We start from the raw sequence: 576,716 nt of genomic DNA, 5'->3' as shown, positions 1-576,716 counted from the left end.
TCATACTTATTTTTGTTGCTTCCTTAAGACGTATTGATATATAATAAACTGCACATATTTATAATACACAATTTGATGAGTTTTAACATACCTGTCATACCTGTGAAGCCATTGTCATATTAAAATAATGAACATACCGTCACCCAAAAGGGGTTCCTTGTGCCCCTTCATAACTGATTCATCTCTCCTCCTCTCTTGTCTGCAGTTAGTGATCTGTTTTCTATCACTAATTATGTAACATTTAATGAAATTTTATATACAGATAACCGTAGAGTACATACTCACTTATTGTTAGTTAGCATACTTTTTAAAGATTCGTCCACGTTGTGTATATCAATCGTTTATTCCTTTTTACTCCAAGTAGTATTCCATTGTATGGCTATACCACAATTTGTTAACCATTTGACGATGGACATTTGCTGTTTTTTTTTTCTCTTTTTTTTTCCACAGTAGCTATCTAAAGCTGTTCTGTTCTGAACATTAATGTACAAATATTTATATAGACGTATGTTTTTATTTCTTGAGTAAATACATCAGAGTGGAATGGATAGGTCATATTGTAGATAAATGTTTAAGTTTTTAAGACACTGCCAAACTCTTTTCCAAAGTGAAACTCTTTTCAGCAGTTTATGAGACTTCTGGTTGGTCCACATCCGTGCTAACACTTGGTATGAACATTTTTGGGGTTTATTTTTTTCTTTTTCGTTTTTACCTACTATAATAAGTCTGTAGTGGTATCTCACTGTGATTTTATTTTATGTAAGATCTCCAACTGTGTTTTTTTTTTTAAATTAAAGTTTATTGGGGTGACAATTGTTAGTAAAGTTACATAGATTTCAGGTGTACAATTCTGTAATACATCATCTATATCTCACATTGTGTGTTCACCACCCAGAGTCAGTTCTCCTTCCATCACCATATATTTGACCCCATTTACCCTCGTCTACCACCCCCTTCCCCCCTTATCCTCTGGTAACCACTAAACTATTGTCTGTGTCTATGAGTTTATGTTTCAACATTTGTTTGTTTCGTTCTTTTGTTGTTTTCCGTTTTATATCCCACATGCCAGTGAAATCATTTGGTTCTCTACTTTTTCTGTCTGACTTATTTCGCTTAGCATTATAATCTCAAGATCCATCCATGTTGTCGCATATGATACTATTTCATCTTTTCTTACCAACGAATATTATTCCATTGTGTATATATACCACAACTTCTTTATCCATTCATCTATCGAAGGTCACTTTGGTTGTTTCCATGTCTTGGCCACAAATAAAGCTGCAGTGAACATTGAAGCACACATGTCTTTATGGATAAATGTTTTCAGATTTTTTGGGTAGATACCCAGGAGAGGGATTGCTGGGTCATATAGTAATTCTATTCTTAATTTTTTGAGGAATCTCCACACTGCCTTCCATAACGGCTACACCAGTCTGCATTCCCACCCACAGTGTATGGGGGTTCCTTTTTCTCCAGAGCCTCTCCAACACTTGTTACTATTTGTCTTGTTGATGATAGCCATTCTAACCAGGGTGAGGTGATATCTCATTGTGGTTTTTATTTGCATTTCTCTGATGATTGGTGATATTGAGCATATTTTCATATGTCGATTTGCCATTTGTATGTCCTCTTTGGAGAAATGTCTCTTCAGGTCCTCTGCCCATTTTTCAATTGGGTTGTTTGTTTTGTTGTTGTTGAGTTTCATGAGTTCCTTTTATATTTTGGAAGTTAGCCCCTTATTGGAGTCATTGTTTGCAAAAATCTTCTGCCATTCAGTTGGTTGCCTCTTTATTTCATGGATGATGTCTTTTGCTGTGCAGTAGCTTTTAAGTTTGATATAGTCCCATTCATTTATTTTAGCTTTTACTTCCTTTGCCTTTGGAATCAAATTCATAAAATGCTCTTTGAACTCAAGGTCCATAAGTTTAGTACCTATGTTTTCTTCTATGCAGTTTATTGTGTCAGGTCTTATGCTTAGGTCTTTAATCCATTTTGAATTAATTTTGGTACATGGAGACAGATAGCAGTCCAGTTTCATTCTTTTGCACGTGGCTATCCAATTCTCCCAGCACCGTTTATTGAAGAGGCTGTCTTTCCTCCATTGTATGTTTTTTGCTTCTTTGTCAAAAATCATCTGTCCATATTTATGTGGGTTTATTTCTGGGTTCTCAATTCTACTCCATTGGTCTGTGTGTCTGTGTTTCTGCCAATACCATGCTGTTTTGATTATTGTAGTCCTGTAGTACAAGCTGAAGTTGGGGAGTGTGATACCTCCAGCATTGTTCTTTTTTTCTTAGGATTGCTTTTGCTATTCGGGGTCTTTTGTGGTTCCATACAAATCTGATGATTTTTTGTTCTATTTCTTTAAAAAATGCATTTGTGATTTTGATGGGGATTGTGTTAAATCTGTATATTGCTTTGGGTAATATGGCCATTTTAACTATGTTGATTCTTCCAATCCATGAGCACGGAATGTCTTTCTATTTCTTTGTGTCTTCTTCAATTTCTTTTAAAAATGTCTTATAGTTTTCAGCATATAGGTCTTTCACGTCCTTGGTTAAGTTTATTCCTAGGTATTTTATTCTTTTTGTTGCAATTTCAAAAGGAATTTTTTAAAATTTCTTTTTCTGAGATTTCATTGTTTGTACATAGGAATGCAATCGACTTTTGTAGGTTTATTTGGTAGCCAGCAACTTTACTGTATTCGTTTATTGTTTCTAGTAGCTTTTCGGTGGAGTCTTTAGGGTTTTCTGTATATAGCATCATGTCATCTGCAAAGAGTGACAGTTTAACTTCTTCATTCCCAATTTGGATGCCTTTTATTTCTCTTGCCTGATTGCTCTGGCGAGGACTTCCAACACTATGTTGAAATGCAGAGGTGATAGGGTACAGCCCTGCCATGTTTGAACACAGAGCCAAAGGGCTTCAGTTTTCACCATTAGTTATGATACTAGCGGAGCATTTGTCATGTATGGCCTTTATTATGTTAAGGTATTTTCCTTCTATTCCTATTTTATTAATGCTTTTATCATAAATGGATGCTGTATCTTGTCAAATGCTTTTTGTTCATCAACATAATCGTATAATTTTTGTCCTTTATTTTGTTTGTGTTATGTATCACGTTGATGGATTTGAGGATGTTGAATCATCCTTTGTGCCCTGGGATGAACCCCACTTGGTCGTCATGAATAATCTTTTTAATGCATTGTTGCATTAGATTTGCTAGAATTTTGTTTAGGATTTTTGCATCTGTATTCATCAGAGATATTGGTCTGTAGTTTTCTTTTTTTGTATTGTCCTTACCAGGTTTTGGATCAGGGTAATTTTGGCCTCATAAAATCAGTTAGGGAGTATTGTCTCTTCTTCAATTTTTTGGAAGAGTTTGAGTAGGACAGGTATTAGGTTTGGTAGAATTTACTAGTGCAGCCATCTGGTCCTGGACTTTTGCTTTTGGGAAGGTTTCAGATGACTAATTCAATTTCCTTACTGGAGATCGGTCTATTTAAATTTTCCAATTCTTTGTGATTTGGCCCAGGAAGGCTATATGTTTCTAAGAACTTGTCCATTTCTACTAGGTTATTGAATTTGGTGGCATATAGTCCTTCATAGTATTCTTGGATGATCCTTTGTATTTCTGTGGTGTCCGTGATAACTTCCCCTCTTTCATTTCTGATTTTGTTTATTAGTGTCTTCTCTTTTTATTTTAGTGAGTCTAGCCAAGGGTTTGTCAATTTTATTAATCTTTTCAAAGAACCAGTTCTTTGTCACATTAATTTTTTCAATTGTCTTTTTGTTCTTTATTTCATTTAGCTCTGTTCTGATTTTTATTATTTCCTTTCTTCTGCTAACCTTGAGTTTCATTTGTTCATGTTTTTCTAGTTCTTTAAGGTGTAACGTGAGGTTATTTATCTGGGAGTTTTCTTGTTTCTTGAGGTAGGCCTGTAATGACATAAATTTCCCTCTTAAAAGTGCTTTTGCTGCATCCCAAAAATTTTGGCCGGATGTATTTTCATTTTCATTTGTTTCTATGTGTCTTTTGATCTCTCCTCTAATTTCTTCTTTGATCTGGTTGTTCTTTAAAAGTATGTTGTTTAATCTCCACATATTTGTGGGTTTTTCTGCTTTCTCTTTGCAGTTGATATCAAATTTCAAAACCTTGTAATCAGAGAACACGCTTGGTATGATTTCAATCTTCTTAAATTTGCTGAGGCTAGTTTTATGTCCCAATATATGGTCTATTCTTGAGAATGTTCCACATACACTAGAAAATGTTCCACATACATTAGAAAAAAATGTATACTCTGAAAATCTAGGATGAAGTGCTCTATAAATGTCCATTATGTCCATTTCATCTAATGTGTCATTTAGGGCTGCTATTTCTTTATTTATTTTCTGTTTGGATGATCTATCCATAGCTGTCAATGATGTATTTAGGTCCCCTAGTATAATTGTGTTTTGGTCAATTTCTCCTGTTAGTTCTGTTAGTAGTTGCTTGGTATATTTTGGGGCTCCTTGGTTGGGGGCATAAACATTGATGACTGTTACGTCTTCTTGTTGTATAGTCCCCTTTACCATTATGAAATGTCTATCTTTGTCTCTTGTTACCTTTTTTATCTTGAAGTCTGTTTCATCTGATATTAGTATGCAACACCTGATTTTCTCTGGATACCATTTGCTTGGAGTGTCAATTTCCACCCTTTCACTTTGAGTCTATATTTGTCCTTGTAGCTGAGATGTGTCTCTGGGAGGCAGCATATGGTTGGGTTTAGTTTTTTGATCCAGTCTGCTGCTCTGTGTGTTTTTATTGGTGAGTTCAGTCCATTTACACTTAAGGTGAGTATTGATATGTGAGGATTTCCTATCATTGTATCTTTGGTTTTCTGGTAAAACAGTGTCTCCTATGTTTCTTTGCCTTTTTCTTGTTGTCCATTATTTTTGTGTGGTGGTATTCTATGATTTTCCCCCTCTGTTTCTTCTTCTATTATGTTATATATTTCTGTTCTGGATTTTTTTTTGAGTGGTGACCATCAAGTTTATGTAAAAGAAACATTCATATTTACAGTGTTCCATTTTCTTCTGCACGCTTACTTTCTCCATTCCCATATTCCGATTCAGGCCTTTAGTCTCCCCCCTTTTATGTTTTGGTTGCCACAAATTATCGCTATTGATGCTGGTCGAATAGCCTCGTTCAGTATTTATTGTAGTGCAGGTCGTGTGTTAGAAAATTCCCTCAGCTTCTGTATGTCTGGAAAGGTCTTTATTCCTCCTCCATATCTAAAGGATGTCTCTGCTGGGTATATTATTCTTGGCTCATAATTTCTCTCTTTCAATAGTTTGAATATTTGGTTCTACTCCCTCCTGGCTGTAGAATTTCTGCTGAGAAATCTGATGATAATCTAATGGGCTTTCCTTTGTAGGTTACCGTCTTCTTTTCCCTGGCTGCCTTGAGGATTCTTTCTTTGTCGTTGATTTTTGACAGCTTCAATACAATGTGCCTTGGAGAAGGCCTGTTGGGATTGAGGTAACTAGGTGTTCTATTTGCTTCTTGGATTCTAGGGTCCAGTTCTGTCCACAAGTTTGGGAAGTTCTCATCGACAATTTGTTTGAATATATTCTCTGTTCCCTTCTCTCTTTCTTCTCCTTCTGGTATGCCCATTATTCTTATATTGCTCTTTCTGATGAAGTCAGAAAGTTTGTTGTAGAGTTCTTTCATGTCTTTTAAGTCTCAAGTCTCTTTCTTCTTCCATCCATGTCATTTCCAGATTTCTGTCTTTGATGTTACTGATTCTTTCCTCCATCTGGTCACCTCTACTACATAAGCTGGCTATTCTTCATTTCTTTTATTGAGTTCTTAATCTCCAGAAATTCTATTTGGTTCTTTTTTAAAATTTCAATCTCTTTGGTAAAATGTTCATTTTGTTCTTTGATTGTGTTTCTGAGTTCATTAAGCTACCTGTCTGTGTTTTCTTGTATCTTGTTGAGTTTTTTTAAGAACTGCAATATTGAATTCTCTGTCATGTAAGTCACATATTTCCATGTCTTTAAATTCATTTTCTGGAGAATTTTCATTTTCTTTCTGAGCTGTCTTGTTACCTTCGTTATTCATGGCAATTAATGATTTATTATTTTTCTTCCTAGACATCTACAGGAGTGGGTTCTATAACAGGATGATAGGAAGTGGTCTTTCTTTTGTTTTCCAGTAGGTGTTGGTAGAATGTTTTATTTTCTCTCCGACTGCAGCCTTTTATTCTCTCATACTATAGTGTTATATTTACTCTGTACTATTCCGGCTTCTCACACAATGGGCAGATTACCTGGAAGGCGGGCTTCTCCTCTGTGAATAGTTCACCTGGGTCATAGGGTGCCATCTCTGTTGGCGGATGTGGAGAGCTTTTGAAGTTCCAAAGCTCTTCCTGCACCAGATTCAGAGCCTGTGTGTTTCAGCAGCTCCGTTTACTCCTGCCGGGATCCACACAGATAGGTGGGGACAGGGGCGGGGTGGGTTGTGAGACGTGGCCCAGGACAATGGCTATAACCATCACCACAGCCGGTCCTGCTTCCACAGCTCCCTCCCCTTTGCTGGAAGTAATTGGGCTGCGAGTCCATGTCTGCAGACCACAGTTCTCAGAAGTGCATATATTCTGTTCTTTTGATCTGACACTGCTACTGTTCTGCTTCTAGCACTGGGCAGGTAGGGGTGGGGTGAGCTCTGGGAAGGTAGGGAGGGGGCGGCTAGGCTCAGTGCCTGAGGTTTCCATTCTCAGCTGAGCAGTGAGGGCTTAAACCACCATTTTTAGCCTTCTTCCCTCAGTCTTTGCTCCGGGGTCTCAGCCGTAAGCGATGAGTTTATCTGTGTTATATGCTGTCCCGTCAGTCCGTGGGCCATAAGCAGAGCCCTAGCAGTCCGAGTTCTTCCCTCTCCTGCAGCTGCGGTAGTTCCGGGGTGCAGCGAGCTTGGAGCTCCAAGTTAGGTCTGTGTCCTGCGCCCACATGTCTCTGTCTTCACACTTCTCCTTTCCCTCCTCCCCTGCTTGCACAGTTTGCCCACCTTTAGATGATATCAGTAGCGTGCCTCTTAGTCTTGCCTGTCTGCTGCACAGGGAGTCCTTTGTGGAGTTATAGTTGTTCAATTTGTTGTAAATTCGTGGGGAGATTTCAAGAGGCTCACCTCACTCCACCATTTTTATGACATCCCAACTGTGTTTTCTTTATCAAAATTCTTTTGTGTATTCTAGGTCCTTTGCATTTCCACATATATTTTAGAATTGTTATGATGATTTTTACCAAAATGCCTGCAGGAATTTTTATTAGGATTGGATTAAAGCTGTAGATCAATTTGGGAAGAATTGACTCCTTAGCACTAGTGAGTCTTCTGAGCCAAGAAAACCACCTATCTCTCCATATATTTAGGTGTTCCTTAATTTCTCTCCTCAGTGTTTTCTACTTTTCAGTGTCTAGGTCTTGTACAGATTTAGCCAAATAGATCTCTAATTATTGCATATTTCTTGCTGGCATTACAAATGGTAGTTTTTAGATTGATTTAATTTTAATTTCTACTTGTTTGTTGCTGATATATAGCAACAAACAATTAATTTTTGTTTATTGACCTTGCTTCCCCAAATCCTTCTAAGCTCACTTATTAGTTTTGTCTTTTGAATGTTTCTGCATGCTTTTATTTATTTATTTTTCATACCTCATTGCTCTATTTAGGACCTTCACAACCATGTTGAATAGAAGTCATTGGAGCAGACATTTCTGTCTCATTCCCGATCTTGGGGAGAAAGCAGTCAGTTTTTCACTATAAAATATATTACCTGTAGTGTTTAATGTATATGCCTTTCATCAGGTGGAGGAAATTTTCTTCTATTCCTAGTTTCCTGAGACATTTTATCATAAGTAGACACGGGATTTTGTCAAATGCTTTTTCTGTTTCTATTGAGGCGCTCATTTGGTGTTTCTTTTTAAATCTTTTAATATGATTAATTGCATTGATTGGTTTTGAATGTTAAACCAATCTTGAATTTCTGAAATAAATCACGCTTGGCCGTAATGTCATATTCATTTTTATATTGCTGGATTTGATTTGCTAATACTTGAAGGATCTTTGCATCTGTGTTCATGAGGGGTATTGGTCTGTAATTGTCTTCTCTTACAATGTCTTTATCTGGTTTCAAATCAGGATGATGCTGTCTTCATAGACTGTTGGGAAGTGTTCCCTCTTTTAATTTCTACATGAATGTGTAAGAGTTCATGTAGAATTGGTATGATGTATTACTGAAATATTTAGTAGTATTCATTAATAAAGGCATCTTGATTTAGACTTTTTTTTAAATTACAATTTAATTTAATTAATAGATATAGAAGTATTCAGTTTATTTCTTGATTGGGATTTGGTAGTTTGTATCTTTAAGAAATGTGTCCTTTTCATCTAAATTATTGTATTTCTTGAAATAAAATTGTTCATAATACTTCAATATTTCAATAATAATACCCTTTTAATGTCATAGGATGTATAGTAATATCACCTCTCCTTCCTCTTATTGGCAATATGGGTCTTTTTTCTTGATAAGTCTGGCTAAAGGATTGTCAATTTTATTGATCTTTCCAAAGAATAAATGTTAATTTTGCTATTGTTTTTCTGTTTTCCAGTTTATATTTTCCCAGTCTGAGCTTTACTATTTCCTTTCTTCTGTTTATTTCGGGCTTCATTGGTCCTTTTTTTCCTTGTTTTTTAATGGAGAAGCTCAAGACATTATTTGCGACCCTTATTTTTTCCTTCTAATGTAGCTATTTAGTGCTACAAAATTTCCCTTAAACATAACATTTGCTGAATAAAATTTTGATAGGTTGTGTTTTCATTTTCACTCTGTTCAAAAATTTTATAATTTCCCATGTGATACCATTTTTGACCCATTGTTTATTTAGAAATTTGTTGTTTAATTTCCAGCTATATGGGCATTTTCTAGAGATCTTTCTGTTAATGATTTCTAAGTTCAATTATTATGGTCAGATAACATACTTTATATGGTTTGAATCCTTAGAAATTTAAAGAAAAACTTTTATGACCCAGAATATAGTCTGTCTTTGTAAATCTTTCATGAAAAGAATGTGTATTCATCTGTTTTTATATGGAGTGTTTTACAAATGTCAGTTAGGTCAAGATAATTAATGGTGTCCTGAGTCTTCTAAACCTTAATGATTTTCTGTTTATTTGTTCAATGTATTATTAAGGAATGGGCATTGAAATCTGTGACCATATGTGGATTGGTCTTTTTTTCCCCTTTCAATTTTATCATTTTCTGCTTCATATATTTTGAAGCTCTGTTATTAGGTATATAAACCGTTCGGATTTTTATGTCTACTTGATGAATTGGCTCCTTTATCATTCTGATTTATCACCCTTGTATTAATAGTATGACTTACACTGAAATATATTTTGTCTTATATTAATAATGCCACTTCAGCTTTTATGACTAATTTTAGTATGGTACATCATTTTATATCCTTTTATTTTTAACCCTTTTGTGTCTTTATATTGAAGTGTGATTCTTGTTAGCAGCATATGGTTGGGTCTTGCTTTTTTATGCATTCTGGCAACCTCAGTCTTTTTAAAAAATGGTTGTGTTTGTTTTTAATTGGGGTATAATTGACATATAACATGATATTTGCAGGTATACAAACATGATCGTTTGATATATGTATGTATTCCAAAATAATAATTACAATAAGTTTAGTTATATTCATCACCACACATAGTTACAAATTTTTTGTGATGAGAACTTTTAAGATCTACTCTCTTAGAAACTTTCATATCTGTAGTACAGTATTATTAACTGTTGTCACCATGCTGCACATTACATCCCCAGGACTTATTTGTTTGTTTGTTTATTTATTTGTTTACTTATTTATTTATATTTTTAAAATTATTATTAGTTCCAGGTATACAAAACAACATAATGATTAGACATTCACACCCCTCACAAAGTGATAATCGCAACAAGTCTACTACCTGTCTGACACAGTACATAGCTATTACAATACCATTGACTATATTCCCTATGCTGTATTTTACATATATATGTACATATATATGTAAACGTTAACTTTCAATATTATTTTGTATTAGTTTCAGGTATATAGCACAGTGGTTAGGCATTTATATAATTTATGAGGTGATCCCCCAACAAAGCAGACTTCAAAATGAACACTATACTAATGGAAACAGCCTTAAATGACACACTAGACCAGATAGATTTAACTGATATTTTTTAGAGAATTTCACTCCATTGCAGCATAATATATATTCGTTTTAAGTACACATGGAACATTTTCAATGGTGAAAAGCTAAAAGTGTTTTTCTTAACATCAGGAACAAGATAAGGATACCCACTTTTACCACTTCTATTCAAAACAGTATTGAATGTCTTAGCCACAGCAATCAGACAAGAAATAAAAGGCATTCAAACTGGAAAAGAAGCAGTAAAACTGTCATTATTTGCAGATGACATGATACTTTAGAAATAGAACCTGAAAGATTCCACCAAAAAAAAACTATTAGAACTGGTAAATGAATTCAGTAGAGTAGCAGGATACAAAATTAATATTCATAGAAAATTAATAGAAATTGGTTGCCATTGTATATACCAATAATGAACTGTCAGAGAGAGAAACTAAGAAAACAATTCCATTTACAATTGCATAAAAAAATACCTTGGAATAAATTTAAACAAGAAGGTAAAGGATCTGTACTCAGAAAACTATAAGACACTGGAGAAACAAATTGAAGAAGATACACATAAATGGAAGCATATACCATGCTCTTGGATAGGAACAATTAACATCGGTAAAATGTCCGTACTACCTGAAGCAATCTATACAGTCAGTGTAATCCCTATCAAAATACCAAAGGCATTTTTCACAGAACTAGAACAAATCCTAAAATTTATGTGGAATCATAAGACCCCAAATAGCCATGGCAATCCTGAGAAAGAACAGAATTGGAGGTATCACTCTTCCTGGTATCAAACTATACTACAAGCATATAATAATCAAAACAGCATGATACTGGCATAAAAACAGACACATAAATCAATGGAATAGAATAGAGAGCCCAGAAATAAACCCATGACTAGACAGACGGTCATTAAACCTCTGACAAAGGAGTAAAGAATATACAGTGGGGTAAAGACAGTCCATTCAATAAATGGTGTTGGGAAAACTGGACAAGTACATGGGAAAAAATGAAACTGGACCACCATATACAAAAATAATATATACACCATATACAAGAATAAACTCAAAATGGATAAAAGACTTAAAAATGTAAGACCTGAAACCATAAAACTCCTAGAAGAAAACATAGGCAATACATTCTCTGACATTGCTCTAGTAATACATTTTTTGATTGATCTCCTCGGGCAAGGGACGGAAAGAAAAATAAACAAATGGGACTACATCAAACTAAAAAGATTTTTGCATGGCAAAGAAATCCACGAATAAAATGAAAAGGCAGTGTACTGAATGAGAGGAAATATTTGCCAATGATACATCTAATAAGGGGTTAATATACAAAATTTATTTAAAAAACTTGTACAACTCAATACCAAAAAAACCTAAAGTGGGCAGAGGACCTGAATAGACATCTCTTCTAAGAGGACATACAGATGGCCAATAGACATATGAAAAGATGCTCAACGTCACTAATCATCAGACAAATGCAAATAAAAACCCAAAGGATATCAGCTCACACCTGTTAGAATGGCTATCATCAATAAATAAACAAACAAGTGCTGGCGAGGATATGGAGAAAAGGAAACCCTCACGCACTGTTAGTGAATTGCAAATTGGTGCAGTCACTATGGAAAACAATGTGGAGTTTGCCCAAAAAATTAAATATAGAACTACATTATGACCCAGCAATTCCACTTCTGGGTATTTATCCAGAGAAATCCAAAACAGTAATTTGAAAAGATATATGTTCATTGTAGCATTATATAAAATAGCCAAAATATGGAAGCAACCTAAGTGCCCATCAATAGACAATTAGATAAAGAAGTGGTACATATACAAAATGGAATACTACTCGGCCGTAAAAAAGAATGAAATCTTACCATTTGTGACAACATGGATGGACTTAGAGGCTATTATGCTAACTGAAATAAGTCAGACAGAGAAAGACAAATACCACATGATGTCACTTATATGTGGACTCAAAAGAAGAAAATGAATGAATAAACAAAACAGAAACAGGCTCAAAGATGCAGAGAACAAACTGATGGTTGCCAGAGGGGAGCAGGGTTGGGGATCTGGGTGAAAAAGGTAAAAGGATTAAGAAATACATATTTGTAGTTACAAAATAGTCACAGGGATATAAAGTACAGCATAGAAATTACAGTCAATAATGTTATTAACTATGTACAGTGTCAGGTGGGTACTAACGAAGGCGATCACTGCATAAATTATATAAATGTCAAACCACTATGCTGTACATCTAAAACGAATATGGTGTAATATTGAATGTCAAAAAACAACAAGCCATAAGATAATCCATTTGACACAACAGCTCTACTATTCATGTAAGGAAGTTCATGTAAGGAAAAAATTGGATAGGTGCACGAAGATGTGTTGTATAATGATATTTACCACATCATTGTTTGTAATAGGAAAATCATGGAAATGCTCTGAATAGCAACATTGGACTGGTTAAATAAATTGTGCTACAGCCATTTTTTAGGATATCATACTACCATTAACATGATGTTGATCTTGGGTTTTGCCATAGAAGGATTATCTATTTATCCATCTATCTATCTAGATATATAATTTTAAAGAAAATATATTTGAGTTACAGAATAATATGTAATATGTAATTTTATTAATTTATTGACGAAAACCATATGCATGTATGTATTCTAAAGGGAAGAATGTGATGGTATAACAATGCCTATCCCTAAGTGATGGAATTTTATCAATTTTGCTTTAATATTTTCTTTTTTAAGTTGTAATAATCATTAATTGCTTAAGTAATTTGTTTTAATTAAAGATAAAATTTAATAGTGACAGCAGCAACTACTTCAAGGTCAATTTTCCTATTATTTAGTTATTTCACCAGAACAATTGAGGTGGTACGATTGACTACTTGCCTCATAAAAAGGTTCAAAAGAGTTTTTAAAATGTCAGGCACTACATCTAGTTCCATATTGATTTAGGATGTTTGGCATTGTGTTGTATTTTAATAGGATTCATAAACATTTAAAAATGACAAAGAGGAAGTTTGCAACAGAGCAACAATGTAGCATCACATTATTAACTGACTATCAAATCCCACTTGTCTGAGTTACGTAAAATGAAATTATCTTCTTATAAAAAAGTAGTGGGAGAAATCCAAGCCTTCCAGCCTTTGGTTTTATTTACTTCAAGTACACAACCCAGTCCTCTGCAGATGCTTCATCTTGAAAAGGTGTAATTTTCTGAGACATTCTCTGATTTTACTCATGTTAGAAATATCTTTGAAAACTTTCACAGTTCTTCTTTGAGCCTTGGATAAAATTACATATCGTTGCCTAAAGGAAGTAAAATTTAGAATATAAAATAAACTGAATTATCTTGGAACTAATGTTTTCATTTGGTTTTATACTTTTTCCTTTAATGTTTGACACACACAACTTCTCTCTCAAGGGGATTTATTTTCTGATTTGCTTTCTTTTCATGAGAAACACCTGCAACATTTCATGAAAATTATTGCCCTCATATATTTTCAAAAAAGTTTCTCCTCTAAATAACTGGATTCATTCATTAAGTGTAAGTTAGAACAACCGACCTGAGACTTCGGTTTACATACCAATAATCGATAGTTGTCCATCAGTGATTTCCCATTGTAGGTCTGTATTATTGATAGAATAACTGAACTTTTCTAAGGAAATACAATTTTTTTCCTTGTTTTTGGTCAAGGAAACAAATTATTGTTAAGTGTAAATTTCAACCTAAAATGGCAGAGAAAAGCATGTAATATGCCACGATTTGTCAAATGCTTTAGAGAATTATTACATGGAATAAATCATTGGTAGCATGCAAATATGACAGAAATTTACAAGATAGTTTACAATTAGAGGAATTTTGGCTCTAGAGAAATTAATTATACAATATTATTTAATACACAATAAAATTTGATGAACTGGTGTTTGAGTGTCCGTCAAACTAGTATTGAAATAATTTTCCCAGGGTGTGCAATGACTGCACTGATTAAATATGAAAATGAGGAAATAGTGAAATTATGAAGCTGGTGCTTGGGATCAACAGATATAGCATAATCCCAATTTCAAATGTGGAAAAACTGAGGAAGAACATCTACCTAACGCAGCTCATTTTGTCACTTAATGAATATTTATTGCATGGCTCCTACCTGCCAAGCCTTGTGCCACAGGGGAACCCAGTGAACAAGACACACACATGGCTCCTGCATTTTGGGAACTTACTTCCTGGACTGTCAATAGCTTCCATCTCAGTATTATGGGTGCTTTTTAACTTTTGTGCTCTTCTGTATTTTCAAAAATTCCTATTTCTGAAAATACAATTTCAGAGAAAAAACAAAATAAAGCATTATATATTACAAAATGGCCCCAGGATAAATAAAATCTATCCAATGAAGTTCTTGTTCACTGCAGTTTATACCCTTCTAGTCTGCTTGCTGTGACCTGCCATCCTGAGTTTGCGTCTATCACTTAACTGTTCAGATTTGTTTTCACTTTTTTGTTTCCCCAACAGTTGATCCATGGTGATATACTCCCTGCCTCAAGATTTTGTATGTCCCATGTTTTCCCAGCTTTGCAACCCCCTGATTCAATGACTTTTTAAAAAGATTTAATCCGTTTATCTCTGCCAGGTCATTATGCCTGCATTCTTTAACCTGGCCACTGCAGAACACCCAGGAACTCCGACCCAACTATTTTAAATGCTTTTATAATTACATGCTTCATTCTACTCTCGAAGATTAGAAAGAAAGGATTCCAACTGCCTTATTCTCTCTCTATTAAACTATCTGAATGGAGAGAAGGACAGGGTGCTGGTATATTCTGTATATACTCTCTCATTTTCTTAGTAACTATTTGAGAGCTAACGTTTATTGTGTGATTACTATCTGCCAGGCAGTATGGTAAGTACATTATTTCAACTAAAATTTATAGGTATTCTATGAAGTAAGTTTTTTTATTTTCCTAGGGCCGCTCTATAAAATCACCACAGACTGAGTGGCTTAAAACAACAGGATTTTATTTTTATCGTTCAGGCCAGAGGTACAAAAGCAAGATGGGGGCAGGGTTGGTTCCTTCAAAGCCTCTCTCTTTGCTTCTGATGGTTGCTGGCAATCCTTGAGGTTTTCGGCTTGCAACTTCCTAATTCCAGTTTCTGCCTCTATCATCATCTGATCTTCCCTCTGTGTCTATGTTTTCACACGGTGTTCTCCTTTTCTTATATAGACTCTAGTCATTTTGTATGAAGGGTCCACCCTAACTCAGTGTGACCTCATCTGAATTGATTACATCTGCAACAGCCCTGCTTCCAAATTAAGTCGCATTCTGACGTTTAGGGAAGGAAATGAATCTTTGGGGGATATTATTTAGCCCAGGATATCAGTATTATTATTATTCTCCTTTGAACAGATGAGGAAAACATTGTCCCGGCAGTTAAATAATTCACTTAGAGTTACGTGTGTTGTGGGGAGTCAGAACCCTAACTCAGATCTGCCTGTTGACAAAGTCCATTCTCTTAAACACTAAGATGAGAAATATGAGAAAGATCTTTATCTCTCAGTAGACATATAGTCCAAATGGGATTAAGACACAAGCATTTAAATAATAGCAAAAAAGAGAAAACTTCAGAGACTATTCAAGGTAAGCTACAAGAAGGATATCCTACGAATGATCTTTCCAAACAAAATAGCATGCAACTATAACACGGTTCTGTTTTCCCTTTCTTTTAAATAAAATGACGTAGGGAGAAATACAAACAACAGAAGTATACAAACATGATTATTTCACCTGTACTTTTTGCATCCTTCAGTACAAGTTAAAATCAAAGTGCTCTGCTAAATTCTCTGCCTCTTATAGTTTATCATATATCTCTCATATATAATCTGCATCTTAAATTCACCTGTGCCAAAGCCCAGACTTTTGCTCTGGAACCTTCCCTTTCCTTCAGATAGAATTAGGTAGTGTCTGTCAGTCACTTCTGTCTGTCTCCGTAAACCCACTGTCATGTTTTGGGGCCTGTGTGAGCAGTTGGGCATGCAAAAGGGCATCCAATCACCTTTTGGGAGCTGAAGGTGACAGGGGTAGACATTACCTCGGCTTCTGGGTCTTAGACTTAAAGAAGAGCAAACGTTATCTGGGTCCCAGCTGGGGGAGACTTGGACCAGAGCAGACTGGGGCTGACAGGGTTGGAGGGACCACAATAACCTGCAGCACTGAGGAGGAAAGGCGGAGCGCAACTGGCTGCAGAGTTAACTGGCTGATGATTCTCTGAGCTACACTTCTTGGTATCACTAAATTTTCTCAAATATCTGATTTATGTCAGTGACAAAACCTAGGACAGAATAAGCTACGTTGCTTCTGTGTAGTGTGTGTGGAGGGGGTGCCCAGAAAGCCACAGAGATTAAGTGGCTCAGCTCACGTTAAATTGAGACTATCAGACTCCAAAGCCCATTCTTTTAATTACTGTCCTACACATTCTCCCAAGAAAGTAGTATTAGCTGTAAATAATATTTGTGTATTTCCTGGGAGAGACAAATAATGTGTATTAAGCACCGAGCATGGGTGAGGCATTCTTTTATGTGTTTAACATATAGTAGTATCTCATTTAATTACTGCCACATCTTTCTTTGTTCCTCACAGTAATGCTGCCAGAAGATACTATTATCCTTGTACTATTTATACAAAGAATGAAACTTGGAGAAGCTAAGGGCTTCTCCAAAGCTGCTAGACCATGATTGTCCCTGAGGAGAGGGACCATGTCTGTTTTTTTGTTGTTGATTGTTTGCTTTGTGGTTTTGTTTTCCAGCTCAGCACAGTGCATCAGGGGGCATCTTGGCATCAGTACCATCCTAATGGATGGGTATCATCAGTGTTCACTCTAATTTTAGCTCATCTCTTTCTCTTTGTTATTTAGAAAATGTGGCAGAGTTAGTGGTCACCAGATAGCCAGCCATATGCTCCCTCCATTTGCCATCCTCTCTTTCTATGAGGTTGGCATCATGGGACTAGCTGTAGCCAGGGCTACTGAGTGGAAGGTATACGTGTTATTGCTCATCATTTAAGAGCTGCTGTGCGTCTTCCGCCTTTCTCTTTCCTTCCTGTGGTGACCTTGGACGGCAAGAGTTTCAGATGGCATAGCTATAAGATGGAGGCCGCCCAGCTCACTGAGTCAAGTCTTGGAGAACAGCTGTTTAGGAAAGCAATACAACCCACATATAATGTGTAAATGTAAACTTCGATTGTATTATCTCTCTGAGTTCTGGGGTTGGTTACTGCAGCACAGCCTATCCTATCCTTACAAGCACAGACAATATCTTTTGTCAATTTTCTTCAATACCTTATTTCTCATAAGGTACTTTCCTTCTTTACATATTGCTGCCTAGAAAAAGAGTGCTGTCCTCTTGGATGGGTAGGTGGGGGGGGGGGAATTTTATCCACAAGTGTGACCAAGAACACCTTTCAGTTTAATATATTCAGTACACAATGAGAATTTCACTAGTGTTAGGTTTAATGACATTGACAGAAGCAGAGAATGTTACTACTGAATACATCTTACAAATTTCTATAAGCACTGTGCTATTTGGGTATGTTTGATGAAAGTTGACAAGAAGCATGCTATTTGGGATGAAAGCTTTTTCTTTGCTTCATCGTAACTCCTGTTCAGTCCAGGCTGTTATGACAGTTCTCATTATAGGCTCATAATCTTGGATTTTTAGCATTTAAAAATGTTAATTTGAACCTAATTATTGGACAGACAACCTCAAAGTTACCAGTTTTGTTTTTATTGGCTCAGAATTCACTAAGAAAATTACATAATGTAGTGCAAACCTTATAAGGAGGATTTTCTTTCACCTTTTGCCAGCAGAGAAGTAATAGAGCCAGCAGTTCTGAAGCAAAAAGTACCATATTCATTGAGGCTGCCTTCACTTGCTTGGTACACAGGCCATCTGGCAATGAGAGGAGATGGGGGCTCAGTGTGCCCTTTGTTAATAAAGTGATTGCCACTGGGAAGAATAATTCCTCCATTAATTGTGTACCTATTTGAGAAGAGAGAGCAAATAAAGGGTCTCCGCTGTCAGATGAAAATGATGAATGACCTTGAAGACTCAGCACTAGCCATCCTTGGAAAGCTGGATTCTCATCAGCTCTGCTCAGTATGAGTCCAGTCTGTACACAAAGCACCTATTGACTTCAGTGGGAGATCTCAGGCACAATCAGTCCTGAGGGAGGGGATGTTTTCAAATTGTGCTTCCCATCTCACTGAAAGGCTGTCCAAGAGAGGCAGAAAACACAGACACCTCAATTATGAGCCTTAAAATAAGATAGAGCATACGGTGTGGGTGTCACATCAATGTCAACAATTAACAGCACCCACTACTTGCAAATGGAAGCTTGTGGTGCTTGGTTTCATTTAGTCACTGATATGATGAGGGGGAGAGAGAAATGTAAAAGGATCTTCCCAGAAACAAATATTTAGTTTACAATTTATCTGAGAGTCGTGTAAGTGAAAGAGACATGCTGGAGTTCATGGAGCCTAGATTATATCAAATGGTACAAATAGTTATGATTCGATGATTTTATTTTCTAAAGTAACAAATACTGAACCAAATTTAATTGTGCTCAGTTCTACATCTGTTACAGCAGTTGTCTAGAAGTTGCTTGATCAATCCGTTTTATCATTTTTGAGGACAGTGATGATAATGACAGAAATGCAGAAGAAATAAGGCAGAAGGGAGCACACTTGCCTGGGCTCCCCCTCTTACTGATATTATAGAATCTGGATCTAGTAACTTATGACCTCAATCATATTTTACTAAAGTTATTTTCACTCATAATTATGACTTTCATACGATCTGCACTAGCAAGGAGAATTGTTATGTCTATCAAAAATCAAATGTTTCAAAATCATATTGATCCAACCCACTGAGGAGGCAAGTAAGAGACGACTGAAGTGGAATGAAGCTATTTCTCCCTGAGTCATTTTTATTCATTGTCAGTTGAATCATTTGAAACCTGAAGTGTTAGGAGTTCGCCACTAAGCAGTACCTAAAAACCACTCCTTTTACCTATTTATGAGCAGAACATGCCTTAAGTCCTTTGCTTTGGTCTCATAAAAACCAATTTTAAAATCAGCTTGGGCAGAGTCCAGAAACCCAAAATGTAGGTGATGTATTGACCATTAGTAACTGTATATTGCCACTTAGCACCAGTGCACTGGTGATGTTTAATAAGGGGTTCTTAGTGCAATATAGATCTCAGTAATCTTCCTACCATGTAAGAAGATTGTAATGATCATATACGTCTGAATAGTTTGTCACTCTGTGTCATTTAAGTACTGTACAAAGACCTGTTCTCCAGCAGGTTTCTCCGTTACTCTGCTTTCTATCCCCAGTCATCTTCCCTCACCTACCTCCGATGACAGAATCTTTACATGAGTTCCATGCACCTTCGAGCACACTGCAGGTTTTTCATAACAGTTAAACAACAACTCTAATTACATGTATAATTGAAGAGTAATTTTCCACAGTACAGGTGCAGTTACCTGAAATCTATTCTCCTACAAAGTACTTAAACAATTCTTTTCCTCATGGTAATTTTGCAAGAAAACTAGGTATCTTTTAACAACCTCTTTTTTCCCCCCTATTTAGGAGAATTGGGCTTTACTTTCTTCAGAACAAGACATATTCTCACATCGGTTTATTCCTGTCAGCCCAATTTGTTCAGAGAAAGTCGATTCTGATTTGAAGGGCATAGGCTTTGTCCAGTTACTAGAAGTGACTAACATTTAGTTCAGGAGTAATTATTTACTTTCATTTCTTCTAGAAAGTGACCACTAGTGGTCTGTACTAAGAAATGAGCTCTGCAAAATGAAGACGCTGTCAGTTTTGTGCTTTTTCCAACCTTAATTAAGTCAGGGATGGGGGCGTGGGGGTGGGGGAGACAGCAAATGGAAGGTCTCTTCCACAAAGAAAGGTTTTCTTTTTTTGACTTTTTGGAAGTCTGATGTAAACAAAATAGTAATTTCTTTGGCATACTAAATACATGGACACTTGCATTGGTTCCCTCTACCTTTAAAAAGTCTAAATGTGTGGCTGTGTGCACACATTTAAAAACATGCTTTATAAGACAATTTGCTCTGTTTTCAGTTTAAGAATTAGTAATATAGCCTTTAGTTTCGGGTAATATTTAATCTGTTAGTGGGACATTAATGAATAGAAGGAAGCATAAAATAGAGCTGTGACCTTACAGCTTACAGATGGGCCAGAAACGGCTGCTTTGTGAACTGATGGCCTCTCGGAAGCTCTAGCAAGCGATGCTTTCATCCTAACATACCTTTTATTTTCATGGTTAGGACGGAGAAAATTCAATCTTATTCTGGAATCCCATGACATTCCAGCTTCATTGCCTCACATTAACCTGAAGTTGTTGTTGTTCTTTAAGGAGGTTTAATCCACATTCTAGGAGAGTCTGAAAGTCTTGTGGTTCTTGACAGCAAAATGGTAATGGCCGGAGAAAGTTTGGCATTTTACATTGCAACATGTTACATAGCACTTCCCCAACAACAGACACTCAATGTGCCATAAGTGAGGGTTCTTAAATTCATTCACACACACACACACACACACACACACACACACACACACCACACGCACGAGTTATTAACAGTCTTAAAGGACTTTGCAGGGCAGATTCTATGCCTGGGCTTGCTGATTAATTTGTGTAATTCTTTTGCAAGTGTTACACAGTAGGATTCTTGGGTATACATTAATACAGTAGACTTAAAGTCACATACGCACAACAAAACAAATCATAAATAATGAGATACGAAAAACCAACTGTCACTGAGGTAGCAATTATTGGTGTCTCTTTTTCGCTTCAGTGACTTTTCCCTTTTACCCTGAGACACGCAAACAGAACAAACAATTAGCGAAATAATTGATGATCAGTACCTTCAAAGCTTGTGGTGACCTGGTTTATGCTTTATAAGCTTAATAATGAGAACACCTCTTATTACTGGTTTGTGTGCTGCCTGAAGGTCTCTGATGGTGCTCGGGAGGTACATCTGTACCCGACAAAAGGTTTTTTTATCTGCCCTTTACAGTTAGTTGGTCCCTAATGAACAGAGCTTTTGTCCCTTGCTGTTCTTAGATTCCAATTAAACTTGTTTATAGAATAGACAAACAATTACAGATGTACTGTTTTCCACAACTTAATGTTGTCTTCCACTAGGGTTGTGTTGGAGTTGGTGGCAATTAACATATATAGTAATGTTTTTAATCATTTATGTAGTAAGACACATGCAAAATATGCCCATGTTTTTCTGAGTCGTCTTTGTACTTGTCAACCCATTCTCTTAACTTGCATTGGGTATGCTAATTACCCTCTGTCAAGTTTGGGTAATTCATCTTTTCCAAGAAAAAAAAAATCTGGTTTTCATTTTTATGCTTGAGAAAGTCCAAGAACGGCAATTTATTCTGGAGCTTTCAGAACCAGAAAAAAATGCTTTAAGGTTATGACAAACTGATTTTATGTTGTGCACAGCCTGAAGTATTAAACAGATAAATAACATGTCATGTTAGAAATTTTATGTTAAAGTATGCATATTTTTAAATTAAAGTTTATTGGGGTGACAATTGTTAGTAAAGTTACATAGGTTTCAGGTGTACAATTCTGTATTACATCATCTGTATCTCACATTGTGTGTTCACCACCCAGAGTCAGTTCTCTCTCCATCACCATATATTTGATCCAGTTTACCCTCATCTCTCACTCCCCTCCCCCTTTACCCTCTGGTAACCACTAAACTATTGTCTCTGTCTATGACTTTTTGTTTCTTCATTTGTTTGTCTTGTTCTTTTGTTGTTTTCAGTTTTATATACCACAAAACAGTGAAATCATATGGTTCTCTACTTTTTCTGTCTGACTTATTTCACTTAGCATTATAATCTCAAGATCCATCCATGTTGTTGCAAATGGTATTATTTCATCTTTTCTTACAATCGAATAGTATTCCATTGTGTATATATACCACAACTTCTTTATCCATTCATCTATCAAAGGATATTTTGGTTGTTTCCATGTCTTGGCCACCGTAAATAAAGCTGTGATGAACATTGGAGCACACGTGTCTTTATGTATAAATGTTTTCAGATTTTGGGGATAGGTACCCAGGAGAGGGATTGCTGGGTCATATGGTAATTCTAGTCTTAATTTTTGAGGAACTTCCACACTGCCTTCCATAGCGGCTGCACCATCTATATTCCCACCAATAATGTATGACGGTTCCCTTTTCTCCACAGCCTCTCCAACACTTGTCCCTATTTGTCTTGTTGATGACAGCCATTATAACTGGGGTGAGGTGATATCTTATTGTGGTTTTTATTTGCATTTCTCTGATGAATAGTGATGTTGAGCATTTTTTCATATGTCTATTTGCCATTTGTATGTCCTGTTTGGAGAAATGTCTCTTTAGGTCCTGTGCCCAGTTTTTAATTGGATTGATTGTTTTTTTTTTGTTGTTGAGTTGTATGAGTTCCTTATATATTTTGGATATTAGCCCCTTATCAGAGGCATTGTTTGCAAAAATCTTCTCCCATTCGGTTGGTTTCCTCTTTATTTTGTCGATGGCTTCTTTTGCTGTGCAGAAGCCACATGCAAAAGAATGAAACTAGACTGCTATCTGTCACAGTGTACCAAAATTAATAAAAAAAAATGGATCAAAGACCTCAACATAAACCCTGAAACAATAGCATAGAAGAAAACATAAGTACTAAACTTATGGACCTTGGGTTCAAAGAGTATTTTATGAATTTGACTCCAAAGGCAAGGGAAGTAAAAGCTAAAATAAATGAATGGGACTATATTAAAATAAAAAGGTTTTGCACAGCTAAAGTGCAATTTTTTACCTAGTTTGTTGAATTTTCCATCAATTGCATTCTGTATTAGGTCCTTAATACAAAATACATATGTCAACTACTCCTTGATCACAAAAACATAGGGAATGAAATACGGAAACCTTTTGGTGGTCGTCTCATCTCCAAACAAATTAGAAATTCCCATAATCCCCAGAGACTGTGGAATGGTTAAGTCTCTTATAATCTGTAGTGAACGGTTAAGTCTCTTATAATCTGTCTTTTATAATCTGTAGCCTTCTCATTTGAGGCTATCAAAATGAGAGCCTCAAGGACCTTTTCTCACTGTTTTAAAAAAGATTTTAAATATGGCCATGCCTTATCAATGAAATGGGTGGTTCTTTAAGTGACTTCCTCTAGGATATTCAGGAAATGTGTGACATTAGCTAGCATTCCCACATCCTGAACTTGATTCCTTCCACATGGTAGGTCCTATTCATTTCTCCATCTCCATCCTTTGATTCATCTGATTTTGAGTTTAAGTAGTAGTGAGAAATCCATGTCCTGGAATTCCAACGGGAACAGAGGAACCACATGGAAGGTGTTACTTGGGTGGGTGAGGTTTTTGTTTTCCTGAAACAGCCAGAGTGTGTCTTATACAGACACTGCCCTGGAAAGGAAAACTAGTACAATCTGACACCTTTTGAAAGTTATGATATATTTGTTGTCTTCAACCTATGAAGATAACAAATAAAAACAGGAAAATATTCTTTATTCTCTAGGCCTGAGACAAAGATGGAAATACAATACTCATTATATTCCAAACTTTTCCTCTTTGTTCTGGAACAATATAATAATCTTGGACATTTTATATATGGCACATTTTGGATGGCTAGCAGTTTATGAGGTACTGAAACTTGTTACCTTACTATGCTATATAAATTGCTTGGATGATCCATAATTTTTAAAAAATGTGTATTTTTAGCTGTGTTTTGAGTCATTGAGGTTAATGCCAAGGGGGGCACTTTTTCCCCTTATGCAATTATGGTTAGGGAAAATGCCAGATCATCTAATTCTACACAGTTGTGTTCACTGTGGGTCGTGTGTACATGTAATTGGAGTGGGTGTGTAGAAACACACAATCAAGTTGTATCAGTCGGCTCTTTCTGTCCCGTTGTGGCACATGGAATGCCCGTGGCCAGTAGGTGGTTCGCTAGAATCCCACATACTTCTGCTTCTACAAAATGAGTTGCGTGTTTATCAAGGGTTGTGTTTGTTCCTAGGCCCATATATGTATGCCATTTGTACTTATTCTTTTAACCACATAAAATTACTTATAATCTTCATTGCATTTTACAGCTAAGAAATATGAATGCAGAAAAGAAACTTGTGTTTCTGTGACAACAAAATTGAAGTCTTTGGAAGAGCATTTTAAAGTTAAGTTACTTGAAAAAGTATAGGATTAGATTTGGGTGAGACAAATAAATACGTAAAAATCTATAAGGACACCCCCCTCAAATTCCTGTGTAAGTTTCTTTAAGTTGGATGAACCCTGGATAGAACTCATAGAAAATACATTATGGGTATGGCTTCTGCAAGAAAGACGAAGGAAAACACCAATCAGCAGACAGACCCACACTCCGTGAAAGGTCCACACAAAGTGAAAAATTATTTGGCTCCTCATCAAAATATTGGTGAAATAATGCACAGTCATATAGTTTAATTTAGAAGAAAATGCTTAGGACTATTTTAACTATATCCCACTTTAGCTTTCTTTTGGGTTAATTTGACAACCATTATTTCCACTCGCTTCTGACAAGAGAACATCTACTAAAGCAGATAAGTGGAATTTCCTTAGAGCAAGTACTTTGGGTAATTCATTAACTAAACACCTTTGGATGGAAGCCCAGACTCACACTTATTTTCCTGCATTTTGCTCCATGGTGATGTTGGAGTGAAATAACTCTAGAGCATGGAAAAGTATTATTGTCTCTATTGAAAGCATGGTAAGGAACTAAATTATAGGTAAGCCAGGTGACTTATTCAGGATCAGATCCTTTATATAGTGGAGTACCCTGGTGATCTAATTTACTTAGACCAGTTTACTTCTGAAAACATGAATCCTGTACATTTATTTCTGGAAATAGAATTTCTTCAAGCACTAGCTGTTCTCATTTGCTGAATAGTAGGCTATCTGGATTTTGGCAGCAAGTTCCAAGATTTCTCCCATTTATATGCATATCCAATGCAGAGTATGTAAGTGAGAACTAGGTCCTGGGTAACTGACACATTAGCATGTGTGAAAATAGCTCAATTAACACAGGTAGGATGTGAGAATGTCCATTAATTTCTCAGGAAACAATGGCTCGTGGTGCTAGGACCAATGCAGGGTCTTGCAGATGGTGTCAAACCAACCACGTTTGCAAAGACACAGTGCAGCATCTGGAGGGCTGGCAAAATCCAACAACTTTGGAGACAGCAAGTCAAATTTGAGCAGAGAGACCAACACTTGACCACATGAGTGTCTCAGCTTCCTGGGATGGGTTCCAAAATCCATCCATCTCATCTAGTATGACAGTCAAAAAAGTCACACTTCACATCTTTGTATCAAGCCATGTCTCTGACTGTCACAAAACTTGGCCTGCAACAGAATAAATTTATGGCATTCTCCAATGGCTTCCTCACCTTTTTTTAAATACCTAACCTTTTCTTCCCGTTAAGTAAAAAGAATACGCATAATAGACACACTGAGTTACAAATGCAGTTTTCTGTGAACAAAGGAAGAGATCAAGGATTTTAATAGTTTCATTGATTTTAGAAAATGCGTTTCCCCTCACCAATTGTCCCTTAATGTAAATCTGGGCACTAGGGCAATACAAACACCCTGAGCATGTATGTGGTGGTTCAGAGTAAGGGCTCTTGAGTCTGACTTTCTGAGTGTAAATAGCATTATCTATTACCAGCTGTGTGCCCTCAATGTTCCCAAACTTAGTTTTATCTTTTTTTAAAAAATTGGGGGTGAGGATAATAAAAATATCTATCTCTAGAGTGTCATTAGGCTTTGTTTGATACACATAGAATATTTAGTATATTGTCTAGCATGTAATACAGTGTTAATAAATGTTAAGCATATACTACTCTTAAGCCTTAGCTATGTCACAGTTACAAGAGATAGAGAGAACGGAGTGTGGGATCTATGGAAAGGGGACAAGGAGGTGGTTTTCCTGCTCTAGTCAAGGTTTATGGGAGAGAAGAAAAAAGAAACCCTGTCATGGGTCCTGGCAAGTTTTCCAGGTAGGAGACTGTCATGAAGTGTACTCTTGCCCAGAGAACCCCTGTGTCATGTGATTCTACTATCAGGAATTGGTGGCAGCGTGTGCCAGTTAGGTATGAATTTGGGGATTCAGGATATTGGCCATCCTGCCATCTATTGTGACTAAGTATTTAATAATAATGATAACAAAAATAACAGTGCAGACCTAGTAGCCATGTTTATAGTGCCAGACACTATTATAAGCACTTTTTATATATTAACTCATTTATTCCTCTTAACTACCCTACAAGATCTTATTCCCATTTTATAGAGGAGGAAACTGAAGCATCGTGGTCAAGTGAATGGAAGAGGTAGAATTTGAACCCAGGCAGTCTAGGTCTGGTGTCTGAACCATAGGCTATGCTATTAAGAATAGATATGTCTTTTCATTATTGTCTGTATCATTACATTGTGCTGTGACTTTCAATTCTTCCATCACGCTTATTCCCCCCAAAGGTAAGAATTCTAGGGCCTTTTAGGAATCATAAATAATAAATTCATTAAGAGTAGGTATACTAACAATTAATTGATAGTAGGAGTGCATTTACAGCTTTCAATATTGTAGTTCTGTAAGTTCTAGGGAAAAATAATTGAGAGGCATTTTCTGTTGGGGAACGATTTTGTATTTAATGTAGGATATTGTTATTATGAAATCACCGAATCGTAGCATAGTCTATGCCTCTGAGTTCGATCAGGAAAATAGACGTCACTAAGGTATTTGGGTGAGAAATTAGAAGTTCTTTTATATGGAATCAGAGGCTTATACAACTTTTGGAAATTCTGAGTAATTTAAGTCAGGAGACGATTCAGGAACTATTTCAAGAAATCCAGTGATACAGGGTTTGCAGGGAGGCTGCAGACAATGATCTCAGCTGTGTGAGCACCATTGTGGGTGATTCTTAGTAGAAATCCTCCGAAGTCAAAAGCAGGCTGCTCCTCCCCTAATCTAAGCTTCCTGCCTGTAGTTGCCACTGGGAAATGAACTTCAATCTGTAGGAGTGCCTCTCATAGGGCACTAAGGGCCTCTGAGAGGGCCTAGGTATTATGAGAAGTGGAGTTCCAAACTTCCCTCCTAGGATGCAGAAATGAACGCAGGTGGCAGGGGAGGTGACAACTATCCTGAACAACAAACACCCTGCACCACAGTGAGATGTGGCCTCAGGAAGTTAGCTTGGTCCATCCTCCTACTTCTTATCAAGTTTGTGTGAACCATACCAGGACAGTCATTTTCAAAATCCGTTGTAAGAGTGCTCATTTTTTTCCTGTGATAGTGAAACTGTATAATATGGATTGTTCAACTATTAAATTAACAGACATTTACTGGTTGCCCTCTTCATTCAGAACTCCCTTATTACTAAAGTCCAGGCCTTACACAGGGTATTCAATTAAGACTTTGTGAATAAATCATTTAATTGCATATTATAAAGATATTATATTTTCTTGCTTTCTAGCAAACACATGTGAGTAGGACAGATAAATGCTAGAGGAATTCTGAAGAGGAATCAGCCATTTTAACTTTTGTGGCCAAGGAAGACCTTGTTAAATGCGTGGAATTTCAGCAAGGCCTTAAAGAGAAAATTACCAGACACTGCCCTAAACGATTTAATTGCATCGGAAAGTAAGCCTAGACTTCTATGAGGGTAGGTACTGTTCCTGTTTCCATTGTACATTGGTGGTAGCCATGGCTCAGAGAGGTTCTGCCTCTAATATGAGTTGCCTAATATCACACTGGCAGAAATTGTCAGTGGTGGCCTCAATTCTAGATTAGTGAGATCCCAAAGCCTCTTTCAACTTCACTACACTTAGTACCAACTATGTTTTATGCTTTAAATATAAACTGAGATGAACAGACCTCCAAATGTAAGTTTACATACATATCAGTAAAGCTGCACAGGAGACTCAAGGGAGACATAAACACATATTGAAATAAGTTTATTTAATGTAAGTCTGTGTGATATCAACAGTGACCCTTTGATACAATTGTGAATTAGGATACTATAAACCCTATTACAGTTGACTTTTAATTGTTTGTTTGAGTTAAAATCACTTAGCTATGTTGTAGTCTAATTTAGGGAAAGAACTTCCATTCATTTATGAGGTAATCCAGCTTTGTGATGAGGAGGGTGGACTCTGGAGCTATACTGCCCTGGTTTGAACCCTGCCCCTGTCCCTGCGTAGGTACCTAAGCCTCAGCATTCTCATCTGAAAAGTAAAATAACAATAACAGTACTTACTGTATTTATCCTCTGCTGCATAACAGATTACCACGAAACTGAGTCAGGAGTCCAGGCATGGCTTAACTGCATCCCTCTGCTTCAGGGACTCTCTTTAGGCTGCTTTCAGGATGTCAGCAAGGGCTGTGGTCTCACCTAGAGGCTCGATGGGGTAAGCCTCTGCTTCCTAGCTCTCCTGGTTATTTGCAGGATTCAGTTCTTCATGAACAATTGGGCTGAAGTCCTCAGGTCCTCTCTGCCAGTTGGCCTGAAGCTTCTCTTGATTCCTTGCCATGTGAGTCTCTTCATGACACAGCTCATTATATGACACCTGTCTTCCCTATAAATAAAGAGGGAGCACAAGATGGAAGCCACAGTCTTTTAGTAACCTAACCTCAAAAGTGATATCCCATCACTTTTGCCATATTGTATTCATTAGAAGCAAGTTGCTATGTCCCGCCCACACTCAAGAGGAGCTGATTACAGACATGTGTGAATACTAAGAGGCAAGGATCATTGCAGGCCATCCGGAGGCTGCCTACCACACACACCTAATAGGTTTGTTATGTGAGTTGAGTTAATATATGTAACAAATCTTAGAACACTGCCTGGAATATAATAAACAATATATAAATGGTGGTTGTAACTATTACTATCTTCAAATCACTGGGATGCTTAATAAATAAGACTGAGTTTCTACTTTCAAGATGAGGACAGCCTATGGTACTATAATATACGGCAGAAAATGAAAAATAAAGAGCTGTGGATATTGAGAGGAGGGAGGGAATGATCATAAAGAGTGCTGAGAGATCAGAAAATGTTTGATTAATGAAATTATATTTGTGCTGAGCCCCAGAATATGGGTAAGGTTTTGATGGGGCTGGGTACATGGGGGCCGGGGGCTGGGTGGCGAGGTGGGTGAACAGGGAACTGCTGAAGGCAGTTAAGGTTGTCCAGGGTAGCTGGGCATTATCCTGGAAACCATGGGTAATCCAGGTCAACTGGAACATCCAAAATGCAGCACCAAACTGGGAAAGGGGTGAAAAGAAGGATTGACTTATGGTTATTGAGAATACTGAAAGAATGTCTGGTGTATTTGGACTTAATTCAAGTAGGGAGAATCATTGAAGATTAGAAACAGGACACCACACATGAAGTTGAACTTCAGGAAGTTTATTCTGGCAGCTGGAAGTAAGAATGGATTGGGGCAAGGAAATCCTGGAGAAGAGCCCAGTTAGGTCATTATTATATTAGTTAAGGTGATTAGGGATGAAGATCTATCCAAACTAGAGCTGTGTCAGGGGGATGGTTGTGGAAGGGGGTGAATTGGAGAGAGGAACAGCCTCAATTAATAGTTTTGCTATCTCTAATTAAGGTATAGGATTAGGTTTACTCATTTTCGAAGGCAGACCCAGGGACAAATCCTGGCTTTAACAACTGTTAGCTGTATCACCTTGGGCAGATTATTATAAACTCTTTCAACCTTAGTTTCTTTTGACAAGAGGATTAAATGAGCTAATGTATGTAAATATGTATAAATACATGTATGTAAAGGACCCAACATGGTGTCTAGCACAGCAAATGCTCAATAAATACTAGCTTCCTCACTCTGCAAGGGTTATTATTTACAAATAGAACTCTAAATAGAATTCTAGGATATAATTTTATAATTCTTCCTACTTGTAATGGAACTTGTAATGGATTTAAACTTTAACTATTATATATATGTATGTATATATATGTCATATATACATACATATACATATATATGATGTATGTATATAATATATATGTTGTATATAAACAGCTAACTTTAACTAATTTATGAATTTATGCCCAGCATGATACTGAACACTGTATACGCATCGTCTTATTTAGTCCTGCCATCAGCCATAAAAAAATATGTGTTTTCACCACCTCCACTTTATATATAGTTTAGAAAACTGAGGCTTAGAGAAATTAACTTTCTTAAAGCCCAACAAGAGCTGATAGTGGCAGAGCCCATGTTTGAATATATTCTTGCTGATTCCAAAGCCTTGCTCTTAATTATTGAACTATCTTTCTAAAATATAAATGAGTGCACATAAATATTTCTGTATCTATCTATCTATCTATCTATCTATCTATCTATCTATCTATCTATCTATCTATCTATCTCTATATAGATCTATATATAGCTATAGATAGATAGATATAGGTATATCTTATCTAGTATATCATTCGTATAGTGGGAGTTGTTAAATCAATATTGTTAACGAATACACATCACTCGTGTTCCAGTTGAGATGATGTGGCTGCCATTTTTCTGGCTTAGACTCTCCTGGCACTTCTCCTCTGAGTGATGAATGTGGTTTTTACTCCTAAACTATTTTGGCACTATTCGAGTTCTTTAAAAGTGTTCCTTTCCTAACTTCAAGAGGTGATTTACCAAAATGTCAGTCAGAATTAATTTGAATGATGTTCATTGCCATTCCCAAAGGCCTAGAGTTACTGGCATGTTGTTTTTGGATGTCATATTTTGATGGGAGATAACATTTTAACTGCAGTGGGAAGGGCATGATTTTGGATGAGTCAGGCAGTAAGTCACCAGGGATTATATTCATAACTGTATTACCATTCTGCTTTTACAGTTGTCTAATCACAGTGATCCCAAGCCGTTTAAAAGTTCCAGCACCCTATCTCTTATTTGATTTTGCAAAAATCCTTCTTAAATTATTCTCTGCCATGTTTTACTTAAAGAGATTTCAAATTGAGTTTACTTTGATGAGTTTTAAAAAGTTATGCTGAAACTAGTGAGATAATTAAGGCCATTCCAAGAGGTTATAATACCAGGATTTGGAATTGTTGATTACATAATTCCAGATCTCAGCTCTGCTTATCCAAATAAACTTGCCGCATCTGAAGTTCTTTCTTTCTTTTTTTTTTAAACAAATTTATTGAGATGTCTTTTACATATAGAAATTGCATATATTTATGGTACACAATTTGATGTTGATTTATATCTACTATAACATTATTGAAAAGATCATCACAATTAAGCTAAATAACTTATTCGTTACCTCTACTTTGTTACCCGTGTGTATGTGTTTTAGAAGCTATAAGATCTATCCCCTTAGAAAATTTCAAGTATGCAATACATTATTGTTAATTATAGTTACCATGTTATAGTTTTGCTCTCCAGAATTTATTCAACCTTCATAACTGAATCTTTGTACTCTTTGACCAACATCTCCCCATTCCCACCCCCCACCCCCCAATTCCCCAGCCTCTGGCAACAACCATTCTACTGTCAGATTTTATGAATTAAACTTTTTTAGATTCCACATATAAGTGAGATCATGCAAGATTTTTCTTTCTGTCTGGCTTATTTCACTTAACATGTCTTCTAAGTTCATCCATGTTATTGCAAATGGCAGGATTTCCTTAGAAGAGATTATTTCTAGGTCTAAAAAGAGTATAACAGTATTTGCTATCTTCTAGGATCAGGGGGAGCAGAATCTCAGATTCATTTAATGTTAGAATTGCCTAGGATTTTAGAAATTATGTAATTCATTCCTTGTCTTTTAGGAACAACAACAACAAAATTAAGATTCAAGGCCATGAGATAATTCATCCAAGGTTACACAATTGCTTAGTGATAGAATTAGAAGTAAAATTCAGGACTCTTAGCACCCAACCCAAATTCAAATTAAATTGACTTAGCAGTTGCTTAGCTCTTCAGAGCTGCCTTGTTTAGGTATTTAATAAAAATGGTGAAGTAGCTTAGCCATAATCTCTGAGACTACGTAACTCTTTATAAATGGAAATAATATTCACCTTCTTACTTATCATGTGAATTATTGCTAACTGACTAGCAACTTCATTTTGACTTTAGCACACAGTGTTGCCCATATTTGTTTCCTTACTGTGTTTTAGAAATACAACAATTAAAAAAGATGATTCCACAAACAAAAGGATTTTCCTAAAGTATTTTTTAAATGAAACAAGATCTTCTAATACCAGCATTGGACAGTATTTGTTAGGCATTTGTCTATACCTGACACAGTTTAGACATTGTATAGATTAAAACAACAGATACGTTCTGATTTCTCTACTTCTGTGGTATGATTGTTAAAGGGAATGGAGTTAATGGAATGACATCTGTAAGTTTACTTAAATAAATAACATATTAAGTACATAAAACAAAATGGTTACATTGCGAAGAGGTTAACAAAGAAGGGCCAAGTCAATTGTTTAGATTAGTGCTTCCCAGACTTTTGAATTTCAAAGACTAAGGAACTTGCTCCCCCAAACTTTGAAAATTAAAATAATGAAACCTTACTTGTAAACAAATTTTGAGGATAGCCAAATTTTATTTTGACAAATAATGAAAAAAATAATTAAAGAAACTAACATTGCCATTATTATATAAGAATCAGGTTTTTTAATATTTAAAAAAGTATGAGAACATAATTTCAGATTAAAGGATAACCTTCCCCAAAAAAGATAGTTTCAGCTGGCACCTTTATACCAGTAGGGGTGTATGGGTGTGTGTGTGTGTGTGTGTGGGGGGGGGTGTACAGCTTATATTTCTCACTTTTGTATGGATCGTCCAAACTTTGCAACAGCAGTGGTCCAAGGATTGGTGTTTGGGAACAATTAGTTTTTGTTATGTAGAGCCAGTAGATATTTGCTTCTTGTCATGAAGCTAAGGAAAGATGAAAGGAAAAGGAGAAATTGCAGGAGTGTTTTAACAAATAAGATACCAGAGGTGAGAACCAGGTACATTTTTCAAGTATAGGTATAGCCTGGAAGAAGTCTCAGACATAGAAATATAATTATTCAATAAAGAAAGCTTTCGGTAACTGCATATGAGGCAAAAACTGAGCATGCGTAGTGAATGAGATGGAAAAGAAGACGTTAAGGAAAATCTTTGGATCTTCTAATTAATTTAAATTTGTGGGAGTTTATTCTACATTTTTAATCATGGTCAGAGTAATAATGAAGAGCATTGATTTGAGTAGAGAAGGGAAAAGGGTTGATGAAATGGCTGTTTTGAGTAAGTACCTAGAAATTGTTTTTCCCTCTGAAAATGCTCTGCTTGAAATAAATACAGACCTTTCAAGTTTCAGGGTAAATGTACTAAGTCTCTTTTATAAGAGTTTGTCCTTTAAAGATGTGTCTTTCCTGCTGAGGAAATTTTATTAAAAATATATAATGTAGAGTATAGCAAACAGTCATTACAAACTAATTCTGAAACATCTTGCTTGGAAACAGCAAGACCAAGCTATACCAGGAGCAGAGATCCTCCCTTTAAGCCAGGAAAATTATTTACAAATTATCTTCTCTCTCAGGTGTGGCTGTTGCGGTGTATGGAGGGGTTTTCTTCTCTTCAGGCGGCTGGTAGCTGCTCCAATTTGGAGGATGAGGCTATGGAAAATCACGATTGGAGGTTGAGTTTCTTCTTGCTGAGTGGCCATTACTTTCTTCAGTGATATCATGGAACACCTATGTTAACCTGTGATTGGAATACCAAATTTGAATTTGGGAATCCATTTTCCCTCCTAAAACAATGTTATTAATTATAGTTATATCCTAGGATGGACTAGAAATGATCATCTAACTTTATATATAACCTCAGTGCTAGGTCTAATTGTTTATTGAGAACCTACCAGGTGCTAATCACTGTTCTGGATCAACAGTGGGCTTCCTCTAACTGTATTTTAACTCTGTGACTGTGACTTGTAATGATTTGTTCTAACTGGCTATTGGCCTGTTATTAATTCTCCATTAAGATTCCTCTAAGTAGCCTCATTTGTACTCTTATTGTAAATGAGTATGATTAATGAGTTGTATTTCTCTGTTTATGAAATAATAATTACCAATAAAAGCATTTCATAGACCCAGGTCAGAATGGAAGAGATTCCATTTTCAACAGAACTTTGCTTTTCTCTTGAATTGTGTTTTAACAATATGACCTATACACAATTAAAAGACCTCTCTTTATTGGAGGTATTGAAACTAGGGATTCATAATCCCCAAAACACAGTTCAAAGAAAATAATTTGCACTACTACCTTTTCTATCTGATAATTAATGAATGTAAAAAAAATTGCCTGGGTCAGATATTCCATTGTTCTTACAAGGAGATCTTTTGATTGATGCTTGCTCTAAAGAGGTCACTGAGAGGGGGAGTTGGGGAGCATTTATGGAGATGCAAGGTAAACAAAAGGATACACTCTTCTGTTACAGAGAGCACCCTTACCTTCCTCTCTATTCATAACTTGTTTTTTATTTTAAAGAGATGTGTTATTGATCTTAAAGATAGTCTAATTTAGTATAAGATAACAGTGAGGTGAGATGACAAAGGGTTCGGAGGTTACATGTTGAGTATGAAGTGTGACCAATGAGCTTTTCTTCTCTGTACGGCATGGAGGCTGAGTGTCCATACTCTGGACCATACTTTCTGGGTTTGAATTTCAGCTCTCCCGCTACCCAGTTGTGTGACCTTAAGCAGATCACTCAACTCCTTCAAGCTTCGGATCCTTCACCTGTGTAAGGGAGATAATACCAATACTCCTTTAGAAGGTTGTTATGAGGATTGAGTGAGTTATATATATAAAGCTCTTTAAATGAGACTTGGCACAAAAAATGTTTGCTTTATTATGGAGCAGTATTCTCCAAAGTAGAGAGTGTACTCCTCAGAGACTGACAATCCAAACAGTCATCTATGTTTGTTTATATTTTAGTCTTTTAAATTTCCCACTTTGTGTATGTTCTGTAACATACATAATATTTATGAATATGTAGTAATGTATGTATTATGTAAATATTGCATATACACATATTGGTGGTATATAATTTTTTTTAATTAAAGTTTATCGGGGTGACAATTGTTAGTAAAGTTAAATAGATTTCAGGTGTACATTCTGTAATACATCATTTACATATCACATTGTGTGTTTACCATCCAGGGTCAGTTCTCTTTCCATCATCGTATATTTGATCCCCTTACCCTCATCTACCAACCCCCTACCCTCTTACCCTCTGTTCAAGAGGCTCACCTCATGCCGCCATTTCTAAGATGTCATCTAATTTTCTTTTTTTACAGTCATAAACATTGGGAGACCACTGATATGGTGGTCTCCTAATTTTAAAATCTAATTTTAATTAGTTCTCAGGAAGAATCTTTATGTATAGCAAATTATATTTTGTATTGAGGCTATGGTCAAACTCATCAGAGTAGGAATATACTGCTTTTCAGACTAAACTAAAAATCATATAGGGAAGGGGCATAAGGACTGTTTTTATAGAAGAAGGAACTCAAAGGTTGGATTCCAAGCTTGCTACTACCTTAATGCTGCGAGACACAGATTTCAGACAGACGTTAATCACACAGGACAGACTGTGGAAGCCTACTGAGCTAAGAGATTACATTGTAATTAAACCTATTACCAACTACCCACAGGCTGTACCTCACAAAAGCTGAAGGTAAGCCTGCCCCTATTCTTCTTGTACCTTGCAGAAGTTCCCCATACCAAGAAGCTTTCCATGGAAACAAAAAACACATATAAACCCTAGCCCTGGGGATGGAGGGCGTCTCTCTCTCACTAGCGATTAGAGACTGCCACTGTCTGTTGGGTGGCCTTTCTTACTTACTCTCTGCTAAATAAATTTACTTTCACTTTAAACTCTGTATCAGCTGATGTTTGAATTCTTTCCTATGTGAAGCCAAGAACCTTCTGAGCCCAGGGTTTGAGTCCCCACTCCGGGGATTTGCCTTACCCAGCATCAAAAACACCACTAAATTTACTCATATTTTCCTTTTTCTTCTTTTAAATCATTTCCTCAGAATGTCCCCTAGTAGAGCATAATTCTTTAACTTTTATGAACATTCAAATAATTTATATTGATGCATTTCTTGAAGCAATGGAACCATTCTGGGTTTGAAGCGTTGATTTAGAAAGACCTCATTTGGGTATTTAACTACTCTTAACTCCTTTCTACTTCCCCTTTATTTAGGGTTTCTTCTGTGTACTGATGTGTTAATTCCTTAAGTTACATCCAGAAAATCTAAGGACAGGACTGTAAAAGAATCATTAGCTAGGTGAATGTTTTCCCTTTAAAGTTGGATATTTTTAAAAAAATCTGCTTCAAAACGTATATCCCTTTATGGCCCAAACCATTTTGTTATAACTGAAGAACAAACCTGTGACATCAAATTTAGACTGAAAATTAGCAGGAAGCTTTTTGAAAACACCACTGCAGGTACAGAACAAATATATGAAATAATTATTACCTTCAAAAAGTTCTGGAGAGGCTTGCTCTCAAAAGATGTCATTATATAAATGATCTTTGGAGGGCCTCAGAGCTCATGATAAAACTACCAAATTGCTTATTAGGAAGCAAACAACAGCTCTACTGAGATATAAGTGTAACAGGCTTAGAAAAGCACATCTATAGCACGGTCCACCTACACAAATTTAGCTCCTACATGAACACAGAAAACACTTTGGAATTCATTAGCATGCAGTATTTACTCAAAAGCTGTAAAAACATTGTGTTTGCATAATTTTATCAATTGTCAATAGCAGTGCTTGCCAACATTCGTATCTTTATTGAGATGCAAAATTAAGAGCAGGAAGAAAGTTTGTATCAATATTAATACTGAACTCACTTGAAAAGATGACACTTATTAATAATGCATCTGGCTCAACATTCATAGTGGTATTTAAAGGCTAAACACAGTCCCGGTGCTGGAAACATTTTTTAGCAAATCTTGTTCATCAACCACCTTACAGTTTTGAAATATATAAGCCATTTTTTTCATTCCACAAATGCCTACTTCCTAAAATTTCTATTGAAATTTGGGATGGTCTGGCTGTAGTTAGAACAAGAGCAGTAATAAGAGAAAGATTACAATGCATTAAACATTTTATGGAGAATTGTCTTTGTGCAAAGCATATTAGTTTTAAAAACTCAATGTTTGGGGAACAGCTGGTGTGGGCTGAACATAGAAACAACTGTTGTAAAACAAATGTTAAAGAATTGTTGTAAACAACGCTTCATTTGTTTACAGTATGTTTTAATTCTCTTTCTTCCCTCTATGTCCATCCTGGGCAATAGAACCACAATGGTAAAAGATTCCAGTATGTATGTAAGGTGTGTGTGTCTGTGTGTGTGTGTAAAATGGGAATGTTATACATACCGTGTTTCCCTGAAAATAAGACCTAGCCAGACAATCAGATTAATGTAAGACCAGGTATTACATTAATGGGTCTTAAATTAATGTAAGACCCGGTATTATATTATATTATGTTAGATAAGAACTAGTCTTATAGTAAAATAAGACCGGGTCTTCTATTAATTTTTGCTCCAAAAGACACATTAGAGCTGATTGTCTGGCTAGATCTTATTTTCGGGGAAACATGGTATATACACATATATATATACACACATATATATGTAATATACAATGTATCAATGCATATATTTTTTTTCTGCTATCTTGAGTTGACCTTGTATGCTCAAAAAGTGTAAAAATAAAATGGACTATTGATGATATGGCTATGATGTCAGTTGTTATAAAAATAAATTTTACTATTTTACTCATATTCTTCATGACTATCCTTTCATGTTTTCTAACTTTCAGTGTATTGTGGGCACAGAGCCACAAAGACCTTGTGTTACTCAAAACCAACCACATTTCACACATGACCTAAGCAGTTTGGAACTTGAAACTTTAGATAAAAATGAGGAGGAGGCTGAGAAAACTTGACGTGCAACAAGCACTTTGGGCTGCCCTTCTCTTTAGAGTAAATCCACATGAATTTCTAGCATCAAGAACCTAAAACCTTGGTGTCCTATTTTCAGTCTGCTTCTGACCTACTCCTGCTCAGCTCTTCAGTACAAAAGGAACTCATGTATCAGTGTCAGTTTTTTTTTCATTTTTAATGTTATTGCCCTTGTATGCTTCCCTAAATGATTATGATTATATAGTTTAATTAAAAGAAACTGAAAGATTATTGATAAAATAATCTAATGAAAGTTTCTTATGCAATTATTCCTTAGCATATAAACCTCCAGGAGGGCAGAGGGATGTTCTACATGCCATTCATTTTCTCCTTCACTGCAGACGTCTGTAAACGTGCTTCTATTTCAAAGAAGACTCTGATACCACCACGGCTTGACTCTTAGTACGTTTTATGTCTCACGCAAGCATAGGGATCAGTGTGGCCCAGTATTAAATGAAAGAAAAAGGGAACTAACATTTCTGTTTCTAGGCTACTTGCACGATAACCTTATTTAATTGTCACAACCATCTTGGTTTGCTGGGAAGGAAACTAAGGTTCTGAAAGGATAAACAGTTCATCTAAAGTCTCGAGGTGAGGATATGGGAAGTCCGTGTTGTTCCAAGAGCCACATTTCTTTCATCACAGTAAAAGTATATTAAGAATTCAGAAAAATAGCATAGAGAAATGTGTCTATGGTAGGAAAATAGAATAGGTAGGATTTTAGAAAGATTGAGTAATATTGAGAACATCCTGTTTCGTACAAACAATTTTTTGCAAATGGTAGTTTTTAGCTCCTTACTTGGTCCTCTCAGTTTGTTATTTGATTAAACCAAGGCAGAAACTTGAAACCAGATTAGAATGGAATTTTTGATTCAAAGTTAAGTTATTAAAAATAACTATTGACATTGCTTTTTCTGAATATAAATCTACAACTGGAAGCTCCCAGAATTCACAATGAGCGCCAAGCTACCTACAATAAGATAGACTGTGTTATGGATTTGCTATTATTCCTCCACTGACTATTGCTCTGTGGCAAAAGCATGTGGTGAGCTGATGTACCTGTATTTTCAGAGCCCTGACTGAAGAAGCATCTTCCTCGGGTACCCTGGAAGAGGAGCGAGGCCCCAGAGCTCTGAAGGAAACTTACGAAGAACTGAAGGCTTCAGAGCAGCTCTCAGTCGCTGCTTTAATGACTCCCAATGCTCAACATGGAAGATAACACCCGGAAAAATGAGGGATTTTTTTTTTTTTTTTTTAATAATGGAGGAGAGCATGCAGAAAGCTAGCTGGTATACCTAGTGTCTTTGTTACCCATCTGTACTCACCTGCAAATTTTACAGGAAACAAGGTACATCCATCTGAATTGAAAATAAAGCAGTGCAGAACCACAATGCTCCCAAGTAATGACACATGTTCCAGTACTCAAGTATATGGAGAGTTGGAGGAAAAAAGCTGTATTTTAAAGTCAGCACAAAAATGAGGGAGGAGACCAAGCAAATGGGTTTGATGTAGAATTCATAGGTATGTGCTTGTTTTTAATTATCAATTTAAAAATAGTTTGTATTTCTAGGAAACAAATATTTGAACAGCTCCCGAATTACTACCAGAGAAGTCTAGTGTTCTAAGGGACGGACTTTGAAGAGAACCAATTTAAAGCATAATTTTCCTTTTGGAAATTCTCTGAAACTGTTGAATAGAGAGGTAAACACTTCATGTTACTCAAAGCAAACAGGGGTCATTCCTGCTTGTTCAACTGCTTTTTCCAAATCTTCAGAGGATCTCTGGCTGCTTCTGTTGGCATTAGTAATAGCCCTCTGAGAAAGAAACTTTGTGGAGAGAAATGTCAAATATTTCCTTTTAAAAACTGGAAGGGGGAACATACAAGCGAGGACTACCTGTGAGTGAATAAAGTGCTCTTGAATGATTTAAAATACAGTCGCATTAATTGTTTTTCCATTTCTGTTTTCGACCTCTCTAAAACTGTTTCAGCTAAAATAGAAAGAATTACTATAAAAATGTATTATAATAAATTGTAGTACCTCCAACTATATCACTGATAGTCAAGTTATTGCATTCAATTAGGTCATAACTCAGTCACACACATCTACGTTTATATGAATTCCACTTCAAGGTTTTACTATTTTATAAAAAGAATAATCACTTTAATAGAACAACTTGAAAATTAACCAGAAGAATATGTCCACTTTCAGATTAGATATTCCATTGTACATATTGGCATACATATTTAACAAAATGTCCTTAGTATATAATTCCCCATTGTTTTGGTTTTCTTCAGTTTAACTTCTAAGAGAAAGAAACAAATCACACAAAAACTGTATTTATAGCGAAAATGAAATAAAATAGAATATTGTTCACTTGACTGAGTTTGCATTCAGCTGTATCATCTACATCTCTGAACTGGAGTTCATCTTTGCATCTTTATGATGATCTGTATGTTGAAAATTTATGTTCAGATCAGTGATCCCAAGTACTTCAGTGCATTTAACCACTCAAGACAGATTCAAGTAGATTCACTTGTGATGTTCTTACTGAAGAATTCTAGAATGTCTGTGTTATTTATGTAGCTATACCTACCTATCCACATCCATGTTTGTATAATGATAGTTTTTATTTTATTTACTATAGATGTTATTCTGTACCACTACAGCAGGGATTGGCAATCTTTCTCTAAAAGGCCAGATAGCATATACTTTAGGATTTGAGACCATCCTGTCTCTGTCACAGCTACCCAAGTATACCTTTGAGCTCAAAAGCAGTCATAGCCAATGAGTAAATGAATGGTTGTGGCTGTGATCCCATTGAACTTTATTTATAAAAATAGTAGACCAGATTTGGTCTTTTATCCTTATTCATATATATATAATTCAAATTCATCATTTATAAATTGGTTATGTATACACATAACATAACCAAATCCTACTGAAGGATATTCAGGTTGTTTTCAATTTTCACTCTTATAAATTACTTCAGTGACTATCCTTGCACATATATATTTTAACCTGTTGATCATTGCTTTGTAATAAATTTCTAATATTTAAATAGTTGTGTCAATGAGTATGCATATTTAAGTATTAGAATTAGTATAGAATTGCTCACCAGAAGAGCCAAGCCAAGTGACGCTTGTGTATATAGGATATGAATGCTTGTTTTCCCATATCCTCCCCACTACTGGGTCTTATTTAATCTTTTAATTCTTTCTCAATTTGCTTGGTAAAATATTGATTCCTCATAGTTCTTTGGATTTTTTCCTATTCTTTAATATTTAATAATCTAGGGCATCTTTCCACTTGTTTATTGGTCATTTATTTATTCTTGTGAGTTGTCTGTTTATGTAATTTTTTTCTTATTGATTTGCCAATTTTTTCGTATTGATTAGTAAGAACTCTTTATAATAAAGAGATTAACATTTTGGTCCTTGTGTGTGTTTCAAAAAGAAATTACCAGTTTGTTGTGTGTTCTTTGCTGTTGTTTGTTTTTCCATGTAGAAGCTTTTACTTTTTAAAAGCATCTTAATGTACATGTTTTATTGCTTCTGAATGTGGTGTCATGTTCACAAAAACATTCTCCAGCTCAGATGTAAAAATATTCTCCCATATTGTGGTACTTAAGGCATTTTCCGTTTTGAATCTGTAGTACATTTTGAAATAGTGTTTTCAGATTTTTAGAATTATTAGCATAAATTTACATGCCCTGTTTCTTACCATTTTAAATCTCTCTTCCATAAGTGTGGTTACTTCTCCCTTCTTAAAGTTATGCACTTGTTTTTTTCTCTTTTTTCCTTTACCAATCGCCTCAAAGTTTGCATGTTATTTTTCTTTTCAGAAAACCAGTTCTTGACTTTCTTGTTTTCTGCTTCTTAACTTATTTACTGCTTCTTTCTTTATGAATTTGTCCCTGAACTTTCTGCTTATTTATTTTTTCTAGTTTGAGTAGAATGCTCTATTAAATTATGTTCAATAGTTCTTTCCTTATAGTAAAGGAAATATTTAAGGCTATAGGTCACATCTCCATTGCTTTGCATATGTAAAGATATCGTTAGACTTGATTTCCAAATAACCTGGAATGATTAAGCTCCCACACATCACATTTTCACAGTTGATCTAGTTCAGGCCTTAACATTAAGAGGGCGTGGATCTTGATCTTGATTTGGGTAATTTGGGTGGTTGTTACACAGATGTATATATGTGTCAAAACTTATCAACCTAAATTTTTGAGAGCCATGTATTTTACCATGTATCAAATATACTTCAATAAAATGATGACCGTGAAACGAAAATAAAAGAAATGAAAGCATGGAGAGGAATATTTGTGGCATAGCTCCGCAGCTTCCCTGGTTCCACAGAGATGCACTGGAGAAGCTCGGGCAGGCAACTTCAAGCTTAGGGAGCCTGAAAACCAGCCCCGCTGTCCTCCCCACCCACTGCATTGGCCTCTTCTTTGTATGCAAGGCACAGGCAGTGGGCATCAACCCAACCAGATACATTTGAGTACATTCAAGATATTCAAGGTGCAATTCTAACACAGCCAACTTACTTATGTTGTTGGAGGGCTCGTGGTCTTCATTCTTTCCACATGAACCCTTACTAAGATCCTCCTTCTGATCCATGGATTTTATTACTTTACCCGTGGATCATCTCAATTCTGGCAGTTGTCATGGATCTCAATGATTACTGTCAGGCTTGAATATCGTTTGGTGCCATCTCGGAATTTGGCCTTATGCTTAGGAGATTTGGGTGTGAGGTCTCAGCACCTTTTTCTATACCTTTGCCTCCTTACTAGTCTTGAATTCTGGAAAATTCATTTTAATTTCACTGTGTGGGTTACAAAAACAGGAGCCGGATCTTTAACCATAACTTATCTTTTGAAAATCCGTGACACAGAAAAAGCACAAGAAGATTTTATGTTCAAACTGCTAGAACGGAAGACCACCTGGAAAGGATGTTTCTGAAATAACTCCCTTGGTCACTCCGAGTTCCACCGAGACACGCTGCCTGGCAGGTGATAGCTGAGAACCTCAATCTCAGGTGTCCCTAGTGTTCTTATCTTGCCTGTGAGGTATAGAGATACTTACCAATCTAACAGGATGCATCTTAATTTAGAGGTGCAGCACCATCTCTGAATCTTATTACTTGGGTTTGAATCCTGGCTCTTTTAGTTACCAACTCTGTGATGTTGGGCAACTCATTTAGCCTCTCTATGCTTCAGTCTGCTTATCTGTAAAATGGGAATAATACTGCTACTTAATAATAGTACTACTTAGTGGACTCTTGCGGAATTCAAATGAATTGATTCTTAGAGTAGTGCTTAGTATATAGGTAGTGCTAAATGTGTGTTTGAAAAGAAATTCTATTTAACATTATCCTTGAGCCCTGTAATGCAATCAACTGAGTTATTGTCTTGGTTGGGCTCACTGTCTTTGCCGTCTCACCACATGAACCTATACCATAGATATGTAAAAGTTTTCCTTTAGTTTCATGACAAATTGTGCTTTTAAAGGATGTATCATACTCAATTCTTAAGGATATAGGAATTCTATTTTTAAGTTGTCTCTTGTTTTATTCATTAACTCTCTTTTAGTTAAGCTCATTTGCTCTGATTGTTCTGCACGACCCTTACCCCTAATATCAATTTTTGTTGTTGTTTTTATTGTCATTGTCCCCCCATCATTCTTCACTTTCTTCTGATTCCAGTGTCCTTCTCCCATGACAAGCATGCCTTTTTGGTGGGGACTCCCAGTCAGAGTATACCCTTGTCAACTAAACAATAATATTGACTAGGTAGTCCATCACCAAAATGTTTTTATTTGGGAAAAGGAAAAAGAAAAAGGGAAAAAAAAGGGCTGCAACCCAGCACCTGCATGTGCAGACTCAGCAAGCCTCGTGCACATTCTGGCTTATGTGCTAAGATGGAGGGTGTATCAGGCAGGGAGACAGGCAGTTAGGACCACTGAGTTTGACTGGGTGAGCTCATGAGTTCCGTGAGCCCCGCTCCTCCCATAGACCTCCCAGCCTCATCAGTTTCCTTAAAGTCCCAGTACATTGTTATCACCCTCTTCCCACAGGCTGAGCTCACCATAATACTTCATTCTAGCTACAGTGACTGGTCTAGGCATGGAGTCCCAAGTTGGAACAATCATAATTCTTCCTTGGTACTTGTACAAGCTAGCAGGAAGGCTCCTTGGCCTTTCGGGTCATAAAACTGAAAGTGTTTGAGTCCAGAGGATCCAGCAACTGTGCTTCCTACCACGAGGATTAAACCCACATGCAGCCGGAGAGGCTGAGTCCAAGACATTCTTATAAGCAGAGAAAATCCATGAAGAGATTCCTGTTGCTGTTCCAAATCCCACCTTCCAGCTATTATCACTAAGACCAGCTACATCATACATTTTATGTTGGTGTAAGCCTCTAAATTCCGTACACCTCTTCTCTTTTTTGCTTTTTCTTTGTTTTTGTTTAAGCTAATTCAAATTGGATTTTTATCACAACACAATGTCCTAACTGAATAGAATACCTTTCTTTCAATCAGCCCACTTTCTTTATATATTTGGATGCTGTAACATGTCTCTTCATATTTATAAATGACAGGTTAGAAGTCCTTCTCACGAGTTCTATGAGGACATGTGCCACGTCTGTCTTAATAATCGCTACACCCCCAATGTTGAACATAGTGCTTTATGACAAAAGACAGTTAGGTGGTTGGGATTCTCCTCCAATGAACCAGACAGAAGCTGCTTGCCCTAAAGCATGGGCTGAGGGATTACCAGATGGCTTTCTTGTGGGTACCGCCCTAGAGAGGACAGAGGTTGCAGGTAGACCTTCTATCAAGTGTGCTGGAGGGAAGGGCCCAGTGGTGCTGTAGCAGGCAGCAGTGAGTTCCTGTTCATTCTGCTCTACCCTATTGATAGGACCCTTCTGGACTTACGATGGAAGAGATACATAAATCTAGAGTATTTGGCTATAGGCATTGGTTGAGATACCTCACTGTGAAAGTCGTAGACAGATTCAACTTAGACTTAGGTTAACATATTGCTTCCAAACCCAATAAACTTAATTTAGATAGGTTATCAAGTGTTAATATAAAAATATTTATAGTTATAAGAAATTTAAATATACTAGGCTATCCTATGCTGCAACAGTTTTATTTATCATGATTATAGTGTATGTTCACATCTGTTGTGTTTTTAATCAACAATCTATCAAAACATGAATTCTATTAAATAGGAGCTAGCTAAAGGAAATGACATCTGTGAGGTATTTTATATATATACACATATATATATATGTGTGTGTATATATATGTATATATACATATATATATATGCCTCCCAGGGGTACCAAAAAGATGTATACAGGTGGACACTTTGGTCAGCGTTGCCCAAGCAGTAGTTCGCCGTAAGCAGAAGTGTCTGGACGCTGATGGTAACCACTTAGAGCACCTCTTGTAATTGCAGAAGTCAAACGTGACTTGTTTTCATCTTTTGTTACTGGTATATATTGAGTATTACAATTTTAATAGTTTTCCTTTCTTAAAATCTGTATACATTATATATATATATATATATTATATATTATATATATATGTATATATAATATATATATGTATTCATGCTAAAATTCACCTTTTGTCTTTTTTTCAATAGAGAAATAAATAAAACTGAAGAAGTTTAAAAAAATGAATACAAATTTAATGTGCTCTCTTAGTATTGGACCATATTTTCAAAACAAGATTCCTCGTAATCTTGTTGGATATTAAGTCACCAAATCAGATCCATTTCAAAGATTATTTTCTAATACCAGATAATGGAATCATTTTCTCCAAAGGAGAGCAACCAAAGTAGGAGACCCTCCCCTTTCCATGATTCTGCAGAAGCTGAATTTGTTGCTAACTACAATCCCCAGGTTCTCTGCAGCTAACTAAACCAAGAATGTGTGTGCAATCAGTTGAGTGGACTGACACTGAAAAACAAAGTTTCCAGTTAGACTCTAATGAAAAGAGAATCTTAAGGGTTAAAAAAAAGAAGAAGAAAGAAAAAAGAAAAAAAACCCGAAAAAACTCTAAAGAGACTTGACTGCATTTACAGACAGTTAGGAGGATAACCTAAGGCTTTGTGTTAGGATGATAATAGGCATTCCTGGCATAAAATATGATTGTACCAGTTCTTGCAGACCACCTAGCAATTCCCATCACTAACGGATACCCAAATGCTAACTAAAGCTGCCTTCTCTGGAATTTATGGATACTGGCATTTCTTCTTTAAATTCTTTCCTTTTCAGTTTCAAAATTTAATTGAAACACAATTTATGCTTTCCTTCTATAACCAAACTTCCTGGTTTCACTCTGTGTCAAGCGTAGTTTTTTTTCTATAGTAACAACTTTTGAAATGTATTAAAGCTATCTTCTGATTATACTTAATGGGAAAGTCAAAATACACTGAATGGTAAATTGAAGTCTATAAAATTTATATAAAAATGATGTCTTCCAAGGAGTTAAGCTGAGTCTTCTTAAATTGGATTCGACAGAGTTAAAAAGTCAGGTTTTTCCAAAAAAAATTATGGGGATTATTTTCCCAGTGTTCTGTGAAAAATAGTATGTACTGCGTCTGGTTAAACACAAACTCCTGGGCTCTCAGCTGGGCCTGTAGCATAAAAGGGAGTTGAACAATAGCTTATGAATTCATTAGAAATGACAGCCATGTTTCTATCAAACATCTCATCTGTTGTATTGATGAGTCACATCAGTAGAATGAAAACTTTCACCACTTTGTATACAAAACTTAGGAAAGCAACATACAGCAGCAATTCATAACATGTACACACTCATCATCTGGTTTGTAAACCATTAGGTTTGGGCTTGAATACACTGTTTGACAGATGCTTCCAGCCTCTTAGGTTTTAAACAACAGTTTTCACTTGCGAAAATTCTCACTTCATTATTATGAACATAACGTGAGGTGGTAGCAGTTGGCTCAGGTAAGCTAGTAATTCTCATCCACACCTAAAGCAAATCTTAAATTATAAGCCACCTTCTCAGAAAGTTAGAAAAATCTTAGATTGTTGCTTCAAAGTCCTTTTCTGGTTTTCATTTCAAAATATTGGTAAATTTCCATCCTTAAATTTCCAAACAGTTCAACCACAGAAATAAATACCCAAACTCAAGCAACTTACAAATTATTTATTTTGCTACCCTATTGTGCAAAATCAAAAATTTAGGATGTACAGAAAAATCTGTTTAACTATGATGGTATGTCTGAGGTGAAGGGCAAAGTCAGGAAAACTCAGGGTCTGAAGCTTGTGGAAAAGGGACACATCTTACCACAAAATGGAGTACAAATCCACCTTGAAATCTGATGTGCTGGGCAGCCTGGGGCATTCAAAACAAGAAGGTATCTTCTCATGCACTGCCTTTCCCTGAGGCCAGACTGTAGAAAACCTGGCTCAGGAAAATGTGAGGTCATGAACTGTTTCTTTTTTGTTTTTAAACAGGTTGTTAGAATTGGCCTTGGAGAAAGTAGCTGATCATGGTCCACCCAAACCAAAAAAAAAAAAAAAAAAAAGACAAAAATATCCAAAAAGTATGCTGAAGAAGAGAAGTAGACAGAATTGAGGGATTCAAAACTGGCAATTAAAATATGGTACTGACAGTGGTAGGCTTTTTGGTTAGACAAGACTCCTATTTTCCTCACGTTTAGTTTCTTTCATGACAAACTGTCTGGTTTTACAATGCTATAGAACAAAATGGAAACGGGTTATGTTTTAGAGAGTATGTAGCTATTTTCATCTGCTAACATGTTAATGTTGGGTTTCTGATAGTTACATTTTCTTTACCTCTGAGGACTTCATAAACGCATTGTCATGAGGGCGTGACATCCTGGGGAGCCAGCAGATTCATGCCACCTCTCTGCCCGCCCCCCACTTACATTATCCTGGATGCTACATTTTTTTCATTTAAGTGAAACCCTTTTCTCTGTTTTTATGGTTTCGTTTTCCTTTCCAACTGAAGTTTTGGTGAGAGACTCTAGGGCATGACAGTAGGTAAATGAATCACAAAAAGCAATGGTTGTCTTAAATGTTAAATATATGAAAAATCACAAAGTTGAAGTTCCTTTCAACCATATCTCCCTACATCACTCTTTCAAACACAAGAAATAAGGCTAATTTTTCTAACAGGTTTATGTTTTAGATTTTCCTGGTATTATTAATCTGCCAATCCCAGTTCAAGAACTAACTCAAATTGTGCACATTCTTTCTTTTTTCAATCTCTCTATTTCGTCACCATTCATGTGCAGTTTTTTTCAAGGCCTGGTTATTTGTAGAATGCAGATAGGAAACAGTAGAATACAGTGTTCTGTTGTTCCTGAAACATAGGAAACCAGGTCTCAAGACATTTAAGGAATTAGAGAGAAAAACAAATGCTTTGCATGAAAGATATTTAGATGCAAAAGATTCATTGCAATTGTTTGTGTTTTTATTCTCTCCATAGATCATTTGGATAGTCTTCAGTTAATGAACATATTATTTCATATTTCTATAATGAACATATGGTTAAGGATGTTTGTGATATTCAGGTAATGAGTCCATAGGTTCTGTCTCTTTGTGTTCTTCTGTATTCATCAATGGGAAATGGTCCCATAAGCATGACCCTGAGCAAGTAATTACAATCTAAGTTTTCACAATCATTCTCCTTCTTGCCCTTGACTTTCATTATATAGAGAATTTATTTTCTCGCTAGAGCATTCACATTTTTCAGTAATGGGCCATTCAATCAGATATTACATGTACTCAAATTATAAGGATTTTCTTTTAATTTATAAAATTATAAATTATAGCCTATTAAATATTAGAATAGCTAGTTCAAAAGTCATATAAAAGTAATCAATTTATATGAAAAGCTTGCCATTAAAGGCATATGGCTAATTATCAATTATTTATTTAGGAAATCAGTGAAAATACCACTACTTAATAGATTGAGTTCATACCAAACCTGTGGGATATTTTTCAGTTAAGGCACATCAATTCTGATTCCAGATTTGCATTACTAGAGGTAGCTCTAACTTTTGAATTTTTTTTTCAGTTTTGCCAAATCTTTTTTTTTTTCACACCTTATTTTGACATTCAATATTATTTTATATTAATTTCAGGTGTACAGCATAGTGGTTAGACATTTATGTAATTTAAGAAGTGATCTTCCTGACTATGCATAGTTATAATATTATCACATTATTGACTATACTCCCTATGCTTTACTTTACATCTCCATGACTGTTTTGTAACTACCATGGTGTTTTACTGAAAATAAGCCTAGCCGGACAATCAGCTCTAAGCGTCTTTTGGAGGAAACATTAATATAAGACCCGGTATCCTATCCTATCCTATCCTATCCTATCCTATCCTATCCTATCCTATCCTATCCTATCCTATCCTATCCTATCCTATCCTATCCTATCCTATCCTATCCTATCCTATCCTATCCTATCCTATCCTATTCTGACCTAGTCTTATAGTAAAATAATGTTTGCTCCAAAAGACACATTAGAGCTGATTGTCCGACTAGGTCTTATTTTACGGCAATTTGTATTTCTTAATCCCTTCACCTTTATCACCCTACCCCCAAACCCCCTTCCATCTATCATCCTGGTAAATCTAGCACCCATCTGACACAATACATAGTTATTACAATATTATTGACTGTATTCCTTATGCTATACACTAAATCCCCATGACTACTGTGCAACAACAAATTTGTACTTCTTAATGCCCTCCCCTTTTTCACTCACAGCCAACCCCCCTCCCTTCTGGCAGCCATCAAAATGTTCCCTGTATCTATGAGATTGTTTCTGGTTTTTTTGTTTGTTTATTTTGTTCTTTAGATTCCACATATAAGCAAAATCACACTGCATCTGTCTTTCTCTGTCTGACATACTTCATTCAGCACAACACCCTCCAGGTCCATCTATACTGCCTCAGATTGCTAGAACCCACTCCCTTCCATGGCCTAGCAATATTCCATTGTATATATTGCCACCCACTCTATACCCATTCACCTGTTGACAGACACCAGACTGCCTCCACATCTTGGCCATTGTAAGCAATGCTGCAATGAATATATGGGTGTACATGTCCTCTCGAAGTAATGTTTTGGGTTTCTTCAAATAAATACCCAGAAGTGGGAAAATGGACACTTCGTCTCTTGGTATAGTCTTTGCTTTAAAATCTGTTTTGTCTGGTATAAGTATTGCTACCTCAGATTTGTTTGTTTTTGTTTCCTGTTTCATGAAATATCATTTTCTCATCCCTTTACTTTCCATCTGTGTGTGCTTTTCGATCTGAGGTGAGTTGTAGGCAGCATGTGTAAGTGATTTGTTTCACTTACATTTAAGGTGGCTTATCCATTCAGCCACCCTGTCTTTTGACTGGAACATTTAGTCTATTTGTACTTAAAGTATTGTTGATAAATATGTAATTATTGCTTTTTTATTATTCATATTTTTTATCTTCTTTGTTTTTATCTTCTTTTTAAAGAAGTCCCTCTAACATATCTTGTAATACTGGTTCGGTGGTGACAGACTCAGCTTTTTCTTGTCTGTTAAGCTCTTTATCTGTCTTTCTAAATGATATCTTTTCTGGGTAGAGTAGTCTTGGTTGCAGGTCGTCACTTTTCATCATTTTGAATATTTCCTGCCACTCCCTTCTCGCCTGCAAAGTTTTTGTTGAGAAATCAGCCGATAGTCTTATGGGAGCTCCCTTGTAGGTAATTAACTTCTTTTCCTTTGCCAGGTTAGGGAAGATTTCCATCATTATTTCTTCATATAGGTTTTCAATTCCTTGCGTTGTCCCTTCTTCTTGTACCCCTATAATGCAAATGTTGGTATGCTTGATGTTGTCCCAGAGACCCCTTAAACTCTCCTGAATTTTTTGGATTCTTTTTTTCTTTTTGCTCTTCTGATTGGGTGTTTTCTGCTACCTTATCTTCTACATCACTGATTCAGTCCTCTGCTTCATCTAATCTACTGTTGATTCCCTCAAATGTATTCTTCATTTCAGTTATTATATTTATTTCTGACTGGTTCTTTTTTATGTTGTCTGTCTCCATTTTTATGTTTCCTATTTCTTTGTTGAAGTTCTCCCTGAGATCATGGAGCATTTTTTCAACCAGTGTTTGGAACTCTGCATCTGGTAGATTGCTTGTCTCCATTCAGTTTAATTCTTTTTTCTGGAGCTTTGTTCTCTTCTGTTATTTGGGACATGTTTCTTTGTCTCCCCATTTTGGCTGCCTTTCTGTGTTTGTTTCTATGTATTAGGTAGTGCTGCTATGCTTCTCAGTCTTAGTAGAGTGGCATTATATAGTAGATGTCCTGTGGGACCCTGTGGTGCACTTTCCCTGGTCACCAGAACTGGGTGCTCCACATGTGTCCCTTGTATGGGTTGTGTGTGCCCTCTTGTTGTAGTTGAGCCTTGGTTGCTCTTTGCATATCAGTGAGAGGAAATGACCCTCAGGCTGATTGGTTGTGAGGACTGGCAGTGACTGCAGTGGAGGAACTTTGGTGCAAGGGCTGACCCTACAGAGCAGGGTTTGCTTTAGTGGGACTCTGGTGCCTGCCTAATTTGTCCTTTGGGTGTGTCATCCTTGGTGGTGGCTAGGTGATACTCTGGCCCAGACCAAACCTGGCAACTGGGCCTGCCAGTCTCGGAGTCTCCTGGGAGGGGACCCCCTGCTGGCCAATTTTGACCACAGCCTGTTCTCTATCCAGGATATGAGCCACAAAGCAATTCACCGATGGCCACTGCCATCACTAGATTTAGAGGTGCCTTGAGAGTCCAAATTGCGAACCAGGGCTGGCTGTTGCTAGTGCTGGGTTTAGGGCTGCTCAGCCAGAGATACGGGACATGCTGAAGCCAGATGCTGCTTGTTGGATTTTGTGAACTTTGGGAGATTTTACGAAAGTCTGCAGCATGAGCCAAGACAGGTTGTTTGTATAGAAAAGCCACTGGAAGCAGCCTGGGTATGTCCAAAAGTTGGGTGGGGCTGGGTCTCTGGAAATCAGTAGGGTGGGGCAGACAAAAGTTGATTGCCAATTTGATGGAGACTCAGATACTGAGTCTGTCTGCATCTGCACACAGGGAGGGAAGAGGGCTCAACAAAGAACCAATGGTTTCCACCAGCTCCTCCATCTAGGAGAACACTGCCCCTCAAACCCTTACTCTGAAGCCAGACAATTCAGTTCCTCTCCATATCTCCCTGATGCCTTTTAAGCTGCTGTGCCAGTGCTGGAGCTCAGAGCAAGCAAGTCCATCAGTGGGTTAATCCATGCACCATCCATTTAAGAGAAGCGCCTGGGACTGCAGCTGCCTTCTGTCTCACTCAGCCACAATCTCCACTGGTTTTCACAACCAGAAGTTATGGGACTTCTCTCACTAGCACAGGAACCCTGGGCTGGGGAGCCTGGTGTGGGGTTTGGATGTCTTGCTCCTTTGTGGCTATCTCCACAGCTGAGATATCCCTCCTGATTTTTAATGATTACACGTGGGTGTGGGACTAGCCTGTTCCACGTCTCTGCCTCTCCTACCAGTCCTGATGTGGCTTCTTCTGTATCTGTAGTTGTAGGGCTTTGGTTCAGTTAGACTTGAGTTGATTCTCAGCGATCGCTGTTCTGTAGTTTAGTTGTAATTGATGTGGTCTTGAGAGGAGGTGTGAACAGCGTTTACCTACTCTGCCATCTCGACTGGAAATCCTTTTGAATTTATGCTTTTATGAAAGAGAACACACTTTTAGAGTCAAGCAAAATCCAATAAAAGCCACATATGTGCTACATAGCCACAAATTAAAGGACAGTTTTAAAACATATTTTGATTTCCAAATTTCAGAGAAACTATATTTTCCATAATTTTCCCTCAGCTCAGTAAGTTCCATATCAATGTTAACAGCTCATTTATATTTGGTACTTATTGGGAAGTTTTTCTTCCATGCACCTTCACTGGAGAAACCTAAATCATGATAAATATTTATCAATTTGTAAATCACTTTCAAAACTGTGATTTGTAGTGACCTCATGGAAGTTCAGCTATAGGAGTGATTTTTCTTCCCTATGGTGGGGAGATAATTCCTTTAGAGTGTGGGGCAAGATTCAGGAGTCGTAGTGTCTGTTATCCACAGTGGACAGTCACAGGGCCATTGGAAAATGGGAAAGGTGTGATCTGGAATTGATGTCCAGGTCAAAGCCAAAAGACTTGTTTCAAATAGGTTTATTAAAACAGATGAATGAAAGAAACTGGAGGAGAGGGTGTCAGGAAAGGGCGAAAGAGATAGAGCAGCCCAGTGGTGAGAGATATATGTTAATTACATAGACAAAGTGTCGATACTTGTTGGAGGGTTGTAGTGTATTCCAAATACATTGTGTTTACTAGTCAAATTCATTAAGAGATCAAGATTTCACTTTCTTTTTGCTCCATCTAGGCAGTTCGAGTTTCTTCTAAATATTCCATAAATTGACAGAAGTTAAGGGCACAAGCATAAAGAGATGGGCACTCATAATCCATTCTTCTAGTCAAATTACCTAATAATCCTGACACTGAAATTCACAGAGGTCTGACAGTTAAGTTCATGAACTCATCCTAGAAAAAATGCTACATACTTCGTTGCTGAATATCACTATGGTCACCTTCAAAGTACTCCCCTTGAGAAGCTACAGACTGATGCCAGGGCCTAGTTCACCCTTCAAAGCAATTTTGGAACTCTTTTTCTGAAATGGCCATCAGAGCCGTTATCATATTACCCTTGATGTCCTGAATGTCATCAAAACGTCTTCCTTTCAGTATTTCCTGTATCTTTGGGAATAGAAAGCAGTCATTGGGGGCCAGATCAGGTGAGTAGGGAGGGTGTTCCAATACAGTTATTTGTTTACTGGCTAAAAACTCCCTCATAGACAGTGTTGTGTGAGTGGGTGTATTGTCATGATGCAAGAGCCATGAATTGTTGGCAAAGAGTTCAGGTTGTCTAACTTTTTCACGCAGCCTTTTCAACTCTTCCATATAGTAAACTTAGTTGAGTGTTTGTCCAGTTGGTACAAATTCATGATGAATAATTCTTCTGATATTAGAAAAGGTTAGCAACATCATTGCAACAAGCTTGCAAACTTAATTGTCAGACCTTGTATGCTGTTCTGTGGTACAGTGGACACTGGGAATACTACCATTTTGAATTGAATACATTGGTAAAACTTTTCTTCACTTGCATTGTGCTGCCTTATCTGAGATAATTAAACTCATCATATGTAAGCATAGATTGAATTTCTCAATCTAAGTACGGAGATAGTTAGAACCTCTGGTTTGTGTGTGGTAATGAAATTAGTCCAATATTTTTAGTTTTCTTTATTAGGTTTGTTTTCAATTTATTTTTGTTGTACTGAAATTTATGGGTCTCAAGTAGATTTTATTTGACACTGAAACAAATGTGAATCTTCTTTAGGGTTATTTAGGAGGGTAGTGCTTTAAAAGCCATTTGATATGGTCATAGCTAGATACTGCTGCTAGAATGTAAAGCCCTAAAGGACAATACTTGAAGCAATGATGTGTCTTAGAAAATTATTAAATTATATAAGTTTTGAGGACACTGATGTTTTAAATGAATATAAGTAGTATTTAAGAAGTTATAAAAATGTTTTTCTATTTATTCTTGCATTAGTGTTTTTCAGGGAACTTTTGTCCTCTGTGGATTCAGGCTTAATTAATGAAAAAAAAAATTTAACTGTTTGATTCTACCTTGTTTTTCTCTCTTCCTCATTCTTGGTTTTGATCATTCTAGTATCTATTATACTCAGTTTGGATGATTAGAATTTTTCTTCCATAGAACTTTTCTAAAATTATTTTCATCTTTTTAGTTTTTACCTCTGGATAAAGTCTGAAACTTTTCTTCTATTTCACTAAAGAGAATTTTCTGCAATATCCAGTCTGCTATTCATTGTTCCTCCTCAAGTTTCAGTTGAACAATTTTATTTTTTACCTTCATGAAATCTGACTTTTCTTAAATTCTTCCTTTTGACATTTGACACATATTTTTGAGAACCCATTAGGCATTTTATAAAATGAGCTTTTCTTCTTGCAGTAAATCTATTTTAGGGAAGGCATTTCCTCTGCTTCCTCCAGATGGTCTTCTTTTGACTTACAGTGTCTTTTCCATGTCTTTCAGAGGAAGCTCTACTCTGCCAACTCTTGGTTTTTGGGGGGCCATCTGCTCTAGGTGGACGCTCATCTACACATATTTTCTGTTTGTTGTGGTCATTTGTCCCATATCCTACCCTCATTCCTCAATTATAGGATGTTAACGGAGTTCTTTTAAGGTCTCCTGTACCTGTTTTCCTGGTAAATCATAGTATGGAAAATCATAAATTGTCCTTCCATATATCACTTTCAATACAATAGAAATTCCCAAGTGTCTGGCACAGGAGTGGGATTTTTTCCTAATTTCCAGCATCTGTACTGGCATATTAGTTTTATGCTTTGTAGTCATTTCCATGACAGTTGGGAGTGAAGGTGAGTTAAATATCTACATTCACAGGTTTTTTTTTGTTTTCCTCTTAAAAACACTATTTTTAGGTTCCATGAAGTGCTGTCTCCAATTATTGGCACCATTGAGAGCCCATTGAAAGTGGTCTCTCAAATTGTTTCCTTCTTACTGTCCTTTGCCCCATCTCCTTTCTGGTTTTGAGCTCTCCAGTGAGAGTTCATAGGAACCATGGTGTTCTCATGCCGAGCATTCCCCTCCCCTCATGCATTCTCTAAGTAACTTGCTAATAGCTGTATCACATTTATTCTGCTCTCAGTCTTCATCTCCCTTTATAGATGCTCAGGGTTAATAGGATGTTGTGACATCATTGTGGAGAGAATGTAATCATCAGGTTACTTGACTGCATCAAGCATGAGTTTAGAAGGCAACCTCAAGGTAAGGACGGAAACTTGTCCCTAACTGAGAGAGCAGAGGAGCTCCTCATACTATAAAGAATACTTCTTCACATAGATACAACTGGATTTTAATCTGTTCTATGTGATCAAATAAGCTATCTTGTCAGGAAATTCATTCTACTTTCTATAACTGAAGTGACTGAAGGACTGAGAATCCAGGGACATAGAAATCTTCAGAGCCTGAAAAAGTAGTGGGAGCCAATGTTTTAGTCTCTTTTTCTATTGATGCTTTTTAAATTCGCATATGTTTGATGATTTGGGGGTTTTATGAAGGATTCAAAACAACAACAACAAAAAAACTGTTCCTGCAAAAAACAATCCAAAGCAACCAGCCTTTAATTTACTCTATGATTACCCAATTGCTCTTCTGTCTGCATCCTACCTAGCTTCCAGAGAACTTCATTAGCTTCTTTGATTAGTTAAAAATTAGCCACAAAGGCTGAGGAATCTGAGTGTTGAAGTATGCTTTTTTGTGGACATATCTTTCTCTTAAAGCAATGATAAAGTTTAGCAAAATCAGTGGAAGTACTTCTTATGCTTGCAAAAGAGAAGCAGATAGGTAGCCCAGACAGGACCAAGTGGATGTGATTCTAAATGCAGCGCATTTAGAACACCTGTGCCAAGTCATGGACCAGTCTAGTGCCCTGAGAAGAAAGGCTGATGATGTAGGAAGGAGGTAACTGGGCACAACAAGAATTTCCTCATGTGCTAACCAAGTAGAGCTGATGCCCCTCCCATCCTCTACACTAAAGTGTTAAGGGAAAACAGCCTGAGATTCCAGCTGCTCTGACTGGATGAATTCCTTGTGCGATATCATAACGAGACGGTAGTGAGGTGAGTTGTGTTGTACCCCAATGTCTTTTGCAGTCCACTCGTTGTACCTCCATCTTCTTTATAGTTTTTGCCATCCTTATGTGCTGGTTTGACAATGAACCAAAGTGAAAACAACCTTGGCAGAATCTGAATCTATAGTCTCAGAAATTAAGCTTGCCTGGGGTTGTATTGTCTGGTCTGTCTCAGTGCCATACAGACAGGTCAGTTTCTAATGACAGCTTTCCGTCCTGACTACTATTTCCATCAGTGATTTTGTAAAAAAGGTTTGAGGGAAAAATGAGCCATTTCTTCAATGTTATCAGCTTTGCTTTTCAACTGTAAACACTATTCATGATCTGAGATTGACAAGCTTACATCTTCAAAGCTCTGGAGATTGTCATTTTTGGGTAGAAATACCTCATTAATCAGAATCATAAATAATCCACCGCACTTATATAATGTGTTATTATTTATCAGCCTTGAGCAGCTCTATTTCCAAAGGGGAGAATCAAAATAATTTCAGCCAAGTGAGTATAATATTAATGACAGCAGTATTATAAATACATTTAAAATAATGCCAGAAAGCATATGACAACAAGAAAAATATTTCTCTGTGATTCCCCCCCCCTTCAATGTGCAAAATATACTGCTATACTTTTATCCACAAACTTTGTCTGAAAATTTCTCAAGACACAAGCTAGCCTCATGTCAACAAAGGATGGGTACTTGGTTTGGTGCAATTAAAAGATTTTTACAACTTCTACAGTGGAAATCTGCAGGAAATCAAGAAAATTGGCAATTCATCAAACAATCTAATAGAAGGAAAAAAAACCCATAGTGTATGAACCACTGAAAAGAGTACTATTCTTTTCTGTGATATTAATATAGTGATCTTAGAGCCCAATGCACATGATTTTCAGGCTTCCTTTCATAAACCTTTTGTGGACTAGGAATTATTTATGATGTGAATCCTCTTTTGCATCCCTCCTCATAGTTGAACTTGGAGCCTGTGTCCCTAAGCAGCGGTGTTGTCATTCTTCAAATAGGACAAACATAGAGGGGCACTGTAGGAAACAGTGGTTTTGTGTTGTGATACCACTCAGTCTTCCTAGGTGGAGAGAATCGTTTCCAGGTTAAAGTTTAACACAAGTGAGCAGAATATGCTGTGAAGTTGAGCTCTTTTTATGCCTAAATACATTGACTTCTAAGGCCCAGCCTACTGACTTACATACCTGAAAATAAGTTATTTATGCTGAGACCTGTCATCAGAATGTTTTGGGCCAAGAAATGGATTTTATAATCTCAATATTCTTCTCCAATGTTTTGTCAAATGGGTACGATTCTAAAAGAGAGTTGTGATGTAACTGTCAAGTTCCAAGTTTAAAAGCAGGAATGTTAGCTCCTTCCTGGATTGATTCTAGGATGGCTCTTAGGATTTTTAGTTGAGTTTTGTAGAAGTTTATGTCCTAAAAAATATATAGATTCAACACAATCCCAATCTAAATTCTAGCAGTATTTTTTTTTTTTTTGTAGCTATCATCAAGTTGATTCTACACTTCATATAGAAAGGAAAAAGAACTAGAATAGCCAAAACAATTTTGAAGAAGAACAAGTTGGAAGACTCACACAATGTGATTTTAAGACTTACTATAAAGCTATAATAATCAAGGCAGTGTGGTATTGGTGAAAAGACAAACACATAGATCAACAAAACAGAATTGAAAGTCAGAAGTAGACTCACTTGATCAATTGATTTTGGGCAGAAGTGCAAACACAATTTAATGCAGAAAGTATAGTATTTTTATTGAATGATGTAAAAACAATTGGACAAAGCAAAAAAGTGAACCTTGACCTAAACCTCATGTTTTATGCAAAAATTAACTCAAAACATCATAGACATAAATGTAAAATCTAAAACTATCAAATTTCTAGAAGAAATAGTAAGAAAATCTTTGTGAGTTTGGGCCAGGCACAAATTTCTTAGTTATGACACCAAAGTCACCAAAAGAAAAACTGGTAAATTGGATTTCATCAAAATGAAAAACCTGCTTTGCAAAAGACCCTGCTAAAAGAGTGAAAAGATAAGTCTTAGACTGCATGAAAATATTTGCAAAACATATATCTAATGAAAAGCTTTTCTGCTTTTCTCCAGAATATATAAAAAACTCTCAAAACTCAGTAAGAAAAGAATCCAATTTTCAATGGGCAAGAGATTTGTACAAATACATCACCAAAGAAACTATATGTATCACAAATAAGCACATGAAATGATGGTCAACATCATTAATCATTAGGGAAATGCAAATTAAATATCACTGAAATTCTGTTTGTTAGAATTTGTAAAATTGAGGAAGAATTGACCATACCAAGTATGAATAGTATTCTGAGCAAATGGAATTCTTGTCCATTGCTGGTGGGAACACAATTTGGGGTAGCCGCTGTGGAAGACAGTTTGCTGGTGTCTTTTAAAGTTAAACATACCCTTACCATGTGACCTAACAGTTCCACTGCCAGGTATTTGCTAAGGAGAAATAAAAGCTTATGTTTACATAAAAACCTTTACATGAATATTGGTCATAACTTTATTCATAATTACTGAAAACTGGGAACATCTTAGATGTCCTACAAATGGAACATGGATAAACAAACTGTGGAACATCCATGTAATAGAATTATATTCAGCAATAAAAAGGAATGCACTATAAATTCATTTAAGAATACGGATGAATCTTACATGTATTTTGCTAAAGAAAGAAGCCAGACCCCAAAGACTCCATACTGTATGATTCAACTTGTAAGACATTCTGGAAAAGGCAACATTATGGAAACAAATACATGGTTGCCAAGGTTGGGGGTGGGAGCAAGGTCTGTCTATAAAGGGACTTGGGGGAATGTTTTGAGGTAAAGGTACTGTTTTATATCTTTATTATGGTGGTAGTTACACAACTGTATTTGTCAAAACTTACAGATTACCTCTATACCATAAAGAATGAATTTTACTGTATGTAAATTTTTTAATGTAACAAAAAAGGAGTCAGCACTGAGAGCTTAAAAAAAATCACATTATAGCTTCTTGAGGGTAAGGATTCTGGATTCTTTTCATTCTAGTTTCATACATTGAGTGTGTGTGTGTTTAATGACTGTTTAAAATAAGTTTTCTCTACATCAGGTCATAGTAAGAGGTCTGTAGTCAGAACATTTCTATGTTCCTGAGACCAACTAGATTTATTTGTACCAGAGATTTAAAAAAACACACACACATAGAGAAAAGAAATAAATAAAAAGAAATCATTCATAAAGTGTCCCCAAGCCATTCCCCAGAATTGTTTTGTCTTAAGTAACAAAGGAAGAGTTTATTTTACAGTGGGACTGCATAAATAAGAGCTTTCCCCCAAATGAACCAAAGATGTGTGTGTGTGTGTGTGTGTGTGTGTGTGTGTGTGTGTGTGTGTGTGTAAGGGAGAAATAACAGAAGAGAAATACGTGTGACCCTTTAACATGTTTTTCTTTCCCCCGACATTTGAAAATGTGACAGCCACTCGCCTCCAGCACCTCTGCTGCACAATCAGGACGCGGAAAGATTATTAACAAGGGTTCTCCCATTCTGTTTTCAAACCCACATAATGCTGGTTAAAAAAAAAAATAGCCTTGCTGAAAGCATATTATACACATTTCACACCATACTTGGAGATTTCTGACAGCCAGATCCAAAAAAGTACAACACCCTCGTCTGTGTCAACCAGAATGACTTCTTTACATAGAATCAGGAAGCAGTACCCAGTTTTCCCAAGGGATTCTCCCCGCCTAACACTCCCCAAGTCAGAGATGTCAGGGGGAACTACATCTTGCTGTGGAATTCAAATGTAGTGAATATAAAGAAATGCTACTGTTGTTGCTGTACTTGTGGTGGTGACAACCTAAAGAGTTCTCATGACAGCATAAATGACACTTTCGACATGCTATAGATAGAGGCAGACGTGTACAATTTAGACGCTGCAAAGGATCGTGACTCAGTCTGCTTGTTCTCACACTTTGCATTGTTTCTTGGCACCACTGTGTGTCGTAAAGCGCACACCAGTTCTGCCAATAACAGACCTCCTTTGCTGGTCCTCATTACCGCCTTGGCACAGAACCAAAACCCATTCAGTTCTCTCTCCTTTTAAGAAAAGTAACTTTTAAGCTTTACATCAATGTCATGTCACAGAATTAGGGAGCGCCCTGCTTATGGGTTTGTCTTATTGAGTGGAATACAAATAAAGTGATAAGTTAATGCCTGTGCAGCAGCCAGGGAAAGCTCCTAGCCGAACACTAACCCCACTGGGCTAACCGGCGTCAGGGAAAAGTCTTCTGCTTCCAGGGCAGTAACCTTCGCTAGATCAGGAACATTCATGTTTTCTGTACACTCTTCATGCTTCACAATGAGGAACCAGGAAAAACTCATCCCATTTTACTTTCATCTGAAAGGCAATGCATATTCTTTGTGCCGTCCTGATTGCTCTGATAGTAATGGGAAAATTTTTGAGTAATGGACACTTTCCTGAGGCCATGCTGGTTCCCGGAATAAAATAAGCAGAACATGGAATGGGAGGGAGAAGACTATAGAAGGCCCAGAGACATGGTAGGAAAGAAAGAGAGGCTGAGGGGAGCCAAAGGAGAAGGTGTGGGTGTCTGGGCATACTGGAGAACACTAATTTTCAGAATTTCACGAGGGCCACAAAAGCTTTATGTGAATGCTATTTTTTGCTTGGGAGTTACCGCTGCTGTCTCTTGGATAATTCAGCATTTTGTTCTTAATATGTAGCTTCATTACTTCCAAGGCATTTTCCGTAGAGGGCATTTGTTCTTAATGTTCCATCACACATTGAATGGTACCACAATTTTTCTACTGCCACCAAGAATCTTCTTTCACTTGTCTCAGGGTTGCAACATATATGCATCCACTTAGCCTCCCCCACACACATGCACTCACACACACGCAGACACACACACAGCGGATTGGGCAACCTTGTCTCTCTGTATGTCTCTATATCCCATATTTCTAAAAATTATTAGCTTGTAAAAGAGCTGGTCAAACTTAGATATGTTTTTGTGTTTTTTATATATGTATTCATGAAGCTGTTTTTTTATTGAGTAGTGTATATAATTTGTTTTGCTCTAAATTTCTTTACAAAGTGAAAAAAAATTAATTTTATGTATTAGAAATGCTCATTTTTAAAAATCAGAAGAGTATTATATGTGTAACGAAGAAAATGTATAAAAAACTGTCATTCAGCATACAAAAACAAACTATATTAACTTTTAGTATATTATATCTTTGACACTTATTTCATTTAATATGTCATGAATCTTTTAAAATTTATCGGGGTAACATTGATGAATAATAATATGTAAGTTTTAGTCGTACAATTTTATAATACAACATCTGTGTACTCTATTGTGTGCTCACAAGGTGTAGTCTCCTTCCATTGCCATGCATTTGGCCCCCTCTTCATCCTCCCCCAACTCTCCTTCCCCTCTGGTAACCAACATTCTGTTGTCTGTGTCTATGAGTTTGTTTATTTTGTTTGTTCATTTGTTACTTTTTGTTTTATATCCCATATATGAGTGAAATCATTTGGTTCCTGTCCTTTTCCATCTGTCTTGTTTCACTTAACATGATACCCCCAAGATCCATTCATGTTGTTGTAAATGGCACTGTTTCATTTTTTTCTTGTGGCAGAATAGTATTCCATTGTGTGTGTATATATATATATTTATATATATATATATATATATATATATATATATATATATATATATATATATGCCACATCTTCTTTATCCAATCATTGGTCAAAGGATGCTTTGGTTGTTTCCACACCTTGGCTATTATAAATAATGATGACACGAACATAAGGGTACATATGTCTTTATAAATAGGTGTTTTCAAAATTTTTCGGTAGATACCCCAAAGAGGGGTTGCTGGGTTATGTGGTAGCTCTAACAAAAATCCCCAAATATCAGTGGTTGAAAACTACAAAAGTTTATTTCTTGCTTATGTCACAAATCCCAAATGGGTCAATGGAATAATCTCTACCACACATTCACATAAGGGCCCAGGTTGATGGGAATTTCATCATCTGTAGCTACAATGTTTGGAATGCCCTATCTCCTCAATTTTCACAGTAAAAGAAGGGAGAGATTGGAAAACCTGGCAATGGATTTAATTGTCTCAGTTTGGAGGTGGCACACGTAACTTTGACATTTCATTGGTCAGAATGAATTACATGGCTCTACGCAAGGGTATGACAGGAAATCAAAAGAGCAAGTGCAATATTTAGTAGGCGTTACTGTCTCTGCTATCTCTTTTCAGTAAGTGGGGATCTAATTCATGGTTTGTGGTGTCTAAAGAATTTTTAAAATGGATACACCAAATTTTTTAATTCAACTATAGTCAAACATTTAAATTGTTTTGATTTTTCACTACTCTAAATGACTGTGATAAACATCCTTCTAGCTACATCTTTGAATACTTTTCTAATTGTTTTCTTAGGATAAATTTTATACAATTTGAATTGCTAGGTCAAGACATTGACACAACTTAATATTTTATATGTAATGCCAAAATATTCTCCAGAATGGATGTCCAAATTTACATTGTCACAGCAGTAATGAATACACTTATTTCTTCATGCCTTCATCAATAGTATTCATTTTGTACTCTTCTCAGTAAGATGGTGATAGAGAGAAAAAGGAACTTCATTGTTTTAATTTTAATTTATTTGGCTATTTGACCTATGCTTTAAAATGCTCCATTGTTCTGAGGGAAATGACTCAGGATAATTCAGGAATTCAATAAGTAGGCCAATACAACTATTTGTACAAAGTAAGAAAAATTAAGTAATTTCTGTATAAATTATTATAAGAATATCATCTTTTAAAATCTATGTATTAAGTGCTTAATCTACTTATATCTGAAAAAAACAAATTCAGTTTCTCCAAGTTCTAAAGCAGCTACTTTATAATCTCAGAAGTTTTTTCAGAATTTCTTTACCAAGAGCAAATAAAATGTTACCAATTTCAAGAACAAATTTCTCATATATTTTTTTCAACAATACATAGAAAGTATTAGTTATTTATATTCCAAACAATGTTATTATAATTTTTAAAAAGTGGATTGAATAAATGGATTTTGCATTTTGGGGAGGTCTTTGAATCAGTTGTCTGAATTAAAGTATATTGAAATAATATAAAGTATATTAAATATATTATTATAAAGTATATTATAAATATAACCTTGATACAACCATAAAAATCATTATCCTATGAAAGAAAAACTCGCCTAAATTTTCAAAAAGTATATGATGGACAGAATAATATTGAACACAAAGAACAAAGTAAACATTGGACTAGAATCTTTGATAAATGAATCTGAAAAAATATTAGTAAATTGTTGGTTTGAAGTGTATTGTTTGTTTGAAGAGAGAAAGTTTTGGTCCTGTCCATTTTTCCTCACTATTCCCTACGTCCAATATCAATTTTCTCATTAACTTTTTGAGGTAACGTCACCTTTTCTATAAACCAAGGGAGGATCTATATTTCATTGTTTCCATGGTGTATTTTTTCTTTGTTTCCTTTTTCCTATTTCTGAAATTGGGTTGCATTTTATAGTTGCTGTTAGCTAGGCAGCATCATGACTTTTAGTCCCTATCAGCACATGCCTGTCAGAGCTTAGAGGCTAGATGAGGCACTTGGAAGAATGTCCTGGAGACTACAGAGGGGCACTCTTGGGAAATGGCATATCACACTTTAGATAGCACAGAGGATAATCCTATATGGAAAAAGAACATTGACAGTCCTGGGTATGTGAGGAATCAGACCGCAAATGCCAAGTTCTATGAATACCTTATCCAATTGATTGGCTTATATGTTTCTTTTCATGTAGGCTCAAGCGTGATAGATGATGAAAATCCATATCTGTATGTGAGTGATAAAGTGTTCTATTGTAGTATAATGGTAGCATTTTTTCTGCTTTACAAGTGAGGAGATCTTAGAGTCGATAACATAAGAGTTACAGAGAATAAAAGAGAACAAAAGACTGAGGACTTGAAAGAGGAGTTAAGATACTGGAAGAGGCAACGGTAAGATCACTGATGTAAGTAGTTACTTTGGGAAAGGAGGTGGAATTCTTTCTCTGTTGGAAGGAAAGGAGAACAACTTTCTTCCTTTCATATCCCATTGTTCCTCATATCCTACTCATGCTGCTGCAGAAACCCAAGTCAATCTCTCAAGAAGTGATTATCCAAAGAATTGACACCACAGAATGTGAATAATAAAGTCTGGCATTTGTTGAACACATGCTATATTCCAGGTATACTAGGTACTTTGTATGTAAATCAGAACAAAAAAAAATTGAAAGTGCACCTGTTTGCAGGTCCTAACTTCGAAAGTTAAGGCATGTGAAGTTTCTCAAAGGTGTTTTTTTTTTCATTTGTGGGTTTTTTTGTATTTTTTAAAAAAATTTTATTAAAATATGGCTAACATACAATAACTCTCAAAGGTGTTTTGAAGGAGGAGAAAAAGGAGAGGGAGGAGAAGGAAAAGGCAAAGACAAAAGCTTGGAGGAAATTAGATTCTCATTATGGCAGTTTTAATAGACAATCCACAGATTCCATGGCTGCCGTGTTCTTCAGAAGATACTGGAGCATACTAATGTAAGGTCACCTGTGGGAACATTCTCAAGTTTGGACTAAAGATAAAAATTCAGAATAGACATATAGGAAATAAAATTTAAAAAAACACAACAAACATTTGTAGACGTACGTCTGTAGACTGAGCAGTAAGCTAAGTGTTTTATATTCATTTTTCATTTACTTACAAGGAAGAAATGATTGGGAGGGAGTACACTGAAGGGCTCTAGAGCATGTTCTGGAGGTTTGAGTCCTGGCTCTGCTGTGTGTTAATTGTGTGGCTTTGATCCAGTTAGTCACCCCTTGGTCCATCAGTTTCCTCCTCTGTAAGATGGAGACAATAATAGTGCCTCCTTCATTATGTTGTTGTAAGGATCAAATAAGGTAATTGTAAAGGGCTTGGAAGAGCGCCATTATTTTCACCTTGTACATAAGATCAAGACAGGAATTGGTGTGATAGTCACTATGATAGAACTCGTGGTTCAGGTAAGTGGCAGAGCTGTGACTTGCTCTTAGGTCTCTTTGATGCTAAATCTTATACTGTCTTCCTAATACGGTTGGCACTCAATTTGAGATTAAAAAAAAAAAAAAAAAAAGCAATTGCTAAGCAACAGAGTAGGCCCAAGCTGAATAGCATAGATTTTTAATGAAATCACCCAATGGGTTTGATGACTTAAACTTCTGCAGACTATTAGAAAAAGTGATGACTGTATGGGTAATATTTGTGTGTGTATAAATTTACATGTTTTGTCTTTGTATATTTTAATATGTATGTTTATATATATAACTGCAGTATAGTATATATTATACAAAACATAAAAACTATAATTCGTTGGGAAAAAACTGATATATAAGTATTTAAAATGTCTGTCTGAAAGTCACAACAAAGTTATAAAGCAGAAATCATAAAGAGAAGATGTTTACAAACATATATGAAACACAATAGTAGTATTCAGAATATATGAAGAACTCTTACAAATAAAGTTTGACAAAATACACGGAAAAAACAATTCACAAAATAGGAAACCAAACTGGCCAGTAATTATGAAAACATCTTCAAGCTTATTAATCATTAAGGAAATTTAAAGTAGGGAGGTTTTATTTTGTGTTCCTCAGATTGACAAACGGTCTGACCATATAAATATAAAGTGTTGGTACAGAAAGAAGAACTGTCAACATTGCTGGTAGGAACATAAATTCATGTAATCCCTTTAAAGAACCAATTGTTGCTGTGTAGTAAAGATGAAAGCACTCATACCCTACACCCCAGCAATTCCACTTGAAGTGTAAGCACCCATAGAGAGTTCTTGCATGTATACAGAACTATGTAGGAGGATATTTATAAAATATTGTGTATAATAGCGAAAAAATGGAAATATCTAATGGGGAATGTGGAAATAAGTTATGGTATAGTCAGTTATATAATGAAATCCTACATAGAAGTTAAAGGAAACAAACTAGTTACGTATATATTTATGTGGACAATCTGATGCACAACGTTGTGTGATAAAAAGCAAGTTGAAGAAAATGTACAGCATAAGTGCATTTATAAACAATTAAAAGGACATACAAAACAATGCTATATATGTAATGACCTGGAAGTGTATTCAAGACCTAAAAGTATACAAATCAAGTAATGATAGCCTCTGGAGAGTGAAGAGTGAAGGAGGGAGGGATTTGGGGTGCAGAATAGTAACAACTATGTTTCAAATTTACCTGAAACACTTTATTTTTAAAAAATCTGAAACAAAGTGACAAATTATAAGCATTTGTTAGTTCTGGAAGAGTACATGACTGATGATGGTATGTGTGTGCCTGTTTGCTTTTTTACTGTATTTTAAAAATGTTTCTTCCAAAATATTTAACGGGAAGCTAGAATTTCCAGGAGGTCACTGCTATGGAGAGATGGTATTGTTGATTGAACAATACAGATCTCAAAAGAAGAGTGATTGGCTCTAAAATGCTTCCTGCAACTCTGCTTCTCAGTCAGACTACTTTCTCTTCCCTCTAGATTCTTTCACAACTAAATGCAAGTGGGAGGTTAACCCCTTGACCCAGTGGCAAAGTAACATGGATTAATTTTCCGGATTAGCAGAAAGCACTGCAGGGCTTCAAGGAAAGAGCGGGGGCAAGATGTGTGATTTTAATCATTAGTATGCAGATTGTGATAAATGTCATCCATTTCTATGTGGACACTGTTCAAGACAATTGGTCAGTTGTAAGATTTAAAAGTAAAAGCCCGGAGTTTAATACGTTGGGGTTGGGGCATCATGGTGTGTGTTGAGTGGTCGCAACGGACAGAGGGGGCAAGCACTGCAGCTCGCATCTGAACCAGAGGCAGTCCTGCTCCCCAGTAGCTGACCTCCCCTAGGGGTCCTGGAATGGCTTGACTCTCTTTGTTTTTGGTACTTGTGCTGAGCTGTTGTTCAGCTAATCAGTCAACATTTATTGACTCCCTCACTATTCATGAGATACTGTACTCAGTAGAGTGGATACAAAAGAAATAGAAGTAGAAGCCATTTAGAAGACAAATGAGTAGCTATATTAAAAATCTCTCCTTTAACAGTATTAAGGGTTTTGATTAGCTGTATACTCTCCACTGCATCACAACTCATAAATCAACACATAAAATTCCTTTGGAATAGGACTTTTCCAATGAGCTAATTTAAGGTTTAGATTAGGAATGAAATTGTTTTTTTCTTCCTTTCCATTAACCTTCCTCCGTAGAGCTGTCTCACTTCGGGTATATACTGACTTCTGCCCAAATTTCCCTTGGTTTTTAAATCTCCCACAAAGGCTGACTGAAATATTTTTAGTGTCTCAGTTTCCTTCTTTTTGACATTGCTTTTTCCCTCAGAGGAATACATTTCCACATTGACGTGTGTATGCTACTTGGGCTCATTTGATGTATCGCTCAGAAAACCTTTCTAAGCCATTTCACTTCATGTGCTACTGTGGTGTATGTGCTGACACGCATAGAAAGTTCATGGTCTTTCCCAGCACCTCCTTTTTTCAAATATGCAATTGAGTTTTTCACAGTTGAACTCTAACATTTCTCTCCTAACTGAGCGAAGTTTCACAACACATTTGAAATATTTCTGAGGCTGGGCATATGTTCCTGTTTATCCAACACAAAGCTGAGGCCTCTTTGAACTTTCATCTCCTGATAATGTGCCTCAGATTTTAACATCATAACACTCTAAGATTGGAACTGTTTGGAGGCTTTTGTGCTTTCCAAAGGATTTTCTCTCCTCAGTTTTTCTCATTTTAAACAGCTGTCTAAGGGCTGCAGTAAAAGAGTGCATTGGTGGTCGGTGCCAATAAGACTTTGATACGTACCCTCAGTTTTCTCAGTGGGGCATTTTCTAAGAATTTTTATCTTACACATACTTAAAATCCTACAAGACCTTCTCAAGAGCTCTAATACATCATTGTGGGTATCAGAAGCCCAATCTTTGCCAAACGACTTTGCTGCCTGAGTTGTGCCCTTTCACTCTTTTCCTCAGATGCATTTGCAGCTGACCTCTCTGTTCGATTCTGATGTGTTGCTTCCCACAGGCCAGGTAAGGCTAGCATAACACAGCCTTATCTCCATTAGGAAATGTAATGATGTGGGTACAGGTTGCATATACTGAAATACTAAAACTCATCTGGAATCTCTGTCAGGTTTGCCTTTTTATCTTTTTTTTTTTTTTTTTTTTTTAAATCTGGCTCAGAGAAATCTGAAAATGACTTTGCTTTGGCTCTTTAACACCTTCTTCACACACCACAGGAATATTATCCAGGATGCATTTGGTCCCCTAGCTGCCATGAAACCTTGGTGAGATATTTCTCTGGAGTTCCTCCAAAGCTGAAGGAGCCCACATGGCTCCTTTTACACCTCTAGGAAAGAAAGAAGGTGTGCAAACTACATGTGCTGGCTGTTTTCTTGGTTGGCTCCAAAATACCCGCTTTACTTGAGCATTGGCACCTTATGCTAAGAAAATATTACCTTCTCAGTCTCTCTTTTTAGATAGACTCTAGCACATTCTTCATCTCTTTTTGTCCTCTCTTCCTACCTCTTCTTATGATAGAGCATAATAAGTCTCTCATGTGAGTTCCTTGGGAATGGATAAAGTGTTAAAATGTTTTAAGACATAGTAATTACTTGGATTGCACAAAAGCAAAACTTCAGCATTGTTCTCCAAAATATTAGAACCTCCAATTTTAACAAAATTTGCAATTACAGCATCTCATGTGACCTGGTTTTATTCAGCCTAATGTTGTCTGCACTATTATTATCTTTCAGTTCTTCATAGAAATAAGAAGATTTTTAATCTTATAAATCAAATTTTATAAATCAGGTTGGTATCATAATTATGCTTATGTCTTCCTGGAAATTTACATAAGTGGTTGGGCAAAAATGAATTTCTTAGCAATTCTGCTTCTCCATCTGTGTTTAAAAGCTTAATTTTTCTATATGTCTTTTGTTCATGATTATATGAGGTCAGACAATTAAGTTGGCAAACTTATCCTAGAAAAAGTGCTACATACCTCATTGCTGAATATCACTAAGGTCACTTTCAAAGTACTCCCCTTGGGAAGCTATGTACCGGCACCAGTGCCTAGTCCACCCTCCAAAGCAATTGTGGAACTCTTTTTCTGGAATGGCCATCAGAGCTGTCACTGTATTATCCTTGATGTCCTGAATGTCATCAAAATGTCTTTCTTTCAGTATTTCCTTTATATTTGGGTAAAGAAAGAAGTCATTGGGGGTCAGCTCAGGTGAGTAGGGAGGGTGTTCCAATACAGTTATTTCTTTACTGGCTAAAAACTCCCTCACAGACAGTGCTGTGTGAGCTGGTGCATTGTCATGATGCAAGAGCCATGAATAGTTGGCAAAAATTCAGGTTGTCTAACTTTTTCACGCAGCCTTTTCAGCACTTCCAAATAGTAAATTTAGTTAACTGTTTGTCCAGTTGGTACAAATTCATAATGAATAATCCCTCTGATATCAAAAGAGGTTAGCAACATCGTTGCAACATGTTCTCGGACTTAATTGTCAGACCTCATATTTGCAAAGAAAATAGCAACTGATTAATTTGTTTGGTATAGATATACTGACTAGATAATTAGATCATCTGGAATCTACTCAAGGGCCTAAACGACCTGAGTGAACTGGCTGTACGGGCAACGTTACTTGGTTTACTAGATAAGGCTTCCTGAAAATTTTAATTAGAAAAATGAGATAGTTAATATGTATGTCCCAGGAGATCCAGTACAGCAGAAAAATCTAATCATGAGAGAGTTTTTGTCTTTAGTATGGTTGTCTAAAAGATTAGAATGTTCCTAAGAATCAGATCAACTCACATATCTTAGAAAATCTGCACAAACCATTTCTCTAGATGTGTGGTCAGTGCTCGTTTCAGGCAGGGAAATCTATTTACTGTCTTCAGTTTTCAGTATATCCTGATTTCTCGTAAGTTTTTGATAGAAAAAGTTATGTTTTAAATAAAATATTTTAGAAACACTTATTAGAAATGGGTCAAGGTCTACATTTCCATTTTCTGCATAATCGTTTAGGGACTATCAACTAATTGATTCTTTTTTTTTTCTTTCTAATCTTTCGTTTTTCTAATTTATTTGTTGCACATTTATTATGCACTTACTGATTCATTCAGGTATAAGTGTCTCTTAAAGCCTAGAAATTCCAAGACAAAATAATTTGTTTGTTTTCTTTGAATATCTGCCAAGTTAATTGAATATTAGAGAATTTACCTTTGTTTTTTCCTGTAATTCACATAACCTGTGTATCACTGGCACTTCCCAAGGGCTTTTCATTACAGTAAAACCACTGACTGTATGTACTAGTCTGCTATTGACAAAATTAAGAAGTATACCAGAGATATATGAAAGAAAGACTATGAATTCAAAAAACCTTACTGGGGAAAGAAAAAAAAAAACTACTTGGAAAGAAAATATATGAAAACGGAGAAAGAAATCGGAATTAAGATTTGAAGGATGAAGTAATCTTAGGGTAACACACTGGTGATGAGCATTGTTTTTAGTTAAACATTTCACTTCAGTTAAACAATGGTCAAAAAAATTGTAATTATAATTATAATGTACAACACAAATGTCAAAATCATTTTTAAGAGCAAGTACCAAATGTTCAAAATAATATTTAGTATCAAATAGGTGAAACTAAATATTCAGATTATATTAATAAAGATGATGAAGTGCAATGTGGGGGGTAGAAAGAAGTAGAATTTGCTAAATTTCTTAAAATAGGATTCAAAAGATGAGTTCATTGTTTATTCTTAATTTTTCTTACTATTTTTCATGTTACAAGGTAGTTACTATTTATTATAGATTACCTAAAAAAACAGCTTCTACTTAACTGATTTAAATTTTTTCTCTTTATATAGTTTTTGCTTTTTCAATATTCCTGAAATGAGTTAGTTTATATAAACTTATTTCAGATATTACCTAGATATATTCTGCAAAATGAAATTCTAATATTGCTTTCTCTAAGCACATGAAACTTTGGATTTTTATTCAATCAGGATTCGATGATGAAATTAAAAACCAAAATTTAATTTGTATACTGTTCCCCCAGAATCTGTCATTAAAGCTGCTAATTACCAGCAAAATGGCCAAATATATTAACAAATTAAGAAGGAAAGGGACTAATTCATAGACCAAGGATGATTGTGTATGTTGTTTTTTTCTATGATATTATTGAGGTTTACTTGAAGAAGATGGGGGGGAAATTAATCTCACTGGGATGCAAAGTTATTGTTAAACCAGAGGAAGAAGGAGGAGGCCTGATTGAAAGATTCCATCAGGGTTTGTGTGGGTGGACAGGGGAGAGTGGCAAGAGAGGGGTCACTTGCAAGCCTTTCTTCCCATCTGAAGCCCCGCATGTCTTCTAGAGATTGTCCTAATTCCCCTAGAGTCAGTTTATGTGTTTTTAATTCAGCTTTCTCATGTTCACATCATAGAAACTGTAAATGAGCACTGGGCTGGAGGATAGGCTACCTGAGCCGCTTTGGTAGCATTCTCTTACTAACGACAGGAAGGAAATGACGGCTGCCTAGGAAAGTATACAATGAGCGTAGTGTCAGGCAATAACCTGCCTTTTGCTAAAGCACTAACTTCATTGCAATTGCAGAGAATATGAGGAAGTCCTTGGAGAAAAAAACACAGGCTTCAAGAATCTTAAGTAAGTTGGGAATTCCACGCACATATTGCCATTTTATTTTAAGGAGACAATAAAGGAGACTTTTCGAATATATGAGACAATTGAATTCTTAGTGTATAGTACCACTTTTAAAAACTGTATTTACATGTATTAGGAATGAAATGCTTAACGATGGAGTGCTTACACAGGAGTTGGATATTCCTCACATATTTTGAGGCTGGCTAATCATACTTTTGAAATAATATAAGCAACATGAAAGTGAAGATCATTATTTGTTGAAAACTATAAAAAATGTTTATAAAAGTACATTTCTGTCTATTTGAGAGCTTCTTGCCTTTCATTACCAGACAAAAATATGACAAAAACACAAATTAACTCCAACTTACTGGCTGATTCATTAATTCAATAATTTTTTTATCATTGACTATGTTAGGTGATGAGATTCATACTTTTTACTCTCTGCGCTCGTGAAGCTGACACAAGTATAACAAAACAACACCCAAAGTTAAAAATCTACCTCAAGGAAAGTATCCAAAATAATGGCACTTGTATTAGGATGTCAGGTTATGGGTGATCTTTCCCCCTTCCCCCTATTTCCTCAGTTTCCTATAATGTGAATATTATCCTTAAAGTACCACTGATTGAGATCACTGTTCTAAGTGCTTTATAAACATCCTCTCATTAATCTTAATGATTAGTAACAATCCCTGTTTTTATACTTGTAGAAACTGTGTCTTAAAGGGATTACAGATCATGCCTCAGGCACTTATCACTGAGTAATTTGGAACCCGGTTAGTTTTACTTTGAATGCTCACAACCGCTCTGAGACATTAACAAACCTCAGAACTTTTAAAACCACGTTCATTTCCCCAGAATATGATATAATATGTTAAAATATAAAGTAAAACAAAATTTGCCTGGAACTTAACTTTGTAAATTATAGATTTTTTTGCAAGAAATAGAGCAATTCTTTATTTTCTTTAAATCAATTCAATTTCCAAGTGTTCCCCTTGCCGTTGGGTTGGTGGGCAACTCAACTGTCATTCTCAAAGCTCTTCCTCCCCAAGGCTGCCCCCGGGATCTGCTATTTTAAACATGTTTCAAGGTATCCTGGAGCTCCTATGGACATTGGTTATCTGTCTCCCCTGGTTAGTCCTGATATGTCCATTGTACAAGCCACACACTCCATTCAGGTCAGGGTCACGCTACGGTTGTTTGATCACACTTTCGGCATAGGGATCTTTGGAGAGATTAGGAACTTGTAGGCATTTCTCTTTGAGGTCTTGCAGTCTCTTTGGGGCATTGTTGGAAAACAGAGAGTAGGTTCCTTGTCCGTCAAAACAGCTGTAAATTGTAAAACCTGCTCGTGTTGTATGAGACTGCCATTGCCCCATACTCTCATTAACCCTTGTGAGAGGTAAGGGTTACCTTGTCCAAGACTGATCTCCTATAGGCTGGCTCCCCAAAGAGAGAGCCGGACTCCAGCAAAGCTCCGTGGAAACTGGCTGTGAGTATTTTGAAGACCACCAATACTTGTCTGTCTCAAGGCTTGGACCCCAGTTCGTCACCCCCACATGCCAGTTGAGGGGCCAGGCCATGGGGTAAATTCTTTGCTGACTTGCCACCATATGCAGCTACAGGTGTAATGCGTAGATCTCACCTATGTGACTCCCAAGAAAGAGGCTGGCATTCTTCCCAACTGTGAACATCAAACTAGCAGCTTAGAACTGTAGCAGAGGTTCTGTATATCGTGTTGTTACTGAATTGTGGCTTTTAATACCCCCAGGGAAAGGGTTGGCCTTTCCCTAATCCTGCAGTGTAAAAGCATTATAGCTCAAGGGTCTGAATCAGACCTGAGAGTTGGGCTCTGCCAGACTGTTGAGTGGTGCTCAGAGCATCTGCTTCTGCTCCTGTGCCCTTGAGTATCCCCAGGAAATGCTACTCAAGTGCATATGAGACATGTGGCCACTTGAATTTGTTTACACAATAGTTTGATGTTATCAAATTAATTTTTTTTTTGCTAACCTGAAGGGTATAGAATGATATACAGAAGGTGCCAAAAAAAAAATGCATACACATTTTATGAAAGGAAAACTGTATTAAAATTGTAATACTCAATATACACCAATAACAAAAGATGAATATAAGTCACTTTTGACTTCTGCAATTACAAGAGGTGCTCAGAGTGGTTACCATCAGTGTCCAGACACTTCTGATTACGGCGAACTACTGCTTGAGCATAGATACATTTTTTTGGCACCCCCAGTATATTATGCTTTTAAGATCCATTTCCTCGGCTATTAGTGGACTGAGCATCTTCCTATACGTTTATTGGTCATTTTTATTTCTTCTTCTGGAAAGTTCTTGATCACAGTCTTTGCCTTTTCTGGTTAATTGGTAGTTTAATGAAACACAATCTCTCTCTTATATATGCTGCAAACCTTTGTTCCCATTGTTTCTCTTCTAGCTTTTTTTATGCTATCTGTGATTACTTTACGTGCAAATAAAGTTCCTTATTTACCTAATCTAAAGAGAGGTTTTTGGCAAGACTCTTTTCTTGACCTTTTAATAGAACAGTGTTTTGTGGGTATGTGGGAGTTCTGGAGAGGGCCGGCACTCGCTGTGGCTGTTTCTCCAGGCTACCTGTCTTCCGACATGGTTACTTCCAGTTCCTTCTATGGGAATTTCTGTGCGAGTTTACTACCCTGTTTCCCCGAAAATAGGACCTACCCAGACAATCAGCTCTAATGTGTCTTTTGAAGCAAAATTTAATATAAAACCTGGTACTAATTATATTATACCCGGTATTATATTATATTATATTATATTATATTATATTATATTATATTATATTATATTATATTATATTATATTATATTATATTATATTATATTATATTATATTATATTATATTATATTATATTATATTATATTATCATATCATACCCGGTCTTATAGTAAAATAAGACCGGGTCTTATGTTAATTTTTGCTCCAAAAGATGCATTAGAGCTGATTGTCCAGCTAGGTCTTATTTTGGGGGAAACGCAGTATATATTGCCTTTTTACATGAGCCCTACAACAACCAAAATGTTTCGCTAGCTGGCTAGGTAGAAAAAAAATCAGTTGTGATTGTAATTTTAATGAAGCAGACTTCACCTTGTTCCTACCTAGGAAAGTTTACCCAGGTGCGGCCCGATCAGCTTGTCTGTCTCTCTCCTCTCTCTTTTTTTAAAATCACCAAAATTCTCTTGTCAAGATCACATGAAGGCTAATGATGTACAGGTTTCCCCCACTATCCGAAAGTAGAGCATTCATGTGAAACCTTTTGTAAGCCAAAATGGTGTAAAGTGGAGAAGCAGTTATCATTAATTTACATGAAAAAAATCTTGAGCATTCCCAGACCCCAAAAATATCCTACCAAAATCATACCAAATACACTTAATTATGTCCCGTTTTACACTAAGCGTTAACACCCTTATGGGCTCTGTTAGGCTTTTCTGATACTTAGGACACATTGCTAACAAATACACAAAATAAATCGAGATAAAGCACAGATGCTCAGACACATTTCAGAGCTATGGCAGCTCGATGCTGAGATGCTGAGTGTGGTTCCCGGGGAAGGAGCTTGGCGAGGCCACTCTCGCGGCTCAGGTTACACGCTGTCTCTGTAATGGCTTGCTGCAAAACCAATGCTGAATGCTATTTTTGCCTTTTTTTGTAATAGCGAAATCCTCTTCGGATTTCTTTCAGTTGGTGGAAACAGGTACTAATGTAGGCCTTTCGTAAAAGCAAAGTGGCATGATGTGAACTTCCGAAAAGCAGGGGATACTTGTACCCTTAATGGTTTTGCACAGCAGACAGGAGTCAGTCCCTAACTTCAATGAACAGGAACCAGATGGCATTTTGGAGAGGCTCTGATTGTCCTTTGTCCACTCCTGTCCATGGTCTGCTGCAGTCACACTCCTTTCCCCTGTCCAGCCTGCTTCTGGTGGCTTCAGCAAGTCCATCAGTAGCTGAGGTGTGACCTCTTGACAAAATAGCTTAGGAAGCAAAATCTGACCTCATTATAATAGATATTCCATTGAGCCATTACAGTTTTCATTGTATTAAAAGTTTCTTGATGAGTAGATTTGAATTTCACAAAGCTTATTCATGTAGCCATCACATTTTATGTTCTGACATGTTTCTGCCACTTAAAATGTGTGTGTGTGTGTGTGTGTGTGTGTGTGTGTGTGTGGTGTGTGTGTACAAACCACTAAGGACATTGTGATGTCATACTGAATACCAAAAATTTGTGGTCAGACAAGGTAAAATTATGGCCTTTGCCCCCAGATGTCCACCTAAAAGTAAGACTAGAGTGGCATTGATAAGCCTAGCATGTAATGCAAAATCAAGAGGAAGAATAGTTCATCTCAGTCCCAAACATGTTGATGATTTTCCTGCAAATGAGTAAGTAAAACTTAAAGGTCTATTTCATGTCTTCTACCAAAATGTAGATGGCTAGACTCATTCCATGTTCCTTTCTTCAATACCACCCCCTCCCCCACTCTGTCCCACCTTCCCCACCATAGTAGGCAATGACATGATGTATGCATCCTGGATCTGCTTGTCCTCACGTCCCTTCCTTGCCCTTCTCCTGCTCTGCTCAATCAAGAGACACTAATTTCTGTAACGATGGTTCCCATGCTTAGTTGACTTCAGGCTGGATTGTGGAGAGGGTGATGGAGAGAAATAAGTCTGGGTATCTCTCTTCTTCCTTCCCCTGCCAGCAGTTTCCTGAATACAGCTCTTGGCAGGCAGGCCAGCTACAGTTCCAGCTCCTGCCAGCACTGGGAACACTGCGTTCGCCTTTTTTTTCCTTCAGCCATGGGTGAGGGTGACTTCCTGCTGTCGTTAATCCTTGGATAGCCCCCATTGTCCCCTGTTTGGTGTCTCATCTCTTTCATCACCCACGGAATCAATTTTCTGCATTAAAGTCTCTTTAACTACTCAGGTGGTTTCTGTTTCCTGGCTAAACTCTGATGATACACAAAATTTCCCCAGTACATATGAAATAACCTTTCAGGCTTTTGTTTTTTTTAACCTCAGTAAAGACTGAAAATTAATGCATCACTCACAGAGGGCAAAGCCAAGAATATAACTGCCAAGGGGGAAGCCCAAGAATGTATAACTTTTTAATTCATTCTGATACATCTGTTTTCTTGCTCTATTTAGATTATATTTATTTAAAATAAATATTTCCCCATCAAAGATGGTTGTAGTAAAGGAATCTCTGCTTTAATGAAGCTCAAGAAGTTGAAATATTGCTTTTTACCTAATAACAGCAGTTCTCTGGTTAAACTTTACTGATTATTAGAAGTTTCAAAAATAAACTTTAGATTGTACACCTGAAATCTATGTAATTTTACTAACAATTGTCACCCCAATAAATTTAAAAAAATAAAATAAACTTTTACAAAGAAAATTATTTCAGTAGTCTTTGGCAAAGGAAAAAAAATCAAGTAACATACAACATTTTGCATTATTTTTTCTTTGGTTAACTGATACAAAGTATGAAACTAGTAACAATAAAGGTAGCTTCAAACTAAAGCAATGACTTAGAGTAGAGCCCTTCTAACTTTGCTGTATTTAATGTTAACTATTGACTTTAAGGACATCACATCTTGATGTTATTAATCTGTCTTTCAGTGTAAGAGGCCAGAAATTTTACAAAACAAGCACTAAGATTGGGAGGGGGTGTGTCTCACACTTTCTGTTCGTTGCTGGATATTCCCCTCTGAAATAGTGAGAATTCCAAGGAGATGATGGCACAGATGAGGAAGCCTTATATATGATATTGTAATAATTAGAATCTGAAATGACTTTTATAATCATTTAACATTTCCATTCCTGTTTTCCCTTGATTTCTAAAATAAAAATTAATAATCCAGAAATAAACCCTCATATTTGCAGTCAATTGATTTTTGACAAGGTGCGAAGATAATTCAATAAGGGAAAGAATATTCTTTCAACAAATGGTGCTGAGACGACTGGCCACTCCAACTACATAACTCTCTATTATCTTTCTTTCTTGTTTTTTTTCTCTTGGCCCTGTTTACACATTTCTCCTACCTGTGTCTGTAAGCATGTGATTTTTCAGCCTTGATCTAATTTAACCATTTACCTAATGCTTGAATTCTGCCTACTGTTTCCCTGCTAAGAGGTTTTAGCATATACTTGAGTGTATGTTATGGCAGGGATCTTCTTTATGTTGAGCTCCATTACTGAAACCAGTAGTTATTTACAGAGAGAATTTTTAAATTACGTGATTATTTTAATTTTTTCATAGCAATTGGAGGATGATGCTGTTATTTAGAGAGTGTGGGTGGGCAGAGATGCTAGATGTCCCACTATGCATATGCTAGTTTTGCACAATGGAGAATTATGGTACATGACTTTCAAACATCCCATCAACATTTGTGGAGGCAAAAAAAATGGTTAACAACTATTTGAGAGTCTAGAAAATAATTTTACATATCAAAACAAAGTTTCCATCTTCATACTTATAAACTAAAATTTCCAGAAATGCAGTGTTGTTTAAATCAAGGAAATAGTGCACTATGTTTTCTGAGCATTGTTCACCATTTCAGAAAATCACATTAACAAAACAATGCCATTCATTGTAATTGAGACACCAATATAGCATACTAATGTCAGTTGGCACAGATAGCTGCCACATGCAAATATATAACAAATGAAACCTGAGACTCTTTTTTTAACAGACTTAGAATTAAATACTATTCAATTAGTGAAGATACACAAGATGCAAAGGCAAAGATCTTGCTGCATTTTACTAATAAGATTGCTTTTATATTTCATATTTTAATTTTTTTGTGAATAACAGTAAGAAATCTAAATTATAAAAATTACATACTAAAATTATTTATTTATTTTGGGGGTTGCCTGTTTCTGTCAGCATACACAGATTCTGTCTCTGTCATAGGTTTTCTGTGGTTTCTTCTGTTACTGCTTCCTTTTGCAGTATACCCTCTCTCCCCCATAGCTTATAAAGGACATGGTCTTCTGGGTCTTTCTAAGTGCCGGAGACCCACTATGAGCCTCAACATGTGAAGGAATTCAAGGCAGGAGATATGTTTTCAGAGCTACATTGTTACTATTCCGTCATAACAGTGGGAATTATTTTGATATGGCACTTCTAACTAAAGCCCAGCTCGTTTGTGTTAAGATCACACTTCATCATTTTCTGTTTCCAAAGTCTGTAAATTGTCTTGGCATGTTATTCTTATTTCAATTAAGATTATTTCCCTCTTTTTCTTATAGACAAATAAATCTGCTCTGTTAGGACTTATGTTTATTTTAGTGACCTTCTGTATCTCCACTCTCATCTTCCTGACTTTCTTGTATTGAAGGGTTTTTTATCTAAACTCTCTTATATCCCAAGTATTCATTATCAGGAGGTGCAAGCATCTGTCTACATAATCACATCTAGTGGCTTAGCCTTGCCTGAGCATCTGCTATTAAAATACACATTATTTTACCATAAATTACTCTTTTTTATTCCACTAACAAGCAGCCGTGTGGTGTTGAGGCTCTTTTCTGGTCCTTATTATCAGCTTCTGAACTGAACCAAAATATAAGCATTCCTGAGCTCTGTCCACATCTTTATTCTCTCCCATTTCGCACCCCAGAGCAGCCTCTGAGGTCTGGCCTCACGCACCAGCCAGTCTATCCTTGAGTTTTCTCTTCTGTGTGGTAAAATTCCCAGTTTCTTTAGCCACTCCCCATCTGACATACTTCCAACTGTTGAAATACCATAACAGGTACTTTTCAACACTGTCTCTACAATGGTTTTGTAATCAATCCCCTAATACTCTCTGATTTATTCTGAAGTGATTTCATGTAAATTATTTCAATAACACCTGAATTTATTTTTTCACCTTCTGTTTCATCTCCTTCCAATTCTACTTCCACAGAAGCCAGGTTAACCTCTGAAACACAGGTATATCATGTGACTCTCCTGCTCAAATACCATGTATATCTATATATACATATATACATATATGAGTATATGTATATAGTTTTTATATATTATGTACTCATATGTACTGCATATAATATATAATACATATTATATATAAATATATATATTATTTTACACCTCTTACTTTTTTCTTTTCCCCTGAATTAAGTCCAAATTCCTTATTACTTTATTCATGACGTTCTTTTTTTTACTCAAAGCAGACACAATGCCTTCATTTTTTTTTTTTTTTTTTAGTCTTAAAATGTATATGAAACAAAAAGGCATCCTACTGAATGGGAGAAGATATTTGTCAATGATAAATCTGATAAGGGGTTAATATCCAATATTTATTTTAAAAAACTCATCCAACTCAACACCAAAAAAACAAACAACCCAATTAAAAAGTGGGCAGAGGACACGAAGAAACATTTTTCTAAAGAGGAATACAGATAGCCAACAGACATATGAAAAAATGCTCAACCTCACTAATCATTAGAGAAATGCAAATAAAAACCACAATGAGATACTACCTCACTCCGGTCAGAATGGTTATTATAAATAAATCAACAAACAACAAGTGTTGGTGAGGATGTGGAGAAAAGGGAGCTCTCATACACTGTTGGTGGGATTGTAGATTGGTGCAGCCACTAGGAAATCAGTATGGACGTATCTCAAAAAAACTGAAAATGGAACTACTTTATGACCCAGCAATTCCACTCTTAGGTATCTATCCAGAGAAAGCCAAAATGCTAATTCAAAAAAATATATATATGCACCCCTATGTTTACTGCAGCACTATTCACAATAGCCAAGACATAAGAACCTTTGGTAGATGACTAGATTAAGAAACTGTAGTACAATTAGACAATGGAGTATTACTCGGCCATAAAGAAGAATGAAATCTTACCATTTGCAACGATATGGATGGACCTAGAAAACATTATTCTAAGTGAAATAAGTCAGATGAAGAAAGACAAATACCATATGATCTCACTTACATGTGGAATATAAAGAACTGAATAAATGAGTAAAATAAACAGAAGTAGTATCAGAGATACAGAGAGAAAAACTGATGGTTGCTAGACGGGAGGGTGGTGGGGATGAGGGAGAAGGTGAAGGAATTAGAAAGCCCAAATTGGTAGCCACAATATTGCCACAGGGATGTGAAAGACAGTTTGGGAAATATAATCAATAATGTAAAGATTTTGTAGGGTGCCAGATGAGCACTTGTCTTATTAGGGAGACCACTTCATGGACGGTGTAGATGCCTGACCACTGCAGTGTACACCTGAAGCTGAAGCTGAATAATACTAAATGTCAACTATAATTTAATATATATATATAGTCACAGGATGTAGAATACAGCATAGGGAATGGAGTCAATTGAATTGTAACAGCTATATACAATGTCAGAGGGGTAGTAGATTGGGGGAGGGGGATTATCACTTTGTGAGGGGTGTAAATGTCTAATACATTGTTTTGTACACCTGAAACTAATTTTATAAAAAGTATATTTTAAGATTTTTTTAAATTAAAGTTTATTGGGGTGACAATTGTTAATAAAGTTATGTAGATTTCAAGTGTACAATTCTGTAATACATCATCTATATCTCACATTATGTGTTCACCACCCTGAGTCAGTTCTCCTTCCATCACCATGTATTTGACCCCGTTTACCCTCTTCTAGAACTTCCCTTCCCCCTTACCCTCTGGTAACCACTAAACTGTTGTCTGTGTCTATGAGTTTTTGTTTCTTCATTTGTTTGTCTTGTTCTTTTATTGTTTTCAGTTTTATATACCACATATCAGTGAAATCATTTGGTTCTCTGCTTTTTCTGTCTGACTTATTTCATTTAGCATTATAATCTCAAGATCCATCCATGTTTTTGCAAAGGGTACTATTTCATCTTTTCTTATGGCCAAATAGTATTCCACTGTGTATATATACACCACAACTTCTTTATTCAATCATCTGTCGAGGACACTGGTTGTTTCCATGCCTTGGCCACCATAAAACTGCAATGAACGTTGGACCACATATGTCTTTATGGATAAGTGTTTTCAGATTTTTTGGGTAGACACCTAGGAGAGGGATTGCTGGGTCATATGGTAATTCTAGTCTTAATTTTTTGAGGAACCTCCACACTGCCTTCCATAACGGATGCACCAGTCTGCATTCCCACCAACAGTGTATGAGGGTTCCTCTTTCTCCACAGCCTCTCCAACACTTGTTATTTGTCTTGTTGATGATAGCCATTCTAACTGGGGTGAGGTGATATCTCTGTTGTTTTTATTTGCATTTCTCTGATGATTAGTGATTTTCAGATTTTAAATTATTTTAATGAAAGTGGTAATATTTAGCTTTCATATAGTTCCTCATGTTGTAGTTTCAAACCAATTTATACAGTTAATGACCATTTTTCAGGAAATACCTATATGAATATTTGGAAGCCAACTTGACAAATTGGGATAAAAAATAAATATAAGAGTAGAAGAATTAGAACTAGAAGTTGAATGATGGGGTTCAGGACATGTTACTCCAAAATATGGCACCTTGGCATATTGAATACAAGTATTTTAATCTGAGAAATGGCAGATACACATTTCTCAGATCCCCTTTTACACATGACTTTTTTAAAAATAGATTTTTATTAAAATATAGCTAACATACAATTTTATATTAGTTTCAGTTATTCAACATTTATATATCTAAAAAAGTAATCATCTAGCAACCATCTGACACCGTACCATGCTATCACAATATTATTGACTATATTCCCTGTACATTACATTCCCATGACTTATTTGTTTTATACTTGGAAATTTGAACCTCATATTCCCCTTCCCCTTTTCTCCCTTTTTTATTTTTTCAGTTACAGTTGACATTCAGTATTTTGTATTAATTTCAGGTGTACAGTATAGTGGCTAGACATTTATATAATTTAAAAAGTGATCCCCCTGACTAGTCTAGTACCCACCAGACACTATACATAGTTATTAGCACATTATTTACTATATTCCCTGTGATTTACTTTACATCCCCATTATTATTTTGTAACTACCAATTTGTATTTCTTAATTCCCTCATCTTTTTCACCCTGGCCCCCAACACCCTCCCATCTATCACCCCAATAAATTTAATACCCATCTGACACCACACATACTTATTACAATATTACTGACTATATTCCTTAAGCTACACCTTACATTCCCATGATTACTTTGTAACAACCAATTTGTACATCTTAATTCTTTTCCCTCTTTCACCCATGTCCCCAACATCCCTCCCATCTGGGAACCATCAAAATGTTGTTGTATCTATGAGATTGTTTCTGTTTTGTTTGTTTGTTTATTTTGTTCTTTAGATTACACATATAAGCAAAATCACATTTCATCTGTCTTTCTCTGTCTGACATATTCTGCTAAGCACACTACCCTCTTGGTCCATCCATGCTGCCTCAGAAGGCAAGAACCCATTCCCTACCATGACTGAGCAATATTCCATTGTATATACATACTACCTCCTCTTTATCCATTCATTTATCGATGGACACCCAGGCTGCCTCCATATCTTGGCCATTGTAAGCAATGCTGCAATGAACATATGAATGCACATGTCCCCTTAAAGTAGTGTTGGGTTTCTTCAGATAAATACCCACAAGTGGGATTATTGGGTCCTTCTCTGTCTCTTGTTGTAGTCTTTGTTTTAAAGTCTGTTTTGTCTGGTACAAGTATTGCTACACCAGCTTATTATTATTTATTTATTTTTTTAGTTTCCATTTTCATGAAATATCTATTTCCATCCCTTTATTTTCAGTCTGTGTCTGTATTTCCATTTGAAGTGAGTCTTTTGTAGATAGCATGTTAAGTGTTTTGTTTTTTATCCATTCAGCCACCATATCTTTCGATACATGTACATTTAAAATAATTGTTGATAGATATGTAGTTATAGCCATTTTATTATTTATTATTTGTTTTTTTTTGTTTGTTTTTTTTTTGTTTTTTTGGTCTTAAAGAAATCCCTCTAACATTCCTTATAAACTTGGTTTGGTGGTGATGAACTCTTTAATCTTTTTCTTGTCTGGGAAGCTCTTTATCTGTCCTTTAATTCTAAATGACAGCTTTTTTGGGTAGGGTGATGTTGGTTATAGGTCTTAACTTTTCATCATTTTGACTATTCCGTGCTAAAGCCTTCTGGGCTGCAAAATTCCTGTTGAGAAATCAGCTGATAGTCGTACGGGAGCTCCCTTGTATAGGTAACTAACTGCTTTTTCTCTTGCTGCTTTTAAGATTCTTTCTTTGTCTTTAATCTTTCACATTTTAATTATGATGTGTCATGGTGTAGGTCTCTCTGGGTTCATTTTGTTTGGGGCTCTGTGCTCTTCCTGGGCTTGTACATCTATTTCCTTCACCAGGTTAGGGAAGTTTTCCATCATTATTTCTTCAAATAGGTTCTTAATTCCTTGCTTTCTCTCTCTTTTCCTTCTGGTACCCTTATGATGTGAATGTTGATATGCTTGATCTTGTCCCAAAAGCCCCTTAAACTGTTTTCATTTTTTCAGATTCTTTTATTCTTTTTGGTGTTCTGATTGGGTGTTTTCTGCTACCTTCTACTAAATCATTGATTTTGTTCTCTGCTTTATCTAATCTACTGTTGATTCCTACTAATGTATTCTTCATTTCAGTTATTGTATTATTTATTTCTGACTGGTTCCTTTTTATATTTTTGATATCCATTTTTATGTTTCCTATTTTTTTAATTCAAGGTCTCCCTGAGATCTTTGAGCATCTTTATAACCAGTGTTCTTAACTCTGTGTGGTCAATTGCTTGTCCTCATTTTGTTTAGTTCTTTTTTTTGGAGCTTTGTTCTGTTCTTTTATGTGTGATATGATTCTTTTTTCCCCGTTTTGCCTGCCTTCCTGTGTTTGTTTCTATTTATTAGGTAATGCTGCTATGTCTCCTGGTCTTTGTAGAGTGGCCTTATGTAGTAGATGTCCTGTAGGGCCCAGTGGTACAGTCTCCCTGGTCGTCTAAGTTCAGTCCTCCAGGTGTGTCCTTTGTGTGCGTTGTGTATACCCTCCTGTTGTAGTTGAGACTTGGTTGCTCTTTGCATGTCGATGGGAGGGATTGACCCTTGGGCTGATTGGCTGTGACTACAATGGAGGGCCTGTGGTTCAGGGGCTGACCCTACAGAATAGAATTCGCTTTTGCAGGGCTCTGGTGCCTGCCCAGTTTGGCTTTTTGGGGTGTTGTCCATGGATGTTGCTCTGGCTCAATCTGAATCTGGAGATGGGGTGTGTCAGACCAACGACCTCCTGGGAGGGGCACCACGGCTTCCTACATTTGGCTCCAGCCTGTGCCCTGCCCCTGTCACCTGGAGTGAGCCACAAAGCAATCCACAGATGGCTACCACCTGTGCTGTGTTGGAGATGCCTTAAGAGGCCAACCCACAAACCGAGGTTGGCTGCCACTAGTACCAGATTTGCAGCTGTTCAGGAAGTGGTATGGAGCACACCAAAGCCAGATGCTGCTTGTTTGGGTTTTGTGAACCTCTGAGAGATTTAGTAAAGTCTGCAGCATGAGCCAAGACAGGCTGTTTATATGGAACAGCTACTGGAAGCAGCTGGGGTGGGCCCACATGTTAGGTGGTCAGGGTCTCAGGGAATCTCCAGGGTGGGGTGACCAAACAGTGTAAACCAGGTTGATAGACACTCAAATATGGCAGCATCTGTTGGGGGTGGGGGGACTCAACAAAGAAACAATGAATTTTGCCAGCACTTCCAAATGGGAGAAAGCTTCCCCTACAGCCCTCATCCTGAAGCCAGACAACTCAGTTCTGCCCCATGTGTCCCCGTTCCTTTCAATGTGCTTTTCCAGTTTTGGAGCTCAGAGCAAGTGAGTCTATCAGTGAGTAAACCCATGTGTGGTCCCTTTAAGAGGAGCACTTGGGACTCCAGCCATTCTCTTCTCACTCAGCCACAACCTCCACTGGTTTTCACATTCAGAAGTTATGGGAACTTCTCTCCCCAGCACTGGAATCCTGGGTTGGGGAGCCTGATGTGGGGCTTGGACCCCTCTCTCCTCCGGGGAGGGATGTGGACCTCCACAGGTGAGATATCCTTCCTGATTTTTAATGGTCACATGTGGATGGGGGACCAGCCCGTTTCACATTTTGCCCCTCCTACCAGTCTTGAAGTGACTTCTTCTCTATGTCCTTAGTTGTAGGATTTCTGTTCAGCTAGACTTCAGGCGATTCTCAATGATGGTTGTTCTGTAGTCTATCTGTAATTTTGATGTGGTCATGAGAGGCTAACACAGTGTTTACCTACTCTACCATCGTGACCAGAAATCTCATGAGTTTATTAATGTTGATCTCAGATAACTTTCCCAGTATCACTTTGTTCAATCTCCTGTCCACAGACTTTGCGTAAGCCACATGGGTGGTTTATAACTCCCTGAACATCTTCAGGGTTCTAATCTGAACCCAACCACTTACTAGCTATATGGTTTTGATAATAATAATACTCTGTCTTTAGGGTGCATAAAGCATGTCATTTTACTCTGATGCTTTGACATTGGAGACTTGACTGACCCTGAGGACTTACCTGACCCTCCTAGGGGTAGCCAGTTCTTAGAGATAGTAAATGACTAGCCTGGGAGTATGTCTTTCATATGCAAGCTATTCAATCTAAATCCTACACCCTTCTCTACTGTCTCTATCAGACTTTTACACTCCAGGCCTCAATCACCTCATGGCCAGACACCAGGCAGCTTAGGAAAGCCCCTTACCCCAGAGCCCTATGAAATCATTCAAACTAGCTAATGTTAAGCCTGCATACTCTGTCTTGCCTTTTCCTTCCAATGGAAACCCTAATTAAGGATCTTGCCTATAATTGCCTTCCACTACCTTTGTCTCCTGATTGACCCTGTTGTTTACTTGTGTGGCCCTTCATGTTGTGACATGTTCTCTCTTCTTGGGAACTATGAGTAACCATCTTTTCATTGGCAGTCTTCTCCTGGTCTGTTGGCCTCACCATACCTGAATAATAATAAAACGTAGATAATAAAACACAGGGAATGTTGGGAGGGTCAAGTGAGTTAATATTTCTAAAGCACATAGATCAATGTCGGGCACATAGTGGGTGCTACATGAGCACTAGCTATTATTGATGGCAGCAATGGTATATAAAGCAGCTTTCTGTTCTCCTACAATGTTTTGCACATAGTAAGTTCTCAGTAAAAATGTGCCTAATAAATGAATTCAGCTCTTTAAATAACTGCTAGCTTCCCTAACAAGGCTTAATTGATGAAGTGCAGGAGCAAATTCATAAATGGTTTAGAAAATATAATAATCAAGAGGAAAACAAGACTAACTGAAGGGAAACATTAGCATTTGCCCCGACCACCGGGGCATTCAACAGGGACCGAAGGGAGACACCCTGAAAAGAGAAAATAGGAGGCGCGAAGAAATGGAGGCAAGACAAAGTTCTGATCAAGCCTCAAAATTTTTTATTGCAGCTACAAGCTTATATGGGTTAGGGTAAACTGGGCGGGGAGTGAATGAGGAAGGAGAGAGCGGAATGAGGAAGGAGCTTTACTTATCAGAGATGTGACCTTTTAAGGGCAAATTGACGGTTCCAGGAATTAGGTCATGTGCTGCCGGATAGCATAGTTTCTTTGAGTCAGGCTCCTACAAGCATTGATCATTTGAAGGGGCGTTTGAGAGGAAATAAGGGAGATAGATAAAGATGAATTCAGAGAAGCTGACTGGCTTAAAGATGAGAAATAAGAATTAACAGGAGATAAAGTCCGAAGGGGATGTGAAACATCAGAGAGGGAACCAAAAGGGAAAACATCGAGGAATAGGGAAATCAAATCGGAAGTTTTTATTATTACAACCTAATTACTAACTCCCTACTCAAGTGTTCAGGTGTGACCCCATCTGCAGACTTTGGTACTGACAAAAATGGGGGAATAAATAATAGAGCTGTCCATTGCGTGTGCTTAAGGCCAAAGTAAAAACTGTGCAAAATGATTCCATTTTCACTACATGAATTTTCACGTATGAAAAATTAGACTTTTTCAAAAACTACAAATTTGATAAGGACTAAAATTGTGTCATTTCTACCACAGTATATTAGGTTGTCATAGCATAAAATATAAACACTAATTGGCAAAATTTCATGTCAGTAATACATCCAGTACTCACAAATATTGTGCCTCGCAAAATAAAATAAAATAAAAATTGCTGATCTATATAGTGTTAAACGTAAAACAACTCTTTAGGAGAAATGACAGACTTTCACCTGTGAGAAGTCACCTGGCGTGGCAGAAGGAAAGAACAACTTAGAAACTTCCAGAAAAAAAGCAAGTTGATTTTGTTAGGCAAATATCACATCTTTCTCACCAACAGTGAGAATTTTTTTCTCACAGTTCTATAAGAGAAAGCAAAGCTGAATTTAGCCAACGTGTCCTGTATGAAAAAAAAAAAAAAAAAAAGAAAGAAAAAAGAAAAAGAAATCTGTGTCCATAAGCTTGGAAAAGCACAATGTTTCATTTTCAATTTTTTTAGGAAATATGACAAATACAAAAACAGAACAGATGTTATGTCTCTAAGCAACATCATCTTTGATACATCTTGAAGCTTTGTGAAACCAGCTCTATTTTATTTCTAACTTTTTATATCATAAAGGAAGGAAGATGAAAATGTTTGGTTTTTATGTTCCCTTGGGTTGTTAGTTAATCCTTTGCTCTTTTTCTACCACACCACAAGTAAATAATTGCTCTTAAGCTTTCTCAATCTATAATCAAATGGTCATTTAAGTGCAATTACTCATTTTATTTAATTTAACTGTGTAGCATAATTATTATTTACAGATTGTGAAGAAACATCTAAAGAAAACCATGCTAGTACTAAACGTATTAAGATATGGTATAAATGTATCATTGTGTCACCTCTGCAACCCTATAGGCAAAATTACTGTTTATTTGCAAAAATAAATTTATGAATCACAAAAAGAAAATATACACAGAGAATTTGAGTCCTTTACCTGGCACAACAAATCAATGTCATAGTCAATAGCTTTGTTCTTTATTTATTAAGATCGAACGTACAACGATGAAATTATTAGACAAAGTAATAAGTCTCCATCAATCTGTCTTTAGTTTTATAAAACCCAGCTTTACTCTGTCAGCTTTCTCAATGCTACTGAATATTAATGGGAATAAAGTTAATTGCTGGGTAGAGAAAGGTCTTACTCAAAAGTGAAAGGAATCACCTTGTTGAAATCTGTCATTTTTGACAAGCCATAATTTATTTCTACTTAGTGATATGTACTGACAGGTTGCAAACCTCACTCTTATCTTTACCACAAATTCTAATTATTTTCATTTGGGATGTTGTTGGATCCTAACCCTCTGACCACTTTCATCATTTAGAAATAAATTACTTCGTGAAAGGTGGTTACACATTCTTAGTGGAAGGAGTTTTGCCTAGAGTATAGATAAACAAATGCCTTCTAAACCTCTAGAAGACATAAATATATATATATATTTTATAATTTTAAAATTTTTTTATTAGTTTCAGGTGCACAAGACAAAGTAATACTTAGACATTTATCATTTATATCCCTCACACTGTGTGAACCCCTCTCCCCCCTTCCACTATCCCTCTGACATTGCACAGAGCCATTACATTTCCACTGTCTCTATTCCTAATGCTGTACTCCACTTCTTGTAAGTATATACATACATATATATACATATATATGTATATATACATATATATATATATATAATTATAGTTGGCATTCATTATTGTTCAGTTTCAGGTGTACAGTGCAGTGATCAGGCATCTACATCATCCCTGAGGTGGTTTCCCAAATGGGACTAGTGTCCATCGGATATCCTACAAAATCTTTATAATGTTATTGATTACATTCCCCAAATTAATTTTCAAAACCCCGTGGCCATCTTGTGGTTACTGACTGTTTTCTAATCCCCTCATCTTCCCTCTTATCCGCAACCCACCTCCCATCTAGCAACCCTCAGTTTTTCCTCTATGTCTCCAAAACTGTTTCTGATTAGTTCATTCACTTATTCTTTTCTTTAGATTCCACATATAAGTGAGATCATATGGTATTTGTCTTTCTCTGTCTGACTTATTTCATTTAACATAATGTTCTCTAGGTCCATCCATGTTGTTGCAAATGGTAAGATTTCTTTCTTCTTTATGGCTGCATAATACTCCATTGTATAAATGTACCACAGTTTCTTAATCCAGTCGTCTACTGATGGGCATTTCGGTTGTTTCCATGTCTTGGCTATTGTGTATAATGCTGCAATAAACATAGGAGTGCATAAAGATTTTTGAATTAGAGTTTTGGATTTCTCCAGATAGATACCTAGGAGTGGAATTGCTGGATCATAAGGTAGTTCCATTTTCAGATTTTGAGATACCTCCATACTGTTTTCCATAGTGGCTGCACCAATCTGCAATCCCACCAACAGTGCAAAAGCATTCCCTTTTCTCCACATCCTTGCCAGCACTTGTTGTTTGTTGATTTATTGATGATAGCCATTTTAACTGGGGTGAGGTGGTATCTCATTGTGGTTTTTATTTTCATTTCTGTGATGGTTAGTGAGGTTTAGCATTTCTTCATATGTCTGTTTGCCATCTGTATGTCCTTTTTAGAAAAATGTCTCTTCATGTCCTCTGCCCATTTTTTAATTGGGTTGTTTGATTTTTGAAGTTGAGTTGAGTCAGTTTTTTATAAATTTGGGATATTAACCCCTTATCAGATATATCATTGGCAAATATCTTTTCCCATTCATTAGGATCTCTTTTTATTTTATTGATGGTTTCCTTTGCTGTGAAAAAACGTTTTAGTTTGATGTAATCCCACATGTTCATTTTTTCTCTTACTTCCCTTGCGCGAGCGGGTATAGCAGTAAAAATCTTACTCCGGGTAATGTCTATGAAGTTTCTTCCTATAGTTTCTTCCAGGAATTTTATGGTTTCAGATCTTACATTTAAGTTTTTAATCAAAATAAATTTTGAATTTATTTTTGTATATGGTGTAAGGAGGTGGTCCAGCTTCATTTTTTTGCATGTGTCTGTCCAGGTTTCCTAGCACCATTTATTAAATAGACTGTCTTTACCCCACTGTAAGTTCTTGCTTCCATTGTCATAGATTAAATGGCCATATAGGCATGGATTTATTTCTGGACTCTCTATTATGTTCCATTGCTCTATGTGTCTGTTTTTATGCCAGTACCATGCTGTTTTGATTACAGTAGCCTTGTAGTATAATTTGATGTCAGGTGTTGTTATACCTCCCACTTTGTTCTTATTTCTCAAGATTGCTGAGGCTATCTGGGGTCTTTTATGGTTCCATATAAATTTTAGCGTTATATGTTCTATTTCTGTGAAAAACATCGTTGGTAGTTTGATAGGAATTGCGTTGAATATGTATATTGCCTTAGGCAGTATAGACATTTTAACTATATTAACTCTTCCTATCCATGAACATGGTATGTGTTTCCATCTATTTGTATCTTCTTTCATTTCTTTCTTCAGTGTCTTATAATTTTCTGAGTACAGATATTTTACTTTGGTTAAATTTATTCCCAGGTATTTTATAGTCTTTGGAGCAATTGTAAACGGGATCGTTTTTTTAATTTCTCCTTCTGGTGTTTTATTATTGGTATATACAAATACATCTGATTTCTCAATATTAATTTTGTATCCTGCTACTTTACTAAATTCATCTATCAGCTCTAATAGTATCTTGGTGGAGTCTTTAGGGTTCTCTATATATAGTATCATATCATGTACATATAATGACAATTTTACTTCCTCCTTACCGATTTGTATGCCTTTTATTTCTTTTTCTTCTCTGATTGTTGTGGCTAGAACTTCCAGCACTATGTTGAATAGAAGTGGAGAAAGCAGGCAAACTTGCCTTGTTCCTGATCTTAAAGGGAATGTTTTAGCTTTTCCCCATCATTTTGAGTATGATGTTAGCTGTGGATTTATCATATATAGCCTTTATTATGTTGAGATATGATCCCTCTATTCCAACTTTCTTAAGGGTTTTTATCATAAATGGCTGCTGGATTTTATCAAATGCTTTTTCTGCATCTATTGATATTATGTGATTTTTTATTTTTCATTTTAATGTGGTGTATCACATTAATTGATTTGCGGATGTTGAACCACCCTTGCATACCAAAGATGAATCCCACTTGATCATGGTGTATGATCTTTTTAATGTATTGCTGAATTCTGTTCACTAATATTTTGTTGAGGATTTTTGCATCTATGTTCATTAGAGATATCGGCCTGTAGTTTTCTTTTTTTGTGGTGTCTTTGATTTTGGGATCAGGGTGATAGTGGCTTCGTAAAAAGTGTTTGGGAGTCTTCCCTCCTTCTGGATTTTTTGGAAGAGCTTGAAGAGAATAGGTGATAATTCGTTTTTGAACGTTTTGTAAAATTCACCTGTAAAGCCATCTGGTCCAGGGCTTTTGTTTGTTGGGTGATTGTTGATTACTGATTCAATTTCCTTGGCGGTAATCAGTCTATTCAGGTTTTCTGTTTCTTCTTGAGTTAGCCTTGGAAGGTTGTACACCTCTAGAAAATTGTCTATTTCTTCCAGATTGTCAAATTTGTTGGCATATAGTTGCTTATAGTAATTTCTTAAAACTTTTTGTATTTCTGCAGTGTCTGTTGTCACTTCTCCTCTTTCATTTCTGATTTTATTAATTTGGGTCCTCTCTCTCTCTCTTTTAATGAGTCTGGCTAAAGGTTTGTCAATTTTGTTTATCTTCTCTAAGAACCAACTCTTGGAATCATTGATCTTTTGTATTGTTTTTCTGGTTTCTATTTCATTTATTTCCGCTCTGATCTTTATTATCTCCTTCCTTGTACTCCCTTTGGGCTTATTTTGCTGTTCTTTTTCCAGATCCCTTAAATGTGAAGATAAACTGTTGATTAGTGATTTTTCTTGTTTCTTTAGGTAGGCCTGCAATGCTATGAATTTCCCTCTTAGGACTGCTTTTGCAGCATCCCATAGATTTTGGGTCATCGTGTTTCCATTTTTGTTTGTCTCTAGATATCTTTTGATTTCTTCCTTGATCTTCTGGTTGACCCATTTATTATTTAGTAACATGTTATTCAGCCTCCATGAATTGGTGTGTCTTCCAGTTTTTTTCCTGTAGTTCATTTCTAATTTCATAGCACTGTGGTCAGAGAAAACAACTGATATGATTTCCATTTTCTTAAATTTATCAAGACTTGTTTTGTGGCCTAACATATGGTCTATCTTGGAAAATGTTCCATGTGCGCTTGAGAAGAATGTGTATTCTGCAGCTTTGGGGTGAGATGCTCTGAAAATATGAATTAAATCCAAGTGGTCCAATGTGTCATTTAAGGCTTTTGTTTACATATTGATTTTCTGTCTGGAAGACCTGTCCCTTGTTGTCAGAGGTTTATTGAAGCCCCATACTATGACAGTGTTACTGTTGATCTCTGTCTTTATGTCAGTCCATATCTGTTTTATATATTTAGGTCCTCCTATGTTGGGTGCATAGATGTTTACTAGGGTTATGTCCTCTTGTCAGATCGATCCGTTCATTATTATACAGTGCCCATCTTTGTCTTTTAATATGTTCTTCATTTTAAAGTCTATTTTGTCAGATATAAGTATTGCAACTCCAGCTTTTTTCTTATTTCCATTTGCATGAAATATCTTACTCCAACCCTTCACTTTCAGCCTGTGTGTGTCTTTTGATCTGAGGTGAGTCTCTTGTATACAGCATATACAAAGGTCTTGCTTTCTTATCCACTCAGCCACCCTATGTCTCTTGATTGGAGTATTTAATCTGTTTACATTTAAAGTAATTATTGATAGGTACATAGTTATTGCCATTTTTAAATTTGTAGTTAGATTGTTTTCATCTTTCTTGGATTTACAGTAGTCCTTTATTATTTCTTGCAATGCTGGCTTGGTGGTAATAAATTCCTTTAGCTTATTCTTTTCTGGGAAGCTCTTTATCTCTCCATCAACTTTAAATGATAGCCTTGCTGGATAAAGCAATCTAGGTTGTAGGCCTTTGTTTTCCATCACTTTGAGTATCTCCTGCCACTCCCTCCTGGCCTTCAATGTTTCTGTAGAAAAGTCATTTGATAGTCTTATGGGAGTTCCCTTGTATGTAACCCTCTGTCTTTCTCTTGCTGCTTTTAGGATTCTCTCTTTGTCTTTAACCTTTGCCATTTTAACTATAATGTGTCTTGGTGTGGGCCTGTTTGGGTTTATCCTGGTTGGAACTCTCTGCACTTCCTGGGCTTGTATGTTGGTTTCCTTCATCAGATTAGGGACGTTTTCAGACATTATTACTTCAAATATGTTCTCAATCCCTTGCTTCCTCTCTTCACCTTCTGGTATTCCTATGATGTGCATGTTGTTGCGTTTGATGTTATCCCAGAGGTCTCTTAAACGATCTTCATTGTTTTTTATTCTTTTTTCTTTCTGTTGTTCTGTTTGGGTGATCTCTACTAACTTGTCTTGTAAATCGCTGATTCGATCCTCTGCTTCATCTAACCTGCTGTTAATTCCTTCAAGTGAATTCTTTATTTCAGTAATTGTGTTCTTTAGTTCTAACTGGTTGTTCATTATGATTTCTACATCCTTCTTTATGTCGTCTCTAAGCTCCTTAAACATTCTGATCATCAGTGTTCTGAACTCTGTCTCTGATAGGTTGGTTACTTCTGTTTCATTTGGTTCCATTTCTGGGGTTTCTTCTTTTCTTTTATTTGGGACGTGTTTCTTTGTTTCCCCATTCTGGCTGACTCTCTGTGTTTGCTTCGATGTATTAGGTAGATCCCCTAGGGTTCTTAGTTCTTGCTGGGTTATCTTATGTAGTATATGTCCTTTATATTTCACTTGCACTACTTCATTCTTCTCCTCTGCGTGTGCTCCAAAGGTGACTCTTGCATTGTGTATATTGTTCTGTTAAAGATCTTTAATTGCTTTTCACTTGGAGTAGGTGGGATTGACTCCTAGGTTGACTAGCTGTGAGACTTGGCTCTGCCCACCGCAGGGTGTTCTGCTGCGTGAGGGTTGAATACTTAAATGTGGTTTGGCCTCATGGACTCTTATGCCTGTAGAGAATTCCCTCTAGGTGTGTCACTTGTAGGTCAAACCCAGTAGTACTCTGGTTTGGTCTGGAGTTGGCCTCTGGGTGTGTTGAATCTTGTGCCTCTTAAGCTGGGCCCTGGGAGGGCAATTTCAGAACAAAGCAAATCACCAAGCACAACAACAACAACAAAGAAAAAATCAAATACCTTCACATGTAAAAACAACTGACAACCCCCACTCAACACAGGCAAAGATATCAAAGATATAAAGACAAAACAAAACAAAACAAAAAGCAGCGCCAGTCTTGGCTTAAGCCCACCAAGTAATCTCCAGGTTTTCCTCTGCTGTACCAAAGAGTCCTCTGTGTATTGTGCAGGCAGAGCTGGTCACCTGGTGCCCAGAGTGACGTTGGGACTGCAGATTTAGATGCGTGGGGCTGAGGGGTCTGGATGGTAGTTTCTACAAAGTCAGTGCCGTTTCTGCCCTTGCCTGCACATATGCGCACTGAGAATAGCACCACCAGCCCTGTGTCTAGTTCTCCTGAGTCTTGGGCACTTTTTCCGTGTGTCTGTGTGTGTGTGTGTGTGTGTGGCGGGCGGGCGATTTCTGAGCTGCTGAAAGCCCAGATCTGCATCTGCCACTTACTGCTGATCCCTGGGAGTGCCTCTGCAGTTGTAATTGCCCTCCCTTAGGCAGGCCAGAAAGGGTGGGGGCTGGGGGTGGAGGAGTCTCTTCTCTCCTAGCCCAGCAAAAATCACACTCTTCCCAGCCTCTTCCCTGGGTCAGAGCTGCACACCAGTCTTCCCAGAGCCTGAGCACTAAGGCTCCTCTGTAATCTGACACTACTCCTCAGTTCAGGGCTAGTTTAAGTCTCTAGAAGGGTGATGGTAGGATTGGAAGGGGGGATAGCGGCCCAGCTATGGAGTTTGTGTCCTTTGTCCGGCCTAGGGCCCAACTGGAGGTCTCAGCTGAGGTTGTTGCCTCAAATGCTGGATATGCTGCCTCCTCGGCTGGAGAGATCAGGTGTGGGATGCAGGGAAAAAGCCCACCTCCTGGCTTTTGTGTTCTCTGTTCCGTCCTGGGATCCCCTGCATCTCTGCAGCTGCAGATGCCGGCTGCGTTTCCACCACTGCAGATGCGGGCCACATCCCCACAGCTGCAAATGCGGGCTGCATCTCCACTCTGCTCCCTTCCCTCTTCCCCTGCTTGCCCAATTTGCCCACCTTCAAGTAATCCTTACATGAGTCTCTTAGCTGTTCTGTGTGATGAGCAGAGGGTCCTTTGATGGGTTATAGATGTCCCGTTTGTGATAAAATCCGGAGAACTCAAAAAGTGCGCCCCGCTGCCGCCATTCCTATGGCATCACTCAAAAATATATTTTTTGTATCTTAGTAACAAAGAAGTAGAGGAGAGCAATGACTTTCAGAACAAGAAAGGGTTATATGTGAACATAATAACTTGCTAGCATAGGTACATGCTGGTTAAGCAATTTCATTCAAGGAAAATGAATAATGAATAATCACTTAAGTTTCATCCTGATTAGATTGTCATCTGACTGGAAACACAACATTCAGTTGTGTTAAGAATCTTAAGAAATTTCCATTAAACGTTAAGCAGTTATAACTGTAAAACAGTACACATTTTACTTTAAATCAGGGGTCTATCAAATGCAATACTGTTCTTCACTCAGTAGAGTTTAGGGAATAAATTAACCTTGAAAGTAAGCATTGTCTAGCTAATAAGGTTCTTAGAAAGGACCAGATTAAGATAAGGTGGTGAAGTGAAAATACATTTAATATTGTCTATTTCCCCTTTGTATATCCTTAGAGTTAATTTTTTTGAGAATCTGCATTAATTGTTGGAAACTTTGAGTGACACATTATCTGAAAGCTCGTTGTGGTCCTTACACAAATAATAAAGAAAGCACTTGAAAGTAAAGAAACAACTAGGAGGAAAGGGGGTTGCTCAGTGGGATTAACACAGGATTTTGTTTTTAGAAATTAGACTTTGTGGCTTAATGATTTTGGTAATGATTTAATAAATGAAATCCATTTGTTCTCATGGCCTGACCTCTCACAGTTGGCAGTGGATTCTTCATTATATTTGGCACCTATATCTAATAACATTTCAGGAACCTGCTCTTTTCCCCTTGACTGAAAATAAGTGCCATATGTGACTGGCCAGCAGATTGGGTGGCGTTTATGTTGTGGTTCTTCGTCATCCCAATTTTTCTCCACCACATCCCAGTCACAATGGAGAAAAATGAAAAGCAGCTGCTAACAGCCTCACAACAGTTCTGTAATTACTTTCCTGGGTTGGCATTATATGATTTGACAATGGCCTGGGGATGTAACAAATAAGAAAAACCTTGTCATTCAATTTAAAAGGCTTCCTACCAGGGCAACACACTCCCCACTTCATCAGAATGACAGTACTCAACTCTGACACAGCCAGCGTGGTTAGTGCTGAGCGATGTAACTGCAGCCTGGTGGTGCCAGGCACAAACAGCCAACTTGCTTTCCTATTGACACTGCCATTGAATTCAAAGAGGAATCCTAACTTTAGCTGCAGATTCACATCTCAGGTCCAAAAAAATACCAACCTATTTATTCCAAGAAGAAATGCTAATATATTGGAGTATTTTAGTGAAAAGAGCAGTTTTTAGAAATGGCAATCCTGCTTTGCCAATGATTTCAAGTTTCCTTGATACTAATATATGCCAATTTTAATAGCTTTGCATAATCGTTTCGTCCTAACTTTCTCAGATGATATTAAGAACTGGTTCTGTTGGTCATGATAGTGTAGCTGTAATAAAAATCAACCCAAATTCTAATGAGTTAAAACTATAAATATTTTAGCCTTCATTCATGTCATTGTCTGATAAGGAGTTTGGTGAGTGGTCTTCGACCTTTTGATTCAGAAACTCAGCTTTCTTATATCAGTGGACTCCATCATCTTCTAGGGCCTTTGAGTCCTCACTGTATCCTCTACTTCTGACCAGGGGACAAGGGAAGAGAACAGAATCTCACAGGGAATTTAAGGACTCAGCCTGTGAAGTGCAACCCTATTCTATTGAATTTCTACCCTCTCCTATTGTCCAGAACTACTCTTATAACCCTACCTAACATGCGCAGGGTCGAGAAGTGGAGTCCAGTAGTCTACCAAGTAAGAGATAGTGTCAGTCCTTGCCATATTGCATTGCCCAGTAAGGTGAAGGGACCATTAATCATTGCAGCTTACAACCACTTAAAAATAACCTAGCCAAGACCAGTAAATTATCGTGTCCCCTAGATACTGTATAGCTCTTTTCCACTAGTATCGGTGATAAAGTACATGTTTTGGAGGTAATTTTTTTGTGTTACACTAATCATAATTATACTTTAATTGGTGGGATCACTAGAGGAAAAATAAATATTCTTCTTTTCCTTCAGAAGCTATTGGTCTAATCTTGAAAATAAAACAAGGCAAGTATTCATGGAATACTTCATATGTCAGGCATTGTTCTTGGTGCTTGAAATCCATGAGTAAACAAATAAGACAAAAATCCTTGTCCTCGTGAACCTTATATACTAGAGGAGGGAGATAATAAACAAGAAACATAAGAAATAAGTACGAGTATATGGTATAAATATGATGATAAGTACAAAATAATGAATAAATACAGGGGGTGTTATGGTGGTTAGGATAAGCTTCATTGAGAAGGTAATAATTACTCAGACTTGAAGGAATGGGAAATTAGAAATGCAAATATCTGGAGAAGAAACATTTTAATTACAAGATCTCTAAGATAAGGGCAAACATCACATGTGAAGAGGACAGTATAACTGGCGTTATGTGAGTGATGGAGAAAACAGAATGAGAGGGATCCAAGAGTTCAAGGGGCCTGTTTACGTAGGGCCTATGGGCCACTGGAAAGACATTGACTTACCACTGCATGAAGTGGGGAGGCATTGGGAGGTTTGGAGCAGAAGAGAGATATGTGACTTACGTTTTAACAACCTTGTTCTGGCTACTATGTTGTGAATACACTGTAGGAGGACGAGAGTAGAAATAGTCCAGTTGGAAGAACATTAAAGTAATAGTTCAGGTGAAAGATGATAATGGATTTATGAGGATATATCAGTATACGGAGAATGGTGGGATTCTGATTATATTAATATTTTGAGCCTTCTTTATATTTTGAACAACAAACTTTCTTTGTGGATGGAATGTGGGGTGTGAGAAAAAGGGAGAAGTCAAGAAAAACTAAGATTTTTGGCGCAACTGACTGAAAGAATGGAGTGCTCATCATCGGAGATGGACATGGTTAAAAGTAGAGCAGGTTTGGTGGCAGAGTGACTTCAGATTTGGAAAAGGTGAGTTGGAAATGCCTACTCCATACCCAAGCCCCAAGCATATTGAATTGACAGTTAGGTATGTGAGTCATAAGTACAGGAGAGAGGTTTGGACTAGTGGTATAAATTTGAATCATTAATTAGCATGTAGGTGGTATTTAAGGCCGAAAAATTGAATGAAATACCAAAGGAGCCCATATGTGTGTGTGTGTGTGTGTGTGTGTGTGTAAGCTCTGGGATGGTCAAGTATTAAGAAGTTGGAGAAGAATCACCAGCAAAGAAGACTAGAGGAACAACTAGCGAAGTGAGAGGAAACTGAGAAAAGTGTAATGTCCCAGAAGGCAAGTGTATCTAGGACACATGAGTAGCCTGCTGTGATAAATGCTGTTGATAAATCATGAAAGATGAGGATTGAAAATTGACTATTGGATTTAGCAATGCGGAGGCTATTGAGCACCATGGCAAGAACATTTTGAGTGCAGTGGTGAGGTGAAAGCTAGATTGGAGTGTGTAAGAGAGGATTTGGAGAAAGATAAGCCTTTCAAGGCGTTTTGTTACAAAGGGGGAAAAAACCACTTTTGCAGCATTTGCCAGATAAAGTGGACTCAAGAGAAAAGTTCTTTTGAGATGTGTAAAATACCAGTGTCTTTATGCATGTTATCTTATGTATGTATGTACTTGAATATATATATGTATGTTGATGGAAATGGTCCCGTTGAGAGTGAAATATAAGAAAGTTGAGGAGGGGGATTTGTTAAAGTGATGCCTTGAATAGTCAAGAGGTGATACGATCTAGGGTACAAAGTTATAGATAGGCTTTAGATAAGGGCACAGATAATACATCTATGGTAATAGTCAGGAATCAGAAAATGTGGGAAAATCTGTGGAAATTCTCAGCAAAGTAGGAAGAAGAAGCAAAGGACCAAAAAATAAGCAAACAAAACTCAACACTATTGATGAGTCCAGAGGAGATACTTCAAATACTTGGAATTTATGTAGGCTATTTTGGGAAAGACGCCTTTGGCATTGATTAATATGGTGTTGTATCTAAACCATAAATATTTATGACTTAGATCTCATGAATTCCATTTTCGTGATTATTCTTTTTTTTTCATAGTATATCCTCCATTCTCCATTCCATCCATGCTAGTTTCATAACTAGACTGTTGCGGGTTGAATTGTATTCCCTAGGAAAATTTCTTGAAGTCCTAACCCTCAGTACCTGTGAATATGGCCATGTTTGGAAATAGGGTTTTTGCAGATGTATATATGAGGTATACTGGGTTAGGGCCTTGAATCCCATGATATGTCCTTATATGGAGAAAGAGATTTCAACAGACACAGACACACAGAGGGGAGACAAGCATGAAGAGAAAGGCAGAAATTAGAGTGATGTAGCTGTAAATCAAGGAACACCAAGAACTGCCAGGAGCTAGGGAGAAGTGAGGAATGATTCTTCCTTAGAGCTTTCGGAGGGAGCAAGGCTCGGATGACATCTTGCTTTCTGGTTTCTAGCCTCCAGAATGGTGAGAGAATAAATTTCTATTGTTTGAAGCTGCCCAGTTTGTGGTAGTTTGTTACTGCAGCCACAGAAAACTATATCAGTCATGATAATTTCAGCCCTTATAATTCTGTGTATTTACACACGCTAATTAAAATTATATATTGCAACCATTTATGTTAAATGGTCTATAACCAAAAAATGAGACCCATAGCAAAGTACAGAAGGAAAAGCAGGCTGTGGCAAGTTGAAAATAATACAATCTATAGTATTTGTTATCAATATAATTTCAAGAACTTACCCCAAGCAAATTCTGAGTGTATCTGTCTCAGAGAAAATTAAAAAAAAAAAAAAAGTTTTTATCACTTGGGAAATAGAGAGACTCAGGAATAAACCAGTTATATTATAGATGTTTCATTATTATTATGTTTTCATCCTGACCTTGTATTAGGAGTATCTATATTAAGGATCCTGGGTCCAAATTCTTAATTCTTAGCCTGAAAGCACAGAGGAACTATCCAGTTTACTCGTATAAAAATAACCAGCCAATCCAACTTCAGGAATTGGCCTATCTGATTGATTTATCACCTGCCCTTTTCTTATAGCTGGGTTCTGAGGGAAGGGGACACAGGAGGAGAAAAGGTTGATTGGAGCAAGTGAGTGGGAAAGATTCTGAACATGAGTTACTACCAAAGTCCTTAAAATCTTATGTCTGGTGATAGAGATGAGGTGTGCAAAATGGTGGTGATGGTGGTGGTGATAGTGGTGGCTGGGGTGCAGCAACATATAATGAGATGGCAGCCCTAAGAAACTATAAGAGTCTTCAAAAAGAAGAGTAAGCCAAAGAAAAACTCTTCTATTTTATAGTTTTGCCACAGGACCACCTTATCAATAAAGTTTGATGACAATAATGGTAGTAGGCAGGTGAGTAAACAGTAATTGTAAGCTCAGGTAGGGAGTTGCAACACCTCTTACCCTTCATGAAAAGGTTCCTGTGCTTTTTTCCCTCTATGAAGTCAGTAAAATTGACCTATTCAGGGCTTTTCTAACTTTAACAAGTGTGATTTAGTCACACTGTTCTGAATTCTTATTCCTTCCCATACATCATCCATCACCTTGGGGAGAAGAAAAGAACGGAACAGTTAAATAGAAAAGGCTTTATTCTTAACTACTTCTTCTATTCTCCTCTCATCATCAAAGAACTACACACCCCCGTGACAAACAACAGGAACAAAATGAAGCAGATATGTGCCTCCAGGCCTTTCTGGATATTAAGAGATGGATTGAACAAAAATGATTTGGGGGGAGTTATTTGCCTTTGTTTCTGGGTCTATGTGTTTATTTCCATATAAGTTTTGTTTTTCTCTGTGCTGTGAAAGTATCCTAACAGCACATGAAAAATATCTATATGCTAAACAAATATCGAACCAATAGATAGCTAATAGGTATTTTTTAAATTGAAAATATATCCTTTTCCTTTGTATCCCACTTTAATTTCCTATTCTAACATAGATAGATAAGCAGTGACATACCAAAGGGAAGAGGGATGGAGAGGACTGGAGGCCTGCCCAGATGAGGAGCTGCACTTTATCACCAAGATGATTTAGAATTACATGGTTTCAGAAACAGTAAGCAGATTTTTTGTTGGTTGTATTGCTGCTTTTCAATTCTTTATAGACAGCATACCCCCTTACAGCCTACACCTGGGGCAGACCATATCCCTGAACTACCCCTCACCTTGCTCTCCCATTGGTGTTTAGAAGTATAAGCCAAGACATGCATATGGAGCCCCAAGAAAAGAGACACTTCACATAAACCTTCATACAAATGAATACACATGCAAACATGAAAAGATAGTTATATTAACATAGAATCTAGAGCTATCTATCTATAAATGAATTCTTCTTTAATCGTAACCTTCTGGTTCTTTTGAGAAAATATGTAATGCACGGACAAATATATATCTTGTATTTGTAACCATACACACATCCATGGTTTAGTTCACAGTTAACAATTCTTATTCCCCTATATGCATATGAGAGGGAGAAGGATGGAGCTAAATAGAAAGATAGTGGTCAGAAAAAAATACTCCCAGCTCCTCATATATAAGTTGTGTCATTTTCGCCTCTCAGTGTCTCATTTTCTGTAGTGGTAAACTGAGGATAATAGCTGTGCCTACCTCATGGAGTTAATGGAGGATTCAGTGAAATGATGCACATGAAATGCTTCGCGTAGCATAAGTCCATGTCCAGTAATCATTAGCTATTATTATATGAAATATCCTTTTATTATAGGGAACTGGTTCTGTTTTTATGTGCTCCATTTCTCTTTCACCAAATTCCCTCACACTTCCATGTTCATCAGGTCGAGGAGAGACAGGTACCAATGTCTCTTTGTGCTGTCAAACTTTAGCATATGCATGCAAGCCAACTCCTGGTGATACTGCAGAGGTCCGGCACACCACTGCTGCTAATTTCATGTAATCTGTGGGCCCACATTATTGTAAGTGTTTCCAACTATTAACTAATTCAATCTTCCCAACAACCTTATGAGGGTGAGGAAACTGAAACCTAGGCACAAGCATGAAATGAGCTTAAATAGTTTTGAAAACAAGGTGGTTTCATAAAGTGAGTACCTCTGTTCTTTTGCCACCTTTGTTACAAGTTGCTGCTTCTGGTTGTAAGAAGGGAAGATGAGTGCTTCACCCCTAGAGGGGAAAAATATCCCAACTCATATTTCATCATTCTCAGGTATAAGACGCACCATTATTGTATATGAAATATGAAGCATTATTTCATCTTAAAGCAGCCTGACATTGGTCTAGGCCTTTTTCTGAGCCTTTCTTTGCGAGAATTCCTCCAGATTACAACCTGTCCTTCACTCCCCTAGAGAGAAAACCAAAATAAGAGCAGAAGTCTCTTTGGTATGATAAACTAAACTTCAAAAGAAAACCCATCCCCAGACAGTACAGTAATACAGTAATATCTGGCTTTGGGGATCTATTTGCCTTCTCTAGGCTACAGCTTTCCTAACATTTCAGTTCAGAGTACATTGCTCCTTTTTATGTTACCTCCTGCATGGCTCCCCGCACCTTTAGTGCCAAGAAGCATGAGAAGATTTTATAACAAGAGTAATTGTAATAGGATTTAATCATGTTGTTGGCGGAAAAAGGCCAGCAGCCTTAATGATAATGTTACAATAGAGAGCTCTGGAAATGGTATAAGTAGGTAAAATACTGTAAATTGAAGGTGCCTTATGCCTGTAATATACACTTTAATAGCCATTCAAAACCAGGCACCGTAAAAATGTGTCCAGCATCTATAAGGCGTTAAACATTAAGCAAATCTCTGACAAAAATCCAAAACCACTAAGGATGCAATTGTGCTACAACCTCATCTGTTAGAAAACTGAATTACAGTGCATTAAAAACATTGTTTAAGAAATCAACAAGGAAACAATTTATAAAATTACAATTTACAAATTACTGGATCTTTCCAATTTTTGAACAAATTAAATTTATGACAGATTATTTCACCTTTCTGGATGGTATGGATAGACTGGCACCTTGAGTTTACTTGGAGATATATATATTTTTTTTCTTTTCTTTTTTTTAAATGAAAGTTTATTGGGGTGACAATGGTTAATAAAGTTACATAGGTGTCAAATGTATCATTCTGTATTACATCATCTATAAATCCCATTGTGTGTTCACCACCCAGAGTCAGATCTCCTTCCATCACCATATATTGGATCCCATTTACCCTCATCGTATATATTTTTTGGGAAATGCTTTAGGTGACCAAGAGTCTGGTATGAGCCTAATATCAGGTTGACAAGGATGTTATGACCTCTAGGTTTTCTACATATTCTTTAAGGGCTAATCTGTGCATTAAATAACACTGACAATGTTTTATTACAACTCCTTCTAAACAACATTGCAAATGTTAATTCATCAGCCCCCACAATACCCTTTTGGAATAACATCAAAATAATATTAATAGCACTTTAGCCTTATATAATCCTTTTTATCTGAAAATTCCTGAAGGCATCATAAACATTACTATCATACACATTAACAACATGCACAAAAGTCCTAATGATGCTAGCTAGGTCTCAAATAGAAAAGATGCTTAACCTCACTTTATAGATGCCAAGATTTAGTCACAAATTGACTAGGAAAATTGCCTCAGACTACAGAAGAAGTCACCAGCAGAGCCAGCAGTAGAAATCAATGCTTTTTGATTCTTATGTCCCCATTCCAGACACTGTACTTTTTCCTACAGAAGCAAGAGGCATTCGATCTTTACTCTTGAATGTAACATTGCACATTCATGAAACTGTCTAGAACTCTCCACCTTGCCTACATCAGTTATCCCCAGTATCAGGAACTGCTTGGAGGTTCACTTCGGATGTCTGTTTTAGGTATAGATACAAATATTGTAATGGCTGACTTTTCATGTTCCCCATCATACCTGCCCATACGAGATTTTGTAAATGCTTTCACTTTAACAAGATTAGGGATGGTTTGCTTCTCTTTCACCACACCTACTCTTGGCACCTTTACTGAATTCGAAACTTGCTAAAGCAACTGACACACACAAAAATCCAAAACATTAGATGATGTCACTAAAATAAGAACTTTTTCTTACAAACTGTTGGTAAATATTTACCTTAAACTTGACTGGTGTTAAATCCAACTTGCACCAAGTGTCTAATCTCTCTTAGAACAGATAAAAATCTACTCAAAGCCAAGTAACTAGTTTGTTCTCCAGTTACAGATTTTGACGACTTTTAGTATTTCTCCCTTCGAGTTACTTTCATGAAATAATATGGAGCTTTTCAGCTTTATTTTTGAAGGAAGGTGATGCTTTTCTTTTCTTTCATATTTGTCTGAAAGCACCTTCGCCAGCCAGCTAGCATCTGTGATGATGTGAGCTTTTCTACAGACTCTCCCAAACAAGGTGAAAAAAAATCATTAGTAGTCCAGATTTCAATCTTCTGCACAGCTCAGGTAACAATAAATGAGTAATTTGCCGCCCTGTGCTTTGGCAAGCTGATGCCTAATGATTACCCAGGGACAGCATAATGGTACCATAGTGATTACACGATGTTTTTCTAACCACTTTCAAGGCCTTTGCTTTCAGACCTGCCCTAATGAAAAGAAAGCTCTGAAATTGGGCCAGGTCTTTATTAAAAATGTTCTGACAGGCTCTGCTTAGATAAAATGTATTCACTTCTCAGATTTGAACCTTCTTCAGAGGATTTGGAAGGCACGGGTCCCAGGGTAGATATGATTGCCGGAACACTTTCATAATGATGAAATGAGGTGTTGGTTAATTCTGTAAGCCATTGGAAAGATTTATTTAAAGATGATATGATGCTAACCCATCTCTAGACAGTGAACTGGCTCAGGGAGAAGGGTACAAGATAAGGAGACAGAAAATCATAAAAATCTGATCTTTGTTTATGTTACTGAATACTGTGTGATGTTACTAAAGTTAATTAATATTTCTGAGTCTGAGTTTTTTGGCAACCCTAAGGGGTAAGCACAGCTGTCAATCATCTGTTTTACAGTTAGAGGAGATTGACAGATGATAATGATAAATAGGAATACAGGTAGATTTACTATTGACAGGAACCACTGTCTGTACATGCACCTGTGGCTATGCCTAGTGCTTTTTAAATTTTTATGTGTAAGAAAACATGCTGGTAGCACTTAATTGGCCTCCAGTCCGTCCTGCACGCTGCTGCTGGAACTAGCTTTCTGAAGCTCAGTATTGTGCAGCGTCACGACTGTAATACTCACCAATGCCCAGTATGTATCAGAGGATGGTTTACTTGAGAATCACCTGGAAATTTTAAAAATGCAGATGATTTCTGTCCCGCTCTGATTCAATGTATTGTATGGAGTGGGGGGCATAGGTACACAGATCACAAATCTATATTTTTTAATAAATCTTCCTCAGCCTATCTGGGTAGGTCAGGTTTGGAAACCACTGACTACAGTATTACATCCCAAGCTCTTTGGACAACTAAAGATCCTTTACTGGAGGAAGCTAGGAAACTATTTGTAAGGGTCCAGGTGGAGACAGAGGAATACAGAGATGCAAAAACACAGGGGACAAAGCAGGTAAAAGGAGGTCTGCATGTTACCTGGGATTTTGGATTAGGTAGTAGGGGAATGAAAACCGAAACGGGGGATGTAAAATGAGGTACAGAAGTATCTGAGACATGAAATAGAAGGTGAAAGTGTAGGAACAGTGATGCGTTTAATGTGCACTGAGTTTGGGGTACAAACAAAGAAGCAGTTGGCGATAATTTGTAGCCAGTTGGAATTACAGATCCGGAGCTAAAGGAAAAGTTCTGAGGAAGAGATATTGCTTTGAAAGTCAGCAGTCACGCATATGGATAAGACGGCCCAAGGAACGTAGATGAGAATTGAACCTTGAGGAACTTCAACATTGAGGTCAGTCAGGGGATGGGGAGCAAAGGAAGAGATGAGTAAATACAAGTGGTCACCGAGTTAGAAGAGAGGTGTCTTGGAAGTGTGGGTGAGTGGATGGGGAGTGGAGCCGGCAATGTCCCATGTTCTAGAGGGTTCAAGGAGGATCAGAACTGAAAGGCCTGTAGTAGATTTGACGAAAGCCAATTTACTGATGTCTGTTGGCAGACATATTGCTGCAATACACTAGGAGTGAATGGGGCTGGAGGATATATAAATTCTAAAATACTCTTTAAAGCAGCTTGGTTGTGAGGGGAAGAAAAAAGATGTAATAGTAGTTAAAGGGCCAAAGGTGGATTTTTAAGGTAAAAGATACTTGAGCATATTTATATGCTAAGGGGAAAAGAACAACTGAGAGGAGGAGATTGAGGATAAAGAGGAAAAGAGAAAATTGATGGAATACGTTGTCAAGGAGATGAGAGATGAAGGGGTTCAGAGCACAAGTATACATTTGATCGTGGAAAGCAAGAGAAATGTCCCCTCCTTTGAGGTGTAAGGTACAATGGCAGTATAGATAGAATTTATATCTCAGGTGCTGTGTTAAGAATGACTAGGGAAAGATTAAGTAGCACCTTGAGGAAAGCAGCGAAATTTGTGGCAGCTTCTCTGCTAATTGAGAGAGTAAGGTTTTAAGATTCTAGGATATTAATAATCCACTTACAGTTAAAGACTGAAAATATAGCAACACAAATCTCATTGTCTGTCGGGTTTTTCTTCTGCAGTTCTCAGTAAACACAGTAGCTTTAGAGTTTTTTTTTTTTTTTTTTTTTTTTTTTTTAGGGAGGCTATGGCAGAACAATAAATTAGAACTAAAAGGATGGTGAGAAGGTGGGAAGTTGGAAATGATGATTCTGAACACAGACTGGAAATGTAAGCCATACCAGGGTAGAACAGAGGTGAATTCCTTGGAGTTTAGGATTTAAAGGAATTGAGAAGTGAGAAGTGAGTTGGTGTGGTCTAAGGCCTAAAATTAAAGCTCAATATTATGTGCAGCTTTACTACCTGGTAAATTAGAAATGGCCTCAAATGGCCTCATCACAAGCTCCCCTCCCATTCTGTTCTCAGAGGTAAGATCCCCTAGCCAAGCAATCCTTCTTATCACAGGGACCAGCTGCAGTTCCTGCTTATCCCTGAGCAGTGAGGGTTAGTTCCCTGCCATCCCATAGAATTATTCAAACAAGCCAATCATTTCCTCCCATGGGCACCCACCCTCTTCATCATATAAAGCCTGCCTTGACTACTCTTCCTTGTTTACTCTGTTCCCAAGTGCCAGCCCACGTGGCCCTGCATGATATGTGGTGTCTTCCTCTCCTGAGGTGAGTGTCATTTGTATCATGTGAGCTTTGGGTGTCACATGTCTGGCCATCCTCATAACTCCAGGGCTGGCATCCTTCCTTCACCAACAGGGTGAGTAGGAGGTGATTAAAACAGCTGAGTGCGGTGTTCACCTGGACGTTGCTATTGCCCAGTATGTCAGGACTTGAGTAAGAGGGAAATTAAGTCACAGACCAAAGTTTTAATAAATGCTGGGAAGCAGTTTTGAAGAGGGCAGAGCCTTAAAGAGAAGAGCAGAAAGAGCCAGACTACCCAGATAACATGAGCCATGTGCCAACTGGGGGTCTGTGATTGTCAGAAACTGCTGACCTTCCTTATCCTGAAGCTGAGACACGTGGGAGAGTTTTAGGAGATCGGGAAAAGAGGACCCATGGCTCGAGACAAATCTATGCCAGATGTTATACAGGACACTAGTCCTGATACTTCATTTAATTCTTCCCCAAACCAAATATGATAGGTATTATTGTCTTTTTTTTTTTTTTTCAGAGGTGGGAGCCGAGGTGCATAGACATAGGAAATCTGTCCAGGTTTTCAGAGACAAAGGCTGGCCTGGAACACTCATCTCCTACGTCCTACTACTGTTCTGCTGGGACTCCTACAATTCCTATCACTGAACATTTTATTTTGAGATTCTGTTATGTTCAAAACTCTATTTGAGACACCAAGGATACACGACATCAGTGAAGACAAGAGCTCCTTGCTCTCAAAGAGCCTACAATCTGATGGGAGATATTGTCAGTCATTCCTCCAGGAGAAGCAGTGACTTATGCTAAAATAGTTTTTAAAAATTGGTAAAATGTGAGGTCTGTCTTTACTGCACACTGGATGATAAATTATTTTTCAATCTAGTGTAACCCTTTTGTCAAACATGAGAAGAGGGATCACTTTTACCAGTGAATATAGAAGCATCTATATTTAGTCACCCTTTTGTTTTTGGATCTTGCATGAGCCCATACAACTTAAAGCTGTGTGTGTTTCTCGTGTAAGCAGCCTAGCTACAGGCATTGTTTGTGGTTCTTTAAAAGCCTTATGATTTTTTATTATCCCTTTGTGACAGTTTTCTCGGAGTTATGCAAATGGTATGCCAAGTGTAGTAGACTGAAATTTCTTCCATTTTATCTCTGTCCAAATAGAAGTTGCCTCATCTGCATATAACAGTTCCCTTTGCAACTCAGTTGTAGTAGAAAATTGGAAGTCGTTTGTATTTGCATTTCCTGGGGATGCAGACAAGAGTAGATGCCAATAATGGATGTTATAATTTGCTGCCTTCTCTTTGCTGCCTATAAATCTTTGAATATTTTTTCTACAATAGCAAGTAAAGAGATTCAGCAAGTATAATGGGGAGAGAGGAGATGTAAATCTCAGCAGTGGTGGTGGATTCCAGCTATGAATATTTCAGAAACAAGACACTCTCTTTAAATGAAACACTAATGGTTTTTAAGATGCTGATAGGCCTGATGTGCTTTTGATTTCATTTAATAGCCCAAAGCTCCTGACTGCACAACACAGATCCTGGTTGGTAGATTGTAAAGAAAATCTTTTATCCTCTTCTAATTTTGAATGCTGGCTTTATTGTGGTGTCATTTCTTGATTACCTACACACTACACCAGCAATACAAGGGTATGCACAAGTTAAAATTTAAATAATTTATATTTGGTTTAAAAATGATATTCAGATAACAAAAGTCTCTCTCTCCTTCTCTTCTTCTCTTCCTCCCTCCCAACTCCACCCTCCATGGCCCCCACACACAAGCATGAAAACATGCATACTCACCCTGACTTACCCCCAAATACCTAACTGTCAGCCTTTTTTTCTCTGAACGCTTTTTCAGTAGGTTGTAACTCAACTGAGTGATGGTGATTATCTGAACGTTGATATGAAAGAGAACATTTTTACTCAAATATGAAGATTCCGAAATGTACTGCTATTCATCAAATGTCAGGTCTTTTTCTCACCTCTTACATCTTGCAAATAATAAATTAGGATAATCCAAAATTACTCAAGCTCCTGTTTTTTTAAACTCACTCTGGCCATTTTTCTACCTATCTTACATTAGATGTAAATTTTATATACTACTTTGTTTCAGAAATTCTGGAGCCCATAGCAAGACTACCTTGTTTACACAATTTTGTTTTTATCATCTGCCAAAGTATACAGCCTTTCTATAAGGTGTCTGTTATTACTCTAGTGAGATGTTTAAATACCTTAATTAGTGCAAATGTTGTAAACTAACCCCAGTATACCTCATTAACTAGCTATAGTCAGTAATACTACTGCCAGAGAGAATTGGCAGGCTATTAAGCTTAAAGAAAATAATCCAAAAAAGAAAGAAAAGAAACTAAATCAAAATTAACACTTAGTAGATGAGCTTACACCGAGTTCAGAACAATGCTGAAATCAGTCATATTTGATTTTGACCACAAATCTCCCCCAAATTTTGAACTCAATGAGCTTGTTACCCCAATTACTCTTCATTCTCTACCATGGCTACCTCGTTCTCGGCCTGATTATCTCATTTCTATTCTTTACAAGCCAAGTGTCATCTTCAGGACAAAATCTTTTCTAATTCCTTAGCGAAGAGTTTCTCATTCCTCCTATAGCAGAGCTGCTGGTGCCCAGCCCAGATTCGTTTTCACAGGGCACATACCCAGCCCGCAGCTGCTACCAGTGTTGGCTGCTACCGGCTCTCATACAGAGGCGCACTGAAATGTTCTCTGTCTTGGGAGGTGGCTGATATGGGGAGACAGAGGTCGCCCTCTTGCCTCAAGGTGGGATGCCTTAGTGTGCCATTCATGCCTTAGGGTTCATAACAGGATGGCTGAGGCTAGACTGCTGCTATGTCTCTGCCTGACTGCATCCCCTGCCCTCTTCTGTTTTCCTTACTAACATGAGGCTTCTGCTGAGAGAACTCCCTCATTCGTCTCTAAGAATGGAGACTGGAGTCAGATCATTCATCCGCCAGATAGCAACAGAGACTCCATTACTGTTGATTGGTAGAGTATTGATCATACCTTGACCTGCTGTCGTAATACAAGTATGAAGAATTTCACCTCTGGTGATCTTGGATGAGATGTAGGTGGGTGTAGCTTGTGTAATATTCCTGATGCTTAAGAGTTTCAGGATAAACAATAACTATAAGCATTGTGGTATTTGGTTGCTGTGACTATGTGCCATTAAGAGAGAAATTAATGCCTTAAAGATAGAAAATGATAGGTGTAGATTCAATCTCCAATTTAAAATAAACCATGTTTCCTTGGCTGCAATTTAGAGCCACTTCTCTTGTTGCCAAAGTGCAGACAGAGGTGACAACCAGACATAAGACTTGACTGTAAGAGTGTCATAAATTCACAGAAACCTGAATTCTTAGCCTGTTACACCAGTCAGAGCCCTGGTAGGGATGGGCCCAATAGAATGGGCTCCATCTCAATGGGGGTCTTCTGGCTACTACCATGGCTGACTGACCTGTCAGACGCAAAGACTGGCACTGAGTCCCCAATATGGTCCTATCCCCCAGACTAACCAGTCACTTGGTGACAAGTTGATTAAATTGGACCCCTTCCACCCTGGGAAGAGAAGTCATTTCATCCGATTGTGATTAATTTGTATTCTGGATATAAGTGTGCATTTCCCGTTCACAGTGCCTCAGCCAGCACCACATTTCAAGGGTCTGATTCACCAGCATGAAATCCTGTAGAATATTGCTCTGAATCACGACCTGCTTTCTGGCAAATGAGGTGCATTGCTCCTACAGTACACGACCCCATTCTGGAGCTGCCAGCTTGACAGAGCATTAGAATGACCTCTTGAGGGTGTAGCTGAAGCTTAATGTTGGCCCTCGGTGAGGATATGGTGCCGTGTGCTACCAGGTGGAGGGATCTGGTCATCAAGGCGTGGAAGTGGGAGTCGCCACACTCCCATAACTGACTGTGACCCCCTGGGAGAACGTTTGCTTCCCTACCGCACATATTTAGGCTCTGAGTATCTAGAGGTCTCCATCAGGGGGAATGCTCTCTAAATTTTCCACTGAAATTAAAGCTGCAGCTGCTGCTGGTCATTGTGGGCTCCTTGTACCAACAGATCAGCAGAAAAAAAGGGAAATTAACCATCGGGTGGGGGCGGCTGAACTCCGATAACCAAGAGGAAGTAAGACTTGTTGCATAGTGGGGGCGAGAAGAATATTTTGGCACATGACTGACCCCCATGAGGTATTCTTGTGCTTCGTTTTAATAGTAAATGAATAAATGGTAGTTGGGTAAATACTCGTATAGCAACCATGACCTAGTACAATCAAGGTAACCAGGGACTCAAGTCTGTCAGGGAGGAAGCTCTGGGTCACCTTACCATGCAAGCCACCTGGATCAACCAAAGTACTAGCCAAGGCCAAGAGGAATCTAAAATGTGTGGGTAGAGCAGGAAGGATGAGTACTAATGCAGTGAGGAATGCAGTTTGTCTCAAAAACCTTCCTCATAGAAGTTTCTCCAAGAAAATCTGACCAGAATCCTGGAGAAGTTGTGCTCTGATGATGTAAACTCCATATTTTTGGATATTTCCACATATTTATTGGATATGTGTGAGAAGCAGGTAGGTCTGAGCAGCGTAAAGGGGGGAATGTGGTAGACACAGGTCCTATTTACTAAGCTAGTGCACCCATGCCCAGCAGCTATGAGTGTATGGCAGCTCACTTTGATATTTCGGAGAACTGTCCCTGGTCAACAGAAGCCTCCTCATTTGGAAATGCCCAGTAACTTACACACTCTCCCCAGGGCCAGCCTGGAGGCTGTGACTTATTGGTACAAGGTCTGGACCTTTATCTCAAGATGGGACAGCTTTAAATTCCATTCATCACTGAGAGCTTCTTAAAGAACCGGACTGAAGCTGAACTTCTTCTGAACTTACCTCTTGCCTAGCTTCTTGCTTCCCTCACTATATTTTAGGTTCCACTTGAACAAGAATCAATACATCACTTGAACAAGAACTCAGCTATTAGGCTGCTTTTAAGAAACCCACCTTTAGAAATTCTCTTTTGTGTTCTCATAGTTCCTTCTTTTCCTTTGTATCAGATACCTCTTATCATATCATGTAATACTTTGCATTTGTCTTCATCACTATCTGTGAGCTCCAGGAGAATTTGCTTCTGGGCCTCTACTACTTAAAACAATTCCTGACACAAACTACATAAAAACATATTACCTGAACTGAACAAAGAACTGAACAAATGAGTAAACAGTAATTGTTGTAAAGTTTGCCAATTCTGGGCTAGACTATGCTTTGATGCTTTTCATTTAATTAGAAAAAAAATTCAAGATACTTACTATGACTGGTCAATGGTTTCAGTGCATGTAATTCTCAATCAAATGTAATTTTCAAGTAATAGTAGATATTTCTCTTCTTTGTTTTAATCTCCTGAAGGTGGCAAAATCCAATTGATCAAATTGTGCTGGTCTCAGGAGCTACTGTTGACCCCTCTGTGACAAGAGGAGTGCACCATACATGAGTGTAGGTAGGAGTATGTATAGGAGTATATTGCATATTCCTGCAGCATAGAGGAAACCATGGAAGGTAAAATAAAATTGTGTTTTACAATTTATTCTTATTTTAATATCCCAGTAAGCTTTTTCCCTTAGCGAAATCTGATTAGACTTTTATTTTTTTTTGCTTTATTTAGGAAACTGTGGTTGCTACCACTTGCAAAATAGTTTCAGCACGCATATCAAAATCAGCAAACAGTTCTAAACAGAGTTGCAATTTTTCTTCATTTTTCCTGTGTGCAAATTTATAGATGTCTTATTGGAAAAATCTCAGACACTTTGGTTAGCAAAACTTACTGTGTGGTGTATTTCCCATTTGCCCCTCAGGTTCACTCATTTTCCTACCGTTCTCTGTGCCCTAGGAATCTGACCTCTGTGGACTACATCAATGATAGAATTTTCTTTTTTTTTAATCATTAACAAGGCTAAATATTTTTCCACATATTTATTGGATATGTGTATTTTCTTGATAATCTATTAATAATTTTATTCTATAGGAATTATCTTTTGAAAATGATTTATGAGTTAATTTCATTTTAATTTTAAGATTATTAATCCATTGCCTTACATATATAACATTATCTCTAGTTTTCTATTTATCTTTCAATCTTTTCAAACTGTACATGAATTGTGTTTTTATATTCTTTAATGGTTTCTGTGTTTTATATTTGATTTACAATGTCTTATCCATGAAGAATTATAAGCCAAATAATTGGAGGATCCCTAATAATATCTACCTGCTCTGGTAGTTTCTGTTGTTTTTCTTTTTTTAATTAAATTTATTGAGGTGACAATTGTTAGTAAAATTACATAGATTTCAGGTATACAATTCTGTATGACATCATCTATAAATCCCATTGTGTGTTCATCACCCAGAGTCAGTTCTCCTTCCATCACCATATATTCGATCCCCCTTACCCTCATCTCCCACCCCCCAACCCCCACCCCCCTTACCCTCTGGCAACCACTAAACCATTATCTGTGTCTATGAGTTTCTGTTTCTCATTTGTTTGTCTTGTTCTTTTGTTGCTTTTGGTTTATATACCACATATCAGTGAAATCACATGGTTCTCTGCTTTTTCTGTCTGACTTATTTCGCTCAGCATTACACTCTCAAGATCCATCCATGTTGTCACAAATGTTCCTATATCATCTTTTCTTACCGCCGAATAGTATTCCATTGTGTATATATACCACAACTTCTTCATCCATTCATCTATCGAAGGACATTTTGGTTGTTTCCATGTCTTGGCCACCGTAAACAAAGCTGCAATGAACATTGGAGCACACGTGTCTTTATCTCTAAATGTTTTCAGATTTTTTGGGTAGATACCCAGGAGAGGGATTGCTGGGTCATATGGCAATTCTATTCGTAATTTTTTGAGGAACCTCCACACCGCCTTCCATAATGGCTGCACCAGTCTGCATTCCCACCAACAGTGTATGAGGGTTCCTTTTTCTCCACAGCCTCTCCAACATTTGTTACTATTTGTCTTGTTGATGATAGCCATTCTGACTGGGGTGAGGTGATATCTCATTGTGGTTTTGATTTGCATTTCTCTGATGATTAGTGATGTTGAGCATTTTTTCATATGTCTATTTGCCATTTGTGTGTCCTCTTTGGAGAAATGTCTCTTCAAGTCCTCTGCCCATTTTTCAATTGGGTTGTTTGTTTTTTTGTTGTTGAGTTGCATGAGTTCCTTGTATATTCTGGATACTAGCCCCTTATCGGAGGCACTGTTTGCAAAAATCTTCTCCCATTCAGTTGGTGGCCTCTTTATTTTGTCAATGGTTTCTTTTGCTGTGCAGAAGCTTTTAAGTTTCATATAGTCCCATTCGTTTATTTTAGCTTTTACTTCCATTGCCTTTGGAGTCAAATTCATAAAATGCTCTTTGAACCCAAGATCCATAAGTTTAGTACCTATGTTTTCTTCTATGCAGTTTATTGTGTCAGGTCTTATGCTTAAGTCTTGGATCCATTTTGAATTAACTTTGGTACATGGTGACAAATAGCAGTCCAGTTTCATTCTTTTGCACGTGGCTATCCAATTTTCCCAGCACCATTTATTGAAGAGGCTGTCTTTGCTCCATTGTATGTTTTTAGCTTCTTTGTCAAAAATTATCTGTCCATATTTATGTGGTTTTATTTCTGGGTTCTCAATTCTATTCCATTGGTCTATGTGTCTGTTTTTCTGCCAATACCATGCTGTTTTGATTATTGTGGCCCTGTAGTACAAGCCAAAGTCAGGATGTGTGATACCTCCATTATAGTTCTTTTTTCTTAAGATTGCTTTGGCTATTCGGGGTCTTCTGTGGTTCCAAACAAATCTGATGATTTTTTGTTCTATTTCTTTAAAATATGCCATTGGGATTTTGATGGGGATTGCATTGAATCTGTATATTGCTTTGGGTAATATGGCCATTTTAACTATGTTGATTCTTCCAATCCATGAGCACGGAATGTCTTTCCATTTCTTTGTGTCTTCTTCAATTTCTTTCAAAAAAGTCTTATAGTTTTCAGCATATAGGTCTTTCACATCCTTGGTTAAGTTTATTCCTAGGTATTTTATTCTTTTTGTTGCAATTGCAAAAGGAATTGTTTTTTGTATTTCTTTTTCTGAGATTTCATTGTTGGTATATAGGAAGGCAATGGACTTTTGTGTGTTGATTTTGTAGCCAGCGATCTGTTGTTTTTCGGTTTTATAAAAAACAGCTTCTAGCTTGGACACCAGAGGACTGAAGAACATCAGATTTCCTTAATTTGTCTATTGTAGAATAGATCATATTTATTGATTTTTTTTAAAAAAAAATTTCCCTCCATTTTATTTGGAGCTACCTAGCTGCAGAACTTCCCAGTTTTGTGAAAGCTGGAGGCAAGTGCACCCAGAGAGTAACTCAAGCATTTCATCCCCCGATCCAAGGATTTCTAGCAGCTTTACAGATCAGTTGATAAATGGGCCAGAGTAACACACCCAAACGTGGGATATGTTGTTTCCAAAATTCAGACAGTCCCACTAGCATTTTTTTCTGGTTGTGGGAAAGACCAGATGCAAAAACTTGTCCTTCATCTTAGAAGGCATAGCTTAACATGCCCTACAGTACCAGACCCCTAGAAATTTCAGGTGTCCCTGAATTTCAGGGGTCCCTGAGTGAGGTAGAAGGTCCCTGAATTTTTGTCAAATTGATTTTGTACCCTCTGACACACAAATGTCTTAGCTGTTAGTCTAGAGTCATTGTTACTTCCGGCTCACTGGGTCCAGTCAGCATAATGTCATCAGTACAATGGACCGACATGATCTCTTGTGGAAAGGAAAGGCAGTCAAGATCCCTGCAAACTAAATTATGACATAGTACTGGAGCGTTATATACCCCTGAGGTAGGGTAGTGAAGTTGTATTGCTGGGCTTATCAGCTAAAAGTAAATGGCTTCTAGTGGTCTTTATTGATAGGTATGCAGAAAAAAGCATTTGCCAAATCAATAGCTGCATAGCATGTACTAGGGGCTGTATTAATTTGCTGGAACAATGAAATCCCACCTGGTATAGCAGCTGCAATTGGAGTAACTACCTGGTTAAACTTACGATAATTCACTGTCATTGTGTAGGATCCATCTGTCTTCACAGACCAAATAGGTAGGTTAAATGGGGGTGTGGTGGGAATCGCCACCTCAGCATCTTTGAAATCCTTGATGATGGATCCATTCACTGCAGTCCCTCCAGGAATGTAGTATTGCTTTTGGTTTATTACTATTTTCTAGGTAGAAGCAGTTCTAGTGGTTTCCACTTGGCCCTTCCCACCACAATAACCCTCATTCCGCAAATCAGGGAACTAATGTGGGAATTGTGCCAGCTGCTGAGCATGCTTATTCCAATTACACATTCCAGGACTGGAGAAATAACCACGGGATGGATTTCAGGCCCCACTGGCCCCACTGAGAGTCACACCTGAGCGAAAACTCCATTGATCAACTGACTTCCACAAACCTCTACTTTACCTGGTGGACCCCAGTGACGTTTTGGGTCTCTTGGGATCAGTGTCAGTTCAGAGCCTATATTCAGTAGTCCCTTAAAAGTCTGATTATTTCCTTTTCTGCAATGCGCAGTTACCCTGATAAAAGACCATAGGTCTTTTGGAGAAAGCTGGGATAAAGATTAATAGTAGAAATTTCTGGCAGTGTGCCAGGGTCTTTCTTCAAGAGATTCTTCCTCAAGAGAGCTTCCCTTGCATTTAAAGTGTTCTGGGTCTGCACAGTGGCTTGAGTCTGGCAAGTGATTGAGGGGTTGTAACTCCGTTTTTACAGTTCAAGTTAGAGACTTTTATTCACTTAACATAGAATTTTTCTGCTTATACAGATCAAATAAGAATTTAGGAGGCTTTCTATCTATTTCACTTCTAGGAATATTATGATCAGAATGCTGTAGGTCTGCGTGGGTCAGACTATTCTAATTGTTGCTTTGATTCTACTGTCCATTACCGTAATCAAATTCACCTTTCTTTTGTCAGTTGAGCGCCACCTCTTTGTCCCTGCCACCCTGGGATATAATTACTCCCGTTGCATTTAGGTTTCCTAATTCAGTGACTGCATAGCCCAATGTAAGGTTGATCTACAGAGACAAGGAATCACAGAGCTCTTCAAGGATGCTGGGGCTTCCCTCACAAATTTATCCCTCATAGTTTTGGAGAAAGGTGTGTTTTCTGGACTCTCGCAGGGTGGGTGAGTAGGTCTTAAATGACAAATCTGCTCTAACATTTCAAGTTCCCTAAGCCTTTGAATTCCTTCCTCTATATTAAATCAGGGTGGGTCCAGCATTTCCAACTTTCTCATTGTAGACCACCTTTTGGTGCATGTTTTAGCCAACCAAACAAGCAATTAGAGTTTCTAACTCCCAAAGATGCAATATTAAAAGCAGGACCTCTGCTCCGTTAGTTCATGTCAATGAATTTGGCCTGATCCAACTTTATATTCCTGACACCATTATCCCACATCCTTATTATCCATATGTTCTCCAAATTTCCGTATAAATTAGTCAATTCAAGTAGTTTTAAATTTTTTTGAAGTATATTGCATGAGTCATACTCTGTACCTCAACCTTAGGGTCCTACTGGGACTTGAGTCTGGTTATAAGTCTAGAAGCAAAGAGAGGGTGAGTAAGGTTGGGTCCCAAGGAGAATCAGCATTGACTTGCATGGCAAGTGCCTCAGGAGAGGCTGTTATAGTTTCATTAGGCAATTCAGGGTTAATCCCCTCAAATGGGGATGGAGAGGATGCTTCCACTGGAGTTGGAGAGGCCTCTTCCATTAGAGGCAGAGAGGCTGCTTCCTTTGGTAAAGATGATTCATCAGAATTTAGGGGCTCAGTATTCCCAGTTTCATCAAAGTCTTCTCACACATCCCCGTTGCACCTTTCAGAATCTCATTCCTTCCCAATCAATGCCCTCACTTTAATAGTAGGTACTCTATAAGGCTGGGAGTTCAACTTGCTTTGTAATTGAGACAGTTGCAGGTTGAGATTCTGCATTTGATTTTCAGCAATCTCAGCCCTGAAGCTATAGGAGATTTGTGTGTTCTTAGCACACATAGAAACTTTTAGGTAAATTATGTGGCTCTTGAACTGGGAATTTGAATCCCTGAGCTCATCCTTTCTTTCCTCACTTTGTCCAGCAATATTAGAAGCAACTAATCGATCTCCTTGTACTTGTTATTTTGATAAAAGGGTTAAAATGTATTATATACAAGTCACTCAGGTCCTTGCTTCTTATAAGTGGTTGTTTAGGAGTCTCCAGCAATGATATTATGTTTATGTTTATTTGAGATCATACCATAGACTCAATGCTCTTTTTACTACTGGAAGTAGAGTAATTAGCACCTTTAATCATATTAAAAAGACAATTCCACAATCCCCAGAACCAATTCAGAAAACTCATAATTCTGTTCCTCTAGAACCACTCTCTGTACCCAAATCTGTTTTAGTCGGGGTTCCCAGGAGAAACAGAACCAAAAGCATAGAGATAGAGATGGGGAGGGGGAAGAGGAGGGAGAGGAAGAGAAAGAGAGAGAGATTATTGAGATTGAGAGAGAGGTTTATTATAAGGAATTGGCTCACACAATTATGAAGGTTGGTAAATCTCAGATCTATAGGATGAATCAGCAAGCTGGAGACTCAAGAGAACCAGAAGTTTAGTTTCAGTTAGAGTCTGAAGATCTGAAGACCTAAGAACTGATGCTGTCATTTCTAGTTCAAAGGCCAGTAAGCCTGAGATCCAGGAGATGGTGATGTTTCAATATGAGTTTAAAGGCAGAAAAAAAGCCAACATTCCAGTACTTAGGCTGTCAAGAAGAATTCTCTTATTTATTGGACGGGTCAGCCTTGTTGTTCCCATTCAGGCATTCAATCGATTGAATGAGGCCCATTCACTTGAGGGAGGACAATCTGCTTCACTCATCCATTGACTTACAAGTTAAACTCATCCAGAAACACCCTCACAGAAACATACAGAACAGTGTTGAACAAATATCTGGGCTCCCTGTGGTCCAGTCAAATTAACACATAATCAACACACCAGACTTTCCCAAGTAGAGGGCTTAGAACTTTAATACCAAATATTACCACTCCAATTTATGTTATTTCTGTTGGCTATTTAAGTCTCAACTTGTTATTTTTTCTCCTCCTCAAATTAATCATTATTATCCTTGTTGTTTAATGCAGGACAATTTTTTTTTTTTTTTTAGAATTATCTGTTTTTTACCAATTTATTTGTTCTCCTTGTCTTCCTTCATCTCAATCCTTCTTTACTGATTCAATATCCTTTTTCAAATCCCTTCAGTAGAGGGATTTCCAGTCAAAATGACAGAGTAGGTAAACACTGTGCTTGCTTCCTCTCACAACCACATCAAAATTACAACTAAACTACGCAACAACTGTCATTGAGTAGTGCCTGAAATCTAGTTAAACCAAAGCCCTATAACTAAGGATATACGGAAGAAACCACCTCGAGACTGGTAGCAGAGGCAGAGACTCAACATGGGCTGGCCCAACACGCATGTGTGATCTCCAAAAATCAGGAGGGGACTTCTGGGTGGGACCAAAGTGAGGCGGTGGTGCAGGGCTGGCAGCTCCGGCGGCAACCATGGCATGCAAGGGCCTCACAGTGCCCCTGATACTGAGGCCTGTGTTCTGGGGCATCGTCAGCTTCCTGGTGTACTGGTTCGTCCCTAAGGGTCCCTTCTGGTGAGTTATAACCATTATGGTCACCTGTTCAGTTTGCTGCTCTTTTGGATGATTGCAATTCTGGCTCAACTCAACCCTTTCTTTGGACCACAGTTGAACAATGAAACCATCTGGCCTTGAGGAAGAAGACCTTCTCTTCAGTGCTCAGTCATTGAGGTCATGAAGAGAATTCCTCTAGATGCAAAATCACCTCCAAACCCAGACCACCTTCCTTGACTCACCTGTTTCGGCCATAATCTGCCTTAAATATCCATACCACATTTGAACACCTTTTTTACGGTTTGATGAAATACGTGCCTCCTTAATCTACACTGTGCTGATGCTTTAAAACGTTTATGCGCTCTTCTGAGGTGGAAGGTGCTAGGGAACAAAGCAGTTAACTGGAACCAGATGTAAAGAAAATGAACATCCTTAAAGCAAACACACAAGTGTCTTTAATTCTTTTAAAACAATGGATTTATTCTATATGATGCTTTTGCAACTAGCTAGCATTTTATAATAACGAATTTTGGAGATCTGTACATATCAGCATACATAGCTCTGTCTAATCTTTTTTAAAATTGCTGCAAAGTATTATATACATTTTTGACAGTATTGTATTACTTTCTTAAACTTTTGGTCCTATATTTATTTATTTTAATCAGTCATAATGTACTTATCTTTTAGTGTGTTTTCATCTTATTAGCTAAAGCTCCTGCGGTGTTAGTCTGCTGTTTCCTCATTCTGTGGATGCAACTTTTTGGTATTGACTTTTTTTCCCTACCTAGATCCCAGGCAGCTCAACAAGGTTCCTCTCATTTCACTTTGCCAGTAGATGGATTTTTCCCCTTCCTACCTTTTCCATGAGGGCATAATGCCTTATGACTCTGCTTTATACTTATATGTGTCGGTGAGTGAGGGGAGGGTTTGCCAGTCCAACTCTCCAACGCAAGCATTCCTTGTTTTTAGATCCATAAGTTTCATTAAACTCCTTTGAATAACAAGGCTGATTAATATCCCCTACTCTCTCAAGCTACCAAAAGGTCAGCCTTAAATTAGTGTTCTAGTTTTCAATTTTCTTCTTGCTTTTAGGCCATGAGGATTTTACAACTTCTTTGTGAGTTTGGCTATGTACTTCAAACAATATTTGTTATGCTGTTATCCTACACTTAGAGGTGTTTGCAGTTGAAGGTTTTCAGGGTCTCTAATAATCTGTAATATTGCCAGACATAGAAGATCTACTGTTGTTTTACTGATTCTTAGACATATCTAGGTGCGACTTGTCTTTGTAATTCTCTCCCTAACTTTGGATACCTTTGTCTTCATGTGTTCTCTTTGATAGTAAAGGGGGGCTAATTTAAGTCTGAAACTTTGACATGGGGAGTGATCCCCGTATTTGAATTTCAAAGTGAAAATGCCTAATGTACAATGCCAAGGACATATCTGGCAAATCTCTTTATTCTTCCTCATCTACCTTCACTTCTCTCACATGACAGTAGTTCAAGGGCATTCCTGTTTCAATTTCAAATCCAATATATATTTTACAATTGCAATTGAGACAGTGCAATGTACAGAAATAGTAGTGACTACAGTGAAAGAACCTGAATTATAGTTTAAGCTCTATTATTGACCTAAATTATATGACCTTGAATTAAATTATTCCACCTCTTAATACCACTGTTAATTTGTATGAAACCTTCAAGCTCTGCTTAAGATTATATAATTCAAGACCTTGTTACTTCTAAGAGTTTCTTCTACCCACCAAAAGAACAGAACGATTAAAAGCTGTAAGGTTTTATATTTTTAAGTTTCTTAAATCATAATTTTAAAAATCATTCATAAAAAATGAATTAAAGGGTTGGCTCTTGGTTTCTTCCCCCCCCCCATAAATCAAGAAAAAGCAGTCATTAGATACATTGTATTAACATTATTCAGAGCAAAAAAATAAATGGACATGATTTGAATAGGACAAGTCTAGCACCTGGGCAGGTAGCTGTCTAGGTTACACGAGGGGCTGGAGCTAACTGTTTTGACCCAGAGCATAGTTGAAGGAATTAAATATTAAAAAGCATGTAAGTAAACAACTAATTGGTGTTTCCTTCTTTGAAGTAATTCACCGTTTCAGCTATAGTCTCTGTGTATCCTGTCTTCTCCCACGTTTACTCTTACACCTATTCACACAATCTACTTACGCCCGGAAATAAACAGCACTACAGAAGGTCTCAGAATACTGACTGCCCTCTCTCCTAAGAGCTACTTGCACTAGTTAGGAGTTACATGTATATATTTCGATGGCCAAGCACTCCTTTCAGTAAAAATGCTGGAAAGGACATGTGCAGGTCTTTTTGTTCATAGCCTTTTGAAAGTAATTTGAACATTTCATAGGTGAATCAGTCTTTCCGTTTTTGCCTACTCAAATTTATATGGATTCATTCTGTACTTTCACCAGTAATTAATGAGATTATTTTTATATTTAATTTTCTTTTGCAGCAAAAGACCTCAAAACCTGTGATATAATGTCCTCAAATTACACTGACAGCATTCTCTAGACTCACTCTCGGGAGACTTTGAGTTGGTAGTAGGGAAATGTACCTCCCATAGACTTCCAGTAGATGGCAGGTACAGTACTTCAAACTTCTTATAACATGAAAAAATCCAACAGCTCAATACGTAGATATAGATTGTTACTGTGTTTTAAATTTCAAGAGCAATAAAAAAAAGGGAATAAAACTTTTGTTTATGGATCTAGTATCACATTACCATATAAGTACCTTCTTGTTTTTGTCTTCTACTAAAAATACAAATGCAACAAATGAAAATATGTCTTTATCAGGGAATGCCTGCAATTCCAGATTGCAAATTAAGCATTTAAATGTTGAATAATATAATCACCATGTTATAGATGTTAATTAAAGTGCTTAGTGAACAAAGATAAATTTAGCAATTTTTAAACATAAATTTTGGAGGATGAGTAACTATTGTTTTATAGCAATTATAGTTTAATAGGCTTCCATTTATATTTTATTTATTCAATTTTTTACACATTCATAGATGGCAGAAGTACAAATATAGATAAATACATACATATGTACCTACATACATACATACATGTATACATATAAAGATTTCTCAATCCATTCCTTTGTGTTTTAATATTTAATTCTATAGTGTTTCCTTCAACTCACTGTAGAAGAATTTCTACAGTGAATTTGGAAGGAAATTCCTCTCTGTGACCTATGGTAAGAAGCAAAGAGTAAATCTTAGGCTAGCCCTTTCTAGATGAAAAATGACACTCAGTCAGACTATACATCACATGATTAGTAAGACAGATACTTGTTTTGAGATAGGTGACTGTGAAAGCTACAAAATATTCCCTTACACATTCATCTACACACTTTTATTACAAATATGTCCAGGTGTAACACATCTAAGAACTTTCGGACATATTTTTCATTCACTGAATAAAATACTTTCAAAAGGATTTAAAAATAATTTTAACTTCAATGCATATATTGAATTACATCTAAAGTTATCATTTTTGTGTTATACAGAAGATGTTCAATGTGACTCGTTTGAATGAAATTCAGCCCAAAATTATTGCTATGTGACTTCAGGCTATTTACTTGGTTTTCCCAACTTTAATACCCTACATTTTACTTATTTTGTTTATTTTCTGTCCTATCCCTTAGATTGCAAGCTAAATTTTTAAATTTCTTTTATGGTTTTATTCATTAGTGAATCCATAACATTTAGAACAATTTCTGGTGCTTGGTGGATGCTTAGTACATGAGTGCTGACTATGTGAATGAATGGATTTACTTTATACAGTAAGGTTGCATGATAAAAGAAAATAATAAACAGTAGTCATGCAGTACATTTTGGATTGGTTCAATCCCCCTTTTCTCTCCCTCCTATCTACTCTGGCATACTAGAAACCTTGGTGTCATCTTTGACTATTTTATTTTCCTTTATCACGTGGGATTAGATAATCATTTTCAAAATCTTGGCTCCTCAAAGTGTTGTCCATCGATGAGCAACACAGGCAGTATTACCTTGGAGATTGTTAGAAAGTCAGAATCCTGGGCCTCAGCCAGACTACTGAGTAAGAATTTGCATTTTAAGACAATTTTCAGACAATTTATGCACACAGTAAAGTTTGAGAAGCATTGATTTAAGTCACTGTATTTCTCCTTCCATGTATCCTAGATTTGTTTACCTGTCTCTAATCGCCGTGAGAGAGAAAATACCTTCTAAGTTAGTCCACTTGCCTCTAAACTATACAGCATACCACAACCACATGCAACTTTTTAAACAAAGATTTGGTCACGTTAGGCTTCTGCTTATGGATCGACAACTCCCCCTTTTACCTAGTTTCAGAAAGTCCCAATAATTCTTCATTCTGGAATTCAAGGTAGAGTCCATCATCTGACTCTACCCTCCCAACCCGGAATTCCTTCACCACTCAGATCCTTTTCCTTTCTGCCTGGCCTGCTAATTTGCACATACCTGCTTCACTCTTTTCTCTTCCTCTCTGCACATTAGCTGGCTCTGGTTCTCTGCTTCTCTGGTGCACGTGGCACACTCACCAGTAGGCTCTGTCTTTGAGCCTATATATTTCAGGATTCAGAGAAATGGAATCAGGCTCCTCTTACCCCGATCTCAACTTCCTGGTTAGTCCCACTGTGACCTATCCAGTCAACCAGTGACAGAAAGGAAAATCACTGTTGCCCGGGCTTTGATGTTTTTGTGATAAACAGTTAATAGTGGGGAGAAGGGAATCATAACTTAGGAAATTATTTTCAAGTGTGTAAAATAGAATCTTTGCCATGTCTATTTAGGTAAAAAGAGAACGAACCTTTTTTACCCCCAGCAAATACAAAAAGTATAATTAATTCAACAGTCTAGCTTACTCTTTCCTCAAAATCTTCAATTATAGCTTTTCTTCAATCATCCGATCAATAAGATAGATGTTTCATTCTCTACTTCATCATGGCCACAACAAAAGAGATTTTTCAGGAGTTGTCTTACAACTCTGGTTTTATTTAGGGAAGGCTGCATTTTTTTTTTTTTTTTAAAGCTCTGTAGGAATGAAAATCCTTTCAGCTCGTTAAGAATCTATCATACAATTGCAAAAGCCCTCCATACACACTTCTGCTACTGGAAGAAATAGTTTGGTTCGTGAAAAATGCTGCAGGAGGATTTTTATAATGACTAGAACTTTGAAATAAGTAAATTCTGTTCTTTCTGACTCTTACACACACACACACACACTGAGATCATTGAATCCATGTGAAAAAAAACACAATAGCAGCAAACCCTAAAATGCGGAGTTCCCCATTAATTAAAAAATATAGCTATGATTTGAAACTGTGGTCAAAAGAAAGAATATTTTGGGATGATGAAAATGTACTAAAATCAAATGTTTAACAACTCTGTAAACAAACCCAAAACAAACAAACAAACTGACATGTATTCTTTAAATGGGTGAACTTTGTGGTATGAAATTATATCTCAATAAGACTGTTAAAAAAAAGAAATTAACAGGATTAAAAAACCAGGTTTGAAGAAACCTGAAAAGTACAAGATGCAATGTTGTTTGGATCAATATTTGGACACTAAAATGCCACTTAGTATGTGCAACTCATCATTTTCATAATGTTATGGGATTATAAGAAAGACTTTTGAGTTGTTTTTAGTTTATTGACTATTTGAATCAGGTGAATTATTAAATAAAGGACAGTGATATTGGAAAATTATAGCTATGCCGTTGTAATGGACGGTATAATTGAAATAATTCATTTGTACCAAATGACGAGTAGTTCTCATTAAACAGAAATGTGAGTGTGGCCAACTCCAAGGTTGAGGAGCAGGAGGGCCTTACCCTTTAGATATTCACTTAAAGGTCACATATCAGGGAACACTGAGTTAATTGTAAAAACAAGCTCTCAAAGAAGCACCGGGTATAGCTATTTTTGTGTATAAATCATCTGGAATGACCAGTGACCTTGAATTTAGTTGATCGATTTTTCAATTCTTCATTTCACGTTTCACTCAGTCTCAGCTTAGTTTCTGCAATCAGTGCTCATAGATTAAGCTTAAAAAGACCTTAACATTGGCACTTGCTTAATGCTTCAGTGAAGCTCTTTCAAGACTGGTTACACTGGGTCTCTCTCTGTGCATCATTAAACAAATCATATAACCTCTAATTCCAGTGTAGGCAAATCAAAAAACTTACAAAAAAAATGTAAAGTTAAAAAAATATCACTCACTGTCCTGCAAAATGCCTTCGAGGCATTGTCTGGCATATAGTTGTGCCTTGTTCTCATGCCATGTTCTTCAGCTCTGTAAAACTGATTTTCTGTTTTCTCTTTGCTCATTAGATATGATCCTGGGTTTGATGATTTCCTGTGCCTTCTGATAGCATAGCCCTTAATTGTTACCCACTGCTGCTTTCTCAACAGTTTCCTCTACATTTTTCTTCCTTCCTCCACCACTTAGTAGGGCAAGCTATATTTACTTGTACGCCACAGCCTACATTTCTTATATGTCTACTTTATCAATAATTTCTATGGCTCATGCCATCTGTCTTTATTTGTTCCTTCAATGGCCAACTCTCTATTCCCACTGACTACAAGAGCAAAATTCCTTCTGTGATCAGGGGAAAATGCAATGCCTGTAAAAATTTATGCAAATACTATATTTATTGAGGTTTTTATTGTAGCTTTATTTTCAATTGTTCCAAACTAGAACAAAAACAAAGAACCCCACAAAGCAGATAAATAAATTGTGTTATATTCATATAATGGAATACTATACTGTAATGAAAAAAGTATATGACTTTCACATACAAGATCGCTAAATTGAAAGATATATTAAATGAAAGAATGATTACATTTATGTGAAGGTTTATAAGAGGCAAAACTAGTCTATCATAGGGTGAGAATGGTGAACAGACATGAGGGAAGTTTCTGGGTTACTGTTGATATCCTATGTCTTGATCTGGGTGGTGATTTCATGGGTGTATTCACTTTGTAAAACTCATTGAGGTATAGTCTTAATGTTTGTCACTTTGTGCTATATATTTTTTCCTTTTTCCTTTTTACTGTTATTTCATACAAATAGTAATATTATTTTATATCCATCAAGATGATATAAACCACATCAGAGCTGTGGTTTCAAATAGATTTATAGTATTGAATTTCTTATCTTTTTATCTTCTTACCCTCTTCACTCATTTCTCCTATTCCCTGACCCCTGCCTCTGGCAACCACCAGTCTGTTTTCTGTATGTATGAGCTTTATTTGTTTATTACTATTTATTTTAGATTCATGGAAGAAAAACCCTAAGGTATTTGTCTTACTGTGTGTTTAGGCCAGTGCTTGGGATACAAAAGTAATTGCATAATTCCTCTCCTCAAGAAGCTCACAGTTTAATTGGAGGAGACATACAGTCAGATAATACGAAACTGTGTGCAAACCATATGAGAGCTCAAAAACGGAGAAATAGCCTCGCTACTAGAGTATCTAATATCCTAGAGTAGGGGTGAGAGTAAAGGTCAGGAGAGATATTTTGAAGTTTCTAATGCCTGAGTTAAGCCTTTCCGCCTAACATTTTATTATGAAAATTTTCAAAAGATAGTAAAAATTTTAGCAAAGTTGAAAGAAATAGTCTACCATTATAATTTCACTATATTTTATCCCATTTATCCATCTGTACATCTATTTGTCAATTCATGTTATTTTTGATAAGTCTCAAAGTAAATCTCATCACAATGTTTTTCCTAAATGTTTCAGCATGCATAGTATTAACTAGAGTTCAACATTTGTGTCCAATGTTTTTCTTTTAATGGTAAAATGTGTATACTATAAAAACACAAACTGAAACATTTTATGAGTTTTGACAAATGCTGAGTTTTGACAATTGTGAAACAAAATTCCTATCAAGATATAAACATTATCATGACTTCAGAAAGATGCCTTGTGTCACTTCCATCAATCCCCCACCTATATTTACCAACCCCAGAGGCAACCACTATTACAATTTTTCTCCATCAAAGATTAGTTGTGCCTGTTCAGGAAGTTTGTGCAAATGAAATCATACAGTATGTTCTCTTTTATGAAGGATAAATTGTATCTTAAAAGATGAAAAAATGCAAGTGAGGGAACTCTGTGAGGAAGGACAGGGAAAGTTTAGTTACATTGTACCATTTTGGTTGATTTCACAGACTCTAGACTCTGCTTTCCTGTAAAATCCCAACTTTGACCCCTACCCAGCTATGACAAATCAGTCAGAATCTTTTGAATTGTGATTTTTAATTTTTCTCTCACCTGACCCACACAAACTTGTTGTGACTAGACTTCTGATGTGACAATCGGGAATCATATTGTTTTAGTGTAACTCTTTTAAAATGTCAGTTAATTGTAGGTATTGATGCTGTATCCCAGAGTAGAAGTTCCAAGTTCATCTTGGTTTAACCATTAACCAGTAACAATACTTACTCTCTCATCATGACTCCTGGCTCTCAATTCCATGATTTTCTATAGCCTCCCATACCTTTAGGTATGAAAGCACAACTAAATACTCCTTGCCTTTATGCACTGCTGGAAAAAAAAAAAAAAGTATAAAATCTCAAACAATGGGGAAGTTACCACACGAGAATCTTCCTTAATTAGCTAAGAACGCAGCATTCCTTGCTGTCCAAAGCAACTGATCAGACATTTTATCCTTTGAATAAGCAAGTGCTAAAGAAAGTCATAAAACACTACTTCCAAGAATTGTGCCAGAATCAAAATAACTGTTGCCCCAAATTTGGCATAAATGGTTACTGTAGTACAAATATATAACATTATTCTAAGTAGTAGTAAAACAATTTTTAACTCAATGTTGTGAATTTTAAAGGTAAATTTGGGGGCACAAAAATCACATAGATGCAGTTTTTTAGGCAATCTCTTTTATTTATCCCCATTATCATTGTTTGAAAATGCATTTTCTGTCCTTAGTGAACATTTTAATAATGGTCATAATATTTAACAGTCTTCAGAAGCATGATAGCCAGGTAATTTGGGAGAGTTCTCCTTTTTCATTCAGGAACCTATTCTAGTCCTCCAATATGAGGGCAAGGTTCCCTTCATCCTCTGACTGCCCATCTTTTACAATACAACCCAGCAGCCAAGGTTGCCCTAGACAGATCTATTCTATCACTGTGAAGAGGAACATGCCAAAGTCTGCAGGAATCACTGTAAGGATAACAATCATCAAAGAAATCTAGCTGTATTTCCGCTGTTACTAGCTGTGTGACCTTGGATAACCAATATATTTCTTTGGGCCTGTGGCTTCTTGCTTTTAAAATGAAGAACATTGTGGTTCTACCATAACTAAAAATGTCACTTAGATAAGGTACATAAAAGCAAAATTTATTTTTAAATGTACTTTTAATATTCTTGTTTCATATAGGTCCTCTGGACACACAAGTTCACATCATTTTGTGTTCCTGGGTTTGTGGGAGATTTATTGTGTACTGATCACAGGGCATTTTCCAGAGGCCTTGTGATTGTAAGGGTTAGAGTTTCTATTGATAAGATTTTTTAAAAATTCAATTATATATTACTTGATTCCACATTGTGTGCTTTATATAGTTTCTACAGAATTTAGTCTGTATATACTAGGTGACTAAGAAATAAGAACTAAATGAATGACTGAATGCAAAACATTATATCCTAATTGTCAAGGAAGTGGTATATCAGGTGAAAAGTACTTGTGCCCCACATTCATACTCTCTGTGCACTTGTACCCCACACTTCTGTTCTCCCTGAACAAGCTCTGCCTGCCCATATAGCACCTTTGTGGGAATTAGACAACCACACTCCTTCCTCAAGGAAAAGCATTTATATCAGCATTTATCTATAGCAAAAGTTATAACAAATTGAATTGTTACTTTAATTGGATTGTTACAACAAATGGATTATTATTAAATATTATTTATTAAATATAATTACATGAGAATTATGTCTTAGTGAAAGTACTTATAGATTTAAACTGCTAACTCAGCAACCACTCTGATGGAGTAAATGTAGATGATATTAACTACAAAATGAAACATTAGAATTATCTAGATTAAACCGTCAGGCAGTCGTTACACTAGTACGTTTAGTGTACATTTCTCAGAAAAGAAGCTCCTATTTTAGAAGCATGGGCTACAAAAATGTTGTTAGATTCATAAGACTTTTCTTGAATTCACACTACTTTTGTAAGTCAGTATTGAACAGTCAAGACCAACCCTACAGTAATAAGCATAATCATTTCATTTATTTGCCATGATAAATGTGAGAAAATTGCCATAAGTATACAAATTGCTCATTTCTAGATTCAACACTAATAATGAAAACATGAAAAATTGAAAAAATAACAAAAATGTGAATTAAAACCCATTAGATATGGTGCTTTTGTGCAATGCACAACCTGAGCATGTGTGTGCTGCAGGCCTGTTCCTGACATATGACTCTTTCATATCTCAGCAATTTTCTCATGTAATCCCCTTTGTTGGAATGCCATGGCAACCTTTATAATTCTGACAAACTTCTATTCACTTTTTGGGAGACAAGTCAAATTGGACCTATCCAGTGGGATATTCTGGGACATTCTCCTCCTGGTTGATTGAGCATTCTCTGTGCTCCCACAACACATGGTTCATTTTGTATTGCAAAACACTCATCAGGTTGTTTTATGAACCAATCCGTAGTGTGCTAGTAAACAAGCTCCCTGGAGGGTATGGAGGAGCCCTAATTGTAGCATTTGTCAATTGCCATCGTATGAATACTCCCACCATGGCCAATTTGAAGCTATCAATGATTTAACGTCTGGCTGGCAAAAATTCTCAAATATTTAACAATTGGCTCTCATGAGCAAGTATCAGCTAGCTCCAGCACACCAATGGATATCATTGTTTAATATATCAATCTCCTCTACTGGATTGTGAATTTAAGAAAGCCAGGAAAACTGTGTCCTGTATCTCTGTACCCCTACAAACTAACACAGTGCTTGGTGCAACACAGGTGCTTAATAAATATTTTGAGGTATTAGCTCAAAATATTGTTTTCCATCTGAAGTTCCCATTTTCTATTCCATATTTCAAGTTATTGCTTTTGAATTCATTGATTTTCAGAATATATTATAGGACAGAAACAAGAAATAAATGCATATGCCTTGTTTTTGTAAACAAAAAGCCTGAGCCCCAAGGAAGGGGAAAGATTTAGAGTATAGATAAAATGTTAAGACATTGTGTCTGGTTGAATTTCACAAACATTTTTGTGAACTCCAATTATTGAGTATAGTTCTCAATTGTTTTGTCCAAAGTCCTATATCCTCAACGTTATTTTTCCACTTGATCAGTGAATTATTGGTAGAGGTGTCTTAGTCTTCATCATAGAGACTGGGCTTGTCAATTTTTCCTGAATGTTGTATCATTAAATAAAAAACCTTTTCAACTGTATAATGTACGTACAAAAAAGTGCACCTATTATTCATACCAAGTCATACTGTTTAGCCTGATGAATTATGACAAAGTGAATATACCCGGGTTAATAAACCCAGAAGTCTGCCTTATGCCACTCTCAATCACTAATCCCATCCACTTTCCCAAAGGTAACAACTATCCACACTTTTAACATCACGTTATTCACCCTACCTTTGAGATTTATACAAATGATATCATATAGTATGTACTGTTTTACGTACCTGATTTGTTTTGAGACTCATTAATGCTGTTCCATGTGGCTTTATTTTCTTAATTTTCATTATGATGTAATATTTCCTTTTATGAATGTATCATAATTTATTTATTCATTCTACTCTTGATGAGTATTTAGGCTGTTTTCAGTTTGAGACAAGTAAGAAAAATGTTTGTCGATTTCCAGTCAAGATGGCAGAGTAAGAAAGCACTATACTTGAATTCTCTCATGACCATCTCAAAATTACAACTAAACTAGAGAACAATCATTGAGAATTGTGTGAAGTCTAGCTGAACAGAAGTTCTATAACTAATGTTATACAGAAGAAGTCACATCAAGACTGGTTAGAGGAACAGAGACATTAAGTGGCTGGTCCCACCTCTGCATGTAACAGTTGAAATCGGGAAGATGTCTCAGCTTCGGAGATTACCCTGAGGAGCAAGAGATCCCAGCCACACACCAGGGTTCCAGGGCCAAGAAGAAAAGTCCCCACAGCTTCTGGCTATGAGCACCAGCAAAGATTGTGGCTGGAGCCCTACGCACTCCTCTTAAAGGGCCAATGCATAGACTTACTTGCAGATGGAATACCTTGCTATAAGCTCCAGTACTGGGGCAACAACTTGAAAGGCACCAGTGACATATGGGGAGAAACTGAATTGTGTGGCTGCAGGGTGAGGACTGCAGGGGCAGCTTTTTCCCAGACAGAAGTGCTGGCAGAAGCCATTGTTCCTTTCTTGAGCTCTTCCCCCTTCAGCATGAAGACTTATGTGAGCACCATATCTGAGTCTCCATCAACCTGGCTAACACTGGTTGCCCCACCCTGGTACTTCCCTGACACCCCACCCCACCCAAGCCCCTTCCAGTGGCTTTTCCATATAAATTACCTGTCTTTGCTCATGCCATGGACTTTACTAAAATCTCTCAAAGTTTCACAAACCCCAAACAAGCAGCAAGCTTTGGCCTCAGTGAGCTTTGTAACTCTTGCTGAGAAACATTAAGACTGACATTAGTGGTGCCTGGCCTTGGTTCGAGGCTTGGCTTCTCCTGGGCACCTCCAAGCCCAGTGAGGTAGTTGCCATCTGTGGATTGTTTTGTGGCTCATTCCAGGTGGCTCCAGGCAGGGCATAGTCTGGGGCTGAACTGGCCTTTGGTGGAGCTCCTACCAGGAGGCCCTATGGCTGGCATGCCCAGTGGCCATATTCAGACTGAGACAGGGTACTGCCCAGCTGCCTCTGTGGACAACACACCAAAAAGGCAGAATGGGCAGGCACCAGAGCCCTGTTAAAGCAAATCCTGCTCCATTGGGTCAGCACTTGCACGATAGCTCCTCCACTGTAGTCATGACCAGTCCTCACAACCAATCAGCTAAAGGGCCAACCCATCCTATTAACATGCAAACAGCAACAAAAGCTGAACTACAACAGGAGAGCACACACAACACACACAAGGGACACACCTGGAGCACACAGCTCAGGTGACCAGGAAGACTGCAGCACTGGGCCCCATAGGACACCTACTACATAAGGCCACCTACTAAGACTGAGAGGTACAGGAGCTCTACCTAATACATAGGAACACATACAGGAGGCAGCAAAAGTGGGGAGACAAAGAGACATATCTTAAATAAAAGAACAAAACAAAGCTCCAAAAAAAGAACTAAGCAAAATTGAGACAAGCAATGTGCCAGACATAGAGTTGCAATCTTCCAGATGCAGAGTTCCAAACACTGGGTTTAAGGATGCTCAGTGATCTCAGGGCGAACCTCAGCAAAGAGATAGGAAGAATAAAAATGGAGATAGAAATCATAAAAAAAGAATGAGTCAGAAATGAAGAATACAATAACTGAAATAAGGGATGCATTAGAAAAATACAACAGTAGATTAGATGAAGCAGAGGTTCAAATCAGCGATTTAGAAGATAAGGTAGAAAAAAACACCCAGTCAGAACAGCAGAAAGAAAAAAAATCCCCCAAAATGAGGATAATTTAAGAGGCCTGTGGGACAACATCAGCATACTAATATTTACATCAAAGGGGTACCAGAAGGAGAAGAGACAGAGCAAGAATTGAAAACCTATTTGAAGAAATAATGACAGAAATCTTCCTTAACCTGGCAAAGAAAATACAAATACAAGCCCAGGAAGCACAGAGAGTCCAAGACAAGATGAACCCAAAGAGGCCCACACCAAGACACACCATAATTAAAATGCCAAAGGTTAAAGACAAAAAGAGATAATCTTAAAAGGAGCAAGAGAAAAGCAGTTAGTTACCTTCAAAGGAGCTTTTATAAGGCTGTCAACTGATTTCTCAACAGAAAGTTTGCAGGCCAGAAGGGACTGACATGAAATATTCAAAGTGATGAAAAGCAAGGACCTACTACAACCAAAATTACTCTATCCAGCAAAGCTATCATTTAGAATTGCAGGACAGGTAAAGATCTTCCCAGACAAGAAAAAGCTAAAGGAGTTCATTCTCACCAAACTTTACAAGGAATGTTAGAGGGACTGCTTTAAGATGAAAAAAAGATAAAAAATATGAATAATAAAATGGCAATAACTATGTATCTATCGACAATTACTTTAAATGTAAATGGATTAAATGCTGCAATCAAAAGACATAGGGTGGCTGAATCGATAAGAAAACAAGACTTACTTATGCTGCCTATAAGAGACTCACTTCAGATGAAAGACACACAAACTTAAAGTAAACAGATGGAAAAAAAATTTTATTCACATGGAAAGAAACAGATGAAAAACTGGGGTTGCAATACTTATACCAGATCAAACAGACTTTAAAACAAAGGCTATAACAAGAGACAAATAAAGACCCAATAATACTGCTTCTGGATATTTAGCTGAAAAAAACCAAAACACTAATTTGAAGGGACGCGTGCATCCGTATGTTCATTGCAACATGTGTCACAATGGCCAAGATGTGGAGGCAGCCTGGGTGTCCATCAGCTGATGAATGGATAAAAAAGAGGAGATATATATATATATATATATATATATATATATATATATATATATATATATATATATATATAATGGAATATTATTCAGCCATAAAAAAGAATAATGTCTTGCCATCTGCAACAACATGGGTAGACCTAGAGAGTATTATGCTGAGTGGAGCAATCAGACAGAGGAAGGCAAATGCCAGATGATCTCACTTATTTGTGGAACCTAAAGAACAAAATAAGTGAACAAACCAAACAGAGAAAAACTCATAGGTACCGGAAAAATATTTTGAAACTTGCCAGGACGGATAGGAGTTAGATGCTGAGTAAAAGCGGAGAAAGGATTAAGTACAAATTGGTAGTTACTTACTAGTCATGGGGGTGTAAAGTAAAGCATAGGGAATATAGTCAACAATATGGTAGTAACTATGCTTTGTTGTGACATCACCTCTCTGGGACATGACACAACCCTGGAGAGGATTGAAGAGACTGATGCTAGGATTTGCAAACACAGCCCAGTATTACAGAGCTTAGAGAGAGAAGTTTTATTTCTTGGACTTCTGAGTTTGTAGTCTGAGATGCATTAACTATTACATTCTGCTCTTCCATACCTAAAAAGACTAATATGCGTTTTTTATTTCCTAAAATGCATTTTTAGGGTGCAAATAGTTAAACAGTACTGTGGAATGTTGTCCAAACTGTTAACAGTGGTTACTTTTGTTGTTCATGGAGCAAGGAGTTGTTACGTGATGAGTGATAGAAACGGTGTGGGGTCCACAGCTAAAAACCCACAGTTCAGAGAGAGCTGGCTGCTGGGGCCAGCCTCCTTTCCAAAGGCACCCTGAGAGTGGCCTTCAGAAGAGCCAGGTGAAATGGGCCAGGACATCTCCTTCTCCAAGTTACCAGTTTCCATGGAAGATTGAAACCCAAGAGTTGGCTGCAGTATGTAGATGAGACTGGGGCTTGAGCCTTGCAAGGGACTGTGACCACATAGCATGGAGAAGCACGTGCTTCAGAAGAATACAATGCGATGTTGCCAGCTCCCAGTCAGCACATATGGCTGACTCACGCAGGCCGCCAGAGCCAAGGGCCGCTGGGAGTGAGTCTCTCAACAAAGGGGCCTGTCAGAGCTGCCACCTGTTTTACATGAAGATGATGAGAGTAAACTAGACAGAACTTATAGCAACTTGCTGAGACAATCTGTGAAGCAGGCATTGGTATTTTCCTTCTATTTTCTGCCCCATCAGCAGAGGAACAAACATTGCTTTGAGGAAGGAAATTACTAAGTGTTGTGAAAGACAGACTATGTCTTTTAAAACATAATATTTTATGGCCAAAGTCCTTTGGGAGACATCATATTAAACAAACGAAATAAGTTTCCTTAATGCACTGCTTCTTGGAGCATTTAATACCATGGAATCTTGAGAAAGGGAATATTATGCACTGTGTACACAAATTCATTTAGCCACCTAATCCTTGTTTGCTTCACAGCATGGTACGCAGATCTAGGTGTTGCTGAATACCTTTTGACAAATGTTAGATTATTTATCTGTACTCAGTCAGCAGCAAGGGTGTGGGGGTTCATGGAACACAAAGGGACATCCAAGTTCATTGTAACCCAGTGGTTGAATAGCACCCGTATTTCTTTAAAGAATAATTAGGCAAATATTTTTCTCTTCACAGTTGGAATGGTAGTAAATATCAAATGTTGAAAGTTCTTTCATCTGTGTATAGGCTACAAATGTTTTAGGTCTTAAAAATGTTATCAAGTGTTTGAGTGGCCCTGTTTTCCAGAACAAAACATTCTGGAGAAAATATTTCTTTCTGAGCCTGAGGCTTCTGTAGAACAAGATAAACAGGTTTTATTAAAAGAGAAAAAAGGTAACTTTCATTTTAAGAAGTAAGCTTGTTATTCAAAAACAGTAAGTATATTTGTCATCAAAAAATGTCTGTCTACTTACATTTGGAACTTCAATTTTATAAATGTGTTCACATTTCCATTTACTTCCCAATGTCTTTTCTACCCTCTCTCTCTGAAATACACTTAGTTTTAAAGATTGATTTTTCTTTTCATAGTCAGTCATTCCCTAACACTCTCTCACACACACCCTTTTAAATCTATCATTCTTTAAAAATACACATGAGGTCATTTCAAATGCTCCTCTATTAAGAATCAGTTGTGTTCAGTTGTGTTCTAACCTGGACAAACATGGAATTAAAAGTGGCTATTTATTAATGATTGAATTCCTGAGAGAGGAGAGTTCATCAGTGTAAAGACTCCCTTTATTTCGTCTTTGTTTCACTTACCTAAACTGAAGTTAAGACATCTGAAGTATCACTTTGTTGGAAAAACTTGAAATTGAGCTGCAACAGTTACTTTGTTCTCATTTCTTGAACTTCTGGGATCAAAGGGAAGTGAAATTCTGTATGTAAAGCACCGTTTTCAATCACTTGCACTTTACTTCTTGTCCCCATCAAAATACACAAAACTCTTCTCAGGGAAAAGGAGTTACTGGTGGAAGTACAACTCTGATGGTGCCCAAAGTCAAATTAGTTTTTATCAGTGAGTGACATGTAACTGTGAAAATTATCAGTATAGTTTTATTAAGTAGGATTAGGAATCCTAACCATTGCCAAAAATGAGAAACAGACCAGAACATACATGTTGCACACGTTCATCTCTGGTTTTCAGGTGAAAATAGGAGAGAATAAGGAGGGAGAAGGTGCAACCCAATGTATGAGATAGATGCCAAGTGTCACATTTTATCTTGGGGTAGCTTTCAGCACCTCTCCTATTTAGCACATCTGTTCCTCCAGATAGTCTCAGCTTGTAAGTCATCTTAATAAATGGAAACATATTCAACACATAGCAAAGGGCAGGATTTCAGGCACAGAAATGGACCACCTTCTTCTTCACTGTTTCTCAGTGGTACCACAAATACACACGGGACCTGATCAAATGAAATGGATAACGATGGAAATGCATTACACATTTTGTTTGTCAGTTGTTATTTCTTGTGTTTTTCCTTGATTTGTCTTCTAATTTTTATAATTTGCTATAGCAGCTACTCAAGGTTTTAATAGTAAAAAAATAAATAAAACACCACTGGGAAGACAAAACACTAAAAAGATAATGAATATCCAAATTGACTTCTTATCCCAGCAATGATGGATTTTTATTGACAGTTTTAAAGAGCAGTAATGAAAGAAGCAAAATGGCACCTAATAAGCCGATACATTGAACAAGCCCATAGTATTAAGTGACTCTATGAATAAATTGTTAAGATTGCACCATATTTGACATACAAAAATGGCAGTTTCATATGGTTTTCTCTAATAACAAAGCATACAGACCTTGTCTAAAATGGCTTGTTTCTGCCCTTCCAGACCCCAAAGGTGAAGATTCCATGTGTAAATCAAGGAATTCCTGTAATTGCTGAATCTGTGCAATGCTGAATTATGGTAAAAGTAATAATGGTAGCTACTACTTACTGAGTGCCTACTATGTGCAAGGAATCTTATGTTATTTATCATATTTAATCCTTACAAATAAAACATTGACATTTTGCCAGGAAAGCTCAAGGAGGTTAAATATATTATGAAATTCACACAGCAAGGAGGTTATGGTAGTGGTGCTCTTTGAATTTAGTTTGCCTGACTCCAAAATATGCACATCCCATCCCCTCCCACTAATAAAATAAGTTCATTATTGTTTAATTCATTTCTTTTTTCTGAAAGAATCTGTTTCACTATGTTTTCAAGGTGTCAACTTGGAGTTAAATATTTTCTCATGCACTGCTATAAATGTTACTAGGAAAAGTAAACAAGCTGTTGAAATGCATCAGTTCAAAATGAAACTAATAATTGTAAAACTTAGCTAACCTAAGTGGAAAAAAAAGTAATTTCCACTCTACTGCCTGGTTCCCTCTAACTCTGATTAAACTCACTTACAGTTCTTCAAATGGTAGGTAATAGAGACCAGCCTAAATAACCCTCTTGAAAAAAAAAAAAAAAGTACTGTTTAGTACAGACTCTGATGAGCTTAATGGTTTCTAAGAAACAAAAATTTTCTAGGCGTCAAATGTAGCCAGGGGAATGTACCTTTGACGTTTGCCTTTTCTTTCGATCCTAGTACTTGACGGAAGCCGCTGAGGATGCTTCTTGGCTACTGCCTGGCCTAAGTGTGAGCGGTCAGAGAAAGCACACAACACAATCCTTGTGAGAACCTAAGGAGGGAAACAGAGAGCGCCTCAGCACACATTTCAACCAAATGTGTGCACACTTTATTACTGACAAATTTACCTGGGATCTTACTAAAATATTATAGTACATAGTTTAAGGAAGCATATGTTTAAAATATGCACTGTCACTCGTTCCTCTGTAATATTCTGAGAGTTATGCACAACAATTGTGTTTCTAGTGAAATAACAGTGAAACAATTTAGTTTGAATTTTTTGCATCCCTGTGCTGTTTCTCTTATTTAAAGTCATCATTCTTGTATTTCGTCAGTTCTAAAGTGCATCTTTCCCCCTCTCATTTTAACATCTCTGATATCAAGATATATCTCATGATTGATAATTTTCATTTCTGGGTACATTCATGAAAATCTTAGTTATTCCTGTTGACATAGCTGGACAGTGGCAATTCCTTGACCTTTCGGTCAAGAAACATTTTAAGGATTGCTTGAAGGCACATAAATACTAAACATTGTCTAACAGCCTTCCTTTGACGCGTTCTTGTAAGATCAACAAAGTGCCCAAATCAAAGCTTCCAACTTCAAAGACAATCTCAGAAACAATAGTGGAGAACTTTTGTTGCTTGGAGGACAGTATTGTATAGAAAAATGGATTTTGAAAATTCTGAGTAGAAAAATGACTTGTAAGAGTTAGATTCTGAATATGAAATGTTTTAAGAATGTTTTAACCAATTTATTTTGCTTATGTTTTCCTTTTCAGAAGTATGAAATCTAACTTTACAAAAATTTGTCTAAAGAAATCTAAAATTTGGTTTAAAAGAAAAATTCTAAGGGATAAGAATGCATTATGTCATAGTTTAATCGAGTTTTTTTTTTTTTTCTTTCTTAGTGATAGATAAAATAATGGTGCATTTTACAAAGTTGATGGAGATTGGTAATAATCTAAATTTAAGATGATCAGAGGCCTCCACAACATCTTCACTCCTTTTATCCAATTAATTATAAGATCTTATCACTTTTGTTTCTAGAATATAGTTTTAATCTGACTATCCTTCCCCATTCCTACTGCTTCTTCCCTAATTATGACTCATAATTTCTTTCAAGTTTGTTACCATAGTCTTTTATAGATCTCTTTGTCTTGGGTCTCTTTCCAGACCAGTGCATCCTTCTCAACGACTGAGTGATTTTACATTTATATCACTACTCAGGTTGAAAACCCTCAATAAGTCCCCATTTCCTAATGCATGGTTAAGACATGTACTGTAAGCATGTCCTCTCCCCACATGCCAATGGCTAATCAATCGAGAAATTTTTTCTCTTTAATGAGGGCAGGATTTGTGTTTACCTTGCCAACCACTAAATTCCAAATCCTTAGCATACCACTGGCACATAATATGGTCTAAATAAACTTTTGGTGAATGAATAAATGAGCCAAATATGCTTCATGATCCATCTATACACCAAACTCCAGGAGTTGACACTTAAATTTAACTATCTGAAACTAACAGAACAAAGTCCTAAACTCTTTAAAATAGTAATCAAGGACATTAAAAGTTTATCCCGATGTTCTTTTACAGTCTTATTTCTTATTTCTCTCCATCAAGCACCCTTATACTCCAATCTTATCAGGCCACTTGACATTTCCTGAATAACCTTTCCAAAATTCATAATTTCTTCTTCTGTGCTCCCCTCATACTGCTAACTCAACATTATTACAATGAGTTAATTCTATGTGTGTCTGTTTGCCCTCTAGAAAGTGAGCTCTTGAAGGAATTATATTGTAGTCAATTCTTATGCCCTGAATACCTAGCATAGTTTCCACCAGAAAAATGTGCTGAAGCAAAATGTTTATGGATGACTCTATTAATTTCCTAGGGCTGCCCTAACAAATCATCACAAATGTGGTGGCTTAAAGCAGAAATGAATTCTTTCAAAGTTCTTGAGGCCAGAATTCTGAAATCAAGGTGTTAACAGGGCTATGCTCCTTTCAAGGGTCTAGGGGAGAAGACCTTTCTCATCTGTTCCAGCTTCTGATGGAAAAAAGCTTCTTGGCCTCTGTCTTCACATGGTCGTTTTCTCTTCTCTGTGTCTCTCCTCTGTGTCTCTTATAAAGATGCTTGTCATTGGAGTTAGGGGTCACCTGGATAATCTCATCTCAAGACTCTTAGCTTAATTCCACAGGCAAAAACCCCTTTTCCAAATAAGGTTCTATTCCCAGGTTCTGGAATGTGGACATATCCTTTTGAGGATCATCATTCAACACAGTAAATACTTTCTAGCATATACACTTGTCTCCACATAATTCCAAGGGTGGGAAATTCATAAAATGTAAAGGTAGATCTTAAAGAGACCGTATCCAATAAAACGCACACATTTTGAATAATACTAATAGGTACTTCTGTTGCTTAAATCTCAGGGCTAATGTTGCCATTTTGCATTACTGCATTTTTACTGATGTTATTATAATGATGGCCATCCTATGGTATATCACTAATCTGAAAATAAATGATTCTATTCCAGACTATGAAATACCTCATTTCTCTACATTCAAAGTAAGCATGCAATTTATTCATATACTTTACAAAGACAAGTCAATTCTCCTAAAAACCACATATACCTAGGAGTGATATCAGCTTACTGCTATTGCTAGTCTCTTATTGTCATCTCTTATTGGTTTCCCTTAACCCTGCCCATTAAATTTTAAATAGTCTTTTCATTAATTTCTCTTTAATCTCTCATTTTAAGTATGACAGCTGGTTCCTTCTAGGATCCTATAAAGAGTAATTGGCATCAGGAGTAACCCCAGAAAACAAACATTTAAAATGAGATTCTATAATTGAGTTGCTAACACATCTGTGAAGAATGCAGATAACCTCCTTGCCACAGGGACATATGACAAGTAATCGTGGCATGTAGTGGCATCACTGTTACTCAAATTATCACCTATGATGGCATGGAATAGAGAGCAGGTAGAGGGCAAAATACTGGAAGCTCAGGCGACTGTGACACGATCACTTTGGGGACAATGGTAATTACAAAATTGTGACTTGAGCTGGTTATATTTGACTATCCTCTAGAGTGTGTAAAGAGAAGAGGACAAACTGAAAGCCTTGAATGCTAAAGTCATTACATAAAGGAAAATTACAAAGCCTGTATGGTTGCTCTAAAGATATGTTTTATCCTTTGCAGCTGCAGAGCAGATATAGCTGAAGATGAAGTCCACAGCCTGACTCTAAGAGTTGTAAAATTGTGGTGCCCATTAAACATGCAGCCTTGTCAAGTCTTTTAGGCCCATTTGATCTGGTAAGTGGGAAATAGCAAGCCCCAGAGATCCTTTACTAAAATACATATATGCCAAAGAATGGGAGGTAAACCCCACAAAAGGGCTGGGTCCTTCACATACTTGTAAGTGAAGTTTCTAGGCCTCTGTGTAGTCTGGAGCTGGCTGAGATACCCTTCCTAAAATGAGAGGCACAGCACACTGCCCACTACAAAGAAAGAGGCACAATTTCGTGAGTGTCATTGAATAGCAGGGGCCACGTATACCACATTTGGGCATGTTTCTTCAATTTAATTACTGAGTCATCCACAAGGCAGTTTTGAGTGGTGTTAGAGCATATAAATATTCTGCAGCAGGTACAGGTGCAGTGTAAGCTGCTTTGTCACCCAGGCCTCAGGACGCAGAAAACCAATTTGTATTTGAAGAGTCTGGCAGACCGAGGGGCTTGTGGTCTATAATAGTAAACCCTGATAGGAAAGCTCTAGGGTTTTGGAGTAACGTCATGGCCTCTTTTGCTATTAACCATTTCCCATTTGAAAATCAGCTTCTGGTTTGATTTAGTAGAGACTGAAGTCCAGATCATGCCACATCAAGTGACTGTGTAATCTGAACTGCCCCGTTGTGATCCACTGAGTCACAAAACTGTGCATGTGCAGCACTGTGTTACATGACCATGGTCTGTGTGAGACCGAGCTTTAGCAGAAGCAGAAGGCACTACAAAAATGAATGAGTGCGTAGCTCAGAATCCCAGCTGAAGCTCAGTCTCAAACATCTGCTCCTGCCGCTTCGCCACTTCTTTCTTAACTGGCATCTCTGGCTCCACGCTGTGTGCTAACACGTGTTTGAAAGTAGGTTGCCACGGCATTACAGCTCCACTCAGAGGTGGCTTTGAAAGAAAGTGGCTAAAGAAAATCCTCCAAAACAACAGAACATCCAGTCATCTACTTGGCAGGGAAGGAGAGATGACCCGAGATGCAGACCTGTGCTGATTCAAAAGAGTAGCAAGCAAGTTTATTAGCTGATCGGGGACCTGGAAATGACAATGTTGGAAGAAAGGTAACAAGGAGGAAAAGGCTTTTACTAAATCAATAAGTCAGTGAGTAAGATGACCTGACCCATGGATATCAGTCAGTTTTTAATCCCAGTCACTCTTAATGCTTGTTGAATAAGCCCATGAATAAAGTGCCAAGTGGGTAGGGATGGAGTCCTCATGCAGACCCAACAACTTGGACTCTCCCTCACTGAAGCTAAACCCTAGTTGCTTCATTCCTGACCCCACACAATCTCTCAATTCACCCCTGAACCCCATCTCATCCTTGGGAGAAAGGCCTACCACAGCAGATAGGAAAAGCTGAAGCCGCAGAAAGACAAACTTGACTCACTTTACATGTATGCCCAGAATCTTATCCCCTTCCCCACTGTTTCCTTAAAGTGCTATTTTATAGAGTACAGATTATGGCCATGTGGGATTAGTTTTCTACTCATTTCACACCTTACATACAAGATGAGAATTCAGATCCTTTTGGAAGAAAGGCATTTAGAGAAAACTACAACTCTGGCTGAGTTGTCATTTTTAAAATGTATTGACTCACTGCTATACTCGTAACTACCTGAAAAATTCAGCAAGTTGCAGAATACAAATCTCTGCTGACCTGGACCTTGAAGGTGTTCCAAATGTCTCCCTTAGCTTTCTAAAGCCTATGCTCGGATCCTGCATCTGTGTAAATTGGAATACATTTATTAATTTAGAAAAATTCAGATTTGGAAACACCGCTTTAGAGTAATGATTGTGATTGGTTTCATTTACAAACAGGGCATCTGGATCTCAGATACACTGACTTGGTGAAGGTCACACAGACCTCACGTAGGACTCAGACCCACTTTTCTCTTCAGGCTACTCAGGACAGTGTAGGTAGAAATGTTTGCCTGGCCTTTCTGGAGCACACTCCACTATTTTCATGATGAAACCAACAAATCCAATTAGTCAGCAAAAATAGTATGAATGAAAAGGAAGCACCAGGTCTTTATTGGAGACGTGAGCATCCAGCTTCACATGGTCACTAAGCACATCATAATTCATAGTGCATAGCATGTGTTGATGGCAGAATCTGATGTAACACCTGCCAGAATTTTGCCCCTTTAGAATTGAGTTTTTCTCACGTGAGCATAACTGTACATGAAATCTGGTTAGATGGGTACGGGGCATTCATTGGTTTACCAGGAAATCAATTTGACAGTGGTGGGGGGAAGAGCATTATGCAATCATTGTCACCTTAGCCTATTGAATTCAAGATATATAGTGCTTCTAGCATTGCATAACATTATTGTTAATCTTCCCATTCAAATTCAGAATCTTATGAACTAGCAAAAGATGAGAAAATTTTATCAGTATACACGAGGGCTGATTAAGTTCACAAACTTGTTGCAATGATGTTGCTAACCTTTTTGAATATCAGAGGGATTATTCATTATGAATTTGTATCAACTGGACAAACAGTTAACCAAGTTGACTATTTGGAAGTGCTCAAGAGGCTGTGTGAAAACGTTAGACAATCTGAACTCTTTGCCAACAATTCATGGCTCTTGCATCACGACAATGCACCAGCTCACACGGCACTGTCTGTGAGGGAGTTTTTAGCCAGTAAACAAATAACTGTATTGGAACACCCTCCCTACTCACCTGATCTGGCCCCCAATGACTTCTTTCTTTACCCAAAGATACAGGAAATATTGAAAGGAAGACGTTTTGATGACATTCAGGACATCAAGAGTAATACGATAACAGCTCTGATGGCCATTCCAGAAAAAGAGTTCCAAAATTGCTTTGATGGGTGAACTAGGCGCTGGTGTCAGTGCATAGCTTCCCAAGGGGAGTACTTCGAAGGTGACCATAGTGATATTCTGCAATGAGGTATGTAGTACTTTTTTCTAGGATGAATTCGTGAACTTAATTGTCTGACCTCATGTATATATGTATGTATATGTGTATATACTTTTTTTTTTTTTTTTTAAATTTAGCAGCAGAAATTTCAGGCCAATTTCCTCTCCTTGAGCCATAATTTACTGGTCCTATAACTTCTTCAGTTTCAATTTCCTTATTTAGGTTTCCACAAGTCAGTCATCACTTAGGGTCTACATTTTTACTTTCTAAGCGGGTCCTGTGATCCCTTTAAATTTAGGTTGTTTGAACTGTGAAAATGCTTATACAAACAAACATGCTTTGTTTAGTATTTCCCAGTTGTCAGAAAACCGTACCAATTTGTGCTTCTGTTTTTTTCATCATCTTTGCCTTTGTTTCTTTTTCTGATGGAGTGAAGCCTATGATTTCTAGGTTAAATGTTTGATAATAAGCTTGTGTCTATTTTAACTTATTTCCGTTGTATCCTGCCCATCTTATTTAGTTTGCAGAGTATCTTTTGGGATTTAGGGGGTAAAAACAAAAAATTAAGTAGGGAATTTAATTTTGGTTCTTGAATTTATTCACAAAATATAGCTAGATTATTATTTATTTCCCTGTATACTAGTCAAACAATTCTAAAAAATTAAGTTATTGTGTCCACTTGAGCAATATAAGCTTAATTTTGTATACTTTTTAATGAACCTTTATCTGTCAATCCTGATTAAATTTATTAAATGACTTTATTAAATCACATTTATTTCTATACTTTTAAAACTTAGCATCAGCAATACAAACCAGTTTCCAAAAGACTGCCTTGGTTACTATTGGTGCCAGGTAGCCTCCTACATACAAATGGAAAAATCCACCTGATTTAGCCAGAAAATTAGTTTCTAATGACTTTATGTCCATTTAAATTGAAAACTCAGTACTATTAATGTTTCTGAAAGTAATGGAGAATGTTTCCTTTTAAGATCATATGGCTTTAATTTCATCTTTTTCAAATGCAGTAGACTATTAATACTCATTTAAAATAACTGTTAAAGTAGTAATTTATTTTAGCTTTCGTATCAATTTTTAAAACATGCATACTGATTCAAATATTAGCATATGCAAATTTGAAAAATTTGGCAGTGTGGAATAAGCCATTTACTCCAGCCTTTGGGAGGTAATGCATGTAAGACCTGGTGCTGATTCCAATTTGATTAATATCTGGCTCATCAATCTGTGCATTTCCATTTTCAATGTTGACATGTATAAACAACAGGTGCTATGGTCTATGCACATCCAATAAATGTTTTTTAATTACACTATTTTTTATTACTCCTGTTCATCATGGGATAAGAGTTGTATCTGTCTACACAAGCACACACACACATATACCAATAGTTAAGGAAAGTGATTTTTAAACCAACTGAAATACACAGACCCAAACATGCATTAATAACAGGGTTTGAGATAAAATGGACATATTGAATATGTTCTACTGATTACAAATTTGCATCATTGTTAATTAAATTCCTCCCCCTCCCCCCAAATAGGAAGAGCTATGAAGAAAAACAATGCCTTTTAGTCCCTGTCAGTATAAGGGTAATTCTCTTTCATTATCTTTACAACTCAGAGGCCAAACTGTATGTCAGAGAATATGTCAGGATCCTCTGTGGAGACAAGTTTCTCATGCTCCTGGTTAAAAACCAGAGGTAAGTATAAAATTGTGAAACCACACCAGAAATCAGCAGGTGAACAAAATTAGCATGGCATTATTTATTCTCATCATAAATTTTTAGGCAGTTTTGAAATCCCGTTGGGAAAGACTGACTGAAAAATGTAGACTATTTCAAATGCAGGAATTCTGAGTGTGCAAGATGATTCTACAGATTTACAAAAAGAGGATTTTTTTGAAAAATGTACATCCTCAGCATCTCTGACCATACATTTGGGAATTGAATACTGACCCTATCTCCTTGGTGCTCTCTGGGATATTACCTCTGTACACATGAGTCACTGTTCTTGCACATTTTCAAGCTTTCCTGCTCTACAAGCTCTTTTCTGTCTTCCTACAGGCATACACATGTCCTCCCCATTCTGAAAATATATTTCCTTAGCCAGTTTCCTGTAGTTATTATTGCTCATTTCTCCCTCCCTTCACCGACCAGCCTTCTTGAAAGAATAGTTTATGTTGGTTGAGTACATTTCCTCAACATTTATTCTCTCCTAGTCCCCTTACCATCTTGGTTCTGCTTCTAGCATTTTACTGAAAACTGCTCTCACTAAGGTCCCTATGAAGATTCTTCAAGAGACTGGGATGAGTCAGCTGTTGAAACCTCAGCTTGGATGGTTATTGAAGCTGTGCCTTCAAATGGGGCAATTAGGAAAAGGCAATGTAGGCACTCCACTGTGACAGTTCTAGATGTCATGAAACAGTCTGTACCCCCAAAACTAAGGTGGCACTTTTAACATTTGGCAATGTATGCCCTCTGATTCAAAGATAGGTAAAAGTGCAAAATGTGATCCCCAATTATAGCTCCATAGAGAATCCCCTTTGACTAGTTGACTGAGGAGGGTAAAAACTGAGCCTTGTATACTTTGTCCTTGCAGCGAGTATGACCACCAGGCAGGAGTGTATCTGTAGCTACTCCAGGGTGACTCAAAGGGCAGCAGAAGGGAGAACTTCCAAATGGACAAAATTTCAAATGGTGACTCTTGGGATCCACTTTCTCCAAAAGAAATGATAGGCTGAGCTATGGGTTTACAGTTTCATTTGGTGGCACACTACCGTATCCTGGACCCCAGGGATTAGCATTAGGGTAGCTTACCTGACCACAAAACCCTCAGTGCTCATTATAGAGTGTGTCACAGGTCCTCCAGAGCAAGGCTAACAGTAATATTTATAGTGATTATATGATGTTTATAAGGGACATGTGAATGTTCCACATAGGTCTACTCGGATCTCTCTTACCATTTCTGTAGTTCTTATAGAAACTGCCTTTGGGCTAGTGGAAACTCTTTGCGTGCACCTGCAGAGAACCAGAGTACTTGGAAGTGTACACCTGGATACACACAGGGTGGCCGTTAGCCAATGTCTGTGGATACAAAAATATGAAAGCTCCTCTCCCTTATCCCCTTGACCCGAGTTGGAACAAACTCTAAGATTCAGTTTATGCTCCAGAGATCCCCCAGAGGCAGGCTGAGACTAGGATGCTGTCTGAAATTGCACCCTGGTTTAGCTTTTCCTTTTCATGTCCAGCCTCCCCAACTCCCTTCCTGGCTTCTCTTGGGAGCACTTTTTAAATAGGCCACCTGCACAGAAATCCTCACTTTTGAGTCTGTTTCCAAAGGAACCAAATCTAAGACAATGTCATCATAGGGTTTGTCCTTAAGAATTCCCAGATTCCTCTCCATTCAAGAAATTCAGTGCTGGAATTGACTTAGGGAGCCATGGCCTGGAAGCTCAATCCTGGAATCTGTTTACCAGGCTTTGTTGTTGTTGTTTTGTTTGTTTGTTTTTGTTTGTACAGATCAAGTGGGCCCCTGTGGTTTCACAACTTTTTCAGACCTGAGGAGCCCCAATCAATCAGCAAGGCAAGTAGTGTGTGTCAAGGGACTCTGATTATCATTACGTGTATTAAATGATGCTAATGAGGCATCTCCCACCGTGGTTTTCAGCCTGCAGAGAACAGAGAGTGTATACTTTTCAAAGATGGTTGTTTCTGTTTGTCTGTTTTTACCCCATATTTTTCTTTTTTTAACATCCATACCTAAAACTTTGCCTTAATATACAGGGGGTGCCAAAAAAATGTATACACATTTTAAGAAAGGAAAAAACTATTGAAATTGTAGCACTCAATATATCCAAGATACTCAATACAATTACAAGAGGTGTTCAAAGTGGTAACTATCAGCGTCCAGTCACTTCTGATGATGGCAACCATTGTTTGGTAGACATCTGTGGTGAGCATTTAAACTGCTCCAACACCACAGCAGAAGAAGCAGCACTTGCTGCTGTGCTAGGCCTCGCGAATCTTCCCTTGTGTACGTCACACACAGCACCATGCGTCTCAAACTTATCACGAATGCGTGCAGTTGTTAGACATGTTGGAGGTTCTGTTGCATACTCATGCCTCCATTATCGTACTTCCACAACGTTCTCGAATTTCAAATACCACTTCAAAATGGTCTTGCATTCCTCAAACGACAACTGTGCTTCTGCCATTTTTTTTTGACTCCTGCCTGTCACATGGTGACACTAGCATTCATTTGATTAACACCATCTTTTGAGCGAATGTCATACTACACATTGCTACCACAACTCAACTCAACTTCGAAAAGTAATGCATATGAGTAGATAACATGTCTTAAAATGTGCGTACATTTTTTTTTTTGGCATCCCTGGTATAATTATTCCATTTGTTCTGGTTCAGAATCTGTTCCCAAGCATATTTCTTCAGGTGTTCACCAATATAACTTAGCAAAATGTTGCATTCTTTTTGGTGTATAAGCTTTTTCTTCCTGGGTGTAATTTTGCAATGGCTTCTTGGACTGTGCTGGACTCTCACACTAGTTATGGGTCTAAGGCGTTGAAGGATATTGGGAATCGGTTGTAAGGAAAGTTACACCACCTTGCAAGATAACTGTCCCAGCAAGGTGCTTACAGCATTTTCAAGGAAGGCAGGAACAGCTCATCAAACACTGGAGAAAAAGTTATTTCTTCTAGTAAAAATGTTTAATGACTTGTAGTGTTCAAGTACTCTGAGTATTCAGAGTTTTCTCATTTCTCTCAACTACGATTGGGATTCCAATGTCTTAACTTTCAATAAGAGACATGGTACCATTTGAATTCAACTGGTGTAATTCAGAAACCACAGGATTAGACCGTGCATTTAATTTTCAGTTTCATCAGCCCTGCAGAGATGAGAGCTAATTTTAGGGTAATCATTTTATCGCCCTGGCTTTTTGAATGTCTTGAGCTGCGAATTTAAAACTTTGAGCTTATCATTTCCTTTCTTTCAAAGCTCAACACATTTAGAAGTAGTCAACTCGCCTTAAATCTCTTGCATTCTTCATGCCCATTATGCTGTTCTAAGGCAGAAACTGTTCACTCCCCCAATTCCTTCCCTTTAATGCCACGTCCTCTGCCATCCCTGGTGTCTGAGGAAAGATCGACTGTCATTTGAATTGTTTTCACCCTTAAGGTAAATTGTCAATTCTCTCTGGATACTTCCAAGGTAAATATCTATACAGATATATGTAAGAGATAGATATACAGATACATATTTAAAATATATATATTTCTTTAAAATATATGTATTTAAAATATGTATCTATACATCTACATCTATATTTATCTCTATATATATAGTACACACACCCACAGACACACACAAACACACACACACAGGGGTGCCAAAAAATGTATACACATGACTTTTAGTCATCTTTTTTTTTAATCAGTATATATTGAGTATTACAATTTTAATACAGTCTTTTTTTCCTTTCTTAAAATGTGTATACATTTTTTGGCACCCTCTGTGTATATGTATATGTATATGTATATGTATATGTATATGTATATGTATATGTATATCTATATCTATATCTATATCTATATCTATAGCTGTATCTATTTGCTTTTAGTTGTCAGAAGTTTAATTATGATATGCCTCGGTATGGAATTCTTTGGTTTTTATCTTAGTTGGAGTTCATTTAGCCTCCCGAATCTATAGATTTACAGCTTTTACCAAATTTTGGAAATTTTCAGCCATTATTTCTTTGAATACATTTTCAGTCTCATGGTCTCTCCTTTCCTTCTGGAAATCTAGTGATGCAAATAGTAGCTCTTTTGTATTGTCCCATCACTCTCTGAAACTTTGTTTTCAGTCTATCTTCTCTTTGTTGTTCAGATTATGTAAACTTTATTGATCTATCTTCAAATCCATGATTGTATCCCTGTCATATCCCTCTGTTATTGAGCCCATCAAGTGAATTTTTATTTCTGATATTGTATTTTTCAGTGTTATAATCTCCATTTGTTTTTTTCCTTTTTAAATAACTTCTTTGCTTGGGTTTTCTACCTTCTTATTTGTTCCAAGAAAATTTTAAATGGCTTGTTCAAGCACTTTTATAATGGTTTCTTTAAAACTCTTGTCAGGTAATTACACATTTGATTCTTCTCAGTATTGGAATCTGTTGATTATTTTTTCTCATTCATGTTGTGATTTATGTGATATGCCGAGTGATTCTGTATTGTATCCTGGCCAGTTTGGATGTTGCATTATGAGACCCTGATGCCTCTTTAGTCTTCTTTTTTTTTTTTTTTAAATTTTATTTTAGTCTTCTTTAGAAGGCAATCCCCTGGTGAAGTGTAGCCCGAGGGCTGGGTGCATGTGCTTGTTCAATTTCTTGCTAAGCTTCACTGATACCACCCAGAAAAAGTGGAGCACTGACTCACACCACTCATCTGTCAAGCCAGAATTCTGTATCTAGTGAGAATATCCTCCAGGAACTATAGTACAATAAAGGTAGTCTCAGGTGAAGGAAGACTAAGAGAATTCATACGTAGCCAACAGATTTGCTCTAAGAGAATTACTGAAGGGAGCTCTTGAAATCGAAGGGAAATGATACCAGAAGGAAGTGTTAAGCATTTAGAATTAAGGAAGCGCAATGAAATCCATGGAGGGATTACACAGTAGCTGTGGATATTGGGCAAAAAGAGGGAGCTGATCTCCATGGAAGTGCAGGCCAGTGATCCATAAGATAAGGATGTGGAACTATAGGGAAGGGGGGTAGGCTTAGTGTGTGGGCCAGCAGGCTTTGCAGCTAAGAATGTAAGCAATGAAGAGGGACAGGGAGCTACACAGACATACAGGCCAGCAGGCTTTGTGGCCCAGGACAGAATGGTGCTGGAGGTAAAGGGTGTGGAGGTAAAGGGTGAGCCAGTGTTGTTGAGAGATTGGTTCTATGGGAAAAATAAATTAATTGAGCAAATAAAAAAAAAGACTGAGGATTACTAGAACCAATTTCTCCTGTTGAAGAATATATTAACAAACTGAGAAAAGAAGCCTTGAAACTGCTGAGGTCTGTAGGGTCATAATTGGAGGTATCAATATAAACTCATTGTTTTATAATATATTCATATGAATGGATATAAAATAGTTACAGAAGTATGAATGTGTGTATGCTTATGTATGTGTGCATGTATACACACATATATTTCTTTGCTCTATCCTAAGAGGGTCTAGAAGGAAAGACCCAGCAATACTGAGCAAGGCTCTGATCTTGGTTTCTGGTAAATGTCTTTCACTGCAAGGAACCAAACCTTCTTGTGCAAATGGCTGATTCCAGCGGTAAGTGTGGAGGACAGAGTGAGCCTGGAATATCTTTGTGTGCCAAAAAGTAAGAATACTCAATGATAAAGACACATCAAAAGGACACAGGAATCAGCTGGAAGGGCTCACTGTCTAAGCACAGGAAAATTTGAGCATCAAAATAAATAATAATAGATTTTAATACTTTAAATAAATAAGAATTCATGAGCCCACAATCATAAATTTTAAAAATGAATAAATAAGTACAGCATCTTTTCAGAAAAAAAGGAGAGCATAACCACTAACAGTGAGCTTTATTACCTTCTAGAGGAAACCTCCATTAGAGGACAGAGAATCATAAAAAGTTATGGAGAAGAACTTCCTGAGGAAAAGAACTCCGGATCTGAGGTAAACTTCATCAATACCTTAGACTTGAAGTTGGCAAAATGTGACAAATACATTCAATTTTTTACTTTTCAACATACATTAATGTTTAATTATTTTGGACCAAATGTTTCAGCAAGTTAATATCAGGGCTTCTCTGAGATACTCGACTTTGGCCAGACTTCCTGCTTTAACATATAACCAATTCCCCATCACAACCAACATTAGTACTACCAGTGAATTTTCTAGATCTTTTCTGCTCTATTTGATTCCTTATGAGCTATTACTGGTCTTTACCTTTACCAAGTATTTGGGACAATAGCACGCCAGCCTCAGATATGCACCACTCAATATGCTTTATTTAGATGCCAAGTTCTCTTACATCAGAACTAATTCTATTCATAGGTCCTAGAGATGTGTCATCAGTCTGTAATTACATTCAAATGATCAGATACAATTTAATAAAAAAACAAACAAAACATAAAGTTATTGACTCATTTCACTTTTCATGAGACAGATTATTTCTATCAGGAAAGAATGAAATAGTAGAAAATCTATTGAAACCATTCAACTTTTTGTTTTTCTTGCTTGGCCCTTCTTATGTTTCTAGTCTCAAACAGATATGCTTAGAGAGATTTTTTTTCCTCTCTGATCCACAGCGTAGGAGCCATTTCTCTTTTTCTCTACACTTTCAGCTTTTAGGAAATAGCTTTTGAAGCTTAAGTCCATTTCTGTCATTACAACCAACTATTTTGGCAGTTATTATGAAGAACAGTCTTAGAAAATTATGGTCAATCTATTATAATTTCTTACAGTCCTAAGGATTCACACAAAACATATATATATAAGATCTAAGTATTGATCTCTCAAGTAGATGTGTGCACAAAAGGGGAATGAAAGACAATAAAGGGCAACAATAAAAATTTTAAATTGCTATTTGAGTTTAAATACATTTAATTAATTCATTTATTTAAACCTTTTTTTTTAAATTTTGAAATCACTATAAATTCATAGAGACTTGCAAAAATAGTATAGAGAGGTCCCATGTACCATTCACCCAGTTTTCCCCAAAGATTACATTTTATGTAGCTATAGTACAATATCAAAACCAGGAAACTGATATTGAAATAATGTGTGTGTATAGTTCTGTGCCATCTTATCACATGTAGACTTGTGTAACCCTCACTGCAATCAGGATATGGAACAATTCTGTCATAACAAAGATCTGCCTTCCTTGTGTTAACCCTTTGTAGTTACAGACTTCTTCCTTCAGCATCTCTGACACCTGGCACCTACTAATCTGTTCTCAATTTCTACAATTCTGTCATTTTGAAAATGTTTTATAAATGGATTCATTCAGGATGTGACCTTTTGATATTAGACATTTTCATTCACCACAATGTCCCTCAGATTCATCCAATTTGTTGGATGTTATCAATAGTTCCTTGTGATTGCGGAGTAGCGTTCTGTGGTATGGATGTTCAAGACTTGATTTAGCTATTTACCTATAAAGGAAATTTAGATTGTTTTAAATTCCCAACCATTACAAATAAACCTGTACATGCACATTCATGTACAGGTTTCATTTCTCTAGGGCAAGTGTCCAGGCTTGTGGTTGCTAGGTTGTATGTTAAATGTACGTTTAGTTTTTAAAGAAACTACCAAACTATTTTTTGGACTGGGTAGACTACTTTACATTCCCATCAGCTGTGTATGAGAAGTCCAGTTTCTCTAAATCTTTGCCAACATTTGATATTACATACCCCTTTTCTTTTATTATAGCCCTTATATAGATGTATTGTGGTATTGTGTTAATTTTCATTTTCTAATGGCTAGTATTGTTGCACATGTTTCATGTGCTTTTTTGCCATGTGTATATCACCTTTTGTGAAATGTCTCTATGGCTTCTGCTAATTTTTAAATTGGATTGTTTGATTTTCTACTGTTGAGTTTGAGAAGTTTTTAAAAATAATGTATTCTAGATTTGAGTCCTTTGTAAGATATGCTGTTTGCCAATATTTTCTCCCAGTCCGTAATTTGAATTTGCAACCTTTGAACAGGGTCTTTGGTTTATTAGCATTTTAAATTTTGATTAAGTTATGTTTATTGATTTTTCTGTTATGGGACATTGCTGTGGACTGAATATTGTGCCACCCCACCCCTGATTCATATGTTGATGCCCAATGGGATGGTACATGGAGACAGGGCCTTTGGGAGGTAATTAGGTCATGAGGATGGAACCCTGATGAATGAGATTAGTGACCTGATAACAAGAAACACAAGAGAGCGACTTGCTCTCTGATTCTCTGGTCTCCATGAGCATGTAAGGATACGAGGAGAAGACAAACATCTGCTAACTAGGAAATCAGCTCCTTTCACCCTGATCTTGGGCTTCCCAGTTTCCAGAACCGTGAGAAATAATTTTCCGTTTGAGCCACTCAGTATATGGTATTCTGTTAGAGGAGCCTGAACTGACTGAGACAATCATACTTTTGGTATCATGTCTAAAAGCTGTTTTAAATTATGGATTTAATTTCCTTAATTTAAAGGTTGATTTATTTACTTATTCATTATTGAGATGTGGTATTTATGCTTTCCAAGAAATTGCTCCATTTCATCTAATTTGTCAAATTTATGTGTGTAGAGTTCTGTATAGTATTTGCTTATCATTTTTTTTGATGTCTGTAGCATCTACAGTGATATCCCCTGCTTCATTCCTGATATCAGAAATGTGTGTCTACTCTCTCTCTCTCTTTTTGTCAATTTTACTAAGTTTTTTTCCACCTCAATTTTATTGATCATTTTAAAGAGATAAATTTGTATTTCATTGATTTTTCTCTATTCTGTTTTCAATTTTGTTAATTTCTGCTATTTATTATTTCCTTCCTTCTGCTTGCTCTGGGTTTACTTTCTTCTTTTTCTAGGTTCTTGAAGTGGGATCTTAGGTCATTGATTTGAGATTTTCCTTTTTTCTAATGTATGCCTTTGGAGCTATACATTTCTCTCTCAGCATTGTTTTTTTTAGATGCATCCCACAAAAATTTATATATTGTATTTTTATTTTCATTTAGTTTAATATATTTCTTGCTTTCCCTCAAGAGTTCCTCTTTGGTCTATTATTTACTTAGAAGTGTGCTGCTTAGTTTTCAAGTGTTTTGGAAATTTTCCATTGTTGTTCTGTAATTGACTGCTAGTTTGATTCCATTTTATCGAAGAACAGTCTCTTTATAACTTTAAATCTTTTAAGTTTGTTGAGATTTGTTTTATGAGCCAGGATATACTGGATCTTGATAAATGCCCCATCAGTGTTTAAAGAGGAATGTATATTCTGCTCCTGTTGGGGGAATTCAATGTTGTTGGTTGATGATGTTGTTGATTTCCTCTATATACTTGCTTTTTTCTGCGTAGTTGTTCTATCATTTGCTAACAAGTGCATTTTGTTCTATCATTTGCTAAGAAGTCCAACTCTAAGTGTGTATTTGTCTATTTCTCCTATTACTTCTATCCATTGTTGCCCCCCACCCCCAACTCATTTTGTAGTTCTGATGTTTGGGACTTACACATTTATGATTACTATGTCTTCTTGGTAGATTGGCTGTTTTATCATTATGTAATGTCTATTTCTGTCCCTGGTAATTTTCATTACTTTGAAGTCTATTTTACCTGATATTTATATAGGCACTTTTACTTTCTTTTCATTTATGTTTATGTGGTATATCATTTCCATGCTGTTACTTTCAGTCTTTCTATAATGTTATATTTTTAGTGAGTTTTTGTAAACATCCTGCATTGGTTCATGTTTTTTAATCCACCTTGCCAGTCTGCTTTTTAATTAGTATATTTAGACCATTGACATTTAATGCAATTATTGACATATTAGAGTTTATATCTGTTATTTTATTTGTTTTCTGTTTTATGATCTGTTTTTCTTTTCTATTTAATATTCCTGCTTTGAACTTTAGTGTTACTTGAACTTTTTTTACAATTCTTTGTAATGTGTTTGAGTGTATATCTTTATATTGATTTATTTTTAGTGGTTGTGCTAGGTTGTTGATGTATGTATAAATTATAGGGAAGTGAATGCATTTCAAGCAGAAAAATTTTCATTTGGTTTTTCTTTATTTCTTATTTTTTTGCTGAATGTTTTTATTTTTCTTTTGTTTCAAGCATGCTTGTCATTATTCATCGAAGCCTTTTAATAATGTCTCTGTTAAAATTGTTGTCAGATAATTCCAACATCATTAATATCTTCGTGGTGGTGTCAGTCGAGTTTCTTTTCTCATTCATGTTAGGATTTCCTTGTTCTGTTTTGACAATGATTTCTAATTTTGTCCTGAACCTTTTGGATATTATGTTACGATAGTCAGGATCTTTTTGATATCTTCTGTTTTAGCAAGTCTCCTCTGATATTGTGAGAAGGGGAAGGGAGGTGCCATCTAATTACTGCCTGGTGAAGGTGGAAGTTCAATTCCCTAGTCATTCTCCATTGTGACTCCAGTTGTGGACCATCACCTCATTGCTGGAGGATGAGGGGGTGGTGGGGGTGGAATTTCAGGCTCCCCACTAGGCCTCTGCTCACAGCACTCCATCAGTAAGGCAAGGCATGCCTCATTACCACCTGGAAGGATTGCAAGTCCAGGCTTCTGACTTGGTCTTCTCTGATGTCACCCAGAGGCAGTGTGGTGGGGTGTTGAGTGTGTGTATATGCGTGTCTGTGTGTGTGTGTGTGTGTGTGTGTGTGTGTGTACACATGCTCTTTCAGGGCAGGGGTGGGGGGAGGGTTCCTGGAGTTTTTCCTATGATATGAAGGTAGAATAGGCGCTTACTGTCTCAACGTTTTCTGTATTACTAAGCTTCTCCTTTCTTGATCCTTTGGCTAGATAGAGCAGACTTTTCTTACGGCTTTTTTTGTTTCTATCTGTTGGTGTTCCCAGGTTGTATGCTTTCCAGCACCAAGTTTGACATATGAGGTAAAAAGAAAACACAGGGAACTTATCTTCGCGTTACTCCTTGGGTATGAAAGTCCCTCGTTGGTCTTTTTCTCTCTACTTTTCAGAGTCCCTCTGTTTCTTTGATATACAATATTCACGGTTTGTAGTTGTACTTAGCAGTAGGAATAAGGAGAAATGTATCTATTCCATGTTATTCAGAAATGGAAGCCTTGTAAATGCACTTTTACTTTTCTATTTTTTAAATATATTTTACACCACTCATATAACATTGATATAATTATATATGTATATATATTTATATAAATTACAAATAAATATACAAACATAGAGATGGTATATATGCTCTTCTTCTTCTTTTTTTCTCCCCACTAATAGGGTGCATAACCGAGTGCTTGTAGACCACTGGTATAATCAAATTAGTGTTGATTCATCTCTTGGCCTGGCTCTTATGATTTGTATGATTTGGAGTATTCCTTTTTTTCACCTCTAAAATGAAGCAATTGGGTAAAATGGTCTCTTCTACCTCTAAAATTCTACAAATAATACTAGCTACTATCCCTTCTAAAAGATATCAAATACCATATGGAATTGTTTTCCTTTATTAATATTTTATTTAAATATTTTTTAAGTCCTGAAAAAATTCATTCCCTTACAGATAAACTTTTATACAATTTGTGTTATAATAACTTAATCAAGATCAATCTCATATGTAATTGTTATATGAAAACAGCAAAATTGACCTGATATAAAAGAGTCTACTATTCAAATTTTCTGTGAATTGTCAAGTTCAAGGTTGTATTACCTTAGTGAGTAACTTATATTTTTCCTTGACATTTTTCAGGAATATGAGGTGAGACAATTAAGTTCATGAACTCATGCTAGAAAAAGTGCTACATACCTCATTGCTGTATATCACTCTGGTCACCTTCTAAGTACACCCATTGGGAAGCTATGCACCAATGCCAGTGCCTAGTCCACCCTTCAAAGCAATTTTGGAACTCTTTTTCTGGAATGGCCATCAGAGCTGTCATCATATTACTCTTGATGTCCTGAATGTCATCAAAATGCCTTCCTTTCAATATTTCCTTTATCTTCAGGTCAAGAAAGAAGTCATTGGGGGCCAGATCAGGTGAGTAGGGAGGGTGTTCCAGTACAGTGATTTGTTTACTGGCTAAAACCTCCCTCACAGACAGTGCTGTGTGAGCTGGTGTGTTGTCGTGATGCAAGAGCCATGAATTGTTGGCAGAAAGTTCTGATCGTCTAACTTTTTCATGCAGCCTTTTGAGCACTTGCAAATAGTAAACTTAGCTAATTGTTCAGTGGTACAAATTCATAATGAATAATCCATCTGATATCAAAAAGGTTAGCAACATCATTGCAACAAGTTTGGGAACTTAATTGTCTGCCCTCGTATGCTCCCTCCCACACTTTTCTGATGAAACCCAAAATGTCAAAAAATCAAAAAGAGAGGCTACTATACTGTGCTAGAGGTTCAAGAAATTTGACCTTCATCTTTTGTGCTCTTTATGTACATATAAAATATATTCATTCTATCCTAACATGTTATATGTTACTGCCTTAGTTTGCCATGGCTGCCATAACAAAATACCATAGTCTGATGGCTTAAGCCACAGAAATTTATTTTCTTACAGTTCTGGAGGCTGGAAGTCCAAGTCAAGGCACCAGCAGGGTTGGTTTCTCTTTAAGGCCTCTCTCCTTGGCTTGCCGAGAGACGGCTGTCCTCTTGCTGCCTTTTCACATGGTTGTCCCTCTGCATATGCATGCTCCTAGTGTCTCTCTACATGTTTTAATCTCCTTTTCTTATTACCGTGTTTCCCTGAAAATAAGACCTAGCCGGATAATTAGCTCCAATGCGTCTCTTGGAGCAAAAGTTAATATAAGACCCGGTGTTATTTTACTGTAATATAAGACCGAGTGTAATATCATATAATATAATGTAATGTAATATAACGTATAATATTCTGGGTCTTATATTAATTTTTGCTCCAAAAAACGCGTTAGAGCTGATTGTCCGGCTAGGTCTTATTTTTGGGGAAACAGGATAGGATATCCAGTCAGATCGGATTAGGGCTTCTTTTTAATTTAAAGGCCATATCTCCAAATACAATCACTTTCTGAGGTACTGGGGGCTAGGGCTTCAACATATGAGTTTTAAGGGGGACATAATTCAGTCAATAACAGCCACATTCACCATTCTGCTATTAAAAAGTAAATTCCATAAAGTTGAATTTGAGTTTAGGCTCAAAAGGACCATAGCTTTAGTTTGGCTAATATATACAGAGGGTGCCAAAAAATGCATACACATTTAAGAAAGGAAAACCGTATTAAAATTGTAATAATATATACCAATAACAAAAGATGACTGACTACAAGTCACATTTGACTTCTGCAATTACAAGAGGTGCTCAAAATGGTTGCCAGCATTCTGATTACGGCGAACTACTGTTTCAGCAACATTGACCACAGTGTCTACTTGTATACATTTTTTTAGCACCCCCGGTATAGTAGAATGGAGTATGTGTGTGTGTGTGTGTGTGTGTGTGTGCGTGTGTGTGTGTGTCTGTGTGTGTGTTGTGTGTGTGATAATTATAGCTTTCCCTGGGTTGTTCTAAGGCAGTCAGCTGCCAAGATGCTCCATGGATATGCAGTTTAACAGTACCTAAAAACATGGGTCAGTTAGAGATATTACACTGACATAATTCAGAGAGGAAGCATGCCAAATTTATAGGCCAAACAGAAGAGTGTTGTTTAACTATTTTTTAACTGAAAATTAGATTATTTAGTCAATTGTCTCATTACTCAATAATCTATGACTTTGTAAGCTTGAAAACCAGGATTAGTTTGTTAAAATACAAAGTTTTCTTATAATACAATTTTAAAATCAGTTTTAAACATCTTTTAAAATCTTTTAAATACAATTTTAAAATGTTTAAATACAATTTTAAAAATACAATTTTAAAATCTTTTTTAAACATCCGTATGTTTTTGAGCCATGTGCTTATAATTTTCAAAGTAAAATACTTTAGCATTAAGTAAGTTAGTTTGGCACTTACATTTCTAGCTAATTAATAAAAAGTATGGTTGGAAAGTAGTAAAGCAAAGACTTTACAATTTCACAGATTAGTGATATTTCATGAAGTTAATTTCTGTCACAATAAAAGCATTATGTATATATGTATGGATGTATATCTCTTACTTTCTAAATATAGCATACCTCATTGTTTTGATTTCTGACGGAACTGATGTTTTACTGAGGCGTCAAATTTGATTTGAATATTCGGTTTAAAAAGCTATGAAATGTCTTGCTAATTTAAAAAAAATGTTTTCTTTTAGATTTTATGTCAGCTTAATGTATTTCTTTCTTTTTTTTTTAAATTTATCGGGGTGACAATTGTTAGTAAAATTACATAGATTTCAGGTGTACAATTCTGTATTACATCATCTATAAATCCCATTGTGTGTTCACCACCCAGAGTCAGTTCTCCTTCCATCACCATATATTTGATCCCCCTTACCCTCATCTCCCACCCCCCATCCCCCTTACCCTCTAGTAACCACTAAACTATTGTCTGTTTCTATAAGTTTTTGTTTCTCATTTGTTTGTCTTGATCTTTTACTGTTTTTGGTTTATATACCACATATCAGTGAAATCACATGGTTCTCTGCTTTTTCTGTCTGACTTATTTCGCTTAACATTATACTCTCAAAATCCATCCATGTTGTCACATTATGAATTCTTTGAAATTTTTTGCATCTTTAAATTTTTCTATTTTAAAAGCCTATGATATAATCCTTTTTAGCAGACCTAATCCTTCCCACAAATTATTAATCTTATTTATATTTTATCCTACAACTGAGTGTCTAAATTTTTATTTCAATTTATGAATATATTTTATGCCCAAATAATAGTGCTATTATTCACATTAAAAAAGTATGCTAGCAAAAACAGAAATAAAGTAAATGTTCCAGCATAAACCATATTCTAGAATACTCTATAGCCATCCCAAATGATGTTTCCAAAGAATATTTAATGACTTTGGAAAAAATGGTTTGGTATAATATGTTTAAAAATCATATTAAAAACAATACTTTAAATATGATTCCACATATATTCACATAGAAAAAAATAAAAGAGAAGAGAGGTTAATATTAACTCTGAGTTAGGAGATTATAGTTGATTTTTATTATTTTATTTAGATTTTTGTTTTTTCCAAATTTTCTAAAATAACATGTATTATTTTTATAATGAGAAAAAGAATAATACATGTTATTCTAAAATAGAAGTGCACCCGAAGTAGTTGATTTTGGAGGGAAACTTGGGCATTAGATTATGTTATACATTTTTTGGAGGTGCTTTAAGCTCAAGTCATTCACTCATCCAATAAATAATTTTGAATTATTCCCAAGTATTGGCACTATTCTATGCCAGATATAATAATTGGTTCTGGAGTCACTTGAGGAAGAGTGTGGGGAGATGATTACAAAATGGTTTCTACAAGTATAGGATGCAAGTAAAATCAATATAATATGTTATAGGTCCTAAGAAAGTTCGATAAGCATATCTGGATAGGGGAGCTAACTCTGTCAATCTGAGTCAGATTAGATCACTAGAATAGAATTTATTTGAACTTCATTAACTGAGTCCCATGAGGAAATGTCTATCTGATTTAGAATTGGTTTCTCTGACTTGAGCCTCTGAACAGGGTGGATTTCTTTTTTATCTTGGATAAGAAGTTTGCAAATAACTAATTTTCATACTGTAGTTGATCAGTTTTATTCAGAAAGCACATTAATGAGCATTTGTTATGTTCTGGTACCAAGGGATAGGAAGGTGAGTAAAACAAGAGTCTTGCCCTTAGGAAGCTGAGTCTAAATCAAATGTTATTCTGTCTCGTGTAGTGTGGACACCTATGATAATTTCATCCAAAATTTTTGCTTAAAATCAGACAATAAAAATTTGAAAACACATTGTTTTCCTTCTTTTGTTTTGGCTGTGAGGAAGTTTAGAGCTAAATATTACAGTGGAAACCAGAGATATTAGTCCAGATAGTTGTACTACGTATTTATTAAAATGGCTTTATTGAGCTTTGAAAAGGACACAGGTGATCATAAATTAAAACCACATGCATTTATCATTTAATTATGAGCTATTTAATATTTATATAAAAACAAAGACAATATGTTTGGTAAAGGAAATAAAGGTTAAAATGAATATTCCTTATTGGTGATTTAAATCGTTTTATTTCTCCAAAGCAAGTAAAATTTATTTCAATAACTAATTTTTTTTGTTAAAGTGCAACTTACATGGTTAGTTGTAGATGAACATGTGTTGAAATAAAATAAAGGGAAGACAAAGATGTGCTGGGCAGTGATAGGACTGCTGTTGCACAGATAAATTAACAAGCATTCAAAAATCATTGTCTACACTTATCAACTTTGGCATTCAACCAGAGCAGCAAAGTTCAAAGGTTAAGGTACTCTAGAATGTTCTTTCATCTAAAAGAGTATGTACATAATTCTTTTCTTGAATGCATTCTGAAACAAATCTAAAATTTAATGATTTTTTTTTCCTTTTTTCAGTTTATGAGGACTTCATTTTTCCTTGATGGTCTGGATGATGAACTGATTGAACAAAACAAGATATATTCATAAAAAGTATGTACAATGTCTTATAAATATTTTAAAATATTTAAAATAAAAGTAAAATTAATGTTTAATTCAAGAAGTAAATATTCTAAGTAAAGCTGTATGAGACAGAGATTTTCAGTTTTAATGCATGTGATCAAATGTGTAAATAATTCAATTTAAAAATAGTCAAGTATGGGAAAGAAGGTTTACTGTGGATAGAACAATATGATTTTTTAGGATTATATATTTGAGGATAAGAATTAATAAATAAAATGCAGCATGATAACTAGATAAAATATGGCTTTAATTCCATATAACTAACCTCATTGTAATATGCAGACTTTCATCCTACAGCAATATGAATTTTATAGTAATAAGTGAATTTTAGAAATAATACCATTTAAATTTTTTTCTAAGCCAAGAAAAGCAAATTATTTTTTCTCAAACTATTAAAACAATTTTTCCTGGTTACATCATAAGGAAATAAATCTGCCAGGTTCTTTCCCTTAAAAAGTTCATTTTCCAAATCAAGCATCAGAAACCACACAAGAAATTTCAGCTCAAAAATACTTTTTTTCCAGGAAGGAACCCAATAAGTGACTTTGGATTAATTGTACCGCCTTTATTCTTTCTTACTAATTTTTCAAAATTTAATCATTGCTATATAAAACGTACTGAATAAAAGAGTATACAGTCTCACAAAAGGATATATGCTGAAAAGGATAAATTAGGTTATGGAATATTATCAACTAATGGGACGTATTTGATATTCATAGTTGAAAAATATGTAGCTATGAAAACAAATAAAAAGCAATAAGAAAGGAGGAAAAGTTTGTATCTGTGGAACCAATGGGCCTTGAAAATCAAATTAGAAGAATAGTATCTTTATAAAAACACAAATGTGCTGCTGTTAATGGATTCTGGATTTGAATGTTGGAATTAATAAAAGCCAATGTGCACAATTAGAGTTGGCAACTATAAGCAATAGCCTTCTTGCTTAATATATTAAAGTCCAAGAAAAAAGTGTTTCATTCTGTTTTCTACAGGGAATCCGAACAAATTTTATGATACCTTGGAACCAGCAGATTTCAATTCTTGTTCGAACAGCCGAGTCAAAGTTGTTACTGTCCAGGAAGAAACAATGTTTCGGGAAATAAGTCTAACAACAATAAAATGGTATGAAATAGAAATGTAACTGTAAGTAGTCTGTATGAGTGCAAAAAGTAAAAGTTTCAACATTTTGGACAACAAAATTTACAGTTCATTTGTAACTTTACAAATTAGAGAAAATAGGTTAAAGGATACTTTTTAAAACTTGAAGCTAAACACTGGAAGCTGGATTTATTTCTTTCAACCCATTGATGAATATAAAAGCAAATAAAAATGTCCTCCAATAGCTGAGACAATTGACTTTTTAGGAAAAAATAGGTTTAGAAATCAATACATGTACTCAGATAGCTTCCAGATTGATTACAGTTCTTAAAAAACAAAATAATAGTAACATAAATAATGGAAAATAAAATCTATAGACAGATATTTTTCTGATCTCAGCTTAGGGAATACCTTTCCAAGAAATATAAGGAAAGGCAGAAAAAGATATTTATAAAGCAGCATGAAAGCTATAATACCATAAAAATTAAAAGATTAAGGACGAAAAACATTTGCCTTTTATATATTACAATGGAATACCATTCTTTATAAATAACAGTCTTTTATTAATAAGCAGAAAAGGAATATTCAATATAAAAACATATAGGTAACTTAGAATATAATATTCAAAAAAGAAGACATACAAGTAGTGATCAATAAGCACATTAAAATGTTTAACCTAGCGTAAGTAAAAATTAAAATGAAAAATTCAATTATTGCCTATAAATTAAATATTCAGTGGAAGGGCATTTAAAAACTTTGCACTCTTACATATAGCTAGTACATGTTATTTTTAGCTTTATATAACCTTTATTTTTATTTATTTTTGCTCATATAGTAGCTTAGGTCTATTTTCATCATTCTCTTTGCAGATCTGTACTCATCCAGAACTTAAAGTGTAGTTACACTAGTGTCTAAGTTTATTCCTCACCTGGATCACTTGTGATTTTATATTTGAAATCTTGTTTTTGAGGTCCTCCTGTCCTATTTGGGGTCTCTGACTCTAGGATCACACCTATGTTTTCTTTGAATTTTTGAAATCTGGTTTCTTATAGAATAAATAAATTTTTCCTTTGGTGAAAATTAACTTCTCAAATTTACTTCCTTTCCCTTTTGTTTTCCATGACATCATCAGCAAGGTAAGGCAACAGTCTGTCAGGTGTTCAGGGTTTAGCAGAAGAAGATTTTGGCTGACGTCAGTATGGTTGATGTCTCCACTAGGAGTTTTTCTGTTGTGCCAGTTTGGTGACATTATCTTTATTTAACATGGTCTTACAGATGATTATTTATGAACACTCTTAAGCAAACCAACAACAGTATACAAATGTTTATCATATACATGAATCATCTATCATCCACCGATCCATCCATCTGTGATCTTTATCCTCATGCTTACAACTTCCAGTGCTCAGTTGTTTAAAAAGGAGGACATCCTGGAGCTGCACTTTTCCTTTAAATTTTTGATTTCCATGTTGGTATGTAATTTCTCTGCTCCTCAGTTTCTTAGGCTATAAAATGGTTGTACTAGGGGATATGATCCTTTCAGCCATAGACTTGCATGTTTTCTATTCACTTTTCTTTCTCTGATGTCTATTTCATCTGGACAAAGCATATAGTGCTTCTAGAATGATTCCTATTCAAATGAGGTTATTCTCAATCCTTTTTCTAATTATTAATTGTGAATGACTGGACACTCTCAATATTATGTATCTGTTTTCGCAATTTATGCTATTCTTCAAAGTATCTGCTTTTAGTTATCTGAGCAATTTTCTTTACCTTCAATTTTTAACCTAAATTCTTTTACATTTGTTGTATAGTAAGTAGTCCGTTTCCCAAAGTGTGTTCTGTGGAATACTAGCTATGTGAAAATTTAAGATACATTACATGGTCAAACAACAACAAAAAAACAGTGGGGTTCTGAGGTTAAAAAAAAAAGATGTCTAGAAAGTAATGAGTTAAATGAAATAAAACATTTGTGGAGGAATTCTCAGTGTTTTATAAATGTTAATTTATATTGAGAATTTAAATGCTGATTTAACTTATAAGCTATACAAGAAAAATGAAGCTTATGAAGTTATTTCTGAAATTATTTCAACATCCAACCCTCTTTTGAAGAACATCCAATAAAATTATCATTCATCTTTAGAAAGGGCTATAAGTACCTCCGCATACTTCTGCATACCCTACCCACATCACTTTTGCAGGGAGTCTTGATTAGGGCATTAAACACTGAACCTTCTTTGTAAGATGGTATTCCAAGCCACTGCCAGAAGTCCATTATTCCAGTAACGTTAGCCATGATTCAAAAAATGAAATCCTATTTCATGACTATAATTTATATAAATAGCTATTTGCTTTCTAAATCCTCATTTCTTTTCCAAAGTTCAAACATCCAGAAAGACTTAACCCCACTGAATTTTCTCAAATCCTTCGAGTTCTCTATGTATAATTTCAGAGTCACTAGAGATATATATATATATATATACTGGGTTCCTTTCAGGTATTATCTATTGTTCATTCTCTTGTCATTCAGTAGAAGTGGGTAGTAGTTGGCAAACTGTCAAATCTCAGGTGCCTACTGTAGAAATGGCAATAACCAACTCCATGGGCATTTTCTGCTTGTTATGGGGAGCTGCAGTGGTTTTGCGATTTTTTTTCTTCTTGTTTCTCTTTATTCACTCTTTTGCATTCAGTAATTTATCAGCTGCTTAAAAGTAATTTTAATTCTCCATGGCTTCTTTAGAATTCCCTCCTGTGCCCCTGCTTCCTTTTTAATTATTTCCAACACCCTACAAAAGAAATCAGACTGTAAGAAACAGCTATTCACCCAGTTTATTTTTGCCTAAGTAGAGCATCTAAATTCATGTAAGTCTCATATAACTGATGAGTGCCTTAAGCCCTATCTCTCTAGAAATCTCATTTTGAAACATCTCTATACTGATGATTTCCATCTAAATGTATTTCTGGTCCTCCTCTCTTTCCTGACCTCTGGGCTCTATTAAGCTCTAGTCATTATTTCTAAGTTGAATGGCTACTAGCATCTCAAACTTGACACAGTCAAAGCAGAAAAAACATTTCTCCCCAAACTTGTTCCCTCCCTATCTTCTCTGTCTCAATCATCTGCTTTGACTCATTTCTCTTATACACAGTAGCCAGAGTGATCTTTTTAAAGAAATGCTAGTTAAATTTTATTGATCCCTGGATTAAAATGTTCCAGTGCTGTGGCAGTGCACTGAGAATAGAATAAAAATGTTTTACCATGGCTTTCAAGACCCATTGTGATCTGGCTTTTCTGATTTCATGTTACCCACTTGCACCTCTTTTCCAGGACCTTGAAAATGCCAAGTACATACCTGTGTTTGGCTCTTTGAACTAGCTATATCCTATGCATAGAGTGTAATTCTTCAGGCTGGCTCCTTTCCATTATCCAGGTTTTGGCTCAAATGTAAACTCAGTGAAGCCTTCTCCCATCCCTATATCCCATTCAAAGTAGTGCCCCTTTCTCCACCTTCCTCTCCACAAGACACTCTCGTTACCATTGCATTATTTTTATTCATTTCAATTATGACTATCAGAAATAATCTTATTTAATGTGATCTGTTACGATAGGGACACTGTTTGTCTTCACCACTGCACACATGGTGACCGTACCGTGCCTGGCACAGAGAAGGCTTTAATATATCATTGCAATATCTACAGAACATGAATGTTTTCAGCTCTCCTGAACCTCAAGCAAAATTGGCTTTTGTAGGTACCTTGTAAATTGACTAGCAAACTTTTTCTTCTGGTAGTAAGGAATTGTGGGAATATTGACTTTATTCTAACTTTGAAAGAAAGTGAAATACATTTTCTGACAATAAAAATACTTCCTAGAGAATTCGGAAGGACATTTTAATATCAAGAATATTCCCACTGTTCTCCTAGCTTAGCTGAACCTGGTACATTAGGAAAATTATACTTTACCATAGGTGAAGAGAACATAAGTAAGTAAGCAGGAAAAATGCCAAGACACACATAGACCTTCTCACACCACCAAATCCAAAGAGAACAAATTCAGTTCTCTACTAGAGCAGTGAATGACACAATGTTGTTGGGGACCCTCAAGGCTCCATTACTGACCCTTGGAACGAGGCTCTAAGAGAAAACCACCTTGCAGTGCCCTATTCTGGGCCAGAAACTGAGGTCAAGGCATAAACAAATAAACAAAGCAGAACGAAAAATAAAATGTAACCAAATACAAAAAGAAACGTGCATAATAGTTTTCTTGGGTATGCGCGTGTGTGCTTGTGTAAGGCGAAGGACTAGGGAAGTGGAGAAGTGGGCAGCAAGACTGGCTACATAATTGCCTGGCCCACTACAAAATGAAAAAAAAATTCCTTGACAGTGACAGGTGGCAGAGCCACCTTGACAGTGACAGGGAACAGGGAACGGGGCCTTTCTAAGGTCGGCCCGGTGCACCTGCGCCGCCACACACCCATGGAGCCCACCTTGGTGGGAGATTAGAATTAATCTTCAAAGACTGGGAAGCATCCCTACCTCCCACCGCCACTAAAACAACAGCAACAAGAAACACTATCAAAATTAGAGCAGACGGTGCCCAAACTTGATGGTGGTGCTAGTGATGGTGGGGGCGCTGGGTGGAGCTGGGAGCACCAAGCCTACAAGGCCGGCTTTACAGTGATAGGAAGAGGAAAGGAAACAGTTTCTAAGGCTCCAGAACTAGAAGCTCCAGGCACAGAGGATAAGGTAAAGGGAAAGAGGCCGCATCAGAGTTTCCTCCTGCCTTTATGTAGACAATGTCTTTCTTTCAAAAAAGCGTTTTCCTGAATCCCAGCCACTTGTGTCTGTCTGGTGCCTTGGGAGCTGTGGTGGAGTAGGTGGGGTTGGGTATCAGCCTGTGTCAGAGAGAAAAAAAAAAAAAAAAAAAAAAAGTATAGATAAGTTTAAATACGTTTCCTCCGTGGACTGGTTTCCTACTCTTTGGCAACAAACCCCAGGGCTCCTAGAAGGAGCCGGGATGTAAATGGGCTTCCTAAGACCCTCTATTTTCATCCTCCCTTGACACTCCGAAGGCAAGACCCTAGGTGAACAGCAGGGCTCGGCATTCTTGCCTCCATCACAGATCACCTCACAGGGAAGTGCATAGTCCTCGGGCATTTGGAAGAGGTGGAGGGGACTGTGGGGACCGGGAAGCTAGTGGCCCTGGGCAGCGGGTCGGAGGAGATGCGCCCCGTCCCTTCCACCCGCAGTCGGGTAGCCCGGCCAGCAGAGACTGGAGTCCCCACGAGGAGAGGCGGACCGTGCCCGTGGAGGCGGCCCTGAGCCCCGCTGCTGGGTCCGGCCTCGACCAGGGGAGGCTCAGGCCCGGGGAACCACGGGTGGCGACCCGGCAACCTGTGGCCACTGCGGCCGCGCGGCCGCGGCTCCTGCGGCTCCCGCGCCTGCCGGGTGGTGGCTGCGCAGTGCCCGCCCCCAGCTCCCCTTCCCCGCCCCTCACGCCCCCTGCCCCGCCCCCGCCCGGCGCCCGGCCGCGCTGACCCGCCGCCCTGTCCCTCCGAGCGCGCCGCGGCGGTTGCTCCTCGGCGGCAGCGGCGCCTCCCTCGCGCGGTGCCCGCGCTCCCGGCGGCGCAATCGTCCCGCCTCGGCCATTTTCCCTCCTCCCTGTTCCCTCCCGAACCTCAGCCCCTCGCCCTCCCCCGCGCGGGGACTTTTCCGGAAAGTTTTTATTTTCCGCCTCCGCTCCTGGAGAAAGAAGCTCCGGCTCCGCCACAGCAAAACTTTTCGGCTGCCGCGGCCCTTGGCGCGCCCGGCCGAGCGATGAGTGCCCCTCCGGTCCTGCGGCCGCCCAGCCCGCTGCTGCCCGTGGCCGCGGTGGCGGCGGCAGCGGCCGCCGCGCTGGTCCCGGGGTCGGGGTCGGGGCCCGCGCCCTTCCTGGCTCCCATCGCCGCGCCGGCCGGGGGCATCTCGTTCCATCTGCAGATCGGCCTGAGCCGCGAGCCGGTGCTGCTGCTGCAGGACTCGTCCGGGGACTACAGCCTGGCGCACGTCCGCGAGATGGCTTGTTCCATCGTCGACCAGAAGGTAAGGCGCCGCGCAGCCCCGAGCACGGCCCCTTCCCGCCGGGCAGGGGGCGCTGCCCGTCCGCCCGCCCCTCGCCTCCCCGACTTTCCGAGTCCGAGGGCTCGGCCGGGAGTCAGCCTGGCCAGCGCTCTTGGAAGGGTCTGGCACCCGCCTAGTTTGGACGGCCGTATCCGAGGCACTGCACTCTGTAGTCCAGTTCTCCCCTTGCCTCATCTTACCTACATTCGCGATTGCTCTCCTATCTGCGCCCTCTTCACCCATTTACATCCTTCTCAGGACATTTCCAGGTATCTTGCCCTGTTCTCGTCGCACCTCTCCCTACCCCCAAGACTTCCAGGCTCTCACGTCTCTTCCCTTTGAACCCTGGACCAGCACATTCCTGGCGCCGGCATCCTCCTCCCTGCACCAAGTTCCCCCCTGGGACACGCTCAGCACGATTTCAGCACCACTCCCTTCCCCTTCAGGCCCCTCTCCTAGCTCTGATTGATGCTGAGGAGTTCCTGGAATAGACTGGAGATGAGGAATTTCTCACCTGTCAAATAAGCTCTTAAGAGAGGATGATTGACTCGGCCAGCTGTGAAAACAGCTGACCAGACCACAACTACCCACCTCTGTGTGAACATGAGAGCAGATTTTTCAACTATACAATCTGAAAGTTGCAGCCTTCTGGTTTTTCATCCTTGGGGCACCAATAGTGGGACATTGAAGTGGGGGCACAGGGATTTAAAGGGTGTGAGTACTGCCCAGGAGGACTCCAAGGCTGGCTATGCCTATGTGCTTGAGGTGTGGGACTTTGGACAGCGGCCGCCAAAGGCAGGTTGGAAAACGGGCCGTTTTCCTGGGCCAGGCCACCAGGCCTCCAGCCCGCTCACAACTATTAATAATGTAATTCTGAATTTCAGGTTGTTTCTGTAGCCATTCAGAGGGATGTTGCATGGAAGGGGGTGATAAGAATGTAAAGGGGAGGGGAACCCTGGCGCCAGTCGTCTTAGTGTAAACAGCCAAGGTTTAGGGGGTGGAGACAGAGGTCTCTAAAAGGTGCTGAATTTCAACCCTGGAGAACTGGCTAGTACTTGCCTTATTAAAAAAAAAAAATCACTTGAATAATCATGAATGCTTTCTTTAAACTATTTGGAACAGAGGTTGTTAAGCCTGAGCGTTGTGAATTGTGACTCTGAGCACAGGAATATTAGGAAAAGCCCCAGGGAAAAATCACCAATCTAGGAAGATGTGAAAGTTCTGGATGCCAGACTAAAGTAACAATGAGAGCTAGGGATTTTTGTTTATTGAATGAAATGACATTTTTATATTACACATGACTCAATTTTTTCCAACTTCCAGGTAAATGACATATTTTGTCTAATTCTGGTACAAGTCACATCAGGTGCCTCCTCCTCATCAAAGATGGAATGAATGTCTGTTGTTCGCGAACAGGAGTCCTCTCCTAGGCACTGAAAGGCTTCTCTTCATGGAAGTTGTAGTCTACAACAATCTCTACTAGGGTGAAAACCAGTTAATGAATATTAGATAAGCATGTAAACAATGTATAATAAAATATCCATCACAGGATAGCAGGGAACTCTGTGCTTTGTGACAGTAGAAATGGCAGAGATGGTCAGTGTGGAGGTAAGGAAGAGGGGGAGATCCTTTGTCCCTTTTCTGAAGGTTGTAGCAATGTGAAGAAGGATGACAGGAGAGAGTGAAGGGGATGCATGTTTTAGGAGACAGCTGAGAGTTTGACGTCATTCACGATTTACCATGTAGACAGACTGGAGTCATGTTGATCTTATAGCAGAAGGTTCTCCTGACTTTTGAGTCCTTCACTTTCATTGTTTTCTAATGTGTTAAGAGGGTTTTCATATGATTTCTTTGAGAGTTCCTTAACTACTAACAGATCAGACTAGCTTAAATCTTTGAAAGTATTACCTGACAGTTCAGTTTATTTCAACAACATTCATGGAACAGTATTCAAATTGGGTCAAATTAATATGGAATGGCTGTTTTTGATCAGCTTCAACCCCCTTCCCCTCCCCCCCAAGTACCCCTTGATGGAGTTTAGAATGGAGAGAAACAAATATTCTTCAAGAGGTTTGGAATTGGAATTTTGAATAGAGAGTGAATTCCAGTTATCTCAGTAGTTAACAAGAGGGATGTTATATGGAAAGAGCTATATGAGTGCAAAGGGTGAAAGGCTGTAAGCACCTGTGGAGTACAGCAGGCTTGAGGATAGTGACTAGTGTATTTAGAGAGAGTTCGGTTATGAAAAGGCCTTGAAATTACCATGAACTCAAATTACCAGAAGCCTCAGTAATCTTTTACATAGAGATATCAAAGCGAGGACAGCTGAAAGATGGATTTGCTATGTGGAGGATGTTTTAGAATGCCAAAAATGTTATGGCAGAAAGAAAAGTAGAGTTCAGTCATGAGCTAATTGAGATCTGAGCCAAAGCTCTGGGGGAGAGACCTGGAGAAACACCGGAAATGGAAAATTATCAGCCCTGGTGACTGATTTAAAAGGGGCACCCGTTCATTTTATACTTTAGTAGTTCTTCTGAGGTGACATCTCACATGCACTTTTTAATTTTTTTTTAAAGGTTGTAGTAAATGGAGAGAAAGATTAGAGATGTGGATTTGAAAGTTATTTATCTGTAAGATACTGTAAATAAATATTTACTGGATGGTGGGTTTAAACAGGAAAATTTTCATTTATCTATCTTTTATCATCTTTCTCGAGATACATTATCACCCAGGCAGAAACAAGATTAAGTAGGCTGAATATCCATCACAGGATAGCAGGGAACTCTGTGCTTTGTGACAGTGGAAATGGCAGAGTTGGTCAGTGTGGAGGTAAGGAAGTGGGGGAGGTCCTTTGTCCCTTACTTCAAGTTCTCTTGAAGTACTTTCTGAAGGTAGCAATGTGAGGATGGATGACAGGAGAGAGAGAAGGGGATGCATGTTTTAGGAGACAGCTGAGAGTTTGACGTCATTCACAATTTACCATGTAGACAGACTGGAGTCATGTTGATCTTATAGCAGAAGGTTCTCCTGACTTTTGAGTCCTTCACTTTCATTGTTTTCTAATGTGTTAAGAGGGTTGTCATATGATTTCTTTGAGAGTTCCTTAACTACTAACAGATCAGACTAGCTTAAATCTTTGAAAGTACTACCTGGCAGTTCAGTTTATTTCAACATTCATGGGCCATTTTTTGTGGAATTAGCAACTGAGGTGTACAGGGATGAATAAGAGACCCTTATTAAAGATATGTCCCTGAGAAACATATCTTTATGTTATTATTGTTATTATTTAGAATTTAGAGTATAGTTTTTCTTTAATTATGTAGATTTAGGAAGTGGCGGACAAATAATTGTACTGAAAAAATTTGGTGATAATTCAACAAAAATATTCTTACTTTAAGATAAATGTACACTAAGTATGTACTGAATTATATAACTAATAATTATTTCTTTTATCTTGAAGTTTAGATGAAAAATCTAGTTTTGCTTTTTTGTATGTAACAATGTATGAATGTATAAGATGTAATTAATTCCTTCTTTTTTGGAAGTATTAGCCCAAGGCTATATTTATATTATGCTTATTTCTTTATTTTGCAAGAATGTAACCTTGAAAGCTGGTTGTATATAAAGACATGTATTCTGTTACTTAGTGTGCATGATTATTGTTATTAAAAAAATAACAGTAATTGACCTCACTTTGAAACACTGTTAACTTTCTATTATCAAAGGAACCTTGAGTATATAGACTAAAAAGGAATTGTTTTGAAGCAAGAAACAGTATTCCAAAGGAAGAATTATTTTAGTTTCATTGTATTCTTTCTCTCTCTCTCTCTCTCTCTCTCTCTCTCTCTCTCTCTCTCTCTCTCTCTCCTTTTCTCCCTCCTTCTCTCTGTTTCTCTAAGACACACACACACACCCTACACACTTTTTTTTTTTAAATAAGCAGTATTAATTTAGGAATATAGTGTGCAATTAATATGACTGACTATCCATTCATTTTGGCTATCTTATTAGTAATACAACTTATATTTCTTTCTGAATTTACTTGAATGGAGTAATAACATCTGTAAGACTCCTGGCATGTAGGTTGGATAGTCATATATCTGAGCAAAGAAACTAAAGAGTGAGATTTTATACAAGGTAGTTCAGTAAAGGAATAACAAAGGTTAGTGCTTTGGTTTGAGTGCAGCTTTGCTCTGCTTGCAGTTGTTTCACATTCTTAATTATAAATTGTTTTCTTAACAGTTGTGGTGTCATTTTTATCTTTATTGTTAACTTTAGCTATTCTAGTTCTGCACATATTGAGAAAGCTGGACGATTAGCTGCTTGACCAACCCAATACACATGGGACAAGAAAGACCTTGTAAACTAATGATGGTGCTTGGGTCTTTGGTACATATTTTTTATTCAAATTTTATATTTGTCATTGTTGTGTGTCTATTGATTTCTAATTTAATGATGAAGTATAGAATTTGTCATTTAATTAAGTGATATAACTTTAATACTGTATATTTAAAATTATAATTTTTTTCAAGTTTAGTCATATAATAGGATTATATTTTGGTATACATGTAATGTCTATTTTGTGTGTGTGTGTGTGTGTGTGTGTGTGTGTGTGTGAGTGACATACAGAGGGTCCCCCAAAAATGTATACACATTTTAAGAAAGGAAAACTGTATTAAAATTGTGATACTCAATATATACCAATAACAAAAGATGAATACAAGTCACGTTTGACTTCTGCATTTACAAGAGGTGCTCAAAGTGGTTACCATCAGCGTCCAGACACTTCTGATTGCAACGAACTACTGCTTGATGCGTGCATAGGAATGTGGGTAAGGGTGAGGCGTAGGGCTGGAAATTATTAATAAAATTTGAAAACTTGTTCCATACTTGATGACTGTGTTGCTCAGTATTAACTAGTCACCTATCATAACTATTAAGGGAGATTTGAAACTTTATTTTGCCAATTATTCTTATTTTATTTTATTTTTGGTGAGATGTTTGTATATTGCATGCACCAATTTATGCATGAATAACTTTTAATGACTTTACTAGACAATACAAATTTGTAAGCCCGTGAATGTATGGTTGTGATTTATCTAAGATTATTGTGAAGATACAGGATAATAAGTATAAATAATTAAATATACTGTTTGGTAAATAAGTTCATAATAAATAGGATTATTGATATTCTAAGGTTTTACAGGCTAGCATACTGTCTTGTTAACAAAAGAAATGTGTACTTTATTATCTTATTCTGATCTCAATATTTAATTAAAATTGTCGTATTAAAAAGTAATATGGCTGTAAGGCCCAGGTAATGTTATTTTTTTTCTGCCCTCATAAGGGCAAATTTTAGGAATAGCTGCATTTTGAAACTGGCTCTCAAATCTCAATCTCTCAGAATTTCTTAAGAAGTAATATTTTATCATTGCTAAATGAAAAGAACACATGCTGATAAACATGCATATCTCCATCACATTTTATTATTTTTGACAAGAACATAATTCCTTTTTAATTGCAAGTAATTCGAATGATATGTCAATTTATAAAAAAGTGAAATAAAATAGGTAATGATGCAACATTTGGAAACGTAATGATTCTCAAATCTGGTCCTCAAGACTGAAATAAAAAGTTTCTTTGCAAATAAACCCTTGATATGAGGAGGAAGGCACTTGGAAATGACTTATGGAGATCTCGTTTTGCTGTCATGATACCAGCTAGGAGGTTGCTTGCTAAATCGTTACATCTAATGAATAGCTACGATAACATAGTTGTGCATATACAGAAGTGTTATGTCAGGATGGGATGCAATTTTACTGGAGAACAACTGGCTTAGCATTTTGGCTAAGCCAATCACAAGCCTTTTCTAGATCTTTTCGCTAACTACTTCTTATCTTTCATGGAAGTCTTTGCCCCATTTATAAAACCTTTAGACAACCACTATTAGTAATTATTTATCCATCTTTTAAACAAGAGTGGAACAGACAATTACATGAAATGTGTGTGTTGTGTGTGTGAGAGTGAAAGTATAATCATTGAACAAGGTGTCAAGCCATACCAAGAAACTAGTCTAATAATCACGTCAGCAGGGTTGGGACTCACATTGGATTACGAGTGGGTAAAATGCAGTTCCATAGGAGTTCATCATAACCCGAGAGTTCTTTGTTTTATTTTTATATTTGTTTGCTATTTGCTTTGTTTCTATATGTTCGGGATAACTAATCTTTTGGGCCTCTGACCTCTGGCCTCTGACTTTGGTTCATCTGGAAGATCTAGGCCCAAATATGAAAATAGAGGTAATATACGGTGTTTTTAAACATAGTGCTCACCTTTTAATTTTCCTAGGATTATGCTATAGAAGTTTTGAAAATGAGGTTTCAGTTTCTTAAAGCTTTTCTTTTTTTTTTAAAAAAATATTTTCTTAATGTTGGAATATGGTAGAACAACACAGAAACAGGAAAAAAAATGTGTCAAGTTTTATTTTTCTATTGCTAGACTTTAGATACAGAGAAAAATGGTTATTTTTGCTCACATGTATTCAGAATTCTTTTCCATCTACAAGAACATGTGAAATTTTCCTCAGGAATTCCTCTGATACTGTCAACCAAATATTTTTGTACCATTGAAAACCAATAATGACAGCATTACTTGAAGTTACTTGGCAGTAGAGAAACCCACATTATGCTGTTTCTTACTGTGTCTTTCTGGTCTTACAGAGAAAACAGATAATCAAAACAAACAAACAAAAACAAAGCTTTAATTACATGGCCACTGTGGCCATTTTGGAATATCGTATAATTTAGATAGCTATAAATTTAAGAATTGGTGTAAAAACAGCACATATTGAGACACAGTTATGCCTGTCCACATGTACAGTTTCCTGTGTTGAAGTTTCTTCCAAAGTTGCAAAAAGGTTTTATTTGGCTAAAGCTAGACAGTTGATATAGCAGCTTAGCAATGTTGGCAAATACAGAAATTAGATTTTTAAATATGCAATCATGCAGGAATTTTGTCCAACTGATTTTGGTGAAAAGGAAAAATAATATGTATATCCTTCATTAGTTCATTAGCTTCTATTCTGACTAAACCACTGATTGATGAAGAATTTGAATTTACTGCTTGTAGTTATGCACAATTTCAAGAATTTTTGAATGTCTCTCTACCTAATTGTCAGCAGCCGCTTTTTCTTCACATATATATTATAAAATGAATGAAAAGTATGAATATGATGAAAATATGAGCAAAAGGTATGAATGTGCATAATAATTGGTATTCTTGATAATCTAAGGCTCTATAGACTGTAGTATAATGTGCGTTGTCTTGTTAATAAAAGAAACATACTTTTTATTAGCAAGAAATTTGTCTATTTTGATAAAAAAGAAAAAAAACTTTATATGTATCTTTTGTTGGTTCAGGTTGTTGGAGGAACTGACATACATATGAAATGTTCTACCTTAAGACATTTGAAGCTTACGTTAATAGATAGTCGGCCCTTGAACAATGCAGGGACACCAACTTCACCGGTGCAAAGCAGGTCTAAAATCCATGTATAACTTTGACTCCCCCAAAACTTAACTATTAATAGCCTACTGTTGACTGAAGCCATACTGATAACATAAATATTCATTTAACATCTGTTGTATGTTATATGAAGTGTATACTGCATTCTTACAATAAAGTAAGCTAGAGAAAAGATAATGGTCTTAAGAAAATCAGAAGAAAGAAAATATATTTACAGTATTTATTTTTTAAAAATCTGTGTATGAGTCAGCCCGCACAGTTCAAACCTGTGTTGTTCAAGGGTCAACTGTACTGTTTGTCAGAGAAATAATAGACAGTTAAGATTCATTTAAAAGAGTATTATTATTATTTTGAGGAACCTCCATACTTTTTTTCCGTAGTGGTTGTACTATTTTAACATTCCCACCAACAGTGTATGAGGGTTCCTATTTTAATTTTTTCATTATCTGTTGGCCATTTGTATGTCTTCTTCGGAGAAGTGTCTGTTCGGGCCCTCTACCCATTTTTTAATTGGATTGTTTGTTTTATTTGTTGTTGAGTTGTACAAGTTCTTTATATATTCTGTATATTAGTCCCTTATTGGAGGTGTTGTTTGCAAATATCGTCTTCTCCCACTCGGTTGGTTGCCTCTTTGTTTTGTTGACGGGTTTTTTTGCTGTCCAGAAGTTTTTTAGTTATACCAACTAGTGTCACCCCAATACATTTAATAAAAAAGACTTATTAAACATATGAAATAACAATCTGAGTTTGTTTTCTTTTTTATAAGCAATGGGATAAAAAGAATCTGTATAATTAAAGACTGATTTGGTAAGATATGTCACAGACAAAAACATATTTGCACATCAAATAAAACAGCACTTTATTAAAATATGAAATCCATATACCATTAAATCAATTTGCTTTTTATGTATTTTTTGTAAATGGTTTAAGTTGACTTGAAAGGAAAATTTATTTTCTTGAAAATTTATTCAGCTAGATTTATATAGATGTAAGTTTTAGATTTTCTTAATATTTTCCATTAATCATTAATAAAGATTAAACCATTAGGTTAAAGTGTTAAGAAAGACTTTTAAACTGTCAGTGTTAGACATACCAAAAAATTAAAATCTTTTTCTGGGTTGTCTGAATCAGTCATACTAATGGTATAATAACTACTGGATGATTGTGGAGCTATCACTTTGTTTTGAATGGATAACTATAGCCAGCGAGAGACCAGGGATTCAGTTCTAGTTCAGGTACTTGAATTAAGTTCCAGGCGACTTAATTCACTGAACTAGGCCATCTGTTTCTGGGCCAATATTTGTTCATGACACTGTGTCTCAATCTTTTAATCAAGTAAACAGGATCATTCTTTTTTTCTCTCAACTCCTCAGATTATGACAAATGGTGGTAATCTTGTGGTCCAATAGGGCCTCTTGGGTGGGATCAGGAGTTCTTATAATACCTCAAAGTGGACACATCCTTCTCTGAGTGCTGGGAGATTATGGCCAGATTTCAGGGAGGGACATACTTTAGGTTTCCGGGGCATCTGGCATAGGGAATAAGAGGAGTTAGGAGACATCTAAGGGTGATTTCTTTGCCAAAGAAAACAGGTATTACGGTGAGATAGGAGAATATTCTTCAGTTTACAGAGAGATGAAGTCTGCTCTCCATTCTGAACCATCCCTAGAGTATTTACATTCGCTTCGCATCTTTGAAAGATTTGGTCTGTATCCTTGATTTGGAAAGCTGCATCTAAGAACATGTGTGACTAACAGAGTTGTAATTATTTAGCAATTAGTTAGGCCAGTTAACCCCTCAGAACAGTAACACTAGAGGTCAATGCCACTTGACCCCAAACAATGGTCTGGGGCAAACAGCTGTAGCTTTTACCATTGTCAAAAGCAGGAAAGAGTGGGGGAAATGGCGAGGGCAGGAAAGGTGGCAGTTAAGCTTTGGTGATGCTTTGAATCGGTGGTGGTGAATAGATCTGAGTAAGCTAGAGTAGGCAAGACCTGTGGGACTGTGAGACGAGTGGCACCTGAGGGCAGAAAAAGACAGTGACAGTGAAGCTCTAACCTGTAGTCTAGGTTAGCAGCAAAGGCTGTACTAGATAACTCATAAAGAGCAGTGGGGAGAGGTCTAGGAGATGGCTTTTTCAAAACAGAGTAGTCCTCTGTAAATTTTCAGAATGTCACCGATCTCGAGAGGTTCAAAGAGCAGCCTCCGCCATGGCTTGACTGGGAGAGTTTTAGGAAGAGCTTGTCCCGGGAGAGTTGGGTTATGATCCACAAGATTCCAGGGCCTCCTGGTAATAATGGCCTGCAGAAGGGAGCCTCCAGGAACAAAACCTTCCTGGCCTTTACACTGTGTGCCTGTTTGTATCTCAGCTTCTTTCTATTTGTCATCTCTGATTTTCACAGCCCTTTTGGATATTCATTTTCTGTCCATTTTAAGGATGAGGAAACTGAGGGTCAGAGAGGTTAGCCCAGACACATAGCTACTAAATAAAAAGTGAAACCTCCTAATAACTTATTCATTTCACTATAGTTAATCGTAAGAACAGGGAGGACTGGAATGGCCAGAGAGCTGTACAGGGAGTTAGGAATCACCAGATTGTGGGGTAGGGGTATGGCAGACATCCTGTTACATTGGCTGGAACTTACTTAAGAACACTGCAGCTTTGACTGTGTGATATTATTTGTATGTTAGTTTAAATTATTTCTAAGTTTGGAGGACTTACCTCATCTGGAATTCTGTGCCAGTTAGTGGTCAGCTAGAATTCTAGTCACTTTGGAGTCCACTATGACAAGGCTTCTCTTAACTGGTGGCAAGATACCCACCCCAGGTATCGGTAATTCACATAAAGAATGTTAGAAATGGACTCTCATAGGGGATATTAGTGCCATGAGAGATATGTAATTGCTTAAAGTATTTTAGAGACATGCCTCACTTCATATAATTCCTCTTTGAGGAACTGTAATGTGTCTACTTGGTAATATGGGTTTTTTGTTTGTTTGTTTGTTTGTTTTTCTGTTTGTGTAGCAGAATTTGGTTTGAAATTTGCTTTCATTGTACTCTAGTAAGAAGATGTGGTAATAGCCAATAGTTACCCGTCTTTAAATTACCGTACACACTGTTACTTATCCAAAAAAGTTAAGTACCTTGTGTGATTAAATTGGACTAGGTTGGTTCACACCACTTAATTCAGTGAGATGTGGACACGGGTATTTTGGAAGAAGTGATTATGGTAAGACCAGGTGTTGATCACTGTGGCTCAGGACTAGTGATGTAAAGAATCTTAGCTCTCAGTTTAAATCAATGAATCATTTCTTCCTGAGTAATACATTGATTCTGAGAGAATAACTAAGGTTCCTTAAGATAAGTGCCTTTCAGTGGTTGTTTTTCATTTGAGAAGTATTCAGATTGCCCATATGCTAAGAATCATGCTTTGCAAATGTTTTCTCTTTTTATGAAATTTATGTATTTGTTGTTTGCTTATTTTTGGTCAACTAGGGATGAATCCACCCTGAGGTAACTACTCCCACTGGTGCATGATCAATCACATGATCAACCACCTGGAAGTTTCCTTCCCACTTTAGTAGTGCTAGCCGATCCAAATTCTGAGTTACCTTGTGTTCCTTTGCAGTGACGGTCTGTGGGCAAAGGCCAACACATCCATTGCAGACTTGTACTATCTTCAGGCTTTACAAAAATGTATTTGTATTTATGGTAGACATGATTTAATCCAAAGTAGATTCATAATTCAATTCAGTTCTAAGTGTTCCTGCCCTGAATGACTATTGGGAAGGATATAGCAGTTGTTTATTCCTAGTAGACTAGAAGGGTACCTGAAATATTGCCTCTCTTTGATTTATTTGGAACTTTTGCAGCTTTAACACAATGGACAAGTTACATAGTGAATTCTCTTTTGACATGACTCACTGGTAGTCAGTCTCTTGGCTAACAAAAAGACAGCATACCAATCCAGCTGCACTACGTAGAAGTCTGAATTTACTAGATGTTTACTAATCAGGTACTGTGCCCGCTAAGCCTTATCTTGAGAGAACCCATCTTTAACTAGGTGGACACGAGGCATCACTTGTTCTTTGATGAGTGGTAAGATGGATAACTCATACCGAGCTCGTGCTGAGAAGTGATTCATTAGCTTCTGAGGAGCTCCTAGGGAGGAAGGCTCTATGCCCTTCTCTGCGACAGGTGGTTAATTTCGTCTACTAATGTGGAATGAGCTATTGTCACCTGGGATGTAGACCTTTAGAGTACTTAAATAAATCCAGTAGTTTGCATGGATTTTTCAAAGAATGAAAGACATGATTGTGTATGATATTTGCTTTTATTCAATTCTTTGGGAAGAAAAGGGAGCAAAAGTGAACATAGAGTAAGGATGGATTAATAGAGTGGAGTTGGGCTAATAATGCACTAAATAGAGTGATCATATACCCAGTTGTCCAGGAGGGTCCTGGTTTAATGCCTGTTGTCCTGGAATTCTTTTAATTTTATGTTCAATTGTATATTCAGTTGTATGTTCAATAAAAATTATGGAGTTTTAAGTTTAAAAACAAACAAAAACAGAAAGAAAAATCTTATTCAGGACATACATTTTATTACCTTTTGTCAAAAATCATTGTACATTTAAATATAAAAGCAAAACTTACATTTAGAATTTATTTCATTGAAAGCATATATATATATATATATATATATATATATATATATATATATATATGCCATGTCATTTTGAATGCCTTTTCTCAGTGGAGTCGTAAGCTAAAAACAAAACAAAAGATAAAAACCTTACTTTGGTTAGAATGTTATCGTCTTTGACCAAAAGTTTCTGTGTAACTTAAAGATAAAAAGACAACCAAAATTTAGAATTGATTTCATAAACAGATTAATTAGATCTCACTTTGATAATTTTAGCTCTATTTTTTCCATCCACTGTAAATCAAGATACTAAAATAGATACATACATTTTTTTTTTTTATTAAATAGCAAATAATTTTACTTATTCTGGTAGTTCATACTATCTTCATTAATTCAAATAGGTAAACAGAAAGGGCTGTCTTGATGCTTCAGCATCCTTGGCAACCATCACAAAGGCAAAATACAGACTTACATGCAGAGAGATAACATCATAGTTTCAAGTTGTACTTTATTGTATTCTCTGCTCTGGAGAAAATATAACATGATTAGCAAAAAAAAAAAGAAAACAAAAAAAAATGAAAGTTGCACACCAGTGCCCTTGATTATTCAGAAATTTTGTTTTGTATTTTAAAAATAAGTAGGCAAATAAGGGAGATAAAATTTAGGAATTGTATTGCCCCACAATAACAACGTGTAGGCTGTAGCTCATATTTTCTTTAAGATGTTCACCGGCATGTCCTCGATGAAGCTAATATATGAGTTATACCTATTACTCTACACTTGGTTTCTATTGACCAATGTACTATTGAAGTGGTACGAAGAACTATAGATTCAGAAATTACAATGTTGAATGTTCTGGCTCCTGAAAAATAATGCAAGTCAGTGGGTCCAAAGCCACTTGAAAAGGAACTTGATTTTGTATAATCTTTTCTCTTTAGAATTGTCCCCACATGAAAAATTATAATTTTTATACTAGAGTTAAAGAATTGTTTTTCTTTTATTTTGACAATTACCAAATTACCACATGTGATGGGCTGAATAATGACTCTCAAAGATGTCCACGTCCTAATCCCTGAATCTGTTCATCTTACTTTATATGGCAAAAGGGGCCTTGGAGATGTGATTAAGTTAAGGATTTTGAGATGGGGAGATTATCCTGTATTATCTGTTGGGCCCAATGCAATCATATGTATCCTTAAAAGTGGAGAATCTTTCAGGTTAGGTCAGACAGTGAGACAACAAAAGAGGAGAGATTCCAAGCATGAGAGGGACTGATTCCCTGTTGCTGACTTTGAAGATGGAGGCAATGGGCCAAGAGCCAAGGAATGCTGGGGTCTTTATTACGAGGGAAACAGGAGGAGTTAGAGCTTTGTAGTAGTGAGAGATGGGACAACAGAAACAAGACGCAGTTAACGTTTTGCTGAATGTCATTAGATTTTTTTTTTCTATAAGTGAAAATGCTCATCATAAGTAGCATATAGTTTTATTTGCTCTTTTCATTTGATACTATGTCTTTCTATGTCAGTTTTTAAATATAAAATGTTTAGTGCCCTTGAGAGTAATTTTTGTGTGAGAAAAAGGCTTTTTAGATTTACTTTGGTTTTAGAATTTAATATTCAAGTTATTAAAATTACAGGTTCAGATACTAGTTTTAATCTTTTGAGTACGTCTTGTAAATATTTTTAAAACCTAACAGATTATAACAATCCCATTTAAGAACCTTTGAAGAATTAGTAGTATCCTTTACAAACTCAATTAATTAGATAATGTCAAACATTTTAAGTGCATTTCTAAATTTAATATTTCATTTCCTTTAAATACTACAATCACCTGCTTGCTAAACCTTTATATGTTCTTATGTAAGTCTTACACATTTAACAAATGAAGCGTAAATATAGTAAATTTTAAATTCTTAAATGTTCTAATGACATTCACATAAGCCAAAATGAATTGCTTAATTATATATATATATGTAACATGTACAAAGTATTAAGATTATAGTCCTCTTAAACTTTTGTATATTTAACTAATATTCCAGTGTTTGAAAGATGTTTTTCCACTCTTGAAATAATTATGCAATCCCACACAATTTGTGGAGTTCCCTTGCTATGTAAATTTTGCCATTGTCTCTTGGCTTGGTCAAATTTGCATAAAACCCCAGGGCTTTTAGCTGGGACAAAGACTGGATTCTGTTGGCCATGTAGATCAATTCCATGGAACCCTATTTATGTGAATGATTCCATCACTTCAAGAAAGGATAATCATGTAACCCACATCCCTGGATTCAACTGATATATTACTTCCGTGTGTGGAAAAGTCTCAAATTCCCACCCAGATTGATCATTTGGTTGGATTTTGAGTTTGATTAGCTGTTAAGATAGGTTGAATCCCTTTCCTAGCTACACTGAAGACCTTTGGATCTAATGGGATACTTTCATATTCTTTTTTCTCTTAAGGCTGCATAACTCTTAAAGATATTAAGGATGTGATTGAATGTTGGCAGACTCTCTGGGCTTTGCCTGACCATCTAGTCTCACTCATAAGATCAGTCTTCTAACTTGATATCTTGTCCTGTAGATAAAAGAACGGTCAGGGAATAACTTTCTGATGTCTGAATAGAATTGGTGTATGGCTTTATTACAACGTGTTTCACTTGTCCCTTTCTCTTGGACACAGGATTCTTTCTTTTTTTTTTTTAAACATCTTTATGCATATGCCTTGGAACATTTTCCCCCACTTAAATATATAATGTATTTGAACTTCTCTGTTAATATCCTCAAGATTAATATTCTTTTAATATTTTGATGTTGACTGTTGATATTCCTAAGATTAATATTTAGATTATAGTTTTTATTTCAGAATTATAGTGATTCTTTGCTTTTTTCAGTTTGAAAAGTATGAATGCATAAAGTTTGGGTTTTGCTGTTCTATTTAAAGAGAAAAATAAAGTGAAGCAAGTAGCAAGCTGCAGAATAAATTATTATACTTACCAGCACTAAATCCATTACTGGGTAGAAAACAGATGAAATATATCTAGCAAATTTACAATGAACAGATAATAAGCTTTAAAAAATTATTACACTTTCCATTTTCCTGCTTTCTTTCATAAGACCTGGCCTTATATTTTCTCTATATATCCAAATTCACTTTGATCTTTTAAAAAGCAGTTTGGAAAACACATATTCCTATAAATATTTAAGAAAATTCCATAGCATAATTTCTTAGGAGTAAAATTTCACCCTAGTATGTTCTTACTCAGTTTTCTATAGTGTTCATTCGAAACCTGAATTACAAAAACTGAGGTTTTTAAGGACATAAGTGTGACTGTCATCTATGACATGTCGATGTTCCCCAAGTTTGTCCTTTTGCAAAAGAATCAGTTGCATTGCTTAGTAGAGCTGTCTTTTGTAATTTAAAATTTATTTTGTTTGAGAAAACTTTGATTTACACACAGAGGTTCAGGGACCTCTTTGTTGGAGGGACTACATAAGACTGAGTAAATCACATAAGAGTATAAACACCATATGGGCAGCAATCTTTGGCCATTTTTTTCCCCAGGTACCTGGAATGGTGCCTGGCACTGAGGATATGAACAAATGATTTGTCCCGTTAAGTTCCTAGAAGCAGAACTGTATGCAAATTAAGTCATTTGTTGTATCTGGGAAGAGTTCATTTCCACCTTTGATCCAAAATTATTATTCAAATAATTTTTTGAAAAGTGAATTAGAAGTATTTTGGGAGATAAGATATACTTAGGGAGAATGTTGGTGTATTATTTGAGGAAACAAACACAAAACCCTGAGATTTGAGTCTTCTCTGAGGAATTAGTATTCCTCTCATCTAAGAGGGCCAGTAAAGCCAGTGAAAGCCTTCCTTCCTGAAAACATTTTATGATACGGCCTGAATAAATATTTGTTGAATTCAACTGAGTCTTTGGAACAGAAGGAGGAGTCTTTTGTGGTTGTTATTGGATACCTAGTTGAAATATTATGAGACTCTTCAATGTTTTACTTGTCAAATCTCAGCCTAATTTAGAACATAATTATGGAAATAACAAAAAAAGTCTGACATATAAAATATAGTGAGTGGTAGGAGAGGTGATGATAAAGAGGAAAGAATAATGTCTTTGGGTGAAAAAAAATCAGAAAAATAACACAAACTCAAACAATGTTAGCTGGGAGTCCCTTTGCTGTTTTTTTTTTTTTTGGTTCCCACTGACTTGTGAAGTGAGTTTGAGAAACTCAGATGGGCTGACATTTGGCAGCGTGGCCTCTAAACTTCAGTAGAGTGGCCTCCAGGGAGGAACTTTTTAAATAGTTAAGTCACTCTTTGTCTGCTTTGATGTGAGTCAGTAGGATGACAGTTTAACAACATTTACCTTTCCTTTGTTTCCTGCCCATTCTTAACCTCAGTTACTTTAACTTTTTACTTTTTTTTACATGTAAATTGCTGTGTTTTCAATGTCTTAAATCAGATTACAGCTATTTAAATTTAACATTATGCTTATTTTTGAAAACTGTTCATTCGTACTTTAAAATATTTATTGTATACTAGATGACAGGTGTTAAATTATATAGCTATATCTTTTCATCTATTTGTGTGTGTTTCTTATTTTATTTTCTGGAATTTTAAAAATTCTTTTCCTAATTCTTTTTATTTTCTCCTCTTCATAATTTTAGCTCTTGACAATCCAGATTTACACCTCACACGTTTTAAATTTTCTGCCCTGCTGTTTGTATCTTTTTTCCTTCATAATTTACTTTCTCATGCAGTTTTAAGCCTTCTCAGACATTCTTAAATGTCTTATATATACTCACGAGTTGATTTTCTCCAGAGTCGTAAATGCCACTGGGTGAATATCATATTTGATTTTCTGGAACCCTGTTGCTTTTTAACATAACATTCTTTGGCTGAAGAATTTGTGATCTCCCAAGTACATAACCACTTTAGTTTGGGCAAACAGTTACATGCTCTAAGCCAGAAGTATGTGTAACTTCTGCAAGTCTGGGGAGGGCTCTTCCCAGTCCTGGGTGCTAAGCAAGGAGAGATGATACCCCCATATCACTCACTCGTGGAGGTGAAAGAGTAGCGATTTTGTAGCCATGTTTGAAAGTATCCTGCTTCTAGGCTACTTTATAAGGATGATCCCCATATTTTCTGGTAAGATTTTATAAAAAATTAAGAAGGCCATGAGATGAGGAGTTATCTCACTTGGGACTTTCACAATGGAATCTGTTCTTCACTGGCAAATGGTTGTTTAAAGTCATTAAATGTATGAGGTGTGATCATTAAATTCTGTGAATGTTTAAATAAAAACAATTATTACAGTAAAAGATACACTGCCATTAATCTCCCTCAAAATACTCCCCCTCGCTTTGAACACACTTATCCCATCATTCTTGCCACTTTCTGAAGTAGTTCTGCAAGTCCTCTTTCGTGAGTGTCTTTAGTTGCACTGTCGTGGCTGCCTCTGTGTCCTGAATCGATTCAAAACATTTACCTTTCATAATCATTTTGACTTTGGGGATGAGCCCCAAGTCGCGTGGTGCCAGATCTGGTGAGTAAGGTGGATGAGGACATACCATAATGATTTTATTTGACAAAAATTGTCATATATACCAGAAGTGATGTGGGACATGGAGCCTTTCCATTGTGATCAACAAATATGGTGAATGCTGCTGCCGAGTGCCATCCAATGGAACGACAGGGATCTTCACTATGGGAAGCGATTCTTGGAACCTTAATAACAGTGTGTGACAAGTTTCAACTTGTTCAGTGCAGTCAGTCAGGTGTGAGCTATAGTTGAGAGAAGGTGAGTTTTAAAGTGTTCTATAAATCATCCTCCATCATGACAACGCTCTGTGTCACACTTTGCTTTTGGTATATGGCAGTTTCTGTCAAACAAAAATGTTACAGTGTGTCCTCATCCACCTTATTCACCATATCTGGCACCATGCGACTTCTGGCTCTTCCCCAAAGTCAAAATGATTCAGGACATCAAGGCAGCCATGACAGTGCAACTAAAGACACTCACAAAAGAAGACTTCTAGAACTGCTTCAGAAAGTTGCCAGAACAATGGGATAAGTTTGTTCGAAGTGAGGGGGAGTATTTTTAGGGAGATTAATGGCAATGTGTCTTTTACTGTAATAATTTTTTAAAATTTAATTCAAACATTTACGGTATTGTTTGATTACACCTTGTATATTTTATCCAGGCATTTTAAGAGTAGAACTCTTGATATACAAAAAACTTTCTTCCTGTTTTTTTTCAGATTATTAACCATAGCCCCCTAAATTCCTTGGGGTGCAGGAACATAGAAGATTAAAGTCCCTGGAGGCAAACTAGGACAAATTTTAGAAAATTAGGCCAAGTTCAACACTCTTGATTGTGTTGTGTGATCTTTCTGCCTTTCCCCTCCGAGAATTTTCTCCTTGACACCCTTGAAGCTGTGCTCTTTCATCTTAAAGGGGTCCATCTCACACAGTAAGTGTGGTTGTGCACCTGAAAATCCATTTAGGAAGTGGCATCACTATCACTATCATGATCCAGAATACAATTCAACTGTCCAGAAAAAATGACCATGTGTTCTCCACAAATTATTGATTTATTGGCATTTTGACCAAACTGATTTCCAACTAAATGTCTAAGTGTGGACATCTTAGGCCAATGATTTTACACTGGGAGCAGTCCGGATTTAGATACTGTTCCTGTACCACCTGTTTAAACTGGGAATTACATCTTTCCTTGCAAGTTTTGTTAGTCTCACCTCAGCATTAGAATCCATGAACAAGAATCAATTGTGAGCTACTCTGTTTGAACTCAGCATGTAGACTTGATCATCTAAAGCTCTATGAGAACCTGCCCAGTAGGGACCATTGGCATAAACATCAATAGGAATCAATGTCTGATGGTTTAAAATAATGATAGCAATTTTTGTTATAATGATTATCATCTTTATCACCTAATGATAATATTTATTAGCCATTACTGTACCACTCAGAGGGCCTACCTCAACTAACTCATTTATCCAAGGGTAGATAACTACTTGTACCCTCATTTTACAAGTGAGGAAATTGGGGCACAGAAAGAATTGTCTAGGATTACATAGGCAGTGACAGAGTTGGGATATAAATTTAGGTTATCTCAACTCCAAAGTTTATGTACGTAACTGCATACTCTCTATATAGAATGTCTTAAAAATTTCCAGGTAGATTAATAAATGTGAAAAACAATGGCCCCTCTTCCCTTTAGCTTGTTTCTTAATCATCTGATAATACTTTTGAATGTGCTGGATGTCTGTTATAGAAAACACCAATAAAATATTCTTTTATAAATGGGTAAGTTTCATTATTTGGAATTACAAGGAGCCCAGACTGGAGACTGACCCTGTTAATTATTGCTATAAAGATGGGTAACTATAAACTTTTCTAAATCTAAATTTATTGTGTTGGCAGATGTTTCCAAGCTTATAATTGGTTTATAAGAAACACTCATATATATGTATATTTCTATATGTAATAAATATATGTAAAATATATGTGTATTTGTAAGAATATATATAATTATATTTAAAATGTATGTGTATATTTTAAGTTTCCTGTAGCCTTCTCACAAATAGTTTATCTTAAAGAGTACATTAAGACTTCTTTGTTAAGCTTTCTTTGGATACTTTATTAGATTTTTATTTTCACTTTTTAATTCTGGACTTCATATACTCATTTCCCAGCTTTAATAATTATCAAAATACAGCCAGTCTTGTTTCATTAATAATTAATTTCTTGTTCCCAGTCATTACTCTTTCATCCTTTTCTCTCCAAATTATTTTGTAGCTAAATATTAAGATTTATTTTTAATCCAAGATCTGGAGAGTGTTGAGAATGAGTTTTGGAGAGAATCCTGGTGTTGCAATAGTGTTCTCTCTGAGGGGTGGGAGGTGCCTACTATTTAAATGCTCGGATTTGTAAGGCTCTTTACATTTTAGTTTTATTGTCTGGTAGGATATGTGGTTCACTGTTCAATTGCAACAAAGAAAAATTATACTCCAGGCATTATACTGACGATTGCTACTTAGTAATATCTCATGTGAGAGTGGTAGCTTTCTGGAGGAATTTCTTAAAGGACGGGTAGTCTGTTCATTCTCCCAGATCTTTCAAAGCATATTCCGGAATCAAGTTACATGAAAGAGTTGTGTGCCAATGCAAGATTGTGGGAAATGCAAGATTACTTCTGGTGATGCCAGGAGCACCTTTCTAGGTTGGTTAGATGGTATAATCCTATGAAACGTGCATCTAAGGCAAAGCCCAGTACATTGCTCATTATAATGCAGTCTTCTTTGTGAGGAACCAGGGGAAATTTTTCTGCTCAATTTTAATTCCAAGAATAGTTGTTCCTCTCCTTTGCTCTTTCTATGCTTTTAATCTCACTGACAGTGTGAAGTGTGAAATTAACATTTTCCCACTGTAGGTTGACTGCCCTAAAAGTTAGAGCCAAATTTGGGGCCCACAGAGCAGGTGTATAGGACATTATGGCATAGATTTTAAAATTTGTTCCTGTTCCCCTTTGTCCTCACCCTTGTTTTTCTCTTTCTCTTTTCAGTTAAGATACAATATAAACAAGTTAACAAAATCCTAATAGTGGTTATCTCTGGTTTGGGATAAAAGAGATGATTTTATTAATTTTCTTTTTACTTTTCTAAATTTCTTAAAATATGCATTCTTATAAAAGTAACAAGGAAGAGATGCAAACACTTTCAGAAACTGAATGTAAATAATGAACCACTAATGTAAACATTGCGGCTGGAAAGCCAGTATCATGTGAAAATTAAAGGGATCTATGGGCGCAGATTTCATTTTGTCATTTTGAATTAGACTTCTCTGAAGCGACCCTGGTTACAATCTTACACAGATGTGCATCTCGTACTTACTGTGCTAGCTCTGTTCTAAGCACTGGAGATGTAAACTTGAACAACTTTAGGATCTTTGTAGTTTCCTAACTTCTTAATCCTGTTTCCACATTTTAGCAACGTGTCACCTAACAGGGATTAGTAATACCTGTTGGTCCAGGGGTTGTTGTTACAAGGATCAAAAGAAAAATGGCTTGAGTGAGTATTTTTGAAAAGGGCCAAGCCATGTTATAATTAGAAGGTAATATGATTGAGTTAAATAGTTTGACATTTTCATGTTACTGTGGATCAGTTGCAAACGTAAGTTGATTGAATGATGAATTTGGAGTTGAAAACTCATAGAATTAATGGACTCTTTATGCCTTACCTTTAAACTGCTTTATAGTGGGTTATTATAAAGATTTATTTTCCCTTTCCAAAGCCAACGGTTTTTATTAATCCTTGGCTTTCACTGTGAACTCTTTGAAGGAATGGTTAAGAAGAGCAGCCTGGGTTGAATCCTATTTCTGCTACTTGCTTTCTGAGTAACCTTGGGCAATTTACTTACGCTAACAATTGCCTTTTCTGAAAAATGGGGGTAATAAATGTCTATGCGTCATAATAACTATTTTCTAAGATTAATCATGCAGGTTAATAACGTCTACAGAACACATAGTACTTTGCACATACTAAGCAGTATGATGAGAGACACATTCATAAATTATTAATGTCATAATTTCAGACCTGTATGGGCAAAATCCTAAATGGTAAATTCTTATTTTACATAAACAACCACTCCATGTTTAAGAGTGTACTGTATAAAAGAAATTGATTCTACAATTTTCTGACAAGGTTTGAAAACTGGAAAATTGATTTACATAATGGTAACTCTCAGGAAGAAATGTTTAAATTTTATTTACAAATGTATCTAAAGTCAGTGTTATGAAAATACTGTATTTACCTGATATGTAAACTGCATTCTACTGGTATGTGTTTATTGATTCTTAGTGAATTGCGAATTGAATTCAAAATAGCAAGTGGTAACCTTGATACAAATATTTTCATATTTGCATCATTAGAATTTGCACTTTGAGAATTTCATAAATATTAATCAATTAAACTTCAGAACACTTCAGTGATTAAGGTATTGTAAACCAACCTTCTGGATGAGTATTAAAATTTGTGAATCCACAGAGATATTCTCTGCCTTCTGTCCTCTAAAATAGCATCCAGATAAGAGTCTTTAATATTGATTTGTTCTTTAAAGTGTATCTCACTTTCTTTTTGTCTTAAAAGAAATATTGAGAAATATCTGTACTAAATAGCAAAGGAAGGCTCAGGCAGTTTTTATCTGTGGACACAACTGATGTAATCATTTGGACTGGATTGGAGCCTGTTTAGTCAAATTCTCCGCCAGCTCAATTAAAAACAAACCCAAGGTGACTAGTGATAACAGTGGCTTCTATTTCGATCAGAATTATCAATCTTGTTGTGTTGGAAGACAAGACACAGATGAATTGATGATTACTTTGGCTTAAGTTAAGAAGTGTAATAGCCAAATGAAGTGATGAAATGTGATATATTTTACATCGTATCCAGCAAAAGCACCAGTATTTGAATAGTGTGGGATTTGTTTATTCAATAAACATTTTGTAATGTATCTTTATAGCCTTAGGCGCACACAGACCTGTGGATATAAAAAGACCATGCCCCTCCCTGAAGACTCACAGATCACTCCAAGTCTTTCTTAGACACGTTATCTAAAATGTAGTGAAATTTTTTGAATATTTTTTAACAGAGAAGTAGCCTGTTTTGCTATTTCAAGCTTAGATTGTTATTATATTTCATGACCTGCATAAACATTATGTAGAGTCCCTGACTTTCTCGTCTTAATGTGTAAAAATACACATAAAGGTAGAACTGTAAAATCCAGATTTGAAAAGTTGGGTATACTACTGACTTTGGAAACACAACAAATAAGCAAAAAATTTAATTTTTGAATTTGTGAAATTAAGAAACAATTAGCTGTTTTATTTTTTAACTTGTTTTAAATTTAAAGGGATAACAATGAATGACATGTATTGTATTTTCCTTTACATTTCAAGAAACATAGGAGGCTCTATATTAGTAGACAAGATTATTTTTGAGAAAGCACCTCAATATATAAGAAAATACTAACTACTAGTTTTTGAACATTAGTATTCAGAATTTATATTTTACTAAAAATCATTGAGTACTGCTGAAGAAAACAACCAAATTATTGAAAAATACCTTTATTTTTTCCCTAGCTTTTAAAGTATTTTATGTTTGTCTTCAGTGATACAGCATATATGACCAAAATACTTATATGTTCCTTACTTTAACATTTAAGCTCATCTCCTCAAGAAAGGAAAGCATTTTTTTTCTATTTTTGCATAAATGCCCTCCAAATCAAACTTGATGTGCAGGTAATATTTTGAGTATTGCGAAGGCCATTTCTTCTGGTAACTATACATTGCACTCTGTTCAGCAATAACCCAGCTTTCCTTGGGTGGTTCAATAGACTTTTTGGTGAGTCCTGTTTTGCTTGATAGTTTAATGCAGCTATAGTGCACTGAACAGTTAGTTAAGCTCTCAAAATATTATGAGATCATATGGAAACAGTCAGTTTCTGCCAAGTTAGTAAGTCAGTCTTTCAGAAATGCAACTTTAATTCTTAATCATATCTTTAGAAAAAAGCAGAATAGGCACCTACCAGATACATACCACTTTACCTATATTCTTTCCTTTTTTCTTATCTTCATAAAAATGCTGGGAGGTTGGAACTGGTCTCATTTTACAGGATCAGGAAACTGGGAAATGAAGACTTTAATAACGAGGCTGCAGTTAGTAAGTAGCAAAGATCTGTTTGCTCCAAAACACTTGCTTTCCCACTGGATCATGGTTCCACACCAGGGATTACTGCACTGCAACACACAGAGTTGCCCTAAGTCTGAGATTTGTTATCTGGTCCAGGAAAACACTCCCCTTCTCAAAGTACATTCGATACATTATAGCTGTTTATGGGGTTCCATCAGTGTAGAGAGTTGGTGGGAGCTTTGGATCACACCTTCCTTCCCAGTATATACTTCCTCTTTGTTTTCTCTGTAAGAGTGTTTCATTTTAATTCTTTTTTTAAAAATATCAGTTTATAAACATAAAAACATTATATAATACTTCCCTATTGGTGAGGTTTAAGCTTAAGTTTAAATGTGAGTTGCCTGAGTCAAACAGTTTATTACCAAATATTCTCCAACTTAAGATGGACAATTTTAAGATTTCTGAAATTGGAGAATATCTTATCTTTGTGGCATTATGAAGAGTTCTTTCGTTGGTTAGCTGTGTGACCTTGGGCAAGTAACTAAGTCGTTCCAAGTCTTTTTCTCTTGAAATTTTTGGAAGTATCTCCTGACCTTCCTGCTCCACCTGCCTATTAGGTAGATCTATTGAGACAAAGTCAGTTGTTCAGCACTATAAACATTTAGCATTTGGGCTACGGGTTCTCAGATTTGAGTGTTCATGAGAGTCATCTGCTGAGTGTGTTGAAAAAGCAGAGTCCTGAGACCCACTCCCAGTGATTCTGCTTCTGTGGATTTGGGGCACAGGAACATGCCATCAAAAGAAGACTGTGAGTCACATGCCAATAAGCATGTGAAATTTTGTAATAAAAATGCACATAAATCATCTTTGAGAGACTAGTTTTCACCTGTCAGATCGGTAAAGGTGAAAACAATGATACTTGGCATGATGACAAAGATTCTTGTTCTCATTGTGAGTATAAACTTGTAATCACCTATTTAGAGAATAGTCTGGGAATATGCATTAAAAGACATAGAAATACTCTTGCCCTTTGAACTAGCAATTCCATTTCTTTAATTTTTTAAAATGAAAACCCCACATGTATATCATCATACGTGCAGGAATATCCATTACATAGTTGTTTATGGAAGGAAACAAACTGCACACAAGTCAAATATCACACAGTAAGGGCTAGGTAAATGAATTATGTTATAGCCACATAATGAAGAATTATGCAGACATTAAAATATAAATATAGAACTGTATTTTTATTTACATGAAAGATGTCTATGGCGTATGGGTGAAGAAGGTTTATAAAATGTATAAAATGAATTAAAATCTGTATACGTACATATAGACCTAGAAGGATGCTCTGATAATCAAAAATGGTAAATGGTTATTCTCTGGCTGATAGAATTATAGGTGTTTTAATTTTTATTATGTTATTTTTAATAAAATATTGACAATTTATAAATTATAATCAGAAATACAAGAAAGCCTTTTTTTTTTTTTTTTTGCTTTTAAAGGGTAAATATTTAGGGAACTTACATTATTGATTGATGTCATTATTTTCTTTCATACTTTGGGTCTATAGACCCTTCCACTCCCACCCCACTCCCATTATTCTGCTAAACATAATGGTTTGTTTTCTTCTAAAGCTCTTAAAAGAAGACTCACTTGTGTATTAGTTGTGGTGACAGAAGGCAAGGCGGTTCCTATCCCCTTCCTGATTTTTATGTTTAATTCTCATGATAAATCGGAACATCTTGAAGCTTATCCCTTTTAGAACATTTTAAATGGTCTAAATAACTAAGGCCTAGCCACCATAGTGTAATGTACTTTCATTTGGTTGCCACACATCTTGTTTGTTTTGTATTGTGTTTGCCCAGCTTTATAACCATACCTGAAGATTTTGCTGATCAAGGGAGAAATAAGGCCTTTCTTTTCATTTTCCTGATGGCTTACTGATTACCCAGGATAGAAAACCACTGAGGTCTACTTCCTCTCCTGTCACATAAGCAAATACTAACTGTAGGAGGGGAAGACAGAACTATGTTTAGACTAACAGTCTTGCTGGGGAATGTTTATGTGTGTGCCTGAGTGTGCGCATGCTCGCGTGGAAGCTTTAAGAACTTGATGACTGGGAAGCACTAATGAAAATGGATGTACTGAATGTAAGAGTCAGGAAATTTGCCTTTTAATTCTGGCCTAGTGTATTTACTGCAGAGGAAAATCATTTAAATTCTCTAGGTTCTGTTTTCTCATCTACAAATTGGTGATAATTGTTCCTATATTACCTACAGGATTTGGAACATGTTTCAGTCATTTAACACTTTGTCCTTCCTTCATTCATTTGTTCTACAAATCTATATTGCGCACCTACTGTAGATGAGACACTATTCTAGGCCCATGGCTTATCAGTGGGTAAAACAGACAGCATCTCTGCTGCCTTGGAGCTTAGTGGGTAGAGATAAACAATGAAAAACAGGCATAATAAGTGGTAAAGTATATGAGTATGGTTTCAAATGAGAGATGACAGTAGCTCGGATGAGAATGAGCAGTCCAGGTGGTGATAGTAGTCTGTGAGGCACAATATAAATGACGGTGTGTTTATTCTTATAAAAATGGTATTGAGCTAGAGAGTATCCATTTCTCAAAGTCTTTCTTCAGCACTTAGAATTTAAATATAATGCGTGTGTGTGTGTGTGTGTGTGTGTACACACAGAGTACACATTTTGATATCATATGTCTAGAAATTAAATGGGATATCTTAGTTTTAGACTGCTTTTACTAAAGCTCTTATGAAGAAATTCGGTTTTAAGGCTCAAAAAAGATTTCTTTTGTGCTCCCTCCGACAGTACATATAGCACATGATGATCTGGGAGTGATTCAGTATTTCTTATTGCAGAGATTGAGAAGTTATTCTCAACACCACCCTCTCTCTCTCGGTCCCCTTTCTGCTTTGTAATCACCAAGTCTCGTCCATTGTGTTTTCAAATGGTTATCTCAAATCTGTTTATGTCTGTCCATTCCCCTGCTAACCTCATGGTCCTAGACATCATTAATTTTGCTTGTACTGCAAGTATCCACATCCATTCTCTACTTAGCAAACAGAGAGTTTTGTACAAATGCAAGTCTCATCTGTGTGGAACCCTTCAGTGACTTCTGTCGATTATTCTCCACAGGCCTCTGTCCATTCTCTGCCTTTTCCTGCCCTGCTCTGTACCTCTGAAGGTGCAACTGCATCACTGGAACATTTTTGGCTTCTAGGTACCCTGTGAGGATGCTGTACTCCTCCCTGCACCTAGGATGAAGTCCACAATTCATGACATGGAAGGGCCTGCATGATCCGCCTGATCTATTCCGGACACTCATCTCATCTCTCCCTGTTTCTGGCAGTTACCTTTCAGCTCCTTAAAGACCCCAAACCCCTTTTATCTCTTTGCTGTCATACATCTCATCCTTATTTTTTTTTTTTTTTTTTTTGTCCTATTCCTTAGAACTGTAAGTTCTTGTCTACCAAATCTCTGACTATTCACTTACATTCAACTTATGAACCACTGTGACTACTAGATTTAGCTCTGCTGCTTGGAGCCAAGTCAATCACCCTTCATTTATTATCATGCACTTTTCATTTGGATTCTCAGGGTAAATATAAGTAATAACAAAACCACCAGTTGGCTTTTTCAATACAGTGGAAATCTGTAAAATGATTACATCGGCTGGTCAAGTTCCTCAAAATGATAAAGGCAGAAGCCAACAGTAGAGACATGTCTCTATTTTTTTCTTTTTAATAAAAACTTCTATTGAACTTTATTCTATTTCCTGTGTTCCATGACTATTTTTCATTTTGAATTTTGTTCTTGTTTAGAAAGATGTTAGCAACCCTATCCAAATTGTTACTTTTCACAAACTACTGAGTATGTTTTCAACTGGATCAGTCAAGTGAGTGTTTTGGATGCCGCATGTTGTATGGGGTTTCAAGTAGAATAACACTGAGTTAAAACTTCAGTTTCTTCATTTGTGAAAAATGAAAACAGTATTATAAGGATTGCTTTAAAGATTGAATTGGATAATAGCTATTTGTTAGCATTGCATCTACCACATGGAAATCGTACTCCAAGGGTTAATGTTCTTGTCTTCTTTGCCCTTGTTCCTCTCATATAGGGGCAAGATTCTGTAGGATTCTTTTACATAGCGCCCCAGGTTGTGTCAGAAATGAAATTCTACTACCTAGAATAGGAATGGAAGGAAGCCATGCAAGTTTATAGGGATTAATATATTGAAAGTACTCCTGCTGAGGAAAGAAGAGAAAGGATTCACATCTCATCCCTTCTGACCTGAACACTTTTCCTCCACCCTCCTTCCCCTTCACTTGTGTCACTCTTGCTCGTTGTGAATGTCTCAGCTTTAATCTTGTGTCCTCAGGGAAGCCTTTCCTGGTTATAGACTCCATTTCTCACTAAATTTTCCCTTTGTAGCAGGTGGCATGACTATACATAAATATTCATGTAACTATTTGCATAATGCTTCTCTTCTGTGCTAGATTCCAGGCTCCATGAGGTCAAAGATAGGAAAGATTTTATTTGTCTTTTAAATCTCTGCCTCAGAGGCAGTACATGGTACATACAGAGCACTCACTAACTATGTGGTGAATGCATTCAGAAAGTGAAGATAGTTTCACAGGTGGTTTTTAGTAATTATTAAGGAAATTTTAATGTGTTAGTGTAGTGTCAGACCTGGGAGCAGAACTAGCAGAATTATAACCAGAACTAGAACTAGAAGCCAGTTGTGTGCATTCTTTCCTCTGCTGAAATTGATACTCATGAACCCAGCAGTACTATGTGATATCCTAAGAATCGCAGGCTAAAGAAAATAATGTCAACAAGACATTTCTGAGTTTCAGTTTTGAAGTTGAAAGAGTACATATATTTTTTTCATATGCTTATAACTTTTGTGACTGGAATTACTGACATTTTTTTTCTAACCTTAAGAGCAAAGTTATATTTAACAAATGGAAACGAGGGAGAAAGATTTGGCAACACATGTGGGTGAAGACAAAAAGGATGACATTAATAAGATGAGAAACAAAATTAAAATATTATAAATCTAGTTATTTTAAAAATAAAAATAATACCAATTATGTTTAAAAATATTTACTCTGGTCAATAACACCTTCAATAAAGTATGACTTTTAAATAAGAAAATTCGGTTTTGCCGGTAATAAACTACTCTGTTCCACGCATTAAATGATTTAAAACCTGATGTCCTACATTTTTATTATGAAATTTTACTTATTTTGTACTAGAAAGTGAAAATCTAATCTCTCAGAGTATTATAACTCAGTTTTATCTCACTGATTCATTTTTTTTATCTTTTAAAAAATGTTTCAATTTAGTTTCAGGTGTACAAAACAATGTAATAGACATTTACACCCCTCACAAAGTGATCACCCTCTCCTCCCAATCTAATTTTAAAAGTTTAAATTGTACCCTGAGAGGGTCTATCAAGAGCCATTGTGAAGCAAGTAAATAGATACATTATTTAAATACATATGGTGTTCTGACAATATTTCAAAATCGTGGAGCTGAATAGAACTTATTTTTAACTTTATGAAGAAATAGTCTTTGATGGACATTCTAAATTGTGCTTCTATTCCAAAATAAGTTTTGTGGCTGTAACATTCTACAAATAGATGTGTTTGGTGGAAATGTTGACATTCTTATTGGTAAGCAATGAATGAAGCCACCTAGAGTTTTAGTGACCTCCTTTCCAACTGAATGGCTATTCATATTTATTATTATCAATTCTAATAATAATCAGTTTTAGAGTGCCAGCTGGGTACTGTATAACATTTGATGTGATCTCCGTCTAAACTCCACTTCTAAACTCCCCTGGTTCGGCATGCTAAAGCCAGTACACACCTGAGAAGATGACTCAGCTTTGAGCCTGTACTTTTCCACAAGTTAAATATGATGGGAGGTTAGGAGGTATATGTCATAGAGTCTGTAGCATTAAGTCATTCTTGGCACTGCCAAGGGAGGTAATTTTTGGAAGACTTGAATTATGAGGTCTGGCAGCATGGAAACTGTAAAACAAATTCCTGAAAGAGATGAGTCCTAATACTCTTTTGTCTTTTTTTTTTTTCTGTATGGGTGGCCAGAAATGATTCCACATTTTGTAGAAAAAAGCTCAGACAATTGTTCTTGATATAAAGAGAAATGTCTTCAATAGTTTGACTAAAGTGTTTGGAAAATCTGAGTCCTTAAATGAAAAGAGAAAACTCAATTAACTATTATTTATCTAATAGTCTACTGTATACTTAGTAAGATGTTACTGAATACATTTTTTTTTTAATTTTTAATGGAAGAAAGAATGTTTGTGTGCATAGACATGGATAATGAAAAGAAAGTAAAGTGCTGAAGAGTTGTGGGTGGAAAACAACATCTGGAGAATGTGTGATCAGTAAGAATGTGTGATATAACATCCCCGTATATTAAAGGGACATGTAGTTTGGTGAAACTAAATAATTCTTAGTTTATGCCAAAGTTAGGTCATTATTATTAATACCAAGGCAATGAATTAAGTGACATATTTGCCAGCATTGGTGGGCATTAAAACTTTTGATGAGAGTCTTTTAGAAATTTTAAGAGGTGAATAAGAAAATCCTTTAGAAGTTTTTATAAAAAAATAAATTTAGATTAGATTTTGTTGGTATGTTTCTGTATGTATGTGTTTGTAAATAGCTAACTACATGTAAACTCTGTTTCAGAATTTAATTCCACAAATCTCTCTATAGTACCTTCTGTTTTTCAGGCAATGTGCAGTTTCTTTAAGGACTTAAATAGGGGTAAGGTACACACATAGAAATTTATCAAATATGTGGCAAACAAAACAATCTAGAAGGAGATGTAAAAAAAACCACACAAAACACCTAAACAGCAATTTACCACACAGCAATACATACAGAATGGGAGAGGCCGTGCTCTAGAGAGAAAAAAGGAGGGCAAGCAAGATCTATTCAATTACAGGGATCAGGAAGTAAGCATTGCAATAGACCTTGAAGGGAGAGGCTTATTTACATATATGAAGATAGCGAAGGAAGAGACATCACAATTTCAGATAATGGACTATAATAATATAATAGCACATGTGTGCACTATGCTGGGGAGGGAGAAGACAACCTGTATCTAAACACATATTTCACTGGGGGTTTTTGGTTTCTGTTGCTGAATTGGCCAGAGGCTTTTGCCATTCAAGGTGGCTCTGCTTTATATGAAAAAAAGCCACCCACTCCATTTCTGTGAAGCCTGACGCCTGCCACCCTGGTGACATTTATGTTTCTTCAAAGTAATTTTTCTGACTGCTCGTTTTACATTTGCAGCTTGTTCCACAGCTGTCTTTTGGGCATCCTGCTACATCCCATTGCCATATGTGTTCCCTGTGATAGGAGGTATTGTGCATTGATGTATTTCTTCCTTGATAACTCCCCGGTGTCTAGAACAGTGCTTGGGCTATAGCAGGTACTTGTTAAATACTTGGTTAATGTTTTGGTAGGGATTCTTTCTTGATGATATTCAATATCAGGTATACTTTGTGTGAAACACAGGTAAACCTTATCACAAGAAACTGTGGTTGTGATGATAGATACAATTTTCAGTTACACGAAGCATCTAATTTTACAACAGTGGATTGGTTTCATAAAAAATGGCACATTTTTGTTTATCAGAGTATGTAGTGTGCAGCAGCAATCAAGTTTCCCTGTAGAGTGGTTTTCAATTTTTATGCTCATCCATTCATATGCTATTTACGCAACGTCTTCTCTTGGAATAGTTGTTGTATTGGAAGATTTCCTTTTTATGGAAGATACTTGGATATTTTATCTTCAACCATTTTACTGGGGAAAAAAAGGCAAGTCAAGGGACTTGTTTCCGTTTTGCGATTGTCCTTTAAGTACTCATATATCTAAATTTTCTAAGGTTATTATCTAACACCTTCATTCTCTACATTTTCAAGAGTTTTCTCCTTTTTCTCCCTCTGTCTGTCTGTCTGTCTGTCTGTCTCTCTCTCTCTCTCTCTCTCTCTCTCTCTCTCTCTCTCCTCTCTGTTTATCCATCCATCCATCCATCTGTCATCTATCTCTATCTACACACATACACACACACACACACACACACACACACATTTGTTTTTGGATAACATTTATTATGTCAGGTACTGGGCCACATTTGTTATTCCTCCCAGTATATTTACTTTATAGATAAAGAATTAAGGATTAGGGTACTGACCTCTCTTCCTCAAGAGTAAATAATTAATAAGTTATGGTCAGCAATTGAATCTAGAGAGATTCTTTATTTGATGGAGTTCTCACTTTCAAAAAATGCCACCCAGATATGTATTCTTTTATTTATAACAGGTTGGGAGAATTAATAAAAGTTCTCAACAGTGATAAAAAATAAAACACTTGAAATATTTGAACATGTCAGAAATTAGCAGCTCTTTGCTTTATCTTAGGAGAAGAGAATGGCACATGGAAAGAACTACATTTGATAAAATAATGGCAAAGTACTTAAAGGCTATTGTGGTAGTATGAGTAATGTAATCATCTAGGGATTTAAGAAGTCCATACATGTAATAAAAGGGGCACAAGTTATTTGAATATCTTGTTAGAGAACTACCAAGGAAAAAATTTTTAGTTTAAGTGAATTCCTGTATTTTTTTAGGGTTAAAATTTTTCCAAAAGTTTCCCATTTGAAGGTCAATGAAATGGACAGGATTGAAGTGTATCTATGAGTATCTTAGAGGTTGACATCTTCGGATTAGAATTCTCCAAATACCTAGAGTATTGCCAGCTATCATTATTGCCAATATTCTCAGTTTGCAGCCTAGGGTATACTTTTGTGCTGCTGATAATTTTGGGGGGTTATGACTATGTTATGTTTCATCTCCAAAGTGAGCAGTTTCTGTAGTGGAGTGATCTTAGTTATTTTGTGCTAAAGTAGCAAAGACCTTTGACTTTCTCTATGTACCTCTTGTTTTTAGTAGCGCATATTACACTATTGTCTCACCACAATGTAATTTTACATTTATTTGTGTGATTTTCTAATTGACATTTGTCTCCTCTGTTGGATTCTGTGCTCCACAGGACACTTTCCTGCTTCCTACTGTATCCGCAAAACCTGGAAGGGTGTCTGGCATAGAATATATGCTCTGTAAATTCTTGTTGAATGAATGAAAGGACCATTGAGGGATTTTTTACAATGGGCTAGATAAGAACGCATTTTACAAAATGCCTGACTATTTTCTAAATGCTCAAAAAACATTTGTAAAGGATAGAATTGTCATTTAGCAGCCTATAGCTTTTAAATACCTTTCCTATTTTGAAAATCCTTTTTTGAGTTACTTGAATTAATTCATAACTAAAAGCACTTAGGTGTATTGACTTCTTGTCTAATTTTCCCAACAACTTTTCTGTTTTCCTTGAAGAAAATAGCATAATATATTAGATACTTTTGATACATATTAGATACTATATATTAGATAATATATATTAGATATATTTGCAGATGAGGAAATTAAGATGAAGTATATTTTATGATCAATTAGTTAATAATAGGAAGATAGAATTATATTCATTTATCTTTCTCTTTTATAAAGAAGAAAATAACCACGTACTTCGTGATTTTTGAGTTGCTTCTCTATTTAGATGTGCAGTTATACTGCAAATGATGCATCATTTCATTTTCAATACATAACTTTTATTTTTTTATGTCTATGGTATTAGTCAAAACTTCAGAAAAAAGTTTAAAATATGAACTACAGTATTTCTAGAAGAATACTAGGGTTTCATTATCAAGTAATGATGTTAGATATTGTTTCATATAGATTTATTTTCATGTAAATTGAAACTTTTTTTTAACCCTTAATACTAATAGGCATTAGTATATTACCTGAAGAAACATTGGTAGAGATCATTGCAACTACAAATCTTAATCAAAATTTTGGTTTGGGAATGGACTTTTTAATTTAGATTCAAAACTTAATTGCCTTTACAACCGTAATTCCAATCGTGTTAGCCTAGCAGTAGGAAGAGCTCACGGACTAGAGGACTAAGTCTGTAATTTTAGTAAGCTTAGCCTGAGGAGAACCAAACATGGAGCACTTGTGGGATGTTTGCACACTTTAGGAACAGAACTCAGGGGATAGGAGACAACACATGTTTCAAAAGTTCAGGTCCTCTTAACTACTTTTATAATAAATGGCTGGTTTTGCCCAGCTTTACTCACCAACTTATTTTCACCTTATAAGTTGAATGCTTTTTGTGAACTTTCAATAAATCATTTTAGAAACAGGGTTGAGCATATATCAATAAATGTCGGGAATTTGGGAACTAGATGAGCTATAAATAACTTAGTGTTGTAATAATAATAAGTTATGCATTACCTAGGAACTGATTTTTTTATTTATGTGGTGTACCTGTTCTTCCCATCACTCCTGTACTTCTTTGTTCTCTCGCTACGTGGAATTTTATTCCCATTACTCGCCTGCGTCAGTCCTGTTGGTCAACGTGGATGTCACAGATTTCCTCAAACACCACTTGTGATTTGCTGTCTTATTGACTTGAATTAAACCACTTAGGTTTGAATTTTTCTTCCTGCTCTTGAACATATTTGTTTACTAAAATGCAACCTGTGCTGAGTCTTAAACATCTTCCTTCATGGGATGCCTTTCTAGCCTATTCCATGTAAAAGTTGATACATCTTTCTATAGGCCATCTTGTGTTACGTTTTTTCCACTCGTGTGGTGTTTGTGCATTACCCCAAGTCTTACGGAATGGGGCTCATATCACTTTTTGACATATTACATTATATATTAATAACAAGCTTTTCTCTCTTCTTGATTTGAATTAAAGTCTTTGAGGAAAGGCTCTATAACTTTCATATCTGTCAAGGGGCCTAGTGCTGTTTCTTCTATAGCTTAGATGCTCAGTTTTTCCATGGTATCCTTGTCCTCATAAAGCAGATAGCCTATTAAATTCTTATTTGAAAGAAATATTGCTCCTACTGCATCAGTAATATGGACACATCACATACACATCCATACAGATGTAACACAGGTCAAATCTTCATGCATTATAGAGCACATGCATTGTGTTGACTCCCGTTTGTGTACCTGTCACATCCCTACTGGAAGACTTGGCCATCTTTGTGTAAGCGGAAGGTAGGGCAATAGAGACAGTAGGTTGCCATAAAAGTTAATTTATGTCCATCCCCTCAGGATTGCTTCCTAATTTTTTTTTCCTTGTGGTTTGAGCTGATAGTAAGCATTAGAACCATCTCTAGAAGATTTTATATTAACATTGGCAAGAAACAAACAATTGACATTCGGGATAAGTCTTACTTTGCATTATCCTTTTGGTGCATGGTTCCTGGGAAAATTATGCTAATCCTTACCATCTGCAGCTACCAGATGTGCCAATTGAGAGGTGCACAAGTTCCTTTCCAGAAAACTGCTTGATGTCAAACATCAATCATTGGTGTTAAAATGATAGTACCTACCATCAGAGAAGGGAGAACAACTACGATTCATGTTTTTTCTTTACCATCATACACCAATCTGGAAATGTGTCTGGCTCACAAATGTGATTGCTCAGTCCATCTTTTGTTCTGTTGCAAAATAGCTATAGAATTTGAGATCTCGTTGAGTATACATGTAGTGGGTGTGGTTCCATCCTGCTGACTACCTTACATTTCCTGGCTTGCATGGTTTATTATGTTAAGAGAATTGGCTGGAGGAGTATCAGCAGATGGTGCTAGGCACAGAGTAAGTTTAATCATTGCATGGTTCAGTATGCTTCCAAGAACTCTTTCCCAAGTATGATTTTTGAAAATAAACTTGTTCATTTGAACAAACTGACAGGTTCTACATGCATGTTCTTATGTCATGAAAGATATGCCATCAATTTAGTGGCACTATGATTTTGTTTCTTTTGGTTGGGGAAAAGTGGAAAAGAGAGAATAAGAAGCGGTTACAACCAGCTTTCATCTGAAATCTTCATGTTCTACCTGGGTCTGGATACATCTGCGTTTAAAGACAATAGAAATCCTTTATGTTGTAGTTTCATGTTTTTTTCAATTTTGGCAGCTACTGCTAAGTATTGAAAGGATGCCAGGACACAGAAGCAGTTTGAACTGTTGAACATACCAGGTACACCCTAAAATTCCATTGATTTTTAGAATATTAATGAATAACAGTGTTTGCCAGCAGCTGGCACTTACTGTAAGCTTTCCTTGTACAAGAATGTGTCAGAGTAGGGAGCAAGGCTCTTCCCCCCTTTGCTTCATTCCTTGTCCTGAAGTTCCCGCTGGCCAGACTACACTGTTGTTGGAAGGGGCTCTGTGTGGACACCAGAGAATATTTTCTCATAGCTCAGGTATTCTGTAAATGCGTTCCAACCATTGTATCAGAAAAAAGCATATTTTGACTTAAATTCCTTTACTTAGGGAATGGGGAATTCCCCCCTTAACCTAGCTACACGCTACTCTTATTCACGTTTTGTCAGGAAATGAGGCATTTTTTTTCAGTTATAATTATTTTTACAATCTGCCTTGGATAAATATCTAAAGTCACCGTTTGGTCCTGTAATTGGTTTATGGTGTTGTTCCTAAGTCCTGAGTAAATGGAAATTTCTAAAGGAATATGAAGGAAGAGCCAAATGTGTCCCAAAAATATGGGGTCCTCCGAATGAGTTAAAAGAGTTCTACTGTTTTGCCTTTTTGAATAATAGTGTCCATTGAAAGCTCATCTCAAAAAACAAACAAACAAAAACTATACATTTTATTTTCTCAGAATGAGGAATAGAGCCTACAAAGAAAAATGTTTTAAACAGTTTTTGCTGGCCTCTGTGCCTGCCCCCTGCTTGTTCCTTCTGCCCAGAGACTTGTCACTTTACCTACGCAAACCCAGGGCTCAACCCCAGGTGAATTTTTGTTCACTCTCAAGACTTAACTTGTTGGTCTTGGGATGCCTTTCTTTGAGTTCTCAGGGAAGAATTCTATGCTGATTCCATTCATCACCCGCAGCCTCCCTCCCCTCCACTCAGTGCACAGCTGACTGAGCTCCTTCATGTGTTGGGACTGCCTTTCTCTCCTGTTTTATTAGATGTACCCTTGAATGTCTTTGGAACAGAATGGACATCTACTGAATGTTTGTTGAATGAATGGGTGGAAGAATAATTTTGTATTATTCTTTCATGTAAAATTTTCATGTATGGAAAATCATTTTTGCTGTCTTTGTCTTTAAGGTCATGAGGGTATAAAATGGTAGACCATAAACTAATTTGTATCTGTTTTAATTTTGAAAAATGTAATAATTTGTGTTGTATTAAGTGATCATTGGTATTGCTGATATTAAAGTTGAAATATTAATATATAAATGTACATTTGTATATTTTTTATGAAGTCTTATTAACTTTCTGCGTTTTAGTTCAGTTTTAATTTGAGATGTTATTCATCATATATGTTTTACATTAAAAAGTTAGCTGGCTGAAAATCTTAGCAGCAAAAGTTACTTTTAAACTTTTATTCTAAATTATGCAAGCAGAACATTGCATACAGTTTGAAAAAATTCTTCTAATCCTAATGTCAGTAAATTACTCTTGACATTTTTGTCTGTAGCCCTGCAGACCTTTTAAAATGTATTTATGTACAAACTTTAAGTGAAAAGAAGATCACACAGTACATAATTGTTTTTTAACTGAGCATCACTCTTGAGTTGACCAAATTACCCAAAACATTTTAGGGAAGGAGTTGCCATTTTGATGATCATCTCTGCAGATGATGCTCACATTGAAACTAGAAGGTCAACCATATGGAGAGGTTAAAAATAAAATCTGCTGGCCTTCAAAATCCTCTTATCAGCCACCTAACGGGGTCAGATGCTGACAATGATGCATCTGAGAGCGGCGAGTGAAGACAGATTGCAAAAGTTTCATAATTGTGAATTGTGTTCTCAATTAATTCATTTTTGCTTATCTTTATTCCCAGCTTTGGGGTCTTTGGACTGTGCAAATTTCAGTGGCAAATTTTAGATGCAGCCCCAAAAGGCTAGTAGTCATTTACATGTTCATGCATGAGATAAATATTTTATGACATGTCAATCAAATATGCCCAGAAATAAAAAAAATAAAACCAAAAACAAGTGTTTTCCCAAAGTAAATTCCTTCTAAATGTAGCTAAAAAGAGCTACTTTGTCATTAAAGTGAATGAATATTCATTTTTAGAACAGACATGGTGTTTGGATTGTGTTAAACATATGTCTGTTAGTGAAAGTGTGAGTCACAAAGATAAAATTTCATCTAAAAATGGTATCTATAGGAAAAAGCAATAAATATGCACATGGTTAAATACTTTTTTCTGTAAACTTTTACTTCTTTATTTTTAATGGTTGTGATATTGTTTATTTTCTGTTATTAAAGGAAACTGGAGACCATGTTCATAGTAGAGTTATTCACAGTAACCAAGAGGTGGAAGCAACCCATGTGTCCATTGACAGATGAATGGAGAAACAAAATGTGATCTATACATACAATGACATATTCAACCTTAAAGAGGAAGGAAATTCTAACGCATTCTGCAACATGGATGAACCATGAGAACATTATGCTAAGTTTAAATAAGCCAGTCACAAAAAGACAAATACGGTGATTCCACTTAATATGAAGTACCCAGAGTTGTCAAATTCATAGAAACAGAAAGTAGAATGCTAGCTGCCAAAGGCTGGGGAGAGAGAGAAATGGGGATTTGTTGTTTAATGGTTACAGGGTTTCAGTTTTATACGATGAAAGAGTTCTGGATATTGCATGCACAACAGTGTAAATATACTTAACCCTATTGAACAGTACAGGTAAAAATGGTTAAGATGGTAAATTCTATATTATGTGTATTTACTACAATAAAAAAAAATAGGAAAGATACTTGAGAGAAAGTACAATTTTTAGGCTGGAGCTTATTTCTTTTTAGCCATAATTGTTTCTATAGAATAAATACCTTGGGACTTTAACAGGGTTTTGATATAATACATGATTACTGATCAAATGCACATATATAAGAAAACAATACTTAAGGTTCAGTGGAAAGTCACTTGTCCCTAAATTGTCCTATTTTCTTTATTTTTGGTGGAAAACATTAGATGTAGTAAACTATTATTTACAGAGAAACTAAGAGCTAACTAAAGTACTGAAATCAGCATGTCCAAATATGTATTTGAGATCTTTTTCTTTAATGGTTATTGATTTGTAACCCAGAAACACTTATTTATTCAAATATTTATTGACCGCTCACTATTGTGTCAGACTAAGTTGGGTTCAGATATATAATGATATTAAGTCTAGCCCTCGAGGAGTCTAAAGTCAATTGGAATAGGGTGAGAGGAGAGTAAGAAATAAAAATTGCAGTAAACTACCATAAATATTATGAAAAGGGTAAAATAAAGAGTGTAATGAAAAAATGTAGGACATTTTAGGAGTTCATGGTTTCTGTTTTAGGGCTTCAAGAAAGATTTTGTGGAAGAACCAATATCTTAGTTCAATGACGAATGGAAGTTAACTAGGTGAAATGGTTGGAGGAGAAAAACGGAGGGAACAATAAATGCAGAGGCCTCTAGGTAGAGCGAGCTTCTGATCCAGTTTTCCTGTGATAGTCCTTTGTGCCTGTTGTCTTAGAGTCCATGGTTTCTTTTTGACTCTCCCAGGTCCAAGTGTAATGGTCTGCCTGTAGAGCTCAGAGAGCATCACTTAGTAACTGAGAGAGGTTTACTAGGCTTGGAACATTGAGTTTGGGGGGTGGGGAAAAGAGACACCATTGTTAAGAGGAGGTTATATAGTGAAAGTATGCCACCTTGTAACATGATTCTTGCCTCGTCCAGCTCAACAAAAGTTGTGGGAAGTGAGGAGGGTGGTGCGGGGTTAAGAAATACTGTAGCCAAGAATAGAGTGCAAGCAGGGCCTCAAGGACTGAGCTCGGAATCGAGCCAACACATAGCTTTTATTAGTTAAGTGAGGAAGTAAAGTTTGTTAATCCCAAGATCTGTGAATCTCACACATTACACTAGGAAACTGATTCAAACAAATCACCCTTGTCTGTAGGCAGCGGAACTGTCAGTCTCAGGATGTATATACCTCCCCAAGGGACGAAACCTTTATGCATATGAATAGACGGATAGCACATCATTCAGTAATTTCCCCTGCAGGTTGTGGGAAGGAATGTAGTAGCCACAGAGGCAGAGGCTCTCCTTGGCTGGGGGAAGATGGGAGGCTGTGCCCACCTCTGTCGACCCTGCAAGTTCTCTATATGGTCTGTGTCTGGCTTAGGTCATTCCCACCATGGGGCATCTTACCCGTCATTGACTAACCAGCCATCCTTTGGGGCCAAACGGAGACATAAGGTATAAGCACAAAGGTGAAGCAAAGTCCCTGAAAGGATCCGTTTTACAGACTCTCCTTTCTTTAAGGGCAGGTACGAGGAGACAGATGGGTAGGCTGCTGCGTGGCAGCAGATTCTGGTGGCAGTGTGGAACATGCAAGATTTCTGTAGAGGAGAAGAGTATGGAGAGATACATGCTTTAGAAATTTGAAAGTGGCTGCATTGAAGAGAAGAGCTTTGAATGGAACAAGAGACAGGACCATCACACAATAAGGCAGCAATGCCGTGGGGGCAATAACTGACATTGGTTGTGGGGATAGAAGCAAATTAATTTCAGAGCTATTAAAATGCTAGACTTAACAAGATTTAAGAATATAGCAGTCCCCCCTTAGCCATGGGGGAATATGTTCCAAGACCCGCCCCCAGTGGATGCCTGAAACTGTAGATAGTACCAAACTTTGAATATACTATGTTTTTTCCTATACGTAGATATCTATGATAAAGTTTAATTTATAGATTAGGTACAGTAGGAGATTAATAACAACTAATAGTAAAATAGAATAGTTATAACAATATACTGTAATAAAAGTTATATGAATGTGGTTTCTCTCAAAATATTGTATTGTGCTCACCCTTCTTGTGATGACAGCAGATGATAAAGTGCCTCTGTGAGAAGATGAAGTGAGGCGAATGAGACCTTGTTAAGTAAAATGAGGGTTACTTGAACATAAGCACTGTAATACTGCAACACTTGATCTGATAACCGAGAAGCCTAAGTGACCGCCAGGTGGGGAGTGTGTGTAGCGTGGACACGCTGGACAAAGGGATGATTCACACCCCAGGTAGCGGGACTCGTGGAATTTCGTCATGCTACTTGGAATGACTCGCTCCTTAAACTTATGGATTCTTTATTTCTGGAATTTTCCATTTAATATTTTCAGACCTGAGGTAACTGACACTGCAGAAAGTGAAACCGTGGATAAGTGGGACTACTGTGTTGAGTGTGAGTTTTTGTGTATGCATGTATGTATGTGTTCATGGGGGAGGAAAAAGGAAAGGATGACATTGTGGTTTGGACTGATAAGTGAATCGTGAAGCAGTTCACCAAGGTAAGGACAGAAAAGGAAGGGGAGGTTTGGGAAAACACATTCATTTTCACTGGTTGGGAGGGAATGGCTAAGCCTAATGAGAGTCCATGGAATGGGACCAAAGGAGGTCCAAAATATGGAACCCAAGGAAAAAAATAAGAATTAACAGCGGATGAGCATCCCACAATCACACCTACTAACCAAACCAACAAAAAACAAGGAAACAAACCCCCAAAGCAAAGCAAACAACAAACAAAACAAAATTGAGCAGGAGTGGGTCAGAGAGGGAGGAGGACAACGTTGTCATGTCAAGAAACTAAGGAAACGGTGCTTTTGGAATGAAGCAGTAACCGCGGGCATATCAGGGAAGGAACTGGCAGCAAGGTACTGGGTGGTGTGCTTGGTAGCCAGCATTTCAGGAGCGCTGCGGGGCCCGCCAGGCTGAAGTGGGGTGCTGAGTTAGATCAGCAATGGAGGCTATGAGTGAAGTTTCCTTCCAGTTTTTACTATGAAAAGGAGAGTAGAGCAGTGAGAGTTATACTGGAGAGGATATAATTATATAATTTTATCTTTATTAAAAATTTTTGTGTGGCAAAATACACATAACGGAGTTACCCCTATAATCATAAGTGTATAATTTAGTGGCATTAAGTACATTCATGATGTTGTACAACCAACACCATTATCTAGTTCCAGAACTTTCTCATCACCCCAAACAGAAACTCTCTACCCATTAAGCAGTAAACTCGCCATTCCCTTCTCCCTCTAACCTCTGGTAACCTCTACTCTTCTTTCTCTCTCTCTGAACTTGCCTGTTCTAGATATTTCATATAAGTAGGATCATACAATATTTGCCCTTTTGTGTCTGTTTTTTTTTTACCTAGCATAAAGTTTTACAGGCTCATCCATGTTGGAGCGTGTATCAGAACTTTATTCCTTTTTATGGTTGACTAATACTCCATTATATGTGTATACCACAATATGTTTATATATTCATCTATGAACACTTAGGTTGTTTCTAAGTTTTGGCTATTGTGAAGAATACTGCTATGAACATGGGTATATGAGTATTTGTTTTCCATTCTTTGGAGTATTTACCTAAGAATGGAATTGTTGGGTCATATGATAAATCTGTGTTTAACTTTCTGAGGAACTGCCAAACTGCCGTCCACAGTGGCTGGAACATTTTACATTCACGCCAGCAATGTATCAGGTTTCTAGTTTCTCCACATTATTGTAAATATTTATTTTCTGTTTTATAGATGACTTCCTCCACCCACAAACAAAAACATGATCTGTGAGGCATTATCTCCATTTTATAGATATAAAAACTGAGGCTTGGAAAGTTCACATGTTTGCATAAGATAAATGCATTGCATCTCTCAGGGTAAAATCTTGACAGCTGTAACGACTTAATATACTTATTAAGTTAGTTTTCAAACTCTTTTGCACACATGCACCATGAGTGACAACAAATTTGATCACGTTATCTGGTATGTATGTATGCATGTGTGTATATATATATACACAGTCACATATGTGTCCATATTAATAAAATATATAATAAAAACAATATTACATTTTGTAAAGATAAGAATAACATGAAATTATTTCATATGAACATAATATCTACTTTGTTCTTTCTCTTTACTATAGTTTTTCTTACACATTTCTGCGATGGTGCTTCCCTACTTGTGTAAATTACTGATAAAAAATGGCTAACAGCCACATTGTATGATATGTTCAGGTACTTTTTAAAACAAATATTTGAAACATTCTTTGCATATGAAGGACATTAACTCAAATCAATTCACAAATGCATGTTGACTATTATATACAAAGCACTTTTGTACTTGCCATGATCTTGTTTTGCTCTGCAAAATATGCAATATAACAATGAATGCTGTTTTTCTGAATCAGTAACCTCTTGTAAAATTGGATTTTAGCTTAGTCTCTAGCTAAAGTTCTGAAAGCTTGCCCTTAAGGACATGCATCTAATTATAAGAGAAAAGTGGTTCTGTGAGCAACATGAAATTTCCTTGGAAAGCAGTGTTTGCAACCTTCATCTATAACTTGTATTTAAATTATCTTTTGGAAAATGAATGGGGTGATAATTTATCTCATGAAGTTGTGCTGATATTTTGGCATTTGGAAGAAAAACACAAATGCATAAAAACTAATAGAATGTCAAGGGAAAACTGGCCAGTGTCTCTATATGATCTCAGGAAAACAACATCTAAATATGTACATCTTTTCTAATGGCCCAAATTAAATATGTTTCTATTTTGATTGTTTTTGTACATTGATTTGCTCTATAGCAACTACCAAATAAAAATATTTCAAAGGGGAAGAAAGAAAACGAAGATAATTGGTGTGGAGATTATAAATGGTTTTTGAGTCAAAGCAATCAGCTGTTTTCCTCTTGACTGTAGTAATTATTGAAGATTTGAAACCTTTTTTTTGTAATTGCATTATTAGTACATTAGTAAGTTTCTCCCAAATGGTATGTTTTATTTTTTTGTTTGGTGAATACAATGACTTTCCTATCCTGAAACAACATCAAATTTAATTTTTAAGGTCAGAATGTGTAAGCTTTTCCTTAGTTGCTCCTGAAAATCTAATGGCTAAGTAGAGGTGACTGACTATCTAGCTAAGTTCCAGAGAATAGATTAACGAGTGAGAAGAATAGCATCACGGGAACAGCTCCTCAATGAACACAACTACAATTATATTAGGTCTGGAATAAGCAAAAGATGACAATATTCCTTTAGTGCAGGAGAGTCAAGAACACGCTTTCTAAATGTTTGATATCTTTCACATGTCCTTTTTATTCTTATTTTAACAGGATTAGTAGATGGTACATTGGGCCAAAAGGTTTACCATCTCATGCAGAGCTGACTTGATTTCCAAATATGTTATCTTCCCTTTTGGAAGATAGGTTAATATATGTCACACAGGAGAACCCAGACCTAGAAACAAACACTTGGCAGACAATCCTGTAAAGCAGGTAAGAACACTTACCATCATACTCAGACTGGGTGTAGAAATGGCTCTTTCAAGTGATGATGATGGTGACAGTGATGATGGTAATAAGATTAGCTAACATTTATTGAGACTGGAACATACTTGGCTAAGATCTTTGCATGTATTATCTCACTGAATCTTCAGAATTTTGCATTATGGTGCGTAAGCCTGAGTTATTTGCTCTCCTAATCCCCTCTTTTATAGATGAGACATAGCAAGGACAAATCACTGTTCAAGGTCACCTGTTAATGGCAGCATCAACATAAAAATCCAGGCTTTCTGACTGCAGATCCTATGTCTACTACACTCAACTGCCTCTAATTTTGGCAATAATTTTTTTGGCAGATGGTGATCACAGAAGTTCCTTAAAGTTACAACTTTTAAGTACTCTTTTTTTCTAAAGCCAAGTTGTGTAGCTTTTATTCCCCCCAAATTATATTATCACTTTCGTAGTTTTGAAGAAGGGTGTGAAATTTGAAATGTTATCTATTCTTATTCAATTTACTACTTTCCATGGAGAGCATACCATATCCAGATCGAAATGTCATTACCAATTGTTTCTCACACTTAACGGAAGGGAAAGTATATGCTCACTTTTGAGCAGAGGCTCCCTTGTAGGAGTATGACAGTACTCAGTAAAGTTTTGGCACTTGTGTTTGGCAAAGCATCCCAGGCAGATGAATGATTCATATGGCAGGAGCATTGCTACTCGAAAAGGTACATTAATATGAATATTAGCACCTCTAAGTGTTTGTAAAATTACCTTAATGGAAGGACTAGAATATTAACAAAACATTTTCAAAACATTATATTACACTTAGCGGGTAAATATATAGACAAAGAGTAATTATTGCAGAAGTTTGTGGTGATTCAATTCCAAATTGTATGTGATATCTGTAATTATGTTTGAGAAGAACATTAAACAATATGGATGTGATATCTGATTCTTAAATATCATCATTGCATTGAGTTCTAAATATAACCCATCTATAACCATACTTACAACAGATATTACTATGAGACAAGCAATAGTTAGCTATAACAAGAAAAAAACAGAAATTTCAAACTTAAGTGATTTCAAAATAATTCTTAGCATTTCTTCAGGGGTTACTAAGGCAGAAGAAAGGGATTTTTACAAGGACTAGTTCAGTTGCAGTTTTCCTCCTCAAAATTCACATTATTGCCACAGCCTCCGAATGACAAACATTTGTGGACTATGGCAGCAATCTGTTGGGTGTTTCAATCTATTTTGAGCTGAAATTGATTAGCACTTTATGAAAAGTGTACAGAAAATTGCCATGCTTATCAAGGCAAATCAAGCCATAATTCTGCCCTTTTTTTGTACACCTGCAGCTATGAATATTTTTTGGTGGATACATTGAGATGTGCTCAAGAATATACATATTGGACTGCATATCATGCAATTTATTCTGATCTCACTGACAGTTTGCAAACAAAAACTCAAAACAAGATGCAACTGTGTGCAGCTCCCGAACTGTAGGTTCTGATTTTGGCATCCATGAATGCACGAGGAAAGGGGCTACAGCTGAAGAGGTGTGCTTTTGTTCATTTTACTGTGAAATATAATCTGGGCATTTGTTTGATGGTTTCGTAAAATATGGAGGAAATCTCAACTAAGGGTTTTCCTGATTGCTTTTGTTGTGCCCCACCTTGGTAATAATGAGAAGAAATGAAAATAACGTGAAGTTGATAATCGTGGTGACATGAGTTAATTATATTCAAGGAGAGTTGTTAAGAATGAGGAAGTGAGCAATGATTGAACTTGATATTGTGAGAGGAAGAGTCCTCTCTGTGGCAACACCTTCAATCAAAAACAAGTATGGAAGGCCAAAGGAAAGGAGGAAGACCAGGGACTCCATGGAAGTCAGTGTTATTTGGTAGGATTTTTAAAACAGAAAAATGATGTAACAATAGGTTAGTTTGCATGCTGTCACTGTGGGGCTGAATTGAAAATAAATATCATGGGATTAAAAAAAGGAAAATCATTGAAAATTTACATGTGCTGTGGAGTAAGCTGTTCATCTAAAACTCATTTCAATGCTAGCAAATGTTATAAGTTGCTACTGAAAAGGAGCATATTGTGTGCAAATCTTTTACTTCATGCCTGGCTCTATCTAGAAAAAGATCATGAATCATCTTGCTAAGTTCCATATATGCAGTCAGTCTACTGTGATAAAATTCTGTACTTTACATGAAAACACACTTTTAATAAAAATTATCTTAAAAAGGATACCATTTTAGGTGTTTGCTGTGAAAAGGGAGAAAATTTAAATCACTCATGATCCTAACACTCAGAGTGGACGCTGTTAGCATTCGGGGTACATCATTCCAGTCTTTTTACTATAGAATTGATATGGTAAAATGGGGATTTCCTTTTTTACACAATATATCATGAACCTATTTAAATAGATATGTCATTGAATACTCTCCTGTAACATTATATTTAGAGAATAAACATTTTTTTTTAATCATATGGGCTTTTCAACATCATCATATGGATTTCTAACATCCAGTCTCTATGTGGTTGGATATTTAGATATTTCCAGTATTTTGTAATTAGCAACAATGATAATTTTCATCATCATCATCATCATTATTAAAAAATTTATTGAGGTCAAATTCACATAACATAACACTTACAGTGTTGTGTAGCCACCACTTCTCTCTAATTCCAATGCATTTCCATCACTCCAAAGTGAAACCTCTTACCCATTAAGGGGCATTTTCCTTTCTGGCCCCAGCTTACTTCTTCATAATTATTTCCTCTCCTCTCAAAATTAAACTCTCAGGTCTTATCAGGGCCCAAACTGGCCTTGTAAATTCCTGCCCTTTCACCTTTGTCAATTGCATTCACTTTTCCATTTCTCTCTATCCATCCATTATTCAAACCCAAGTCAATTTCCATCTCCTTTGTGAAAACTTCTCTTACCAACTAAGCCTAAATGATCTCTCTCTTCTGAAAACGCTTAGCACACATGTATGTGCTATTCAGTTTTTATTCTCATCTTGTAATGCCAGTTCAGTAGCATGTGTTGCCCATGAGTTATATTACAAACAATTTATGTTTTGCTACACTGGTATCTTATCGATATGATGTCCCCTGATGATTATTTTAGTAAATGGCACAACAGAAATGCACAATAAATTCTTGTTAAAATAAATTAAAATTCAATTTTTCCCCTTACAGACCTTAGCATAGTGCTTAGCATATACTAGAGTCCCAACAAATATTTGCTGATTGATTTTTACATATTTATACTTTTATCTAATTCTCTCTTGAGGTCACAAGTTCTGCATAACTGACAACTTTTTAAAAAAGTATTGTGTGTGCTTTTATTTACATGACCTTATTTAGGAGATTGCTGTTCATTTTAAAATACTGAGATTTATTGAACAAGGCAAAGCTCATTATATGTAAATCAATCACCCTTCCTTCTTTCCTTCCTTGCTTCCTTCCTTCCTTCCCTCTCTCCTTCCTTCCTGTTTGTTCTAGTCTTTTTTTCTGCCTTCATCTTTCTAAAATGCATAATGTTTACTTGTACATGGCAAATTCCAAACGGGGGATTGTAAAATGTAGGATTGTTTTTGTAATGGTACTAGTGGCTAGTAACTTCAGAAGACATCCTGCAGTGATTTGTGTGTCCTTTTGGCCATTATGTCTGAAATCTCAGAGCTCACTTTACTAAAGATATAAATTATCTGATTTCTCCCTAAGTATATTTGCCTTGCACTTGTGCCCATATTGATTGGCTTCAGTAGGTTGAATGCATGTTTCCATAGGAACTAGAAATAATAAATTGATATCACTATGTCTAGAGTTTTATTGTTCCATGAAGACATTTGTAAAGGAGGAGAATGTGAATTTATATGCTAAGTAATCTCTCCATATTGCTTTTTAAAATAATATGTATTTTTGAAAAGCTTCACTTTACTCCAAGAGAATATCTTTCTCTTCTTTATTACTTATGAGGAAAAAATCCTACTAGGAATTGATGAATTTTTAACCCCTTTTGCCCCTTGTATGACTCCAGAAAAAGAAAATGAAAAAAAAAAAATGCAGTGAACATTAGATTTAGAGCTAAATCTCTCAAAGACAGTACCTCCATATACTTCTGATAGACTTTTGTACAACATAAGGTCCACTATTTATTTTTATGGTTGAGCTTAATTTTATTGACACTCCTTTTTAAAACAATTCAGCCTGATTTCAGAAGTGCCATCTTGTGCATCAGAGAGAACTAAACTATGCAAAGTAGCATCCTTTGAGGAATGCTCATTACCAGAGTGGCAACAAGGAACTCCGCTTAAGCAGTTCCTTTAGTGATTGCAAACTGGCTCACTTCCCAACTCTTAGCAATTCAGTTTGGGTTTTTCTTGATTGGCCATCAGTCTTCAGCATCTCTAAACACATATATTACACACACACACATAGACACACACACGTGCGCACACAGAGCACACACAAAATACACACTTGGCCAGACACAAGGTAAACAAACAAAGACTCTTATTAAACTTGAGGAACAGCTTACACAGAGCGATTTAATCCTTTCTGCATAAATAGGATTCCTATTCTGTTACTGTGTTTTGGAATCTGGAAAGCCTGTAAAACTTGACTGTAAATTTTCAGAAGGCATAGTCAGCTGTGGAATATTTTTTAGTGGGTAAGATAGATATTCAGGATCTATGACTAACACTCTCCCAGCATAGATTCTCTATAGTCTAAAACACATGGCCAGACTAATCATTGAAGACTAATTTGTGACTGCCACTTCCAGCTTCAAAAGTTGTTGGCTCATTAATTCTGTCGTCTATTTTTGGGACATTTACCATATGCTGGGCTCTGTACTAGACAGTGTCAGACACCTCCCTGTAGATTCCCCCACGCCCGTTCTGATCTAGCACTGCTCCTGCAGGAAACAGGCACGGTCACCTTTAAGCACACAAAATGACCATGTTACCCTCCTGCTTAACAATTCGCATAAGTTCCAAGCTCCTTATCCCAGCTCACAAAGCCTTGTGTGATGTGGCCACACTACCCTCTCTGACGTCCTTTCCTTCTGTTCCGACTTTGGACCACTGTGTTCCAGGCACACTGACTGCCTTTCTGTGCCTAGATGAGGCCAGGATCTGTCTCATCTGCAGCCTTTGTACATGCTGTTCCCTCTGTCTGGAGCACCCTCTTCTCTGTTCTTCCCACAGTTGGCTCCTTCTCCTCCTTTGTGTCTTAAATGTCATCCTCAGAGAGTGTTCCTCTGACCACGCTATGTAAATGGGACTCCCCATAACTCTCTTTTGTTACACTGTTTTCCTTATAGCACATTCAAAGTTCACATTTGTGTTTATTTGCTTTCTTTATTATTTTCTGCCTTCCTCACTAGAGAAAGATGTCAGGAAGGAGTTTATAGACTATGAGAGCAAAGTTTCTGCCGAATTAAAGAGCAGGTGTCCTGGGAGTGAAGGTTTGAGAGAGCTAGAATGATGGAAGACTGTGGCCGACTGGCTTCTGAGACTGCATGTACAGCAGTTCTCAGGACAACTTGCGGGGTGAGGCTGGGGGTGTAGGAGGCCAATGTCAAGTGGAAGTGAAGCGAGGGTTGCTGGAGCTGAATGTCACCAAGGAGCCAGGTTTCATTAGGCACTGGGTACATAAGCCCCAAAACAAAACCCAGAGCTCAAAACCAGATATGGCATTTATCTCATTTTTTTCTAACTTAATTCCCCACTGATGCTGTCTATTAACTTCCTACCTCTGCCACATCCTTTTCCCGAAATCATGTTTAGGACTACTCTCTCCCTTTCCTTTTTGCCTGTCTAAATCCCATCCATCCTGTAAGCCTCAACTCTTGGAAGTCCTTTCCGATCACTCCTTCCCGTCTCCTTCCGTCTCCCATTGACGTGTTGTCTGCTCTCCTTTAGGCATGGAGAGGGTGGTGTGCACCTCTCTTTGTGCTGCTATTGTGTTTTAACCTTTCTCCCACAGATCTTATTTTCCCAGTGAGACATGAGCACCTAGAGTATATAACAGTTCCTCATACATCTTTGTTTTATCATGTTCCAATGAAGTGTGTGAAGGAAGACATGGCAGAAACATCTGATGATGGAAAGTTAAGTGAGCATTTTTTCTCATGTATAGCTGCCAAAGTGTTATAGGGTGCTAATGTATAGCTGACTACAAAATTAATCATTATGACTTTATAAAATGTTTGTGTTGCTTGTTATTTCAGTAAGAAATTGATGGAGAGAGACATGCCAGACCTCCAAATTAGTATTTGAGGCTACCTTTTCCTTTTCCTTTTTGATCTGGAATAACAATATACTTTGTGAATTTCCATGCCTTTTATTATGTCCGTCACTTTATCTTATGTGAACTTTTGCAGTGATTAATGTATAATGAACATCATGATTCAACATGGTTGAATAATAGTAATTTTTGGATAATGCAAAATGAATAGACTTTAAAAAAAATTAAATCAGAAATGGCCGGTTAGTTCAGTTGGTAGAATGTGGTACTCATAACACCAAGGTTGTCAGTTCAATCCCCTCATGGGCTACTGTGAGCTGCTCCCTCCTTAAAAAAAAACAAACGAAAAAAAACATTAAGTCAAATTCAAAAGAATGTTGACTATGAGACAACCTTAGTTGTTTAAAAAGTACTTTAAGGTCTTATAAGCTGTAATTACCAACAGTTATTATAGGAATATAGATAGGTGGAAGTTAATATCCATTAACTTCCTACCTCTGCTCAATAAAGTCCAGGACTAGCAGAGGGTTTGTTGTACTAGGTAATCCAGAGAATAGCCAGATAAGTGGAATTTGGGATTTCCTACTATTACCAGACAGCAGCATAGAGATATGGTATATGACAAGACACAGATAACTTAAACAACCATAGCCATTTTGATTTCCTCATGTGCAGCATGTTTGAAAATTTATTTATTCATTCAGCAAATGTATATTCAGTGTCTGTTGTATCGTGTTGGAGCTTAGAGACAATTACAAAGGGAGTAAGACAAGCACAGTCATCCACCCTCATAATGCTTCCATTATCTTCAGGATGCAATAGAGTATGTGATTTTTTGGCACCTACTCCCTTGCCTCTTTTATGTTGAATTCATATGATCACTAAGTATTCCCTGACTGATTGATATTATCATAAATATATGTTGATAGCACTTTTGTGTATATGTTTATAATTAGATGTTGCTTGCAAAAGTGACTTGAACCCCAGAAAAATACAGAAAATAGTTGAAGACCTGAAAAGGCTACCATAATTTCTCAGTTCATTAAAGGTACAGCTCTTTGAGGAAAAACCTAGTAAATTAATTGGAGTATGCAGCTTAAAGATCAGACCTAGAGACAATTCAAGAGCTTTCTCTAGTTAAACGGAATTCAGAGACATAAATCCAGTAGGTCTGTGCTAAGTTTATTTACACAGGCTGGTAACTCTGTTCCATTAGTTAATCTATTTCCCTGCCCTTTCTACTTTAATCCTACAGTGTTTCCTTGAAAATAAGACCTGGTCGGACAATCAGCTTTAATGCTTCTTTTGGAGCAAAAATTAATATAAGACCCAGTCTTATAAGATTGAGTATAATATAATATAATATAATCTGGGTCTTGTATTAATTTTTGCTCCAAAAGACGCATTAGAGCTGATTGTCCAGCAAGGTCGTATTTTCGGGGAAACAGGGTAGGCTCTTGGGATTTTAATTAAATTGCTTCTTCATAAAGTCATCTTCAGAATGATTTGTTTTGGCTACCAGACTGTCCCTGAATTTATCTACACAGTCACACTCCCACTTTGTCTTGTCTGTGTGGTAGGGGATATTTTAAATGTCTGTTCTGAGCCTTTGCAATGCAAAAATGACAATACACTGTTGATAAAAAAGGAATTGCATTCCTAGGAGAAAAAGTAGCTATGCTTCTTTTTTCTTTTCTTCATGTCGGTATTGAGGGTCTAAGGGAAAGAATAGGTACTGAACTCAGAGCATTGGGCTGCCTTAAGGAGTACTTTGGATGTACTTAGAAGCCAGATAGAATGTGCCTTCTTTTAAAGTCAAAGTCATTATTTACAAAATGATTAGACTGATTGGTAGGTAAATCGAGATTCCATTTTCTGGAACCCATAAAGACTTTTCATGTTTGGCTCTAATGTTTGGATGTAGGAGTGGAACTTTCCATATATATTTCCTTTGATTTCTTCTGGAGAGTTATTAGGATGTCTTCTGGGCAAGTTATTTTGGCAAGAATATAAATATGTTACCAGTTGAATTCATATATGGTCATTGCCCCATAGTGATAAAAAAATGTTCCAATTAATGTGACTTGGTTCTGCTTTTTAACTCATAAAATAAGTATTCTCTTTAGTGTCTTGCTTTAGAGATAGAGTCATTGCTTTACCTGATGCCGTAGATGTGTATTTTCAAATAAGCATTTTTTACTGGAAAATGGTAGTATTCTATTTAAATTTTTTTTGGCTGTTCCTATAGCCCCTGTATTTCCCAGAAAATAACAGCTAAAATTGCTGTTATTTTGTTTGTGTGTTCTTTGAGATCATGTCGTTTTACCTTGAAGTTCCTGAAAAATTCTGTATGCTTCACTGATTTTTGTTTTCTCTCCAGGATAAAGGACAGTATCCAAGTATGAACACTAGTAAGGATGTAGAATGCTTCCAGGAGGTTGATACCAAGGGCCAAGAGAATGGTGATCACATTTTCTTTGGCATGTATTTTGCTTGATTTTCCACTTTATATTAATTTATTTATGTTTCTTCTTTTCTCAATTATAAGAAGTCACTTGTGATAGAGCAGATAGGAAATGCTCTTTGGGCTCCTTTAGCATTCAAGAGTTGGTTGTAAAAGCCACATTGGGTTCTGAAGCCTAACTTTTTAAATTTGTTTTAAAGGAGGTAGAGTAAGAGTTGAAAAAAAGAAAAACATGAAGATTAGAAACAAAAAGAAAATTATTTCAGTAGCATCAAGTTAGGATTGGAAGGAGAGAAGGCAAGAACATTTTAGGAACACTGATGAGTAGAAACCATGACTCTTATAATTGGAAGCGACAATTGGGGAGAAAGTAATTTGCATGTTTAAATATTATTTCCTTATGGGGACCTTTCTGATCCTCTTAGACTGGGTCAAGTGTGCCTTCTACTTTCTTGTAGCACTAGGTACCTTTTTGTTGATGGCAACTATTGTAATACTAAATGTAATTATTTAATGACAGCCTGTCTCTCCCCGTTATTCTTTTTTACTCACTAGTGTTCCCAGTAAATGTCATGGAGCGTGGCACATGGGCTCAATGCATTAAAAATAAAGTTGGAAAGACAGACAAAAAAAATGAAAAATAAATGGTGTGTACATTATCATGTGAGAATGAAATAATACAACTTTTTGTTATAGTTCCCCTAATGAAAAATAGGCCATAGAACTGAAAAATAAGATAGCTTATTTTCAGCTCCAGGGGAGTCATATATTCATACAGATGAAGCATTCAGTTAAAAACAGTTCATTTTAACTCTACTGTTTCCAAAACACTTTTGTATCTGGTATCTTGTTTTTACTTTACTATAAGAAGGTATGAGTAGGAACTTATATTCACTTAATTTATTGAAACACAGAAAGAACAATATTGAAAACATGCTAAGGGACTTACCTAAATGTCCATAGTAGGAAATGAACTAAACTCTTTGACTTTTGACTCCTAAAAAAATGACTCTTCTGCCAGTTTTACTTAATATTTGTGTTTTGCCCACTTGAGAGGGAAGTGAAAGGAAACCCCTGAACCTCTGCTACAGCTATTCATTAATGAGTAGTGGCAGCTTAATCCAAACTATGAAAATGTCTCTGTCTTTATCAAAGCCAAAGTTGATTTTGCTCTATGAAGCTGCCAAAGAAAAAAATATTTGGTGGAGAGGTAAGATAGACCTATAATATGGCATAAAAGCTTCTAGAAATGGTGTGTCAGAATACAATTTGTAAGTCAGGGTATCTCTTATTAGAGAGGAACAAGCTAAAACCAACTCTCTTCATGAGAAGTGGCACCAAACCGAGTGCCCCCTTTTCTGCTTTCTTTTTTCCCCACAGCTATCCCTTGGTAAAAATTAGACTTAGTTTAGGGGGTGCCAGTTATAGTTTATTTAGACTACTTTCGTCATTTATTCTGGCTGAAAAATGAGTTTAATTTGGCCTGTTTAGTGTATTGTCAAGTCATTTTTAATAAAAAAAATATTAAAAAGTAAATGATGGCAAGGAGGGCCTGTTTCATCTAGGCTGAAAGATTAGACTGGTTTGTTGTTTTAGTGAATGTGGAAAATGTAACCTGTCTGATTACAGAATTAACACATAATCGGGTGAGATAAAGATCTGGGAAAAGCTGGGAAGTTGATGTAGTGGAAAGTTTGTTGGCCCTGGTCTAAATTTGAGTCCAAGTTCTACTTATCAAGTGATCTTAGGAATGTCATTTAAATTATTTAAGCCTCAGTTACCTTGTTTATAAAAAGAGAATAAAAGCACCTACTTCACCAGGTAGGAGGTAATATTTATAAAAGTACTTTCTAAATTGCAAATGGTCAAACATATAAAAAGTATGATTATTAAATGAAAAAGATACTTGTAATACATGCCAATCTTAGAATCACATCAGTAAGCAGTAGCTAAAATGTGATGTTAATTTCTAGAGTTATAGCTATAGGAAAAGTATCTCGCCATGTCAGCTGTAGGCAACAACATCTCCAATGGTATCTGAGATGAATGAACTTGAGTTTGAACTACTATGAAACCTCCACGTACTGCTTCCTGACTTGGTTGCAGCAAGTCTGAGAAACCTGGTTTGACTTCTGCCTTGCAGTTTTTTACTATTAGGAGCTCTTGTCTTATGTTAAGAAGAATATCTTCATGTCCCCTTCTGAGCTGCGCATTGCCTGTGCAATTTAGTTTGGATTTCATTCTTCCGAAACAATATAGCCACATACTTTCTACAATAGCCCTTCTGCTCCTCCATAAGCTTCAGTGCATAAGCTTTCATGTCTAAAATTATAGGTCATGTCTTAGAATCATGATTTTTTTTTTCAGGAATAGCCTTCACTGCAGAAGGAAGTGTATTTGTTTTGGAGGTTGCAGATGTGCTATATTTATTCACATGTATTCTGAGTGAAGTGTTTATTTTCCGAAAGCACTTCTTGCCCTTCCCCTCTTGTCTTTAAGTTTCTAGGAACAAAGAATTGGTTTGACTAATGCTGAACTGTATAGGAAAATGTTCTGAAACCCCACAAGTACACTTTATTACATTTGGATCAATTCAAAGATCAGTTTACTCATTCAGATTATACGTGGAAAATATTAATTATACATTGTTTTAAAGAAAGATCTTAGACTGTGTTCGAGTTAATTGTTTTTGAAAAATATGTTATTGCCTGAAGATTGTCTCCAACTACAGAAGAATTACAAGTCTCTTGCGAGGTCTTGATGTATTACCAAGTCATGTAACTTTATGATTATTAGTAATTAATTCATTATTACATTCCCCTTTCCATCTTTGAATTCTTATAATGAGATCAGGGTTATAAAATGAAGTTTCTTTTATTTCCCCCATTTATCTACATGAGGAAGCTCAGTAACTGACTGTAAAGGAATCATTACTACCAGCTTTTTGTTTACAAAGCAAATGGGCTTTGATGACTGATGGCCTGATTTCTTTTGAGAATTATGAAGCACATAATGTGTGAGTCTATCCAAGAGGGGAAATGATTTACTGTTTTATAACAGTTAGAATAAACAATGAATCCATTGATCAGAGAAGATAGATTTGACCTGCCTTTTGCCATTGGTTTAATAGTCTTGGCCTTTTTGTAATTAAAAGGATAATAACTAATTAGAAATAAATGGTATTATGCCATTATTCGGATGGAGGGGGCTTCTCTCACATTGTAAACAGTTCCAGGGGAAGTGACTTTCAGACATTAAATGTGAAATAGGTTATAGTGTCCCCTCCCTTCATTTTCCCAAATATCAGTATTTTTCCCCCCACGGAAAAAGACATAAAAGAAATGAGAAGATCTTACAGTTTTGTTTATGTGACTTCTTGGTCTTTTCAAAGAGAGAGGCTAAAGTGCTTAAGACACTGGGAAAAAAAGCAGGGAAAGCCATTCTACATGAGGAATTTTCTACTGTCGGTGCAGGTGAAAACTCTCTTTGAAAGCTTGTCATTTTTCTAGAAAAAATATTCCTGGGGAGAAGTGTTGCCAAAGACAATCCCCAGTATCATGACAAGTGATCTCTAGTGTTTCAAAGTGATCAGTGGGGCATTCTGTAAAAGGAATGATCACAGGCCCGGGCAGTAATCAGGTCCTTATGGTATGAAATAAGGAGAGGCTGAGTGAGGTCGTGACCCTGAGTATTGCTCTCAAAGGCTTAGTGTTTAATCCTAAAATGTCTTACGAAGATGTTTCCTGTTTGGTGCAGTCATTCACTCATTCAGTAAATATTTCCTGACTAATCTATGACTTGCCGGACACTGTTTTAGGGGAGGACGTTAGCAGTGAGAAAAACATATGCACCCTCATGCAGTTTATATTCTAATAGGGGATGACAGACAATGAATTAACAGACACATAAATATGTAGTATGAGCTCAGGTAATGATAAGTGCTGGGTTAGGGAAAACTGAACCGACATCAGGGGAGAGAGGTTAATCAGGCCCTGCCTCCACTGGCTTGGCAGGAAGGCCTGCCTGTCCTTTATTCATTCATCCATGCGTCTGCTCCTCTACTAATTTAATGAAATACATTATCTATCTTCAATAAGACAGATATGGTTTCTCCTTTGAGGGAGTTAATGTGAGTGAGTTCTGTGGAACTTAGAACTCATTTTCCTATATGAAAAATGTTAAGCAAATGAAGTTAAGATTTTCAGTTGGCTCACAGAATTCCCTTTAACCCACGTTAAAACTTCACTGTGGTACTAATGATGGAAAATTCCATTCTGGTTCTTGGGAGAAGGGAGAAACCGAGGCAAAGGAAGGCAGAAGAGGAGAGGACTTCCTTCTCTTCTCTGGACACCTGGCAGCCAGCCATCTTGTGTGTGTATTTTTAAAAAAAACAAACTAGTTTTGGTTTTCCCTTCTTATGTCAGATTTTCAGCACCCCAGACGTTCCTTATTTGCCCACACTGGCCCTTTTCATCCTCATTCAGCCTACTCTACTCTTAGGAAGTGCTCTGTGGCTTTCCAGTGTTTTCTTTATCTTTGGTTCTCCCTCAGGTACCATATGAGGAGAGCAGTTTGATTGAACTACTTCTCGTAAGTGTCTGAATGAGGCATAATGTGAGCATAACCCTAACCTGAACCAAGCAATCTGCATTTTCTAAAGAGGATACTTGAATCACTAATTGCTGGGGTTTTAAGCTGTCAGATAAAGCTAAGTGAGTGTATGCCACTGTAGAGGAACTGCTGTGGGCAGAGTCCTGTGGGTTGCGACTGCCAACACTTCTTCTGTCTCCTGGGAGGTAAGGTCTGCAGCCTTGCTTTTTACCTTTCTCTCTTCCTTCTATTTAAAAAACTAACAAACAAATAACAACAACAACAACAAAAATTTGAGTTTTCTTCTCAGGTGGCTCCCATGCCAGCAGGGACAGAAGGCATTTTTACTTCCTGCCTTTTTTAAGATAGAAGTTTATAAGTCAGAGGTGGTGTGAATAGAGTTTGTTCTACTGAGGTAGGTAGTCTGGCCTGCCACCACGTGTGGGCAGAAAGCCAGTAAAAATGACAGTAATAAAGATTATATTTGAGACTATGTTTTCTGACTCTCTAGTATGCTAGTTATTTCACATGCATTCATGATTTTATTCCGTCTTCACTGAACACAGTCCTGCATGGTGTGTAATAAGATCATCCACAGATAAAGAAGGCTGAGGTGGAGTAATCTGCCCAAAGTAGAATGGCTAGTAGTGGAGCTGGGATTCAGACTCGGGTTTGTTTGATCCTAAAGTCCTTTTTTCCCTTACCCCCATTATCCTAGAAATAAGTGAGGGATGGTTCCAGAAAGCGAGTCCCTTGTTAGACTTGGGCTCTTTTAACTCAGGATCAGTAAGTGGCTTCTCATGTCTTCTCTGCTGAGGCTAATGGACAGGATTTAGAGAAAAGAGAGACTGGCAGCTTGAGTTCTGTGTGAGTGGTTTTTCTCATGTCTGCTCACCCCAGGCTCAGAGGTGTGGGCTGGGGTCTGTTCCCACCTCTGATAGCCAAACTCCAACAGGTCTTGGTTCCTCTGTGCTCAGACACTCCTGAACTTGCTCCTTCCCAATCTTTTGAGTATTTAAAATAGAAGCATGGAACAGGGAATTAGTGTACTAAGCTGACAACCCTGCTGGTCTTTCTCATGCTCACTATTAACGGGACCTCCTGCTGCAGATTTTAGATAACGTTTTATCTGTTATTCACACTCTTTATTTAGCTGTTTGTATTTCTTACTCCATGGGAACACTTTCACTGATTGCTTACTTTTATTCCCTGAAACACCTAATGAGAAAGCCATGGTTTCAGTGTCTGTTGTTTTGCTTAGGTAGGACATCTGACAGATCTTTGGTTGTGGTTGTACAACCAGTTATTCAGGTATTTAAACAATTGGCCGCATTAATTTTTCTTTTTTTGTCTTTTTTTGAGGGGATTGTGAGAATGGGCAGGGGTGCCTGGGTTGCTATATTGGAATGTAAAATGATCTGCTTGGCTTAAGTGAAAAAATCCCATGTAGAATTGGTAAAAGGATTTGTCTTTGATTACATAGGCTGGCAGCTACATTTTGGTTTCCTAGTATTTTTCCAATCGGCCAAATTCAACTTCCCCTTTATTCCCGCTGTGATGTGAGGTATTGGATGCAGCATTCTTTATACTGTGTCATCCAGATGCTTGTGTTTTGGTGAAGCCAAAAGCTGAAGGAACAGAATGATTCCATTATGATGGGTCTGCATACAGTTTATGGTGTATTCTCTAATACATTCTCGTTGGATGTATAAACAAGTTTAAAGAACTGTTTTTTGTCTGTTTGCCTTTTTTTTTTTTGCTTTCTTACCTTCTTGTGATGGCCAGGGAAAGAAATCCAGACCTTTCACTTACTTCTAACTATTGGTCATAGCTGTCAAAAAGAGCTTCATAGTTGTGCATGGCCAGAGTCAGAAAACCTCAACTTTGCCACTTAATCAACTATGTGATGAGTTATTTCACTTTCATGAGTGTTGGTTTTCCCCTCGGTACGTTACCTCAACTGGTGACTGTGATTGCTGAGATAATATGTGCACTGTCCTTGGCACAGCTCTTGGGACAATGGATGGAATGTGAAGGCAAGATTTGGTTACCGCTGGGATTTACCAGCACATTTGTGCTTGAGCAGGTCCCAGAAGAAGCCAGTGATATTAGACATCGCCCCTCTGCACTACTGGACTCTGAGAAACTGCTGGGGTGAATCCCTGATCCTAATAGGCCAATCAGATTATCTCCCCTAGTGCTTTGGCTGTTGACTCTGCAGTTGGTCTCTATGCAGCTGGAACTGTAGAACACATTTAAATTCGGGATCCTCTATCCAGCATGAGATGCAACTCCATATGTGTCCTGCTGCAAGACAGACTTTTATGTCTGTCTAATAAGTAAAATAATAAAATATTACAAGGAGAAAATGACAAACCCACAATGGGAATAGGTGCATTTTAACGCACTTTGTTCAGTAATCTGTAGATCAAGCTAGTATTTTTTCTACTTTAGCATATACCAGAATCATTGGAGGACTTGTTAAAATATATTGTTGGGCCTCACTCCCTATCCCTGGAGTTTCTGATTCAGTAGGTCTGGAGTGGGGCCTGAGGATTTGCATTTTGAACAATTTCCCAGGTAAATCTGATACTGTTGGTCTTGGAATCACACTTTGAGAACTACGGGATCAAACAACTGAAAAGGAGAAATTAGTAAGGACGTAGATCTTGACAATTAGAAAACTTGATCTAATGGGTCTATTAGAATCTTGCACCCAATAATTAGGAAATAAACCATATTTTCAATCATTCAGTGAATATTTACAAATGGGATCAAATACTGTGACATAAAGCCAACTCAGTAAGTATCCAATGTTGATATAATACAGACAACATTTGTGATCACTGTACAATGAATTAAAAGCCAATAATAAAAAGCTAACTAAAAAACCCCATGTATCTAAAAAGCATTTTTACGAAACTCCATACTTCTAAGTAGTATCTTAGTAAGTTTATATAGGGAGCCTCAGGTTTACTTGTAACTTATTTTTTTAAGGAACAAGAGAGCTGAAATACATATGGCACAATGTTAAGAATGGACAAATTGGGAGGGTGGTTCCATTGATGTTTGTTTTATTCTGTTCTGCAGTTTTCCATTTGTTTTTAGTCTAATTTAAAAAATAACAACTGATTGATTATCACTTATATATCCATGGCATGAACTTGATGTGGGAGGGCAAAATAGAGGCATTTTCCCACACTTAAGGACCCAGAAAACTTGCTACTCATGGAACCTGTCTGAAAGAAGTATAAAATCAGAAAAACTTTAAAATCCATTTCACTTCACCAAACATCCTTAGATCTTCTCCTGTGGAAGCTAGTATGTGAATTGGAAACAGGGAGTTTTTTGCTCTGCTGAGAAATCCATGTAGCTTGCAAAAGCCAGCAGTAATGAAGTAACAGTATTTTCTAATGTACTACAACATTGACTAATCAAGAATGTTTGAAAAACGGGTATACTGATGAAGTAAATCTGGCATTCCCAAAATTAATCAGAAATGCTTTTCACTGCAATGCTTAAAATTCAATTAAGTTTTTCTGAAATATAGGTATACAGTATTTTATATATACTACATATGTAGATATATATGTATAGTTTTGTGTCTGCCACAATAAGTACAGTTAGCAAACCTAAATGAATCTTATTAATGATGGTGAGTTAATGTTTTAGTTATAATTATTCACATCAGTTACAATTATTCTATATATTCCTTTAATGAATGATAATCCTTTACATTTGATTTTACTTATATGAGGTTTAGGTACAAAAGGTAGACTTTGTACTGGATTTATACCTGACAAAGTCATAGATTATAGGTGCTCATTTAAAATAAATCTTTTATTCAGAGATATAGAGGAAAAACTGAGGGTTGGTAGATGGGGGGGGTGGGGAGAAAGGGGAGGGTGAGGGGATTAGAAAGCACACTCGGTAACCACAAGATTGCCACAGGGATACGAAAGTTAATTTGGGAAATGTAATCAATAATGTTGTAAAGATTTTGTAGGGTATCTGATGGACACTTGTCTCGTTAGGGAGACCACCTCAGGGCCCATCTAGATGCCTGATCACTACACTGTACACCTGAAGCTGAATAATAATGAATGTCAACTACAAGTTTATATATATGTATATGTGTGTGTGTATATACATATATTATGTATATAGTTACAAGAAGCGGAGTACATAGGAATAGAGACAGTGGAAATGTAATGGCTGTGTGCGATGTCAGAGGGATAGTGGATGGGGGTAGGAGGGTTGACACAGTGTGAGGTATATAAATGATAAATGTCTATTACATTTTGTGCACCTGAAACTAATAAAAAAATAAAATAAATATTTTATGCTACTGTATTTCATCATAATTTGTCTTTCTTGAAAGATTTTTAGTTACTCAAGGGTTTATACGAATGAATTTGATAACCTGTCTACTTTTATAGTGTTAAATGTTAAGCCTCTCTACCTACACATAAGACAGCTAAGAAGCATCCTTAGCATTAATGACTAATATTTACTAGAAAACAGTTGATTGAAAGTGCAATGGTTTATGTATTATGAACCTAACTACATATTTTTATAGCAAATCAACCATGTACTTCAGGCTGCAGTAAAGCAGGGAGACCTAAAAGTAGTGGGGGTTGTTTGTTTGTGTTTCTCTTTTAGTTTTGGAATTTATTTAATTTTGAAATCTTTTTTAAAAAGAACACCTCAGTCATCATGAGAAAAAGGGTACTCAGTTGCTTTCCTGTCACTTCTTTCACAGTTAGTGTATTTATTGGAATTATTTGTAGTGTGGAGCATCCCTGTTTTCAGTTTGAAGGGACACGTAAGGCCTAAATTCAGCCATGGATAGAAAGATCTTTTACTGTGGAAGGAACTAGATGGAATCATTTTAACTACACTTGGAGCCAGAAACTAAGCGAACTATCCTAATGAGAGGTCTATGTTTGTAACTTTATGATTCTTAGGAATGTTTTGTGGAATCATGGCCTGCTGTTTCTTCCTCTAACTTCCTTCCTACTGAACTTCCTCCTAACCCCATCTGGCTCGCTCAGTGCTGGCCTTCCCGCCAACTGGCTTTTCCACTGGCCGTAAGGAATGCATGTCCCATTGCTCATCCCACGGGGCCTTCACCATTCCGCCTGCCTCCCTTACCTGAAATCTGGACCTTTGATGATACTAGTCTTCCTGTCAGGGTTCTCTGCAGGGAGCTGCTTTCCTTGGTGACTCTGAGGGCAAGGAAGAAGTGTTGGCAAACCTTTGCTCCCAAGGGTGAGTCTAGACTTCCGTTCTGTAATTCTCAGCAGTTCTTCGCTGCAGTTCTGATGCCTATTTCACACGAGCTGCTTCTGTTCACCTTCGTTCGTGTGGTCTGGTAAATTCTTAAGACATTGTTCTAACACCCAAGGTTGCCAATCCCTAGTTTACAGCTCTCTTTTTACCTACCATGTTGTCTACCATCATTCTTGAGCTCTGTGTCTACAACATCACTTAATACTTCAACATCCTCAGTACCAGCGACCACCTTTTCAGCCCCTAGCCTCATAATAAACTTCCTGGGTTCCATCCTACTCTTGGTTGCCATATTAATGTAACTAGTTCACTGCTCTGATTTAAGACTGAACAGTTTAAAATCTTCAGTGACTCCTACAAGGTTTATCAAATAGAATACCAAAACTTTAGTTTGACAGTCTAGCCTCAGCCCCCAAAATCAGCTCCAGTTTATTTTTCAAACATCTCTTTTTTTTTTTTCCCAGCTGGTTAGGTGTGCTAGATATTTCTAAGCTACACTCCTTTTGGTAGAAGTCCCTGCATCCCTTCAGTCGGTTTCAGTGTAGCTCTGCTCTACTGAAAACCTGGTATAATTGCTGTCTTCTCGGTGAAGCCAGCCTTGCTTGTTTCATCTGGCGAGTCCTCTCTTTCTTCTCATCTCCATGGTACTTAGTTTGTACCTTTGATACTTATTATACACTTTTTAAAAAAATATGTTTTATTGGGTTTTATGATGGCATGAAATATGAAAAGGGGTCCTAGCCCTCAGGAAGAATATATTATTGGTTATGCCTAGATTTTTAAATAATTTCTTTGAAAAGGAAATCCTGGACGTGACAAGCTTTCAGAATATGGTCAGTGCAGATTGAAGAAATGAGTCTTGGAATGAGAAGCACCCAATTTTAATCAAAGTTGGTCTGAAATAACAACTAATTTCTTTAGATCTACACTGCCGTGGCTGTTGAGGGAAACTGTTCTATGTAATTAATAAGATTTTTCACCCAGTAAAAATAAAAACTAAACTTGTCATCCAGTTTTCAATTATATAAGCTAATAAAGGCAGGAAATGGAATATGAGATGGAAAATATTATTTGTGTCCATTAGCACAACCATGTTACTAAGTAAAAGCAATGAATAGTTTTGATCTTATCATTTTATTTAACTGCTCCAGTATTTCTATAAAATAAATTAATTTTTTTTCCCAGTGCGCTGGAGTAGCAGTCACAGCTTGAGTACATGACACATTTTTAATTGAATGTACTCATTGGTTGGTGTCCTACATTTGTTTGTATTTATTTTAATTTATCAGATTGTAAACACACAAATGAGAAAGACAAGTTAGTTCTTCAGAGGAAAAAAAATTGGCCTTAGTATGACGTTATGTAATAGAAGATAGTAATTCAGAGCATTTGAAAGCATTGACTCTGGAGTCCACTGCCTGGATGTGAATCTTAGCTCCACCACCTTTAGTGACCTTTTGCTAATCACTTAACAGGAATGAGTCCGTTTCTTCCTCGTTAAAGTGGGAATGATACTTATTTGATGGGATGTATGGGCATTAATGAGGTAATCCTTGTAAAATGAATGTTTAGTGAAGTACCTAACACATAATAATTGCTCTATAATGTTAGTAACATTGTTATTTTAATAAATATGTTACAAGATAGTGCCAATAATATTTAGTGAAATAGAAAACAAAAGCAGTGGGAGAAAATTCTATGTAAATTGTCTGTATATTAGAAAACAAACAATAATTAAGTGAAAGCTTTGGTTAATTTACTTCGTTCTAAGATTTAAGGCTAGCTAAACCAAGAACTTTGTTCACTGTGAGGACTAATGTTAAAGAAAAAGAAATGTTTAATGGAAATACCAGTGATGTTTGCACTACGTGATAAAAACTAGACAGAATTGTTTTATAATTATTTTACAATCTGACTCAATGTATACACATAGATACTGAGTCAGAAACTTCTGCAAAGGGAAAAAAATCACTTAAAAAATCAGGCCTCTATTTCAAAGAAAACAAGAACAGTTAGACAATAGTATGTCAACACAAACTAGATAAATGGTGCAGCTATATTTTTGCCAAATCACAACGTGGATTTATGAGTTCCCCCCAACCAGAACAGTGAACAGCTGACAGCTTCTGTCACTAGCAGAGCCAGTTTGATGAAACTGAGAATCCCTGCTTGAAATAAATTCAGGTAGTTCAAAACAAATTAAAGTTTTATGAATACATACAATTTAATATTAAAACCCATATAATTAGTATTTAAAGAAAGAATAGATCTTTTGCTTTAGGAAAGCTGTAGAGAGGCTCTCCATCAGGGGAAGATAGGAGACACACTCTTTCAGAAGAGAGTGTCTTCCTTTGCTCTTTATTTTGCCTTGAATAACGACTCTCCTGAAGGTTTTTCTTTTACTTTTTTTTTTTTTTTTCAGACTATTCAGTAATAGGCCTGATGGATAGAAGATAGAGGAGGAAAAGAGATTGCTTTTTTATATATGAATTTGAAATTGTTAGAATTCAACAAATAGCAATTTCAATGTATAGGAAGACAAATCAACTGAAGTACAGTTCATGTGGAGATAACTCAACAAATGAATATGCGGTCAGTTGTAAAATAGAATCCTACATTATTCATATTCTTATGCTGAAATGTTTCCTGCTTGATGGGGAAGGAATGGCTGTTCAAATCTGTCTGCTCTGGAAGCAACAATAAATATCTGGCATTATCAGAATCCATTTCCTCTGAGGCACTCTGGCTTTGGTTTGTGAGTAATGGTTTTTATTTCAATAGATATATTGAAGAAAGGAAGTTGCCCATTCCATTTTGGGCCCTGAATGTTAAAGTGAACTTTTAGTTTTATAGCTGTTGTGTTTAGGCCCTTGAGAAGTGTGTGTGTGACTGTGTGTGTGTGTGTGTGTGTGTGTGTGTGTGTCTGTGTGTGTGTATGTGTCTGTGTGTGTGTACTTGAGCAGACTTATTATAAAGGAACAGAATTTTGGAGAGCATTTTGCCTAATAAATTATTTCATTTAAAAACAGAATGAGATTAGGGACTTACCTGTAGTTACACAACTAATGGCAGGGAGTTACATGTTTAGAACTCCTTAAATTGCTATTTACTCATCCATATGAATTACAAAAAACTAATCCAGGATAGGGAAAGCATTCATTAGGTGACACCTTGCAAAAATGGATTGTTTTCAAACTCTATACTTTTGAGGTATATTTTTAAAGAAATATTTTATAGATAATGAATTATAGAGAAAACAGATTTTTGTCCTTATAATTATTTTCTGATATAATCTTCAGTTGTACATACAGTGTGTACTTCCAACTTCTCTGAAAGCTTAAAAATGTAGATTACCTCAATAGTGATAAGAAAAATGGACTCCAAAGATAGAAGGAAGCATATGTGAAGTATGATACACAGGTACAAACAGGGATAAAATAAAATACCACAGATGGGTTAATTGATAAAATATATAATCATATAAGTTGCTGGGATTCTTGTTGATATGGATAATGTAATTTTAATAAAAATGGTAAATATTTTGATATTTTTACTTAAAACATACATAAAATGAAGAGGTAATTCCACATAAAATAAAAAGATGAATTCTGTTTTTTAATAACCAAGGATTTAAATAGTCACCTTGAGGGGCATTTTGCTCAATGCAAAGAAGAAATTAGTCCAGTTCTTATTATTCTCTTAATTTTCTTTGAGGAAGTTCTGCATAAGGGTGCCATTTCTAAAAATCTTGGATTTAAAATATAAATGCTCATTTCAATTTGAATTTATTGTGCTAATCAAGAGGAAAAAATAGATAAACTTTACTATCAAAATTGAAGTTTGTGTAGGGATACTATGAACAAAGCTAAAAGCTAAGTTAGTCTCAGAAAACAACATATATAACAAATAGAAAAATAATCATAGGAATTAATAAGAAAAATACAAACAAACCAATGGAGGAATGGGTGAATGATAAAAGAATTAAAGAAGAGGAAATCTAAATGGTTAATATTAATGCAGTAGTACTCAGGGAAATGCATAGACTAAGAATGAGAATACCACTTCATAGCCACTAACAAAATTTAAAAATTTGGACAATGTGCATTAGAGAAAATTTACGGGGAGTAGGGTGGGGATAATGGTCTGTATCATGTGTGAAAGTATGAATTGGTACAACCCCTTTGGAAAAGTATTTGGCCATATCTAGTGAAGCTGGAAATACACAAATATATTGAGCCAGTAACTTCTGCAAATAAGCCCAAAGAGCATGTACGAATATGTTCAGTATAGAATTGTTTGTTATGATGGAAAACAGAAACAACTTAAATAATAATATGGTATATTCATAGGGTGCATGTAACTAGAAATTTAAAATAATAACTTGGACATACATAGACTACAAAGACTGATGTCCCAAACATAATTTTAAGTGACAAAGCAACATATTTACAGTGTACGATGTGGGTCGATTAAGTTCACGAACTCATCCTAGGAAAAGTGCTACATACCTCATTGCTGAATATCACTACAGTCACCTTCGAAGTACTCCCCTTGGGAAGCTATGCACTGATGCCAGCATCTAGTCCATCCTGCAAAGCAATTTTAGAACTCTTTTCCTGGAGTGGCCATCCAAACTGTCGTCGTATTACCCTTGATGTCCTGAATGTCATCAAAATGTCTTCCTTTCAATATTTCCTTCATCTTCAGATAAAGAAAGAAATCACTGGGGGCTAGATCAGGTGAATAGGGAGGGTGTTCCAATACAGTTATTTGTTTACTGGCTAAAAATTCCCCACAGTGCTGTGAGAGCTGGGCATTGTTGTGATGCAAGAGCCATGAAAAGTTCAGGTCGTCTAACTTTTTCACGCAGCCTTTTCAGCACTTTCAAATAGTGAACTTGGTTAACTATTTATCCAGTTGGTACAAATTTATAATGAATAATCCCTCTGACATCAAAAAAAGATGAGCAGCATCATTGCAACAAGTTTGCGAACTTAATTGTCTGACCTCATATAACGTACATAAATAAAAAATAATTCGACGTATGTCAGTTATGAACTCCAATAACAAGTGATTATTTAACAATCATTGAATGATTGAAGCATGGGCTGGAAGAATGCACAGCAGATTTAGGAATGGGTGGAAACACATGAGGAGAACAAATGAGACTAAAAAATTAAAAACCCCTACACAGAATGAGAAAGAAAAGGCATCTGAATGACCAGTGGACTATGAAGGAGAAACACTAGGTTTAGTTTTCATTCTGCTACTAATTTAACTGTGATCTTGACCTGTCTGGCCTCAGTTTTGTTATCTACAAAACAAGACGATTTTATTAGGCCATCTTAAATGTTTCTTCCAAACTTGAACATTGTATGAGCTTTGTAGCTGTGTGACACTAGGCCTTTTTGTAAACATTTTTTGTGTCAGTTTACTCATTTGGGGACTAATAGTAGTACCTACTAATACGGTTGCTTTGAAGAGTATATGAGATAATCCATTTAGAGCCCTCAAGTCTGTGCCTGTCACTTATTATCACTCAATAAATGTAAGCAACTGCAGCCATGATGTTCAAGTTTAATTTCATGAAACACTTCAATTATGGGATACTTGAGTTATAAACAGTATTTTCTTCTTTAGAGATTTTATATAGCACGTTTTTGCAGGATGTTACAATGAACTTGGTATATTTAGGACTCCCAGGGACTTGTGTCTCACATAAAATAAGATGGTCCTAATTTTTTGGAATGTTGGTTAGATTGTAGTTTTTAATCTGGAAAGAAAAAGAATATAGCATATATGAAATAGGAAAAAATTTAAAGATTGTGTATATGTAATTTTTTTCTATATATTCATTAGAAGGTGGACTGTCTGCTTGAACTAGTATGTTCTTTATTAAATTTGCCGATTGTTATGGTTAAATATGTACACACTTGGGGAAGACTGCAAAACTATTTTATTGAGAAAACAGCATTTAATCCTTTAATCTGAGAATGGAGACTCAGAGAACTTCCGGGGTAGACCTGACTTAATTCTTAGATATAATTCAGTAAAATATAGATTTCTTAAATGAAAGGATTTGACAATGTGCACAATTTAATTGTACAAAGCCAAACTCCACTCTGAATGTCTTCTTGGCAAATGAAAGCCCATTAAGGCATGTTTCAATACAGCGTAGGGGTGGAAGGAGGGGAGGGAGGGAGGGAAAATTTGTAGTACACTGTATCTACTTTATGGCTACTGATTTTAAACAAATTTCAGATTACCCTTATTGTCTAATCATATGTTTGGGAGGATGGGCTATTTATGAGATGTTAGCTTTCCAGATGCTCGAACAATGTGCTTTAAATGCTGTATTCATAAACCAGCCCCCCAAATGCAGCAGATTAGCTGTTTCTAATCTTTGAATTCAGAACAAATGTTAGAGAAAGGAACACTTGCAGAGCTGTGTAGTCTCTATTTCCTCATTAAAATGTATTTATAAATGAAGTAGACAGAGGAGCAAATGTCTGCACAAAACATTGCTACTTCATTAATATTTTATTACAAAAGCACTTTCTATGAAATCTGCCATCCTAAAGGAAATAAGTGAATCAGTTGTCTTTCATTTTTTGTTTTGTTTACTTTTCCTGAAATGCAAGCACAAGTTTAAAAAAAAATTAGCAAGGAGTTTGAACTTAGTGAAATTAAACAAAAAAATGTAGCATGTGACTAGGAACAACATCTGGTTCAAAGTATACAAAATGCTAGGATTTAAGTGGGGAAGTTGTCTGAACTGGAACAAGGTTCTCTTTTTCTTAAATGGGTGAGGTTTCTGTTAGTGGAGAAATAATGTTATGATGAGCTTCATGTCTAAGGGTAGTTCCTTAGAAGATTTCTTATTATATCAAGAGTAGCTAGAAATAACAAGCAAACATACAAACAAACCTTGTTTTCCCCTTCAAATTAGAGATTTTGGTAAAAATACTGCAGTTTAAAAAAACACTTAAAAAGATTTTTTTAAAAAAGGGAGTGAAAATACTCTGTATGATACTAGAATGATAGATACATGTCATTATACATTGTACATAAATATATTTATAACCCATAGAATGTACAACACCAAGAGTGAACCCTAAGTTAAACTGTGGGCTTCAGGTGATAATGATTTGTCAACATTCATCAACTGTAGCAATTGTGGGTTCATCAACTGTAGCAAATGTACCACTCAGGTAAGGGATGCTGGCACTGGGGGAGGCTACGCATGTGTGGAGGCAGGGGGATATGGGAAATCTCCGTAACTTCTCAGGTTTGCTGTGAACCTAAAACTGATCTCAAAAATTAAATCTTGAAATTTAAAAAAAGTGAAAAATAAAAGCACACTGTGACACTCTTTCCTGGTTAATTTATAAAAGGCAGTTTATTTTGGATCCTACTTGAGAGATCTGATAATGAATTACCTAAAAGATCTTGTGATGGGTCTCATTTGTTTTAAAGATGAACCTTATTCCAGTTGTGTATTGCTATAGAAAAAAATCACCCCAAAGCTTAGTGACATAAACAATTTTTTTTTTCATTAATAGATTGTATAGGTCAGGATTAAAAAGGACACAGAACTTTTTTTGTGTGTATGTCTATTCCATGAGTCTGGGGTCTTGGCTAGGAACACTTGAATGGCTTGGGGCTGGAATCATCTGGCGGCTTCTTCAGTCCCTTGTCTGGCTCCTGGATAGGACACGATGGCAGCTGGTTTCCAAGTGGGGCCTCCTAATGGGGAGAATCCCAAGAGGGAGAATTCCAAGAATGCCGGAAAAGGTCCATTGGGAAGTTACATACCAGTATTCCCACTGCACTCTGTTGTTTGATGCAATAACAGTCATGTCCAGATTTCAGGGAAAGGGATGCAGACCCCACTTCTTGGTGGGGCAGTGTTGACAGAATATTGGTGGTCCTATTCGGAAAGTTAGGGTTTATAAACAGTCCAATCTTTAAAATCCTACTTGCTAGAGCATGACTAAAATTAATAAATCAAACTATGTCATTATCCCTTTTAAACTCTTTAATAACTACCCCCTGTGAGGATTAGTCTATATATACCATTTTATAAACTTATCAACAATCTTTCATGATCTGCCCCATATTTGCTTCTCATTCTCGATCCTCTTGAAATTTATGCTATTTTTATTAGAGTGAATTCCCCTGCTTCACAGCAGTGACTACACACACACCCCCCCCACACACAAATACATGCATACACACATGTTCAAAGGTATGACTTTTTGCCTGATCAATTTCTGCTTCTTACTGTATGTCAAGTGTTAATTCACATATCACTTTTTCAGACCATATACATGCCATACGTACTCATTTCTATGTATACCTCTGTCATAGCACTCATGACATTGTAAAGAAACAATCTTTTTTATATATTATTTTCCCGTTTGGGCTACGTTAAGTCTTTATCCTTACTTCACCAGGAAATGCCTATCACGTGTCCTGGCACAGGTAAACAAAACTCTTTCTTCTGAAACTCAGAAAAGCATGCATCTTTTAATTTTTTTAAAATTCCTCATTAAGGAAAACTGGAAGCCCATTAAATTTTAGAATCAAAAGCATTATTTTTCTTTGGAAAATTGTCATACTGAATAAAATTTTTAAACATGGTATTCCAATCCTCCCATGGAATACAGCATTAATCTGAAAGGAGCCTGTGTTGAAGTGATTAATTCCCTGGCTTTTTCAGTGTGTACACACACACACACACACACACACAAGTGAATGCCTACTGAGTTAGTGTTCAGTTGGACTAAATACTATGTTATCATTGCTGACAAATGTTGGGATATTTGTAATCACAAGGCTCTCTAATTAAAACAAAACAAGACAAAACAAAACAAACCTGAGCTAGACACATCTTAAATATCTACCTAGGGATTTCATGTGTCCAATGGTGTAACTATCCCCAAATCACTGGCCTAGAATGGCAACCAGTTAAAGAATGTACTTAGCTAACAGGGTTTCTGGTAGAATAATTTCATCAGTATGGTGAATGAATTTCCTGCATATGAATATATTCTGTTGAAGCCAATCAAGTTGTTTGTTTTCAAATAATATTTTGACAGATCATTTGATACATAGATTATAATAGGAGAGCCTAACATTATTGGTAGAGGGCCCTGAACATAAAATGTCATTGACTCTAAAATGATATCCTGCTATGACAATTAAGTTTGCGAACTTGCCCCCCTGTGCTTACACTGGCAGCATTGTACAAACAGCTCAGTGAGGTTTCATAGCCTTCGTATATCAGTGTTTCACAGCTGTGTTCATGTCAACGTGTGGCAATGTCTTGCTAAGTGGCGTTCATTACTGTTGTTGAATGTTTTTGGGTGCCGTCACGAGAATGTCTGAGATTGAATTGGAGCAACGAACAAACATTCAATTTCTTGTTAAACTTGGCAAGAGTGTAAGTGAAATCAGGGACATGTTAGTCCAAGTTTATGGGGATAATGCCATGAAGAAAACAGCAGTATACAAATGGATTAAATGTCTTTCTGAGGGGAGAGGATGCATCAATGATGAAGAGAGTTCAGGGTGGCCAGTAATGAGCAGAACTGATGAAAACATTGCAAAAATTTGTCAAATTGTGCATCAGAATTGTCGCTGACTGTGAGAAGCATAGCAGACCAAGTAAACATAGATAGAGTAACAGGAAAATCTTAACTGAAAATCTTGGCATGAGAAAGGTGTGTGCAAAAATGGTCCTGAAGGAGCTCACGGATGGACAAAAGCAAAGGAGAGTTGAAGTTTGCTAAGACCTTTTGGAGAGGCAAGACAATATTTTGGGCCATGTTATCACTGGTGATGAAACATGGGTGTCCCAATATGACCCTGAAACAAAGCATCAAATTGCACAGCGGAAGTCAGCCAATTCTCCAAGACCAAAAAATTCTGTCAGTCCAAATCAAGAATTAAAACAATGTTGCTAACCTTTTTTGATATTAGAGGGATTATTCATTATGAATTTGTACCACCTGGACAAACAGTTAACCAAGTTTACTATTTGGAAGTGCTGAAAAGGCTGCATGAAAAAGTTAGATGACCTGAACTTTTTGCCAATTCCTGGCTCTAGGATCACGGCAATGCACCAGCTCACAGGGCACTGTCTGTGAGGAAGTTTTTAGCCAGTAAACAAATAACTGTATTGGAACACCCTCCCTACTCATCTGATCTGGCCCCCAATGACTTCTTTCTTTACCAGAAGATAAAGGAAATTTTGAAAGGAAGACATTTTGATGACATTCAGGACACCAAGGGTAATACGACGACAGCTCTGATGGCCATTCCAGAAAAAGAGTTCCAAACTTACTTTGAAGGGTGGACTAGGCACTGGCATCAGTACATAGCTTCCCAAGGGGAGTACTTCAAAGGTGACTGTAGTGGTATTCAGCAATGAGGTATGTAGCACTTTTTCTAAGATGAGTTTGTGAACTTAATTGCAGACCTCATAGATCTCATTTAGGAGAGGAGAAAAGGGGCCACCATGTGTTGGTGCTACTTAAAAAATGGTGATTGGGGCTTTAAGGGGAATGGGAAAATTAAGTATCAAGTTTATTTTTTAAATCATGTTGGTTCAGAATAATGAAATGTAGTTTCCTACCTTTAATTTTAATAAATGGAAAATTTTGAAAGCTTGTTTTGGAAACTTGGACAAAACATTATTTAGCTTAGTCTGCTACCACTAAGTTTAATCCTTGTAGACTTTGGCACAAGGTAGCAAGTGTGACAGAGGCTGTTTCTCTGAAATGAATAAAGGAACATTAGAACATTTGGGTCCTATTATTTTCATTTAAGAACTTTCCAAATACAGAGTTGCTACACCTTCACCATAGCTGATAACTCACTTAAAATTCACACAAACTGAATAAAAAATGCAAGAGCCTCAAGCACTGCATTCCTGCTGTGCATATTCTGAATCTCCTGAATGCATGCAGTGTGTGTCCAAAGAATGTGTCAGTTTATGGAGGACTGGGGGAGTTTCTAAGGCTTAACCTCAAAGTTCTCAAATCGAACATTTGGAGAGCCAAAATACACAATGGAAAATACACCCAATCTTGAAGTTTCCGGTTAGGAATGGGCTCCTGTTTCTTCAACTTCAGCAGGTAGCTATTCATCATTAAGATGAAAAATGTTTGTTAATGTGAATGTGATATTTTGGAATGTTTAAAATTGGGAATCAAAGACCAAAGCCTTTTTTTCCCCCTTTTCCATCAACATCTAATAATGGTCTCATCCTAATATTTCTGTCCACTGACCTGTTACTTTAAGAGCTATAGAAAAGTGGACTTGACTGACTTCCTTTTTATGTCAACTGTTGGGTTATGTAAAGTGAAAGTGCCCCACTAAAGACTGTTTAGTGTTTGATCCCGTTTACTAGGGAGTAACGTGGTACTCATTTAGTGATTTTGTTGTAACTAACTATCAATGTGATGGGATAAGGACCTGAGTCTTTTAAAATTATGAGCTTTGTTTACATTTATTAATCAGACATATACTTTGAATATGTCTGCATTTAAATGGCTCTTTCTTTTGCATTATTCTATGAACCCATAAGCTATGGAAGTAACTAGCATTACAAATAGCTTATGAGTCCACTTGCACTATTTGCTTGAAATGGGGTGTGTGTGATACTCCTGTTTACACACTGACAAGTAGTCATTGAAATGTAAACCACACACACACATGCATAATGGAAAATTATGGAATTCCCTAATGGTGTGGTCATTTACAGTATCAAAATGGAAAGTCAGGAAGGAAGGTAATATTTAGTTAGTGCTAGGCTTAGTTTATTCACATCCTTTATTCAGTTATTTCCATTTGGATTCTCAGCAAGGTCAAGTAACTTGTTGAAGATCACCCAGCCTGTAAGTCTGGGAATTCAGGTCTATTTGAATTCAAATGTGACTTTTAAACTTGACTGTTTCCAATCTTGGATTAGTCTTTTGTAAATTTCCTTTTGGCATAACTTTAAAATTTCCTTGGAGAATATACATTTTTTTGATACCAATTCTTCACGGAAATATCCAGCTCTTCTTTAGTCAGATGTCCCCTTAAGAATGTTATGGGACTGAACCAAGAACTGTGGATGTATTTTCTTAGTAGCAAGAATCAGTAAAGAATATGCTTTTTGCATCCTAGCTACTAGTGAGATATTCCTTAAACACAATAGTTTCCAGATATGCATGAACAAAACCCAGGATTCTGTACTTAGAGCAACATTTAAAAAAATGTTGATGAAAATCTAGATACTATGTACCTAAAGTAAAGGGCAAAACATTAACTGCCTCCAAACATAGTGATTGCTTTCTTCCTTTGGAAGCTAAGGATCTCTCAACATGAGATTTTATTTATAAACAGAACTGTTTCTCTTGCAGGAGGTTCATTGTAAGGTCACCTTTTTTGACTGTCCAGATTGAAGCACTAAAATAATTATTGCCCTATTACCATGCTTTGTCCAGTGACAAAGCCATTTTGGAACTGAGCTTTTATTTACTGAGGAAGACATGAAGATTGACCTACGAGAAATAGTCAGAAATTGAAAAAGAAGGTTGTGCAATGCACATAGGGTAAAATGCAGATAATTTCTGGGGGGAAAAAAACAAACAAAAACACTCAATGAATTTTTTATAGATCATATCTACATCACTTGTTTTGAAGCTACGAGACTTGATCTGTGACTGATTTTTTTTCTATAGCTCATGTATAACGAATACTTGCGGTCAGATGACTGTGTATTATTTATTCAAATGATTGTACAAGAAAATCAGATTGCATTCTATAGTGACCTGGGAAGCCAAGAACATTGAAGATCTGGTCAGCACAGTAATCATGAAATTTAAAAAAAAAAACAAAAAAAAATTACATAGAGAACAAATTGGTCATGAAGTTAGTTGTAAAACCCGGTTGCTAAGCTGTTACTGATTACAGGTATCACCATTTCTGTGAGAAGGCAGATGATTGCACCAGACTGGGGGTTGCTGTGGCTGATGAAGGCAAAGTGTTTTATAAGGCTGCTCTGACTGTGAAGTCTGTGTGTTTGAGGAGGAGGTGTGGGTGTCTGTGTGCACACACATGCCCTCACATGAACTTCTACAGACATTCCATGGAGACGATGCTTATTGTTTAACCCAGAATCTCTTGGCATTGTTATGTTACAGTCAAAAGTTTGCATTATTTTAGCCATGACCCATTGTAATATTTTTTCCATCAATAATTTTTAAAAGAAGGGTGAATGCATCCAGGAATTAGTTTGTGAACGTGTTATTTTTTGTGTTATTTTCTAAGCCCTGAATGCTATACAGGTTCTATTATGTCCATGCTTATGCTTTAATTTAAAATAAATTCCTTTCTTTAATTTTGCAGTTTAATGTGTAAGGCGAGAGTGAATAGAATGAGAACTTAACTCAAACTCTATCTGAACTTAAAGTCACTGTGTTATTTAAATATAGTAGAAAACGGGGGGTAGCATAATAGAGGTATACCTGAAGATATTGTAGGTTTAGTTTCAGACCAACACAATAAAGCAAGTATCATAATAAAGCAAGTCACATAATTGTTTTGATTTCCCCATGCATGTAAAATATATGTTTACACTAGACTGTAGTCTGTTAAGTGTGCAATAGCATTATGCCTGAAAAATCAATGTACAGACCTTAATTACAAAAATACTTTATTGCTAAAAAATGCTGACCATCATCTGAGTCTTCAGCAAGTTATAATCTTTTTGCTGGTGGAGTGTCTTACCTCCATGTTGATGGCTGCTGACCGATCAGGCTGGTGGTTGCTGAAGGGTGCAGTGGTTGTAGCAAATCCTTAAACTAAGACAGCAGTGAAGCTTAATGAATTGAATGACTCTTCCTTTCACAAACAATTTCTTTGTAGCACGCGATGCTGTTGAACAGCATGTTACCCACAGTAGAACTTGCAAATTCTCAAACCCCACCATTGCTTTATCAACCAAGTCTGTGTAATATTCTAAATCCTTTGTTGTCATTTCAACAGCATCTCCACCAGGAGTAGATTCCATCTCAAGAATCCACTTTCTTTGCTCCTCTATAAGAAGCAACTCCTCATCCATTAAAGTTTTATTAGGAGATGGCAGCAGTTCAGTCACTTCAGGCTCCACTTCTAATTCTAGTTCTCTTGCTATTTCCACCACATCTGTAGTGACTCCTCTGAAGTCTCGAACCCCTCAAACTCATCCATCAGGGTTGGAATCAACCGCTACCAAACTCCTTTTAATGTTGATATTGGACCTCTTCCCAAGAATCACGAATATTCTTAATGGCATCTAGAATGGTGAGTCCTTTCCAGAAGGTTTTCAATTTACTTTGACTAGATCCATCAGAGGAGTCACTTTGTGGCGGCTATAGCCTTACAAAATGTATTTCTTAAATACTAAGAGTTGAAAGTCAAAATTACTCCTTCATCCATGGGCTGCAGAATGTATGTTGAGTTAAAAGGCATGAAAACAACATTAATCTCATTGTACATCTTTCTCATTGCTCTTGGATGACCAGGTGCATTGTCAATGAGCGGTAGTATTTTGAATGGAATGTTTTTTTCTGAGTAGTAGGTTTCAGCAGTGGGCTACAAATGTTTAGTAAACTGTGTTGTAAACAGATGTACTGTCATCCAGGCTTTGTTATATTTATTGAGCATCTGACAGGGTATATTTAGCATACTTCTTAAGGGCCCGAGGATTTCCAGAATGTTAAATAAGCATTGCTTCAAGTCACCAGCTGCATTAGCTTCTAATAAGTGAGTCAGCCTCTCCTTTGAAGCTTTGAAGCTTCTCTCCAGCCATGAAAGTCCTAGATGGCATCTTCCAATATAAGGCTATTTGGTCTATATTGAAAACCTGTTGTTTATTGTAGATATCTTCATTAATTATCTTAGCTAGACCTTCTGGATAACTTGCTGTAGCTTCTATAGCAGCACATGCTGCTTCGCCTTGAAATTTTATGTTATGAAGATGTTTTCTTTCCTTAAACCTCATGAACCAACCTCTGCTAGCTTCAAACTCTTCTTCTGCAGCTTCCTCACCTCTTTTTCAGCCTTCATAGAACTGAAGAGACACAGGACCTTGCTCCTAGGCTACAGGTTAAGGGAATGTTGTGGGTTATTTGATCTATCCAGACCACTAACACTTTTCTCCATCGCAGCCATAAGTCTGTTTCACTTTTGTATCATTCATGAGTTCACTGGAGTAGAACTTTTAGTCTTCTTCAAGAAGTTTTCATTTGACTTCACTGCTTGGCTAACTGTTGGGTGCAAGAGACCTAGCTTTTGACACATCTCACCTTTCGACATGCCTTCCTCATGAAGCTTCATTATTTCTAGCTTTTGATTTAAAGTGAGAGATGTGTGATTCTTTTCACTTGAACACTTCCAGGCCATTGTAGGTTTATTGACTGGCCTAATTTCAATATAGTTGTCTCAGGGAATAGGGAGGCCTGAAAAGAAGGAGAGAGACGGGGGAATGTCTCGTTGGTGGAGCAGTCAGATTAAACACACGTTCATTGATTAAGTTCATCGTCTTATAAGGGCTCGGTTTGTGGTGCCCCCAAACAATTACAATAGTAACATCAAAGATCACTGGTCACAGATCACCATAACAAATATAATAATGAAAAAGTTTTAAATGTTGTGAGAATTACCAACATGTGACACAGAGACACAAAATGAGCAAATGCTGTTGGAAAAATGGTGCCATAGACTTGCTGACACAGGGTTGCCACAAACCTTTAATTTATAAAAAATGCAATATTGTAAATATCGCAATAAAGCGAAACACGATAAAACGAGGTGTATCCAGATCTAGCAAAGCATCTGATGTCTAACACGCTTCAGTGAATGTGCGCTGGATGCTGATTGAGCTGTGGTTACTCGGTGCCTAACCCATACGTAAGTACCATGTAATACCGGTTACCACATAACTCTCTTCTCATTCTTCTTCCTTCTCTTGGCTTATTTTCTTTCTGATCATCTTTGAACATCTATTTTTAACTGCCTTCACAATCTTCTTTAGAGAATACAAGAAAAGTATTTTGTGTATTTAATCACCATCAACATGACCCTAGCATCTTTACCTTTACCCTAACTTCTCTCCTGAACGTCAGTGTACTTCACATAATCCTAAATTTTGTATCGAACATCTCTAAGCATACTGTGCTGGTACTTCAAACTCAATGTGTTCAAAGTTGACCTCATCGTTGCCCCTTTTCCTTCGTCACTGTTAATGACCCCAAAGTATAATCTATGCATAGAAAGCTCCATCATCTTAACCCCCCATCCCCACCATGTCTCATTATACACAATCAGTTGGTTGCTGAGCCCTACCCATTCTGCTTACTGAAATATCTTTTTTCTTGTTGATGTAATTTCAGTTCAAGCTCTGATCACACTTGTAGACTGTCGCAATTACATGTGAACATGTGATGTCACGCCCATCTTTTCTTGATAATTCATGCTCGACATTTCAACTAGAATTATCATTCCATGACAAACAGTTCATCATTTAAATTTTCCTGCTGAAAATATTCTGCCATTCCCGCCATAGGATTACCTTGTAGTACCATGGCCTGTTATATAAGGCTATCAGGATGTGGCTGTAACTGGTTTTACCTCCCTCATTATCCACCCCCCCCCAGGAGATGCTGTGCTCCCAGCCATACTGATCCCCTTACTGTTCAGTGAAAACAGCTTACACTTTCATGACTCTAGTTGTTAGTTGTTTTTACCTAGAATTCCTTTCGCACCTCTTTTCCTGTCAGCTGGGGGAGTACGTACTTATTCATCCTTAAGGTTCCTTTCCCTGACACAGAGTAAATACTTACTGAACAACTTAATGAAGCTAATTCTCACGTATCCAGTGAATCCTTCTCAGAGCACTTGAAACACACCTTTCTTGGCAGCAGCATTCCATAGATTCTATTGCAATCATATAATTATATGTCTTTTTCTCCTTGAATTGTGATTTCCTTAATATTAGTGTCAACGCATATATTTCTCTTTCTAGCACATAGCCTAGTGTCTGCACATAATAGGCTGTAAGCAAATATTTAGTAAATCAGACCACCATTAGAGTTGTACCAGAAGGCATTGCTTCTAGATCAGTCATGTGGATGAAGCTTATTTCTAGGGCTGATCTGTGGTGGCTTTGAAATCGTACAACCATTGTGTTTAGAGTAGATGTGCTTCACCTCATCGTGGAGGCTGAGTTTATAGTGTCTGAGGAACTGGAGTGTATCCAGGAGTGCCTTTTTGTAGAGACCTTAACTTTAGAAATGACTGGCAGTCTGTGTGGACCAAGGTCATCATAGACTTGAATGTTCATGATCGTCCACAGCATAGCATTAATACCATGGGGGTCTGCATGAGGGACTTTGTGTGTCTGTGTCCTGTAACAAGTGGGTTTAGTTCCCACCGCTGGTTCAAGTCAACAGTTTTTCAGTGGTGTTGTTTTAATTTTTTATTTGGAAATGATTTGAAATACACAGAAAGTTTGCAAACAACAAAAATAATACAAAGAATACTGCTCTTTGACCCAGATTTACCTACACATTTTACCCCGTTCGCTTTATCATTTTTGTGCTCTATCCATCTCAGGCTTTCTTTCCCTGAACCATCTGAGGACGCTGCATACCATGACCCTTTGCATCCACCTGCTTCAATGTATATTTCCTAAGGAGAGCTTATTCTTTTATATAACTAGAGTATAATTATCAACCTAGATAAATTTATTACTGATAATGTATTTTATCATTCGTATTACATTTTTATCAGCTGAGTCAATAAGTTCCTTTAGAGTACCCCTTCACCCCCACCCCTCCAGTGCAGGATCCATCCTAGGGTTAGGTATTGCATTGGGTCGTTATGTCTCTTTATCCTCCTTTAATGTGGATATTTCCACAGGCTTTCTTTGTATTTTACAACATTGACTTTTAAAGAATGTAGTGTGCCCCACCCCCCCTTTTGTTTTTTTTTAGTACAGCATTCCTTATTTTGGAGTTTTATGTGTCAGTAGATTTTGCTTAATCATTTTTTTTCCTTAAACTAACGAATAGTTGGATTTGAGCTAGTAGGTTTTACCACATCTAATAATTGCTGCATTAAAACTGTTAATACTTAATTTTCTTTGAGTAAATTGATATTATCTGTGGAACTTCACACAGAAATTGAGCGGATCCTTAAAACAATGTTTACATCCAAAAGAAGTAGATTGAATAAACCAATTTTTGGTAAGTAAGTCGGTCCTTTGTGGCACTGCAAGAAAAGGAAGAAAAAGCCTACTGTTGGGTTTTCCTCAATACTAACACTGAACAGAAATAATTGTATTGGAGAACAAGTAAATGTTTTATTTTATTTTGAAATAAAATAATGTGTTTCAAATAAAATATTCATTTCAGTATTTTGACATTTTAAATGCCAAGAAGATTTAGTTCACCTTCAGTTCCATATGTTGACCAATTGATACTAAGTCTTTGAATAAAAGCTTTTGCTGTTATTTTGAGCAAAGTGTGCTATTTTGACTATAGGTACTTATAAATTAATTCCTTGGAGGATAAAACCCTGAAGGTATTAAAGCATAATACATGAATATTGAATAGATAACAAATATTTAGAATGTTTTAACAAGAAAGTAAATTAGCATCGAATTAAATAAGCTTCTGTGGCATTTGTCCCCACTATTGGAGAGAATCGTGTGGTGTGGTGTTTCGGTTTCTTTTTGTTTGTCATCTGTTCTGCCATCTCAGCTACACTCATGAATCGAGGAGCAGCCTGGGCTTATTTCCACACATCCAGACCTTACTGTGCATTTACACTTGCTTACAATATGCTTCTCTTTTCTTTCCAAGTGTGGTCATCTTTCATTTTCACACTGTAGGGTGCTTTGCGCAGCCAGTGGACACGGGGCAGTCAAATTGTCACAGGCAGCGAGGTAAAAGGGATACTGTCAAATGCCTTTTTTAAAAACTTTAATTTGTTTTTCTCTCTTCATTGTTTATGATAACCTCCTAAAAACTTGAAAATAGCATTTCCTTCCCTGCTGTTTTTTGTCATTTGTATTTGGAAGTCAGTTTTTTTCAATGAAAATAGTTTATGTTGCCTTTAACGGTGGAGGAAAGAACTTCGAAGCTATATTATTTTCCTTTGTAATAAAGATGTTTTCTTTTATTTCTTTGAGCAGATTTTTGGTGGAGTTTATGAGAAGAATTAAGGAAGCAATGGTCAGTAAAGGCAGAATAAGGCCGTTATTAAGAGCATGGACTATATAGTCTTACTGCCTGGGTTCAGATCTTGACCCAAGCAGTTTAATAGCCTAGTGGTCTCAGGCAAGTGACTCTGTCTCTTTCCCTACATTCTCATTTCCAATGGGAATTACGTAACAGTACCTCCTCATATAATTGTTATGAGGATTTATTGAATTAATATTTGTAAAATATTTAAAATAGTGCCTGGAATATAGTAAATTGTAGGTTTGTTAACTAAAAACAAATGTCTCCTCACCCTCAATCTTCCTTTACTTATCCTTTTTCCTCGTGGTATGGCTTAGTGGAATTCAAAGCACTTCAGAGAGTCCTCCTCAGAGAAGTAGGGGGCCCTTAATTGAAGAACTGTAGATGATTTTTTTTTAATTTAATCTTTTCAAAAGTCAACATATGTTAATTTGCCACTCATCCTTGTACTTTGGCTTGGTTGAGAGACGGCATTATTAAAAGGCTAAAGATGTTTATTCATCCCTGGACCTCTGCTTACTCGTAGCATGTCTTCATTTTGATTTAGAAGGAGCCCAATTCATAGTTCTTGTGGAGAACGTTTGTTTTAAAATTTCACAGATGTCAGGTATGTAAAGTTGAAAGAAAACACTTTAAAAGATGATCCTAGGAGATATATATATATATATATCCTCATTCTTAAAACAAAAACAACAAAAGAAAAAAACCAGCTAGCATAAAAGTGGAGTATATAAATGTATATTTAGAAAAATTAATTGTAAACCTTCAGACCTTAATATGTCTTTTTTATCTAAATGTAGTTAATTATTTTTGAAGCCTAGTATGTCACTGGTAGTTTATATTTATTTTATATTGTAGGCAGCAACAGAGAAAACATGTTCTCTTGGACTGCCAGTATTTGGGTACATTTCCACATGTGGAAACCATATTTAGTAACATAGGGTTACATGGAATAAATGGTATACTTCATAGAGAGCATAATACTGTGGATGACAACTGTCTTAGTTTGTGCTGCTGTAACGAATTACCACAGATACTAAGTAGGTTAAACAACGAACACTTATTTCTCATAGTTATGTAGGTTGGGAAGTTCAAAAATCAAGGTGCCAACAGATCTGGTGTCTGGTGAGAGCCCTCTTAGTGTTTTGCAAATGGTCTTCTTCTTGCTGTGAAGGAGAGCAAACTCTCTTGTATCTCTTATAAGGGCACTAATCCCAACATGAGGGCTCCACCCTCATGACCTAAATACCTCCTACAGGTCTTACCTCCTAATACCATAACATTGTGGATTCAAGTTTTAACATAGGCGGTCTGACAATTAAGTTTGCAAACTTGTGGCAATGATGTTGCTAACCTTTTTTGATATCAGAGGGATTATTCATTATGAATTTGTACCAACTGGACAAATAGTTAACCAAGTTTACTGTTTGGAAGTGCTGAAAAGGCTACGTGAAAAAATTAGACGACCTGAACTTTTCCCCAACAATTCATGACTCTTGCATCACGGCAATGCACCAGCTCACATGGCACGGTCTGTGAGGGAGTTTTTAGTAAGTAAACGAATAACTGTATTGGAACACCCTCCCTACTCACCTGATCTGGCCCCCAGTGACTTCCTTCTTTACCAGAAGATAAAGGAAATATGGAAAGGAAGACATTTAGATGACAATCAGGACATCAAGGGTAATATGATGACAGCTCTGATGGCCATTCCAGAAAAAAAGTTCCCAAATTGCTTTGAAGGGTGGATTAGGCACTGGCATCAGTGCATAGCTTCCCAAGGGGAGTACTTCGAAGGTGACCATAGTAATATTCAACAGTGAGGTATGTACTGTATTTTCCCAAAAATAAGACCTAGCCAGACAATCAGCTCTAATGTGTCTTTTGGAGCAAAAATTAATATAAGACGCAGTCTTATTTTAGTATAATATAAAACTGGGTCTTATATAATATGATATGATATGATATGATATGATATGATATGATATGATATGATGATATATAATAATATAATATTGGTATAATATAATATTGGTATAATATAATATTGGTATAATATAATATAATATAATATAATATAATATAATATAATATAATACCTGGTCTTATATTAATTTTTGCTCCAAAAGACACATTAGAGCTGATTGTCTGGCTAGGTCTTATTTTTGGAGAAACAGGGTAGCACTTTTTCTAGGATGAGTTTGTGAACCTAATTGTCAGTCCTCATATGAAGTTTGGGAAACATTAACATTCAGTCCATAGCAACAACAGTTATACTCCACTGTGGGGACAGAGTTCCAGAGAACATTTTTCAGGCTCTCGGCCTCATGTGGAAAGGTGCTGGCTCGGGTAGTAGATGGCCGTCAGCTGTAACTAGTTGGCCATCAGCTGTAACCAGTTAGCCATTGGCCACTGATATAACTGCCATGGCTGAGCTAGCAAGCGCAGATTGCAGTTAGCAAGGGGTTGGTTGATTGACAGAGAAGCGGTGGCGGGTTGCGGCTAGCAAGTGGGGTTAGCAAGAGTGGGTGGCAGATTGCGGATCCTGTGGATCCTACTTCCTGCTTCTCGCCTGGCTGCCAGCGAGATGCGGTGTAGGAAGACCCCCTGTTGGAGTACTAGCAGATGTTTGCTTTTGTGTTTCAACCAGCTGCCATCGAGGATATAGTGGTATGACTCCCCTATCTATAGCTCTGTTGGTTTTCCTTTTTGGCCTCACCATTTCCTGTGTTCTTGTGCGGGCAGAGGAAGCTGAGAGCCTGCATTACATCCATTGAAACATAAAACTGTCAGCAAAGCTAAAGATGCCCTAAACCAGTATCTTCACACAAGGCAAGGTCAGAGTTAACATAAACTTTTGGAGATTATTAATGATGTGACTAAAGGTATATATTTAATAGAAAAAGATCATCTAGAACTTAAGGGCAGTAGATAAGTGAAAGAAGTTCATATGTTGGACACTGAATGATGAGAAAAAGCTAATAACATTACAGATTATTTAAATGTTGTGTTCATGGGTAACAACTTTTCTATTATGTTACCATGTAAATTTCCTATCAATTGACTTAAGTAACAATCAAACATATTTTTAAAAAGAATGAAAGTCAGCTCCATACGACCATGCTAACTATGATGTCTTTAGTGGATTCAAAAGAAATAGCTAGTTTCCATATGTTTGATTTATCTTTCTTTTTTATTTCTCTTAAACAATTTAGATATTTCTAATGGCAGTTTTGCCATGTCATGATTAATTATTTACTGTTATAGTACTTTGCAGTCAACTGTGGTAATTTTTCTTTGATGATTAAAAGGTCATTTTATGCACTTTTTTTTTCAGTAGCTTTTTAGCTTTAAAGGTAGTGAGAAACCTCTCAGAGCTGGGAAGAAGCACAGGGAAGTTGCAGCTGCAATCGATTTGAATGGTACGTTTTAGAAAACTAGTCTTTGAGAATCAACACAAAACATTTGCATTGTTCATCTGTGTTATACCACACATTTGTCATCTTCTTTTAGGTCGGTATTTATTTAAATAGTAAACCATCCTTTACTCTGTTCATGCAGTGACACAATTCATGTTGGTCCTTCCCTGTATTTTGCCCAGTCATTAAAAATTTTGCATGTAGTTAATTAAATTTCATGAAGTATAAGTAGTTGAGTTTTGAGTGCTAAGGCATCAATGAGAGAATAGAACAGAGTCAAGGTTTCTGCCGTGAGTAGATACAAAGCTGCATTTGTGTCGGTGCCAGCAATGGAGGCAGCCGGGAACCACTGAGACGGGCGTGCAGCCAGCCTGGGATCTGAGCCTGTGCTGAGGGAGAGGGCTTTGAATATACCTTTGAGAAAGTGTATTCAAAGCAGGTGTGTGGACTGTGGTTAGGGCACATGCACACATCTGAGCTGAGCTGAGCTGTTCAGAACTTGAAGGCCCAAGATGAGATGGGGCAAAGCCCAGTTCCTCAGTACACTGGCACCTCAGGAGCCTAGGAACCCAGAGGAACTCGAGACTGCCAGAACCAAACTAGGGCACCCTGAGCACGGAGACATTGATAGGCAGCCAACACTGCTCTCTGGCCTCAGGAGGTTCTTAAGTGCTTTTTGTTAGACTTCCAGGCTCAAACTTGGCTAGAGGACCACTCGGTAATTTGCCACACCTGGCAAATCCTGACATAGCGTTGTTGGCATGTCTGCCCCTGACTGGTGCCGACAGTGATTAATTATGTAGTGGGGCAGCACCATCCCGTCAAGTGAGGTTGTGAATAAGGTGCTGTTTTATTGGTGGTTCCTCCCCTTCGACTTTGATATTTTAATTCTACAATGAAGCCGAGAGGGAATTTAGCTAATAAAGACAAAAAAGCCAGGTTGAAGTCTGTACATATCCATTCATTAATTCAGTCTTTCATTCAACAAATATTTTCTGAATACCTTAGTATGCAATTACCCAAAGTGAATGAATATTCATTCACCTTTGAAATTCAAATTTTATTTTACTAATGAACAGCTCAGTGTTTTACCCAGAGGTACAGAGTTAGCAGTGGCAAAATTCATTGGGATCCCAAACTTCTTTTTTGTGTAATCAGTTCTTCAGGTCTCTGCAAAGGTGGGTTTATCTTGGCTGTGAATATTGTCTGACAGAGCAAGAAACAATAACCGGATGTATAATTTATACTGAGTTGGTGCTAAGAACTTGAGAGGTCAGAGTGGGAGCAGGCTGCCATGGTTGATACAAATTGCTAAAGTATTGAGTACATCAGTGTGGTGGGCTCTGTGGTGTAAGTGTGCCTCTTCTATTACCTTATTTAATACAGTCAGAGTAGAATTAGGTACCTTTGAGCAGTCTCTGTCTCTGGGGCCCTACAGATGTGGCTGTACCCTTCACCTAGGACGGACAACATTGATCCCCTTTAGGCATTTGCTCACACACAGCCCTAAAAAGCAAGATAAAATTCACATCTGGCTGAGATTCTGGGCAACTCAGCCCGGAGAATTCAGATTTTCCCTATTATACTTTTCATGTTTCAGCATCTGACAGGCAAGATGTTTTATCTTTTGTATGTAAAAATCAAGTTACTATATCAGCATCAAATATGTACTTTCAGTTGTAAGTAGTATGCAGACAACATTTTTAGATGCAAGAATTTAACATTTTAAAGTTGATTTTGTGCTACTATTCTACACACACTTGTCCCCTTTTTGTGAATAGGACATGGTTTTGCATAGACCACTAGGGTTTCCAGAGTATTTTTATAGTTTCTAGATTGTGTGTTTTCATTTTATCTTAAGTAGATAAAAGACATTTAAACAAGAAATATAGGTAAAGACATTCCTCGTGAGAATGTACTGTGTGGTTAACATGCTGATTGCAGATTTTGTATTTGAGCTAGTTATTTAAAGGATTGCTCCTTTACATCATATGAAGTCAAATTATATTCAATTTAGTGTTCTGATTATATCCAGGTATAGGTAGTTTGGATAACGATTGCCTTTGTGCTGTATTTTGTCCATTTAATAGGCGTTGGATCTTTTTTAAAAATTGAGATAATTATACAGTTGTAAGAAATAATACAGAAAAATCACTTGTACAGTTTACCTGATTTCCCCCAATGGTAACATTTTGCGGAACTACAGTATGCTATCACAACTAGGATGCTGGCATTGATGCCATCCACCTTTCCCTGGTTGTACGCAGGTTTCCCCGGTTGTATGCATATTCATTAGTGTGTGTGTGTCTATTTTCATTTAGTTCTATAAAATAAAAATATGGGACACAACACAGATTCGTGTGCCGTCCTTGTGCAGGGGTCATGCTAATAATGACTCTCTTCTCCAACGTTAGCATAATAAGTATGCTTTAGAAGTGAGCGCAGGCCTTGGGTTTCTATATGAATTGGGGCTGGCTTCATGGGTCGTGACCAGAGCATTCCTTTGGGATTTAATGCCCTGACTTTGCTGTCTTGAAATCTTTAGGTTTATGTTTGAATTTGTGTCTTGTAAGTGAAGTCTGATGGGATAATGGAGCCTGTTCTGGGACCAGAAGCTGTGGCTCAGGTGACCACCTCCTTGGACTGGGTTCTTTTCTTTCCTCTGCTTGCTCCCCAACCTCCTAGGACCCCCAGGACTTGGCCTCTTCCTCCCTGCACCTACCTACCCCACTTCTGCTGCCTTCAGCCCCTGGCAGGGGAAGGTCGGAGTCTGGAGCAGGATCCCAGGACATTTCAGGACAGGACACTGATGTGTTTGCCCCATCCTGGAGTGTCACTGCAGTGCCTCAGTAGGGCACACCTCTCACCCACCCCCATCTGGATACCTCACACATCCTTGCATAGAGATTGCAGTGCTCCTCGGGTCTGTGGGTTGGGGGGTGATGGGCCTGTGAGAAGGGAGATGTCTGTCTGGATTCCCCTCCCCTAGTTGGTGTCCAGAGTTTTGGTCTGAGGCTGGAGGGACTGGGGAAGTCAGTACGGTAGTGTATGGGCAGTCTGTGTGCACGTGGGCTGTTACCCCAGAAGCTCAGCACTCACTCTGCAGGTATCTCTGTGCCTGAGGGATTGCGACATTGAATAACAAATAAACACCACCAGGACAGGTTGAGAGAAACAGCAGAAGAAAGAGAAAATCTTGATATTTTAGTACCTTTAATGGAACTTTTCCTCTGCGTTTTGAACAGGAAGCCCTGCATTTTCATCTTGCATGGGGCCCTGCAAATTACGTAGCCCCTTCTGACAGGCAGGCCTGGTGTTATCTCCAGCAATCATTTACTATACACAGCTCCCACTTGTTTTCACTGCATCATCCTATATTTGCTTCAAATTTCAGTGACATAATAAGAAGATATTCAGTGAGACTGTGTGGGGACTAGAGCAGCACAAAACCCATAATGATATAAATATATGGTGGAAAATTACAATAAAACCCTTGCATCTTCCACTTTAATTTTGCCTCAAGGAAATGGCAAAATGCCCAGCTGGCAATAACCAGTTCCAATGAGCTGCCAAAACTGCTAGGTGCTGAAATATATACTTTGTTGCTCTTCCGCATTTTGGTGCTTGACTGTAGGTTTTGAGGTTGGTGTTTCAAAGCCAGAGCAGGTGCCTGCCACCTGGAAGCATTTTCTTAAGTGCCTTGCTAATATCAGCACAATGAGAACTATTGAAAGTGTATTTTAAAGTAACACTGACGCTACTTTACATGTGTATACATGTCTATTGAAACACAATCATAAATAGGCCTAAAATGTTTTCATCTGAAATTCAGAGCGATGTGACTTGTGCCTTGGAACAATGAAGGATGCTTATGAAGAGGAACCTGCTGATGGAAAACATTTAGATAAAATTAAAATATTTGAAAAAGTTGGTAAATGTAGGATGAAGGACTAGCATGACAAAATTAGATTCCTTTACCTTAGAACTCTACAGATAGAGGTGCTGGGTAAATAACCGACAGTGGTGCTAGTGGAGATGAGATGACGAAGAGTTAAGTACCTTGTTAGGACGTGCTTCAGTCTTGGAGGCCAAAGGACTTCTTGTTTCACTTGAGAAGCAATACCTTCATTTTGGTACCTGTAAATCCATTTACACATCAGGTCATTTCAGGATGCTGAAAGTGGTTCCTTGTCTGCCGGGAAGGTTTTTCTTTCCCTTAAGCTAGTGCTAGAGTTTTCCGTGAGCACCTTTACCTACATACTGCATGAGGGATCAGTGAATGTCAGAAGTTTCCGAGGTCAAGTTTTGTTTTAATGTTTGTCTGAACAATCTGAACTGTTTTCCCAGTGCAATTCTAACCAAACAACTGCTTTGTCCATAGTTTTGCCTGACCTGAAGCATACTTTGTGTAATGTGCTGGCTGTTTTCTAATTCAGACTCCATAATTCTGACTCTGTCAACTCAGCGTATTTCTTCCCCCAGTAATGTGAAGGCCAGGCAAAGAGCGTTCATTGAAATCTAGGATGAATAAGAAAGTATTTTCATTATTAGTTTCAAATCCTAAATTCTCTCTTCCAAACCTATTGCTAGATCCCCAAATAAGAGCCCAAACTGAAAAACAACAAAACCCAGCAGCAACAAATTCAAAACCCACAGAAAACCCGATTTAATTGTCTTCCCTTCTCCCCTACTCACTCCACCGAGTTGCTTATTAGAAGCAAAATGTCCAAACAATCTTGTAGGAAGAAGAAAGAAACCCAGCAGGAGGCCCAGATAATCTGTTAGGTAATTAGTGTGAGAATAATCAGGACTATGTTGTCTTTGAGTGTATTTTGGTGCATTTGGTGGAAGTCAATTGTTTCTTGTCTTTCTGTGGTTGGTGAGACTTACAGCTTGACTTGCTTTCCTCTTCTGGGTGTTTACTTGCCAAGCAAATGGGTCTTCCTTCATTGTGTCTCGGTCTGGATGGATGAAGCCTCCCTCCATTGCCACAGTATGTTCTTCCGAATCTGTTTTTTTCTCCAAACATTACTTTCATTTTCTAATTTTTCCCTTCTCCAGCTTGGTTTCATTTTCTCCCTTGCCCTAACTTTTACGTTTTCCTTTCTCTTCTCCATCGCATTTCCCGTTCATTGGCAACTTCTATCACCTATCCCCTTGTGGTGTTTCACGGTTCCCATGAACACTGAAAAGTGTTTGTGCTTCATAGATCAAAGCCTGTGCTCAGGAGGCCGCCTGCCAGGGCTCCACTGCACACCAGCGTGAACCTCTCCTACTTCCTTCTTCACATCTGTAAAATGGGAATGAGAATATAGTTTCTACCTCATAGCGTTGCTGTGAAGATTAAATGAGTTATTCCACATCAACTATTTAGATGCATGCCAGGCACATCGTAAATGCTTCACAAATGTTTGCTGTTGCTGTTACTTAATTTTGTTTAACCATTGATTCTCCTATTATGTTTCTGGCAACACCATTAATACCCCAGACAAGTAGGGTTCCTTGGAATACATTTGGAAAATGCAGCTCTTCAAGGTAGGTTTAGTATTGCCGTTTTTCTCAGTCGTTTTCCAAGCAGGTCCGTGTGAGGTAGAAGACCTGGAAGCCGAATCTCCCTGATGGTCAGGTCTCTCCTTTGTAAGTGCCCCTCTGCCGGCGTGCATGCCGTGTGCTCTTTCTCCCGATCCATCAGTAAGGTGTTCTGACATTTTGCTCCTGCAGGTGTTGTCTGCCTGATCAGCTGCATGGACATAAGTTGCTGATCACCCGGGAGCTTGTGGAAATGCAGGTCTCAGGCGGTACCCCGGACCAGCTGAATTGGAGTCTGCATTTTAACAAGATCCCCAGGTGATTCTTACGCACCTTAATGTCTGAGAAGCAGTGCACTGTCATTTCTGGGTCTACAGCACCAAAATTCTGCTCTAGGGAAATAAGAAACCAACCTGAACTCTATTTTACAACACACTATATTGACTACTTCTACAAGTATGGCATTTTAAGCCCTATGAGATTTCCTGGAAAAACCTATGTTGGCATTCTCTTGGGTGTAATTGTTATCGATTAATATCATGATTAAACGTGTTGCTTAGGTCTACTGGGAGCTTTAGCTCATTGAAAGAAAAAAAATTTCATTGATCTGAAGCCCTCAGTCAATCATTCTTACCTTTTCTGAAACACTTCAGATAAATAGCAATAATCTTAGCAGTGAGAGATTTGTCTCAAGGGATAATCTTTCCAACAATGACTTGCATTGATTAAGTTCATTGCTTTTGAACGGTTCACTTGGTTGCTGTGGTAACTCTTTAAAAAAAATTAGGATGCATTTTCTTAGTTGGGATTATGTGTGGGGCAGGTAGCATGAAGAAGCACACAGTTAGGTACTGGTAAAGTACTTGCTGAGAGTCTAGCGCTCTTGGTTTCTAAAGACTGCTTTGTTGAAAGAAGGTTCTGGAGAGGGCGGGTATTGGACGTGTTTGTATGGTAGACAGTATACAGAAGGGTCGGGCTGGTATTATGTTCTTGGTATCTCTGTCAGCCGTCAGGAAAGGACCGAAAGTGCCAGGTTATTTGCTGGAGAACTCTGCTTTTGGAACAGTCTACTCTTGTAAATCGTGTACAATACTGTTGTTAGATTATTGCCTTACCTTTTACATATGTTGTCTTTATGGGCGGGTGGAATGTGGAAAATCTTTAGCTTTCTGTGGGTGTGAGGAGTGAAGACAGCTTACTACCCTGGAGTTTGATTTATGAGCCACTACATAGAGTCTATTAGCTCATACAGCTCCCTCAGCTGCCATGCATTCTTCATAAATGCCACCATAATTATTAATAAAAAATAGAAGTTACTTGAGTTTCTATAACATTTACTGCCTCTCCATGAAGAGAAAGAGCAGGAATTGAAGACCAGTGTCACCTGTATCTTATACTTCGCGTCACTAAAAGCATCTTTCTAAAATGTAGTTGGATCGTGTCTGTCCTTCACTTAGGACTCCCCAGTGCCTTCTGTGCATGTCCTCCTGGACAGAGCGTGTCTCCTCACGGCAGAGCTGCTGACCATTCCCTGCCCGTACCTGGGGTTCTGGCTGTGGAGAGAACTGGGCATTTCCCCGAACACTTGATGCTCTCTCAAACCTCTGGACTTCTGACCATCCTGGTATCTTTCCCTGGATTATACTACAGCCCCTTCCCTGGCTGTGCCACAGCTCGAGGCTCAACCCAGTGATAATGCCTCTGTGGAACCTTCTCTAACTCCACAAGTGTTCACCTTGTGTGCTCACACCTCTGCCATGGCATTTAGGGTTCTCCAGAGAAACAGAACTGGGTGTGTGTGTGTGTGTATTTTCAAAGAATTGGCTTAGGTGGTAGCAGGGGCTGGTGAGACTGAAATTCATAGGGCAGACTGTCGGGCTGGAAACTCAGGCAGGAACTGACACTGCAGTGTCCAGGCAGAATCTCGTCTTTCTCAGGAAAACCTCTGTTCTGTTCTTAAGGCTTTTTGACTCATTGGATCAGGCCCACCCAGGTTATCGAGGAAGCTCTCCTTACTTATAGTCAATTGAGTGTAGATGTTAATCACATCTGCAAAATACGTTTGTAGCAACATTTATATTAGTGCTTGATTTAATAACTGGGTACTATAGCCCAGCCAGGTTGACACATAAAACTATCCATCACACATGTCACACGGTAATCATTTATGTACCTGTGTTTTCTCCTGAGGACTGAGAACTCTCTGTCATAAATATGACCTTTAAATATAAACTATTTTTTATCAATTGCTTTAATTGTGAAATAGAAGACATTATATTTCTGCCATTTAAAAGTATTAGTCCTTAAAAACTTCTGAGAGTTTGCACATGATTTATAATGAAGTTCTCCATTGATGCCTTGCTAATGTTTTTAATTGAAGAGAAACTGAGGAAGCGGTATATTTATTAACAATAATTTATACCTGATATATTGGTAGACATTCACTATGTGTCATATTAAATTGTGAAACTTGCAAAATAGGTGTATAAAAAGAAAAGCAATCTATGGAAAAAATTGAGATTCAGCTTGTTCTAAAAATAATAAATCTGTGTCATTATATATTCATATATGCTATCTTATTTTCACTCAGAAAAAATTCCACTATATATAATATTAAGTATACTTGCTTAATAAATATTTAGTGTCAGACTTTTTCCCTATGTTGTGTCACCACTGAAAAGGCAGTCCTTTTTGATCCTATCTTTAGATGACAAAGTTTTGAAAATATAGTTCAAACTCTTTTCTCTCATGAAAACTTCTAGGATTGATTAATATATTTTGATGTTCCTCTCCTTAATACTTGTGTATGCGTTCACATTTGCTCTTTTTATTAGGCTTATTGATAGGCTATTCCATAACTTTCAAACATCATTTTACATTAATGGTTTGAATCTGTTAATATCACTATTCAACATCTGCACCTGGGTTCATAATTTAAGACCAAATTCACATTGTCTAAACCTAACCTCTTTGTCTTTCACTTTAAAAATTGTCAGTTTTAAAGTGATTTTCAAAAATCATTACAAAATCTTGGTCTATCTTTTTTCTGCTTTTTCCTTGGCATGTGTATTTCCCTTAGTGGCACTGTTGTACTCTGAATTACTAACCGTAGAGTACACATTAACCTTTTCGGGGCCCTTATCTTTCACATCCAGACAGACGCTCAGTGAATCCCACTGTTTGTCCATTACTTAGGGTCTCCCCTTCACACTGTTTTTATTCCAACAACCATCTTTTCAGCTTAGATTGTTATTACCTCCTCTGCAGACTGTTGCAGTAAACTTCATGGACCAGTTACTTCCTCCTCAAAGATCTGCTACCTTTTAACAAGTTAATTATGTTTATATACAGTTAACAATTTTGATTAACAATTTTAGCAGCTCAAAAAAAAAAAAAATCAAAACTTGATGGCTGCCCATTGCCAGTAAAATAAAAAAATGTTTGCAATCTGGTCACTTAAAGTATTCCAGATGGCAAGTTTACCTTTACAATCTTCTTGTTCAGTCCTCCTGTGTATAATATATATGGACATCAAAATTGGACTATTTATTCTAATCAATATTTACATTCTAGTTCCCCGTTTTAGAACCTTAGCTATGCTTTTCTTTCCATTAAGAATACTCTACTCACAATTTCTGCTCCTTAAAATATTTCTTATTTTGTCTTTTTTATGGAAGCCTCTGGGTCCTTCCAGCCTTCAGCATACAGCTACGAGCAGCCCTGAGGAGGAACAGAGAGGTGGCAGGTGTGCATAGCTTGTCAAGCTGGCCTAGCCCGTGACTCGTTCCCAGAGGTGCAATTTCTGGTCCTCAAATTTTAAGCTCCAGAATGTTAATTTTTTCCTTCTAGCCAGAGTGACTATAGTTCCTAGACGGCAACCCCCCAACTAATAAAACTTACAAAAAATCTCTCTATGAACTAGAATGCCTATTTACCAATTCCTAGTGAGTGGTATACTACTGTAGGGTATTTATTCCCTCTGCATATAGCAAGATACCTGAAGGAGAATCAGTAACCGGAACGTTGCTAAATTGGCCCAGAACTGAAACATAAGGAATTGGTTGGTCTTGAAGGATATTCCATCTAGGTTATGGGAAAACCTCATTGCCTTATTGGATCACCTGATAAGGTTCTTTTCCTTGGATAATTTGATATAAACGTTGGTGGATGCTCAGGCTCTAATCGCTTATCCATCAGTCCAACTAACTGAATTACAGTTCTCCTTTACATTTTCCATTCCAATAGTGTCATTATAAAGATGCTACTGTGTTACCTTATTTTAAATTTAGCAACCCTCAGTCCTTATCAATTAATTTGTAAGCTAATGCAGGTCTACAAAACTCCATTTGTATTCATCTCCTTTGGTATCCTGGAGTGGCTCATACATCATGTGTTTGGTTTTGGACCCTTCATAGTCTCAAAATGTGCCTTTTGTTTGTACTTACACCAGAATTCTGAAATTGTTTTGTATGGGAGATGCAGTCACTTCTGTATCTCTTTCTTAATATGTTTGTATTATGATTATTTGCAAAGTGGACTTATTTACTACTTGTCAGATCTAAGTTGCTTGACAGCACAGACTATTTTTTATTCTCATTTTTTCTGTAGTTTCAAGTACAGTGACTAAGTTCTTTCTAAAAGTGAACTTTAACATTCATTCCTTCATTTACTTATGTACTCACTTATTTTTTTCCTTCCTTCTTTCCTCTCTCTTTTCTTCTCTCTCTCTCTTTCTTCATTCCTTTGTTCCTTTCTTCCTTTTTTCTTCCCACACACTTTTATGAAGCTCACATTAGGTGCCAGGAATATATTAGTGTTTGGTAATACAGTTTTAAAAGGCATAGACCCAAATAACATAGTACAACCATTAACTGCCCTAAGTAAGCTCTTCATCAAATACATACAATACCACCAAAAGGCAAACTTATTATTATTTTTACAAATAAGCATACTGATATTCAGAGAAGAAATGTAACTTTCTTAAAACCACGTAGTTAGTGAAACAGCTGGGATTTAAGCCCAGAACTGTTGCTTTAATTTGTTCTTTGTTCCCTATTTCTTTTTGGTGCTCATTGGAGCCAACTTTATGGTTTAAGGTACTGTGATGGTTAGTTATAAGTATCAACTTGGCTAGGCTGTAGTGTCTAGTTCTTGTTTAAACACTGAGTATTGCTGTGAAGGCATTTTGTAATTGTGTTTTACATCTACAATCAGTTGACTCTAAGTGATGTTGTGGGTGGGCCTCACCCAATCAGTTGAAGACCTTCAGAGCAAGAACTGAGAAGAAATTGTGCCTCGAGCGACTTCAGCATCAACTCCTGCCTGAGTTTCCAGCTCTCTTGTCTCTCCTATAATTTTGGACTTGTCAGCCTGCACAATTGTGTGGGCCGTTTACACACACACACACACACACACACACACACACACATACACACACACACACTTGGGTTCTGTTTCTCTGGAAACAGATTGGATGACTGATACAGGTTCTAAGAATTAAATAGGCAAAAATACACAAAAAGTGCTTATTGCATTACCTTAAATCCCCGAATTTTAAACAGCGTTTTAAATTTAAATTCTGTATGGCACATAGTAATTTATTTTTTCAACAGGGAGGATTGGTACCAGTGGTCTTATCCTGGTACCAAGTAGGGAGCAAGTGTGGAGAGGGAATAAGAGGGATGAGGGATTGGATTATCACCCTAAGTGACTGAAATAGAGGGCTGAAGCAACCTAAAGATGTTCACGTGATTATTGCTGTCCAGGGGGAGATTTATAAAATTGCTAATTTTTTTTCCCCTGACCCCTCAAAAAACAGCAACAAAAACAAACCCTATTTTTCCCCCTCCTATTTGAAGTTGGCATCTGTTTAGATATACAATGTTTTCCCAAAAATAAGATCGGGTCTTATATTAATATTTGCTCCAAAAGACGCAGTAGGGCTGATGTTCAGGGGATGTCATTCATGAAAAATCATGCTGGGGCTTATTTTCCAGTTAGATCTTGTTTTTGGGGAAACACGGTAGTTTGTAGTGTTCACAATTTTGCTTTTGGGTTTTATAAAGTAGAGCAAGTCAAATATTTTCCTGAAACATGGTCTTTCCAAATAAGAAGACACTGAAGAGGAAAACGAGTAGTGATTTTAGGAATTTGGATTGCAGTGGAAAAGTAATTGCATTGTTAGATCCAAAGTCATCATAATCAATCCACAGAAGTTAAGTTTTTTGTTTGTTTGCTATAAATCAGAGATAACACTAATAAACCCCAAAATCTAAACTATAGATTTTTATTAAATAGAAATGGACAATATCTAGGAACAAAATTTTAAACAATTGTGAATACTCTGCTTTACTCTGTGCCGTCTCTCCTTAGGATGGTCTCTCCCAACCAAATTGATTGGAAATACACAGTTGGAAGTAATTATGTTCTCCAAAGTCACTTCGAACACTGAATTAGCAAATACCAAACCATTGCTCTTAGGGGAAATACACAGGGTTGGTTCCTGTGAACCTCTGCTCACATGTTTGTTGAGTGATCAATGCTTAATCTTGTTTATGTGTGCTTCTATGTAAGGAGATCTTGTTTAATATACTCATGGCCAATAGTACTATAATTTATGCCTGAATGAAGCTTATCTAACCAGTGTATTTTCTCCATAACGCACAGCCAGCACTGTTACACTTAGGAAGACGAGGCAGCTCTTCAGCACTATGCCCGGGGCCATTTTAAACAGCAAAATCACCAACCAGAAGCACAAAATATGAAAAATGTAGCACTAAACAGACTGAGAAAAGTGCACTTGTTTTAGAATATGAGAGCTGAAAAGGGAAGGGACATCAGCAGGAAATGTGTATGTTGGGTGATTGAGAAATTTTGCCACTCTGTCAGTGACCCTGAAATGCCTGTGAATTAACCCAAAATGTCTGTGGATGACCCTGAAAGCACCGGGAGTATTAATTTTGGTGTTACAAGTACATTTGAGCCAATAGACTAATTTGCAAAAGTGGAATCTGCAAATAATGAGGATCTATTGCAAATAGATGGAGATTTTCTGGAAAATACAATTATGTGTAGTTAAGTAGCCTCCTGCAAAGCCCCTCTGCAGGAGAGTACAGTGCTGCCAAAGAAAGTTGTTGGGCTTCTAAACATTTTATGTTCATTTGCAAGATTCTTTAATTAACATCTTTAATCTGTGCCACTGCAGCTTTTTAGGAGAATAAGTGCTATAAAATAACAAAACTCCAAATATGGCAATAGACTTTCCTCTGGAAACCCTGAGCAATTTTAGGTGTCTGTTTTGAACCATTGGCATGATTAATAAAATCAACACAAATAAATAAAAAATCAAAATCCAAGCAAAGTAATTTGTCATCTTTTTACAAATATTAGCGGAGAAGCAATTTGTTTTCTTTCACCCAAATTTACGAAGTCGATTCATTAACATGTCACGTCTTTAACCACTGTTAAAACAATTACTTGTTTAATTGAGGTTTTCACCTTTTAATGATTCTTGTCATATTGAAATTTGCCAAGAAATTAGCAAGTCTACGACTTCGATTCTTGCAAACTGTTTATGTACTTTTAGGTTAATGCCAATCCTTTAATTCTTTATTTGTCAAGCACTTATGTGCAAATTTCTGTGCTTTAAAGTCCTGAATCAGTAAACCAGGGCTGTTCTTGGCTTCAGCAACTGTCATATCATGGGAGGTACCGCCCTTCAAGAAAGAGGAATAAGGAGGGGGAATCTGCTCATTTATAGCTACTGAGGCAAAATTAGAACTCTAGGGCAGAGGAAGTAGATCAGCTCAACTACTGGTAGGATTATTACCAGGAAAAAAAAAATGAAAAGAAAAAATGAAAAAGAATCACTGATATGGAAGATGATTTGAACATTTTATTGTTAGTGTTTCAACCACTAGACCATTGTACACTTAAAAAAAAGACAGGTTGTTATTTCTTTATTTTGAAAGATATGACAAACCACTTTTCCCAGCCATTTCATAGGTTAGAATGGGAAAAAAATAGATTTATATTCTAGCAAGTAGAATTTAAACTAGTGGAAGGGGACACTACCAGAGGACTTTGGTTATGAATATTTATAACCTGAAATAAATATAAAAAGTAATTTAGAGAAATTAGCATTGGCAATAATCATATTCATATAGTGACACTGTGACTTGGAGAGAATTATATTAGGAAGTCAGAAAACTTAAGCCTATTACTGCTTGAAATTATGTATATGTGGATCCCTAATGTTCTGGGCTTGAATTTAAAAGACTCACTCATCAAGATTTTTAGACACATTATATTTGCTTTTGCAAATTAGAAGCCCCAACCACAGATGCAAGTATACATTGCCATGTGTGGAATTAATGCTTCAGACAGCTTATGAATATTTATGTCTGTTTTGGTGATGCTTCTGCTACAGAAGTCTGAAAAGCAGTGGGAAGTGGCTAGATGTGCGCGCAACTGCTTAGCACTGTCAGAAAAGTACAATTCTCAAAGACAAAATTACAGGGGCGACATTTCATTTCAGACATGTCTTCCAAGACATAAAATTTTCCAAAAGAGAAAAGCTGATATTTGTCCATTTTAATTGGTAAAATTTCTGTTGATATTTTCATAACAACTTGGAAATGATCTGAGGACAATCCTTTGTTTTTAAGTGTGGATACATCGCCATGATGGTTTCTAGAATGCCTTAAGTATTAATACTGTGTTTCCCTGAAAATAAGACTGGGTTTTATATTAATTTTTGCTCCAAAAGATGGGTTAGGGCTTATGTTCAGGGGAAGTCATCCTGAAAAATCATGTTAGGGCTTATTTTCCAGTTAGGTCTTATTTTAGGGGAAACACGGTATGTGGTGCAATTTGAATGATATTTAATTCTGACGTTACAGTTGTACCTGATCAAATGTCTCTATTACTGGTATGTGTTGGCTGAGTTCAGCCTAAATTTTACTGTGTTTCTATATGTCACCTGGATTTTGTTATTAACAAGTGATTATTTCAAAATTGTGTTTGTTTTGGCAAAGAAATGTGAAGGAAGTAATAGTGCAGTTGCAATCCATTCTGCTTTGTGGTCCCCACTGAGGTCCTGGTACCTGAGCATGTTGGGGAGGAGGAGCAGGAAAGCCAAGGTGAGTGGCTGCTCCTCCAGGTCTGCCGTGGTGGGTGGGTCCTGAGAGTCCCTGGCTCAGTGGGGCACAGGGTCTATAACAATTGCCTGTGGCACGCTCTATGAGCAGTAATTACCCATTGTGGTCAGTGCTAGGTGGCCTCCTTCATGTACATTTCAGGTGTTCTAAGAAACCTTTGTTGCTACTTAGTAACAAGTTGGGGTAAAGGTATGGCTAGAGCAGGATCAGAGCATAATTACATATGTTATCAATATGATGCTGATACAATTCTGATACTGTGGACAGACATTGAATTCATTCCTTCCAGAGCACATTTTAAACATCAAATTGAACAGGTGGTAGTAACTCATACCTACAGCTCTATTTTATTGAATTAAACTTGTTACAGTTGACCACCAGTCAACACCAAAGAGATTTTAATTCATCACCAAAGAGATTTTAATTCATCACTTACATGCAATTTGCTTATAAGGCATCCTAAAATCCTCCCTAAAAGACCACCTATCCTGGGAATTGTGTCCCTCAGTCACCAGTATCATTTATGAAATGGAACAGAGCACTTGACCATTGCATTTGATACGTAGTTAGATTCCCTGTAAATTTTAAGCCCTTTGAAAATAGGACTGGCCTGAGGGTCCAAAGTTTCTAGACAAAAATATTTTCTGCAATTAGCCCAGTTCATTATTTCTTTACGTCCTTCTTCATTGGATTAAGTGAATATGTTTTCTGGGAACTTGATATAGGATTAATTGTTATACATTTTTACTTGTCTTAAAAACAAACAACCCGGGCTTGCCTCTTCACTTCTCTTACTCCACTAGCCATTCTTTGTTTCCTGTAGCAAGTGAAACTCAACCAGTCTATACTTGTTGTCTCCACTTCTTTAATTATCTCTTAAACAGACTTTAATCAGACTGTTGTCCCCCCCCCCACACTTCACCAGAAATCTGATCAGGTTCAACAGTGACCTCCTAGTTCCTGTACCAATTAGGTAATATTTGGTCATCTTACTTCACCTACCCCAGAGCCACAGAGACACTGCATGTTTCCAGATGTCCACGACTCACTTGTTCCTTCCCCCTTTTTTTCCAGACAGCTTCATGCTGGAGAATCTGAGGGATCAGTACTTAGTCCTCTTCTCTTTTATTTGCAGTTATTGGGGATCACGTTCTATCTCATGGCATCAAATCTCTTTTATAGACCAATGACTGCCAAATTAATGTCGTTAGCTCAAAGCTGTCTCCCACACATTCATTTTCTCTATTTCAGAAGTTATAGGAATTTCTGGTTTCTACATCCAAAAATTTAAATAGACCAGTTTTGTGTCTTCCACCAAACATAAACACCATGATAAAGAACACAATTTAAAACTTTGATATTGTTATGATTAAACATTCATTCTAATTTCCATATTCAAGAGTTAGGGAATTTAACTTCAGATGGAGAAACTAGAATCACTCAATTCAGGAGAGCACATGGTACACATTTAAATGATTTTTATGCATACTTGTTGATTGCTATTTCATATTTAAGGTGATTTACCTAACAAACTAATTCATGCCAACATAATATACCATGTAATCCTATTGGGAGATATCATTTAGACAGAGAAATCATTTGCTTGTTTAGAAGAGTGTTACAAATATGTTTAGCACTGTTATTTATGTATCAATAGATGAAAGAAGAGTGTAGCATTTATAATTAAGGAAGAAACACATACACTAATATGACCAGCTAACATTTAAAATGATCTTAGTAAATTGTGTTTGTTTTACTTGCTTTCCTTGGTAAACATTGTCCTTTTTGCTTCCTTTCCAATAAAAAGTTAACTCAGCTATTTTAACCAATTGGAGAAGTTGAATTTTATAACTAAAATATGCAATCCATAGTATAGTTCTTGAATTTTCAGGTTTAGACATGAGATATGTTCAAAGTTATAATGTTGAACATCCTAGAACATTTTGTGTTTTGTTAAGTGTCTTAAATGTTTATTTCAACACCTGAAGTTTGGGAATATTCCAAATGATTGTATTTATCATTATTCCTAGCTGGTCAGTTTTGCTGTAAAAAGTTTCCCCTAGAAAATAACTCTGACTTGAAAGCAGTTATAGACGGCTTTATTTCAACCTAAGAGTCACCAAAATGTTTACTCATTCTCTGTTATACTAGTACTACTCATGTAGAAGAAAAAGTTAAAATAGAAGAAAAGGTAAAAATAGACAAAAGCAAACTGATTCAGGGGTGACATTTCTGGCTTTATACTTAGAATCGCAATATATTTAGTATTAACTATTGGTATATTTGGTGACTAGGAAATTGATAGTGATGCCATTTAGAGAAGTAATTAAAATGTATAAGAGTGGTGTTCAAAGGACAGATGTTCATAGAATTAAAATAAATGTTCATGTAAATGAAAACATAAATTTGAAAGTTGAAAAGAAACTTAATAATATTATAAAAATGTAAATTAAAACAAGTATATGATATGTACTATTGCCTATCTATTAACCTATTAAATAACTAAAAATTATAAATCCACCTGCGGTGAATATGCAGGGCCATGTGTGAACTCATATGTTGCTGCTAATAAGATAAATTGGAAAAATGTATCAGTATATTGGGAGGGTGACAACTGTGATCATACCTTTAACTCTACCATGTAACTTCTAATTCTGAGTCTTTTCCACAAGGAAATAACCCCAAAATAAAATACAGTGTCAGAGAGAAAGAGACAGAGCAAGACATCTTAAATTTTTATATTGATTATGAATGTATAGTATAAATTATCAAACAACTATGTTTAAAACAAATGAGTCAGCGGGCAGCATTCTGTCTGTGCAATATTATAAACATCTAAGAATCTATATGTAGAAGGAGGATGAAAGTAATAGGCAAAAAAAAAAAAAAAAGAAAAACCCAAATAATTCATAGTTGTTATTTAGTATAAGGGATACTTTAGTACTTTGTTTAATTCTTCACTAGTTTAAATTTCTAGTTATAATAATTTTTGCATATTCATGCTTTAAAGAGGAATACAATAATTGCATATACTAAAGTATACTGCACTACATGCCATAATATATATTATAAATTGTGGCCCTTGTTTTGTATGAATAAAATTAAAACTTGAAAATATTTCAAAATAACTTTTTGAAATTCTGAGCCCCCTTTTTAAAAACCAGCATATTAACCTTAAATTACACGTTAGATTTAAACCTACAATATCTGTTAATATATCTGCATTTCATGGCAAACACCGTGCACAGCAGAAATTTGCAGACTGCTAATAATCTTGATCTAAAATGGCTGCAATCAAACTATGATGGAAGGAACATTTGATGTTAGGAAATTCCGAAGACGTCCCATGAATTGCTGTGTGTAGGAAAGGTGCTCTTCTCCTTGTCCCTCTCCCTCCCCCTCTCTCCCCTCTCCCCCTCCTCATTTTCCATCCCCCTCCACACACACACCCAACACAAGCAGAAAGAAGAGGTTATATAAGCACACAGGCAGAAGGTGACCACCAAAAGGCAAGAGGAGAGGCATCAGAATGAAATGGACCTCGTCAGTACCTTGACTTTAGACTTCCCAGTTCCTGTACCGTGAGAAATAAATTTCTGTTGTGTATGAGCCACCGACTGGATGGTATTTTGTTATGGCAGCCTGAGCAGATTAATATGGTGGGTGTGAGGCTGTGTGTGAGAGAGAAGATGGGAGATGTACAAGATGACTCTGTCGGGAAAAAGGCATAAGCTGGTAGCATGTGGGCAACTCCTTAGCAGGAGATAGTGCTTGAGACAACTCAGATATTATTCTGCTGTTGGCTTAGTTGAAGTTCGCAAGGTGATTATCAACTTTTTCCAAAGAGGCTATATTTTAACATCATAAACAATCTTGAAAAAATTACACATTTTCATAGAAAAGGTACTCCCCTAGCTTGCTTGTTTCATCGTCTCTTTAGCTCTCCCATTAATGTAAAATACACCTACACTTGGAACAAAAATAATATTACATGTTTAAGAAAAACATCTAATGAAATTCTACATCTCATTTTCTGTGGCTAGACAGCAGCTGTGGATGATGTAAGATCCACTGCTTCAATAGAGTTATGTAGAGGAGTTCTGGAGAATAGGTTCATTTTTCAAAGCTTAAGAAATTAAAAACAAACAGGAACAACACACACAAGAAAAACAAAAAACCACAAACTTAGATGTGTTTCTTTCTATTTGAATAAAACATACCCATTGTTCATGTATTTGATTATCTTGAATATTGCTCCTATTTAAGTGTAAGAAACTAAATTGTTGAAACAAAGTAGAGGTTTTACCTCCCAACTTCCCACAGAATACACAAAGAAAAGATAGTTATGATATCCTTTATAGGATGTGGGATTTAGGTACACAAGTATCTTAGAACAAATCATTTCTGGTGGTGGCTTTTTTTTCTTTAAGGAGAACATATCTAAAATTTACCTGAAAAGGAAAAAAAAGTGAATGGATGAAGTGTTTTTTTTTTTGGTTATTATAGTTTGGATTTTGAAACAGTTTGCTTCTTTTATTTTTTTTCTTGCCAACATTTTAAAGATGACTACTATATATGAGGTATAGAACTGAATGTCTTTTTAAGTGCAATTCCATTTTTTATTCTGCAGAAACACCTACCATTTAAATAAAATTACAGTGCTCCTACAAGCAAAAAATAGTCTTTTGTTATCCTTGTATATTTATGCATATTTTGCTTTTACTTTAACCACAAGAACATTCTCCAATTTTGGCAGCACTAATAATCTGCAGAATGTCATTTTTTTTTCATGATGCAAGTGTGAAGTGTTTTAAAAAGAATCTGATTTGTAGCTGTCTCTATATTGCCATTACATTCTCTTGTATGTTTTTGAATGTATTTTATTTTGCAATTAGGTCACTTTTGATCCAATGAACATTAGAGGAATGTTTGGCTTTTTAAAGCAATGGCTTAAAATTGGCAGTATTTTAACATTGGCTATTTTACTGAAACCTTGCTAAGTGAAGTTGAATTATTTTTCCTGTCTCGTTTCCACCATGTCATTGCTTTCTTTGCAGGTATTATTGTGTTCAGGTACTTGGGAGTTGGTAGCAAGTTTCCATATAGATAATAAACCTTTTCTTTTTGCCTGAATTCTTCAACAGTGTCACATTTTGGCACTTAGGACATTTTAGCAATTTTCCTGGCTGCTGCTGTCACTGAGATGGCAAAAATTATTTCCTCCTCATTTTTTTTGACTTATTATCATCAAATTTCAGCATCCTGGTTAAAATTTCAAAAGCTCAAATCGTGCCCAGTGTTGGTCTTGGCAACTTTATTGAATAAAATTTTTTCCACAAAGGAATTACTCATAATAACATTTGAGATAAATTGATATGTGAATGATTCATAATACTACCATATTTCATTTTTAAATTATTTCATGTGCTAGTCTATGCCTGGGGTTAAATCTCATTTATATGCTCATTTTGTGGTGACTTAAATGTACAGTATGATAATTCAATTATAATATCAAATGGCATAAGAATTTTGACATCTTTAAGATTTATATTTTTATATTAGAACACAATTTTGTGTACTTTGAAGGGACTTTTTGTAATTTATCTCATTGGGAGGAAAACAGTACAACTTCACTGTTCTGATCTATGACATGGAGATTACAAATATTTTTCATAGAATGAAAATTAAATAAGGTGTATACCTTTAGCATGACTAAAATTTAATTGATTTACCATGTTCGCTGTTGGTGAGGAAAGGAACTGGAACTCTCATACACTGCTGGTGAGAATATAAAATGGTACAACCACTTTGGAAAAACAGTTTGGCAATTTCTTAAAAAGTTAAACAAATACCTGCCATATATTCCAGCTATTCCACTCTAGGGTATTAACCCAAGAGAAATTTACTGTACCTTTCTATGGTATGTTCATATCAAGAATTGTGTGTAAATATTTATAATAGCTTTGTTTGCAATAGCTTCAAATTGAAAATAACCCAAATGTCCATCAACAGCTGAATCGAACTATGGTATATTTATATAATGGAAAAAGACTTGATATTAAAAAGGAATGGAGTATTGATATATGGTACAAATTGGATGAATCTCAAAATAATTATATTGAGTGAAAGATGCTCCACACACAAAAAATACGTAATGGATGATTCCATTTACAGAAAATTCCAGAAAGTACAACCTGATCTATAGTGCAGAAGAGTAGATGAGTGGTTTCCTTGAATCAGAGGGTGGGGAGGAGCTAAGGGCAGGATTACAAAGGCGCATGAGAGGTGATGTGCGTGTTCCTAGAGTCAGTTTGGGCTTCAGTAACAGAATACCATAGACTGGACGGCTTAAACAACAGAAATTTATTTCTCACAGTTCTGGAGGCTAGAATTTTAAGATTGTGGTGTCAGCCCAGTCAGGTTCTGGTGAGAGCCCTCTTACTGTTTCTCAGACAGTACCTTCTCTCTGTGTCCTCACATGATGGAAAGAGAGATCATCTCTCATGTCTCTTCTTATAAAGTCATTAATCCCATTCATGAGGGCTCCACTCTCATAACCGAATCATCTCCCAAAGACCCCACCTCCTAATACCACCACAATGGGGATTGGCGCTTCAACATATTAATTTGTTGGTGGGACAACCATTCAGTCCATAGCAGTTCCTTTGTGAAGGAGCATATATTCATCATCCTTTTGGTGGTGATTTTATATGTAAAAACTTATCAAATTGTGTACTTTAAATACATGTAGTTATTATATGTCAATTATACCTTAGTTAAGCTGTTAAAAAAATTAAACAAGGTAATGCATATGGAAGCACCTGTTATGCTGCTTAGGAAATGACAATATCACGATGCATGGCATTAAACAGAAATGATGAGGTGGGGGGAAATCAGGGAAAGTTTTACTTCTACTACAAGGAAGAAAATGGTGAAACAGTAGTTTCTCTTTTGGTGAGAAAATGGCTGTATATTTGAGGATTGCTGTATACACTGGTGCATATTTACTTTTGTGTGTGCAGTCATTAAAATCACTGTTCACCCTGTTTTAGTCACCTGGTTGTCCACACATGGCGAATGAGCACAGTAGCAAGTCATGGACGCTTCGGGAGACTGCTGATTTAGAGCTGACGGCAATGGCTCATACTGAAGAGAACCCGTATTCCATGACTGACATATATGGAGAGATGCAGAAGGGCAGAGCTGAACAGGTCAAGGACGCTAAGTTTCCCTGTGGCTTCACGCAAATAGGAGGAGTGAGGGACCTGATTGTGACTGGAGCTGCCTGTACTCATCCCTGGCTGTTCTGTTTTCTGGCAAGTTGTGTGCCAACTCCCATTCAGATCTCAAATAATATGTTTGGAGTCAGAGAGCCAGAAATATACTGGGCAGGCGCATACTGGTAAGCCAGTGATAAAGTAATGCTAAACAGACAGCTACAAACTCTAAGGTCCTTATCGTTACTCCTAAAACAAAAGATAACATATAGCTGTTACCAGCACTTCTGATTCTTATTCATAATATGTTCTGAACATGCCTGGTCTGGAGGGCTAGGAAGATCTTGACCTGAATGATTTTAACTGTGTAAGCATCATCATCTAATTGTCCTCACCACCACCACCGCTTCATTGAATGGCTGCTGTGTGCTAGACTCCAGGCTAAGTGCCTTTCAAACATTTAATTTTCGCAATAACCCTCAGAGAAGACTTCCTGGAAAGCTTTTTCTCCATTCTTCTTCCCCAAATTAAGTCAGAACTTCATTTTACCTAGCCTCATAGCATCTGGTACATCTGTATAACACTTGTGACTATTGCAGACATATAATAGCTTGCACAATTAGTCGATTAATATCTATATTCTCTCTAAAATGTAGAACTAGATCTGTCTTATTTACAACTCCTTGTACATACTTAAACTTTAATATTTGTTGAGGGTGTGAATGAATAAAATATAATTTCTATGATACGGCGATAAAGACCCTGTGATCCAGTGATTCCAAGTTCTGTATAAAGATGTTTTGTCTGGAGATAATTTTAAATTGAAACAAGTGATAAAAACTGAACAGAAATATGAACAATGACATTGAGCAAAGCATTGAGATTGAGCTGTTGGGATGTTGTGGACAGGTTAAATCAGGAAGAAAAATCCTCTGGGCCTGGCTCGTTCCAGGGACTGTTAAACTCCGTCCACTGATAAATGCCTTCATCACCAAGAGGCATCGGCTCTTTTTTCAAAAAGCAAAAGTAAAGACCTAGTGGTATTTATGGCATATAATCAGCATTTTGTGGAATAAATTATGAATCTTCTGTTACATTACAGCTGGCATGGTGACAAATAATAATTTGACTTTATCCATAATATACATATTTTGTCATAAGTTGCTCACTCAGCCAAGCATACATCATTAGCAAATAGGATTTGTTGACATGTATCTTTAAATGCAATATACTTAGATGATGGTCCTAACTAGTTTTCATACTTACTATTAAATAAACAGTGAAAAGTTCCCCAACCAAATACAACAGAAGATAATTGAAATATTAAAAATGTCTTCAAAGGAAAGATTCATAGTTATAATTCACTTCCCTTACCTAATATAAAGTCGTATTTTCTCTTTCTTTTTCAGGATTTTTGTTGTTAGTAATACCCCAACACTCAGGATTAATCATTAAAGTAAAACAGTCTTCAAGATAAAGCAAATTTACCCAAAATGCATTCGTGAATCAGACCGAAACATGGTAGCACGGGTGCTCTCCAAAGCAGAACACTCGACTCAGTCACAGAGAAGCTTCCAGAGTGGTCAGAAATGTTCACTGGTGTTTTAGAGTCTCACTGATCAAATCTCTTCTCCTTTATCCAGAACCTTCTCAAAAGAAGTAAGATTTCAGTCTTTCAACTGAACTGAGTGTCATAATACACTGTCTTAGGAAAATGAGTGTTTTCAGGTACTCAAGAAATATAAGGGGATAAAGAATACATTACAGACCTATTCCTAGATGTACAAATCATATGGATATTCTTGACAAGACAAGACAAAGAAAATGATTTAATCAAAGAGGAAGAATATAAAAACGATCACTTTATACAAGGGACCGTAAAGTGAATTGCATACCTCAGTGCATTTTCCAGGAATATTCGCAAATGATACAATTGTCTCCTTTTAACTACTCTTTAGGAAGAATATGCTGACTGCTCTATTTTTCCCTCTCAAGTTACTTAAGTAAAAATATGTTCTATGATTATGTTGTGGAAGTATTCCTATAAACTAAAATTTCTGAATATACAACATACAAAGTGAACTTTAAAAAAAAAGTTTTTACTCTATCCCGGTGGTCGACATTTGTCATTATTTTAGATCCTCCTATATTTTGGGGCGTTCCAACCTCTTGAGGCAAAGCCCTCAGCCATTCCTGAAACTGAAAACCCCTTTCCAGACTTCTTTGTAGCTTAGTACAGTGTGATCAGCTTTGACTTGTGTGGCAGGGGCCTCCCTGACCATTCTGTCAGTTGGAGGCTGCACCTGTCCTGATTCCATCCAGTTTCCTGAGAAAGCAGTTGTCACTAAACTGATAGCAGTGTCTTGCTTTGGAATTGTTGGGGGTGCCAGCTGGGGTGTCAATATTCCATGGTGGGACCTCTGTCTTGTAACTTGTATGTTCTGTAACATAATACATAATATATAACATCCGTTGTGTATTATTTTACATAACATACAGTGTTTCATGTGTTAGTATGAATGTTTATATAAATTTCCTCATATAACAGTCCATACCACTATTTTCATATACATTTTTGTATATGTATGTATACATTGCATATAGTTTCTTTGGTAGTTTCCTTAATATACAGATGGGATAGGGGTTGAGATAGTAAACTGCTGCTTTTTTTCACATAAAGGAACACAATGGCTTGGACTTTTTTTTCCGAGAAATTTCCATAAATTCTCAATAAACGTAGATATTCCATATTAAAATAATAAAATGGGTGAGAAGATCGCTGCATGTGAAGGAGTCAATCTCTGGGTGGGTCCCTGAAGGGCAGACCTGTGGTGCTTTGGTTTTCTCCTATTGGCGATGTGTGGAGTTCCCGTGACCTGTATTTCTTTTCCCCCCTCCTCAGGACTCTTATCTGTTGATGATTCTGTTATTTCCTGGTATTTGTAGAAGTTACTGTAATGCTTTTAGTTTCCTTCTTACCAGCTAACATTTGGCCCAGGTTCAGCATTTTGGGGTGTGGGGGGGCAAAAGGAAATGTAGAGTTCAAGGATTACAAGTGACTTGGTTTCCCAGATTCAAGACTGCATATGATGCCAGGCTGAGACATACCGTATATAACAATAGGTGCTTTATAATAGAGGGGCGACATCTCTTCAAACTTGTTTCAGAAAGTTTAAAACCTAGAGTAATCTAAAATAGATCACATCCTGCCACAAAGAAGCCATTTGGAACTAGTTTCAGAATAAGAAGACCTTTGGAAGAGGTAAGCTGGTGTTTGAGACCTGTTATATGGTGTTCCTAGATGAAAAAGAGAAAGCAGAGGTGCTTAATAATTGTTCTGCTTGATCTTTATTTTTAAGTTTTTTAATTAGTATTTTTTTTTTACATTAAAGAGACAGAGCTTCAAACTCAAGGGGTAGAACAAAGCTGGCTAACAGGTGCCTTAGGAGATGTGGACATAGAGCATGAACCCTTAGGTAAGGAAAGAGTTTTTGTCTTGAGGCCAGATTTAGCACAGAAGGATCTAAACATCATTCGTCATCTTTACAGATTCAAAGAACTGAAGACTTCTAAGAGATTAAAGATAATTTTCTGAAAGGGGTAATAGAAGAATTTACTTACCAATTAGTAAATTCAATCTCAAAGTTTAGCAAATTCCAAAACAGATTATGAAACTGTGTGTGTGATCACTTAGAAATGTAGCAGTGATTAATAGATGGTGTGGCTTCCAGAATCCAAGAACAAATCATGCCATCCTAACTTGTGTTAAATTAATTAGATAAGGAGGCTGTTAGATTAGGTGGTTCTAATGCCTTAGTAAGTTTATGTAAACAAACCAAAACCTAAGCTTTTATTGCCTCAAGGTTAAGAAATCAAAACCTAAGAACAACCAATCAAAAGCACCGACTAGGCTTTCCTAAATAATATAATCGCTTACTCTTCTCTGTAAAAGTCGTGCCCCTCGTTCCTGTTCATGGAGCGCTCCTAACCACTTCCAACTTGGCACTGCCCTATTGCAATGGATGTTTGCTCAAATAAACTAAGAAAAAATTAAATATGCTTCAGTTTATCTTTTAACACTTAACCTCTCTTTTTAAACAGTTCCTTGATTGGGGATGCAGGGAACTTTGTGTATGTGGTGAATCTGGACTGTTTTTATAAAATTGCTTTTTTATAGTCATATGGAGCAGATGGAAAAGTGTGGCCTTAATGGAAATGATTAGAGTAGTTCTTAGTTGTGAAATGAACCCATCCAGGACTGCTGTTTAATGGGTCAGGCTGTCTCCCTGTGGGAGGTTTCTACTGATATTTGCCAGAGTCCATCCTTGGGCTCCGCCCCATTCAGACATTTATCAGTGACTTGGGTAAAAATGAGAAGGCCTACTTGTTAATGCTGTGTATTATCTGAAGTCGTGGGATGTTTAGTAAAGGACAGGGAGGAGAGCACAGACTCGGCAGTCACACCGAATAGATCTGAATGCTGATTCCAAGGCAAGTTAATTTAAAGTTTTTGGACCTCTATTTTCTTATCTTTAAAATAACAATGACTTTTCTATATTACGAAGCAGTAGATACTCATCAAATGTTAACTTACTTACCTCATGTTTAGAAGAATAAAGATAAATATTCCAAGCAACTGAAAAGTTGGTCTGTAATTAACAGGGTGATATTTATTATAAACAAGTAGAAACATAACTTCGTTGGAACTAATCGCTTATACAAAATATAAGTATGCACGAGAGAGAGAGAGAGAGAGAGAGAGAGAGAGAGAGAGAGAGAGATTATAAAGGGTTTATTGACTGATTTTTAAGTAATAGCATATATCACTGACAGAAACAGGCTTTATTCCAGGCTGCATTATTAGCAACATGGTTTAAGTACGAAGTACCATGTTTAGTTTGAGCACTTTATTTTGAAGAGAATATTGACAAAGTGGGGTTCAGTTCAGTGATGGATCCTGAAATCATTTCCTTTGAAAAACAACTGAGGAAATGGAATGTGTTTAACCTGGAAATAAATAGACCTGCATGAGACTGAAAGATTGGAGATGTTTTGAATGACTTCAGAATGTACAAGGGCCAACTGGTACTAGTTACAAGAATTAATTAGAATTTCCTTAAAATTTAAGTTACACACATTATGCATCCTGTCTCATTGGAGGTTGAGGTCACCATTGCTGAAGGTTTTCAGTCTGGATTAGCACTCAAGAGAGATGAATTAAGTGGCATTATTGCATAGGTTTGGGAAACTCTCTTTCAGAATTGGAGTTCTGTAGACATATTAAACAAGACCTCCAGGAACTGAATAGAGCACTCAGGTGAAGCAGAAAATCTGGGCAGGTTTTCTGTTGCAGGGACAGAAAAGATTTAGGAGAGTGTAAATGGCATGAAAATCAGGAATTAGGGGTGAGGGTTGGGGACTATAATTATGAGTGATATAAGATTAACTACAAGTAATTTTTAAAAATTTAAACGCCACATGGTATACAAACCATTCCTTTTTGGGGAACGTGTTTTAAGTAAAATATGATTCAGTTGAGAGATGGAACAAATTCCAAACCGGAAGTAGAGTTTCTCCTTTAGACCAGTCAAGGACTGATTAGTCTGTTTTTAAGTCCAGTGCACTGAGTGATACCAAAGGGCCCCCAAAGAACGTGCAGTATGTTGAACAAATGTTATGATAAAAGTTTTTTTGTTTGTTTGTTTACTTCTCCTACCCCAAACATCTATAATCTTAAATTCTGAACTAAAATCCCACGTTTAAAAGAAACACATTCTTTGGCACCTAACATGCTATATCAGAATCTGTTATAAGCCATGAGTTATGTTCATCAGCCACATTTTTTCCAACTACAGGTGTTTTTTTTTTACGGTATTCCAAAAATCACGTTCGTGGGAGCAGACATATGTAAATTACAGGTAGCCCTTCTACTCCTGCTAAGGCTGAGGAGAGAAAAATCACATATCTCCTTTCCTTATACTGTATGTGGAGAGCGTGACATTGGTTATCATATGGTCAGCCCTGTTCAGCATTGGCGAGATCCATGGACAATATCCATGAAAACAAAGCCACAGGTGAGGTAGTTATCATACAGGTAAGAAAGATGTCTGTGAGCTTAAATGAGGCAAACACTGGATCGAGCAAGTATCATCCTGTAACTTCCTACCCATTTCCCCTGCTCCTTGAATACTTACTCCAGGATGTATTGTGTCTTAGTTTTTTACTGACTGAGAAAGCTATCAAAGAGAAGCAAAAGTCAGGGCAGTAGCCAAATTAAGACGACAGTGAACAGTGGGGCAGGGGAGAGGGTTTCCTGAAAGGTACCATTTGGTAAAAAGTGATCTGACATTGTGCATTCAGAGGAAAAGCTAACAGTCACTTGTCTTAAGGAACTTGGGGTTTAGCTCAGTTTCTCCGGTCCTCCTTCGTTGCCTCCTCCTTCTCTTTCTTTTATCTTCTTCCTTCTTCCTATTACTCCTCTTTCTTCTCCTGTTTTTTTTTTTTTTTTTTTTTTTTGGTGTGTGTGTTGTTTTAATGTTTCCGTTAGGAAATAGAACAAGCAACCAGAGAAGTCCATAAAGCTGAAAGTGTGGTTTAACGAATTATCATGAAGCACGATGCAAGTGGTCATTACCAAGTCAAGGAAAAAAACATCGCCAGCTCTTCTGTGTGTCCCTTCCCAAGTATAACCTCTCCCACCCCCTAATTCCTTTCCTTTTTCTTAAAAAATTTCCTACCATGTGTGTATACCGCAACGATATTGTTTGGTCTTACCTGTCTTTGACTTTTATATGAATGTTCGTAATTGTGCTATGGGCACTTTGGTAGCTGACTTTTTTTATTCACTATGATGATTTTTTAAATATTATTATTTATAGTTGGAGTTTATGTGTCCCTACTGTGATATAATATTCTATTGTGTCTGTACCACAATTTATTTATCCATTCTACTATTGGTGGAATTTTAGGTTGTTTCTAGTTTGGGATATTAAGAACAATGCTGCTAAGAACATTATTGTATATGTCTCCTGATGTTCTCTGTTCATGAGTTTCTATAAGATGTATATACCTTAGAAGGGAATTTCTATAGCGTGTGTTTCTTCATTTTTACTAGAAAAAGGCCAAATGCTTTCTGAAGATATATTTTTTTAACCAATTTAGATTTATACTGGAAGGGTATGAGAGTTACTGTTTCTCAATTCTCAAAAACATACCTTATTTCCAGGCTTCAGTTCCAAATAATCAGGAGGGTGCTTAGTGTCTTTAATTGTGGTTTATTTTGCGTTACCTTGATTATTATTGAGATCAAGCACCTCTCCATGTATTTCTTTACCACTGGGTTTTCTTTCTTTGAAGTATCTATATAATCTCATACTAGTTCTTTGTCTATTACATGTGCTGGAAATCCTTCTCCTGTCTGTAGCTTGCCTTTTCCCTCTCTTCATGTCTTCTGATGAAGTACTTTATTTGAATGCAGTCACATTTAGTTGAGTTCTGGAATGAAGAAACTTTTCTTCAGAGAGAATCTGTATTTGCTTCTGCCCGGTACCTGGAGGTGTTCTGAGTCTAGCACCAAGCAAATTCAAGGCTTGAGTTTCTTTGATGGATCTTCATAATGTCAATCTTGACTGCAAATCCGTTCTGTTTCACCTGTACCCTGAATTTAAGTGGGGATTCCAAAAGGTAACTATTTGCTTCTGCCAAGGAAATTTCCTGTTAGATCCTCTACTCTGTGTCAGCCTGGGACTTTGATTTCAGTCACCTTCTACTAATGAGGCCATCAAGACAAAAGTTCAAATCGGCAGGAATATTGAAATTTGTCAGAATTGGCAAATGTAGTTGTGCAAAGGTGTCTTCCATGCTGGCTTATCTCTTTGGATTCCTGTCTTTCCTTCAGTATTGACATAATTTCTTATTATCTTGTCAGCCCATCCATCTATCTATCTATCTATCTATCTATCTATCTATCTATCTATCTATCTATCATCTATCTATCTGCCTACCAATCTCTCATCTGTCTTTTTGGTTGATCCCTGCTTTGTTTCCACAGAACCACATGCCTCATCAGAGGTGCTATGCTGACTCCCTCCCTCTCTTCCTCCCTCCCTCCCTTTTTCCCTCCTTCCTTCCCCTCTGCCACTTTGTCAACCATCAAGCTTGTTCTCTACATCTATGGGTCTGATTTTGTTTTGTTTTGTTTTGTTTATTCTATTTTTTTGTAGGTACTACAAAATCATGTGGTATTTTTCTTTCTCTGATTTATTATACTTAACATAATACCCTCCACATCCATCCATGTTGTTGCTAATTGCAAGATTTCCTTCTTTTTTATTGCAGAATAATATTACATTGTGTGTACCATATTTTGATGTATATAATGTGCTCCGATGTATAATGCTCACCCATGTTTTTGACCCAAACGTTAAGGGAAAAATCTTTCATTTAACTTTTTAATTCAAATTTTTATTTGTTCACATTTAGTACTTTTTTTTTGGTATTATAAAGGACTTTTAGCATTTATTTTTTAAAATATTATGCTACAAGAAATTTTATGTAACAAATAATTACAAAACACAGAACAGATACAAGGTACAAGAAATTTTATGTATTGGCAACAAATTTACGATATTTACACATCATAGAAGGCCAAGAACTCTTTTTCATTTGCAAACTGATTATCATATTCCGGGGTATTGTTTTGCAAATGAATATCATTATTGATTTCTAGAGTTACACTTTTAACTTATAAGCATAAATAAAAGAATTAAAAAATTTATATAGATATGGGATTAGTACTACCCATGTATGATGGACATTCTTATTTTTCCCTCACAAATTTGGGCAAAAACGTGCACATTATACACAGCAAAATACGGTATATACCACATCTTCTTTATTCATTCATCTGTTGATGGACATCTAGGTTGCTTCCATAACTTGGCTATTACTAGTAATGCTGTACTGAATATATGGATGCATATATCTTTTTGAAATAGTGTTTTTGTTTTCTTTGGATAAGTACCCAGAAGTGGAATTGCTGGATCATATGGCAGCTCTATTTTTATTTATTTCTTTGATGCTTTTTAAATGATTTATAAAAAAACAAACAAAAAACTACCCAGCATTTTTTAGATTTTTTTTTCCCCCACTGGAAGAAGATTGGTTTGGAAATTTAGTTTATCATTACTGCAAACTAGCTGTTCTCTCGTAGTTCCTTATCAAGGGTGTACATTAGAACGAAATAGGAATTTCTTTTTTAACCCTCCAAATGCATGTGCTTGGGTCCCTCCACGGAGATCCTGATTCAATATATCTGTGGGATAAGACAAGTCTAATTTGAAAAGTCTCCCTAGATAAATCTGTTCTGCAGAGTGATTGAAGTGACATTGTAAAAACAAAATCAATCCTTCTGTCTATCGATAGAAACAATACTATTTTACAAAGAAACAGTACAGGCTATTCTAATTTATAAATTTAAAACATATTAGAATCAATAAATTAGAAGAAGGGAGGGGTAATTCACGTTGCCTGGATTTCATTTGGATCCAGGATGAGCCAAACTCTAACAGACAATATATCCAAACTTAGGAGGTGCTACAGCCAGTTATTTATACAGATTCTTCACCAGGAAGAATAATGGGGGCAGTTGAGTCTTAGGTGCTCAATTCCCAGTCCATCAACCTTTCTATGGCTCCTGTGAGGTACAAACCAAATCCTGAGTGAACATTTGTGGAAGCCCCTGAGGCCCCACATGGCTACAGGAGGTACATTTTCTGGCTGTGAACATTCTGCCTTTCATTCTCCCTCCCACCAGGAACACAAAATTAATAATAATCACAATCCCTCTGTCCTTCCCATTACAAATCTGTAATTTACTGTTAAACTACTTCCATATAGAGTAAAATATATACATGTGTGTGCTCAAGTTTACTTTCCACTGTAGACATGGCCATGGCCAGTTATATAAAAAGAACCTTAGGGGGCAGCTGCCATCCAACGTGGTCACTAAGGACACTTCAGAGATGTCCCTATAAATATGACCCAGAAAATTCATCAGTTGGTGAAATGGATGTTAGAAATAATTCTCCAATGGTGAAATGAGTGTGGCTCAGTAGGCTTTATATAGGTACCTCTAGCCTTTGCATGAAAGTTATGTAAAAGAATATTGAAAGTAGATTATTTCTACATCTTCAGAATAAAGCACCTAAATCAAGACTTTCAATGGGTCTACTCAAGGGTGCATCCTGTCTCCTGATTTGATGAGACAGGGTTACCCAGTCCTCCTGGAATGGTGAACTTTTCATGCATAGTGATAGTTGGAGTGCTTTAAAAGACCAAGGGAATGGAATTCAGGAGTCTGTAGTAACAGGTGGCTTGATGGTATTTATGCCCACATGCTGATGCTTGCTGAACTTGTGGCTGAGTTCAGCCTAGGTCTTATTTTCCTTACAAACATGTTTTGCTGATGATCTGAGGCTACCTATGTGTTTATCAAAAGAATTGGATAGTTGTGACTGGCCCAACTGGTGTAAATCAGTTTATAGCACCTTTTGTTCCATGTTCCTTCAAGAACCTCTTTATTTAGGGAAACCCACTTCTCTTGCTTACAGGAGGAAAGGGAACTCTGTTCTGTTTTCTAGAGAAAAACTCTTATTTATTGTATCCTGTAACATCCCCCTACTCCCCCACCCTGCCACCTTTTTTACTTGTTAGACTACCGGCTAACATAATGATAGCAGTGACAGCATCAGCTTATAGCCCAGGCAACGAGACAATAATAATAATACAATAATACAATTGTATTGTTATTATTGTCTAAGAATAGAGAACCCTAAAGTTGCAGTACTCTGGAGCTGTTTAGATGAAAAGCAGACGTTTCACCTCTCTCATCAAATTCTCAGAGCACTCCAGCTTCCTGGAGGGATGTCACTCTCAGACTTGTGTTTTTTGAGTGCTGTTAATTATCTAACTCAGTCGTCCTAACAACCATTTGAGACATGTGTTCTTATTCCCATAGTTTTGCTTATAACCCTTGGATAAGCAATCCAAGGGTGAGACAGTCCAAAATAACTTGATGAATTTGAGCATTGAGCCCCAGGCTTTAAAATGCGTGTGCTTTTTATGCTCCCCTGTGTTGCTTACACTAATTATTGATGTTTATTTTAATGACTTTATGCTAATGTCCAAAATTTAAGTTACGTTTAACAAAACATACTTCAGGAGGTAAAGAAGCATGTTTTCTACGTTAGAAAGATTCAATGCTGGTGGCATAAAATAAGGGGTTAGGGAGTGGCCGGTTAGTTCAGTTGGTTAGATCGTGGTGCTACTAACACCGAGGTTGCTGGTTCGATCCCTGCATGGGCTACTGTGAGCTGCACCCTCCTTAAAAAAAAATAAGGGGCTAAATAGTAATTAAAAGTAAAGCGTTATGAAATCTTGTTAACAAGGTATGCCTAGGAACACCAAATTTATAAAAGTTTTGTTTAGGATAAACTTTTACTGTATAACTACATAAATACAAGCTACCAAAGCAGAAAAAAAACAAGAAGCTGTCCATTATTAGAGTAAATATATGTGTTACAAAGGGTTTAGAAAGACTGGAGAACAGATGGAATGACTTGTGTTGTAAGACCTCATGGAATGGAGCTACTCTGTGGCAATCAAGAAATACTGTGTTTCCCCAAAAATAAGACCTAGCTGGACCATCAGCTCTAATGCATCTTTTGGAGCAAAAATTAATACAAGACCCGGTATTATATTATATTATATCATCTTATATAAGACCTGGTATCATATTATAGTAAAATAAGACCGGGGCTTATATTAATTTTTGCTCCAAAAGACGCATTTGAGCTGATGGTCCAGCTAGGTCTTATTTTCGGGGAAACATGGTAGTTCACCAAAACGCATTTTAACATGTTTAGTTAGTTAAAGGTGAGAAAATTCCAGATGGTGAAACCTAAGTGCCACCTTAAAGGAAATTTGAAATCCAGAAGCTGTTCTGAGGAACCACTGGTGAAGTAGGATTGGGCTGTGTGTGGTCTCTTATTGGCATCACTCAGTGACTGTGCAAACTATAATGCAGAACAGTTTCTCCAATATGAAGAAAGAGGGAATTTTGGGTTGGCTGAATGGAATGCTGCCTATTAAAAGGAAAATAAAAGAGCTATTGAAAACTGCCATTATACAAAAATAGTAAACAATGGTTCTTGCCCACTCACTGGGCACAATAGTCTCTTATTTAATACCACTTGGGGAGGTCTGTGTTTCTAAAGCCTTTGCATGTAGTTTAGAGTCAAGGGTATGGTCAGCCAGATTATTGTAACTTTTGACCACAAACCTGAATGTGAAAAAGTTGAAATTAGTTTTTATAGAGTATATTTTGCCAGTTACTAATATGCAGTTTCTTAATCATAAAGAAAATGTATGTACAGAGTTTTCTGTATGAATGCCCTCTTTAAGCATTTTCATTTAGTGGATTTTGCCACGAAACACCAGCTTTTCACCTACATGAGGTTGGCACCTTATAGCTCACAGGACCAATTTCTACCACCATGCTTATAGTGCTTCTATTTTCTGTGTGCTTAGTGGGCTCTCATATTTCTTGCTTCAAAATATAGCGTTACAGATTTTAATAGAAGCCCTTCTTTTTGTGCTAAAATGACTTCCAAAGATATCCTGAGTATCACTAAATTACCCCTGAAACTCCTGCCAAAATGCAGAGGGCTAATACTGCAGTTGCTTCCCTGTCTGGTGGCTCCTGGAATGTTTACATCTTTAAATTATTGTTAGGACAGTATTTAAAATTGCCTAAAGTGTGAAGATGTTTAACATATTTCATTAATGTGACCAGTTTAATGGTTGAGCTGACTTTCATACTAATAGAAAGATTGCTATTTTTAAGTTAATTAGGTCCCTTTCATGGGTCCTGTGCTTTCCACACACCAGGAAACTCACAGGCTCCTCCAGGCAAATTTCTTGTGTGCTTGGCATAGTCCCAATTACTCTTTTTATTTTTCTCTTGTTTGCTTCCTAACAGTATGCCTCATCTCACTAGCAGCACCTTCCACACTTACTGTCTTTGCCCCTAATCTCAATGTTATGTGCTAACCACAACTGTGGAGCCCACCAAACCCAGCACAGTTACAGCAGTCTCTCTAGACCAGGAAACACTGTGATGGTTAAGACCAAAATGATCACGTGTGACTAATGAACACTATCTGTAAAATGTGAGACACTGTTACTCCGAGGTGCAGATTTATTCTTATATATGAGCGTTTATAAATTGAGACTTTGTAAGTATAGGAAGTCTCGTATTTAAAAATTGATTTCTAGTGGAAGTGATGTGCTTACATCAAATGAATATAATTGCGGTGTGGAAAATAACTGACTGAGCATTCTCTTCTTCAGCAGTATTAGATTGAGGTTCCCAAATTCACATGTTCTCCAACTGAAGAGGGAGGCTGTTCTTGGGCCCAACTTTGGATGTCCTGGGGGAGGGTGAGCCTCATGGGTCCAGATCTTCTAATTTTTGAAGAGAAAACAATTTAGGTGAAATCTGCCCATTTTTAAATATTGGTTTTAGAAAAGAAACAACCTGGTGGAATTGAACTCTTGTACTATAAAGCTGAATTGAGGAATTGACTTTTTTTATAAATATGATAGAAATAAGTCCTGATATTGCAGTTAAACTTCTCCAGTTATATATTTGCTGTCTGTAGAAAATGGAGTAAAATATGCCCTGCTTTATCCTCGCCCTCCTTGGTTTTTACTAACAATAGGTGCATGAGGTCTTTAACTTCCTAATTAACTGCCAGCCATATCTGGACGTCTTACTTCCATGGTTTGCTGGGTCACAAGGGCTTTGAAGACTCACTGTAGCCACCTTGAATTCTGTACAGCTGCTAGGGTTTGGCTCACTCTCCCTGCTGCTAAATATTCTCTTTCCATTTTCTGTGGTTATCAGTTTCCTTTTCTTCTTTCACGTTATTCACTCTGCTTATTGAAGTTTCTTCTTTTTTCTCTTTTTCCTTTCCATGGTTTTATCCCCCTCTCTTGGTAAGAAAAGATTTTTATTTACCCATAGGAAACTATAATTTTGGCAGAAAATTACAGGCTTCTGAGCAATGCGATCAGAAAGAGAGGCACACCCAGAAAGCGAACCTTACATCCTGGCATTTCATAACTCCTCAGAACAGTTCCTCATCTTCTTCGCTATGTCCGCTCTTCCTCCTATATTCCCAATTTTAGGGAATGTCAACATGAGCTATCTGGGAGGTCAAGCCGCTGACCTGGAAGTTGTCCTATCTCTGCCAGTCCCCTGTGCACACTCCACCGCCCTTATCAGATTTGCTGCCCCTCACTGTGTCCTCACTTCTCTGACCTTGGGAAGGCCCTCAGCATTTCCTGTCTGCATTAGTGCCACTTGAAGCCTGTCTGTGAAAAGCCTCATTTAGGATCAAACTCTTTCGCGTCCACAATAAAACACAAGTCCTTGCAGCAATCAAGGACTGTTCCCTGCCTTCCTCTCCTGCCATTTTCCTGAAATATGATTTGTTACAGCCATACACAGCCATTAGTCTTTCTCATGGAGTGCTGTGTATTTGCACATGTCCCCTTTCTCTTTGCTCAGTTACACCTGATGCTTCAAAACTCAAGTGAGATGACACTTTCTCCATGTAGCCTTCAAGCAGGGCTAGGTATCACTCATTCCTGCTTGCTTGGCACCCTGCATTCAGCTTTATCTTTGTGCAAATCCTGCATGCTTTTCCAGCTTTCTCACTAGACTGTGAACTCCTTAAAAGCAGGAAATATCTTTCATCCCAGAATTGTTAGGGTTTAGTGTGTTTATCTATATCTCCAGACACTGTGCTGGAACCTAAGAATGATGAAACAGCTAACAGATCTTCAGTTATTCATTCCCTCAGGGTATGGAGCTGTTCTAACTTACTAGCAATATGTCATGTGAACTCTGCTGATCTTTATTAAGACTCCTAGACCATCGATTCACTTAGACCATATCTTTAAAAATGTTTTAATATAGTTGAAAATGCTGGGTAATAATGAAATGATTTTTAGTCTTTTAACTACAGACAAATAAATCTAAAATTAAAAACATGAAGCTGATATGATATGAGGATACTTTGGTCGGAATGTTTGCATCCCCCCAGAATTTCTATGCTGAAATGCCAATGCCCAAAGTGATCGTATTAAGGGGTGGGCCCTTTGGGAGGTACTCAAATCCGGAGGGTGGAGCCCTCACGAATGGGATTAGTGCACTCCCAAAACAGACTCCACAGTTCTCCCTAGTCCTGTCCACCCTTCCACCGTGTGAGGAAACAGTAAGAAGTCAGCAGCCTGGACGAGGGCTCTCACCTGATCATGCTGGCACCCTGGTCTTGAACTCCCAGCCCCCAGAACCTCAAGAAACAAATTTTTATTGTTTATATGTCACTCAGCCCAAATGGACTTACACAAAGGGACTTCAAAGTCAAACAGTCTGTTCTACCAGACAGCATTCAAGTTAAAAGAGACATAGACATTGGTCCTTAGACACGCCACCCTTTTCATAAAATTCATGAACAGTTAACTGAAAGGGCAGTCCTTCATGATGAGTCCTGAGACTTTTAGGCCACTTCTGAAATGCCACATCTCTCAAGTCGGGGGGCTGCCACTGTGGCTTTGCCACTAAGCAAGCTCACAGAGCTTAGTGTGCAGGCCCTCAGACTTGCTGATTATGTGGTAAAGACTGCAACCTGTGGTGATGCTTGCAAGGAACCAGTGGCACAGGGTCTGAAATCATGAGTACTCAATGTTTACACTGGTCCTGTTTCCATTAAAGGTAGAAGAAATGACAGACATTGGACAGTTTTGATGGAAGTTTTGTCTTGGTTTATTATAAAGCAATATTCCAAAGCCTTATCGATGCTACTATTTTTTTTAAACATTGCTTTTATTCTTGAAAGTTTATTTCATAAAAGATCAACTACCATGTGTGTGTTTCCAAATTCTAAAAAAAAAAAAATCCTTAAAACTTTGGCTATACCTTCGACACTGAGTAAATTTTGATTTTAAAATATAGAAAGGTTTTGTGCATAGTACAGAGAAAGAATACTTCAAACAGACTTTGGCAGCATGTGTCATTGTTTCTAAATGTACAGTTTTTAAACATAGCTTGGTACAACAGTTTGTTACAGTTATAATTCAGTTTGTATCACTTTTAGAAATCTAAACATTGTTCCTCTGTCATATGTCTTTGAAATGATATCATATGTTCTGGAAACTCAGTGGGGATATTGAGAGTGCCAGAACTTACTAGAGGAAAGAAATACATATGTATAACCGTTATAGATATAGATATGACTATATATAAATATATTTTTTCCTATTTCTCAGTAGGTTTATGAAACAGTGATGTCACAATTGGGGGCTAAGTATGGGAATTAAGTGGTAAATGTGTTTGATAATTCTCAAATCTCTATTTTATCTGCAAATCTGTGACACTCTGACCTGGGAAATGTGGGGTTATGATGATTGAGTGCAGAACTAAAGAAATAGCTGATTGTTCACAGGGTTCAGAGAAAACCAAGGTCTGAAAGTGAAAGCAAGGCTTCTCCTTAAGAGGGCTCTGTCTCGGCACACTTCTGAGCAAGCAGAAAAAGGGGGCTTGGTATATTAAGGCAAAAGGCACAGAGCAGCCATTTCCCCCACGCAGCATTTTAGGAGGTCAGTAATCCACATAGAACCAAGGAGAATCCCAGTTAACAGGCCGAGTTGTTAGGACCAAATTTTTAGGAATTGTGTTATTGGAAATGTCAAAAACTAGTTGAAAATTTTTCTTTGAGGAATTTTGGTATTGAGAAGGGGTGTTTTGATTTTTCCCCCAGAACCCAAACAGGTTCATCTCTTGGCTTTGCTGACTCCACATTTGGCTCCAGCCTACACAGCGCACCCCTAAAGTCCAGTCTCTCCTCTATGATTTCAGGTCTCGTAGTATTATGCTATGAAGCCAGGCAAGGAAGACTGGTGCCTTTTTAATGCCATGTACAAAAGTGTAGTCCAAGTAGATGAAAGACTTACATATGAAAGCTAAAATTATAAATCTAATCTAAGACAATTTAGGAGACTGTCTTGTCATGGAAAGAGGGAAGAAGGCCATCTTTAAATTTTGAAAGCAAAAATCATAAAATGAAAAACTGATGAGTTTGACGACATCACTTATAGGATTTCTGCTCGTCAAGGACATTATGGACAATATTAATAAACATGTGACAAAATGGGGGAAGATATTTTTAATATACAAAACCCAACAAGGGACCAAAATATACAATAGACTACAAGGAGTTTTAAAAACAAACAAACAAAAAACAAAACGATAGATGAAAGAGAAAGCAACACCAATAGAAAATAGAGAACACGGACAGCTAACTTACAGAGGAAGAAACCCTGAAAGCCCACAACGTTAAGTTATTTTCTATTAGATAAATACAAACTAAAGGAATTATGAGATGTCATGCTTTAAATTATGAGACGTCATCTGTTAAAGCGTGAAGAATCTGAAGTTGCATAATGCCAGTTGTTGATGAGAATTTGGGTGGTAAGGAAACCTCAGGTACTGCTGGTGAAAGCATAGACTCGCGTAGCTATTGTGAAGGGCAGTCTGCCACTGTTTAGTCAAAATAGATAAATATTGTAACTTAGCACTTTTGGGTACATATGGCCTCAAAAAAATTATTACACGGGTATATGAGGTATGTATCAGGATATCCATTGTAGCATTGATTGTGGGGACAGAGAGTTGGTAGATGTCTGGGTTTCCTCACTAGAAAAGTGGGTAAGCAGAATGTAGTAGACACCAAGGAATATTATGCAGCAGGTAGAAAGTATGTATTTGATGCATATATAGCAACATGGGTACATCGCAAATGCAAAAAAAGGAACAAAGTAGTATGTTACCTAAATAGTATTTATGTAAATAAAAATATGTGGATTCACATACAGGTTACACATGAAACACATTAGGGTGGCTTTCTGTGGGGTGGAGAGAGAAAAGGATGTGAGTTGTAAGAATAAGGGGAAAAATACGCCAAGGGAAGCAGGAAGCATAGATATCATTTCCAGTGAACAAAAAATGAATCCGGTCAGGCCCAAATGGCAAGTGTCTACTGTTTCAGGAATGTTCAAGAACTCAGAACATCAAAAGTAGGCTCTAATAGACAGAGTATGTAAGAATACTCTGTGAACACTGGCACGAGGCACAGAATATTGTCTTTATTTATAGCTATTATCAAATTGAGAGCCACCCAAATACTTGAGCCCCCAAAATGTGGAGAAAATGGCTAACTACTTAAGTTTAAGGGGAAGGATTGGCAAGCATTTGCAGAGTGGATTCTGAAATACTCATCATGCCACAGTAAGCCTGAAAGTAATTATATTACATGCAAAAGTTTCTCTCTAACACGGGTAAAATTAGTTACATTGTGATTCTTTCTCTTTTTCTGCTCTTCCTGTTTCTTTAATATTCCTCTTAATATTTTCTATACACTCATTCACATTTCTTGGCTCTGTCCTTTCAAATCTTTTTCCCACTGCATCAAGTTGTTTTTTCCTTTCTCTCTATATTTTAAAAAAATCTATGTGTCATTATTTCTTTTTGCATTTTTTCTGTTCCATACAGTCACACAGCCTCTGTCCCCATTTCTTTCTACTAAGTGATTGATTTTCCTCAGCCTGCAGATCTATCCTGCACATCGCCTATACTCTGTTCCTAATACGACTTTGGAGGGAATAAACTACTAGGTTCCTTAATCCTATTTTCATGCACATATTTTAGCAATAGAAGGTACACGCTATGAAAAACCAGGAAATCAGAAAAGCTCATTCTAACTATACTCCTTTTACATTTTTGTTGATACTGTAGGAAGTTATTTGCTAGTTTCACAGAAATGGCAGAAATAATTTTCATCACTGTATCAACTAATAATATCTTTTTTTTGGCCTTTGACCTTAAGGTAGATCCTCACAATGGATCCTCAAAAGTGAGGCCCACATAAGAAATTGTTACCTGATTCCTATTTCTAATGGGTACAGATATTTCAGAGAGCATGAATATAAGAGAAAATAACCGACTGTTCATTTCTGGGGAGGGATGCAATAAAAAGTCATTGTATTTGGAAATCGACCTCCCCACTCCATCTCCAACCATTATTCTAGCTTCTCTTGCAGATTAATAAGCTAATTGCAAACTTCTCTCACTGATTATGTCATCCTTTTCCTATAGAGCTGAGCAGCATTCTCTTGGGGAAAATAATTTATCTTTTTTGCATGATGGAGAACTGGAAGAATGTCTTCTCTGTTTCAGCCTCTGGGACTTAGCGGGCAAGGTGGCACATTATATTGTACTCAGTAGTGGGCTGGTAAATGTTTAACACCTAACTCTCTGAAAAAATTTATTATAAATTTTAATGATATAACAGGTGGTATAATGAAAAACTTACAGAAAATAAAATGTGTAGTATCTTTCTTATAAATTTCATATAGCCAATTATATCTCACAGAATAATTTTGTCTATTTTTTTTCCTAAGTTCTTGAATCCTATGGATGTAACCAATGGTTACAAGTAATGAATGAATATAGTTCTGATGTTACTATTAGTTTACAACTTCTTTTAAAATGAAACAACAAAGATGGATGTCAGCTCTTCTCATGCTTATCAATGATATGAGTGAATTCTTTGCTGAATTGAATAATAGTTTTGTGTACTGGAAGAAAATTTTCTGTGTGTGTGTGTGTGTGTGTGTGTGTGTGTGTGTGTGTACTGTTCACATGGCCATTCACATTTCAAAGGCAGGAAGAGAGGACAAACCCTAATCTACACACCTTTTCAAGCCTCTGCTTGAATTATGTTTACATACATCCTATTGGCCAAAGCAAGTCACATGGCCAATCTCAGAGTCAGGGTGGGAGGACACTAAAAATTTCAGGGCCATCTAATAAATATGAATATACAGGGAAGGAAATAATTGAATGTCATTTTGGTGTGTTCAATCTATCATAGATGCCTTAAGCCCCATGTCACAGAAAACCCACAGAATAACATTAAACTCTAAGAAGACATAAATGTATTTAACATGGAGTTTGTTCTAGGGTCTCACCTGCAGCTTCACAATCTTAGGTTGAAGGGATGGTATCTGTGATTCGCTTGGCTTTATTTTCTTGTCCATAGATGGTTGCCCACATTCTGTCATCATGTCCTTACAAAGATATCATGTCCTTACAAAACTTTGAATAAAGGCAGAAGGTAGCGGAGGGGTAAGGGCACTGGAAGAGCTTAGTTTGTATGTCTTATCCTTTTATCAGGAAGGAAAAAGGATTCCTGGAAGCATCCAGTAGTCTGATCCTGATGTGTCTTTGGCCAGAATTAAATCACATGACCTCCCCTAGATTTGGGAGGCTGGGATAGCAATTTTCAGGCTTTTTCCAAGAAAGAGTGGGGATAGCTGGTAATAATACTCAACTCACAGTGACTGACCAGGACTCAGTAATATCCTAGGATCCCATAATTGATCAAAAATTGAGTCTGTGATCCCTCTCATCCCGTGTGTCACTCAGCTCAACTCTTAGAGACACAGCAGAGTCTAGTTTGCATAGCTTGGGTCATGTCCTCACCCTTTTCCCAGAGGAGGAAATGTTTCTTTGTAAATGTAGTGGACCAATGATGGAATAGTAATTCCCTCTACCAAAAAGTGAAATGCTATTCTCTATGAGAGGAATGGATGTGGAATGGCAAAACCCACCACACCACCAGTACAGCAAGTGTTCTCTGTCACGGGAACAGATCGTTTGAATGGGAAGATGAAATTTTCTGACTGATTACACATATCTTCTGTACTGCGTTGCATACTCTCCTGGCACAAAAGTGTATGACTTGAAGTTATGGTAAGCTTAATAAATTTTAAAATCCATAGATAATTTTTCACAGATTGCTTTAGGAGAATGAACTGTTCCTTTTACTGGGCTTCCCTTGGGCGACGTTCATTAGAATATTAATAACACATCTGAGGAAACCTTATAATGAATTTGATGCAGTGGTCCTTGTCCCAGACAGTGCAAGGACACGACTCTGACAACTCTTCAGATTCTGCCTGTGATACCTGTTTTATTGTGATCGTAAACACATTTTTGTAATATTTTTTGCTGTGTATCTTTTTGTCTGTGTAGGGCGTACATCCCTAACTCACTCTGCCAGCAACTCATTATATTTTCTCTAGGGCAATCTTGTACACGGTAGGAAGAAAATAAATATCGGATTTGTATTAGGTAACAAATTTAGAGGTGTAGGGTTACATCTGTCAGTCACTGATTTAAACCAGCTTCTCATCTTAATAACTAATTGTAATAATGTTGATTATTTATTATGCTTTACTGTACGCATATGCCAGGCCGTATTTTCATGACTTTAGCTGCATGATTTATTTGCAAGTGGCTAAGGAAGGTGGCAGCAAGCATGCGTCAGTAATGACCATTAAGTAAGTGGTTGAGCTAAGTGTGCCTGACCTGTCCTCCCGGATGTTGCCTGTTTGCTTTCCGTGATTCTGTCTTACTGCTGGTGACTGTACTGTGGGGGGAGGAAACACTCTAAAAATCTGGGTAGGAAATGAGTCACTGGAAGAGTGACCCTGAGATTCCATCCCCAACATAGGCACATACACACATACAGATGTATCTGGCATATAATCCAACCCAACAAGGCTATATAATTCTATCCTAGAAGGCAGAGCACAGACCATAGCTTGATTCTTATCTATCTCTATACCCGCCTGCTTGCCACCCCGTTTTCCTCTCCTTCTTTCTTGGCACATACCATATCTGGCTAGAGAGGGAGAAGAAGTAGCATATTCTAGGAGAACAGAACTAAGTCCTTCTGTTATCCAATCAATGGCTTTTCCCCCTTCTTAATTACAAAGCGATTATACATATGTAGTGGAAAGTTTGAAAAGTGCAAAAAAGCATAAAACATAATACAGTCTTTCATAATTCTATTCTTAGATTTATCTACAGTTAGTATTTTTGGATTCTCTTCAAGTTCTTTTTTTAATTAATGCATTTATTTTTAACACAATAAGGATGCCATTGTCTATACTATTTTATCATATTTTTCGTTTCCTGGAACATCATGACACATTTCTCACCACATTAAAGATTTCATTTTCCACAGTCATTCGTTCATTCATTCAGAACATACTTCATGTGTTATTGGTATTGGATTTTAAAGGTGGCATAGGTAATGCATAAAAATAGCTCATCTTAATTTATTTCTTGGATTTTCTGTTGTTGGTTATTAATTTATTTAATAGACACATATTTACTGAGCACTTATTATGGACCTGGCGTGTTCTAGGTGCTGAGGATACAGCAGTGAACGATGCACCTCTGTGCCCTACCCCCTGGAAGCTCACTCTTAAGGAAATGGTAGTCAGAGTCTCCATGTTAATAGGTGCAGGGGAAAGGTGAGGGCCTACCTTTCCATCATATTTTCATCTCTTTTATATTTGTCAAAAGTTTTGGTTCATTGATGACTCTTTCCACTCCCATGTTCATTGGTAATATGGGTTAAATTCCCTTTGTTCTTTATTGTTGTTTCAGTAGAATTTGTGGAAATGAAATGTTAATGTTTATGCTTCATCTGCCATCTTGAATCAGAGGCTTCTTGGCTTAAATGATTAGAAAGGACTTTCTGCTATCAGAGAAATATACTCATATTTCTTTCTGATTTATTTATTTTAACTATTTTATGTTTAATTCCTTTAGCATGTATTTTGGTTGGTTGTAGAGATTAAAATTTATTGTCCCCCAATATTTAAATCCAAAATCGTAACACAAATTTTTATGTTCAATACATTATAACTGTGACTCTAATTAATACAATCAGAATATTTTCTATTAATATTTTCTGTGGGGAACAATTACAAATAGTAATTCTCTAGCCAGACTACACAGGGTCCATAGACAAGTTACATGAAGTATTATTTGGAGTGGTTTTGTATATGCATTTAAATACATGTGTTTTTAATTGTAATTTTTGAAGCTGCTTACATTGAAGTTATTTATGAAATATTGACAGTAGGATTTTACAAATGAAATGAAGAAATTCTTCCAGAGAAGTAGAGAAACAAAATCATAGAGTCCTAAAATATGTCAATTCACAAATTAATTAAATATAGTAATTAATAGTTAGCCGTGATACTTGTTTATATTCCAATAATGTCCTCCCAATCAATAAAGTGAATCATTTCATAACTAAGAAAGGACATTATATTCTAAAGCAGGTGTCAAAATAGCCTACTTTTAATAGTTCCATAGTTGCTGAAAATTCATTCAGAGAATAATGAGGGGAATTGGGAAGGGATGATAAAGATATGCTGGCTATCTTTATGGATCATTCATTCATTCACTGTTGATTGACTACCTGCTCTGAGCCTGGCCTTGTCCTGGGTACTGGGATATGGCATTGAACCAAACACACAGCCTCAGCTCAAATGAACTCCCCTTTTAATGATTAGAGAGATCCTACACATGAGATAAAAATATAAAGATATTTGGGCAGAGACCTGAATCAGGTGAAGGTGTGTACCAGTGGACTGTTAGGTGAAAGAACATTCCAACCAAAAGGAACAGCAGAAACAAATAGGATGGGGTCTGCTGAGCTTGAAGCTTCTAGAGAACCAAGGGAAGAGTGGAGAGTGGTCATTGTTAAGTGAGAGAGGTGAACTGAACCAAGATCCTGTGGTTACCTGTTGATTTTGTGAATGGGCATATCCAGTTTTCTTGTGTATTCTAAAGCTTTCTAGAGGTGATAAGGTCAAGATACTCTTACAAGGCAACTGAGGAAGTACCCACAGTGGCACAGAAAGTGAGAATGAGGCCCTCAGAAACCTGGAGTTTCTATAGTGGGGAAACATCCTTCTCCAGTGTGAAAGGCTGCCAGAGTCATCGTAAACATTTCAGTGTTTAAATGTGTCTGGGCTGTAACCTCTGCAAGGAAAGGAAATCCTGGTTTCTAAAAATAAAAAAACTGTTTTTATTTTAAGAGTCAAAGGGGAACAGACAGTCCCAGTAAATACAGGTCATTGACCTGTTTTAGTTGTGAAATTAGACTATGAAGACAGAGAATCTCTTTAAACCCATGATAGCTAGATAACAGTTTCTTAAAAATGTCGCCAGAGAGATTCTAAAACCTGAGAAATTATGAATTTGTTTTTAGTACTGCTTGGGTTGGTTTTGTTTTTTTAAAAAAAGATAATAGTTAACGAATTCCTCTGTCATTTTTGTGAGGTAAAATAGCTCCCTTAATTGTCTTATTTCATCATGCATTCAGTATTATACATTGAGCACATACTATGTACCAGATACTATTCTAGGCTCCTGAGTTATAATAGTGAATACTATGGGAAAAGTCTCTGCTCTAATGGAACCTATATTTTAGTTGGCAGATAGATAATAAATTTTAAAAAACGATAGATATACAACTTCTAGTAGTGATGATTTTTCTGAAATAAAAGGAAACAGGATAAAAGAAATGAGTTAGTGGAGCTGTTACTTAGGGTGGTCAGGGAAAACCTCCCTAAGGAGGTGACACTGCCACAACATGAAGGAATTAGCTGTGCGTATGTGAATATCAGGAAAAGGAGTATTTCAAGCACGAGAAGAGCAGGCACAGAGGCCCTGAGGAACAACTGTTTATGATTTTTTGAAGAACAGTTATGGGGTCCAGAATGGATAAAGGTTGGTAGAAGATGAGGGCAGAGAGGTAATACCTGGGTTAAGAGCCTTGTGGGCTCTGGTTACAGTTGTCGGATGACTCTTAAGTATGAAGGGAAGTGATCAGAAGGCTGTTATTCCCCGTCCAAGTCTGTGTGCCTGATGTTTCAAAAGGCCAAACCTCAAAACGCCAGAGTTTGGAGTAAGGAAAGCTTCATTCATCTAGAAGGCAGGCGCCAACTGAGAAGATGGGAGTGCTAATCCTCAAATCCATCTTCCTAAAGTATAGAGTTCAGGCTTTTTTTATGTCAAGGGAAGGGGAAATGGGAGGGGCTGTAAAAAATCAAGCCTCAAGAAGAATTCCTCTAATGATGATCAGGTCTGAAGCAGGAGGTTTTAGCCTGAGGGTCATGGGAACAAGGCAGATTTGAATAAGATGGAGTCAGAGAGACCTAGCATTTCACTCTGTTGCACTTCGAGGTGACACATATTTTCAAAGGATGATTCCAATTCTTGTGTGTAGACTAGATTGTGAGGGCAAGAATGGGGACTGGTGGCTTGAGCAGTTATTGAGGTTTGGGTGAGAGATGGTGGCTTGGACTACAGACATAGCAGTGGAGGTGGTGACAGATTTTAGGTTTGGAACATACTTTCATTGTAGAGGTAACAGGATTTGTTGATGAAATGAGAGAGAAAGAGAAAATTCAAAGATGATTGCAAGATTTTGGACCTGAACAACTGGTTGTTGAGATGGGAGCAGTTAGGAAGTGCAATCAGGGGCTGGTATTAGGAGTTTTGTTGTGAACATGTTAATGTGAATTCCTCATAGATACATCTGTACAGAGATGTTGAATATCATTAGATAGATGGCTCTGCGTTTTGGGGGAAAGCTCAGAGTTAGAGGCAGACATTGGTGTCATCTGAGTACATATGGTATTTAAAGCCAGGGGACTGGATGAGATCCTCTGCGAGAGTGATTTTGTATGGAGAAAATAAACTTTCTGAAGAATGAGCCCTGAATGCTGCTGCATCTGAGGTTGGAAAGAAGAGGGAAGATTCAGTGAACGTGACTGAAGAATTACAGCCCATCAAGTAGGAGGAAAACCAAATGTTTTGTTGGAAGGAGGGAGTGATCAAGTGGTCAAATGTTGCTGAGATGTTACCTATGAGGCCTGAGCATCACACATACTGTGTTTCCCCAAAAATAAGACCTAGCCAGACAATCAGCTCTAATGCGTCTTTTGGAGCAAAAATTAATGTAAGACCTGGTATTACATTATATTATATAATACTAATATTATATTATGTTGTATTATATTATATTAATTATATTAATTATATTAATTATATTATATTATATTATATTATATTATATTATAGTAAAATAGGACTGGGTCTTATATTAATTTTGCTCCAAAAGATGCATTAGAGCTGATCTTCTGGCTAGGGAGAAGCATTTTCGAGGAAACATGGTACAGAATCTGTCAATGTGAAGGGCATTGGCTGTCTTAAGTGATTGTTTTGAGAGTAGAGGTCTGGCAGACAGCTTGCCTGGGGTTGATTCAAGTGTATGCAGTGAATACAGATACTTCCTGTAAAAATTTCTATTAATCGGACAAGGAAAACGTGGTGGAATTTGAAGCACAATGTATCTTGAGTGTTTTGCCGACAATCTGAATTTTGATTGTTGCGTTTGAAGTTTTGTGAAGCATGATGTTCTGATTCTTAACATGATCCAGTCTCAACTAGTGAATTTTATTTTCTATAAATTTAGAGCGAGATATCAAATTTCTTTTGGGTCTCATTTTCTTGGTTAATCTGTGTTTAACAAACTGGAGTTTATTTTTAGTACTGATATAATCGGTGTAGTTCACCATATATGTATGGTGAGGTTTAAAATACCATGTTTAATTCAAACATTTCAGTTTTAATTTTTACATGCACCTGTTCTCTCCCAGTGAAAAGGAATATGAACTAATGCAGTGACTGGATCTGGATGAAATGACAGGCACAGGCCACCATCTCATACGCTCCCAGTTGCTTAAAGGATACAATGGAAGGTTTTCACAACCTGGAGTTGCTGGACTATTCAGATGGCCCAGATTTCTCAGTTACAGTGTAAACCAGCTTTCTCTCAAGGGGACTTTGTTCTGCCCTCTTTTAAAAGTAAATAGAAACTTCTCTCAAAATGTTTCACTTGAAACTTTTCCACACCAGCTCCTTCTCTCTTTACTGTTTTGGGATAATAAGCAAATTGGATCATAGAAATACAAAGGTAACAGGATAAAGAATGTCAAGAAGTTAGTTTTTTGGAGATAGCCTGGGGCAATTCTAAATTTTAGGCAGAGAAAACAGAGTATCTTAAATCTTCATAGTGGTGGGGTCTATTTGTTTATATTGTTTACCAGTATGCCTCCAGGCCCCCAATGAAATAAAATACAAATGGTGCCAAAAAAATGTATACACGTTTTAAGAAAGGGAAGAACTGTATTAAAATTGTAATACAATAAATGGTGCTAGCATTCATTTGATTAATGCCATCTTTTGAGCAAACTTCATATTACACAGTGCTATCATAATTCAGTTCAACTTTGAAAAGTAATACTTAGATAACATCTCTTAAAATGTGTACGTTTTTTGGCACCCCGGTATATAAATTTGTGCTGGGATAATTTATGTCACAAGGTATTAGTTGTCATCGACCACTGTTTTTCTTTATTTAAAAATTCAAGTTATTTCGTATTAGCATGTATATGTATGAAAGAAATTAATGCACTTAATGCTAAGTCGTAGTATAAGGTTTCACCTTCACATTCATTTTTACCTTTCCCTAGATCAAACACAAACATCGACAGATTTTTTTTCTCAATGTCTAATCCTATAATCCACCTCTCTTGGACTCAAGTGTACATGTTCCCTTTCATCATTCTTCAGATTTAGTCTTTGTAAATGATCTATAATCTGCCTTTGTGAGAGACAACCACAGACCATTGGTCAGTTTTTCTATATAATACATTTCTCTGTGACCCAATAACCTGAATCAGGGTCCCAAGGCATCACTAATATTCATAGAAGCCCTAGCAGGTATCTTGTCATACAAGCTTAGGACTTTGTAGGTGGGGCCAATGCCTGCTCTTGACCGTCAGCTCAGCTGAGGACATCTGGCCACTTGGAAGTGAACTGAAAGGCCAATTTATTAAGCGTTACTTCTATGGGGATGGCAGGTGGTTTTATTATCTTTGGCTACTCCTGACTCTTCCACAAGGTACAACATTCTTTCCAGAAGCTGTATAGCATTTTACAAGGGAGAAGAAATTCTTTCCTATCTTGGGGAACATCAGACTAAATTAGAGAAATTGTTTTCATTTTGATTCTTTAAATCATATGCACTGCCTGCTTATCAGTACAAAGAAGAAAAAGTACACCAGCTCCACGGGGATTTGGCTTTCGGGAAATGAGATTTTTATCCATGGAACCAAAGGATCATTAGCAGCACAATCAGAACAATGGAATTCCACAGTATCAATGTCAACGGCCAAATCTATGGCCCTTGCTGGGTTCTAATACAGTAACTGAAATTAATGCAAAAATATCATAATATGAATATAAGAGAGTTTAAAAAGTCAGTTAATTAAATTATTCTTCACCACATGTAAGTTAGTTTTGAAGAAAAGTAAGGTATCTTAGGTGTGAATGTCCTTTGAATATTCACAAAACTGGAAGTGAAGAAGGCCTCACTGTGTCAAATATAGAAATATTGGGAAACAAGTTTCTTTATAAACATGAATTATGATAATGTGCATACTGAATTTTCAAAAAGGAGGTAGTGTATGCCACATTTTTCAAACATATTTCAAACCTCATCACCATAGAGCTTCTCATGGAGTTAGTGCATATGCTTTGGGAAATGTTAATTTAGTCGCTGAAATCAGGTATAGGTCTAAGTCCAGGGGATTCTTAAATGAGTGAGCAGTTTGTGGGGTCTCATGCAGTGTCAGAGCTATTAGGCAGATCCTGGCACAAGCATGGCATCCAATGTGGATTACCATGCTGTGAACGATTGATGATGAATGAGCCAGCAATACTTTTTCTGCCCTTAATCAAAGGAGACTTAGCACCATTACTATTTTTAATATTAGTTTTGTTTCTCAATTATAGTTGATACACAATATTATATTAGTTTCAGGTCCACAACATAGTGATTAGACATTTATACAACTTAGGAAATAGTCACTCTGATAAAGCTATTACTCATCTAACACTGTACATTGTTATTAAAATATTATTGACTATATTCCTTATGCAATACTTCATATCCCCATGACTGTTTTGTAACTACCAATTTGTACTTATTAATCCCTTCCTTTTTCACCCCACTTCCCTTCCCAGCTGGCAACCATCAAAATGTTCTCTGTATGTATGAATTTCTTTCTGGTTTGTTTGTTTGTTTATTTTGTTCTTTAGATTCCACACATGAGTGAAGTCATATGGCATTTGTCTTTCTCTGTCTGACTTACTCCACTAAGCAAAATACCCTCTAGGTCCATCCATGTTATTGCAGATGGCAAGATTTCATTCTTTTTTGTGGCTGAGCAGTATTCCATTATATATATATATATATATATCACCTTTTATTTATCCATTCATCCATTAATGGACACCGAGGCTGCCTCCATATCTTGGCCATTGTAAATAATGCTGTTATTAACATACAGATGCACACATCCTTTAGAAGTGGTGTCTGGGTTTCTTTGGATAAATACCCACAAGTGGGATTACTGGGTCCTTCTCTGTCTCTTGTTATAGCCTTTGTTTTAAAGTCTATTTTGTCTGGTATAAGTATTGCCTTCCTAGCTGTATTTCCTTTAGTTTCCATTTTTTTATGAAATAATCTCTTTCCATCCCTTTACTTTCAGTCTGTGTGTGTCTTTTGATCTGAAGTGAGTCTCATATAGCATATGTAAGGGTCTTGTTTTCTTTTCCATTCAGTTTCTCTATCTTTTGCTTCGAGCATTTAATCCATTTACATTGTAAGTAATTGTTGATAGATATGTAGTTATTGCCATTTTATTATTCATATTTTGGATCTTTTCCTCTCCTTCCTCCTCCTCCTCCTCTTTCTCCTCCTCCTTCTCCTCCTTCTCTCTTTCTTCTTCTTCTTTTCTCCCTCTCCCGCTCCCTCTAACATTTTTGTAATACTGGTTTGTATTACAAGAAAACTGAATACTCCTTTAGCTTTTTCTTCTCTAGGAAAGTCTTTATCTGTCCTTTGATTCTAAATGATAACTTTACTGAGTAGAATAATCTTGGTTGTAAGGTTTTGCTTTTCATCATTTTGATTATTTTGGGCCAATCTCTTCTGGCCTGCAGTGTTTCTGTTGAGAAATCAGCTGACAGTCTTATGAGAGCTCCCTTGTAGGTAACTAACTGCTTTTCTCTTGCTACTTATAATTTTCTCTCTGTCTTTAACCTTTGGCATTTTCATTATAATGTGTGTTGGTGTGGGCCTCTTTGGGTTCATCTTATTTGGAATTCTCTGTGCTTCCTGGGCTTCTATGTCTATTTCCTTCACCAGGTTAGGAAAGTTTTCCATCATTATTTCTCGAAGTAGGTTTTTCATTCCTTGCTCTCTCTTTTCCTTCTGGTATCCTAATGATGCTAACATTGCTGTGCTTGATGTCCCAGAAACCCCTTAAACTCACTTCATTTTTTTTTTATTCTTTTTTTTCTTTTTGCTGTTTCAATTGGGTATTTTCTACTACCTTATCTTCTAAATTGCTAATTCGATTCTCTGCTTCATCTAATCTATTTTTGATTCCCTCTAATGTAACTCTATCTCAGTTGTTGTATTTTTCATTTCTGACTGGTTCTTTTTTTATGTTTTCTGTCTCCATTTTTATGTTTCCTAGCTCTTCGTTAAAGTCCTCACTGAGTTCATCTACTCTTCCTATAAATTCATTGAGCATCTTTATAACCAGTGTTTTGAACTCTCCATCCAGGCACTGCTTGTCTTCTTCTTCTTCTTTTTTTTTCAGTTTTTTTCTGAAGCTTTGTTTTAGTTTTTCATTAAGGATATGTTTCTTTGTCTCTCCATTTTGCTGCCTCCCTGTATTTGTTTCTATATATCAGGTAGGGCTGCTATGTCTCCTGGTCTTATTAGAGTGGCCTTATGTAGTAGGTGTCCTGTGGTGCTCAGTGGCTCAGTCTCCCTGGTGACCTGAGCTGGGTGTTCCAGGTGTATCCCTTGTATGAGTTGTGTGTGTCCTCCTGTTATCGTTGAGCCTTGGTAGCTGTTTGCACATCAGGAAGGGATTGACTCTTGGGCTGATTCGTTTTGAGGAATGGCCATTACTACACTGGAGGAGCTGTTGTGCAGGGGCTGACCCTATGGATCAGGATTCACTCTAGCAGGGTTCTGGTACCTGCCCAGTTTGCCCTTTGGGTGTGTCATCCTTGGAGGCAGCCAGGTGGTTCTCAGTCCAAAGTCAGCCACTACGCATGCCAGCCTCAGGGCCCCCCTCAGAGGTGTTATGCTGTAGGTCATGTTCAGCTGTAGCCTGTGCCCTACCTAGGGCCACGTGGTATGCGCCACAAAGCAGTTCTCAGATGGCCACCATCCATGTTGGGCTTGGAGTTGCCTGGGAAAGGCCAAGCTGTGAACAGAGGCTGGCAGCTTCTAGTGCCATGCTTGGAGCACTCAACATGACATATGGGGCATGCCGAGGCCATGTGATGCTTGTTTGGGTTTTGTGAACCTTTGATAGATTTTAGGAAATTCCACAGCATTAGCCAAGACAGGTCCTTTACATGGAAGAGCACTGGAAGTGGCTTGGGTGGTCCTGAAAGTTGGGTGGGGCAGGGTCTCAGGCAATCATCAGGGCAGGTGAAGAGTGTTAGCTAGGTTGATGGGCATTCAGATATGGTGGCCACCTCTGTGTACTCACTGGGAATGGGGAGGGCTCAACAAAGAAATAATGAATTCTGTCAGCACTTCTATGTGGGAGAAATCTGCCCCTCTAGCCCTTGCCCTGAAGACAGATAATTCAGTTATTTCCCGTATGTCCCTGGCACCTTTTAAAATGCTGCCCCAGCATTGGAGCTCACAGTGAGTGAGTCTCTCAGTGAATGAATTGGTTGGTGTGTAAGTCCGTGTGTGGGCCCTTTAAGAGGAGCACCTGGGACTCCAGCACTCTCGTTTCACTCAGCCACAATCTCTGCAGGTTTTCATAGCCAGATGTTATGGGGACTTCTTTTCTCGGCACTGGAACCCTGGTCTGGGGAGCCTCATGTGGGGCTGGACCCAGGAGGGACCTCCACAGCCTAGATATCCCTCCTGATTTTTAATGGTCACATGTAGATATGGTACCAGCCTGTTCCACATCTGTGCCCCTCCTAGCAATCTCAGGGTGGCTTCTTCTGTATGTCCCTAGTTATAGGACTTCAGTTCAGCTAGACGAGAGACAATTCTCAATGATGATTGTTCTGTAGTTTAGTGGTGATTTTGATATGGTCATGAGAGGAGACAAGCACAATGTTTACCTACTCCACCATCTTGACTGGAAATTATTTTTAAGGATAATAAAGAAAATGTAATACTTTGTGCAGATGCTTGCTCTGCCTGGAATTCCTACCTCTGACCATCCTCCATGTGAAGTTACTTATTTTTATCATTGGATCTGAGCAGAAGTATCATTTTTTTAGGGAAATATTTCTTAATTCTTTGCCTGGTTCTTTGTTATAATCCTTCATTACATATGTTCTTAGAATGCTACTTTGTTTCTTTGTATAACTTAGCTCACTGTGCTGTTATAACCTCATTTGTGTGATTTATCTGTGTAATATTTGTCTCTTCTACTTGTATTCTCCTGCTTATAGCCTCCCCTTACTTATCTTATGAGAAAAAGGGATGAGGTCTGGTTTGATTTATTATTATATGTCTAGCTAGGAAAAGAGTGCCTAAGTGTTTGCTGGGTATTTACTGAGCGAATGCAGGATTATGAACATTTGTGTGTGGCATGATATGTTTGTACCTACCTCTTGTGAGTGGCAGTGTGCATGCTGTTTCTTTATTATCCTTAATGATCCAGGTGAGTTCTCATCATGATCGTTGGATTCATCACATCAGTTTTTCCACTTCAATTGGAAGAGCAATGTTTATGCCCACTCCTTATTCCTCCATGCTATACCGTTCAGATAGCTTTGGTAAGAAGTATTTTACCTCCAAACTCTTCTCCCTAACCTCCATTTCTGTATTTATGACCTGGGGCATAATCCAGGCAGTTCTCCTTTTTCCCACTCTCTTCTGCATTGTTGTTATATCCTTGTTTATTAGACATACTCAGATCTACCCAATTATTATTTTTTTTTAAAGAAAATCACCTAGAATAAAATTAATTTAATCAGATATTTTCGAACATATGAGTAACAGGTAAAAAAGAGCTGGTTTACTCATTTATTTGTTTCTTTTACTGAAGACTGATTTTTAACTGACCTTTATAAATTGGCAAAATTTATGCAGTATCGTAACTATTTGAGGGTTAGTGTCATCTTTAAGGATTACGTAAATACATCGTTGCAAATCTGTGCTTTAAAAATTAGCAGTTTTGGTCATTGGTTTAAGTATGTTTAATGTTAAAGTTTAGTTTTAATTTAATGGAAAATTATACTTCATGCATCTGAAATACAAACCCAAATTATAGTTCACTAATAGAGCTATCCTTCGTTTATCATCATTATTGAGGATGGTAGCCAGATGCATAAATTTTCCAAATAAAAGCAGAGTAAATTTTACTTTCCAGTTTTATTTTAGAAATTTAATGGGAATCTTGCAAATGTAATAATCAGTACAATGTATATGTTTCTTTTTGTCTAAGGGACTGATAATTCTGTAAATATTAATTATACTTCTTTTATACTGCAGTACTCCTTTGAGAGTGGGCTGTGTAAGCCTGCCCCTCATCTTAATGACCACACTCAGTTTTTCTGTTGCTGTAAGCTGTCCCATTTTGCTGTCAACCAGTCTTCTATGGACTGTCTTACTGCCACTACTTTTTAAATGACTTGCCTATCTACGTAATAGTAAGAACTAAGATTGCCAGAGAATAGCTGCTGCAAAGCTCATTAAGTCATTTACCTTATTTTTGTTCAAAATCCAAACTCGTTAAGCCTGGGTCCAGGGCTTTCTGGCAAGGAAAAGTGCTTAAGGTTTTCAGTTCTAAATCACTGTTTGCTGGACATTTGGCCACTGTTCCTGTATTTCCTTTCTAAGAGAGGCAGAATCGAAAGGAAGGATCAAGGAGTATGATTTAGGAGACTAGACTACTCATACTTATTCTGGCATTACCTAGCACTGTGACCTCAGATAGATTCCTTAATATATTCTGAGTATCAATCTATTCACTCTAAAGTGAGAAGATAAAATAAATAATCTCCAGAAGCTTTTCTTCTCCAAAGTTAGTGATTCTTAATTTTTGGTAAAACCTTTTTAGTTGCTGTCATATTCTGTATTTCATCCAATGCTCATCCATTATCATTAATTCATTAAAGTAATGAACAAACATGTAGCCTTATTATGAAATGTAAAATATCTACAATGTGCAATAATGACAGTTTTATTCAGAGTGAGACAAAGAGTGTGAAGTACATATTTTCCATTTCCAAGCTGCACATCCACACACCTAATTAATGTTGTGTGAATAATTTCAGAGTGCCTACTAAGACTTCTAACAGCTATCATTGACTAGTAATCTGTCAAGGTATGATGTGAGATAATATGTTTTTATACAACAATGGTGAGGCTCTCATTAATTACTACCACCTATAATTGCCTGATATGAACATTTATTTTTAAACTTAAAAATTATATACAACAAAATAATGATTTAAAATACCTCCAGGAAATCTGTACATAGCAGTTACTGCATTAGAGTTAATGGTGTATTAAGTAATTCCTATTGCTTTTGTATTTTTAATAGATGACATATTATTCAAATTAAAATATAAAAAAATGTTTCTACAACAATTAAGCATCACACTGTGTCACATCTGCTGCCTTCTAGATAAACAGATAATTTATTAAACAGAGTTCTTTAGCAATATCTGATGCAAAACATTATATGCCCAAGGAAGAAAAATATATAGTCTAGCTTTATTCCCAAAAAGTATTGCAAGTTTAGGTTATATGCATGTTTCTATGTCTTTTAGTATTTTATAGCCCAAATCTACCATTTCACATTTAATGTAAGCTTGAATTCCAAAAGATTCCAAACAGACCTCTCTTTGATGAAATATATTCCTTCCCTTTCTTCTATTTTTCTGTGTTGTAATTTAAATAGAGGCTAAGGCTAAGGTCCAAATTTAAAATTATGAATGAAAATGATTGTTTAAACAATGGGATTTTGAACTTAATGCACAAGAGAGTGGCTAAAAATAGGGGATCTAAGCAGGAGAGAGTCCCTGGGTCAGGTGCTAGATCTGCCTTAATGAAAGCAAGAGTGGAAGAAATTAAAGTTTTGTCTTGAATGAGAAAAGGAAGTTATTGTCAGGAAAGTTGGAGAAAGCAGGACTAACTAGTGTGACTTTTGTGTTGCTAAGTTTGGACCTTGAAGATTTTGGAAGTTGATAGACCCCTGGTGTTAGGCATCCATTTTCAAAGGAAGCTTTGGGTTTGTGGAGAAGAGTCAGGTGGTTGCCAGTGATGGTAGGAGAGAAGGACCTGCAGAGGAGCAAGGCAACAGGTGTGATTGTTTGCCAGGGTTGTCTGCATTTGGGCAGCATACCTGTGGCCCAGAAAAGACAAAGTAAAATGGAGAATGTATGTGTGACTGGCTCCGCAGTGGACAGTTTTGCTGTTTTTCGTGGCTTGGGAAATGTGTGGTGGATCTCATTTCAACACTGTACGTATAATTTAGTATTCAGCATTTCAGGAACTGGAATTTTTCAGAGGCTTTAAAAAAATATTTCATGAAAATAGATATTACAGATTTATTTTCATGAATCATATCTTTTGGACTGAGAGATCAATGATTTTACCAAGAACCTATAATAATATTTGACACTAGGAAGATAGCAAAGGCTTGCTTTTGATAATGGTTCTTGGTTATTGTGATAGAACAGTATTCATTCATTTTTCTGCCTAGTTTGGTAGGGAGTGGGGGATGGTAGGAAGGTGTTGGGTGGAAGAGGGAGGGAGGTAAAAAGCAAAGTTTTTAACATGTTTTTCTGGTTTCTGTTTCCTAAGATTACATTTATTAACTGGTCACATAGCTATATGGTCATAGTATGGAATTCTTTTTATGTGTCTCCTTTTGAGGACATGAAATCGCCAAGTAAAAGAGCCTGTGCCCAAATTTAAAACATTTCAGAAATATATGTCCATATATTATAGATTATTCTTTTCCCCCCCTTTCATTTACACTTTATAACTTGGGTTTCTAAGTCAAAATCTAGTGTTCATGCTTTTGGTGGGCTGGAACCATCTCATAATTTTTTGTTGTTGTTATAACTATAGTGCTATGATAATCATCCAATGGTTTTTCACTAAGTATTTGTTGTTTTCTTTTTTATTAATATATTTAAATTTTCAGTCTGTTACTAGACAATTTTTAAAAACTGTAAGGTGATTAAAAAGGGAATGTTTTTTTTCTAGGCAGAGTGAATAGCACAAATTGAAGATTGGTATCTTAATTCTCTTTCATGATCTCCCTCAGAAGGATCTAACTGACTTAGGGATTTGCTGCTTTCAGAACCATCAACGGGCTAATGTTTCCTGCCTTTTACAGCCCAATGCCAGCACCGCTCAGGTGCAACTTCACCAAAGGAGTCAAAATCCTTTTTCACCTAACTTTCTAGACATTCTTGTGGAAATAGTTGCTCCCAGTGTGTCCCTGTTGTCTTTATACTCCAGGACCAACACTTAGGGAGTATTTGGGCCAAGCTAGGAAGTAGTAGCACTTTTTAATTTCTTTGTTCATTTGGGGTGACGAGTTATGGCGCCACTTGTTGTAGACAGGAGAGTTTTTGGGAAATGACTTTGGAGTCCTCTTTGATAAGAAGAGTGCAACATTCAACTGCTTGGTGTGTTCTGCTATTGAGCAGAATAATTAATTTCAGGATTTTCATCATCTTTCAGCAAAAGTAAACTGGCAGTGTACTTTCATTTCCTAATCAAGACACCCCCCTCTCTCTTTCCTACTTGACTGAGTCATGGATTAATTTGTTTCTGATGCTGCTTGCTCCTCGGCCTTTGTTATTGGCCTCAAGTATGAAAAAGCACCATTTGTTCCTTATAGTTATAGTTCCTGTTCGCCAGGTCGTATTTCAGCTACTCATTAAAACATGTATTTATTCTACTCTGGAGCACATTGTCTGGCCAGCCATGAATTTATAGTGAAATGTAACAGTAAATTGTGCTCTGTGGTCAAAAATGCCAAATGATACACACAGCAGCACAGAGGATTCCAGCATAGGGTAGAATTAAAGAGCTTAGGACCAGTGCCGGGATTGTGGGCCGTATTTTCACAGTGGCCAGTTTTGTTAGCGTCGAACTTGGAGAGAGCTTGAAATCACTTATCTCAGATGTTTGCGCTCAGAGCCACAAAGCCTCGGAGAAACACAGAACTGATCTTGTAATAAGCTCCAGCTGAGTTTACAAGCCTCTGAGCCTTTCTAAAAGCCTGTTTAGTTTAATGAGGGTTTTCAGATTTCAAAGCTCACACACCTTCCCATAAAAACAGATGATTATGACCAAATTAGGAAATGTTGTTCCATGAGTGTTTTCCCCCAATATGTTCCCTTCTCAGTTGTCAGGCATTGTTCATTTACACTTTTCACCTTCCAGACATCATTTTTAAATATAAATTTTTGAAAGTCTTATTGTATAGTTTCTATTCAAGAAAAATGTTATGTTACATAAAAGCAAAGATTTTATTCTCTTAACAGTAAAAGATACATATGCATATATATTTTTCTGTCTAGTACAAAAAGATACAGTCTGAAAAAAAATTGAACCTTCAGCTTCTGCTACTGTGACAACTGTCCCAAGAGGCTAGGCCTCCAAGTTTACCCCTTTACCCTGCTTCATAGGGCTCTACAACTGTTTCTTGAATGGCTTGTTAACGATGAGAGAAAAGCCAAGGCTGTGACTCAGTAAGAAGGTGTGGGCGAGAGGATATCCACACCTCAGTTGTTTATATGTTGGACAGATAACCTTCATGAACATTTATAACACTATCTTCATTTTTAAAAACTTAGTCTTTGTAAATAATAGTTTTAATATGTTTGGCATATATTGGTATGATTCTACCTATTCTTATGTTTCAAAATATTTTCTGCATCACCCTTAGAAATATAATAACTAGGATGAGAAGCATTTAAGCCTTACTTGAACACCAAATCATTTCTATTTTTATTACGTCATACCCATGGTTTTACAGAGAGGTACAACACAGAATGCGATGTTCAAATGTCAGCAATACAAGACCATTGATAAATAGAATATAGAGATGTCCTTGAAGAAAGCAAGAGATGTGTGGATAAGGCCAGGTTGCACCAAAGCTGTGATGAGCTGGCAGAATCCTTGTTTGTTAAGAACTGTAGGGACAGAGTCCCAGAGAGTAGTTTCCAGGCTCTCGACCTCACATGGAAAGGTGCTGGCTCTGGTAGTAAATGGCCATCAGCTGTAACCAGTTAATCATTAGCCATTAATATAATTGCTGTGGCTGTGCTGGCAGGCACGGGTTGCGGCTGGCGGGTGCGGTTGGCGGGCGGATTGCGGCTAGCCAAATGGGGTTAGTAAGCATGGATGGCGGATTGCGTATCATGTGGTTCCTACTTCCTGCATCTCGCCAGGCGGCCAGCAAGACTGGGGTGCAGGAAGACCCCTCGTTGGGGTACTGGTGGATGTTTGCTTTTGTGTCTCAACCAGCTGCCATCGAGAATATAGTGGTATGACTCCTCTATCTATGGCTCTGTTGTTGTTCCTTTTTGGCCTCACCATATTCTGTGTCCATCCGCTGAGAGCAGGAGCTGAGACCCTGCATAACAGACTCCTCTTCACTTTTCCCACCTGACCCTGTGCCCCACAAGCACATTCACTAGGCATTAGTTGGGAGACACTGAAAAGCTTAACTCTTTTTCAGGGAAACAGTTGCTGTTTCATATCTCTTCCTCTCTAGCTATTATTTTCTTATTCACTCCAACTCAAGCACTGAATCCCTTGAATTTTCTTTCTCTTCTCTTTAGTCAGAATTAGCTATCCATGGTTTTGGAAAGGATATATTAACAGGATCTGTGCATTAATGTATTATCTTTTGAAGAAGTTTTGGATTCTGATCAGGGACTATCCTTTAATACTTAAAATTTAAACCGCTGTAGATCGAAAGTTGTCTGATAATTAAATCTTCTATTTTTATATCATTACTAATCTTAAACAGGTACTCTTACCCATTATGGACATTTTATTTTTCTTACTTGCTTTTCTTGCAAATGCAATTTAAATAGAATTAGGTGTACCTAAAGCTTGGGTAGAAAAGATGGGTATTCTATGTTTAAAAAGCACACGAGACTTTGGCTTCCACACACAAGTAATATCTGGTATGGGACATGCTCACCTGGTCCAAACAAATACAAAACAATGTAAAATGTATAAAATGCCTGTTTTAGACACTGCCCTGTTTCAGCACAGGACTGTGATCCCTGAGAGAAAGGTAACCAACGAGGTAAGCACTACAATCATCCGAACTTTCTGCCTCGAAGCAGGATCCAGATTGTCATGTAGGGAGAGAGAACCCAAGCAGAGCCTTGTTTGGCTGTGTGGAGGAGACAGAGAACAGAGCTCAAGAAGACTAAGTCAACAGGATTTTTAGGGGAGGAATACTGGAACAATTGGACCTATACAAAGAGCAAGCTCCAGAAATCTGGTTAGGGGTCCATTTGAGTAGTGGACTGAATACAAATCTGTGCATGCATAGGGTGAAGATCTTTAAGGCAGGAGAAAGAGCAACTGTTGGGAAGCTGTGAAATGAACACTTTCTAGAGCTCACATAGGGCTGAGAGACTGTTGAATTTCTACCAAATAGGAAAGATTCCACTGAACACTTGAGGCATTCCAGAGAGGTGTTCAAAGAGTCATGCATTAATAGTAGGGCTGAGCTGTCCCTAGAGCAAATACTACTTTAGAGCTGCCCTAAGAAAGCTTAAAAATAAGCCTTGAAAAGATAAAACTGATCTGCAAGTACCTTAATGTTTTGCCAAAACAAATATCAACATTTTTTAAAGGAAAACAACAAAGCCTATATCTGGCATCTAATTAAAAAAGCACACATATGAAAAAGGAGGAAAATGTGACCCATAACCAGGATTAAAAGAGTGAGTGGAAACAGACCAGAAATGATAGAGGTGAGAGACTTAGCAGAAAAAAAACTTCCAAGAATTGCTGAAAAAAATTAAATCAAAAACAGAAAAATGGAAAGATATCCCATGTTCGTGTATTAGGAGAATTAATATTGTTAAAATGTCCATATTATCCAAAGAGATCTGCAGATTCAATGCAATCCTTATCAAAATCCCAATGGCATTTTTTTTACAGAAATAGAAAATGCCTAAAATTCATATGGAACCACAAAAGACCACAGATAGCCCAAACAATTTGGAACAAAAAGAGTAAAACTGGAGGTATGGCACTTCTGATTTAAAAATATATACAATACTGGCATAAAAACAGATATATAGACCAATAGCCAGACTGATCAAGCAAAAACTAGATAAGACACAAATTGCAAATATAAGAAACTAATAAAGAGACACTACTACAGACCCTATAGACATTAAGAGCGTGATAACAAAATAATATGAAAAAACTTTATGAAATGAATAGGTTCCTTGAAAATTACAAACTGCCAAAGCTCCCTGAAGAGGGAATTGAAATCTAACTAATGTTATATCTATTAAGGAAACTGATTATGTAGTTTTAAACCTTCTGAAAAAGAAAACTTCAGACTCAGATGACATTGCCGGAGAATTCTACCAACATTTGAGGAGGAACTTATACCAATTCTATACAAATCTTCCAGAATATGCAAAAAAATGACCCTCAATCCATATTATTTACTTAATTCAAAAATTACCTCTAAGCAGATCATAGACCGAAAGCCAAAATCCCAAACAATAAAATTTGTAGAATAAAACATAGGATAAATTTTGTGTGTTACTTTAAGTTATGCAAATATTTATTAGATAATATATCAAAAGCATGATCCATTAAGAAATACTTGATAAATTGAGCTTCATAAAAATGAAGAACTTCAGTAAACAATGTTAAGTGAATAAAAAGACAATCCATAGACTGGAAGAAAGTATCTCATACCTCATAAACAACTTTTATCTAGAATATGTAAGGAACTATCAGAACTCAACAATAAGAAAACAGCTCTTTTTTTTTTTTTTAAATGGGCAAAGGAGTTGATCAGTCTCTCTCTCTCTATGCTGAATAAGCATGTGAGAAGTTGTCCAATGTCATCATTGTGGAAATGCAAATTAAAACTATGAGATATTATTATACACTTAATAGAGTATCTAAAATAAGTACAATCGACATTATGAAGTCCTATTTAAGATGCAGAGCAACTGGAACTCTCATACATTGCTGGTGGGAATGCAAAATGGTACAGCCACTTTGAAAACAGTTTGGCAGTTTCTTATAAAGTTATCTAGATATTTCCATACATACCAGAGAAATAAAAATTTATGTTCACACAAAAAATTCTATGTAGACATTTCTAACAGCTTTATTTGTAAAAGCAGATTTTTTTTGGTAGAAATTGACAAAGTCTATGTGGAAGGTCAGAAAACCGATAATATCCAAAGCAAGCTTGAAATGGTAAAAGATGGAGGGCTTACATAACCTGAATTCAAGTATTAATTAGTAGTATTAAGCTTCAATAGTAAGTGTAATGTGGTATTAGCATAAGGATACACATGTTGATCAAACATACATTTATCATGTAACTCATAAATTCTGTTGCTAGGTGCTTATAAGAAATATGCCCATGGAAAAACTTGTACAATAGTGTTCATAGCATTTTTATCTTTAATAGTCACAAACTGGATAAAAATCAAATGTTCAATGTGGATTTATGTATAAACAATTTTCCTAGATCCATGCAATGAAGTACTAATAACTAATAAAAAGTGAATCTCAAATGCAATATGTATAAACGCACCTCAAAAACATAATACTGAGCAAAAGAAGCCAGCTAGAAAAAGAGTATGTGGCTCATACAGTATGATTCTGTTTGTATGAAATTCTATAGCAAGTGCACTAATCTCTGGTTACAGAAAATAGATCTGTGTTTAGAGTCAATATTGTGGGTGGCATCGACTACAAGGGGGTACAATACAATTTTCGGGTTGATAAAATGTTTCTTGGCATGATTGTCATTTTGGTCGCATGGGTGTTGATGTTTGTCAAAACCTATATAGATGTATACACTAAGGTCCATTTTATTTTGGGTAAATTATACATTAGAGAAAGTTATTTTTAAATAATTCATGAACTATCCATTGTTTTAAGTTGGGGAAAATGGCATTTTAGTTTTCTCTTTTCTTGTACTCTAATAATATTATTGGAGAAATTACCAAAAAGAAGCAACTATTTTTTTTTTCTTTTAATTAGTACAGTGGAAGCAGTGACATCATTCAGCTCTTTGTTTATTTTAAGGAAGCCAACTTTACGAAGTGATATGCAGAAGTAGTTTTAACCCTGGTTGTCAACAGTCTCCTAAGAGCAATAGGATGTTCTGAACTTTTAATTCATACAACATGTCTCCCATGAATGTAGCCCCTAATTTTATTAATAAGAAAATAGAAAAAGGTAGTCACAATATATTGTATTTATCTTCAGAAGATACCACGTGGACACATTTATCCCAGTAATAGCTTCTTCAACTCCACCTTTGTTAACATGTGTCAGACCCATCACCAGTTGCAAGAACAGGAAAGACAATTTTCTCTCCTTGACTTATGACTTTTCCCACGACATTGCAAATATCAATTTATTTAAAAAAAAGTCCTTAATAATTGTGTGAAAAAGTCAGATACAAGAAAAGAGCCCTGTTCACATACCAAATTAGCCTAGGATGTTTGATGGTTTGTTTTCATAAAAATATCCAATGCTGGAGCAGATGGACCTTCAAGAGAAGGTCACTCTCATGAGATTGTAGGTTGACAGTGTTGTAATCAGTATGTAATTTGCTTTAAGATCCATAAGGATATTTCTACCTTTTGATCAAATAATTCTACTTTTAAAACAATTCATCAGTTAGGGTTATGGTTCAAATTTAGTGCATTTTCCTGCATTAGAAGGAAGAGAGGAAATTCAGGGAATAATATTAATTGCTAGTATTATAATAGTAGTTGTTACTATTATAATTTTTCTAGGTTTGTCCATTATAAAGTATCTTTCATTTAGCTTTCATTATGTGCCTGCCATTGCTGGGAAATGGGTCCTTGGTGTCAGTTGCAGGATAGAATTCAAGGATATACCCAATAAGCGAAGCAAGTGATAGATTTATTAAAAAGGATAGTACACCCTCAAGATAGCAAGAGTGGGCAGGCCCGGAGAAGAGCAGCTGCCCCAAAAAACACAGAGGCTTAGAATTTATTACTTTTGAAAAGAGGATGTGAAATAGTGAAGTTTTAGGGGTGGCATAGACATTTCTAGGCAGGCCCTTTCGGACCTCTCTTTCCCTTTGGGAGGCGGGAATTTTGTCCTTATTTGACTCTTATCAGAATAGTCATGGTGACACAGGGAGAGGATATACTTTTCTGGGCTGCCATTGCTAATAACATTATAATCCGTTATAATTACCTAAAGTTCACCTAAAGTGACAAGATGGCATCCTGGGTCTGCTCTTGGCACAGAAACCTAGTTCTGGCTGGTCTGGTAGCTGCACTTGTTTTAAAGATGACCTCATCTCCTTCCTCCCTTGTCACCCCTCACCCTCCTTCCCTTCCTATCCTTCTTTCTCCCCAGGGCCTGGTTCTTCCCGCCTATGATAACATAATCAGGATATAGTCCTTGAGTGATCAATTCGTAGGTTTATCCCTGTAAGGAGAGTTTCAACTAGGTGTTATACTTCAAACAAATTGACTTGTAGTTATTGCACTTTTCTATTTCACCTAGATTGCATGAAAACTAAATGTAATGTAAGGGCAGCAAAAGAGGGAGAATTGGGTTGTCACCTCTGGCTTTCCTGAGTCATAGGATCCAGATCACACTACTGCCCCCATACACAACATGCTTAGATGTATTGAGTCATCTCATTTTTGAATATGTCCAAATGGACTGACCGTTTTTTGCAAACACATTGTAACAGTATGTGTAATAGTATTGTAATAAACTGACTCCCATTTTTATGCTATTGGATTGCTATAGGTCATACGAAAATGTACACTTCTTCCCACTTGCTATATTTCTTAACCAATTAACTGCCAAGAATTTCTTTGAATCTTATCTCATATTCTCCTGTTTTCTGGCTCTCTAATGAAAAGATTATTTGGTCATTATTGCTCTTACGATATGTCTTTCCTCTTGACTTGGACTCGTGTCAATATCAATCTTGCCATTCATTTTTATTTTTAATTTCTAGATACTTTGAACTTTTCTAGTTAGCTTGCATTTGTGCCCTGACATTTGTTTCTTTTTTTTTTTTTTTTTTTTAATTTAGGAGGATTTAGATACTTAACCTATTGTGATATTTGTATTTGCAGTTCCCTGAATGTGGTTTCTATGGGATGTATGATAAGATCCTGCTTTTTCGCCACGACCCTACCTCTGAAAACATCCTTCAGCTGGTGAAAACGGCTAGTGATATCCAGGAAGGCGATCTTATTGAAGTTGTCTTATCAGGTAGTAAACTTTTTTCTCTCTCCATAAATTGATATTTAGTATTTGAAGAACTCTTGCGCACAAGATTTTAAGGCAACATAGAAAACATACATAAAACTCGGCCCCAAAAGGAGATTTTAGAGCTGTTTACATGTGCTTTTAAAATTATTTTGGAAAAAGCAAAAGGTTTCCTTTGCATTGGCTATTTGTACACCTAGTACTACCCAATAACTTCTCCCAGCTTCATGCTTTCCCCAGCTTCCAACAACAAACGCATACCTTCATTCATTATCTTGGATCATTTGGACAGCAGCAAAAGCAAACAAAAAGCTTTCCAACAGTGAAGCTCAGACATGTCTGGGCCCCAAATGTACTGAGTGTCTGGAAGCCAAGAAATAACAGCAAGGCTAGGAAACCATTGCTGTAGTTGAGTCAAAAGTCCTGTAGCTATAAGCCAAGTCCAAGTTGGAAACCAAAGTTCAGCAGTTATAGTGCTGGTCAGGCTTTGCCATGTGACACTAGCTAACTCACTCCCTCTGCAAATGGCTGCATTTCCCTCTGCTCAAACTTATATTTCCTGTTTAGGATTTAGAAGTTAGGACTGTACCTATCAATACAGAAAAAAAAAAATAAAAATGGATGCATTTAATTTGAAAAAAAGAAGTACCAGAGAAGAACTGTAACAGGGATCCTTGCAACGATGATCAGTACAATATTCTGAAGAGGTCCAGATTTTTATTGTTTATTTTTGTTAAAATTGAGTCATTGGGAAACTCAGACTGCATTGTTCCTTTCTTCCCTCCGGTCTTCTTAGCTTGCTATCTCTTTGACTAAAGGAAATCTGTTAGCTTTAATGATTCTAGTCTTCATTTCTTCAAGTTCCTCAGTTTGTTCTGAGCCTAGTACTTGAGTGCACTGGTTATAATTCAGAAGGTCTTTGCTTTGATTTAGTCTAATTTGCTTTGTCTTTATCAATCACCTATCATTGTGTGAGATCCTGGAATTGCCATATTTTCTTTTTGTAGATAGATCCTATAAAGCAAATTTTTTTGCTAGATAAAAGTAATAGGATTGCCAGTTGCTAAATAAACAAAGCAAAAAAGCGAAAGCTTTCATAGTTTTTTATTAAATTATTTGGAAAAATCACTTGCTTTGACGGGTTCTCCATTTTACTTTTCTTTGGCTCTTTTGACATTGGTTGACTGTGCCACCCTGGCCTCACAAAACTCCCATTTCTGAACTCTAGGAGCTTCCCGAAATAAATTATTCAGGGAAATCATGCCCTGGATCTATTCTCATTGTAATTCATATATGAGGATTTTTAAAACTGCATTTCTAAATCAAATGTATTTTTCTTTCCATTTTACTTTCGTTATCAAGCGCTTTAGAGTAGTACCAGCCAGACTGAATGCAAGCTGTGTGTGGGTGTGCTTGTGGAGGAGAGGGCTGCCCATCTGCGTAGTATCCTAGTCAGTGAGCTAGACCTGCTGTTCCCCACAGTGCCCTACCTGCTGCAGCCCTCTAGAGTGCCCTGGCTGCACAGGGAGCCGCATTCTGCTTTCCCTCTCCCTGCTTTGCAACCCACAACTTCACTGTGCTCTTACTCTGCTTCTTTTGCCATCCACCCTTTGTGTTTCATCTCTCCCGTCTCCCTGCGGCAAGACTCCATTTTAAGGGCAGCCCTTTTTCTCACCTGCTCCTCCAGCAGCAGGATGAGGGAGGCTTCTCCTACTCTTAACAGCTAACTTGTTGGTATTGGAAAGGAGCCATTCTGGAACAGTCCAGTTTCAATTTTGAGCTTGTAGCGTTTGAACCCTTTTCTCACTCCACATAGTCCCACTGCCCCAAAGTCATTTAACCCTTAAGTTATTCAATAATGTATATTTTAGTTATACATGTGTTCAGTTATGTGTAGATCGCTAGCATTTATTTGTAAATTTTGTAAACTTCTTTCTAGCTCCTCTCCCACTCTAATGGTGAGCATTGTGATTTTTCTCAATAAATGGGAACAATGTTTTTCCTTAAACTGCCATCCCCTCCCTATCACAACCTTGTTTTTTCCCCATACCTCCTACCTTCCTTCCAAGAACGCCCCGAGTCTCTTGTGATCAAATGCCTGCTGTTTCTTCCCTGTCTTCTTGCCTTGCTTGCACTCTGGCTCTCCTGAAGGTGATGCAAGTTCGATCTGAGAGAACTTGCTGCTCATTTTCATCCACTCTTTGGTGAGGAGTTGAGTGAAATGGTCCTCTTCTCATTCCCGGTTTCCATTTTTGGCTATTTTCTGTACCACCCTCCTCCAATTCCAATGATATCTATTTCACTATTCACCTTGGTTTCTTTATAATATTGCACTGAGATGATGTACTTCCTTGAAGGCTCATTTCTTTTTAGCTGTGGCAATAGTTTCAGCATCAGACTCCCACTCTTTCTTTCCATTTTCTGTACCCAGTAAGTAATCTTGGGCGTTGTTAACATGCATGTTATAAGTCTTCAGATTCCTTGTCATTGCTGTTTGTTGTCAGTCACCTACCGCATAGACCCAGACCTCACTCACCTCACCCCTGAACCATGGCTGCAGCCTTGAGGCCGCCACTTGGCAGTGCTCCTCCGTTCTCTCCACTGCTACCAAATGCACATTCCTGTTCCCTGTTTCTTGCACTGTAGTTTTCAGCTGCCTCCCTACCATTTTGGGTCTACAATTTTTCCTTTTCTTTTTTTCTCCCCACACTACATGGCCTACTATGTGCACATCTTACATCTCCTCGATGCAGTCTCAACTACCTCGTATTCCCTTATACCCTGAAAGGGCCTCTTATGATTGTCAGTAATCAAAATTACTTCACCAGCCACTGTTGCCATTCCTGTTCCTGAGCCACAGGTGACTGCTAGACACACAGTCCCCTCCCTGTCCAGGAGGCTCAGTGCACCTTCACCTTTCACCTGGCCTTACCGTTGTTCAGCAGTCTCCTCCCCATCCTCTGCTTACCACAGAACATGAGTTCTCCATAAACTTATATGTACTTGTTGATTGACTGTTGGCTATCGTATTAGAAATGATCACATAGACGATATTTTGTAAAAATTTTTAGAAATATTATTTCTAGATATATCCTCAAAAGCTAACTGAAGTTTGAGACTCCTTGCAGTGCATTTGCTCAGCCCTGACAAGAAATTAGTGCCTGTGATGTGGGCAGGATTACACTGCATTATAATTTGAGGCAAGACAAATGATAGCTATTAAGACACTTTAGGCCATGAGTGCAAGGAAGCGCGGATCACGTCCTCCTTCTTGAGCTAGTCACTGGAGTGGATTGAGTGCTGTGATTGGCCACAGAAATATGTCATTTCCTGGAAGTGTGGTTAAGGACTGTCTTCATTCACACTGCAGCAGATAAAGAGGGTAGAGGGGCAAAACACCGGGCTTCCCCTCTGTTGCCTTTTGACCAGTTCCAGAACATAAACATGCTCGGAAATTTTGCCCTTCAAGAGTATAATTTTACTGTTAAAACTCATTTATCCAATTTTTCTGTTTTTCCTCATCAAAAATTAAATCTCACTGTGTAATTTGACTTAAACATAATCTGGTTCTTCCTATATTTAACCCACATTCTACCTATAGGAACATTTTTATTTTTTTACATAAGAGAACAGTAAAAATATGATAAAATATGGAGAAATTTAATTTTGAGGAAAGTTAAATACTCTTGTCTTTTCAGACAACATTAGGAATTTTCTCTTGCTTATGTCATTTTTCTGCTGAGCCTTTTCATCATCTGTTAGTACTAACCAGGCTGCTCCTGGCTAATTTGCTGGTTTTTCCTCCCTCTTTCTTTTTGAAAAACATGGCTTGTGGGAGCTAGTGCATGTGGACCCAGTAAGCCAGGAAAAGATTGCTCATAGGCAAATGGATTGAGTTACGGAGAAAAGAAAAGAAATAACTTTGTGGAAGTTCCCCACCATACACACTCCCATCACTGGCAAATTTTCTTGGTCTGTTAAGGAGAGGATTAGCATTGTTAAGATTGTTCTGAAGTAGGAAAACACTGCAAATGGAAATTTCTCTTACTAATGCCAGAGTCAAGTTCAAATATATTGTACTAAACAATAAAATAAAGTTCATGGAATTTCTCTGAAGTCTTCTTCATGATGGGTCTCTATCAACGTGTGGTAATTCAGCCATAGCAAAGCAAATTAGTAACAGGACTGCATGCACATCACTCAACAATTTTTGTTTCTGTTCTTTTGGGTATTTTGGGGCTTTATCTTTCATAATTGTATGTGTGTGTATAGTTTTCATAATTGTATGTGTGTGTATCTACCTGATAGATGATTAAATGGAAAACAGACGAAGACTACAATAATTTCTCAAATACCATCAAATTTTAAAATCTTATAGCTAAATATTAAATTTTTTTTCAACTAATGGTAAAAGTCCATATTTTTCTTGGATTATTTTTTTGCAATAGATCATGCTGTATTATTTATGACTTTTGCAAAACACTGTTTTTATATATGGTTATTTGTTTCCCACTATCTAGAGATGGGAGCCTTGTCAGGAAGCTTGCGCTATTGCCCAGAGGGGGTGTGGGCCTATTCTCAGGCAGTGACAGAGAGCTGAAAATGCGGTAGGGAGATCAATAAATATTTTAGAGGAAAATCAGAGATATAATACCTATTGAGATATAGTTGATGGAGAATGAAAAATAAGAGGACTCTAATGAGAGCTGATCACATTTCTGACCCTCAGCTCAAGTTTTGCTTTCATCCTTTGTTCGGCATGTTTGTCAAATGCGTTAGGGATTTCCTTGAGGGGCTGAAGAACTAATTTCTTGGGCATGTGGTATCATTGATTTCCTTTGTAATTTTGTACAAGTTGTATAACTTTTGGGATTCAATTGTTTTTTGTTTTTTTGTTTTACTTTTTAATCAAAAAAGAGATTTACTGGCCAAAACTATCATAGTGCTAATAGTAGATAGATTCCATGTTTTCTTCTGTCCACAAGTAAAGTGGTATGCATAATGATTGAGTACACTTTCCCGGGTCAGATCATCTGGGTTCATATCCTTTCTTTGTTCCTCAATACGTCTATCGTTGCCAAGACATTCAATCATTCTGTGGCCGGTTTCCTCATCTGTTAAATGTGGACAACACTAGCACCAACATCATAAGGTTATAACAAAAATTAAAATAAATTAATGCATGTAGAGCACTTCAGAGAGTTTCTCCACATAGAAGCTGCACAATAAATGTTAGCTATTATGATTGCTTCTCTTCCTCACAATGTAAGTAGCCTTTCCCTGTGATACTCATGGTTGCTATACCATAAAAGGGAATCCTGTTCTGGTAACTTTAAGAAATTGGCTTAAACAATGTTAAAAGGAATTATTTACTGCAGGGCTCTTCAGAACTTCGGGGAATGCTGATGTGAAGCATAACGCTCCAAGACCACTTCCCAAATTGACTTCATCACAGATTACCTTTTATTTTCCTCCCAGTATCTGGTGTGTCTTGGTTTCAGCTTCCACACTGGAGATACTTCTCTGGGACAAGCCCGTGAACCAGATGATCCGAGAGGGTATATCCATTCTGTCTATACATAAGCCACTTCTCTCTCATGGAGAGGAATATTTGAGCCATGGAAAAGCAGGAGTTCAGAAGAGAAAAATCTTTATTTATGTAATATCACAAGCTTTTGGAGCAGCTTATATAAGTAATTTTGTTTCCTTCGCCATGACTCTGGGAGGTAGTGAAATCAGATGTCTTAAAAGCTATGGAATATAAATTTTAACATGCCCACCTCCTGTAGTGAGTAGATGTAGTACCAAAACTTGAATCTAAATGTTCAGTCACTGTTCACACCTCTTTAGTTTCACGTTAGCCCTTTTAATTTGGACCAGTAAACAGGGATTCTTGAGGACCTATTCAAAGAATAACTACTACAGTAAGACAGTTTATATTTCAGGGAAACATTGATGATATTTGAAACAACAAAATCAGCAATGAGCTATGAGTTCTGTTGCCATAATTTTAATTACAGAACCATCATCCCCCTCTTTCTCATAAAAAATAAATATTTAATAGTTTGCAAACTGTTATCAGGTTAAGAAAACCCTGGAAGCGCCTCTCTGTAGACATATAATGCAAAATATGAAATAATAGAGTAACCGTGCCCCTGCTTAAACAGGACCTCATCATATAATTTCACAACTCTTATCAAAATTGAAATAATGTCTTAGGGTCACTATATTTAAGAGATCCTTATGACCATATTTTTCTGTTAGTAAGATTCAGTTTCTAAAGCATAAGCCAGAAAAAAATTGATAAAATTCTAGCAGGGTTCTCTTTCTTTTATAGGAAGTGTAAATTATTGATTTATATGACATTGTACCAGTTATATCCATTTCTCTGATATAGTACATTGCTTAGCAGTGTTTTATCCCCCTCTAAAATATAGGTGGAAGTGAAAAACCTCAAAAGTGATATATTAGACCACTGCATTATTATTTCCCCAGGAACACATTATATAGAGTTTTGTTTGTTTGCTTCTAAGAAAACATAATTAATCAGGAAAAGCACTTTCCCAGGCCTAATACTGCTTGTGCAATTAAGGTTCTAAAAGACCTGGCCTTTAGTACGCAATTTATGTTTCTTTGTAGTTGTTCTTGGACGTCTAAATACGCCAGGCTGAGTGGTGCCAATTGCTGTCCAACTTTAGTTGCAGTTATCCGTGCGGGTGGTTTTGTAACAATGGAAAATTTAAATGCAAGATTATGGGTCATTACTCTTTTCTTCTAAGTATGATTTATGGTAAGTGTGTCTTCAGCATTTTCTTTTTTATTATTGTTAATATTATTTTTTTTCTCTCCTTATCTTTCAAGTAAACCTGGTTTTAGTTTCTTTGTGCCACATTTTTCACAGAAAAACTTTTTTTTCATAGAAAAATGAATGCAAACAGCAGGCAGGTTGGAATGTTTTCATGGATTTCCCACCTTTCCACACCTGTGACCTCAGTGGGAATAAAGAGACTTGGAGCACTCCTTAGTTACTTTGGTAGTTTTGTCTGTTATATGTCTCTTGGTGGAGTGGATTCTCCAAGGAGATGTGACACAACAGTGTATGCCTCTTATTTTTTTTTTGACCTGAGTACCCTAAGGAGCAGGCAGACTGAAGACATTTTTCCCAGGTAATATGGGGTATAAGACAAACCATAAAGGGAAAACTTTTTTGAAGAATATCATTTCATTTGAAAATTTTGTGCACGTTTTGCATTTTGCATTATATTTCTCTTGCTTAATTTTGAATAAATAATATTTCTCCACATGCTGTTCTTTAAGAAATTACAAAAACAACAGTGCTGATGATTAAGGGCATATACCATTTATGATGTGTTAGGTACTATTCTAAGTGGTTTACATAGATTAACTCAGAAATGTGCATCATTTATGACATATCCACATAACTTCAATTTGATAAATAGTGGACTTCCAGTCAGAGACTTCTATTTGAGTCCCAGACCTGCCATTTATTTTTTATATAATATTGGGCAAATCACCTCATTTCCCTGAGTCTTGATCCATCACCTGTCAAATAGCAAGAGCAGAATCTATAATGTAAACTTAGGCTGTAGCTTTCATGAGAATAAATATAAAGCGTTTCATGAGATGCCTGGCAAATGTGAAACAGTCAACTCTCTTGCCTCACCTCTATCCTACTACTTGCTGTACATTTATTGAAACAGGAACCATTTATTTTTATATTGCATGCTCAGGACCTGATATATTACGTGCAATCAATATGTATTTGTTGAGAAAAATTAATGAATATTTGAATTAACAAAATGGACAAGCCAACAAACAAATGATTAAATTGGTGCTCTATATATGATACTCAAAAGTTACCACTATTCTATAGGAACTGAATTTCAGTGCTTACTATTGGCTCTCTTTGGCCTAATCAATTAATAATATTAATGTTATTATCATCTCATCCTTTTTTCCCCGGATCCTTGCTATCTTCGGCATATTGTCGAAAACCGATTATTTTTTTAGATATTATTTATTTTTAGAAGTCCAGTTCTGCTTTGAAAGCATTACAGTGTCTTCACAACATTTCTCATGTAAAATGAGACCAAATTCATAGAATACTAATTGGTTTCCTTTCTAATGACTGCAACTCCTGGATTATATGTTCATCACCATGACCAAGTAACCCCAAACTCAATTCACTGTTAAAATCAATTTTCTCAAACATTGCTTTTTTCTCCCCAAAATTGTTGCTTTCTTTCTAAAATGTATTCATTAGTCACTCCTTTTAGATACTTCCAACCCCCTCCCTACAATACTAGGCTCACTTGCCTTCACCAGTTTACTGTCGTTTCCTCACCTGGACCTGGACATTCCACACCTGCCTCAGAGCCCAGAGTAGTGGCCCTGGAGCTAGCCTTAGATGCTGACCTTTCTATCAGCATCTGGAAGCAACAAGGACTGATATCTTGAGATGCTGGCTGACCTTTCCTGCTATTCCCTATCCCCTCCCACTCACATTAGCAGAACAGCTGTCTGTGCCTAAGGGTCAGCTGGCAAGATCTATAGGAAAAGCTGAGTCATGTGTTCCCAAACTGGAATCTAAGTCTCCATAGATCTCTGTCCATGTACATACTGTGGTTTTCAGAGGGACATATCACGCCCCTCTGTTCACACAGAATTAGCCCAAGGCCTAATTCATCACCATCTGGCAACTGGATATCCAGCCAGAAATCATAATTTCTTTCTTTCTCTTTTCATCTATTCTCTAATTGAGGACAGTATTATAACTCATCTAGATGAACAGGAAAAGAACACAGAGGTAATGAAAAACACACAAGGGGGGGGGCGGTTATTGTATTCTCTGGTCTCTGTGTAACCAAAAATTTCTTATATTTGCTTCTTAGGGTGGGCATTCAACAGTCTTATGTCTATCAATCTTACCATGTTATGGCCTCTCAACAGAATCTCAGAGGACTTTGCATATTCAGGATCTTAGAAAATATAGGGAGATGTTAGTTTGTTCTTTTTGCCTTTTTACATGAAGTGGTTTATAAAACACACAAGTCTTCTTAATCCACCTTATCAGATTTGACTCTGAATTATTTGGGGCTTCTTTCCAAAAATCACACTCTAACTCAAAAACGAAGATTTTTATACATCAGAGATACATAAATGAATGAGTGACAGAATCTGATCATAATTTTTAAAAATGTATTAGGATAATAGTAGTATCTTGTAAAAGCTATTTCCTTGGTTTGCTTTTTTACAGAGGTGATTTTTCCCCCCCCAAGCAGAACCTTTGAAAAATTACTAATTTTCTGCTGAGTGCTCTAGGCTCAGGCTAGAGAACAAAATGGTTTAGGTTTTTATTTTGTCCATCTGTTAAAAAATATGAAATTCTATTTGTGAGAATTGGCTAAGAGATAGATATCTAGTCCCACTATTCCTCTACTTATGCCCTGTTGAGTGTGGTAGCCACTAACTGTGTGGCTATTAAAACTTAAATTAACTAAAATCAAGTACATTTAAATGCAGTTCCTCAGTCACACTAACTACATTTCACATGTTTCATAGACACATTGGCGAATAGTGGCCATATTGATATAGAACATTTTCACCATCAAAAAATCCTATTGGGCAGAGCAGCTAGATAAACCAAATTTTATTGCTAAAGATCTGAAACATATTGTTTACACAAACACACACACACACCCTATAGAAATGCTTTTACTGAGATGTTCTTTGATATGACATATTGAGGGATGTTACAAATAACACACCTGAAACTTTTGGTAGCATATTTATTACCAAAATCTTACGGGAAAAATTGTCAACCAATCACCCTGTAACTTCCTTATAGGATAAATTCCTCAGACTTTAATATCCTAAACTGCTCTGTTTTATGAATAATGTTACCGAACTCAGGTTCAGTGCCGCTTGCCGCCACCTGAAGCGTCCAAAATACTAGAGTGAGGAAGGGTTGGTGAGGAGAAAAAGTTCCTTTTTTTCTAGATGCTGGCAGCTAGGGAAGTTGGCAGACTCCTGTCTAAAACACCACCTTCCCTGAGCCAAAATGATTAAGAGGTTTTGTAGGCAGGTAAATGGGAAAAACAAAGGAAAGCCGGCCTCAGGGCTGATAGTTGAGAAGTCATCCCCTGGCATCTTCTGAGGCCTCAGGTCTGTCTCAATGTTATGTTAAATCTTACTGTCTACAGCCAGAAAGTTATCAGGACAAACTGCTAAGGAGTTGATAGGGAGTTGAGATCACAAGTCCCAGTACCTGGGCGCCTGAAGATTAAAAGAAGCAGCTTTTCTTCCACGTAGGGATGGTAATTAATAAGGTATGGGTAGCCTTGAGAAAGTGAACAAACTGAGTTAGTTAATTAGTGAGGGGAGAAACAAAGAGAAAACAGCTGAATATCAGGATAAATCAAACTGTAAACTGGCTAGGTTTAATTACATTGATCTACGGAGTTTCACCCTTATAATGTACTCTTATGACAGATAATTTTTCTTCCTGCTTTGGCCTTGGCCTCTCAAATCTGAATTCACAGGCCACCTTTCATAATGGTAAAAGTCAATACTACATCACTTTTACTATAATAATTCTTGTATTTGATATAATATGCAATATCCTTAGAGTTTCTTAATTTATCTTATTTTACTGTATGATGCAGAATTCCCTACTTGTTAAATGCACAAACTCTGGAACCTAGCTGCCCATTTATTAGCTGTGTGGCATTCTGAAAGCTATTTAGTGTTTGTGTGCCTGTTTTCTTACCTTCAAATTGAGGATCGACTATGATAATAATGGAAAGTATCTAACACATTGCCTAGGACATAAGGATCTTGTAAAATCACCTTAGACATTAGAATGCCTACTTCTTTCTATGCAGCAATAATCCCCTTAGTTACGGGGGAAATTGTAACATATACTTTGTTTCTGTATTTCTCTCTCTCTCTCTCTCTCTCTCTCTCTCAACACACACACACACACACACACACACACGGATCTAGAGGAGGAAAGGAAGGAAAGGCAAAATGGTGTATACCATCAAAATCAGTGAAATAAATTCATTGAAGCCTGGCTTCAAGAACAAAGGCCGATTGGAGAATGGCTACTGAGTGGCTCTCTGAAAACTTCATGGGCGTAAATTATTTTTGTTTGAGGTAAAGGATTGGTCTTCACTTGAACAACTGCCACATATCCTTTTTTGATGTTCCATGATTGGTGACACATACCACTTCAATCCAATAACTCAGCCGTGCCACCATCTGCCCAGCACTCTCATTCTGCTGGTTGGCATGTCGTTTATTTGCTTTTAACATGCAACCCATATAAAAATCCCTCATAATCTGCCAAAATTAGAAATGCAGCTGTTTTAAGTCTTAAACAGCAATAACACTATTCATTATGCTAGTATGGAGGAATAAAATAGAAAGATATATTTGAAAAGAGCAATACTACACCAGAATGTATTTGTACCTCCACTTTTCTGACTATTTTTAAGACATCTTTAGCCTGTTATCAGTGTTGACTTTAGGCTTAAAGTGGAGTCAACACATAAGTATACCAAATATCTCTTTTCTACATATATTTCAATACAAGAATTGGGATTTGAATCAAGCTCGGAATATTTTTTTTCATGTTATGAAGCAATTTCAACTTTTTAGTTTCTAGAAAATGAAAAATTTCTGGCTAACTCTGGTTCTCATCTTATTCTATTTTTATTTTCCCCAGCATTTTTTGAGGTTCCGATCATTACTACTTGTTAATTCTGAGAACATGATAATGTAGAGCTGTGTGGAGAATTCTCAATGAAGCAGTTGGTTCTCTATTAAAAAAAGAAAATAAAAGAAAAATGAAGAGAAAAGATTAATTTCTCCACATAGTAATCCTGTGATGCTGAAAAATAAAAACCAAAACTAAAGCAAAAACTTCCCTTTGTTTCACGGTGTCATCCACAATCAGATTATTTAGGAGTGATAGGCATTAGGAAACAATAAAGATCTGGTATGAAGCATTTCATCCAGAGACACTTTTCTTCACAATGACTAGACATTAACTGTCTTGAAACTGAAGTTGGATAGTTTAAAATTGGTTTCCTCCATCATTTATACTTTGGTATTCATATAAGTTTAAAGGTCTATGTTGAATTCATTTGGTTATGTGTTAATGTTGCTCCCATATGAGATTTTTCATCATATGAATTTCCAGCACTTAAAAAATCATTTATATTTGTGAGAGCTGACCTGTAAAAAATTACTTTCCGAGGCATGAAAAGTAATAATGGAGCAAAACTCAAGTTTGCTAAAATGAATATACTTGATGTGCATTTATCTTACATATCCAAGAAGATGAACTTTATTAGAGAATGGGGACAGTTCTAAGAAAATCCATATAACAATTAGCTCAGTGCCAGACGTATAGTAGTCACTCTGAAAATACTTGTTCATGGTAGATATGCTTTGCTTGGCAATTTAAGACTTCATTAATGGATCTCAATTGGAAATGAAAATTTTAATTTTGGCTTTAAAGAATTAAAATGGAAAACTCCAAAGTTAAAAATCACATTAGACCTTATGACATGTTGGTATGACTATTACTGTAAAATTTTAATGGAAAATATATATTTTTTTAATTTTATAGCCTTAATATACAACTTTTTCTACCTAGAATACATGTGTAATGTATATTGAGCCTACTAGATTCACTTTGTTGTTCTTCAAGCTGAACAGCAACCTCACATGATCTCATATACAAATCTCTACTCTTGCTGGTTTTATGGTCTTAAAAACATTTGGGGCTGAGCAGAGTTCTTGGTTTGCTGATGCTAATGAATGAAATGTAGTTTTGGTCTCTTGGAGTGCTTAACACACAGAACAAATAAGACAAGCAAAAATGCCATCTTTCCAGCTTTGAAATTAGATTTGCCACCTTAGGTAATAATACCACCCTAACAAGTGAGTCAGTAGTCAAAATCTGATAGTTTTTTTAAATAAACTTTTTAAATTTTTTAATAGTTTTATATTTACAGAAAAGTTGTAAAGATAGTACAGAGAGTTCACCTCACCCAGATTTGCCTTCCTCTAAGTTTATCTTCTTATGGTACATTTATCAAAACTGAAAAATCAGTTTGGTACATAATTTGGACTACAAAATTTTTTATTTTTTCCCCATTAGTGTTCTATTTCTGCTTCAGGACCATATCCAGAGTACCACATTCCATTTAGTTGTTATATTTCTCCAGTGTACTCTGGGTGCGACAATTTCTCAGATTTCCCTTGTTTTTCAAGACCTTGACAATTTTCATGATCACCCCAGCTACAGATCAGGAATTCTGTAGAATGTCTCCAGTCTGGGTGTATCTGAAGTTTTTTCTCATGGTTAAACTGGGGTTATGGATGTTTGGTTAAAAAATGTACCATAAATATGTAAGTTTTTACTAAGTGAAGTACACTTCTCATTGCATCACATTAGGGGTACATGATATTGATACAACTTCACTGGTGATGTTAAATTTCATCACATGATTAGGTGGTATTGGCCATGTTTCTTCACTGTAAACTTACTATTTTTTTCCATTGTTTATTCTGTAACTAAGTCTAGTCCTTTATCAAGGAAGGAAAGATAAGTTTCACCCTCTGGAAGGAGGTGTAACTATGCTTACATATATTAAATTGAAATATTCTGGAAGGAAGATTTGTCTCTTCCCCGTTTATTTATTCAAAACCCAGTTTTAGGTCCTTATTTCTTTATTTTTTTAACATCTTTTTTATTTTCAATTACGGTTGACATCGAATTTTATATTAGTTTCAGTTATGCAACATAGTGATTAAACATTTATATAACTTAAGAAGTGATCACCCCCCAAAAATCTAGTATCCATTTGATACCATACATCGTTATTACAATTTATTGATTATATTCCCTATGCTGTACTCTACATCCTCATGACTGTCTTGTAACTACCAATTTGTACTTCTTAATCCCTTCCCCTTTTTCATCCTTCACCCTAACCCCCTCCGATCTGGCGGCCATCAAAATGTACCCATCTATGAGTTTGTTTCTGTTTTGTTTGTTTGTTTATTTTGTTCTTTAGATTCCACGTATAAGTGAAATCATATAGCGTTTGTCTGACTTACTCCACTTAGCATAATGCCCTCTGGGTCCATCCATGTTGTTGCAGGTGGCAAGATTTCATTCTGTTATATGGCTGAGTAATATTCTATTGTGTATACTCGTATGTACCACCTCTTCTTTATCCATTCATCCATTAATGGACACCCACGTTGCCTCCGTATCTTGGCCATTGTAAATAATGCTGCAATGAACATATGGATGCACATGTCCCTTCAAAATAGTGCTTTGGGTTTCTTTGGATAAATACTCATACCCAGAAATGGGATTACTGGGTCCTTCTTTGTCTCTTGTTATAGCCTTTCTTTTAAAGTCTATTTTGTCTGGTATAAGCATTGCTATCCAAGCTGTTTATTTATTTATTTATTATTTCCATTCTCATGAAATATCTTTTTCCATCCCTTTACTTTCAGTCTTTGTGTGTGTCTTCCACTCTGAAGTGAGTCTCTTGTAAGGTCTTGTTTTCTTATCCATTCAGATATCCTGTGTCTTTTGTTTGGAGCATTTAATCTATTTACATTTAAAGTAATTGTTGATATATATGTAGTTAATTGCCATTTTATTATTCATATTTTGGATCTTTTTTTCTTTTTCCTTCTTAAAGAAGTTCCTCTAACATTTCTTGTAATACTGGTTTGGTGGTGATGAACTCCTTTAGCTTTTTCTTGTGTGGGTAGAGTAATCTCGGTTGTGGGTTTCTGTTTTTCATCACTGTATTTCGTACTAGTCCCTTTTGGCCTGTATTTTTAAGTGTTTTTTACTACATTTGATAATACAAGTTCTAGTGCCTCTTGTCGTAGTAATGTTTTGAGCTCAGCTTTTCTAAAGAGAACATATACACACACATACATGTATAGTTTAAAGAGATAATTGTAAACATCAATAAGCACAGTAAATGTAACCGTGATGGTTACTTTTATGTGTCAATTTGGACCATGAGTGCCCAGATATTTGGTGAAACATTGTTTTGTGTGTGTCTCTGAGGGTGTTCTAAAAGACATTAATATTTGAATCAATAGACTGAGTAACGCAGGTTGCCCTCCCCAGTTTGTATGGGCCTCATCTGATCCCTTGTAGGCTGATTAGAACAAAAAAGGCAGACTAAAGGAGGACAGTCTGCCCATCTCTGAGCTGGATTTATATTTAGCTATGACATCTGTCTTCTCCTGCCTTCAGAGTGGGACTGAATAGTCATAGTTTGCTGACTATTGATCTTGGTTGGGACTTGTTAGCCTCTATAATTGGGTGAGTCAATTCTCTATATATCTTCATCCTATTGGTTCTTTTTCCCTGGAGAATTCTAATACAGCAACCATCTCTCTGAAGAATTAGAAACATACCATAAACCTGAACATTCTTTGTGTGCCCCTTCCCTGACTCTCTTCCTTTCTCCTGTTTTGAAATTTGTTAGTCTTCTGCTTACATTTATTGTCTTATATGGTGAGATTTTAAAATGTATAAATTGGAATTTTGAGATGGTTAAAAGGTATGATTCTCAGCCAGCAAAAGCTGTGAAATAATTCATTTGCACTTTTATATTTTTCTCTTTTATTGAGGGAAATAAAATGTATCGCTTCCTTAAGTGATAAAGCATACTTTGTGTACTAAAACTAACTCTTACGAAGTCTCTTAACTTCATAACTAATCTGCTTCTGAAGCTGGAGCTAATCAATGGGTAAAGATCCTCTTATCTTTAGATTTGAATTTTCCATGAAAAAGTAACTTTGCCTAATGACAATTTTCAAGTGTTAGAGTGAAAACTGAAGAAAAGACGTATTAAATACTATGGTAAATTGTGTAAAAATATACCTTGGAACAAATATGTGAGATTTTACTTGCTATAGAAGGAATGATTATAGCTTTATCTCAATTTAAAGACCTATAGTTTTAAAAAATAAATGTTATAATTTATAAAGATGTTTGGTATGTTTTTCTTACTGAGACAAATAAGCAAGGACAAAATATTTGACAAATTTGTTATTTAACATCATGGCCACCATATAAATTTTGAAACTTATTTTTTTAAAAATTCATATGAATATGCACTTACAACAATAGTCATGCAATCACTAAAATAAAATCTTACAAGGTTCAAACTCTACTACCATGTTTCCCCGAAAATTAGACCTATCCAGACCATGTCTTTAATGTGTCTTTTGGAGCAAACAATTAATGTAAGACCTGGCCTTATTTTACTATAAGACTGGGTATAATATAATATAATATAATATAATATAATATAATACTGGTTCTTATATTAATTTTTGCTCCAAGAGATGCATTAGAGCTGATTGTCCAGCTAGGTCTTATTTTTGGGAAACAGGATAGTTAACTCTCTAGGTCATTTAAGTTTTTTTACTGAAGACATGAAAAGTAGTCTTAATTTCACTTCTTTAGGCCATCGTTTAAATATTTAACCCCCTAAAATCTCCTTTATTAGACATTTTATTTTTTCACTTTGTCTATTTCAGCTGTATTGAGATATAATTGACAAAATTGTAAAATATTTAATGTACACAATGTGATGATTTGATATATGTATACATTGTGAAAGAATTCCCTCCATTGAGTTAATTAACACGTCCATCACCTTTATTTATTTATTATTTATTTATTTATTTATTTATTTATTTACTTACTTACTTACTTATTTGGTGAGAACATTTAGGTACCACTCTGTAGGTAAATTATACAGTACAGCGTTATCAATGATAGTTATCATATTATACATTAGATCTTCAAACCTTATTCATCTTGTAACTTGATTATGTTTTCATAGTTCCATCAAGTACCCACTTGCTTAAAGATCATTTGGGTACTTGATTTGGGCATCCCATTAAACTGTCCTTTCTAGTGTCATCTTGTTTGCTTAATAAGGGTATCACTATGTGTTAATTTGTTAAATAGGAACAATAAACATACTAGAATGACTAACAATACTTACTAAGCGGCATCTGTATCTTGGATGAGAGGTGAGTCCCTAAATGTAAGATTGACAAATTCCCTTTAATGGTCAATTGGAGCAGCAATCAGAAGTGATAAGTAGTTAATGAAGACAGAAATATCAGAAGACTGATCGTTCAAGAAGTCATGATAGGGTCCGTGATCTGTCAGCCTGAAAGATGTATCCCAGGGGTCATTTTTTTGATGATATGTAAGCAACAAGTCCAGGTAGGTACATTAACATTCAGCAAGCCAATAGAAACAGGCTAGAATCTGGAATTCAGGGAAAGTTACTAATATCATGAAGTGGTCAGCTAATGACCTTCATATCCAAGCAGGGAGTTAAGCCCCAGAAGTCACAAAAAGTGTCTGAAATGTAAGATATGATCTAGTTTGGAAGTGACAATTGTTACTTGTTTGGCTGTATGTGGGAAGAAACTGATGGGAGAAGTGGGTGATACTGGACCTATAGTGTGTGTCATAAATCATCTATTTAGCTGTTGTTTTATTTTCTTCCTCACTAGAATATAAGTTCCAGAAGGGCAAGTACCTTGTCTTTCTTCTCTATTGTTTTATCCTTATTGCCTAGGACAGAGCCCGATATGTAGTAAGCACAATACATACAAGTTGAATAAATGAATGTACGGAGCTATGATTAGCTGATGTTCTGTTGATATTGCCTTCTACTATAGTAATTTTTTTACTAAAATATCTGCTTTTCTTACTATTTGCTAATTCAAGTCACCATATTCTCACACCTGTATCACTGGAATGGTTTCCTGATTGGTTCTCTTGCTTCTAGACTTGTCCCCTCTTATCCGTTCTCCTTCATCATGCAAACCTAGTAAATTTTAAAATCTAAATTGAATCATTCTTCTAGAGAAAACCCTTCAATAACACATGGAGAAATCCTCCTACATGCTTATGAAACACGGATTTACTTTCTGCTTATGAATCCAGCCATATGGCCCCCTATTCCACTCCCTACCCTACTCAACTCTGGTATATGGGCATATGGAACTTCTTTCAATATATTATAATGTTCTGTCTTACTTCCAGTGCTCTTTTACACCTACTTGTCTTGCAACCTGTACTATTCATATGCACATCCATCGTCTTTTAATTTGCCTGGCTAACTTCTATTCATCTTTGATGAGTTGGCACATATATCCTCCTCCAGGAAGTCCTACCTGAAACACCAACTTTGGGTCAGGCAGCTCTTTCTACCAAGTTCTCCCTTCATTAATATGTATCAGACTCTGTTTGCAATAACATGTTTATTGACTTTAAAGTAGATGATAGTTTGTGAGGAAAGGGGCCATGGTTATCTTATTTGCACATGTAATAATACCATGGGATTTTTTGTAAAAATTATATGAAATTCTACTGTAAACCACTTACATGTTTTAACTTTTTCTTCTTATCATTATCGCCTTGTGTACCATCTGTCAATAAGTGTTCAGTACAAAAATTTCTTGACTATATTAAACTTCCGCACTAATTATTATTATCATGGGCACTTAAGTCAGATTTGGATTTAAATATGATATGGATGGTAATCAGTCCAGAACATTACCATTATTACTTGTCAATCCAAACGGGAATTTTTAAAAATGAATGTTTGCATGGGTTTTTTTAAATTCATAACTTGCATCTAACAACAGGGTTCCTGAAAAACACTCATCAGTGAACAACAGTAAAGAACATATGGAGTGAATTTTCACTGAAGTTCAAAAGCTTAAAAAGAAATGGGGAAATCTAATTAAAAAGTGGTGAAAGAATTTGAATAGAAATTTCTCCAAAGAAGTTACGTAAATGAGCAATGAACATGTGAAAAGATGCTCAACATCATTAGTCATTAGGGAAATGCAAATCAAAACCACATGAGATACCACTTCGTACCCACTATGATGGCTATAATCAAATAGACAGGCAATCACAAGGTTTGGCAAAAGTGTGGAAAACTGGGCACTCTCTTATATTGCTGACGGGAATGTAAAATGTAGCTGCTTTGGAAAAGAAATTGACTACTCCTCAAAATTTCCCAGCAATTCTACTCCTAGGTATATACCAAAGAGAAAACATGTTCACAGAAAAACTTGTACACAAATATTTATAGCAGCATTATTCATTGTAGCCAAAAGTAGAAAAACACGAAATGTCCATTAACATATGAATGGATAAACAAAATGTGGTATATCCATTTAATGGAATAGTATTGATCCATAAAAATGAATGAAATGCTCATGCATCCTACATCATGGATGAACCTTGAAAACGTTATCTTAAATTAAAGCAGCCGACACAAATAGTGATGTATTGTCTGATTCTATTTATATGAAATCTTCAGAATAGGCACAACTATAAAGACAGAAAGTAGATGAAAAGTAAAAGAAAAAAATAAATAGGTAGAATTCAACTTTTTTGAAATAATGTTTTATTCTTCAATTACAATTAACATACAATTTTATATTAGTTTCAGGTGTACAGCATGGTGATTAGACATTCATATAACTTATGAAGTGATCACCCCCATAAGTCTAGTACACATCTGACACCATACATATTTATTACAATATTATTGACTATATTCCCTATGCTATACTTTACATCTCCATAACTATTTTGTAACTATTATACCAATTTGTACCTCTTAATCCTTCCTTCTCCCAGACCACCAAACCCCCTCCCATCTGGCAACCATCAAAATGTTTTCTGTATGTATAAATTTGTTTCTGTTTTGTTTGTCCATTTATTTATTTATTTATTCATTCATTCATTCATTCATTCATTTATTTATTTTTAAGGTTTCACATATAAGTGAAATCTATAGCATTTGTCTTTCTCTGCCTTGTTTCACTCAGCATAATACCCTCTAGGTCCATCCATGTTTCTGCAGATGGTACGATTTCCTTCTTTTTTATGGCTCAGTAATCTTCCATTGTATATATGTACCACTTCTTTTTTATCCGTTTAGCTATTAATGGACACTTAAGTTGCTTCCATATCTTAGCTATTATAAATAATGCCACAATGAACATATGGATGCATATGTCCTGTCAAAGTGTTTTTGGTTTCCTTGGATAAATCCTAGAAGTGGGATTACTGGGTTCTTCTTTGTCTCTTGTTAAGCCTTTGTTTTAAAGTCTATTTTGTCTGCTATAAGTATTGCTGCCCCAAATTTTTGTTTGTTCAATTCCATTTTTATGAAATATCTTTTTCCATTTCTTTATTTTTAGTCTGTGTTTTTTAATCTGAAGTGAGTCACTTGTAGGCAGCATATATAAGGGTCTTGCTTGTTTATCCATTCAGCCACCTGTGTCCTTTGTTTGGAGCATTTAATCCATTTACATTGAAAGTAGTTGTTGATACATATGTAGTTATTGCCATTTTATTATTAATATTTTGGATCTTTTTTTTTTCATCTTAAAGCAGTCCCTCTAACATTTCTTGTGATACTGGTTTGGTGGGGATGAACTTCTTTAGCTTCTTCTTGTCTGGGAAGCTCTTTATCTGTCTTTTGATTCTGAATGATAGCTTTGCTGGATAGAGTAGTCTTGATTGTAGGTCTTTGCTTTCCATCAATTTGAATATTTGATGCCAATCCCTTCTGGCTTATGAAGTTTCTATTGAGAAATCAGCTGACAGTCTTATGGAAGCTCCCTTATAGGTAACTGACTGTTTTTCTCTTGCTGCTTTTAAGATACTTTCTTTGTCTTTAACCTTTGACATTTTAATTATGATGTTTCTTGGTGTGGGCATCTTTGGGTTCATCTTCTTTTAGTGCTATCTACCCTTCCTGGACTTATATGTCTCTTTTCTTCACCAAGTTGGGGAAGTTTTCCATCATTGATTCTTTAAATGAGCTCTCAATCCCTTGCTCCCTCTCTCCTCCTTCTGATACCCCTATGATTCGAATGTTGGTACAATTGATGTTGTCCCAGAGACCACATAAATTATCCTCATTTTTTTTTTTTTATTTGTTTTCCTCTTTGCTCTTCTGATTGGGTGTTTTCTATTATCATCCAAATCACTGATTCGATCCTCTTCTTCATCTAATCTTTTGATTCCCTCTAATGTATTCTTTATTTCAGTTACATATAGTATTATTTATTTTCGTCTTTTTTTTTCTTTTTCTTTTTTTTTTTATGTTTTCTGTCTCCTATCTCTTTGTTGACATTCTCACTGTGATTATTGAACATCTTTATAACCAATGTTTTGAAATCCACATTTAGTAGATTTCTTGTCTCCATTTTGTTTAGTTCTTTTTCTGGGACTTTGTTTTGTTCTTTCATTTGGGACATGTTTCTTTATCTCCCCATTTTTATGCCATCCCTGTATTTATTTCTATGTATTAGGTAGAGCTGCTATGTTTTGGCAGAGTGGTCTTACCATGTTTCCCCGAAAATAAGACCTAGTGGGACCATCTGTTCTAATGAGTCTTTTGGAGCAAAAATTAATATACGACCCAGTCTTATATTATGTTAGATAAGACCTGGTCTTATATTGTGGTAAAATAAGACCAGGTCTTACATTAATTTTTGCTCCAAAAGACACATTACAGCTGATGGTCCGGCTAGGTCTTATTTTCAGGGAAAAACGGTATGTAGTAAGTGTCCTATGGAGCCAGTGGCCAGCCTCTTTGGTCATTTGAGCCAGGTATTCCAGGTGTGTCCCTTGTACAAGTGGCGTGTGCCCTCCTGTTGTAGTTGAGCCTTCTTTTTTATTCTATCTTTGTTGGCACATCAATGAGAGGGATTGAACCACAGACAGATTGGTTGTGAGGACTGGCTGTGCCTACAGCCAGTAGAGGAGCTGTTGTGCAGGGGCTGATTCGACAGAGTGTGATTCACTGTAGCAGTGCTCTGGTGCCAACTCAGTCTTCCCTTTCGGTGTGTTGTTTGCGGAGGTGGTTGGGTGGTGCTCTGGTGTGGTCTGAAGCTGGCCACTGTGTGTTGGTTCTGGGCCTTCTTCAGAGGAGCTCTGGTACATGCCAAGTTTAGCCACTGCCTGTGCCCTGCCTTGGGCCACTTGGTATGAACTACAAAGTGATCTGCAGATGGTTGCCACTTGTGCTGGAGTTGGAGGTGTTTTGGAGAATCTAAGCTGCAAACCGAGGCCATTGCTGTTAGCACTGGGCTTGGGTCTCTTTACCAAGAATACAGGGCACGCTGACACAAGATTCTGCTTGTTTGGGGTTTGTAAACCTTTGAGAGATTTTAGAAAAGTGCAATGTGAGCCAAAACAGGCCATTTATAGAGAATAGCCACTGAAAGCAGCTTGGGTGGGCCTGCAAGTTGGGTGGTGTGGGGTCTCATGGAATCACCAGGTGGGGCAAATGGTATTAGCTAGGTTGATGGAGAAGAATTTGGCTTTTCTGTTTATCTAGAGCAGGGGTGTCAAAACTGTGGCCCGTGGGCCAACTGCGGTCTGCAATCCATTGTTAATTGGCCCACAGCAAATTCCAAAATTATATTTAGTTTACTTAAATAAACCAGGTGAGGCAATACATACTTCACCTCGAGTGAGTAGCCCGGCTGTTTGTGTATTTTACCACATATGGCCCTTGGTGCAAAACACTGAGAAAAGTTTGGACACCCCTGATCTAGAGGATAAAGATTTGGTGAAGTGAGGGTAAGGAAAGGTATTGTATCAAAAATATGGCATAAGTCACACACAATTTCAATTGCTTTCAGAACTTTCAGTTGCTTGAGATCAATAGAATATAAGGATTAAAGCATCAAGAAGCTGAAAATACACTTTATTTTTCAGGACATACTTAGGGAAGTATTGTTACTCAGATTATCCCCTTCTGAAAATAACCTGTTATTGTGAGTAATTCAAAGGATTTGGTTATAGCAGTTTTGAAGTACAATATGCTTTTATCTTTTTGTAGCAGAGATGATCCATTCTTGCCAGTGCAGAGCTATTGCTTCTCTTTAACATATACATGTTGATTCTGTGGTATTCTTTATGGAACCATACTATATCTTTGGCTTTGACAGGATAAAAATCACATAGACTGAATTGTGTGTCAGTCTGTGTACATGTGTGTATATGCAATAATTAGCTGGTGCACTAATTATTTCTACTGATATTCCAAAAGTATGTATTTTTTTCTTTTTTATTCTGTCTTTGTCTTACATATGATGAGCTCACAGATGTTTATATATTCATTAGAGCACTTGAAACAACCCCCAAACCCAGTGGAGTCTGATGATTTACATGTTGAACTCTGCGTGGTTTGCATACCAAATCAGCTGCCCCATATTTAATTACCATACCAAGTATGCTGGGGGCTTAGCAGGGGTAAAGTAGATTTCTTGAAAGATGAAAGGCAGAAATTAAAACGGAGGCATTAACTTTAGTCCACAGTCTTGTTAATTGTAGTCATAATGTTATCACGGCTTTTGCACAGAAGGTGATGGGAGACTTCTGGATTTAAATGAGAAAGCTTTATGAGCTGAGGATTAGTAAATGAAGACAAGATAATTGAAGTACAAATATAGACAAAGGATGATCAAAATCCCATGGGAAAAAAATCACAGATTTAATCACATTGCAAAGAAAATCTTAATAAATTCCTTAAGGTAGAAACCATCCCGACCATGTTTCTTAACCTCACTGCAATGAAATAACATGAAAATCTAAAAGGATAAACAAAATCCATCAACTTGGAAATTTAAAAAATATCCTTCTAAAGATTTGGGTTAAAGAAGAAAAGCCAATGATGAAATTATAGACTGTTTGGAAATGAATGAAAATGAGAGCACTCTACATCATGTACTTTTCGGATATTGCCAGAGTGGTCTTAAGTAGAAAATATATGTTCTTCAATGCATTTATTAGAATACAAGAATGTTTGGAAATAATCATTTCACTGAAAAATATGTAAAGAGAACAATAAAATAAGGGAATTACAAAAGATTATAGAGGATACCATGCATGATTTTTACCAATAACTTTGTAAATCTAAGTGGGGGGTTATCCTAGGATGAAGGATTGTACACTTTCTAGAATTTATTAATGTAATTTTCTACATTAGTAGATAAAAAGAATAAAATGATGTGATCAACTCAACAGGTACCAGGAAAGTTTGCATGCTTTTCTCTGATAAATCGTAGCAAGTTAGGTATAAAGATAAACTACCTTAACTCTATAAAGCATATTTTATGAAACCTGTATCAAGCATCTCATATAACAGTGAAGTGAGAAGGACTCATTCTCATAAAAGCCTGGAATAAAACATGGTACACTGGTGTCATGCCACTATCATTAAGTATTGTGTAGGAGGTTTTAGCTAATGACATATGAAAAAGAAATTGTATATAAATATTAGAAAGGAGAAAAAAGCAACTATTATTTTTGTAAAACATTTGATTGTCTAATAGTTCAATCTAAGGGGTTTAACTGAAAAGCTATTAGTAGTGATTAGAAGATTTAGAATAAGTTGATGATAAGCCATAAATTATGAGAAAAACCCATAAAATTCTTAGGAATAAATCTTAGAAATGTTAATGCCTCTAAGTGAAAACTGTGATATATTCCTGGAAGACATTAAACGAAGAGTAAAGGATATACTTCCATATTCCTAGATAGGATACTTCAATCAGATAAACATTTCAGTTCTTCCCAGATTTATCAAGAGGTTATTTCAATCTTAATAAAGTTTAAAAATAAATTTATTTAATTTGAAAAACTGATTTAGAAAGGAAAATGTGCAAGACTAAGACTACTTAAAATATCCAGATTATGGCCTTCTTGTGATTCTTAGAAGGTTGGAGGATATAAGTCTGAGACAGCAAATATACAAAATGAGCCTGCAATATTTTGTTGTGCCAGGAAGCAAAGAAGCTATTAGAGATTAATGAGTCTTGTCAAAAGGATACAGGAGTCAACATGAAGGTCTCTCATTGAGTAAATGTGGCACACTTGAAGCATCATAAAGAATAAGTTAACTGATGGAAACAGATTGAATATATAAAAACTGTAAGCTCATGATATGTAAGACAAAGATAGAGTGAAAAAGAGAAAAAATAAATACTTATTGAATACCACTGGAAGTAATTATGTGTCAATTTGGACTTACCCACAAGTTGACTCATAAAAGTACCTATCACTTGAACATGAAATGTTCTTGCCAAAAAAAGTTGAACCTGGATCCAGTCAAGCCATCAGAGAGAACGTTGTTTTTTTTTTAGTAAGAAATATGGGAGAAAGAGAAACAGGATAAGTGAGAAAAAAAGGAGAAGTGTTTAGGCTTCTTCCTTCCTAAGAAGGAAGGGAGGGAGGGAGGCAGGGAGAAAAGGGAGGGGAACGAAGGGAGAAAAAAAAAGGGGGACTGCTCTAGACCAAAAGGGGTTTAAGAGACATAACAACCAAATGTGGTATATTGAACTTGTTTGGATCTTATTCAAACACATCAATTATAAAAAGAAGTTTTGAAACTATTGGAGGCATTTGTTTATGGAATAGGAATTTCTAAGAAATTAAGTTTTTTGAGTTTCAATAGCTGTTATTGTGGCATTTGTGATTATGTATGAAAAGGTCTTTTTTATTTTAAGAAACACCCTCTGAAATAGATAGGGGTATAATGACAAAATGTGTGGAATCTGCTTTAAACTACTTCAGCAAAAGAAAAAGGAATTAAAAGGGATAGGTAAACCAAAATATGGCAAAACCTTGATAATTTTTTAATCTGATGTTGGGAATGGGAGTTCACTGTACCATACTTTCTTCAGTTTCAAAATTTTCATAATAAATACAAAATGACTTTCAAAAGAGGAACAGTAAAGGGGCACTTACCCTTCCAGATATTAAAATATACTATACGTCTACAAAATTAAAACAATGTGGTTTTGATTTAGAGCTAAGATCAGTAGAAAATACAGTCAAGAAAGATACATATTTGTGCACAAAAAATTAGTTTTATTTTGAATCAGTAGAAGAAAGAATAGATTATATAATAGGTTATGTAACAGCAGTTGGATGTCCTCTTAGAAAATAAATTCTAGACAATCAGAGCTAAGAAGCAAATCTATATATAAATCATAGGTAAAAGGCTTCTAAAGTGTGAAACAAAGCTCTATATACATAATAATTTATTTCTATATTTGAACTTAATACATTTTAAAACTTTTGAACAATTTCTTTTAAATATCATAAATATAAAACACTAACATAAGAATTGGAGAATGTTTTGCCATAAAAGACAAAGGATTAAGAGTTAGGATATATGTGGAGTTCCGACAGAAATACCGTGTTTCCCCATAAATAAGAGCTAGCCAGACAATCAGCTCTAACACATCTTTTGGAGCAAAAATTAATTTAAGACCCAGTATTATATTATATTATATTATATTATATTATATTATATTATATTATATTATATTACATTATATTATATTAGTCCCGGTATTATATTACGTTATATTATAATAAATTATACCTGGTATCATATCATACCATATCATATCATATATCATATCATAGACCTGGTCTTATAGTAAAATAAGACTGGATCTTATATTAATGTTTGCTCCAAAAGACGCATTAGAGCTGATTGTCCGGCTAGGTCTTATTTTGGGGGAAACACGGTAAGAACAAGTGAAATTAAGCAAAGGAAAAATATGCAAAGATCTAAACAGAGTTCACAAAAAAATAATTAAAATATATGGCGACTAATAGGAGACTGTTAATAAACATTTAAAAGATGGCCAACCCCATTTTTAATCTAAGAAATTCAAATTAATATAGTTTTCACCTAGCAGATGGTCAAAAATTAAACGCCCAGGCAGTGGCTGATACTGATATAGGGTACAGGGAAATATGCAGCCTCATTGCTGTTGATTGGAAAACAAATTAGTAAATTTAGTGGGCAACTTACTAGTTCCTTTCAAAAATTTTAAAAAGCAAACTCATTGGCCACACAATTCTACTTCTGGCAATCCATTGTTTAGAAATACTCTCACATGCAGACAGGTTATTAGTAACAAATTAGAAATCCACTATAATAAATGTCCATCGATGACCAAATAAATTTTGTAACTCCATTGCGATGAAATATTATATACTATTTAGAAAGAATAATGAAGGCAATGTATATTTACTGACATGGAAATAACTTTGACATTGAATTAAGAGAAAAAAAGTAAGCAAACTTTGTTCTGTGGTATGCATTTTGTCACAGGCTGCACTTGACCACATGAATCTACATTTACATATTGGCATCTAACAGAGAAAGACCTTTTTTTCTCACTTTGTCCCAAACAAAATTTCTTTTACTTCATGAGGGCAATACTACTAGCTGAACTTTGTGTTTGATGATTTATTCAGAGACCTAGCTGCTATTGATTTTATCCTTAATTTTAGGACAAATGCATCATGATTAAGTTGACTATCTCAAGACTCACAAACCCCAGCCTTCACTGTCATCCCACATTGGATGGAGCTGTGTGTGGGAGGTGCGTGCATATGGAGGGTTAATAACGATCTTTTCATGAGCAGTACAGACCCTCTCCCAATTTTAAGAGTAATAAATGTTTTGTTATTAGAGCACTAGAAAGGATTTGGAAAGGCTAGGATTTCCTGTAGTATTTAAATTTCAGTGACAACCTGGAAAGGCAGAAATTAATTTAGGAGGCCAAACTGTGTGTACTATCTAGAATTTTTCCTTAATAGGTCATTTTTTAATATCTCAGTTTTCCCTGACAAGCTTGATAAAGCTTGCTTTGTGAAATTTCTAAACAGTAAAAAGCTTTTCTTATAAATAACACTGTTACACTTGTTACTTTGCTCTCTTTATTGAAAAATGACATCCTGGAGAACCATGTCTACTTCACTCATTTCAGTAATTTAAAAAGTTTTATATGGTATCTCATGATCCAGATAACAGTAATTAGAAACATTTGTTTATGTTTCAAGTGTCGTTTACAATTCTTCCAAAACTTAGTTTCAGATATCCAAATCTTTGACGTGAAGAAGCACAGGGTTAGTTTTTTAAATATTGATGCTTTGACAGATCCCATATGACTAATGATAACAGTTTTTAGAAAAATTTGAAATATAAGGTATAATTAGAAAAGCATATTTATTTCAGTAAATTTTTTTGAGCATCTTGTTTTCTTATGAATTTTGACCTCAGGTTACTTTAGAAATGCACAGTGCATCTTCAGATATTGCTCTGCAAGTTTGAATAGGCATTTATTCTCAGGTGCTCTGTCTTCTCTGGCATATAAAATTACAGGGTTCTTATATAATATCAAAAAAGTAGAAAGCTGTGGGAGTTACAAAATTTCATTATGTCAAACAGGAATACATTAAAGCTTACTGTTTGTTAAAGTTAAAAATACATTTGATGAAATTGCTGGAGAAATTCAAGCACAATCATGTCAAAAAAAAAAAAAAAAAAAGGAAAAGAAAGAACTGAAGTGTGATTACCTAAAATTTCTTTAGTGCAATTCATGAAACAAAATTTTATATTAAAACATTATTTCCTTTCCCCAAAAGTTATTTTGCACATAGATTTTTTTCCCCCAGAAAAATTGAGATTTATTGCCTATAATCCAGGAATATAGAATTGCACATAGATTTTAACAAAATAGATGGGATCATGTATTGCCATGGGATCACATGTTGATAATCAGTGACTACCCGAAAACAGTTTCATGTAATTTAAATTGTTACTAAACACAAATCTGCGTACATGATATGGACCATCCTTATTTGAGAAAATATTAATCCAGATGAAATTTGAACGTTTTATTACATGTTTAATCTTGTGTACATGTATTCACTTATGCGCAGACATGCTGGGAGTTGTGTGGATGCTCTTATTTGCCGTCTGAATAGAAGTGGCCATCTGCCTAGGAGCTCAGGGTAAGAATAGTTTTCAAAAGATCATCTGTATGTTTTAGCTCCCAGTACTGAGATTTTAAAATTATCTGGTCAGAGTAGGATTGGATTTAAATATGGATACATGATTTTCTTTCTTTGACTATGTGTCAAAATGCGGCTACAAGCTGGCAGTACGTGGGCCAGCTACAATCTGCAGATGTGCTGTATTGAGCCAACAAAATGTTTTTTGTTTGTTTGTTGTTGTTTTTGTTTTTCCCCCAGATAATTAGAGCAGACATTTAAAAATGTGGAGATTTCACATCAAAATCTGGATTCGAAGGTTTTCTTGAAAATGCAGAGGAAGTGGCACTCAGGCAGGCTCTGCATTCCTAGGCAGCCAGACTTGGAGTAGGTGGCCTCTCTTATTGGATTGTCAGCTCTTCTGTTTACCAGAGTCACCTCTGCTGTCTGTTGTCTTCCTGACGTGGAGACTGAGTATTAGTTACCACTCATCTTTGCAATTGCAAATGATCTCTCATAATTCAGAAATACTTAGCAGAAACTATGTCTCTAGCAAATGACAGAAAAAAAATTGAAATGGCTAATGTTTCAGGCTGAATGTGTGGAAATAATATAAAATGATTCACTTTAAACATTTTTGTTTGTTTTCCACCAGGTCTCATAGACATTTTAAAAATATCTTTATTGACATAGAATTCATATACCGTACAATTACGTCATTTAAAATTTATAGTTCAGTTGTTTTCATTATAGTCAAGGAATTGTGCAACCAGCCACTGCTTTCTAATTTTGGAGATTTCCATCACCCTGAAAAGAAACTTCATAACCATTAGTGGTATTTACAGATATTTAAAAGTGTGTACTTGGTAGAAGATGTAAAACAAAGGAATCAACTTTAGTCTGTAATCCAGATTTTACTTCAAAATTTTAGAAACTTGGATTTCATGTCTCATAAACAGCTGTCTTTTCCGGTGTGTATATTACTTCATATTTTACAACCAAGCCTCTTGTCTCTTCATCCAAAATACTTATTTTAAAAAGAAAAAAAAAGTAAAACGAAAATAATCTTATACATAAGCATGTACTATATAGGCAAATATGTAAGTACTTGGAGTATCGTTAGGTACTTTCCTGGTAATGCACATGAATCCAGTAATTAGAAATCTATATGCTTAATATTCAGCTCGTGTTTTTTTGTTTTGTTTTTTAATTTATTGGGTGAGGCCGAGCCACTCTGTCATGTGCTATGCAGAAAGCAAGATGCTTTATGCTCTGGTTATTCCCTCATCTTCCGTATACCAAAAAGAACACTTATAGAAGGCTTCATTCCTAAGACAAAGTGACTTCATCTGGTTCAAATTAATCAGTTAATTAGTATTTTTTACCCTTAGTCCTCTTAACTTGTCTAATAATCCAGATAGAAATTTATATGTTAAATTTATTGGCCCATCATTTTCCCACTCTCTTTTTAAAATCTAGGATAACATATGCCAATTTCCATTGTCTGGCAGTCCTTCTCTTTTCTGATATTTAGATTCATTCTGAAATCTTTCCAATTTGAAATTTGAAAATGTCTCCCCTGAATTTCAGACTCTCATATCCAGCTGCCTACTCCACAGCTCCCCGTAAATGTCTAATAAGTTTTGCAAATGTAGCTCCAAAACTGGACCTCTATTCATTTCCTCCAGAAATGCTTCTCTCACACTCTTCCCTTTGCAGGGAATGGCACCTCCATGCTTTCTGTTGCTCAAGCTACGAATTTGGAGTCATTTTTCTTTCTCTCTTTCGTACCCTTCCTCTGCTCTGCTTTCAACACATATCCAGACGCTGATCACTTTTCCCCTCCTTGGTGGCTTACACCCTGGTTCAAGCCAATGTCATCTCTCATCTGCTTCTGCCCTTACCCCACAGTCTACTCACGGTACAGCGCTAGATGATCTAATTAGGTTCCAGGTTTGTCACTTTACTATTCCTTGAACACACCAACACCAGGCCACCTCTGGGTCTTTGTGCATGTTGTTCGCTCTGCCTGGAAGGCTCTTGACCCAGATACCTGCCTAGTTTGCTCTTTGATTTCCTTTGCTCTCATCCAAGTGGCCCCTTCTTCATGAGTTCTTCCCTAGCCACACTATTTGAGTATCTTCTGTCTAAAAGTACCTGATACTATGTATGTCATATATATAGCATTACATATATAGTATCAGATACTTTATATATGTGTGTATATATATATATATATATATATATACATATATATGTATATATATGTATGTATATATATATATATATATATATATACATATATATGTATATATATGTATGTATATATATAAAAATGGGGTGCCAAAAAATGCATGCATTTTAAGAGATGTTATCTATGTATTACTTTTCGAAGTTGAATTGAATTACGGTAGCATTGTGTAGTATGACGTTAGCTTAAAAGATGGCGTTAATCAAATGAAAGCTAGTGTCACATTGTATTACAATTTTAATACAGTTTTTTTCCTTTCTTAAAATGTTTATACATTTTTTTGGTATCCTCTGTGTGTCTGTGTGTGTGTGTGTGTGTGTGTGTGTGTGTGTATGTGTGTGCGTGTGTGTGTGCGTTTGTGTGTGTGTGTACTCCTAAGACACATATATAGATATATGTATCTATCCTTATCACCTCTTCCTTGTAATATATTATAATTATTTTAATACTTACTATATAGTTATAATTATATATTGTATATAATTATAGTTCTTATAAACAGTCTTTTCCATATATTGTATACATTATAGTTATTATAATCATTATGTAGTTATGATTATACATAATTATAATCCTTACAATAAATCTCTTCATATATATAAAAAAATAACTATATAGGGAGATACATAGCTATCTTTATGTCTATCTATATGTTGGTGTATGTAGATATATATGAGGAGTTTATTGTGAGGAATTGGCTCACGTGATTGTGGAGAAAGAGAAGTCTCCGGCTGTGCTGTCTGTAAGCCAGAGAACCAGGAAAGCCACTTGTGTATTTCTTGTCCAAGTCACAAGGCCTAAGAACCAGAGAGCCAGTGCTGTAAGTCCCATTCTGAGGGAAAAGACCAGTGTCCAAGCTCGACAGGCAGAGAGAGTGAATTCTCTTGGTCTACATTTTTGTTTTATTTAGGTCCTTAATAGATAGGATGATACCCACTCACTTTGGACAAGGCAGTTGGCTTTACTCAGTCTGCCAGCTCAGATGCTACTCTCGTCTGGAAACATCCTCACAGACACACCCAGAAGTAAGTTGAACCAATATCTGGGCACTCCATGATCTAGTCACATTGACATCAAAATCAACTATCACACATTGCTATGTTCTTCCATAAATTTCTGTGTCCCCTGGGATTGGTATTAGTTATAATATGGAAACTTTATATTTGCTACAACTTGTGGGAAGTAAATGGACTGATTTGACCCAAATTGCAGCCGAGTATCAGATTTAACTGCATCCACAACAACCCTTGGCCACCAAAATCCATCTTTGATAGGCCTTATAACACAAAACTCCAAATTTCTGACTTAGGAGAGTTATTCTTTGAATATCAACATTAAACAGTGACAACATGGGTTACAACATCTTTAGAGCTTAACCAATTATTAAGGGCACCAGAACGGCACTGCTTGTTTTGCTCAAATGCTTTCCAGACATTGTCTCTAAGTAGATGACAGATGTTTGTCATTTGCATCTGTTCATTACCCAATAACAGATGATTTCAAAATCTATCAGGCAGTATATTACTGAGCAGTAGTTTAAGAAATCACAGGGCCATAGAATAATTGCTTTATTGCGTATGGTCTATATTTCATTTCTCTATGTGAGAACATTTGTTGTCATGTCCAATTTAGTTACAGTGGAATGAATCGATATTAGCCAGTGTTAGAGAAAACCGCTACAGTTATTTGGCAAACTTATATCTCAAAGAACGTCCAGAGTCATAAAAATCTTCTATTTATCAGGCTACCTCTAAGGACATGATGACAGTTGTTTCTGGAAAGGACAGACGGGAAGGATGTGTGAGTTAAGTACATGGAGAGTAGCATTTAGAGTAACCTGAACTGGGGGAAATTGACAATGCTGAATAAGTGTTATATCAGGCCACTGCAATCCTTATAAAAAAAAAAAAAAGCAAAAAAAAACTTTGCATAATATTTGCAGTAATTTCCATTCAGATTAAAGTTTAATTACAAAAGGAAACTATTCCAGGTGTCCCCCCTTTAACATTTTTAAGTCCCCTTTTCTAATGGCCACCATATTTTGCAATCTTTTCTCTCCTTCTAAGTAAAAACAACCCTTTCTCTAAAAGTAACGCAAAGAATGGTCATTCTTGAAGTTTTACTTGATTAAAACCCAGGCTTTTAGTCACAGTGCTGTCTTGCTTTCAGAATACAAGTGAAGTCAAGTGCTAAGACAATCTGAAGCTCTAGGAATATTTAATTTTTTATTTTTTTTTAATTTAACTGTGTACCCAGATTGATTTAAAGGCAGGAAGTGAATCAACAAGTACGTTTGGACTGAAGGCTGGTGAAACACCCTATTTTCTTTTGAGCAGAATTTTTCAAAATGAGTGGGAAGTCTGTCATGAACTCCATTTAAAGACATTTTCACATTCCTGGAACGGCCCACCCAGATTGCCGTAATGGGGCCCACTTATAAATTAACTATCTGAAGCACACAATGCCGTCATAGGAAGATTTAAGTTGTGCTCAGAGCTTGGCTGTGTGGGTTAAGTTTCACGTTTAAAGTACTGTATTTATGTGCATCTGTAAAAGTTTAACATGCTACTTATGGCGGTGGAACACTTACCTCGAATTGTATGTGTGCTTCTATAACAGCATCAGGCTTCATCTTTATTAAGGTAGGCGGTGGGGAGTGGAAACCTCTTTTGTAATAGCTCAGACCATTCTAAATATACTTTCAAAATTGGGTGGAAATGTATCCATGTCTCTGTGATAGATTGTCTCTGTGATGACAAACTGAAGGAATCGTTGTTTTAATTACATAAATATTAAGTGCTGAAGAAGTGATCGGCAATGACATTTAACCCCTTGTACACTGTTAATCCAACCAATTCTACCCCTCAAAGTATGCCAGCCCCAGTATAAGATGCTGTCTCAATGGCCTAGAACTGTTCTCTTACTGCTGTTTTTTTGGCCACCCTTTGCCGGGCAGTGTGGGCCTCCAGCTGTTGAGGTCACCTTGGACCATATCCTCTCAGAAAGCCCTTATTCTCGTGGGAATAATTTTACATTAAACCATATCAGTGGTTTTAAACTTTGGCTACCCATTAAAATCAGTTGGGGAACTTTTAAAAATACCTATGCTTCCCCATTCCTAAGATTTATCAGTTTCTTTAGGTGTCATCTAGCGTGAGCGTGCTTTAAAAGCCTCCCCCCAACCCAGGAGATTTTAAGGGATAGCCAAGTGAATCACTACTAGGCTGGATAGAATAATCATTGGCCATGGGAACTGGCCTGGTTGCCTGAGTGGATTGGTTATGGATTTTAGGAATTCAGAAAAAGAAAAGACCGGATGTGTAAAAGACCCTGGTAGAATTTTAGGGAAAAGAATTGAGATCCTTCTTAACTCCACTTAAGTGTGGGCCTTAATGTAATTCTACACGCCTCATGTCACAGAGGTGTATTGAGCATCCACTATATGCCAGGCCCTGTGCCAGTGCCAGTATTAAGATCAAATGGTGCACGAGATAGCCATGTAGCTACCATTGTGGGACTTAGAGTGAACTCAGAAGTAAACAAGTCACCAGTTTTCATATAGCACCATGGTAAACACAAGCAGATGGGGAAGGTATCGACTCACACTGAGCAGAAAAGGGATGTCAAGGGAAGACAAATGAAGTTAAAGCTCAAAACTAAAGGATGAATTGGACTCAGCCGGATAAGAGGGCAGGATTAGGGATCATTCTGAGGAAATCAGATACTCAAAGGCCAGAAGCAAGAGAGGGTGTGTGCATGTCACAAAATGAATTTCAGTGATGCTGGAGTGAGGAGTCCAAGGTTAGGAGAGCTGGATGAGGTTGAACAGATAAACAGATCTGAGGGTTGCAGAGTCTCGTCATTATTCATACAAACAATGGTTGAATTCTTGCTACAACACGGAGAGTACACTGAGAAAAGAGGCAAGAGTGAAGGTAGCAAAGGGATACTGAAGCAGAAATCCAGGTAAGAGATGATGGTGACGGTGATGGCTTCAGTCACAGCAGTAGAACTGGAGAAAATTAGATAGATCTGGGGAGTCAGTTATTGGGATTGTGGAGACAGAAGAGAAGAAGGACACAGGATGACGTCTATATTTTGGGTGTGGGCGATTTAACCAAAGTAAAATAAGAACCTCAGGAGGAGAAACAGGTTTTAAGAAGAAATCGATGAGTTTGGTTTTAGGTGTATTCCATCTAAGGCTTCTATGAACTGAACAAATGAACTGTGTCATAGTTAGCTGGTAACACAAGTTTAAAGCTCACGACAGATATTGAGGCTAGAGATAGGTTTGAGGAGTACGAACATTCATAGGATAATTAAACCAGGAAACTATGTGACCTCATCCAGAAAGTAGGAAGAGAGGGGAGGCTGTGTTTAAAAGTTTAAAGAATAAAGGAGTTTGTGGTCAGAGTACCTTTCTAGTACATTGAACATCAGTGTGACTAGGTTATAGTTCTGGCTTTGCTTATAACTGTGTCATAGGCAAGTGTTTTAATTGCTCTCATATCATTTTCCTAATCCATTTCAGGAGAAACCCCTGCCTCCACCTAACTCATAAGGTTAGTGGTAGTGATTTACCAAAGATGCTATGTCCTAGTCCATAGAACCTGTGCGTATGTTAGGTTACAGGCAAAAGAGAAATAAGCTTGCAGATGGATTTCAAGTCATTAATCAACTGACTTTAAAATAGAGGGATAATCCTGGATTATCCTGGTGGGTCCAATATAATCACAAGGGTCCTTAAATATAAAGAAGTGAGGCAAAGGGGAGAGAACCAGAGAATTGGGAGCATGACAAGAACTTGGCCTGGCTTTACTGGCTTTGAAGATGGGGGAATGGGCCAGGAGCCAAGGAATGCTGGCTGCTTCTAGAAGCTGGAAAAGCAAGAAAACCAATTCTCCCCTCGGGACTCCAGAAGGAATGCAGCCTGCTGACACCTTGATTTTAGCCCAGTAAGACCCGTTTTGGACTTCTGACTTCCAGAACTCTAAGATAATAAATGTGTGTTGTTTTAAGCCACTAAGTTTGTGGTAGACCAGCAACAGGAAACTAATACAAGTGTTAGGCACATAAAATCAGATTCTGGATATGAAATAGTTTGAAAGACAGCAAATGGATGGATACACAAATGGACATGCTTATGAGGGCATGTTTAGCTGTTTCGCTATCAATTTCAGTGACAGATGTTGAGTAAGAGATGTGGGTGAATTATGCCAGGTGTGATTGGTTTTAACATTAGACTCTCAGCAGTTAGTAAGTAACAGGGAAAATGATCAGAAGGCAAATGGCACATAAATACACAAATTGACAATGGTAATTCTGGTATTTAGGTATCTGTCAAGGAATGCCCTCATTTGGAGCCCCCTTTCCACCTGGCAGGGGCTTGCCTATACTTACGACAACCTGTACTGGAGTGTTGGATGAACTTGGGCCTCATGCTCTTGACCTTGAAGAAGTTAGCAAAACTCTTCAAGCCTCTGGTGACACCTATCCTGTAGAGGTGTTGTGAGGAGATAAGTATATACACAATTAGCTCCTTTTCCCCTCTTCCTCTCCTCTCCACTCCTAATCTCAACCAATTTCTCTTCCTATTAAAAATATGAAGATACTCGGTTTAAACTGGGCTTTAGTACAGCTGGTAAAATAACCTCAGGTATTTTACTTCTGATACATCATCATAAGAGATTAGAGTGTATTTTTTAAAGACTACTCGAGAAGCTTTCGATCCTGATAATTTTTTTTTTTAGAATCCATGTTATGAAAAGAAATATTTGCAGACAGAGACACAGGCCTCAAGAAAGGCACAAAAACCAGGGGTGACTGAGCTAGACATGACTTCTGCCTCAGGAGGGCTCAGGCTAGCAGGTCACGGAACCTGAGTCAGGGTGGACAAGGTCAGGTGATGGAGAATGAGTAGATTGATTTTTAGGAACTGGGCAGAAGGAGGCTCTGAAAACAAAATTGTGACATGTTGTTAATTGTGACATGGTTAGCTGATGCTAGCCATGGCACAGAACTCATGGTTGGTGAGTTCTGTGCCATGGTCAGCATCAGTTAGCCCTGTCTAACCCCAGGTAGACAAAATGGTAATGATAATAGAGTTCCTTCTTAAATATTTGCCAAGTATTGTCCTAATCACAATACAAGGAATCCTCAAAATATTCTGTTAGGTAAGTAATGTGATTATCATTCCCTTTATACAGATTGACAAACTGAGGCCCAGATTGGTTTATGAATTTGGCCAAAGTTACACAGCTGGTAATTGACAAGTAGAGTCACATGGCCTCCAGGCAAAGCCCTTGACTTGAAACCGAGAACATCTATCAATTAATAGCAATGCCACAGCCCTAGATTTAGCTGAACCTCTGAGAAGAAACCTGGCAAAATCAAGATGGAGTAACCGATGTGGAAGGGATTACCTAGACATGGATCCCAATACAGACAATGGGAAAAAGACTCAGCCATCAGAACTGGGTACATAGAGCATCCTGAGTGTGAAGAAGGCTGAAGCAGCACAACTGTCACAGTTGAGTAACAAGGGAAGCTGGATAAATGTCAAAATATAGAGTACCAGCTTAAAGCCCCACAACCCTCTCCCAACTGACCAACCTTCCAAAGCCGGTCCCCTAAATGCCCCAACCCAGAGACATAGTGTGAGAATCCTGGTGCTTGCCAATCCATCCAGTCAATCAGCAAGTGTGTCACCAGCTGAATTGGGGAGCAAACAAGAAAGAACCCAAAAGGATTCAGATTAAGAGGAGGAGAGAGAAGGGAGGAGGTTTCAAGCTATCAGTGGGCCAGGAGCTCTGTATCCCATTTTATAAAACTGTTCAAGTAGGAAGCCCTTTGTAAGAACTGTGCAAACCGAACCCAAAACTGTGCGTCTTCCCCTTTATAACACTGTTATTATAGAAAGTTATTATGTGTGTGTCTTTAAAGACTTTAAAATGGAAATAAACATTTTCTCTAAATCAGCTATCATCATCAAAATGAGAATCTGTCTTACTGTTAGAAATTCTGAGTTAAAAAAGTTTCTGTTTCTAAAACTAAATGCTGATGAGAGCTATACAGTCCAAAATAGAAACTTTTTTTTCTAAGCATAAACATCTGAAGTTTGAGTTATAGTTAGTTGGTCCATTATTGCATAGAAAAGACTGTTAACACATAGACATTGAGGAAAAAGATATATTTTGCTCAGTTTCTGAATTATAATAGTTCTTTCTAAAGTGTTAAACTAAAGATCCACAAAGGATGCTATTTGCCCCCAAAGATTTATCACCTTTATTGGAAAATATGTGAGAGTGTTGAACACAAGATTGGGAATTTTAAAAATCCATGTTTTTGTTCAGTTCACCTTGTTTTGAACAAGGTGAAGTCAACGATGAATAAAACACTCCCATTGTCATATACCAGCTTCATATCCATGAGCTTAAAGGAGCACTTCGCGGTTTTTTTCTTGGAAATGATGTAAACATTATCCAGTTTAATATTTCAGAGACATAGATGGTGCTAATTTACAGAAAAACTTAATATGAGCTTATGATCTATGAGGAAAGTTCATTTGTAAGGAGCTTCGTCATTACAGTCCATTTAGTTTCACCAAAATGAAAGTTTTTAGATGTTTAGATATGCTATATATGCTATCATTTCTATCAGACAGAAGTGCCACTACAGATGAGGGTGTTTTAAAAGCATTTAGTTTGGCATTCACTTTCCCAAATACATTGGAATAACATTGTGGAACATATTTAAACAAGCCGAAAACAAGCACTCAAAGGCAGGGAAAACTGTACTTTGTAGCAGTCATCAAGTTAGAGGTTCTGGATGCAGATAAGGTAGCCCTAATCCTGAGGGCATTCAAGCTTCTGCCCACCATGCTGCTCTTTTGCACTTTGAGTGGAAAAATGGCAAGAAGTCACATTGAGCTTGTGGCCTGAGAAATGCCGCCAGATGGATATGAGCCAGGAAATTCAAGGGGCTTACATTTTGGAGTTTGTCTAAATCTTACTCCGAAGAAATAAAAACTCTTTCTTTTTTTAACCAAGAAAAGTAAAGCTTTGTTTGAGAGACACTTCGTAGAATACTCCCAATAAAGGGCAAAACAATTTCAGAAATCAAAGGAAAAACGGCAAGAGAGCCTTCTAAAATAAGCTTAAACTGTTATTCCGCTGGAAAAATTATATGCCTTAATTTGCTCACAATCTCAGGGGTGTGATAACTACGTGAGAAGCCAAATATATTTTCAGAACTTTTAGCTCTGAACAGTCTTCCTTAGCCCCACCCAGGGAGCAGGGTCTTTCCTTCCTAGTCATCATCCATATCCATTCAGGCCTGCACAGGCTTTTTAGTTGTCTGACATTGTTCTGTTCTCTTAGAATCGTCCCAGTAAACCCATATAACCGAGAGCATTTCTGCTCACTTAACCCTCAATCCAATTCTGATTTCTTTAAAAGTCTGGAGACATGGGTTGATTCATAACAACTATTTCCTCACTGGATCGCCCATACCGATCACTGACAACAGCCTGCTTTGTACGGAACAGAGGAAATACACAAGGTGATAAATCTCTGTCTGAAGGAACCAGCTACTTGGTTGAGGAGAGAACAGTGCATTTAAATTATTGGTGCCGCGTAGAGGACATTATATAAAACTAATGGTCATCTGCATCTTGAAGGGCAAATGCTGTGAACATTATAAAGAAAAGATATTTGGAGAGTCGGGAAAGACTTTCTAGAAATGATGGTCCTTGAACTGGGCTCTGAGGGCTGGTTTTGAGGAATGTGAGGGACATTCAGCTGAAGAAATCCCACAGCAATGGGACATGAGGGCACAAGGAATTTGATAACTGTGAGCGAATGGTCATTGGAGCAGAGCCCCGGGGTCCACCCTGCTCTGCCATACCTACTAGCATGATGTTCTTGGACAAGGTTCTTCAATTCCGAAAGCCTTCGTTTTTTTCATCTGTTAATTGCTGATGACAGTAAAATCTACCTCATGGTTTGAGGGTCAGGAATAAATGAGATCACACCTATAAAGTGTTTAACATAGTGCCTGATACATGTTACATGTTACATGATTGTTAGTCCTTATTATTTCTCAGCCTATATTTTACTCCATAATCATCTTTTGGCATTTGATACTTGATTAAAAACCCTTCTGTTTGGACATCGCTTCTCCCTTAGCTTCCGTTGAACTCCTGCCCCCTCTGAGTCTGTCTCTTTCATCCCCCAGAAGACCACCACTTGTCACTCCTATGGCTCGAAAACTGCCTGTGGAGTGAGTGGGTGACTTCTCCAATCTCTCCCTAACCTCCTGCCTGAAGCGTATTTCTAACCATTTGCTGGACATTTCCACGTGGATATCGCACTGACACTCTTAACATACCTAGAACAGAACTCATTCCTCCTGCCCAAATCACACCTCCTGCTGGTGCTCTGTCCTCATTGCCATCCTGTTTCCAATCTGTTGTAAGGGCTCAGTGTCACTGTTGACTGCTTTTCTCAATAACTTCTTATCGTATCCGTTGTCCAGTCCATAGCTCTCTACTTTGTTTCCACTGCTAGAATCCCTATAACTCTTTCTCACTAGTGTGCTTGTCTCTCTGCAGCCCATCTTCTCAGACCATCCACACATTAATCTTCCCCAAACCTGGCCATGACCTAGCACCACTTCTGCTCCGAAGCTTCCAATTCCCCCAGTCCTATCTTCTGAATACAGTTTCCCTAAGCAGGCATCCAGCCCTCTCTCCTTCTAGCTTTTCCTTGGCACACTTGTGTACACCCCCTGTAGGTCTCCCATGATCCAGCCAAACTGAACAACTGTGTTCCTCAAACGGCCTGTCACTTTTTTTATTCTGGGCATTTCTTTCTGTCTGGAATACCTGCTTCTTATTACCTTTACCTCTTAAGTTTCACATTTATCCTTTAAGACCCACTTGAGATCCCAAGTTCTGTGTAAAGTTCTCCCCACACTGTTACAGGATTTGTCACATTCTATCTTCTGTTGTGTTTATAAACATTTCATGTCATCTACTAGACTGTAAGCGCGAGTGCCTGAACCATATTCTGTTTCCTTTCTCTTAGCATCCCCACCACCCTTCCCTGCTCGCTTCCTAGCACTGTGTCTTCCATGTAGTTACTGTTCAACAAATGTTTCTTGACTGAATAATGCAACGAGAAGCATAAAGCCATTTAATATTAAGTGAGAGAGGGCTATTGATGAACGTGGTATTTCAGGAAGATTAGTCTGGTAGTAATTACATTAAGGAGATGAGCTAATTTTTCAGAATATTTGAAATTTACAGAGTGAAGTAAAATTATTTTCATGGAATCTTAAATCCAATTTATCCTTTCAGGCGTGCGGGGGAGGGGCTCTAGAAAAATCCTTTAAGATGGAGGTTAAAGGAAATTCTTCTATTTTGTATCTTTTCTCCTACTGCTGTGCTTAGTTCAGTATCTTCACTTTAACCGATGCTAAATAAGTGAGCTCATAAAAATTACCAAACCTTGTTGATCTTCCCAGATACAAGTTACATTTCTAGGTGATCTTGTATGATTGAGTACCATATATCAAATTGCATACCTGCATTCTTCATTACATGAATACTTACACACACAGACACACACACACATTAAGATTCAGGGGCTATCAATTTGTGTATAATGATCTATGGCCATTTCGCTAGTTTTCACTTTCCATTTTTTAATTATCTTTAGGTTCAGTATAGTTTTTGGTTTTTTGCTTTTGTTTTTGCTGTGGAGAATGTCATTGGTAGTGTAATTACATCTATGCTCAGCAATTTTGAAAGCTTAACTGCTCATTTTCTCAGCATTCTCTTAGGGGTATTGGCCTGTACTGATCCTTCTAAAAGCATTTCACCATGAAGGATGTGAATTCTTGAATACAATTTGTGTCATGTTGCATATTTGAATAAAAAACACAGACTCAACACTATGATCCATGAGGGCAAGTTTTGGTTTTATACCAAGGACAATGTAACTATGACAAAAGGGAAATGTTTCGCAGAGATAATATTTTTTCTTACTTTATCAAACGATATTCAAGTGTATAATTACTTGGCATATCTAAGTGTCCTCCTAATAATTTCAACAGAATTAAAGTCTCTGCTTGGTTCATATTACTCAGAATTCAGTGGAGAATAATGACTGTCATAACGACTTTTCAAGTATACTTTGACTGGTGGCATGAGGAAGGCAGGGTTGGTCCCATGTGGACATTGTTTATAACAGTGACACAGATATCTTATTCACCTTGCCTTTCACCCCATGTGAAAGTATTATTCGTCTCTATTATGGACACACATAAATGTAATTAACTTGTGATTACTCAAAATCAGAACAAATTTTCCAGTGTAATAGCTTCTCCTCTCTTTTTTCTTTTTACTCTTGAGCTTTTTAATTCATCACATTGTCTTATTTTCATGAAAGGAAAGTATCAGGAAGCAGACTTGAAAGTAACACAAGAAAACAATAAGTTTTACTGTGGAAAAAACTAAAGGCAGTAGCTAAATAAGGTTTGGGGCTAGTTTTTAATGCATTAGCCTCCCATTTTGGTAAGCAAGAAAATTTGAAAGGGAACAGGCAAACAAAAGGAACTAATACTTTATTCGCAGCTGAAAATTTGTCCCCAAATGCCAGTATAGAACTCTACAGAGCTGAGCTGAAATATATGGAGCTGTGCTTCTCTGTAGTAGTTTTCTTCTGAGGCATTAATAAATTACCATGAAGTAAATTGGCTTAAAACAGCACAAATTTATCTTATAGTTCAGGAGTTCAGAACGCCAAATGGGTTTCACTGGGCTGAAATCAAGGTGTTGGCAGGGTTGTACTCCTTTCTGGAGGCTTCAGGGAACAATATGCTTCCTTGTCTTTTCTAGTGTCATTCCTTGGCCCATGGAGCCACCATTTTTGAAGCCGGCTGTGGGCAGTGCAGTCCTCATTTTGCATCATCTGCCTTTGACTCTTCTGCTTCCCTCTTCCACATTTAAGGGTCATTGTGATTACATTGTGCTAAACTAGAGAATCCAAAGTAATCCCACCATCTGTGATCAGCTGATTAGCAACCTTAATTCCATCTGCTGTCTTCATGTCTCTTTGCCATGACATTATTCTGCCAACTGCAGTCTTCCCTCTGTCCCACAAATGTTCACATCCAGCCCACATCTAAAATACATTTACCACATCCCCAGGTCCCGACAAGTCATAGAATCAACTCAAAGTCAAAAACCTCATTGGCACAAAAGTCCCAAATCTCCTTATGTAAATTTGAATTTCCTTTAAATGTTAATATCAAGAATGTCACTTCTTCTCCAAAAGCCCTGATGGGTATTCTTGGAAAACCTTTCACGAGATTTGGATGTAGACTTTTAGATTTGGGGATTTTGGGGGAATTTTTGGGTACACAAGTGGGTCTTTTGCAGACTTTTAATACCATGATATCTGATGTGTGTGTGTGTGCATGGTCGGTCTCTCCCTCTCCCTCTCCCTCTCCCTCTCCCCTCTCCCCTCTCCCCTCTCCCCTCTCCCCTCTCCCCTCTCCCTCTCCCTCTCCCTCTCCCTCTCCCTCTCCCTCTCACACACACACAGGAAAAGAGAGGAAGAAAGGAAAGAAAAACAAAGAAGATAAAAAACAACAACAAAAGATAGTTTACACTTACTACATGTTTACTGTTTTCCAGGCACTAGTCTAAGAGTTCATTCAAACCTCAGAACCAATTAAGTCCTATTATTATTCTCAACTCCTTTGTCAAACGAGGAATGGAGGCTCGGAGACGTTATGTAACTCACCTGATGAGGTCACCTAGCAGACAAGTGATGAGGAGGGGGCCAAAGGCTAGTCTAGGGCTCTGATCGCATAGCACATGCTCTTGGCCGTGACTTAGAACTGTCGTATTTGCTCTATAGTCCTCTTGCTATACTGCAACAGACATACTAGTGCCAGATAAAGGTCAGGTTGATGAGGGCAGTAGCTTAAGCCATGGTCTGCCACAGCAGATTACAGAGAATATCATGAAAGACTGTCCTCAGCTCTCATGTCTCAGGCTGCAAGGAAGACTGTAGAGACCATACCCTCCTCCTAGCACACTTTCCTCAGAAGGCTCCACCCACTTGTCGGGTTGTAGTCAACATAATTTCTTGGAATCTGACGAATTAATTACAGTGTAACTTGCACTGGAGAATTGACAAGGTGCTATGATGTCCAGAAATGGTAGCCTTGGTTCCCTCCTCAAGTGGTGAGCTTCCTTAGGGATGGGTATCCCGAGGCAAGCTGAATTCAGCGCTCAAAAATTATTCAACAGAAAGTCTCGGTGGGATGTAAGGCCACCTGTAGTTGTTTAGAATCAGCTTCGCCAGGGTCTACTTAGAATGGACCATCAGCTCTCCATAAGTGGCATTTTCAGTAGGACTGTGGCCATAGCTTTGAGAACAGACTTTCAGGTGTTTTATATAATCTTTCATGCCATGCTGGCCAAGAGCAGCCACTACTTACATACATAGGTGAGAATCCAGAGAGGGGAAACATACATAGCTATCTCCCTAAGTTATCCTAGCAGCGAATTAAAGTAGAGATGCTAGTAAAGGGATGGCACATACATGGCCTGTGTTTCGCCACCATCCTTTCCTATTCTCCTGGGAGACATTCTTGGCATTGCTAGTGGAGAGCGGTTATTGAACTCACAGGTAAACACTGATCGACTGGTAAAGGATGCATGGAAATTTGAAGACTTTTACTCCAGTTAGCCTCTTTTTCATAGGCTTACACTTACTAGGCTGAGGTTAAACTAGAATATTCTCTCCCATACTTTGCAGCATAGCATCAGGAATACATTTTTTACTTTGTTAGACCTCACTGATTGTCATCGTGCAATTCAGCTCTGGTCACATAATGTCTTTTGACATTCTCAAAATTAGTATATAGAATGTTGTTTTATTTCCCCATTTAGAAAATGATGGACAGTGATCACGTCTTACTTTAAATATGTCCCCCAATACCTTGAACAATAATGAGCTGATGCTAGGTTCTAAGTTCTTGTTAATTGATTGGCTTTCAGAAACTCATGACAATCAGTGAGGTCACTAGAGCAGTGATTCTCAGGCCTGATCACCCAGGAGTGTTTAAAGAAAATCCATATTCATGCTCTATCCCAAAACAATTAAATCAGATTCTCTAGAGTTTGGGTCCAAAACTTCCCATTGTTTTAAAGCTGCCCAGATGATTCTAATGCACAGTCAAGGTCAAGAATTCCCACACTAGATACCTACAATTTGTGAGAGGCGCAGGGAAGTATAGGAAAGCCCAACTGCTTTGGTAATTGAATAGGAAACATGTTAATTGTTTTTGTTTCTCTTCTTAAGGCGTAAAGAGGCTGGTAGGAGAGAGGTGATGAATTCCTCAGCATTGCCCTTGGGTTATTGTAGGTGCCAGGGTAATTATGGGTTGTCTCAGCAGGAATATTATGTGGCTGTGCTCCAAGGACATTTTACTCTTGATCCAGTGATCCAAAGGCATCACTGCAGACTTCTGCTACCCTATAATGCCAATTGCTGTGGATAAGAGAAGCATAAATATATGAAATTTCTTTGGCATTCTGAATGAGAAAAGATGTGCCTGCACGACCTCTTTCCTCTCTTTCATCTTTTTCTTTTACAGTCCAGTCTAGCAGACTGGACTCTGTCCCTTCATTCCCTCTCTCCAAAGTCTCTAACTGACCTGATGTTGATAAGTGTGGAGGTGTTTTCTCAACCACACAACTCATCCTTCTTCAAAGACTCTTTTTTCCTTATCTGTGACACTGAGAGTTTCTGGTTCCCCCAAGCACTGTATTTCCACTTGTAATAATCCCCCCATCTGGCTCTTTCTTAGCCCTGAAGCCTCAAATCTTAACTTTTTGCTCTACTTTTCACTTCTCAAAAGGCTCATGTCATCTCAGATTCTTCAGCAGCCACTTTCTGAAATTACTTTGAACCCCGGTTCTTCACCTTGGTTTCATTGTGCATTGTCTTCTACCAGTGTAGTTTTCACATTTAAACATCTCATTCTTTCAACTGTGGGTCTAAAACATGGGCTTTACCGTCAAACCTTCCTTTCTCTCCTATTTCTAGTAATGATACCAATATTTAGTTTCAGCCATGCAAAAAAACAAGTGAAACTAAAACAACTACAGTAATAAACAAGCAAAACAAAACTGAGTCATCTTTGCCTTGCAATCCCTTTGTAACAATACACTGTAGGTTTTTCCTTTCTTCTGTATTCCCACTGCTTCTTTCTCATTGGAAGCCCCCTCACGATTTGTATTGCTCTCTAAGGTGTCTCAGATCTTTTTGTGTCTCCCTCTATATGCTCCTAAACAGTACTCCGCTAACCTTACCAAATCACTGACACTACCTAATCTACCCAGCTGGGGAGGGGATCGCAAAGCAGCTTCAAAACCAATGGTAATTTTCTTATTCTTCAGTTGGATGGAAAGTGCAATGGCTCTTTATTATTCTTTAAACTACCCATGTGTTATATATGTTCTCCTGTATATATGATACTTTTAACTAAAACTAATTATAGTCCTTTTTTAAAAAAGAGTCTAAACTATGTCTTATTGCATTCTAGCCTCTCAATTTAAAATGCCAAAGTTGGCCCTCAACTATTCTCAGATAAACTGTCCACTGTCTTTCCCACTGCCTGACTCTAGTAACTTTCCCTTCCAGTCATGTTGGCTTTTTCAGTACCCCTCACTTCCCACATTTGTTTCCTTTTATGAACCTTATTCCCACTCTTTTTCTATCTGAAAAATTCCATTTCTTTTCAATCCAAGATTTATATTTTCCTTCATCTGGTACAGCAAATCTTTCTGTACACTCACCCTTATCATTGTCTAGATCTCTTCCTGATCTTTACAATCGCCAAATCCAATGTTTAGTTAATACTGGGTTATCGTCTACTTGTCCTGTTTTGTTTATTTGGTCATCTTTCCTCAGCTAGAATATAAAATCCTAGATGGTTGACCATGAATCCTTTGCTATGTTGTTTTAAATGTGTTGGAGTATGCTGTGTGTTTGTGTGTCTAATAATGCCATGTCGAAATAATCCAAAGAGTGTTACTCTTCGTAATTGGAGAGCAAGCAAAAAAATTGTTGCCAGCCAGATACAATCTTTCGGTGCTGAGAACAATGTCCTTTGAAAATGACTTCAAAGTTCTACCAAAGGTAATAATCCTGCAGGCAAAATCACTCTTGGAACGTTTTGCTCAGAATCACTTGTACTAATATTACGTTTATAGTCCACTTTAGGAAGCTGGGCTCAAATGGCCATATGGGACATGTTTAATCTATTCTCTGCTGATCATCAAGTCAATTTCCTTCCATTTTAAATTTCCGTTTGTAGGTTCATTTTCATCACCTTTTTTTTTTTTTTTTTTTTTTTTAATAAATGTGGCACATCGCTTGGTTTCTTAGTTTTGTACTTTTTAAATCATCTGGGAAAATTACTAAAAAGAGTCCAGGAAAAGGATTGCCCTCTCTCCTGCCATGTGGCCTTATTAGCAGATAGCTTTTAATAATGGCTAAAGCTTTTAACTTACTTAAAGCTGGAAGTTGATGTACGAATTGTCCTCTGTTTTTAATGTTGATTTTAATGTTTACTTATTATTTCAAATAATATTTTATGATTTAAGATGAGGATTATCATGTTAAATGTATGCTAATTGTGTTGTGACTCAACTACTCCAGTTTAATAATTTAAATTTACACATTTATGTTAGAATCCATTACTTTCATCAGATATACAATTAGAATCATTGAAATATTGAAGTATATTTTAATGGTGAGTTTTATCCACCACCATCATATCATTTGGATTGTAAGAATTTATTGGAATGTCCTCTGTATTATCTGGTACACACACGTGCACGCGCACACACACACACACACACACACACACACATACACTTTTTGATAGGAAAAAATTGAATTTTATTTAAGATGCCCAAGGTCACCAACTCTCCTTCCACCCCCTAAGTGGGGGGGGAAGAGCACTGTGTCAGTAAGTTTAGGTGAGATTTCTATCAATCACTTAAGCAGAAACTATTTCAGAACACATGAAAATTAAAAATCTTGTCCAATAAATTATTCAACTCTAGCAAAATTTTAATACTAAATCCTGGAAAAAACAGTATAAGAAAGAACAGGAAATTGCAATGCATGAAATTTTTTTTCCCCCTCAAAATGTATGTTGAAATCCTAATCCCTAAAGTGATGGTATTAGGAGGTGATTAGGTCATGTGATTGGGTCCTCATGAAAGGAATTAGTGCCCTTAAAAAAGAGACCCCAGCTTTCTCCCTTGCCCCTTCTGCTATGTGAGGTTACAGGGAAAGCCATATATGAACCAGGAAGTAAGCTCTCACTAGACACCAAATCTGCCAGCACCTTGATCTAGGACTTCCCAGCTTCCAGGACTGTAAGCAACCCAGTCTTTAGTATTTTGTTTTAGGAGCCTAAACAGACTAACACAGAAAGGAAACTACATCATGTCCACTAATGGAATGGTTAATGTTTTCCAGCACATACTGTTCACGAGGCTCTGTGATAAGCCTTTTCAGAGGTATAAAGATGTTAAGTAATTTACCAAGAATCATCCAGTTTCTTAGTAGTAAAATTGTACTTAAAACGCAGGAATATCTGAAATCAAAACCCATATGCAACTAATGATGTGTTGTTGTTTTTTTCACGTTGTATTTCTTTTTTTTTTAAAAAAAATACATTTATTTATTTTTTCCAGTTTGGAGGTTCCTCAAAAAAATTAAAAATAGAACTACCTAAAAAAATAGGCAATTCCACTTCTGGGTATTTATCAGAAGAAATCCAAAACACTAATTTGTAAAGATAAATGAAATATTATTTTTGTTTCATAGATACAGAAGTCCTGAATAAAAAGTTGTGAAAAATACAATCCATAAGAATACAAAAGAATAATACAAAATAACCAAGTAAATTATTCTAGGAATAAAAATATTATTAGCGAATCAATTTTTATAGTCTGTCAAGAATTTTATTACTTTTTTAAGGTAATGAGGACTAGTTAATTCAAATCAACAGCATCATATTTAACAAGAATATACAAGGTACAGTACAATACAGCTTAAGAATACCTTTACTAGTATTCAACATTGTTCAGGAAGTTCTTAGCAAATGTAATAATGCCAAAAAATAAATGAAATAGAAATATTGTAAAGGAACAGGCAAAATGATACTTATTTGCAGTTAAATATGATGACTTGGACAAATGCATATGTAGGTCTGGATCCAGATTGATCCAAGTTATTCTCTAGAACTTCCTTCTCTAAAGTGTTAATCTCTAAAGCCTTAATCTCTTCATCAATAAAATGAGGATGATAATAATAGCACTCATTTTGTGAGTTTGGGGGATTAAATAAAATAAATAATATATTGCTTTTAGCACAGAACCTGACAGCAAGTGAGTGTTCAATCAATGTTAGTAAGTGCAGTAATAATAAAGCTTGAAAATAAAAATGAAACTTAAGCTTAGTAAATAAAGGTAGAAAAATCGCTATTTGTTTTAATACCAGCTACAAGTTTTGGTTTTCTTTGCTGAATTCTCTCTCTGGAACACTACTGTCCAATACAGGTAGAAAGCTCTAGTATTTTGTTTTAGGAGCCCAAACGGACTAACACATGGAAATGGTCTATACTTTCCAATGTAGTAACCACGACTCACATGTGACCACTGAGAACTTGAAATGTAGTTAGTGTAACCGAGGAACTGAATTTTTTGATTTGATTAAATTTAAATAATTTTAAATTGGAATATTGTGACTGATGACCACCATATTGGAAATTAAAGCTGTAAAGAATCTCATTAATTGACATGGTTTTATTTGGTGTTGCTATGCTGATGATTTTCAAATTAACTCTCCAGGACACACCCTAGTCTGAACTTCATCATGTATCCATTTGTCTGATCCTCACCTCCCCCCCTCCCACCCCCCTACTACCACCCCTTCCCACTCCCGGCCCCGCTTGAATATCTCAGTTTTCTCACTTGAGCCTTGCATTTAGCAGATCCAAAATTGAACTCAGGAATTGCTCCGATCGATGTAGAAGGAAATGAAAAATATAGAGAACATTCACTATGAAACAGACTATTTGCCTCCCAATATCCATCCTCTCCTCCCATAGTGATACAGACCCCCATTTTGGGGGTAAACGTTTTCTGCAGGATTCCATGCAGCTCGTGACTTCTAATGAGTATGTGGGTAAAGGAAGGTGGACTGTCCTTTTCTCTATCCTATTGCTTAGAATTGATGACAATTTTGGAGCTGAAGGAAATCAAACTGAGGAGATATCTGAATGGGCAGCTGGAAGGAACATAGGTCCACAGAGTAGCCATAGCTACAGAGCTGCCTGCCTCTTCATGTTAGAATGTAACACATTTCTGTCACATTTATGCACTGTTATTTTGGGTTTCTTGGAAATAAATGTATAACCCTAACCACATCCTAAGGCCTACATTATGAGGACATTGAGGACATTGAAAAATTGAATAAATGAAAAGTGATACAAAATAATAATAGTGACATCATCCCACTAATGTTTGATTAACGTATTACCTGGCAAATAGAGTAAATACTAAATAAGTATTTATCTCAGTAGCAGTAAACACTTTTTGAATAAATGAATGCTCCTTTAGGAAAGATAGAGATAAGGCATTCATTTACCATATATCTACTGACTACCTGAAATGCCAGACAGTATGCTATGCTCTATTCAGCAGAATAAAAATGAAACAAAATAAAGCAAAGCAAAAATGGAATTAAGATCTAGTACTTCAGCATAGTACTTTTCATTCGTGATTTGCAAATAATGATTAGAAAGCTAGGATAAACTTGCAATTTAGAAACAGCATTTAAAAAATTATTATCTGTGAAAGCTAAACAAAAAATTAAGTCACATTGTCCCAGTCCTGCAGTATTTTCAAATAACTTTAAAACTAATGAACTGCATAATTAATATGGACAGAATCAGCTAGCTAGGACAAGATTATTACAAATATCATAGTGTGTCAACAACTTTCAAGTGTGAAAAGAGAAAAATAAGAAAGTGTCCTAAATACTTGCAAAGATTTATTATGACAAGGTAATTATATGTCAGGTACTGGTCTAGATGCTTTCTACATATTTAATACTTCAGCAGTGAGGGATTTACTATTGTATATATCCCTCCCATTTTACTGATGTGGTAACTGAGACCTACAGACTTAAAGACATACCCTGGCTCAGACACCTAGTAAGTAGTAAGCCTGGGTTTCAAACCCAGTCACTCTTGCTCCAGAACTGTCAATTCCTAACCCATTACACTGTGTTAAACAACACAGTCCTTTCTGCCTCCATGTTGTGTATGTGCCCAGCATAAAGTAAACTCTGCCATTACATGGAATAATAATCAATCAAAGGGCCATACTCCCTTAGACTAGGAAAGGAGCTACTATCAGAGTTTCAAGGGGTGCATATAAAATTGAGAACTACTTCATTCCCCTCCCTCCCAATGCTGGAATATTTCAGAGAAGACACTATTATTCTGTGAGAATCACTTACCTACACAAAGCATAACAGGAGACATCAAATTCATATAAAAATTTTATGTCTATCCCCTTTTACACATTTGTTCCTATGTTATTCATCCTTTATTATCCTAAACTCACTAGATAATTTATTCAGAAATTCTCCTGTTAAAATTAGCCCCTTGTTGTTTTTTATAATGACATTGTAATTTGTGATTTAAAGAGGAAGAGGGAATGAAATTAAAATAAATGCTAAAATTAGGTATGACTTTAAACGTACTGTGTGAGATTCAGATGTATATTAAATGGGCAAATGAACAAAGTCAAACAATTCACTTGCCATCCACATGCATAGCATTTTGATGATCAATATACGAATGTTGTACAAAATTAATTCAAGTCTGTCCAAACATAGTTCATTTTAAATTAAAAATCATAATCTACAGTTACTTGTGATGTTTTCTACAAACTGTTTGGTAATGATGATTTGGTCTTCCAAAATATTTCCTTGAGTAGAACCAAGTTTGTGATTTCAGTTATCAACATGCAATGTGATATAAGATCCTTAAACAAATATGGGTAACCTTGTATATGAGTGAGTTAGGTCCCAAAAGGCCTTATAAGTTAAATATTTAGAGTTCAGAATGATTTTGTGATTGAAAGAATCACATACGTGGCGATAATGATCCCAAGCTAGTTTTGCAAGGCCCACTGAATCTGCAATGAACTAGGTTTCATGTACTTATGTATTTGCCATCCAGATAGCTTCTTTGGTCAATGGTCTTTTCAAATCTTGTAGCATTTTTTTAATTGATACTTTTCTTAATATTGTTCAGAGGGTTTAATATGTTCTAGATACAAATCCTTTATCAGAAATGTAGTTTACACACATTTTCTCCCAGACTGTAGCTTTTCTCTTCATTTTTTAAACAGATCTTTCAAAGACCACAAGTTTTTACTTTCAATAAAGTCTATCAGTTTTTAAAATGTGTTGTATTTGTGGTGTTGTACCTAGGAAATCTTTGCTTAAACCAAAGTCATAAACATTTTCTGTGAGGTTTTCTTCTAGAAGACTTATAGTTTAGGTTTTATATTAAGTCTAAGATCGATATCGAGTTAATTTTGGTAAATGGCACAAAACCATAACATTTTTATAATCTATATATACATACTCGTATTTGAAAAAACTATCTACCAGTTTTGTGCACTACTACAGTGTAGTGCGAAGTATGATTCTGTTATTTTAAAGTGTTTTCTCATTGAAATGAATGTGAAACTGTTTTTTTAGTAGTAATTCTACCGATCTTTCAACGATGAAGGAAATGAGGTACAGAGAGATACTGAGGCTTGTGTGTGACAGGTGGAAACAGCAACGTAGCTACTTCGTCTCACTCTAAAAATCATATGCTATCCACTGTTGTGAAAAAGAAGTTGTTTTCAACAACAGTGTGCTCATGTTATGAATGACCCGTACAGGTCACAGATAAACATTTATTTCCACTTCTACCTCCCCCCTGAAGCCTGGGGCTCTGGACCCTAGATTCCTACGGCCCTCATCCCAGCATGACCCAATGCCCTGGTGAATGGATAAACTGATGGCTCCCTGAAAGGATTCAACTGGTGAATTGGTAAGCCTACTGTGGCATCTCAACCAAATGGAACACGACTCAACAGTAAAAGAGCTCAGCATAAACTCAGATTTTCAATTAATACAGCTCTTTTAATCTGATGAACCAGAGTAAACCAATGAGTCTGTCAGCCTGATTCTTCAAAAGACTACAGGGAGTCCCTCAGCAGCCTGTTCCCTTCTCTGAGTGCCCTGAGCAGCAGCCAGAACAATTCCTGCACACAGCAGATGCCCGGTCAGCAGGCACTGAGTTGAACTTGGCCATCATTGAACTGTTACTTCTCTGGAGTGGGAATACCCAGCACGTTTCACAGCTTTTATGGGTTTTGTTGTTTATGAATCAAGAGTAAACATCTGCATTTATGAAAAGTACGGTGACACTTAAACTTGAAGCAAAGCACATAGGACCTCGACCTGGTGTCTCTATGTGCAAATGTATTTGACAACAGTGATGCTTTTTGTTGCCAGAAACCCCGCTGCGTATTAGAACATTTCAATATATAATGTACCTCACCTTTAGCTCCCACCCTTACCTAAGTAGTCTAAAGGGCAATTTGTATGCTGGTGTTCCTCATGTAAATAAGGTCATTATCCTCTTAAAGGTATAAAGTCTCCTGTGTGCAATGGAGCTTTCTAAGAAACAGACTTGACCTTTCTCTCCCTCTATTCAGAGTACCTGCAGTGCTTGCACTCATTAGCTGGAATTTGACTCCATGACATTTTTACTTAATTTTCTTTTTCCTCTATGTTGGACACATGGGGCAACCATTTATGTTCTTTCTTGACCTGAGGTGCTCTCTAATCTCTTTCCAGCTGTGGCATTTGTCATTCAGTCACATCAGGATATGGTGACTCTTCTTTCCCCCACAGCAATTGCTAACTGTTAATTGATTCATTTCAGAGAAGGAACCAGACACAGTCCCGTGGACTTAGGTCCATTTAATTAGTGTTAACCAGAACAGTGAATAGAAAAGCAATTTCCTCTGGAGTGGAAACACATTCTTTATTAGGTAACAGTGAGAGCAAATAATAATAGTTTCTAATGCATTTAGTTTTTTAAGTGCTGTGAATTGATAATAGAATTAAAAACAGTGTCTTCCTCTGTTAACACTGATGATGATTACAAAAATAATGATAAACAGTATTAATAATAACTGAGATTCAAACTCAGGTCTTTCTGATTACAAAGCCCATACTGTTAAATCATTATGCTAAGAAATTTTTGTGATAACTGCCACCAGCCTGCGAAGAACTGTGCTAATCACTTTGTGTTCTCCTGTCAGCCCAAGGAAGTGAGTCACTTGGCCAGTTTAATAGAGAGGGACCCTGAGTTTCAGGGAGGTGATGTGACTTTCCCAAGGTCACCCATTGACCAGGATTAGAACTCAGGTATGCTCTGGCACAGCGTCCGTGCTTTTCATCACTACCCACACCACACAGCCTTTAGAGAAATAAAGAACCAGCGAGACATCTCTGGAAAGCATTGCTAGAAACTTCTTATAATGTGATCCAAATTATGATTCTGTTGGGTTTTGCTTTTGAACTTGAAATACTGTATTTACAGATTATTAGGACTTAATAAAATGTAGAACCTTCGGCAAATAATGTGTGTTTTAATGGCATTGGTTTATTTATTCAACCAGGGACATTAATTGATCACTTAATATGTGCGTAAAAACTCAGAGACGGTATTATCTCTGTTCTCCAGCAATCTGTTAATGTCAGGTGTGAACAGATTAAGGGGTGGCAATATAAAGTGATACGTTTTACGACACAAGTGTGCCCAGGAGCCTGTGAGAACAGAGAAGAGGGTAGTCGGCATCATGTGGGGCAGGCAGATCACAGAAGGCTTCCCAGAGCAGGCGGTATTGAGCTGAGCTGAGGGATGGATATGAATAAGCCAAAGAACAGGGACGTGTGCATCAGCAGTGGCTGGAATAAAAATGTATGTTGAGGGGAGTATTCTTGGCTGACTTCTCAGTATGGAGATGGATGGAATAAAATAACCATTTCCTAGCTCTCTTTAATTATATAGAGTTCCATTTTTGCAACTCTTTCATCGTCCTGGCAAGAGGCATCGCAGCTTCTACAGCAGATGTTCTGCAGCAGCCTTAGAGCTCAGCTGCCTGGGTGGGAAACAAAGGATGACTCAGGTTTTAACTGTAACTCTGGGTTCAGGAACAGATAGATCCTAAGTGGCTTGGTGAGCAGGGTTTTAGCCTGCGCTGCCCTGCTGCTTACTTGTAGTTAAACTGAAAAATGAAGGAGAAGGATCTATTTCTTGCTGAACCTGAAGGAATCCATGTGAACTGTCGTAATTTTCATAGGACTTGTCACCTGCATGCCTGGTGACTAACAATTCATAGGGCTCTCTCCTTGAATGTTAGTAATTATATTCTAAATATCTGGAAGCATTCAACATAATTAGATTTCTGTGACCTCACTTATATAAATTGTTACAACTAACCCTATTATTAGTATGAAAAATAGCCTATTATATGACTGGCAAGTCACCTAGTAGCGCCTGCTACCCGATCATGCTAATGCATCTTCCTTTTTTCCCCCAACTTTGGCTGTGTATTTTATTTATTTTTTAAAAATTTGTATTAAATTTATTGGGGTGACATCGGTTAGTAAAATTATGTAGGTTTCGAGTGTATAATTCTATAATACATCATCTGTATATTGTATTGTGTTCACCACCCAGAGTCAGTTCTCCTTCTATCGCCATATGTTTGACCCCCGTTACCCCTTTTTACCATTCCCCTGAGTCTTTCCCATTTGATTTCTTCCATCGCTTTGAAGATTTATGAACTCCCCTTACTTTCAAAAGTCATTTTTTCCTCCAGAGATTTGATAAGCATTCACTTCTGTTTCCCTCTAGTTTCTATGGTTTGGTATTTTATTTTAACTTTTTACTCTCAGGTATAAAATATAGGTGTGTGTGTGTGTGTGTGTGTGTGTGTGTGTGTGTGTGTGTGTGTGTTGTGTTTGTGTGTATGTGCGTGTGTATTTATATTAGTACAACATAGGAGGTAAGGTTCTAAATTTTACTTTCCCCCAAGTAGCTAATTGCCACTAATTGTTAATGATTTGTTAAATAATGTTTCCCTGATGATTTATGATATCTCTTCTATCATATTTTAACTTTATACAGAGTGTATTTCTGTGCTATCAATTCTACCCTATTGAACTTTCATGTGTCTTATACAACGAACATATATTGTAAAATATCATAGTTTTATAGAATGCTTTGGTATCAACTAGGGCTAAATTCTTCATGACTCTTCTTTTAATTTTTTTCCATTCTTATGAGGATATTTTTAATTTTTACAGAAGATCTTCAGATAATTCCATTAAGCCCAATAAGATTTTCTTAGAATATTATGGTAGATGTTTTCTTAAAAGTAAGTTTTTGAGCCCTCATGTGTAATTCATTTGGGCCTATTTTAAGTCTTTTGGTAATCTTTGTTCATCTAGCCTAGACTTCACTTCCTTCTCCAGTATATTTGTTCTTCTTTTTTCTTTAGTTTGAAGACAGTCCACTTCTAGAAAAGATAGAAGCAAAACTATAATTTAGTAGTTCTGCTTTTATTATTTTGTCTGTTAACATTAAACTATATTTTTCCATGGTTCAGGCCTACCTCGGCTTCATTCTTTTCACATATAACACAGCTAAAAGGCCTTTAGTTCTGTTTCAGCATTTTAAAAGCTTTAGCTTCTTCTGTCTTTAGCCTCTCTGTGTGGTTCTCGATAGCCAAGGCACTTTGTCTTCACCAGGCCTCTGTGCTGCTGCTTCTATAGCTGATGCGTTCTTGGTCTGTAGGCGCTTCTCAAAGAGTGTCCTGGGCAGTTTCATCAGTTTCTCTAGATACCAACCCCTTTTCTTCCTATTTAGGGTAATTTGTTATCGTGCTATCAATCTGTCTTGTGAGACCTCTTTATTCCTCTTGGAGCCATATTTTTTTAAGAGTCCCTGGCCATGGACTTATAAAATACTTTCCCAGAACTTTCTGAACTGCCTAATCAACATATCTAAACACATTTTATGTGTGTTTTTTTTCTTTTCTCTTGGCTGCTATTATCTTGAAGATGATAATATTCACAGCCTCTGAAGTTCCTATCATTGTACCTCACTAACATTTTTCTGGTCAGATGTGAGTCAGAAATAGAAATCTCCCTGTTTCTTTTCCATCAGCCATCTAAAAGATGCTATCATAAATGTCTCAACAAGAATTTGTTGAATGTTCTTGTTGCTGAAGAGCTGTGTGGTCTTCCCAACTCTAGATGTCTGGAGGTATAACAAAATGTGAAATGGTGTGGTTTATTGGAATAATTGTACAAAGGGAGAATCTGGTACAAAAGGGGGCTTGTAGAGACTGGGACCATTGGAGAAGCAGAAAGAAACGGCCAGCCTCAGGGTGTAGGTATATATGTGTGTGAGGTGGCAGAGGGGAGTAGGCACATGCAGGCTTAATTTTACAAACACTGCCACACATCTGGCCACAATAGCGTAGAAATCGTCTGTTCTCATCTCTCAGTTATCTGCCCTATGGACAATTTGGAGTCACTCTTGATAACTGTCCCAACAGTGCACCAAAGATGATGAAGTGTCAAGAATGTGCAATCATTATAAAGAAATGTGTAGATAATCCTATAAATTAGCTATAATTAAAGAAAATCGGACTATATAAAAATGTTCCCTCTTTATCCCATTCTCTGCTTTTCAAAATACTCTTTATCCTTTCAAGAGTCTAATTGTCTCTCTTTGATGAAGCTTTCCCTGACAGACCCAGGCAGGCTCAGTCATCATTTCTTTTGTGCTTTCATCCCTACATTTTGTATTGATGAGCTAGGGGTCTGTCATTCTCATTTTGACTTTGGCCCCTCAACACAAAACACTGTTCATTTTTCTATGTCCAACATATACTATATTACCTAGTAGGTTTTAGCTTTACTAATAAACTATCACATAAATCAACAATGTTTGAAGGTATTCACACCACTTGGCCTACATGAGCTGATTTAAGAAAGAGGTGAACATATCTTAATTTTAAATGCTTATTTTCAGAACTTTGACCACCAGATACAAGTTACAAAGGTTTGTTTGGGATTCAATATAAAAAAAAACTTTCTAATAATTTTTGGTATTCACAAATGCAACAAATTGATTTGTGAGTAGTCATTATTCTACCAAACTTCAAGGAATAGAGGAAGATTTACATATTTCTATCATGTGTGTATGGATGAATGACAGAATGTTACATAGAGATGGACAGGCTGTTTCTTAGCCACAGAATACCTTAAAACTGATGAATATGTGTGTTTATATTGGGGGAGTGGTATCCAGAGGCTGTTTTCAATATTCCAAAGGCTAAGGGGAAAACAAATTTGTCACAACAAATATGTACAGCTTTTAAAAACTTCACAATATTTTGCTTTTGGTCAGACTTACCAATGGAGACACTGGTTATCATGGGGGCACAAGCTCCAATTGGCTTATAGTTCTGCATTGCCTTTGATTTTTTTAAAAATTTAAAAACCAGTTATTGTTACTAACTTCAATTTGTTTGAATGGGAAAAGATTTCAAGAAATTGAGTCTATACAAAACACATAGCAAAGGGATTTGTTTTAAATCAATTTCATTCTAGACATTATTTCATGACTCTTTTCTCCCCATTATTTTTTATATCTCATAATATGATGATGCGGTATATTGCATTGCAGTGTTTTGTTGTTGTTCTTGTTTTTTTTTGGAATGTTTTTAAATTAAATTTATGGGGGTGACAATGGTTAGTAAAATTACTCTCATATGGTTTCAAGTGCACAATTCTGTTAATACTTCATCTATATACCACACTGTGTGCTCTCACCACCCAGTCAGTTCTCCTTCCATCACCATATATTTGACCCCTTTTATCCTCTTCTATCATTCCCCTTCCCCCTTACCCTCTGGTAACCACTAAACTGTTGTCTGTGTCTATGAGTTTTTGTTTTTTTAACCTTTTCAAGTGGTTCATAAAATAAAGATGCAATTTATTATCCACAGTGTGTCAATGGTGAGAGAAATATGATAATTAGATTCAGAGTAGCTGAGAGAGTTTTTATGGGAGAGGTGTCAGGACTGACTGAATCAAGATCCTATGTTACCTAGGATCTATGCAGCTCCTTAAATTCTCTGAGACTCAGTTTTCTCATCTGTAAAATGGGGATGATGATACTATCTACTTCGTAGATAGCTTGTGAAATATTGAATGATGTCATACTTGCAATGTGTTAAACTTTTCTTCTTATTATATCTGACCTAAATTAGTGATGCCAGAAGAGTTAATACTTCTACTAAATTGCCAAAATTACCAGTAAGAAAAAAATTACTGAAAATCTTAGATCTGACAATATTTTATCTTATTATGCAAATAATTTTGACCTCCAGAAATTATTTATTTTGCTTCAGAAGCCTCATTTCTTCTGTACTGCTAACCAAACACTTTATTCCATTTTGTGCAACCATTTATAATGAACCTTAAATGAACTACTGAATATCTTAGAGTTTCTGGCTCAATTACCTGTTTCAAATACTCAGTGACTAAGGAAAGCATGTCATTTTCTCCTCTCCACACTGAAGTATAACAATAGACTGTGAATAGAGCAAATCAAAGAGACACACAAACTAGTATAAGGGGTCCATTGTGTTTAGTTTGTAGCCCTGTCATATGGTTTTAATTTACGTTGGCTGATTGATTATAACAGACTGACAGATAGCACATTGTTCCTTTCTCGGCATCTCTAGACACTTTAACATTCCTATTCTTATCTGTCCATTTTGATTCCAAAACTTAAGTGAAATGGAATTACAGCATTCACTTTGTTTTCCTGTGCTAAATGATGATCTCTGAAGTGCAAATTTGTGATTAGGCAAGATGGTATGCATATATTCAGCTAATGCTGTTTCCCCCAGGGTGCAGCACAGGTAAATTCATAGTGAGTGGATGTTGTGCTTTGATTTCAAATGGATGCAAAAGCTCACCACACTTGGTAGCTTTGTTTTTTTAATGTATTTAACTATTTTTAAATTAACAGGAGAATATTAAAATTGAACTTTAGAAAATGGCATTTAAACATAAGTCAAGGGTGCTAACTGCTTATGAATGTTAATCCCTTCTGAAAAGTGAATAACAAACTTACCTGACAAAAACTGGCGGAGGTGGTCATTGAAAATCTTCAGTTTAATTATTTATATTCTTCCTGCTTAATTAACAAAAAATATCTGAATGCCTCTTGGTGTTAGTTTTGTCAAATTCTAATGTTCCTTATTTTGAAAACTGTTTAATTAATTGCTGTCATATTATTAGTATTGTTGTTTGGTGCTGAAAGGTGACATTTGAGAGAAGGGAGTGGAGAAGCCAGGAATTAATGATTGGCACAAAGTGTTTCATTTAACTATTTTCTTTGATGTTTTAAAAACTAAATTTGTCCATGAGTATGACAGACCAACTTTAAAGAGGATTTAGCATTCCAAAAATAAGACACATTTTTGTCAAACCACAAAAGTAGATCATTCGTACCAAAACTGTACCTTTTTGCTGATTTACATAGAATAAACATTGACTATATATTGTGAATCTTGAAGTGACAAACATAACATGCAATTTCTCAAACTTAATCTAATTGAAATTATTTTCATTGGTAATATTAACACTAGAGTCAGGACTTGAGGTAGACAATGCTAGTGCATAGTTATTTTGCTACAGTTTTTTGATCAGCTCCTTCTTCCCACACTTACATCTCAGCGTTTCATTCAGTATTGTTAGAGCTTAATAAATCTTAGTTATTCTTGTTATTTTCATTATCTTTCCAACTGAATAAAAACCATAACTTTAATGAGTTGATAGATTATTTCAATAATAGAGAACATTAATTTGGAGCAAAGTACATTTACTCAAGATTCAAGGAAAAACCAATCCATTAACATTTTTAGTCTTCTGTTATGGTCCAGTTCTATGTTTTGTGACCAACCAATAATATTCTTTCTGGTAGAATGGATTCACTTTACTGTATGTTCTATTATCATTTACCCTGATGGATGTGATACCCTCAAAATTCTCCTCATAATTTTGGACACCTATGTAACAGAGATGAATCGCCTCTGTTTTTATCCTTTACTCTGTCACACCTTGCAGACTTGAGTTAACAAGATTAAGTATTCACAAGTACATTGAATGAGTGATTTGTTAGCCCATAGTCTGCTATCCAGGTACCAACAGGGAAACTGCAAATGTTTATTCCCCGCACCATAGGGCTATTGAATCCAGCTCTTTGGACAGTTAGGGAAGGTATGATGCAACACTGATAATGATGAATAAGACAGTGTACCGAGGGCTAAAACACCTGTGGGTCAGGTCCTAATTCTGTTTAGTATCTGTGTAACTTAGGCCAAATTGTGTAGCTTCTTTGAAGCTTAGAAGTTATTTCATAATTGCTTTGGGTTTTTTTGTTTGTTTTTGTCTGTCCTTCCTGCTGATCTGGTGGGCCCTGTGAAGATGTCTTACTTATCTTTACATCGTTATCCCCAGCATCGTGTCATTGGCAGCTTTAAAGCTGCTTAACAAATGTGTGTTTAAAAAGGAAGGCAAGGAGAAGTCAGGAGCAAGAGAGAGGAAGGCAGAATAGAAGGATATATTGAAGGCCTAAACTTGCCCCCAGAGTTTCTTTGAATAAAACCTTATGAAATCAGGGGCACATGGTTTTTCCCAAGCATTAATGGAAGTTTAAACTTCAAGGGCCTGGAGAAGTTGCCATCAGTCAGACCTTCCCTTTTTATGTACGAGAAACTGAAGGTCATGATGGTTAAGTTGGGTGTCACTCAGGGCAAAGCTTCATCCGACTCTTCTCACCCCCAGGGCCACACTTTCTACACTAGACCCAGCAGCCTCTGCATCCGGCTATGTGTGCAAGTGGGTCTAAAAGATATATCCCTACTCATTAGAATTTTGGGAAAAGGGATGGTCCTTCATTTTCAATTCTTCATACCTTTTTATTTCTTGATTTGAACAACAAGAAACACAGAGCCACTTTTATAACAATAAAAAGCACCAAGTAGAAAAGTGTAATTAAAAAATAACAATTTCAATATTCTGCACAAGTACCATATAGAATAAGTAACAATAAGCAATAACAAAAACATACCCCATACCATGGCTATCATTTACTAAAGTATATTTCTCAAAGAATGGACTGGAATTCAGCAGCATGTGTATTATAATAAATTCCTCTGTTTGACATATTGGTGAAGAGGCTGCTTGGTTATTTTTAGGTCAGGATTTAAATGCTTGGTTATATTGCTTAAGAGTTCAAACATCTCTATCTCCCCAAGAAGAGGCTACTCAGATTTCTTATCTTCCAGTTGTGCCCCGCCCTTCTAATGTATCTCTTCATGGTCATATTCAGGTGCACCATCGTCTCATCTGTCTAAATTCATCAATTTTTTTCTTTGGATTAGTGTTACTGATACCTATCGGGTTCATTTAAGGAAAAGAAAAAGCGAATATTTTTAAGTAACATCAGGCATTTGTAAATCGAGTTATCTTTTCACTCATGCCTTCTTCCAGCATTTTGGCTACTTTCACAGTGGCGTGACACTTTGGCAATCAGGAAGAGAACAGGGAGGGTTGCTATGGCACCACTTGTAAAGTTGTGGTTGGGAAGAATGGAGTCTCATGGGTAAAAGTCAAGTAGGTGTTGCATTTTATCTTTCCTGATTTTGACTAGAGAGTTATATTCATATTTGCATATAATTATCTTGCATACTAATTATCTACAGATCAGGGTATTCATTCACCTTATTTTTTAACATTATTTTTACAGCTTCTGCCACCTTTGAAGACTTTCAGATTCGTCCCCACGCTCTTTTTGTTCATTCGTACAGAGCTCCAGCTTTCTGTGATCACTGTGGCGAAATGTTGTGGGGGCTGGTCCGTCAAGGACTTAAATGCGAAGGTAAAGTATTTCTTTCCCCAACCAAGCTGAATGCATGCTGGAGTTACCTACTTATGTTGTGCCCTCTACAATGCCGTCTTCTTTCCCCCAGTTGTCTTCCAGGGATCTGGGTGGTGCATAGATTCTGTTCATTACATTTCCTGATCTGGAAAACCCGATTCTCACATCTTTTCCCCTTAATCATGTGGATATATTTATTTCATGTTGACTATTTTGGCAACAGACTAAAAATAAAATTTGCATCTTAATCCCAATCTTGGAATAGTAGTCATTCAAGGAATGGTTGTTGAAATGAGCAGTTGAAAAGAGCACAGATTCAGGAGGTTAATCAAATTATCCAAGGTCACTCAGCTATTAAGTGGCAAACTCGAACTTGTACCCACATTTCTACACCAATATCATAGTTTGTTTCATCAGCCTCTGTGGAAAGAACTCCTTGAACTGTGGAGTTCAAATGTTGTGATGCATTGTGATTAATTTTCCCTTTGTGTCCACTCACATTAGAACTTAGGGTAGCTAAAAATGGCTCAGATCACCTCTTTGGAGTTTTGTTGCTACATCCTTCAAAGCCCTAGTCCGTTATATCAGAGGATATTTTTTAAAAATGATAATCACGGTCATTGCTGAGCTTGTCCAATGAAATCAAAATTGAAAACCCAGATTATTTCCAGGTTGGGAGAAAAAAATCAGAAAAGGCTCAAAAATTTGAATTTCCAAATGGTCCCAAGAGAAATGGAAGCAGTGCTATTTTTTAAAATGCAAAATATACAACTGACACTAGAATAGCTTCTAATTTGCAGTAGAACAAAAGTCATTTTTATTTTCTTCTTCCAGGATGTGGTCTGAATTACCATAAGAGGTGTGCATTTAAAATCCCCAACAATTGCAGTGGCGTGAGGCGGAGAAGACTCTCAAATGTGTCCCTCACTGGGCTCAGCACGGTCCGCACAGCATCTGCTGAGCTTTCCACCAGCGTCCCAGATGAGCCCCTTCTGGTAGGGCTTTCTGTTTATCCATTTCCCTGTTTGTATGAGAAATGTGGGACAATGCAGTAACCGTGTCAATCCAAGACAGTGCTCTGGAGGGAGGTTACAACCAGAGTGTTAATGACTGCTTCTTCAGGGCCTTCGGGGCTGTAGGTTGGTCAGTACTTCATCAAATATCCAACAGCTTTGAGTTTGCTTTTATCTGGGAGTTTAGTGCAGTTATAAAATATGTGAGGTTTCGTTGTGGTCATAGGGCCAGAGCAGAACAAACCAATGTGTGAATGTTGCGAAACATAGTTTGTCAAAATTTGGAAACTAGAGTGAAAAGATGTTTTTCTCTGAAGATTATTTAAGTACTTTATGGCATAGCTGAATGTTTATTCTGGGAGAAAATTTGAAATTTGCTCTTAATGGAAATATGAAATTCTTTAATTGCTTGGCATTACTGGCATACCTTCTGGTGTATTGTCAGAGTGGCACTATTGACAAATGCTGTGAGAAACATAGCAACTTAATACTTTAAATAGTTCCAGTACCCCTAAAATGTATATTTTATAGGCATAGCTTAACTCTTCTTCTTTAGGAAAATTAAATTTGGAATTTAATTTTACCAAAGTAAAAATTTTGGTAATTATGTCAATTATTTAAAATAAGAACATTTTTCTAAAATAAGATAATGGTGTGAGGCTTTAAATTTCCCATATTTACTCCCTCCCCCAATGGATATTACAAAGACTTTTTATAGTCTGGCTATTGTAAAAATCAATTAAAGAAAAAATTAAAAATTACAAAAACTTTTAGGTTAAATAAATCCTTCTTGGAGTGGAGAGGCACAATACTTTTTTAAGACACCTCTAAAAAGTGGTATTAATTAGTTCATAGCTTGAAAACTATTTTATTATAATCTATATATCACTTTAATTTGTTACAGCATAAGCCAGACATATAACTCAAATGAATGCTTGTTTTGATAAACAAGAAAATTTCATACTCTGTTTTTCCATGACTTTCTTTTGGGAGTTTCTTGTGTTTTCAGACCTTCAACAAGTGAACCTGTTTGGGGAAGGCAGGTACTAAATTCCACCAATCACTAGAAAAATATGTTGTATTTTGGTAACTATTCAGAATGTATGTATGTGATTATATATTATTCTGTGAAGTCGCACTAATTGGAATTAGTGATGTTTTTACTGAAAATGCTTAAATCAAAAGCTGTTTGTTTACTTTTCAATTAACTCTCGTGTCACCTTCCCAACTCTGAAGTTCCTTGATTTAGTTTGAATTTTTGTAAACAGTGATTTTACAAGTTACAGCAGTTACTCTTTCTTTTAAGGATAGTCACTGAGAGTTCTTTTAAGGATAGTCACCGTTTACAGGGTAGACATTTAAAGACAAGTTTAATAAACAAAGTTATAAATTAATTATGTATTATTATTAGTTTTACTAAGAAAGGTTTTTAAAAATTATTTATATCTCACAAAAAATATAAAGCTCTAAAGGCATTCATCATTAGAATACATTGGGATCTAGATAGTTAATGCTGAAGATTCTTCTTCTAAATCTATCTGAACTTTTTATACTATATACACATGTACATATAAACATATATACACCTGCATATTACACACCTCAAAACATCACATATATAATTTAGTTTTATAAGTACAAATTAAATTATATGTTTAAATTATGTGCTTGCAAATATGTATAAATATATAATTTATGTATAAATATAGTTTAGGTTACATAGCTATAGTCTTTAAAAAGGGTTTTGTGTTTTTTAAACCAAATTATTTAATTGCGTTATGTAACCAAATTAAATAATTATTTAATTATTTGAGTTACTTGATTAAAGCTGTATTTTATATTAAATATTTAATTCATTAATGCCTTAATGTTGAATGGAAATTTTTGTAGTAGAAGGCTGAAAAATGTATTTTAAAAATACATTTTTGAAAATCGGATTTTAACCATGTCTGTCAAGAAAACTTGTAAAATTGTGATCAAATCAGATATTTATGAAGTGAGAAAATATTGAGGCCATAAAATACTTTAAAAAATATTATCATAGACTTTCATAACCTTATATGAAATGCCCTGCAGGTAACCTCTAAATGAGAAATGCCTTTGGGAATAATGTTTGTGACACTGACACATTGTCTCTCAAAATTGTTTTCCATGCATCAAAACCCTTTGTGCCCTCGTGGGGTGCCTATGTGTCTATTTTTTATCCAATTCTCAAGAAAATAAAAAACATGGAGCTCTTGAGGAGGGCACATACTTCCCAGTTGCCCTGAGTCGTGTAGAGCAAAACCACCCTGCTTACCCAGGCATGCTTAGAGTACAACAAATATGTCTCCTTTCATCCCTGGTCAAGACATAAAAGGCCAGTAACTATAGTTTAAAATTTGTAGTGAATGACTAGTCACAGGGAATATTATGTCAATAATAGTGAAACCTTTTAGTTCTATATACAATAAACAATATTTTCCATTTCTGAAAAGGTTAATGGCATTGTTTATTAATACCACTAGATCAGCCATGTTGGAAGTCTACCATGGTAAGTGTATAGATTTTTCTCTCAAACGTAAGAAAATGATTTTTCTCTTCCATACTTGATTACCTATTTTGACTACAAAATCACCATTTTCACATACAGATTAAGACATTAGTAATTCCATTAGTTTAGCCATTTTCACACGTAAATTGAATTTCAGATTTCTATAGTGCTGCTAAGATAGAAAAAAAAAAAGGATCACAGCATAGATCATATGACAAGTTTTATCTGTCATCAACTTTGGCAGTAAACTGTATTTATTATACCAACCATAAAGCAATTCGTCTTTTAAGAAAATCCAAAATGTTTATTGCAAATGACTATGTGGGGGTATATATCTTTTTGTAAATCATCATTAGAAAGAAACAAGAAAAACTCAGTAGATCTTTAAGTCAGACTCACTAGTACATTGTATGATTCCATATCTATACATATCAAGATTATATCAGTTTTATAGACTTTTAGACAATTGCAGAAGAGAAGTCAGGATTAAATGATCCCACAGATTTCTCTGTGCTTTACTCATCTTTTTATCTTTATTTATAAATGTTCTTGTGGTATTTGGGAAAAGTTAAAGCCATTTCAAACCATAATATGTAAGACTTAGTCTTAGACAAAAAAGTTGGTATCTGTTCCAGAACTTTTGCTTCTAGCTGTGGAGAAGCTCGTATCAGATCAACTCTCCTGCAAGGGACAGTTATAAAAGTTGAATAAAATAGAACAGAACAGTATAAAACAACATTTGAAAGTACCCAAGAGCACCCAAGGCAATCAGGATTTCAGGGATCAATGTCTCAGAAAGAAGGGAATCACAGAGAAGTCAATGCACAGAACAGCTCCTACAACAAAAGTATTGGGCTGAACGTGTCAAAGCTGGAGAATTTCTATACGTTTCACAAAGTCGCAGTTAAGACAGTGTGGTATTACCCCAAAACAGAAAAATAAACCAATGAAATAGGACAGAGAGAGTCCAGAAACTATGTGGTTATACAGGCCAATTGAATTATGACAGGGATATTCCCATTGTGAGAATAGGATGGTCTTTTCAACAAATATTTCTGGAACCAATAGAAAAATATCCAGAAGAATTTGGAATAGGAAAAGTTTTTCTTAAAGAGGACTCAAATCACTGGTGACAAGGGAAAAAAACTGATAAATTAGACATTATTAAAATTAGGAAATTAGTTTAATCAAAATATATCATGAAAAGAATAGAACAGCAAGTCACAGAATGGGAGGAGATATTTTTACTGTATATATCCTATAAAAGACTCATCTAGAATGTATAAAGAACATCTACAAAAAAGGTTAGAAGACAGACATACTGCATAGGCAAAATACTTGAACACTTTGTAAAAAGAAATAGACAATAAACAGGAAAATATACATTACATCGTTAGCTATCTAGGAGTCTAAAGTTAAATCTATAGTGAGATATCTCTACACCAGAATGTCTAACACTGGGAAAAAAACAAACTGAAAATAACAAGTAATAAATATTTTTTATTTAAATATTCACTGTATTTTGTGATCACACCTTGTATGTGTGATGTCAGATGGGTTCTAGATTTCTTAGGATGATCAGTTTGTAAGTTACATAAATGTCATCACTAGGTATGTTGTATATATAGAACTAATACAATATTATATAACAATTGGAATTGAAAAATAATATATATATATTATTTAAATATATATATTTAAATACATATTTTTTAAAAAAAGAAACAAAGTGGTTGTACCATTTTGCATTCCCGCCAGCAATGAATAAGAGTTCCTGTTGCATTTGCTGTTGTCAGTTTTCTGAATTTTGGTTATTCTTTGTAGCGGTCTGTCATTAATGTTTTAATTTGCATTTCCATCATGCCATAAAATGTGGTGTGTCTTTTTATGTATTTATTTGCTATCTGTTTGTCTTCTTTAATGAGGTTTCTGTTAAGGTTATTGGCATATTTGTAAATTGGGTTTGTTTTCTCATTGTTGAGTTTTAAGAACTCTTTATATATTTTGGCTAACAATCCCTTATCAAATGTGTCTTTTGCAAATGATTTCTTCCAGTATGTAGCTTGTCTTCTAAATGTTCTTGACATTGTCTTTTGAAGAGCAGAAGTGTTTAGTTTTAATGAAGTCCAGCATATCAGTTTTTTCTTTCTTGACTGTGTCTTTGGTTTTGTATCTAAAAAAGCATTATCGCATACAAGGTCATCTAAGTTTTCTCCTGTTATCTTCTAGGAATTTTGTAGTGCTGTGTTTTATATTTAGAATGAATTTTTGTGAAGTGTATAAATTCCATGTCTAGATTCTTTTTTTTTTTTTTTTTTTTTTTTGGCAAGTGATGTCCTGTTCCAGCACCATTTGTTGAAGAGACTATCTTTACTCCATTGTATTGCCCTGTTCCTTTGTCAAAGATCAGTTGGCTATATTTATAAAGATCTATTTGGATTTTTTTTTTATTCTGTTCCATTTATCTATTAGTCTATTCTTTCACCAGTACCACACTGTCTTGCTTATTATAGCTTTGTAAGTCTTGAAGTCAGGTAGTGTCAGTCCTCCAAATTTTTCTTCTCCTTCATTATTATTGTGATTATTCTGGTCTTTTGCCTCTCCATAAACTTTAGAGTCAGTTTGTTAATATCCATAAAATAATTTTCTGGGAGTTTGATTGGGATTGCATTGAATCTGTACTTCAACTTGGGAAGAATGGACATCTTGACAATATTGAGTCTTCCTATCCATGAACATGTCTCCATTATTTAGTTCTTCTTTGATTTCTTTCATCAGAGTTTTGTGTTTTCCTCATATAGATTTTGTGCATTTTTGGTTAGATTTATACCTAAGTATTTCATTGTTTAGTAGTATTAATGTGAATGGTATTGTTATAAGCATGTTTTTAACATCTTCGTTCATAATAGCTAAACGCTAGAAACAAATAAATAGCAAGTTATAAATTTATTAGGTTTTTTTCATCACAGGTTATGTGAGAAAAATATAAAATATTATATCAGAATAATTGATAATAAAATATAGTTCCAAGAATCCTATCAATCAATTAAAAGAATATTGAAATATAGAAATTATATTATTCAATAATAAAATATATAAATTCTTTGGGTGCTAAATGAAAAGTAATATGCCACAACATTCTAATGTACATAGTGTTCATTTGCAAAATGAACATTGCTTTCTAAAGTAGTTTTCACCACAGATGCAAAACAGTAATTCATATGACAAAAATTAAAACAAAACTACAGTATGATATTATGACCAACTACCAAAGGAATAGATGGCTCTCCTTTTCTTGGTGACCTGTAGACATCTTGGGTGATTCTAACTTGACAGCACAGTAGATACACAGAACTGTGTGTTTCTGAGAATTTTTTCTTCAAAATAACCATCCTCTAAAATATTCTATAAAAAAATATTTTCCTGGTCAGATAAGATTGGGAAATGTTTCTTGGTCCATTCAAGTATTACACATCACAATATTCATTAAGCATAATTATGGGTCTCAGAAGTCTTTCAACAATGAAATCAGTGTTCTTAAACTGACTCAAATATGGATTCTTTCTTATAAAACTTAGGACTGTCTTATGTGGGGGGAAAAAATGTACTTTGAGAAAGTAGAGGAGTAAGTGAATTAATACACATTGCATAGACCATCTTCAGATACCATGAACTGACCAGCACTCAGCTGGAGTTGAATTCTGCTGAGAACGCAGAGTAAAGGTGTTCAGGACTACAAACTGGAGGAAATCATGAGCTTTGGATATCAGATGTGTTAATGACAAGGATATTTTATTTTGGAAATGAGAAACTTGATTGATTTCCTCTCCCAAAAGAGAAAGCTTTGCCACCTCTATGAAAATGTTCCATAAAAGAACATGCAGACACTGACATAATTTCTCATTAAAAGTCATGATTGAATCTGTTCAAATGAGTGGTTGTTGCCCCTGAATTCTGCACATGCTGCACGTTAATTCAGAAATATAACAGGTATTACTGGGTACCAATCCTGGTAGAACCTCAATCTAGATATACAGCATTTGCCAATGTCTATGACAAACTGGGTTAGCTGTAGGTTGCAAATTAGGGGTTCAGAGAACAGATAATTGGATTTTTTCAAAGTTCAATAATTTATTCAACATTGGCAATATCACTGATTTCAAAACACAGTCAGGCATTTTGTTAAAGAGTCAACTATACTTTAATTTTGGTTTGTTTTATAGTTAACAGAGCTGCCCAAACAAACTTGAAGGAATAGTGGTGAGAAAGAACATATTCAGTGTAAATTACCGGATACGTGTTGTCTACTTAACCAAGATGTTTCTTAAATTTTTTTCATTGATGCTCCTCTTAAAAAAATTCAGAATAACCTTTCCACTTTTGAATTGTATTTCAACCTTGAATAAAGTCTTTCAGAAAACAATGATATGAAGCTAAGATTTTAAAATAAGCAAAGAATGCAATGGAGGCATAGTTCTCTCATTAAAATTTTAACCCACTATTGGACTTTTCAGGTTTGTAAACCACTGACTGAAACTGATTATTCATCAGCGTATTCTTGCCTTTGGACAGATAACAACTGCCTTATGTTTGATTACATTGATGACCTTTTTCTTTCTTTTACCATTGAGAGGATGAACTATTGTGAAGAAAATCTAATCTTTCACTTAAAGGTCAAAAATGCTTCATTCCGACTCTAATTTATTTTCAACAAGGTGAAAGTGCTGTCTGTCATTACTGACACCATGACAAGTAGCTTCTTTTTTTTCTTTTCCTCTACCAGCTCTTAACTGTAAACTGATTTTTGCAGTCTTGACTTAGTGTCTATAGTACCATTTAAATGTGAAAAACTCGTTTCCAATTCAAATGTTTCTGTGGCCACAAAAATTGATTAGTGTAACATTTTGCTTTTCTTGAAAACAAATATATATATATATATATATATAAAAACATTATTGAGTAACATGGATTGCTTTCCTGGAATAACACTGTTTTCTTGTCTCTTTCCTCCTTCTGTTCTGCTCCTTTGTTCTTACAACTTCATGTTTCAGTCTCCTCTGAGTCCTGGCTTTGAGGTAGGTATCAACTCCACCTGGTGCTAAGAATGTGCTTCATTATCTTTTGCAAACCAACATTATCATATTAGGTTGACCACAGACAATTATATGCATTGATTCTATGAGAAGAATCAGGTCAGAATTTAGTTCAGAGCATCATATGTCAAGTACATATGAAAAAATAAATGTAAAGAAAAAGCATTTAGCTCAGAATCCAATCTATTGAACTGTAAAACGTCCACCGGTTTTTGTTATTGTTGTCTTTTCTTGTTCTTGTTTAATTTTTCTCAGTCCTCAGTGAGACAAAGAGCAATGCAGGCATTAGATGAATAGATTTCGATTTGTTAAATACAATTTTGCCTTCAGATACTTGAGTCCATGACATTGGTGTCTTTTCTATGAAACTGAGCAGACAGGTTGAGAATAGAACAGGACAGGCGACACTCACTTTAACCAGTAGCATGTTAACTGAAATGTACGCGTAGCGGACCTGAGTCCTTATGCCAGGCAACAGAACTGTACAAAGTGGAGGTCGCTATCTCAATATGCACAGGTTTGGGTTGACACAGTAAGGAATACAACAAGGACAGCCTGAAGGGGAATATAACTTTTTCAGGAAAGGAACGTTTAATCCTTAATGTATTACTGCGATCTAATTATTTGTAAAAGGATGGGATGCCAGTGGATTTTCCAAGGTCTCAACTCAAGAAGAACTTATATGAGGCTGTGGAAAAAAACACAAATTTCTTTCATAAAGGGTTTAATTATGTCCTCTCTCCAAAATGAGATTTTTATCTGTTTTAAGCAATTAATAACCTGAACACAGAGAAAAGGCATTTAGATCAAGCATCAAAGCAGAGTATTCAGCAGTGCTCTTCTTATGATAAACTTGTTTTGACCAATTGCCTTGTTAATGTTTGGTTTTTCTTATTTCTGTACCTCTTGCAAATTGAGAGTTGATGTATAGTTATTTTCTCTTGTGAGACTAAATTTCAAATATCATTTATCAGTGTTCATTTTAAGATGGTCTTGTCAAGGTAACTCTAACAAAGAAAGCTAATGAAAACATGACCAGAACACATTCTGGGTTAAATAAAATTGATAAGTCAAGATATCTTGATTTATAAGATGTAAAATGAAGTAATATGCTTCAATAATAGTAAATTCCTATGTTTAGGAAAGTCATCCTAGTTCAAAAGGTGTCCTACTTAGAAAAGTCCAGGGTGAAAGCTTGGTAATAAGTTTTGATATTCTTGTAAATTTAAATTTTGTAATTTACAGTACTTTCCAGACATAGTTTTAAATGTGAATTAGTATCTCTCCCTTCAAATTATCCTTTGAGAATAAAGCCAAAGAAGGATGGGACACATTTTTCACTTCCTTCTCCTATATTGCAATCAGGAGCAGATTGTGTAGGTCTCAAGAGCAGTCCGCTTATCTGTGGAAATTGTGCAACTTAAAGGCAGCAAGGTCTTCACTGGCTAGCGCCTAATGGAAATAAGATGTGTTTTCTGCATAAGCTATTGTTCTTAAGCTTGTTTATATCTAGTGTGTTTACAGGTAACAAATCTTTCTCTTTATAAACGCTTTGGAAGAAACTGATGCATAAAATTTGACGAATTTTTTCAGAGAAATATTTTAGTGACAGTTGTGTTTCAGAATTGTTATAGAAGCCTGGTCATGGCTCCACGTTCAGCATGTTTTGGTCAATGTACACTTTTAGGTTTGCAACTCTAAGATGCAAAAGTATAGAAACAGATCAATTCTTTGCCCTCACTGAGCTTGCATTAATGAACAATATGCAAACAAAAAACACCATAACATGCTGTCTTGGTCAAAGCTTTCTGGTATTACATCACAATTATATATATTAATTTACTTAATCTACTGATTAGTTTGTTTTCATATTTTGATTTTAAACAAGGAAATAAATATCTTTGTAGTTATTTTTTGCACATTTTTACAAGTATTAGTAACATTTGTTGAATGAATTAGGATATAACCATTTGTTGAATGTATTAGTAGGTTATCTTCTTAGAAGCCAACTGACCTAGAGAACATATACATTTTTCTTTTTGCAAAATGGTTCTTCAAAAAGTTGTAAAAGTTTCAGTTTATAAGTCCACTGAGTACAGTGTATGTGAGCTTCTGTTTCTTCATACAATTCCCAACTATATATTTTGTCAATATTTTTAAAGTTTTTTTCCCACTAATTTGATAGGAAAAAAATTTCTATGCCTATAAGTTATTTTCGTATTGGAGCATAAACAGCTTTTTAAATATTTATTGTCTATTTGTATTTCACCTGTGGCGAGTTGCCTATCTCTTCTTCTATTGAGTTGCTTATTTGTTACTTGGACTCTTTATGTGTTGTGACAGTATTCTTGTCTATTAACCTATGATAGAAGTATATTTTCAGTTTTATGTGTGTTTTTGACGTCTTTTCCCATACTAATATTTTAACATAAAGAAGAAATATTTTCACTCATTCTCTTACTATATATAAACTGTTGAAAATTAATCAAAGATTAAACATAATATTTTTATCAAGTTATTGAGGAGAATGATCTTTTCTTGAGGTAAAGGAGCTGAAGCCACGGTAGAAACTGAAACAGATTTTAAAACACTGGTGTCCTTTGCAACCACAAGGTACAATCAGTGACTTTTTTTTTTTTTTTTTTAAAGTAAGTTAGGCCTTATGGAATTTTTAAAAAATTTAGATCTTTACTGAAATTATTTTAAATGTCTTTAAGGAAGGGTTTGCTATTATAGCTTTGAGGTTAAGGGGTACTATGGAGAGTTTGGTTTTGGTGAAATTAAATGCTTCTAGCCAAGGTCTTTTTGGTAATTCTTAATATTCAGAGCCTTATTAGGAGATAAATTGCTCATTCTGAATGTTTTCCCTGTGTTTGACTGTTTTATAGTCTCGCTTTTTGCATCCTGTAGTTTTTATGAACGTTAGGCAATATTCAGTTTAATTTTTTATGTTAGGGTGCATATTTTCTAAATAATAATTTCCCATAAACTGCTATTATTTTCATAAAGATTACTGACTCTCATTTAATTAAGACAAGTATTTTACACAAACGAATGCTTGGCTGAATATTTTCCTAGAAAATCTCCCCCTTAAATGACTCATTCCATTACTGTTTTCGTTCATTTAAAAAAAAAAAAAATCAAGAAAAGAGAATACCAGTATTGCATTACCTATCTGTACCTGGCTATGATCCTGATATGCTTTATAATAGTCAAGGTAGATTATTTTCAAATGAACAAATGGAAGAAAAAAAGCTATTTTTAATCCTGAATGAAACTTGGATATTTCTGGCCAAATTAATATTTTCCGGGATATTTTCCAAAGTAGCAAAAGTCTATCTAGAGGTAGAGACTTTAATTGTTACTCTTGTGTTCTGGAGTTCCAGGAATCCTGGTGATTCATCTGAATTAAAAAGTCATTTTTCCATTTAAATATGCACCATGACATATGTTGTATTTGCCAGATATTGCAAGATTTCTTTTGATGATTGTGTAAACTAGTTCTCCTAATTCAGACCTGGGCAGTGTATACTTTCAGTAAAGAAAGACATCCAAGAATCCTTTACCCAGTGTTTCTCCACACCCTGAGAGTTAGGAGAGCATGTGCAGTGGCGGGTTTGTGGAAAAGGAGCCCTTCCATAAAATTAAGAGTGTGTGTTCTGCTTTCATGTGCTACTAATCAGCTGTTGCCTGATTTCATTCCATGTGTCAGGCTTATCCTACGTATGTTATTAATTCAGGCTCTGAACAAAAACTTGCAGATGTGCAATTCTAAATATGAACGCTGCAGGAGAGTTCCTCATGAATTGCACTGGGACATCATACCACTTACCGACACTTACAAACATATACATCTTACAAACAAATGGATGTTCAATGAAGACTCTGAAGGTCCGGCATTCCCCTCAGGAAAGGTATCATGGCTTCCATAACACCCCCCACAAGCCATGCCTTAAAACATTGTTTCTACCTTAAGATGCAAAACAGCGCTCCACAGCCCCCCTTTCCCCCTCTCCCGTCCCGCCTCCCCTTGTTACCAGTAAGAGGCACTCCTGAATGGCCATCTGTATCCATCTAATGTCATGCCAGACCTGGCCAGATTTCAGTCCCTTCTCCTTTAATTCCTAACCAGTCATGACTACTGAGCTCTTAGCTGAATAATATGAAAAAAGATTGCTGATGTTCAGTTCAAAAGCTTATGTGTCTTCATGAATGCCCCTATCCTAAATCAATAAGGGAATGAATGATTGAATGAATGAATGAATGTAATAAAGGTTAATGTAGAAGAAATAATGAGGCATGTGGAAAGTGGAAGATTGGAATTGGTACTATAAATTAGACTTCTAGAAATGAGAGAAATAATCCAGCTTCTAAAATATTTGTCTGTGTTTCAGAAATATTTTGATATATTATTTTACTTGTTCCATTAGACATGGATTTATGATATTTGGTTCTTCTCTCTCTTCTCAAAAAGAGTAAAAGTGTTGCCATTTTGATGATAAATATAATGTAATGCAAGTTGAAACAATGTCCAGAAATTGTGAACAAATGTACCTTTTTATCCAAGTAGCCCAGTTTTGAGTGGTATCTGTTTCTCTGTGGCTATGCACTGGATATATCAATGAATGATATTGTTTCATTGCGTTAGTGCTTTTCTGTATTTTTAAAACTCAAAAAATTTTGAATAGATAAAGAAAAGAGTTTCATCTTTTTCCTCTCTCTTTTTAAACTGAGTTACATTAAAATGTAGTCATTGGTTCTACTATGATGTTTCGGAAGCATATAAATAGGCTAAGATTCTATAAAATATTCCAAAGTTACCCTTATGGGCAACTTTTAAGGGGAGAGGCTCTAACCTTTGTAGTTTTGGAGTGTGTTTATGGCATGCTTTTCCTGGTTCTCCTTAGTTGTCTCCAAGGCAGTGATCAGTGGGACAGCCTCTCTCCAGATTATTTCATTCAGTTTTCCAGTGAGCTCATAATCCCAGGCCAAGCCCCTGTCAATTTAGACAGGATCAAATACTATGGGAAGATATGTCCCTAAAACAACTATTCTTGATTTTTCCACATAATCTGTTTACCACCCACTTCACGTTCTAAGTGTAGATCAAGTCTGGCATTTGAAGCCCCAAAGTAGAAGTTGTTGAAATGTAAAATTATTTTCTTCCTCAGTGGAAATACTCCTTTTTTATTGTATAAATTTAGAGTGCATATCATTAAGGTTGCATTGCCTTCAAGTACGAAGAGAGGTACTCTTACTTGTGTTGTCTCCCCTTTCCTCCAGGATCCCACAGATTTATAGGATGCTAGTAACTGACATTTTGAAAGAACCATGTGTGTAATTTGCAACAATTCACTAACAATTCTGGTGTTTTCCTTGCAAAGGGTGGATCACTTAAGAAAATAGTAAGGTTCTTTTAACCTCCATTTCTATTTACTTAAGAAGAATGAGGTAATATAAAAGTTAATGTAACTTCCAAGACTACTTTAGCACTCAGCAAATCCAAATCACCTTGTATTTTTAATGAGAATATATGTTATTACTGTGAAAGCTTTCACAAATTGCTGCACTGTAAAATACAGCATCAGTCACCACTAAGCAGGGGGCACTTTTTTTTCCTGCCCTGTAGCAACACTTTTTATTGTTATGAAAGGTGTTGATTAGCTTTTATTTATGCTGTGTATTTAGGTGTACCCAACTGAGGAGCCAAATTCATTTATCTGACACACTTGGCAGGTATTCACAGATGTAGAATCAGAATTGTAACAGAATAGCACTGATCAATTTGAAACTCGCCAAACACACTACCCTCTCTACTCAGTGGGCATGGGGACTTGTCTGTGACCCAAGAACTGGTCTGTGTGGGAAAATCCCTGATTTTCCTTGTGAGAGATGATATGTTCATCTAAGTGCTGTTGAAAAGAGTCGATTGTTTCTTTTTGCTTCAGAAAGTAGTCAGCATCACACTGAGCCTTCACAGTGACATTTTACTAGCAGAGAGGGTGGGTGGGGTTAGATAATCATTTCCAAGTAGGATAAACAGGTTTCAGAGTATATTACAAAAAGGTCTCTAAGCAGTCTGAAGATCGTAAAGATTGAGTTGTCCTAAACAGAGTTTGACAGCTAATCATACTCAGTGTGGTCATGGCATGGCAACACTCACTTCGGAGTCCACACCAGATGCCTCTTCTTCAGGAAACCCCTTTTCTAAATGACCCCTTCACCTCCACCATGAATGTTCTTTGTGTTCAAACTGTCTTATGTGTGGGCACTTATTTTGTATGAGACAGTATTCCAGACGTTGGTGATACAGCAATGAACAAAATAGTCAAGATCCACTCCTCATGGCATGTATAGTCTTTTGAAAGGGGACAATAAAAAACCAATAACCAAATCAGCAAAGAAGACAGCTGCAGTGAAGAGACAGAAGGATGTGCTAGAGAGTAACAGAGAAGGGACAGGGAGTAGTCAGTAAGTGAGGTGGTCTGGAGGCCTCTTGGAGAAGGTGACACGTGAACTGGAATCAAGAATAAGGCAGAACCATGCAGAAATAAGGAAAGAGCACCTATTGTTGTTATTGTTAGTAACAATTATATTGTGTCCAGAATTCTATAGGACAGTAAAGTCATTGGGCACAGAGACTGTTATTTACTGGCCTTCACATGTCCTGCAGTATCTGAATTGGGCTTTCAGGTAGGATGTGCCACAGGAAATGCTTGTTAAGTCAGACAGAGCCTCTCGATGGCAGTAGGAGAGAACTATTGTAAGGTACTGTTCTGCACGGTACAATTCTTTGAACGACAATCCAAAATGTTAGGTCTTGAAACTTCTGGAATAAAAGATTCATGTTTGGTTGCATCTGTTTCCACACAGTTGTGTTAGTATCTTTTAAGCATTAACAATCCCTGAATGGGCAGTCGGCAGCCAACAGAGGGATGCTTATACAATAGGAGCTGTTTATTCTGTTAGTCAGTGTGTGCCTTGCGTGACTCACATGCTGTCCTCTGAGCCCAGACAAGCTGGTTGAAAGTCTCTTCTGTAGGTCCAGGTTCAAGGATTCACAACATTTTCACTTTGCATTTTGGCATGTAGAACATACTATTAATTATTCTCACTGTGTCATCTGAACTCTTCCTTCATGACTTAAATGAGGGAAAGAAAATACTTTCTCTTTTTCTATTAGCATGAAACCAGGGAATGTGAGAGCTGGGAGGGACCAAGGAGACAAGAAGCGTTATTCTCATCTGGAGCGAGTCTACCTGAATCTAGTTCTGTTACGTAGAAGCTGTGTGATCTCGGGCAAACAATTTAACCTCCTTGTGATTCAGTTTCCTTATCTGTAAAATGGGGTTCAGAACAGTAGTGGTCATGGGTTTAAATGAACTAATGCATGTAAAGTGTTATGAAAAGAGTTTGGCACATGTAAACGTTATAAAAAGTGTCGTGTGCCATTATCTAGTTCAAAGGTCTTACACTCCCCATGTTCCAGATTTGTAACCCAAATAAATCGACTGCCAAATGTTTCAATTTTTTTTTTCTTTTAGAATTGCCAATGTTTAAACATAGAATTGTTTCATAAAACAACTAGATTTTTTGCTGCTTTTGAAAAACAAAAACAAAGAGGTCTGGCCGCACTGGGCTTATATACTCATGTGGCATCTATTAGCAGTATCTGAGCAGTGACCCTCCAATTTATACTGAGCCCTTCATCTCTAATTTTTTATCGTCTCTACCATTCTCTATTGCATCCCTGACACTATTAATAATTGGAACCACCTATTAATATTTACAGCCTGCAGGTAATTGAGCTTGCTACCTTTCTCCTTCCAGAGCAGAGTACAGATTTCATATTCATCTTGGATATGCCAAGTAAGGGTGAGGAACAGGCAGACAAGCTCAAAGAGCAGTTGCAGATGTAGCCAAAGGTACTCTGTTAAAATTGAAGTCCAGTAAAGCAAATATGTCAAAATTATATTCCCTGTAATATCACATTTTTCTAAAAGGCTTGTAGTAGAGTCCGTATTTTAAATCTCTCTATTGAAATGTCTCATCCTTTTAGTCCCATGCATTTGTTTCTTGAAAACATTCACTCTGATCAATGCTTATTGTTTATCAAGTACCAAATGCTTCTTTCTATTAATAGAGGATGAATATTTTAAGATATCGTCCTTTCCTTAGAAGCTTATTGTCTGATGATTGAGACAGGTCCATAGCAATTTATCAACGTGTATGCTAAAGTGTGCTCTGCTTTTTTATTTCTCTTTAACTCGAGGGGAATTTATGTCACCCAAAATCCAGTCCCCATGTAGGGCTGTGAAATGAATTTTAGTTAATAAATATAAATATTGTAATACTGCAGAAGTTTTCATTTGAACCAGACTTCTTATTTTTTAAATTTATTTACTTGAACCATGTTTTCTATAAAGTGACTTTTATCTTTCAGGAAATCTTATGTTTGATCTCGACCAATGACAACAAGCAAACCACAAGTTAAGGCAGCTTCCCCCTCCCATCCCCCGCACCCCCCATTTTCTAGCTTTTCTAATGAAAAGAATTTGTTTTGAACTGTGAAGTGTAATATACCTTGTTGGGAAATTGTTTCAGAGTCCTGTTAAATGTTTAAAGACTTGCTGGCAGTTGGAATTTCCAGAATATAATCTAAGCAATCATTTCCTGGGAAGGTTCCAAACTTGCTGAGTCATTAATTTAGCATACCAGTTTAAAAATCAAATTAAGTCTCTAGAAAACCAGGATCCATTGTCCCCTAAATAGGTGTTCAGTGCATATGTTTTTCACTTTGGCAGTAATTTCAAATGAAACACTATTAACATAAGGATGTTACAGACACTTCAAAAAACCACAGTTTTAAACAAATTTTAATCTCTATAATCTTTATTCTGTTTAATCTCTAATCCTGGCTTTAAATTTTAGTGGTCATCATTTTTCTGTTCTCGTATTCTCTTGCATCCATGACATGGTACCTCTTACAGAGAACAGAAAAGAGACCTTTATACTTTTCAGCATCTATAATTTGCCAAATCAAATCATTTACATACATACATCCTAATACCATATTTTACAGTAATGTCAATTCTCACAAAAATTCCACACCAGTAATTTAATCCAAACTGCTCAACTCAGGAAGTGAACAATTTATAGGCTCCATGGCTAATGTAAAAATGTAAATTTTTAGAAGCACATCCTCCTGCATATGCTTACCATAATTATAGAAAAGGGAATTTTAAATATCTTCTGCCAGTTCTGAGCCAGCTTTGCTCTGAACATAATAATGAAGTAGAATGAAACAAAATGTAGTTGTTCCCTTTCCAAAGTATTTCAATTTTTCTCTGTATTCCTTTAAGAAACGATCATTCTGCAGATTTCCCGGATTTGCTAAATACACAGTGGCAAATTGGAACAGCAAGTAACAGTGGAAATTAATTTAAACACCATTTAGTTAACCTAGTAAAACCTTCACTAGTGTTGATGAATAATGAAGAATTTTCTGATTACTAGAGGTATCTTTAAAGAAAGATCTTATTTAAAAATCTAAAGTACTATACACATTATAATTAAATCTACAAATAAATGAAAAAATAAAATGAAGTAAGTTAAGAAAGAAATAAAGTAATACTGTATCTCTTTATTTGTATAAATAATGCATTACATTTTTTAAAAAGCCTGGTTATTTAAGTCAATATTACCCTGTGAATTAATAATTCTTGTTTCATGTTGAAGCTATCTTAAAGTCTAAGCTAATTAGATTTAGATCGGTAAGATTTTTTTAAGTATCTTTTAAAATTATCAATTTCTAAAGTTATGCCTACTCTGTGACTTGATACATCAAACAAAACATACTGTAGTTATACCTTTGTGGTGTACATACCTTCAAGTAAAACTTCACATAATAAGTGAAATTATATATTTTTGCTTAAAGTCATAACTGAATATTAATTATTAATGAAAAATGTATCACTTGTTCGGAAAATCCTTAGAGTGTATGGTTTGTGTTCACATCATTAACAATATTTTTAAAGGGATATTTGAGCAGATGACAGAAATGGTGATTCTTAAACTTTTATGTAACAATGGTAAATATACCATTTTTCCCTAAAATAAGACCTAATCGGAAAAGAAGACCTAACCAGAAAATAAGCCCTAGCATGATTTTTCAGGATGACGTCCCCTGAACATAAGCCCTAATGTGTCTTTTGGAGCAAAAATTAATATCAGACCTGGTCTTATTTTCTGGGAAACACAGTATGTTATAGGGCAATGGCCTTATCTCATAGGCTCTTGGTTTTCTGCTTGTTTTAAAATTTGTTATATATCAATGAAGGCAATATTTTATATTTTAATTGAAGACTGGATAAATATCTCATAAAGAAAGTCATCGGATAGTGACACAGTCTTCCTTTCTGTATTAGCTTCTTAGATTTTCCTCACGATAAGGAAAAGCACATGCAAATATTTGTGTGTAGCGTCCCAGAAACATAGAATATAATTCTGCAAACAAAACTTCAGAAGGCTTCTTCACTCTTCTTTTCCCAAATTGTTTATCTAATAAAATTAAACAACTCAATCTCCTTCCAGCAGTAGATCAGTTCCCACATGAGAAGTCAGCAGGCATGCACCCTGTCTGTATATTTTAAAGCTTTACTTTTTCGTTTAAAAATACAGGCCACATTGAAAATGATTAGTTATAGTTGGAACTATAAGAAAATGTAATAAGTATTTCTGGTCATGTTGCTAGCTGCTTGTGTAATTTTAGGATGTAATGAGTGACATTACAATCTTTATTAATGCCATTAAAATCTTAAATTGCTATTAAATCTTAAATGCTATTAAAGTCTTAATTTCCGACACTATAGATTATGTAGTTTGTGAGTTGTTATTCTGTGCCAAGGACATATGTGGCTGTGGGAATCTCATCATTGCTTGAATATGTATGGTGCCATCTCTGGGCCACAAAGTAACAGCCAATTTCTTTTCCCTAAACTCATGTAATGTCTTAAAATTCCTTATGCAATCCTACCTCGAAGGTAATAAATGAAATGACTTCTCAAGAATAATTCTGAATCTTAACAACTTATGGCAGTGTTTACGTGAATGTTACCATGTTGGATGAAAAGAAAACGGTTTATCAGATTGTCCCTGGCTCTTCTGCATGAATGTGCCCCACGGTGTACTCAAAAGTCCTACGCCAAACTGACTCTGGTCACACAGCCTAGAATTAGGTATCTTAAAGTAAGGAAAATAACTGAAGAGTGATTTGGCCAACTTTTCGTATGATTTTCCAAATCTGAGAACATTTTAAGTCTGCTAAGAAAGTGTGACATCGGTCAGCTTTTATTCTGAGTGTTGAAATTTTCCAACTATGGAAAAATACCACTTTTCACTTCAATCTGTGCTTAAAACTGGCCATTGGCTACAGTTACTCAAGAAGGACGCATAAAAAAGGAACTTAACCCTGTGGATTTAATTATTTTTCAATCCCATTGAAGATATTTATTCAATATGTTCATGATTCTGGTCTGGCAAACCTTTAGCCCATCTTTATAAGCTCCCTAGACATCTCTGCAAGAGTCAAGCCTTTCCAGAGTAATTACATTTTACAGTTTCATGGAATTGTAATTATAACTGTAACTGTAGACATAATATCCCTAGGTAGAACCTCGTCTCAAAATTGTTTTATTGCAGCTAGTGAATCTGCAAATCAAAATTTCCCCATTTGGTAATGTGGTATTTTGGGGCAGATAGGAATTGAAACGGATGGAAATTGTATGTAAATATGATTTTTTTCTCATCTTGTCAGTAATCACTCCAAATTAGAAATTAACTGAGTAAGGTGCTAATACAAGGGTCCTGGAGGCAAACAAATGTAATGTCATTTTTGGCTCCACTATTTACTAGCATTTGATACAAAAGAATGTATTGAAACTTTATGAGTTTAGATGCCTCAACTGTAGATAACAAGGCCTATCTTCTTAGGGTCTAACACAATGATTACTTAGAGTAGGAGCTTAATAAATAAGATACATAATTATAATGACTATTAAAAAGTAGCTTAATTTACCTTTTATTCTGGTAATTTCAAAATACATTTATTCTGACGACTCCCAAGTATATTTCCATGATGTCAAGAGATATCATGAAATTGCCCCCAAATTCTGAAAACACAGTTAATTTTAATTCACTTGATTTTAAAAAATCTATGCCGTGGGCTGATTAATTCCAAAACTGCGACAAGCGTGCAGAGAGATATAAATATGACCATAACACTAATATTTGTGTGTCTTGTCTAGTCCACCAGTTATGTTTTTCAATTATAAAAATCATAGTATAAGTTTTACCTTTTATTTTTATTTGAGGAATCATTTAATTTTTTTTTTCCTCTGAGAGAATCCAAAGAAACTATAGACATTTTTCAGATAAAGTACTACGTAGAGCAGACTGGGGATTTACATTTCATTTTCTATCTTCCTGAACCACTTGCAAACTAACCACTAGAAAGCTAGCCATGTGCGTGTAATACTTTTAGAAAATGCCAATGAAATCATATGTGCAGTGGGATTAAGGACCGTTTTTCTTTGTTTTCAGCTTTATATTTCAGGATTGAAGTAATTCAATTACTTTTTAAAAACCAGACATTCCTTGAAAGTCCTAGAAATCAAGTTCAAATATTCTGATCTCCACTTTTCTTCATTTCAGACTATAAAAACGAGGTAACTCAAATAAGAAATAAAGGGGCAATAAATTTCATCAATGAACAGAAACATAATTTTAGTTTATCTCTCTCACATTCTTAAGGAGCAAACTGCTAAATACAATGGTAACCCCAATGTGATTTAAAAATACATAAATTCACTAATCAAGTAGTCTCTTACATCTTAATTGTTCTTTGTTTTGGTTTTTTTCCAAACATACAGCAAAAGTCACCATCAGAGTCATTTATTGGTCGAGAGAAGAGGTCGAATTCTCAGTCGTACATTGGACGACCAATTCAGCTCGACAAGATTTTGATGTCGAAAGTGAAAGTGCCGCACACGTTCGTCATCCACTCGTACACGCGGCCCACCGTGTGCCAGTACTGCAAGAAGCTTCTGAAGGGGCTTTTCAGGCAGGGCCTGCAGTGCAAAGGTAAGGATGACCTTGCCACCAAAGAGCTGTCACCGGCCAAACTTTGATCCTTAATCTACTTGCAATTACCGTATTTTTTTTTTTTTTTTTAGTTTCACAACTCTCTTGCTGATGAATCTTGCTTTTTAATTTGTTTTCTTTTAAAATCCTTGTCATTAGATTGCAGATTCAACTGCCATAAACGCTGTGCACCAAAAGTACCCAATAACTGCCTCGGTGAAGTCACCATTAATGGAGGTGGGTAAAAAGAGCAGCAGTCGGACCTGTGCTTCTCCCCTTTGCCAAGAGTATGTCAGTTAGTCGGACTTTTTTTTTTTTTTTTTTTTACCGTTTTTCTGTTTTTTTGTTTTTCCGGTCAGATACTTGTGACCCAGCTCCAGGTAAATTATGGCCTCGGTTTGTTCTACTTTACTGTAGGAAAGCACCAATTCCAGCTCACAGAGTTTGATTAAACAACAAAGAGACCTTCTCAGTTTTTACACTGTGAACTAGTACTGAAAACTTGCATTCCAGCATTTCTTCCCCAGTGCTCTTTTTTAATATGCCTATACTAGTTTGTTCAGAAATGCAGAAATTGTTGGAATACCCGTAAGTCATGACTGTCAAGTCTCTTTTCCTCCATCCTTCTCATTCCAAGCGCTGAGACAGAAGTTAACATTTTTTCCCTCTATCAGAGGAGTGAAGAATCATAGAGACTGACCCATCAGGAAATAATCACCCTCTTCCCTGTTCCACCCAGTTGCTTTCATTATATATGTGCTTGTTAACTTGAATCTTTCATAATAATAAAAGGAACTTTAATTCAGCCAATGAAAAATGGATATCATTTTCTACATTAAGTATTTCTTTGGTAAAAGTCCTAAGTGCATAAATTAATTTTGAAGCACTCCTAAGAAAAATGTCATATCTTAAAGAAACAACTCACATTTCCTTCCCGAGTAGTATTCCTAATGGATTTTTAGCAAAATATTTGATATAGTATCTATCCCAGGCTGACTTTTTCCATAGATAGTGGCCTGCATTATACCTTCAGTCTGATATCAGTTTTCTGATTCCTCTGGAGAGAAAAATGGTGATAGAAGACCAGAGAAAAACAAGTTCATTATTTTTGTTGCTAAAGGCTAAAGAACGAGTGATGATCTTTGCTCTAGAACTTTCTTTTGTAGAAGGAATATATACATAGGAAAAGAAGAAGAAACCTCTTCAGGAAAACATTCCCATACTAGTTTCTGCCTTAGAGAATTCTGCATGAATTAGCTGCCAAAATGGAAAGCTTGGCAGTCTTCCTGCTTTCTGCGGCATGTGGTTTTGACTTTGTTCAGGCCCAGAAAAATGTCAATGTGTTCTTGATAACTAGAATAAGGGGAAACAGTGCAGTTTTTGATATTGTTGATTACTTTGAAATTGCATTTTCCCAGACAGTCAAAAAAATCTGGTAAAATGTGAATTTTCGAAGCTTGGCAGGCTAGGGTCTCTAATCAATTTATTTTCTAATTTTAAAATAAGTACTCTGCATTAGTAAGTAATTATAATTTATTTCATTACCGTCAAGTGTAAAATAACAGAGTTCAGTATAACTTCAAATATCAAATATCTTAGGTATTTAAAAGATGCTTCTATGTGACCAAATTAATGTATTGGAATCCAAGACTTGAAAGGTTACTGGAATAGCAAGAATCAATACCCCTGAGTAATAGTGCATGTGAAAATTACACTCCTCCTCCCATGTATCTTTTTCCCAACAGGGCTGTTATATTGCAATATGGTCAGGTTCCTCTTCACTTGTGCCTGGTGTCATTTGGCTTCCTAGCACTTTGCTTCTGTCCTACCCTTGGCTTCCTTCCAAGGCTGTCCATGGCTTTTCATGTTTTTAGGCCTAAGGGCATGAAAAATAAGCATCTGCTTGTAAAATGATATGTTCATCCTCTCATAAAGTCAGATACTTATGAACTAAATTTTTTTAAGAAAAAGGAAAAGAAAAGATGAATTCTTCAAATACCTATTTTTTTAGGGCTTCCAATTGACTCATTTTAGGATGCCTCACTTTCTCTTAAACCCTGGTTCTAGGATTTCAGGCTTATCTTCACGGGTACAAAATAATTTTTTAGATTTGCTTAGCCCTGGGGCAGAGTCTGACGTGGTCATGGAAGAAGGGAGTGATGACAATGACAGTGAAAGGAACAGTGGGCTGATGGATGACATGGAAGAGGCCATGGTCCAAGACGCTGAGATGGTGATGGCAGAGTGTCAGAATGACAGTGGGGAAATGCAGGATCCAGACCCGGACCACGAGGATTCGAACAGAACCATCAGGTGAGGGCCACACTCCCAGCCTCAGTCCAGCAGTGGCACTCCAGAGCTCTTTGATATTTGAGTTTAGTAAAAAGGAAATTTAAAGTGTGTGCTTACTCTGTTTATGGATGAGCTGCATACCAGAGCCTTTGGAGTTGGGAGGTCTGGATTCTCTTGGAGAAGTGCAGTTTGCATCCTTTGTAGCAGTGCTTCATTCTTTGACTCGTTTTCTTTTGCATGTGAGGGATACTCGTATTGGCCAGACACAAGTTGAGTACTAGATTAATGTTTATTCTATGCTTATTGTGTGCAAATGCAAAGATCGGAGACCAACCTCAGCAGACACCGTCTGTTTCATAGATGGCCCCTGTTACAAATATGACATATGACTATGCCTTGCTGTGCTTGATTTTATTATATCCTAAGTTGGTGTAACTTTACATTTGTGATCTAGTTATCTATACTTTTTTAATTCCTAGATGATCCCCATTTTTAAAAAAAATATATCAGGAATCTGTACACTAGGGCCAAATCAAGCTGCTGCCTGATTTTTAATAAAGTTTTATTGGAACATAGTCACACCCGTTCATATAAACTACATTTCCATTAATTAGCAAAATTAAGTATTCTGCAGAGCCTAAAATGTTTATTTCCTGGTCCTTTTTAGAAAAAGTTGCCCAACGTCTGATTTATGTTATAAAGTATATTTAAACTTTTGTGTTCCTTTTACAAATGCCATATTCATTGACAAACTGAAATTGTTCATTAGAGTAGAGCAATAACATAACTGAATTTTTTCCTCTTAATGGAATAAGACTTATTTCTAAAATACTGAAAATAGTATTCTTGTGACCCAGCTGTCCTTTGCAGGTATGCATTTCTTTTGTATCAAAGAGAGGGGTTTGCAGAGGTGTACGTGCATATATGCATGTGGGGTGGGGATGGAAGAAGAGAAGAAGAGACAGACAGAAAAGAGAGAGATGAAGGATTGGCCTAATTTCATGAGCAATAGTTACTTAAAAGACAGTTTAAACAGCAGATTTCAATTCTTATGAGATTATCCAGGGAGAGATACAAATTGATGTGAAATGATATTATCTGTAACCGATTAATATTTTGTCATTATTTTGTCATCTGTAAATATTAATATTTAATTAATGTGTAATAAGTAAGTAAATGAGCTTTCATGTGTGATTCTGAATACTGTGGTCTCGGTACACTAAGATGGTATGATGTCTGATGTTTACTAGAAATCTGAACACTGTGCAGTTTAAACCTGAAGACAAGGGGGCTTATTATCCTGCTCAGGATTTTTAATGTGTACATACAAAGTGCCTGTCACTCCTCAGAGTCATCCAGATGCTGAGCCATGGTACTCTGGCAATACATTCCACTGAAAATGGGATGTGAAATTTTTGTGTGCGTGTGTGTGACTTTCTCTTTGAAAGAGCTGAAATAAGGTTTTAGGCAGGAAAAGGAGATCCATATCTAAAAACATTTCTTTCTTACAATATTTTGACTTTTCAAGTCCATCAACAAGCAACAATATCCCGCTCATGAGAGTAGTGCAATCTGTGAAACACACGAAAAGGAAAAGCAGCACAGTGATGAAAGAAGGGTGGATGGTCCACTACACCAGCAAGGACACACTGGTAAGATCCACAGCTGGCAGCTTCCTCCAGTCTTGCTAGCTTTCACTCGAGGAGATGTCAGTGTCCTGTGAAGACTGTGGGATGGCTAGGTTACCAGGAGCAAACCTCAGTGCAGGCAGGGCACAGGATCAGCGGGGGGGGGGGCGGACATTAATGTCTCTGGGTGTCTGAGGTAGTTGATCAAGCCACTGAATTAGAGAAAAGTGTAGACAGCAACCTCAGGGAAACACAGTCATTTCCCTCTATTACGCGAGATGATCTCCAGACAACCCAAGTGTCTACCTGTCATTTTATAGCAGTCCTGAAAATGGCAGTTTGTGCTTTCAGAATGCTCCTCTATCTTTCAGAATTTTAAAAAGGCATTTTAGGAAGAGGAAAAACCAATAACTATTATATACTTCTTAAACCTTTAATTGTTCACTTAAAAACTGACCTACATAGGAATACAGTAATCCTGTATTTAATTAGATAAAAGACAACACAGTTTAAATTTTTTAGTATAATTTGAGTTGTTCGTTACTTCAGATTTTCCTGCCAGTTGGTAAATGAAGTTGTACATGAAGGTAAGAGAGAAAAAAATTGATCCACATTTCAAAGTTGAATTAATTGACATTTGGTGATAGCTTCTTTTTCAGTTACTGGTTGTATTTTCCTCGTCACCTCCTACCTATAGGATCCCCATCACTTCATTAGATAGACACCCGTAACCTAATTATTTATAATCTCAACCTTCTCTGCAGAAGAGAGGTTTATGTACATGACTTACTGTAGAACTCAATTGAACACCATGTAATTCTGCCTAGACGTAGTATAGAATATTTAAAATATATTTTATGTATTTGACTGGTCTGAGCTTGGTTGTGGAAGAGACCAAGAATAGCGTTAGAGCTTCTTAGTCTAAAAAGATGAACACCCCCACACCCCCACACACATACACACACACACAGCCTGATCACCAATCATAGTCATTTTGACTGGTAGGAGCTGAAGAGAAGGCAAAGTTATTTGATGCTTTCCCCTGACTTTGTTAAGTTGATACCGTGGAGTCAACCCTACCATCCAACAACATATTCTTTAGTTCAGTTACAGCATCGAACTCTTCCATCTCTGATGGAAGCTGAAATACCTGCTGGATTAGCATAGCTTTCCTTATGTTCTAAAACAACGAGAATGGCTAAGCATCATATCTCCTATGAAGCCTTTTTATTTTGTTACAGACTACAAAGCCACCTTTACCTACTCAAGCAGTCAAATTTAAAGAGCATGTTTTCTTATTACTATGTATGTACTAAATGCCAGGCCCTGTGCTGAGTACTAATAATACATCATCTCCTTTGCTACTCATAACTCTGATGTAGACGTGGAAACTTATCACATGACAGCTGCTAAACAGTTCCTTTCTAGAGTCTGAAATTGAATGTGAGTCTTTCATGCACTTTGCACCATCAAATCTTACATCTCCATTGGGAAAATGGTTTGATTCTATCAATCCTGGGTATTTCTAAAGTTTTTAAAAGATCCTGAATCTAACTTCTATTTCAGCGGAAACGGCACTATTGGAGATTGGATAGCAAATGTATTACCCTCTTTCAAAATGACACAGGAAGCAGGTACTACAAGGTAAGGGTGGCTCTTTCCTTGATTGGCGTTTCATGCCCCCTCTACATAGAGATGTAGAGTATTGGGAATGCAAAATACATCCAACAGACAAGATTGTTTTTGTGCTTGCTCTAAGTTATTTTTTCTTCTCTGTAGTTTACAAATTTCTGAGTAATCAGGTTGTGACCCCATGATAGCCATCTGTGAATTTCAAATTTCACTGGGGAATGCTTCCTTTGGGATGGAGGCAGCAGAGGGGAAGCTTAACTGAGGATTTTAGCAGAGACGTGTGATTTAACCACAAAATCCATGGTCACGCTCCATCCAGGCTTTTTTTTAATTTATTTTTTTCCTTTTTTTTTTTTTTTTTGCATTTATAGCTTGCAGAATATCACTGGTTAAGAAACGCTGTATGATTTCTCCATGCATTGCCAATATTCATAAGGAGCATTTACTTTCCCCTAGAGGAAAATTTGGCAGCAATTTTCATTTTATCTGTCTACATCAAATAATATAGATGTGGCATAATGTATCGCCCAGTATAAAACATGGTTGCAAAAGAAGTTCATAGTGAAAACTGTGTGTACTTGCTCCTTCAAAATTAATGCAGGCTCAGACATAGTTGATGTGATTATCTGTGGCCACTTTACACAGCTCTATCAGAAAAAGGAAACTTCATTAACTTTTAAATAAAAATATGTTTTAAAAGTTATTTCTTAGTCACTCCTGGAAGACAATGTGATGATTAATTTTTTAATGTTAAAATTTTCTTAGAAGTAACTGCTTTTAAAACCAATCTCAGTAGTTTTCTCACTAAAACGATTCACTTGGCTATATTATATTAACATGTATCAAATCAAATTATGTGATTCATTTCCAGTGCCTTACAGAATAGTTAAAATTTTAAAACAGCCATGTAAACCCAAGTGCATTTTGCAAGGGTTGTGATTCCACTTAACAGTTTTAAAACTGATCATTTGTATTTTAAGCCTTAGATTTTGATGTAGGTTCAAAGTCATTATTCTTACTGATATTTTTTTCTTGCCGCATGAACATAGTGAAAAAGTCACTTGGATTTTTCTAGGAAAATGAAATAAGGTTTCCCCAATAAAGGTATTTTTGAATTTTGCTTTGTGATATTATGTCTTATAAAACCATTTTTATATAAATGATGGGCATTTGTAATTTCATTTCTCACATGTCCCTGGCATGAATTTTATTTAAAAGTTTACATAGTTTTGGTAAACTACATTTAGCATACTCTTTCTTTCATAGGAAATTCCTTTATCAGAAATTTTATCTTTGGAACCAGCAAAACCTTCAGCTTTAATTCCAAACGGGACCAACCCTCACTGTTTTGAGATCACGACAGCGAATGTAGTGTATTACGTGGGAGAAAACGTGGTCAATCCTTCCAGCCCGCCCCCAAGCGGCAGTGTCCTGACCAGCGGCGTTGGGGCCGACGTGGCCCACACTTGGGAGGTGGCGATTCAGCACGCCCTCATGCCCGTCATCCCCAAGGGGTCGTCCGGAGCTTCCGGAACCAACTCTCACAGTGAGTCTGCCGCTTTTCTGACTGTCCGGGGAGCAGGCGAAGACAACCTGCTGAAGGGTGATTTAGTTCATTGGCTAACACGGGGTCTCTAAATAAAAGCGCTATACGGACAAAGATATTGCATTCGTTAAATTAAGCCTACGTTTTATTTTATCTTAAAATCGGAACACATTAATGTAAGCTCACTATATATATAGGCAATAGCAGAAACCTAGACATGTTGGTCATGAAAGAAGTCATCTAGTCAGCTTGAGCTTGACTTGGAATGCCGGTCTTGTTATTTGCAAATCTGAGTTCAGGTGTTGGCTCAAAACCACCTTAATGTGGGTACTCTGTGTGGGTACTTAGGTGTATAGAGGAAGTGGAAACCGTTGATAATTTTATCCCAGGAAGAAATCTCTGTCATGAATAGATTGAGATAAATTTTATGAAAATGGAACCAGGATCAAATATTGAGGATGAATTTCTTTAAATATTTGAGAGGATTATTTATATAAAAATGTAATTTTAAATTTCATAATGGCTATCACTAATGAAGCCTGTGGGGAGAAAAACCCTTTTTTTCACATCACAGTGTATTATCTGATGCTCTATTACAACTTTTTAATTAATCTCTACAACTAATGTACATGTTAATAGACTATATATGCCTATTTTGGTGCTAAGTACTTTACATGAGGTCTCTATTTTAATGCCTAAAACAACCCCAGCAGGTGGACATTAATGATTTGCCTGTTTTAGAGGTGAGGGAATCAGGCCCTAGAGAGATTACCTTGTCCCAACTTGTACCTGGGCTACGAAACGGCAAGCCTCTGAACTCTAAACTGACAAAATACTATTTTTTGAAGCCAAGTACCAAGTAAATTTGTAATCGTAAAAGGGAAGAAATATTCTAATAGATATTTTCCTAGAAAAATCTAATTGCTATGATTTAAAAATATCCCTGCAGCTTGATTAGTAAGCATGTGTTTACTTGTTATGCTATTACTCCTCTTACTTCTTTTGTGTATTTTTTCACATGTATTTCCAGGAGATATTTCTGTGAGTATTTCAGTATCAAATTGCCAGATTCAAGAAAATGTGGTGAGTATGTACCTCCTAAAATAAAACTTGGTAATGTGATTTTTTTAATTGGAAAATAGGAGCGTCATAAAATACGTTTTTATTTACCTAACGTATTAATTTTTCAGTATTTTCTACAAAGTGAAATATGGTCTATTTGGGTATTTTTCTTCTATAAGATCTTAGAAACATTATATCGATTCTTTTAGGAATTTTTTCTATAATCTGTTCTGTAGTTTGGAAAGCTAAATACCTGTTATTCATCTCAGATAAGCAAATAGAATGCAATGCCTGATTTTTCACATGTTTGCCTGTCTTGGTATTAAAATTTTAATGGTTGATGTTACACAATTCCAAATAAGATAAAATAAAATTGTTTGAGTTGCACGAGTAGCTTGAAAATGCCCTTACTCTTATTTCTTGATTGCTACTGAGGAGAGCTGTCATATGATATGACAAGGAGTTGCAGATGCTTTTACAGTCACTTGTATATATCAGGGAAACCTCAGCAAAGTAGCAGCCTGGTCACCTGGACCACATAACTCCATCCTCTGAGCTCAGTTTTTGAACATTATAGGTCAAACATTATGAAATAATTTATACTCAGTCATATGTTTGCTTTATTTGTTATGCTTTGTTACTATGGCACATAGCCCAAAAGTAATAAGGCCTTTCTCAGCTCATCCTGTGATGCACACCTTTTGCTCTGTTTTACCTGCTGTACCTCTGACCAAAAGCCAAGGGTTTAGAGCCTTACTTACACTGATCTGAGTTTGTTTTTTAAAGAATAAACTCCATGAAACTCTTAGTTATCCTAGTATAGCATTGCAACCTTTGCTAAATTGGCACAAAGTAAACTGAAAATCAAAGATGAATTAAGAAAAAATTAGGAAAACTTCATAGTGAAGGTTAGACGAATTTTCGTGCTGTCAATCACAAGATAGCTTTCTGAAAATCTGCAGGTTCCTGTTGCTCTTGCTTAGCCAGGGAAGGCTTTCAGAAATGTAGATTAACCTATAAGTTTCTTGGGAAATTCTAGATACCTGTGGGGTTGTTTGGCCACTATTGTCCACTAAAAATTCTGGGTGGGCCACTGAGCTATCAGAGAAAGCTGGAATAGCTTGGACTCAGAATGCTAGAATAGTATTAATTCACTTTCTTGTCTCCAGACAACCTTGCACTTACCCCATGGACACTCTGAAGGGATCACAGGATAGAGACAACTTGTAGTTGTTTTCTAGGAAAACAACCAGGACGGGAATATATAGGATATGCAGAGGGTAGGATTTGGTGTTGGATTAAAACATAAAGCTTTATTTAGCAATTGTTGTTCCAAAAAGAAAAGAGTAGACATTTGGAACGTTATCTCCAGAAGTGGAAAAAATGGAGGGGTTTAATTACTTTACCAGTGGACTTTCATAATGGATTGTCATCCTCTTGTAGTGTCTCCAGCTCACGCATAGTGATTCAGCCCCCTTGTCCTTCACTTTAGATTCATCTGGATGTGGATGATTAATAAAGAAACGGCCTCACCATTCTAGCCATCAACAGTAGTGGGGTTGAAATCAGGACTCACACTAACATATGATTGACGACCTTGATTATTTAACCCAAATTTCTAAGTAGCCATCTCAATAAACAAGTCCCTTTTTGAATATTGACAGTAAATGGCATTATATAGTTTTATGTCTTATTTCTCTCTGATGAACATTAAAAAACCTCTGCTGCTTAAGAGCAGAATAGTTTTCAAAACAATACAATATAATTCATTCATTCATTCAGGAGTGTGATTTGACTATTACAGTCCTATTATTGATTTTATCTAGCATTTACAATTTCTGTTTAAAATATTTAATAATATTTATGATACACTTAATAAAATTACATAATTTATTAGGACTAATGTTCTTTCACTTCATATTTCTCTTTCATTGGACTTGCACCTATAGGACATCAGCACAGTGTATCAGATTTTTCCTGATGAAGTACTGGGTTCTGGGCAGTTTGGAATTGTTTATGGAGGTATGTTAGCTCACTAAGAATTTGTATTCATTTAAAATTTTAGCTACTTGTATTTATAAAAGTAGTATCACCAAGCAAAATATAAAAGACAAGACCTGTGTGGGTATATGTTTGTATATATGTCTCTTTGTGTTTTACATTTTTAGAAATTTCTTTTGAGTTATCACGATTTGGAAAAGTGTTACATTTGTGTTTTCAAAGAGAATTTTTTCTACTCCTAAAAAACTTTTTTTGCTTAAATATGTACAAATAACTCTGTACACCGTACTAGATACATGTTAGTTTATTTAAACAAAATATTGAGAAACTAGGAAGTTGTGATTCATAAACATATTAGTTCCATTTGCTTTTAGCATATGTCATCAGAACGCTAGAAATTCATTCGTGTAACTATACACAAATATCTTTTAATTATAATACTTTTAACACTGTGTTTCATTAAGGTTTTCATTTTTTTTAATTTTCAAATGAAATACTAAATTTTTATATTTTTTCTTATTGTCAAACTATTTGGTTAATTTGTTTTTTTAACCTCTGCTGTTTGAGATTCTAGCCATTTCTATTATTTTTTTCAAGTCTTTAAGAAAGATTTAATGTTAATATTTTACCTGCCCCATAAAATGACACCGTAGCTGCAGTTCCTTAATATAATCAGTAACAAATTATCTTTTTTGAGAGGTGGGGTTGCTCTGAAATAATTATTACTTATGACAGTATAATATTGTGCTTTTTTAGTTAAAAACTAAGTTCTACTCTATTTTACAAAGTAATTTTGATTCTCATAAAATGCTCAAATGATTTTTAAAATGAAAACCTATATATGAGTCAGCAACCATTGTGCTTTTTATCAATGTGTTACAGTGTAATAGAGGAGAAACCAAGTACTCAGTATTACTGTACAGTGTAATAAGCATATGCAAAAAAAAAATTGTCGTCTATAGAGCATGGTAAATATACATAACTGCATATAGTGTGTGGATGAGAAATGAAGTTACAGAGACCAGCAGGTGCCAGATAATTTGTAGCATCCAACATTGAAGGAGCAGGCTCAGGAGAAGGCCTCCACAAGGAAGACTGAAAAGTTAAGAGTAGACCCATAGGGGGTGAAGTGTATAAGAACAGTCTCAGAAGAGAGGTCAAGCACTGTAGTGACAGAGGATTAGAGACCAAAGAAGCTAACACCTTGAAAAGAGTAGTTGCAGAAAAATGGCTGAATTGGAATAGAGGTTGCAGTGAGTCAAAGAGTAAGGAATGATATTAAGAAAGTAGAGAATGTGAAAACAAGACAATTTTGTGGTGAAAGGAGTCAGTCTGGAAGGAGTCAGATGGAATAGATTCAGGGGGAAGGAACACTAGATTCAAAAAAATGTTGAAATAATGGAATTTCAAATTCGTTTGTATGTGACAAAAACACTGAGTAATTAGGTCCATTTCCATTTTCAGATTCATTTTCATTTTCCATTTTTTAGATTCAATTAACAGTACTTTATTCTAAACCTACACAATATAGTAGTGTAGAAGTTAAGAGCTTGAGGGTGCCCTCGTGCCCTATAGATTCCCTCAAATGTTTGTTGTGAGAATTAAATGGGATGTAATGTATGCAAAGGGACTGTCATGCGATAATGATGACAATAATTATGATGATAACTAACACATTTTGAGTGGGTATAGTTACCTGGGCACTATGTGTACTTTACATATCTTATTTCATCTTATTCTTACAATTCTTCCATTGAAGATGAGGAACCTAAAACTCAGAAAGTTTAAGTGATTTGCTTAAGATCATGAAGCTAGTAAGTGACAGAGCCAAGACTTTTATTCTTTCCATTATAACACACATCTGTTTATCAGGAATTGAAAATTGTGCTTTCTTAAGGAGAGTCTTCTGCTGGTGTTATGAACATTTTCCATATTAAGTAACTCAAGATCCAGTTTCTAAAACATATATTTTTATGAGAAAAGTATCAGGCTGTTGATACGTCTAGCTTTAATGTCCCAATTCTTTTGTATCCTTAATTGTGGTTAATTTTATGGTACATATATGATTCAGAGTAATAATAGAGCTAAGAAATGAAATCTGTGGATATAAGTCAGTACACATGAGAAATGTCAATTTATTTGATGGAACATTTTTATAATTCCTATAAGTGTCCTTATAAATTCTGGTGTTCTTTAATATAGATGATATTTAATAACATTAGCTAATATTTCCCTTTTTTATTTTAAAGGAAAACATCGTAAAACAGGAAGAGATGTAGCTATTAAAATAATTGACAAATTAAGATTTCCAACAAAACAAGAAAGCCAGCTTCGTAATGAGGTTGCAATTCTACAGGTACGTCTTTATTTTTCATTTGGAGTTTATAAAATACCCCCTCAACTTCCACAAAACAAAGAAAAGTTATGCAAATATCTGTGGCTTAGATATTAGGTTGGTGCAAAAGTAGTTGCAGTTTTTGCAATTATTTTTAACATCTTAAACCACAATGACTTTTGCAGCAACCTAATATTTAGAAACACTTTAAAATCACTGAAAAGGCAAATTAAGCATCAAAGTGCTGCCTGGGTAGTATCTTTCCTGAGTCTAGGCTGCAGATGTTCTTTTTTATGCACATAATTCTAAGTTTTATATATTATTAATACTCATTAAATGAGTAATGTTTCAGCATTTGCTTATAGTAGACATACTAAGACCATTTTGTTTCACATTATAAATGACCTTGCCTTCTTAAACATTCCTCCCTTATGCTATGATAATTACATGAATTGAGTATGTAACTGTCGGTATATTAGGTAAATGAGTAATATATGTCTGAGAATAAGATCATCTTGACATTATTAGTGTCCTCTTTGTCTCTTATTGTAAGCCTTTTATTTAATATTGAGCATGTTACCTAACTCCTCTCATTAATAGCAGTCCCTTTTTAAAGCCGGAATTGGTTAATAAAAGGTATTATGTGGCATATATAATTTCTGTAACCATTAAAAATTTTTCTACAGACCAAAAGGAAATTGAGCAATTGTTTGCTAAATGTGGTCATCCTAGCTATCCAGTCCAGACAATTTAGACCATTGATAAATGCCCATTTGTATATAACTGCCATAATTCTCTACTTGTCATGCATGCTGATCATAATTTCTAATTCATAGTTTTATTGAATAATATTCATTTGCACACTGCTAATAAAATGAAACACACTGCATTTCTTCATTTATTATTTCATTTAACTGCCATTTATTGAGTTACATACAATTAAAAATTGAAAAAGATATGATTTTAACCCAAAGGAGTTGATGTATACAGACAACAAAAAATAATAAGAGACTTTTTTGGGATTCAGAATTTCTAAACGTGGTGTTTTTGTGCTTTTGGCCAACGAATGTAACACATAGCACTGTCACGTTGTTCTCTGTTTTTATGGGGAAGAAGAGAACCATGGCTCTGAAGGCGCCAGCTCATAGATTCATAGCTCAGTCCTTGCTAATCAGTTACCAAAAAAGGTGTTTTTTGATTGTTTGTTGGTTTTATTCTTAACTTGGCAACCTTGACCTGCAAATGACTTCTGAAAACTTAGTAAATGACATCGTCCCAAACCTGGCCCCTGCTCTCCTTGTGTCCATGCCCACATGGTGCCTGGAAGGCAGATTCCTTTGCAGCCAACCTCCAGAGTTGGCATCTGTACAGAGACATTTATCCTTCCTCCAAGGACAAGCACGAAGTTTCCTGGTTAACATGGCTTTGTACTTCTACATTTTGTTGCTATTGCAGAGGACTGACTAGATCTTGAAAGTCCAATTTTCTGTATTTTAGTTGGCTCTCCTGAGCCTGTCAACACAGGCTGCTGACTCTATAGTGAGGTAGAAAAATAAAAGGCACCTGAGCATAAACTGCCTCCTATATATTCTTCTAAAAGAGTAGATGCAGTCAACATCTCAGATGCAATAAGCAGACATATGGCACAAGTTTCATTATAGCATGGTTTTCTAAAAAGAGTTTGGTTAGGTTGAAAGTCACATTCTGTCCCTTGAGCATATGAAGAGCTCTTATGTTGTGTCCTGAAATCTCAAAAATCCTCATCACTTACCACTCATCTCCAGTATCCCCAGCCATTCTTTGCTTCGTTCATCAAATCCACATTTATTGAGTACATACCATGAGCTAAGCACTGTTCTGTGTCCAGTGGATATAGTGGGGACAAAGATACACAGGTTCTTACTGTCATTGGTCTTTAACTTGTGTCACTCAGCTAGTCAGATGTTTGCTACATACTTATGTTTTGAATTTTCAATCACATAATCTATACAGTGAGTCTTATTAAGGCTTGGCTTAATTATAAACAGATACCAGAAGTTCAGGAGTTCATACTTTATCATAAAGTTGTCAATTGTTTCAAAATCCATTCGTCAAAACTAAGGAACTCATCGAGTCCCCTAAGTGAAACAAATGGAAAAAAAAAAATATTTGAACGCTTTTTACCATTGCCAGATATTTCAGCCTCTCAGGAAGGATTACAATTCAGTATCCAGAGATAGTGAAGTTCAACCTCACCTCTTTTGACTCTGCTCAAAAATCACCAACTGTGTAAGCACCACTCTCACGCCATTTAAAACTACAGTCCACTCAGATACCCTCCCCATCCCTACGCATGTACCCCTCTTACCCTGATCTACGTTTTTTGTTTTTGTTTTTCTTCCCCCATAGCACTTACCACCTTCTAACCTGTTAAAGATTTCATTTATTATTATTTGTTGTGGGTTTCTCTCCCCACCCCCCAACCCCAGCCCCTCCACTAGAATATCCCCATCAGGAGGGCACAGATTGTTATTTTGTTTCCTAATATATCCTGAACATCTGGCACACTTCAGGTGTTTACAAATATTTGTTGAATGGATATTTGTTGAATTAGAATTGGACAGAAACACCATCTTGTCATATAGGATGGCACATGTAGTGTCTGACCAGATAACAAAAGTTTTACTGCATTGACTATTAATAGTTAATTGGTTAGTTAAGGATTGTGTGTGGTTTGTTTAAAAGCCCTCATTCCTCCATTTCGTATTTATTATCAAAAGAGCTCACCTTTTGAACCTGAAAAGACAAACTGGTCATGTGGATATGGGCTAGGGGTTGGAATTTTGACTCACTGATTAATATGTTCTGAAAAAGTACCATGATAAAAATCACTTGAGTAGTGGAGAAGGTTTTCTTTTACTAATCTTGAGGAGTAGATTTCTGTCCCTCTGGATATAAAAGTGATACCCAGGAGCATTTCGTTATCTTCTTCCTGGTGCTTAGCTTATGGAAGCAGGTATCCTAGTTCATGGTCATACTGGGAGTCTGAAAAACTCAGCCCTACTCCCTTCCTCCTTCTGATTCTCCAGAAGGGGAATAAGGAGGTTGAAATGGCTGATTTTTGAAAATCCTCCTCATGCAATTCTGTTAATCTTCTGGTCAAATTTTGATTTGTTTCTGTTTTTGTGAAAAAGCACCTTAGCTTATAGGAGACTTCAAAGTTGTAGAAATATGGAATGTACGAAAAAGTGCAATTCTCCTTTCTTCTCTCCATAACCTAGGTGAAGGCTTTCCAAGGTCTGATTCAGTCACTGGAAAACCAAACTCTTTAGATGTTTTTGAGTAGCTGAAAAATTAAGTCAGGCATGGATCTTATGGCATAGTTATCCCTTATTTAAATCACTTAGAATAGATGTTTTCATTGTCTGTAAACACTTCATTATTATTATATGTTTCAGGAGGATGTTAATTAATGTAGATGTTAAAATTATTTCATAAAATTCCCAAGGGATCTTATTTATATTATTATTTTGAAAGTTATAAAACATGGTAAGAAACATGTAAAAAAGTTGTGAAACACATGGTAAATTTGAAATTATTGTTTTTTTCCTATTCATGTCAATAAAATAAGAAGGAAAAGATAGTTGTTTTATGATTATTAGAGCTATCACAGAAAACTCACCTTTATGAGGAGATACAGCTATATTATAGAAAACTTAAAAACTTCAAATTTAAAGTAACATTTAATATAATTTATTTTATGATGATATATTTAATATAATTTATCAACACAGTCTTGTTTGATCAACATTTTTATTTTCTAACATATCACAGTGCATAAAAAGCTTTAGGATGATACTTATGAATAAAATTCCAATATTTTACTATTATTTTTTCTCTTATTCTTAAATATCAACTTTTAGTTATTTATTTAAGGAACAATACTAAAGCTTTTGTTTATGACATAATATACGAAGCATTTTGGAATTATACAAGTGCTGAGTATAGAATACAAAGTACAGGAAAATACATGAGAATTTAACAGACCATAAATTAAATGTATCCCCTAGCACTTATCTCATAAAACTCCCCCTGTCGTTCTGGTTTCTTTATTGTGAGGCACTCCTCTTCCCATTCAAGTGCCTCCTAACTTAAAAACAAAACAACAGCCACAATAAAAAGTGGTCTTGATTTGTCTAGGCTCTCCCTCTCACAGCTGCAGTCCAATTCTCCCTTTTGTACCGCCACACTTCAGATCTGTGCTGTACTCTGCTTCCAATTCTTGTTCATAAATTTCCTTCTTGTCTCTGGTTGCCACATCTTTCTTAAAGAAAATGCAAGGCTCTTTTTTGCCTTATTCTTATGTCCTACCTCTACCCAACTAGCACATGTTGGCTATTTTGTAGTCTCTGTCTCAGTCCTTCAACAGCGTCGATCCTTTGCTCCTTTTTAAATCTCTCTCCTCACTTCACCTCTGCACTTACTAGACTCTGTTTCTTTCCCTGCTCCCTCCTCCAGCTAATTTGGAACTCCTTCCCAGAGTGAGGTCACTCACATTAAGAGTCATCCCTCATCTCTTCGCAGGTCATTCTTTAATGTTCTCTTGAGCTCTCATCTTTCACAGGCACTTTTTAGTCTCATATTTCTGACCATAGGACATCTCCACTTTGCTGTGCCACTTTTACCTCAAACCAATCAGCCTAAAAGCAAACGCTTATCCCTACAAGATACTCTCTCCTAACTTTGTCTACTTTGCTAGCATTCTTTGATTTTCTTAGGCAAGAGCCCTTTTCCTTAAATTAATAAAAATATTAAGTGAAGCACTTCCTTTATACAAAGCTTTGCTGAGTCTCTGGGCCATATAAAAATGAATGAAACCCTTTAAGATGTTTATTGTCTATTTGGGCAGTCAGGTACAAGTAGCTACAAGTCAGAATAGCCGTGGAAGCATCGTGAAAGAAGTCATGGATTATGATTGAGGCCAGGACGCTGGAATCAGGGAGAGCTTCAAAGAGAAACATAGCATTAGTGAGATCTTGAGTTTGATAACCAAATAAATGCTGGAAACGGAGATTAGACTGCCAGATGACCTCAGCAAAGTATATATTCTATGACTCTGAGTAGAAAACTTAAGATCATTTTAGAAGAGTACTCTTCAAATATTTTTCATCATGTGTCCTCAAAAACAATTCCAAAAAATTTTGCACTTGCTTGTGTAATTTTAAGTTGACAGAACAATTTGTCAACAGTTTAAGGAACTTCAATTTTGCAGTGTATTGAAAATCTTGCTATTTGAAAATAAAGCTGTTATAGCACTCTTTTAAATATGTGCTTTAGAATCTAAATATGATAGACATTTGACATTCATCATCAGTCATTTGTAAAAATTACACGAATAGTAGGCTCTTTAACAATAGTATATTTTATAACTTCCTTGTTTTTTCTTAATATATTACATTTTTCCCACAAAATTATATTCCAATGTAATGTGTTTTTACATTTGAAAGTCTTTTATTGGTCCTCTTCATAATTGTTTACAATAAAAATAAGTATTATTTCAAAATTTTTATTATATTTTAAATGTTTAAAGCATACTCCTGGATTAAGTTATCATTACAAGTTTTATCAAGCAGGATAATATTCTGTAAATTTTGAACTATGCTTATTAAACATAAAAAATAAAATGTTACTGAAAATACATTATCTAATGTGATTGATTTTTTAGTATAGGTCATAAATTGATGGGTGAATTTTTTTTAATTTATTGGGGTGACAATTGTTAGTAAAATTATATAGATTTCAGGTGTACAATTCTGTATGACATCATCTATAAATCCCATTGTGTGATCACCACCCAGAGTCAGTTCTCCTTCCATCACCATTATTTGATCCCCCTTACCCTCATCTCCCACCCCCCACCCCATTTACCCTCTGGTAACCACTAAACTATTGTCTGTGTCTATGAGTTTTTGTTTCTCATTTGTCTTGTTCTTTTGTTGTTTTTGGTTTATATACCACATATCAGTGAAATCATATGGTTCTCTGCTTTTTCTATCTGATTTATTTTGCTTAGCATCATACTCTCAAGATCCATCCATGTTGTCACAAATGTTCCTATATCATCTTTTCTTACCGCTGAATAGTATTCCATTGTGTATATATACCACAACTTCTTTATCCATTCATCTATCAAAGGACATTTTGGTTGTTTCCATGTCTTGGCCACCGTAAACAAAGCTGCAATGTACATTGGAGCACACGTGTCTTTATGGATAAATGTTTTCAGATATTTTTGGGTAGATATCCAGGAGAGGGATTGTTGGGTCATATGGTAATTCTATTCGTAATTTTTTGAGGAACCTCCACACTGCCTTCCATAACGGCTACAGCAGTCTGCATTCCCACCAACAGTTTATGAAGGTTCCTTTTTCTCCACAGCCTCTCCAATACTTGTTACTATTTGTCTTGTTGATGATAGCCATTCTGACTGGGGTGAGGTGATATTTCATTGTGGTTTTTATTTGCATTTCTCTGATGATTAGTGATGTTGAGCATTTTTTCATATGTCTGTTTGCCATTTGTATGTCCTGTTTGGAGAAATGTCTCTTCAGGTCCTCTGCCCATTTTTCAATTGGGTTGTTTGTTTTTTTGTTGTTGAGTTGCGTGAGTTCCTTGTATATTTTGGATATTAGCCCCTTATCGGAGGCACTGTTTGCAAAAATCTTCTCCCATTCAGTTGGTTGCCTCTTTATTTTGTCGATGGTTTCTTTTGCTGTGCAGAAGCTTTTAAGTTTCATATAATCCCATTTGTTTATTTTAGCTTTTACTTCCATTGCTTTGGAGTCAAATTCATAAAATGCTCTTTGAACCCAAGATCCATAAGTTTAGTACCTATGTTTTCTTCTATGCAGTTTATTGTGTCAGGTCTTATTGTTTTTATTGGTGAGTCCAGTCCATTTACGTTTAGGGTGATTATTGATATGTGAGGATTTCCTGTCATTCTATCTTTAGTTTTCTGGTAAGGCTGTGTCTCCATTGTTTCTTTGCCTTTTTGTTGTTGTCTATTATTTTCGTGTGGTAGTATTCTATGATGTTTCCCTCTGTTTCTTCTATTATTACAGTATATATTTCAGTTCTGGATTTTTTTTGAGTGGTTACCCTTAAGTTTATGTAAAAGAAAGTTTGATATTTACAGTATTCCATTTTCTTCAGCACGCTTACTTTCTCCATTCCCATATTCCAGTTCAGGCCTTTACTCTCCCCCTTTTTATATTTTGGTTGCCACAAATTGTCCCTGTTGATGGTGGTCAAATACCCTCCTTTAGTATTTCTTGTACTGCAGGTCATGTATTAGAAAATTCCCTCAGCTTCTGTATGTCTGGAAAGGTCTTTATTCTTCCTTCATATCTAAAGGATATCTTTGCTGGATATATTATTCTTGGCTCATAATTTCTCTCTTTCAATAGTTTGAATATTTGGTTCCACTCCCTCCTGGCTTGTAGAGTTTCTGCTGAAAAATCTGATGATAATCTAATGGGCTTTCCTTTGTAGGTTACCGTCTTCTTTTCCCTGGCTGCCTTGAGGATTCTTTCTTTGTCGTTGATTTTAGACAGTTTCAATACAATGTGCCTTGGAGAAGGCCTGTTGGGATTGAGGTAATTAGGTGTTCTATTTGCTTCTTGGATTCGAGGATCCAGTTCTGTCCACAAGTTTGGGAAGTTCTCATCGACAATTTGTTTGAATATATTCTCTGTCCCTTTCTCTCTTTCTTCTCCTTCTGGTATGCCCATTATTCTTATATTGCTCTTTCTGATGGAGTCAGAAAGTTCTTATAGAGTTCTTTCATTTCTTTTAAGTCTCAAGTCTCTTTCTTCTTCCATCTGTGTAATTTCCAGGTTTCTGTCTTCGATGTCACTGATTCTTTCCTCCATCTGGTCAACTCTACTACCTAAGCTGGTTATTTCATTCTTAATTTCTTCTATTGAGTTCTTAATCTCCAGAAATTCTATTTGGTTCTTTTTAAAATTTCAGTCTCTTTTGTAAAATGCTCATGTTGTTCTTTGATAGTGTTTCTGTGTTCATTAAACTGCCTTTCTGTGTTTTCTTGCATCTCGTTGAGTTTTTTCAGAACTGCAATCTTGAATTCTCTGTCATTTAAGTCACATATTTCCATATATTTAAGTTCCTTTTCTGGAGACTTTTCACTTTCTTTCTGAGCTGTCTTGTTGCCTTGGTTATTCATGGCAATTACTGATTTATTATTTTTCTTCCTAGACATCTACAGGAGTGGCTTCTGCAACAGGTTGATAGGAAGAGGTCTTTCTTTTGTTTTCCAGTACTTGTTGGTAGAATGTTTTATTTTCTCTCCGACTACATCCTCTTTTTTCTTTCTCACATGGTAGGCTATGTTCTCTGCACTATTCCAGCTTCTCACACAATGGGGGGATTCCCTGGGAGACGGGCTTTTCCTCTCTTAACAGTTCGCCTGGGTCACAGAGCACAGTGTCCATGTGGGTATGCGGAGAGCTTTTGAAATTCCATAGCTCTTCTTGCACCAGATTCAGAGCCCGTGTGTTTCAGCAGTTCTGTTTACTCCTGCAGGGATCCGCCCAGATAGGTGGGGCCAAGGGCGGGGTGAGTTGTGAGAGGTGGCCCAGAGCAATGGAGGCGACCACCATCACAGCCCGTCCTGCTTCCACAGCTCCCTCCCCTTTGCCAGAACTAGTTGGGCTGCGAATCTGTGTCTGCGGTCCACAGTGCTCAGAACAGCAAATATTCCATTCCTTTGATCTGACACTGCTACTGTTCCACTTCTAGCACTGGGCAGGTGGGGGTGTGGTGAGCTCTGGGAGGGTAGGGAGGGGGCAGCTAGTCTCAGTGCCTAAGGCTTCCGTTCTGTGCTCATCAGTGAGGGCTTAAACAACCGTTTTCAGCCTTCTTCCCTCAGTCTTTTCTCCGAGGTCTCTGCCATGAGCGTTGGGTTCAGCCATGTTATATGCTGCCCCCTCAGCCCTGTGGGCCACAGTCCGAGTTCTTCCCTCTCCCGCAGCTGCGGTAGTTCTGGGAAGCAGCGAGCTCAGAGCACTGAGCCAGGTCTGCGTCCTGCGCCCGTGGGGCTTTGTCTCCGCACTTCTCCCTTCCCACCTCCCCCGCTCGCACGATTAGCCCACCTTTAGGTGAATTCAGTAGTGGGCCTCTTTGTCTTGCCTGTCTGCTGTGCAGGGAGTCCTTTGTGGAGTTATTGTTGTTCGATTCATTGTAAATTCCAGGGGAGTTTTACAGAGGCTCACCTCACACTGCCATTTTGATGACGTCAATCTGGTGGGTGAATTTTACTTAATTGTTTGAATTAGACAAGAGTTCAGCACCCTTGTAATATTTGGAATGTGTGAGAAACATGCTTTTTTTTTTTGGAAAGTGGGAGAAAAATCATTAAAGGGAAACTTGGGAATGGGGAATTTTGATACCACAGGAATATTGTCAGGAAGATCTATATTAGAAGAGTATTTATGGACTGTTATGGTTTATTCATTCATTCACTCAACGTATAATTTTTGTGTGCCCCACCATGTACCAGGCAGTAGAGATACTGATGTAAACAGAACAGTTTTTCTTGAAACTCTCTCTCCACTTACATATCTCTTAAAATTCTTTCCATTCCCAGGAGTCTATCTTAGCTTGGAGACAGCTACGGTGAGACATAATGTGCAGTAAGGCCAGGAAGTGGGTTTTGTGTGAGTTCATAAAGAACTTTAGATAGTTTGCCAAGTCAATTGAATTTTATTATGCCTGGGTGATTGTGAATTATTGAAAGGTTTTCAAAAAGAAGCTGTTATGAACAGATCAGGATTTTGGGATGACATATCATGGAGAAGAATGTTTAAAGGAAAGAAAACTTTGGAGCCACATCCATTCTCTTTCGGAGTGTGTTCCCTTGGTGCATCAAGCTTTTGCTTTAATAAACCTTTCACTCCGGAAAAAAATTTAAAAAGTAAAGATAAACTTTGTTAGAGACTATTTTCAGCTAGTAGTGACAGTCACAATGCCCCCATTTTACTTTCTTTCCACAAAGTCATCTCGGCTTCAGCACTAGCATTTCCATTGCCACCAGTTAACGCATACTTCTAAATTCCTGCTTTGATGGCTGGAACTGATGATATTCCTGAAAGCTGAGTCCTCTCTCTCTTGTCACTCAGTCTTCATCTTCCTGGCCTTCTTTTTCCTCTGATCCATCCTGAAGACCACAACCCAATGAGTCTCTAGTGGGCTTCCATCTTATCTCTCCCTAGCTTAGTAGTTCTCTTTGTCTTGTCTCTCATTAAACCCATCTACTAGTGCTGGCATTTTAACACCTGCAGGTGATCTCACAGCACTATTTTTCTCCTATTGTACTGAGTCTTTCATTTCTGTTTAAGTCATTGTCCTTGTCATACTCTTAACCACTGGCCATTCTTCAGCTTTTAATCCCAAGCTGGATGCCAATCTTGGTTTACTTGGCTCATCAATGTTTGATTGACCTCCAAGATCCTCCAATCCTGTCTGACTGCCTTGTGCTACTTTCCATATCTCCTTTTATTTATAGTTTCAAGTCTTAGTATAAAGTAGTACTTTAATACCTAGCAAATGCTTCTTATATAATAATCAGATTATAAAGAATTTCAAGGTCTTAGCAATGCCTTATTTTTCTTCAACTTCCACAAGGCCTAGTACAGAGGTAAAGCTATTAGAGATACTTAATTAGCATTTCACAAAATTGTCTTAAGTCACATACAGTATTTCCTTAAATTCTTTCTCAGGGCTTTTGTTATAATACCTTTTGCATAAATAAACCATTGAATTTTAAGCTCTAATTTAAAAATTATGGTATTTGATGAATGGATGTTGTTACAGGCTGTCTCAAAAGCTCTGCCCTGGGGGTAAAATTTGTATATTGGATGCACAGGAAATCAGAGAACATGTCAGAGTTTTACCTTTAAAGGCTATGGAACCTCAAGATCAGGCTGGTATTTGGTAATACAGAGCAACCCTGGGGTTGTAGATGGTCTTAAAAATAGAATAAGCTGTAGGGAAGAAGTCCTGCCACTCGGGAAGATAGGAAATCCAATTGTCAAGGCAGATTGTCAAGGTGAATGTCACAACAGGTATAGAGTGGGGTACTGTGGTAAGAGACTAACAACAGGCAGCATTCAGAAATCCAGACAGCATTTCCAGATGGGCTTGTGAGATCATGATAAGGAGGCATAGGCATGGCCCCTGAAGCATACTAGTGAGAACAGGCAGCACCCAAGTCCTAAATGGACTTGAGTCCAAGGAAAGAATTAAGGCAGTGTGAAACATAGTGTAGAACGTAAAGAACATAGGTTTTAGAGTTAGACTGCTTGGATTCAAATATCAGAATATTATTGAAGAGTTCTTAGGAGCTTAGATAAGTTACTTAATCTCTCTGAGTTTCAGTTTGCTTATCTAGAAAACCTCATAGATATGAGAATAGAGTGTGATAATTTGTGAAACTCTTAGCAGTGTCTGGCACATAGTAGAGGTTCCATACTTATTGGATGTGACAAGTTTGCCACCGCTGAGTTCTAAGTCTAGCTCCTAGAAACAAGATCAAATAACTTCATGTTGAATTTCTTGAGTAGGAACCTGGAGACATAATTTCATCGTAACAAAGGACATGTATTTGACTCAAAGCCTGAGGTAGGGCTGACCATGCCTTAACATATACGTGACCCCTGGTAGGCATTTAGTAAATATTTGTTGAACAAATTACGTAGCCACAACTGAAGAAACCAGGGGGATGCAGAACTGCAGAGCTTGCCAATAAAACAATAAAGTATTCCTTATCTTCTTTCCTTTTTTTTCTTAAAAACATGGTAATTTGTCTTCTTGGAGCAAGATTAAATATATTATCTTGTAAATACATGGCTTTCTTCTTTTAGTCTAAAAAGATGATCAAGAGTAGGTGGAGAAGAGATAATTATGATAGAAAACCAGAGAATAATGTTGCTAAGTGTGGGTGGGAAAAATGAACATTTTTGCCAACTGTTGATTTTTTTCATTATGAAGGAGTCAGTTTACTTTCTCTAGAGAAAAACATGCAAAATTTGAATACTTTCTCTTTTAGTGTGTAGAAAGAAGTTAGTTGATACTTCCGTTGTTTCATCTAATATGTTTATTTCTTCAAATATTTCTTTGTATTTTATTGTATGAAGAGTTTACATGGAATTGTTTCTTTAGACAATGTTTTGCGTCTCTAAGATAATCTTATCTTCTTGTATTTGTCTTCCAAAAAATAAAGCCCATAAATTATGTGTATACATGTCTAAAACAGAAGGAAAAAGAAAACAAAGATTATAAGAAAAAATGAACTTAGAAGATTTTTCAAATCGATATTGTGTTTGATTGGAACTTAGTCATAGTGAAAAGATAGTGTCAAAAGGCAAGGTTCCAAGTCAAATCTTTTTCCATTTTTTGGTAAAGCTTTTTTTAACTTTGCTTTCATTAATTATGGATTATAATTCATCTGACTTGGTGTGCTTGCTTCACAGGAATGTTTTGGGGGGACTAAATTAAATAATATATAAAGTGTTTTTAAATCAAATTTTTCCCAACATAGTTTTGGAAGAAATTTGAGTTCATTTCTGGAAGGGTTTGGGGTTAACATTTTCTCACTGAAACTGTTTAGAAAATATTGTGTACTATCTCCACATCATCCACATCTTGGAAGAGAGTAGTCTTTCACTTATTAAAGTTTATGAGAAAGCCCATAATTAAAACTTGTTTAATTTTGAGAATAAAAGCATTTTGCTATAGAACCCTTACACAAATGTAAGATACCACCATTTGACCTTTGTGCACATAATGTTCTGTCTTCTAGCCCTGTCTAGTAGACCCTGTATACTCACTCCAGTTCCCATTAGCTAATATATAACACATCGGAAGGAGAATGCATCTACACAGACTCATTTAACATTATAATGAAATGCTATGTTTCCTGGAGTGCTGATATCTATGAATAGAAGCTGGGCTACAGTGATATGATTTGTTAAAAATTACACTTTAAATCTAACACCCGGACAAGATTGGATTTATGTGTTCGTGTTTCTAGCCAGGTAGATTAACACGATATAAAAATGCGTTCCAGATGTGTCTCCATTGCTATGCATTTGATAGAAAATAGAAAATAAAATAAAATAAATACATATATATATATATGTATATATTATTTATATAAGTATGCAGCTACTTGAAAGTTTTCAAGTTCTATATACAGTAAACACATATTAATCTACAAATTCCAATTTCCTTATTTAAACAAGCCACACTTTTAATTCTTGCCTTTCCCCTAAACACAAGCTGAGTGATGGCATGGAGTAAAAGGGGTCAAACTTGATGGGTGGAATGCTTACTAACACTGATTTTTTCCTAAAGCTATCGGTCAGTTATTAATTTTCAGTCTTTGAAGCTTTCATCTGGTTCTCAAATATTAGGGCCTTTTGCCTAAATTCACCTTGAAACTCTGGCCTTGATTGGGGGCTGAGGGGTGGTTATTCAGAGTCATATAAGATCCTTGCCGTGTGAGGGTCTTTCCCAAATTCTCTTGATCAAAATCACTCACCCATCCCAAAAATGACAGTATCAACTTGACCCGTATACAAGCACCACTGCCAATGGAACTTCAGTGTATGAGTCCAGATGGTGGGCTTAAGACATCTGGATTTTGTTTTTAAAATTTCCCATTCATATCTCTAACCTGAAGGATTCCTGGTGATGAGTAGGAAATATCAGACATTTTTATGTAATTTTTATCTGGTGGAAAGTCAAGAAAGGTTGGAAACAACATGAGAGATAATGAGAGCGTCTTTTTGTGTGTTTGTTTGTTTGTTTTTTAAGTGTTATTTTCTATGTATTCCTTCTCCTCCTCTGCATTTAGCTTGTTTTGCTTTTGTAGGGAAAGGACTCATTGTATTTATCATATGTCTTCAGCAACCCTGGAATCTACAGCTAGATTGAAGCATTTCCATAACTGATGAAATGCAGAATGACTGAGAAGTGTGTGGTTAGATTTATGGATATACATGAATACAGAAGTTTTACATCAGGCCTCAGCTGATATTTTTGCTATGCAAATACTAAATTGGTCTTTTTGAAAAATTTCTTGTGCCAGTATTATTTAATAGAGTACACACACAGGTAATTCAAGATGAAAAAAATGCAATGGTAAATTGTGCATTACAAGCTAACCACCTAAAAGTTGACTCACTTTCTTGATATCTGGGCACAATATGTATATATTGTCATTAGCAGTTAATGGAGATGCTTCAATTAATTATTTCTCCCACAAAATTTTGAACTATATTAAACCAGGGTCCATCTGTGCTAATTAATGCCACAAGAAAAATAGCATTATACTCCAGTTCTGATGGATGGTATGAGAAAACAGTTCTTACCAGAAATGATCTGAACCTTTCTGAGTTCCCAGAGTCTAACTGGCTAAATTTGGTTGTGGCCCCATTGATCTAAATGTCAGCCTGTGACCTATTCCCAGAAGGATGGATTGTTGTATCTAATCTTGTTGTTGAAGCAATAATGTGTGCATTTATTCTTCTGACGGTATATGTTAGATTTATTTTGTTCTAGGTTAATATCAGTGTGCATTTCTAAAATTTTACAGATGAAATTTCCCCCAAAAACTGTTGCCTCCTAAAAGATAACTGCTGAAGTATGCACCTATGTAAATTGACGTTTTGCCAACTGAGCATGAAATGGGGACGCATTCACATGCTACAACCAAAGGATCTCCATTCTCACTTTAGATCAGGAGGGCTAAACACAGCCATTGCTTGGCTGACGTCAGAGTACAGGCACCTTTGCCGTCATCGAAGTTTAAAAACACAGCAGGGGAGAAGATGGGAGGACAAATTAGAAGGTGCAAGTTTGTGGCAGTTCATTTCTGATGTAGTTTCTGTTAGGTGAAAGGCAAAAGGAAATTTTCTTTTTTGCCACTTCAAGTATAGTTCCCATTATCAAACTAAAGAGGGAAATGTGGCCCAGATCTTTTAAGAATTACAGAAAATCTGCCCAACAATAACAGCAACTAACTTTTACTGTGTTCCAGGCATGATTCCAAGTATTTTGTGTACATTAAATCATGAAGTCCTAGTTATATTACAAGGTTAGACACATTATTATGATCCCATTTTACATGTCAAGCAGTGGAAGTCAAGAGTTGAGAAGTGGCAGAGCTGGAATTCAAACTCAGGAAGTCTTTCTCCAGGGACTGTGCTCCTGAAATTATGCTCCAGGCCCCCAGGCATTCCTTGTGTCATATCTGTCTGGGGGTAAATCAAAAACAGAGAAAAAGAAGGGAGTTGCAAGGCCTTTTCTAAGTTAGAGGGTAAAGTACAGTGGTCATTATCATCTAAATAGTGTTTTACTTCTCATCCTCTGAACAATAATGAAATCATAGGAAATTAGATTTTCACAAGTCATGTAAGGGAGAATTGGCCTCGAGGGAAAGGGGTCATTTACAGGGAATATCCTGACTGGCCTATAGCTGCTGCTGCTGCGTCCATCTTGCTGATGACTGTTTCCTCACAGGCTTTGAGAATGAGCTGAAACTAAGGAGGATCTCCTTATAAAGAGCTAGGTATAAAATAAATACTTAACCATCTACACAGTAGGATAATTATGTGTTAGTTCCTATCAAATATGCTGAATATTTATAAAAGCAGTGGCCAAAACTCCTGTATTTTGAGGGAGTGATACCTGGAAATGACCAGGACACCTTTGTCATACCCTTGAGACTTTAGAAAATCATTTTGCAATTCATATGAATGGTGACATCTCTGATAAGATACTCACATCCATATTATTGGTATTTATCATAAAAATCATTACTTATGATCGTGTTATTCAGCATCGAAATCCTGAGGTTGCTTACTAGCAGATTCAAGTGAACCACAATGAAAAAGTCTAGTATTGTAGTTTTATTCTGAAGAGAGGATCAATATATCTCCTACTCGATGCAAAAATGTACTGTCACTAAAGAGGTCATACATGGACTAGCATATCTTCAACAAAATCATTTAAATCTTAAAGGATATTATCCATGTATTGAAGAGTAAGGAGATACAGGGATTCTTCATCTTTCAGTCAAACTTACAAACTTGTGTTGGGCCTTTAATATATACCATGCATTGGGCTTATATTGATTGGGAATATAATTAACTAAATATAGTCCATGGGGAGCTTGTAGTCTTGTAGGTAAGACACATAGTTTCACCCCTAACTAAATATAATATGTTAACTGTTTTGAAATAGAATTGTCCCAAAGACTATGAAAACAGAGAGACATCCAAGTCAGACTACAGTCACTGAAAGTTGCCCGACAGCTGAATACTGATATCAGACAAAATAGTCTGGTTCAGCCTGAAAAAACAGTATTATAAAAGACTAGAAAAGAGAGAGCGAGCATGGCTTGTTCTGAAAATAGTTCAGTATGGCCAGAGAGATGGGTAGATATTGGGTAGAAGAAGAGAAACTCTAGAAGTATTTGGGTGGGAAGAGGGAAAGGAGCTGATAGCGAAGGGCCTTGTGTGCCTCACTAAAGCTGGTGGTGATTACTTGTGGAATTAAAGCAAGACGGTGTGACCAGAAGCACCTCTAGGAAGATCAGTGATAATCTTTGAAAGAATGGGATGGAGGAGAACACGTCCTAAGACAAGGAGATCACTTGTGAGTCTGTGGCAGATCGCTAGGAAAGAGATAAGGCTCAGAGCAAGACAGTAATGGTGAGGATGAAGGTGAGATGTCACTGTGAGAGAAATTAAGGAGCTGGACTCTTGTTCATTTTAGAGAGCAATTGGTTTTGGAATTGAGGGAGAAGTAAATATGTAGGATGATTCTCAGGTTTCTGACTGAGATGGTTGTCCGTTTACCAAAAGAAGAAACACCAGAAGAATCAGTTTGGATGGAAAGACATCAATTCCCATTGTTAGACATCTTTCCTTTAAATGAATATTCCCAAAAAACAGTTGATTATAAGATTCTGTAATTAGAAGAGATAGCTGAGGTTACCATATCAATTTCCATATTATCTTAATGAGTCTTTTCATAATCTTCTGCTCTCTACATGATTTTTTTTTTCAACATCTTTCAGGGAATTACGTGCTATTTCCCCTTCATGAGACATTAGGTGATTGTGATTTCTAGGGTCATTAATGGAAGCAGAAATTGTTAAGAGACTGTGATTAAAAAATGGATAAGATGGTATGCTCTTCTCTCAACCCTGGCAAATTGGCAGAAACGAAAATCAACAAAGCCATTCCCCAGTGCTATCTATGCCTCCCAGAAAGGCACCTCCGGTCCCCACCCACACCACTGTGAATATTCTTCCTTCCACCCCGCATGGCATTTAGAATTTAGATCGTGGATTCATCACTTCTAAGTTTATTTCTTTCCATCTCAATAGGAGCTAAATCTTTTGGTCATTTTGATAGAAGAGTAGTCAGAAGTCCCCATATTAAGGCTCTATTGCCCCTAAATAACTGGTTGATTCTAATTCTCATCTTTCCCACCTGTCATATGTTTGAGTGTAATAACCTTGGAGGAAGAAGAAAGAAGGAAAAAATATGACATCTTTAATTTATACAGCTATAAATGGAATGAGTTTTTTCACCTGCATAGTAACAAAAAAGCAACCGCATTAAAATTAAAGACTATAAATACAAATGAAATATTAACACAAATCCAAAAATAAAACAAAACAGAATGTAAACATAAAGATGTTAAGCCATTATTTCTTTTTTTATATAAAATGTTGTACTTTTATAAAAGGCTTTGCTTTTAGTGACTAGTCTCCATCAATTACGTAAGAATTTTCGAGGCAACTTGAGTCAGGAAAATTTTTATCTTCATCTCCAACTGGCATTTCCTCCCAGACTTTGAAACAACTTATATTTACCCCATGGATATATCATCAATCTGTTATGTGTGAATGGACACTATTCTTTCCTGTACTTGACCAAATGTTTCATTTCCTGAAAATTGAATTACTTAAATGCAACAAACAGATGGCCAGAGAGTCCTGTAGCACTTACTCTACCGTGTAATTTATTATTTGAGTTCCTGAGGTGGGCCTGAGGAGGTATCAAAAGTGCTTTGTGAACACTCGGATGCCACAGTTGTTGTAGTCGTCAAGCCATTTTTAAATTAATTCAGTTATTTTGAGCATTAGGAGGAAAAGGTTGAAAAGCTATTTTATATAGAAAATCTCATAGATTTTATATTTTATGTAGAAAATTAAAATTGTGAACAAGTCACATGGGCCATTGTGGTTGAAGCTTATTTTAGAGTTACTCTCAAGGGATTGAAAAGATAATATGAATAATACCCGATAGAAAATAATAGCTCAATTTTTTTTTTCATTTTAAGTCTTCAAATATTATCTTCTCTAAGATAAAGAAATACTTTTCAACAGTATAATATGGAAATTTGGATAAATATGGCATGATTCTTTATATTCTGTTTTCTTGTTTTACTGTCAAATACAAAAACAAGTTTGGTCATTTGGTTCAATGCAAAAAAAATACAGCTCATGAGTAAGCATCTATGATGGCCTTGTCTCAACCATAAAAATATCAACTTATTATATGTCAGCTATGCAGAAACAAATAATGTCACTTTGCTGCTGGAAAGATTTTTCAGCTACTTCTCAATGTATTTTTTAAATTTGTTTTATCTTTATTAAATTTATGGGGGTGACACTGATTGGTAAAATTATATAGGTTTCAAGTGTACATTTCTAAAATACATCATCTATATATCACATTGTGTGTTCACCACCCAGAGTCAGTTCTTCCATCACCATATATTTGACCCATTTTACCTTCTTCTACCACCACCCCTACCCTCCTACCCTCTGGTAACTACTAAACTATTGTCTGTGTCTCTGAATCTTTGTTTCTTTCTTTGTTTGTCTTGTTCCGTTGTTGCTTTCAGTTTTATATCCCACACATGAATGAAGTCATATGGTTCTTGACCTTTTCTGACTTATTTCACTTAGAATGATAATGTCAAGATCTATCCATGTTGTCGCAAATGGCAGTGTTGTTGTTTTTTCTTATGGCCGAGTAATATTTCATTGTGTATATATAACACATCTTCTTTATCCAATCATCTATCAAAGCACACTGTGGTTTTTCCATATCTTAGCCACCATGAATAATGCTGCAATGAGCATAGAGGTACATATATCTTTATGGGTAAATGATTTTAGAGTGTTGGGGGTAGATACCCAGAAGATGGATTGCTGGGTCATATGGTAATTCTACTCTTAATTTTTGAGGAACCTCCATACTATTTTCCACAGTGTCTGTACCAATTTACATCCCCACCAGCAGTGTATGAGGGTTCCTTTTTCTCCACAGTCTCTCCAACACTTGTTATTACTTGTCTTGTTGATGATAGCTATTCTAACAGGTGTGAGGTGGTATTTCATTGTGGTTTTGATTTGCATTTCCCTAATAACTAGTGCAGTTGAATATTTTTTCATATATCCATTGGTCATTTGCATATCTTCTTGGGAGAAGTGTCTGTTCAGTTCCTCTGCCCATTTTTAAATTGGATTGTTTGTTTTTGTTGTTGAATTATGTGAGTTCTTTATGTATTTTGGATATTAGTCCCGTATTGGAGGTATTTGCAAATATCTTCTCCCATTCAGTTGGTTGCCTCTTTGTTTTGTTGATGATTTATTTTGCTATGCAGAAGGTTTTTAGTTTGATATAGTCGCATTCATTTATTTTTGCTTTTATTTCCTTGCCATTGAGGTCTAATTCATAAAATCGTCTCTGAACCCAAGGTCCATAACTTTAGTACCTATGCTTTTTTCTATACAATTTATTGTTTCAGGTCTTATGTTTAGGTCTTTGATACATTTTGAGTTAATTTTGGTGTATGATGACAGATAGCAGTCTAGTTTCATTCTTTTGCATGTGGCTTTCCAATTTTCCCAGCACCATTTATTGAAGAGGATTTATTTTCTCCATTGTATGTTTTTGGATCCTTTGTTGAAAATTATCTGCCCATACATATGTGGGTTTATTTCTGGGTTCTCAATTCTATTCCATTGGTCTGTGTGACTCTTTTTCCGCCAATACCATGCTGTTTTGATTATTGTCTCTTTGTAGTATAAATGGAAGTCAAGTAGTGTGATACCTCCAGCCTTGTTCTTTTTTCTTAGTATTTCTTTGTCTATTCAGGGTCTTTTGTGATTTCATACAAATCTGATTATTTTTTGTTCTATTTCCTTAAAAATTGCCATTGGGATTTTGATGGGGCTTGCATTAAATCTGTATATTGATTTGAGTAATATGGCCATTTTAACTACTGTGTTTCCCCGAAAATAAGACCTAGCTGGACCATCAGCTCTAATGTGTCTTTTGGAGCAAATATTAATATAAGACCCCATCTTATTTTAATATAAGACTGGATCTTATATAATATAATATAATATAATATAATATAATATAATATAATATAATATAATTAATATAATATATAATATAATATAATACCAGGTCTTATTTTAATTTTTGCTCCAAAAGACACATTAGATATGATAGTCCGGCTAGGTCTTATTTTTGGAGAAACACGGTATGTTGATTCTTCCAATCCATGAACACAGAATATCTTTCCATTTCTTTGTGTCTTCTTCAATTTCTTTTAATAATGTCTTATAGTTTTCAGTGTATAGGGCCTTCACATCCTTTGTTAAGTTTATTCTTAAGTATGTTATTCTTTTTCTAATGATTGCAAAAGGAATTGTTTTTCCTTTTTTCTTTCTGAAATTTTATTGTTAGTATATTGGAATGCAATGGATTTTCTACATTGGTTTTGTATCCTGCAACTTTACTGTATTTGTTTATTGTGCTAATAGGTTTTTGGTGGAGTCTTTAGGGTTTTCTATTTAAAGAATCCTGTTGTCTGCAAAAAACTGACAGTTTAACTTCTTCATTTCCAATTTGGATACCTTTTATTTTTTTCTCTTGTCTGATTGCTCTAGCTAGGACTTCCAATACTGTGTTGAATAACAGTAGTGACAGGGGTCTTATACCTGAAATGTGTCTCTTGGAGGCAGCATTTGGTTGGGTTTTGTTTTTTGATCCAATCTGCTACGCTGTGCCTTTTTATTGGTAAATTCAATACATTTACATTTATGGTGATTATTGATATATGAGAGTTTCCTATACCCATTTTATATTTTGTGATCTGGTAGCTCGGTGTCTCCATTGTTCTTTTGCCTTTTTGTTTCTGTTATTTTAGTTTGATTGTATTCTATGATTTTGTCCTCTGTTTCCTCTTTTTTTATGTTACGTGTCTCAGTTCTGGATTTTTTTTTTTTTTTTGAATGGCTACCATTAAGTTTATGTAAAAGAAAGTTTCATATATACAGTAGTCTTTTTTCTTCAGCATGCATCTCTTCTCCATTCCTTTTTGCAAATTTAGACCTTTATTCCCTCCCCTTTTATGTTTTTGTTGCCATAAATTATCCCTATTTATGCTGTGAATTCATTTCTGAGTTGCAATAGCAAATTATCTTTCTTTTTTTTGTGTTTTTATCTTCTTTACCCTTTATGTTACGTTTAAGTGTATAGTGCCCTATTCTGTGTAGGGGTTGTCATATCCTGCTTCTCTCTGTTAGTAATCTTGCTCATAGTTTTGTATCCTTTTATCTTTTTGTTTCAGTTCGAATAGCTTCCTTCAGTATTTCCTGTAATGCAGGCCTTGTGGTGCAAAATTCTCTCAGCTTCTGTATATCTGGAAAGGTCTTTATTCTTCCTTCATATCTAAAGGATATCTTTGCTGGATATATTATTCTTGGTTCATAGTTTCTCTCTTTCAATAGTTTGAATATTTGATTCCACTTCCTTCTGGCTTGTAGAGTTTCTGCTGAAAAGTCTGATGGTAGTCTAATGTGCTTTCCTTTGTAGGTTACCATCTTCTTTTCCGTGGCTTCCTTGAGAAGTCTTTCTTTGTCATTAATTTTTGACAGCTTCAATGTAGCATGCCTTGAAGAAGGCCTGTTTGGATTGAGGTAATTAGTTGTGTTTGCTTCTTGAATTTGAGGATCCAGTTCTTTCCATAGGTTTGGGAAGTTCTTGTTGACCATTTGTTTAAGTAAACGCTCTGTGCCCTTCTCCCTCTCTTCTTCTTCTGGTATACCCATTATTCTTATATTGCTCTTTCTGATGGAGTCAGAAAGTTCTTGTAGAATTCTTTCATTTCTTTTAACTCTCAAGTCTTTCTCTTCTTCCATCTGCGTCATTTCTAGATTTCTATCTTCAGTATCGCTAATTCTTTCCTCCATCTGGTCACCTCTGTTTCCTAAGCTGGCTATTTCATTCTTCATCTCTTTTTTGAGTTTTTTAGCTCCAGAATTTCTGTTTGGTTCTTTTTTAAAATTTCAATTCTTTGCTAAAATAATTAATTTTGTTCATTTATTTTATTTCTGAGTTCATTAAACTGCCTACTTGAGTTTGCTTGCATCTCATTGAGTTTTCTCAGAACTGCAATCTTGAATTCTCTGTCATTTAAGTCACATATTTTCGTGTCTTTAAGTTTATTTTCTTGATATTTTTCATTTTCTTTCTGAGCTGCCTTGTTACCTCGATTATTCATATCAATTAATGGATTATTTCCCTTCCTAGGCATCTATGGGAGTGAGTTCTACAGCAGGTTGATACGAAGAAATCTTTCTTTGGCTTTCCAGTAGGTAGCTCTGTAGCATTTTATTTTTCTCTTACGCTTTTCTGGCTTCTCACGTGGTGGGAGATTTCCTGGGGAGGTGGGCTTCTCCTCTGTCACGAGGTCATCTTGGTCTCAGGGCACTACCCTGGTGGGAGAATGTGGTGGGCAATGGGGTTCTGAGCCTCTGAAATCCCAGTGCTGTGTCTGCAGCCCGATGCAGAGCCTGTGTGTCTCAGCAGCCCTGGGTGCCCCTGCAGCGATCAGCTGGGAAAGGTGTGGGTGGGGTGGGCTGGGAAAGGCACTGGTGTGTTTGTGGCTTTGTTTTCTTTGAGTAATGGCAACAGTTGGACCATAACTGCCTCACCCCTGTAGCTCCTCCCTTGTCACTGGAATTAGCCACATTATCTGTCTGCTGCTCAGGAAGTCTCTCCAGTTTTCAGGGCTGTAGATATTCTGCTCTTTAATCTGACACTGCTACTGTTTTTTTCTGGGGCCTACTGGTGACACTGGGAGGGTGCAGGGGAGGCAAGCTGTGTGAGGTTGGGGGCAGGTGTCCAGGCTCTATGGCTTTGTTTTCTGCCTGGCAGTGAGGACTGTTTGACTGCATTTCTATATTTGGTCTTTGCCCTCGGGTCTCTGCTCCAATCGCTGGGTTCAACCGTATTATATGCTGATCCCTCAGGTAGAATTGCTGGGGCCATAGACAGTGCACCTGCAGTCTCAATATTTCTCCCAGGACCGCAGTGAGCTCCGGGCTGCATCCCACAGCCCCCAACTCTGCATTTCTCCTTTCCCTCCCATGTTCGCCCTGATTCACCCACCTTCAGATGTGTCAATGTGCGGATCTCTCAGACATCTTTGTATGTTGTGCAGGGAATCATTTGTTTAATTATAGTTGTTCAATTTGTTGTCACTTCAAGGGTCTGAGATATCAAGGAGCACCCCTCACGTTGCCATATGTCTCATGTCACTCTCTGTGATCATTAGTTTAAAAGAGGAACGCTGACATACATGGACACCCAGAGGCTGATGGTCTTTCCAGTTAGTGTGGCTCCTCTATCAGGGAAGGGGGTGTAAGAAAAATAAAATGCGACAGCCTAGGTGCAGGCTCAGGTATAAACAATGCTATCACTTGTATTCCATACTGTATATCAAATAGAAACATGTAGTCATTCATTAGAGTCTCCCACCTGAGGATCTGGCATTCCCATAATGGTCAAAGCCAACTGGCTATCTGGCCTTATTAATAGGCAGTTAGGATAGATAGAGTAGTGAGAGTGTGAGTTTTGTTAATACTACTCCCTCCATGTGCTTCAGCTCTGATCAGGAGAGAATAACTCTGGAGGCCCAGTATCTGATGTAGCCAGATCTGACCAGGTAACAGTTTCAAGAACAATAATGTCAGCCCTCTAGAGGTGAAATGCCATTGGGTAGATGTGCAGGCATCTCTTGGACACATTCAGAAACTCGCTACTCATGACCATATTATGCTGCATAATTGGTCATCAAGGCATCAGAACCAAAAGGACCAATCAGATATCTACAGCAGAGGTCAAAGTTGCCAAGTAGTGAAAGGATACCCTGAGAGACAGGTTATCATCATGGGAGCTTCTGACAACCATAGTGTGGCTCCATATCCAGTCGATGCCAGGATTTCCTTGCTAATGGGCAACGTGGAGGACGACTATAATGCAGATTCACCCACAACCCCGTCTGCTGCTCACCACCCAGCATCCATCTGTGAGATCTGAATAGTGATCCATTTCAGGTTTCATTTTCTAAAATAAGGCATTTATTTATTTTTTCTCTGTTCAGCTGTTAGCACATTTAAGTTTGTTCCTGTTTTCTTTTTGTTGTTTCTTTTGTTCTTTAGATAGTTTTGTTCATGATTTTTTTTTCTATTTCTCATTGAAATATAAGTGGAATAATCCTTTTTTTCTTTTTAATATTAGGAATTTTTGTTATTGTGTGCAGACAAGAACTAGTAAAGGTCAAATGATCAAAGGCTTTGTTGATAACCCCAGACCAACATTCAAACTTAAGCCTCATTACAAAGGCCCATCTAATGTTAAAAGTAATTTTACTTGACATACGTGACAATTAACATGTCAAGTCAAATGCAGCCTATCATTATTAGCCATTACTTTATTGTAGAAATATTTATTGAGTGATTGAAAACCGTGTAGTACTTTGATATAGCATGATGTCCTGGACAAAGCAGAGACTTAAGAATTTTTTATTTTTTTTTAATTTTTTTTTATTTTGTGGTTCCCATGGGGATCTTTACGCCATATAAGAGCTTCCATAGCAAACTACTGCCACCTCTAGTAGCAGAGCAGTTACAAAAGATTTTGACTAATGTGCTTCATCAGTGCAGTCAAATGTACTACATGTACAAATTTCATCTTTTCTACATTAAATTTCTACCAAGTGTGTAGAGGTGGCTTCGCATGCTTATTTAGGGCAGTATGCTTAATATTGGAAATGATCCTAAGAAATTACAGATTTCTCAATATGGTATTCTAATTAAAACCTAATTAGCAATTCACAGTGCTGGAACTTGGATTTTTAGCATAGAAAAAAATAATTTCACTATGCATAGAGAGTAAAAATGTATTTCTTGGACCCATTAGATTTTCAAAAATATAAGGCAGCACATGTGGAATGTAGAGGTGTTAAAAATCTTAAGTGTGGGTTTCTCCATAGCTTTAAGCTTGAACAGTTTGGTATAATCAGTAAGCTTGCCAAACAGTATCAAAAAACTCATTTTCTTCAAGTGCTTTGTTTATCTTTAATAGAACCTTCATCACCCTGGTGTTGTAAATTTGGAGTGTATGTTTGAGACGCCTGAAAGAGTGTTTGTTGTTATGGAAAAACTCCATGGAGACATGCTGGAGATGATCTTGTCAAGTGAAAAGGGCAGGTTGCCAGAGCACATAACGAAGTTTTTAATTACTCAGGTAAGAAGTCAATTAGAGCCAGAAAAAAAAAAAAGGTAATATTTAATATCAAATGTTATCACTGTTTCACGGCAGCTTCCTAGCCTTGTTGCTTTGTCTGTACCTCCAAAGTCTAAACTGTACTCAAAAAGGTTGCAGTAGCTTACTGTATTATCTAATTTATATCTGGTACCTAGAGTCCAGTATACTAAATGAGTAATATGTATGAAGCCCCATGTATTAAAACTACTCATGAAATTTTAAAATGCACAGTGGCCGAGTCCTGGTTCTTTGAAAATATAATGGATTTCCCTGTTAGATATTGAATTCTTTTCTCTACACCTGTCTTGGTTGCTATATGATGCCATAATATGCTCCTTTTTCCATGGAAGTTTCCTTAGAAACCTGCTATGTTCATTTAGCTTATTTAACTGTCTTGAGCTTAACTGTTGTTCATTGTGAGTTTTCTCTAGGCTTTTTAAATTTATGTCCTAGTAGAAGACATTTTGAAATAAAGTAATAGACTCAACTAAATTATTTTGATGGTTTTCTTCTTTATAGATACTCGTGGCTTTACGGCATCTTCACTTTAAAAATATCGTTCACTGTGACCTCAAACCAGAAAACGTGTTGCTAGCATCAGCTGATCCTTTCCCTCAGGCAAGTATAAAAGCTTCTCAGCGAAAAGCCAGCTGACAGCATCATTGGCTCCCCTGTAGTGTTCGGTCACCTTGTCCCTCAAAACCTCTGTTTATTTCGAGTTGTACATGTTCATTTTCATCCATTTGTTACCTTCAGATATTTTGGGGACCGGCTTTTTCACTCTGGCTTCTCAGTCCAACCTGCCTTAGTAACACACCCTGAGCCTTCTCATCTTGCCTGTTGGCTTCTGTTGTGTGCAGAGCCTGGAGAACTGACAGGCTGAGGCCAATGTGGAGAGCACTGGCCTGAGAGTGACAACACTTAAGAGGCCCAGGGATGCTTACAGCTCTCTAATGCTGGCAGGACATGCAAGCTCAGTGTTGTTCTCAGGGACAAGTATGAAAGTTTCAAAAGGATGGGAAACACCTGGAGCTCACCCCCAGGGAATCTTGACTCTGAAGTGACCTGACTGAGCTGGCTGTCCTACCTTACCTTCACTCCCTGACACCTTTAGGTCCCAACTGAGTGCCCATGCTGAGCTCATTTTGAGGATTATTGTGGATGACATGCCACATCTGTGCTTATACTGCAAACTTTGTTTATAGTAAGCCTTTAAGTTAAGTCCATCGCTTCCCTGATTTGCATGATGTTTTCTTGCCTTGTCAAACAGTATTACCCACTTTTGAGTGTACATATTTTCAGATTTTTCACTTGGTTTTTTTGGGGGGGAAGAAAAGGGAAAGGGAAAATGTTCAGATGCTCTTTTTGTGAATGAAAACATACTTTGTTTTTTTGTGTTTTTTTTTTGTATCGGTACATAAACCACTGTCTTCAACTACATAAAATGTAAAACAGCTATTACTTCTACCATGATAAATCCATGCAATATATGTAAAGTATTATAGTTGTCTTTGGCAGACCTAGGCTAAGACACAAACAGGCACACAGTTTGTGACCTTATCATTTCTGAAAACCATTATTGTCAACAGGTGAAACTTTGTGATTTTGGGTTTGCCCGGATCATTGGAGAGAAGTCTTTCCGGAGATCAGTGGTGGGGACCCCAGCTTACCTGGCTCCTGAGGTTCTAAGGAACAAGGGCTATAATCGCTCTCTAGACATGTGGTCTGTTGGGGTCATCATCTATGTAAGCCTAAGTGGCACATTCCCATTTAATGAAGATGAAGACATACACGACCAAATCCAGAATGCAGCTTTCATGTACCCACCAAATCCCTGGAAGGAAATCTCTCACGAAGGTAATCTTTTCCACTCAAAAATAATGTTTTAATCCGTAAGTGTAACATTATTGTTTCTGTTGTGAATTATTGAATTATTGTTTTATTGAATTGATAAATGCTCTTTGTAAGTTGCTCATTGGAGTAGGGACCCATATTGATTGAGGGGAATTGAGAAGTAAAGGAAATGGAGACCAAATGTGTCCTCTGATGAAATGTGCATGTATTATAAGGAAATTTAAAAACATTTATGGAGGTAAATGAAACCAAGTAAAATTGTTAATATTGTGGTATATTTCCTTAGAATTTATAAATATGTATACATTGATATAGTGCCAATACCTATTCTTTACTAAGACTAATCTTAGTATACAATTAAGAGTCTATACTTGTTTCTGTCTTAAGCACTTTTAATCGCACTTTTAATCTATTATGTATGCAAGAACTTTATGATACTGCTACTTTAATGATCATATTACATATATTAATATAACAAGTTCTTTGTGTGCCGACTTCCTTTGCGTGACATTAGAGCATGTATGACTTTTATTTAGCCATTTCCCTGGTATTACATTTTTGGGTTATTTCTATTTGTTCAGTATTAGATAATCTTTACATATATCTTATATGTATCTCTGATGATTGTTTTAGGGTAGATTACCTTGGCAGTGTTGCATTATTTAAAGTTAAATTCTTTTTTTTTTAACGCTTTTATTTATTTTAAGTGTGTTTTTCCAGGACCCATTAGCTCCAAGTCAAGTAGTTGTTTCAATCTAGTTGTAGAGGGCACAGCTCACAGTGGTCCATGCGGGGATCGAACCGGCAACCTTGTTGTTAAGAGCACCGCACTCTAACCAAATGAGCTAACCCACCACACCTAAAATTAAATTCTTAATAAGTGTTTCCTTCTCAAAGAAAGAGAAGTAGTTCTAAAAGTGGCAGGGGCAGTCAGGGCAGAGGATGGTTTGGAAAGAAGTTCCTCAGTGAATATTCTTTGGAGTTTATTTAATTCTCACAAAAGCCTTGTAAAATAGGTTTTACTGTTATACCTACATATCACGTGAGAACACTGAGGCAAAAGAAGTGACACCACAGGCCAGGATCACACAGCTAGTAAGTGACAGAGCTGGAATTTATACCCAGACCATCTGAGCATACATTTTTAACCCATTAGTTCTGCTGCTTCTTTAGTTTTCAGACATCTAGTCTAAGTTTATTCAGACTTTTCACCACTTAAAAAGGTGAACACATTGATAGGTAAACATCTATTTGATACCTGTTCTTGCATGTGGTGGTGCAGAAATCAAAAAAGAACGTAATTAAGTTCTTAGACTACAGTTAGTATTAAATGGCAAGAGCCATTCATCATCAGAGCTTTGAGTTACCATTAGCAACAACTTTTAGCATCATCAATTAGTTGTAAGCCACAGCTAGATGGATATATCTTAAAGAATCGGTGACCTACAGAAGAACTATCATGTAGCCAAAAGACTAATGAAATATTTAGGATAATTCAACAGAGGCAAAAAGTGAAATATAATTCTTTTTTCAAGAGGCAGAAAAGAAGGAATTATCAAATAACCTCGTGACCAGTACCCATGTTAGAAAATGTTACCTCTTAATATGGTTAGCCATTATATCTGATACCTTTAATCCAGAAATCCAGTAGACTAACTTGATGTTGTTACTCTAGTGCAAATCTGGACTATCTCTGAAACCAGACATTTTCTTGCTATTCATGAATAGGACTTCAGGAAAATAACCTTCACATTTTAATTATTTTTTTCTTGGAGCAGTGTAGTTTTTCTTGTAGTGGAACAAATGGTGCCCTCTGGGAAAATGGAAATGTGCTGGCCTTGTATGTAAATATAAACTATTTAGGTGAGAAATAAATAGTTCTGGATTATGAATGTTTAATCATCACTGGTAATAAAGACTAGAAACATAGATATCAGTAGCTCAAGAAACTTGTAGGGAAACCATAGTATATGTAACATCTTAAGTGATATGCAAGTAAAGGACAAAACAAAATGTTTTTCAAAGAACTTAAAAGCTCGTTGGGGAGACGAGTTACATGATTTTGGGGAAATGATCATTTATTAACTGGAATTGTTAGCTAGGTAAAAGCAGGTCTCCAAGGTCAAAGCACGAAGAATCACTGTGGACTTAACTAGTCAGAATTTCATTTTCAGAGGAGATGGAGCTTAAGACAGTCACTAAAGAATGGAAAAGAAGAAAGACAGCATTTCAGAAAGAGGGAATTACGTTTTATAATTCAAGAGGCATTTATATTTAACCAGGAAGTACACATTTTACTTGCCTATAGATAAGTCTAAACATAAAATGTCCTTCCACTCAAAGTGATGTGGGGACCAGCTGACGTAGAACCCTCACTTTTCCAAATGTCTCAAGTATCAGTTTGGGAATTAACTGGTCTCTCTTCTCAGTATCTTCCTCTGGTTCATTCTTGCCTTTGAGACACAGGAGTTATTCTATTTGCCAGTCAAAGCTCTGAATGGCAAATGAATTACCTGTTAGTGTATGAGCAAAGCTAATATTTGAACACAAAGAAAAGTTAAATTACGTCATAATACTAGCTGAGGCAGTTACAGACCCAGATTCGATCCCACTATCTTGTTGAGAACATACAATTCCCTGATTAGAAGTTATAACAGAGGCTGCTGGTACCAAATCATTTTAAACACATAGGATCTGAGAAACACATAAGCAAACTAGTATCTAGCAAAAGGTGATCACAACTGACATTAGTAAACTTTCAATCTCAGGATACTTTAAACCATACCGGAACCACTAAGAATCCAGCCAGGTACATGGAAATAAAAATTTAGGCACTTCAGTCAAAAGTAAAAATCAACAGCCAAGCAGTATGAGATATAGTCCTATCTGCTATTCTAATTAGCTATCACTTACCTTTCTTGAACTTCAGTTCCTCATCTGTACAACAGGGTAATGATTTCTGCCTACATAATGAGGTGGTAATAGAGACTGAATGAGATAAAGGATGTGAGAAGCATCTGTAAAGGCAGGTGTGGGTGAGCCAAGGATTTGGATTTAGGGGGAGAACAGCGGAACACTAAGCTAAGCAATTGCTCTGGCAGAAAACCAAAAATTGATTGTATAATTTTAGAAATTATATGCATATGGATGTTTCCCAAGTGTTCTTCAGACATATTGTTAATTGTATTTTCTTTCTTGGCATGAAAAAGCAAAAGAAAAGAGAAAGCTGTAGGTCTTTGTAACATACATAGATGTGTCAGAATGAAAAAATTTCTTCATAATGCATATTTTTCTGTTAGTGTAGACATGGACCTGATACGATGTCATACTATATATCGGACTGCTTGAGCTGCCATCGTGCCATTTGATCCTCACGCCAATCCTCTAATAAGTAATATGTTTTAGTCTCTATGAAGGTTAAGTGACTTACCTTACAGTCACACAGTGGTAGGGATTGGATTTGAAATTGTTTACCTTCATTCTTTAAACCATGCATTATTGCATGCCAAAGTGTACTTATTTCTTAAGGTTTATTATTTAGGAACCTACAGGGAATATTTTAAACTCATTATTTTTGTTATGATAATATAATAAGCCAAGTACTGGCATTCTAGAGAAATGCTTACTAATAATTTATCACTGAATTAATCAGGATTCTTGTGTGCAAATAATAGAAACATATCTCTAGCTAACGGAGGCAGAAGATACTTTATTGAGTCACACAGCTGGGAAGTTCAAAGGTGAACCTCATTCATCTGGGTCCTGTTGACTGAGAGCTGGGGAAAAGTGTCATATTTCTCCATCTCTCAGCTCAGCGTTACTTTATGATGGCTTCCTTCTCAGGTGGACCCTTCATGTGGTTCAGAGTGATCCCCCAGCAGTTGTAGGCTTAGGGGCTGCTCATTGTGCATGATCTCAGAATAGAAGAGTAATTACCCCTCAGTAGCCATAGAGTCTCTGAAAGCGGCACTGATTGGCTATGCTTCAATCCCATAATACCCTAGGAGCAATCACACAGTCACCGCCTGGCTCTGATTGGCCATATAGATGATGGAGAGCCCCTCCATCATCCAGGTTGGAGACAGGAAGTTCCTGCAGGGAAAAGATAGTAGTCTAAAAACAAACACAAAAGCATTGGCAGATGAACATTATAAAAATAGGGATGCTTTTTTTTCATTTTGGTTTGGTTTGGGGGTCTGTTTTGCAAATCAAGGTATAATTTGAAAATTGAAAGAAAATTTGAGGAAAACTTGACGTAGCAAATGTTATAGGAAAAATGAAGATAGTAAAAAGAAATTTTGAAAGAAAATGATAGTCATATCTAACACTTCTACAACATTTACACTGTAGCCAAGCACTACTTTCAATACTTCATATATGAACTCATTTAATCATCCCAAACCTTTGAGTAGATACTACTATTGTTTCCATTTTAAAGATGAGGCATTGTAGGCTTGCCCTGGCTGGGCCCAGGTACAAATCTTGTTATCTGGCTCCAAGGTAGATGTTCTAACTCACTGCTTTTACCGTCTCTTGATTATCCTTCTAATGAATTTAGCCATGCTGTCATATTAAATTTTTAATATGCTTTCACTAGCTTAGAGCTAGAGTAGCCACACTATTTTAATAATGTCTGAAAATACAGGGAAACAGGATTATATTGTGATAAAGACCTGAGTTGAGAGCTCTTCCACTTACGAGTCTTGGGGACCTCATCCAAGTGACTTATTCTCGTAGGTCTCAGTGTTCTTGTCTGAAATATGGTGATACAAATTCCTAACTCACTGGATTATTTTAAGTATTAAATGAGATTGCACTGGAAAGCTCAACACATTGACATTACTATATTAGCTTAAATATACTGAACACTTTCTATTTCCCAATCACTTTACATGATCTGTATATCTATCTGTATATTTGTATTTAGTTATATACACCACACACATATATAACTACAACTATATAAAGTTATATATGTGTGTGTGTGTGTGTGTGTGTGTGTGTAACTAAACACATATTTAATTACAGCTATATATATGCCTCCCCCAAAAAAATTGCAAGCGAGACTTAGTCTGTGACTTAAGAAGAAGGTACCAGAGGTGTAGAGCTTCAAAATGGGCAATGGAAGAACTAACAGTCGAATACAGGAATGCTTGCAAGGCAGGCATTTTAAACTTTGGCATGTTGACAGTTAATCAGAGGAACAAATTAAAAACGGAAACTCCCAGGCTCCACCCCCATAATCAGCTGTGGTGCACCCTGGGAATGTAAGTCCTGGGACCAACTTTGAAAAACACTGCTCCAGAGCCCTGGTTCATTAGGAAGGAATTGTTTAAAATTAAATTCAGGAACTCCTGAAGGACCTAACAGCTGACATTGCTCTTAAAAAATGTAAACTAAGTTCCTAATATTCAAATTTAGATAAATTATAAAATTCCTCTCTCATTTGTAAAAATATATATAAACTCCGGGAAATACAAAAAGTTGTGTAATAAAGAACTAACTAACATGTGTCATGATTTTGAGCAATTAAGGAAATGTAGGAAAAGAGGATCTATTTAATACTTGAAAACTTTCCGTTGCGTGGGCATAGATTTAGACATTTCACTTAGGTTATAATATAGGGTAACAGGTTATTGCCTATAGGGGATATGTATTAAAATCCAATAGTTCATCAATTAATAATAGTTATATGTAGGTTGTTGCACATATTGCTTGTTAATATTAAATTTTAGATAACCTTCAGTATGTCTTACTTCATTATAATTATGCAAAAGAATGTAAATAATGAAACTTCTACAACACTGAGAATGAGGGGGTCCAAGAATTGATGAAGAGAGCTGTAAGACCCCTAACTTCCACGGAGTTCTCATGGGATTCTGCCTGGTGAATGGAGGGAGTTACACGTTTATGTGTAAGATTTAGTACATGACTTAATCATGAGTTAATACTTTTTAGTAAATGTTACATACATGTGTGTATTATACATCCTATATTGTGTACCAGACACTGTTCTAAATTACAAAGGTTGCCACCAAATTAATTTACTATAACCTAACTTGGGAGATAGAGGTCAATAAGATAGAGAAAACTGAAGTGAAATGATTCATTTTCTTTAATGAAAGGGAGTCAATGTTTGTTTTATTTTTTTAAGGTTGTTCTTTTCAAATTATCTGTAGTAAAGGGCCAGTTTTATTTTGTTTTAGTTTTTAAATAAATAATAAGATATAATAAAAATGTGACAGCAATGTCAAAATGTTATAAAAGTTTCCAAATACTTAGTCTCACTTTCTATACTTATCCCATCACAAAACAATAAATGAGTGAGTGAGTCAAGTATAAAAGATACTTTGTTTATTGTCTTAAAGTTATAGAAGTAATCACAATAAATTTTTTAAATAGTTAAAAGAGGTCATCTCTGGAGAGTGGATCTAATGAGATGAGAGGTTTTTATTTTTTATTGTGTTCTCTTACTGATTGATTTAGTTCTTTTATAAGGTGCATATGACACTTTCATAAAAAAATAAATAAATAAATAAACAAAAGTACATGGAGAGAAAAAAGCCTCCAGGAATGAACGGCGTACAACCTTTTGTATAACATCAGTACTTTCATGCTTGGCCTAAAAGTTGCCTAACATTTTAAATCTATAAACATACATATAATGTTCTACATATGAATATTATTCACTGAAGAGCTAGAGGGTTGTGTTTCCTTTTCTATAATACCAATCTTCGCATTGTGCCTGAGCAGATAAAGAAGATATAATTTTAAATCTCTAAACCTGTCTGTACCCACGCAAAGGAGATTTTTCAAGTGGGAAAGTCGAATGAATTCTCTTTTCCTACATTCCTTTAGTTGCACAAGATCATAATACACATCTTAAATTTCCTTTTTTATATATGACTTTATTAGACAGCTTTTGTTTTCTCAAGCATTTATTCTTAGAGGAAGAAGTGACACAGAGAACTGAGTGACATGGATTCTATAGCTGGGAAAGTGAGATGTAATTTGCTTCGGTGCAAGTCATCTTACCAGGAGAATGATGACAAATCTATAGCGATGGGAAAGCATCTGTTAGAATAAAGGTGTATTTCCATCATCAAATTGAATTGATGTGTTCAATTAGAGATACATGGTAAATCTGAGGAAGGTTAGTAATGGACCATGAAGATCACCAGAGAAATTACTGTTTTATCCTTTAGAGTTTTGATATTCCTTTATATGCCATTAGGGAGGCAAGCAGGCAGTAATCAACACAGAGGCAACCTCGGAAATTGTCTCACAGTGAGCCTCGTCCCCCGCAGACAGAGATCATTTTCTGTGTTCACAGGTGAAGTCTGAAGAAGCACCTATTCTCAACTCACCTGCTGTGATGTTACTGCTCAGCTTCAGAGTCACATGGTTAGTTTGTATTATCAAGAATTAAGATCAGACACGCAGCCTTGACATACTGTACATAAAAAGGAGAAAAAAAGGAAATGCCCTTGCATTAATCCTATAGCTTGTCTTTACTTCACAATTATCAAATTGTCATGGTGCAATAGTGATGTAGGTTTTTTTTCCACTTGTGCACTTCCACAGTCTCAGTGGTAGTATTTCTGCCTCTGCCTTTCCCTGATAAGCACATCCATAGGTTTCTCTTCCAGTTGGTCACAGTCCTATGCTGACATTTATGTATAATGTAGAATATATGGCATCTTGAGGCATAGAATGACCATAATAATATACCACTAAATTTATCAGAGAATCTAAACTTTATTTTACAAGCAATTTTTGCCTTTCATTGTGGTAAATTCAAATAAAATTGGTCACAAGTGTGTTTTTCTCCCAGAAATTGGAAATGAAAAATACAGCCAGTACAAACACAAAGCAAAGCTAAATAAAAGCCTAGCACCATTACCACATGGTATGTTTTCAGAATCCAACAGTGTTCCAGAACACTAAACACTTAAGTTGGAAGTAGCACTTTGCCATGAAAAGAAACCAGCTGTAGGTCCCTCTTTCACTACATATTGTTCAAAACAAAAAATAACCTCTTTGAAAATGAGCCTCGGGTAGATGAGACCCAGAAATCCAATGGTATGAGAAACAAAAGAGAGACAATTGTCATTTTAATAATTAAACTGTGTTTGTAACAGCTTACAAGGCCTGCAGATCTAGCAAGCCTGCTGAATATTAATGAATACATTGATTTGTCAACATATTAGCACCACTGTCAGACATAACATCATGGAGGAGGTGCGAGGGGACTAGCCAGTGAACTGCTTAAAAACACTTGACTGGGCTCCAGGAAATTCTATTACAATTGGTAAACTAAAGTGAATTACCGCGTTTCCCCGAAAATAAGACCTAGCTAGACAATCAGCTCTAATGTGTCTTTTGGAGCAAAAATTAATATAAGACCCAGTCTTATTTTACTATGATATGATATGATATATGATATGATACTAGGTCTTATATTAATTTTTGCTCTAAAAGACGTGTTAGAGCTGATTGTCCTACTAGGTCTTATTTTGTGGGTCAGAACTTTCACTGGGGGTTAACATTTTAAACAGTCTCTATTTGGAATTCTGGAATTACTTAAATTAATATTTTTAAAAAAACATACGTTTTGCTCAATAATAAGGAACTTGAAAATTATGAACCAAAGGTATACAATGATTTAAATAATATCTACTAGTAAAGTGAATTTTTAAATATACGTGTGTATACGTACATGGATACATATTTCATACATGTTTCAAAATCCAAAAGAGTGAATATCTAAAAGAGATGTTCCACCAGGAAAAGAATCATTTATTTTGATAATACAATTAGTGGAATTTTTCTCTAATAAATAATTTGTACAAAGAAACTGATCAAAAGAAATTTTAGCCAGAGCATTGGTATTATAAGTGCTCAAAAATTGGCTGTTTATTTACCCCCCAAATTGAAATGTTTCCTATGTATCCAAATTATAAAATTGAAATTTCACTTCTGAATGTCTATCATAGTTGAGTTAAAATATGATATCTGAATATATGTGGAGATGTCAGTGTAGAAGAACTACAAAGTTTAAATATTCTGTAAGTTTGCTTTCTTCCACAGTAACAACAGAATATTTCAAAATACAAGATGTTAAAAATCTTATGTAACCTCTATATTGCTCAGAAGTACCAATCCACTGAGCAGTTATCCGGAATATTCTTAAATTGCTCCAATAATAGAAAATAAGCAATTTCACGAGGAGCCCTCTTTCTTCGTAATTTGACCCTAGCACAAATGAGTAAAATGTCTCTGTTTATACTTACTGGTAGAACAAACCCAATCCTTTTTCCAAATGAAAGTTTATCTCAGAGGTTTGAAAGCAGCCATCATATCACCCTGAGCCTTCTCTTTTCCTGGGCAGTCAGTTTTTCCTTCAGTCTCCCTCCTGTTCACTCTGGTTTAAACTCTCCCCTCTTTGCTTATGTGTTCTTTTTCCCCCCAAAATCAAACCTCAAAATTGCTCTGCCTCAAGGTTCAATGAGTCTGAGAGTAATGTGATGCCACCATTTCCCTCATTATAAAGAACACCTTTCTTTTAGCATGACATAACATGACATTTGATTTGGGGACAATAAGTAGATTCATGTTGAGTTTACTATGAATTTGGATCCCTGAATGTTTACTCATGCATATTGTTGATAAGCCAGGTTTTTCAGTTCTGTACTTAGACCTTTCTCGGGGTGGGGGGTGGGGAGGGTGGCGGGGGTGAGATGGGACCTAAATAAAGGACTTAGTTTCTTTGTCCCTGTTAAATGCTATCTTACCAGTATGGCCCATAGCTCCGAATTATAGTTATTTTGGAACTTACTTGTGTAAAGCAACTTGTTTGCTTTTCCTGTCGGCATCTTCTGAGCAGAGGCTATCCTGAAACCATTCTGTGTCTTCCGGAAAACTGAACAAGGTGGGGTTAAGGACAGACACCTTTCTCTATGATTAGATACCTTTGTCTATGTTTACATCCATCTATTCAGGGGCCCTTTGGGCAATGTTGAACCACTTGTGAACTACTTTCAATGTTCTCAAACCTCTGGCCCCTTGCTACTCAAAATGTGGTCTAAGACTCTGCCTGGGAGACATTAAAATGCAGACTCTCAGGTCACCCCAGACCCACCAAATCAAAACCTTCAGTTTAAGATCCCTGGATGATTCATATGCCTGTAAAAGTCTGAGAAACACTTCTTAGCACATTATTCTCCACCCTAGCTGCACATGTTAGAAATACCTGAGACACTTCTAAAACTGCTAGTAACCTCCCCTAAAGATTTTCACTTAACTTTAAAGATTTTCCCCTAAAGATTTTGACTTAACCTTTGGCTTGAGTGTTAGCATTAAAAAAAACAACAATTCGACAAACACTATTAATGTGCAATAAGAATGAAAGGTGATACTAAACATCATATGAAAATAATAATAATATAAATACATTTTGATTTTTACTTTAAATTTTGAATCAACTTGGCATCACTTTGGGGGCTGCTGTATTCTGTGTTTAAACAACTCAGTATTTTCAAAATTGTTAAATTGTTGCTGGTCTTCAAGAAGCAATGAAATTAAATGTAGAATGAAAGAGTAACCATTGACAGAATAACTTTCTACAGGAGAAAGAACTGGAAAAGGAAAGACATCAACTTCAGTCACTAAAGGTCTTGCACTTCTTTAGATTGCGGGAGTTGGCTTGGGAACAAGTGAGATGATGCTTTCCAGTGGCCTTGTTTGCTTCCGGCAGCCTCTGGTTTCAGCCCTTGAGAAGAGCGTCCCAGTTAGTGTTGCTGGGCAACCACTTGCTGGGTTGAGAGCTGGTATGCGAAGGGTTGCAAAATGATTTTTAAAATAAACACATAACTTACCATCAGCGTGAAGCAAACCAAAGGCAGAAGTACTGAGCACTGCCCTGTGACCGGCGATGAGGTCGAATGGAAAGTGAAGAAAATAGAAGAAGGCAAGGAGCCCAGTAGTTGACAGGTGATGGCTTCGTCACAGGCTGACAGTTCTGATCTCGTTTCTAATTAGAAAATTTGTACCTGAATAATTTGTAGGTGGGCAGAGACAGTATGGAAAAAAATAAAAAGTACTGTGTCTGGACAAAACAGTTAGCCTCGGGGTTTCACAGGTAATTTCTCTTCTGTAAAATAAACATGATCTGTGTAGCACATATTCTCAGCATGATTCTGATTTGCTGATAAAAGTCACTGATCCTGTGTTCTGTTACATCTTGTAGAGTTGTGATCTCCTACCATCCAGGAGTATTTTTAGCCAAAGTATACAAACCATATTGCACTTAATGTGGATATTACAACTTAGAGCTGAGAAAATGGCTATTGAAATTTCTAATGAATATATTCAATTCACCAAATGCTATTTAGCAAGCATTTCTCTCACGCATTAAATGATGTGTTTTATTTCAAGTGTTTATGAAACTTATGTGCAAAGATGAATATACAATCTGTGTGACCTTAAAGGAACTAAAATCTAGTGGGGATAATAGGGGGAGACAGGCATATACTGAAATAGTAAAAGATGGGAAGTGGAAGATGATTGAGAGGTGTGACTTAAGGGACCTATTATGTATTCACATATGTCCAGTTCTTTTTGGAGGATTTTCTCCAAGCTTTGGATGCCACTCAGCTTAGTCATAGCAATGGCACATGTAAATGAGCCTTCTACATACACAGAATCTGTTGTGGTATTTGCTTTGAAATAGAAAATGACTACAATGTAGTTTCCACGATTTCAATGATAATTCTGTATTTTGATACCAGAAGAAAATGTAATCCATACAATTAACAGTCTAATGGAACATTTCTTTTCATATTAAAATACAAAGCTCTTCAGCACCTGCATATACCATTTAATTTTGGTTTTGTTCAGATATATTTAGGCACCTGGCAAACAGGCCATGTAGAATTTTAGCTACCCAACATCTGCTGAAAGACCCATTCTGGTAAAAGAGAATGGTAAAAGAGAATGTTAGATAAAATTATCTCTTCTCTTTCCTGACATTTCAGTCTCTCAACTGATGGGACAACGAGAGAAATTGCTGTGTAGGAAGTTAGGAGGAAGGTAACTGTGTTAGCCAAGAATTAATTGTAGCAAAAAAAAAAATTGACTTCAAAATACAGATTTTCTTTTCCTTTTTAATTTATAAGAAACATTTGTGTTAATCCATGGCTGGAAACATTTTAGAAAGCACAAAATCCTTTGCTCATGAGGAATAAGGGATTCTTTAAAAATGAAAATTTGAACCACGTGATTGTTTAAAATTTTTCAATAAGAAGGAAAAAGGAAAGATTTCCCACGTTGCCCCAACATGGAAATCCAAAGTGTTCCGAGAGCTTGGATTTGAGACTATTTATTAATAATATGGAAGGAAGGGATTGAGTTTAAGGATGAATAAGAGAACAGAACTTTCAGAATAATATTAGAAAGGCTAACTCCCAGAATTTTCTGGCAGGTACAATCAGAAAATAATTCTACCACTCTATGAAAAAGTTGCCATCATATTTACTGCAAAGAGAAGGAGGAACCAGCCACTGTCTGTTTTACTCCTGTTCAGGGAGAGAGGAGGGAAAGTGTCCATCTGAGAGAATAAGAGGAGGAGGGTATGAAACAGAAAGTATAACCCAAGATAAAACAGGATTCTCATTTCCTGTACACTTTGGCCCTAGCCCAATCCCAGCTGTTTAAAATGGCATCTGCTTAGTGCCCCAAACTGCAAAGAGACCAGCACTTGTGATGCAGTAAACCTCACCTCATGAAAGGCAGGTAATGTGGATATATATACTCCTTGCTAGTCTGTGGAAAGAGTAACAGGGTACCAGAAATTTCAGTCATTCTCTGCTTCCCCAAATATCCCTTCCTCATGAGCTCCAGATCCTTGTGGAGCTCCGGAAAACCTGGAGTCTCTGCACTCCTCTTCCCCTCCCCCTCCCCCTCGGGCACCAGAGGCCTGTTATGCTGATGGGCCAGCATGCATCCTTTCCTTCCTACTTCCCGTTCTGCTGCAGTCCTCTTTCCTTCCTGTTTCCCACTGCCAGACCGTATTCCCTTTCCCCTTTGCTTTGTGTTTGAGAGAAATTCACAGAATGGCCCAATTTTGTATCTGCCTTTCCCACTGTCTCTCCTCGTCCCCCTATCCAGTGCCACAGTTTCAAAGGCAAGCCCTGCCGTGTTCCCTCTAGGTCCCAATTCTGACTCGTGTTGCATATTGGAACTGGAGTTGAGACCCAATTTGGTCTTTTTTTCTGATTGCCAGCTAGCTTCTGGGATTGTTGTGACTACTCCTGTTTTACTAGTCTTTATTTATTATTTTTTTTGCTCCTGTGCTACTGGCTTCCCCTTTCCTTAGGGTGTATCTTTTACATACACACATTATCTATCTCTGGGGTTAGACCTTGGGGAAATGGGGATACCAAAAGAGGACACTAAATGGCAGCTATGAGGTACAATACTGGATATGCTGCTTATTGAAGAAGCTAACAGAGCTCTTAGAGTCGTTGTGGGTAATTTTGAAAAAAAATCGTAGATAAAATGAGAGCAATGCCAGGATACTTCACACAGGCCAAATTTTCTGTATTTCAAAAGGGGGGAAATGATGACTACTGAAATCATTCAACAAAAACAAAAATTACGTTTATTCTTGACAAAATTCTAAATTCTAGAATGAGTGATTGAATAGTTTGCAAACATTTACACAAATCTTGGTACTTAAAAGGAAATGACTAAAAGTCAGTATTAGTTTACTTAGAATCTATTAGTCCAGAATAATTATATTTTCTTTTTAAATAGGATTGCCAGATCTTATTTGGTAGGATGGATAATACCAAGGACTGATGTGTCTTGACTGTAATAAAACATTTGAGAAACTCTCCCATAACAGCTTTGGAGAAGATGATAACATATGCACTGGATGGGATACTCCTAGGAGGAAACATTGCTTGTTTATCAGCCTGTTCAAAGAATAATTAATAGGCATGGCAGTTGGAGTATGATCTGTGATAGAGTCATCAAGCCATATGTTTAAGCCTTATTCTGAAAAAAGTTTCTTAATAATTTAATACATAGCAGGTTATTCAGTTTGAAAGTGGTGGAAAACTAAGAGGATTAGTCTCTATGATAAGAGGGAAGCACATCACATTGAGAAGACTCTTTGAATGCTGAAATGTTGAGCTAAAGTCATGGTGAGCTAAATATTTCTTTGAATAGGACATTAATTAAAGGTCAAAGATTATATATATATATATATATATATATATATATATATATATACACACACATAATGTATATAATGGTACATAATGGTGCATTTTGTCATTTTATACACATACACACACACATGTACTTTTTGCCTTTGCAACTAGATTGGGGGATTTTCAGGGAGTAAGATATCTTTTTATTCCCTAAATAATTGCCAACAGTAATTCCTTAGGGAATATTTAGTGAATGAACAGATGAATGAATGATTGAGAATACATGTGAGGAAAATGGCCAATCAAGAGAACATTGTTAAAAAAAAAAAAAAAAAGCCACTTTAGTATTTCTTTTAAAAATGTGTTTAGTGAAAGGCAATTGGAGGGTACAGTTAATGCCAGACTGTATGAGAGTTAATTAATAAAAAGGATATTTTAAGAGTTCTAGAAATAGTGACATGTAGAATGGAGCTCTCAAACACTAATGATGCACCTATTTTCTCAGTAACACCTGGTTCCCAATATTTAACTATAGGTTCCAACAGTTAATAGTTAATTATGTCTGTTTTCTGCTGCAAAGAGCCACAAAATGTATTTATAAATACACACATACACATATTTAGCCACACAAGTATTCCCTCTAATTCCCTCCTTATGGTCTAAACTCTTCTCTCGTGGAGGTCCTGGTAATTATCTTGCTGTGCTTTTTCTGGTCCCCTGGGTACTGTGGCTATAGTGAAACTTGGGATTGTGAGCTTCATTCATCAGAACAATTTTTCATCTTCACGTATTCCATTCCCTTCAGACCCTTCTAGTTTCTCCCCTTTCAGTGCCTCCTTCCCTGTTAGGCCATGTGGTTCACTTCAGGCACAAACCAGATCTTTTGTTGAGTTACTGTACTCCTACCTTCCTAATTACAGAATTCAAAGCAGAATGAGTGAATTGAGAGCATGTGTTTATTTCCTGCAGTGTCTGGGGAAGCGTAATGCTGCGGCATGCTTACAGTAGCACATAAGCTCTCCCTTCACCCCTCATCCTCCATTTTTGCTCTGTGATTTCACAGCAGCAAGAATGGAGGTTGCACTCTACTCACCAGTGAGTGATTTCATAGCAGCAAGAATGGAGGGAGGTTGCACTCTACTCACCAATGAGTAAATCATGGGAAGGGATGTTTTAAAGCACATGCCCAATACACAGTTCCCTGAGAGAATTATGCTTTCAGAACCTTTCTGAGAACACACGTTGGGAATTTGAAACTGTACTAAGTCCTGTGTTTCCTAAGGTATCTGAGCTAAAGCAAGGGTGTACAGGTGTAGACAGCAGTTAAATGTGTGCTGTTGTGTTTACTGTCTCCAATCAAAGAATTCTTAGGTGTTAGATTCTATAGCCCTTTCATGTAGGCAATTATTTGGAATATTAGTATCAGAGACAGACAATTCTAGATTACCAAAAGCTGTAGAAATTCTTTTTCCCTTTGCCTGATAGTGAGAAGGATTCTGATTCATTCTGATTGAATGAATTGATCTTTGTTCCATGTGGCCTCTGAACTCTTGTGACAATCTGTATTTTCAGATCCATACAGGCTGAAGTAAACCAAACAATCGAGTTAAAGCCACCTGATTCAGACTTGGTGGATGGGAAAGTTGGGGAGTAAATTCACATTTTTATAACAGTGAACGGGACAAAAGTGTTTTCCTGGTGGGCAGTTGGTTTTTAGGCTCTAAGTTTATAATGAATCCTGGCCCATGTTATGCTTTATATTTTTCCTTTTAAATATGGCATCTAGATTTAATTTAAGACTATGAAGTCCATTATGTGTATTCAGACTTTAATCACATTTTATAGCAAAATTAGTAAATGCTTTCTCTTGAATATTAGTTTTACCCTGCTATTAGCACAAGATATATTTGAATAGTATATATTTAAATAAAACTTTAGACAAATGCGTTAAAGAATAAACCAAGAGAAATTCAGATCATAAACACAAAAGAGTCATATTCTTTCCTCCACAATTGTTTCCAATTTTATTTTTCAGCATCCGAAATAAAATGAAAATCAGTGTTAGAATTCTCGAGACAGATTTTCTTGAGGTTCTGGTGCCTGATATCACTAGGCTGTATTAACTGAAATAATCTGGAAGCGAATTCTGCATATGTTCCAGATTTGTCATCTATTTTTACCAACAATTAATTTTTTTTCAGCTATTGATCTTATCAATAACTTGCTGCAAGTAAAAATGAGAAAGCGTTACAGCGTGGATAAGACCTTGAGTCATCCTTGGCTACAGGTAAAAATCAACCACTGGATATTTCCTCAATCAGATGAGCTTCTAAATATTTGTAAGATTTTTGATACTATATATAAAAATCTTTTGTCGTATTTTAAAAGTATAATTTTAATATCAATTTGCCAAAATGCATACAGTCTTAGGGCTTAATAACAATTTAGTGTTTCTAAATCTCTCTACCAGGAAAATTTGACAGGAGAAACACACCACACACAAATACACACATGTGCACACACGCGGACACACACACACACACTTGCACGCGTGTGCGCATGCACACACACACAACTCACAAAACTGAAAACCAAAACCAAAAACTCTAGGCGTCATAACAAAACTCCAAGGACCAGATTTCCAATGCATGTGTATGTGCTGTCCTGATAAATGTCCAAGTAGTTGCCCATCTGGTCATGCGCTGTTTGCTTTCTCTTAAATATTTATTATTTTCACATGGAACTTAAAGTTTAGAAAAATGGTACTCTGAAACACTAACGGTTTATTTGTAGTCATTAAATCTCAGAGGCATACCAACATTCTAATTGCTCAACTGCAAGCCTTTCTTGCCCACCCTTCCATGCATGATATCATGTAAGCAGTATGCGTTTGCAAAATTTAAGCAAATAGGATGGCTTTGGTGCTGATGCTGCCACTTCAGGGTGCCTGATGAACGGCACAGCCCTGTTAAGTGTGGAAGGAAAAAGGGTAACTCATCAATGGTGGGAACTGACAACTTACAGAACGGTGTTTTAATGAGTTTTAATCATCTGTATGGTAATATTTTGGAATTTCTTCCTCAGGATTATCAGACCTGGTTAGATTTACGAGAACTGGAATGCAAAAGCGGGGAACGCTACATCACCCATGAAAGTGATGACCTGAGGTGGGAACAATATGCAGGAGAGCAGGGGCTGCCGTACCCCACACACCTGATCAATCCAAGTGCTACTCACAGTGACAGTCCTGAAACTGAAGAAACAGAGATGACAGCCCTCAGTGAGCGTGTCAGCATCCTCTGAGTTCCATCCCCTATAAGCTGTCAAAACACTGTGGAATTAATAAATACATACGGTCAGGTTTAACATTTGCCTTGCAGAACTGCCATTATTTTCTGTCAGATGAGAACAAAGCTGTTAAACTGTTAGCACTGTTGATGTATCTGAGTTGCCAAGACAAATCAACAGAAGCATTTGTATTTTGTGTGACCAACTGTGTTGTATTAACAAAAGTTCCCTGAAACACTAAACTTGTTATTGTGAATGATTCATGTTATATTTAATGCATTAAACCTGTCTCCACTGTGCCTTTGCAAATCAGTGTTTTTCTTACTGGACCCTCAAGTTGGTAAGAGTCTATGGAACCTGTCCATGAAATAGTTCAGTTCTGTGTGTCCCATCGGTGTTGTTGTTATAAGCCAACTCTTGAAGAGTAGATTATTGCCAGTGTTCTATGAACAGCCCCAAAACTCATGTGGAAAAAGTGAATGATGGAAGATGGATGGGGGTGGATATACAATCCTAACACACAAATGCATGAGACTTTTACTGTATAGTTTCAAATCCTTTTTCTGCCTGGTGTGCCTCCGTATATTTAAACTCAAGTAAATGCACCTAGGCCACCTACTCTTAAGCCTAAATGCCTTAGAAATGTAAACTGCCATATATAGCAGATATAGTTCCCCCTTTCTTACGAAACCCTGCTGTACTCTGAAAAACCAGCAGTTAAGCAACCTTTTACCTTTGTGTATTTTTCAGTAACAAATAAATATTCTTGTCAAAATATATGTACATCGGACTGAATTATTTTCGTTTATAATTCATACTAGTGTTTTTCAGGCCAATAAGGAACAGGGGTATCTTCTCAAAAAGCCCAACAATTCTCATGGTCTAGAATTTAGCTTTAGCTACTCTGAAGTCGTAAAAGTATGTTTTCAAGTGTAGTGAAGGCTTTCGGTCTTGCATGTCATCTAGTTTCCAACAGAAAAGAAAGCTTCCAAAGAAAAATGACCAGAACCAAACAGGATACTTGGAGGCATAAGTAAGAATATTGCAAATAGCAGTCTCAGTGTAGCTTCCTGATTTCGTCAATGAAGCCAGGGATGTATTAGAATAATGGCTCCAGTTTTGTTCTATGAGGTGTAAAAATTAAGGTCACAAACTTGTTGCAACGATGTTGCTAACCTTTTATTTTTTAAAATATCAGAGGGATTATTTATTAAGAATTTGTACCAACTGGACAAACAGTTAACCAAGTTTACTATTTGGAAGTGCTGGAAAGGCTGTGTGAAAAAGTTAGATGACCTGAACTTTTCACCAACAATTCATGGCTCTTGCATCATGACAATGCACCAGCTCACACAGCACTGTCTGTGAGGGGAGTTTTTAGCTAGTGAACAACTGTATTGGAAACACCCTCCCTACTCACCTGATATGGCCCCCAATGACTTCTTTATTTACCCGAAGATAAAGGAAATATTGAAAGGAAGACAGTTTGATGACATTCAGGACATCAAGGGTAATACAATAATAGCTCTGATGGCCATTCCAGAAAGAGTTCCAAAATTGCTTTGATGGGTGAACTAGGCGCTGGCATCGGTGCATAGCTTCCCAAGGGGAGTACTTTGAAGGTGACCATAGTGATATTCAGCAGTGAGGTATGTAGCACTTTTTCTAGGATGAGTTCGCTAACTTAATTGCAGACCTCGTATGTTATCTAAACAAGAAGGTTCTGAAGTGAACTACAAAAACACTTAAAGACTGGAAAATACATCCTAGAGAGAAAGACAACTGAAGTGAAGTTCTATAGCCTGGGAAAGAGGAGATTTAATAGATATGAGGTGTATGGAGTAGGTAATGTGGATAATGTGGGCTGTGTTTCTTTGTAGCAGGATGACAATGAATTATGTGTTATTGTTACTCTGTAAGAGAAAATAACTGATGAATGTTTGGAAGAATTTCATAAGTGTTGTGAAACATTTGACTATATTAGGTAAGTATGTTAAGACTACAGACATTATTTACACTTGGAGAGATGTAGAGGAGAATAGTTGATTTTCCCAATGGTTAGTTACTATTTTGTATTATCGCTTACCCCTTATTCTAAGGGATTTGAAATTTATTCTAAGGGATTTGAAATTTATTCTGTGTAAGTCTCAGGACAGCATTCACACATTTTTAGCAGAAGAGGAAGCAACATCAACAAGTCACTCTGCCAGCAAGGCAGTCTGGATTGAAGCCAGGGGAAGGGGTGGGTCAACACTCCAGCTAAACTATTGTATTAACACATGTGGGGTGATGAGTGCCTGAACTAAGGCAGTAGTGAATAGGAAGTTAGCTGAAGAGGTACATATAAGGGATATTAATAGATGGAATCAGCAGGACTTGGTTACTGACTGAATGTGGAATCTAAAGGAGTCCAGAATGAATCCTAGGTTTTGGCTTGGGTGATTGATGGAACTTTCATCAAAAGGAGTTCTAGCCTTAGCAAGGATGAGTTCACATTGAACATGTTAAATACAAAGTTTCTATAGGACACCAAGTTTGAGATAGCCTGCAGGTACTTAGATATGTGTCTGATATTTAGGGAAGAATTCTGGAGTTGAAGATACAGCCTTGGAAGTCACAAGTCCCCAGTATGTTGATTAGAATGACTCAGATCCATGGGGATAGGATGAGAAAGTGCACAAATCTGAGAAGTAGCGATATGGAAGTTTCAGTCAATAGAGGAAAAATACAAAGGAATGTTCAAAGATAGAATTAAGTAGAGAAATATTATAGAAGCCAAGGGAAGAAGTAAGTTCAAGAATGCAGTAGACAACAGTAGAAAATACTATGGAGAGAGAATGGTTTCAGGGTTTTGGGGGGACTACCTCGCCAACTATTCCAGCAATTTGTAATAAACATGACGCCTGTTACATTCAGAGTAGTGGTGTCAGAGGGATCTCTGTGTGGCAATGCCAGTGACACAACCTGTTCTGCAGTGTGATTAAAGATGGGAAAAACAAAGTAACTGCCAATGTTCAGAAAAAAAGTCAGCCATTAAAAGTCGTGTCACTTTCTTTTATCCAGAATATCAGTGATCCTGCAAAGAATTCAGTTTCACTGAATCAGCACCCACTTTTTATGCTAAACATCATCAATAAAGTTGCCCCGATTTCACAGCATGCCCCATTTGTGCTATTCAATGCCATGGGCAGGTAGGTCAGTTATCTGTTTAAAGCAAGAGGTGGACAGCATTTTTGATACAGAAGAGTCTTCTGATTCTGACAAAAATAAGAGAAATGACAGAAGCATATTTTGGGGAGGATGTGTCCTCTGTCCTTGTCACAGAGGTGATGTTCCTTAAACAGTGACATGAATTGCCCACGTAGATGCCATAAAAATTGCTGGTTGGTCTCTATATATCCTGGATCCTCAGAACAAACTGCACTACTCTTGCTTTTGGCCTGGGCAAGAGACAGTGCTGACAAAAATGTTTTGATGAGTGATTCTTTTAATGTTCATTATCCCTAAGGAAGAGCTGATCTTTGCCTTTAGTGAACTGAGACTATTTTGAGAAGAATATGGTCAGCCGTTCTATTGAATGTGTAAAGTAAGCACAGCAATGAGAAGAAGAAAGCCGCCTGTCACCTTCTCTCTATCTATTACCCAGGCAGTGTTAAGGTTGACTGCCTCTGTGAAATGATTACGTTGTTCATGCTGTTTGTTTAGACCTCTTTAAGGAACCAAATACTGGTTTATCTAAAGATACATGAAGGCTCCTGGGGAAGGGCCGACTGTTTTCAGTTGCCAAAAGAGAAGACGGTCTTTCACCTGTGCCTTTTCTCATTGCCTGAAACACTGTTCTCTCTACCCTATCCCCTTGCCTGGTTAACACCCATCAATCTTCACAGGAGACAGTCTCCATTGACACCTTTTTATCTTGTGTATGCGTCACACTTTCCTGCTCCTTTCATGCATTATATTTATTGTTAAAAACTGGGTATTTTAATTAATATATTGTAGCAACTCTGTGATGTGATCCCTGTCCAACCTCCCCTCATGGTTGTTGCTGTTTGTTTCTTCGGTAACTTTCCAGGATTAGTTCTCCAGAATCTGTCTCCCCCTGAAGGATGCAGCTACTGATGTCTCTGCTCAGTTTTAGTTTGTTGTTTGCTGTTTCAATTTTTATTTTTAAGTCTTGCTTCCTAGAGGCCACCTCTCGGAGAGCATAGATTAGTGGTCAGAAAATGATAGCTCAGCGACGGTGTGGAAGAACCTTGAGCCAATACGGCTTCCATCCTTTGCTGATGGATCCAAGTGTGGGTTAGGTTCCAGCAGTTGGTAAGTTTCTTTCCTCCAGATGCTTTTGCTCTGTATGTGTAAGGTCTTAACACTCACCCAGGCAAAGAGGAAATGCCTAAGGCTCAGTCTCTTCTGAGTGAGTATACAACTTTGTACATTCATGTAGCCTTTTAGCCACCAAATATATGGGGAAACCTTCCCTATCTCACAGTTAAATTTCTGGTGGTTCTACCAGTCTGTTCAATACCCCAGTTAGTATTGTAACCAGAGGACAGCCGTAATGCTGCCCTTCCATGATTGTTTACCACTGAGATTGCTATTGTTTTTGACAATAACCCTGGAAATGATTTTTTTCCACATTCTGCTCCAAGTCAAGTCAGCTCCCTCTATCAGTCAGGCTCCTGGTTTTTCCGCGCCTTCTCCACCCTAGTAGAACTACCTTGTCACAGGGCTGAGGGGATAGGGAAGGATGGCAGCAGGCTGAAAGGCCGCAGACTCCCATTGTTCTTACTAACGTTTAGTAGTTTTTTCCTGAATAAAATTCATTGTATGCCCTTGGCCTATTTCCAAGTCCTAAAATGGTTGTTTTGGAAAATTTTGCCAGTTATAGCATTGCTCTTTGGGAAAAGGTTTGCTAAGCTTCTCACTCCACTGGAAGTCCCCTGAGATAAATATTAACGTCACTTTATGAATAGCTGCAGGACATTAAACAAACACCCTGAAAACTTATATAATCTATTATACATAAAAAGACAGACAGATAAAGTAGGAGAAAACATTCAGAGAATTCCAAGTTTTCCCATGTAGTCAAATTTCTCATGATAAGCTACTAAATTATTAGGTAGTTAAATGTTAATTGTCTTGTGAAAGTGAAACATCTTATTTAAAATTTTTGTTTAATCCATTTCTCTCTCCTAGACTCTGAGTGTCTGAACAGCATGACTTCCGGTACCCCAGTGGGTAAAACAGTTGCCTATCCACACCACAAGGTATGAGCGAGTGTGGGTGGGGCCCATGCGAGCCTGCAAACCCTTAGCTAACCTTGGCTAATGGCCGCATGCCGCTTGAGGAGAATGTGCCAAAGTGTTTTTCCACATACAAAAATGTGGCACTAGTGGGAACTAGTTTGCATGTTTTCCTGAGCATCTTTGTTCTTTTGTCCCCCTGGTTTGACTTGTTTCTCCTTCTCCCAGCTCTAAACTTTCCCTGCAGGTTCAGAGAAAAAATGTGGGTGTTTTTTGGTTGTTGTTTGTTGTTTTGTTGTTTTGGGTTATTTTTTTCCCCGGGTTTTTGTTGTTGTTTTGTTTTGTCTTTTTCCCTCAAAGGCTGAGAAACAACACTTCTACCTGACTTCTGATTCTTGCTTCTTTCAGACATATCCCACCACCACACTCCCAATTGTCTTTGTTTGATATCCACCAACAAATGATACTTTGACTTAAAACAAGCTCGGTTTCCCTCCTTCAACAAAGCAATATAAACAAGTTAGACTTTACTTGTCCTTCTAAGCAACATCTAATTTCCATCTTTTCTTTCTCTAGCAAATTCCTCAACTTTTTTTCCCCTTTGGCTTCAGTGTTTATAGCCTATGGTATAAATTTTTCATTTTTATCATCAGTGTATCTCTTCTCACATGAGTCATCTGCGGTCTCTAACTCAAAATCGGGGGATTTTTCTCAATATAGTGTTGAGGTTAGAGACAGGCTGACTTTGGCTTGAATTCTGGGTGACTATGAAAGTATTGCCATCTCATGTCTCCTTAGGGGTGTTGTGAGAGGTCAAATACAATCATGCATATAAAACTCTTCAGTGCATACTTGGCCCCAGGGCATTAAAAAGGTCATCAATAGGTGATATTTATTATTTTAGTCGTTCAACAACTATTTTTCACACGTTCTATGTGCTGGGAACATAGCAGATGAAAAGATAGATATGATTGCTGCCCATATTCCCTGTGACCTTCCTTCTCTGATGTCTCGCCTCCATTTATTTTGATGGGCTACTGGAAAGGGCATGAACTTTGACACTTAACAGGAATGGATCCAAATACTAACTCCAAATACTAACTTGTTGAGTGAACTTAAGACAAACTAGAGTCTCTGAGTCTACTCAAGAGCAGAATGGCAACAATGCGTATTTTAGAGTGCTGTTGGGACAACTAAGTAAGGTAAGTATGTAAGTTTCTTAGCCAAATCTCTGACATATGTTGCAGCTCAACAAATGTTAATTTCCTCCTGTTCTGTACCTCTGTACACTTTCGCCAAGGTTTTCTTATTTTCTCCTTCAATATTTTCTCCTTCTGATATGATTTATTTCTATGAATTCAACTATTACTTTAGCGAGGCCTGCCAAACTCATATTGGCCACCCCAAACTCTCAACAATCTAGTTTCATCTCTCCGCGGTTTCTTAGAATATATCTATGTAGAGGTCACACCATGACAAATTTAATACCTCTAAAATCACTATTATCCTAAAATCAAATCAGCTGCATTGTAGATTTCTAAGTGAAGTCTTTTCTTTCAGGCTCTTCTATCTACACACCACCACTAGATTTATCTTCCTAAAAAAACTGCTTTCATCATTGTACTCACACATTCTGAAATCTTTAAAAGCTCCGCTTCCAGTTATCTTCAACATTAATGTAAGTTCCTTAGTGCTACAAAAGCTGTGGGGTCCATAAATTAATAAAATACTATTCAGTCAGAATTCTATGTATCCCACACATTTCTGAACAACAGATGTAAGTTTTAGGGCTGAAACAGAAACAATTTTCACTTCTTTAAGTTCATTTCTTATTTCTATAGGAAGACAAGAAACTGGACAGGATGACTTCTAACTTACCTTCTAATCATAGATGTCATGAAAGTGGTTTAATTTGAATGTCAACAAGGCGTCAATGATGCAGATGTTTTCTAATTCACTGGGGGAAATAGTATTTTGAAAAAGTCACATCCTTCCCTGGATCTCCTTTGTACTATAGATTGTGTGTGTCCAGGTTCTTTTGACAATAGATGGTTTCTTTGAGTAAAATCTGGGCTACTAGCCCCTCTCTACTGAAAAGTGTGGACATCTCTGCTGCAAAATTCTTTCTTTAACTTGAGTGAGTTTTTGAATTAAGATACATTTTCCTGAGAAATGGAAGAATCTTCATGTTGTATGCTGTTTTAAATATAAAACCCTTGAATTTTTTGCCTTTTGAATTGTTTAGCCTAGCTTGGTATGAGAACTGAGGTTGAGCTTTACTTGCATTTTGGACACCTAGTGATCTCAATTTTCAAAGAGATTCAAATAGATTGTTTATATCTTCTCCTTAATATTTGTCTTCACACTTGAAGGTAGATAACTGTCTAGTATTGGTTAACTACTGGCTTCCACTACCTTCCACAGAGACAAGGATTATTAGAGGCAAATACCTGAGTGTAACCTATAAGTATGTCTCTCATGCAAAACCTGTAACATATTGGGTTCTTTGCAGGAGCTTTCACCACTCCAGATTGAGGCAGAGGAGCAGGAGGAATCACCTGAGTAAAGATACAGAAGTAACGATGAACCTGATATGAATAGAGGAAAAGCTCCTGATTAAGTAGAGGGTTAATATGAAGGGTAGACCCAGGAAATAACGTGTCCAGATTAAGTAGAACTAGATAATCAAACCTCAAAAACCAGGAAGAAGAACTCACACTTCATCCCAAAATAAGTAGGAATTTATTGGTGATTTTGTCAAGGGGAATTTTGGAATTCTTTATTTTGCACTTAAGGAAAGGTTTTTGTTTGGATTCCAAGAGTTTATTATTTTGTCTTACTTATAAAGACATTAAAAGGCATTTTTGAAAAAAATAAAAAAGGTAATACAAGCAGAGTCTAAATTAAACTTTCCTTACTTCCTTTTGAGGATAGAGAACTCTTTTATTATCAGATGTGAATTTTTCCTCACACTTGATTCTCTCTCTCAGACACATAGATAAACTAAGAACATCTCAGAGGAGAGAGTGGCTTGAAGTATGCTCTGTAGCAAAACTGCAAAATAAGCCACACTTGGAGTTCATAAAACTGTATCTTGTGTATGCAGAGAAATAACCATTAGAGCCAATTATCTTAGACAGACTGATGTTTCAAATTCTAACAAAGTTTTAGCCTCATTAACACATGTGCTTCATTTTATATCTTGGCTACCACATTTTATTGTTACAATTCATTAAAAATAATGTGAAAAATGAAGATGATCGTAAACTCATCATATAAGCAAAGGAAAAAAAATAATGCCTGGGTAATGATAACAACACTTTATATTTGCACAGCAACTTCCTTTTAAGGAGCTCAAAACATTTCACAAACATTATCTCATTAATCCTATGAGTACAGAAATAAAAAATGATTCCCTAGATCTCTGAGCTAGGCAAAGTGATGCATTTAAATAGTTCCAGTTGGTTTCCAGTGTTTCACACTGAATTATGAACAAATGAAGTAAAATATTCAGATTCATTTATTATTATTTTAAAATTTATATACAGTAAAATTGGTCTTTTGGGGTGTACATTTCTATGAGTTTTAACACATATAGATTAATTTACTATCACCACATTAAGGATGCAAAACAGTCCTCTCACTTCAAAAAACTTCTTCAGAGTATACTTTGTAGTCAAACTCTCCCACTTATTTTTTTAAATAGCATTTTAATTTAAATTTCCCTCTAAGCATTACTTTAACTTCATCACTCAAATATCAATATGTTGTATTTTAATTTTGAAGTTCAAAATATTTTCTAACTTCCCTTCCATCTTCCTCTTTGACTCGTAGATTATTTAGAAGTATATTTTAATTCCCAAATATATGGAGATTTTTCAGTTATCTTTCTGTTATTAATTTCTAATTTAATTCCATAATGATCAGGCAATATACTTTATATGATTTCAATTCTCTTGAATTTGTTGAGATTTGTTTTATGACCATGACATGACCTATTTGAGAATGTCCCATGTGTATTTGGAAATTATATGCATTCTGCTATTGTTGGGTGGAGTGTACTACAAATGTCAACTAAATCCTGTTGCTTGATGGTGGTGTTCAGTTCTTCAATATCCTTCTGGTTAGTGTTTGCATAGTATATGTTTTTCCATCTTTTTACTTAAATATGTATATATGTACACACACACACAAATTTCTTTTAGATATCATGTAGATGAGCCCTGGATTTTTAAAAATTCATTATGAAAATCTTTGTTTTCTAATTGGTATGTTCAGACAATTTAATGGAATTATTGATATATTTGGATTTAGGTCTACCATGATATCTTTTTTTTTTTCTTTTCATGCCTTCTGTTTTTTTCATTCACTTCTTTTCCCTCTCCTACCTTCTATTGAATTATTAGAATATTTTTTGTATTTCATTTTGATTTATCTGTTGAGTATTTTATAATATCTCTGCCATTTTTTTATAATGGTTGATCTATGGATTATAACATACATGTTTAACTTTTCACAGTGCACTTACAATTAATATTTTTCCTCTTCACGTGGAATATAGAAATTTTACTATAAATATCTTACAGATCCTTTTCCCTTTCCCTTTTGTAGTTGTAATACATATTTATATCTATATATACATTGAAAACCCCATCAGACTGTTACAATTTTTACTATCAACCATTCTACATATTTTAAAGAGACTAAGGAAAAAATTTGTTATCATACTTAACCTGATAGTTACTATTCCTGTCCCTTTTCTTTCATTACTGATACTCCAAGTTGCTTTCCAGTGCCTTTTTTATTCAATCTGAAGAACTCCCTTTTGCATTTAAGGGCATTTATGCTGGCAACAAATTCTCCAGTTTTCCTTCATCTGAGAATATCTTTATTTTGCCATTCCTGAAGGCTAATTTCATTGGATATAAACTTCTGGCTTGACATTTCTTTCAGTACTTTAAAAATGTCCCACTGCCTTCAGCTCACTGCTATCCAGGTTCTCATAAGATATCTGCCATCATTCAATATTGTCTCCCAAATGCATGCAATGTTTCATATTTCTCTGGCAGCTTTCAAGATTTTTTGCTTGTCATTAGTTTTTAGCACTTTGATTATGATGTTTCTGGGCATGGATTTCTTCACATTTTTCCTGTTTAGGTTTCACTGAGTTTCCTGCATCTCTAAGTTTGTCTTTGACCAAATTTGTAAAGTATTCAGTTGTTATTTTTTAAAAGTTTTCCTTAATCACACTCTTTCTATTATCCTTCTGGGACGCCAGTGACATGAATGTTCTACTTTAGTATTATCCCACAAATTTCTGAATCTGTCCATTTTTATTCAGCCTTTTTCCACATTGAATACTTTCTATTGATCTATGTTTAAGTTTACCAACTCGTTTCTTTGTCATCTTCATTCTGTTCTTGAATCCATTCACTGAGTTTTTAGGGTTGTTTTTGTTTTTTGTTTTGTTTTGTTTTGTTTTTTACAGTTCTAAAGTTTACCTTTGGTTCTGTTTTTCTATCTTCTATTATTTTGCCAAGATTTCTAGCTTTCCATTTATTTCCAGAGTATTTGGCATTACTTCTTGGATGTTATCCTGAACATTTTGAATATTATGTTTTTTGTCTTATTTAAAACTTATGAAGAATATTGGTTTTATTATTTGTTTCTGGATTTTAGTAATACCGATCCTGTTAGATTCAGATTACAAATTCCTCCTTGCCTTCTGTAGACTGTAGTTCCAAAGTCGGTTCCGTTTTTAAAACCTTTGCAGTGCTAGTTGGACTTGGACTTGTGTTTTGTGTGCACCACTCAGTAGCAGACTAGGATCTGGGAAGTGCTCTATACCACAGTTTAGTTCTCAAAGCCTTAGCTATGCTGATTAGCCATATTTAAGCAAGTACAGCTTGTGACTGAACCCAAGGGTTTATATACAACTTTCTGGAATGAGTTTCCTGAGTTTCCTCTTCTCTCTGATCTCCCTGATACCTTCGGTCTCACAAGAACCCCTTTCGTGGTCCTCTGGCTAGTAAGCCATGACTTTAGATTCCCCACTCGGCTGCATAATTTCTATGACTGTGCGTGTCTCCAGGGCCAAGCAGCAAGAATATACATGTAAAGAAAAAGAGACAATGGTGCAATTCCCTACACTCTTGAGACCAGAATTCCTCTGGTCAAAGGGAAGTGTTCCCTCATTTGAGCTTTAGCTGCCTGCCTGACAGTCACTGCCCATGCTGTTACTGCTGCTATGGGGTTGCATATGGGCTGGGATGAGAGACAACAGAGAAAAACACAAGACACAAGATTTTCCCCACTTTCTCTGACTCTGCGGGGCTCCTTTCCTGCTCATTAGCCAAGAAATAGAGAACTTCTCTTGGAGATGTTTCTGTTCACATTCATTACACAATCCCAGGTTTCAGGTTGCCTTTGAATTTTTGCAAGAGATGTTGAGAAGAAAAAAAAAAGGGAAGTTCATCACTGGTTTGGTGGTATTTCAAGTTCTAGTTTCTTTGCCCATATGTGCGCTACCATTTACTTTTCAGAGTCTTCCATGGGGCTCTCTGCATTATATCCAGGGATTTTAGCCGCAGTTGGGGGAAGAGACAGAGTGGAATGTGTTTATCCCATCTTGATTGGAACCAGAAACCAAGGTTTAGATTTCTTGAGTCCTCGTCATTAAACCAATCTTGAAAGTATGCTTTAGTCTAGAGACTAAAAACAAATGTCCAAACAATAATAGTATGTAAGATTTAAGTAACAAAGCTGCCAAAAACTAAAGCAGTTCATTTAACCCTGCCATATAACCCTAGGTATTTTATATATTTTTACTTTACAGATAGGGGGTTGAGGTACAAAGATATTAAATAACTTACCCAAGGTCAAAAAACAAATAGCTGACGGGAACGTCAGGATTTGAATCCAAGAAGTCTGGCTTCAGAGACCAAGCTCTTAATCACACACATGTGCTTAGTTCTCTATTTCTATTTTCACTTTTGTTTCAGTGTACATGATATTGTACATTTATGTGAGAACCCTAAGTACAACTGTTATAGCTACAAACTTAACTTATTTTACCCTAAGTTTAGGAAGGAGTAAAGATTAGTTGGCAAAGAGATGATGTTACCACTTCTCAGAAGAGCTGAGAAAATATTTCGGGAATCAAAACAATTTTAAAGTCCCATTGATCCCTTAAAAACATGTGTGTATCAGCTGGATTTATTCACACTGTCCTTGTTTTCCCCTCAGATTTTTAAATTCTACTGTTAACTGGAAAAGCATATGGAGGGCAGGAGGTTTCTGTAAGAATCAACCCCTGCTGAGAAAAAAAAAACACGTTTTTTATTAGAATCAGTAGCTGTCACTTATCCATAAATTACTACTCCAACTATGGCACTAATGTAGTGCTATAAAATATGAAATCTGTGGATCAAGGCTGGTCTTGGGCCACCACAAGATAAGTACAGAGATTGAAAGTCTAGGAATTTTTATGGTAATTTCATAATTTTATGTTGTTGAATATAATAATTAAAAAGTAGACTTGTATTTTATTGTCCTTGTTTTTATTTTATTCTTATCATAATTCATTTTAGTATAATTTCCAAAAGTATAATTGTGCAGTGGGTTGGAAATTAAAACAAAGAACTGGTGTCAGCAAGCAGAAAGAATTAATCCACACGGCACTAGCAGAGCCAAACACAAAACACTGAAAATTGCAGTGGAGAAATACTGGTTATTTTATTATGAATGGCGCCCCCCAGAAGAATGGGAAATAAATGCTCAAAAGTCCGAACTCCTCGATGGCTGTGGTTTTATAACCACGTTTAATCAGAAAATCTCTTATCTACAGATTACATGGAGGCAAAGTCACAAGACACTGTGGGTTAGGGGTTCCAGGTCGAGCTGGAGGCTGATTGGTCGGAGGTGAGGTAAGGGTAATAAATCATTTATTCAGCTCTTGAGGATGGTTCTGAGGTCTGTTCTGGTATCCCTCTGTCTGATTTCATGGGAAAGTAGCCAGGGGGTCCTTCCACCTTAGAGCTCAGGAGTTGGAACATTACTTAGGTCAGGACCTCTGTAGCCTGTCAGAGGTCCAGAAACTGTGACCATTAGCCTGGTCTGGGCTACTGTTTTCTGCTGCCTCCGGGGTTGCTGATTATCCAGGGAAAAGACTAGGTCTTTGAGGGATATCTTTGTATCTATTAATATATCTATGTATTTATATCATCTATGTCTACATTTATATCTATATCTATATCAACATCCTCTATATCTATATATCTATATCTGAGAAAGAGATGATTTCTACAGCTAGGATTTAAAGCTAAATTTAATCAAAGTCATAAGAGCCCTTGGTTTCTCTTGTTCTTCACCAGAACCAGTTTGAGAAATGCTACCCTAAAGCACAGTGACTACCTTTTAATTTTAAAAGAAACAACGACAACATTAGTTAGAACAGAGTCCCTGACATGGTTTTCTTTCCTTAATGGTTCTTAAAGTTTCTATAAAGTATGCCTGAATTTTAAATAAGGTTATGTGTGTAAGAGGCAAAGACCTGGGGAAAGGTTCCAAGAGCTGATTTTGAATCTGCCTGAAAGCTGGTGTTTATACGGATCATTTCTTTTCCTTGGCATTTTAGGATTTGAGGGTAAGTCCCTACGTCCGGTAATGAAGACCCCAAAGGCTGGGACAGCAGGGAAGACCACTGAAGCCAGACAAGAGCCGGGTCTGGATTTCTCAGGGGGCCGGAGGTCCTTTTGGAGCAGCATGGCACCACCAACTCAACCCTTGCAAGACAAAGACAAAAGAGAAGGAAGTGGAGGCAAGTGCATCTCAGCTCATGTTCACTATTTTCCTCATTACCCAGCTCAGTCAGTGACAAGCAGCTCTTCCTCCTTTAATCTAATCAGCTCAATTAACATCCTACTAACATTTTATTTTTCACCCGCATGCTTCATAAACATTGATGTCTGGTTAAACATGACAATCAACCAACTTCTCTGGAGGTTCCCTTAAGTATCTAGAATTAGATCTTAATGTAAGGTAATGTATTGCAACAAACACTAAATGTGTTCTTGGAGAAACAAACTGTCTACAGTGTGGAGATTGTGTTCCTTGTGACAAAGTTTTATAACCACGTTTAATCAGAAAAACTCTTACCTAAATTTGTTCAAGACTTATTTTCTTTTTTTTTTATTCTAATTCATTTGATCTCAAGTATTGTAAAAAGAAAAATATTTACAGAATTGGAAAATTGGGACATATAAATGTCTCCATTTGTTCTAACCAAAATATTAATAAGAATTAGTAAGAAAAAAATACAGAAAAGAAAAATAAGTCATTACTTATATGAGTATATATCACCTTCTATGAATTAGTCCATCAATGTTGGTTTATAGCCTTCAGATATCAGTTACCTGCATATATCCAAGTTTTTCAGTCTACTTGAGCCACACTATCCTGTAAAAATTAAATCAGTGTTCTTTGTAAGGTAGGGAATAGTGTTCCATCCAGAATTTCCTGGAAATTCTTGGGGATAGTCTGAGATTTCTCCCAGTGTGACATCTCTTTCAGCTTGCAAAAAATATTTTTGATCTCCCTGTGTTTTCTCTAGTCTGCATTTACTCAAATGTGGAACATAGCCTTTAATTTCCCCAAATTATCACTTCTTTGAGGCATCTGCATTTTGTAAACCTTTCCTGAAGACGGGTTGGTAATAGTTTCTACTTAAATAAACTGCCAGGTGTACAGTAAATATCTAATAAATGTGGTTATTATTTGTTTAGGGATAATAGTATGGGGTTACATCACAGCAGATAGAATAAAATGAAATATTAGACATCCCTGTTCCCTTGAAGTTCCTCTGGCCTGTTTAACCATGGGCATTTCTTACTAGGTCAAACTTGCTTCTATAACCTACTTATTATTCTTTCAATCTCGCTCTCCATATCTCAATTCCTGTTACTTTTATTAGGCAGGGGAACTCAATGCACACTCTCTCTCTCCTTTGTCTCATGGCACCCATGTCCTATGGTATAGTGAAGAGGAGAGAAGATTGGGGTTATATATGAGACCAGTAATCTTTTGATAGATCCTGTCATCTTCCAAACCCATGTGAATAAGCAGGATTTATTCTACTACCCTAATAGCTAGAATCAAAAAGGCCAATCAATTGTGAGATTAAGGGTTAAAGTATCTCCCAAATTATAATTTGATTTTACACAAAAACTGTTTCCAGAAATGAAACCACCATGGAATCCAGGAGAATTTGATAGTGTGAAAAATTACTCTTAGAAAACTATCAAATATTGCTCTACAGTCAATCTTCTAATAAGGTGCAAGCAGCAAATTTGACAAGAACTAAAGATATTGAATTTACTCATTATAATCAATTCACTTACAATTATATTGAAAACATTCTTTCCAAAGGGATAAAATCTGATACTAATCGATCTCTAAGAAAAAAGACTTCTAAATATTTAACCAAACGAATTCTTCTATTTAATGAGTTTTTAGAGATTGCTTATATATTAGTTTCCTAGAGCTGTCTTAACAAATTAATAGAACATCTCACAGTTCTGGAGGCCGGAAGTCTAAAATCAAGATGTCAGACGGCTGTGCTCCCTCCGAAGACTCTAGAAAAGAATCCTTCCTTTCTTCTTCCAGCTTCTGGTGACTCCAGGTTCCTTTGGCTGTGGCTGCATAATTTTAATCTCTACCTCAGTCTTCACATGACCTTCTTCTCTGTGTCACTCTTCTATGTGTCTCTTCGAAGCATCTGTGTCATTGAATTTTGGGCCTACCCTAATCCAGGATGGTCTCATCCTGAGACTTTTAACTTAACATCTGCAAAGACCATTTTTCCAAATAAAGTCACATTTGGAGGAGTTAGGATACAGACATATCTTTTTGAGATTGCAAGTCAACCCACTACAGGTGAGAAAATGGATAATGCACTGAGTTGGAAGAAAAACTTTTCTAGCAAAATTTCATTAACTGGGTGGAATTAATGTAAGTATGAAATAGTAAAATAATATTTGAAAATCTGATTCTATTTTAGAATATATAATAATTTTAGCAAAGCTAACAATCTATTAAATGACTTATAATATCAGTAAAACGAGAATGGTGCCCTGTAAATTTGAAGGCAGTCTTCTCTTTTCCCTTTAAGAGTATTCTTTATATTATCATCATATATTATTATGTATGATTGCTGAGATGGTTAGCAGATACTTTTATCAAAGGTAAAGTCAATTTGAGTTGAGCCCTTTTGAATAATCCAAAATTAGTTAAGTTTGAATTTATAAAATATAACTCATATGTTTTTTTTTTCTTTTAAGTTGAATGAGGAATTCCATAGTTGAAGAACTAAAACTTACCTCAATTCACTTGGAAATTTGCTTATTTCACACATATTCTTATAGGTTAATATTATTCCATATTCTGGAAGAAGTCACAGTCTGATGAGATTAAAAGGGGATAAAAGGATATTAAAGTTTTAAATCTTGGCCTACAATATCACAGATATATTAGAAAATCAGTAATTTCTAACTAATTGGCTAAGCAAACTAAAATTAATTACTTTTTTATATTAGAAGATAATTAACACTAGAAACATGAGGTCTTTGATACTTACTTGGCTAAGTTAGGTTTTGATCTGAGAATTCTCAGCCACCCTTAGAGTAAATCAGTAGGCTATCATAGTGTGCCTTTAATTATATTCATAAATATTCGTTTGGAAAAATGTATCATAGTTTCTATTTCAAGAACAAAAGGTGGAATTTCAAACCTTGCTTTTGTCTAGAATGTTTGGTTTGAGGCTATTCTTTTCAAGACCTTTCTCTGAGGAGATTATTGTGCTTTAATAGTTCAGTTACTGAAACGTAACAAATTTGCTCTATTGAATTATAAACAATTTATCTATGGAGTATTCTACTCAGACTGAAGGTGAATGATTTTAACTTGGTTTAATAGTTTGCCTCATCATTTTCCTGAGATCACATTAGCGTGGGGAATTAATCAAAGGATATGGATCAAAACAATTACCAACATAAAATATCAGTGGTTTTAATAATCACCAGCAAAATTGTCAGAGTGCCAGTCCTGAGCAATAGCATTGGCAGACTTTTTTTTAGCACTTACTATTTGTCAGCCACCATCAGCACTTTACATGCATTAACTCATGTAATTCTCATAACAGCTTTATTATTATCATTCCCATTTTATAGATGAGAAAACTGAGGAGCAGAGAGAATAAATAACTTATAGTGAGGAAGTGACAGAGCTGAGATGTGAACCAGGTGGTCTGGCTCTAGAGTTGTCTCAACCCACCAAAACTTTGTTTTTTTTGCGTAATACTATGCAACAAACATTTTTTTCTAAGCTGCAACATTATTTGAAAATGCTACTTACTTACATAGCTGTACAATATTCTTAGATTTTTACTGTAATTTATTTTACTATTTCTCTATTGTCTATTTAAGTTTTCTGGGGTTTTATTTTTGCTATTATAAATAATATTTATACAAATGTCAGACCGATATTTTGTGATTTTCTTTTTAAAAGTGAAATTGACAAACACAAGAATATGAATGGTCTAAGGTGCTTAGTACATTATGCCAAAATCTTCCAAAAGGCTATTATCATACTAGCTAGATAACTAAACATAGCATGAGAGAATGTGGTAAATTTGGGGGAAGGCCATGGAAGAGTGGCAGAGACTGAGGCCAAAGAAGGACCCAGACCATGAAGCGTCCAGGATAACCAAAAAATAGATCTTAAGCAGTCCCAGTTTTCTGATTTGGCAGTCAGTCCATTGGATTACCAGAAGAGAAATCAGATGAAAGAACTAGGCATTTGGGGAGGAAGATAATGAGATCAGTTTTAAATATATTAAATACAAATTGTGCAGGGCATATCCAGATGGTGATTTTAGATTTTCTGGTCTAGGACTGAAGAAGTCAGGGCTTCAGATGGAGATTTGAGTCATTATGGTATATTAGGCCCCGAAAGACTGGTTGATTACTCAAAGTATATTAAAGGGAAGAGTATAGAGTTTTGGGAACAACAATATTAAGAAGAAATCTTATAATCTAGCTTCTCCAAACCAAAAATTTTTGAAATATAAATAACTGTAATTTTGCGATAACTAGCACTAATCATATAATCACATCCTGGTTCTGAATTTGTGAATTTCCGACTGACTCATGTATATATATCAAATGGATTTCAAATGTTGTTAGAGAAAAACCCAATAATTTTGCCTTTAAAATACACATTTAGAATTTAAGAAATTCAATTTTGCTCTAAAAGGGAAAAATTTATAATAAATTAGAATAGCAACATGATACATACACTCATCTCAACAACCAGGAATTTGGGGTAATTACCAAATTTTGAGAAATTAGTATGATTTTGCTATTCTCTAGCCAGCAGACAATGAAAAGAGAAGGCGCCCCCCTCCCCAACCCCCATGCTGAAAGACATTTTTATCTACAGGAAGATCCCATCTAAACGATGTAGATTTGTATACTTTGCCACCTTGTGGTCGGTGTTGTTATTTACATGACTCCATCTGTACCGTGGTTTGAAGATTTTCCTGTTAAAATGACTAGATGTTCTCATATATTTAATTAAGAACAATACCAGCAAAAATATATTAGAATAGACTTGAGTAACCTTGGCTAAAAGACGACCATGCCCAAGATGAACACCTAGCTGATGAATTTATTATGGACTGATACATCTGCTTGATAACCTTTTCTGGACCTTTCTTAAATGTTTGGGTTTTTTCCTACATGTTGCTACAGCAATTATTTTGACACAGAATAAATGTTAATGAAAATAAGAAAAGTGTTATTACTTTGCAGTGCAAATATTGGCATAATCTTTTTTTTGCATTTCACTAAGGCATTAAACAGAAAATAAAACTCATGACATCATGCATATGGAGGATATGTGTGAAAAAATGAGACAACTCTGTAAAACTCAAACCAAAGTTTCCATGAACTCTTAGGCTAAGCTCTAACTTCTATATTTTCTAGTTCAATCTATAAGAAACATCTATATTAGAGAAATGAATTTTTAAATGTTTCTAGAGATTCAATAGCCATTGCCAGATAATTATGTGTACAGATGCATTTTTAAGAGGTTTGGGTTACTTGCAAGATTAATACTGTATATTTCCTTATATTTTTGTTTCATCTTGTGATTGCTTTTCATGTGAGGTTTGATTTTCCTATGTTTGTAAATCTACAAAATACTCAAACATTTTTCTTGGAAACTACGCAGAGAACATCGTCTTAGTTTCAGTGCTCTTTCTCAGGCATGAACAGAACTTTTTGCCATTCCAAGTCACTAGTCCCCTGTATCTTGAGGCAATAAACTAGGTTTTGAACAACAGTGTAGTAGGCATGGTAATTCTTAAGCTGCATTTTATTTCTCAAAATACATGAATTCTATTAAAATTTAGTGAGCTGAACATCTGGGCTATTTTTTTTTCCTTTAAAGAAATCTGTGCGCTTTTGACTCATTTAAGCTTTGGTGATAGGGTTGATAGACTGCATATTTACTCATGTTATTCAACTTAAGGGACTTTCCCAAAGTTACACCAGTAGTAAGGAGCCATGTACAAAACTCTTGAAAATACACAGCTTGATTACCAGATAAAACATGGGGATAAATGATTATCATTCTATCTCTATCATTAGAAAACCAACCCAAATTACAGATGTTATCTTTATGTTAGGTCCATAATGCTTATTCTACATGATGGGCTCTCAGGAATTATTTTGGCTCATGTGTCCAATAAAGGGCGCTGGAGTCCCTTCAGAACCATTGAGTAGCCATGGACACACAGGTTTCTGCCACATGTTTTTCCCCCATTACCCACCAGCTTAAACTGGGATGAGGTTGATTTCTTAGAGGATATATTGTTCTCTGCTATATATTGGGAACAAATTGTAGTACCTTGTTAAACTTTAACTCTGAATTGGGGAGGTTGGGTTTTTCCTCATAGAATTGAGGCTTTCGTTATGAGGTGAGGATGGTCATAGCAGGGATACATTGAAAACCATAAGAATAAAAAGGGATAAAAGGAACCACTTTTTTTCACAGACCAGGGAAATTTGATGTAAAAATAGTAGCTCCATACCTTCAAGTTACATTGTATGTCATGTAATAAAGGACTAGTTTAAGAGGGAAAAAAAAACAGTTTAAATGAAAGCTGGATTTAAATCCTAGCTCAAGGGGAGACCAGTTAGCTCAGATGGTTAGAGTGCAGTGCGCTTAACAAGGTTGCCAGATTGATCCCCACATGGGCCACTGTGAGCTGCACCCTCCACAACTGGATTGAAACAACTACTTGACTTAGAGGTGATGGGTCCGGAAAAACCACACTTAAAATAAATAAGAGTTGAAAAAAAAAACAATCCTAGCTCAACCATTTCCTATTTAATATTTTGGCAAGTTATTAAATGTCTTCCAGTCTCAGCTTTCTCATATGTAATATAAAAATAATTATATTTGCTTCAAGTGAACTCATGGATATTAAATAGAAAAATATTAAAACTTACACAAATGTATGAGTCAGGATAGCCTAGACTATTCTGCTGTAACAAATAAACCTGAAAATCTTAGTAGCTTATAGGACACGAAAAGGTTTATTTCTTGCTCATATATAGTCTGATGCAAATCTGATGAGGCCCTTCTCCGAGAAACGACACAGAGATCCTGGGTTTCTAGCAACGCAAATGGGAGAGGGCACACAATAGAAAGCACACGCACGTTTTGCTTTCTAGGACAGGAAGTGTCACATCAGTTCTCCTAATGTTTAATTGCTGAAAGATAGTCATGTGAGCTTATGGGATCTGATACATGGAAACTGAGAAATGTAAATGAGCACATGGATATATTGCAAAAACCAACAATGTCTACTATAAGCAATGCATTTTTTATTGTTGGAAAATTAGAAAGTATGGACGCACATGAAGAAAAAATATATATATTAAGTCCAATCCCATTATCTTTTAAAAATTTCAGTATTTTTTCAAATTTTTCTACACATGCATTTTTATATCATTTTAAATGAGTCTCCAGGTTTTTAATACATGCTGTTTCCTTCTCCTTTGGAGACTCCATCCATTTCTCTTTCACTCAAGAAAAACATGCAAATTGGGAACAAGAGTGATATTGTAGGGATAAACTTAAATCTACTCAAATTTCTTTAAAATGCACATCAATTACACATTTCTGTAATTATAGGTTAATAGATTACTTGTGATACAGCTTTTACCCAAGACCATGAAAATGTGTCCTGATCCAGAGGGTGAAAACCCCTGCTTGTAGAACTCGCCAGAAGAGTTAGGTAGTGATAAAAAAAAAAAAAAAAGCCATTAAACTTGGAATATATTTCCCTGGCTACCCATGTTGCTACCTTAATTTTACATGATAAAATAATGTGTATGATTTTTCATTGTTTCCTAGTGATGTTTATATACGCAATAAGTCAATTGAAGTCAAATTCAATAAATCCTATGTTTCTGTTCAAAACAAATTACAGCGGATACAAATTTATTTTTCTTTCTCTGGTCTCACTTCAATCGGGTAGCTATTATAAATAATACAAAACAAACATTTTATTATAGAAAATTTCAGAAAATAGCATCACCTCTCACAACGTTACAGAAATATGTGGGTATTTGGAAACCTTAAATAGAAACTTCTAAGAATATCCAAATAGACAGGAGAAGTAAGACTGATTTTTTTAAATAACGTTTTCTCATTTTTAACGTTAAGGTAAATGTTTCATTACAGATTAACCAGTGATAGATAGATAGATAGATAGATAGATAGATAGATAGATAGATAGATATACAGTTTTTTAAAAACATGTCTAAATCCCAGGAAACATTAAACTTCTATTATATATCTGTCAGAAGCCTACCATATCACTTAAGCAGCTAGAATTAACAGGGAAAGATAGAGCGAGAAAGAGAGACAGAGAAAGAAGATAGAGAGGGAAGGAGAGTTGGAGAGAGACAAACAGCTATGAAAAAATAAAATATAGGCAAGTAGCTGCTCTAATTCTTGGAGAGCCTCCTGTCCCCAAAACCAAATCACATATAACTTAGTTGTACTTCATGTAACTTAATTGTATTTTATGTTGATGAGCCCATTATATTATTAAAATAAGAATATTTATTCTTGAACCAGTTTAAGCAGATTTCTCATCTTTCAAACACACACACACGCACGCACACACACACACAGGCACAGGCACATGCGCGCACATGCCCTCATTTTCTCAGTGTTTCAAGAAAACCTACTGTGTGTAATAAAGGTAATGTATTCTCTGTAGATAAGTGCGAAGATAAGCAAAACAGGAGTTGAATTCTGCCTGGTGTGACTTGATACAACCAAGATAATACTGAAGAGTGTATTTATCCTTTTATTTATTTATTTTTTAAAAGCAGCATTTATAGTGAGCCCGTGTTCTCTGGGGATTTATAGAGACACAATAAAAAGATATGATTCTCAACCTGGAAAAATTGGAGTCCAGCAGTGGAGATTCACAGTGTTCCAAACCCTGGAGAATTCTACTTTGGACTAGAAATATCTGTCTAGGTTGTGGGCTGCCTAGAATTAATCATTTCTGCAGTTGCTGTCATGTAGCCCTTCCTTATCATTATATTGTTAGATTTCTTGAGAGAGAGAGAGAGAGAGAGAGAGAGAGAGAGAGAGAGAACTCTGGTCTCTTCTCCTTATAAGGCAACAGTCCCATCATGGGGGTGCCACCCCCATGACCTCATCTGAACTTAATTCCTAAAGCCCCCATCTCCAAATACCACACATTGGGGATTAGGGCTTCAACATATGAATTTGGGGGGACACAAATATTCAGTTTATAGCCCTTGCACAGGATCACTTTTAAAAAGGATATTAATGATAATCTAAGTGTTTGATTTCTTGCTAAAATTTCAGCTAAAATATGAAATGCAAGCATGTTCTTTTGCCCAATTACGATAAATAGGTTTGAATCCTCTTTCCAGAATTCGAATCAAATGGAGAGGTCTCACCCAGGCCAAGTTTTCTAAAACATTCTAAACACTCCATTGACCTACATCTTGTACATTGTTAGCAGCTGAAAACATAACATCGTAGTATGCTAAAGCTGGAGTTACAAAGTGCTTTGATACAGTCCTAGAGACCTGGTTATGCTTAAAAAGCTTGGCAAAATATTCAGTCCTGCACATATGTATTGACTTTTCTCTATGTGTTTTGTAGGCATTGTGCTAAATAGTGAGGACTCAACCCTCAAGTAGATTTTAATCTAGAAGACTGAAAAAACAAAGGCACACTATGTCAAGACTCTCAGAAATAACAGCCTGTAGCCTTCCACAGAAGTCTGCCTCTGGAAGGGAACTGAAGCATCTGGCCCAGCCCTTCACTGTGCAGAAGAGGAAGCTAAGGCTTACCGGAAGTCACTCATTATGAACCCGCCAGTACTAGAACCCAAGGCTTCTGATGGTCCTATGAGCTTTGTTTGTTTGTCAGGGAGTAGGTACATTTCTAGGATACTAAATTCATGTATTGATATGTTTGGGGATATTTTAAGTTTTTTTCTTTAAGATTTTTATTAAAAATACCACTAACCTACAATATTGTGTTAGTTTCAGGTGTACATCAGAGTTATTCAACGTTTATATACCTAAAGAAGTGATCGCCATAAGTCCAGCTACTGTCTGACACCGTACCGCGCTATCACAATATCATTGACTATATTCCCTATGCTATACATTATATCTCCATGACTTACTTGTTTTATACCTGGCAATTTGGACCTCTTACTCCCCTTCCCCTTTTCCCTCCTTTTAAAAATTTTCAATTACAGTTGACATTAAATATTATATTAATTTCAGGTGTACAGCATAGTGGTTAGACACTTGTATTATTTAAGAAATGATCTCTCTGAGTAGTCTAGTGCTCACCTGACACTATACATAGTTATTACCATGTTATTGACTATATTCCCTGTGCTTTACTTTACATCCCCATGACTATTTTGTAACTACCAATTTGTACTACTTAATCCCTTTACCTTTTTCACCCTGCCCGCAACTCCCCTCCCATCTATCAGTCCAACAAATCTAGTACCCATCTGACGCCATACATAGTTATTACAATATTATTGACAATATTCCTTATGCTATACCCTACATCCCCATAACTACTTTGTAACAACATATTTGCACTACTTATTCCCTTCCCCTCTTTTCACTCACACTCCCAACCCTCCTCCCATCTGGCAGCCATCAAAATATGCTGTATCTATGAGTTTGTTTCTGTTTTGTTAATTTTTTTCTTAGATTCCACATAAGCAAAATCACATTTCATCTGTCTTTCTCTGTCTGACATATTCCACACAATACCCTCCAGGTCTATCTGTGCTGCTGCAGATGGCAAGAACCCATTCCCTTCCATAGCTGAGCAATATTCCATTTTATATATGTGCCACCTCCTCTTTATCCATTCTTCCATCGACAGACACCCAGGCTGCCTCTACATCTTAGCCATTATAAACAATTCTGCAATGAACATATGAATGGATGCACACATCCTCTTGAAGTAGCATTGTAAGTTTCTTCAGATAAATACGCTGAAGTGGGATTACTAGGTCCTTCATTGTCTCTTCATATAGCTTTTCTTTTAAAGTCGATTTTGGCTGCTATGAGTATTGCTACTCCACCGGTTTTTGTTTGTTTGTTTCCATTTTCATGAAATAGCTTTTTCCATCCAGTTACTTTCTGTTTGTATGTGTCTTTCAGTCTGAAGTGAACCTCTTATATGCAGCATATGTAAGGATTTTGTTTCCTTATCTATTCAGCCACCCTATGTCTTTTGATTGGAGTATTTAGTTCATTTACACTAAAAGTAATTGTTGATAGATATGTAGCTATTGCCATTTTATTATTCATAATTTTGATTTTTTTTTTCCATCTTAAAGTCCCTCTAACATTCCTTGTAATACTGGTTTGCTGGTGATGAACTCCTTTAGCTTTTTCTTGTCTGGAAACTCTTTGTCCTTCAATTTTAAATGATAACCTTGCTGGGCAGAGTACCCTTGGTTGTAGGTCCTTGCTTTTCAGTACATTGAATATTTTGTCAATTCCTTTTGTCCTGCAAAGTTTCTGTTGAGCAATCAGCTGACAATCTAATCAAGGCTCCCTTATAAGTTACTTTCTTTAACTTCTTTTAGGATTCTCTCTTTGTCTTTAACCTTTGCCATTTTGATTATAGTGTGTCTAGGTGTGCGCCTGTTTGGGTTCATCCTGTTTGCGACTCTCTGTACTTTCTGGACTTCTACGTCTGTTTCTTTCTAGGAAAGTTTCTGTCATTATTTCTTCAAATAGGTTTTCAATTCCTTGCTCTCTCCCTCTCTCTCTTCCTTTCTTTTGGTACTGCTATGATGCGAATATTGTTATGCATCTCTTAAATGATCTTCATTTTGGATTCTTTTTTCTTTTTGCTATTCTGATTGGGTGTTTTCTGCTACCTTATCTTCCAAATTGCTGATTTGATCCTTGTTTCATCTAATCTGCTGATGATTCCTTCTAGTGCATTCTTCATTTCAGTTACTGTAGTCTTCTTCACTTCTGACTGGTTCTTTTTTATGGTTTCTATGTCCTTTTTTGTTTGCTGTCTCTTTGCTGAAGTTCTCACTAAGTTCCATGAGCATCCTTATAACCACTGTTTGTAACTCTGGCTCTGATAAGTTGCTTACCTCCATTTCATTTAGTTCTTTTTCTGGATTTTTCTCCTGTTCTTTCATTTGGGACACATTTCTTTATTCCTTCATTTTGGCTACCTGTCTGTGTTTGTTTCTGTGTATTAGGTAGATCTGTTATGTATTCCAGTCTTGACCACATGGCCTTATATAGTAGGTGTCCTTTCGGGTCCAGTGGCACACTTTCGCTGGTCACCTGCTCTGTGTCCTCCAAGAGTGTCCCGTTGTGGGGGTTGTGTTTGCCCTCCTATTGCAGTTGAGTCTTGATTGCTATTGACATGTCAGTAAGTGCGATTAACGCTTAGGCTGACTGGCTGTGGGGTTTGGCTATGTCCACAGCTTACAGGGTGCTGTGGGGGCTTACCCCACTGAGTAGGATTTGCCCCAGTGGGATATGGTGCCTGTTGAGACCACCCCTTTTGTGTTTCACTTGTGGGACTAATTGGGGGTTGTTCTGGAGTTGTCTGAAGCCATCCTCCAAGTATGTTGGTTCTGGTCCCTCTTGGGATGGGTTCTGGTGCAGGCCCAGGTCACCCACTGCCTGTGACTATTTGGGGACTAACCTGGTAGGAGCTACAAAACAATTTGTGGTTGTTTGCTGCCTGTGCTAAATCTGGAGGCATGTGGAAGAGGCCATGCTACAAACTGAGGAGATCTGTTACCAGTACCAGGCCTGGAGTAGCTCCAAAAAAAAGTCAGGACGCCCCAAGGCCTGCTGCCACCTGCCAGCTCCCTTAAGGTTTAGCCACTGATAGAGTGTCATGTGTTATATAAGTTGTGTGAGTTAGGGTAGCAGGGAATCACTAGAGTGGGAAGAGTTTTGGTTACCAGGTTAATGTAAATTCTGGTTTGGTGCCAGTGCTGAGCCTGGAGCTACTCAGCAAAAGTCTCAGAGCACACTGAGGCCAGTTGCCCCCCACCAGGGGCCTGCCAGGTTCCAATAGTTTGCCAAGAATGAGTGCAATTAGGGTGGGGCTGGCTGCTTGTGGAGAAAATGCCTCCAGCTTTGGGGAAGTTGAGTGGGGCAGAGTCCCAGTGAATCAGCAGGGTGGAGCAGCAGAGCTCACTGGGCCAATTAGATTTAGATTTAGCCTGTGTGGGCAGGCTCAACACAGGAAAGATGGCACCTTCCTGTTGCACTGGAGAAGTACCTCACAAGGGGAAAATGCTGGTTTTCCTCCATCACCCTCCCCCCGCAAGCCACACACCTCAGTCTGCCCCCTGTATGTTTCTGATGCCTCCCAAGTCACCGTCCCTTCACTGAAGCCCAAGGTGAGTGCCTGTGAGCCAGTGAGTCTGTGCGTGGGCTGTTTAAGAGGACATCTGAGTTTCCGGCAGCCTTCCGTCCCATCCAGATAGTCGAATACTCAGTTTTTCACAGCCAGATGTTGTGGGGGCTCTTTTTCCTGGCACCAGTACTCTGGGCTATGGAGTTTGGTGTGGGGGGCTGGGTTCCCTCACTCCTCCTGGGGCAACCTCTGCAGCCAAGATATCCCTCCTGATTCTCCATCACCAGATGGGGGTTTGGTGCCCTTTCTGTATCTCCACCCCTCCTACCAGTCTTGCCTTGGCTTCTTTATAGTTTTAGTCGTAGGAGCTCTTTTCAGCTAGACTTCAGATGGTTCTCCAGGTTGACGATTCTATAATTTGGTTGTAATTTTAATGTGTTCATGGAAGGACATAGGTGCAGTGTTTATCTACTCTGCCATCTTGGATCTCTCTCTTTAAGTTCTTGATTTTCTTATTTTCAAAAGTGAGTCAAGGTTTTACCATTATGAGAAACCAAATTAAAAAATGCACAAGACAATGCTGTGAAAATTTTACCAATTTATAAGATATTCTTATTGTTCCCAATATTGTTCTATTTTTTTAACTCCTGGAAGGAAATAAGTCATACAAGCTGTATCCTTAGAACATGGAACACATGGTTGGTGTTAAGTACCAAGCTGTTAGATTAACTAATTAATATTAAGTTGGGGACAGGAAAGTTTGGGGCGGGGGCGGGGGGGGTTGTGTTCAGGAAGAAATAAATGAGTAAATTCTGAAAATAAGTTTACCTCATAGCAAATTTATGTGTATTGACCTGAATTATAAATGACTACAAATAGCACTTCCCATGAAAGCATAAATGTTATGTATAGTAGCCTTGCCAAACAAAATCTAAGAAGATTTTCAAGAAAAATTATATAACAAGTGATGATATGACAAGTGATGATATGACAGGAAAATGGTAGTATGATACAAAGGTTAATAGAGTGTTCTTGCTTTTTATGTCTTTGGATTTCAGACATAGTCACTGTTAAAAGACATCTTCGACTCCTAAAAGATACAGTGGGGCCTCAATAACACAGTTTCTATTTGCATGTAACTTTCAGCCATGAGCTACTACACAAACCCCTGACTGCTCTTGCAGCAGCTCCAGGAGAAGCTCAGAAAGGATGCAAAAAATGGGCATCATCACTAGTTCTTCCATAGTCATAGAATTTTAGACCCTCTTGTTTTGTTTCCTTTTAAAAGTTCTGACATGAGCTTCAGAGATACAATCTAGAACAAGATTATTCTTTCATATTAGATCACTTAAATCTCTCCTTTTGATACAAAAAAAAAGAGTCTCCAATTATACAGAACATTAATATTTGTTTAAAAGGCAGGGTGTACAAAAAATAAACCCTAATTTCCAACAGGTGGCACTGACTGTGCAGCACAAAAGCTGCCAATTATTTGAAAGAACACTCTGCATTTAGAAAAGATTCAGACTAGAAAATAATAATAATTTTAAAAGTTCTTGATCAGGGTTTGTGCTGGATATTTTCCATTTATCCGTCCGGATCTACTCTGTCGCTTGTGGCCGTGGCTCTGTGCTCCAGGAGGCTGAGCCATGGGCACTGCTTCACCTGGCCTACCTGTGCTCCAGTTTCAACTGGCTTCAGCCAGTGGATGGGATCAGCTGGAAAGTGAAGGAGCGGGGAGGGAGAAGTCTGGGGAGAGATTTTCCGATTCCCCCTGTACAGCTGCACCGTATGCTGGCTGAATCCCTTTAATGAAGGCCATGGCTCCCATCACACAGCCTTCCCCATGCAATCACCTAACTAGAATTTGGGTAACTACTCCTTCGCTTTTCCTGGAGAGGCAGGGACTACAACAGTTCCTCTCCTTGTGAGCCTCAGGTGCTTCACTCTCTTTTCAATTTTCCTCCTTCTCTTGGCAAATACAGAAAAACTTAAGCAAAAACCTTAGAGCTAATTAAGCTCAGTGAGGTTAGGAATCTCTGTCTGCTTTGCTCAGTGCCTAGAAGAGTACCTGGCAAAGAGTAGGTTGGTGCAAAAGTAATTTTGGTTTAAAAGGTTAAAAATAATTGCAAAAACCACAATTACTTTTGCACCAACCTAATAGCAGGCACTTGGTAATATTTGTTGAATACATTGTTATACATATACATTTTATGAAAATTATCATTGTTAAGTGGATAAAGATAATATTTATGATTTGCCAACATAGAAATTAAAAATAAATCCTACATGCATAGAAACTCCACCAGTCGCATCCATTGTTATTAAACATACTTGATTGTTGCTACAAATAGATGAATAAAAAAGATATTAATGAATGTGAATCCCACTGGCAGAAATAAGTGAAGATGTTCAGTACTTAAGACAGAATTAAACTTGTAGGCAGGAGATAGCTCATGCTTTCTCTTTCAACTCCCCCAAAATAAACATGTCCACTTGTATTGACCCTTGCGTAATAAATATTTATCTCTCACCTACTGGGTATCTGTACTGCTCTAGAAGCTGGGAGTATAATGGTGACTATATAAGACCCTACCTCTCCCATCCTATGGAAATGTGATGGCATAGGGTGGGGTAGATGAGTAAGAGTGTTATGGGAGCCCATGTGAGCTTAATCTGATCTTAACACATTTTAACAGAAGAGCTGAGAGATAAGGTGTTAGCCAGGTGATGGGGGAAGGGTGGGAGATGAAGGTGTTCAAGGCACAAGGACAAGATCGTGCAGAAAGGTGAAGAGTGAAAGCATGACTCACTCAGGTGACTGAAAAGTTCATTATGGCTGGAACACAGAATTTGAAAAATAGTATTGAGAAATGGGATGGAGAAGTAAGCAGGTCAGACTATAAAAGGCTTTATATAAGATTTAAGGGAATTGCTATTTCAAGCTAGTTAAATGCTCATGGCATGAAGAAAAAATGTAAGAAAAAACAATTATTCTTCCCCTATTCTCATACGCGTGCATATTTTATATCTCCCAGTTGGGAAGAACTTAAGGATCCCAAAGTTACTGTAAAGCAATGATTCTGTAGTTCAAATAACCCATATTTTTTTGACATGTTTAACAACTACCTAAACAGCTAATAGTTATTGTGTGCTTACTATGTTACAGGCACTGTTCTAAGAACTTTATAAGCATGATTTCATTTAACACTCAAGATAAACTCAATAGATAATCTTATGATAATCTTATGAGGTAGTTACTGTTGTCAGAAATTTGTAGATAAGGAAGAAGAGGCGTGGGGAAGATAAGTGGCTTGCTCAAGATCACACAGTAAGTGGTCAAGATTCTTAAAAGTAGGGGTCGTGGGGGGGAGAGAATTTCTTTTCCTCACCTCTTATAGAAAGTAGGTTGGGAAAAGACTTGGGAACAGCATCGACTTTGAACATGAATAATAAGGACTGTGCAGATAATTTTGCTTTATAGTGAGACAACAAATTGTACATGCACCTTATATGGCATAAAGAACAACGTTAGTGAATGAGTAAATTAAGACTTTTTGTGTTGAAATCTATGTAATCACAAACACAATAATTCAATTGCTTTCTTAAGGGGAAAATTTAACAGAACTTTTTAAAAAGTTAGGGGAGCCATGGAAACTGAAAAATGAAACTTGAATCCAAATTGATCAGGAACTAGTAAGTCAAGGCGATATCTGGAGTGTCCATTTTCCTAATTTAGAAAAAAGTGACATTTTCTATTACCATATTGGAGTATTTAAGAATTATGGACCAGACAGCCACTTGAAAATAGTCTGTATCATAATCCTTTAATTTTAGTCAAATTCTATTTTGAGTCAGGTAACTTCTAATAGTTTTAATAGAAGCATACCATTTAATCTTTAAGGAAAATAAGTCTTTGGTTGTTTGACACCAGCAGATGGCACCCTAACAAAATAATTTGTGTGCCATAGGTGAACTTTTACGGCCCTCTTTTCAAATGCAACACAAGCACACTATTATAAGGAAATGAAGGGTAGAAAAGAGAAAAACCAAAGACAAGAGTTTCTCTTTAAGTAAGATAACTTTCATTTGGGAAAGGACAGTTTCCTCTTTATTCTTTATGTTGTGAATACCTAGTTAACTTGATTCATTATTGTAAGAAAATCATCTATAAATCTGCATGAAAATCCAACTCTAAAAGGTAACATCATTACATTGAAAAGGACTGATCCATATATTTTCCAACTTAAAAAAGAAAGGAATTTGGGGAAACAAATATTCTTTTTGATTGTTCCTATTGTCAGAGATAACACTAGAATTATGTTTTGTTTTTGTACAGTTTAATTGAGAACTTAAACATGAAATCTGCACTGAAGCTACTTTCCACATTACCCATTTCAATTTCAGACCTATTAAGTTTGAATTGTTCCAATTAGGTGATAGTGTTTGATCCCCCTCCTCTTCACGTTAACTGTTACTTTTAAAGCAAATGCAGGATATTCTGTCAAGATCATGATAAATGCATCTATAAGGGATGAATGAGTATATTCCTGTCTTGAACGTAGTCAGTGTTACCACTTTTCCTTTTTCCTCTTTTCATCCCGTTGCTTAATTCAGATATTTGATTTAAGAAATTAACTAGATGCAGTTTGCTTATCATTTTGGTGTCTGTGAAAGAGTAATGGCCCAAGTTATTAGCCTTTTTATTATGCCTTCCCATCTGTCTCAATCTCCTAATAAATAATTCTTATTTTCTATAAAGATATTAGTTTATAATTAACTTGCAAGGGACAGTAATAAAAGAACCAAACTTCGGTATAAAGTCATGGGGATGTAATGTGCAGCATGGTGATTATAGTTAATACTCTATTGCATATTGGAAAGCAACTAGAAGAGTGCATCTTGAAAGTTCTTACCACAAGAAAACAAAAATTTTGTAACTATATATGGGGCTGGATGTTAACTGAACTTATTGTGGTGATCATTTTGCAATATATACAAATATCAAATTATTACATTGTGTGTCCGACACTAATATAACGTAATGTCAATTATACTTCAATAAAAACAAGCAAACAAAACTACCCGGGATCCGAGAGCAGCCCTCTCTCTAAGACGGAAACTCTAGGTATGAGGAAGTAGCAAGATGCTACAATCAGGAACAATCTACTTTCCTGTACACTTATTACAAAGGAAGAAAAAAATACCAGGGTGTATAGGGCTGGTTTCAGGAAAGGCACCAGAAGAAGTAGCCAAGTTGTGAAGACCAGTGGGGATTCGAAAGAAGAACTGCAGCTTCCTCATTATTCCTCTACCTTCTAGGTCTTGCTCAAGAAGAGGACTGAAATTAAATATATAATTCCATTTTCTTTGAGACCTTGAATGAGAAGAGAGGAAGGCTAAGCAGCCTGATGAGTTATTTTAGGGACTAGGAATGTGTGGGAAGAAATCAGGATAATCTGCTTGCTGAGAAGACAGAATGGTTAATGGAGGCAAAGCCCTCTCACATGAAGAAAGAAGCTCACTTCCACCAAAGCCTTGGAAAACAAGGGAAGCCAGTGTTTGGAAGATGAAATATGCGATGGAGGAAATGAAATCTCAGTGAATCAACAACTTGCCTTGAGAAGATCATCCAGTTGCTAAGTATAATGGTTAACATTTATTGAGCACAAACTATGATTTGAGGACTCTTCTAAGCATTTTACATTCTTTAATTAAATACTTAATAACAATCCTGTGATCTTGGTGCTATTATATGTACTTTTTAAAGCTGAGGAATCTGCAGCATTAACAGCTTTACCCAATTCACTTGGGCTGTTTGGGTCCACTCTTAACCACTAATCCATACCACCTCTGGAATAATTTCCTGTGAACCTTTTTGAGTATTGAATTGTTTTCTGGGAGAAGTCCATATCCTACTTCTATTACCACTATCTAAATAAAGATGGGGAATGACTGAGGTTTTATATAGCAAAAAGAGAAGGTGTTTTTTCTTTATGTAATTTTGGAGAGTTGGTTTTTCTGGCTTAAAGGCAGGGCTCGACATGGCCACATATTTTTGCCACCTGGAAATATGGCTCAGCTGTACTTAACTCAGAATGCCTGGTCAGCACTGCAGATCTAGTAGTGTCTGCAGAAGGGGAAAGTTCCATCTCCTTAAGAGTGATGTCAAGGAAAGAGTGCTTCGGGAGGTAGTAGGAGGCACAGAGAGAAATGCAATAGCAGATAGAGAGAAAGGAAACCAGTGCTTTAAACAGATGCAGGAAGGCAGTTTTGGAATCACTTTGAAGGAACACACCAGGTTGGTTTCAGATCAATGAAGGAGGCCTCAAGTCTCCTCTCCCTACCCAAACAGACCCTTTTCTGAGTATAAGAGAGAAGTGCTATCAGTTTTGAGTCACCCACCCTCTTGACTACTATTCTAGCATCCTAAAGTGAGAATTATGTCTGGGAACTCCTTGGCCAAGTGTCAAGTTATCAGTGTCACTTGTGAGTATTCTCCTACTAGATAACCCTTAATGTTGCCAGACCTGCCAGCGAACTCCTTCATCAAGAAAGAACAGTCTTAGGCCTATTTTGTTCACTTTCCCTTCCTTCTTGGGATTCCAACATGGGGATGGTTCCTGGGTCTTCTTTTCAGAACTCATTTCTCTTCAGCCCAATTTGTTTTCCCACTTTATGCCTCAAGAATTCCAAGGAGGGAAGTTAATCAAATCCATTAAAGGCAGAAGTGGGTAACTACACTCATTAGCGTCTCTGAAGTTTTTCCCCTCTTCTGTGTATTATCACCATCAAGGCTAGCCTGATGTTTAGCAAAGAGCACCTGTCAAAACAAAAGAAGAGTTCACACCTCACAATTTTAAGCCCCAGGTAAGAAACTCAGCCTGGTGGATCGGCAGAAAGGAAGACAAGAAACCCGAAACTCTAGGACTTGGAGTAGAGTTAAGTGAGTTTCCTTTGGGTACCAACAGGCTTTTGTTTAACACGATTAAGTCCTCTTTGTTTCATTACAGACATCAATGCGAAAACAAACAGTGTTATCAAGATAAAGGCCAGGAGCAGCATTTTGTTTCTCTTTCTCTTCTTTTTCTCAGAGAGCTATCACCACCTCTCAGTGGACAGGCTTAAAGGAACTAACTGGCTCACAGAAAATTGATGAGCTGAGCTGAGCAGGTGTACAGGAAAGCTTTGGACTGCGGGGTTAGGGAATGGAAAAAGTGTGAAGCGCTATGTCCATGACCAGATCAAGTGATAAGAGGATCGGCTTCCTTTGCTAACTAATTAATTGTCTTTCTTTTCAAAACATAGTCTTTGATTTCAAGAAACACCTGAAGAAGATAAGACCTAGTCCTAGTGAAATATAACAACAACCCAAAACCTCCTATTGGGATTGGGGCTGGGGCATGGGAGTGTAGTGTGTAGACAGGGAGGATGAAGGGAAACATTACAGAGTTAGGAACCCAAATAACAAATTATTGACCAGCCAGGAGACAGCAGTCAACTGAATTCTAGCAGGGATATGTCAAAATCGAAACTGGTGTGCATTTCCGAGGCAATCTTTTCTCTTATTATTAAATTGCTTATTTTATTGTTGTTAGACAACACTAACTCCTTTTGCTAAACAAAACGTGGACATTGTCAGCGTAACAGCTACACTGAGCTGACAGAAGCTGGGTCATCCATATACACATTTTAATTACCTCTTTTCAGGCAGGAACATCATTAAACGTTTATTATTACCAGCCACTATCTTGTGATCTTAATTGGCTTCCTTCACAGACGACACCATGAAGCCGATGCAGAAGCTCTGGCAGCCTCCCAGAGATAGTGACCATATCGGTGACACTTTACACTGATACTGTCTTCAGCTGAATAACAACCATCAGTTTAAGTTTTAATGCTAGACATGAGGTGGAAGCTTCTTTTAACACCTGTATACAGAGATGTTCCTGATTCCATGGTGTTGAAAAACACACTGAGAGGTAGTGACTTTTCACACACCTTTGTTAGGGTTATAGAGAAATTATCTATGTGTAGGAGAGGGATGTGCCAAGCAACCAGTTATTCCCTGTGGCTCTTTTGGATTCTGGTAAAATGAAAAAAAAAAAGAGTTTGCCTATCAAATGGAAAAATCTGGATCTATTGACATGCAAATGAAATCTGCAGCATGGGCCATGGTTTTCTGGCTGCTTGCTTCTCAGAAAGTATGGAAACACCCTTAAATTAATAGTTAGCATTAATAACATTGGACCTGAATGAATAATAGTTATTAACTTAGTTTCCAAAGCAATTGCAATCATGTTGAGAATGGCAGATTTTGATGCGGGGAAGAAGGGAATGATTATGAAATAAACATATTGTCATGTCTTGTGGTGGATGGGAAAGAGAAAGGTCTTTCTGTGAACAGAATTAGCATCTTTCTCTTTGCAAAAACAGAAGAAATAAGTTCTGAAATTTTAAATACTGGGGCTCACTCTATAAGATTAGGCTGATGATGTCCCTGGGAACATTACTCATATACCTTCTTATTATAGGTAATTATCCTATTGATTCCTGCCCCATTGGGCCTTTTTTCAGGCACTTGTAGAAAATACAGTCACAAATATTCTAACTTTGGGTAATTATCAAAATTGCATAAAATTTTGAATTCCCCCAAAGAGAAAAAAAAAATTTTTTTAAAAGCCATATATATCAATGGGGTTATTTGTTCAAAATAACAATGGTTAGAAAATTTGTTTATATTTTTGTGGTTAAGATTCAAATAATATTGGTATTATCAGTATATTCCTGACTTATTCTTTTAAGAGATTCTTGTCAGTTACCAGGATCTGGAGATGTGAGGGATACATCTACAGATATCATTTCAGAAAGAGCTTAGTAAATGGGTAGATTCTTAGGAGTATAATTTTCCATTCAGTGAATTGAACTAGTGTAGACATTATAGTCTTTGGAAAGAACCATCAATCTACTTTGTTATCTCCCCAGAGTTTTGATTATTAGAAGATTCATACATCTGCCTTCTTTCTGGTAATTACTCTACAGCAACCCAGAATACATAGGCTGCTTTTCCAAGACTTTATATTTCCCTTTTTAATAGCCCTCAACCATCTAATTATAGGTAAATGTTATGAAAAATTTTTAAATATAAGTGACAAAATCAACTTCAGTTTATGGAATTCCTAGAATGCGAGGTCATGTCATGGTTACCCATAGATAAGTATAATTTCTAAGCCGTATATATTTTAAAATGTGCCTTAAGGCATGACATTGATATATTCCTTCTATAAATGCAGCTGAATTTTCAGTGAGAAGGATCTTTAAATAAAGAAAAAAAATTGGATGAAAATTCAAGTCACTCTAATTATTGCAGGACAGCTAAATATGGTTTAAACTAGACACCATGAAATAGGGACTAGATAAAATAATTCTCTTCATTCACTACCAAGCATAACCTCTTGGCGGCTCCACTTCTGTTATTGGAATGGTCATTTTTGCTTCCAGAAAATAAATGTTTCTTTCTCATCCTAATTTTTTTTGTTTACTTGATGGATTTCCTCTTTTAGGAAGACATGAAAATTAGCTTTACATTTCAACTGCTTTACTATATTGAAACAGGATGGTGAAATACAGCTGTTTAAAACATACTGTGAGCAAAAAGCAATGAAATCTTATTTTTAAGAAGAGTCATCAAAATCAGGGTGCCAATCACTCTTAGAAGCAGAGTAAAAATTGCTTGCACTTCAATATTTATATTTATATTTATTATAAGTAAAAACAATTTTTTCTAGAAAGAAGGTGCAGGAAAGGGCACAGTATTAGCTAAATATTGTACCTTCGAATATCACTCATTTCCTTCTCAATAGTACTGAAAGGGTCTAATTTATAAGTTTTTCCATCTCCCTGTTATGCTGGTTTGTAAGTTCTGACACTGCTACTGGTATGTTAATGAGAAGCTAGCGTTCCATTAAGAGAAAACCATATGCTCTGCTGCCTACTGTGAAAGAGAAAGCATGTAATGTGGCTGTTGCCTTAGTAACACATTAATTCATTTTGTCAGTGTTGGCACAGATCATTTCATTTATAAGAAAACAAGTATAATAGTTTACCACATCTATAATATTTACAGTGTTTCTGTTACAAAACAGTGACAAAATGAGTTTAAAAAATAGAGTTGGTATAATATCATTAAAATATGGAATTTGTGGTAAATTTTTCTCTGTAAAAATGAAAAAAAATAAAGATTGGTGTAAAATTTCTCTTCACAATCCTACTTAAAACACTTTAACACCAAACTGTTTGCTTTTTAGCATATTTGTATTATACTAATAACGTGCGTCTGCTGCAAAAAATTTAGTCCATGAAAAACACAAGTGCATTAACAGTTTTTAATGAATGCTAAACAAAATATTTCATACAACAGTTTTGTTAAATTACAACCATTATAAACCTAATCGTATGCTAGTGTGTTACTCATAACAAGGCTAAACATTTATATAGTTTTATCTGTTCTTCCAGATGTTTATTAGTATTCTAGCACTCCTAAAATATTTCAATTAAACCACTCCATTTTCTCATGTGAATGCATTTTGGGTTTATTCACAGAAAATCTAGTCACATGTATATCTAAATAAATATAGTACACTGTATATGCTTTACGCACAAGTGATACTTAATGTGAATTGAGATAATCCAAAAGCGTGATAAAGGAGAGAGGTGATTAGAGGAAAGACAAGTTCCTGTTCATTGAAGTCTGCACCTGCAGCAGGATATCAGTTCTACGGATCCTTAGGGTATTCCACACCTGTAAACACACATTCTTAACAACAAACATTTTGCATCTGTAATGTTCACCTATCTTCTTTAACCAATAAAGAGGGAACTGTGTACAAGATAGTGAGCAACTGTCACTTACCAGTTTATGTAGTGATTCAAGTTTTATGTCATTTCAAAAGAAGCATTTATACATTTACATAAGTTATACAAATGGGTGAAAAATACTCTGGAACTGGCCATCTAAGTAATGAATGGCCAATTATATTTTCAACATTAAGCAATACCTTCCTAAAATATCAGTGTTCAATGGGTTCATCCAAAGCTTCATAAACCGAATGTGGGTGTTTTTGTTTTTACTCTCCTGACTATTGATTCACAGCAGTGCTCCCAAGTTTTATGGGATTCTTTCTAATTAGAACCCAAGACCCAAGAGTATTTTTAAGAGTCTCCTTTACAGCCCTGCAATGCGATTACTCTGGGAAACACTTAAGAAAATAAAATTTATGATTAGTTTTGATGAAAATGACTTTAGTTTTAACTTCATAACATCTCTGCTTTGATATGAGTAAAATACTTTGAATGGCTACATCACCAAAAGAGAAAATAAAACCAAACATCAATGTAATTTTATATGATGGGCAATTAAATGTCTCTGAAATGTAATCATATCACATTGAGTCACCCAATAAAAGTAACTTAATGAAGTATTTTATCTAATTCATATGTTTTTACTTATTAGTTTGTGGTGCTTGAAAAAATAAAGCTGTAAACTTTTTAAGATCCTTCTTTCAACTCAAGCTATTTCTATCAATAAAACTGGTTTGTCAGCAGTTAAGTGGCACCACATTTATGCTTTAAGTACCCTAAATTATGGGTAGCTTTATAACGAGATTCACTGATTAGACTTACTATAAATAATATATGTATTACTATGACTTTGGTTAAATAAAAAATATTTTGTAGTACATAACACCTCAAATTTTAAATCCTTTTGATTTCAACAGTTTATTATTACTCATCCCTCCTCCATTAATTAATGTGAGGATCAAAACTAAGATTATAAACTGGAAAATATACATATTTATATATACACACACCTAAACATATGTATTTTTGTGCTATTTAATAAATTTTTATTTTGATAAATAAAACCACATATTTTAGACCTAATATTACCCTAGTGAATTCTCTAATTATTTTATCGTAATGATTTCTAAAGTCCACATTTAATATTAAGAGCAAAGTAAACTATTGTTGTATCTAAATGACTATAAAAAAAGGTAAAATAAAAATTCACAGAAAAAATAATTTATTAAATGTTTAGGTATATTATACCATGTAATCAGGTTAACTATCCTTTCCTCACTGGTAGCATCAATTGTGTTTACTTTATTTCCATACAGGAATGTGAGTAATACAGAATGACAACCATGAAGGCCAACTACGCTTAAGGTCAGATTCATGTATATATTTGAGTCTAAGGAGTTCAACTCTGATAATATTAAATTGTTATATTGCTTTATAACTACTTACACAAAATGTTATAATATAATCTTTAATATATAAATAATATTTCTTATAATCACTATTTTGAAATATATGAAATATAATCACAGCATAGCAAGTAAAAGTATACATTTTGAGTATTTTAAGAACTATAAAGAGGTATATAGTAAATATATTTAAAAACCCAACATTAAGATATTTTTAAGTAATGCACGTCAAATAATAAATGCTTCATATACTTGTTGAATAAATGAATAAACATAAAATATATGAGCATACCTGCATTCATAGCAACCCTCAAGTCACATACTCAATTTATGGCATTCATAAACTTATTGGTGGAGCATTTTGACTGTAAAAGTGCTGAAAGTAAGTATTTAAAATTTAACAGTAGCCAGTCAGTATTTGCTTTTGTAGTTAAACTGTTAAAGAGTATTGTTTCAGTCCAGTTTAATTCAATATGAATTTAATAAATGGTGGGAAAGGAGAGACAGAATTAAATAACCTCTCAAATGTTTTAGAATTTTAAGATTTGAACAAACAAAAATACCAATATTTGGAGAGGATTAAATAATGATAGCTTCACATTATAAGCCTTTTCAATATTCATCTTCACTTTTGTTTAGGGGCATATAATTCAACAAAAACTTGGTCAATAGTTTTAGATAAACTCAGATTAGTCATATGGTAAAAACTTAATTTTCCCAAGATGAATCATTTAAAATAAATGTCTGACTATTCATTGGTCTTGAATTAAGTAGAGTCACACATTTATGTAACATTTTACCTCAAGTGTTAAAATTTACACATTATATATAAATTACATTAATGATAAACTAGTTGTATAAAGAATGCAAAGTTTAATAGACATCAAAAGATATTTTAACCTGAGATGTAATTTGTTATTGTCCTAATTTATTTAACATAAAATATGCAATATGATGCAAATAATAAACTTTAAATAGTTGAATACAGAAAAAATTTGGTCTAAGGTTTTCTGTCATAAAGACAGAAATATGCCAGTATAAGGATAATGATATGATTTGGGCTACGTTGTTTCTGAAAAAATTCAGATACTTGTCTTAAGTTTTTCTTATGTGTTATGTATCAAATGAATAATGTTTTCTAATTAAGGAAGATAAACAATTAATATACATAGTATAATATTTTAGGAGATATATTAGTATTATTTTATATTTTTCTGTTAATTAATGCAGAACCAATTGCTATTATCTTATTTGTAACTATTCCAGTGATTAGGGTATTCTAAAGAATCTAGTCCTAGGATATTGTTTTTTAAGCTTTACTCATATGATATAGGAGAACATATTATACAGCACATTTTTTTTACTTTTTTATGGTATAGTTAGTATATTAAAAGCCTTTATTTAGAAATATTGGAGCACTAGATAATTATCTCATGAATTTCTTTAAGTGGACTTAAAAAGAACATGTTGGAGAAAGGAATTTTCCCAAGTTGACGCTAAGATTGTTCAAACATACACTATGCTTTTTTATTTTTTAATTTTTTTAGTTTTGTCCTCTTTTTAACTTTTGGTCAAATTGATAAGCAGTCAGCTTCATAGCAGTGTGATATGGAGGCATAATCATATTTGAAGACTGGACTTTTTACTCATGAGAACTTACATTCTAGCTATTCCAGCAAGACTTTTGTTTTGTTTTGTTTGTTTTGCTTTTTCCGCTTAGATACTGAGAGAATCTAATGCCTCAAAGAGAGAGACCCTTTAGGGGGGGGAAATGTAGAAAAGAAAAGTACACAATATCAGATTTGAATTCTTCTATAGAAAATAAAATTCAGGCATATATATAATACTTTTATCAGGAAATATATCCCATTAGCTACACTCTATTTTGATAAAAGTCAAACACTATTTTCATAAACAAAGAGTATATACTAAGACACACATGTCAAAACTGTAGCTTTCCATCTATAATATACTATAATATACAAATACTTGCAGAATTTTTTTTACCATGATAATATTTTCTTACTTATTAATCAATGAAGGGTAATGTAAATTTTCTCTAAATCCCACTCTTCAAGACTTCTCAAGGCTACTTTACTGATCATTTTTACAACCTTGTGGTTATAATACTCATGCTGAAATTTTTTTTTTAAAATATGATGATATTACTCAAAGCAACAAATAATTATTTCAGATTTGGTGTGCAAGGAATGCTAGACCCATCGCCTCACTAAGGAGTTCATCACAAGGTCTTGAAAGATCAATTATCTGATTGTGCCAGATTAATATTCAGAAAACAACTGAGTTTTTCCTTCATTTACTTTTTGTTTGATCACCAATTTTCCTGCTCACTTCATTCATGCAGTAGGAGGGTGGGAGTTCTGTCTTTTTCATCTGTGTATTCTTTATAGTATTAAGTTATGGCTCACTAAATGTTTGAAGACTTGAACTGACACCCTATTATAGGTGAGTTTGTCCTTGTTTATAAGAGGTGCTGTTGCACCTTGTGTTAAAATATTTATTAATAAACCTAAAACTGCTCCAAAAAATAAAATACTAAAAATATATTTATTAAATTTACAGAAATAATTAACTTCATAAGGTAAACCTAGACAAAATGTAATTCCCCTTCTTGGTTTTCATGTACTAAATATACAAGTAATTTTGGCCATAACTGCTTTAGTGAATTGTCAGCCTATGTAAAATGTAAATAATATCCAGTTGATTATGTATTAAAGATTTCAAGAAATGCAAAAATGACATAATATGAGATGTTAGAGAAGGTAAGTAATCAATACTCTTACCAAACAATTTTTATAAAATTAATTTTAACATTTAAGAATTCCTTTGTACATTTTTTATTCTTGATGTTCCTCAATGTACTTGTAAAATGTCCAATTACACAGGGAAGTTTCCAATCAATTGAGCACCAGCTTGTTGAGTTTCATAAGTATTTCCAGAAAGATTAAATTATTTATTCAAGATTATAATTTAAATAGTGCTCAGAATTCAAAATTTTCTGCCAGTTTAGATTATTTCTAGATATAGCTAATTTAAAAAGTTTTTAATAATCATAAACTCACAACAGTAAGTGCAATATGGTTGGGGTTAGGAAGTAAATAAATCTACATTGAAAATTATAAAATAAACATATTTTCCTTTCACCTTTTTAATGTTTATTTTCTATTCCTGTTATTAAGCCCACAATAAATTATTTCACTGAATGCAATGCCATACATGTGCAAGCCTATCATTACTTAATAATGGAGTAATTCATTGAGATTATATAAATTTGTTAGTTATTTATCTAAGTTTATCCCTAAAACAGATACAGAGCACAGTATTACCACAAAAATTCTAGAATTGTAGGCTTCATCAGGATGCTAATGGTACAAATATACACCACCTTGGTTTTGTAAGCCAAAGATATTTTAGAAGTTCTACTTTACAAATAACTACAGGCTAACATTTAGAAAGGAGATTCTGGAACTTTGAATATTTACATATATAATATTATAATGAAGAAGACAGATGAAGAAGCTGAGAGAGAGGAAGAGAGAAATGAAGGAGGAAGATGAAGGAGGAAACAGGAGGATAAAAGAAGTAAAAGAAAAGAACTGGGAAAGAGATGAACACTGGAGGAAATTTTTCTAAATGACTAAACACAAACTGAAATAAAAAAAGATAAGAAATTTAGGATATGTGCGTCCATGTGATAAAGAGATTGACTAAAGGTAAGTTTGAAATTGGAGAGAAGAATAAGGGTCAAGGAGAATCCATCAAAGGCCTAGTTCCCCTCAAAGGAGGAAGGAGATGGAGAGAAATACATGAGGAAGAAAAGGGCCAACAGGTGACACCCATGGATTGAGACAGTTTAGTTATTTGGCAAGTATAGCCGGTCAGTTTGGAATTGGGATGAAGGAGAGGAAAAGACTGAAAATATTGCATATAATACATATTTGTCCTGCAGAAAGATTAAACACAGAATGATTTCTCTAGTAGAGAGGAAAACAAGCAATTAAATGTATTCAACAAATAATCATTGAGCACCAACTATGTGCCAGATATTGTCACAGATCCTGGAATTATGGTGGTGAGCAAATAGACATAGCCTTCTGGAGTTTACAATCTAATGAGACCAATAACCAGTGCTGATCAATGTATCATTAAATAAACATTTAAGTATAAACTGTGATAAGTTGTTTGGAGGAAATGAACCAGGAGTATGTTAGTTGAGAACACAGTTGCTATATTTGTTCTGGAGGTAGCAAGGTTTCTCTATGTAAGTGATATTTGAGCTGGGATCAGAAGGTGAGTGGACAGGAATTAGGCAAAGGTGGTAGAAGAAAAGTATGCCAGAGAGCCCTAAAACAGGAAAGAATTTAATGTATTTAAGGGACACAAGAAAGGCTGATGTGGCCCAGAATTTGCTGAGACACAAGATTGGTGAAGTAGACAGGAAGGTGAGGCAGGAGCTTTACACAACATTTGGACTGGGCATGTTATTCAATGAGTCATAGGTTAAAAGTTTCAAACTAATGTGTTCCTTAATCCCATCTGTGGTTTCAAAAGATTACCCTGACTATGATTTGGAGACAGAATTCAGAGTGTGTATTTGAAGTTGGGGGGACAATGGCTGGTAATGGGGGAATAGAGTGGATTCAAGAATACCAGTTTGAGGCAACAGTAGTAACACAGAAGAAAGACAATGGTATCTTCAGCTAGGGTGGCAATGATAAAGGTGGAGAGGAGTAGAATAATTCAAGATAGATTTAGGAAGTATATTTTACAAGAATGGCTACACACTGAGCATAGGAAGTGAGGAAAAGGAGGATTTCAAAGGCTACTCTTGGGATGGGGGACTTTTTCAAATATCATAACTGACAATTATTTTCTCACATCATCCTCCATTCTGGTTTGAAATTCATACGTGTCAGTGAAATTAAAGGACATGATTATTGGCAAGAAATCCCCAAATAGAAAATTGCATTGCATTGGTAGCTCTGCAAATTATATTGTATCCATTTCCAAAATGGTGGGAGATTCAGTGTTCTCTTCAGGTTTCCCTCTTGGAGGTAAGAATGACAAGAATCCCTTTTCCCAGCTTTCTCCTATGATATTCCTTTGTCCAGGATGCCTCCAAGTCTGACTAGTACTCATACCCTTCTCTTCCTCAGTTAGGAGGTGGTTAAAACTTTGTGAGCTCAAGATTGTATAAGCTTCAGAAAAAAACATGGGTCTCGCTACTTACTATCAGGTTTTACTATCGAAACAATTCAATTTAAACAAACTATTTAAGTTAACCAAAAAGTATAAAGAGGATTCACATTGAATTGTCTTATCATTCTCATCTGCTATGAGTATCAAGCCTACCATATATAATTATACTATTGTATTTTGAAATTTGACAGATAAGAATTAGGAGTTATTCATATGTGGACATCTTAGTCACAAAATTAAGTTAAATTGTGTTTTCTTTCTTTTTTCTAAAGATTTTTTGGGGGAAGGGGAACAGGACTTTACTGGGGAACAGTGTGTATTTCCACAACTTTTTTTTATTGGGGAACAGTAGTGTGTTTTTCCCAGGACTCATCAGCTCCATCCAAGTCAAGTTGTTGTCCTTTCAATCTTAGATGTGGAGGGTGCAGCTCAGCTCCAGGTCTAGTCGCCATTGTTAGTTACAGTGGGCACGGCCAACCATCGCTTGTGGGAGTCAAACCGGCAACCTTGTGGTTGAGAGCCGGCGCTTCAACCAATTGAGCCATCTGACCACCTGAAAGCTCAGCGGCAGCTCATTGACTTCATTCTAGTTGCTGAGGGCACAGCTCGTTGGCCCATGTGGGAATAGAATGGGCAGCCCTGTTGACCAGAGGTCGTGCTCTAACCAACTGAGCCACCCGTCCGCCCCAAGTTGTGTTTTCTTTTGAGTCCACAACACAGAGTTAAGCTTTTTTTCTAACAATAATGTCTATAATTCTTAAGCCCCCATTAAGGTCAAAGAAATTTATATATACCTGATTTCATGTAAATCTCACTAAAACTCTATAATGTAGATTATTACTATTCCCATTTTTCAGAAGAAACTGATTTTTAAATAAATCAAGTAATTTGTCCAAATGCTGGTCTGGCTCATATCAAAGTTTTATCATCTTTTTAAAAAGAAATTTCATGATTTATATGTTTATTGAAAGCTGTTGTAGACTGAATCTTGGGGGGAAAAAACACTTTTCAACATTCATTTTGTGTTTTGAAACTGGAGTAAAGTTCTTGACCTAAAACAAAGTTTTAAAAATAAACTTTTAAAAATACACACCACTTGTTCTCCAAAAAGCATTTGCTGCCATCTGACTTCTGAATAGAGGTATGTGTAAAGCCCAGGGGAAGCCACATGTTGGCCCACAGGTCATTCAGTGATGCACTCATCTTTATCTCTGGGCAAGTCCTTTAACTGCTTTCGTAATTAACTGTTTCATTTTAAAATGTGAATAGTAACATTTGCTTCTAGGAACTCTGAGATGAGCAATAGATAAATGAGATAATTGGTTAAAATTATCTATAATTTATGAAAAACGGTTTAAGCTAATTCAATGTATTTATTTAATCTCAAGAAAAGGTTTAAAAAGGACTTTTTAACAGCATCTAGAATTCCCTCAGCATGCACATCAAAGTGGAATAAGGTGATAGTAGAATTAGAATCTTTCCTAGGGCTTTCTGATAATTAGTCTACACAGGGAATAGCATTGTCACAAGTTTTTCTGCCTAAATTTGAAAACATCACATAGCTTATTTAAAAACAGATAAGTTAATTTGTTCAGATAAAATGTAAAACTGATATTTTTAATTGAAACTATTACAGTCTGGATATTTTAAATTATTTTAGAAAAAACAAAGCAACGTAACTAGGGGAAAAGGCAGTTGCATTTTTGGAGACTGTCACAAGAGGGCATTTATGGATTAACTCAGTAAATTTTTCTATATTAAAAAAACACAGAAAAGTATTTCAAACTCCCAACAGCAAAGTAAGAATAAATAATTAATAAACATTTAAAGGAAGAAGAAAAAAGTCTCTAAAATGTTTATTTTCTATTAATTCTGCTATACAAAATTGGCTGTTCTTTTTCAGGTGTTTCTATCAAATGAAAAGTAGTATATACCCTCAAGTGTTAGATGTCAGTAACTCACTCATTTCTCCAAAATACTGAGATCCTGAAAACACTGCATCAGCTAAAAATAAACAAATAAATTAAAAATCCACCCATATTTTGTTTTTAGCATTTGTTATTATACTATTGCTAAACAAATATGTAAAATAAACCTTATTGCAACAACCGATAAAAGGTAATTACATTTTTAAAACATGATTTTATCTTTTGTGCTGAAAAACAAGCTAATTAATATTCCTAAGTATTTTGAAAACAGGTGCCATTTAGATAATAAAAACACAAATGCCTTAATAAAACAATGAAAAGCTTAGTTTCATTAGGAAATAGGTAAATTGCTAGAAAGAGAGTGTTTTGGGACCCAGTTAAGGGGAGACAAGCAAACTGAAGCAAATGTTAAAATATTTTTACTCTTGTTATCTTGAGCTCTTTAAGAGTAAAGCCTTTGACCGATTCATCTTTGTGATCCCAGCCTAGCATGGTGCTGAGTATACAGTAGGTGCTCAATGAATGTCACTAAATAAATAAATGAAAGCATGTCTGTAATTGAGGATAAATTTAGAAGTGGCAAGGCTAGGGAGAATTATTTCAGTGATTATTAATTAACTTGATGACTTTCTTTGAATTAATTGATGTCAAACCTTCAAATACAAAGGGAAAACTTCAATCATAAGGGGTTTCCAAATAACTGCAGGGTTGGTGCCATATGTACAAACAAAATTTCAGGAGAGCTAATGTAATGATTATGTATATGTTCAATTTGCAAGAACAAAGAAATTGCAATCATGGGAGCAACAATGCATATAATATAATCTGGGAATCTTAGAGCTATAAATCTCTTCATGATCATCTAGTCCAGGGGTGTCCAAACTTTTTTCAACGTGTTTTACCAAAGGCCATATGAGGTAAAATATGCCGGGCCACTCACTTGAGGTGAAGTACGTATTGCCTCGCCTGGTTTATTTAAGTAAACTAAATATATTTTTGGAATTTGCTGTGGGCCAATTAACAATGGATTGCGGACCGCAGTTGGCCCGCGGGCTGCAGTTTTGACACCTCTGATCTAGTCTATCACAATAACACCCAATTTATAGCATGAAGGATCCCTATAATTTTTCCCAATTGATCCAGTATCTTGTAGTTTTGTGTGTTTTTTTAATTCATCAAAGACCTGTAATGGGCGATAAGAGTATTTCACAAGCATTGGGTACTCCTTGTTATCATATGATTTTATATAATTTCAATCAAAAGTAAAGAAATGTGACATTTTAGATAACCTGCAGTCTTATTACAGATAAACATGCAATTTCCTTTAGGCATTTTAATATAACTAAAACAAATTTCAGATTTGTTTTCCTACTTATGCCAAAGTACAAGCTTTCAAAAGCCATTTTTATTGTACCATACTCAGGCAAGACAGTGAGACATGGAGGAACAGTCTCACTGATTATTTGAGTTAAACAGGACTAGATTCAGAACTCAACTCCAATATTTATTAGAAAAATTGTTTTCTCTAAATCTGTTTTTCATCTATAAAATTGGGACAATATTGCCTACTTTAGTGAACTATAGGCTGTACACCTTCGGTAGTAAATTTTAATACTCTAGGTAGTACGATTTAACATATGAAAATTGCCTGATAAGTAGAAGGTAGTCAGTAAATACCAGCCTTTGTAATAAGAGAACCATAGATTTTAGGACCCCCGTTGAGAACTTTGAGATTGTGGCAGGATAGAAATGATTACAAAATATTCCTTTATATTTCTCAGACACATTTGCAATTGTTGGGACCAGGAAAATAGTTCTGATCAGTTGGCTGTGGTTAGCATGATGAGTATCACTTTCTGGCTGAGCTATTTGAAAGCTACGTGCCCCCTTCATCAATATCATTCCCTACACTCATGCCCCACGAAACCTGGTCCTGAGATGGTGGTGTCTCATCTACCATAACAAGACCTTCATCACCTAGGTGGCTGAGTGAGTAAATGGAGCAGAACCCTTGCCGGCCATTATTGGGCATGTGCAGGAGTTAACATTTCTTGTGTTAGGTCACTGATACATAGGGCTTAAATTTTCATTGCAGCGTAATTAATATTCTGATCTAACCCAAACACTTCACTTTATTAAGAAAACTAAAATCCAGAGAAGTCAGTTTGTATTGAGTCAAGACTAGAATGCAAAGATTAAATGAATATAGAGGAATCACGGATCCCTTCTCAAGTGTTATGTCTTATGAATCACAGGGTACTTCCTTGTGTTCCCTATATAAATACACCTAATACATATTCTTAAATTCCTCCAGGGAAACTGACATCTCAAGTTTTTTTTAATAATTTTTTTCTTCCTTTCATTTCTGTAAAAGCCTCCTGATCAGGCCAGCTAGTTTTCTGGGAAAAGACCTTGGCTATCTATTCTTGTCTTCATCTCTATCCAAACATCATCATTATTTTTGAGTTTTCAGCTGTGGTCCAGATATCAGTTCTGATGTATTAAAAACCTATTTGAAACCAGAGGTTCTTTTCCCAGATACTTATATCTGATTAACCACTGGTTGAATTTTTTTTAAAAATTAAATATGACTTTAAAGTACTTTCAGTTCTAAATTGATTTAATTAGGTACTGCATTCTATGAAGGATTGGTTTGTGCCATTTGCCCTTACTGGAATGTTTTATTGTGCTGAGATAGCTGTGAACTGAAATTTTTGGTTGTAATTTGAATTTCTTTTTCAGGAGTTTGGCTACCTCTTGAGAGGATTGACTCTTTTTTATAATCATAGTACAATGATGAAAAGTGGGGTTATTTAAATCTGTATTTAATATACTCATGTACTTAATCCTCAATCCTCTTTATTCCTTTGTCCAATAATTTGAAACGTTAAAAGCAGTTTTCTGAGTATTTTATGGAAGTGGGAATGGTTGTGAAGCATGAAGTCTAGAAACAGAAAATAACTTTTGCAGGACACGTACATTAAAGAGCAAAGACAATGAAGAGGAGTCAGTGAAAAAGAAAGTCAGTGAAAAAGAAAGTACAAATATAGGCAATAAAATAAGTTTTCAAGAATCATAGGGAGGAGACAGTAAACATTGCATGGCTCCGAGAGATAGCATTACAACTGAGGAAAAGCATCTGATTTTGATGTTAAGACATCTTTGATGGCTTTTGAACATAGTGATTCTTAAACATCTTTTTCTCTCTGTAACATAAGATATATAACTATTTCCATCAGTAACAATGAATTGTCATGGCAGGAAATGATCAAAAGCAGTATCTTGTGTCAGAACCTCACATTAGGTCATGAATAGTTTAAAAAAGTTTCAAGTTATTTAGATCCACTGCCCTAGGCGGCCAAGTGACTCTTTCCTCCATACCAATAAGAACCATTATTCTAAAGTAATTTTCTTAAAATGCCTTCTGGGCACTCCTGGAGTTCATAGATATAGCCTTGGAATCTATAAGCTCACCATGAAAAAATTTTAAATTCTATGTTTTCGTTTTAGTTGAAAATCTAACAATAATATAATCATGTTATTCAATATCCACTTGCTACATGAACAGCGCTCATGTTTTAATCTAAAATATATATTTTTAGGAAGTGGAAGACAGGTGTCATCTCATCAATGTATGCTGTACTGATAACGGTCTCCTACTACCTAATGGGGAAGTGTTGAGGGGAGTTATAGTACGACACGCACTTCAGAGTGTAGGCACCTGAACTCAAAGGAAGCAGGATACTAGCTCGGCATCCCATATCCACTTTGTGAGCTGTATTGTGTGGGTTCTGTCTTTGTTCACATCACTCATTAACAGAAGGTAACTGAAGCTAGATACCTTAAGGAAGAACTTCTCTGTTTTTTTTTCTTCTGGCACTAATAGGTTTCTTAGGCAGCCAACAGTATAGCGGTACTAAATTTATCTTTAAGGAAAGAAGACAAATTTAGAGAGGCCTCAGGGGACATCTAATTAAAATTGACATTTTAAATTCGCTCCCTTGAAGAGTTTAAGTATAAGGTCTGATTATCACGAGCCAGAATTCAAAGACATCATGTTATTCATATATTTTTAAAAACTGAGTTATATAGGTAGGCATAAGTATTCTTGATATTGAAATGGAGAAGCATATTAGATATAGAAGTATATATTATGCCACATTATGTTATTAGTAAACATAACTAAATATTATCTGAAATAAATGTATCATCCAGTATATTACATTTGTTATTCATTTATAAGTTATTAGTTTTCCAGTTTATGTTTAATTTATAATATTATGGTAATAGTATCATAATTGATAACACTTATGTGTAGAGTTTAAATTAAATTTGTATTTATGCGTATTTAACTAACACGAAAATACAAATGATTTAATACTGCCAATGCATTAGAAGAGTGTTCTGTAGGTAATAAGAGGTACATATCTCCAATACAAGAAAAATGGTTCTAGAGTTTATTTCATAAAGTAATGTAGATTAAAGTCAGATTCCTTTCATCTAAGGAAAGTCTATGCTGAGAAAACATTGATTGTGATGATATAAAACATCCATTAGAGAAATGTAATGCAAAAAAAATAAGGAAAGTGGGGCTGCTGCTGGGGAAATCAGCTGAGTCTGGCAGGCTGGGCCAAGATGGAGAAGACCCAGGCATGAAGGGAAGCCAGGGTGGTTAGACAGCCATGCAGGGAGAGGCCACTGAGAGATTAGGGTGGAACAAGGTCTGTGCCGGCACTTGCCATATGGAAATAATAAGAACACATGGTAACTTGCCACGGGCTTCAGCCACGAAGCACTACTGTGTTAAAAACGGAGACACCATCCCCACAGTCCTTCTCCACTTTCTGCCAGAGGTCTCTTGTTGGTAGGGATCGCCAACCCTGCCTGGTGAGAAGAGTCATTGAGGATAACTGATAAAATAAAAATTCCCCAATCCTATGCCAAACATTCTGAATCAAAATCTTCATGGGACTACGTAGCCAGGGAAGCTGTGTCATTGACAGTTTTCCAAGGTGTTGCGCTCATCTGGTACTTTTTGTGGCATAGTTTAATATGGTGTTTATCAAAATGTGGTTCACAGACCAGCAGTACCAGCAATGCTTACAAATTATCAGACTCCACCCCAGACCTCTGAATCTGAAACCCCAGAGGTAGGACCTGGAAATCTGTATTTTAACAAGGCATCCAGGTGATTCTGAAGTGTGCTAATTTTGGATTAACTGGATTAATGGGAAACACATTTAAACAGGGTCTCCAAAGGTGGAGGCCCAGGCTTGGATGTTTTTAAAAGGTTTTCTAGGTGGTATGAATATGTAGCTGTGGTTGAGAAACACTGCAGTAAATCACAGACTAGACTGTCTGAAGAGCACTTGGTTGATAAGAGTTGAGTAAAAAATTAATTTGCAGCACAGAGGAAAGCCTCCCTATAAGATTCCCTCCTGTATATAATTAGACTTACCAAACCTCTTGTTTCTTATCCAAGGGCCCTCCCTCACCTAGGTCATTCCCCTCTATCTGTTCACCATATGTACATTCTGATCTATACAGCGGTTGATTGAATTAATCGTTTAATGCATTATTCATAAACATTACCTTTCCTAAACAGATGTAAGGGATGATGTTTACATGTTGAACCCATACTTAATTTTCTGCATGTCATTGCTCTAATTTCATCTTTCTCATTCCAGGACTACAAGTTGGTGAGAGTGATATTATAAACAGTAACTTTGAGTCTGGTCTAATTTATTTAAAAAGGTAGTTACATGCAAAATGTGGTAGTTTATTATTAGTAACAAATTACCCAAGGCACACTTCACAATTAATCATGGCATACCACAATATTAAGCTATTTTAAGATTGAGAACAACAAATTAACCTGTATGGAAACTGGTCACATTTTTGACTCCAGCTTTGAGCCCTTTAGACAGAGAGACACACAATTATTTTGTCCACGAAAGAGTGTATACAGATGGGTTAGGTCTCGGTCTGCATTAGACCCTCCTTCCTTGTATAATCACATGGGTCCAAAGGTAACAGACTGGTGGCTTCACTCATTATCCTGATTCCCATAGTCAGTTTCCTTTAAGACTAGGCGCCTTCCTTCTTGAGACATAGTAGGAGGGCTTGGCAAAAAGAGTTATGCGAAGGAAAGAACCGTTAATTTTTTACATATCTAGCATAGAATTGGGATGAACTGGTACAAAGTATTTGTCTATTGGATCTTATATCAGCTGTTTTCAAGATTATCATATATGAAACTCTCATTTTATACGTAAAGAAAGTGAGGCCAAGAGAGTTCGTCCCTGCCATTTCTCTCTCCTTGTGTGCCATTCTCTCCTTGATATGAGTCAGTTCAAAGAAAGCGTAGGTGAAGGTGAGTAGGCTGATCTCTTTTCTCTCTGTGAGTCATCTCCTGGGATTCTAACTCATTATCCAGAGCCCTGGAAAGCTGAACTCTTGACTTCTTATTAGAAGACAAGAGAAACACTTGTCACTGAGAAAAAGAAAAATCCTGTGTAAAAAAGAAGGAAGGGACTGGGATCATTGGGTAACTAGTAGAGTGGATGAAAGGCAGAGAAAGAAATGAACATGAATCCCAGGTCCGTTGATAAAAAGGGTGATTTTTTTAGGTAAGAAAGACATCAAGCATTACTTTCAGTTTATGTAGAATTCTTGATAAAATAAGTTACATCTACACTGTCACATAAAAATGTTATTATATCATGTACTGTGATAAGCTTCTCAGGGAAGCTTTGAAAAATCAGTGTAGGAGTTGGATGGAATGTTGGGGACAGAACTGAAAAAAGAGGGAATAGAATTTATTCATCTATTTACCAATTCCCTTATTCTTTGTTCATTCACTTGCACATTTTATCATTCACTGAACAAACACTCATACTTGTTGAGAGCCTACACAGATGCAATCTCTGCTTTCATGGATATTTTACTAGTAATAAAACTCAGAGACATGATATCATACAGCTCATTTAGAGAACTTTAAGAACACTAGGTTGGTGTAGCTAAAGGAAAAGATTCACAGGGTAGCATTGGGTGGTGAAGCTAGAGACTTGGGGAGAAACTTAGGGACATGGGATGAAACTCGAGTTCACTTCAGAAAGATTCCTCAAGCTATAATGTGGAGAGATTGACTGAAGGCAGCAAATTTGAAGGTATGGTGCCCACTTAAGCAGTCAAAGGAGTCAGAATGGAGGGAAACTACTGTAGGCAGTTTCACTGGGGACAGTCTAAATGTGACGGACAATGTAAATATAAACGTTGATAAACAACTTAGCATCCTTCTTGCCATTTTGTTCTAGGTGTGACTCTTGTATGCAGAAAAACCCTCCATTTTCTTTAACTTAATTCAACAATCTTTGTTTCTGAATGTAGAAATTTACTCAATTCATATAATTCTGGGTAATTGAAATTATGTTCCTACCATCATTTTTTTTTCTATTTTGTTACTATTTTATGATGTTTTTCTGCTATTCTTTTAGTATCACTTTATACATTATTTTTGTCCTAGTCCCTGCTTTTGCTAAATTGATAAAAATGTGTTTTGAATTCTTTCTTTTTTTCTGGAGATTTGAAAGTTCTACTCTGGTTTTCTAGTGGGGACCTTCATTTTTTTAAACAAATACATTTAAATATTTACTTATCTATTATCTATCTATGTATCTGTCTAATTTATCTATGTAAGACTAAAATTAAACTAAATGAAGGATATAACAACATTAACCCTCATGTTACAAACAATTTAACATTAGAATATCTATAATTCTTAGAAATAAAGAGAGTTGATAATACCATTATCATGATGGAAGGTTTTAACATATTATCTTAGAACTTAACAGATAAACTACACAAAACGTATTAATTACATGAGTGATTTAATTAAAATTAAAATCTTATTTATATCTCTAAATACACACACAGAAAGAGATGAGAGAGAGGGAGGAGAATATGTATTCTCTGTGGGATACAGAGGGTTTATTTTCACAAAACATTTATGAGAAGAAACAAATAAAGCTTAAATTATAATTCCTAAAATGTGCATCTTAAGGAATATTTACTATACATCATTAATAAAACAAGAAATTGAGAATAAAAGACACAATTAGGCACTTCTGGAAAAGAAAAAAAAAGCTATCCTAAATAGCACATAGACTAAAAAAGTCAATCAAAAGTGAAACAAATGATTTGCAATTTAATAAAATAAATGTGAAAATACTAAAACATATGATCACAGTGCAAGCTGTAGTTAAGATCTATGGCCTTATCTGGTTTATTAGTAAATAAACATTGAACAAACAGGAAAAGATGAAAAAAAAGAAAAGCCTATAAATATAGATAAAGATGAAGAAGGTCTAGACATCTGCCGTACAACACTGTGCCTGTAGCGAGCAATACTGTATTGTAACCTTAAAAATAAAAATTTATCGAACGAGTTGATCTCATGTTGTCTTACCTCAAGAAAGAAAATGATAAAAAATTACAAAGTAAAATAGGAAAAAAAAGTACAACTAGTGAATAAAACTAAAAGTTTCCAACTCAAGCTATTGAATAAAATGTATAAATCCCTGACATGTATGAAAAAGAGAGAACATTTATAATGTTATAAACAAAAAATGGCTATAATTATGATAAATATATTACCAGTGTTATACAAAAATATAAACATATGTCAATAAATTAGAACAGGACGATAACTGTGGATGAAATCAATAATGTGGTCAAAGATACCACTACCAGGCTACAGGCCAAAATAATTTTATATTACATTACATTTAACCTCTAAGGAGCTAGTATATCCTATGTTGTCTAAACTATTTCTGCACATAGAAAAAAGATGAATAGCTTCCCAATTCATTTTAGAAAAAGTAAGAAATCACTAATAGTAAAATCTCATATAATATTTTCATTTCACACATAATTTACAGACCAGTCTCATTTGTTCATATAGAATTAACAATGTAAATTATACAATGATATTCTGTACTATATTAAAAGTTGTTTATTTTACTAATAATATGTAATGATATATTCCAGGAATCCAAGTATTGCTAAATTCTAGGAAATAGATCAACATGAGCGAGGACTAATTTATAGTGGTTCTGAGTGTGAGCTGTGCATCTAGGCGTCTAGGTGTGAATCCTGAATATTCCACTCAAAGCTGTGTAACTTCTTTATGTATCAGCTTACTTATTTGAAAGTTGGGAGTAATGATTTAACGTACATCAATGAGTTCATAAATATAAAATGTTTAATTATGCCTGGCTCATAAGGAGAACTACATACGTTTAGCTATAATGATTATCAGTAATTTGATGGCAAAAAAATATATATATATGATTATATAATTTGATTCCAAAAAGTACTTGACAAAATTTTGTCATTTTAAATAAATTTCTTATAGGCAAAATGTAATATTATATACACCTTAATTGTTATAAAACATCAAACATCTGAAATCATATTAAACACTGAAATCCTACTTTCCTTTTTGAGTCTGTATCAAGACAGGATATTTACTATTATTTAACATTTATGGAGATTTCCACTAATGCAATATAAGAGTTAAAAAAGAAAAAGTGGAATGTTTACCAGGAGAAAATAAATTGTACTAAATTCTTCAGTTGATATGAAAGGTATGAAATTTACTTTGAACATGTGACAGACTATAAAAACAAATTTTATAAATTTGAAGGGTACAAAATAAATATATAAAACTCGATAGCTCTTTTATTTATACCAGTGAAAGCTAGGTATAAAATAAAGTATAAACAAAGATTCCAAACTCACCCTTGAATCAAAAGCTATAAAATCATTGGAATAAATTTTGTAATAATGATATATATTTATATGAATACATACACATAATGTGTGTGTGTGTGTGTGTGTGTGTGTGTGTGTGTGAGAGAGAGAGAGAGACCTGAAAATTTTACTGAAAGCATTTAGTTTGGTCTAAATAAATAAACAGGTAAATAGGATTTTAAATCTATAGAGAAAGTAAGGCTTTTTCAATAAATGGCTTGGGAAGAATTAGCAACCACTTGAAACAGCATGAACCTAGATTCCTGCTCCATATTTAAATAAAAATTCTGGATGGGTTAAATATATGAATATGTTTGTGTATAGTATTTGAAATAAGTAGAACATTTTCTTTAAGATTACAGAGGATCGAGGGAGAAGAGTTAAAATTTTTTTCAAGGTGGAGTCTGTTTAATAAATTTATAGGAAGAAGTCAGAAGAGAAAGAGGCTTTGGAATACTGGCATGTAACAGCACAATGAAAGGAATGAAGTATTTGAAGAGATATGAAGGGAGGTGACACTGATCACACCAGAGAAAGAAAGGACAATTCATCTGCAGTCAGTGGTGAACTACTTACTGCATGTGTAGTTACGTTTTAAGTTGTCAGTAAAACAAAAAAAGGACTCAATGTATATTTTTCTCCATGGAAACTAGAGATTATGGATGAAAAAATAGTGCTTGTGAGGAGAAGAGAGAATTTGTCCTGAAAGGCACTCGTAAGAATGGTGTTTATACATAAGAGGAGTGAGAGAAGTCAGAAAAGTTGGAACATCTGCACTGGACAACTTGGTTTCAATCACCTCGGGCTATATGCGCTTTCTTCTGTGGGTATGTGTGGTTCTAGGGAGGAAATAATTATACGTAATTATATAATGTCTTCTGCACCTATCCATAATAACACTTTTGAGATTTATGTAACCATACATGAAACATTTTCTTGTTTCTTCACAGTAGTCCTGAGAAAAAGTTGCCAGGCCAGGAGTTACTTTGGAAAGGAATAATTATTGTTCCTCAAACATTTTAGGAGCCTCTCGTGGAAATGGAACGGTTGGGGGAAAACTACCATAGCACCAATGAGGTTAGATAAAACTGTTAAGGAATTAACTATTCATTTGAAATTCATCTTCAATAATATATAGCATAAATTCTTCTTTTTCTTCTCTTCTTTACAAGCCGCCTAAGAGATGGCCAGCTGACTTCTTTTGGGACAAAATAGCTGAAAGAAAAATAGGAGCTGTTAAGCTAAAACCTGCTATGCCAAGTTGCAAACTACAGTAAATTTTCAAGGTTCACTGGAAAAAAATCCTGAAAGACTAGGCTTATAATGGAAGTGCTGACAAAACCAGCTCTAGCAGCACAAACACAGGACTATTACCAGGCCCTTAGGGTGGACTGGTTGATATCATTTGCACTTTAAGCAGTTTAGGTGTTAAATTGCATGCAATTGCACAGTGTGATAAAACACCCTTCAAAGATATGAAATAATCCCTCTTTTTTCCTGCACTATTTTCTTACAGGAAATCTTAACTCATAAATGGTAGTATTGGGTAATTTGTTTCTAGTAAAATGCCGCATAATCCATTTAGCTACAATGCTTATCCTATTCCAGTGGCAGTATGTAACAGGTGTAGGGTATGCTCAATAGACAGTGAGCCTAATTTCACAGATCTGAGTTTAGATTCAGGTTTTCCTTCTTATTATTCCTTTACTGATTTTTAATGGCAATTTAAAACCACTTGAGCAAAAGAAAACAGGAAAGTAGCCAAAAGTGAATTTGTTTTGAATGTGAAAATGTTAATGTAATTGCTCCTCTATCACCTCTCCTTGTTAAGATTGAGAACACAATGAAATAATCTGTTCCATAGCGTGATATATAAGGTGTGCTTGCTCAGTTTTGTTCACTAATGTCATTTTGGTTTAATTCAGTGAGCAACAGCTGTCATAGGATGATTATCCTGTAGCTGGGCTGATGATATAGAAATTGAGGAAAAATTATTTTAGGTTTTTGGTCAAGGCTTCTTGACAGTGACAGGCTTTAGAGGAGATTATTCTCTATCGCTTAATAGAGATTGTCAATCTGAAGTTGGCCAAATGCAGACACGTTATGGGAAGCTCTAGTTCTTAATGGAAATGTTGCTTAGAGGAGTTTCAAAATATATTTTAGAACACTTTTTGGTATAAAATTTTAGTATTATTTGGTGACCCCTGTTAGAAAAGATCAAGAAATAATCTTTGGGAAAATTGAGCAAAGAGGAATTACAAAAACCAAGGAAAATGGTTGACCAGGAAGATGGAGGTATACTGTATTTTTTTATACATGTATAAATGAGGTTACTTGTGAATCAGCAGGATTAACCTTTTTTTGGAGGTGGGGAGATTTAAAAACTATGTTCTTATTATAACATCAACATAGTAAAGTTAGGACAATACTTAATGATTAGCAAGGGTTATATACTACTACCTTTCTAAAAATCCTATACACAAAGTTCTTTTGATGAAACAAAGCTGAAAGTTGTAGGTGAATGTCGCCATCTAACCATCTATCCACCCATTCAGCTGTCCTTCCACCTATACGTCATTCCATTCATCCATAAAATATTTATCTGCTTTTTTTCTATGCCAGACATAGGTAGGTAGATATTAGGTATGAAGGATAGAGCAGCAAATAAAATTTCATCCTTATCTTCAAGGAACTTACAGAATGGTAAGTGAGACATTCAATAATTACATTGATTGCAAAACTGAAAAACAAAATCATCAAAGTAGGCTATGTAGCAGGCAAATGCTGTTTTTATGAATGGGTTCAAAGTGAATAAGATGTGATTGTTTACATGTATCACTTTCTAGGTAACTATGTGAACTGCAGGAACTCAGAAATAACAACTCTCTCAACTCAGTGGGCTATCTAAGGAACCACAGGGAATCAGAACAATTGCTACTGTTGATTGAACCACAAATGTATGGACATGGCAAAAATGTTGCAACAAAATTTTTGAAACTTTAGAGACATGTATGCGTCACTGAAGCTACAATAGTGAACTTCAGCTAAAAAACATGACTGGAGAATGTGATGATCTTTTAAATATTTTCCACTTAATTGATCTAAGCAGTGAAACAGCCTCAGGCAAAGTTGCCCAGGCTTGAATACAGGTGCTTGTACATTTGAACTTTTTTCACTTAAGCATAATGGTGTTGCTTGATTGCTGAGCGTGGGGATCTGTGCCTATTGTCCCAGTTGGGGCTGGGAATATTCTTCAGCTCAGTTGTTTGGATCTTCTTGAGTTTTCGACTATCTTTCAGGTAATCACTCTTAAATGTGTGTTTGTGTCCTTCAATCTCATTTTATTTATTAACACACTCTCTCACACACACACACACACGCATAGTATTATTTTTTCAACATAAACAGGATCATTGTTCTGTAACTGTTTCCAAACATAAAATTTCAAAATAATATCCAAGTCCTCAATTGCAGTATCAATGCATTTTGAAAGATACCCCATATATATACAGAGGGGAATTATAATAGACCTCAAGTGATTCTGTCTATAGTCTTTGATAGCGCTGCTTGAAAGTAATTAACAGGGGACCTCAAAAAAGCCATAATCTCAATGCATGGGTGTATTTTTTTTTTAAAGAATTTTATTAAAATATACCTAACATACAATAGTATATTAGTTTCGGGTGTAAATCATAGTTATTCAACAATACCCACCTGGCACTATATATTGTATTATTACAATAGTGATTATATAACAATCTATGCTAAAGAAGTGATTACCGTGATGAGTCAAGCAACCATCTGACACCATACCACACTATCACAATATTATTTACTGTATTCCTTATGCTGTACATTACATCCCCAAGACTTATTTGATTTATACCTGAACTTTGAGTCTCTTAATCCCCTATATCTCCCCCTTTTTTTAATTTTTCAATTACAGTTGACATTCAATATTATTTCATATTAATTTTAGGTGTATAGCATAGTGGTTAGACATTTATATAATTTACAAAGTGATACCCCTGACTCATGTATAATAGTACCCACTATAATACTATTATACATAGTTATTACCATACTGTTGATTATATTCCCTGTGCTTTACTTTATATCCCTGTGGGGACAGAGTCCCAGAGAGCAGTTTCCAGGCTCTTGGCCTCATGTGGAAAGGTGCTGACTCGAGTAGTAGATGGTCATCAGCTGTGGCTAATTGACCATCAGCTGTAACCAGTTAGCCAATTAGCCACTGATATAACTTCCTCGGCTGCCTTGGTTGGTCGGTTGGTTGGTTGGCAGGCAGAGAAACGGACAGCAGGTTGCAGGTCATGTGGATCCAGCCTCCAGTGAGACTATAGCGCCTCCAGTGAGACTATAGTGGTATGACTCCCCTATCTATGGTTCCATGGGTGTTTCTTTTTGGCCTAGCCATATCCTGCGTTCTTATGTGGGGAGCGGGAGCAGAGGCCCCGCAGGCTGCACTGCATGACAAATGGTGCAGCGAGGAGGGTCCCTGCACAACAATCCCCATGACTATTTTATAACTACCAGTTTGTATTTCTTAATCCTTTCACCTTTTTCACCCTGCTCCCAACCCACCTCCCATCTATCACCCTGATAGATCTAGTACCCATCCTATACCATACATAGTCATTACAATATTATTGGCTATATTCCTTATGCTATACCCTACATCCCCATAACTACTGTGTGACAATGAATTTGTATTTCTTAATCCCTTCCCTCTTTTCCCTCCCACCAGCCCCCCTCCCTTCTGGCAACCATCAAAATATTCTCTGTATCTATGAGTTTGTTTCTGTTTCATTTTTTTTAATTTAATTTGTTTGCTTGTTTCATTCTTTAGATTCCACTTATAAGTGAAATCATATTTGTCTTTTACTGTCTAACTTACTCCACTCAGCACAATACCCTCTATGTCCATCCATGTTGTCACAGATGGGAAGATTTCATCCAGGTTGCCTTCATATCTTTGTGATTGTGTTATAAATAATGCTGCAATGAACATATGGATCAGTATATCCCCTCGAAGTTGCATTTTGAGTTTCTTTGGATAAATACCAGAAGTGGGATTACTAGGTTCTTCTTTGTCTCTTGTTATAATCTTTGTTTTAAAGTCTATTTTGTCTGGTATAAGTATTGCTACCCCAGGTTTTTTGTTTGTTTGTTTCTATTTTCATGAAATATCTTTTTCCATCTGTTTACATTCAGTCTCTGTGTGTCTTTCGATCTGAAGTGAGTCTCTTGTAGACAGCATATATAAGTCTCATTTTCTTATCCATTCAACCCCCCACTCTCAACCACCTGTCTTTTGATTGGAGCATTTAATCCATTTACATTGAAAGTAATTGTTGATAGATATGTAGGTATTGTCATTTTATTATTCATATTTTTTATTTTATTTTCATCTTTAAAAAGTCCCTCTAAGATTCCTTATAATACTAGTTTGGTGGTGATGAACTCTTTTAGCTTTTTCTTATCTGGGAAGCTCTCTATCTGTCCTTCAAATCTAGATGATAGACTTGCTGGGTAGAGTACTCTTGGTTGTACATCCTTGCTTTTCATCACTTTGAATAATTGTGTGCCAATCCCTTCTGGCCTACAAAGTTTCTGTTGAGAAATCAGCTGACAGTCTTATGGGGGCTCCCTTGTAAGTAACTAACTGCTTTTCTCTTGCTGCTTTTAAGATTCTCTCTTTGTATTTAACCTTTGGCATTCTAATTATGATGTGTCTTGGTGTGGGCCTCTTTGGGTTTATCTTGTTAGGGACTCTCTGTGGACTTTCTTGGGCTCACCGGTTGTAAGTATTGGCCTTGACTACAGTGGAAGTATTGTTGTGCAGGGACTGATCGTACAGAGCACGATCTGCCTCAGCAGGACTCCTGTGCCTGCCCAATCCTCCCCTTGGGTGTGTCATATTTGGAAATGGCTAGGTGATGCTCCAGCTCATTTTGAAGCTGGCTATTGGGACACCAGTCCCAGGACCACCTTGGAGGGGATCCTCTGTAGGTCTGCTTCAGCCACACCCTGTGCCCTAACTGGGGCCACCTAGTGGGAGCCAGAAAGAAATCTGCAGATGTCTGCCACCATGCTGTGCTTGGAAGTACCTTTGAGAGGCCAAGCCATGAACCAAGGTGGGCTGCCACTTGTACTGGCTTAGGGCTCCTCAGTCAGAGGTACAGGACATGCTCAAGCCAGATGCTGCTTGTCTGGGTTCCACGAACCTTTTAGAGACCCTAGGAAAGTCTGCAGCTTGAGCCAAGATAGGTAGTCTGCATGAGAAAGACACTGAAAGCAGCCTGGGTGTACTCAAAAGTTGGGTGGGGCCAGGTCTCAAATCGCCAGGTCGTGGTGAACAAACAGTGGAGACTCAGAAATGGTGGCCACCTGTGTTTACACACTGGGAAGGGGGAGGGCTCAGCAAATAAAAAAATGGCCTCTGCCAGCTCCCCCCATGTGGGGACAGAGTCCCAGAGAGCAGTGTCCAGGCTCTCAGCCTCGTGTGGGGGATGCTGGTTCAGGTGGTAGTTGGCCAATTGGCTGCTGATGTAACTGCCGTGACTGCATTGGTTGGTTGGTTAGTTGGTTGGCAGGCAGAAAAGTGGACGGCGGGTTGCAGATTGTGTGGATCCTACTTCATGTGTCTCATCCGGCCACTAGCGAGAATATAGTGCTATGACTCCCCTATCTGTGGCTCCATTGGTATTCCTTTTTGGCCTCACCATATCCTGCATTCTTATGTGGGGAGTGTGAGCTGAGACCCTGCATGACACCCTGCATGACACCCCGTCCAGGAGAAAGCCACCTCTCCAGCTCCCGTCCCAAGTCAGACAACTCAATTCCCTACCATTTGTCCCTGCCATCTTTCCAGCTGCTGCCCCAGTGCTGGAAGTCAGAGCTAGTGATTCCATTGGTGGGTAAGTCTGTGCACAGTGCCTTTAAGAGGAGCGCCTGTGAGTGCAGCAGCACTATCTCACTCAGTCACAATCTCTGCTGTTTTTCACAACCAAAAATTAGGGGGACTTCTCTCCCCAGCACTGGAAACTTAGGCTGGGGTGGGGCTGGTATCTCTCACTCCTTTAGAGGATGGGGGAACTCCCACAGCCAAAATAACCCTCCCAATCTTTAATGGTCAAACACAGGTGTGGGAACAGCCATTTCCGCATCTCTGATCTTCCTACCAGTCTGGAGGTGGCTTCTTCTGCACGTCCTTTGTTGAAAGGCTTCAATTCAGTTCAGCTTGATTTTAGGCGATTCTTAATAATGGTTGTTTTATAGATTAGTTGTAGTTTTGATGTGGTTGTGAGAGAAGGTATACACAGCATTTACCTACTGTGCCATCTTGGTTGTCTCCTGCGTTATTGTATTCTTAATTTCTGACTGGTTCTTTTTTATGTTTGCCATCTTCGTTTTTGTGTTTCCTATCTTTTTGTTGAAGTTCTCCCTGAGATCATTGAGTATTCTTATAACCAGTGTTTGGAACTCTGCCTCTAGTAGATTGCTTGTTTCCATTTTGTTTAATTCTTTTTCTGGAGCTTTGTTCTGTTCTTTTATTTGGGACATGTTTCTTTGTCTCCCCATTTTGGCTGCCTCCCTGTGTTTGTTTCTATGTATTATTTAGTGCTACTAAGCCTCCTGGTCTTAGTAGAGTGGCCTTATGTAGTAGGTGTCCTGTGAGGCCATAGTACAGTCTTCCTGGTCACCTGAGCCATGCATTACAGGTGAATCCCTTGTGTGGGTTGTGTGTGACCTCATCTTGTAGTTGAGCCTTGGTTGCTGACTGCAAGTCAATGAGAAGGATTGACCCTCAGGCACATTGGTTGTGAGGACTAGCCTTGACTACAGTGGAGGATTTGTGGTGCAGAGGTTGACCCTACAGAGCAGGATCTGCCTCAGTAGGGCTCTGGTGCCTGCCCAGTCCATCCATTGGGTGTGTCATTCTTGGCTGCTAAGTGATGCTCCTGCTCCTTTCGAAGCTCATCACTGGGGGTGCCAGCCCCAGAGCCACCTGGGAGGGAACCCATTGCAGGCCAAGTCCAGCTTCAGCCTGTACCCAACCTGGGGCCACCTGACATGAGCCACAAAGCTATCTGTAGATGGCCACTGCTTGCGCTGTGCTTGGAAGTGCCTTGAGAGGCCAAGCTGTGAACCAAGGCTGGCTGCCATTAGTGCCAGGCTTAGGGCTGCTCAGCCAGAGGCGCAGGACATGCTCAAGTAGACAGATGCTGCTAGTCTGGGTTCTACAACTTTGGGAGACCCCAGGAAAGTCTGTAGCACAAGCCAAGGCAGGTGGTTTGTACAGAAAAGCCACTGGAAGCAGGTTGGGTGTTCCAGAAAGTTCAGTGGGATATGGTGAACAAATGGGGCCAGTCAGCTTGATAGAGAATCATATATGGAAGCTGCCTATGTCTGCATTCCAGAAAGTGGGTGGGCTCAAAAAAGAAACAATGGCTTCTGCCAGCTCCTCTGTCCAGGAGAAAGCTTCCCCTCCAGTTCTCATCCTGAAGCAGACAACTCAGTTCATCTCTGCATGTCCCTGTCACCTCTCCAGTCCCAGTGCTGGATCTCAGAGCCAGTGATTCCTTCAGTGAGTTAATCCATGTGCAGTCCCTTTAAGAGGAGCCCTGGGATTTTCTCCACTGTCCGTTTCACTCAGCCAAATTTTTGCTGGTTGTCAGCACAAGAAGTTATGGGGACTTCTCTTCCTGGCCCTGGAATGCTGGGCTGGGGAGCCTGGTGTGGCGCTAGGACCCCTCGCTCCTTCAGCGGGGATCTCGGCAGCCAAGATAGCCCTCCTGATTTTTAACGGTCACATGCAGGTGTGGGACCAGACCTTTCTATGTTTCTACCATTCCCACCAGTCTCGAGGTGGCTTCTTCTGTGTGTCCTTAGTTACAGAGCTTCGTTTCAGTAAGATTGCAGGCAATTTTCAGTGATGGTTGTTTTGTAGTTTAGTTGTAATTTTGGTGTGGCTGTTAGAGAAGGTAAGCACAGCATTTACCTACTCTGCCATCTTGACCAGAATCCCAATGCATGGGTGTGTTTGCACAGAAGTACCCCGAGGATGGGTAGAAGGGAACTCCTAAGTTTTCCTTTCAGTTGAGATCATTCCCATCTGTTTAAACGTTAGACATCTTTTAGATTATTGTTAGGTTTTTATAGCTTTAGACTTGTGGTTAACAAGGTTAACAACCTTTGAAATAGAAAGAAAATTTTTGCAAGATGTGTGTAGTCATGCTTCTCCTTTCATTTTGCCTGATACCAAGACTGGAACTCTTTCAATTTCAATAATCGAGTCCTTAGAGAAATTTCTTTTTTTATTTGATTCTCCCTTCTGTTCTGCTTCATTTTTCTAGAGATATATAAATATATAAAATCTGTATCTGTATATTGTATATATTATCTTAAAATGCTGTCTTCTTTTTTCTCCCTCATTATCTTTATAATTTCATCTGCTATAAGAAAATAGTATATACTGTGTTTCCCCGAAAATAAGACCTAGCTGGACCAACAGCTCTAATGCGTCTTTTGGAGCAAAAATTAATATAAGACCCGGTCTTATTTTAATATAATATAAGACCCAGTCTTTATAATATAACATAACATAGCATAATATAATGTAATGTAATATAATATAATATAATACCGGGTCTTATATTAATTTTTGCTCCAAAAGACACATTAGAGCTGATGGTCCGGCTAGGTCTTATTTTAGGGGAAGCACGGTATGTAGCTGATACTTGATTTTATTTACTATATCCACAGCATTTTAAAAAGCAGTATGTTTTTCCTTCAGTTTTATAATTTATTTCTGAAATAAAGATAAGGATAACATCTCCCTAATAGTAGTATGTGAATTAAATTAAAATGCAAAATTAGTACTTAGTGAATACTAGTTATTATTGAATTGTGGTAAGAGAATGTGTTCTATAAATGTTCTCTTTTGGAAATTATTGAGGCTTATTTTGTTTCTTAGTGAATGATTTTTTCTGAGTCTTTAGAAAAAAGTATGTTTTTCAGTTAGGTACAAAGCTCTCTGTGTATGTTTATGAAGCACATTTGTCAATCATTCATTTGATTCTGGTCATGTCAAATTTTAAGCTATGTCACTCAATAATCAGAGTTTCATCAAATTATTCTAATATTGTTGATGGTTTTTATTTTATATATTTTACTGATACATCTATTGGTGCATAATAGCTCCTGGCTATGTATCCTTGACATTTTGACCTTACAAAATATCCATTGCCACTGTTCTTCATTTAATGATTTTAAGTTGAATTCTACTTATCTTTTATGAATATTTGTGCTGGAAATCTTATGTTTTCCTCCTAGATCTATTCTGTACCCTTTCCTGTTCTGCTCTGTTTCTAGATACTGATTTGTATGGACCATACATATCAAAAGGTACCCTTGTCCCCTGCCTTCTAGTTTGGTTAGACTAATGGGAATCGCTGGCAGGACATCCCAGGGAGGGAGGAGAATGAAAATGGGATACCCATTCCATAGGCTCCTTCCTTGTGGAGTTGTCCTGTGACTATAGATTTTGACCAAAGATCACAGTGTCTTCAGATGGTCCTCTGCTTATAGCTTCTGGGTTCCAGTAATAGCAACCTCCTTTCCCACTCAGACCTAGGGGTGGTAATAACAAATGCTGTTTTTCCTAAACCCGGCCCATCCTTTTAAGATAATTTCTTTTATTAAACTCTCTTCAAATTATCCAAGCTGAATGTGCTAAGTGTTTACTGCTAGGATACTTACTGATATATTATTTTCAAGCTTGCTTTATTTTTATTTTTGACATATTTTTACTTTCTCTTTGTTTTCAATCCTTCTTTGTCATTTTATATTAAGTATGTCCCTAAATTACAGCATTTATGTATTTTCCTTTATCCAAACTGAATGGTTTTTAAAAGAGGCTTTTTAGTCCATTTATGTTTATTATGAATTCTGATATCTTATTCCAAACATCTTATATTTTTTGCTTTATTTTCTTCCTTTTTGCATTTATTTAATTTTTTATTTCTAAGAAATAATCATGTTGACTTTGCTCCTTAAAAAAAATCTCTTTAGTGGTATTGAAAATTTATATCCTATGTTTTTTCTCTATTTCTATAAAACATTTGACTTTATGTTTCATTAAAATCATAAAGAATATTGATAACCTAATCTCCAAATAAGGTTTGATTTTGGCATACTTCTTTTCTCTACCACCCCAAGATTCCAAATATTTTTAAAAACTGAAATTTTACTTCCAAATTACCCTAAAAAGTTTATCTACAATGAGCAACAAGGTGAGAAGACTGTACAGGATAATTATAGTCTTAGAGGTGCTGGAAAAGATGGCCATTCCTCTTGATAAAAAGATGCACAAATTGCATTATAGTATAGACTATTTCAAAAATTATTGTTCTGGTTCACCAATTATTTTATTCCTTAATTCAATATATATTATGGAGTGCCTACTCTGTACCAGACATTGACATTCATCAAGGAAAAAATTAGATAAAAATTAGCTTATATTCATGGAGTGGAAGACAGACAAAAATAGCATGCATAAGGAGTACACTGTAAGAATGAATAGTGTGCATTCTTCTTTGGCTTCTCCCTCTAGTTCTCTATTTTGAACTATTTGTTTCAGGTCATGAATGAATCTTCTTTCTTTTCTTGGCTCTCATTTTGTTTGATCTCTTCTGAGGTCTTCAATATGGCTGACCCCCTTTCCCTTTTATAAATTCTTATTCTCTTACCTGATTCTTATTTTATATCTCTTTTTCTTCTTTTCCTTCATGAGTTTATCTACTTTTTCTTACCCTTTAGCTGAGATCCTTTTTAAGACTAAGATCGTAGCTCTCTTCTTTTTCTAAAGTCTCAGAGATCTCATTTATTCTCATATTTAAACAATACTTTCTACAAAAAACATTCTAATCCTCTGTTGCCAAATCTCTACTGGATATTTTCTTCTTAGCTGATCATTTTCTCCCCCCAAATTACTGTTTATCTTTGTCTCCATCCTCACATTTTGTCGGTACCATACTTATTTTTTCCTAGATAAAGGCTCAATATAATAATAGTGCATTGATAATAGAAATGATGATATTAATTAATAATAATTACTGAACTCTTTCTATATGTCAAGCACTGTTATAAGCATTTAATAATTTATTTACATTTGCTAACTTATTTACTCCTCACAAAAACCGTATGAGGTAGGTAAACTTAGTTTTAGCATTTTATGAATATACAAACCAAGATACAGACAGGTGAAAAGTTTTCTAAAGGGTCTCCCAGGATCTACAGCCTTTACTGTCTTTATCCAAGCCAACTATCAAACAGTTGCTAAATCAGTATTTCTAAAATATTTTTGTATCATATAAAACTCTTACTTAAACTGTTAAATGTTAATCTATTGCACATTTACTCATAATAGTGTTATCCATCATTTGCTGAGGATTTACTATAAATACTAAGAATTGATTTAGCACATAGGCCAAAGTTTGAAATTTGCATGTATTAGCAAGTTACTCATACTTTTTCATTGATTTTAAGTAGACAGTTTATTTTGGAATAGTTTTAGATTTACAAAAACATTGTAAAGATAGTACAGAGAGTTTTCATATACCCCAAACATGTTTTACTCTATTGTTAACATCTTGCATTACTATGGTTTTTGTCACAACTAACAAACCATCTTTGGTACATTACTATTAACTAAACTAGATATTATCATTCTTGTTGTTATTGTTATTAACCAAACTCCATCAGATTTTATCAGCCCTTTTTTTCTGTTCCAAATGTCCCATGTGGAAAATATACTTTACTCTACACCCAATAACTCACACAAATTTACTTCAGAAAACCCAGTTTTTTTTTATCAGTTTTCTTCCCCCAAATATTTCTGTGATCCCAAGGAAAATTTAAAGGTTGCACATTTATCTTATTGTCACATCTGCTTTCACCGAGCCACCTCATCAGGATTCCTCCTCCGGCTGCCCTCTTGTCATCTGAAAACACAAGCCAAGACTTCCACAATATCTTCTTAGATTCTAGTTTACCTTCCATTGTAGAAGCCAGCTCACCTGCTCCTATTTTGAAGAAAAGGGATCTTAAAAACTGTTCCTTGTGAATGTCTTGTTTCTGCTGGAGGCTATGTAGAGTAAAACAGCTGTTATATTAATGGAATGAAGCTTAAATATTAAATGATCTTCAGATCTTCAATACACACTTTAGATCTTCTTTATTCTACTTACCCATTTTCCAGCTCACCACCTCTTGTTTATTATTCCTTTGTAACATCTTTGGATTTATCTGATCTTCTCTTTTTTATTCTGTTATGATACTAGTCTAAAGTTCTCCTTCTTTTTAAGCGTATTTTAATTATGCTATACTCGTATGAACAATCCACTGTGACTGTGCATCTGGATGGTGTTTTGTATTCTAATCAAACACAATCTTCACATTTGAAAAAATGCATGCTCGCTATTGAGCAGCGTGATAACTAGACATAAATTATAAGGAGTAGACATAAATGACTGGAACTAATATTACCTTTTGTATTCATTAACAGCTTCCAAGACATAGTCCACTGATTTAATGAGAATCACTCTCACATTTTTAGTATTTATGATGGTATTTTCTTCACTTGTAGAATAACTTGCACTGTAATAAAGACTTACAGTATTTATTATCATTGGGCAAACTGAGTACCAGTGGAATGATGGAATTTCAACTATGAACTACATTGCCATTTATTATACTTGTGGCTTCCTTTGGAGAAATTGGATATAAAAGGCCAAAATAAGTTTAAGTTCACTGTTTGAGAGTAATACCCACTAGGAAAATGGTATGACTTAAAGAAATGCAAATTATCTTTCTGTTTAGGTGTTATAGTTCATGATTGTTTCAGTATATATGAAGTGAACTTGGACAAACATGCTCTGGACATAACAGTGCCCTTTGTTTTTTCTTTGCAGCAACATGGCTGCTGTGTAATGCTGCATAGATCTATGTTGATCTAAATGGAAAAGAATTTCTTTGAAATTCACATTTACTGTGCATGGACATACCGGGTGAGAGTGTGAAGTCTGGTCAATCATCTCTCTGCCTTCCTCTAGCCTTTAAAATAAGTTTATTTCCAGTTTAAACAAAGTGACAAGGTCAGCTTTGGTGCATTTGTGTAGTTTCAGTGGTCAAGTCACAGACCTGTCCTAGAGCATATCTGAGAGTCAGGCTTTGTCCTAAAAACATCTACTATAATTGTGTTTTTAGCGGGGATGACCTGAGGTCTGGTTAGACATCTCTGGTTATTTTAAAACACAATGATTTGGTGGAGAGGAGAGGACAAAGATGTCTTCTTGACCAACTCTGTGTCCATTTCTTTCTTCATTTCCCCTCTCATGGAGGAAACATTGCTAAGGTTTCTGCCCGGTTGTTGGATTTTGATTGAGAAGCATTGCTAGTGAGTGGCATCACTGATGGTTAGAAAACATGCACCCTTCCCTTTCTGCCCATTCCCTTCTCGTTTCTTTTTTTTTTTTCCTTTCTCCTCTCCCTATTATGTTCCCATTCATACCAACTTTGTGCATTCACTAAACTGGTTTAGGGCTTTCCATGGGGTCAGAATATCCCTCTTTCTCTCTCTCTTTTCGCCTTAGTGTATTGGTCCCTGCTTTGAGTTCTTAGAACACTGGGCAGAATGATCCTTCCAAGATTTAGATGGTGAATGGATGGAGTTGTTTGGAAGGCAGAGGGCTCTTCTTACATTCCCACCCAGATTTTCCAGAGTACTGTACATTGGAGAACTGGGTGCTGGTCCAACTATTATAAGTGACCCTTTGATTCTCATTTTGAAATTGTTTCTTGCTTGTAGCTCCACACTGTGTCACACTATGAGGACAAGTAATGAGTAGTTCCATGTTTTAACATTCCTGAACATAATTTTTTCAAGTTCCTGCAAAATTTCACCTCAGCTCTGAACAGTAGGATGGTTCAACTTCCTTCCAAGGCTCCCGGAGGGAGAATGGGGGTGGGACAGTCTGGAGGTGTTGAGAGAAGCAATTCACTGTATTCTGATTCCATGTTATCCTTCAAATTTATGCTTAGTGTCTTTGCCTTGTGGGGAAAGCCCAGGTGGAGACTCCGAGAACAGACTTATCATGGCACCTCCCGCTCTTATTTTGTTACCCTGAGAATGCCATTCCTCCCACCAAGGAGAAGTGTGATAGCTTGCATATGCCATCTGCTTACAAACCCCTGTGAGCTGAAATTCTCCCCCAAAAGGTTTACGTAAGCCCCCTGTGAACTCAAACCACTATGTTTTGCTCAGTTCAAATAAACATCGAAAAAGTATCTAAGCATTTGAACTTATAATAACATATTTATCCCAACACATGAGGCTACTCATCATTGGTGTATGTGTAATATATAATTGCAGCATGCAGAAAACAAACAGCTCTCGATCAGAGAAGTCTCTGGATCCCACGGGGCACTAATCATCTACCAAAAATAGAGATGGTTGGGGAAAATAACTTATAATTGCATTGGCAATCCACTATCAAAGTATAATTTCACGTTGTTTTCATTTCTAGCAAATAAATAATAAAAAACTGATTTGAAAAAATTGCTCATTCCACTTAGTAGCAGACTCAAACATGAAATCTAGAAATTGAAAATGTATACATATTTTATCAAGCATGCATTTTAAAAATGTAGGAAAAATATGCACACACACATATATGAACTTGTACTCTTTCGATTTACAACTAACATTTGGTTTATACTTCTTACAAAATTTAAATTATACTCTTAAAATATAAATTTATACTCAAGTTATAAATAAAAATTATGAATACATGTATATATTTCTCTTTAATGGTTTTAAAATCCTTATATTTATAAAGACCTAGTTTTGCTATATGTTCTCAAGATGGAAGAACTGCGTTTTAATTATATTTGCATACATGAAGCATAAGGTTGCAAGTCAACCAGCAAGCTGAATCTGAAATTACATAACAATAATTGAACTTGGAATTATTTGAACCAAGAATTTATGTTAAGAATTATATAGACTTACTCAAGGAAGAACAAAAATGATATTATAAGACAGAGAAAATAAAAGAAGCTATAGATAATGGGTGACCATTTTTCCATCAGCAAATGTTTTGTCCATGTTTCTCCTTGTTGCTATTTTGCTGAAATTTGTTCATGAAATGGGTCAGAAGTGTGTCATGGTCAGGAATTATCTCTCATCTCTAAAATATTATCCATGTTAATCTCATTTAAAACTATCTAATGGCTAGTTGTAAATATGAACAAAAAAGGTAAGCCATTTGCTACCACAACAGAATGAAAGGTATTGTGCAAAATTAAAATAGTAACTATTGTAATAGATAATTAGGAATCACACCTTATTTTCCAGCTTGTAGATAGGAGGCCAAGAATGCCCTCTGAGGGTGTTCATGAGGTAGGACATTTGCTCTGGACGTGGCTGGCACTAAACCTCCCTACTCCAAGATGTCACTGCAGAGGTTTATGGTACCTTTTGGTGCTATTAGGTTGGTGCAAAAGTAATTGTGGTTTACAAAGTTAAAAATAATTGCAAAAACCGCAATTCCTTTTGCACCAACCTAATAGAACACACTGAGTGGAGTCTTTACCTTTAAAAATGTATGAGGCAGACTTTCTAGTTACTGAGATGAACTACTAGGAAAACACATTCTGCTGGTGCATCCACCTGTAGCAGGAGGTTAAATACAGTTGATCCGTAGGTCAAGGGACAGATTCAAAGATGACCCTGAGAGTTTCCTATCCGAAAAAAAAAGCAACATTTTGGTCATAAGCTGCTTAGGATATTAGTTTGATTTGCTAGTCAATTGAAAAAAATAGATTCCTGAGAGTGTCGCCTTTGAATTTATGGTTTGCTTATCAATTGGCAGGGACAGTAACTAGCAGTGTTTCCCCGAAAATAAGGCCAAGCCAGACCATCAGTTCTAATGCGTCCTTTGGGGCAAAAATTAATGTAAGACCCGGTCTTATATTACTATGATACTATAATAATAGTAAAATAAGACCAGGTCTTATATTAATTTTTGCTCCAACAAAAGGCATTAGAGCTGATGGTCCGGCTCGGCCTTATTTTCGGGGAAACATGGTACTAAGCAGTAGGTTTTAATTGATGGACTGAGCAGAAACTTCAGTGGCTGGTACCTGTGGAAGATGGGTTCCTAAAATGAGCTTTGCTTTATGGGTGACAATAAATCAGTTAGTCTACAGCTAAAGATGGAAAACAGAAGTCCAAGTAGGGGGTAGAGAAAAATCTAAGACAGCTAGTTGTGTGGGTTTTACATAACATATAACCTTTTTAAATAAAGTGATCTGCATTGGCTCGTGTAGACTGTGGGAAGGCTTGGCGAGGAACACTTTTGGGTATATTCAATTCTGTATAAATGACTCCCAATGTGTCATCTGAAAGCTGTTAGGATTGAAAAAGGCACTGGAACCAATTCTTTCTTTTGTCTCCAGGAGGATTTGAACAGCCCACTCTCCTGGACTCAGAGAGAAGTTTTTTCACACCTCTTCCAAAGACACTGGTGCCGGAAGGACGCTCTGGGCCATATGCAAGAAGCAGCTAGTGCAAAGATAGCCTTGCCAGTGTATTCCCAGTGGCCTTTAAAGGGCAGAGGTAAAGTAATGCGATGCTGTCATACCCGCTCACGCTCTGTAGCCTTTGTGCCGTGTACTGTGCCACATTTTGGGATTATGCTCACAGAGGTTAAGGAAATCTTATGAAGCTAGATGTCATTAATACATAGGGAGTGCTGTCCCTGACTTTGAGTTTCTTGATATCTTAAATGGGGATAAAATTACCCTAAAGCTCAAACGACATAAGAAAAAAATATTTCACATCTTGTAAAGTGCTAAATATAAGATATTATGGACTGGTGTCAAAACACAGTTTCCAGAAGAAAATATACCAATACTGCATTGTGAAGTGAATCTGTCTCTAGCTGGGTTTAAGAGTCCGCATAGTCTAGCTTTATAGGATCAGAAGGAATCCCCATCATTTCAAAATAATATCATCCCAAGACACTGGACTGGTTTGGTGGTCCTTCAAGATCTTTCCCCTCTCACCTAATATGCCAGCTTGGGGGCTGTATCCCAGGGCCACCAAATCAGAATTATTTGGCACAGCCCTCGGAGCCCCACATAAACATTTGAACTGTAGTGCTCTGAGAACGGAGTTGCTGAAAGGGAGCAGGGGGCTACTGGGAAACACAGGTCCCCGACCATTAAATATTTTGACTAATATGACCATTAACCTAGCACTGTTTCAGGAAATTAGAGAAAACAAGCAAAATCAACCCAGAGACTAGCAGGCACTCAGGTGTTTGTGCTCCTAGAAGCTCACCCCACTAAAAAGGTGAACAGCTGCATTCCCACCTGCAGAAAACTCTGGGTAGTCTTGAAGACTCACATTAAGTATAGAGCTTTACGACAATTAGCCAGGAAGGAACAAAAGTCTGAATGGATGGGTATTTCACCAATTTTATATGAACAGTCAGTCCCACATCAGATGCTGTTTACAGAATGTATGTGTTTCTAGTTTCTTTTTTTAAATGTCAGAGTTTTGTGTTTCTTTATCTTTATAATTTCTCTTCCATTAAATATACTATAATGAGATTAACAGAAAAAATAAACAAAACTATAAGCAAGCATATTTATAAGGCTTTTGATACATAAGAATTTACTCTTCAGAAAGGTTATATTCCTACAAACTCAGTTTAAGATTTGTTTCCTTGCACTTTTACCAGCATCAAATATTATACTTTAAAAAATCACCAGTTTGATAGATAAAAAGTGCTACTACATATCTTTATTGTTAATTTATATTTATTCATTTGTGAATTCAACATTTATGTATTCTAATGGAAAAATCTGTAACTCTCAGGGTCAGTGATAATCCATTGTCAGTAAATCCCAACCATTAAATTTAAATCTCACTTATCCACAATAATGTGTAGTATTTATTAAATGTTATCTATGTACCATACACTTTGGTAAGGGCTTTCAGACATCACACATAAGTCTAACTATTCCTCCTTCAGCCACTTGCCTATTTCTCTACTTTCCTTGATGGTAAAACTTCCCAAAAGTCCATAACCTATTGCATCCAGTTTTTTACATTCCCCGAAGTTTTGCCTCAATCAACTTGAATACAGATTCTGTCTGCCATTTCACTGGGTCTTAAGGACAAGATCTTTTTGGCACCTAATTCAAAAACTCATTTTATATTTCTAATCTTTCTGCACACTTCAACAGGCATTCACAAAGCTGAGCGGTTGTCAAAAAAGGACTTAAGTGGGTGAGTCACTTTTTATCTTGCCTTCTATGACACCACAATCTGGTTTATCTCCTCCCTCCCTGGCAGCTTTTTCACTTTATTCTCTGGGGGCTGCTCCTTGTCCTGTCATTCAATCAAAGTGGGAAGGCCCTAGAGATCAGTTCTGGATGCTCTTCTTACCATCTACATTTTCTTTCTAGAGGATCTCTTCATAGAATGCTAGCCCCATAAGGGCAAAGATTTTTATCTGAAGTTTTTTCAATGTTGTACTCCTCACACTTAGTACCTTGTTCATGTTACATGCTCAATAAATATTTGTTGGATGAATGAATTAATGAGTCTAGGCCCAAAGTGTAAATATTATCTATGTTTTGATGACTTTCAAATGATAATTTTCTGCTGGACTTCAGTTTGTGAACTTCAGTTCTGCGATTCTGATCACCTCCATGTCTCCATAGAGGTGGTTAAAAAGTGCCTCCAACTTACCATGTCTGAGGCACAACTCTTGATAACTTTGACCTGTTTGTTTTTCAGTCTTCCTCATCTCATGACATAGTTAAGTGAAAAACCTGGTATTTGTCCTTGATTCCCTGCTCAACTTTTAATTCATCAGAAAGTCTCTTTAGCACTGTTTCCAACACATCTGAAATCTGTCCACCTTGCACTATCTTCGGTGTTACCCTCTTTGGTCAAGCCACCTTCATCTCTCAACTGGACCACTAAAACAGATTCTTCGCTCCCCGTCCTCACACTTAGCTATTCACACTAATCCACATAGAACTCTGACAGCGTTTTAAAAATGTCATCTCACTGGGCTGCTTAGCAGTTTCTAATGGCTTTTCACTGCCCTGATTGTATTAGGTTGGTGCAAAAGTAATTGCAGTTTAAAAGGTTAAAAATAATTGCAAAACCTCAATTGCTTTTGCACCAACCTAATACAATGTAAACTCCTTATGGAGACCTATGAGATTTGAATCATCCTTAGTAGCAACTCAAGATGTGAACTGGATCACAGAGGATGTCAATGCCTGCAAGTTTGCTATGTTTTTAGGTAAAAGGTGTCAAGCCCCTTCCACAAGAGCTAATGACTAGCTAATAAGACTTATTTTTAGTCCCAGATTTTATTTCTTGAAAGCTGGTACATCGTTGGGAAGGAGGATATGGATAGAGGGCATTTCACAGCTATTAACGATGGGTACCCAAGGAATACTTATTGTAAATGAATACGACACAACTTTGGAAGTAATAGTTAAAGCAAATGGTTAAAGTAAATATTTTATTTATGCTTCTGGTAAATAAATGGAAAAACTGCAACATCAGAAATGACCACAGGCTGTTGCTATTTACCCACAATACGGAGAATAGGTTGTACATTTCTTATTGTACAGAATATTTTTTATGGGCTGTTATGTCATTGGTCTATATTGACTAATTTATTACACATATTCTATGTTATAAATATACTATATTATTATGAATATTAAATGTATATACACATCCATATCCCAGCACTGGTTCTGTTTCATGATTTTTTGTTTACCTTTCAAAATTAAAACTCTTTATTTTGATATGCAAGTACACTAGAAAAAAACAGTGCAGAGTATATGAGTTTTACTTTTTTTCATTGCTGATAAACTATTTTATAATGTCAAGTATTTTCTCTTAAACTTTCACAATTTGACGAGTAGGTATTTTATATACACTTAACTATTTTTTGAAAAAAACATAGGCCTATTATTTTCACAGGAGTATATGTCCACAATCATCCATATCTTGATGGTATATTTTTATACATCCTGTAATTTCTATCTGAAATTCTGGTATTTCCTACTGTTCTTTGCCTTGTTATTCAATGATAGACCCTTATTCACATTTAAATTGTCAATCTCTTCAAACATATCTAGTTTATTGTCTCTAGCCTTCTTTTAGGTTTTAACATATTTGTGAGAAAGAGTAAAGATTTAAAGAAATTAATTAACCAATTTACTAATCAAGTCTGTGCACTTCACATTTTATAGAGATAAATTAGCATGCTGTTTCACAACTCCGTATCATCTGTTTTTTAATCCCTAATATTAGTATGAAAAATAAACTTCCTTCCTTCCTATATTTTTTATAGTACCATCCAGCTACTAAAAAGACTTTAAAAGAAAAATTTCTATTTGTTGTTAATTTAAATGACTTTTAAATTTAAATTAAGAAAAATCAATCCTTTAATTTCCCTTGATTCTGACAATCTTCTAGACCCTTGAAATCTTCAGTTAAAAATTACACATTAAAATAGCCTGTCATTAATTCCATACCAACTCACAAATTTGCATGCTCCACAATTGCTAAGAGAAACTAAAAGAAGTCACAACTTATGATTTTTTTAAAACATGGGAACATCTACTTCCAATGTATAATGTACAGCCTAAATTTCAAATGCAGATTTGGCTGTTGGAACAATGACTCAAGTTCCATATTAAATGTGATTAAATCTAACTGAGGGTTCCATAGAAGGCTCATAAGATGGTATATTGTACATGCAAAGGCTTAAACTCCCTGATATGAAATAAAATATTAAAAGAAAAATCTATCAAGTATATGAGTTGTAAAATTGACATCAATTTATTTCCCTTCCTGGCCATTTTCATGTGTAGTTAACAAATATAAACTAAAGTGGATGACAATGATACGTGCTATAGAAAAACCCTCATAATCTTATTTAAAAATTAAGTTTATTGGGGTAACACTAATTAATCACATTATATAAATTTCAAGTGTACAACTTAATTTTTCTATTTCCTCATTTTCTAATGTTTTAGTAAAACTTTCTTCATCAGAAACTTTCTAAAGATTCATTTCTCAGGTATTTTTAATGGTAATTTGAAACAGTTCAGAGAGAGTTGAAATTTCATGGAAATCTTCAGTGATATTACTAAGAATCTTTTCTTTGTTACTAGAGGGAAATATTTTTTTTTCAGTTACAGTTGGCATTCAATATTATTTTGTGTTAGTTTCAGATGTACAGTACAGTGGTTAGACATTTATATAATTATGAAGTGATCCTCCCAATTAGTCTAGTACACATCTGGCATTATGCATCGTTATTACAATATTTTTTACTACATTCCCTATGCTGTACTTTACAAACTGTGACTACTTTGTAGCTGCCAATTTGTATTTTTCAATCTCTTCACCTTTTTCAGCCAGACCCCAACCCATTTCCCATCTGACAACTACCACTTTTTTCTCTGTATCTATGAGTCTGTGTCTGTTTTGTTTGTTCATTTATTTTGAACTTTAGATTCTACATATGAGTGAGATCATATGGTATTAGTCTTTCTTAGTCTGCCTTATTTCTCTTAGCACAATATCCTCTGGGTCCATCCATGTTGTTGCTAATGGTAAGATATAATTCTTTTTATGGCCAAGTAATATTCCACTGTGTATCTGTATCACCTCTTTTGTGTCCAGACATCTATTGATGGGCACTTAGTTTGCTTCCATATCTTGGCTATTGTAAATAGCACTGCCATGAATATAAGACTGCATGCATATATCTTTTCAAATTAGTGTTTAGGATTTATTTGGATAAATACCCAGAAGTGGAATTGCTGGGTCATAAGGCACTTCTATTGTTATTTGAGGAACCCCAAAACCATTTTCATAGTAGTTACACCGATTTGCAATACCACCAACAGTACACAAGTTTTCCCTTTTCTCCATGTCCTTGCCAACACTTGTTTGTTGATTTATTGATGATAGTCATTATGACAGGTGTGTACTGGTATCTCATTTTGGTTTAAATTTGCATTTCTCTGATGATTAGTGATGTTGAGCATCTTTTCATATGTCTGTTGGTCATCTGCATGTCCTGTTAGGAAAAATGCCTATTCAGGTCCTCTCCCCATTTTTTAATTGGATTGTTTGCTTTTTTTGGTGTTGAGTTTTATGAGTTCTTTATAAAATTTGGGTATTAACTCCTTATCAAATGTCTCATCAGCAAATACCTTCTCTGATTCAGTAAGTTGTCTTTATGTTTTGTTGATAGTTTCCTTTTCTGTACAAAATTTTTTAGCTTGATGTAGTCTTATTTGTTTATTTTTTTTCTTTTGTTTCCCTTTTACAAGGAGATATATCAGGAAAAAATATTACTAAGGGTAATGTCTGAGAGTTTACTGCCCATGTTTTCTTCTAAGAATTTTGTGGTTTGGGGTCTTACAGTTAAGTCGTTAATCCATTTTGAGTTTATTCTTGTACATTGTGTAAGAAGATGTTCCAGTTTCATTTTTTACATGTAGTTGTCCAGTTTCCCCAACACCGTTTATTAGATAGACTGTATATTCTTGCTTCTTTTGTCATAGATTAAATAACCACATAGGCATGGATTTATTTCTGGACTTTCTATTCTGCCTCATTGATCTATGTGTCTGTTTCTTATGCAAGTACCATGATGTTTTGATTACTATAGACTTGTAGTATAGTTTGACATCAGGTAATGTGATAATCCCAAGTTTCTTCTTTCTCAAAATTGCTTTGGCCATTCAGGATTCTTTGTGATTCCACATAAATTTTAGGATTATTTTGAACTATTGTGCAGTGGCTGACCCAAGAGCAGGATTTACTTTAGCAGGGCTCTGCTACCTGTGGAGTTTACCCTTTCGGTGTGTTGTTTGTGGACCTAGTTGGGTGGTGCTCTGCTGTGGTCTGAAGTGGCCAACAGGTGTGTTGGTTCTGGGGCCTCTTGGAAGGGATTCTGGTGCTGGCCCAGGTCAGTTGCTCTTTTGCCTATCTCAGGACCATTTGGTGTGAACTACAAAATGATCTGTGGTTAATAGCTGCCTGTACTGGACTTCGAGGTACCTGGGACAGGTTATGCTGGAAACTGAGGTTGACTGCCACTAGTGCCGCAATTGCTTAGCAAGAGGTATAGGGCATGCTGTGGCCAGCTGCTACTTGTTTGGCATTTGTGGACCTTTGAGAGAGTTTAGGAAAGTCTGCAGTGTAGGCTGAGGCTGGTAGCTTGTGTGGAACAGCTGCTGCAAGAGGTTGGGGCTAGTACTTGGGGTGGGTGGAGCAGGGTTTTAGGAAATCACCGGGGTGGGGCAAACTTTGTTATCCAAATTGATGGAGACTGAGATATGGTGCTGGCCTGTGCCTGCAGGATGTTTGGGGGAAGGGCTCAGCAAAGAAACTATGGCACCTACCAGAATTGCCCCTCCCATCCTTTCCCTGAAAACAGACAATTCAGTTCCTCCCTCTATGTCCCTAGTACTTTTTGAGCTGCTGTCCCTTTTCTGGAGCTCAGAATGAGTGAGTAAGTCCACGTGCAGGGCCTTTGAGAAGAATGCCTAGGATTCCAACAGCCCTCCGTCTCACCCAGATGGAATCCCTGCTGATCTTCACAGCCAGCTATGGTGGGAATGCCTCTTCCCAGCAATTATGCTCTGGGCTGGGGAGCCCTGTGTAGGGCTGGGACCCCGAGCTCCTCAGGGTGGACCTCTGAAGCCGAGATATCCCTCCTGGTTCTTAACCATAACACATGGTTGTGGGGCCAGCCTATTTTGCATTTCTGCCCCTCCTACCAGTTTCATCATGGTTTCTCCTTTATATCCTTGGTTATGGGACTTTTGTTAAGCTAGTCTTCAGGTGGTTCTTTAGGGTCGGTGTTCTATAATTTTGTTGTAATTTTGATGTGGTTGTGGGAAAAACCGAGCATAGTGTTTACCTACTCTGCAATCCTGACTGGAAGTTTCTGACATTTTCTAAATTTACCTGGTGTAATCTCCTCTCTGAAGTCACCAGCTATAACACCTCTAATGGCCTATGCTAAGTTATTACAAAGAAAAAAATATCATTGTTTTTCTGGATCATATATGACTTTTTATTAAGCATGGATTATCAATAATTGCAGTGTTTTATTGTCATTAATTTGAGACAGGCCACTGGGCCTAGAGTATATTGGAAAGCTCTTTTCCAGCCCTAGGACCCAAAGGGCTTCGATAACTATTAGTTGAGTTGGATTGAGAGGAATTAAGGAGGTAAACATTTCAAATAATCTATTGAAATATTTCTTAAAGGTGATAGTTCAGTGTTTTAAATATCAAGGGCTTTGGCTGGATGTCAGCAGAACTGGCTGAGTAAAAATCTTTAAAAATTTACTCCTACATAAAAGAATTAGAACATTTATAAACTATCATAATAACACTTTCAGAACTCTGGAAATTACCCAAAGGCCTGCAACAGTTCAAGGAGAATTTATTCAAGAAGATAGTTTAATCTTGTTTAGAATAGCAATATTTCTGGTATTTTTTACTTGCCCCAGTTCCACCCCTTACCCCCAACTCTACAGTAGCCTTGCAAACTAATAGCACCATAATCACAATGAAAACAAGCAGTTTAACAGCCACTGGAATTGTCACAATGAGTTGGAGCTTTTTCAAAGATCCATTTTCAGAGAATCGTCATCATTTGACCTGTCTGGTAGTTCCCTGGAAATCTCTACCTGCAGGGCTTGCATTTACTTGACCCAACTCAGAGATCATTCAGTGAAAACAACTTTTTTCCTTAGGAGAAAACTGTCAGTTGCAATTGTTTGACAACACCTTTGTCTAAGGTGGCAATAATAGGTGGAGCAAAAAAAAAGCTGATCCAAAATATGCTAAGAGATTAAATGTCCATAGGGGATTTTAAAAAACTCTTATATAATCCGGGAATCCAGAAGACCACACATTCACAGACGTGTGGACATGCCCCAGGGCTGTGTGAATGCCCAGGAAAGACCTGAGAAAGCCCTAAGCAATGCAATTACCTTTGTTTGACCCCAAAGCTCTGTGAAGGCAAGAAGTGAAAGATAAATCAGAGATGTAAACTGATTGCCTGGACATTGAAGAAATGCCCAACATGTACACAGAGAACCCCATCACAGGCTGAGAAACATTGCTTTCAAGAATTTAAGCCAATCTCTGTACAATCATTAGCCAACTACTAAGCTAAGAATACAGACTTTCCAGAATTACAATTCGTTCAGGAAAGTCATTAAATGAACAACTAATAACAGCAGCAGCAGTGAACCCTGGGGTAAGAAATATGATTTCCAGAGTCGTTACATTACATTATTTTATTTTTTTAATACATGATTTTCATTGCATCTTTATAATATCACAAAAAATCTGAGGAATCACTTGACATCTTGACGTTTTTGTAGCTGGACAACATTCATCATATTTATCAGCCTGCTCAATGGTTCCTTTTTCAGAAACATAGATAGCATCCAAAAATTTCCTGATATTCTTGTTTTTAACTGTTGTGGTTTGTTGATTCAAAGCAGCTGAATTTGATACAAGTTCAGTATCATTTCTCTCAAGAATTTTCTTTCTGGGCTTGAGCTACTGAACAAGTGAACACCTGACTTCATCCAAACCCTGCGGATGTATTTTTCACCAAAGAAATTTCAAATTTCAACAAGAGAACCATTCTCCTGAATAACGACATTGATGGGGAAGTAAGGATACACAGACCTCATCTTGTAACGGAAGCCCAATGTAACCCCCTTGATCATGTTCTGCCCATGACTACAGATAGTGCAAACAGTAGCCAGTTCCTTTCTATTTCCCCACCATTTGTCAACACAGAGCCTCTTCTTTTTCTTTCTAACAAGACTGAGTTCTACATTCATGTGATTGAAGTCCCTCCACACGGTGCCTCTGGGTCCCTTCCCAATAACTGTGTGTCCCTCCAAAGTGATGTTCACATTTTCTGGAATGTCCACTGTCTGATTGCTGAGAATGGTTTTCCTCCTCATAGTAGATGCAGCAAAGAGCGTTACATTATATTATTTTAAATGTCTAGTTTTCAACAACAAAAAAAATTGTGAGACATGTAAAGAAACAAACAAACAAAATGGCCTATACACAGGAATAAAAGCAGTCAATAGAAACTGCCCCTGAGGAAGTCCAGATGTGGGACTTACTATATAAAGACTTTAAATCAGCAATTTAAAACATGTTCAAAGAACAAAAAGAAAGTGTATATATAAAGAACTAAAAAAAGTATTAGAATAGTGTCTCACCAAATAGAGAATATTAATAAAAAGAAACGATAAACTAGACACAATGAGAAATTCTGAAACTGAAAACTACAATAACTGAAATGAGAAATTGTATAAGAGCTCAGTAGCTAGCAGAAATAAACCTCAGTGAACTTGAATATAAGTCAATTGTCACTATCAAATCTGAAGAACAGAAAAAATGAGTGAAGAAAAATGAACAGGGCTTCAGAGACCTGTGGGACATGATTGAGCACATCAATATACACACAATAGGAGTCCCAGAAAGAAAGGAGAGAAAGAAAGGAGCAAAAAGAATACTTGAAGAAATAAACTTGGCCAAAAACTTCTCAAACAGTTGTATATCCGAGAAGCTCAGTGAATTCCAAGTAAGATAAAGTCAAAGAGATCCACACACAAACACATTATAATCAAACTGTCAAAAACCGGAAACAGACTGAATCTTGAAAGCCGCAAAGAAGAGTGATTCTTTATGTACAAGGGATCCTCACTAAGATTAACAGGTAATTTCTCAATAGGAACAACACAGGGCAGAAAGTAGTGGAATGGCCTATTCAAGGTGCTGAAAGAAAAAGACCGCCAACCAAGAATTCTATATCTCTCAAAGCTATCCTTAAAAATGAAGGAGAAATTAAGATATTCCAAGATAAAACAAAAAAGGAGAAAATTTATTGCTAGGAGACTTGCCCTGAAAAAATACTAAAAGGAGATCTTTAGGATTAAATGAAAAGACACTAGATAGTAACCTGAATTCACATGAAGAAATAAAAAGCATCAGTAAAAATTATTAGGCATTAGGTTGGTGCAACAGTAATTGTGGTTTAGGTTAAAAATAATTGCAAAAACCGCAATTACGTTTGCACCGACCTAAATAATAGAAAAAACAGTATCAATGTATTTTTTGTTTGTAACTTGTTTTTTCCCCACCTATTTGATTTAAAGAGACAACTGTTCAAAGCAATAATTAAATGTATACAAGTGGACATTTTCATCAACGTTGCTGAAGCAGTTTGCTATAACAGAAGTGTCTGGATGCTGATGGTAACCACTTTGAGCACCTCTTGTAATTGCAGAAGTCAAACGTGACTTGTATTCAGCTTCTGTTATCGGTATATATTGAGTATTACAATTTTAATACAGTTTTTTCCTTTCTTAAAATGTGTATATATTTCTTAGGCCATATATATATATATATATATATATATATATATATATATATATATATACACACACACACGTACATATGTATGTATGTATATATATGAATTTCAAGTATATAGCACAGTGGTTAGGCATTTATATAATTTTATGAAGTAATCTCCCTAATAAATCCAGTACCCACTTGACACCATACATAGTTTTTACAATATTATTGACTATATTCCCTATATTGCATTTCACATCTCTGTGACTATTTTGTGACTACCAGTTTGTACTTCTTAATCCCTTCACCTTTCTCACCAATCCCAACTCCCCTCCCAATTAGCAACCCTCAGTTTGTTCTCTATATCTGTGAGTCTTTTCTGTTTTGTTTGTTCATTTATTCTGTTCTTTAGATTCCACATGTAAGTGAGATCATAAGGTATTTATCTTTCTGAGTCTGACTTATTTCACTTAGCATAATATCATCTAAGAGCCATCCATGTTGTTGAATATGGTAAGATTTCATTCTTTTTTATGACCAAGTAATATTCCATTGTGCAAATGTACCACAGTTTCTTTATCCAATCATCTACTGATGGGCATTTCACTTGTTTCCATATCTTGGCTATTGTGAATAGTACTACAGTAAACATAAGTGTGCATATATTTTTTTGAATTAGTGTTTGTTGTCACACAGCAGCATGCGTGTCTGTCCCCTTGTACCCACCCCTAAAAAGAAAGAAGAGTCTGTGAGACTATTCCTTTCAGGGACATTGCTTCACCTTTATGCCATCTCCTTGTTTGGCCCCAAAGGATGGCTGGCTAGCCAATGACGGGTAAGATTCCTCAAGAAAGGAACGACCTAAGACAGGCACAGTCATGTGGGGACCACCAGGAGAATTAGTGGGGTTGATAGAGGTGGGCATAGACCCCCACTTTCCCCAGTCTAAGGAGAGCGTCTGCCTATGTGGCTGTATTCCTTCCCACAACCTCCTTCCTTCCTTCCTTCCTTCCTTCCTTCCTTCCTTCCTTCCTTCCTTCCTTCCTTCCTTCCTTCCTTCCTTCCTTCCTTCCTTTCTGTGATAACATCAGTTCTCCATCTCAGTAAGTTTTCAACATAAAGCTTCTGTCCCCTGGGGAGGTACAAACAATAATTATTTATACATCATGGGACTTTCAACAGGCAAGGGTGATTGGTTTGGACCAGTTTTCTAGTATGGTGTATGAGACTCATGGACCATAGTAAAAACAATACTACTTCCTTGTATGTGCATCAGTAAAAGCCACAAGCTGGCCTGATTCAGGGTTTTCAGTCCTTTGAGGCTGTGAGACCCTTGGCCCCTGTTTCAAAAGTTTCTTGATTTCTGTTTCTTTGTTAACCCTTCACTGCCCCTTCTCATTCTCTCACTGCCCGTGTTTCACTGGACGCAACAAGTGTTTTAGATTTCTTTTGATAAATACCCAGGAGTAGAATTGCTGGGTCGTAATGTGGTTCTAGTTTTAATTTTTTGAGGAACCCTCATACTGTTTTCCATAGTTACTGCACCAATTTGTAATCCCACCAACAGTGCACAAAGGTTCCCTTTTCTCCACATCCTCGCCAAAACTTGTTATTTGTTGATTCATTGATGATGGCCATTCTGACAGGTGCGAGATGATATTATATTGTGGTTTTAATCTGCATTTCTCTGATGATTGGTTCATTGAACATCTTTTCATAGGCTTTTTGGCCATCGTATGTCCTCTTTTGAGAAATGTCTCATCGTGTCCTCTGCCCATTTATTAATTGGATTGTTTGTTTTTTTTGGTGTTGAGCCGTATGAGGTTTTTTTATTTATTTTTTTAAAATAAATTTTGGATGTTAACCCCTTATCACATGTATCATTGGCGAATATCTTCTCCCATTCAGTGGGATGTCTTTTTGTTTTGTTTATAGTTTCCTTTGCTATGAAAAAAAAACTTTTTAGTTTGACATAGTCTTGTTTGTTTATTTTTTCTTTTGTTTCCCTTGCCAAAGGAGATAGATATATTGGTAAAAATATTATTAAGGGTAATGTCTGAGAGTTTACTTCCTGTATTTTCTTCTAGAAGTATTATGTTTTCAGGTCTTACATTTAAGTTTTTAATCCATTTTGAGTTTATTCTTGTATATGGTGTAAGAAGGTGGTCCAGTTCCTTCCTTCCTTCCTTCCTTCCTTTCTTTCTCTTTCTTTTTTTTTGCAGGTATCTGTCCACTTATCCCAGCACCATTTATTGAATAGACTGTCTTTACCCCAATGTGTATTCTTGCTTCTTTTGTCATAGATTGAATAACCATATAGGCATATATTTATTTCTAGGCTCTCTATTGTGTTCGATTGATTTATGTGTCTGTTTTCATTCCAATACCATGTTTTTTGATTACTATGGCCTTGTAGTATAGTTTGATATCAGGTAGCATGATACCTCCAGTTTTGTTCTTATTTCTCAGGATTGCTGTGGTTATTCAGGGTCTATTTATTGTTCCTTATTAATTTTAGGATTATTTCACAGAGTTCTGTGAAAAATTCCTTTTTTGATAGGGATTGCATTGAATCTATGTATTGTTTTGGGTAATTTGGACATTTTAACTATATTAATTATTCTTATCCATGAGCATGTTATATGTTTTCATTTATTTGTATCTTCTTTAATTTCTATCGTCAATGTCTTTTAATTTCCTGGTTAAATTTATTCCTAAGTATTTTTTGGATGCAATTTTATATGGGATTGTTTTCTTAATTTCTCTGTGATAGTTTGTTATTGGTGTATAAAAATGCAACCTATTTCTGAACATTAATTTTATATCCTGCTACTTTACTAAATTCTTTTATCAGTGCTAATAGTTTCTTGGTGAAATCTTTGGGGTTCTCTGGTATAATATCATGTCATCTGCAAATAATGAAAGTTTTACTTCTACTTTTCCATTTTGGATACCTTTTGTTTCTTTTCCTTGTCTGATTGCTGTCTCTGGAACTTCCAGTACTATGTTGAATAGAAGTGGTGAAAGTGAGCATCCTTACCTTGTTCCTGATCTTAAGGGGAATGATTTTAGCTTTTCCCCATTGAGTTTGTTATTAGCTGTGGGTTTGTCATATATGGCCTTTATTATGTTGAAATATCTTCCCTCTATTCCCACTTTGCTGAAAGTGTTATGATACATGGATGCTGGATTTTGTCAAATGCTTTTGCTGCATTTATTGATATGACCATATGATTTTTCCTTTTTATTTTGATCATGTGGTGTATCACATTAATTGATTTGCAGATATTGAACCAACCTTGCATTCCAGGAATGAATCTCACTCGATTGTGGTGTATGATCTTTATAATGTATTGCTGAATTCAGTTTGCTAATATTTTGTTGAGGATTTTTGCATCTATGTTCATCAGTGATATCGGTCTGTAGTTTACTTTATTTGTGATGTTTTTTTCTGGTTTTGGAATTAGGGTAATGGTGGCCTCATAAAATGAGCTTGGGAGTGTACCCTGTTCTTGGATTTTTCAGAATAGTTTTGAGGTGGATAGGTATTAATTCTCTTTTGAATTTTTGGTAAAATTCACCTGTGAAGCCATGTGGTCCAGGAATTTTGTTTGTTGGGAACTTATTGATTACTAATTCGAGTTTGTTAATAGTAATTGGTCTGTTTAGATTTTCTGTTTTTATTTGATTCAGCCTTGGAAGATTGTATGCTTCTAGGAATTTATTCATTTCTTCCAGAATGTCCAATTTGTTGGCCTATAGTTGATTGTGGCATTTTCTTAATTATTTATTTATTTATTTATTTATTTATTTATTTATTTCTGTGGTGTTTGTTGTTACTTCTTTAAAATTCTGATTTCGTTTATTTGGGTCCCCTCTCTTTTTTTCTTGATGAGTTGGGTTAAAGTCTTGTCCATTTTATTTACCTTTTCAAAAACCAGCTTTGGTTTCATTAATCTTTTGTATTTTTTTAAAGACTCTATTTCATTTATTTCCACTCAGACCATTATTATTTCCTACCTTTTACTCACTTTGGACTTTGTTTGCTGTTCTTTTTCCATTCCCTTAAGTGTAAACTTAGACTGTTTACTTGAGATTTTTCTTTTTTTTGGGGGGTGGGGTGGGTGGACCTGCATTGCTATGAATTTCCCTCTTAGGCCTGCTTTTATTGTGTCCCATAGATTTTGGGTCATTGTGTTTTTGTTTTTATTTTCATTTGTCTTAAGGTTCTTTTTGATTTCTTCCTTGATCTCATTGTTAACCCACTCATTATTTAGTAGCATGTTATTTATCCTCCATGTGTTTGTGTTTTTCAGTTGTTTTATTTTCAGTTCTTGTTGCAATCAATTTCTAGTTTCATGCCATCATGGTCAGAGGATACGTTTGATATGAATTCAGTCTTCTTAAATTTATTGAGACTTGTTTTGTGGCCAAACATGTGGTCTATCTTGGAAGATGTTCCATGCACACTTGAAAAGAATGTATATTCTGCTGCTTTGGGGTAAAATGCTTTAAAAATATCAATTAAATTCACCTGGTCTACTGTGTCATTTAAAGGCACTGTTTCTGTGTTGATTTTCTATCTGGAACATCTATCCATTGAAGTCCATATGGTGTTAAAGTCCCCTATTATGTATGATTGTGTTACTGATGTTCTCTGCCTTTATGTATGTCAATATTTGTTTTATATATTTAGGTGCTTCTATGTTGAGTGCATAAATGTTTACTAGGGTTATGTCTTCATGTTGGATTGATCCTTTATTATGTAATGTCCTTCTTTGTCTCTTATTATAGTGTTCATTTTTAAGTCTATGTTGAATGATGTAAGTATTGCTACCCCAGTTTTTTTCTCATTTTCATTTGCATGAAGTATCTTTTTCCATCCATTTACTTTCAGACTATGTGTGTCGTTCAATCTGAGGTGTGTCTCTTGTAGAGAGCATATGCATAGGTCTTGTTTGCTTATCTATTCAGCTACCCTATGTTTTTTGATTGGAGAATTTAATCCATTTACATTTAAAGTGATTATTGATAGGTACATAGTTATTGGTGTTTTATTATTCATATTTTTGTTCTTTGTTTTCTCCTTTCTTCTGCTTAATGAAGTCTTTTTTAACATTTCTTGTAATACTAGCTTGGTGGTAATGAATTCTTTTAGCTTTTTTTGTCTGGGAAGCTCTTTATCGCTCCTTCAATTTTAAATGATAGCCTTGCTGGTTAGAATAGTATTTGTTGCAGGCCCTTGTTTTTTATTACTTTCAATATTTCCTGCCACTCTTCTGGCCTGAAAAGTTTTTGTTGAAAAAATAAGCTGACAGTCTTATGGGGGCTCCTTTGTAAGTCACTAACTGCTTTTCTCCTGGTGATTTTAGGATTCTCTCTTTGTCTTTAACCTTTGCCATTTTAATTATGATGTGTCTTGGTGTGGGCCTGTTTGGGTTCATCTTGTTTGGTACTCTCTGCACTTTCTGAACTTGTATGTCTGTTTTCTTTGCCAGCTTAGGGAAGTTTTCAGTCTTATTTCTTCAAATAGTTCGCGATTCCTTCCTCCCTCTCATCTTCTTCTGTTATTCCTCTGATGAGACTGTTGTTACACTTGATGTTGTCCCATAGGTCCCTTAAAGTATTTTTGTTTTTTTAATTCTTTTTTCTTTTTGTTGTTCTGATTGGATGTTTTCTGCTACCTTGTTTTCTAAATCACTGATTCAATCCTCTGCTTCATCCAATCTGTGGTTGATTTCTCCCAGTGTATTCTTCATTTCAGTTATTGTATTCTTTATTTCTGACTGGCTCTTTTTAATGTCATTCTGTATGTTTACTGTCTCTTTGTTGAAATTCTCACTAAGTTCCTTAAGTAATCTTATAACCAATGTTTTAAACTCTGTCTCTGATAGGTTGGTTGTCTTCATTTCATTTAGTTCTATATCTGGACATTTCTCCTGTTCTTTTATTTGGGACATGCTTCTTTGTTTCTTCATTTTGGCTGCCTCTGTGTGTTTGCTTCTACATATTAGGTAGATCTCCTATGTCTCTCAGTCTTTTCTGGGTATGTGTCCTGTTTGGTCCATTGGCACAGTCTCCCTGATCTCATGTGCATGTGTTCCAGGAGTGTCCCTTCAGTGTGTTGTGTGAGTTCTTCTGTTGTATTTGAGCTTTGATTGCTTTGGCCTGTAAGTAGGTGGGATTGACTTCCAGGTTGACTGATAGTGAGGACTGACTAGTCGAACAGTATATGAGCTACTATGTGGGGACTAACCCCTCAGAGGGGGATTTACCCCTGTGGGTTCTTGGGCCTGTGTGACCACCCTTTGGGTGTGCTGCTTGAGGGGTTGACTAGGTTGTGCTCTCGTGTGGTCTGAAGCTGGCCTCTGGATGTGTTGTTTCTGGTGTCTCTTGAGTGGGGCTACCATGCAGGCCAATTTTAGCTTTGGCTGTGACTGGCCCGGGGCTACCTGGTAGGAGCTACAAAGCTATATTTGGTTGGCTGCTGCCTGTGTTGGACCTGGAGATGGGTAGGAGTGGCCTTGCTGTGAACCAAAGCTGGCTGCCATCAGTATTGGATCTGGAGCTGCTTAGCAAGAAGTCCAGGGCCCCTAGGCCTATTGCCGCCTGCCGCCTACCCATAAGGCTCAGCCCTTGAAAGAGCCTCATTAGGTTATGTGAGCCGGGCTGGTTGACCTGATGTTGGGAGTGCCTCTGGTAATGCAGCATTAGCTGGTTAGGGTGGGGTCCTAGGGAGTCAAGAGACAAAGCTGGTTGTTTTAACAAAGTTAATGCAGATTCAGTTCTTGCATTAGTGCCTGACCTGTGACCACTTTGCAAAACACTCTGAGAACACCACAGCCAGCCACCACTCACCTTGGGCTTACCGATCCCCTAGCCCGGAAGACACTGCAGTGCAAGATGTGGCTCACTGCCCACCACCAAAATTTCCCTGGGCTGCTGAGGGCCATACATTGCTGTAAAAGGTTTTCACAGCTTGTGGGGCCAGGCCAGACACTCAGTAGCTGAAAGTGCCCCTAGCAATGCAGTACTAGCTGTGCAGGATGGGGACCTAGGGCATCACCAAAGTGGTGTACACACACAGATTTTATCAGACCAATGTGGTCTCAGATGTTGTCCTTTCAAGGAGGGTTCAACATAGAAAGCATGGCGCCCTCCTATAGGTGACACACATGAAGCAGGCTCCACAAAGGAACAATGGCTGCTGTCCCTCCAGCATTACACTGAAGCCACACAACTTAGTCTTTCCCCATGAGTCTCTGGCACCTCTCAAGTTGCTGCCCCTCCACTGGAGACCAGGTGTGTGTTTGCAAGTGAGTTAGTTTGTGTGTGGACCCTTTAAAAGTGTGTCTGGGTTTCTAGCTGCTTTCTGTCTCACTGGGACAGGCAACGAGAGTCCTCGCTGATTTTCACTGCCAGATGTTGTGGGAACTTTTTCTGGCACAGGACCTCTGGGCTGAGGAGCCAGATTTGGGCCTGAAACCCCTCCCTCTACTGGGGGACATCTGCCACTGAGTTGTCCCTCCTGGTGTTCCACCACTATCTGTGGGTTTGGGGTCAGGTTGTTTCATGTCTCTGCCCCTCCAACCAGTCTTGATGTGGCCTCTTCTTAATATCCTTAGTTGTAGGGGTTCTGTTCAGCTAGTCTTCAGATGAGGTTGACTGTTCTATAATTTATTTGTAATTTTGATGTGATCCTGGGATGCAGTAGGCAAAATGTTTACATAATCCACAAGGTTATGTAAACCTCCTCATCCATTAGTTCCAGAGCCCATTCTTTTAACTACTTTTCAATGCTGTTTCTCCATAAAAAGTAATGAATGTAGGAATTATCAAGACTTGCTATTTACTATGGTGAAAAAAATAGGGTAAGTATAAGGCTTGAAAAAGTGCAGTTCTGAGATTATTTGCGGATCTTCACAGTTATCAGCAATTAGTATGACAGCCATTTTCTACCTCTAGTATAAAGAATCGTATATTTGGAAGTCATATCAGGTCTGTCAAACATTTGGTCAACCATAGACTTAAGTATTAGCTGACATTAACTGGTATGAGTATTAGTAAGAACAGCTTTTTCTACTGCTTCACAAACTATTCCACCCAAACAACTCAAACAAGAAAGAAGAGTGAACTCGCATTCCAAAAATACCAAGGGAGAGACCATGCTTGAACTGTTTATCTTGCTTAAAGTTTTATCTTACAAATGTATGCATATATGAGAAATTCTTATGCAGAATATATTCGATTTGATTTAAAAATCTATTTGTTTAATACAAAATATGTTTTACTGAACACTTTGCAGTAATTTGACATTCTAGGAAGATGTACCATGTTGACTCTGTATATGCAAATGGTAGCTTAAGAAACAGGATTCCACCTCACATCCCTTAGGATAGCTACTATTAAAAAAGCAAAACAAAACAAAACAGAAAATAGTAAATATTGGCAATGACGTAGAGACATTGGAACCCTTATGCACTGTTGGGAATGTAAAATGGTGCAGATACTGTGGAAAACAATATAGTGGTTCCTCAAAATATTAAAAATAGAATTACCATATGATCCGGTAATTCTATATCTGAATACACACCCAAAGAAGTTGAAAGCAGGGTCTTGAAGAAATATTTGTGCACTGTGTTTATAGAGGCATTACTTATAATAGCCAAAAGGTTGAAGCAAACCAAGTATTCATCAAATGGATGAACAGACAAGCAAAATTTGATATATACATACAATGAAATATTAAAAAGGAAATTCTGACATATGCTACAACATGGAGGAACCTTGAAGACATTATGCTAAGTGAAATAAGCCAGTCACAAGAAAGACAAATACTATAGGATTCTGTTTATATGAGGTGCTAGAGTAGTCAAATTCATAGAGACAGAAAGTAGAATGGTGGTTGCCAGGGACTGTGGGGCGGGAGAATGGGGAGCTATTGTTTAATGAATACAAAGTTTCAGAGTTATTCAATGAAAAGAGTTCTGGAGATTGATGCTGATGATAATTTCACAACAATGTGAATATACTTAATGTCACTGAACTGCACACCTAAAAATGGTCAAAATGCCAAATTTTATGTTATATGTGTTTTATTCCAATTTAAAAAAAAAAAGAAAAGAAAAAGGAAACAGGGTTATGTGGTAAAAATATTCATTTCCTGTGCATAATATGCTTTACTTCACCATCGCCATCCTTATCCAAGTTACCTAGATCGATGTCTTACTGGGTCATCTCCATAGCCTCATACTGTTGGATGACCATATATTTGTCATCCAAACTGGGGCATCTTTAAGTTTGAGAGAAGGCACAATTAATAATTATCTCAAGACAATTGGCATAAACTAGGATTGTTCTAGTCTCAATAGAGAAGTCATTTGATCTTTGCAAAATGGCAGTCTTGTTCTACTGGAAACTTGCACCAGCCTCCTATTTCCACATGTGGCTAATGGCTACCATGTTGGACAGTGCTGAAACAGGTGATGTTCATGTAGTCTCCAAGCTCTCTATTATTCCTTAAAATTGAGATTTTCTTCACTTAAAGAAGTTTAATAATTTCTATAACTTACAGCTAGTATGTAAGCTCCATGAGAGCAGGGACTGTACTCATATTTATTTACTGATACATCCCCAGCATTCAGTATAGTGTCTGGCATGAGATAAGAACCTTATATTTGTTGAAATAAAAAATGATTATATTAGCAGTATTAACACAAAATCTGATTTTGTTTTAAGACCAGAAAAATATTTAGAAAAACAGCGCAGCATTTGAGGAATCGTATCCTAGAACTGTATTTTTTTCTATTTCCAATTTCTCTGATAAATATTGTGATAGATAATATAGAAATGTTTGGACCAAAAGATAAATAAGTAGACATCAAAGTATCAAGATTATGTAAATGTAACTGGTACATCATGTTGGAAAAGCGAGGAACATATTTGAACTGTCTTTCCTTAGTTATTCCTGAGTTTTTCATTCTTCCCTAGTATTTCTTTAATACAATAAGATATCCATTATGTTGACTTCTACTTGAAATATATCCATCAATCTGATTATATTTTACTAATCACCATGCTTTGTAGCATTCACTTTTGGAATGCGGGTAAAAAGGAAATAAGAAATATTGGTGACATGCAGGACTCACAAACAGATACAAAGATCATGTGAAGTCTTGCTTCTTCTTGTCTTCTTTACTTAACTTGGCTCTGATGAGGAATTTGTAAAACTTTGTGTGTGTGTGTGTGTGTGTGAGAGAGAGAGAGAGAGAGAGAGAGAGAGAGAGAGAGAGAGAGGCAAAGAAACAGAGAGAGAAAAACTGTGCTTACTCATGAAACTCAGCACGAGAACATGCTATAAGGACTTATATCATTATAGCTATAATTTTTGGAAATTTGGCCTATCATATGTCAATAGATTTTTAAGTTTATTATATTACAAACAAATTATGAGCAGTATCTGTATTTTATCTATTTCTTCATTCTTCATAACTCCAAGCTCTCAAGTAGGTGCTCAGAAAATGTAATTTAAAACCAGTAGTTTCCCTGGTGCCAGATGAGTACTACACTTATTTTGGTGACCACTTCATAGGTTTATAATTATTTAGTCACTCTGTTGTACATCTGAAACTAATATATTACATGTCAACTGTAATTCAAAGGTAAATTTAAAATATCAATAGTTCCCCAATTAGCATTTTAGTTATCAACAAGTGACAACTAAAATTATGCTTTAGTAGCAATATATGAATATTGTCCATATTTATAAAGATTTATTGGATTAGCATTATTACAACCAGAGAGCATTTTCAAAGCTCAACATTTCACATATGCAAGGCAAACAACTTCTTGATATAGTGAATTATTACGATAAAAGATTTGTTACATTAGAACAGATGACTAATGATGCAAAGATGAATATTGAAGAATGTTTTTGTTGAATGGACAAAGTATCCAAAGGCATTTGAGGAAAGGGTTTACCAAATGAGTATCTACTCGTGACCTCAAGTATTAACAATTTAAGAGAGAACTACTATGCACGTGTATGTGTGCCCATGTATGTGTAGGAAGTAAAGACCAATGGCAAAGGCATTTTTCTGTTTTTTGTTTGTTTGTTTGTTTGTTATGTTTTTTACTTGATGGCATTAAATTCATAGTTGGCTTGTAGGCACAGAGAACTTAATCTCTTTTCTCTGTCATTTTTTTCTCTTGTGTAATTTGTTTACCAGGAAGAGGTTGGAGAAGTCTGTTAAAGTGCAATGGAAGTAGAATAGAGGATCACAGAAGAAACCCATAATTGAACCACTCTACCTGGCAAGTATCCTGCTGGAAGATAATGGCTCTGGAAAATAAGTTGGTAGGGACACTTAATTATTGCAGTCTTTAATTTAATGTAAGCCGCCCTAACACCAAGAGTTTGATCAGTATGTGTTAATCTAGTTAAAATAGGCACTTTTTCTCAAAATAAACTGGGTGCATAAAGTATGCATCTTAAATCTTGATTTATAGCAACTCCAAACTTCAGAGATAAGGATTTAGGTAAGGTTGCATTTAAAACAAACAATTTGCCATTATCTGTAAAAATGTGGTTATTCTAATGTCAGGATTTAGTCTTTCCAAAGTCTTTTCCCTTTATATACACATGTACTCACACATATATGTAATGAATGATGATGGGATATCATGAAATAATACTTCATTCTCAAAGCCACTCACCTTTTAACCCACCCGAAACAATACCCATTTACACTTATTATGTGACAGTTGGGCCAGCTGCCTTATGACTTGTTTTCTATTGAAGTCGCATTCTATAAATGACAGAAGCTTTAACCTTTATTTAGCAGGAGAAGCCATTAATCTGTCTTCAGACTTTCCCCTACCTCCCACAGAAAAAACAATTTGCTCTTCAAAAGTTTGTTTGGAAATGAAACCAAATTCTGTGTTTCCTCTACAGATGGTTGACCTCTTTCAGTTGGTGGCTGCATTACTCATTTAAACAATTATACAGGTCAATATAGTGTAATCTAAATTATTTAGTCTCTTAGTATTTTTCAGACACTACTGACAGTTGGAAAATCTCCAGCTGCTGGTGGTACCTGGATTTGAACTCCACCCAATGATAACAAGCGTTTTAGTCTGAATTCCAGAGCCCATCCATTGACAGTGCCTACTAACCCACTTGAGAGTCATGCACATCGATCCTGAGGGAGTTATAATTTAGGAATCAATATGTTGACACATGATGATTAATTATTTTCAGATGAAAAGTTTAAAATATGTGTGATTTTTCAAAGACTCATTACTACCTGGATGGTCCTTTTTCTGAAGCCTAACTTTAAAACACCTTTCGTTTTTGTTTGTCCCCCACAGGGAGCAATTCAAGTCTACCAAATAGACTAGCAAAATATTATGATAACCTTTTCCATCCTAATTTGTACTGGAGGCTGAGTGTGTACTAAGATCAACATTAATTACTGTATAGCATTTCAGCAGTGTGGTTCATGGAAATGTCAGGGAGTTTGCTAAAGGGGACTTGGGGTCTTGGAAACATCAGAGGGGAAATAGCTAAAGACCATGTGCTCCACAGGACAATGGGGATTTATAAACATGAAATTTAGGACTGAGGCAGAAATAAAACCCAGGACTAAGGTGTTAACACCAACCAATTCCAAAAAAGGTTCATCAAGATAGAGAAAAAGCACAATGCAATACAATCTGGTCGTATTTCCACCATCTTTAAATAATTTTAAAATTAGTAAAATTTAGTTTCCAGCAGTGAACACAACGGCTTGTAAAAATGATTCTTCATAATAAGGGATCTAGTTTGTTAAAGTTAATATATCAGCTTGAATTAATGAATTTTTAATTCAGATTCCTTTTGCAGCTTGAATTCAGACTAATTACAGGTTTTAAATTGTCAGTAGTCGGAACTCGGCCAAGGCATATTTCCTCCCTTCTTTACTTGTACCCTGAGAATTCATGAATCAATTTTTTTCTGGGTCATGACTTTGCCCCACCAGGAGCAGAGAAAACCCTTCAGTGAGAAGAAAATTCAGTGGCAGGGATCCCAGTCAGTTAGAATTTATAAGCAAAATGCAAGGAAGTAAATGACAGAGGAAATTTCCCAGCTATGAGAAAAAAAGCTTAAAAATCACATGTATAATCAAAACAGTAATGAATTTAGTAAATACCTTTAAGCCCAGCAGTATTCACTTCTTTCCTTATAATTTAGGATTACTGAATATTTTAGGAAAGGGACTGCTTTTTGCAAGCCTTTTTTTTAAACAGCAGAGGTCACCTTAGTACAAACCTCTTCAGGGGGGAAAGCCTCTCTGTTCAGTGGTGATAAATTAAGTACTTTTAAACCATCAGCAAGTCTTCTCTTATTTCATTGAAATGCAAAAATTAAACACACATGGTTAGTGGGAATTTTTAAAAAGTTAGACAAATGAAATTGTTCTAAAATTAAGTTACTTTGTAAGTTCGTATCTTTAAAAAAATATTTTCCAAAATGAATAAGAATAATATCAAATAATTAAGTAATTATAGCATCAATTATATTTCCAATATGGTTACCCATATTTCAGTTGTATTTACTATTAGAAAAATATCCAGTAAATCATTCTGGCTCAGCCTCTGTGGTTTATTTTTAAAACTAATTGTATCTATAAAACACACCCATTAACAAAAAATAGTTAATAAGTAGCGGACTAAATGTAAAAATTTCCAAAAAGGGAAAAACATTATTCAATAAAGCTCCATTTAATAAAACATGCATCAATTTAGATAAATTGATAATCTCAATTTTTGTTTTGTGACTGTTCTAACTTTAAACTATAATTCATCTAATTTTGCACTTTAAGCTAGTGTGGGCATTTGTCTTTCAGATATTTAAAGACCAGAAGGTGTACAATGGAATACTTGTTTTACAAGATTTCATGTAAAATATTCTTCTTTTAGTTGTCTAAAGTTCATTAGAATACACTTTCAATTAATAACTACACCTGCTCATATTATATAGTTTTTAAATATTTAATCTGTGTTTTCTAATGAACTCATAATCTATAAGATATAATCAATTTTGAACAAATACTTCAATATGTTATGAAAATAAATATCCTTTTATTACATATGCCAACGTATCATTTTCATATTATAATGAACAATAATAACTATTTTGACAATGAGAATAAGATTTATTAGCACTCTTTCCTTTTCTTGCCCCTTTCTTCTCCCCCAAAGATGACAAAATTGTTATAACTTTCACATTAAGACTGCTAAGACAATTGCCATCTTTCAGGAAATGGGGAAAATTCAAAGAAATAAAAACGCCCAGGAAATTTTTAAATGCTATTTTAGATTTTAATCACTTTATTAGATTTCTTGCTTGAGTGATTTGTGCAGAAAACATTTTATCTATTTTGTTTTCCTCTGATTACCAAACTGTGTTACACACAAAAGTCTACTTGAAACTAGCTTACAGTTTAAAGACAGGTTTAATAACAGGTGAACACTGGAAAATATGCAAACAAAATGGCAGACATGAATGCCTTCATTTAAGGCATAATTGCTTCTCATCAACCCAAGAAATCATGCAGAAACAGTCTCTGTTTTACCCAGCCAGGAAGAGACCAGAGAAATCACTCAGGCAGAGATACTAAAAGGAAGGTCCATTCTTGGTTCTCAGCCAGACAACCACTCCACACACAGATCCAAGCTTAAAGACAATAGTCCTTAGAATCACAGTTCATCATAACAGATAATTATACAGCAAGTAAGACAATAAGGTTTTTTGGCCTCTGACTATATAGACTAATTGCTGGCTATGGAGCTCTGCCTGGAAGGCATACAGCACAGCCTCTGCAGTGTCTTCTTATTATGTGAGGACTGGTGTAATTTGGGTGGACAAGAGGTTTAGTGTCTAGGGAATTCCATATGGTGGCTTTCTCTTTTGTGGATTTTTGTCCCTAACAGACATATAACAGTATTCTAAATGGTTGCTGACGTATCTGCTTGGAAGAAGTTTCAAAAGGAAATAATCTTCCCTAGTATTCCAAAGAAGTTTTCAGTTGATTTTGAAAAATTGATATCAAAGGACGCAAGAAAATCTGGCCACTTAACTATAGGGTTTGCCTTTAATACATTGCAAAATATTAAAATTAGAATATGATATGAGGTTTTAGTTAAATGCATATGGATATCAGCAGATTTGCTGGATAATACAGGCAAAACCCATAGTTAACAAATACATTGCTTTCAAATATGCAGCTGGAAGGTGTAAAATCCCACCTTGATTTTGTTTTGTTTTTGCTCCTGTTATACTCTAACAGGATATATCATGACTGCATTTATTACTTATTTATTATCAGGAAAGATGAAAGATGTCTGCTTTTAAGATAATTTACTTATGAGAGCGAGTTCCTGACAAGTTAGCATGGGGATGCAGAGGATCTGGAATAGTGATCCATCTGAAACAAATATGTCTCTCTTGAATTTGTGTAGCCCCCAATGCAGCCAATTAACTTGAAGCTGAGTTTTGACTCAAACTCGACCCTTCACGCCATACAGCCCTATTCTACATGGACGTCACTGAACCAAATTAGGGTAAAAATAGTCTCTACTGTTTTTTGTTGTTGTTGTTGTTGTTGTTTTTTTTTGTGTGTGTGTGTTTCCTCTTTCCTTGCTGAAAATAAATTGGTGTTTTTAAGACCTAGTAAGGTCTTTAGGATTTCTAAAGCTTTCTACATGATATTTGTATGCCTTCTGCTCTTTGGGAGGAGGAAAGAGCTGCACCACAATTATTTTTATTGAATAAAGTTTGAAGTTCATGAAAGGCTTTCTTGCTCCCATGTGCGAGCGCGGACCATTACATCATGCGCCCTTAGGGTTGGTTAGAAAAGAGAAAAGCAGGCGAAATCAGCAAAAATAAGTCTTCCTGACTTGAATTGAAAAATGTGCTTGTTTTTTGTTAAACACCACAAATTTGTAGAAGGCTGGCAAGTGTAATAGCATTCTGAGCATATGCTACCTCGGAGGCACAAAGCCTTCACTTAAATAAATACACATGGAAAGTACACTTTGATCCCAAAGATTTGTGCAAATAAAACTATAGTTTCCAAGCTGTGTAATCTATTTCGAAGTTAGTTTAAAAATTCTATTAACAAGGATGGAATATGCATTACCCCGACCAATTTCATTTTATTCACTGCTATTGTAAATTAATTTGAATTTTTTTTTTCCATGAAAAAGAAAGAAGGTGGATATCTTTTGAAACAAGGTGAACTGAGGGTCAAAATAAGCAAAATAAAGAATCATTGAGCGTAGTGAATTTGCTCTTTTTTCCCCTCGTTTTACTCCTCTTTTCTAAGAATGCTGCAGCTTTTGGCTATTGGAGATGTTTGGTATGTAAGGTTATGTATAAAATGTATACTTAGACATTGTAAGTAATACTACAGTAGAGGTTCCAGGAATGTAATGAGATGCATGTATCCAAAAGGGCTTCAAGTAGTGTCTGCTAGTTAGCGGCTATTAAATACTCATCTCATTTTGACCCCATCTGTCTATCTTTTATTGGGTATATAGTGAATTCACTATTTATTTATGGTTTGATTTGCAGAAGAAAATGAAAACAAAACCAAGCCCAACTAGGCCAATCGCTTTGCTATTGTGGTGGTATTTTAATGTATTCTCTTATTCTGTGTGATTTTTTTTTTTTTTTTTTTTTTTTGAAAATACACAGATCTTAAATATCGTAGCTAGAAAGTTGATATGGTTTGGATTTCAGATGATAAACACTACCAAACGGTGTCATATTAAAATGTAAAAACTATGCGTGCATGCCACAGCCTCTGCCTGCTATGAGTTTTGTTGTACGAATGTTTTTTTGACTTCTAAATCACACATTTGCTAAAATGAGCTCTGCTAGATATCAGCTTGTGCACAGGCACAATGTGTCTCAGTCAGATTCCTAAAACAGATAGCTGAACTAGACTTTGACTTTTGACATCAACAATCTGACTTCAATATTTCTCCACAAAAAGAGACTCCTGACTCTGGGCTGTTTCCACGTGATGGATAGCTTTTCAGCTGCTGACAGCACTGAACATAATAAATGTATTCATTAGCATTGGGGGCTGCATATCCCCATGTCTTAAGTTTTACAGCTAGTGGCTTTGAAATGCCACCCAGAAACACCTGCAGCCCTGCCTTGTCTCTGCAGAACTGCAAAGCCACTGTGAAAAAATATTATTATAAAGTTGTCTGTATATCAGCATTTCTGTGCTAAACAACCTTTTAATTGCCTACCCTCTAATTTTTCTTTGCCTGGAAACACTTGCAGGCACATATTTTAATTTAAGCTGCTCTGTTTGACTCCTCTGATCATCTGGGTTTTCATTGTCATTGCTTCACAATAATTTAATGTCATATATAATGGCATCAAATTGGGGAAAGCCCTAAAAGCTGCCAATCCAAAGTGATCTGAATGTTCCCGCGTACAAGCTGGATTTGTTTATGCCAACATTATTCATCACATTCTGTGTCTAACTGGGCCAGTCTTCTCTTGCTCTTGCATTTTCAAATCCTCTTTGAAGCTTCTTAATCACTGTGGTTTCTATACTACGGTAAAGAAAATGGTTGAAAGTATGCATTTGTAACATAATAAAAAGAGTATTACGATGATGCTTACCCCACTACTATCTAAACATTGTAGCATACTGTCCTTTAACTTGGTTTTTGTTAAACAAATTTCATTTTGTTTGCCGCTAGGAGAGGAGAGTTGGCCCACATGTGCAATTCAACATTTGTTTTCGATTTTTCATTTAATAATATTACGGAGAGCTGACTACCGCTAATGAAACTTATTTGTGACGCTACTCCAAAGCTGATCGTATATGTGTTCTTGGGAGAAGAGTTTTATTTTATAGCTAATTAAAAGTTTCTAAAGATGCTGTGGATTTTTTTTAGTGCAAATTAAAATTAATTAGAGTTATTAAGAAGCCATGAAAAGAAGGATTTGAGAAATAGTGAGAAATATTATTTAAACCCTAATGGAATTCAGTGAAACCCACAGGTCTATTACAGGCCCCTGATTTGCCAGGATCACTGCAGGGAATCTAACATTAATAAGCACACTGGTAATTAAATCATTTGTTACTTTGTCTGTAATGTTGTAATGTTTCACTGATACTCTGTCAGAGCTCTTTGTGCAGATCAGAGCTAATCAAAGGTAATCAATTTTCAGCATTTGAGAAATCTGTAAATGATTATACATTCATCAGATCATTTAGTGGAGTGCAAGGAAAGTGCAATGCAATTAATCTTCTTGCATGAGGAGGAATTACCACCACAGAATTCAACAGTTATAATTAATTTCATTGTCTTGCTGTGAATTTTGATTGCTTTTCTTTGGACTGTATAGTACAAATGATGATTCATTGCAAAGTATTTGCAAAGCAAACACACCAGTGTGCTATGCAAATTAAAGTAGCTGTATAACAGATAGGTTTCAAACTTCCTATTTACTCAGGGTTGTTGAGTACTAATTTGCCAAATAATAATTGCTTGTTAACTTTATACACTCTTCCCTTGAATATCAAGATTGGTAACCAACATAAATAGAAAGCACATGCTATTTTGTATCTTATAGTATGTACGTAAAATACTAGTTAGCACTCAAAGTTGTTCGGTTTACCAAATAATTTAAGCATCAAAAGTGGATATTTACCTCTGAAATAATTTGCTATTTATCTTACACAAAATAGGTAACAACAGATCACATGTAAAAATTTTCCTATAAATGTGTTGCTTCTTCCATTACTGTAACTATAAACCTTTGAGACTCATTTGAAACATTTGATTCTTGGAATCTATTTGTGTCTAGAATGTTGCTTGTTTAAAAAAATATGTAATTTTCAGTACATAGTAGGGTGTTGCCGGGACACATTTCCATGATTTACAGACATCCTATATAATTCCTTTCCAGTTTCCCAATGTTTTGTTCATTTAAAAATGTACCTATGGAAACAAAAACCGATTCAAAATGACCTAAAGTTCATCTCACATTTTGTGATAAAATAAAATGATTCTTAAAAATGAAATTAAGGTTAATGACAATGAAAACTCGTGCATAATTTTAATGTTAGCTGACAAATGATTCCAAATCTCATAGCAGTTCAAATGTGGAGCACAATTTTTCTTTTCCTTAAATTACTTTGTAAGATAGGATTTCATGTCTGTAGATCTACATGAATTGAAACAGAGTCTCTAATGTTTTCTCACAAATTAAACTCTGTACATCTTAAAATGAGCTCTGTTTCAATTCATATAGATCTACAGACATGAAATCCTATTTTAATATTTCTTAATCAAGAAGTTGATCTGTGTATTTAATCCCAATTGAAAACAAATATAAGATTTACTGTTCCCTCAAATACATTCTGTGTGTGATGTTACTGAGGCCTTTGTTGAATACATGTTGAGTAATAAGTCACTTTTCCTATTAATTTTTTAACCAATAAATCTGTTTAAATTGGTTCAAACCATTTCTTGCTAAAACCAGAAGGGTTAACATAATGCCTTTCTATTCTGAAAAAGCAAAAAACAAAAAGCCTTGAATGGGTTAACTGACTAACACATTCCAAATAATGTGCAATTAAAATGTCATGGTATCTTCTCTTAAAATTCATGGTAAGGTAAATAATACTAGAAAATAGACCAACATAATTCACACAGAATAAAAAACTAATGCTATTTTTTTCTGAGAAAATTAAATTATTAAAATGTCTGGAAATCCAAAGAAATAGTCAAAGAATAAATGAGGCCCCCAAACCACTATTTGCTGTCAAAAATCAATAAAACAGCTATGGTAAAATCATTTGATAGCATCAAATCTTTCACATACTTTAAAATATTTGTCTAGTGTGGAGATGCAATGAATACCTCATTGAAGATTTTGATAAAAGACAAATAAGTAGTATATAGTTCCAAGAAATTTCCTTGTTTCTTAAAACTTAGACATGCCTATATTGCCTATTTTTTCATAGGACAAGTTTCTTTTTAATTTGTTCAAAGTGCCCCATCTTTATCTTTGCTAGTATCTTATTTTTAACTAATTTTTATTGTTGCTGGGATCATAACATTTCTATTTGACAATTTTCTCCAGTTGTCATGTTTGAAATTATATGATTGCAGATACTGCAGTTGGTTAAAGGAATATTATGTGCTAAATATAGTTCAACTAATTTAAAATTATTTGAACTGCTCAGCTTAGAAAATTTACTAAAGAAATAGTAATCCTTTCAATTGATACCTTCCATTATAATCTCTTAAAGTTGAATCTGCAAATATTAATCCATTTGATCATTTTGACTAAATTTACTGATCAAATCATTTGGAAAAAAAGATAGTCTCTTTGAATTAATAGAAGAAATAGAGATAGAAATACAATATAAAACAAAGAGGGAATAAAAGTTAAATACATAATGCAGCATGTTTTATATGAGGATCATGGTATTTGGAGTAAAAAAGACTTGGTTAAAACCTGGGTCAACTTCTTTAAAATGATATGATCTTGAAAAACTTCCCTTATGTAAACTTTCTAAGTTTCATCTATAAAATGAAAATGATAATCTATTTTGCAGGAATTGTTTCATTGCAAATGTACATTAACGTGATTGGCACATAGTAGGCATTCAAAGAATGAGAGCTGTTATTATGACCCAAAGGATAATGAAAAGGTAATGTGTGAGGTGATGATAAAAATAGTGGAAGAAAGAACCCTAACTTCTGGGTTTTATATATAAATGTAAATCAGTTTTCCATCATATTGGCCTCTTAGTTACAAAAATGAGGAAAACAAAATATAAAATATTATCAATTAAAGAATTTATTGGGTTGGGGATATAGATGTTATGTAATTCTCCATTCACTGTTTCAAAAAAGTTTTTCTGTTTCTTTGTCCTCATTAACACCTTAACTACTCCAACATTCTATTTCTGAATGTTCATCAACTTAGGTCTCTTTCACGTCTATTTTTTTTTAAGTTTCTATAGGTTTACTCCTATAGAAACTTCTCATTTGCATTGGGAAAGACAAGTTTGAAGTGTTGAAGTATTTCAATAATGTCTATTTGCTTTTCAGCATTATTTCTTACTAACAATAATTCAGAATATTATTGATTAGATTTATCATTAATTTAATTAAGCGATGATTTTTCTAGATAAGATTGTAAAATCCAAGACATTCAGAGAATTTTGGCTCACCAGAAGTGCGTTTGAAAAATTCAGTCAAAGGTCAATGTTATGTTGTCAAAATGCAAGCTAATATTTTCTAAAGTAAAAATATTTCTGAAAAGATAAATTTTCATGGTATAAGTTCTCCATAATTCTTGGTTCACTCTTTTCGAAACCTCTTGTAAAATTTTCTAGTTTGAATATAAGTGAAAAAAATCTTTGTAAGTGAAAAATAAAGTCATGTATAGTTTTATAAGATTGGAAAAAAATGTAAGTTTTATTTTGACTTAAATAATTACAAATTTTAAAAAATCCCTTATGTGTCATTTAACTAAAAAACTGATGAGACTTGATGTTTCCCCCAGTGCAAAATTCAGGGAAACTTTTTATAACTCCATAGTTATCTTTATTAATAAAATATATTTGATGAATATTTGCTTCCATTGGTAATTTCGATAATCCATCTACTAAGTAACAATTGCTTTTTCCTTTTTCCTAATTTTTTAATTCAGAAAGTCTAATTTCATTTTTTTGGATAGCCAAGTGGCTTTAAAGTATCTCCAATTATAATAAATACAAAATATAAATGAGCCATATATGTTTTTGATAGATTTTTCAAGCATTGTTCTGTTCTTTTAAAGTACCAGTCTTTGAAAAAATTTTAGATGTAAGGTGGAGAACAATATAAATAATCTATCTGACTTAAAGGATGTGAAAAAAAAGAAAAAGAAAACTTGATATGTTCTTGCAATATCATAATTTATGTGAAACATGAAAAAAAACATGCATACATAACACCTTTCCTGTCTGGCTTCATCAGTATTCATTTGTTGTCAAAACAGGTTTCCATATTTAACTTCTTTTTTTGATTATGCCTTTTCCTTTATTTCGTGGAATGATATGTTATTATCTCTGAAGTGTAGATTTCTGCCAAGTTCTATGCACTTCAGTGTTAAGAGTATGGCCCACAACTCTGGGAATCTTTGTTGAAGCTGTAGAAATAAAATGAATAGTATAAAAGCTTGATGGCATCTGTGGATAGGAAACTCATTAAAGGCCCCAGCCCTCTGTTTTATTTCTAACCACATTTTCCCTGTGGGATTTCAATGTCTTGCAGGATGAAACCAGCAGGACTCATTACTTACAAAACAATGTTTAGAGTCCTTTCGTGTTGCTGGAATGCTTCTGCCAGTCAGGTAAAGAACCTAGGCCTTTATCTTTTTGGGACAATGCCGGCCAGCTCACAAACTGCTTGGAAAAGTCAAGCCTTTGAATGTAACTGCAGGTGTTGCTCCCCAAAGACTGTTGGTTGGTACCCTCCTATGCAATGTACAATGGGATAATAGAAAATTCACTTTGGAATTCAAACAAAGTCTTAGAGAAATGGAAATAATAGGAACACAATTTTGAGACTTCCTTAGTTTTTCCCACGAACTATGAACCATGACTAATACCCTCAGGGCAAAAAACATCCCTTTGCCTTTAAGGGATGTATACATTCAGTGTTTCAGATAAATAAGTTTCATGACCTCACCAATTTTGTGGCTTCCATTCATTTGCTAGAAAATAAATTTAAACGAAGAAGACTGCCATGTTATAGATAGAACTTTAAGACACAATCAAATATAAGATCAGTGTATTTGAATATGAAGTATAGCAAATAGTTTTTGTTTCTTCTAAAATAAATCATTGCTTAAACTTAGTTCCCTAAATCAAATTAGTATAGTTCTGACTGAATTGCCTGTCTCTCTTTGGCAATGTGGCTAGTGGCATTTTGGAAATATTCTTAGAACTTGTAAAATTCCTGCAAGCATAATAAAGACCTTGCCATTGTGGAATCAAAGAGATTCAATCACTTAAAGTAGTACTATAGGCTTGTCAAGTGGAATTGCTTTTACAGATCTGCTGAATAACTCATCCATAATGGCTGAAAATTTCAGCCATTTTGTTAAAACACCCAAGGCAGAAGAGATTAGTGCACACCATAGACTAGCATATGTATAACCATGAAGGAATTTAGACCACGTCTGCACTGTGAAGTACCATTTACACATCCCAAGCTCCAGGCATGACATTAGGGAAAACAATGTGAGCTACCTAAAAAATGAAGTGTGGCTTGCCCTTGGCTAGCTGATGAGATTTCAATAGCATTTAAGCTCGGTAAAATGTATTTCTAAACAAAGTTCTTATCTTTACAGATGAAAAGGTCATGTAGAATTTGACTG

At 36.4% G+C, this 576,716-nt stretch overlaps 1 protein-coding gene and 1 pseudogene across 4 annotated transcripts; one reads left to right on the top strand and one right to left on the bottom strand.

Moving 5' to 3' along the window:
- Nucleotides 1–172,625: 172,625 nt before the first annotated feature.
- PRKD1 (protein kinase D1) lies at nt 172,626–469,005 on the top strand. 4 transcript variants are annotated; one of them, XM_074328120.1, is made up of 20 exons: nt 173,053–173,176; nt 250,411–250,542; nt 325,336–325,474; nt 388,753–388,884; nt 389,719–389,879; nt 397,482–397,505; nt 410,453–410,663; nt 410,823–410,900; nt 412,772–412,976; nt 414,484–414,607; nt 416,150–416,227; nt 417,482–417,761; nt 418,792–418,844; nt 420,773–420,845; nt 423,074–423,180; nt 448,686–448,847; nt 449,388–449,486; nt 450,458–450,725; nt 467,140–467,225; nt 468,023–469,005. In XM_074328120.1, the coding sequence occupies exons 2-20, from the start codon at nt 250,528–250,530 to the stop codon at nt 468,239–468,241; spliced, it is 2,514 nt and encodes an 837-aa protein (XP_074184221.1). In that variant the 5' UTR covers nt 173,053–173,176; nt 250,411–250,527; the 3' UTR covers nt 468,242–469,005. The 4 variants fall into 4 exon arrangements, with proteins under 4 accessions (XP_019602409.2, XP_074184220.1, XP_074184221.1 ...); XM_019746850.2 differs by lacking the exon at nt 250,411–250,542 and having other exon boundaries at nt 172,626–173,176; XM_074328119.1 differs by lacking the exons at nt 250,411–250,542; nt 397,482–397,505 and having other exon boundaries at nt 172,627–173,176.
- An 82,186-nt stretch (nt 469,006–551,191) lies between these two features.
- Nucleotides 551,192–551,877, bottom strand: LOC141570766 (large ribosomal subunit protein uL6 pseudogene; annotated as a pseudogene).
- Between the last annotated feature and the right edge of the window lie 24,839 nt (nt 551,878–576,716).

The sequence above is a fragment of the Rhinolophus sinicus genome, linkage group LG03, assembly GCF_036562045.2.
Source record: "Rhinolophus sinicus isolate RSC01 linkage group LG03, ASM3656204v1, whole genome shotgun sequence".
NCBI lineage: Eukaryota > Metazoa > Chordata > Mammalia > Chiroptera > Rhinolophidae > Rhinolophus > Rhinolophus sinicus.
The sequence above is the reverse complement of the archived record's forward strand: the minus strand, read 5'-3'. Positions and strand labels throughout refer to the sequence as shown.

What these genes read in the sequence shown, in the direction of transcription:
- PRKD1 (XM_019746850.2), top strand. Translation starts at nt 172,913, where the DNA reads ATGAGTGCCCCTCCGGTCCTGCGGCCGCCCAGCCCGCTGCTGCCCGTG. An exon ending in GTTCCATCGTCGACCAGAAG is followed by an intron (nt 173,177 to 325,335) that starts GTAAGGCGCCGC and finishes TTGTATTTGCAG; the next exon opens with TTCCCTGAATGTGGTTTCTA. An exon ending in GTTTGGAATTGTTTATGGAG is followed by an intron (nt 420,846 to 423,073) that starts GTATGTTAGCTC and finishes TTTATTTTAAAG; the next exon opens with GAAAACATCGTAAAACAGGA.